The sequence below is a fragment of the Phoxinus phoxinus genome (genome assembly GCF_949152265.1).
Source record: "Phoxinus phoxinus genome assembly, chromosome: 15".
Taxonomy (NCBI): Eukaryota; Metazoa; Chordata; class Actinopteri; order Cypriniformes; family Leuciscidae; genus Phoxinus; species Phoxinus phoxinus.
The window spans coordinates 5,500,898-6,062,325 of NC_136890.1; the positions used below are offsets into that span (position 1 = coordinate 5,500,898).

General features: G+C 39.3%; 11 protein-coding genes and 2 long non-coding RNA genes across 33 annotated transcripts; 7 read left to right on the top strand and 6 right to left on the bottom strand.

The window, feature by feature from the left end:
- Positions 1-11,575: 11,575 nt before the first annotated feature.
- On the top strand, positions 11,576-14,565 carry b2ml (beta-2-microglobulin, like). Its single transcript, XM_079638429.1, has 4 exons — positions 11,576-11,791; positions 12,444-12,719; positions 13,165-13,188; positions 13,407-14,565. The coding sequence occupies exons 1-3, from the start codon at positions 11,728-11,730 to the stop codon at positions 13,176-13,178; spliced, it is 354 nt and encodes a 117-aa protein (XP_079494555.1). The 5' UTR covers positions 11,576-11,727; the 3' UTR covers positions 13,179-13,188; positions 13,407-14,565.
- Positions 14,566-15,263: 698 nt separating this feature from the next.
- ubl4a (ubiquitin like 4A) lies at positions 15,264-21,112 on the top strand. Its single transcript, XM_079638440.1, has 4 exons — positions 15,264-15,481; positions 17,117-17,222; positions 17,358-17,569; positions 20,285-21,112. The coding sequence occupies exons 1-4, from the start codon at positions 15,434-15,436 to the stop codon at positions 20,390-20,392; spliced, it is 474 nt and encodes a 157-aa protein (XP_079494566.1). The 5' UTR covers positions 15,264-15,433; the 3' UTR covers positions 20,393-21,112.
- Positions 21,113-21,741: 629 nt separating this feature from the next.
- rab7b (RAB7b, member RAS oncogene family) lies at positions 21,742-41,786 on the bottom strand. The gene is made up of 6 exons (XM_079638439.1): positions 40,889-41,786; positions 39,885-39,953; positions 39,414-39,540; positions 35,712-35,930; positions 31,228-31,356; positions 21,742-22,596 (listed from the first exon to the last, which is right to left on the bottom strand). Exons 2-6 carry the CDS (start codon positions 39,935-39,937, stop codon positions 22,510-22,512), a joined length of 615 nt encoding a protein of 204 aa, XP_079494565.1. The 5' UTR covers positions 39,938-39,953; positions 40,889-41,786; the 3' UTR covers positions 21,742-22,509.
- Positions 39,906-80,338, top strand: LOC307012134 (dynamin-1-like protein). 7 transcript variants are annotated; one of them, XM_079638431.1, is made up of 18 exons: positions 39,906-40,024; positions 43,176-43,279; positions 43,458-43,599; positions 44,913-44,951; positions 45,391-45,437; positions 47,198-47,266; positions 47,385-47,471; positions 57,452-57,614; positions 57,706-57,826; positions 65,054-65,392; positions 67,981-68,101; positions 69,926-70,081; positions 73,615-73,704; positions 74,881-74,979; positions 75,069-75,182; positions 75,276-75,385; positions 75,474-75,633; positions 77,952-80,338. In XM_079638431.1, the coding sequence occupies exons 2-18, from the start codon at positions 43,178-43,180 to the stop codon at positions 78,006-78,008; spliced, it is 2,016 nt and encodes a 671-aa protein (XP_079494557.1). In that variant the 5' UTR covers positions 39,906-40,024; positions 43,176-43,177; the 3' UTR covers positions 78,009-80,338. The 7 variants fall into 7 exon arrangements, with proteins under 7 accessions (XP_079494557.1, XP_079494560.1, XP_079494556.1 ...); XM_079638430.1 differs by lacking the exon at positions 39,906-40,024 and adding an exon at positions 42,137-42,307 and having other exon boundaries at positions 77,952-79,079; XM_079638436.1 differs by lacking the exon at positions 39,906-40,024 and adding an exon at positions 42,137-42,165 and having other exon boundaries at positions 44,913-45,036; positions 77,952-78,413.
- A 17,310-nt stretch (positions 80,339-97,648) lies between these two features.
- antxr1a (ANTXR cell adhesion molecule 1a) lies at positions 97,649-424,108 on the top strand. 3 transcript variants are annotated; one of them, XM_079638447.1, is made up of 18 exons: positions 97,649-97,739; positions 371,915-371,986; positions 373,322-373,393; positions 375,618-375,699; positions 375,934-375,967; positions 376,427-376,506; positions 381,315-381,383; positions 381,530-381,610; positions 384,245-384,305; positions 385,163-385,261; positions 393,868-393,937; positions 394,066-394,144; positions 395,499-395,594; positions 401,312-401,353; positions 403,688-403,783; positions 406,199-406,366; positions 408,792-408,872; positions 423,577-424,108. In XM_079638447.1, the coding sequence occupies exons 3-18, from the start codon at positions 373,335-373,337 to the stop codon at positions 423,994-423,996; spliced, it is 1,617 nt and encodes a 538-aa protein (XP_079494573.1). In that variant the 5' UTR covers positions 97,649-97,739; positions 371,915-371,986; positions 373,322-373,334; the 3' UTR covers positions 423,997-424,108. The 3 variants fall into 3 exon arrangements, with proteins under 3 accessions (XP_079494573.1, XP_079494571.1, XP_079494572.1); XM_079638445.1 differs by lacking the exon at positions 97,649-97,739 and adding an exon at positions 354,763-355,293; XM_079638446.1 differs by lacking the exon at positions 97,649-97,739 and adding an exon at positions 357,858-357,899.
- On the top strand, positions 98,140-181,475 carry disp3 (dispatched RND transporter family member 3). The gene is made up of 23 exons (XM_079638399.1): positions 98,140-98,283; positions 105,454-105,568; positions 112,932-113,355; positions 138,882-139,856; positions 141,882-142,101; positions 143,483-143,619; positions 148,235-148,369; positions 148,457-148,617; positions 150,543-150,682; positions 152,030-152,118; positions 153,226-153,390; positions 155,792-155,953; positions 160,188-160,319; positions 162,440-162,570; positions 164,724-164,897; positions 164,995-165,121; positions 168,512-168,687; positions 170,002-170,128; positions 170,210-170,355; positions 175,334-175,493; positions 175,739-175,852; positions 178,902-179,077; positions 180,105-181,475. The coding sequence occupies exons 4-23, from the start codon at positions 138,890-138,892 to the stop codon at positions 180,447-180,449; spliced, it is 3,984 nt and encodes a 1,327-aa protein (XP_079494525.1). The 5' UTR covers positions 98,140-98,283; positions 105,454-105,568; positions 112,932-113,355; positions 138,882-138,889; the 3' UTR covers positions 180,450-181,475.
- bmp1a (bone morphogenetic protein 1a) lies at positions 186,084-284,923 on the bottom strand. The gene is made up of 20 exons (XM_079637211.1): positions 284,725-284,923; positions 251,649-251,762; positions 250,696-250,824; positions 248,732-248,849; positions 243,936-244,114; positions 237,329-237,434; positions 219,443-219,567; positions 215,313-215,428; positions 212,363-212,465; positions 212,144-212,260; positions 211,342-211,487; positions 208,429-208,624; positions 207,971-208,096; positions 200,101-200,261; positions 198,422-198,602; positions 196,486-196,611; positions 195,302-195,429; positions 193,211-193,424; positions 191,329-191,579; positions 186,084-188,274 (listed from the first exon to the last, which is right to left on the bottom strand). The coding sequence occupies exons 1-20, from the start codon at positions 284,867-284,869 to the stop codon at positions 188,137-188,139; spliced, it is 2,919 nt and encodes a 972-aa protein (XP_079493337.1). The 5' UTR covers positions 284,870-284,923; the 3' UTR covers positions 186,084-188,136.
- Positions 294,933-322,488, bottom strand: kansl3 (KAT8 regulatory NSL complex subunit 3). 3 transcript variants are annotated; one of them, XM_079638441.1, is made up of 22 exons: positions 322,300-322,488; positions 321,031-321,316; positions 319,080-319,250; positions 318,792-318,882; positions 317,385-317,570; positions 317,157-317,288; positions 316,860-316,976; positions 316,562-316,660; positions 315,740-315,811; positions 315,581-315,655; positions 315,303-315,460; positions 315,153-315,216; positions 313,995-314,183; positions 313,388-313,544; positions 311,776-311,853; positions 308,855-309,031; positions 306,721-306,808; positions 305,783-305,910; positions 303,689-303,777; positions 303,396-303,588; positions 299,469-299,581; positions 294,933-295,529 (listed from the first exon to the last, which is right to left on the bottom strand). In XM_079638441.1, exons 2-22 carry the CDS (start codon positions 321,243-321,245, stop codon positions 295,527-295,529), a joined length of 2,595 nt encoding a protein of 864 aa, XP_079494567.1. In that variant the 5' UTR covers positions 321,246-321,316; positions 322,300-322,488; the 3' UTR covers positions 294,933-295,526. The 3 variants fall into 3 exon arrangements, with proteins under 3 accessions (XP_079494567.1, XP_079494568.1, XP_079494569.1); XM_079638442.1 differs by lacking the exon at positions 311,776-311,853; XM_079638443.1 differs by lacking the exons at positions 294,933-295,529; positions 299,469-299,581; positions 303,396-303,588; positions 303,689-303,777 and adding an exon at positions 304,762-304,952 and having other exon boundaries at positions 305,597-305,910.
- Positions 329,801-333,116, top strand: LOC307011972. Its single transcript, XR_013800537.1, has 4 exons — positions 329,801-329,904; positions 330,027-330,108; positions 330,787-330,901; positions 331,967-333,116. It is a non-coding gene; the product is annotated as an uncharacterized lncRNA (long non-coding RNA).
- LOC307011799 lies at positions 347,981-354,436 on the top strand. Its single transcript, XR_013800475.1, has 4 exons — positions 347,981-348,040; positions 348,372-348,456; positions 348,525-348,639; positions 353,750-354,436. It is a non-coding gene; the product is annotated as an uncharacterized lncRNA (long non-coding RNA).
- Positions 424,109-434,500: 10,392 nt separating the features above from the next.
- Positions 434,501-474,787, bottom strand: gfpt1 (glutamine--fructose-6-phosphate transaminase 1). The gene is made up of 19 exons (XM_079638444.1): positions 474,715-474,787; positions 465,235-465,342; positions 465,006-465,113; positions 463,188-463,313; positions 463,027-463,085; positions 462,789-462,920; positions 462,643-462,704; positions 460,123-460,202; positions 459,575-459,683; positions 458,815-458,978; positions 454,474-454,569; positions 454,042-454,139; positions 452,585-452,705; positions 452,332-452,489; positions 442,082-442,196; positions 440,713-440,840; positions 438,360-438,527; positions 437,952-438,113; positions 434,501-436,976 (listed from the first exon to the last, which is right to left on the bottom strand). Exons 1-19 carry the CDS (start codon positions 474,719-474,721, stop codon positions 436,932-436,934), a joined length of 2,046 nt encoding a protein of 681 aa, XP_079494570.1. The 5' UTR covers positions 474,722-474,787; the 3' UTR covers positions 434,501-436,931.
- Positions 474,788-480,979: 6,192 nt separating this feature from the next.
- LOC307012141 (uncharacterized protein) lies at positions 480,980-517,278 on the bottom strand. Of its 11 annotated transcripts, none has more exons than XM_079638453.1 (13): positions 516,960-517,243; positions 503,424-503,532; positions 502,714-502,829; positions 498,061-498,217; positions 497,620-497,812; positions 497,353-497,448; positions 495,869-496,003; positions 495,613-495,732; positions 494,895-495,017; positions 490,785-490,820; positions 489,933-490,067; positions 485,479-485,583; positions 480,980-483,486 (listed from the first exon to the last, which is right to left on the bottom strand). In XM_079638453.1, the coding sequence occupies exons 2-12, from the start codon at positions 503,450-503,452 to the stop codon at positions 485,503-485,505; spliced, it is 1,221 nt and encodes a 406-aa protein (XP_079494579.1). In that variant the 5' UTR covers positions 503,453-503,532; positions 516,960-517,243; the 3' UTR covers positions 480,980-483,486; positions 485,479-485,502. The 11 variants fall into 11 exon arrangements, with proteins under 11 accessions (XP_079494579.1, XP_079494578.1, XP_079494582.1 ...); XM_079638452.1 differs by lacking the exon at positions 516,960-517,243 and adding an exon at positions 503,643-504,322; XM_079638455.1 differs by lacking the exons at positions 480,980-483,486; positions 516,960-517,243 and adding an exon at positions 489,096-489,180 and having other exon boundaries at positions 485,478-485,583; positions 503,424-504,322.
- Positions 517,279-544,655: 27,377 nt separating this feature from the next.
- On the bottom strand, positions 544,656-545,768 carry LOC307011618 (E3 SUMO-protein ligase ZBED1-like). The gene is made up of 2 exons (XM_079637505.1): positions 545,480-545,768; positions 544,656-545,286 (listed from the first exon to the last, which is right to left on the bottom strand). Exons 1-2 carry the CDS (start codon positions 545,575-545,577, stop codon positions 544,710-544,712), a joined length of 675 nt encoding a protein of 224 aa, XP_079493631.1. The 5' UTR covers positions 545,578-545,768; the 3' UTR covers positions 544,656-544,709.
- Between the last annotated feature and the right edge of the window lie 15,660 nt (positions 545,769-561,428).

The window sequence follows — 561,428 nt, forward strand, 5'->3', positions numbered from 1 at the left end:
TTGAATCATGTCTTCACAGCACTCGCGGTGATATGAGTGCGTGTGTGAGTGAGTGCGAGTGTGTGTGTGTGTGTGTGTGTGTGAGAGAGGGGGAGAGGGTAGGAGCTCATACTAATAGCCTACATTTACGGAGAATTAAATACTATGACCACAGTGTTTAGGCTAGACGACTTGCATAAACTGATGACACAAAATACACGGTTTTCATTGCATTCAACCTTGCATTAAAGTCCCCATGAAATCAAATATTTTTGTTTTTTGGCTTTTAATATGAATATGTTAGCCATACTGTTATCTCTTAGTAAGTGTGCTTCAAAACAATGACAAAATTCGCATTTAGATTATGCATTCAAAACTTAGCCTACTTCCGCCAATGGATCAATGATTTTGAAGACATCACTCTGCATTTCTCATCAGGTTTTCTGTCCAATCAAATGCTAAGCTCCGCCCCCTACATTATAAATGGACGCTGAAGCTGCAGCTAAAATCGATCACTTGTTCACACAATTACGATTTTACACAGTGAATGGCACATAGTGCACTAGGGATCGGGAACGATTCAGACAGTGTAAATCTTTTGGGGTGAATGAAATCTGCATGGTTTCACGTTATAGTCACACGAAGTGATGATAGCACAGAGCGGATCTTAAAATGCGCGAGTCGCCTCAGACAAGAAAATTTGTATTGGGCCCATTTCAATTCTGCACAGAGTGCTATATTTTAAAGAAACGGTTATAGCTCAAAAGCTCTGGTCGAGCTGTGATATAAACGAAACGTTTTTGGCTATTTTACAAAAGGGGAGCTGTTTGATAGGCCAAATCATAAATCATAAGTAATTCCTTTAGAAGGATGTAGTAACACTTGAGTATCATTACACGTGGGTTACCATGATCTTTACTTTAGAATGAATTATACATTATTCACATTAATTATGAACCTGTAGTTGAATGCTAGTTCAAATCATGAATCACTATTATGATTCATAATAATTATGATTTCATAAATCACTATGAATCATAGTTCAACCTGTATGAACCTGTACATCATAGTATTTTAGTCCTCTGGGAGGTCCGAAAATAAATTTCGAACGAAAAATGTTTAGGGCAGGACTTGACTTGGTCAACGGCTCTGGTCGATGGCGAATAGGGGTTGCGGAGCGCCCAGCGTTCGAACCGGAAAACAGGTCTAAGCATTTCCGCAGCGGTAGGTGATCTCTGAGGCCACTGTTAATTTTCTGTTAATTTTTGCTTATTATAATAAATTTTTTATTTCTGATCAAACTTTAGTGTATTTATTTTATTAAAAAGGTCACGAATGCTGAAATATCAGAAACGTGAACATCCGAACAGCAGTTTTTGTTGTGTGCCGATCTGGTCTGTGTCGGGGAAAATTAACTCCACCAGTTTCCAAAGGATGAGTCAGTCAGGGCGATATGGGTCCGAAACATTAGGCGTGAAAATTTAGTTATAAGGAGATACACCACTGTATGCAGTCGGCATTTTATGGCTGAAGACAGAATTGAAGGGGGCCGACTCCGTTTGAAACCCGGGGCGATTCCGGTGTTATTCGCCTGGAACAACTTCAGCCTGCTGGTCTCTCTGCCAAGCGTGTGGCAGAGGACACAGCGGCAAGGGGAGGATGAGGAGCTGATCGATGCCAGCGCGTCTTTGAGGTGTCACGACTATTATAGCAGACCAGAACCTTCAGCTCTGGATCTGGCCTGCGAGAAAATTGACGCACAGCAGCAGGCCATCTTAAAGCTGCAGAAGCGAACGGAGGAGTTGTCGGTGAGGCAGTCCTTTGGACTATATTTTTGTTGTAGGGACCAAATCTTTTTCCAATTTGAGTTTTTAAATAAATTATTCCAGTAAGAGATTGCAGGAGAAACAGAAATGATATCTACAAGAAAAAGGAATCTAACTTTATTGTTTCTCTCTTTTTTTCCTGAAAAACATATTTTACCTATTTCAGTTGGCTCAGGAAAAGTAGTAATTATAGTAGGAGAGTGGATGCAGTTTTTAAAGAGGATACAGGTTCCTGTTGGTATTGCCCCCATAACTATGGCAAACTATTTGGGGGTAACTGGCATATTGTATTCAGAAAGAAATTCTGTGTTGGTCATTAAAAAACCTTGGTTGTTGAATAGCTGACGTACTAAAAGTAAACCGTTATTAAACCATTTATCAAAAAATAAAGATCTATTTTGTCACAGTGTCTAGTTTGTGTTCTCTTACGAGAGGTTCTCTCGTACTGCGTACTGAAAGTACGCACCGGGTAAAGTCTCTTTGCTCGAGATATTGAAGCCAAAATTTATCCTTAAATTTCCATATCTTGTAAACGCAGTGCAGCAGCAGTCAGACCTAGAGCGGGCAATCTAGCGCGCTCATTGGCTGCTCCGCGGCAACTGCTGCAGCCTACCACTGAGCCCCAGGCGTGACGTCACGCCCAATGAGGGCGCTTCGCGCCCTCACGCGGCAAAGCCCGCCGAAATGGGAGTGGCTTAGCGTATATAAGGGGCAGTTCAGGCTGCTAACACTCGATTTTAATCTCTTCAGCGACGCTCTACGCTACGCTGACCTCTGAGAGAAGTCGCCGCCGTCGAATCCAGCGACCAGCCAGCTTAGGACAGCGCCTGAGGAAGCCGGCCGTCTTCGCCACCTTCAGCCGTCCGTGCCAGCTACGCTATCCGGCGTCATATCCTTTTTATGTCTATGATATAATGTGTATTTCCTCTCCGTGCGTTCGCCGCTGCAACGCACGTGTCTAAAAGAGCACGAGGTGTTTGTTTCAAAATGCCTCGTTTTTCCCGCTCAGCGACGGAGACCGCCATCTTCTGCGCTCTCCGCCTGGGACAGGACCACGCAGCCCTCGCTCTGTCTTCGGGAGGCTGCGTTCACTGCGAGGAACTGCCAATGTCGACCCTGCGGGCTCGACTTGCCGCGTTCGACGCTGAAGATGTCACTCCGGCTGTCTTCGGTGGGCCGCGCAACAGAAGTTCCGCCCCCAGAGACCCCCTCCCCCCCGACACGCAGCTGCCGGCCTCGGCCCTCACTGCTGTCGCCTCAGGGGATGAGGTGGACGGAGAACCATCGATGATGGCTGCTTTTGGGATACAAATTCCCCCAGCGGACCTTCTTCGCAGCGACGACAGATCGCGCTCTGACAGCCGCCACAAGCCGCCTCCCCCCCGGGGGACCCCGGCCCGAGATCGCGTTGAAACCTGAGCCGCGAAGTCCTCCTAGCAGCCGCACGGAGGAGAAGATGCGCGAGTCCCGCCGCGGCCGGACCGCCATCAAACCTACCCGCTCTGCCAGTCCCCTTAGCAAAGGCTACTGCAGTAGTGTATACCGCAGCCAACGAGCCAGTTGCTTAACCCGCTCGCCTGCACACAGACGCCGTTTCCACGGCGACCCAGATAAATCTCATAAAGAGTGTAGTGTCTGTTTTTCCGGCTCACGCCGACGGTGTTTTCAAGTGTAGAAGATGTGCCCACGCCACTGTGTTCACCCTACACATAAGCACGATCCCCCCCGGTGTCCCTCACTGTCACAGAGCCCACTCACATAAGCGGGCACGCGCCGCTCGAGTGTTAGACGTAGGATATGTGCCCACGTTACAGTGCCCACACCTACTCACTGCCCGCTCTGTTGCACAGTTATTCCAGGGGACGAAAGCTTTAACAGTCGTGTTGTGAACATAAGCCCTGTGAACGCTCACGAGCACTCACACTCACTGATAAATGCTGCAACCCCGGCGCCGCTCACGCGCCCCGCTGTTCTCGCCACAGAATGATTTCCGTACAAAGCGATCGAATCATTGGGTGTGTAATGCAGCCGGCCGCCCTATACAGACATCGAGAGCGCGCGCGCCTCGCTGATACCTCCGCTACAGTTTCTCGACCCCACGCAGTGCGGCGATCGGAACGCGGAGACCTTTGTTTACCGGCCGTGTTGTGAACGTAAGCCCTGTGACTGCTCACGAGCACTCACACTTACTGATACACACTGTAAACCAACGCCGCTGTTCGCGCCACAAAATGTTCTCCGTCCAAAACGGCCGAGTCATTGAATGTGAAACAGCCGGCCGCCTCAGACATCGAGAGCGCGCGCGCCTCGCTGATATCTCCGCTATAGTTTCTCGACCCCCGCGCAGTGCGGCGATCGAAACGCGGATACCATTGTATAACCGGCTGTGTTGTCAACGTAAGCCATGTGAGCGCTCACGAGCACTCACACTTACTGATAAACACTGTAACCCCGGCGCCGCTCACGCGCCCCGCTGTTCGCGCCACAAAATGTTCTCCGTCCAAAACGGCCGAGTCATTGAATGTGAAACAGCCGGCCGCCCTATACAGACATCGAGAGCGCGCGCGCCTCGCTGATATCTCCGCTATAGTTTCTCGACCCCCGCGCAGTGCGGCGATCGGAACGCGGATACCATTGTATAACCGGCTGTGTTGTCAACGTAAGCCATGTGAGCGCTCACGAGCACTCAAACTTACTGATAAACACTGTAACCCCGACGCCGCTCACGCGCCCCGCTGTTCTCGCCACATAATGTTCTCCGTCCAAAGCGATCGAGTCATTAGGTGTAATGCAGCCGGCTGCCGCTGTCAGCGAGCCGCTGATACCTCCGCTACAGTCTCTCGACCCCGCGCAGTGCGGCGATCGGAACGCGGATACCATTGTATAACCGGCTGTGTTGTGAACGTGAGCCCTGTGAGCGCTCACGCTTACTAACAAACACTGTACCCCCAACACCGCTCACGCGCACCGCTGTTCGCGCCACAAATTGTTCTCCGTCCCTAGCGACCGAGTTACGGAATGTGAAACAGCAGGCTGCTGCCGTCAGCGAGCAGCATTACTCAGCAAACGAGGGCGCGCGTGCCGCGCTGATACCTCCATTTCAGTTTCTCGAGCCCGCGCAGTGCGGCGCTCAGGACGCGGAGACCATTCTGCCCCTAGCTATGCGTGCGAAAGCATGGGAAGCGATCCCGGGCGTGTCAGAATGGGTGCTGAATGTTGTAAGACAGGGCTATACACTGCAGTTCGCTCGCCGTCCCCCGCGCTTCCGAGCCCGTACAGTGACGAGCGTGAACCCAGAAGTAGCACACCTACTTCGCGCAGAAATAGCAAAACTGTTATGCAAGGGGGCGATAGAGCCGGTACGTCCTTCTATGAGCGAGTCAGGCTTTTACAGCCGTTATTTTCTCGTGCCCAAGAAGGACGGAGCGCTCAGACCTATATTAGATCTGAGACATTTGAACAAAGCTCTTATGAAAAGGCCGTTCAAAATGATCACGACCAGACAAATCCTCGCGCAAATTCGCCCGAGGGACTGGTTCATTTCTCTCGATCTGAAAGACGCGTACTTTCAGATTCAGATCATACCCCGTCACAGGCCATTCTTGAGATTCGCCTTCGACGGTCAGGTATATCAGTACACCGTCCTGCCGTTCGGCCTGTCTTTAGCACCCCGTACATTTACGAAGTGCATGGACGCGGCGCTCGCTCCCCTGAGGCGTCAGGGGATGCGAATATTGAACTATCTGGACGATTGGCTGATTTTAGCACAATCAGAGGCGGAACTCGTGTCTCACAGAGCTGTGCTACTCAGTCATCTGGAAAACCTGGGTCTCACGGTCAATTGGACCAAGAGCTCACTGCTGCCCCGTCAGTCAGCTTCCTTGCTAGGAATACAGCTCGACTCGGTGGCAATGACGGCTCGCTTGTCAACACAGCGCGCGCGCCGTGTTCAGCGTTTGGCCGCATCTTTCCAGAAAGACAAAGTGTTTCCCCTGAAAACGTTTCAGAGATTGCTGGGCTTTATGGCCTCAGCCGCAGCAGTGCTCCGGCTAGGTCTATTGCGTATGCGCCCCCTGCAACGATGGCTCAACGCTCGTGTACACCACCGAGCCTGGGCTTCCGGCGGTTACCGAATCAGAGTGACTCAGAGCTGTGTTTCAGCTCTGCAGCCCTGGCTAGTGACCGACTGGTATCAGCGGGGAGTTATGATGGGAACTGTCTCGTACCGAAAAGTTATCTCGACGGACGCTTCCAACCTTGGTTGGGGCGGGATATTCGAGGGCAGACCGGTCTTTGGCCTATGGTCAGACACGGAGAAGCTCCTCCATATAAACTGTCTGGAGATGATAGCGGTCGAGTACACTGTGAAACACTTCCTCCCTTTTCTGCGGGGCCACCACGTACTGGTTCGAACGGACAACATGTCTGTGGTATCGTACGTGAACCGCCAGGGCGGTGTCAGATCCAGGCCACTCTGCGATCTGGCGGAACGCCTCCTCGTCTGGGCTCAGCACCACGTGCGCTCGCTCAGAGCCACGCATGTGCCAGGACGCCTGAACGACGGACCGGACAGACTGTCCAGGAACAACGTTCCCCTCGGGGAATGGTCCCTGCACCCTCAGTCAGTCCAGTTATTGTGGCACCGCTTCGGCAAGGCGGAAGTCGACCTATTCGCGTCGACAGACAACGCCCATTGCCTAAGATTCTTTTCGAAGAACGAGGACGCTCCGGCCCAGACATGGCCCAGATGCCCGTTATACGCGTTCCCTCCGGTCTCATTGTTACCACAGGTAATTAAGAGAATCAGGGAAATGCGTCACTCGGTGCTCCTCATAGCCCCCCGATGGGAGAACCAGACATGGTTCTCGGAGTTGGTGCGGCTGTCAGACTCAGCCCCATGGCCGATCCCGGTGAGGAAAGACCTCCTTTCCCAAGCCGGCGGATCGATTTGGCATCCTCATCCAGAGCTATGGTCTCTGCATGCATGGATAATCAACGGGTACCCGTTGCTTTGCCAGAAGGGGTCGTGAACACGATCACGCAATCTAGAGCCCCCTCTACCAGGCGGCTCTATGCGTCTAAATGGTCGGTGTTTACTAAATGGTGCACGGACAAGGGCTTACAGCCACAAACGTGCGGAGTCTCGTGGGTGCTTTGCTTCCTTCAAGAGATGTTGGACAGGGGCAGGTCCCCCTCCACGCTCAAAGTATATGTCGCGGCCATCGCAGCGTTCGCCGAGTCGACGCTCGGCCAGGCGATAGGAAGGAATGAGCTCATCATCCGCTTCCTTAGAGGAGCCAGGAGGATGAATCCCCCACGGCCCCCCTCGGTTCCTATCTGGGATCTTTCCCTGGTCTTAGAGGCCCTGAAAGCACATCCCTTCGAACCGCTTCACTCTGTGGATTTGAAGTACCTCGCGCTCAAAACCGTGTTTCTGATCGCTCTTGCATCAGTTAAACGTGTGGGTGACTTACACGCGCTCTCTGTGAGTGCTACGTGCCTCGAGTTTGGACCTAATGACTCTAAAGTCATCCTTAAACCGAGACATGGTTATGTCCCCGAAGCGATCGGTACCCCGTTCAGAGCACAGATCATTTCACTCTCAGCTTTGCCGGCATCAGGCAACGAGGTCGATGCGAACCTCCTTTGTCCTGTCAGAGCACTGAGAATTTACGTCACGCGCTCCGCCGCCTTCAGGCGCTCGGAGCAGCTTTTTGTTTCGTTCGGTGGGCGCACCAAAGGTCTCGCCGCCTCGAAACACAGCCTATCCAGATGGATAGTGGACGCTATTGCTGCGGCTTACGCGTCAAAAGACCTGCAATGCCCCTTGGGCGTTAGGGCTCATTCCACCAGAGGCATGGCCTCTTCGTGGGCTTGGTCCAGCGGGATTTCTATTCATGACATTTGTACGGCGGCAGGCTGGGCCTCCCCGTCTACATTTGTTAGGTTCTACAACCTAGAAGTCCCCGCCTTGCAGGCTAGACTCCTTTCAGTCTGAAAAAAAAAAAAAAAAAAAACCGACCCGTCCTAGCGACTCACTCGTGAACTGCGCTACAAGGGTAGATGTGTTCAATATAAGACCGGCAGTGCCGCTCTGTATGTATATCCCCTCATAAAGTGCTTATGTACAGGTGCGAGCCCACTCTGTTGGCCACCTAAATTTCACTTATCCATGTCCCCCGGGGCGTTCCCCCCTGGGATTCATATAGTGACTGCTTAAGCGCACACGGCGTTTACAAGGGGTTCCCGGTGCGTACTTTCAGTACGCAGTACGAGAGAACCTCTCGTAAGAGAACGTACTCGGTTACTTAACGTAACCTCGGTTCTCTCTAGAAGAGGGAACGAGTACTGCGTTCCCTGCCGTGTCGCGCTTCGAGCTCATTTCGCTTCAGCGATCAAAATCGAGTGTTAGCAGCCTGAACTGCCCCTTATATACGCTAAGCCACTCCCATTTCGGCGGGCTTTGCCGCGTGAGGGCGCGAAGCCGCGTCACGCCTGGGGCTCAGTGGTAGGCTGCAGCAGTTGCCGCGGAGCAGCCAATGAGCGCGCTAGATTGCCCGCTCTAGGTCTGACTGCTGCTGCACTGCGTTTACAAGATATGGAAATTTAAGGATAAATTTTGGCTTCAATATCTCGAGCAAAGAGACTTTACCCGGTGCGTACTTTCAGTACGCAGTACTCGTTCCCTCTTCTAGAGAGAACCGAGGTTACGTTAAGTAACCGAGTACGTTTCATTGGGTAACCAGAGGTCTTCTTCCCCCACGGTGTCATTCACTCTTAACTACATTTCCCATCATCCTGTTCTGTCACTCATTGATTCATTGATTCTCCCGTCACCTTGTCGGTATATGTGTGTATATATTCCTGCTTGTTTCAGTGTTTGTCACGGAGTCCTTGATTAATGTCACCACACGCTCGTCTGTTTCTCGTCTTTTTTTTGGTTTGTTTCTTGTTTTGGATTGCTTGTGGAGTGGATTTATGATTTACGGATTACCCAATAAATACTGCAATTGGATCTACCCGTTTGTGTTGTGCATTCGTGACATGTTTTTGTATAAAATATTTTGATTATTCCAAATAAATAATTTATGGGGGGAGAAATTTTGTTTATATTTTAATGCCCATGCCAAAAGTACCCGTTGATGGAAATCTGACAGTTTGATGGGAATTTTTGATATGTTGTAATTGCACATACATAAAAATCTTATACCCCCAATATATGAAAAAGCTTGTTGTGGGAAGATATTCCAGATGGAGTCTTGATTTTTCAAATACAGATGAAGTCCTAAGTAAATTATGTTACACTTGCTTATCATTAGTCTGCCAATTTCTAAACAAAGCCAGAAATGACTTGTAGACTAAGTTAAAACATTACATCATGTTGTTATATGAGTGACAAGACTGTTTTCAATAAAGACATGACCGACGAGATTATTTTTATTTTTGCACAATTAGTGTTTGGTCATACTGGTGGCGAGTTAGATGAAGATCAGATTCCATTTAGTGACCAATTTATGCAGAAAACCAAATAAGACATTCAGAAAAGTTGATTGCTGTTGTGCTACTCATGCTGTATGGTTACAATCCAACATGGTCTTACAATGCAATTTGACCTTTTTCATAGATTTGCCAGCTACCGCCATTTTCATGCATTTTGGCTGCAGATTGAACCTGCCACTAGGAGAATTGCCCGTGTTGGACAGTCATCAACAACCACAGTTGATACGACTGCTGACCCGCCACGTAGACCAGTAGGTTTGGGGGTTTTGTTGCATTTTTTTCAAATAAAAAAATTAAGATCAACAAATAAATGTAAAGAGTTTCACAAAAATGTATACAATTCACAAATAAATAAAATGAGATTTGCAAATAAAAAAATATTTACAAATGTTTTATTATTTTACAAACATAACTCAGCCTGGCATTTATTTGTGAACTGCTTTCTGTGCATTTGTAAATCAGTGCACACATTTGTGAATAGCTTCTTGTGCATTATCCTCTCATCACTGGGCATCACAGGAACTCCTCTCCACTGGTTTGAGTCCTATCTCACAGGTAGGTCCTTCAGGGTCGCATTGGAGTGGTGAGGTATCCAAAGCACATCAACTGACTACAGGGGTTCCTCAGGGTTCAGTTCTTGGACCGCTCCTCTTCTCCATTTACACCACATCACTGGGACCCATCATACAGGCACATGGCTTCTCTTACCACTGCTATGCTGATGACACCCAGCTCTACCTCTCATTTCAACCTGATGATCCCACAGTAGCTGCACGTATCTCAAGCTGCCTGGCGGACATCTCGGCATGGATGAAGGAACATCACCTGCAGCTCAACCTGGCAAAGACTGAGCTTCTCGTCCTCCCTGCCAATCCGTCTCTACAGCACGACTTCACTATCCAGCTATATTCAACTTTAATCAGCCCATCAAGGTCGGTCAGAAACCTTGGAGTAATATTTGATGAGCATCTGACCTTCACAGACCACATCACAAAGACAGCTCGATCATGCAGGTTTGCACTGCACAACATCAGGAAGATCAGGCCTTTCCTAACTGAGCATGCAACACAACTTCTCGCCCAGGCCTTGGTTATCTCTAGGCTTGATTATTGCAATGCTCTTCTGGCTGGTCTTCCATCATGTGCAACCAAACCTCTACAAATGATCCAGAATGCTGCAGCCCGTCTTGTCTTCAACGAGCCCAAAAGGGCCCACGTCACTCCTCTGTTCATCTCTCTGCACTGGCTACCACTCGCTGCTCGCATCAAGTTCAAGGCATTGACGCTCGCTTACAGATCGACCACAGGCTCAGCTCCCTCCTACTTTCACTCGCTCCTACGAGTCCACATCCCTACCAGAAGCCTGCGATCGGTCAATGAGCGACGGCTCGTGGTACCATCACAGAGAGCCACAAAATCACTCTCCAGAACATTCTCATTCACGGTTCCATGCTGGTGGAATGGTCTCCCTACCCTCGTCCGGAATGCAGAATCCCTGACGACATTCAAAAGACAACTGAAAACTCATCTCTTCCGTGAGCACTTGACATAAAAAAAATAAAAAATAAAAAAAAAACTTTTCCTTTAATTCTCCCTTGTTTGGCTTATGCTACTCTCTCTGAGCAATGCCTGAACTTTGTATTTTGAGCACTTCTTGCGTTATTTTTGCCTCTTCACGATGACTCGCTTGCTGTAGTCCTCAGTTGTAAGTCGCTTTGGATAAAAGCGTCTGCTAAATGACTAAATGTAAATGTAAATGTAAATTATCCCCTCACACATCTGTGGATTTTCAAACACTTCTTGATTTGATTGGAAGGTTGTGGTTTGCTATGGTCGATCTCACGGGAGTGACAGGTTGCCAGTAGCCTATAGGCCTACATGTCATCAGAGAAGAGATGTCTCCAGTAGGTGCAAGGATTTTGCAAGGATTTTATTTTGATTAAAGATTATGGGTTCAAAATTAGCACCATTTGCCAGCCAGGTGCTGTTAAAAATATGCAGGTAGATTTACTTCACTCACCAGCCAAAAAAAACAACAATAGTAATCTATTGAGTGGCTGGAAAATTTGAACATTCACTAGCCGTTTGGCTGGTGGATGAAAAGGTTAATTTTGAACCCTGATTATGAAGCACACGAATTAAAAAAAAAAGGGTAGATTTTTATTTCATGTCGACTGTAGGCTAATGCAAGTCCTCTCAACCACCAGAGCGCCATTATCACCCAGCAACAGAAAAAAGACAATATGATTTGTTAAAAAAAGATTTGAGGGCGGGGTTTAATCTGTTGACGCGAATGCTTTTCCACTTCCTCCTTTCCGCGTTTTGTGTTTTGGGCAGAGAGCAGAAGGCAAGACGTGAACTCGACTCAGGCCATAACTTTTAAAAGAATTCTAGAAAACAGAGACATTACTGCTGTGAAAATCATGTGGTTTAAACTCGCTGTGGTCGCTCTAGTGTTTCTGAGCGCCAGTTGTTCTGCCAAAAAATGTAAGTATAACTGTTTTCTGACAAATGTGTTCTGCCAATTTTATTCTATGTTTCAATGCTTTTTACGCTATATATATATATAAATATATCAAATGCGTTCGAATCCTTCAGTAGTTTTAAGGATTATTATGTTTTTCGACTTCAATAGGCTATGACGTACTTTCAGCTAACGCGAGGAATGCGGAGGTTAAAATTATTTATAATGGTTAAAATATCAAACGTGTTTTTTTCGAAACTTTAAATAGCATGTGGAAATCTGTTAAAAATGTTATTCAAACATGCCTAAGACATGTTTGTTTGTCTGAAACCCCCAGAACATTTTACTTTCACTTTCACTTACGGAGGGGAAAACCATGATTTAGATAAACTCGTTTTACTGGATATTAATGGTTGGTAGTTATCAAGTTTCGTTCAAAAGACTCATGATAACATGTTATTTAATTAATTTATAATATATATTGTGTTAAAATTACTGCCATAATGACGAAACATTATAGACTGTAGAATACATGCATAAGTAAATAAGATACGTGAAAAATAAAACATAAGGACAAAGGCAGTAAACACATTTCCAAAGGCAATACCGCACTATATAAGTGTAAACAGTATTCAGATTTCAAAATAACAATGTTTTCTTTTGTGTTGTCTCTAGCTGACCCCACAGTGCAAGTGTATAGCCGCAACCCTGGCGAGTACGGCAAAGATAACGTGCTGATCTGCTATGTGAGTGGCTTTCACCCCCCTGACATCACCATCCAGCTCCTCAAGAACGGGGTGGAGATCCCAGGCAGCAAACAGACCGACCTGGCCTTCGAACAGGGCTGGAAGTTCCACCTGACCAGATATGTTGACTTCAAGCCGCAGCCTGGAGAGCATTACATCTGCAAAGTCACTCACATGGGGGGATCTCCAAAATCCTACACGTGGGGTGAGAACAAATCTGAAGTTTATCTGGTCACTGCCTAAAGAAGCCCCTTTGTTTATCTGACTTCCAGAAAGTTCTAGCAAGGACTTTTTTCTCACTTTCTTAGACGTCTGTTCATTGGATCTTAGAGTTTAATTCCTCTCCTTCATGTTTATTATGGCATATGCTCTAGTTCAGTCCTAAACTGATTTTGTTTCAGGACAAAATAAAAAATATCTATCTATCTATCTATCTATCTATCTATCTATCTATCTATCTATCTATCTATCTATCTATCTATCTATCATTTTTGGCTTCTAAATGTCTATGAATTTTGAAGGTTTCACCGTCTCAACAGCCAATAATTCACTGCACAAAAAACATTGTGATAATTAATTAAATGAGACGAATGAAATGAAATTAACAGAGACCAAAAAATGAAATTAATGTTTGTTTTTCTCTCTTGTAGAGCCTGACATGTGAACATACAACAGTAAGTTCTGATCATAATATTATTAGTTTTGAAAAAAAGGCTTGAATGTTTGATAATAGTAATTGTTGTTCTGTAATTTACATAATGCATACTATATGTAATTTATAGCATATCCTGTAAACAATTGTTTGGTGTATGTATTTCAGTTACTGTCTTTAAAAAAAATTATTGTTAGCAGGATCATTTATCAGGAACTGTATGCTATTTTTTTTTCACAGATTCCGGAAAACAACAGATCTTCCTTACTCCCATTTTCTCCAAAACTTAAATTTAAGCATTTGCATCTGCTTTGAATTCATCATGTAATTTCGGGATATCCAATCCTGCTCCAGGAGGGATAATATTAGCTCCAATCTCACACCTGCCTGGGCGTTTCTATCACCCTGAAGACCTTGGCCAGATGGAATAGAGTTGGAGCTCAACTCTGCTGGATAGTTACCCTCCAGAAGCAGGATTGGACACCCCTCATGTTCATTTCTCATTTCTCAGCTTCATTGTTTAGGACAGAGGTGTCTGATCCTGTTCTTGGACGGTCAGCGTCCAGCAGAGTTGATCTCCAACAGTAATGAAACACACCTGAACAAGGATTGGACACCCCTGCTGTACGATATGCTGCCGGTGCTGATTAGATTCAATAGCAATATGTTTTCTAAGAGGATGAAGAGAAATTTAGTAATAACAGTAAATTAGGCATAATTACATGCAACTAGCCCTCAACCAGACCCTAATCCTATCCTAACCATATAGTAAGTACATGTGGTTAATTCATATTACTTAGTACTTAAATATATAATTACACTGTAACAATGACACCTTAAAATAAAGTGTAACCGAAATTTCTAACTTCCTATCTATTTTAATTTCTTTTGATGTATGACTTTGACATTTTTTGCTTTGATTGACATGTTTAGTAGGATGAATGATATCCGTAAAGATCATTCATATGCCTGTGTTACACTCTATATCCTCTATCTACCAATTTCCTATAAACATTGGGTGTGGCATTTCTTGCCTTAATTTAGTCTTCGCAACATGAGCACTTTTACAACTAAATTACTTTTGTTTGAAATGTAATTCATTTGAAGATTCAGGAGAAGTGACTTCTCAATTTTAGAGGTATAATTCTAGCTGTCACTGGTTCAAACATGTTTATAATGTTCAACAGCCTTTAGCTTTTTTGTAATTTACCATAAATAAAAGAGTTTCATTGTACAATCAAGGATGAAAGATTACAAATTAGAAGTTCGATTAAAAATGAGACTAAAAATGAAAAAGCCTTAGAAATGGAAACTTTCTATCAATGATGTATGGACATTTGACTGTATAATTCATAATGTTTTGTTATTCAGATCAATAAATTATTTTTTTCCCCCTTAAGTATGTGTGTTTATGTAAAACATTTTTTAAAAATGAAAGGTTTAGTTGTGATCTTGTGGTCTGGGCCTCAAATTAAATTGGTTCACTTTTTGGTTACAGTTGATGTTAGTGTCCTTGTTACACATATTACATGTATTTACTGTGTAATAATAACTATAAATTATGCATAATTACATACAACTGACCCTAAATCAATATAGTAAGTACATGTAGTTAATTAATACTACTCAGTACCTTAAAATAAATGTCCCCTTTTTAGTGTCTTTGTAACATGTTACATGTAGTTACTGTAGCAACTATAAATGATGCATATTTACCTTCAACTCACCCAAAACAATCCCTAACCCTATAGCAAGTAGGCCTACATGTAGTTAATTATTAATATTGCTCAGTACTTAAATGTAAAATTACACTGTTACACGGACACCTTCAAATAAAGCGTAACCTCGTTCTGTTCTGGATCTGAGTTTTGGTTTATGGTCTGGCACAAGACGAGTCTATTTTCAACATATTTGGGGCTGTTTTCTTTTCATGACCCACTCAGGAGGTCTCCAGTCCTGTTTGGTGATGCAGCAAACATTTATGAGAGCCTTGTTTCATTTTCTGTATTTTAGGAAAGGCAAACGTCACATATTCATTTTTATAGAAAGTTTTATTTGCAAATATATTTATATAATAATAGCTTTCCTGTTTGTCAAGTCACTAAAAAGCACGTTCTTGAGCTGGGTGAGGCGCACTCACCGCGCACGCGCAGTTGCAGCAGCGTCATTGACGTCATGTCCGTGGGAAACGTCGGCTGCTAGTCCACGAATGTCCAGCGAGATAATTATCTATTCTTTGTTTTGTATTTAATTGTATAAATGTAAAGATGATTCTTACTGTAAAGCCTCTTCAAGGAAAAGAGTGTAATGTTCAGGTAAGCTTGTGAGTCGTCTGGTGTTTTGAAGTAGTAATGTGGCTGTGTTAGCTGCTTTAGCATAGCACTGTGCTGCATCTTTCTATTCATCTTTATGTTGTAAATGTAATGCTAACATGTGCTAGCCAGTGATCTATAGATAACGATGCTGCCACTTATTTCTGCTTTAGCTCGTTAGACGCGATTTACACTCTAGACGCGGTTATTTTGTCCTCGACACAATAGATGTGTCTCTATACTTATTGAGCTCCCTAACGTTACCTAGATGGTTTTGAGTTCATATGCGATGGTGAACGTGTTTGTGATTCACAGAAATAATGTCTAGGTAGAAAGATCAGTGAGTTTTGAGCCACGGTCAGTGGTAGTAAACTAGTTAGATCAGGCAAACGTTGGCAGTTAATTGATTTACTAGTTCCTGTATGAGTACTTTATTGGTGTGTTTTTTTTGTTGTGTAACAGTGTTATTTTAGTATTAAAGAGGTACTATTTTATAAATTTTTATATAAATTTTTGCATATTTATTTATTTATTTATTTTAGTTCCAGTTCTATTTTTTAGCAGGCAAGTTAAACTAAATTAAATTGTGAAATACTGCCTCAGTAACTAGCTAAAATTAGTTTACCATGTTTTGGTAAAATATTTTATAAAGAGTTAGTTCACCCCAAAAAACGAATAAAATAAAGTAAGAACCAATGAGCTTCATTCTTCTGCAAGAACCAATGAGATTTGATCTCGTGAGGCAAGCAATTGCTGTTGAGCTTCTGTTTATGTTCGCTGATCAATATTTATATGTGAATAAAAAACCTAGCCTAAACTAATAAAAAATTCAGAGTTTAATTTGTGTGTGTGTGAACTAACCCTTTACAACTATTGTGACTTCTGTTTCATTCCGAAGTTGAAAAACATAAAAAAACCCCGTTACTTACAAAATAAATTTTATTTTGTAAGTAACATGTTAATTTTTTTTAATGTTTTTCGACTTCAGAATGAAACAGAAGTCACAGTAGTTTTTTTTCTTCCCTATTGTGACTTATATCCGAGTGAAACGGCTTCTCGAACAAGAACAAATGTAGGGCGGGACTTGATTTTGTCCGTGGGGAATGGGCTTTATGCACAGCTGCACTACTTCCTGAACTTCAGGCAGCTCCTTTGTTTCCTGTCTGCCATTATTAGACAAACTGATTAATCCAGGTGTGCCTGACCAATAAGAATAAACAGGCACACCTGGATTAATCATTTTGTCCAATAATGGCAGACAGGAAACAAAGGAGCTGCCTGAAGTTCAGGAAGTAGTGCAGCTGTGCATAACGCCAATTGATTAGATGGTTGTAGTTTGCTATTGGTGGATCTCATGTGAGTGACAGGTTGCCCCGCCCTCATGACAGTATGCAGGTCATCAGAGGAAGTTATTTTTTCTTTTTTGTATAAAGATAAGGCCACATGATTTTTTTTTAAATAATGATGTGCACAGACAAATAATTTATAATGCAATATTTAATAAAAAAAATAACCCCAGTTAGACTTACACACAGAAAGCAATCGGTTCAGTTATACAAATACAGGTCATGTGTATAAATATGATCTCCGCCAGTGAATAGATACAATTGTCAGCAGATGTGTTCTTCTGACACACAGGTGACAGAAAATGAAAAGGTATCGACGGTAAAAGAGTTGGTATCAAAGCGTTTAAACATCCCTCCAAGCCAGCAGAGACTGCTGTATAAAGGAAAAGCGCTCGCAGGTAAAAGCTTTCTCTTTTGCCATATGTTGATCAGTAAACATGCATTCATCATTCAAGGTAACGCTAACACTCTTCATATTTGGATCTCCTCCAGTCATGACCAGTGTGTGTTGACGGTTGTTTTGGTGTGTCCAGATGAACACAGGTTGAGTGATTACTCGATTGGCCCGGAGGCTAAGCTGAATCTGGTGGTGCGTCCCGCGGGAGAGAGGAGCAGCGGCGCGGGCGGGACCAGCGGCTGGAGTAATGACAGAGCGGGCAGTGGCGTATGGCAGTTACTGTCAACTGTCCTGGCCAAACACTTCAGCCCAGCCGATGCTGCAAAAGTGCAGGAGCAACTCATCAAGGTACATACAGACACAAATATGATCATGTGATTCTAGCTGTCTATCTTAATTTTTCTTTCCTTTTCTTTTTATTACCTTTTGTTGTTGTCATTTTAATGTCTTTTGTGGTGAAGTTTCTTCTCCTTTTTTTTTTTTGGCCCTAAGGACCTTAAATGCCCCTGAAATCAATTTTTAGCTTTTAGTATGAGTATGTTAGCCTTATGCTGTGTTCACACCAAACGCGAATAGAGCGTCTGGCGCGAGTGATTTCAATGTTAAGTCAATGTAAAGACTGAGCGCGTCTGGAGGTCCTGCGGTGCGAATGAGGCCTTTAGCGAGGCGCGGTAGACACGAATTGATAAATGGGGGCAGGCCCGCTTTTCAGATTATAATGTCATTTTAAATGTTTGGCCTTAATAAGTTATTTTATATGTTTGGCCTCAAATTATTTTGTAATATGACTAAATGCCTGCGTGAAAGAAGGAATGACATCGTTCAGCTAGGCTACATGTTAACTATGAATGTGACACTGAACACTTGCAGTCATACATTTCTGAATGAGATGAAGAAAAACTCACATAATTAAAGAAGTCGTTTGATCTACGTTATAACGAGTCATTAATGTATTTTAACTTCTATGTTTCATATAATAGAACCGAAGCTATAGATTGTGAATTTAAACATTTCTCGTTCACCAGCGGCAGACGTCAGGAGGACTAGCCGAGGCAAGGCTGTTCAGGCGGGTTACATGAGCGCTGAGCGCCTGGATCTCACAACTCCGAAACATCAGATCAAATTTTTTAAATAGGTGCTATCTTTATAAATAAATCACAGATTTGCGCTTTAAACAACTACATTCTCGACTGAACAACTCTTAAAACTACATTTCGTGACACAATAACAGTAGTTTTTTAAAATTTCACTGCCTTTCTTGCAAACAGAAAACCGCCTAGCAATTGCCCCTCCCATAAGAAGCGGATTTCGCCTCGTACGCGCGTCAATTTCACTTCAAACGCTTGCGTCCATTTCGCGTTGGACGCGCGAATGCATTCAAAATGTTCAAGCGTCAAACTAGACGCGATAGACGCGAATTTGACGCTCTATTCGCGTTTGGTGTGAACGCAGCATTAAGGTTTTGAATAAGCTGGTGTGTTCCAAAACAATTACACAATTCGCATTTAGGAGATATAAGCATTCAAAACTTAGTCTCTCTCTTTCCGCTAAAATGGATCACATATTTTTATGACATCACCGTGGACTTCATCTTCATCACATGTTCTGTCCAATCAAATGCTCTCTAGAATCTGAAGCTCCGCCCCCTATGCTATAAACACCACCAGGCCAAAACGACCGTTGACATGTCACAGAGCAATATGGGTTGGAGTGTGTGTTCGGTTGCTCAAACGCTCAAGTTGTATTCCGTTTTCCAGCTGTACGTTGGTTAAGAATAAAATGGCTGGAATATATTCACACCTCTATTATTGAGTCAAACGTATCATCAGCGCTCGGATTCGCTTCCATGCTGCATTCAAGTACAACTTGCAGTTTGTGAGGTAAACTAAACACTATTGGCTATTTGAAAAGGGGGAGGAGCCATTCAATATGTCCCGCCTTAGCTTCCTGTTTCAGTGGAAATTACGTCAACGCATCTTACAAAGCTGCGCGGGCACTTCAGTGGGGCTTTAAAGGGGACCTTATACAGTATGTCCTTTTGCAAAGTCTTGATTTAGTTTTTGGGCTCTACTAGAAGGTTTTCATACTATTTGAAAAAACATTATTTTTGTGCACATTTGCTTTTATAGATTAGAATTATTTTTCTATACATTATGAAATCTTATTTTTATATTTTTATAATTTTTCATTTTAGTTTGTGATTTTATGTGCTTTCATTATTATTTTATATTTTTAGTACTATTTTCAGTTAGTTGCCAACACAGTTTCTAATTTTCATTTAAGTTCTAATATTTAAATTTTATTTTTAGCTTTGTCAGTTAACAAAGAGGATTTTAATAGTTTTAGTTTACAATAACACTGCTCTTGATTTACTCAGCCTTTAGAAAGCAGAATAACATAATAATATTACATTTGTTGAATGTTTAAGAAGTGAGCATCATACATGTATCATACAATCCTTGGTCATGATGAGAATAGTACAACATTTGAGTGTTTGATTTGGTCAGGAATTGACCCTTTGCATGGAGTTTGATTGACAGGTGATCTGACCAATCATACTTCGCTATCCGCCATTTTGTCGGACAAAACAGTCAGGAGAGTTAGTAGATTAACATGGGAGGATTTGAACTTGAGAAGCGGAGTGTACTGATGTCTTTCCGCGGTTAAAACAACATTCCTTCTGATGTTCATTCATGTTTATCTGATGCTATAAATGAATTAGAAGGAAGAGATGATCGGTTCACGAGCAGCTTTAACTGAGGCGACACAGCGATCTGTCAGACACATTAAAGAGCCACAAAACAGTATTTATTGTTTAAATTTCTTTTCAAAAATGACCAAATTTGAATGGTGAGACTTTGTTTAATATCAAAAGTAACCCAAAAGTAACCTGGTCTGTCAGTGTGTTGGCAGTGTCTCTGCTCCGCGATGTATTTTTCACTGCATGAGAACATGGTGTGGCGTGAGAGCGGCGTAGCTTGTCGGACAGTAACTAAGGGGGGCGGGTCTTTGCGAACAGTCAATTGACAGATCCCAGGTTAATTTCTTCTTCTCCCCCCCCAGGATTATGAGCGCTCCCTCAGACAGCTCAGTCTGGATGACATTGAGCGTCTGGCCAGCCGCCTGCTTCACCCTGAGACAGAGGCCATGGATACCTCATATATGGACTAAAACACACTAGACTGATGGAACAACTCCAGCTCCATTGAACTCCTCCTACCACATACATGGTTTGAGAAGTCCAGGCCAAGGAGAAGGATGTACTTCATATGGACTTCTAGGGAGGAAAATACAAGTCAGACGTCCCCCTGACATCAGACTGGGCTTCTCTGATGTTCAAGAGGCCACGATGCTTACCATTGCTTTCCCATCAGAGGAAACCGGTGGTGCTTTTAGTGCAACTTTGTAAATATTGTGTGCAAATGGTTAAACGATGATAATAAAAGGTGTTCTTGATCAGCTTGATCACTTTCTTGCTTTTAAAAAAGAAAGAAAAAAATCGAGTGGAATTGACAGACAGTTTGGTTGTAAATGCATCTTTATTTAGCTTGTTTTGGTTGTGAAGTCATTCTAACATTTGGCCAAAATAAAAATGCCTACTTTTTTTTCTTTATGCATTTTGCCATATAAAATGGAGGAGCTCTTGGGTTGAGTGTGGATATATTGAACACAAGCTAAACATGTATATGTCCAAAGGCAAATCAAAATACGGAGTTAAGCATGACGTAAACATCATTACTTTGTTTCTAACTCTGCTACTTTTAAAACATGACTTCTTCATGAACACTGGATAAATGATTCATTTACTACAGCTGTAAAACTACAGCTTGTAACATGTGCAAAAAATGACATGTTTTGTTAAGTATTCTAACTGGCATGGTTGGTGACATTCTTAAGAAACCGGTTGCAGGAACAGAAAGTGTCACTAAAACACTTTTAGAAGTACTTACAATCCAACTAAGACTAATATAATCTGATGAGATGCTGAAGTGAACTTAAATGTCAGTACCTTTAGGACAAATTACTACATCCTTATTCACGACATATTACATAGTTGGGCTGGGAGATAAGAAATCTTGAGAGAAATTTGCATAGATTTTTTTTTTCTCTCTCCAAAGACATCGCAATGGTTGCCAAGTAGATTTTAAGCGCATGCTTACATGACAATGATGTACTAAAAACAGAAAAGTTTTTAATTTGCATTTGACACCATTGTCAAAATGATCCCTGTTCGCATGGATTTGTGAAAACGATTAAAACGCTGTATTCTGCCAGGCCAGTAATTGGCGATGTCACTTTGTAAAGTAACACTACGCGCTTAAAGACTGAACACATAATACACATGCGCATGATGTCACCGTTTTCACAAAGTCACGTTTTTGTAGTTTACACAGAGACGATAACGGTATCATTTTCAAAAACCCGTTTTCATGTAAACGACCCCCTACATGTAAGAAGTAAAATAAAAAAATCATCAAAGCATGTTTTCCACAGCTTTTCTCTATATGGACACTGGGAAATATATTTAATCATTTTTATTTATGTGCACAGTACCGGTAATAAAAAAAACAATTTCCAACTGTTAGTTCATATATTTTTACTAAAACATTTGAAATGCCAAACGGGGACTTTTAATTTGAATTTAATTTGTTTTTGAGCGATGGTGCAAAACACAGATTTTGAACTGATTGAAATAAATTGAAATCCTAACACATATCTGAATTTTTTTCTTGGAAGTTAATGCCAAAAAACAAAACAAAAAAATCATAACAAATGTTGGTTAGTTTTATACCACAGACAAAATGTATACATTTTTATATCTGTTTAATATATTTCCCAGCCCTATTACATATGTATGCATTTATAACAAATGTTCGTTCAGCATAGGAGTGAAACAACAATAACTAAAAGTTACAAAATATAAAGGCACAATGAACTAGCAGACTAAAGGAACATTTCGGAGTGAAGAAAAACAGACAGCTGGAGTAGTGACAAGGAGATTCTTCCACAGCTGTAGTGATAGTGGGACTTGTAATAAATGCAATGTCAGAGGATACGCAACACACTGGTCTTCCTGTTCCTCGATAGTTCATCATACCACACGTGACTTGGAGTTCAGCAAGAAAGTGGATGTTCAGCTTTCACACGTGGCATTTGACACCCTGGAGGTTTCGGAGGAGGAAAAGGGGAGGATGGATGCTAGAATTACAGGCCTGATCTCTTCCATCTCTCCCTCTCTTCCTTTCCCATGTTGCTCTTTCTCTTCCCTCCTCAGTGTGGTCTCTCCTTCAGCAGCTGCAGCCGTCGCTGGTAGACGCAGGTCTGTCGTCTCTTAGTTTAATCTGGTCAGGGAAATCATACGTGTCCACGGTCTCCTGAAAAGGTAAATTCATTTCAGATTAAGTGTTTGTGTAACGCCAAAGCTCAGCCAGTTAAACAGAGTTCTGTGATCATTTACTCGCCCACAAAAAAATATTTATTTCGTGAAAATAAAAAAGGAGAAATTTTGCAGAATGTTCATGCTGCACTTTTCCCGCATACAACAATCCGAATGTTACAAGCTCAAAAAAGGACATGTGCCATTAAAGAAGTTCATATTACTAAATCACTACATTCCCTTTATTCAGGAGTCATAAAATATCTTTGTTTTGTGAACGTAAACTCATCTTTGATCACCAAAATGACATTTAAATGTTGTTTTTTTCGGTGAAAAAAATCTACATGCCTCAAAATAGCTTGAATGTAACTCTACACCCTTACTTCACTTAGTTAGTATATGCGGAGTATGCGAATTAGCCCCGCCTCCACTCACTCAAGCGAACTCACAGATTTACTCGGCCAACTTACTGAGGTAAACGCTGCACAATGGTGTCGCTCTTTACAACCCCGGACATATAACGGTAATTAATATGATTATCCTTTTGCATGACTATGTTATCATACAGCTAATAATGTGTTGCTAATGTTACACAAACTAGCCTATGTTCCGTTTTATAAAAGCAATAAGGTACTCGACTCGAGGCTAGTGCTGTATCGCGAATACGTCACGGCTGAAGGGGTTGCAGGCACTCCGTTTCGCTTGCCTACTTAAAAAACACCACATAGACATATAAACAACATTAAAAGCTTGATTTTTACCACAGGAGGACTTGAAGTCTAAACATCTCATTCGCATTTCTGAATATCCGACATCACTCGCATTAAATCTCCTGAAATCTGTCTTCATGCAGCAGATTTGAATATTCGTGAATGAGGTTTAAAAGGCAGAGGCCAATCATTCCAGTCTGCTCTAGGGCGGTCATTTTTGAGAAAAATCTAATTCGAACAGATATCAAATATCAAGCAATGTATTCGAAAATATATTCGATATCTACCAGCCAAAATATTTCCAGACACTACTCTTTAGACGAGTTGGGGTCGTAACGGTCTGCTCAGGCTGTGCGTTATCTTCCATTTTCAAAACAGGGAGGCTAATGTCAACTGTCAAGTCAAGTCATCTTCATTTATATAGCGCTTTTAACAATGTAGATGTTTCAAAGTGGCTTTACAGTAATAAACGGATAATTTAAGGTAACAGATTGTTTTGGCTTTATAGCGGTTCTTGAATAAAGATATTTTCCAGCTAAAGTTAGTTTTGATTGATTCACTTCCGTTGCAAGGATAATTAGTAAATTAGAGACCGCTAAGACGACACCGTTCTCTCTAAACACACATTTTAAACGCGAACCTGTGAGAAACGCTGATGGCGTGCGCATTAAGAATTAATTCTATAGTTATGTGCATTTGAATATATGTGCGCAGGTTTGTAATTCTCTACAAACCAAGCCTTAAACTACTTGTCTGGCTTAAAACATTTTATACAGAAGTGTATCACTTCGGGGTAGATCCGCAAAACCCGAAATTATCCCGACAACGCTTTATCTGTAGAGTGGTAAAGGGATTCTCCATAGGGGAGAGACGAGTTGGCAGTTCAGCACAGCGTTGTCATCGGCTATTATCCGCTTGATTTGGTCATGGGCCTACGCTACAATACGTTTAGAGCGCCCTCTACTGGATGAGATGGCAAACAATAAAATAAAAAACAAACGGTCTAATCATAGGCCCTGTCCCAAATGGCACACTTCATATGCACTTTCGGTCTTGTGGACCTACAATGGCTGCCGCATGCGCATGTCCGTTAAGTCAGTGAGACCGGAGGGTGTCCCGTTTGTCATTTTAGGTCTCAGATGGGAGCTCGCAAGTCGATTTGCGGTCGATTTGCGCCCTCGATGCGCACTTTTGCCAAACTCGCACTGATACGGACTCCGAATATTGAATAAAAAGTGACAGCCCTAGTCTGCTCCCACACAAAGGTGTACAGCTGTGGTCATGTACTATTGTTTGGAGAATTTTTGCAGGCAAAATCCAGTCATTTCAATAGGCATCCCTGCGATTCGGGCAATTTGTGTGAGAGCGCACGATTTCACAACCAGTTCAAGTGTGTCACGGATTCACTGAATTGACTAATAGTGACTTTGGTGTGAGCCGTGCTTCATGCATCATTACACTTCTGACAATAGACAATGAAACTTTATGTCCACAAAATGTTGCTAATGTGACCGCACCTTTGACTAGGGTTGTAACAGTATGAGATTTTCACTGTATGATAACCATCTCAGAAAATATCATGGCTTCCAGGGTTTTTGGTTTGAACAAACACTCTATTATAACAAACTTGAAACCATTTTTTATGTAACATGAGTCTCCCTTTTGTAAATAGATATAGCCGCAAGCAGCAGACATCGGAGTCTGACCACTAATAGCCCATGTGGATGATTAGCAATCCAGTTGAACTAACTTGATCTTATGACGTGGTTTTTACAGCAAAGTCCATCCTGATCACTGAAAGATAGGGTTTGATCATAATATGTGTGGCCTGAGATGACTTAAAACCACAGTGGACTTAAAATGAGAAGTCCATGGTGGCAGGATTGTTTAGACGGAAATGAAATGTGATATATCATTTTGAGTGGCTTGTCTCAAGGATTCGGCAAAATGAATCCTTTGGTTTCAGGCTCTTAGGGTTTCAAATAGTGCCGGACGGGTGTGTGTCTGAGAGCACGATTGGGACTATCCTGCCGAGTTTGGGGTCTCTGCGAAATACGGTTTCTGACGCCCATACACTTACAGGGCAGTAAAATAAACGGGAAGAAAATCAGTACAAGCTGCTCATCTCCCATTTGAGTTATCTCTTTAGATTGGACAAAAATAAACAACATAAATATGATAATTCCTTCTGAAAGTGACTGTGTGACAGTTAACACTAACAGAATTATGGCAATAAACTAAATTATAAACTTGATATAAAATAGGGGTGTAATGGAGTTGATCCATACGGACCAGTCACCAGGGCCCGGTTTTTCAAAAGTAATCCATTAGGATTTTGGATAACGGATTGGATCAAATCTTGAAAATGGGTTTTTCAGAAGAAAAAACGGATTACATAATCGGATTAGATCACATAATCCAATCTTGGTTTTGATCCGGATCAAACCTTTAGTTTGGGTTTTTCAGAACTTTTTTGTAGGATTTGGATCACTTTGATCCAAAAAATCTGGATTAAACTGATCCCATCAGAACGGTGGATTCAGCGTGGATTTCATGCCCAAAATGTAATGAAAACTTTAAAAATTTATCAAATAATACTATATTTGGATCATGCAGTATCTTACAAGATATCCTATTTATTCATAAGGTTTTAATTTGATTTGTTCATCCGTCAGGCTACAGTGATTAGGTAGGCTTTAACGTACTCAGCCTTTCTGTATAGGCCTACAGCAAAGTAGAAAGAGTTTGGCCTCATAAAATAATCCCCCAAACAGCTGTCCAAATTTACCAAAAACAATACATTTTATTGTCACTAATTAATGTATATATTCATCACAATCGAAAATATTTTTGTTTTTAGAATATTTATTAGTGATGCATGCAATGATGGCAGAATAACCAAAAAAATGCAAAGAATGGCAATCACTGATTTTTGAAATCCAAAACAAATCCAAATCAGAAATAGTGTCTAACTATTGCGTCCCTTGTTGCACGTCCTGTTTGCTCGTTCTGGCAGAATGCAGGAGGTTGGTTAGGGTCTCCAAGGGGCTCAGGTGCATCATTGTCAGCACAGAGAGTGACATTGCGCTTAATAGCGATGTTGTGCAGGACAGTACAGGCAAGGGTTATGTTGCATGCTTTCTGTGGTTCCGCTCTCAGGGAGTTAAGGCATGCAAAGCAACCTCTTAAGAACTCCATTAAGTCTTTTTTTTTTATTCAATACATCTATATTTGAAACTTGTTATAAATATCCTCAATGTACAGTGTTTGTGTTGTAGGTCTCAGATGAGCGGACTGCTGGAAGAGGATGGGGTGTGTGTTTTTTTTTTTTTTTCATTTCAAGTAAAAATAAACTTATATTGACCCCACACTGGCTATTCTACTTGTTGCTCTTTACATATCCATAGTTCTACATTGTGATTTCCTATCCTGTTTGAGCACTGGTTATCCAGATTTGGTGATCCTGAAAAGTTCCTATCCGGATCAGATTGATCCAATCCGATGTTGCTTTAAAAAACTGGCTCAAAAGTAAACTGGATTACGTGATCACGGATCGCAAAAAAAGGATTACTAAATCCGGATCAATTTTATCCGGATTAAACCTTTTGAAAAACCGGGCCCAGGGTTCGGAATGCATGTGATCTGCGGATTAATTGTAAAGTTCAACCATTATAGAGCAAAAGTTGGTGTGTTTTAGCGATTTCTGTCAAAAAGCATGCAAACACAAAGGCGAACACGAATTCTCAGAAGGCGAAGCACTGCTACTTCTGCGGAGTGATTTGCTCGCAGCGCCTGAGAAGTGCCGTGGTGAGGAGGCGAGAGTTCGCTCAGAGTGTTGCCCAAGTAGCAGTGCTTCGTCTTCTGAGAATATAGTTCCCAGTATGTATACGGTTAGAAGATGGCTGTGTATCATGTGACCTTGTTATTTGTACACGCTGTGACTATACAGATCACAACATGTAAATAGGAAAATGTTGGCGTAATTTTGTCACTTATTGGTAGCAGTATGCTAGCTGGAGCCGTTTACCTCCAGTCTTTGTGCTAAGCTAGGCTAGCGGTGGGTGCGTCAGACAGAGTTACGGCACGCACGGAGATGAGAAGTGTATGTATGGACTTATCTAACTCTGGGGGATACGGTGAATAAGCTAAAGTCCCAAAAAGTCGGCGTATTCCTTTAAGTGAAAGTAAACAATTGAGAAAGAAAACGGATGCGTATCATTATATTGGACAGGTGTATTAGATCTTAAAGTGACAGCAGCCTAATACACCTCACTTTTGAGGATTCGGAACAGAGTATGTGAGCGGTGCGGAGTGGGAGCGGAGCGAGGAGCGGAGTTGCGTGATTTTGCCAGGAGCGAGGAGCGGATTTTTTTTTATGTCGGAGCGTTGATTTTCTCTCGCTCCGAAACCGCTCCACTATCGCTCAATTACGAATCACGAGCCAGGAGGACCATACCACTGTGAGGCAACGGAGGGGGAATCAAAATGTTTATAATCATATTTTGCATTTGTTTGCATTTGTATTGTTTTCCTAGTACTTTCACAAACATTTAAATAAAGTATTATCATGAAATTCATTTTACACATGCTTTTAATGATATTTTTATCGACCCCCTCGCGATTTTCGCCTGTGCAACTCCATTATATGATGGACGATTTTATAAGTTGTCAAGCACAGTAAAGAAAGACAGAAAGATGGAGTTTTTGAAATATTACCGTGAAGAAGGGGGAAAAAAATATAAATGTATTTTAAAAGGTATTGATGACAAAGGAGAACGCGAGTGCGGGGAGGTGATTACAACATCAAAAGATTCCTTGTGGAATCTTAGAAGGCATGTGTCAAGGAAACACGATCAAGTTTTTCGCTCACACGTGGAAAAAAAATCTGAAGGTCGGTATTATTCAGGTTGAAAAACCTCAACCACCAACGCAGAATTAATAGCCTACATTTGTAAATATTTTTCAGCATTTAGGCTATTATTTGCATTTAATTTCAGCGCCATAATATGTTCAATTTACATTTGCAGAGAAAAAAGCACAGCAAACATGTAACGAGAGTCAGAGCAGTAAATTTAAAGGCTTCTTTCAACAAAGAACGACAAAAATAAATATTTCACAGGAGAGGAAGAGTGAACTAGACCAGGCTTTCTTTAAAATGATCTACATGGACTATGAGCCACTCACCAAAGGAGAAAGAGAAGGGATGCGCTATTTTGCGAACATTGCACAGCCTGGCTACACCCCACCTTGCTACAGCACGGTCCGTGACACACTCATGCCACATGCTTTATTAGAGTTGGAGAATAAATTGCGCATTCTGCTACAGAACTGCAATGGACTCTCAGTGGCCCTTGATATTTGGACGAGCCGACGAGGTCACAGTTTTCTGGGTATCGTGGGCAGTTTTGTAGATGAAAACTTCCAAGACCACACTGTTCTGCTGAGTTGTGAACACATTCAGGGACACCACACAGCGAAGCACATTTATGAAAAATATGAGGAGGTCCTGAGACCCTGGAATATTCAGCGTGGTGTGATCAGAGTAGTAACTGATAGCGCCAGCAATATGGTAAAAGCCTTCAATCTGCCTGGTTTTAGTGAATTCGGGGATCAGCTGGACCAAGATGACTTGGACAGGGAGACAGTTGGTGAGGGTGATGCTCCAGATGTTGCACTCCTGCAGCTCCATACAGACCAGCTGGCCATCCAATTGAACATGATGGTAGAGCACTACGTCACAAAATCAAATCTTCACCTGAGATGTCCGATCCACTTACTCCAACTGGCAATTAAAGACGCAATCGCGAAGCACAACGCAATCAATTCAATAATAAACAAGGTTGGAAAAGTAGTGAAAACAGTCAGAAAAAGCACACTGAACACAGAGGAAATCGACAAATTAGGTGTTCGTCCCACAACTGCATGCGCAACCAGATGGAACAGTCAGTTGCGGATGATCGAGTCGGTGCTGAAAATGTTTGAGAAGGACACGCTGTGGCAAAACAGGCTGACGTCGATCACAGATGATGGGAAAATCACATGCAATGATGTCCTCATTCTTAAAGGCTTAGTGAGAGTACTCACGCCATTTGCTGAACTGACAGAGAGTTTACAAAAGGAACTGGGAAACCTGGGAATGATCCTACCGGCAATTGCAGAAATACACAGAATGATGTCTGATGTTTCCAGTGACACTCCACTGGAAATAGCTGCATTCGCAGAAACTCTAGCTGATAACTTTTCGACTCGTTATCAAAGGTTTTATGACGACACCCACGTTATTCTGGCTGCATTATTAGATCCACGCTTCAAGAACGAGTGGATTGCAAGAGACGAAAAGGCAAGTAATTCATTACATAAAGGCATAGCATTCAGAAATTAACCCTGGTTTATTAAAATAACTATATGCTATGTATATGTATATGCTAACTAACAATAATGCTAAGAATAATACAGAAGGCCTATGACAACTCATTATTATTATAGCCTATAATAATAATAATAGGCCTAATACAGAAGGGCAAAATAATCATAGCTGTATTGTTCTTGCAGGTTCAAGGCAAACAGATTGAGATCCGGGAGTTGTTAGTTCGTCAAACAGAACTTCTCTGCAGTGTAAATAAAAAAGAAACATCCTCTTCCCTTGTCGCTGACCCTGTGACTGTCCCTGACCCTGTCCCTGAGCCATCGAGCTCAAAAAAAGTCAAGTCAATGTTCCAGTCATACGCAACTGCCCGTTCGTCTTCTACACTAGACGTAAAAGGAGAAGTCGAGCAATACCTTGGAATGCCCAGATTGAACACCGATCACGTCCTTCGCTTCTGGAAAGACAACTCTAATGTACTGCCACAACTTTCACAAATTGCAAGACGCGTATTTAGCATTCCCAGTGGTTCGGCCAGCGTGGAAAGGGTGTTTTCTATTGCTGGTCTGATGTCCAGCAATAATCGTATGTGCTTGGCACCTGCCACTCTGCAAAAGCTAGTTTTTCTGAAAGTAAACGCAGCACTGGAGAAGATATAGCTAGCTTTGCTAATAAAAAATATGTTCAACCAGCCAGCATTTTTTCTGTTCATAGTAGCCTATTTCTTAAAATTAATATAAAAATTGGCATAAAGAGATCTATATTTTTTCGTTTGGCAATTTGTTTAACTTCATATTTTAGTTTGTGATTTATTTATTTAATTGAATGTAATGTTTTTCGTTTGATAATTTATTTAATATAATGTTTTTCGTTTGATAATTTATTTAATTTAGCCTCATTCAACTCTTATTTTTTATTTTGCTTTGTTTAAAAGTGAGCTAAAGGAATTTATTGGTTTGGGGCTGTTCAAAAATCCAATAAAGGATGTTCTTCTCTTAGTACTGCGTAGGCCTATTCGTTTTACAGTGAGTAGCCTACATGCATGCATCTTCTGATCAGAAGTTGGTGTTATTTAAAAAAATATATATATAAATTTACCGTGGAGCGAAAACGGAGCGAGACATATTAAGGACGGAGTGGGGAGCGAGCGAGGAGCGGGAAATTGTACACCCGGAGCGGAGCTTGAGCGGAGTAATTATGAAATGCTTTGAGCGTGGAGCGCAAATTCCTTCCGCTCCGCTCCGCTCACATACTCTGATTCGGAATAAAGCACATGAGTTGTAGAAACTACTTTTATGGTGCTTTTTGTTCTGAAAAGAGCAGCGTGAACATTCTGCTAAACGTCTCCTTTTGTGTTTCATAGTTCCATTAAAGTCTTAAAGGTTTTGAAACAACATGATGGTGAGTGAAATGTGACAGTACACAACGTTTTTATTTTGGGGTGAATCTCTCAAACAAGGTGATAAATGACTGATAATTTGCTTTTTTTTTTTTTTTTTAATCTTATATCAAACGTCATCTAAAGTCAATCTGAAGTATTTTCAACTTTCTCTACCTGTTTAAGTGCATTGCGAGCGATGGTTTGGAAGGCCTGCTCCACGTTAATGGCTTCTTTGGCACTGGTCTCAAAATAGGGGATGTTGTTCTTACTCTGACACCATGCTTGTGCTCGCTTCGTTGTTACCTGTTCAAAATACAAAGGAAATGATGAATTCAATATGAAAAACTGGCAATCCAAAAAATCATTACGTCACTTAATATTTTCTGGATAGGAAAAGTTCTAGTTCTGGTATATTGTTTGATATTTGCCTATTCAGGGCTCATATTTCTGCAGGTTTTATGAAGTTAAATGTCAGACTTTTAAGACCAGGTAAAGAAAATGAAAGGAATAAATGGAAGGGAACACAATTTGTCAATACATTAAAGTAGTTATATTAGAAACACTTTAGAGTTTTAAAATGCAACTTCCAACAGATATCCATTACTTTTCAATACATGTTACAAAAAAAGTAGTTTGTATCTCTGCTCCCAAACACTAGAACATGGAAATATATTTTCCTGTAGCTTCTGATCGCACTGCAAAAAAAAAAAGTGTTCTATTTTGTCTTGTTTTTGAGTGTAATTGTCTAAAACGGCTTAAATCAAGACACATTTGAGATGCAACATAACATAAAATATGAATTCTGAAAAAAAAATTCAGAGTTTGTGATTAAAACAATAACAAATATCTGCCAATGGGCTTAGAAAAAATCTACTTAATTCAAAGCGAAGTTATACAGAAATATGTTCATCTTTTAAACATAAACTCACTTAATTTTGTTCAGTTTTTCAAAACCTTTTTTGCATTTTACATTGATTTAAAGATGTTTAGATATTTGTATTGGAAAACAGGACAAACGTACTGAGGAAGATATTCATTTTCTGCACTGCATGCAACATTTAATGTCATGACTTTGTGAATTTAAGACATTCAGACCTTTTTAAGGCCTTAAATTGTGTAAGAGTGAATTAAGACTTTTTAAGACCCGCAAAATATTTTTGAGATCATTGGTCAATAAGATCCCTTTTACATACAGTACCATTCAAAAGTTGGGAGTCAGTTACTTTTATTAACCAAGGATATATTACAATTTCATTTATATAAAGTGACAGTAAAGAAATGTATAAAATATATATAAAAAACAAAAAAAAACAAAAAATTGACATGAATGCTGTTTTGTAACTTTCTATTGATCAAAGAATCCTGAAAAAAAAGTATCATGGTTTCCACAAAAACATTAAGTTGCACAACTGTTTTCAGAAATGTTTCTTGAGCAGCAATCATCATATTAGAATGATTTCTGAAGGATCATGTGACACTGAAGACTGGAGTAATGATGCTGAAAATTCAGCTTTGATCACAGCATTACAGTTCAACATATATTACAATATTTTAAAATGTAAAATAATATAATTTAATTTTAACTTAATTTTCAACAATATTATTGATCTGACTTACTGACCCTGTTGTAAGACAACTGAACTCAGCTGGACGATGCCATCATCTTTTGCAGAACTGCTTCATAGATGAAATGAACTAATCTAATAATCTTTACAACAGATCTTAATCAACACTGAACTGACTTCAGCTGAGCAGCCGAAATGCAGCATTTCCTGTCATCTCTGTAAATCTGCTTTGAAACAATCTGTATTGTATAAAGCGCTATAATATAAATAAAGGTGACTTGACTTGGCATTCCCCGTGCACTGAACTCTGGAGGTCGAGCTGATGGCGCACTGCGCACAGGTCAAGCATTGCGGTGCAAACAAAGTTCAAACGATTTCAGTTTTGCCCTCATTTGCAGCTGACCTTTCTAAGCAAGCCACAATCTGCATGACACAAAGATCAAGACAAGATGGCCCGACAGAACAGCAAAGGCAGATCCTGACATTCAGAGGAAATTAATGGGATTTCTCAGATGTATCAAAGCAAACAGCAGGAATTATAATGATTTAAGCTCAAAAACCTCTCGCTATTTTCATTGCTTACCATGTGTACGTCCAGTTTGCTACCAAACAACCTGGTTCAATCGCTGCCCAATTCTGAAATGCTTTTCATGTGGAAACCTCATCGTGCTGCAATTTCTATTTTTGCCTTTTAAATATTGTCACTGATTTATTAGGCATTTTAACTTGAGCAATTTTATGTAAACTACTGCTAAAATGTTTGGACGTAGTACGATTTGTTTTAATGATGTTGAAGTTTCTTATGCTCACTATGGCTGTATTTATTTGATAAAAAATACAGTAAACAGGGAAATATTGTGAATTATTATTACAATTTAAAATAACTGTTTTTTATTGCAATATAGCTACAAATTTGTATTTATTCCTGTGATCAAAGCTGAATTTTCTGCATTATTACACCAGTCTTCAGTGTCACACGATCCTTCAGAAATCATTCTGATATGCTGATTTGCTGTTTAAGAAACATTTATTATTATTATCATTGTTGAAAATAGGGCTGGGCGATATGGACCAAAAGTCATATCCCGATATACATTTAGGCTGAATATCGATATACGATATATATCCCGATATTTTATCCGCAAAGTGAGAGCAAATGTTCAGTCAAAGCCAAATATGGACTTCACTGTATAAATTATACATTGATTCTTATTAAAGTTACTATTAAAGTTCTCAGTCAAGAGCAGTGTGTGATTTCCTCTGTGTTTTGTTGTTTTATTAGCATTAAATGGATAGTTCTCCCCAAATTTTTAATTGTCATCATTTACTCTCTCAAGTTGTTTTAAACCTGAATAAGTTTCTTTCTTCTGTGGAAGTTATTTGGAAGAATGTGTGTAACCAAACAGTTGATGTACCTCATGACTTCTATAGTATATTTACTTCCTATGGAAGTCAATGGGTACCAGCAACTGTCTGGTTACCCACATTCTTCAAAATATCTTCTTTTGTGTTCAGCACAATAAATAAATTAATACAGGTTTGGAACAACATTAGAGTTTATTTTATAATAAAAATAAAAATAAATTTTGGGTGAACTATCCCTTTAAGGACAAGCGGCTGCATGTTTACTATTAGGGCTACTGTCTCTAAGACCTGCACGTGACACATCTAGTACGCATATGACAAGCAGATTTCTCTCAATTTTCTCTGTTTGCTTTCAGTTTAGACATAACCAACTTTCTTTATGTAAACCTTGAGTGTATTTCGTCGGGTGTTTGCGCTCAGATAAGCGCATGTTAGAACAGCGCATCAGCAGCGAAACCAGCAAGGCTTTAAAGCACATGCAAATAATGAACTTTTGAGAACTGCAGTGTCCTCTTCCTCTGCGTAAACATTTAATGTGATTATTTGTCGCGTTGTACACTAGGCTGTTGAGACGCAGACTGCTTGTAGCAAGGACCACAGCGAAAATTTTAACTATATCGATATATGCGATATGGTTTAATTCCATATCCCATTTAAAAATATATCGATATATTTTTTATATCGATATATCGCCCAGCCCTAGTTGAAAACAGTTCGTATTTTTTGTGGAAACCACGATACATTTGTTTCAAGATTCTTTAAAGAATAAAGTTTGAAAGAATAGCATTTATATGAATTGGAATAGTCTTTACTGTCACTTTTGATCAATTTAATGCGTCCTTGCTGAATTAAAAATACAGCCAAAATCTTTCAGCCAAACACAATCAGAGTTATATTACAAAATATTTTGGCTCTTCCAAGCTTTATAATGGGAGTGAATAGAGCCTGAGTATTGATGAACGCAGAAGCGCAGAGGATAGAGTAAAACAAAACACCGGTCACGAATTAGAAGTCTAAAAGGAGAATTTTTAAAGAGAAATGTGGGACAAGCTTGAGTTTGTTGCTCAGCTCTATTTGTTGAACTGCGAGAGACGTCAACTCTCACCTAAGCTTACGCTACTCCTACATCAAGCGTCGGGTCAGAGGTCACTCTCCCGCTTTAATCAAGCTTTATAATGGGAGTGAATGGTACTCTAGATTTCGAAGCCCAAAAAAAGCGAATCCATCATAAAAGTATACGGCTCCAGGGGGTTAATAAAGGCCTTCTGAAGCCATGTGATGATATATACAGTGATCCATACAGTATTTATAACTTTATAAACTATAATCACTGGCTTCCAGTAACGGCCGTACGTGAGCCGAGTTCTGGCTGAAGAGTGACCTCTGACCCTATATGGATATTTTTCTTACAAAAACGCGTGGCTTCGCTTCAGAAGGCCTTTATTAAATCTCAGTTACCATTATAAAGCTTGGAAGAGCCAGGATATTTTGTTTATATTGTGTTTGGCTGAAAGAAGAAAGTCATATACACCTAGGATGGCTTGAGGGAGAGTAAATTATGGAATAATTTTTGGGTGAACTATCCCTTATCCATATCCAAAAAATCCATATCTCGACCATTGAGAAACTCATAGCTCAAGCACTCTTTCTACTCATTTTCAACTCTTTAAAACCGAGAACTTTAAAACCATCTCTGCGTTGCCGGTTCAGTTTGGTCTGCACACTGACCTGTCGGTTCTCCAGGTCGATTTTGTTGCCCAGCACAACAAAGGGGAAGTTCTCTGGGTCACGTGGACTGGCCTGAATGAGAAACTCGTCCCTCCAGCTGTCCATAGTCTTGAATGTAGTGGGTGCCGTGACATCATAGACCAGCACGCAACAGTCGGCCCCTCGGTAGAAAGCCACGCCGAGAGACTGAAATCTCTCCTGACCTGCTGTGTCCCAAATCTTAAGGAAGAAAATACCATTAGTCAAGGTAAATAGCACTTAATAATACTGTATCACTGTATTATTTGCCTTTAGCCGCATTATTAACAATGTAATCTTCAACGTTATTGCTTAAAGGGGGGGTAAAACGCCATTTTCACAAGATGTAAAATAAATTAAAAGTAAAAGTGTGTGTGTGAAGTTAGCACAAAATACCCCACAGATATTTTTATAAAGCATGTTAAAGTTGTCCCTTTTTGAGGGTTTGCAAAAACGCACCGTTTTGTGTCTGGCCCTTTAAATGCAAATGAGCTGCTGCACAGAGGGCGGGGTTTCAAGAGCTCGCGTGTGTTAGCAGCTGCGATTACCTCACGCACACACACTAAAATGACAGTAACTGTTCTGTCTTTAATGTTAAAACGGAGTCAGACAAAGATGGAGAGACTCAAGAAGAAGTGACACATGTAGAAGCAACAGGACGTCTCTGAATGGTTAGTTGATGAGTTTATGTTTCTGATGTGGAGTTAACTCTTCAATTAGCATATTCTGTCATGCTAATCTATAAATCGCTCGTATAGGAACTGTTGTGAGATGCACACAGAGTGACTTTCTATTGCATGTGAAAAGATGGATGCTAAAGTTTGAGCTGACTCACAAATGTGCTCGACTACAACAACTCTTCCTCTTCTCAACATGGACTGTGTTCCCGGGGGCGGGGCTTATGTACATTTTAGGGTTGCTGATGTCACTAACCCCGGAGGAATGTCGTCTAGTCCCTACCAGCCGTTTTTTGTAGTCCTTTTCTTTAAAAGCAAATATCTTCCTTTGCTTTGAACTTTGAGTGGTGTAACTTTGCAGATGTTGTTTATGATCAAACAGCAACATTACACACTAACTAAAGTTAGAAAAGTGAAATCATACTCAACCACCCCTTTAATACTAACACTTATAAACAGAGAGAATTCACTTTCTATCCTTGAGTTGTCAGAAATGTATTCATTAGTAATCACAAGTAACAGCTCAGACAGAATAACTACAGTAATCTTACGGTTGCAATATTAACAAATCATTTTACAGGAGTAACTTCCCAAGCACTGCTAGTTTGGGCATGAGGGATCTACATCACATGACTGGTCATACAGGTTAGAAAAACATGGCTGGCAAGCAAACACAACATGGACTATGCTTACAGGGAAAATCCCAGGGGATTACTAGACATGTTGCTAAATGTGACTTATTTATCTCACATGACCTGCATGTTGCTCAGAAAAAATGTTATATCATCAGAATGAGTGTAACACTTTGAGATGAGATCCTACCGATAAGCTATGAGTAATTACAGAGATTTCACATTTCTGAGATGACTGTATTGCCTATTATGCAGAGCCTTTAACCACATCACATGACCAGAGACGATTATTGCCATGGGGCATTGTTCACAAAATAATGGTTGTTAAGGAAATGACATCGTCATCCTCAGAACACGCTGTTCTCTTATTCTTTCTGAGCAGTATCCAAACAATGAATGTAATAGCTACAATTACTGCTATTATATGTATAAGGGTGAATCTGATTCAAGAAATATTTAGAAAGCATTATTTTACTCCCAAATCAAAGGAAAACATATTTATTGAAAATGTATATTTTGCATTTACATTTCCATAAGTAATGTCACTTTTGGCTCGCACATTTATCTTTACTTTTGTTTTGCCACATCTGTTCTATTCATGTTTTATGGTTTCATGTCTTTTATTTTGAAAATTGTCATGTTTTATGTTTTTGTTGTCATGTGATTCCCGGTTTCCATCATGTGATCTGGTCATGAGGTTCCTTGGGTTCTTGTGTTTTCACTGGTTTGTCTGGTCAGGTGATTCTCAGTTCTGCCTTGTCATTGGTTTATCGCCCTGATTACTCTTGTTAGTCATTAGCCTCATGTTTGCTAAATCTATTGTCTAGCTTTGTTTGTGTTCGCATGCAGTCAGTGAGTCTCTTGTTTGTCAAGTCAATAGTGATGGGAGAAACGCTTTTTGAAACTTCGAATCAACTGAACCAATTGCTTCGCAAAATGATTAAATGTTTCGAAGCGCTCGAAATGACGCCCGCTGGTCAGAACAGTGTAAATGCAGCTGAAATGTCTTTATAATATGTGATATTTTATTATATGGTAGGGCTTGCTTTGTTCGTTTTTATGGAGAGCTTGGCCAATCAGACTTTTAACTACAACTCTTCCTTTTTATTATACAAATGTGTCATAGCACAAGTACGTCTGTAAGATGTCTGCTAAAGATCTGTTAATCTGGAAAGCATCTGCTGTGTAAAAACATCTGGTAAATGTATTAGAAAAAGCAGTTTTGTATTCTAAATCTTAAACATCTTAAAGACCTCTTCTAAATGTCTATATGAGATGTATTGCAAATGAGCAAACACTAAAAAAAAACTTCTTGCAGACGTCAAATAGATGTCTCCGAGATGTACTTATCAGGGGTGTACAAATTTATAACATTGATCCGAGATCAGGTCAAAATAAATCCCAGGTTGGGTTCACAGAGATCATCGGCCCGCTAGTGACAAACCATTGACATTTTGAAACTGTTGGTTTACATTGGTTGAAATCACATAACGTTGGCACTGGCAGTTTGTTACGCGCTCTGAATCACTGGTTCGGAAAAAAAAAAAAGATTCGCAAAGGTTTCAAAGCTTCCTGAAAGCTCGTCAAGTCACGTCAAGGTGTATTTCTGCATATGTTATTATGTTCTAGGGGATAATAACATTAAACCTTTTTACAAATCTTTTTCCCCCCCCTCAAATTTTTCATATTGCCCGTAAAAGCTGCTTAAAACCATGTGTATTGAGCACCATTCAAATTAAATAAACTAATTTTCAAAAGAAATTATGCAAACAAAATTTATCCTACAAATAAACTTTTATAATTTTACTTTTTTTCCTTTTCTTTTGGATTTTGGGAAGAGGTATGACACTTCTGTGAGAGATTCACCCATATAGGAATTACACATCTATTTAAAACTTTGGTATTTTTTTAATGTTTTTGTAATAATGTTTAAAACAACGGTTAACAATTTAAAATAAACACTTTCTATTTTCATAGACTCTAAAATTGTTTTATTCCTGTAAAGCTGAATTTTCAGCATCATCACTCCAGTCTTCAGTCACATGATCCTTCAGAAATCATTATAATATGATGATTTGCTGCTTAAGAACATTTCTGATTATTATCAATGTTGAAAACAGTTGTGCTGCTTAATATTTTTGTTGAAACTCATTTTTGTTCAGGATTCTTTGATGAATAGAAAGCATTTATTTAAAAAAAGATTAAAAACTTGTAACATTATAAATGTCTTTACTGTCACTTTTGACCAATCGAATGCATTCTTGCTGAATAGAAGTATTAATTCCGTTAAAAACAACAACAAGTGAACCGTCGCCGAACTTCTGAACAGTAGTGCAAGTGCAATGTAATCTTATGAAATAGAAATGAATGCAAACCTGCATGGTGACCAGTCTGTCGTCCACCATCACCTCCTTGGTCAGGAAGTCGGCTCCGATAGTGGCCTTATACTGATTACTGAACTTATTATTCACATACTGGTTCATCAAAGAGGTCTTCCCAACTCTGACAAAGACAAACAGGACAAAATGATTTAGTAGGCAATGCTTCAGAAACATGTGCAGCTGAAATCATCATCTTTAAGTCTTGATAACATTCCTCAACGGTAAGATGAGATACTGCAGAGATAGCGTGATTATTAAGCGTGAGCAAATTCCAACTGCACATGATGGAAAGTCAGGGGAATTCCTTGAGTAATGTCAATAGGCAATAATGTGTACATGTGTACAGCTACTTTAAACATAGACCTACATGAAGAGGACAAAGTGTCACAACTGATAAGAGCATTTGAGCTCCATGAAGACTGATAATAACAAGCTAAACCTCACCGATGTTGCATAAACACTTACCCAGAATCCCCTAGGATGATCACTTTGAGCAGCACCTTCTTACGGGAAGCCATGATGTGTAGAAGAACGCTGCGAAGCAGAGAAGGATATCAGATATCAGACAGAAGATACTTTATTTTCCACATATAAACGCTTGACAGGTAAACATACACTGTAAAAACTGAAACGGCACGATTGTTATTTTAAGCCACTATCTAAATCATATTGTATGTGATTGAAATGAACACTAATGAAAGCGTACTATGTCTAGTTTACATTTAAATATTGTCATAGATGTACTGAGGTCCTTCACAAAGTCAGATGTTTATCATTTAAACGGATTTTGTTTTGGATAGTTGTCCCAAAATACAGGCCTGTTACTGTTTAGTAAAATTATATATTCATAATATCACAGAGGCTGCAATAACTAATGTATACAATCAATAATGGCAATCTTTGACAACAACTGTCATTATCGAATGGGTCTGTGTTCTTTATATAGATTTGTAACGTTCACATTGTTATTTATTACATATTTTTATAGCCTTGAATTTGCCTAATAATGGGAAACACATAAGTAGATTCATTAAAATTGGTTTAAATGTTAGTTGCAGAACTAGTATCAAGATAAAAGATTTAAAACGAAGGGAAAGAAGAGCAGTGATCAAACTACACCTTCAGTATTCAGTGGCAGAAGTACAAAGAATGAATGCATGTGATTCATTGAGTCATGTGACGTCACTGCTGTGAAAACATGGCAGTTACATTGTAACAAATGCTTTACTGAAACGAGAATCACTCACACGACCATATAAACCACAAAGTATTTGTTCTGTGTGACCAAGTACCGTTAGTTTGTCTGACAAGGACATGATGACACAGAAAATACTAACCAGTCAGAACGATAAGCATACACGACCCATTATGAAATCAATAAGTGCACAAACGTCTGAAATGATCTAATATTCTATGCAGCAATCACCTTGACAGATTTTGCGAGAAAAACAAACTGTCAGACAATTTACCTTCTTCAGGTTTACCGTCGCGGCTGTTTTGATATTCGCTGCGCGTCCGAATCTTCCGGAAAGCTATTTGACACAAAAATTACCCAGTGTTTTTAATGATCCAGAAGCACATCAGCTGTTGTCGAGCATTATATGTTTCTTCCTAGCAGAACAGGACATGACTGTAGAGTCACAAGGGTCTGACGCAAAATATTGATGTTCGAATCGTAGTTCAGTCGGTTCAGTTTATTGATTCATTCGAACCGATTCGGAAGGCATTTACTGTAGGGAGAAAAGAAAACGATGAGGTAAGCGACACGTTAGAGGCCTAGAGCGTTTAACAACACAACAAACAATAAATGTAATACAATTTATTTTACTACAAAATACCGCGTGAAGACTTTCGAGAACACTTTTAAGCGATATATCACAAAGTCAAACGAATCATTGACTTAGTTTTCGAACCGTTTGAAATTTAAATGAACCGTCCAGACGAACCGATTCGCTAAAATGAATCGACAGGAAGAGCCCTCCCTCATTTTTCGAATGATTCCAAGATGGCAGCAGGAGGAAATGAATTAAACCACTTAGCTTAGTTTATGCAGCATTAAACGTTATATTGATATCTTCTCGCTTTTTAAATAAATTAACGCACAACAAATGTAAACAATTAATAATAATAGCCTTAAAAACAACTTTCCATCTCTATTCGCTGGTATCCTAAGTGCAGGCAGAAATTTGAATTAAAGAATTAAGCTAGTAAACTTAACATTATTATAAATATTTCTATGCAATTCAAATATAGCTGGAAAAATTTACAAATTGACAAGTTTAATCAAATAAATAAAACATAAGAGGCTCATCCCGTGATCGCTTTTGCCTGATCATCGTCCCCTCCCTCTGTCATGTCATGTCATGTGATTTGCACATTTTGATAATTTGTGTCTAAATTCTGACCACACTTCCTCATTGTCTCACCTAGCCTACTTCCTTAACTCATTTGTACGCAAATATCCTAATACATTCGAGATTTCGAACCTTTTTAAATGCTATTTTATTTATTTATCTAGCTCTTGTAATTCAATAGAATTCCACAAGAACGCTAATGTGATATTGAAGGCCACAGATGAAATTGTAGGGGTCCTGATGTTGGTAAGGGGCGTGGAGAAGCGGCCATGACATATTGTGATTGATAGGTGTTTCATCCAATGAGCTGACCATACACCCTTAACGTCACCAATACATTAGCCAATCGAATGTCTTGTAGCTGACTCCAGACCCTTCTTTGACAGTCTACGGTAAGGGCGCAGAAAAGCGAAACCTCAAAACATGTCGGTCTTCCAGTGACTTTACGTTATATTTCCCACATTTCCAGCATGACAATGAGCGTGTAGGTTTAGACGCTGTGATTGTGCAATTTTGTAAAAGGGTCGACACACGGTAAGGATATTATTCTATCGAACCAGTTGTGCTCATTTTGTGATCGTTTCTCCTGTAACCTTGTTCTGCTGTCAGCAGCATCACACCCTGCACGGGTCATGTCGTGGAATATTCAATATAACTGCAAATTAAGTATATCTGCAAATGAATTAATAAAGTAGTTGCATGAATGGGTTGTGCAGACTAGTGCTTTCTTGATTAATGTAAAGCACACATATATGTGACGTGTGTCTGTGTGTGAATATCTACACATAAACATACGTATATATATGTGTGTGTGTGTGTGTGTGTGTGTGTGTGTGTGTGTGTCTGTGTGCAATGTATTTACACACACACACACACACATACACACACACACACACACACACACATATATATAATAAATATTTGCATGTATATACTTTGTATAGATTTATATATAATTTATATTATATATAAATATTTTATATATAAATAACACATTTTTCTTAAATATATACATGCACGTGTGTGTATTTATATATAAAAAATAATTATCCACAGTACACACACATATATTATGGAAACACAAACTTTTATTTTGGATGCGATTAATCATTGCCCAGCACTAATATATATATATATATATATATATATATATATATATATATATATATATATATATATATATATATATATATATGTGTGTGCGTGTGTGTGTGTGTACATTATATTAATAAAGGATAGACAGAGAGATATTGCTGTAGTTATTCAAGCCCAGTATCAGTTGGGCCTGTCCTCTTATTTATGGAGCATCTTTTGCTTCTGCATCTCTATTGATTAAGCCACAATCTGTTGTTCATGTACAGCAGCTTTACACTCAGTGCATCGATTTTTCTTTCTCTTTTAGAGATGGAAACTCTTATTCCCGTCATTAACAGACTGCAGGAGGTTTTCCTCACAGTTGGAGCCGAGGTCATCCAGCTTCCTCAGATCGTAGTCGTGGGATCACAGGTGAGTCATTCATCTAACAGTGAATAGTTTGAATTTGCGCCTCTATGCAGTGCATTGAAATGGAAACCATCACTACGTAAGGTATGATCTCTGTTTTGTGATAGTACATGATGCCGACGTGTATTTTCCCTGTGAAGTCAAGTATATGCTCTGTTTGTGTCTCTAAATAAACCTCCAGAGTAGTGGAAAGAGTTCAGTATTGGAGAGTTTGGTTGGACGAGACTTCTTGCCCCGAGGTTCAGGAATAGTGACGCGGCGCCCTCTAGTGTTACAGCTGGTGAATGTGCCATCGCTGGAGGAGAGGCGCAAACAAGACAACGGTAACAGCCTACAAATGTCTCTACAGGATTTATCAGAGCTGTATTCTGTTGACTGATTGTGTCTCCAAAATAGTGATATCTCTAGACAATATCTCACCCTGGACCATAAAACCAGTCTTATGGGTACATTTTTTGAAATTGAGATTTATACATAACCTAAAAGCCGAATAAATACGCTTTCCATTGATGTATGGTCTGTTAGGATAGGACAATATTTGGCCGACATACGACTATTTGAATCTGGAATCTGAGGGTGCAAAAATATCTAAATATTGAGAAAATCGCCTTTAAATTTGTTCATTTATGTTCACGATTGTGCTGCATTCACTCACAAAAATAAATTTGAGATATATTTATGATACAAAATATCTTCATGGAACATGATCTTTACCGTACTTAATATCCTAATGATTTTTGGCATAAAAGAAAAATCGATCATTTTAACCCATACAAAGTATTGTTGGCTATTGCCACAAAAATACTGTACCTGTGCAACTTATGACTGGTTTTGTGGTCCAGGGTCACATATATCTCTAGACAGTATTTTTGGGCATCATAGGCAAGGTTTTATGACATGGCCGGAAAGTTTTAAATATATTGGAAAGGAGTATTTCACACAAGAACACGTCTAGCACATATTAACTTGCTTTGCATGCTTTAATATAGAAGTAAGTCAAAAAATGTTCTTAAAGAAAAGAAAACAACATTTAAGAAATGTTCTTCTGGGTTCAGTACAAGACACTTCATGAGAATACAGTGCTTAGCATAAGTAAACACACCCATGCTAAAGTTGACTAAAAAAGAGGAATAAAAAATCCTCTTTTGGAAATTGATCTTAATGCATTAATTAAAAAAATGAGGAAAACTCAAACCTTTAAGGACACCAATTTTCTTTGTGAATGAATAATGTATCGTAAATAAATAAATGTTCTTCCTTAAAATACAGGGTGCATAAGTCAGGACACCCCTATGTTAAATTCCCATAGAGGCCGGCAGATTTCAATTTTTAAAGGCCAGTTATTTCATGGATCCAGGATATGGATGGGCATTCGATTATATTTTCTTAGTGGATCGTCGGGAGAATTAACGATTGACTATCGATTAATCATAAATTCATTATTTATTTAACTTTTTTAATTTTAATTTTTAACTTATAAGTGAACCTCAAGGAACATATTAAACTTCATGTCACGACCCCTTTAACGTCTGCTCACTGTGACGTATTCTGATCTTTCAGTGAATTTGTGCCTAATACGCTTACAGTAACTTTTCTTCCTAACACTCTCTCTGCTGTCCTTTCTTCGCTTTCTCAGGAAATGGAGCTAAACAAAACTCTCAAAACACCTATCCAGGTCTCTGCTTTCCAACACACGTTCGTCTGCATGATCTGTCCTGGTGTGGTGCCCACCCCACAGCACTTGCGTCATCATCTGTTTTGTAAATGTCATTCTTTTAAAACCTATATTGTTTTCCCATCTGTTGTTTTTTTTTTTTTAAGTGAAAAAACTGGTATTGTTTTTACTGCTACTGTTTCCACTCTGAGACTAGAGCAAATGCACGTTTGGTTGGTTTTGTACTCGTGTGTCCGGCCACTGTAACATTTCTGGTTGAATATTGATTTTACAATTTGTTCACTTCAGTTCACTTTGCTGTGAAAGCCTGCAAAATGCTTTTATTCTGTTGAGGTCTTTCATGGAAAGAGGGTTTCTGCAGATTCAGTGTCATTAATATTGATTCGTATTGTGTTGTGTTCTTGTTATTCTCTCTCTCATTCTGTCTCATCTTCTAAAGGTATCAAAGCAGAGGAATGGGGCACATTCCTTCACTGCAAAAACCAGGTAATTACAAAAGCTAGAGTTCTTGTTTGACACTAAAGCCCTATTCGGACTGGACTAGTTTTAATGGAGGACGTTATAAACATTGGTGTTTCACAGGCGTATTTTGTGATTTTAATCCTGTCCGAATCTGCCATGTCTGTGTTTTTCTCACATAACCTCAGTAAAAAATCCAGGGAAAATCACCTACTGGTTTTGGGAGATCTCATCCTGTTCGAATGCGAATGTCTGTGATTGCCGATATTGTATTATACTCCTTTCGTCCTTGCACACGGAATTTGCGTATTCGTTTTTTCGTTGTCGTGATTCGGTGGCTCTGAATTGTCAAAACGCCATTCAAACTGCTTGCTACGGATGCGGAAAACGCAAAAAAATCTAACCCGGTTTCGAATTTTTTTATGACAGACGAAAGTTTCAGAGTCAGTGTGTAAGCATGATTGACATAAAATGAGGTCGTATTTATTTTTTAACGTGCGAAAATTTCGGACGCGAATTTCGGACTTAGTCCTTGGGCCCTATTTTAACGATCTGAAACGCAAGTATCAAACGCGAAAGGGCGGATCTCGCAAATCTCGCTTGTTCCACGGCGGATTGCTATTATAACGGCGGGTTTGCCAGCGCATGCCAGGAGCAGTTCACAGCCGAGGAGACCGACGTCATAAGGGCCGTAAAACACAGAGAAGTGACATTGGGGATTATAGGAGAAACCCACCCAAATTAGCTTCGGTTAAACAGGCGTATAATAATTTGGGTAAATATGTAAGCTAGATTTATGCCTGTTTTTTTCACATCTTCACGGACACAACAATGATTTTCACTTGTGTGTTAATATGTTTCCTTGTAATAATGTATGATTTGCAAAAATGAAAACTGCTGCGTCTGTTTAGATTAGAGAATCAAAGTGTATGCGCGTTGTTCACACGCTACATAATGGCCAAGCATGCGCCCTTAAAATACCATATGACTAACACGCAACGCGGCACTGTCTTTAGACGAGGTTTTTCCTGGTCAGTGGTGGAATTGTTTTCTAAAACTGGAAAATAGCGCCAGGGAACGTTTGCGCCGGATCACGCCGACGTGTGTCTGTGGAGGGAAAAGTCCGCTGTGCGCGGGTGCAAAATAGGAATGATACATGCGTCGTGTACAAAGTCAATTGCGCTGGGTGCAAGATAGGACCCTTTATGTGTTTTTTGACCTATCTGAACTACCGTTTGTGCACCAATCTTTTGCATGCTTTCATTTAATTTAATTTCAATGTTGATGGTATCCGACCAAGAAATAAAATGATAAAATGAATCGATTAATAAATAGCAAAATCGCAGAAACTGCGAAGACTGCCCATTTTAATATAATTGTAAGATGCGTGTCTACATTTCTCTGCTCATTTATGTGGGTTTATTATGAACAGCCACTTCTATACACGCACGTGAAGTTTATATAAATAGGGTGTTAATAATCAATTAAAATGATATCAATGAGTAATTCATTAAAAAGCATTTACGTCATACGTCAGAACATGACCTTCTGTAACGCCCACGTCTAGAAAACACACACTCTGTAATAAACACGGAGATAGTCCCATCCGAATCCCTACATGAAATCACAGACATCGAGTGATACGAACTGTAACTCAGTCATCATTTAGAAAACTAGTCCAGTCCGAATAGGGCTTAAGTTTAAAAAAAGGGGGTCATTCAGAACACTTTTAAACCAAGCTAGTTATCACGGCGACTCTATAAAGACTTTGTTTTTTCTTTGCTCAGATTCTCACAGATTTCAATGAAATCCGGAAAGAGATTGAGGATGAAACCGATCGCAATACCGATAATAAGGTGCAGTGGAAGCATGGCACACATCAGTGTTTCGTACAGTACATACACACACTTGTCATACCATTTGAAGGCCCGGATTTAAATGATCTCATTTAGTTGTTCTCTTTTTCCTCCTTAGGGCATCAGTCCAGAGCCCATTTACCTGAAGATCTATTCCCCAAACGTGCTCAGTCTGACGTTGGTTGACTTGCCTGGCATCACTAAGGTAACAACAACGACTGTGCATGTTATTTTGCCATGTAATGCAAACAAACTCATTTCCTTTAGGATAAAAAAATGGAAGTATTATATTCTATTTTATCTCTTAAAAATTAAATTCTGTCAGTTAAACATGTTATTTATGTACAATTATTTATTTAAAAAATAAACTATATTAGAGCCTAAGACACTAACATTTTTACAGTAAAATAAATCAATAATTATTTAATTGAATAAAGTTGTAATGTATTATTTTCACAAGGATACAGATGCTGTGCACAAGAGGTCAGTAAGTGAAGTGATTAAAAAACATGGATGAATGACAAAATAAAAAGTATGATATGCTTGATAGTACTAAAAAGAGTTATCAAAAGCGCAGTATACTGCGCAAGAGAAGTTAATTCGGTACTTGACATTAGAGGTCGACCAATAGTGGATTTTACCGATAACGATAGCTAGGTTGGGCCATACTTGCCGATAACCGATTAATGAACCGATCGTTTTTAAAATTGATACTGGATAAAAACAAACATAACACTCCAAGTAAAACAGTGCTGAACTTTATTATAAAAATAAAAAAAACTGTATTGAACCATGAAAACATGCTAAATTAAATAAATATATAAATGTGAATAAATATTTAAGTCAATAAAAGACATTCATTCAAACTGAAACAAAAAGTAATACTCTAAATAACAAATAAAACCAGTTACATTCAAAATTTAACTATTTAACTGTTCTTTTCAAGCCAACTTAATTAATAAAAAAGTAACAAAATTTGTATTTAAGTGAAGATGAAAAAAAAAAAAAATAACCGAAATCGAATGCTTTTCTGATTCGTTTATGTTTCTGTCGGCTGTATGAACATATCAGTTTGCTTACGTCTCTAGCTTTAAATATGCAACTTCTCTGCATATTTAATGCATAAAAGTGACCAGCTGGATATGAACTAATGCAAATATAGAGGTAACAATTGTGACATTAAACATTCGGGTCGGACTTACGTTTATGTTTGTCAGTGTTTTAACCGCTTGAGGTACTACTAATGTTCAACCTCTCAGCCTCGAAGGCAAACAAACATACTGTTGTGCTGTTCTTTCTCTACTAATGCAGCATTTAGTCAACAAATGTATCACTTTATAATGATATGACAATGTACTGTATACATACATTTGAGCTGTCGGTGCTTTAAACGCGGATCTGATGTCGCGCTCTCCACGCAGCATGTGCTCTCAGTGCAGCACGCAGAATCACGTGTCGAAATAAACAACACGAGGCACGAGTTTTTATTACACCTCTAGAGGCCGCTCTTGTACTGCATCATGCCAGCAGACCCTTCTCAGCTCTTACACTGTGTAATGAATGACAGCGCGCGCTTCTCAGCCGCTCCAGCAATGGACGCAACCAGGAAATACTATCGGTATATATTTTTGCCGATAACGATAGTTCCACCAGTCAACAATCGGTGCCGATTAATCGGCAAAACCGATGAATCGGTCGACCTCTACTTGACATACTGACCGCTGTCAGACTGCCTGTACTGTGCGGGCGAGAACTGAGTTGTATTCCTTTCTAGGCTTATTACGATTGAACGGTTAAATACACACATACTTATTTTTTAAATGTCCGTCTTGGCTGTAATGTCTTAAGTAAATAAACAATTTGGGACCTGTGAGTATTTGGGACATTGTCAGTATTGGAGGTCTTAAAGTGACAGCAACCTAATATCCCCGTTCCTGTCAGTGTCTTTAATGTTAATCAAACAACAACAGGAAAACCTAAACTTAAAGCACTGTTTGTATCTGTTTCTTTGCTCTTATTTTATTACTGACTGATTACTTGATTACTTAAATAATTTGTACTTATTTTAGACAAGTATTTGTTTTGCTTATAAGGTTTTGGTCATATTACTACTGTAAGTGATCATGTTATTAAAGCTAAATAGTACACCGTTAGACTAGCCCAATTACTGTAGCTATATAATTGCATTATAATAAAAAAATAAAAATAAAAAATATCAGATTTGTGAAGACTCAGTAAGGCTGAGTTGCACTCAAAATCCCCCTTTCCAAGTATGACAAAAAAATAAAATTATACTAAATTAATGCACAATCATCGAAAGTCAAATCCAGTGTCTAGTTCTTCCTAATATGAAATGAAATTAAAATCAGCGCTGAAATCACAGACCGTGAGGAAAATACTCTTAACTTTAAGCAGGGCTTATATGGAAATCTTCTGTGTTGGTAGAAAGCTTTATAGACCACATACACACCTTTCACCTTTAACCTTTTAGTGCTTAATCCGGTTCTGAACACACACAGCTCAGTAATTTACAACGCATTAAAAAACATTCAACACAGTGTGTACGGAAACGAACTGAACAGCTAGTTGCACAACGAGAGATACTGTATGAGAGACGAGAGATACAGCTCTGGAGCACGTTAAAATGCGTTCAGATGGGTGAGTTCAATACAATAGCAGCACCTTTATTCCCCTTAAACATTAATAAAGCAGTGTTAGCAAAAACATATGTGGCACACTTTATCATTTTCCAAATGCTCCGGTCAGTTTGGGTGAAAACCTGATTGTCATATCGATACGATGATGTATCGCCACATGCTCTTTGCCGAGATGAGCACCGATACGGCTTCTGTAGCAATTCCACAGAGCGTGTGCAGACTAGTGGACTGTGCTTAATCTGAATACAAGAACAGCGACATTTAAAAATGCAAGGTTTATGAAATTAATTAATGTAATACTGTATTAAAAATATATATGCTACCTAGGTTTAAGAAGGCGTGTGAGCAAATATAATAGGATTGCCTGATATCAAGAGATGTAATACAGCAAATCTGTGTTCATTCATGATGAGGCTTGTGTTATTTTCTGCTATGAAATCTATGAGCAAAATGTCCGTGATTAATTGTAATAAATCCAAATATCTCGACTGTAACGTCTGCATTTGTGATTCCCTAATAAATGCACTTGCGCAACAAAAGTTTTTTCAATTATCATCTGGAAATGTTGAAATAGTGGGTATAATATATTACTGTGTTTCAGCTTTTATAAGTGTAGTTGATTTGTATAAGGACTTTATAACGGATAATGATTGTATAACTTACCATTGTGACTTTGTTGCTGATACACAGCCCTAATATTAAGCGATTGTGAAGTGAAATTGTGGCAATCACCATTGCTCTCCATACAGTACTTCACATTCCCGTCCAGTAGGGGGCAGAAATGCGGCATCCTACTTCTTTTGATGTTTTATGGGTGGTTGGCAAACCAATGGAAAAGATGCATTTCTGCATTATGGTGTGACCACATTTGTGACATTTTCTGCAAAAAACCCCCCCCCAAAACACTGTGATGTATGAAGCACAACTCAGAAGTCACTTTCAAACCAAGCAGATTTGTTTTGGTCAAAGCAGCAAATTTGCATGAAAACCTTGAACCCATTGTGAAATCTTGTTTGGGGAAATCATTCGCCCTCACTCAGAATTGAAATATCTGAATTTCGTCCGAAGAACGTCTCGGTTACGTATGTAACCCTCGTTCCCTGAGTACAGGGAACGGAGACGTACGTCGGGTTCCCCTGACGAATTGGGATCACGCTAGGGAGCCTATTACCTTCGAGAACTAAACAAAAAGCCAATGAACATTGGCATGCAACATTTGCATTCCGCGGACCCGCCCGTCAGCGCGGGTATAAAAGCCGGAAGTAAACATTGCATCATCGCTTTTCGCTGAGGAGCCGAAGTAACGGACCCCTGCGAAGGTGCAGCCACATGGCAAAGGGACGTACGTCTCCGTTCCCTGTACTCAGGGAACGAGGGTTACATACGTAACCGAGACGTTCCCTTTCGTCCAGGGAACTCCGACGTACGTCGGGTTCCCCTGACGAATTGGGATCCCTAATAAAACGCCATGGTGCTGGCCCCTTCCAGTGCCCAGCTAAGCCGCCCTACAGCAGTTTTTTCAATAAATTTCGGGGGCTGCTAGGAATCCACTGCTGTTCCGCAAGACCCACACAGAGGACATTGGATAACACTGGGAAGCGTGCCTCAACCCCCGGGGGGGGAGGCACACTACGGAAAACCAGGATGCCTGATCTGGCCTGGAATACTCATATGAATTCACATAGTGAACATATGGAGTCCCTGAGATGGTCCCAACCATTGGAATTGGGAGCGCATACAACAAGAACGACGGCGCGAGTCCGTCGGGGAAGACACGGCTGGACTGCACGTGGCAAAAACCGGTACACAAGACCACTGAACACCCAGTCTGCTACGACTCTAGCTAGAGGAGCAAACCTGGCGCCGGGCGGTCCGCTACGCCGGGCGCCGGGGGGTTGATGGAGGAGCTCAACGAGGTTACCACTTAGGGGCCAGCGGAGCGGAAGAGACGCACTTATCTGATTACAGAGTGGCGCAGCAAGCCGACACAACCTATTCCCTCGACCCACTGGACGAAGCCAGAACCCGGGAGGAAACCGGTTCCACACGGAGGTTATAGAACCTAGCAAACGTGTTAGGTGTCGCCCAGCCCCCAGCTCTACAAATGTCTGTCAGCGAGGCGCCTTGAGCCAACGCCCAGGAAGCGGCAACCCCTCTAGTTGAGTGAGCGCGCAACCTGGGGGGACAAGGCTCACCCTGAGCCTCATAGGCTCGGGTGATGGCATCCACTATCCAGTGGGCTAACCTCTGCTTGGAGACGGCCTTCCCCTTCTGCCGGCCTCCGTAACAGACAAGGAGCTGGTCTGAGGTCCTGAAGCTTTGCGTTCTGTCAACGTAACACCGCAAGGAGCGGACGGGACAGAGAAAAGCTAGGGCTGGGTCTGCCTCCTCCTGGGGCAGCGCTTGCAGGTTCACTACCTGATCTCTAAACGGAGTGGTAGGAACCTTGGGTACATATCCGGGGCGGGGTCTCAGTGTTACATGGGACAGGCCCGGCCCGAACTCTAGGCACGATTCGTCGACCGAAAATGCTTGCAGATCCCCGACCCTTTTAAAAGAAGCCAATGCTAACAGGAGCGCTGTCTTAATAGACAGGATATCAAGCTCTACTGTCAGCAAAGGCTCAAAGGGAGGACTCTGGAGAGCTCTCAGTACCAGAGTCAAGTCCCAAGGGGGTACAGAGTGTACAGGGCGAGGAGGGTTCAACCTCCTAGCACCCTTCAGGAATCTGATGACCAGGTCGTGCTTTCCCACCGACTTATCGTCAACTGCATCGTGATGCGCCGCAATGGCAGCGACATACACTTTGAGGGTTGAAGGGGACAGCCTACGCTCCAACCCATCTTGCAGGAAAGAAAGCACAACGCCGATCGGGCAAGTTCGGGAGTCCTCCTGACGGGAGGAGCACCAAGCGACGAACAGGTTCCACTTCAACGCATAGAGGCGCCTCGTAGAGGGGGCTCTAGCGGAAGCGATAGTGTCTACCACTGCCTGTGGCAGACCACTCAGAACCTCCGCGTCCCGTCCAGGGACCAGACATGGAGTTTCCAGAGGTCTGGACGCGGGTGCCGTAGAGTGCCCCGTCTCTGAGAAAGTAGATCCTTCCTCAGAGGAATCGGCCAAGGAGGGGCTGTCGAGAGGAGCATAAGTTCTGGGAACCAAGTCCTGGTGGGCCAGTACGGCGCCACTAGCAAGACCTGCCGCTCTTCCTCCCTGACCTTGCACAGAGTCTGCGCAAGAAGGCTCACTGGGGGGAACGCATATTTGCGTAGGCCCCGGGGCCAGCTGAGAGCCAGGGCGTCCGTGCCGAGGGTCCCCTCGGACAGGGAGTAAAACCACTGGCAATGGGTCGTGTCCGGAGAGGCGAACAGGTCGACCTGCGCCGCTCCGAAGACACTCCAAATCAGCTGGACCGCCTGGGGATGGAGTCGCCATTCTCCGGGCAGGGGGGTGAACCGTGAAAGCTCGTCGGCCACACGGTTGAGAGCCCCCGGCACGTAAGCGGCATGAAGCGACCTCAGATGCTTCTGACTCCATAGGAGGAGGTGGGAGGCGAGTCGCGACATACGACGGGAGCGTAGACCACCTTGACGGTTGATGTACGCAACGGTCGCAGTGTTGTCCGTACGGACCAGTACGTGCTTGTGTCTGAGAACCCCTACGAGGCGACACAAAGCTAGACGTACTGCTTGCAACTCCAGGCAGTTGATGTGCCAATGCAGCTGGGGCCCCGTCCACAGACCCGAGACTGCATGCCCTTTGTACGTGGCCCCCCACCCCGTGGCAGAGGCATCTGTGAAAACCACAGCATGCCTGGAAACCTGGATCAGGGGCACTCCAGCCCGAAGGAACGCAGGGTCCGACCACGGGGAGAAGGTTTGGCGGCAGTGCGGGGTCACTTGGACCCGGAACGTGCCACTCTGCCACGCCCACCTGGGGACTCGATCGTGAAGCCAGCGCTGTAGCGGTCTCATATGTAATAGGCCGAGCGGTGTAATCGCCGCTGCGGCCGCCATATGCCCCAGGAGCCTCTGAAATTGTTTCAGTGGAACCGCTGTCCTGCCTCGAAAAGACCTGAGGCAGGTGAGCACTGACTGGACGCGCTCCTCTGTGAGGCGCGCAGTCTGGGCGACCGAGTCCAGCTCCATACCGAGATAAGAGATCCTCTGCGTGGGGCAGAGTTTGCTCTTGTCCCAGTTGACCTGAAGACCCAACTGACTGAGATGCCGGAGCACCATGTCCCTGTGTTCGCACAGAACATCCCGAGAGTGAGCTATAATAAGCCAGTCGTCGAGGTAATTGAGGATGCGAACGCCTTGCTCTCTCATGGGAGCAATGGCCGCCTCCGCGACTTTCGTGAAGACACGGGGGGACAGGGCCAGCCCGAAGGGTAGGACTCTGTACTGATACGCTCGACCCTCGAACGCAAACCGCAGGAACGGTCTGTGTCGAGGAAGTATCGAGACGTGAAAGTAAGCGTCCTTCAGGTCGATTGCTGCAAACCAATCCTGGGGACGGATGCATTCGAAAATGCGCTTCTGCGTGAGCATCTTGAAGGGGAGTTTGTGCAGGGCCCGATTCAAGGAACGCAGGTCCAGGATCGGTCGTAACCCACCGCTTTTCTTGGGTACAATGAAGTAGGGGCTGTAAAACCCGGACCTCATCTCGGCAGGAGGGACCGGCTCGATCGCGTCCTTCGCCAGCAGGACATCGATCTCTTTCCGCAGGACAGGGGCATCCTCTGACCGCACACGGGTGAAGAAAATGCCCCTGTACCTGGGAGGCCGGCGAGCAAACTGAATTGCGTAGCCGAGCCGAATGGTGCGGAGGATCCACCGGGACGGAGCTGGAAGCGCTAGCCAGGCCTCCAGGAACCGAGCGAGTAGACCCACCCGAACCACCGGCGTACCCGCGGAGGGGCAGCAGGGCGGGGGACAGGGACCCGGCTCCAGCGACGACATGGCGACCGCGAGCGGGGTCTGGGCGCAGGTACTGACACCTACCTGTCCACACCGGGGGGCAGACAGCAGAGAGGGTTCTTCGTGTACCCTCTGCTGCGGGCCGCCCCGTGGCGAGGGGAGGGGGAGAGACGAGGAACGAGGCCCTGACTCCTCGTAACCCCGTCTCTGCGCCTCCGTGGCCAGCCGCAGGCCGGGGCGACGCGGAGGGTTCCGCGAGGCCGCTACCCGCAGGCTGGGGAGAGGGGAGCGGGGGCCGTGTCGCACTGAAACGACACGCGCCGCCGCTGCGACCCTCTCGCACGGGGGAGACTGCGTGCCCGACAGTCTCGGCCGTGGATGACCTGGAAAAGGATGTTTCGGAAACTGCTCTTTTATTGAGAAAGTGGGTACCACTGACTGTGTCAGTGGCGGAACAAAAACAAAACAAGGATTCTCCACCCGGCCCTCCCCCGGGGGAAGGAGGCGAATAGGGACCGCCTCCCGCAGAGCAGCAACATCCTGATCCAGGTCGCCCGCATCAGGAACGACGCCCACCTCTCTTCTTCCTGGAAGGTGCAGGTGGCGTCGGAGCGGGCTGGGCCGCCCTCTTACGGCCCGACCTCCGTCCCCCAGGCTGAGGCTGCTGGCCTGGAGGGGGAGCGGCCGCAGGAGGACGACCTCGGCGACGAGCGGCCGGAGGCTGTGCAGCAACAGGAGTCGGGCCAGCAGCGGCCTTCCTCCTGTGCAGGACATGCCGCATAGCTTCCGACTGCTTCTGGGCGGCGGAAAACTCTTGGGCCAAGTTATCCACCGCCTCGCCGAAGAGGCCCCCTTGGGACACGGGGAAGTCGAGAAGTTTGTTCCTCTCGGCTTCCCGCATATCCGCAAGGGTGAGCCATAGGTGGCGCTCCTGGACCACAAGTGTGGACATCGCCCGACCCAGCGAACGTGCGGTAACCTTCGTCGCCCGTAGAGCGAAGTTAGTCGCCGCACGCAGCTCCTGCAGCAAAGCTGGGTCGGGACCACCCCCCTGCAGGTCATGGAGTGCTTTGGCCTGGTGGACCTGAAGCAGAGCCATGGCATGCAGGGCGGAGGCGGCGTCTCCACACGCCTTATAGGCCTCCCCGGTTAGACCCGAGGAGAACCTACAGGCGCGGGAGGGGAGTGAAGGGGCACCCCGCCAGGTGGAAGCGGTCTTCGGACACAGTTGCATCGCGATAGACCGCTCCACTGGGGGGATTCCCTCGTACCCGTGCGCCGCCCCGCCGTCAAGGGTGGTGAAGAGGGAGGGGCGAGGAGGCCCCCGCCGGTACGCCAGAGGCGCCGACCAGGACTTCCTCAACTCCTCATGCACTTCAGGGAAGAAGGGCACTGGAGCGGTGCGCGGGGCATCCGCACGCACCGCAGCAGGCCAATCATCAAGCCGCGAATGCGAGGGCCCGGGCGGAGGGTTCCACTCGAGTCCCACATTCGCGGCCGCCCTTTCGAGCATGGCAACCACTTCGGGATCAGCGTCAGCCGCAGCCACCGCACCCGAAGGGGGTGGAGCCGCTGACTCCTCACCCGAAGATGATTGCGCCTCTTCCGATGCCGCGATAGACATCTGATCCTCCGGGGGCGCTCCAAAGGAAACAACCGGAACCGTGCGGGACGGCCCCGGAAGTTCCCCCGGAAGCGCCGCTGGCAGCGAGCTGCTAGAGGAGTGGGAAGCTCGCGAGGATGTTTCACCACACGAGACATTCCGCACTGTAACCCTCATACGCTCACCAACGGGAATGACCGAAGTAGCCGCCTGTCGAACTGAACCGACAGACGAACTAGATCGAGCATTCTCCGAAGGGACTCCCCCATATTTCAGGGATCTTAGTCTCGAGCGGAGCGTCGCGATGGCCATGCTCCCACAGAGAGAGCATGACTCATCCAACAACGCTGCCTCAGCATGCCTTAAGCCCAAACATGCGAGACAGTGTTGATGGCCATCATCCGGAGGGAGAAGTCTACCACATCCAGAAACGCACGGGTGAGTCGACATCCTGAAAAGGACGCGAAACACCCGCCAGCTCTTTTAGATAGAAAAAGAGAGAGAGAAAAACAAGAGAGAGAGAGAGAGAGAGAGAAAACGCCGAAGCGCCGAGGGACCACCGCAGCAGACAATCGGGGGAAAACTGCAACCCTTTGCTGCCGAGGGCGAAGATCGCTGCACCGCGCCGTCACACCAGCGATTCTGCTCTCCAGGTAATCGATCTGTTTGTTCTCCAGAAGGCTTAGCTTGAAGTCAGGAATACTGAGGCTCCGAAGCGAAAGGCGATGATGCAATGTTTACTTCCGGCTTTTATACCCGCGCTGACGGGCGGGTCCGCGGAATGCAAATGTTGCATGCCAATGTTCATTGGCTTTTTGTTTAGTTCTCGAAGGTAATAGGCTCCCTAGCGTGATCCCAATTCGTCAGGGGAACCCGACGTACGTCGGAGTTCCCTGGACGAAAGGGAACTGTAAATATGTTCTCTTTTAAAGATAAAATAACTGAAATCCATTCGTTCATTCACCCATTCAATCTTTGTCACATGATATGATGTTTTTTTGTGTAGGTCCCGGTTGGTGACCAGCCTGAGGATATTGAGACTCAAGTCCAAGAGATGATTCTGTCCTACATCTCCAACCCCAACTCCCTCATCCTGTGTGTCTCTCCTGCCAACTCTGACCTCGCCACATCGGATGCCCTGAAACTGGCGCGAGAGGTGGACCCGGACGGTGAGCGACATGCAGAGAAGTCCAGATCTCATCATTGCACCATTGAATGGCATTGTGGGAAGGGAATGTAGTGATTGTCTGTTGCGCTCAGGTCACAGGACGCTGGTGGTCGTGAGTAAGCTGGATTTGATGGACGCGGGGACAGATGCTCTGGAGGTGCTGCTGGGTCGCGTCATACCAGTCAGACTGGGCATTATTGGTGTGGTTAACAGGTCAGTTGCTTTAAACATTTGTTAAAAATGCAAAAAATTATTTGTATTTTCCCCAAGGCAGATTAGAAACATTAAATGAACATTTTAAATGCAACTTTAGATGCAAAATGTAACCTCAAAAGCAGCAGACTTGTATTTAAAGGTTAAGTTCACCTAAAAATGAAAACCAAGTCATCATTTACAACACGTCCTTTCTTTTTTAAACTTCACGTTTGACCATGTAATTGCAGTGAATAGCGACCAGCATCAAAAAGATGCAAGAGCATCACAGAACGGTCCGATGTAACGTGTCGTATATTCCAAGTATTCTAGGGGTAAATGATAGAGTTTGAAATTTAATGGATTATTTAACGAATATCCTGACCGTTGGTCTTTTGCTCACAGCTGAGCATTCATGAGACTCAGTTAGCGCCCAGAAAAAGCACACAAGTTGTGAGAAATCAAGATCAATAAACACGCGGCATGAAATACAATCAATGTACCTTCGTCTGAGGTGAATATATCCGAAGTTATCGTGTTCACACCTGTGAACTGTCATCCTGACTGTCATCAGACAAACAGAGTTCGGTTCTGGAGATGTTCGAAAAAAGTACACCGATTTTTGGGGGGGATTTCTAGTCATTTCATGCCGTTTTTGTGTGCTTGTGTGCTTTTTCTGGGCGAGACTGACGACAAAGGTCAGGATTTTCGTTAACTAATACATTACATTTCTGTTTGTTTTTCACCAAACCCTATCGTACACCTCCAGAACTCTTGGAATATGCAACACGCGTCATATGGGTTCATTCACTGCCATTATATGGACGAGCATGAGTGGGAGATTTAAAAAAAAATATTCTCTGTTTGTGGTCCATAAAATAAAAAAGGGCATACAGCATTTGAACAACACCAGGGTGAGTAAATGATTACTTCATTTTCATTTTAGGGTGAACTATCCCTTTAAGTCATTATTCACTGATAACCTTCATAATCTTTCTATATAACCTTTGATTTGTCCCTTTAAAGTAATTGTTTAGGGCTCTACAGTGCAAACATTGTGAATCATTTACATTGTGAACAAAATGCAGTAAAAATAACTTGGTGACATGACAAGGGATGTACATTTTTAGCAGATTTTCATATTCATAGTCAATTGTCATTCAAATCAACAGTCGATTAATCTGTAATGTTTATATTGCAAAGGTAATGTGGAGATTTCCAAATATCATGTACCTGTAGCCTTCATTTAAACATTTAAATATGTTTAAGAAATACGAGTATTGTTTTTTTTTTCAGTCCACTGTATTTTTGATTAATTTAATTAAAATGAATTATTTGAATTTAAATTTCATTTGCTATTACATTATTACTGTTAATTATAATGTGTATATAAAATGCAGATACACTTACATTACCATTCAAAAAGTTTTATGTCTGTAAGATTTTTAAAAGTTAGATCAAAAATCCAATAAAAACAATATTAATATACAATATTATGAAATATTACTCCAGTCTTCAGTGTCACATGATCCTTCAGAAATCATTCTCAGTTTATGGCCAGCAATAAAAACGCTGAATGGCGCCGCCGGTGTGTGTACACTCATAGAGAATAATGTGTTCGAATTTTAAATACGAGCCGCAGCGCGACGCGGCGCTTCTCGTCTGAACGTTACGTTTTGAGTGGATGAATGATGAGCGCGAGACGCCGAAATGGATGCCAATAAGATTCTGAGTGGAAAGTTTACTTTTAAAAAGTTGCCAAATGGTTCAATTGACAAGACCAAAGTGATCTGTGTGTTGTGTCGTTGTGAACTGAGCTATCATCGCAGCAGGTGCGCTTAAATCTGAGAAAAAAAAAATCTGTGATTACATACGATTAAAACGTTATGTTTTTTATATATTTTATAATGTCATAATTTCACATTTAATCTCCAAATTAATGTAGAAACAACAAAGACAGTATATTTTAAATATTTGTCTAAAAGGTAGGAAATATACAGAAATTTAATAAAGTTATAACCGTTTGCACTGCATAAATGTTAAATTATACATAGATGATTCCTTATTAAAATTACAAATGTTCTTTTGTCAAGAGCAGTGAGTGTTTTTCTCTGTTCCCTTTGTTCTGTGATTAACTTTACTGACAGAAAGCTTTATTTGGCTACTGTGTCTTTAAGAGTAGCCGCCGCTGACAGAGACGCACATCTCACACGCGCATCATTCTCTCACAACTCTTCTTTATGTTCATTTAAAACTATTTAACTAATTTAAGAGTGCTCAGTCTGCTCTTATGAGGATACTCGACAAAACGGACATTTTTGCAGAATTGCGTGTTAGTTCGGTCAACTTCAAGCCGAAAGAGAACTCGATTCTGGCGCTCAATTTGTCTTTGCGTGAATGGTTTAAAAGCATTTGCAAGAATACAAGCGCATCATATAATGTAACGCCAGCCAAAGGATGACAGAAAAAACGGATGCTGCATTAATTACGTGAAATATTTACCACGGAGTCTTCTCCTCCCATTTCTACCAGTGACTCTTTATTCAACTTCCAACGTCGATCTGCGCACGTCAACAGCGCTACCGAGTTGTAGGTTGCCAGGTTGAGCTCACAAATGGGTTGAAATGTGTATGATGTGTTGATTGCGCGCGTAGGATGGGTTTCATGCAAGATCTGGCAACTGGGCAACCTTGGAATAATATATTGATGTGATTATTCATATAACGATGTTTGGGAATACAAATTACGGGAGTTTCACGGGAGAAAGGACAAAACGGGAAAGGGGCGGGAGATGGGTGTGAAATACGGGAGACTCCCGGTGAAAACGGGAGTGTTGACAGGTATGCATTAAAATGAGAAAAAAAATAATGGGACAAAAAGAAATAAAAATGTGCGATTAATCGCGAGTTAACTATGGCATTAATGCGATTAATCGCGATTAAATATTTTAATCGTTTGACAGCCCTAGTTATAAGCTAATCAGTTTTTAGAGATACAACTCTTTACATTCGATTATCATGAAAACGCACCCCAGAGAACGGTCGACTCGGTAACCATGTGTTATTAACCCCTAGGTTCATTTTGACATTATTAAATTGTAACTTCACTGTCACTTCTGATCAATTTAATGTGTCCTTGGCGAATAAAAGTATTACTGACCCCAAACTTTTTGGCTGTGCTCTTACGACTTTCAACTCAGTGGCTTCTAAACAAAAATCATAGAGCTCTTTTATCAGCTCAAGTGGTCATTTCACCTTGAAACTGCACCAACGTACACCTGCAGCAGTCTATTTCACACATTTAGCAAAAACACAAGTCTGTTTTTTCTCATGAGACCAAGGAGATCATTACAGAACTCATTTACATATGAAGTCCTAAAGGCACAGCAGCAAAAACTGTTTAAGTGTTAAGGGTTGGAGAGAGGGTGAAAAAATGACCATGTAAAAGCACTTCACAAACATGCACAGGAAACCCTGAATGACTTTAAGAGGGCTTCTGGGAACAAATAAAGTGTAGCACGCGCAGCCCTTTCGACTTCTTTTACTGCCGTAGAAACTTAATCAACCGTGTGAAAAAGCATTGCGACATTTTAACAGTGTGATTTCCTTACATTTCGAGTCCCTCTATCAAACCCCTAAGGAACAATGACTGTAATATTCCCCACGCTGTTATCCTCTCCTGCCTTTTTAAGCACAAGCCCCCGAGGGTACCACGTCTACCCGCTATCGTGCTGGAGATAAAGCATTGGGTTATTCAGCTTTGGCGGTAGCATGTCCTTTACGCACACAGGGAGACAATTTAGTTGGGGAGAAGAACCGCAGTGACACTTTTCATTTCTCGACTCTCGTTAACGTAATCAGAAATAGCTGCAGGCCAGCGTCTCCTCAGCATTAACCTACACTCTCGCTTTGAGGATTCAAACACCGAGCAGTCAAACGCGAAAGCACTTGAAGATTTCCTGGGAGAGCATTTATGGAGAGCGAGCACTGGCAACAAATAAAAGACGTGTTCAGTTCAATATATTGATCAGTCATTTACATTTTATCAGTAGTGCTTGCTAAGGCTAGCAGAACTGTAGCTATCGCTCATACTTGAGGTCAGAGATTTAAACTAATCCTTAACCTTAAATATTACATTTAAGGCGAGACACGGCAGGCAAAAACATCGGGGGTTTTTTCACTGGTCAATTTTGAGATTTTTGGATATTTGTCTTTAATAACCATCTTCTTTCAGACTTGTGGTGAAAGAAAGTCTGAAATACACATTTAGGTCTTTATTTTACTACACTTTGTCTATTTGCGTCTGTAGATTTCTCATAAATTCAACAAAAGTTGGAGTTATAAATCAACACGCCGCTCCACGATCTCTGTCTGCACCCCGTCATCACATGCACCGCTGGAAAGCTCTCTCTCTGCTGTACAATGCTGTCAGATCCAAATATGGTCATTTCCTTTTAATCAGCAACCAATCGTGAAAGTAAAAGGGCTGAATGCGCAATCTCATTGGCTGATGATAAATCTTTAAAGCCCGTTTTCTCAAAATGACTTTTCCTCTCATTCTCCAAGTCCGAAATCTCCACTTCAGTTGCACCGATATACACCAAACTTTCCAGTCTTGTACCTAGTTATATTATGAAGACAGTTACAGAGGGATTTTTAAATATATTATTTTCAGCCTGATTTATTTAACATTTTATTCCAAAAAACATGGCGAAAATTATTTTTTTTAAGGCTATTGACAGTATATTCTGATTTACAGGATAATAAAAGTAGATATCCATAAATCCCTCTGTAATTTTTTTTCCCAATCTAAATTTTTTTTAACCTGGCTTTATCCAATACTCAGATTTCGTTATTTTTTTTATATTTTTTTAAATGCAAATTAGCGCATATTTAATTAGATATAGCCTAATTTGCATATTTAAACATTAAATTACAGAAAACTTGTAAAACATGTTTTTTCTCATCTTAATGTAGGTAATCAACTGGGAAAGTTTCATGGTTATATCTGCTAGTTAAAAAATGTTACCCTATTCACCTGTAGTGTCTCGGCTTAAGTTATGGAAGAGAATTCTGACTTCCAACTGATGGATGATAAAACAGGCAGAACTGGGACTGAAGGAAGAACCCGAGCCATGACAAAATACCATAAACCATAAATAATACTTGAACCAGTAACAAAATACTCCAAACCTACCTAGTAATCACATAAAAATTCTCTAGCAACTATCTTCAACGCCACAGAAGTGTGGCCAATTAGGTTTTGCCCAGGAAAGCACTATTTACATTTACTTTAGAAAATGCAAAAATGTTATCTTGTGCACAGTACAACTAAAGGTAGAGCTTCTTCTTTTCCAGTAGTGGGCAGTATACTAACAATTTTCAGCTCACTCTATCCTGTAAAAATGCACTGCAGATTGATTTAGAAATTCACTTTGACCAAAAGGAAAGAGCTGAAGACACTTTCATTTGTCAAAGAACAATACATGTCTAACGATGCCAACAATCTCTATATTCAAAGTCAACATGACATCCATAGTAACTCTGTAAATAGTAGATTTACTGTCCAAATGAGCCTTAAAAATGTGATGTGACTTGCTCTACTCTAAAATGACCTCTTTTTTGACCTCTCCAACCACCCTTTTCATACTGTATACACACTGCCATTCAAAACTTTGGGGTCAGTAAGTTTTTTTATGTTGTTTTGAAAGAAATTAATACATTTATTAAGTTTAAATTGATCAACAGTGAACGTAAAGACATGTATAATGTCACAAAAGATTTATTTTTCAAAGAAATCCTGTTCTGAACTTTCATCAAAGTAATCTGAAAGTGTGTCACGGTTTTCAGAAAAATTTTGCATAACATTGATAATAATATTTCTTGAGAACCAAATCATCATATTAGAATGATTTCAGCTTTGACATGACAGGAATAAATAATATTTTAAAATGCACATTATTGTCTCTCTAAAAAACGAAACCGAAACATCAGATGCAAGTGTTTTGCTTCCCAAGGACATAGGCAACTATTTTATGAATGTATAATAAGAGTAGCCTACTTTATTTACAACAAAACATTATGCAGAATTCCAGTATTCCATAGCTCTCAAATGAATGCAGCCTCGGTGAGCATAAGAAACTTATTACAAAACCAAAGGCAGCTGCTGTGCTGTGTCAATCATTTCACAGTCATTATTTATTTTTTTAAAGAAGGTTCCTCCTCCTTTTTTCCTTTATTACAATTTCAAATAACTGTTTTCTATTTGAATATATTTTGAAATATAATTTATTCCTGTGATCAAAGCTGATTTTCAATCTGCAGTGTCACATGACCCTTCAGAAATTATTCTATTATGATGATTTGCTGCTCAAGAAACATTTCTGATTATTATTATTATCTATGATGAAAACCGTTGTGCTGCTTAATATTTTTGTGGAAATTATGATACTTTTTTCAGGATTCTTTGACAAATAGAAAGCTTAATGAACAGCATTTATTTGTTTTTATTAAAGGAGAACTCTGGTCAATTTGAACATTGAGCTAAATTTTTAGTAAATTTGGAGTGCTGTCAATACAGAGAACAACGACAAAAATCGGTGTTGCCTACACCGTGTTATCCTATTTTTAAAATTTGCACCGTGTTGACTTCAATGGGGTCTAATTTTAAACCTGCTTTTAGCCTCTTAACATCTTTGATATGTCATTACAAGTGCCCAGCCATGTTAGATGATTCTTTCAGAGTGAACACGAGTGAATCTGACTACAGTAGATGTGAAAGATATGAATAAAAATGAGTTATTTCAGCCAGCGCAAATACCTGTATTTACATCCTGTTTTCGGTCGAAGTCCAAAGTAGTCGATTGTCGAGTTCACGCGCGTGATCATAGGTAACTAAACCTATGCACGTTATCTCGACAATCGACTACTTTGGACTGTGAATTATGAATAATTACAAGTAATTATTCATACTGCAAACCCCGAAACCAAAGCCTAACCCTTACCATAACTGTATTGTAAGTACATGTTGTTAATTAATATTATCAATGTAACCACGTCACCTTAAAATAAAGTGTAAACAAAAAGTGTAATGTTTCCAAACTTGTGACAGGTAGTGTATATTCTGCCTAAAACCCTCTAGATGAAAGCATGTTGTTGAGAGTGAGTTCAGATCCTTCCTACTCCTATTTAACATTTTGCAGGCTTTGATCCACTATTCAATCCTATAATTTTTTTTCCACTTCACCAGGAGCCAGCATGACTTGAACACCCAAAAGAGTCTCACTGACTCCTGCAAAGACGAGCAGGCGTTTCTTCAGCGCCATTACCCGTCATTAGCCTCCCGCTGCGGCTCTCGCTACCTGGCTCGCACCCTGAGCCGACTGCTAATGCATCACATCAGAGACTGCCTCCCCGAGCTCAAGACCCGAGTCACGGTGCTCGCCGCCCAGTACCAGTCCCGGCTCAACAGCTACGGGCAGCCTGTGGAAGACCACAGCGCCACCTTGCTGCAAATCGTCACCAAGTTTGCCACCGACTACTGCAGCACCATCGAAGGCACTGCCAGGCACATCCAGACCTCGGAGTTGTGAGTACATGAGCCAGAACATACAAGGTCATTTAAAGTCACCATGAAATCAAAATTGACCATTACATTTTTTTGATAACAGAATCTTGCAGTGTTTATTATAAATGATTTATCTGTGCACACCGTTGTTGTTATTTTTTTTTTAAATTCATATGGCCTCGATTGGTTGGTTGGTTGGTTGGTTGTAGGGGTTGGCGACATGGCAAAAATATCATATCACGATTTTTTTTAGAAAAATCACGATTCACGATTTTATCACGATTCTTTTTCATGTTGGTTTTACTATTTTGCAAGTGACTGAGCATTACAGCCAAACTAATATCCCTATTTTAAAAAGCCTTAGGTAACAAAATATAAAATAAAAAGAATGGCAGACATTTAGGCCAAAGTGGCGAAGATACAAATCTTTGTCATTATTTTCATTGTTATTAAAATTAAGAACAAAGATACACATTACACATACACAACTTAATAAACAAATGAAATAAACAGTGCTTCGTTTTTTCAGCTACAGTAGGTCTATTTAACAGTAGCATTGAAGAAAGTAATTAAATGAACAAATATGAAAATAAAACACAACATAGACTTCACTGTATAAATTGTACATTGATTCTACTATTAAAGTTCTCAGTCAAGAGCAGTGAGTGATTTGCTCTTTGTGTTTTGTTGTTTTATTAACATTTAAAGGAATAGTTCTCCCAAAAATTTAAATTGTCATCATTTACTCTCTCAAGTTGTTTTAAACCTGAATAAGTTTCTTTATTCTGTTGAAAATAAAAGTTATTTGGAAGAATGTGGTAGCCAAACAGTTAATAGTGACTCCCATAGTAGGCTATATTTTTTCCACTATGAAGTCAATGGGTACCAGCAACTGTTTGGTTACCCACATTCTTCAAAATATCTTCTTTTGTGTTCAGCACAAAAAAATCAATCAATACAGGTTTAGAACAACATTAGAGTGAGTAAATAATGACAGAATTTTTATTTTTGGGTGAACTTTCCCTTTAAGGACAAGCGGTAGCATGTTTACTATTAGGCTACTGTCGCTTTAAGACCGCCGGCACGCAACGCGTCTAATATACACGCACAAGCAGATTTTCTCTCAATTTTCTCTGTTTGCTTTCACTTTAGACATAACCAACTTTATGTAAACCTTGTGTGTATTTGACAGTATTAGTGCAATAAGACTCGAAAGATAACTTAGTCCAGTAAACAGACGCTGTTAGACAGGCTTTTAGTGCATGTGCGCGTCGGCTGTTTGCGCGCAGAAAAGAGCTCGTTAGAACAGCGCATCAGCAACGAATGACATGTTTAACCAGCAAGGCTTTGAAGCACATGCAAATAATGAACTTTTGTGAACTGCAGTGTCCCGTTCCTCTGCGTTAACATTTGATGTGAATGTACGTCGCGCTGTACAGTATGTTGAGACGGAGGCGCCAGAACTGCAACTGATAGAATGCACGATTCTGTGATATTTCTTCAAAAGCAGATCGTGGAGACATTTTAATCGTCCACGATCAAAAACCGTGATATCGCACACCCCTGGTTGGTTGATTGATTGGTTGATTGATTTGGTTGGTTGGTTGGTTGATTGATTTGGTTGGTTGGTTGGTTGGTTGGTTGGTTGGTTGGTTGGTTGGTTGGTTGGTTGGTTGATTGATTTGGTTGGTTGGTTGGTTGGTTGATTGATTTGGTTGGTTGATTGCAGCCAGGGTGGAAAAAAAAAATGTAAAGTGAAAATTCTTCTCCAAGTGCTTCTTTATTTCCTAGAAAACTAAAACTAAACAAAGTTGGAAATAGGCTCTTCAAAAAAAAAAAAGTCAGCATGACATAAAAATATATTTTCTAAATTCTTGTTATAGATCTTATTGCAAAAGATGAATCCATGTATGTTAATGTTTCCTTCTTTCTGTGCTTTGCTTACAATCGTGTCGTTTTTGGTGTGAATTTGAAATGGCCTTTTTTTGGCCCAATTAAAAGTAAACCTTGGCCATTTATTTGTAACTTCAATACAGCAGTAGATGCAAAGAAATTGCACAAAGCCAGCCAATTAGGTTTGAGCTTGTGATCTGAGAAAGCTCTTGCCATATTTGAGCACAAAAATCCTTACTGTGATCTGTGGAGCCACTTACTACAGGTTGCCATCTTGCACCATGTTATCAAGTTTGACATATTGTCATTACCAGGGCGAAATTCCTGCTTAATCCTTTTTTCGGTGACTTCAGCAGCGTCTCAGTCTGTCATTTTCGCACTGAAACTCATGACAGATATCAAGCACACCATGTTTACTTTGTCCGCTTGGCTGAATTTGACAGGCAGATAATCCTCAAGTCTGCCCAACTCCTTATTTACACCCTGTTCAGTGTTGGATGAAATGCTGTTCATCTCTCATATCTGGCTAAGTCCACACCAGCTATCGATTAATTAAGTGCCTCGTATTGACGTTTTCTGGCTGGACGGTTGGGTATGACTCCAGGCCTGTGTGAATGTGTGAACGTGCCAACAAGGCTGTGATGTCCAAAAGTGCTGCATGATTTTACATTTTCATGGATTGACTGACTGACTGTGTGAGCATTTGTTTGCTGTAGGTGTGGAGGAGCTCGGATCTGTTATATATTCCACGAGACATTTGGAAGAACCCTGCAGTCAATTGACCCACTGGGAGGACTCACTGAGCTAGATATTCTCACAGCTATTCGAAACGCTACGGTATAATATTTACATGTTTATGCATGCATGTGTGTGTGTATATAGATAAGCATACAGTACTTTGCTTACTTTCTTAAAAGTAAAGTGTGTAATTTCAGCGTCACCAAACCGAATTGCCCAAATGATGACAGTTATTTTCCAAACAGACACAATGTTATGCTTTAAAGCGTCGTATTCATGTCCTTGACATGAAGAGTTTTAGAAACCGCAAATAAATGCTGGTTCAGATCGCTTTTTAAAGGTTCCCACAGTCACGGAAAAACCTAGAATTTTAAAAGTGCCTCCAAACATTAAATAAATCTTAAATAAATAAATATTTAATAAATAATATATTTAAAAATAATTAAGAAGTCTTTGAAAAATCTATAGTGTAATCACTACTGTTTAAAAGTTTGGGTTTTTAGAAAGAAGTCTCTTCTGCTCGACTGCATTTATTTAATCAAGAATACAGTAAAACAGTAATATTGTAAAATATTATTGCGATTTAAATTAAATGTTTTCTATTTGAATATATTTTAAAATTTATTTCTGTGATGCAAAGCTGAATTACTCAGCATCATTACTACAGTCTTTGGTGTCACATGATCCTTCATAAATCCGTCTAATATATATTTCTTATTATCAGTAAATATTTTTTACCAGTCATGAAAAATAGATTAATCCTCTTTATTAAAGTTACAGAAGTTATTCAGAGAAGTGAGTGATCTTTGTCTTTTGTTGTTCGATTAACATTAAAAACACAGCAGCAGGAATATTAGGCTGCTGTCACTTTAAGAGCTAATGCACGGATCACATGTGTTTTCTTTCTCAACAAGTTCACTTAAGATATAACTGAATATGTTTATGAGGATACTTGCCAAGACGGGCCTTTTGACATAATTTTGTTTGAATATGTCTGTTCAAGCGCAAGAAGACGTGAAAGAGGGCTCAATTCAGTATTCGCGTGCTGTCTGAGACACGAGTTCCTGGGCACACGCTTCGGTAACGAGTTACGAATTGAGTTCTCTTCGCTTCTTGCGCTTGAATATTGCAATTGCCAAATTGGCGTGTCAACTGTCCCGAGTGTCATTCTCGTTTGTTCACAAAATATTCTCACAACATTGCATTGTTAGAATTCATAAAAATGTTGCCAGCCAATTGGCGATAGAAACTGTTTAATACACTCGCTAACGCCGATTTTTACACAAATTTGGCGCTTGGCAAGAGTTATTTTAGGCCATGTTACCAATGTTCAAAACAGTTTTTGCTGCTTAATATTTTTGTTAAAAAAACTGTGATACACGAGCATTTAGAAGTTTGGAGTAAGTAAGAGGAAACAAAAAATAATACTGATTGAATTAATAATGAATTGATGCATTAAATTGATCAAAAGACATTTGAAAATGTTACAAAAGATTTATATTTCAAATAAATTATATTCATTTAAATTTTCTATTCATCAAAGAATCATGAAAATAATGTATCATGATTTCCACAAAATATTAATCTCTTTTGGTTATTTTAAACTGTAAAATATATGTCACAATATTACTGTTTTAATAGTAATTTTATTTTAATCAAATAAATCAGACTTCTTTCAGAAAACATAAAAAAATATTAAACTTTCAAAATTATGACTGGTTGTGTATATTTGTTTTGCTTAAATCTAAAATATTACTTCTAACATAAATTGTTCTTTGTGAGTGCAATCACTATTAAATGAAACCCTATCTAGTAGAATAGCTGGAAAAGCACTGTAACATCATTGGTCAGAAGTTGTGGAAACGCTTGACGGATGTAGACTAAATGTGGTTTGAATGTATTTGTTTGTCGTGATGGATGTAGGGTCCTCGGCCAGCGCTGTTTGTTCCTGAGATCAGCTTCGAGCTGCTGGTGAAGAGACAGATCAAGAGACTGGAGGAGCCCAGCATGCGCTGTGTGGAGCTCGTACACGAGGAACTTCAGAGGATCATCCAGCACTGCTCTGCATACAGCACACAGGTGCTTCACTGCTTCTTAATATTTGATGCAGAAAAAAACAGGAAGTGGAATATTAGGTAGTGAAGCCAGTCTTAAAATCGTCAAACTTAACTCTCCTATCAGTGCTTTATACATGTACATTACCGTATTTTCCGGACTATAAGTCGCTCCGGAGTATAAAGGCAAGTTATTCAACTACACAACAGAACAACAGGCTGAATATGTATCCGGTATGTTAACGTAACACATTAACAGTTATTCAGCTACACAATAGCATAAAGAACATATACCTGGGAGGCTGAATAGGCTAAATTAACTTTAACAAGCAAGTTACCGGTAAGGAAGTTCACCAAGCTCCCGTACTCATTCCACAACACTGAATCCATTGAACTCTTCCTCGGTGTCGCTTCTGAAACACTCCACCAACTAGAGCGCCCTCTCGCGGCTGTAGACGGTAATGTTTTCTCTTGGTTCATCTCAGTCAGTATTAATTAATTTTGATATATAAGTCGCACCTGACTATAAGTCGCAGGACCAGCCAAACTATGAAAAAAACCGTATAGTTTGGAAAATACGGTAATTGGGCAGTTAGTAGGGCTTTATGGAATATCGAGAGAAAAACGCAATATGGCTTAGTCCGATTGTTAAATCACGCATTAGGCTTGGAATCGGGATTTAGGTAAACGTGTGTGCTAGCGTTTTCAGAGTGAATCGTGTCATTTACGCGTGTAGTTCGTGAGTCTCAGAACAGCTTGGTTTACTGTGAATCAAGCCATTCTGAGACGCTGTGAGCTGCACACGTTTAAATGAATATACAGTGTCTTGACACTGCTAGCTCATTTATTTATTTGTCGGCAACCTGTCAAAATAGATGATTGATGATATAACAGTTGAAAATTAAGATATTAAGACGTACATGTTAGTATTGTAATTTTACAGTGAATAAATTAATTGTATTACTCGATTTCACAGTAAAATAGCATTATTTATTACAATATATTTCTTATTTTGTTTAATGTATTTAATAATCACAAATTCATAATAATAATTATTTTCTAGTCATATTAAATTGCTCGAAAACAAATTGATAGTTTTTTTTTTTTACTTTGAGGTTCACATACGGTTCACTTTATGGCTTGAGTTGATTCTTATAAAGAGTAAACCCAAGTATGAACACCCAACATTTTCGTAAACTGTCAAGCCCTAAAAGTATTTCTCACTTAGGAATAAAGTCTTGCATAATGTAATATTCATCTATCCATCCACTCATTCATTCATCCATTCACAAACACCAACCCACCCACCCGTCCATCTACTCATCCACCTATCTACCCATCCATCCACCCATCCATCCATCCACTCATCCATCCATCCATCCATCCATTCACAAACACCAACCCATCCATCCACTCATCCATCCATTAATTCACAAACTCCATCCATCATCCATCCATTCACAAACACCAACCCATCCATCCACTCATCCACCCATCCATCCATTAATTCACAAACTCCACCCATCCATTCATCCATCCACTCATCCACCCACCCATCCACCCATCCATCCATCCACTCATCCACCCATCCACCCATCCATCCATCCATCCATTCACAAACACCAACCCATCCACTCACTCCTCCACCCATCCATCCATCCATTCACAAACACCAACCCATCCACTCACTCCTCCACCCATCCATCCATCCATTGACAAACACCAACCCATCCACCCATTCATCCACCCATCCAACCCATCCATCCATTCACAAACACCAACCCATCCACCCATCCACCCACCCATCCATCCATTCATCCATCCACTCATCCACCCATCCATCCACCCACCCATCCATCCACTCATCCATCCATCTATCCATTCACAAACACCAACCCATCCATCCACTCATCCATCTACTCATCCACCCATCCAGCCACCCACCCATCCATCCATCCACTCATCCATCCATCTATCCATTCACAAACACCAACCCATCCATCCACTCATCCACCCATCCATCAATTCACAAACACCATCCATCCATCCATTCACTCATCCACCCACCCATCCATTCATCCACTCATCCACCCACCCATCCATCCACCCATCCACTCATCCACCCACCCATCCACTCATCCATCCACCCATCCATCCATTCACAAACACCAACCCATCCATCCATTCACAAACACCAACCCATCCACCCATCCATCCACTCATCCAACCCATCCATCCATTCACAAACACCAACCCACCCATCCATCCATCTATCTATCTATCCATATATCCATCCATCCATCTATATCCATCCATCCATCCATTCACAAACACCAACCCACCCACCCATCCATCCACTCATCCATCCATCCGTCCATCCATCCATTCACAAACACCAACCCACCCACCCATCCATCCACTCATCCATCCATCCGTCCATCCATCCATTCACAAACACCAACCCACCCATCCATCCATCCATCCATCCATCCATCCATCCATCCATCCATCCATCCATCCATCCATTCACAAACACCAACCCACCCACCCATCCATCCACTCATCCATCCATCCGTCCATCCATTCACAAACATCAACCCATCCATCCATCCATCCATCCACCCATCATTGTACATTAATTATTTTAAAATAGTTTTCAAGTCATCTAGGGTAACGTCCTGTATGTTTTTCATATCACAGAAAAACTGAATATCACATAACTGATTAAAGTTTATTGTTCCTTCCCTATATTGTGTAGGGGTGCGTTTCCCGAAAGCACCATAAGCCAAACATCGCATATTTTGACATTACCAACACAGTTAAACGATTTGTACAATAGCACGTCATTAACAACAGTCCTATAGAACTAGTGTTTCAAACTGTTTTCAGGAAACAGTCGTGACTTACTAGTTAGTTTTCTACGATGATGCATCGTACTATGGCGGATAAGCAGTGAGTTACGTCATTGTGCGGGAAACGCACCCCAGCCTAGTTAGATGCTAATGTTGTTGTGCCGTCAATACCGTGAAGATTTTTGAGTGACTCATTCTGTGGCTCGATTTCCATCAATGTTCTGAGTGACCAATGGAGGAAGCGTTGCGACGTGAATGTTACAATGTGTCTGCATAGTACGTCAAACTTTTATTTCAAACAATCAAGAAAGTTTTCCATGACAAGCCCTTATAGCTCATTATTTCGACAAAATGAAATGTGAAGAGGAGAGTGAAAGCTTTTCAGTCTTCACAGATTGACACACAGAGGCTCAGGACAGCCGGCATTAGGATTCTCTCCTCATTCTGCTCTTATCTTCTCTGTCCTGCTGCCTTCACTGTGTACATTTGTTTTACATTAAACATTCTTTTCGCTTTCCTCTATTATATACATAAATCTAATGTCATAACGTGTGCTGAAGGGAACAGATTTGATGCTTATAATATTTGGAAATGTGTTCGGAAAATTTTATACTTTACTCTTTTACACAGGAAATGTAAAAATGTTTTAAATAATTGACAGCTAACCTGCCGTATGTAATGTATGTGTGCTTGTTTATGTCCGAAGGAGCTTTTGCGGTTTCCCAAACTTCACGATTCAATAGTGGAGGTGGTTACCAGCTTACTCAGGAAACGGCTGCCCATTACCAATGAGATGGTAGGAGCATAAGCCTGTGGCTGCACATACACTCACTTATACTATCCTCGAGGACTTGTATTACAGTAACCCAATCAAGATTAAGGCATGTACTTGGACATGATGAAACGCTTTTATGAAACAGCAGAAACATCCAAATGATAATAGACCAAAATGTATAAATGTAAAAAAAAAATAACTTCAATAATACAGTACCAAATGTGTTTCATGCAGTCAGTATATTGGTTTTCGTTAGTATTGAATATATGTAAGCAATAATGTACTCAAGGCCATGCTGTATTTTGAATACAGACATGACTAAAGAATGTTGTTAGGCAAACGTTAAGTAAACATAAGTTTTACTAAATTAAAATAAATCATTACAATTATTTTAATTAAAATATTTAAAGGTGCTATGTGTAGTTTTTGTACTAAAATGAGTCCATTTTATATTGCCTGTGTGTGAATGGGTTGTAATCTCACAATAAAATGATCCAATTGGCGGGTTTTGCTATTACCTCTGAAAGCAAGTATTCCTATTTCTATGTGAAGGCCCCGGGTCGGATTTGCCGCGAAATCCAGTGACGTGTTGGACCCAATAAAACCAACATTTGTGACATAATAGTAATTTTTGGTTACTAACAGTTTTGGTGGAGTCGAGGTTTAATTCTGCAGTGAGTCAGTCAGCTGTGGTTTTGTGATTTTTGGGTACAATCCGGGTTAGTACCTGGACATCGCTTTCAGAAGCTTCCTCTTGCGTTGACAGTTACTCCTGTTGGATGTGGTTCGTCCTACATGGTGGTATGCCGACATTACCCTGCATACCACAGCTCTCGATACACCACAAACACTTGCTGTCCTGGTCACAGATGAGCCAGCAACAATATGCCCTCTTTTGAATTCTGATATGTCTCCCATTATGTCGTGTGGATTGCAATATTTGATGTACAGCTGTGCTATTGCTCTGCCAATCATCCTTCACACTCTGCTCTTACTGAAGGAATGTAAAATAAGTGAAGATTGGCCAGGCTGCGCATATATAGGCGTGAAACCTCCAACACTATTGGCCAGTGTTTCGGTCTCATTGTCCAACCACCGTAGATCATAAATCAAAAATCACATTCAGAGCACAGTTTTGGCTAGTTCTGAAAAATGTCTCATCATGTTAACTCATGAAATGTGTTTACTTCTTCTCAGGTTCATAATCTTGTTGCAATCGAGTTGGCCTATATAAACACCAAACATCCTGATTTCACAGACGCTGCCCAAGTGTCTGCATCTGTCAACAGCCAGCAGGTACTAAAACTCTCTCTGTCTCTCTCTCTCTCTCTCTCTCTCTTCAAATCCACACAGGATTAGTCTTTGTTTTATCGTCTCTTCCGCAGGCGGAGGCAGGGGATGGAGGGATGCGATGGAAGAATGAGAAGATGCCGTCGGAGGAGAGAGGCCCCGTGCCTGGGTTTGGAAGCCCCACCAAAGCCGTCAACCTGTTGGACACGGTATGGCTTTGCTATCTCAAAAGTACAGAAGCCAACTTTGCACATTTGAAGAAAAGCAGGAAAGAACAACAACTTTTGGATGTTTTTCTGTAGGCCGTGCCAATATCCCGCAAACTGAGCACTCGGGAGCAGAGGGACTGCGAGGTCATCCAACGGCTCATCAACTGCTACTTCCTGATCGTGCGCAAGAGCATCCAGGACAGGTCAGCACCTGTGTGTGTGTGTATGTGTGGGAGACAAACTACTGAGTGACCACGAGCATCTGATCTGTTTTTGTTTTGTTTTCTGCAGCGTGCCAAAGACGGTGATGCATTTCCTGGTGAATTTCGTGAAAGAGAATTTGCAGAGCGAGCTGGTCGGTCAGCTCTACAAGCAGCGTCTTCTACAGGAACTGCTCATCGAGTCTCAGGAAACTGCTCAGCAGCGCACAGAGGTTGCACAGATGCTGGAGGTACGTGTCGTGCGCTCGCGGAGTACATATACGCCTCATAAAGCAGGTGTGAAGAGATCATAAAAACATCTGAAAAATACATACTAGGTTTTATAGCAGGAACCACATTTTGCAAATGGGCCGAGACGATCAGAAGAGATTTTGTTTTTGAGCAGTCACAAGCATACATGCAAAGGAGTTTTGTTTTCTGTTAATACTGGTAATTCTCAGATGATGAATATTATGACACGAGTGAAGCACAAAGCTTTGTTCACAAAATAAATAAAAGGTAAGCAATTAAATGTTACATCGCAGCCATGGAAACGTTTGGATTCATGACGAATGAGAGAGTTGTGCGCGAGCCCATAAATTTAAGCTTTGTCGCCTTTGAATTCTGGTTTGAAATCCGATCTGGTCACCTGATTATCAGCGAATTTAACAATATTCCATTAGTTGTTCCATATAGAAAGCTTGAATTGTCTACTTTTAAACGAAACAATTCAAAACGAAAAGCCTACTCTCTTGCTTATGTATTCCGTATGACGTTTGCAATTCTCTCTATAGGCGAGTTCACTGCGAAGATGACAAGTCAGCATCGTCAACGTCATATTTGCAGCCCGACACTGACACAGAAAATACTAGTTTATCAATAAACAATTAAAATGTCTCCTTGCTATATTTGACACATTCATAATCATTACTTTTGCCAGGTCTTTGTGACCGCTTTCTCTGGCAGCGCAATATCAAACAGCCTAAATGCCTTGCCCTTGTGGAAGATAAAACTCGCTCTTCATACCTTTTACAACAAGTAGAAAACATGAAGATATCAGAAAAGAGATCGATGGTCTCTTTCCTGCTCGTCTCCCTCGTCCCTCTAGTGGTAGGCTATATATCACGCGATATATTAAACGAAAGTTGTTGTTTTTTAAATAAATGTAACTTTATTATATTTTTTAGTTACCAAAATGTACTGATATTTATTTCAATGCTTTACAGGCTTTAGTGTGTTTCTTTGACGGAATAGCTCTTTGACGGAATTGCTCAAACACTTTTTTGCTCAAATAAAAACTTTTTTTTTTTTTTTTTTTTTTTTTTAAACAACCACCGCGCCACCGCCGGTTGTTTGTCCAGTACCACCGCGGTGGTAAAAAACTGCCACCGTCACAGCGCTAGCTAAATGTAGTAATAACATGGTAACATTCACTTTTTAATGAGTTATTATTCAGATGTAATATGGTTATAGTATATAATAAACAGTTATATAATATAAGTTATAACAGTATATATATATATATATACAGTACAGTTAGTATTCTGACAGTCTGCTGTACTTTAGTCGGTAGTACTTTCACAAAAGTTAATTTGTCTTTAAATTCATCCCATCTAAAGCACTGTCACTACAGTCATGCACATTCAGACGGTCTTGGGCAGTTTGAGATGATAGTCAAGTTAATAGTAGTCCGACTTTAAAAACGAGAGACCTCTTCCAATCAAATGCACTTGATAGCTGGTGTGTAAAAGCCTAGAAGCTTGGCTTTACAGTGAATATAGGGAATATGACCATCAGTGCCTTTACATTTGCTAACATATTAGAAGTGCTCTATCCTTTATGTATCTTTTGGCCAAAATCTCTTGTTGTAAAAGATGAAGTGTTACACAGGCTATTTAAGACGCTTACTGACTACAACTTGATGACAAATACTAGACTAATGGCGATTCTCGCCGACCAATCAGCAGTCTGTTGTGTTTTCACGTCACATTTTAGTATCGCCTCAGCTCGCTCAGAACCTCGCTGAAGGTAATACGAAAAAAAGTATCTAGAAGCAGGTACCGGTACAACTTTTACACTGTGGAAAACCAAACAAAGGCGAGCCGAGCCGAGGCGTGCTGGTACTGTGTAGTGGAAAAGCGCCATAAGACACTATTCTCTGCTTCTCAAATACATGAAACTTTAGCCTTTATAGACATTTGTCTTGAGCAAAGAAAACAACTTATTCAAACAAACAGTTTTTTATTTATCCTTGCATTGCAAACAAGCAGAGACGGTCTAAAATGCGTGTGGCACTTCATTCTCAATAAAGGCGGGGCGGAGTTATGAGGGTTTATCGACAGTTCGAGGATCCAGTGGTTTAGTCACAAGCTCTTTTTAAAACATTTCATTGGTTGAATATTTGCAAAAGCCATAGACAGACGTAAAGGGTGACCAATAGTAATGATTTATGAAAAAAAAGACAAAATATGGAGATACGAGGTTTCAGCCCAACATTGACGAGATGTTTTGTTTTATGCAGTGTCCTGTGTGTTACCAATGCTGCTCTTTCTGACTCTTTCTCTTTCAGGCCCTCAAGAAAGCCAGTAACATTATCTCAGAGATCCGGGAGACTCATCTTTGGTAGCCAAACGTTCTTTTGAACATTCTGTCCAGGAAAGTGTTTACATGTTTGTGTGTAAGGTATGTGTGAGTGAATGACAGGTCCAATATCTGAAGAAATGCAATGCCTCTGCCAGCATGAACATTCAACAAAATCTGTACAGTTTTCCAAATGCTCTTTATTTCTACTGTATATGCACTGATTCCATAACTGTGTGTGTGTGTGTGTGTGTGTGTGTGTGTGTGTGTGTGTGTGTGTGTGTGTGTGTGTGTGTGTGTGTGTGTGTGTGTGTGTGTGTGTGTGTGTGTGTGTGTGTGTGTGTGTGTGTGTGTGTGTGTTTATGTTTACTCGGTAGCTCAGATATAGTAAACATATCAAGTCCATGTCATTTTCTTCAACATAATTTCTTAAAGGTTTTACGAGATTGTGACAATTTCTCTTTTTTTAAATACTTTAAGAATTGAGTAATGTCTCAAATGGTACTAAGAACATCGTAACACCAAACCGAGCTCTCATAAACTCCCATGACTGATAACAGGAATAGTTCACCAATGAAAAAAGTTGAAAATTAACATTTTCAACAGTGAAAATTCTAAAATGTTTCATCATTTACTCGCCATGTCATTCAAAACATGTCTACTGTATCTGCTGTAGAACATTGGAGATGTTTTGAAGAATGTCCACGCTGCTTTTTACATTCAGTGAAAACATTTTGTACATTCAAGCTCCAAAAGGGACTAAAAGCATCATAAAGGCACCATAAATCATCATAAAACTAGTCCATTCGAGTTTTGTGTGAGGAACAGACTGCAATGTAAGCCGTTATTCACTGAATGTGGAATGAGATGACTGAGTAATTAATAACATATTTTTTTTGAGTCAACCACTCCATTAATATGCTGTAAATATGATGTTATTTAAGTGGTGTCCAGCTTTACAGTAAATCCAGTGCCCCTTTATGAGATTCGGTCGAATTCATGCATGTTTGTACGGTTGTACACTACTGTACATAAGAACTTAAGTTATGTCATTTGTAGGGCTCTGCAACTATTAATCGCGTTTAATCGCATCCAAAATAAAAGTGTGTGTTTAGATAATATATGTGTGTACTGTGTATAATTATTTTTTAAATACAAACACATGCATGTATATATTTAAAGGGGTCATGACATGAGAAACCAAATTTGCCTTGATCTTTTGGTATATAAGAGGTCTTTGTACCATTTAAACGTCCTGCAAGTTTCATAGCTTAAGACTTCCTCCCCATTATAAACGAATCATTTATTTAATCAAGCTCTAAATACAGCTCGTTCTGGATCCATGGTAAGAAGTGACGTCACGGTACGAAGTGACGTACCAGCGTTTGCATAATGACCGCCTCCAGCAGAAGACAGTTACGCTTTAAGCGCAAGGCAACTACGCTCATTTCGTATCGTTGTCGCGCCCGCGCGCCTCACAAGTGTTCAGTCGCCGGACAGCGAGTGGGTCTGTGTACAGGGAAATGACGATGCCGCAGATGTGCTGTTCCTGGCTGTGGACAAACAACATCTTTGAATATGCTGCGAAAGATCCAGTCGTCAGGGAAAAATGGATGCACTTTATTTTTTGCGGACGTCTCAGTCACGGCAGTGTAAGTTTAAGCGTTTGTTCTATACATTTGAAGGATGACTGTTTTGAGGAAAAAATCCCAATATGATGCTTGGCTTTGCCAGAAAACTGTTGCTCAAAGATAAGTCCGTGCCGACTATTCTGGGCTCAACAACGACGACGCAAACTTACTTTTTACCATGGCTGATATAAACAGATTTGTATAAGAGAATCTTGAAAATATGTCGCCTTTCTAGTAGGCCTACATGTGATTAGTTAAATAATGTTAAACTGTTAGCAAATTAAGCTATAGGATAATTATGCAACAATAATCCGTTTTCAAGTGTCTCGGGTAAATTTTTTTTTATTAATTCAAAATAGTTTCACTTTCCATGTGGACACGAGCTGATCCAGTCTTCGTTGTTGTGGTGATGGTTCATTTTCCTCTGATTCCGGCTCAAACATAATAAGGTTTTATCATTGCAAGAGCCATCGCTTCGCATGCATCACCCGCTAGTAATAAACAGTTGCGCCGAATCCGCAAATGTTCTGGCTGGGGGCGTTAATAATTGATGCACAGGCACTGACGTTAGCCAATCATAGCAGTGGGCGTTAACACTGAACTCTTAAAGGGGAAACACCCCCCAAACAGACTGTTTGAATCAGAGGATGAGAAACTGGGTGGGAAAAGGTCATAAATCACTACATTTTAAAGTTTTTTGTAAAAAAAAACTATAGTAATACTATAATTGCACCTAAGGGAACATAATAAAAAAATAAATAAAAACATGTCATGACCCCTTTAAGATTTTTTTATATATATATAAAATATAAATACAGTATATACATGCAAATATTTCTTACATTTGTGTATACAAAATAATTACACACATATATTATGTAAACACAAACTTTTATTTTGGATGCGATTAATCGCGATTAATAGTTGCACAGCCCTAGTCATTTTACAGCCACCATGGGCTAAAAACAAACCGGAGATCTAATATTTGATCACGTGAGTGAGATAGATGAAAGAAACTCAATCATCTTTCATGTTACATTTAGAATAGTGAATGATGTAACCCGAGAATGATGTCTAGACATGGTGCAAATAAACGGGTAGTGCAGTGTGATGGGCCGTAGAACAAAGAGCCATTGTGTTTAGTTGTGCTCTGAAACACTTCAAACCACGCTTGGATGTGCCGAAGACTTGACTGCCATGTAATATTTATGCTTGTATGAATATTTATTGTGAGTACGGCTGTGTCAAAGAAGGTCAAATGAGAAGGAACAAAGCAATGAACACATTCCGACTGAATGGCTGCTTGAGGCATTGAACACCAAGAACGAAAATAGTGTTTAGTGTCAAATACAAAAAGTGCAAAATTAAAACACAACACAAATGTTGCCAGTGGGACTGTGAAGTAATAGTTGTATTGCCAATATTAATGTATGTTTGTTCATTTTTCATTGATTTCTTGCGTTGGGACGCAGTGTGAACATAGCGCTCCTCTACCAACCAATCAACCGTAAAAAAATAGACGTTCCAGAAAGAGCGAGAGAAGTTATGGAGGTAAAGGGGAATTATTGGAAATTATATAAACATATTTACATGCATTGTCAAATACTTGATAATGTAATAAGCATGCATTTCTTGTTGACCTCAAACTTTATACCGCTAAATTGTGTCCTGCCTCATATTTGTAGAGTATTCCACTGGATATGTGTGACGCTGTGAGTATGTACTGTAGAGATGTAATACATGCAAGAGATTTGAGCAAATTCCTTAGGCTGCTTGAGCGTAGTTAGATCCGTAAAAAACTGATTTGAACGAGTCCCGTTGCAATCTCAGCACTGATTACATGATGCGGTGTGTTTGCTGAAGCACTGAGTCTGAGCCTAATGAATCTTATGGAACCTGTCAATAACATATTCAGGTCAAGAAAGCATCAGGAAAGCCTATCTTTAAGAACATTGCCATTTTGCACTGTAATGTTATTTTCTTCACAATTAAGCACATTTTGACAAATTCACATCACATTAATGTAAGAAAACATGGTAACTGTGATAATAAGAAACATATTTTATAACTTGCTTTATGGCTAGCAAGATATAAAATCTTTTTATAATTCCCATAATAAATAAAAATAAATCTCTTTCCTATTACTGTAATGCAGGAAAGAAAGTCGAATTCTCATTACCACAATGTCAGGAATTATTATTATTATTATTTCTGTAATGCAGGAAAATAAATCTCATTATCATAAAGCAAGGAAAAAAATCTTACTCTCAATACTGTAATAAAAGAAAGAAAATGCATTCTCATTACAATAATGTAAGAAAAAAAAGATCATTCTTGTTAGTATAATGCAAAAAAAGAGAGGAAAGTCTCATTACTGTAATGCACGAAAAATCACATTCTCATATGCACAAAAATGTCATTACAATTATGTTGGATTTTTTTACTTTTGAGATTATTATAGTTATTTTCAATAGTTTCATTAAAGCTGCAGTCCGTAACTTTTTTGGGTTAAAAATTATTCAAAATTAAATTGAGCGAGTACGGTAAGCTTTTAGAGATGTTTTTAATTCCAGTGGTATGGTGGATTTACTACACGATCTCATGAAAGTGCGTATCTATATCACGATTGTTATTTCTCGTACTATTTATACGCAAAAGATGTTTTTTGCGTGCATATGCTACGCACTGAAAACCCTTGGGTAGGATTAGGGGTGGGGAGTGCGTGTGTATTACACCCCATAAAATGCGTCTCAAATGCACGCGAAACACGCAAAAATTATTTTTGCCGTATAAATGGCACGAGAAATAACATTCGTCGTATAGATACGCACTTTCATGAGATCGGGCTGGGATTTCCACTGGAAATTTGTGTCATTACGTCACATCTGTACACATAGAGAAGGTGTCTCGTCTAGAAGGCTATGTTGCGTGTGAGGATTGGAGATTTATAGATTCACCCGCAGGCCACAGTACTCTATATATAGTTAAACTTTTCAATTTAATGGCAGATCCAGAAAGGTTCAAACGACAATCATCAGTGACGACTGGAGATTCACCCGCTGTAAAATGCAAAAGACTTTGAAGTGGCTACAGAAAAAAGAGACTGCAACCGGCCCATGCGATTGGTTCATCCGTGCTGTGCCGTGCCGAGACACAACCAACGTAAAGTTGATAATTACGCGAATAACTGCAATTGCAAAATTTTAATGATACATTTTTAGTATAATTTTTATTTTATTAGTTTATTACTGTAAAAAAAATGTACTACCGTATAACAAACGGCTTAAAAAAAAACATAAATTGAACCCAGTACAACAAATCCTACACTAATGTCTAAAATATAATTTCACATTACATATAATGAGAATGTGGTAGGGAAATGTGCTTAATTGTTTTGAAAATAATGTAGTCCAAAAAAAGAAATAGGCTTGATTTTCTTTATGCAAAATATAATTAGTAATTTCTGTCTTGACTTGGTGGTGAAATGTGATTGGACAGGCTATATGAAACCCTGTCAATCTCCCTCTAGTCCAGAGTGGCGTCTCCACTACCTGTGTGTTTATCATTCTTTCATAGATGTCAAGTGTGCTTAAAGAAAAGTGTATTTTAATCATATAAAACTCATTCAGCCTTCCCGTTGAGCATGTGTCCACATCCATATGCGTGTGTGTGTGTGTGTGTGAAAGAGCGTAATCGTACGTGTGGGAGTTCGCCGTGAATCATTTCTTGACAAATGCCTTTAAGAGCCTGCCTGCCATTTTATTTTTGTGATTCATGTTGATGTACTGTTCACTGTTCAGAACAACATTAAAATCAAATGAAAACCTCTCCTCTTTTCCCTTATTGAAAGCAGCAATAGAACAGATTTTTCAACAGTGTGCAGATCGCACATTATTCTAGTTATAGTCACACCGGATAAATGCTTTTTCTTTGCACTTATCTGTGCTGAAATGAAAAAAAGTAGCAAGTAATTTCCTTCTACAAAGTCACACATTTTATCAGCTTGCTCTGATTTTCTTTTTCAGCCGAATGCCTACAGGCACTAAAACGAAATGCAAAGGGAAATGCGTCATGTGTAGTCAAATCTTGACTTGTTCTTATAATGTGAAGCAGGAAAACAAACTCTCTTTTAAACATCTTTATGCTCCCGCATGTGAGACACCCTGAGAAGCTTTTACTTGTATACTGAAAACCCTAATAAGTTAATTTAACTCAATTGATTTGAGTAAACTCGTTCCCTCAATTTAATTGAGTAATGTGGTCTCCCAGAACGTGCATATTTAAGTTTACTTAACTTGGTGCTTATGTAGACTTGACTTAAATTGTTTAGTTCACCAAACTTGACGATTATTTAATGTACTTAAACAGTAAAGTTCACTTAACTTAGTGTTAATTTCAAGTGTACTTGTATATTTAAGTGAACTCAACATGAAAATCTAACTGAAATTAGAATTGAATTCTAAATTTTAAAGTTATTATTTTTGACTGTATATTTAAAATCAGTTTTATTCTGAAATATATAACATTACAGAAGTAAAATGTATAAGTATAAGATTGATCAACATTAGAATCTGTAATAAGAACAACAAAACTTCAATAATATATATCTACTTGGTTTAATTAGGTCAGACGAACTTAATTTTTAATGTATTTTTAAACATAGAGCGCTGGGGTTTCCGGAAACCCAAGCATAAAGACACTGAAGTTTGCATTAGCAGAGCTGGGATGACATAAACTGAACATGCAAATGAGCTGATATTCATCCACCACTCGAGTATTAAAATGAGGTTAACCTGGAGAAGTTTTCATATAAAGCTCATCTACTGGTGTCAATCCATGTAAATGTAATGCACCGGAAAGACAGCCGCAATTAATCACATCTGAATTACACACGATCACTTTCCAGAGGCTGATATGGAGTAATAGGGGGGAAAAGGCATGAAGTAATTGCGACATAAGGCAAATATGTGGGAAAGCTGTCATGAATTATGATAAGATGACTGACGGAGGCTGGTGTCTTTTCTCACAATGTACTTGTGTGACTGATCTGGGCCAGCCGTTGATGTTCAATCCTGCTGGCATTGCTTATTTATGTTGTAAAAATCCAAAGTTTGGTTTATTTTGATGTGGCAAACTTGAGTTACAGTCTTCAGTTTAAGTTTGTGCTCCGTTAAAAAGTACCGTGTCATTATTGGGATACCGTGGCGAATATAAAATTTTCTTTAAAGCGCACTTTTGTGGAAAACAAGATTTGGCTCATTCAGAAATCATATGACATCTGTTAGAGATCCACTGAGGCGAGTTGAAATGAGAACCCAGGTGTATAGCTTTATTCAACTAAATCCAGAATGTGACAAAAATTTTTTTACTAAACTTGACGATAAACATAACGTAACCCAACCTGATCTCACTGGTAATTCGTACAAATTTTATGAGGTGGCTAATTCGTACAAATTCATACGACCTCACTCGTACGAATTTGTACGATTTTTGGTAAATCGTACATATTTTACGAGTTGCCAAATTCGTATGAATTCGTATGAATGACCTACCCCTGACCCCGCCACTAAACCTACCCTACCCAAATTCGTACGAATTGGTCGTGAGATAGCGTTGCGCAACCATGAACATGAACTAAACTTGACCGTAAACCTGAAACTTCTGTCAATTACTCACCCTCATGTGGTTCCAAACCCATAAGACGCATGTTTGAGATTGATATTTTGTAAATAATTATTTTGGACTTACTATATTTTGGACTTACTGTAACTTGGTTGAGGATTAGTTGCTTGTAATTATGTATAATTTACTGTTAATACTATAGTAAGTGTGTAACAAGGACACTAAGATAAAGTGTTACCTTAAGAAAATACCTTCATTTTTTATTTTCAAGAAAGATGTTGACGTATATTTGATTTGTTTAAATTACCTTTAATTGTAAGACATATGGTGTAATAATGCTTATAATATGCTTTCATGCATATAAGAATTCCATGTACTTTAAAGGAACACTTGTTGCACATTTTCCAACTCCCCTAGAGTTAAACAGTTCAGTTTGACCGTTTTCAAATCCATCCAGCCGATCTCCGGGTCTGGCGGTAGCACTTTTAGCATAGCTTAGCATAGATCATTGAATCTGAATAGACCGTTAGCATCTCTCTCTCATAAAAATGACCAAAGAGTTTCGATATTTTTCCTAAATTCTGTACTGCCGTACCAGTAACCGCAATGATATTACAAACTTAGCACCGGTCACGTTGGAAGTTACCGAGCTGGGGACTATTTTCAGGCGCTGCGTAATATCGTTGCGCTGCTGGTACGGCAACACAGTTCTTTGATTATTACGCGGGAATGAGAGTATAGTTCCTAGTCATATATCGGCCTAGAAAATAGCAACTTTACATTTTCTGTCGGTCTTAATACACAATGTAACTATAAGAGTCAAGTTTGAAATAGGAAAATTATCTCTCTTTGCAACTCTTTGTAAGTAAGTAAGTAAGTAAAATGTATTTGTATAGCACATTTCACAGATAAAAATCACAAAGTGCTTCACAACAAAAGGAAGAATTCACAATTCTTATAAATACATTACAGCACATAATCAAAATAAACAGACGTACACATTAGACCAGCCTAACCACCCTACAGTCTAGTTAAAAGCCTCTTTAAAAAGAAGAGTTTTCAACTGGGTTTTAAAATTTTCCATACAATCCAAGCAGTGTATGGAAGGAGGCAAAGCGTTCCACAACCTAGGTGCCACAACTTGAAATGAACGGTCCCCTCTAGTTTTAAAATGTGCAAGGGCCCGGGGCAACTAAAACTCTCTGGCCTGTTGATCTCAGACTACGTGAGGACGTACGCAGCTGTATCGGGTCAGAGATGTATGGTGGTGCCTGTCCTTGTAGGGCTCTAAAAGTTAGAACCAAAATTTTGAAGTGCATTCTAAATTTCACTGGTAGCCAATGAAGTGAAGCTAAAACAGGAGTAATATGTGCCCTTTTACTCGTGTGGGTTAAAAGCCTAGCAGCAGAATTCTGGACAGTCTGGAGACGACAAAGATCCTTCTTATTAAGGCCAATATAAAGAAGATCGGCTGAATGGATTCAAAAACGGTAAAACTCAACTGTTTAACTCTAGGCGAGTTGGAAAATTAGCATATTTCCAAAAAAAGTGGAGTGTTCCTTTAACAGTCTTAGAATATTTTGTTTACTGTAGTTATTACACACTATCACTCTCCAGAGGCTGTTATGGAGTAATAAAATGTTTGTTTGTTTTTTGCTATATATGCATGTTAAGACTAGCAATCAATCAATAAAAATGTTCAATAAGCCATTTTGGAACACTAAAAAATTCTAACCTCCACCCACCTCAACATTTTCTAGTGACTGGTCACATCTAAATTTTTAAATTAGCCCAAGTGAAATTCTGCAAATTGATAAAATAAAATTAAAGAATTAAAAAATTTAGATGTGACCAGTCACTAGAAAATTTTGAGTTGGGGAGGTTAGATTTTTTTTACAGTGACTCAGAACATGGAAGCAGGTTGTTGCAACTTCCGTTTCATGCCAACTTTATATTGTTAAATTGTTTAATTCTACAGTCTAGAGACAGTGGAAAATAGACATGTGGAACTAAATTCCAAATGTTTTGGTGCAAAAAACAACTATTATAAGTGGACCTATGGGGGAAAATAAAGTGCAGGTCCATTAAAAACAACCTAATACTTGCATTATCCCTTGGTAAACATAATGTGATTCTAATTTATATTGCAGTTCATTATTTGCTTCTCTCATTTGCCTTTCTGTAGCTTAACAACACAGCCAAGGTCGTGCGTTCAATTCCCAGGGAACACACAGACTCATGAAACGCACTGTAAACTGTTCTCCATACAAGCGTCTGGAAAATTAGCATAATAAATGGGATAATCCTGGTATTGCACCACAGATACGAACAAAATCACCTCAAAATACAAATGACTTTCAGGATGAAAGTAGTCAGTTAGTCCACGGCTAATGAATGCAGTGATATGTTGATGTGCCTCAGGACACTGACACCGAGTTCCTTCTCATAAAAGAGACTGCAGTCGCACGGACTTCATCTTCCTGCAAGGCAAAGAAAGGTAAGAGCCCAGCGCTGGTTATACTGGAGAACGGCCTTCTGATACGCCAGCGTAAAAGGTCATCTTCTCCTCAATGTGTGCCGAAGTATTTAGCATGCTAAAATTAGATTAGAAATCGAGGGGAAACCAGACCTCGTTCTGTGCTGTATGAGATCTTTCCCTGAGGAACTGTGCAAACATCCAAACACAAACCGCTGCGTCAGCACTCATGTCAAGGCCGTGGGCATACTGGCTATTTTTTGCCCATCATCAGAAAACTGGTGACTTATTGCATTCTCAACACAAAAACAGGAATGCGTGCTTGAAGCAATATAACGTTCATGCAACATCTATGGTGCTGGCAATTATTTGGATTTGGCTCTTGGTTAAAACATGAAAAATACTTAGTTCTGTTAAAAAACGAGTGAATTCTTAAAATTATGATACGTAAATGGTGATATAGTCAAAATTGTACTTTGAGGTGGGACTATTTTTGTGGTGGAGGACCTTCTGGTCTGTGGGATTTTTCACAGTTTGTATGTGTGTGCTTGTGTTTGTTCCAGAGAGACTGTAAGTCTGTGTATTAGTTGTGGGAGTTTTTCAGTGACTCTTTCCAACACACTAGAATCAGAAACGCTCTTGTGTATTTATACACCTGGTTCTGTTCACTTCTTTGTCGGTTCACGCTGTGATATAAGTGTGGATAGAGTGTTAATTCCCCTGTGTGATTATTAAAGGTATTTCTAGACTACTCTTCTGCAGTACATGACATTTATATGTAAATTCATAATTACTTTTATTGTATTTGAAATATGGTTTGAAATAAATTAGAAATATTGCTGAATGTATTGACAAGCATTTATGAATGATCATCTAAAACATACTCCAATAGATAGATAGACAGACAGATAGATAGATAGATAGATGGATGGATGGACGGACAGGGATGGATAGATAGAAGATAGGTAGGTAGACATATAGATAGACAAACAGACAGACAGGCAGATGGATGGATGGATGGATGGATGGACGGACAGATAGATGGATGGAAGGACGGATGGATGGATGGATGGATGGATGGATGGATGGATGGATGGATGGATGGATAGAAGATAGGTAGACAGATAGATAGATGGATGGATGGATGGACAGGCAGGGATGGATAGATAGAAGATAGGTAGACAGACAGATAGATAGACAGACAGATAGATAGACAGATAGATAGATAGATAGACAGATAGATAGATAGATAGATAGATAGATAGATAGATAGATAGATAGATAGATAGATAGATAGATAGATATAACAAAGACACAGAAAGAGATAGATAGAACAGACACAGAAAGATAGATAGATGGATGGATGGATGGATGGATGAAAGAAAGAAAGAAAGAAAGAAAGAAAGAAAGAAAGAAAGAAAGAAAGAAAGAAAGAAAGAAAGAAAGAAAGAAAGAAAGAAAGAAAGAAAGAGAATATTTGAGGCAGTCACTTGTTCCCTGTTTGTCACAGTAAATCCTGACAGTTTATGAGCTGGTTTCTGATTGAATGGGAATATGAGACCAGCAGTTGTTCAGCTTCAGGCACTTCTGGGATTCGGGAGATGCCCATTATGACGACTGACATCAGTAACATGCCAGTAAATGCCAATCCCATATTTGCCTAGTTTATTTACAGAAATGAAATGTGTTTGATGCTGCAGAATGAAACGATGAAGATGTACAGTAACTGACCTGATAAACCCGTCATGCAACAACAAACCTTGTTACTGATCTCTAAACCTCTCCCTCATGTGCATTATATACGGTATAAATACTGATCGGGAATCAGCTAATGTAAGTGCCTATACAGTTTATAATCTCTCATTAACTGATGCTATTTCTATTAAACAGGATGGATTTTTTTTAGAGTGACACAAAGCATTTAAACCCACAACATCAGAATTCATCATTATTATGGCTGTGCTGTTAGTTTCCCACCAAAATGATGTCATATGGTGTCATTATAAAACAAATGTTGTTAGTGATTCATTATTTTGTACTATTTTACAAAGGACAGTACAGGAAGTGATGTTGAAGATACCTTTAAATTGATTTGTAAAACATGTTGATTCACGAAAATAAACATTAGCAATATTTCCTAATGAATCCTAATTTCCTAATGTCCAATAATGAACCTTAATTTTCAAGATAAATAGTGAGAATAAAAGTGTAGCCTACTTAAAGAGAGTACACATTCATCACAATGTTTCTTACCACACATTTAAAAGGGGCACTTTGTAATAATGTCAAATGAAAAGTTTTACTTTCAAGTGCATTTTAAATCATGGTTTTAATAATCACTTATTTAATGTGTTGACTAACGTAGTGTGCAAATTTTAACTCTAGTGTGTTATTCGATATTACATTTAAATGTAATATATTTATATTAAATTGTAATCTTGCCATTACAAATGTGTAATTACAAATATATTTAAATACATGACACAAGTATAGAAATGATTTTAAAGTATATTTTAGTTTAATACATAAATGCTTGTCAGTACATTCTGCAGTACCATATTTAAAAGACAATAGAATTATGATGATATTACATATAAAGATACTTTAAAACGGGTTTAAAAGGCACTCTTATGTTCCATTTAATATACATTTAACCTAATACATTTGTATTTATTATTTTTATATATTAGCCTATTTCTGAGTCGTATATAGACCTTCTGTAGCTCCGCCCCTTTTCAGCTCTGCGCTCCTGGTGTTCTGTCTTCCGGTTTTTATTTCCACAGCATGAAGGAAAGATCTTACGAGTGAACCGCTCGTTTTAAAATCTCCCCAGTCTACGGATATTTGTTATTGTAACGATTTAAGTCCATTGATGAAGAAGAATGCATATATTAAATATATAGGTTGAACTGTCACTCAAATATATACATATCATCATCCCTCTATTAGAAATTGTCTTATAATTAATGTTAAATAAACATGAAGTAAAAACTGAGGAACTTACTTTTTAGACAATATTGCCAATTACTGCAAACATACAGACTGACGGTCTTTCTGGAACAGTGAACGCTGCTTATCAAATCAGATTAGAGAGCCGTAACCGTTGTAATGCGGAATACAGCTTTTTCAAGGAAGGACTTCATAATGACAAACCAGTGTGTTTGTACGTGAGTAAGAATATTGCACAAGATAGATCTGCTGTCGGGTGTTTTTTATTATCCTCCTTATGATCTTTTGTATACAAAGATCTTGTCTTTATTTGCAAAAGTAGAAATAAGTGTATAGTACTGTATGTTTTTTGTACATTGATTTTATGTCACAATCTTTGTTGATGCTTTTGTTTTTGCTATTCACTATACTGGTGTTTTCAAGGAAAGCATCACTATTACTATTGCTCATACTTATAGTAAAGGAATTGAGCAAACCCCTCGACAAATAACTCGTCTTGCACATGAATGATGCCTCAGATTGCTTGTGGAGACGAGGTGCTATTTTTTCTCGAAATTATTATTGCTTGGTGGACAATAAAACAGCTGAGAAAACCTTGTTGAAAAGTTCATTTTTGTATACTTGTATATAAAAGACTTCTTACTATGGAAATAATATACATATAAGTGCAAACTGGATGTATTGTTTTCCAAACTTAATTGCATGTTAACTAGAATTAAATGAAAATATATTATAGGTAAAATTTAGATAAAATATAATTAGCTGAAGTGCTTTTAAAAGTGCTTTTTTGACCCACTTAAGTAGGATTTAAGGACATATTTATTTTAATCACTCCTATTATCTTTGAAATATGGCTAAAATGCACTGCCGAATGTACTGATAGTAAACTATTAACCTGTGTATTCTCTTTGTGTTCATTAAATAAGATTGTATCTGATATTCTGTGTCAGGATTCTGTTAACTACCATGGCAAGCATGACAGAAGAAATGACCCAAATGGATTATTAGGACTGCTTTTCACAAAACCGCCAGTAGGATTATGTGGAGGAGTACCTGGAACTCTCTCACGAGACGCGCTGGTGTGAAGAAACTTTGAAACGGCATTTCTGGAGCGGGATGGACGATATCCTCGGCCTGATGCTGCTATTTGGGGAGGATCACTGTCCGTTTATTGAGTTCATCGACTCCGCCTTGTGGGTGTGCGAATCCTCCTTGAGAACAACGACTCCATTAACTCCGACTCCCCAGGACTATCAACACCTCCAGCAGCCATCTCACCCTGTAGCCCAAGACCGGTTGCCCACTGAAGCTAAGCGGGGCTGAGCCTGGTTAGTACTTGGATGGGAGACATTCTGGGAAAACCAGGTTGCTGCTGGAAGAGGTGTTAGTGAGGCCAGCAGGGGGCGCTCATCCTGTTGTCTGTGTGGGTCCTAATGCCCCAGTGTAGTGACGGGGACACTATACTGCCAAAAGAGCGCTGTCCTTTGGATGAGACGTTAAACCGAGGTCCTGACTCTCTGTGGTCACAAAAAATCCCGGCATCCTGGCCAAATTTGCCCAGTTGGCCTCTGTCCATCATGGCCTCCTAATCATCCTCATATATATACTAATTGGCTTCATCACTCTGTCTCCTCTCCACCAGTAAGCTGGTGTGTGGTGGGCGTTCTGGCGCAATATGGCTGCCGTCTAATCATCCAGGTGGATGCTGCACATTGGTGGTGGTTGAGGAGATTCCCCCCTTCTATGTAAAGCGCTTTGAGTGCCGAGAAAACAGAAAACAGCGCTACAGAATCAGAACCTGAGCCAGTGCTTGCCGCGGACCACGAGCTTGAGCCCTGTCCATGCCCAGAGTTAGAGCAGATCGCCACTACCGACCAGAGGCTGGATCCGATCACCAGATCCAGCAAGGAGTCATGTCCGGTGAGACAGTTCTCTGATCCCAGACCGCAACATAGTGTCGACCCAGATCCGGGCCTCAACTGGTACATGTGGATTAAACGCATGCCAGATGTGGGCCGGATCTGGGACGGCACTATGTTGCTGTCTTGCTGTCTGGGATGAGCAAGTTGAGGAGCGCTGCCTCATCAATTTCGCCACGGAGCTCGTCCCTTTCCAGGCCACTACACTCTACATCAGGGGTCACCAAACTCGGTCCTGGAGGGCCGCTGTCCTGCAGAGTTTAGCTCCAACCAGGTCCAACACACCTTCCTGAAAGCTTCTAGTATGCCTAGTGAGACCTTGGTTAGCTGGTTCAGGTGTGTTTAATTAGGGGTTGGAGCTAGACTCTGCAGGACAGCGGCCCTCTAGGACCGAGTTTGGTGACCCTTGCTCTACATCATAGATGACTTGATCACACCCAATATCCTGCCCACCCCGTTGTCACCTCATCTCTGATGATTCCATCTAATTCTCCAGACTTACCTGCCCCGCTGGGGTCTCATAGCTCCCCGGATCTGACTTTTCCGCTGATTCCCGCTGCTCTTTGGCTCCACCTCCGGCTCCAACTCGACCTGTCAGCCCTTCGAATCCGCCTTGGCTCTGCGCTCCGTCAGCTCTGCCGTGGTCCCTTATCACTAAGGCTCCACCGGGCTCCCTCGTCCCTCCGGCTCCACCTTGGCCTCTCGTCACCCTTGTTTAACTGCGAACTCCAGGGCTTCTAGCTGCGCCACAACCCTCCACCCCTCCAACTTCACCGGGATCCTCCTTCCCTCCGGTTACATGTAGGTCCTCGTTCCCTCTAGTGTCGCCCTGTCCTGCCAGGCTCCTCGCCTTCACCATGGTCACTCGAGCTGACGACGTCACCTCGGCCCTACAGGCAAGTGATGCCGCCCTGGGTCGTCGTCCTCGCAGATTCTCTTGGGTCTCCACCTTGTGACCCATCATGACTCCGCCTTGGCTCCTGCCTCCGTCAGTTCTGCCTTGGTATTTCCTTCTGCTGGCACCTCCTGTCTTCTGTCCTTCTCCAGTCTGGACTTGTGCATACAAAAATATGAAGAAGCTAATTCGAAATTTTTATAAATATTATAGTAGTATACAGGTGAAACTCGAAAAATTTGAATATTGTGCAAAAGTTCATTTATTTCAGTAATTCAACTTAAAAGGTGAAACTAATATATTATAGAGATTCATTACATGCAAAGTGAGATATTTCAAGTCTTTATTTGTTTTCATTTTGTTACAGCTTATGAAAACCCCAAATACAAAATTAGAATATTGTAAAAAGGTTTTCATAAGCTGTAAGCCATAATCATCAAAATGATAACAAATAAAGGCTTGAAATATCTCACTTTGCATGTAATGAGTCTATATAATATATTAGTTTCATCTTTTAAGTTGAATTACTGAAATAAATGTCTAATTTTTCAATTTTTTTGAATTTCACCTGTATACAATACTAAAATAACACTACACCTAGCAGCGACATAATTTTCACTAATAAACATCTTTTGTCGTTCTTTTCATGCCAATCCTAATTCATATTTTAGAGTATTAGGATTCTGGTTTTATTCAAGTAAAAAATATATATTATTCAATATTGCTGAATCAACCTGAATACATTAAATTATATCAACAAATTATTAATAATTGTATGGGTTAGATCAATAAAAAATAGCTCTATAAGGAAACAATTTCAGGTTTTACAGTGCTATAGTATCATTAATACTACAGTATGTGACTGGAATACATTGTATGTATTCTTTGTATAAATGTTTAAATATGTACAAGCTCAAGGTGGATGGCTTCCCCAGCAGGTTTCTTCCTCATCTATTTCAACATCTTAGGCAGTTCTGCACTACTGCCTTTGGCTTTGCTCACTGGGGGTTTATACAGTAAGTGTAAAATACTTGTATTTCCATTGGAGATTCTGGATAGGAGTGTTTCAGGGCTTCAACATTTTGTGTCAATAAGAACAACAGGAAATCCTTTTAGCATTGTTATTATTAGTGGCTGTTATTGGCTATTCACTCTCATTGGCTGAACCTATCCGAGGCCACATCCTTTATTAAAGGGATAGTTCACCCAAAAGTGAGAGTCTTTGGCTGTAACTATTGTTAATTATTTTTTTTATTTTTTTTATGTTTAACTTGATTTTATTTGTGTACTTGATTTTATTTTCTTGTCGGATGTTCTTTTTGCATAAATTTCGAAATAAATAAATAAATTGACTCACCCTCTTATCGTTCCAAACGTGTGGTTTTCTTTGTTTTGTGGAACATTAAAGAAGCTGTTTTGAAGAATGTCTCAGTGCTTTACTTTGTGTGTTTTTTTCCGCTTTGTTTAGTTTTTTTGCTTCAGTTTGTTTCCTTTCGTTTGTCTATTCACAGTTTTCACTTTTCAGTCATGTGACTGGTGCGGAGACCTGGAGGGCAAAACATCCATAGAGCTGCAGCACAGGCCTGTCAATCTCCCATCTGTTTCAAGCTACAACTATTTCGATCATCTGTCAAAAGAAGAAAAACTAAAATATGTGAACAAAAAGGACGTTTTGGGCACATGTGATCCATATCCAGCACCTTCTACAGCATTTCTATCACTAAAAACAACCATGACGTTCAAAAAGCTTAACATGAAAAACACTTAAATTGCCTTTATGTATAAAAAAGTGGTGAAAAGATCAAATTCAGTTTTGAAGATGCATACAGGCAAGCAGATGAGCCTAGAATATGAACACAGTTGGTTAAAGGATAATTCCGGTATTTAACACCTTGAGTCTATATTGTAGTTTGTTTTGGATGAACAAGAGTGGTGGACAACATTTTTTTGACAATGGTTCCTCTCTCAAGTTTTTGACTATAAAAGAATTGGCCATGGACCCATTTAACATTGGAGTCAATGGGCATGTCCGAAAATGTCATTAAAACAGCCAATAATGTTCGTTTACAAAACTGTTAAACTCACCGAGTGATTAGTGGTGTTAGTTGATGTTCCAGAAACAAAAAGTGTTGCGAAATACAGTTTCGGTCGTGTTTTATTCGTCATTTTGTAAAATCCCATTGAATTCTGTTGAAGGACTGAGTGCTCGTTAATATAAATGCGCTACCGGAAACGGAAAGGGGGCTGTTTACATTTGGTCGATGTAGTCTTTTTGCTCGCTTCCGTTTCTCATAAGGCTAGCGAGCAGAGCAACTGTTGAATATTGAATATTGAAAGACGTGACCACTGACCAGTGCAATATGAAGTTGAACTCGACTGTGACCGTAAGTGAGCCCAGATATGAACACAGTTGGTTAAGCGTTTTCTTTATAATGTTTTTCTATGGAAAAACGCTAAACGAGAAACTGTACGTTGTGTTTATATTTTGGGTTCATATATCATCAAGGTTTATATTAAATTTGGTCAATTAACATCATATATCACTGTCTTATACATTAGTAGTACAAGCTTGGTAAAAAATACCTTATGGGTAATGGAGGAAAGTAGTTTTGCCCTCCAGGAGGACGTTCCTGAGGGTGTGACGTCACTTGTAAACTAAATACAATGAAAGTCAGTGGGGTCAGATGTTATGTTACTGGATGTTATGTTGTATATATATATTGCTTATTAAAAATTAGGTGACTTGGAGGTGGGCTTACAGGTTAAACTATCCCTTTAAATACATGGAAAGAAAACCTAGCTGTTTCAGATTTTCTGAAGGAAGCTGCTTTGGGAGAATATGTATTTTGAAAAGCACTATACAGATACATTTAATTGAAACTAGCATTTACTTCAGACAATGTCAAAATATGAATTCTTTTAGTGAGGATCATGTAGAACAAACAGCTCAGATCTAAGCCTCCTGTGAATCTGACTGAAGAACGCTAGCGCTCACATTTGCCTCTCGAGGCTGCGACTGTTGAAATCAATAGCGGTAATGCATCACAAGTTTTATCCAGGCTGTTTTTAAGTCTCTGTGGGAAAAACAGAAGCAGTTATGAGACTTTGTTATAAAAACAGCACTTTCTGAAACATCAGAACAGTTTTAAAGTAATTAACAGCTTCATTATTGCTGAATCCTGTGGCAACAGATCAATGGGACATCAATATGCTGCTTGATGTGGCTAAATGACCAATAAAAGAAATTTATTTCTGCAGTGCATTGATTCGGCTAACTTTTTTATCATGACGGGTGGTAATTTCGCTGTTCTGTAAATGCACACAGGCCTGTGAGTGTGAGGTCATATATGGGTCTGTTTCAAATTACCTCCATCTATCAGCTCCGAGTGGCATTGGATTCCAGGTATTAGTGATTAGAGCAGATGACAGATCCTGAGAAGAGAGATTTAAAGGCAATCTCACTAAAACTGCAAGCTGGAAACTTCAGCATTTTATTTTCCTCGGCATCTAGAATCTTTCATCTACACATTCTCCCACACATCCCATTTCAGTCAGCTCTTTCTCTCTCATACTGTATACACACACACCCCTTGCCACATTTGAGGCATAAAAAAAAAAAAAGTATTTGCCTCTTGTTCAGTTTAATTAATTTCATTGCGTTCAACTCACCTAATATATTTATAACCTAAAGTTTACTTAATCCATTTGTGTTGGGAATACTTGATTCATTTTAGTTGCATTAAAGGGCACCTATTATGGAATTTTGAAATTTACCTTTCATGTAGTGTGTAACATAGATCTAAGTGAACAAAAACATCCTGCAAAGTTTGAAATAAGAAAGTGCACCGTATATAAAGTTATTGTCTTTCAAAAGTAAGAGTCGACTCTGAGTCATTTTTATGAATCGTTAGAAGACCGAAGCTTTTTCTCTGACTAGATGACGTCAACTTGTCAAGTTATTTGAATACGATGCGCCCACTTATTGCGCTCCAAGGCCAGGGAAAATATCATGGCGACGAGACGCTGTGTTCTGAAGTGCGACTCAAAAGCAAACTTTTTTCATCTGCCCAAGGAGGAGCATTTGAAGACTAAGTGGCTACAATTCATATATACAGCTATACCACAGAAGTATAGTCCGAGCTGTGTGCTTTGCTCGCGCCATTTTCAAGACGATTGCTTTACCAACTTAAATGCAATCTAACTTGGATTCGCGAGCCGGCTGATATTGAAGGAAGGTTCAGTTCCAAGTGTATTTGCATCAGCTTCCTCCTCCGTATCACAACCTGTAAGTGTTATTAATAATTGTTGCTTTTATGTTTTATGTAGCATGCTTAATTATAATTTTGTTTGTTGTGTAAGCACCGTTTAGCTTCTAGGTCTTCAACGACAATTGTATTGAGATATGTGAAGTGTTTGTCGTTGTTTTCGGAGTTGTCTTAAAGAATAGAGTAATACCTCGTAGTAACGTAACTACATTTATTTTTTATTTTTTTTGTAAAAACGTTATGTTTATGCATCGGGCTAAAGCAAACAAAGACTGATTGTGCTTTTACCACATGAACTCTGGGCTATGCTCGCTAACATAACATTACATTCTTTATCTTATTTTTTGTTTTTTACTACAAACTACAAAGCAGTGGACTATAATCATTATTATAACACAATTGAATTGATAAAAGCATCATTGTACTCCGTGTTAAACAATAAGTATTATCTCTGTAAACACTGCTGGGTCATCTGACCAATCAACGCAGATTAGCGTCGCGCAAAGGAGGGGTTTGGAAAACGAGTCGTTGAACGAATCATTTGGGAGTCGGTGAGCAAATCAGGTAAAAATAAATGCATATTATACGACAACAAAAGTGTTTTTTGTCATTGCATGCATGTAAAACTGTTGTTGGGGACTCCCTAAACAACATTAGGAACATTTTAAATGTCATAATAGGTGCCCTTTAACTGAAACTGGGCAGTGGATTTTTAGCATGCTTTGTATAGTTAGGAGAGTAAATGTTCAAATGAAGTGTAATATTATGGGATAGACTTGTTAATGTTTAATGATCAGTTATGTTTGACATTTAAAAAAGTTTCTGTTATGTTAAAGTTTTTGTGGTTACTATTGTACTGAAGAGTAGGGCTTGCTCAATATAATCAATATACATTTTATATCATATTTATAAAATTAAGATAAACTAAATGTATATATATGTATATGTATATATACATATGTGTATATATACATATGTATATATGTATATATATAATAATTAATTAATAATTTAAAATATGAATACATTCGAAAACATTTACAATTGTTGGTTACTTTTTTATTTGTATTATTAAATCAATAAAAACTATTTATAATTGGAACATTATTATGCAATTGTAGCCTTTTTTTGCCATTGTTCCCAATGATTATGAGCAGCAAATCTGAAGGTGGAGAAGCCAAAGACAGTGTTTATTTCTGGGACGTTTAGGAGGAGGTGTCGGGATTTGTACATTCATGCTCCATGTGTCTCATTGTGCGAGCATGCAGTTTTAAGATTCGCTCTTCTGTCCGCTAGTCTAGTCCTGCTGTGTCCCGCCTTGCCCTCCCTGACCTAGTGACATTTAGTTTTCCCCTTCTGGGCAGTTTTTGTTTGTTTTTTTGTATTTATTACCTCTGCGTCTATGCGCTCTCCTTCAACCTCAAACCTGACAAACTGATCTCAAAGTAAAGGAAGATCCAGTGAATAAAAGTAAGCCAAAAAAAGTTCTTGTCTAAAATGCAAGCCAGTTTATAATAAAATAAAAGTCACAGTGAAGAGTTCTGGACGTGACATCTGTACACAGTGTCACATAGGGAGGATCTAGATAGGTGTATTTTGGCAGACGAGAGGCTTGGTATGGGCCAAAAACAAAGCCTGGATTTCACCTTCACTTGTACGTTTGTTAGGTAGCAGTTTTATAAACGTACAAGTAATTTAAGTGAATACATTTCAGTCTGTTCATCTCACAAAGCTTTCAGCTTCTTGGGATAAAGCTTACAAATGAAATGCACTATACTTTACGATATTGTTATGTGCTTTTTGGAGCTTGACAGACATGATCGGCATCTTCACACCCCATATTCATCTCCTTTTGTGTTTCACGGGTGAAAATAATATGGGTTTGGGGGTCGAGTAAATGAAGATTTTTCATTTTTTGGTGAACCTGTTGCTCCTCATAACTTCTTAATTAAATCTTTTTTTTAAAAACAATTTTCTATAAAATTTAATTAAATCTATTAAATTATATTATCTGTTTTTGCATTTGTTACAAAAAATAGACAGTTTACAACAATTTAGGCCTACAGAAAGCTAATTCTTGAAAAGACTGTACTATAGTGTTCAAACTTATTGTTATCATGAACTTAATGAAACTATAATGTTGTTTAGAGCGTGAACATGAACTTTTAGTGTACTCCAAATCGTTAAAAAATCTTTTTTTAACTGTACTTGAATGAAATTAAAGGTCAATATTGCAACTTTATCATAACAAATGTGTAATTACTAATTACTTAAATACATGGAATACAAGTTTAAACTTAAAAAACGTATACTTTAACCATATCTAGAGTAATAATAGAACCATAATAGAATATAATAGAATTATGAAATTACATATAACGATTTAAAGGTTGAAAGACACAAGAAAATTAATCTATTTGTATTATGTTTTATCCTAATGTCTTTATAATGACAATTCACTATTTGCACAATAAGGAAAACACGCATACACGTTTTGCTAGTTCACTCACTTCTTCGGAACTGTCTTGTTTATTGCAACAGAGAACTTCGTCAATTATAGAACATTACTGGCACCTAGTGGTCACCTTCATATAGCACAACGTTAGCTACATACATAACATTTCCTTCCCACTAAGATAGAATGTGCCTTTAACACAATATATATATATATATTTTCTTGAACACAACTTAAATTACACATTCTTCCGTGCCAACAATATAGATCTATTTGTACAGTTTTTTTTTTTTTTTTTTTTTTTTTTTTTTTACATCAACATAAAACTCAAGAGTGATCTATTTCTGTATACTTGCATGTTGAAAACAGTATGTCCCACAACTCAGACTGTACTACCACCTTCAGTGAACCCATCACCGTTTACTCCTCACGAAAACGTACTGGTGGTTTTCTGCTTCTCACAGGATAACGTTTCACAGTCTCCATTGCTTGTGTATATTCCATAGGGGGTGATTCCATGGACGGGTGTGTTTTTGATGATTCGGAAATCTCAGGAATTTGATTATCATTCTTTTCATGTGGAGGTGTATTAAGGTGCAGTGTGGTGCAACTATCACTATGAGGTAGTACCACCTGCGGGCTTACAGGAAGGTTCACTTCAATCTGCTGATGCTCTGGATCTGGCCGTGTCAGCATCTGGTCCACATGGCGTTTCCAAACCCCTGGTGATCCCACCTTTACCTTGTACGACACCGGTCCAGTCTTTTCCATAACAACACCTCGTGCCCACTTTTCTTCCCCTTTCCTATAATCACGCGCCAGGACTGGCTCCCCAACATCAAACTGTCTGGCCCTAGAGTGGCGTTGGCGTCGTTGTTGTTGAGCATCCTGCGATCGGTGTACTGCTCCAGCAACACTGGGTTTCAGACAATCCAATCGAGAGCGCAGTCTGCGTCCGAGGAACAACATGGCCGGCGTTTCTTTCGTTGTTGCATGAGGGGTGTTTCTGTATGTCAGAAGAAACGCATCAAGTCTCTGACGCACACGTGCCGTGCCTTTGGACGCTTTTAAGGCATGCTTGAACGTCTGCACAAACCGTTCGGCCAAGCCATTGGTGGCAGGATGGTATGGCGCTGAGCGGATGTGTTTGACTCCATTGGCCTTCAAAAATGCACTGAATTCTTCAGCACAGAATTGCGGTCCGTTGTCGCTCACCAGGATGTGTGGAACGCCATAGCGACTAAAGAGGCCCCTGAGCACTTGAATGGTCATGCTGGCAGTGGTGCTGTCCATAATATGCACCTCCGGCCACTTAGAATGTGCATCCACCACGATCAGGTACATATGTCCTTCAAATGGACCCGCAAAGTCCACATGAATCCTTTCCCATGGACTAGAGGGCCACATCCAAGGGTGTAAAGGTGCTAGCCCAGGCTCTTTCTGTACGTTCTGACATGAGTGACACGATTTAGCTTGGAGCTCAATTTGAGAGTCTATTCCGGGCCACCACACATAACTACGGGCCAAGCTCTTCATCCTCACTACACCTGGATGTGCGGAGTGGAGCTCTTCCAGCACTCGGGGGCGCAGTTTTGGTGGCACGACCACTCTCACACCCCACATGAGGCATCCCTGCTGTATTGTGAGCTCCAGCTTACGTAGCAGGAAAGGTGACAGTTCTTCACCTGCGTCCTTTGCAGCTGGAAACCGACCAGTTGAGACCATTTCTAAGACACGTGACAAAGTGGGGTCCGACAAGGTGTCCCGTCTGATCTCGATGCTACTGACTGGTAATGTGTCCAACTGAGATGTGTAGAATACCTCTACCGCGCCCAACGTCTCTTTATGAGTGTAGGAGAGTGGTAAACGTGAAAGTCCATCAGCATTTGCGTGTAAGGCACCTTTCCGGTATTGAATGGTATAATCATGCGCTGACAAGAGGAGCGCCCAGCGCTGCATTCGGGCTGCAGCCATTGATGGAGTACTTTTCAATGGGCTCAGAATGGAGGTCAGTGGACGATGGTCAGTGAGTAAGGTGAACTTATTACCATAAAGGTACTGGTGGAACTTGCGCACTCCAAACACTATCGATAACGCCTCCTTCTCGATCTGAGCGTAGTTTTGTTCCGCCTTGCTGAGAGTTCGAGATGCATAGGCTACTGGTCTTTCCTCACCATCCGGCATGACGTGCGAGAGCACAGCTCCGACCCCATAAGGCGACGCATCACAAGCGAGGCGGAGAGGCAGCTTAGGATTGTAATGGGTCAATACTTCCTGCGATACCAGTAGTGCTTTAGATGTCTGGAATGCTGACTCACAGGCTGGCGTCCACTGCCACTTCTTCCCTTTATTTAGCAGTTCATGCAGTGGTTTCATGACAGTGGCTAAATCGGGAATGAAACGTCCGTAATAATTTAACATCCCAAGGAACGAACGAAGCTGACTGACATTACCTGGTGCTGGTGCGTCCACAATAGCACGCACCTTCTCTGGTGACTTGTGGAGTCCAGCTGCGTCAATGATATGGCCCAAGTATTCCACGGACTCCTGGAAAAATAGACACTTCTCTGACTTGAGATGCAGGCCTCGTTCCTCTAGCCTGCCCAGAACTGCATCCAGAGTTTTTAGGTGAGTCTGTTCGTCAGGACCACTGATAAGGATGTCATCCAGGTAACAGTGCGTATACGGCAGTCCGAGAAGCACTTGGTCCATTGCCTTCTGAAATAAGGCAGGTGATGAGGCTACTCCAAAGGGTAACCGGTTAAAACGAAATAGCCCTTTTTGTGTTGAGATAGTCAGCAGCTCCCTGGCCTTCTCTTCTACCTCCATCTGTAGATAGGCATTTGATAAGTCTAGTTTACTAAAGCGTTGGCCACCTGCTAGAGAGGCAAAAAGGTCCTCAATACGTGGAATTGGATATTTATCCACGCACAGAGCTGGGTTGAGAGTGACCTTGAAATCTCCACAAAGTCTCACTGTGCCATCCTTTTTGCTGACAGGCACCACGGGCGTGGCCCAGTCACTATGCTCCACCGGTGAGATCACCCCAAGCTCAGTCAGTCGTCTTAGTTCAGCCTCAACTCGAGGTCTAAGAGCATATGGCACATTACGAGGAGGACAGAATTTGGGTACACTGTTAGGTTTAATGGTCAATGTGGCCTTAATTCCCTTCATTGTGCCTAGATTTTCAGAGAAAACAGCTGAGTGTCTTTTTAACAACGCCTCCAAGTTGTCTTTCTCACTTTGCTCAATTGCATGCACAGTCTTTAAGTCTTTCCAGTTCAGTTTAATCACTCTCAGCCACTCTCTACCAAACAGTGCAGGTGCATCCACTTTAACTACATACAAGGGCAAATCAGCACATTGCTTATTTAACTTTACTTGCACCCTAATAACCCCTTCTGGTGCCAAAGGCTCACCAGTGTATGTCTTGAGCATAACATCAGTAGGTTGCAGTGGCAGTTGTCCCAGCGTGCTTTTGTACTGTTCCCAAGGAATCAATGACACAGCAGCCCCTGTATCCAATTCCATCTCCATTTTCTTTCCATTTACTACAGGCAGCACTGAGATTCGTGAATATTTCCCTTTTTGCGACATGGAATATAATCCCAACTCACAGTCAGTGTCAGATTTATTTTCCTCACTTTCATTTTCATCTCCTCCTGCCTCAACATGATAAATTCTCTTCTTTCTATCTTTTACATTGCGCTTAAATGCATTACCTTTCTGCTCAGGTTTTTCCACTTTCTGTTTCCATTCTCTGCCATGGCTGCTTCTGGCTTTGCTCTTACACATGTGCTTCGTGTGGCCTTTCCTCCCACACTGGTGACAATCACGCTCTTTGTACCAGCAGTCCTCATCCGTATGATTCATTTTCCCGCAACGGCGGCATTTTTGAGAAAACACTGCGTTCACTTTGAGCGAGCCACTTAACTGCTGCACGTCGCGCGCTGCCGTCTCTGCAGATACCGCGTAATCGACTGCTTTCTGAAATGTGAGATCTTTCTCCGTCAACAGTCGCTTCTGCACAGTTTCACTTTTGAGTCCACAAACAAATCTGTCCCTAAGTGCGTCTTCCAAGTAAGCACCAAACTCGCAATGTTCCGAAAGTTTTTTTAGGACCGCAACATACTGTGCAACTGTTTCTCCTTCTCCCTGATTTCTCTTGTGAAATCGGAATCTCTCCGCGATCACGAGCGGCTTTGGAGAAAAATGAGCCTGCAACGCTCTCACAATATCATCATAATCCATATCTCCAGGTTTGTCTGGAGCAACCAAACTTCTTAGTAATCCATATGTTCTTGATCCTAGCACACTAAGCAGTACCGGCACTTTCTTTGTGTCACTGATCTCATTAGCCAAGATGTAATGTTCGAAACGTTCAATATACGTTGCCCATTGCTCACCGGCGTCCTCAAAGGGATCCATATGTCCGATTATTCCAGCCATGATGTGTCTGCTTCTGGTGTCTTGCACAATAACGTTAGACTCTTCGGAAGCAGACCGACTCATCACTTCACTAGCTCACTAGCTAGATATTTCCCAGCGTGGTTGTTCTTTTACGTCCAAACTTGACAAACACCGGCTGTTAATTCGCCGATGCCGTGAAAAGTCTTCAAGACTACACAACTCGTCGCCAATTTGTATTATGTTTTATCCTAATGTCTTTATAATGACAATTCACTATTTGCACAATAAGGAAAACACGCATACACGTTTTGCTAGTTCACTCACTTCTTCGGAACTGTCTTGTTTATTGCAACAGAGAACTTCGTCAATTATAGAACATTACTGGCACCTAGTGGTCACCTTCATATAGCACAACGTTAGCTACATACATAACAATTTGCATTTATTATATACATACATTTTAATTTAAATTCCAATTCAGTGCCTGAAAACATTACATTCAATTCCAACGTGTGCGGCTTGTTGAGGAGAAATGAGAGAAATGTTTTATATAAGATATTTTTATTTTATTTTTAAACATGCACAGAAATTGACAAGGTTGGGTGGCAGAACACAGAGTGACCATCTCTGATAATGGGGCACGGTATAATTCTATAACAGCCAAACTGGTCAGTTAATCCACCTGGATGATATATTGGTATATTACTACACAAAACAATTCCATTTGTCATAATATCAGCAATAGAAAGATGCTATTATTCTAAAGCACCACCCAGTCACAGAATAGAAAAAGTGTTCTCTTTTGATCCATTCTAGTTCTACAATTTCTGTCCTACTAACAAGTTTTTGCTCTTTATGCAATATCCCAGACCTAATAGCAATTCCATCATCATCATCTGAGTCTCACACACTCCAGTGCTTAAACATGATGAAACCCAGAGAGATGAGACATTTCAGCATGGAGGCACTGAACAAGCAGAAGAGGTGATTATACATGCAGCTTCTCCAAAATAACATATGATGAAGTGTCATAATGGAGCTCATCACTTTTTATCATTTTCCTTGCAAGTGTCTTCAAATATCACACCCGTAAGTGTCGGTGCAGAATGAAACATTTCTTACCTTTTATGTAAAAATGGAGCCATCATCCTAATACATAAACGTATGCAGTCAATTGTTATGCAACAGTCTTTTTTTTTTCTTTTTTACTTATCCAACATATGTATCCATAACCCTATAGGCATAATTAAAAATAATGATTAACTGGTAAATGTGAAGGTTAACGGACAGTCTTCATAAGGTCATATGAAGGGCTACACTTGCTTTAGAAAAAGGAATATGCTTGTGGGTCTTTGTATCTGCGGCGCTCCCGCCTCTACAATGGCAGTTTCTTTAATTAAAAAGCCAGCAGGGATCTAAATGTCATCCTTCTGCCAAATATGCTGTTTAGCATCATGAAGGATACCGTTTGTCTGCATGTTTGTGTGTGTCTTTGACATACGTGTTCAAAACAAGTTAAGCTCTATAAATGCAAAGATTTGAGTGTATGGTTACGCAACTATTGGCAACTATTTCAACTTAATAAAACCGTTTAGAAATAATTTGGATGGCTAAATAACCTGGTGATTTTCCCCACTCCCCCCAGCGTTCCCAGGCGGAAAACCAACCTTGCAACAGGGGGACTAACGTCCCGGTACGTTGGAAATAGGAAGTCTCGTGAGAATCGAGAACGAGCGAGAAACATGAACTGCTTTACGGCAATTCGACATACATGTCAATGTTCTATGATACTGTGTATGATGTGTTACCCACCTTGGTAGACACAGCTCCACACGATAAAGTTGGCCGGCTCCGATAATAACATATGCACATGAGCAGCGGTAGAGAGGGGGAGGAGGGTGCCGCAGGTGAGGGTTTTTTTACGACCGTGCTGTGAAATATACGCCCCAGAGCTGTAGGGGGAGCTCGTTGAGAAAACATGCGACAACAAAAGTGAAAATCAGCGAAGAAATGGCTAGCGTTACCGTGTTCCCCTATAATAACAACGATGTACAAAAAACTAATTTTACTTTTGTAAATGTTTTTTTACCACTACTGGTCTCACTCCCAGTGCGAACTTAGGCCCCATCCACACTACCTTTTGCTACGTTTGCACCTCCCGTCCAGACTACAACGGCAAAAACGAAGACCTAAAACGGAGAAGTTTAAAAACGCTCCGACCCCGTTTTGCGTTTTGAATCTCCGGAGGGCGTTTTAGTGAAGACGGTCAAAACGGAGGACTTGACAAACGATGACGCAGAGGCTCACGCTCGGCTCTATGATTGGGTGTCATCAGTCATGGCGTATCCTTCCCTGATTCGTCAGACACCCATCACATGACCCGTACCCGGGAAGAAAACATGCAAAAACAGCCTGGACTACGTAACGTTAGTGACTGCAACATGGATAACGAATTACAAACTTTACTGATGTTGATGTCTTTGCTAGCAGCTGTTGTGCAAGTAAATTCTGCATTTTACAATGCTACAACTGCCTACATGCGCCTGTTAACACCGGCACGCGCATGCCCAGTGTTGGTGAATGGTCACGGGATCCGCGTTTTCAGTCGTTTTAATGTGGACGGAGATCGATTCTAATACGCAGCTAAAACGCTGGTGTGGACTGTGATCGTATTCGTTTTAATTCTCCGTTTCTAAACTAAAACGCAGTAGTGTGGATGAGGCCTTAGCTTCCTACCACCCCTGTTTCCATGATCAGGAGAGCCCTTGGAGGTCCGAGCTGTAGATCAGTGGTTTAAAGAGAGCGAGAGGGTCTGGGACTCATGTACACCTGGTCAGGTCAGGTCAGGTCATCTTTATTTATATAGCGCTTTTTACAATACAGATTGTATCAAAGCAGCTTCACAGTGATAACATGAAAATAATACAAAAAAACAATTTCATCATCATCCACCTTTAAGGCAGATCTATAATATTGTTGAATATTAAATGTCCCCAACTAAGCAAGCCAGAAGGTAAGGCAACAGCGGCAAGGAACCAAAACTCCATCAGGTGACAGAATGGAGAAAAAAACCTTGGGAGAACCCAGGCTCAGTCGGGGGCCAGTTCTCCTCTGGCCAATGAGTGAACAGTGTATCAAGTTCAGAATGAATCAGAGTATTTGTCCAGTTCCGGTTGGTTGAAGTCGGAGTGGAGAGGAGGAGAGACTGGTTGACACTTCAGGTCAGCGGCGTCGTCGTCGTGTCCTGGCGCTGGTCCTTCATCAGATCTGGATACGGCCTGGTTCCGGTGGACAGCAGTAAACCTCGGGATAGACAGAGAGACTAATATTAGCGTAGACGCCATCCTTATTATGATGTACCAAGTACATCAGGATTTACGGGAAGTGTTCCCGGTCCCGGCTGTTCTAAACTATGCAGCCTAATTATATAAGTCTATAATGTGTTATGTGTATGCTAGGCCGAAGAGATGTGTTTTTAGTCTAGATTTGAACTGACAGAGTGTCTGCTTCCCGGACAATGGTAGGAAGACTGTTCCAAAGTTTTGGTGCTAAATAGGACAAGGATCTACCGCCAGCAGTCGATTTTGATATTCTAGGTATTATTAACTGGCCGGAATTTTGAGATCGCAGTAGACGTGAAGGACTATAATAAGTTAAGAGCTCGCTCAAGTACTGCGGAGCTAAACCATTTAGTGCTTTGTAACTAAACATGCACCTGCATAGGGTGGTTGAGCCACAAGAGGTAGGCCGACACCAGGAGATCTGACACCCCAGTATACCATCTGTCTCAACCCGGGACATGCAGCAAGCTGAGTCCTTGGTTCATCGGCCCATTCACCATCCAATGCCAAATCAACGAAGTGTCTTACCAGCTCAACCTATCACCTTACTACCGCAGAGCACCTACGTTCCATGTCTCCCTCTTTAAACCTTACCATCCTTAGCTTGTCCCTATTCCCACAGGGTCTGGCGCTGCTGATGAGCCTCCTCCTCTATTGGTGTTAGACGAAGGACCGGTGTATGCTGTCCATACCATCCTCGACTCCAGACGATGGGGCGGCCGCCTAGAATACCTAATAGACTGGAAAGACTATAGACCTGAGGAAAGATTTTAGGTCCTGTGTCACGACATCCTAAACCTGGCCCTCCTTAAAGAATTCCCTGCTCTACACCCAGATCGCGCAGCACCCAGAGGTAGAGGCCGTCCACATCATCGCACGCACCGGTCCTCGGGAGCTGCATTTGGGGAGTCACGATTCCTTTAGATCTCTAGATGCCAGACTCCTCAACTACCCCCACTCGTTCCCATTCCCCAGAACATTAACCACATGCACCTGCTGTCATCAATTATGAACTGCTACATAAGACACTCACACTGTTGTCGGGTCTTGTCGCTCGTACCTACAGTGGCTTACCTGACTACTTATCTGCCAACCTGACTTACCAGTTATCTTAGTCCTCTTCCCCGGTCCGGCAGCCTGGAGATACTCTGTCCAGACCTCATAAAGTCTGAGTACCAAGCAAAGTTACCTGTGTGGGTTCTTTACGTTGCCTTACGTCACTGGTCTTCAATCCTGCTCCTGGAGGGCCACTGTCCTGCAGAGTTTAGTTCCAACCCTAATCAAACACACCTGAATCAGTTCATCAATATCTTCAGGATCGCTTGAAAATACAAAGGCAGGTGTGCTGAAGCAGGTTGGAACTAAACTCTGACCAGTGCCTTACGTTCTTATCATGGTTTGTTTTTGTTTTTGTTTGTGTTAATGTCTTTTATTTTGTATTCATGCTCATTGTCATGTTCCTGGTTTTGTCATGTGCTTCCCTTTGTCATGTGATCATGTCTTGTGCTTCCCTTGTCTTATATGTCATGTTCTCATTGGTTGTTTATGCACAGGTGTCCCTTGTCATTAGTCTTATATATATATATATATATATATATATATATATATATATATATAGGCCTCATGTTTCATTAGTCTCTGGTCTAGTAGTGAGGTCCCTGTAACCATTATTGTTAAGTCTATGTTTCTCTAGCCATGTAAGTCAAGTCAAGTCAAGTCAAGTCAAGTCTTTGTTTTATGATCACTCATGTTTTGGAAATAAAGCTGCAGTTGCCATCCTTTGCCTTCGTCAAGGCGACTTGGCCATTGAGGACTTTGTTTTGGACTTTTGTGGACTTTTGTTACCAGGTTGATTTTAACTATGTCGCACTCAATTACATTTTTCGCATGGGTTTGAATTGACCCGTGTGTTCACGGATGACAGGTAAAAAAAAAAAAAACATTCCCACAGTACCCCACAATCCCACAGTACCCTCCACACCAGAGGCTTCCCTCAGCCGAGATGTCCGCCACGTCTGAGTCTTCAGCTAAGATGGCCTCCACGCCTCAGTCTCTTCACATCATGGCCGCCAAGCCTGAGTCTCTTCATGTTTAGAGGCATTATGTCATTTGTGACATCCTGTTAAGAACCATTAATTTGACATTAATTTGACATCCAATCTGGCACAATGTTTCTAAAGGTACTATATCATGGTCAGTCATGGTGTAAATCAGTGGCGGGCCGTGCATTTCACCTAGGCCTTCAGTGATGTCCACCCTGAATTAATAACTGTTAGTGTAGCAGCGCTCGCACGCACATACTCTCTATAATTGTTGTGAAATTCCTGTTTTTATTTTGCACCGGCAGTTATAGGGTTAATGCGGTGAGTTAGCGAAAGGCCGGGTAGAGAGAAACGAACGAGTGAGTTCAGCTTTTTTTGTGTACAGTGGTTCTTGCGTTCCGATTATAAATTCAGAAACGGATCCTCATCCCTGTCTTATCCTTCAATGGCTACAAGTATTAATGTTTGAAAAAAAGAAGTTGTTTCGATCATAAATTTACAAGAAAAATTAGGAAGAAAATCATATTCAGCACGGACAAAAACGGGGGCAAAAAATCCATTATACTCTCCAAAACACACAAAATCCATCCTAATTTCTTTCCTCAAAAAGACTTGAATTACTTGGTTGTACAGGTTGTCTGTGCTTTGTGTAACGTTACAGCCGACACAAGCTCTCACACAGATTTTTGAACAATATCATTGAGATCAGCGGGACGTTTGCCTTCAAAATCAGTCCTGGCATAACTTTACATTGCAGTCTGTTCTGTTTTTACCCGGACAGATCGATAGAGTGCTGTGACTCTGCGTAAGCTGGATAAGGGATTTTTTTCCGGTAGGTTTGAACCTGCTGGTGGTCGAGGAAGGAAATAAACATTAATTTGTGGGTTGAAAAACTATTAAATCTACACATATTTTAGTTTACACAGTTCGCAACAGATGCGGTTAACTAGTTTTGACTACCAGTAGTAATAGTACACGCTCTGACCATCCAATCAAAGGGCGTGGAAATGCCTATGTTATAGTACGCCTGCTAGATGGCCCCGGTGCAATAAACTCGATATCTGATTGGCTGATTAAATCTGACCGATTATCTGATTGGTTAAGGCAACAATTTCATTGCCATTCATTTAAGCTACAGGCGCCCGCACTATCGATTCTGAAGGCCTCGAAGCAGATATATTTGACCCTGGCAACACATGATGACTGAAATATGATTGGATAAAAGCACTAAAATAAATATACACTACTGGAACCAGCGCAACCAAGAGAAAAGCTATGAGAACGGACTATTGGGAATAATTTAATACTCATTCATAAAAATAAAAAATATTAAAGTGGAAGTCAGTGATTCTCATAGTGTTTAGGCCAGCAGAGAAGGCATTGCTGGCCCTGACAGCCCCACTGGTGTAAATACACGGAAAAGAACTGTGATAATTCTTCAAAAAAATTACAGGTTTGAAACAACATGAGGGGCAAAAGTACATGAATGGGGATGTACATGTCATAATTTACCCGTTTAAAATTGTTAGCTTAAAGGTGCATTGTGTAATATTTAGGAGGATCTGTTGACAGAAATCCAATCCAATAACTATGTTTTCAGTCATGTATAAAGTTATGTTTTTATTACCTTAGAATAAGCCATTTCTATCTACATACTGTATATGTCAGGTCCCCTAACATTGAAATGTTTCTACAGTGGCCCTAAACGGACAAACTGCTCTACAGAGCACTTCTCGTCACAATATTGGTCTTCGTGAAAAGAAGCTAGCTGAAGTCAGTCAATAAAACACTGACACGATGATGAACAAGTAACTATAATATTCACAAATAACATCGTTTTACTGAATAATTAAGTAAACATAATTTCTAAATGTATCTTTGTAAAGAAACCTCATTGTTTAACTGGCCATTCTCTGCTGTTTCAGAAGACAATCTTTTCCTGTCGGCCACCGTAACTTCTGTTGATTGCAATTCGCATCCTCACCACTAAAATGTACACACTGCACCTTTAAATTCTTCAGAAAATCTTATTTTGTGTTCCACAGAGGAAAGCAAGTCACACAGGTCATATATTTTGGGTGATCTATACATTTAATTGTCAAGAAAATTATGTTACAATGTAAAGTCTTGCCAACATGCCTTGTAATTGTCACGCTTTAGCAAAGCGTGGTGTATGCAGGAACACCATGAAGACGATTCATGTAAACTGACTTTATTAACAGAAGGAAAACATAACCAAACTCAGCGTAATTGTTATTGAGAACCGACAGACGAGAACTAAAACACAGGCATTTATTTATATTTATGTCCGGGCAAACAAAGATGATTGAATGAAAACAGGTGTTGCAAACAGGAAACTAATGGGTTACCATAGTAACAAACAAGATTGCAATGAGGAACATAGGAGACAAACGAGTGGCTTGAAATAAGGAGACATGTGACTAAAGAAAAACAAACTAAGAGTCCATGAGGGTGAAACTATGCATAATCGTGAGAGTAATATTAAATATTTTGCTATTATCCTGTGTTCACATTTAGTTTCACTGTAAAAAGTGATCAGTTGACTTAACTTAATAAAAAGAGATGTACCCTTAGAATTATTAAATAAACTTCATGCGTAATTGTTAAAAAAAAGTTATGTGAAATAGTCAAGTTCACATAATCCTTTCAATTACGCATGAAGTTTACTTAATTATTTTGAGTCAACTGATCACTTTTTACAGTGAAATTATTACCTCATTATCACTGATAACACTTTTCTTGTCTTTATATATCTCCTCCAATGTGTCTGCCTCTCTCTCTCTTTCTCTCTAGGTAAGACCAAACCATCCTCGTCTGTACGGGGGTGCACATGTCTTCTTAATACAACAGGATCACATTATCCACAGTGTTTGCTTTAGTCTAATTACCAGACCATTCATGTATGTTCAAACTAGTAACATCAACCATGTTTTTGTCATTTAGTTTTCCCTCCCAACCACTGCATTGCACACGAACATGTCGCCTGTCTCCCCCTCTCTATCTTGCGCTGATGAATCGGCTTGGATGGAGGAATGAACAAAGCGGGGAGAGAGAGAGCAAGCGGACGAGTGGTGCTGAGGAGAGTGGAAGAGCGCGTGAACTCAGTGAAGCTGTCGCCAGGACAACAACATACAGTACAGACACACAAAAGAAGAGGTGCAAACAAACAGATGCCAACATAACGCAAAGACAATCCAAAACCCCTTTAGTGACTGAAATATAAGGAGTCTTGTGTTACACTAAGATCTGATGAAGTAGTTTGGTGGTGTTTTTTACATTAAGAAACAAAGACAAGTGCTTTCACTGCAGCGCTGACTCGCTGGCATAGAGGAAGTGCAAACCTTCACATCAATCCAGAGTGACTCAGGTAAGACACTTCTCTTTTTAATTCACTTCAGCTTTTGTTCAGTTCAAAAGTCAACAAGGTAAAGACATTGTTCCCAAACCTGGATCGCCAAGGTGTGTTTTCATCTCATCCAGCATTTCCAAAACTGCTTCTCATCACTTTCCGTATCACTTTTCATTGACTTCTATTATTTCATAGTAAGATAATGCTGTTTTTATTTCCGAAACCTAACCCTAGAAACCTTTCAGCATTTATATATTTTCATAAACACTTTATTTAGCAAGCTTATTGACGGGAACCATCGGCTGTCCCTCATTATGCAGGAGATTTCTGGTTTTACCATGTTTGTGGGGACATTTGGTCAATAGAAAGTTCTATAAAAACACAATATCTCCACCTCCAGATCTGCAAACTCTCTGTCTCTCAAGCAGAAACATTAATCCAGTGCGAGCCGGGAGCGCTTGATCTAATAGACGTGGACACATCCGTAAGCAAGCGCTGGCACGGTGCTTCAATTGGTTTATCCTCTGCCACACACACATCCACACTGTCGCACTGCATTTGATAACATTTAATAGATCTACAGGAGACAGATTTTTCTCAGACTAGCTTTGCCTCCAGTACGTCTCTGTCTTCTGGAAACAGACGTGTGTTATTTATACTTGTGAACTTTCCTGATTTTGGAGAGAGACTGGTGGAATGAGTCACTGTTGTCCAGTCATAAGTCATAAAAGACGGCCGTTCCAGACGGTCAATCGCGGTGGAGATTGATGCTCGTTTAAACCGTGGCGTTGCGCACTTCACACTTCAGTGTGTGTGGAGAGTGAGATTCACACATGAGGTGGTGAGGAAAAAGGTGAGCAGAGGCAGGTGAAGAAAGAAAGAAAGAAACAAGGAAGGGGAGGGGGACTGGACTATTTTTAGCTTCCATCTGATGAGAAGGTTATATAGTCTTCCACCCAGACGTGAGATTCGGTTTATGTGCACATATAAACACGATACCTCGGAAATGCTTGGGAGAGTATTACAAAACATTAAGAGTAATTTAAAACAATGAGGTTTTTGCATGAGTCTTCTTATATTGATATTGATCTCTGCCGCTGCTTTATTGAATTTCCTTTATGAAGGGACTGTGCAAAAATCAATGTTTAAAACATCAGCGTCCATAAACTCTAGTGGTCTACCAGTGTGGAAAATGTGCAGGTGGTTGTGCAAACGGAGTCATTTTACACTGAATATATACGATATGAATGCAGTGAGGGTCATTTCTGATTCATTATGGATTGACTGTATATTTGGTCATGTGCAAAGTTGAAATTTTGACTGGAATGTTATTAATGTTCACAGTGGCATGGTCTCCTCTCCCCTGGGAAGATCAGACACAAACATTTAAATCAGTTTGTGCTGCAAGTGTGTCCTTTAAAAGGATAGTTCACCCCAAAATGACAATGATCAACAATGATTTATGGCTCAGGTCGTTCCAAACCTGCATTACTTTCTTTCCTGGAACACAAAAGAAAACGTTTAGAAGAATGTTCACTTCTCTTTTCCATACATTAAATCCTTTATTGTACCCAGGGGTTTTCATGCTTCAAAAATCATCATAAAAGTATTCTAATTAGGGCTGGGGGTCGATTCAAAATCAAATAATTTGGATAGATGACAAAATGTAACAAAATCGCTAATGCTGTAAACCATTCAGGGAGTCAGTTGGTACTACATTACAGTAGCCTGACTTCGTCATACTCATATTCTAGGCAGTATGTGAGTCTGATACTGCTCCATAGGGCTTTGATTATGAGGCGTGTCTTAACCGAATCAGGAAAAACAACAACTCTGCACTCAAATGGATAGACCTACAACCAATCAGAGCAATGCATGTTGAGCGACGCATAGTTGTCAACAGAGCTCAACTGCACGCACGCTGGAAGAAGTAGTAAATTAATGAGTGTAAACGATCTTTGCCGTTGTTGTAAAAATAATTTAAGAATTCGCGGAGTACTTACAAGCACGAATAGCATTTTTGAGAGAAATACAAAAGGTGTATGTATATATACGAACAAGTTCTCCGTTTAGGTTTAGATCTCGACAATAAAGCAAATAAATCTTCTCGCATTTGTCAGCTCAACTTTATAACACGGTTGCAACGCGACTTGACTGATTTAAAAAAATGTAAAGACGACGAAAGAGAGCAGGCTGAAGAAGCGTGTTCATCTGAGGCTTCAGAGAAAAGAGATCGTGAGCACATCCTTTCCATTGGTTTTCATTGCGTCCCATCTTCTTAGCGACCATCGGAGCCAGCTGATAAATTAAACTTTTGCCGAATCCCGTAGAAAGGACGGCAAACACATCTTTCCGATCGACAAATGCCTTGATTGCGGTTCTCTGTTCGTCTTTTAAAATTAATGAGCTGTCAAACATCTCAATTCTCCAGCGGCAGTCATCTTTGTTGAAAACCAATTCAACCCAACCGCTCTTTGATGACGTGGTGATTACATAACCGCAGATCATCTGTCCATCATCGATTAAAGCCCGCCCTGGCAATTTGATTGGCTCCCTTCTGGGAGCCGAGCATAATTACTCCTCAACGGATCAAGTCCAGACCGAACTTCCCGACCAAAAAATGTTGTGGGCGGGCTTCGGGCTAGCACCCAGGCTAACATTACAGGTGCTGGTCATAAAATTAGAATATCATCAAAAAGTTGATTTATTTCAATAATTCAAAAGGTGAAACTAATATATTATATAGACTCATTACATGCAAAGTGGGATATTTCAAGCCTTTATTTGTTATAGTCAAGTCAAGTCAAGTCATCTTTATTTATATAGCGCTTTTTACAATACAGATTGTATCAAAGCAGCTTCACAGTGATAACATGAAAATAATACAAAAAATAATTTCATCATCATCCACCTTTAAGGCAGATCTATAATATTGTTGAATATTGAATGTCCCCAACTAAGCAAGCCAGAAGGTAAGGCAACAGCGGCAAGGAACCAAAACTCCATCAGGTGACAGAAGGGAGAAAAAAACCTTGGGAGAACCCAGGCTCAGTCGGGGGCCAGTTCTCCTCTGGCCAATGAGTAAACAGTGTATGAAGTTCAGAATGAATCAGAGTATTTGTCCAGTTCCGGTTGTTTGAAGTCAGAGTGGAGAGGAGGAGAGACTGGTTGACACTTCAGGTCAGCGGCGTCGTCGTCGTGTCCTGGCGCTGGTCCTTCATCAGATCTGGATACGGCCTGGTTCCAGTGGACAGCGGTAAACCTCGGGATAGACAGAGAGACTAATATTAGCGTAGACGCCGTCCTTCTTATGATGTACCAAGTACATCAGGATTACGGGAAGTGTTCCCGGTCCCGGCTGTTCTAAACTATGCAGCCTAATTATATAAGTCTATAATGTGTTATGTGTATGCTAGGCTGAAGAGATGTGTTTTTAGTCTAGATTTGAACTGACAGAGTGTGTCTGCTTCCCGGACAATGGTAGGAAGACTGTTCCAAAGTTTTGGTGCTAAATAGGAAAAGGATCTACCGCCAGCAGTCGATTTTGATATTCTAGGTATTATTAACTGACCGGAATTTTGAGATCGCAGTAGACGTGAAGGACTATAATGCGTTAAGAGCTCGCTCAAGTACTGCGGAGCTAAACCATTTAGTGCTTTGTAAGTGATCAGCAATATTTTAAAATTTATCCGATGTTTAATAGGCAGCCAATGCAGTGTTGACAGAACAGGGCTAATATGGTCATACTTCCTGGTTCTAGTAAGAACTCGAGCTGCTGCGTTTTGAACTAGCTGTAGTTTGTTTATTAAGCGTGCAGGGCAACCACCCAGTAGAGCATTACAATAATCTAGCCTTGAGGTCATAAACGCATGAACTAATTGTTCTGCATTATTCATTATAATTTTGATGATTATGGCTTACAGCTTATGAAACCCACGAAATCAAAATCCCAGAAAATTATAATCACACAGTAATTACACAGTAATACCATGGTCACTGAACCAGGTTTTGGTTCTTTTGGCAGTGTGGGCAGGTGCAAATCCTCAAGTTTTGCATCTCATTTGCAACTCCAGCCGATGACACGGCTCCCCAAACCAACACAGACTGTGGAAACTTCACACTGGACTTCAAGCATCTTGGATTGTTTGCCTCTCCATTCTTCCTCCAGACTCTGGGACCTTGATTTCCAAATGAGAAGCAAAATTTACTCTGATCAGAAAAGAGGACTTTGGTCCACTGTGCTTTATTAAATCCAGAGTCAACGCAGCCGTCTACCAGGACATTTCCAGAGCACTTCATGCTTCCTTCATTTTCCAGCAAACCTGGTTCAATGACCATGGTATTACTGTGTAATTACTGTGTGATTTCATGTAATATTCTCATTTTCTGGGATTTTGATTTTGTGGGTTTCATAAGCTGTAAGCCATAATCATCAAAATGATAAAACATAAAGGCTTGAAATATCTCACTTTGCATGTAATGAGTTTATATAATATATTAGTTCCACCTGTTAAGTTGAATTATTGAAATAAATCAACTTTTTGATGATATTCTAATTTTATGACGAGCACCTAATATCGAACACAAGGATATTTTTTATATTATATATATAATGACTAGTTAATATATTTAGCAAAATGGTAGTCTTTAGATTTTTCGAGCTGATAATGAGTCATTGAATAGCTTTACTGCGGTCACTTTAACAATACGTGACATATTGTCTACAAGCTGTTTTATTGACGTCTTGAGACACTGATTGAACGATTACATGAGACATGATACGGATTTTGGTAAACTGTACTGTATCTTTCAACATACCTTCTGATGTTTATTCATGTTTATTTTGTGCTGTAACAAGTAGTAAAGCGAAAGAGAAGATCACTTCACGTGCTGCCGCTCGATGTTTATTGTTTGAATTTCTTAATAAAATGGACAAAATATTTAAATTACATGAGTATCAGTAAATGATGATTTTCATTTTGGGGTAAAATATCTTTTAATTGAAATCTGTTCCTCGTCAGAAGACTTTAAATGCCATTTTAGTGCTGTTCATTCCTGGAGCTCATATTCCCATTGACTTTTAATGTATGGTAAATGGCAGCTTGAACATTCTACAAAATATCTCCTTATGTGTTCCATGGAAAAAAGTTATCCAAGTTTGGAGCGACACGAGGACGAGTAAATCTAAATCTCTTTGTGTGGCCCTTTGAGAATTCTGAACACATTAATCTGTTTCTGCATAAACATAATTAGAAATACATTCTGTTATATAAAGAGGTTTAAATAAAATTATTATGCTAATGTGGATAAGTGTGTTAAATTAAAAGTAAACAACAACAGCGTTTCAACACTCTGAGCTAACAGCAATTCCAGTAAGTAATCCCACCTCTGTTTCGAAAATGCCAACAAAATCCCTGGTTAATATTTGTTTGCAGAGTATAATAGTTACACCTAATCTAAATATCAGCATATTTGTTATTTTAATTCCTATGGGTGGTTCAGCTGTTCTTGGCCTCCTACTCGGATAGTAATTTAAAGTGAAATGATCCTACTTCAGGTGTTTAGTTTCGCTGGTTATTGATGATCATCCTGAGGGACATTAGAGACAAAACAGAAGAAGACAGAATTATGCTTCGCTTATACAGATCTAAAAAATAAAGACAACACGAGAAAAAAGGGGGGGGAAAGTGTGTGTGTGTGTGTGTGTGTGTGTGTGTGTGTGTGTGTGTCTGTGTGTGTGTGTGTGTGTGTGTGTGTGTGTGTGTGTGTGTGTGTGTGTTTCAATCATGTTTCAATCATGACAACTCTCTGAATAATTTGAGCATTATATTGAATATGGTCTTGATACGCTACTGCTGCTGCTGAGCAAGTATGGACTTGCTGCTGCCAGTATTCTACACAGGCACGCTGCTGTTAGCATGTAAGATTTGCTGCTGCATAAATAGACATACATAAGTCCCGTAGCAGATCTAGGCAGGTGGAGCTGGGGGAGGTGGAGGAGTTCAGAGGGACTCTTTTCCAGCAATTTCAGCAATAGCTACAGTACTTCACAAGCCAATCAAATCCTGATGGAGTCTGGCCACATTACTGTCTTCAAAATATTCTCTATCAGAATACAGTAGCTTAATAACATACTATTTCTGCAGAATCGTATATATAGTAGGCCTACACACTTTGCAAAAGGAGCACATTGAATTGGGTCCTTATTCCAAAAGTCAATGCCGCTGACCGTGTCCTAACCAGACGCGATAAGATAAGATCCAGCAACAAATAATTTGTCTGTCCACACTAGACGCGACTGCGAGATGCGTACAAATCAATCAAAACCCACAGCCAATCAGAACAGCGTGTGGGCGGAGTCTCGCGGCAAGTGCACAGCACCAGAGAGTAATCTTGACGACAATCGCAAGAAAATGGATAAGTAGGCTACATAATCAAATTCACAAATATTACACCATTTAAACAGTATTCAAATACATAGGCTACTGAGTTACTAAAACAATCTTTGTCAAATAATACATTTGTTTCTTCACAGTTTGAACGTTCTTGTTTCCGTTTAATTTCAAGATCTGAGGTGAATTATCCATTGTTGCTTTTACAGCTACAAAGCTGGAGCACTAAATTATATTCAAAGTCACATGACACGCTTTTAACATTAAATAAAGCACATGAACAGTGCCTGAGATTATCATTCCCACACTACATTAGGACAAGAACTCTGATTAACATGGAAAATATACCTTTTATCGCGTTGCGGCGTCGCGTCGCGTGTAGTTAGGACACGGTGTTAACCTTGGCTGCAATTGACCTATGGATAAGCCACGCCCCCAAACGCGCTGAGCCAATCACAGTGCGCATAGCTAACCAATACACTCGGACATTCTCTGCTTCCACGTCCATTGAAATGCATTGCAGTTAGTCAGTTTTCATTTTTTTCTTGTCATTTTAAGTTTAAAAAGGTCAAACGTTGTGTGATGTACATGCAACTCCGACACTAGGTATCCCGAGAGGCTGGGCGACGGTGTGTATTTTTGACCCTTTCCCAAGCCACATCTCAACCGAGATAAGTGTCTCCTCTGGATTAAGTTATGCGGTAGACCACAACACCAACTAAACGTGGATAAATTAAACAAGGATGTCTATCTGTTCTAAGGAAAGTCAGAAACGTATTTGAATGTTATCTTTAACATCTCTAACGTAACGTTAGGCTAACGTTAGCCTAACATAAGAAAACGTGTAATAGCTGCGTTGTGCATGTCACTTAGCTTCATTAACGTATCTGTAAATAACCGAGATTACAAATGTTAGCAATGTTGTGCTGAATGATTCATGTAAATGCTGTAGCACCAAACTAACGGAGAGGTAGGCTACTCTCGGTAAAGATGGTAAAAAGGCTTGTCCTGGAAACGTATGCAACTTACACCTGTACATATTTTATTTGATCATGAACCATTAATTACATATTGAAGCACAACATTTTAGACAACTTTCTACCAAAACAACTGGGGAACTTTGTGTTGTTGTTTTTGCGGTACATTTTTACCTGGAGCTGAAGCTTTTCATCGACCTTCTCAACAATAAAATGATTACTATAACCCTCCAATGCATAGTTAAGGCCCTTTTGGTGACTTCGAGATGATATATAATATTTCTGTCTCCAAAAATCATCAATTGCCTGCTGTGAAATGTCTCCTACTGTGAAAGCGGCCATAGCGCCCGTCACCGAATGTTGACTGTTTGTCCGAGTGAGTGGAGAGGGCGTGGCTTAGCCATAGGTCAATTGTTACCTCTTTCTTGCCTCATTATTGTCGGATTACAAATAGTTAAAACGTTCTTAAACAAAAAATAGATTCAAAATGTGTGTTTATGTCGGAGACTGAATTAAACAAGAAACCTAGAAAGGTCATAGCATCTTACTTTGAAACGTGTATTGTTGCATAATGTATTCTGTTTCGCAAACTTTTTTTTACATAGCAGGCAGTATATAGTCTCCACTTTCATCAAACATCGATCATGTTGCCCTCTCACCATGTTTGATTCAGCAACTCTGGCTGTGTCTCTGTTATCTTTGCTTTGCTTTAATTATTTAAAACACCGCAGTAGCGAACAGTGAACTCCCAGATAACCTTAGATATTTCAGAGCCTTATCACATGTAAAAAAAAAAAACACTCTTCAAAAACAGACCTTCTCTTATATGAGAGAAAAAAATATGCTCGGCCTGTCAATGTAAGGCTCTCTGCGGGGCCGCAACCTTGACAGAGATTTGATTCCACACCATCCATCAGTCTGCTATGGCCCGAGGTTTCTCTCTAATGCTGAAAGATTCATTTTAACCTTTTGGAGAAACGACTAGAGTTCTCAGATCTGATACAGTGGGACACTCCTGCAAACTCCTCTGAGAGTCTCCATCATGAACAGAGAGCAGATACAGCATTGTTAGTCACGGCCTCAGGAGGCATGTCCACATAATAATGCCTCATGCATATTCAAAAGTGGCAACAGTTGTTTCAAAATGGAATGCTCTAATCTGATTGGCTGGCTGTGTGCAATATCCGGGAGTTGTTATGCACAGGTGTTTATCAGTTCATCGAGAAACAAAAGCTAAGTAACCGCTACACCAGTGGCGAGGCCAGGAATTTTAAAGTGAGTGAATCTTGGTGAAATAGAGTGGACCTCAAAGCCTACTCTCAAATTACATCATTTACAATATGGGATAAAAATAATTTGCATTCGTGATTGGAATGTTTGTCCTCCCTCAGCTTTCCTACGCATCTGATGTGTAAACACAGTCAGCTCAGCATCCTCGATCCTTATGCTTTAATGTTGACTTGGTGATTCAAGCATGTCTTTGTCAACAAATGTCAGTGTGGTTGACAGGCAGCGGCTGCTTTCATTATTCCGTTCTGATCCTCGTGAAAACGACTCTTTAGCTCGGCCAGCTGTCGGCCCAGTATCTCAATCCATAAGCGTCGTAGGTCATCATCGTTCCTCACATTATTTCTTCCAAGATTTGAGTCCAACTACTGAGTCACTGAGCCTGGCTGGCAACTTTTATTTTGTGTCTGGAGATGGTTACATCAAAGTTTGTAATTTCACATTTTGTCATTAACTCATCTGTGAGTTTCAGAACTTTCTCAAAGTCACACTAGCCGCGTTTCCATTACAGATTTGCGCAAAACTTTTGCGATTCCTGTAATTCTTTTGTCTTTTATGAATTTAATAAAGAACTCTGTCTCGTATTCTGTCAAAACACACCGTGCCAGCTACGTCAGGTGACTGTAAATGCGCAAAAACTGTTTCCATTGCAGTTTTGCGAAATATTTCTTTTTCAAATTGCCTGAAAAACCACCTCATTCGAGCGTAAATACTTTTTTGAGATAAATGTGTTTTTTTGCGAAATTGATGTGTTTCCATTGAAAGTATTTTCAATTCGCTATTTCAATTTGCGTAATTTGAAGGGTAATGGAAACGCGGCTACTGTGAATTATCTCTGAAGACAGAAAATGCATCTTTTAAGCCATCAACAAGGTGGATACAGTCCAAAACACGCGGCGTCGGGCTGAAGTCACTGCACTCAAAAAGTTTCCCAACTGTGACTAACAAAAAAAGGAACCACTTCGTTTGGATCTGTTGTAGAAGACCCTGTGTTTCGATTATTGCCTGGCTATGGCATTCGGCAAGTAATTCTAAAATACAATCCAATAAAAATTAGTACCTTGCTTACAGACTCTAATTTCGAGCTCCATCGAGTGTCAATGGATCGCTCAAGCTCAAGGCACTGGCGACTTGGTTGAAGTTGTTTCTGTATTTCCAGAAACCTGGCGTGTCGGATGCTTCCCGTCATGAATGTATGTAAAGAATTCAGTAATGTGCTGACGTGACTGGAAACTCTTGATGCTGCTGCCAGAACCAGATTTGGGCGATGAGAATTACAGTGCACGTAAACTGCATGGGGAAAGGTCCGCTTTAAAAGAACATGCACTCCTCCTTTATTTTCAGACATAATGGAGGCCCCACGAAGCTGAAGCCTACACAAAGACAAGGGTCCAGCTGTAGGGGTTCAATCACTTCCAGAATCTTTTTTGAGATACCAGCGGCAGTCATGTCTACAGTGGCCACAAAACCAAAGGCGGATACCGGATACACACTGCAATTAATTCTAGTTTTGACTCGTCTTTGTACACATCAGAGATCAGACATCTAGACAACTAGACATCCATTTTGATGAGCGCGTGTGTGAGGAGCTCATGAGATACACGCATGTTAAAGAGGCTATATGTAAGGATTTTCATATCTTATTTGCTTTTTTATTGCCAAAGTTTGAACAGTTTGTAATGAAACGAGACCTTCGCCGACTTCCTAGGTTGTCTGTGAAAGCCTGTTGACTGATTTTTATGTGAAGGACTCGTCGTTTTTGCTGGGAAATCATAAGAATGTGATGTTGCGCTCCCGAGAGCCACTCTTCTGTTCAGTGACACAGAAAATGAATGCTTATACATGCCGAAAGAGCCATTCTGTACTGTAATATCAATGTGTCATGCAAAGAAAAAGGATTCACTCAAACTATAGTCTCACAGGGCCAGATTTATTTAGTGTAGTCTCACTTTATAATCAAATTATCATAATATTGTAATTTGAATTACCTCACCTATCGACATAATGCCAGTGAATTGCAGAGCTGCCGCAAACATATCCACATGCTTTCTTAACTGCTGCTTTCTCACCGCTGTCATTTCTGTTGTGTGCTTATTTTGTTATTGAGAGGAAAGCATGCAGCACATATTTACATATTCATGTAAACGTCGCTCTCAGCAGTGCAGACGGAGTTTGGATGTGGGCTAGCAGTGTATTACTGCAAAGGTATTTCCAACTTTTCACCCCTAAGCAAAGAATGAAAATAAACTTTGCTAAAATGAATGTATACCAGGGCCTTGAATGAAGTTTAGTGTATTGTACAATACGTGTGCACTAGTGCAAGCACAAGCAATACGTTTCTGACTGCAGTTCACTTAACGGCCACCGGTGTCGCTAATAACAAGGGTTTCTGAATTCTACATATAGCCATTTTAAATGATAGTTTAAATATCTAGTTTTATCGCTTTTATGCCGTGTCAAGGTTAAATACTTTTCAAATCAGCTGCATCTCGCGTTTTTAAAGGAAAGAACACATTCTGGGCCCTATTTTAACTATCAAAGTATCAAACGCGAAACGCAAGTAACTTCACGAGTTCACCCTTACATCAATTAAACAGAGTAAAGATTATGCATATTTGGCGTGCTGTCCGGGGGAGGGCTCCGAGCTAGGAAATTTTGCCCGAACCCAGAGTACTCCCCTGTTGTTGTAAGAGTATTTAGACTAGAAGTGAGGAGATGGGGTGGTGGAGGGATGCTGTTAAACTGTCAACGAACTGAGGTAAGTTTGCAGTATATATACACCTCTTACCTCGTTGATTGGGTTGATTAACAGGGTGTGGTCCACTCTTGTCTAATTAGGTTTAATTATCTGAACGTGCTCCTACCGAACTTTGTTAATAAAACATAATTTTGTGGGCGGATCCCGGGCACTGTTGCTATTATACCGGCGGGATAAATGACTCTTACGCCCGACGCAAATCTAAAATGGGTTGGTCTGAAGTAGCTTCATTACTCATAGGTGTGGTTTGGGCGTAACGTGCAATAAACCAATCAGAGCGTCTTCTCACATTTTCTTTAAGAGCAGGCGCGCTTGTTCCATGGCGGATTGCTATTATAACAGCGGATTTGCCAGGCGCACGCAACTTACATGATGGTAACGGTGATTTTGCAGTCTTCAGAATTTAGTTTCCTGGTTCTTGATGGACAACCCACTTTGTCAGATGTCCTTATATACCTGTGTGTCTTGCCACTATTGATCAAACAGGTTTGATACGTCATTACTACAATCAGCCTGAATAATTTGGGTAAATGTGTAAGCTAGATTTATGCCTATTTTTTCACATTTTCATGGACACCACAATGATTTCCCTCGTGTGGTAATATATTTCCTTGTAATTGTGTATGGTTTGCAAAAATATGAATTGCTGCGTCTGTGTAGATGAGAGAAGTAAAGTGTATGCGCGTTGTGCACATTATGGCCAAGCATGCACCTTTAAAATAGCATCTGAACAACGCGCCAGCGCCACTGACTGTAAACTAGGTTTGTCCTGGTCTGTGGCGGAATTGTTTTCTCAAACTGTAGAATAGCGCCAGGGAACGTTTGCGCCGGATCACGCCTCCTCTTTTCGCTGAACCGCCCCCGGAGCACAAATTCATTCCCTAATTTACCGACGTGCGTCTGTGGAGGGAAAAGTCCGCTGTGCGTCGGGTGCCAGATAGGGCCCTCTATGTGAACGGTCCTCTGAATTCTGATAGTCTGGCAATGCAACTGCATTGTTAAAACAAAATAGCATCCCTGTTTCACAAAATGACTAAAACGGCAAATGGATGAGCTTTATGGCATTTTATTAATTGGATTTAGCATTTTCCTCCCTACTACTGTTTGCAGTCAGACAGACACGTGACTCATTTTATGATCCACCAGTTGAGAATCATTGCCTTATACGACACTGCATACTGAAAGATGCAACAAAATATGACATAAATGTCGGACTGCTCACTAGACACTTTTAGTGAGGAGCTGTTACCTTAAATATCTATGTTCATTATGTTACCAAACCATCTCAAAATCTGCCAAGCCTCAATCCTTTTTTCTGTCAATCATGAATGCTAATGTGACAGACAGAGAGCATGCTGGGTTTGCACAGCGTAGCAAAAACACAATGCCACAGGAGACTATACCTCACAACCTCACCAGACACAACACTGGTCCAGCTGATAACAGCTCATCCCTGTGCTGTCAATCAACTGTGAATCTATTTAGATATCACCACTCGCACGGTAGCAGGGGGAAAAGAAATAACTAGAATCTCACCTCACTTAGTATGAAGGCTTTTTATCACTGTATTGAACTACAGCTGTAAGCTACTGCACCATAAATATTACATTCTCTTTATTTCTTAGATGGAGAGGGATATTAAAACAGTTATGGATGAAACCAGGGCCTTTGCAAATAACAGTCTATACATTCTCGTAACAGTTTGGCAATAGCGCTTTCGGGGCAATTTAGGTCAACCGAGTATTTTCGTAGCTGAATAAAGTGGATCATGAGTGCAGCATCAAGGCAAATAGCGTAAAATTGAACAGTTATTTTGAATGTTTACTTTGGTTTGCTGTTGAAATCAAATCACGGAACTGAAGCATAAAAAATGTACCACTTGCAATAGGTTTCCTTTAGACCAGGGCAGGATTAATAGCCTATTAACAAACTAAATTATTATAATTCCAGTGGTTGAAAAATAAACTGAAATAAAATAATAATTTAATAATTTATTAACGACAGTTAACATAAACAAATAATGAAAAAATACTTTTATAGCATTTATTTATTGTTAATCTTATTTGATATTAATTTCATAATTTACTACACAATTAAAGTTGTCTCTGTTCATAATATTTAATGGACCTGAGCTACAATAAACAAAGCTATTTTTATTAACTTAACTTAATAAATGTATTGCTTAGTGTTAATGTTAGTCAATGTATTAAATGTTACTAATGGAACCTTTTTGTAAAGTGTTGCCTGACTAGCTGAAGACGTTCTCTGTAGCTTTAGCCATTAAAGGGATAGTTCGGCCAAAAATTATATTTAACCCATGCATTACTCACCCTCAAGCCGTTCGAGATGCATATGTAAATCTTTTTTCAGACGACAACATTTTCAGTTATTTTAGAAAATGTCTTAGATCTGTCAGTGGATATAATGTGAAGCTATGGGGTCCACCTCCTTCAAGTCCCAAAATGTGCATACATCCTTCACAAAAGTAACCCATCCGGCTCCAGGGGGATAAACGAAGGCCTTCTGAGGGTAATCCGTGCGGTTTTGTCGTAAAAATGTACATATTTAAAACTTTATAAATGAAATTATCTGGCTTCCGGCAACGGTCGACGCGCGTTCACGGGTGATGGAAGTCGGCGTATGACGTAGCGTAGGAACCGTCGTGACGTAGAACGAACGCGCCAGCGCAGCCAGAGTATATAGTGTACCTTTAATTAAAAAATAATACTGTTCTGTTGATTCCTCGTTGGAATAGCAAAATGAAAGTTCTGTCATTATTTATTCATAATCCATTGTGTGAGCTGTGACCACTAATGACCGGATCATTGAGTCAATTAGTTGGATTAGGAACCACTGTCTGAATCACAAGTTCACACTTACGAATGATCAGAGAGTAAACGGCTATGCGTATTTGGCGTGCTGTCCGGGGGGAGGGCTCCGAGCTCGGAAATTGGGCCCGAACCCAGAATACTCACCCCGTATCTCTGGTTAGGAAGATAACCAGGCAAGTGTGAGGAGATGGGGTGGTGGAGGGATGCTGAAAACTGTCGAGGAATATGGATGAGGTGACTGCGTATATTTATAGGTTTTACTCGTGCTGATTGAGTGGACCTGTTGATTACTGATTGATGACAGCTGGTTGGAATGACTTGATTGCTTGATCATTAGAACATGTTCCTCCCGAACCTTGTTAATAAAACATCATTTTGTGAACAAATCATTCAGGGCTGCATTTCCCGTACAAATGTAACTCGTTGTTAAACCACAGTAGTGTGATTCATCATTGTAGAAACTATAGCTAATAAGTGTTTCCCGAAACCGTAGTAACATGGTCACACCTCTGTTGTTTGAATCAAGTCAGTTCAACAATATAGGACTGTCGTTAATGATGTCACATGAAGGTGGTGGAGTAATAATTTCTGCTTGGCTAATTAATTGATTGGAGTGTGCAATTAATGTCATATTATTATAGTTCATTTACACAAACAACCGAAAGCCATTTACGTTTTTTTAATCACATTTACATAATTGGTGTACAGTTCATTCAGTCAGCAGCTTTCTCCACAATGTCATTTCTCCGAGATGCTGCTCTTCTGAACATATGCCATGCTCCTACTTCACTATTTTTCTTCCCCATTATTTTGCTTTATTTGATATTTGATACATCGCATGTTCCCTCTTACGTCATACGTGTTTATGTATTTATACACATGCACCCCAGACAGCAACATGGTGTCGGCCCAGATCCAGGCCACATCTGGTACGTGTGGATAACAGGCAGACCAGATGTGGGCCCGATCTGGGCCGACACCATGTTGCTGTCTGGGACTGATTGTTGACACCTTAATAGAGGGATATTCAATTAAAGTTCCCAGAGGTCTGTTCTCTATATTTCCTTCTCAGCGGAGGTCTGGACAATGCTTGTCTGGAACAGTTATACATTTCCATCGGGCATCCATAGTAGAATAAGAAACAAATCTTAAACAATCTAAATATCCATGAAATATGAGAATCTTGGGCCCTGGGAGCCAAAGCATGAGATGTCTAAGATTTGTTACCAATATTTACCAAAAAAAGTAATTATTTCTCACAGCTGGATATGAATATAAAAAGGTTAGATCAGATATTTTGTCAGGCTATTTTTTTATTACTTATTTACATAGAAGACATTGGGACTGAGAAAACATACACAGTGTTTAGAAAAACTAGGACCGAGTATGGACTATTTTTTGCAATCTTTTTCCAAATTATAACATTGTTTATTATGAAATACTCTAATATGCTGATTAATAATGCTAAATGTTGGGGGGGAAAACAAAACATCTACAGGCACCACGCATTGACTTGTCACAAACCTAGTTTAGTTAAACGATATGACAGATAACAAATAATTGTATTAGCCGCATTCTCATTTTCTGCTGCGTTTAAGAAAAAGTATCTCTTTTACTGCTCATGTTTCTGCCACTGTTGTTAAAATAGATGCGTCGTCTGCAGCTCTTAAAGGTACAATATGTAAAAATAAATTCGCCGCTGGAGTCGCTAACCTCTTACAATATTACAATAATAAAAGCATAGGTTAATGATGCAGTGATAAGCGGAATGATGGGACTTGCTGTCATGCTGATGGATCTAATAATGTTTATGGATGAGTGAATACAAGGCATGTTTTTTTATTTTGATACAAAATTCTTACATATTGTGCCTTTAATGCGGCGCTTTACATCTGTAGCGAGAGAAAACGGAAACGGAGAGCAACGCGCACGGAACGAAAAGAGCTTGAATTAAGCGCGATTGGATTGAATTAATTATGGTGAAAATATTAGAGGATATCGCCAACAGATCATTACCCTGAGCGCTTGTGGTGTGAACTGCTCTGTTGTTTTTACGCTCTGCACACTTTGAACTGTAGAAACGGTAAAATGGTGCAATTATGTCCCGCCATTTTAATACCACTGCCCTAAAACATATAGATTGAAATATATGTATTCAAATGGAATGAAGGATATAGAACGTTAGCTTGCTCTTTGTTCCACAGTGGCATGATCTTTTTAGATCTGCATGTCATACTAACAGGAAGCTTGTTTCCGCCACAAAATAAAAAATAAAAAAGGTCATTTTTTCTCACAATTGCGAGTTTACATCTCATATAAAGTCGCAATTGCGAGTTATAAAGTCAGAACTAAGTGCTATAAAGTCACAATTGCGTGTTATAAAGTCAGAACTATGTGATATAAAGTCACAATTGCGTGTTATAAAGTCAGAACTATGTGATATAAAGTCACAATTGAGTGTTATAAAGTCAGAACTGTGTGATACAAACTTGCAGTCTTTTTTTCCTTAGAATTGGACTTTATAACTCGCAATTGTGAGTTTATATCTCACAATTCTGAGAAAAGATGTCAGAATTGCGAGATATAAACTCGCAATTCTGAGATGAAAAGTCGCAATTATCTTTCAAAATGTTTTATTCTGTGGCGGAAACAAGCTTCCATACTATGTTTATACCAGAAAGACTTATTTTTAACGACTTTAGAATTAACAGATGGTAGCGTGCTACAAATATTCATGTTTAGTTGTATAGAAAGGTTATTTGGCGTAGGCCCTAATCCCAATCCTGGGAAAGCAGATTCGGCTGATCCTGAAGATGAAGGCAGGAAGCAACCAAGAAGCTGGTGGTGGTGGGGAGGATGGAGGCAACCAAGAAGCTGGTGGTGGTGGGGAGGATGGAGGCAACCATGGTGGGGAGGATGGAGGCAACCAAGCTGGTGGTGGTGGGGAGGATGGAGGGAACCTCAGCAACAACTGCAAATGTAAAAGAGAAAGTTCAGTACTTGTATATGCTCCAAGTGTCAAGCAGTGATTGACCAGACCTAATAGTTATGAATAAATGACGTGGCATATGATTCTTCCTGGTAGAACCAACGCTAAAGCTAGTATTTCTAACCACACGTCGAGACCTGTAGTTCCAACCACACAAGTTTGCAAAGCTGTTTGTGAATGTTTGTTGGAACTAAGAATCGCTAATGCTGATAACAAAGGAGCTTGTGCTTTTGGGAAATGCACTGCAGACTGGGATTATGATCTGGATCAACCAATAATTCAACCTAAATTACCCTTGCTGAAAGTAAACTAGAAATTTTAATTAAACTAGTATTAAGATGCACATATAATTAAAACAGTAAAGACAAATTTGGAAAAGCAAAACTATAAAAACCTGGCTTTAGACAGCCTTCTACATTGTCATTTCTCAAATTTTCTCTGTCTTTCATTTTCTCAAGTCAGGAGGGAGAGAGAAGTAAACCAAACAGGTAGAAATGAGCAGGTCTGGCCCATTTATCAGCTGCTACTACAGTCCCAATGCCTTTCACGCATGGGGACCGGCAATGACAGCACAGCAACAGCAGAAGAAGCAACCATAATTAATGTGCTCATGATATGCTGTATCTGCCAGTGTTTCAATTCTCAGAGCATGCATGCTTACAGTAAATGGATGAAGTCTCAGGCGGCATTCAGTGGGAGATTATTAGGGACTGTTTTCCACCTGATTCAGGGAGTAGAATCAAGCTATTAACCCTTTAACCAGACACACTTACAGCAGAACATAGCAAGGGAGTTTTAAAACCAACATGAAATCAAAATAGATTAATTAACTAGGGGTGTGCAGCAAAGCCAATATTTGTATCTCTAGAAATGTCAAAAATGTTTCATATCCTGTAAACCAAATTTAGTCTTTGGATAGTACAGGAATGGGCACCATCGGACCTGAAGTGCCGCTATCCTGCGGGGTTAAGCTCCAACCCTAATCAAACACACCTAAACAATGTAATCAGGATTACTAAGGCTGCAGGCGGGTGAGTTTTTTTTTCAGGGTTGGAGGTAAACTCTGCAGGACAGGGACACTCCGAAGTTGCCCATTCGTGGGATAGTAGAACTGACAGAAAGTGTGAGAGAGAGTGGGACGGGATTGGAAAAGGTCACCAAGTCATTACTTAATCTTGGGTCACCAAAAGCACAACCACGCTACATGGTGGAGCTAGAGGTCGGGTTAGACTTTCTCATTGTCCATCATTTTGATGGACAGAAAAAATTCTGTCAATGACGGAAAATATTCAGTTAACGCGACCTCTGGTTGGAGCGCTGCCCACGAGGCCATCAGCTCCGACATTTTAAATGTCATTTTGCAACTTTCATCATTCTAAATTCGTTAAATCATCTAAATCGACAACATGTATGTTAGACCCTATACAGACTAAGCTATTGAAAGAGAAGCTTCCAGAGGTCAAAGATCCCCTTCTTAACATCTTTAATTCATCTTTGTCATTAGGATACGTACCAAAAGCTTAAAGCTGGCTATGATTAAACCGCTTGTTAAAAAAACGCTTGATCCTTCAGAATTAGTCAACTACAGGCCGATCTCGAATCTGTCAGTTTAAATCTAGACTATAAACACATCTCTTTGACCTAGCATACACATAACACATTTTGAACTAACTTCTATAACTCAATGTTAGGCTGCATAGATTAGGTCAGCCGGAACCGGGAACACTTCCCATAAATCCTGATGTACTCGTTACAACATAGAATAATGGTGTCTACGCTAATATTAGTCTCTCTGTTTATCCCGAGGTTTAACACAGTCTGCCGGATCCAGGCCGTATCCGGATCTGATGAAGGACCTGCGCCAGGACACGATGACAACGCAGTCCTGAAGTGTCAACTTCCCATTACCTCTGTACAGATAAAACGTTATCAAAATAGTTCCGGTTCACATGGCTACGTGGAAGCGATAGATAATTATGTATTATAATTTTTTAAGGCCAAACAAGTAATTTGTTGAGGTCAAGTTGAAAGACACATCTGCGCACATATATATTAAAACACGCATACCTATAGACTGAACACATAATACACATGTGCACACCGCCAGGGTTTTCACAGGTTTGCGTTTTTTAATCGTGCGCAGAGATAAAAAATGTTAAAATTCAGGAATTGCAGCTTGGAACCTATATGTATTTCAGGGTTTGCGTTCTCGAGCCGCCAGGCACTGTTGTTGTGTGGGTGAGCGGGCCGGAGCACGTTAAGGTTTTTTTGTTGGAACGGTATTGTGTGAGCGACCCCAAAGTTAATAACTAATGATCTTTGCAACGGAAGTGAATCAATCAAAACTAACTTTAGCTGGACAATAACTTTATTCTAGAGCTGCTGTAAAGCCAAAAGAATCTGTTACTTTAATTTCCTATTATCACTGTAAAGCTGCTTTGAAACAATCTATATTTTTAAAAGCGCTATATAAATGAAGGTGACTTGACATACGTAACCTAGACCATTAATACCCACTGCGCCATACTGAACAAATGCTTGCTCACTCACTGTGTTGTTGAAATTAACCAGCGAGCTAGACTGTAGCCAAAGATTGCCATACAGGGCACCCAGTGAACAAAGCGAAATAGCCTAAGGTGTGACATCAGCAGCTCAGTACCGCCCATACTTTCTGTATAACTGACCCGGGGCAGAACTGACTAAATAGAACACAAAGGGCATGATTTCCCAATCTCTTTTCAGCTGAGGACTGAAAACTTTGCCGCTGAGCCTCTAGGGAAGTGCTCTCCCGATAGACAGGTCTCCCAGGGAACTAGTCGACGTAACTCATCCAACTACTACCTCCAGTATAACCAGAGGGGCTACTGAGAGAGACCCATAGCACTCTTCCTACCACATGGCCCTTATCGGTTGCCCTGATGGTTGCCCATTCCTACAGTTGTAGTGAATTGTGGAATGGAGGACAGAGAGTGGGTAGCTAGTCCACTTTTATGCTCTGTCCCGATACTCCTCATGAACTGTTAGGAAACGTACAGGTATTAACATAGTCCCCCACTATGTCCACACTATCACCTCCAGGTGATAGACTGGAGAGGCGACAAATGCAGAATGGCCATTCTCCTTCCCGTACTGCGATGTAGGACCTCGACCGCAGCGGGGGATATATCGCTTAAATGCTTCTAACATAACCTTCGCTGCCCTAAACTTTTGGACCACCACCTCAACAGCTTTTTAAGCCACTGGTAAATTTATAACTGACAAAAGTACTATTCATTTCTTTGGGTGTAAAATGTTATTGAAATTGTGTTGAGATCATTGAGAAGTGCATTTTTGAGAGATGGTTGCTGTAATTGCTCTTATGTTATTGCACCATGCAGATTACTTTGAAACATGTAAGCACTAATTAGAACTGACATATTGATATTTCAGAATATTTTATGCAGAATGAGTGTCTGCTCAGCATCGAAATATATCCCAAGTGAAGCATCCAGGCTCTCAGCTGTCAAAATGGACATTAACCAGGATTGCGCGAAGCTGCTGTGGTCAGCACCAGGGAAGTGTATTGTGGTGTAAATGATAAATTGGTTGATTTGACACGGTAAGAGATATTACCCCCCTCTGATCTGGGGACAACTAATGTTTATTTAAGCGGTAAAGCAAATGTGCAAAGCATGCATAATGGTGCCGTGCTGTAAATAATGGGCCTCATTACCCGAGGTGTCAGAATGCAACATCTTACATTGTCTCTTAAGCTGTTTAGTATCATGGCTGATACAACAAATGGTTTGCAGGTCACATGGCACTACTGAATTAATCATGACTACTCTCGTTCTGTAGGATTTTCTCAACAACCTTAAGCTATACATCTCAGAAAGTGGTGCAACCACATTTTACACGGAAAGAAAGATTCACAAATCATTTTGTGACAGATCTGGAATAGGAAGTGGTATTTTCAAGGCAGGACAGGGTTTGTGGCACTTACATAAAGCTCTGAGATTTGCAGTTGGTCAATTTTTGTGCAGCAAAGGGTCACAGTTGCTCGTATTGTTGTAAGAAATAGTGTCAGCCTGTAGTTTGACAATGTGAGACTAGGAAACAGTGACCATCATTTTAGCTTGTGAGGAAGATTTTACTTTGTGAAACCACCTATACAGCCTATACTTATGGAGGGAAAAGTCTTGATGTCATGTGGCCGTTTTAAATTTAGGAAAATAGCTACTAAATATTTTTTATATATTTATACAGCCGCTGAAGAATACAATTGCCAGTCCAGTTTGGGGTGTTTTTGTATACACATTACTTGGTTATGAAATAGATCAACAACTGCATTCTATAACTGACTTTTACATTCTCACACCCAAATTTTGAGAATGATTTTGGTTGATTAGTGCTGTATGAATGAAACCGCATAAGCAAATGACTTATGTATATCACGAGGAGCATTCTTGATTTTCATCTGTCACTATGTTACAGACAATACTCACGGTTTCAAATAACCTGTTCATTCAGACACCATGGGGTCAATAACATGTTACTCAAATTTTTTGTATAGTTATCTATTCATTACAAAAATATATTAGTAGTTTAGGCATAATCTTTTATTATTGTTTCTGGGGCGATTAATTAATGATTATTTATGAAAAATATTTTAACAAAACTAATTCACTACATAATATATTGTATATAAGATGTATTTCAAATCAAAATCATGTGGTGCAACCAACAAAGTCATCTGGTAAAAAAAAGAAAGAAAAAAGTATAAAGACAAGAGGCCCCTGCAGTCCGTCATTACTGTATGTCAAGGCAGGGTTAGTTGAGGTTGTAAAATATGGTGCGACTCCCAAAAACTTAACGATAATCCAAGGGATAATCCATGGCTAGCTGTGCATTAAACGATTTTAATGCACAACGTGAAGGCAACAGCCAGAAGTGTTAAATTGACGGTTATTTTCGTCAGTTAGATAAAGCATTCTGCTCATTTTGAATCAGACAGAGAGATAAAGTAGTGGGTAAGATTACATTTATTTTAATGAATGAGTTATAGCATATATTTAGAGAGAGAGAGGGAGAGGGAGAGGGAGAGGGAGAGAGATCATGGTATAAAATGAATAATTCCTGATCTTTATATATATATGTATAGATCATATATATATGATGGGTTTCTTCAAGGATTATTGACTGTGAATGTAGTTTTAGATTCTCTGCTTCTCTGTTCCTCCTATCTGTCCCTATCTGTCTGTCTCTTTCTCTCTTTCCAAAAATGTATTGTCAGCCTAATGAATTTGTCCTCTGCTGTGGCAGATGTTGAGCTCTCAACCTACTGTGAAGACAGATGTTGCTTCCCACCCTCTTGAGATGCCACCAACCAAATATCCTGCTCAAAATAACCATCTTCTCCTGTGGAGAAGCACAAAATGCTGTCATGACTGAACTGAAAACTTCAAGACAAAAACCAATTTAAACTCATACATTAGTTAATGTAAAAGCCCAATTGTAATCATATCACCGATAAACATGTTGAACTATACAATGTCATCATAGTTATTGGATTGATTGATTATTTAAGTTTTTTTGTCCATACATGGAACATTTTGAGAATCTTGAATTAGCAGAAGATTATTTGCATATTCAGTGATTCAGTATGAATCACAGATGAATATTACATTTAGTTAAATATTTGAGGCATCATAAACCAAGGGAATGAAGGTCTTTCTTTGGTAACAGTTTATTGTAGTGTCTTTGTTACACGTTACATGTAGTTACTGCGGTAATAACTATAAATTATGCATAATTACATGCAACTAACACTAAACCAAACCCCAATCCTAACTCTAACTCTAAGAACATGTAGTTAATTATTATTACACAGTACTTAAATGCATAATTACACTGTAACATGGACAACTTAAAATAAAGTGCAGCCTTTTCTTTCAATCTCTTTAAACAGATTCATTTACCAGTTTTCTAGCACTGCCACCTTACATTAACAATACAAATAATAATAATAATAATATATATATTTTTTTTATATATATAAAAATAGAACAATTATGAGTATAATATTGTGGAACAAACACAAAAGGGAGTAGTAAATGATGACAGAATTTTCAGTTTGGGGTGAACTATAACTTTTTGTTAAAAATAAGCTGTACAAATCTTTTAAGATGACAAACGAATACTTCAAAATGAAGCACATCTCATAAGAGTCCATTGAGCTTAGACTAGAGCGTACACCTGAGCCCAGCCTACGGTGTTTTTGCATTGAAAGGTGACTTTTAAATGTCTCCTATCTCAGAATGCTAATTACTAGCTCAACAGCTTATCAGTTTTCCAGGAGGGTTTATTTAGCGCCTAAATCAAGGATCGATCCACCACAGACCATCTGATCCCAGGAGGAAAATCTTCAGATTCTCTGTGGGGCAGAGATATAGAGATATAGAGATGGAGCGTCCGTACCTGTCTGCCTCCTCTCCTTTTTATCTCACTCTCTCTCTGCCCCTGGGCTCCACGCTGGTGAAAGTCAATGACTTCCTGGCCTTGCGCTTGCACACATGGCTCTGGGGGCAATCTGTGTTGGAAATGAAATGGTACAAGCTCAGTTTCACGCTGCCCCGGGCTGTATTGTACATTAGGCAGGACTTACATTGGACTCCTGTCTCTCTCTCTGTCAGTAATTAGGCAGGCTTAGACGAGTTGAATGATTTAATTTTCAGTGACGCTGCCAACTGTGTGTCAGCTGCTGATAGCATGTTATCTCTGGCTCTTTGTCCCTGTCCTCTCGCTCACTAGTTCACTCTGTCTCTCTTTGTGTGTGTGTGTGTGTGTGTGTGTGTGTGTGTGTGTGTGTGTGTGTGTGTGTGTGTGAGGCAAAGTGGGGTTTTGGACGATATCAGCATAAATTCTTATCATTTCAGTGTAAATGCTGTTTGTGTTGTCACTTACGGTACGATTGCTGTTTCGTGTTCCCCTGTCTTGAATTCATATGTTGATAATAATCTCATGGTTCCTGTGTTTTACTTCCTGTGTTTATCCATGATCTCCATAGTAACCCTCATTAATCTCCATAGCTACTAATCACTTTCACCTGTTTCCTGTCACAGCCCTTGTTAGCTTGTTTCCCATGTTCTCTGGCGTTGTCCTCTATGAATGTTATGTGTGTGTTTGTTTCAGTTCTGTTTCTTCCCAGAATATTCCGTTACTGCCTGGATTTACTGTTGTTGTGAAATATATAAATATTTCTGCTGCACTTGGATCCAACTATCACGTTTCTGAAAAAGCTGCGTTACACGTTACACTTATAAATGTAAAGTCACATCAAATTTGGGGCCTTAGCTAACTTCGAAGTGTCAAGATGACTTAAAAGTATTTAAATTAATAAATTATTATTAATATATTATAACATTTATTTAAAAAAAATCTCACTTTAAATTCAAATGCTGACAAAATATATACAATCAAGGTGTGAAATGCAAGTAACTATTGCTTTTCTTTAAACTTATAGAATCACAAAAGGAATCGTGGTTAATTAATTTAATAAATCAAAACTCACAGTTTCAATTAATACATTTTTTAAGCATTCTGTAAGCATAATTACAGAAGAAATACCAAAAATATATTTGTGTATATGGTGGTTATGAATATTTTGTTGCTGTCGAATCTGATGCATTAGAAAATCAATTTCAGTAAGGCATCTGTACTTAGATCTTTTCTCAAAACTAACTTCACTATTTGCAATAACTGTATCATGGTGATTCTTAGTGGATGCATTTATTATTTTTAAAGGAATTCGATTTTTTTCACAGTATACTGACAACTATGGGAGGAAGGTTTAAATATGCAATGAAAAACAACTTTGAATCCTCCCAAAAAAAATTTGATTCCTGCACATAAACCCATATAGGTTTCACTAGGCTCCCCTACTATGAAATCTCCTCACAATTCGATGAGAAGAATATATTATCGCACACACACACACACACACACACATCTGAGTTCAGCATCTCACAACAGAGGCCAAACCATCTGCCAGCCTGATCGCTGGCCTGTGAGACTCGGTTCACTGTTTCCTCATTTCCTTGCAGCACTCACTGCCCAGAGGCCAAAACCTTCCACTATTACACTTACAGAATGACAGATTTCACTGCTTTGTCCTTGTCTTAGCAGTGGCCATCTGAAAATAACCTGCCACTCTCTTATCAATGCTCCGTAAATCAAGTGCACTTTATCGCAGTATTCACCTGTCCAGGCACAAGCAGGAGCACACACACGGCCCAAAGCCGTTAATGTTAGTGTTTTGTGTCTTTGTTGTAGTGCCTGCCATGGATTCGGAAGATGAACCCTTGTTGCTCCAAGGTACCTGGAATCTGAGCGAGTTTGAAGAGCAAGAGGAAGATGAGGAGGAGGAGGGGGAAGAAGGAGCAGACGGGGAAAATGGAGACGAGCAGGTCTGTAAGGGGTTGTGGTGGGCTTTGGGCTGGGTGTATACGCAGCCCTGGGCCAGCGGGCTGGTTCTGGCTGTGGGATTTCTGGTACCCTTCACCCTCTCAGCTTATATGTTCCTTCACTGTGAACCATTAGACATTGACCTTTCCTACAGCGCATTCGAGGTCAGGAGTCACGCCTCTGCAGAACGTTTTGACGCTCTCGCCATTGCCCTGAAAAGTCAGTTGGGGTCTTGGGACAGGCACAGGCGTGACGCAGAGGGATTTGACTTTGAAGCCAATGCTCTGAGGGACCTTTTGTTGCTCATGGTAAACAGAAAAGGAAAGGACGTCTCTGCAATGACGAATGTCACAGAACCTGCTGAGACTGAGACAGAGGTACACAATGACACTAGACAGTTTGGAAATGAGAAAAACAACAAGATGAAAGAGGAAAAGACAGACTCGACAAACCTTAAGATAGCGGCACTCAATTCCAGCGATGCTGAAGATCACAGGAAAGCAGACTCACCCTTAATGAGGAAGCGAAGATTTTCAGGCTACTCCTACCTCCAGACCCAGGCCCTCTGGAGGATAGAGCTAGTTTTTGTGGCCCAGGGCGACAATGATAACAACATTTTCACCCCCGAACGCCTTCACACCATACACCACGTGGAGAGACTTCTAATGCAGCACCCTCAGTTTCAAAAGTTCTGCTGGAAGCCACTGGAGGCGTTGCGAGACTTGCCCCTGGGACCTTCCTTCTGCTCTCCTCCAAGCTCTCTCCTGTCCTACCTCTTTCCCAGTGAGCGCGCAGGGAAGATCTACTATGATGGAATGGGACCTGATCTAGCTGATATACATGGTGAGTCAGTTGGGGGGTTAAACTATCCCACTCTCTACTAATGACTCAGTAATCCTCAGTCAGTTAAATTTGAACATTTTTAAATATAGAGAATACAATTAAGCTCTCTAAAACAGTATTATGTTTTATATTTATATTTGATTTGATTCCCTGTTCTCAGGGTCTCCATGTTGGCCATTAGCTGGTTCTAGTTTAGTATGTATATCAGGGCCAATCCTGTTCCTGGATATCTACCTACCTCCAGAGTTCAGATCCAACCCTGATCCAACACCCCTGTGTGTAAATATCAAGTGCTCCTGAAGATCTTAATTAGCTGGGTCAGGTGTGTTGGATGAGGGTTGGGGCTGAACTTTGCAGAAAGGTAGATCTGCAGGAACAGGATTCGCTCTGTGCACGAGAAAAATGCTAACTTCCGGCTTGAGGGTGGAAATTGGGTACTTCGTTTCCGGTTGCCGTCTTGTTTACATCAGTGGACCGGCGTTAAGTTAGTTTAATCGTTCGCAATGGACCTAAAACATAAAAAAAAACTTGTGAAATGTCAAATCAATATAAGAAAACAACTCACCAAGGCAAAAAAGTCACATCTTATTCAATAGGAAGATTATCTGCGGTGCTTTGGTGCTCCGTGTATCTACATCGGCTTTTATTCTCGATTCTCTGTCTCGTCGTCTTCTCACTTCGTCGTCAGCTCTTCAAAGTTATCACTTTCACTCATAACTGTAATCGTTTGATTGCATTTATAATTCTCTTTCTCAACATCTATCCTTTGATACGGAGTGTCTGGAGATCCTGCTTCATCTGACTCGCTCTTTCTCTCAATGTCTCTGACAGCGGCAGTGTCGCCGGCGCAGTCTCAGTGCGCTGCTACCATTGGCTCGTTGGAGTGTCAATCAATGCAGCGTGATCAATGATTGGACGAAACACTTTCTCTTCTAAAGCACTCGTTTTTCTCTCTTATTCTTTTTAATTTTCCCATCTTTTTACACATCTTTCAACTCTTACTCGTAGCCTGGATTATCCGGGTTACACTCTCCCTGCTTTGAAGATATGCATGTCCCGCTGCATCCTTTAGGCTGCAATGTCACTACAGTAGAATTCCCACTACACGTTTTCTGAGGATTATCTCCAAGAGAATAGGGCTCTCCCAATGACACAGTGAAAGCTGCACTGAGCCCTTGCAGTAATGACTGCACAACCAGAGAAAGGGTATTACACAACGTGGGGTACTGTAGCCTTCTTGGCGGAATATACATCCTCTACTACGTCGTCCATCAGGCTACCGGAAACTAGACACCCCCTATCGGTTTCGCAGCCGGAAGTAGCATATGCTAACATGCACATAGTCAGTTGGTGAAGATCAGGCTGAGCTGGTAGACCACCTTGGACTAGGGATGGGGAAATGAAGCCTCATCAATCACTGAGGCTTTCCCCTGACTGTTCCGGGAAAAGATTCAAAGCTTTGAGAGTGTCGATAACAGCGCCATCTGGTGTTTATTTAAAATAAAGCAGCCAGAAGCCTGTGTTAGAAGCTCTGGCAGATGAAGCAACCACAACACACTCCATAGTTTCAATTTTATGTGTACAAATAAAAGCCTTACATGTTTGTGTTTGATTTGTTCATTAAATAAATTAATTTTCTCTCCTCACAAACCCATCAACCAGACTGAGCCAACAATGACTCGTTAAATAAGATCTGGGGTTTGAGCCTTTTGACACCCAAAGCGAAACGCGCCACGTGATTGGACAGAAAGTGAGGCTTCATTTGTCATCGATCACGTGACTATAGTAAACCAATACACACCCCGATACAGGGCTTCACTAGAAATCGTGTCGCATGAGCTAGTTTAGGTGTGTTTAATTAGAGTTGGAGTCAAACTTTGCAGAAAAATGTCCAGGAGAAGAACTTGTAAAAAGTAACATCAAATGGTGGCTGTTTCATGGTCAAGGCCTCTTTCACAATCAATCCAACCAGTAACTGAAATGTTTTTCACAAAACTCCCTGACTGTGGTATCCTCTATTCGCAGGTGCCCTGAGCTTGGCGATCACCCATCCACAGTTTTACTGGTATGTGGATGAGACTCTCACACCAGACAAGCTTCAGTCCTCTCTTCTTCGCAGTGAGATCCATTTTGGAGCTCCTCTTCAATCTTTCTACTCTCTTCAAGACAGACCTTTAGAACAGAGACGTCTCTTCAGAGAATTTGTGGTGCAATATGCGAACATCCTTTCACAACAATCCACCAGGTGGGTGTTGAGATTGCAGTTGGTGTTGGTACAGTTACGTAAACAAGAAGGCTTTTTGTTTATTTGTCTGGTCTAATACCATGTATGGTTAAATGCAAATTCAATTTAACAAGCATGCAAACCAGAGGATTCATCACAATATTCATGATGGCTTGTTGGGCATTAAATATGGTCATTGGAAACGTACAGAATTAACTTTATAAATCCCAGTTAGCAGAAGCTTTATTTCCCACCCTGTGTTCTCCCATACAGAGCTTATCTTTTTTTCTTTTTTTATTATTAATAGCCTCATCTGCATATAATTCCCATGCATTTTGCCATTGAGACATTTCCAAACTTCCTTAAATATATAATTATCAAAGAAGCAAGTAATTTAGGCGTGATTTCAGAGAATATATCTTGAGTTTAATTTCTTCACGCCACAGGGATTTTACTTGTTTAAAGCATAAACCAAATATACTTTTTGCGTTTTTGATTCTCTTTTGATAATTGTTCTGCATAATGTTGTTTATTAAATCAATTTCTGTAATTCCAAACACACTTAAACAAAGTGTCCTCCCTGCCATGGGAAATGTCTTCCAAAAGCAATCAGTTATGTAATTTTTTTTTTTTTCTTCCTTTCAGTGCTCAACATAGGAGGGCATTTTTATTATAAAAGTAATATACTGTATTAAATGAATATTTAAGTGTGCATGAAAATTGCTATGGCAGAATTTGCTTTCACAAATTTTACGTCCATAAAACTGAGCCATCAACTTACAAGGACGATCTCAGTGGCGCGACGGTGATGAATCATGGCTCAGTCCTCCCGCTCTTCTGTGTGGCAGCTGGAGAGACTGTTCACTTTACTAATGCAAAACTAATGAGTTATATATAAATGATTAAACACAAAATGGGAGTCTATTAAGCCACTAAGTATTCCTTCGTGTCAAAGACAGAAGTCAGCCGTTTAGATTTTTGGTTGTAGTAATTTTTGCAAGGATGATCACCAAAACAACACCAGTTATGAATCACAGACAATGACCCAAAGCTTTATTACATCTGCAAAACAACCCTATTATACTCACTGCTGTCAAGTGAATGTATGCAGATGCTCTTCAAAAGACAATCATTACTGCTGGGATGACAATGGTAGGAACTAAGCCTAGAAATGAGCCAATGCCCAGACACAAAACAGACATTCATTGTATCTCTGACACAGTAGCCCCTCGATGTAATTAAGATAATCTTTTTCCATCTGCTAATGTGTCCCCATTTTCTCTCTCATCCCCCTCATCTGGCCCTTCGCTTGTAACATATCGTCTGATGTCAAACATAACCCATTCTCATCTTGACTACCCTCCCCTCTCATCAAGTTTTCTGTTTTTTATTCTCTCTCTAGTAAAGTGAAGGTGTTGTACGGGGGTACCGAGTTATTTGATGATGAGGTGCGGAAGACCTTCCACAGTGACATGTTGCTGGCTTTGTTCAGTGGAGGATGCATTACTGTCCTTGTGTATGTTCTAACCTCATTTTCTGGTAAGACACTCACTAATGAAATAAACCTAAAGATACCATGTATCACAGTGGTTTTAGCCCACTTAAGGACGGTTGTTGTTGTTCAGTTAACACAGATGATTAGAGATGCTTATGTTCATTATAATAATAACAATTCAATACACAGTTTTATCAAGTAATGAATTATTTCACAGTTAGTTAACAGTAAACCGTAAGCTGCGTTCAGTTATAAATTGTACAAAAACAGTCTGTAATGCTGCTTGATGTTGCAAACTGGCATTTCTGGTTTTTTTTTTAAATGTATTATTGTAATCATAAACGCACACTCTTTTGTAACGCAAATAGTTTTACTGTTTACTGCATTTTGTTATTAATCTAGTTATTTACCTAGTGCTAATGAATCATACACACATTCATGCTAAATAAAATGTATTTTTTTAACGGCTGCAAAATAAGCAACTTTTTCAATTGACATACACTGTGTTTTTGAGTGAGTCATTGAATTATTCACCTAGCTATTCGTACAAGACTGATTAGTTCAGCAAGGAAACACCACTTTGTGTTGCTCTGAGAGAAACTGATGGTTCTGCTTTTGACGTCTGTGGAACTATTGTCCTTGGCAGAGCAAACAGACAAAGTATCTGCCAATATTGTGTCTAAAATCAATGTAAGTAACACAACCTCATATATATTAAACAGTTTAAAACTATAAATGTAGTGTCACTCTCACAATTGACCATTCGCAAAGATCCGCCCCCTTAGTTACTGTCGCTATGGTCATTTTTTAAAAGAAATTTAAACAATAAATACCGTTTTGTGTCTCTTTAATGTGTGTGACAGATCGCTGTAGACTCAGTTAAAGCTGCTCGTGAACCGATCATCTCTTCCTTCTAGTTCATTTATAGCATCAGATAAACATGAATGAACATCAGAAGGAATGTTGTTTTAACCGCGGAAAGACATCAGTACACTCCGTTTCTCAAGTTCAAATCCTCCCATGTTAATCTACTAACTCTCCTGACTGCTTTGTCGGACAAAATGGCGGATGACGAAGTATGATTGGTCAGATCACCTGTCAATCAAGCTCTCTGCGAAGGGTCAATTGACCTGTTTGGTTTGAATACTGCGCCATGACTTGGAACTGCTCGTGATTGAATTATTAAATACAAAATTGAGATATAATTTTAGTTGTGTTTTATAAAAAAACACAAATTATCAATAACATATTTATAAATTAACATTAATTTAAATTAGTACATGTTGTAAAAATTGTTACTTGTTAGTTCATGGTGACAAATGTATTAATCATGCTAACAAATTGAGTCTTATCGTAAAGTGCTAATTAATCTAGACAGTGTTTCAGTCTCGCTAAAATATTGTTAAATATGATTGTTAATGCAAGCCTTGATTTAGCCTTGTTTCTATAACTTGGGTTTTGTCGGATTTGCAACTGGATTTAATTCCCTCATCTACGAATGGCCTCAGTATGCTTCGTGTCAACATTTGTGTCAACAGATAAGCTGCAAATGATTTCTAAAATGAAATCTGACTGATGCCTTGAACCTACACAGATTTCCCACACATTTTGCAGTATGACTTAATAAGCAGTACTCATGTATTCCAGCTATGAGTCTATTAAAAGCACAAGAGGATGCAGACTTGAAGGTGTACTATCTGTGACTTTAGTTGTTGGGCAATTAATCAAGTAAATCGTATTGATTTGGCCGTCTCACAGCTCCACAGCTGCTTTTCTTGGTATATCCAGGTCAATAGTTATACTATTTTTGTCAGGACATTCCTAAAATGAGGCTTATTTTCTCACAGCTGCGGCACCAACATCCGTCTGGATAATGGAAAATGGAACACCACTTTTCCATTTGACATTTTTATAAAAACCTCAATGACGCTTTTTCACGTTATGTAACTTGACCTTTGTGCTTTATCTGTATATCATATAACCTTCCCTGAACCTTCATAATTTATTTACGTGTCTGCTGCACTTGCAATGCGCTACCTTGTTTGAGAAACAATAGAGAGCTCTCGAACGCTGTCGTTCCACTCAGCTCGCGCACCGGTGTGTGACTGTGTGTTACAAAACCTTTAGCACTCTCTGTAGGCCACAGCACTTTTAGTTAATTCAGGGATAAAAGCTTGAAACCACAGAAAACATCTCCTAGTGCGGTAAAGCATATGGGCCAAAAATATCTTGTCAGTTTTGCGATTGCTAATGGTAAGTTCAAAACTTTGGTTTGTAAGAGTGTCGGATATTTTGAATTTGACATTCAGGTCTTGGTGAATTGAAACAGACCTGTCAAGAGGTGCTCGTGTTGGAGAAATTAGCTTGAAGTATTGATTCTAAGTTTATGTAGTTCTTACGGTACAGAGCTATTGTTACTACTGTTGCTACATTGCTGTTTTTTACAGCAGTTTATTGCATGCAACCCTTCATTTTAGTGAAAAGCCTAAATTGGATAGTTGATTTAAATAAACTGATAAAAAAAATAAAATAAAAAGGTTTGCTGATTATTTTGAGTCGGTGCAGCATTTCTAGCAAGATTGTGGAGTAGTGTTACGGCTAGCTCCCATACCGTAACACAAAAAGAGGCCAACAACAAATGCTTAAACAATAATTAAATTTATTGTCAAACAAAGCAAACAGTTATTAAACAAAGAAAAGAAAACCGACGTCTAGGGGAAAAAACACGCGTGTGTGGTTATTAAATAAACAAACAACATCTGACACTAACCAAAACGATAAGAGAGAAAATATATATATAACAAAATGGGTATTAAATGAAAAGGTGGGAGAAAAGTGAGAGACCTCACTCAAAAGTGTACTGATCTTTATACTGACACTCATTGATTGGATATTGAATACACCTGTTGCCCAACTAACACCTGCACTGTGTAGCAGAGCCAGCAGGGGGAAAACAGGTAGGCGTAACAAGTAGCTAAACAAAATTTTGTAAAATGTGCAGTTCATTACTTTTTGCATTTTTGTTTTCAAATTACACCATTGAAATGGTTGGTGTCAGGGTAAGATTCTTTTCCCATCTAAAAAAATTCACCCAATTTTTCACCCTCATTGTTCCAATAAGATTTTCGTTCGTCTTCAAAACACAAATGAAAATATTTGAATGAAATCTGTGCGATTTCTGTCCCTCCATTGACAGTTCATGCAACTACCACTTTGACGCCTAAAAAAAGTTAAAACGAATGAATTGAGTGGTTTAGTCCAAATTATTAGTCCAAATAAACATTCATTAAGTCTTACTTCAGTCATGGTAAACGGAGGCTCGAGCATGTTTGCGTGATGTCAAAGAACCAATGAGGTTCATTCGTGTTATCTTCATTTGTGTTCCGAAGATAAACAAAAGTCTTATGGGTTTGGAACGACATGAGGGTGAGTAATTAATGACTGTTTGTTTGTTTTTTGAACTCTTAAATACTTTCATTCAGGAAGGAAACATTAAATTGATCTGATCAAATATCTGTTTTAAATAAATGCTCTTCTCTTTCCACATTGAACAGCATTTATCTGTTCATCAAAGAATGCATCTCGGTTTCCACAAAAACTGCTGCACAACTGTTTTCAACATTGATAATAATCAGAAATGTTTCTTGAGCAGCAAATCTGAATATTAGAATGATTTCTGAAGGACTACGTGACACTGAAGACTGGAGTAATGATGCTGAAAATTCAGCTTTGATCACAGGAATACTTTTGTTTTTAAATATAGGCTATTAAAATAGTTGTTTTAAATTGTAATACAGTTAGGGTTACTATTACGAAACTGCTCCGAGACTAGAAGGTGAGATCCAAATGCAGCTTTATTATATGGGGCAATCCAGACACGTAATCCAAAGAACAGGCAAGAGGTCAAAGCACTGGTAGGCAGTCCAAACAAAGAAACAAACAAAACAGGCAGGGGTCAGAGGCAAAAGCGTAACCCACAGAACAGGCAAGAAATCCAAAAAACCAAGAGACATGAAACCAGGGAAAATGCTCGGAAATGCAGTGTAACAACATACCTGTACAAAACTTTGCGGAGAGTAAATGAGTGAACAGGGTACAAATAGGCTAGAGAGACTAACAGGGTGACGAGACACAGGTGAATGCGATCAGTGAAGATGAGTCCAGGCAGTGAATTATGGGAAATGTAGTGCGTGGCTGATCGTGACAGTTACAGTATACTACTGTATTTTACAATAATGCCACTTTACTGGATTTTAGATCAAATAAATCCATCCCGAGAAAACATCTTACTGACCCCAAACTTTGGAATGCTAGTGCATATAACTTTTAACTTAATGACTTTTTACATTTATTTTAATTTACTTTCGGTGTAGGCGGTGGCTATTTAAGGTGTTTAAATTGACATTTTTCTACTTTCTAGTTTTATTAATCGTACAGTGTACATTTATAAGTAATAAGTGCTGTAATAAATACTCTTCATATTACCCATGCAATTATTAAATTACATACTGTATATTTTCAAAGAAAATGTGCTTGTGAATAAATAGCTAATTTTGGTAGTAGCTTGTAGTGTTAACAAAAGATCTCTGTCCTTGAACGCTAAAAGTCTCAAGTGTTTTGATCTGGCATTATGCGTCATATCCATTTTGTGTCTCGCAGTGTTTCTGACGTTCTTTGGCTTGGCCAGTATTGGTCTGAGCTGTCTGGTGGCGCTCTTCTTGTATCATGTGGCGTTTGGAGTGAAATACCTCGGCATTCTCAACGGAGTGGCAGCCTTCGTCATCATCGGCATCGGTGAGAATAATAAAAGCCCATGAGCTTTCCACATTATAAATGAACATGTTCTTTGGTCTTACTGTCTTCCTCTGTCTTTCCTTCCAGGTGTGGATGATGTGTTTGTGTTCATAAGTACCTTCAGACAGTCAGCCCACCTGACTTGTTCAATGCAGCGTATGATTTACACAGTAAAGACAGCCGGCAGAGCCACGTTCCTCACGTCCTTCACGACGGCAGCGGCATATGCTGCAAACACCTTCTCACAGGTGCAGTCAGCGGAGCAGGAGAAATAGAAAATCAATTTGCTAACATTTAGACCACCAAGACCACATTTACACTTTCATAGGATTTTATTAAGTTCACTTACAATGCTAGTCAAAGTTTCCTGCAATCAAAACAGTTTGCAGTTTTTCCACTTCTTTGGTGGTTGCAATTAAACAGGCTCTTTTTGCTGCTATACATTTTTTTTAAATCTCTATGTAAATGACCTCTGTTATGATTGGCTAACCTCAACGTACTAACGTAATTCATGTTGGTTGCTTAAAGGCCCCCTGAAATCAAAATGATTTTTTTTTTTTATGAATATGTTAGCCTTAAAGCGGCGCTATGCAGTTTCGGGAATTTCTTCGCTGTATTCCCGCTTTTTGCTCGCAGGTTTCTCTATAGAGCTCCCCCTACAGCTTCGGAATAGATATTTGACAACACTGTCGAACAACTCGTTGGCGACTCTCAGATACCAGAGGCTAGTATATTAACGACATCAAAGCAGACGGGACATTCTTTAAAACGTCGTATTCATTCGGGTTCGAACAGCTTGAGTGAGCACAATAATTACATAATTTTAGCAATTTCTTTTTGCCGTAAAGCAATTCTTTACATCGCGAGAGCTGATATCACGCGATACTTCCTGACGCCGCGTCCGGCGGCCCGCCGGCTCAAAGCTGCAAGTGTGTTTTTCCGCTCACATGCGATAGTGGGGTGCGAAACGACCACCATTCAACCCGAAAAAAGTAATATAACCATTCCAATGAATCCGAAGCTGTTTGGTTAAGGTAAAAATCCTGCATAGTTCACCTTTAAGGTTATGAATAAACTGGTGTGTTCCAAATTAATGGCAAAATTCGCTAAACTTACAGTCTCTCACTTCCGCTAAAATGGATCACAGATTTTTATGACATCACTGCGGACTTCAGCTTCTCATCACATCTTCTGTCCAATCAAACGCTCTCTAGAATCTGAAGCTCCGCCCCCTATGCTATAAACACCACCAGGCCAATACGACCGTTGACACGTCACAGAGCAATATGGGTTGGAGATGTGTGTTCGGATACTCAAACGCTCGAGTTTTATTCCGTTTTCCAGCTGTACGTTGGTTAGGAATGAAATGGCTAGAATTTTTTCACACCTCTATTATTGAATCCAACGTATCATCAGCGCTCGGATTCGCTTCCATGGTGCTGACAAGTACGACGTGCAGTCTGTGAGGTAAACTAAACGCTATTGGCTATTTGAAAAGGGGGAGGAGCCATTCAATATGTCCCGCCTTAGCTTCCTGTTTCAGTGGAAATTACGTCAACGCATCTTACAAAGCTGCGCGTTCCAAGGCACTTCAGTGGGGCTTTAATACACATATGTCGATGTGCTCATGGCCATGACATCAGTACCCGGAAGATTTTTACTAGGACCGTCAATTTTAGACAATAACGTAATACAATTAATTACAAAGAAAAAGTAAAACAATATAAAAAGTAATGCTTTAATCATGACCTGTGATCCTTACATTCTGTATTAAGGGCTTTTTTTCTGCCATCAAAACAAGTTTAAACTTTAAGTGATGTGAGTAAATGAACCAAAGTTCTGCGTGAACTTGCGGATTCGTACGTGACCTCCTACTTTGAAGCTCAAGATCTAACATCAATCAAAAAATAAACACAACTGATGTAATAAGCAGAAAGAACATGTAGAGCAGACAGTCAAACTTTTCTTTATCTTTAAAGAGAGGTCTTATTTTATTCACAGTAGCTTTTGTACCCATTGGGCTTTTATGTTTCTGTCACCATCTCATGTTTATTCAGTAGCGTATTGACGTAACGAGAATCCCACCGGTTAATTTATTTTAAAACATGCAAAGTGAAAAAAATTCTGCCAACACCTGACATGTGACCTTTATCTGTTTTGCATACGTCATTAGATCCCAGCGGTTCATGACTTCGGTCTGTTCATGTCCCTCATTGTGAGCTGCTGCTGGCTTTGGGTGTCCATTCTCATGCCTGCTGCCCTTTGCATCTGGACCCAGTGTGGAGCTGCCCATGGCAACCCCTGTCCCAAATGGTAGAGTTTTTATGTCTTTCCAAATGTCTTTTGAGAAATGTGTATGTTCTTTTCTTTGAATTTTACAACTTTTATCACATTAATTATTCATTATAGGTACAATTGCTTAACTCTCCTTCTTCTGTGGCATACAAAAGAAGATTTTAAGAAATGTACATACAATGGAAGTCAATGGTTACCAAAATTCTTCAAAATATAGTTTATGTTCCGCAGAAGAAAGAAAGACATTCAGGTTTGGAATTAAATGAGAGTGAAACAAATTTCCTTTTTTTGATGAATTGTGCCTTTAAAATCATAGTTCACCAAGAAATTATGTCATCATTAACATCATGTTGTTCCAAACCATGACTTTCTTTCTTCTGCGAAACACACACATTTTAAAATGTTAGTGCTGGTCACTCTTTTCCATGCAATTTCAGTCCATTTAAGTGCCCCATTAGGCTATTTTTAAACGTTTACTTTCAGAGGTCTCCTACAATAGGTTTACAAGCATCCAAGTTCAAAAACACATTCATTTTCTCTTAATATACATTGTAGCATCACATATTTTGTCATAGTATCTGAAACGGTTTGATAAGAGGATTAATTTTCTCTAAGCCCCTCCTTTCCGAGAGCCTACTCTACACTGATTGGTCAGATGTCCTAGTTTGTTGTGATTGGTCAGATGTCCTAGTTTGTTGTGATTGGTCGACCACTTATAGTGTGTTTCGGAAACCGATCGCTCATTAACCATATCTGAATTTCAGCTCTTGATCTTTCTCAGCACTTGATAGACGGTGATACAAACAGTAACCTCATCCTTTAGAAGTGCATCAAAGTGGATTTGCAGAAAACAGTGTCTTCTCAACATGAACAAAACAAACCAAACTCTTCCAGTCTCAGCTGCAACTACACTGTTTGAGGGCGGGGTCAAATTAGACTGTTTGCGGGCAGCCAATGAAGTGCATAGGCTGGTATTATGCAAATTTGTTATATACTGTAGGTAGGAAACAAGAAGTGAGACTGGAGAAGTTAATCCTTTAAATAGTTAGTTGACCCATCACACAACGGATCTGAATGATTTGTTCATGATTCAGACTGATCCAGTTCTCAAGCTAAATTCACTGACAGAGTGATCCATTGGCAGCTTACTGGAGGAAAATATTTTTGGTGAATAACATTTTTGCACGAGTCTCACGGACACTTTTATGGTTCTTTAACATTGTTTTTGAAGGCTGAAAACTTCAGTCCCCATTCATTGCAACTGCATGGAAAAGAGCGAAACAAAGGCATACTGATTTGGAATGACATGAGAGTGAGTGAATGATGACATTAATGGGATTTTTGGGTGAATTATCCCTTTAACAGGTGGACCACACTAACTAAACTGTCCGCCAGCCCTAGTCCCCTCTCAGATGATGATGATGTCGCTCTAATAACTGTAGAACTGGAACCTGGTAAGGATGACTTTATTTTGATAAAAGATTACAAATACAATTTCTTATTTGGAATAATGTGCACCAATGAATCCTTTACTATAAGACCAGGAATATGAAGTAAGGAGGTAAATATTATCTATTTTAATTACCTGTTTATTTTAAAGGGGTCATGACATGGATTTATTTTTTTTATCACTTGAATGTCATGGTTCACTTATAATATTGATAACGTTTTGCACAAAAAACAAAACAAATATATATGCAGAAAAACAATTATTTTCAGCCTTTATTCTGAGCCTTATTCTGTTTTTATTGGGGCGGCTCCTTTAAGTCAGTAAACGCCCACTTATGATTGGCTAACGTCGCTGCATGGGAAACAGCATCAACGCCCACTCAATATTGCACGTGAGTTAGTGTTTAGAAACATTATCCATAAAAAAAACGCAATTTACACACAAAGCATGAATCATTTACGTATGGTTTGTGGTGCAGCTGCTGTCTGATCTGTCAAAAAAAGTTTATTTGCGACTCCATTTGTTCCTCGTTAACAAAACAAAATGCTCCGATCACTTATTTCTGACACTGGGATCCTTCTGAAGTCTGTACAGAGACGCAAACCAGCTGTTGAAACTGGATGTGTCAAAGCAAACGTTCTTTCACTCTTCCATTCATCCTGTTGTCAACAGACTCAAGTGTGTTGAGCATGTCAGAAACTGAACACGCATCTGTATACTGTATCCAGTGTAGACAGCGTCAGTGATTATAATGAGTTTATTTGCTTTTGATGCGACGCTCACATCCAGTGCAGGGAAATATCAGCTGTTAAGCGACTAAACGGCAGTGGGCGGGGCCTATGATGCAATGATGTGTAGCTATTCGTCGATGTCTTGCTCTGGAGGCAGTCATATGCAAATCACACCGATTCCGCAATATCAAAAACGAGCCGTTTTTGTTTATAATGAGTGGACGGTTTAAGCTATGAAACTTGCAGGGTGTTTTAATGGCACAAAGACCTCTTATGTGTCAAAAGATCAAGGCAAATTTGATTTCTCATGACATGACCCCTTTAAAATGAAAATTTTGGTGCATTATCTCAAATTGTAGGATGTCTTGATTTCTGTCCAGGTGTGTATGAGTCTGAATCGGATGCTGCCCTGCTGTCGCTCTCTGTAGACGCTCCTATGTCCGTGTCCTCTGAGGGCAGCGTGGGGGTTGTCAGCGCACACCTTCAGAGGCTCCTGAGACACTGGGTGGCAGAGCCTGTCGTCGACAAACGGAAAACTATCATAGGTCAGTAACTTTTGTGATAATTGGGAACATTTGTGATGATTACCTCAAAAGACGTGATGTGCTTTCACAATACTCACATTAGTTAAGCATCTTTATTAATTTGCTCTCAGGCGCCGACAATCCACTCACAGACTGTTCTGTTCTGTCTGATGTATCATATGTCACGCACAAAACTGCCAGAGCTGGCGGGAACCTTCCACTCTGATTGGCTGGTTTATGTGCTACTTTTTGAAGTTGTGGTGCACAGGCTTTCATCAGTCTCTCTGAATCCAAAGCTTGATTTGCTAACGTTTGTGAGTTTCATGTAAAATATCATATAAGAGTTTAATTTGAGACATTTGATAGGATGTAAAAGATATATCCTTGAGTGCACATCACTTTGTGTGCAGTGTTACAGCACTTCACATAAAAACAAACTTTTGCTACTTTTCCCTTGTGAAAAAGAAGTATACTTTAGCAATTAAATGCACTTATTTTTCACAAGAGTGTTACATGGACAGTTCTTGGCCAAAATAAGCTGCATCGTGAACCAGACTGTTAGGAATTTACTATTCTGTTTCCTGCAACATATCTATACGCTCTCTATAGTATGTATGAATAGTATGCACATTTTCTGTATGCATAAAATGATTGGATGACTTAATACACTTGTCAAAATGTGCGCAACAGAGCATGGGATACCATATACCGCAGTGTGATGGATGAACCGATAATATCAGCTAGATTATTTGACCAGACTGCCAAATGTGGAGACATTTTTTATAGGCTGTAATAACTCGACACCGTTTATTGAATTAAACATGCAATGCAATGAGGTCATGTGACTACAATGTTTGCATAGTACATTGCACAAGGTTGAATAGTGTAGAATAATGTTTAAACTGATTTGCTAATTATTTAAAAATATTTTGCAATATATAATACATACTGTGCTGTTTTAATGTAGGCTACTAACATTCTGTATACTGCCTACTCTTTCTTAAAATATAGTACATTTTGAACACAGTCAAGAACATTTGAAGACTTCAGATGCAAAAGCCTCTAAGTGCCATCTGACATTTTCTTCAAAAATGAGCATTTTTATCAAGCTCGTATATTTAGGTTCAGTAATTTCCCTTTAATGACAAATAATAGGTAATTTTCATTGCCATTAAAGTGAAACAACTGAACATAAACATACAAGCTTGATCAAAATTATCATTCTAGAAGAGAATTTCAGATGGCACTTAGAAGCTTTTACATCTGAACTCTTCATTTACATATAAACTCGGAAATTAACATTATACTGTATGTTTTCTTTAATAGAATTTTGACGTCCTTTTGGCAGTTTGATGAAAGGGTCAAGTCAAGTGCATTGTGGGATGCAGTACTGATGAGTTGTTCTCTGGTGATATACTGCGTATATTTAGTACATCATTTAGATATTATGCATAACCATACAAAAAATAATGTGAGTAGTATGCTCTAAATATCTCACCAGAAGTGTTGTTATTGTTAACTAAAACTGAAATCAGAACTAAAACTATATTGGCAACTAACTGCATTATGCATTATTTATTCTGACTCATGTATTATGTATTAATTTGCTTGTTTTCTGCTTTGAGTATAAGCAAGGCACATTGCAAATTAAATGTATTTTTATTATTAATAAAAATGACAAAAGCACACAACAAAATGACTAAAACTTAAGCTAATATTATTAAATATGAACAAATACTGTAATATAAATAATACTAAAATAACAATCATTACCGGTATTTACTTTGTAACTAAATCAGGATTGTCTATTTAAATGTATTTTAAGAATATACCTTTATATAAGAACTAGAAGAATGGTTGATTGCTTACACAGGTATGATAAATGATTATCCAAAAAACGAACAAAGAGTAAAGTAGCGAACTCGTGCGAGTCAGATTCAGATTTTTCTGCTAATGTACACACAATTTGTGCATGAGTAAGATGAAACATTTCCTGGCTGTTTTGCTTCAGACTCCCTGTAATTTGTTTCTTATTCTCAAGGTCAGTCTATTCACATTTTAAACAAAAGAGCTATGAACTGCATCTCTTCCGTATGCGTCTGCGACAATGCAATTAAGCTCGTATTAGCATGGTGGGGTGTACCAAGAAATTTCAACAAACGCCTATTGTGTATATGCATATTTATGCAGCTGTATGCATGTCAATAAGCTAAATTAGAGCCAGGTTTCTCCCAGTCCACCACTGCTCTTTCCTCTTATTAGCCGAGCAGCCTGAGCAGTGTTGAAACAACGGCAGTATAATTATAGACTTAATACAGTCATGCATAATGTAGCAGGAAGCATTTAAAACCCAGCATTAGCTTGTTGTGAGAAACATCCTCCCCCATCCACATAGCACATCTAATCCTGTCTGGTTTTTCAGGTGTGTATGTTCTGGTTCTGCTGGGATCGGTGTGTTGCTGTTGTCTCCTGCGGCCGGCCAGTCACGCGCCTGTGCTGTTCCACAGAGACACCAACCTACAGACACTGCTGGACCTGCGCAGTAACCTGAGCGCTCAGGGGATCGCCTGCCATATGTGCTCGGGTGGGCCTTCTAACCGTGCACTCTCGCGGGTCATAGAAAACGATCGCTTGACTCATTGGTGCTGCGTTATTTAATTAGACTACAGATTTTCTGCTCATGGCAAGATACAGTAGATGAAGGCAGCGGGCAATGAGCCGAAACATGAGTAGAGACAAATATTTGTGTGTCAGGAAATAGCTTTCATCAATACGCCATTACGTAAGGAATAATATCTGCTTTGCACCAGGGTCTAGTGTCACCCACAAGGGCTTCATTTTTTGTTGTTATGATTGGCTGGCTGTACATTATCCATCACACAGGAGACATGAAACTACTAGCTTTGGAAGAAATTGTTTTTATAACAATGATCAATTATACTGTTTAGCAAAAATATGCAACCACAGAATGCCATCAATTGACCAGAATGTAACAAAAACATTATAATGATTAAACTAGCAGTTGTTATACATTCAGTTATAAATATGTGAAAACGTAAGTTTCGACATTGAAAATCTGAGATTCAAAATCTTGAACATTTTGAAATATGTAAAATAATGAAATATAAAACAAATTTGCCATCCTGTCTCATATCCTGACAAATTAAAGTGGTAAAAAGGCCCAAAAATATACACTATATGGACAAAAGTATTTGGACCCCTGACCATTACACCAACAGGAACTGCAATAATACTGCATTTCTAAATTCATTAATTCATTGATTGCTCCTTATATGACCTTTTAGGGTCATAAGGCTGAGCCCATCCCAGTTTATGCAATCTAAATACATTGACAATAGCTCCTTTCACACTGGGTAGTTCTAGGAGCTTAGTTATAGGAACTAGCCAGGGGTGCGTTTCCCGTACAACTATATAGCTCACTGCTTAACTACCAAAGTATGATGCATCGTTGGAGAAATCAACTAGCTCGTCACGACTGTTTCCCGAAACCGTATGTCGCAAAGTATCGTTCAACCACGCTGGTTTATGACGTCTCGCACGTGGTGGACTAATAAATTATTTTAATTAATCTGTTTGAGATCGAATTAACGCTAGATTTTGTCATATAAGTTACAGACATGGCATCTGAAGACCATTTCTAATTTTTCTCAGTTATTTTGCTTTATTACCAGACTCAATATTTGGCTCGTTCTTACATAGTAGAGCGCGTTCGCACATGCGCAGTCTTCAAAAACGGTGTTTTAAATCTCTTGACAAACTAAAAGACGTAAATTACATTTGTATGTATTCTAAATAAATAACACGGGTTGTACTGAATGTCAGCTTGCTTATTTTGCTAAAGATAAGGATTTATTCAGTCTACATCTCATGTAAACTAGAAACTATGCTTCTAACCACAGCTCGAGAGCAGTCGTTCCAACCACACAAGTTTGCGATGCTGTTTGCGAACGTTCGTTGGAACGATGGTTTCGGGAAACACCAAATCGTTGAACTATGCTGATAACGACGGAACTTGCGACCATAGTTGGCTAACGATGCTTTCGGGAAACGCACCCCAGGGTGGTTCCCAGTGAATTGTGCTCTCCAAGCGCCATTTTCCTGGTTGCATTTGCACCGCCAGTAGGAACTCTGAAGTGACCTAAGCTGGGCTTGTTGATGTGACTTTTATTTTGAAGGCACTTAGAATGGCAGAGCCTGAACACACAGCGCTCCCATTCTCCATCATTCATAAGGTTTCGCTCTGTTTACCAGTCCTGTCTAATACATTATTAGATATAACTGTTATACAAAGAAAGTAGACATTTGCTGTGTGGTTGTTGCTAGCTGAGCAGAAGTACATAATCATGTTTAGCTTTATCCAAAGTTACGTTGGATTTTCTCCATGGCGTAAAGGTTGAGAGGTCCATCTATCACTGTTTTCCATGTTTGTAGAGTTAGTTTGTGGAGTAAATATATAGGCTATAAACTGTTTATGTACATGGCTTTTTTTTAAATGGCGTGTGCTGGTGTTTCGTGTGCGTGTTGCTTGCCGGTATTGAGAATAGAATCCACACCTTCAGGTTACAAGTCCGACTCTTTAACCATTAGGCCACAACTACCCCTTTGCAGCCATAACAGCTTCCACTCTTCTGGGAAGGCTCTCCACAAAAAGTTTCTCTGGGAATTTTTGCCCATTCATCCAGTGTGAGGTCAGACACTGATGTTGGATGAGAAGGCCTGGCTCGCAGTTCTCCTTTCCAGTTCATCCCAAAGTGTTTGATGGGGTTGAGGTCAGGGCTCTGTGTGGGCCAGTCAAGCTCTTCCACACCAAACTCATCCGACCATGTCTTTATGGACCTTGCTTACATGGGGCACAGTCATGCTGGAATAGAAAAGCGCCAAACTGTTCCCACAAAGTTGGAAGCATAAGGAGTCTAGCCCAACCCCTTATAAACAGCCCAATACCATTATCCCTCCTTCACCAAACTTTACAGTTGGCACAATGAGGTCAGGCAGGCAACATTCTCCTGGCATCTGGTAAACTCCATGAATCAAAGCATGATGTATCACTCAGAACACGTTTCCACTTCTCCAGAGTCCAGTGGCTGCGTGCTGTACATCACTCAATCTGACGTTTGGCATTGCATTTGGTGATGTGAGGTTTGCATGCAGCTGCTCGGCCATGGAAACCCATTCCATGAGGCTCCCGTCGCACAGTTTTTGTGCTTATATTAATGCCAGGGCAAGTTTGGAACTCTTCAGCTATGGAATCAACAGAGTGTTGGCGACTTTTAAAGGGTTAGTTCATCCCAAAAATGAAAATCATCCCATAATATACTCGCCCTCAAGCCAAGAGTGAACTCTGACCCGACGCATGACGTATTGACGAACGCGGAAGCGCAGAAGATAGAGTAGAACAAAACACCGGTTACGAATTAGAAGTCTAAAAGGAGAATTTTTTAAAGAGAAATGTGGGACAAGCTTGAGTTCGTTGCTCAGCTCTATTTGTTGAACTGCGAGAGACGTCAACTCTCACCTAAGCTTATGCTACTCCTACATCCTATGTCATGGATGCGCTTTTGGGGCTTCAAAATCTAGGGTACCATTCACTCCCATTATAAAGCTTGGAAGAGCCAGGATATGCTTTAATATAACTCTGATTGTGTTTGGCTGAAAGAAAAAAAGTCACATAGACCTATGATGGCTTGAGGGTGAGTAAATTATGGGATAATTTTTGGGTGAACTGGCCCTTTAAGCATCTTGTGCCTCAGCACTCAGGGACCCCGCTCTGTGACTTTATGTGGTCAGAGTTGTTGTTGTTCCTAAATGTTTCCACTTCTCGATAATACCATTTACAGTTGACCTTGAAGTATCTAGCAGGAATGCCATTTCACAAACTGACTTATTGCAAAGGAGGCATCTTATCACAATAACACGTTTGAATTCCCTGAGCTCTTCAGAACGACCTATTTCAGAAGGACCTATTTTTTAAGGTTAGGTGCTTGATTTTACACATTTTACACATGTGACAATGAATCTGATTGAAACACCAGAAATAATTAATCAAGCGGTGTGTCACAATAGTTTTGTCCAAATAGTGTTTTTCTAACTTTTTGAATATTTGTAATATTTAATGTCCAATCAAGTCTGGTCTGGGGTCAGTAAGATTTTTTTTAAGAAAAAAATATTTTACATTCAGCAAAGATGCATTACATTGATCAAAAGTGAATGAAATATATATATATATATATATATATATATATATATATATATATATATATATATATATATATAAAAAAAAGAATTCACATAAATGTTGTTCTTTTGAACTTTCTCTACATCAAAAAATGGTAAAATCTTCAAAAGTATCATGGTTTCCACAAAAAATTAAGATGAATAGATTAATTGTAATAATATTTCACTATATTACTGTACTGTATTTTTGATCAAATAAATGTAGCCTTGGGGAGCAGAAGATATTTATTTTAGAAACATTAAAAAAACGTTACCGACCCCAAACCTTTGAACAGTAGTGTACATGTAGTGTATGTTGCATACTGCTAATGTTGCTCATGTACAATTATGATATCAAATGAGAATAGCATGGTGATGTGATAAATGCTACGATTAACATAGTTGTGTGGTACTGCACACACAGATTCAACACATTCAACACAGTACTACAATAATAATAGTACTAATGCTAATACTACAATGGCACATGCCTACAAATTCCACTGACTAGCTATATATTTAAGACATAACAAAAAAAATAAACCGGCAAAGACTGACATGTCTGACCTCTCTGTGTCTCTCAGGTGTTTTTATGGAGCGACCTCATAATCTTCACAGTGCTGCTGATTTCACAAGCTCTACCTCAGGGAACCATCCCACAATTCCCTCAAACCAGTCCAAACCAGCATCCAACAGCACCGCACAGACGCTCGCAGGTTTGTTTTTCTGCTCTTCTGGGAGGAACGGCTGGAAAAACACTGACACCTGTTTTATCAAAACTTAATCAGTCTTTGATGCATTCCCCGCTGCAATAACCAGGTCATACTGTACCAGCGAGTGTTGTCACGCTGTTAAACTGGGTTCAGAACATGGGTTAATCTGCTCACCCCACCAGCTTAGTTAAGGGGTTTTACTGGCTCTAACCAGGTTGGCCAAGATGGAAAGTGGTTTGCAACATTTTTTTTGTGTCCAGCCATGTGTCTATCCATTATCCAGTTCAAAACACTTCCATCAAATAAAATATGTTATTGTCTTCTTCACTATGGTTTTACAGTACGTCCTCCTGTGTCATGCCAGAGTAAATGTTCTAATGTTTCAAGCCTTATTCTTTTGCAAGAAGTTAATATTTACGGTAGTTAAAGTCCCCATGTGGTGAAAATTAAGCTTTTAATGTTGTTTTATATGTCAGTGTTTTTAATATGCTTTAAGACAAACCATGTGTAAGTCGACAGCATTGCTGAGTATTTTCTCCTTAAAACTCCAGTGAACCAAAGACAGTCTCAAAAACATGGTTTGAAATCGCTGGTGTTTCTGACGTCACAAACTACCTTCTGGATCTCTGAGCTGGTGTGAGTGAGTGGAGGCGGGGCTCATTTGCATATGCATAGAACCACGTATACTAAATGAGGCAAGAGTGTAGAATAACATTCAAGCTATTTTAAGGCATGAAGAATTTTTTTTTTTTTCAAGGAAAAAACGTTTGAATATGTAATTTTGGTGATCAAATTTTAGGGATCAAATGAATTTAACTACAGGGGGACTTTAAATATTGCTTCCAGTGACCCTGGTGTTCTCAACTGATCAACTATCAGTTATCTACCATATACTGCAACTTACCTAACAAAGTCCCTTCAAAGGAATAGTTCGCCCAAAAAATGGCCCGGCCCAGTTTGGTTACCCATATTCTTAAAGGAGAACTCCGGTCAATTTTAACATTGAGCTACATTTTTTGTAAATTTGGAGTGCTGTCAATACAGAGAACAACGACAAAAATCGGTGTTGCCTAAACCGTGTTATCCTCTTTTTAAAATTTGAAAGTTTAGATCACGCGCGTGAACTCGACAATCGACTACTTTGGACTTCGACCGAAAACAGGATGTAAATACAGGTCTGTGCACTGGCTGAAATAACATTTTTATTCATATCTTTCACATCTACTGCAGTCAGATTCACTCGTGTTCACTCTGAAGGAATCACTCAACATGGCTGGGCACTTGTACGACACATCAAGGATGTTAAGAGACTAAAAGTAGGTTTATAACGTGCCCCATTGAAGTCAACAGGGTGCAAATTTTAAAAAGAGGATAACACGGTGTAGGCAACACCGATTTTTGGCGTTGTTCTCTGTATTGACAGCACTCCAAATTTACACAAAAATGAGCTCAATGTTAAAGTTCTCCTTTAAAAATGTCTTCTTTTGTCTATATTCCCACAATCAATTAACTTAATGAGCTGTGAAAACCAAAGTTTGGATGTTTTCTTAACTGCAATGGATTTTTGAAATAAAACAAGTCTGTTATTATGTCTTTCCTCCCTGAACTGTGGCTGCAGTATCTAATTGAAGATATTTCACTTTAAATCGTCCCCTTACCAGTCGTAAAAAAAAAATTGGGAGGACCATGTCACGGGCAACATATTCATATAAAACATCACCGCTTTTACGAGCTCTCTCACATTTAACTCTTCTCCCGTGAAATCACAAAATAAAATTAAAACAAATGCATCCCATTGTTGATCTACGTCCACTGACATGCTGTTGCAAGTTTTATTGGTTTATAAAATAATCTATTAAATCCAAATTAACTTTTTGTGTCCATGGCTATTAGTTCTGAGGTCATAAAAGCTAGTGCACTCATAAACATTGACAAAGTTTTAGTAGAAATACAATATATGCCAAACATAATGGCTAATACCGCCTAGCACAAAGGGTCAAGGGTTGTCAGTCAGTTGATAAGTTTTCACAAAAACATTATTTTTGACCTCAAGCACTACCTTTTCAAAAGTTTAGGGTTGTTACGATTGTTTTTATGTTTTTGTCTCTTCTAAAATTCTGCAGGTGGTCTCCTTACCGTCTATGTGTTTATACTGGAGATGGGCTCTGCTGTTCCTCTATATCGCTATTCACTCAGTGCTAGTGTACCTGCACCCTGGCAAGCATCACCGGCCGGGGATGTGCCATTCTTTCAGGTCTGTATAGGGCCACACACACACACACACACACACACACACACACACACACACACACACACACACACACACACACACACACAGATAAACACCTGGACTGCGTGCCGTTCAGGAGAGAATTCAGAATGCCTTTAAATTCAGGTTCCCTTTCAGTCGGTCACATTCGACTTACGTCTCCGGTCCCTCCTTCAGGGAACGAGGGTTACACAACCGAGACGTTCTGTTCCTGAATATGAGTTAAATTTGAATTAAGGCAAATTATGCACAAATATATTTGGGATTTAAGAAAGCAGAATTAAATTTACTATGAAAAACATACCAGTGTTATTTTAGGATTATTTAGAATCTAAATATTACTAAACACTGGTATGTTTAAATTCATAGAGAGTGAATTTAATTCTACTTTAAAAGCTAATTCAAAATATGAATAAATACTATGATAGCTACTAAAATGGTATCTCAAATTTACTCATATTTTGAATTGGCTTTTATTTGAATATTTTTTCATTTTCATTTTAGTTTAAGGTTTGGTAATTTTGTTAAGTGCTTATGTAATTTTTATTAGGGGCGAAGCACAGAAGGTATGTAGGCACCTTATCTATCTGTTAGGGTTCTTATTATTTGGGCCCAAGCACCAAATGCACCCTATGACGTAATTTTCCATCATTCATTTTTTTTCCGCCATTTTGAATTTTATGAAAAATCTTTTCGAATTCCTCCTAGATCCTTGCTATGATTTTTTATGAATTTAATCGAATTGGATCAGACCATGCCAACAAAAAGTAATGGATTTCAAGTTGATTTGTCAAACCATTCTTGAATAACTCACGAACGAATTTGACAAAAAGTACATCAAAGTGGATGTGAGGCTATATGTCCGCAATGCTTTAGCATATTCACACCAAACTTGGTTGTGTGTTATGACGACTATAACGACTATTTTTGTGCAGTTTTTGCCATTTTCCGGCTTCGTACTTAACAAACTCATCCTACAGTTTTGATATGATCCTCTTCAAATTTGTCCTGTCCTGGACACATGACCATGCTAATATTCGGTTATAGTAATAGCGCCACCTGCTGGTAGCAGGAAGTGTGGCAAATACAAATGACTAACATAGTCCTCCTATATTTACATACTGCTCACCATGCTCTGTTTTCCTAAAGCCGCCGGGTGGCGGTGGCACGGGTGCGAGGGCCCTTTTCATCGCTGCTTGCAGCTTTAATTTTTCCTTAATTTTAATCTGAAACAAATGTGGTGCAACGATTTGTGCAGCAAAAACAAAACCTGTTTTGTGGGTTTATCAAATATTTTAACAGTATTGAAATATGTCTGATTGGTTGATCAGATTTTACATACAAGTTAATAATTAGTGAAATTAATAATGCTTTCTATTACTCTTGTGTTTAAAGGCCCGTTCACACCAATAACGATGACCATAATGATGACCATAATGACAACTTTATTAGTGTCCACACCTAAGTGATTCCAACGATACCGTTGCTTTGTGTTGTTATAGTTGGTGTGGACACTGCTACTCTTTTATTTTTAGACCTTTATCTTTAGCGTTATCGTCTTTGGTGTGAACGGGCCTTAACTAATGCAATTTCTCTGTTGTGCAACTGTTGAATTTCTCTGAATTGCAGTTCAGTTCCTGTCATTCCAGTTCAACATCCTGTGAGCCGAGGTCAATTCAATTTATATTCAAACGAATGAATTGGGAAAAAGCTCATTATTTTACATTTCCATTTCCACACAGAGGCTTTCATGATTGCCAGTGTATTTACTATATTAAGCAAAGAAAAATAAACGATGGTTTACTGGAGCACAAGCAGTTTTGTCGAGAGACAGCTGTGATAAGCCATTTTCTGGAAAACATAATTGTGGTTGGCAAATGTGTTTTTCACATTGCTTATTACTTCACAACACAGACAAAAACCATTACCGCCTGTTTGCTAATGCCTCAGTGAAAAAACAAAGCTTGCAATGTACACAACCTATTGCGACGCCTCGGGAATTCCATCATCCACGGAGGAATTTGCGCAGCGAATGTCTGTGGCGTGTGTTTGCATCACCTCAGCACGCTTCAATTGCCCTTATAGCCCCATTCCATCTGAGCTGACAAACACTGATCGATGTGTTGTCACGGTAACAGGCCTACAGCAGTCCCCATAGCAACTTCAGCACGCGGATGACCGTGTGTGTGTCTCACGCCTATCACCCCCGCCCTCGCTGGATGCTCACACTGCGGTCATGTGACGGCAGCCGCCGCTGGAGATCAGAGTTTGAGTTCTACGTGGCTTCGGTTGAGCAGCAACACAGCAGGCGAGTGTGATGTTCGCAGATGAGCCGTGACTGATTGAAATCATTTTTATTGCTTCTAAATCCAGTAATTGATCTCCTGTTTGTGTATTTTTGACAGGAAGCTGTATTTTGCCCAACACACCAACAGCCCGTACCCCAGTCGTGTGTGTGAGGGGCCTCCGGGGTGTGTGTTCAGCTCTGGGCCCGACGGACCCACTCAGGGCAGCTTTTACGCCCCACTTCCTGCTGGTACATGCATGGTTTAAATGTATTTGAAGTTGTGCATATAATTTAAGAACATCCCCTTGTGAAAAAGAAGTGCACTTAACTATTGAATGTGCACTTTCATGACTCCTTTTCATAACACACTTATGTATACTTTTAAAAAGTGCACTTTGCAATAATGTCAAATTAAAAGTTTTACCTGCAGCTTTTAGTGGGCAAAAAGTTATAGATGCATTAGAGCGATAAAGGAACATGGCCCAGACTGCAACATAGTGTTGAATCCACATGTACCAGATGTGGCCCTGATCTGGGCTGACACTATGTTGCTGTCTGGGGGACGAGAGTAATAAAGAGTGGGACCTGCTTGATGTTACAAAGAGTTATTAAAAAAAGTGCAATATTCCGCAAAAGAGAACTCATATTCAGTATGTGCACACTGACAGGCCTCTTTCTGGGCATGGCTAAACTGTCTAAAATACACACAAAAATGTCAAAATCTAAGTATTTCCAGACTATATATTCGCGTCACGAAGAGGAAAAAAACAAATATAAGTCGCACTGGACTATAAGTCGCATTTTTTTAGAAATTTATTTCACAAAATCCAAGACCAAGAACAGACATTTAATCTGGAAAGGCAAGTTATTCAACTACACAATAGCACACAGAACAACAGGCTGAAGGTGTCCGGTATGTTAACGTAACACATTAACAGTTATTCAGCTGCACAATAGCACACAGAACATATACCTGGGAGGCTGAACAGGCTAAATTAACATTAGCCAGCGAGTCCAACAAGCAAGTTACCGGTAAGCAAGTTCACCAAGCTCCCGCGATCTCATTCCACAACACTGAATCAGAGCCCATCTACGGAGAGCCTGCCCACTCTCTATTAAAGGATTAGTTCACTTTAAAAAAAAACTTTTGCTGATAATTTACTCACCCCGATGTCATCCAAGATGTCCATGTCTTTCTTTCTTCAGTCGAAAAGAAATTAAGGTTTTTGATGAAAACATTTCTCCATATAATGGACATCAATGGGAACCAAACGGTTCAAGGTCCAAATGACAGTTTTAGTGCTGCTTCAAAGGGCTTTAAACGATACCAGACAATGAATAAGGGTCTTATCTAGCGAAAATCTCGGTCATTTAAAAAATAAATAAAAAAGATTAAGTTTTATAAGCACAAATGCTCGTCTTGCTCTGTTCTGTGATGCGCGTTCGTGCATGACGTCATGTAATATGCAATTACGTTGAATTTCTTTGCATCTCCTTTCGAATACAACATTCAAATTACTACACAAAAAATTATATCCTGAGAAAAGTGTATTTTGAGGGGTATAGCTCCATAGACCTCCATTCATTCTGCACTCGTCCTGTGAGCGCCCTCATATGGAATCAGAGTGGAACTGCAACCAGTCAGAAGCCGGAAGTGTATAGCGAGAGTGAAACTTCTCCCCTTATTAGACATTCTCTGACTGAATCCATTGAGTTCTTCCTCGGTGAACAATTCCGCCAACTAGAGCGCCCTCTTGCGGCTGTAGACGGTAATGTTTTCTCTTGGTTCATCTCAGTCTGAATTCATTTTGATATACAAGTCGCCAAAATATGAAAAAAAGTGTGACTTATAGTCCCGAAAATACAGTATTCCCCTCAGTGAAGGTAAACAGAAGGGAGAATTTGATGTGTATTAATATATAGGGTCTATGCATAAGCTCTTAAAGTGACAGCAGCCTAATATACTGATGTTTTTTCTTCTTGCGATAAGTCATTTAAAAAATCATGGCAATGGACGTTGGTACGTTTATATATCAAAGCCACCGCACTGGCCATTATTATTACTAACAGAAGGAGCGTAGTCGTGTTATCCAATCATTAATGGTATTTTGAATAATAAGGAAAGACCTTATACTGCGGCTCAAGGAAAGCGGCTCATATGAGGAGTTTCTGTGTGTTTCTCCCTCAGTTCTGCTTCAAGCTCTTGATTGTGGCATTTCTTTGAGGTTTAGAATCCAGTATTCCTGTAATTATTTTGTCTTTTATGAATTTAATAAACAACTCTGTCTCGCATTCTGTCTGAACACACAGCGCCCTCTAAGTAATGTGACTGTAAATGCGCAAAAACTGTTTCCATTGCAGTTTTGCGAAATCTTTCTTTTTCGAATTGCCTGAAAAACCACCTCATGCGAGCATACATTTTTTGTTGATATTTTCAATTCGCAATTTCAATTTGCGCAATTTGAACAGTAATGGAAACGCCGCTAGTGTCTATTTAATTCTTACAGTGAAGACTTAAGACACTGTGGTTTTTAATATGCTTTAAGACAAACCATGTGCAAATTCATAAGTCAACACCATTGCTGAGTATTTTCTCCTTAAAACTGCAGTGAACCAAAGACAGTCTCAAAAATGCGGTTTGATATCGCTGGTGTTTCGGACGTCACAAACTACCATGCAACCAAGCAGGTAATCGTGTCATTGTCAACGAGTGGATCTCTGAGCTGCTGTGAGTGAGTGGAGGCGGGGCTCATTTGCATATTCATAGAACCGCTTATGGTTTTAGACGTAGTGCACCTCAACAGCGTAGGAGAATTACTTGGAAGAGAAGAGATTGTTGAATAATGTCGTTATTTTGGAGGGTTTTTGCGCACAAAAAGTATCTCGTCGCTTCATAATATTAAGGTTGAACCACTGTAGTTACATGGACTATGTTTTTACTACCTTTCTGGGCCTTGGAAGTTGCAATGACGTACAGTAGCTGTCAATGGAGGGACAGAAAGCTCTCAGATTTCATCAAAAAGATCTTCATTTGTGTTCTGAAGATGAACGAAGGTCTCACGGGTTTGGAACGACATGAGGGTGAGTAATTAATGACAGGATTTTCATTTTTGGGTGAACTATCCCTTTAAGGACAACTTGAGTGGGTCAAAAAACTAAGTACATTTAATATAACGTTTAACTAAAATACATTTGAATTTCTTTGTAATTAACTTGCAATTAAGTGTCCGAAAGCATTACATTCAGTTTGCAATGCATTTAAGTATATATTCTTTTTAAGTATATTATTTCTGCATTAAAAAACAATTTTTAAAATGATGCGAAAGTGTACTTCTTTTTCACAAGAGTCTACACATGAGTGATCTTGTAAGTACAGTAACTTAAAATATCTACAACTGGGATCTGTTTTATGTGAGCAATGGGTAGTTGATAAATAATTTAAAATGTACTGTGTTTCTTGAAAAAATATTGGGTTTAAAAAAAAAGGGAAAAAAAAGTAGATTCATGTTGCTGTGACTGAATCAATCTTCCTTTGATATGCCCCAAACTTCAGGAGATGCTGGATACATTTCTTTTCTGACGATTTGAAAGTTGTTCTTTCTTTGATAAGAATCAGATGCTTCTTCTATATGTGATCAGCTCCTTCCCAGATGAAGATCTCCAGGACTTCAGGCTTTAACCCCTGCAGTGGAGGAGAATGTGGGAAACCAGCAGTGCGTCCCCTAGTGGACACCGGAGCCATGGTGTTTGTGGTGTTCGGCATACTAGGGGTCAACCGCACTCAGCGCTCAGACAACCATGTTATTGGAGACCTGGTAAGACAGAATAAAACTATTTACAGTGCAGAAATAAATAAAAAAGGACTATAATGTAAACTCCATTTGTGAAAATGCTTGAGAATAATCATAATCAACATAAAAAATAGCTAGTAACTTAGGGGAGAATCATATAGCTGCGACCCAATTTACATTGCTAAATAGTTCAATATCAGGATTAGTTTGTCCCAAATCATGTAAAAAGTATGAATCTGTGCATGCTTTGAAACATTTCCCTCAACTCCCATTACTTTGAATATTAATGAATGAAAGGCACCAAAAAACTGCTTCTTATTTTATATCATGATCAATGTCACACATTTACTCTAGAAAGTGATCTAGAACCTTAACCCTATAAAGGTTTCTAAGATTTCTAAGATGTCTTAATTATGAACCTGATCATAGCATAGCTTTGCTCAATAACCTGTTGTACACAATCTGCAACTTTCTGTCGTCTGATTCATAGTTTAGACTTTTTTAGAAAGTAAAAGGCCTTTTAGTATAATTGTAAAAATGTCCCACTTTAGCTCGTGGTTCACGTGTCTTTTTGATGTAAAATCTTTACAGATGTTTCTAAAGTAAATGTAAGAATAACTTTTATATTGTTAGTAATATTTCAAGATGAAACACTTACTGAAGCAACTTAGGTTTAGTTGTTTATCCATCCATCCATCCATCCATCTTTTTTTCTTTTTTTAATCATGTTAAAATGTGAATATCAAATATGATACATCAGGCTTTTGAGGAACATTTATTTGTTCATCTCTGAGACGTCATTATATTAAAGTGCATTATGTTTTAAAACTATGAGCTTTGATCATAAAACTAAGCATTTAAATATCATCTTACTAAGATGTATGATTGGGAGATACAGAGTGATGCATTTTATACAAGTAGTCTCTATTCTGTTATTATTGATTTACATTAAAAGATATCAGAATTTCATCTTCCTTTTTGGCCATATAAATATCAGCAACTGCTCCAAATTTGAATATTTGACTTAGTTTGCTTGTTTGTTTAGTTTTTTTCTCGAGTTTGAGCTTCATATTCTCACTAGATCATACTATATGAGCCATAAAAGCCTGATGTATCAAATAATATTTTTTCTAAAAAATCATTAAATGGTTTTATAAAAAAAAAAAAATTTTTTTTTTAATATGTCAGGATTTACAGGTTTATTTTTATTTTTTAGGTTTGAATGGAAAAAACCCTGATTTTAATGTCGTCTCAGTCTGTACATTGTACATTGATTTCCTTTGAAGCTGATTTATGAATTATTAATTGAGTGATTATTGACGTTCCTCCCCCTCAAAGGGCAGTGTGATCTATGATCCAGACTTTGATGTTTTTAATGAGATCGGGCACTTGTGCAAGCTGTGCAAAGCCATCAGTGCCAATGCCAAGCTGGTGAAGCCTGGAGGCGCTCAGTGTTTGCCATCAGGTGAGGGAGAATCATCCACGACTTCTTCTCATAAACCCTTCCAGTCGGTCACATTTACCACGGCCCGTTTCTCTCTTTCAGGAAACAGCCTCACGTCCATCCTGCCCTTACTTCACCCGGAGTGTCACGCTCTCCCCGAGCCCAACCTCTTGCCGGGCCAGCTATCCCATGGTGCAGTGGGCATGCAGGGCGGGAGAGTGCACTGGATCTCTATGGCTTTTGAATCAGTGAGTTCACAACTGCATTTCAATAGTTCACACAAAAATGTTGTTGAGCCATTTTATGGTGCATTTTCCCCTTTTAGAGAGTGTGACAGCCAGTGCTGAGGAGAGATATTTTTAAAGGAACTGTATGTAAGATTGTGGCCAAAACTGGTACTGCAGTCACTTTCAAATTACCCCCTCCCCCCTGACTTGAGGTTGCCAGATAGGCTGCAGGATCCAGCAGGAACGTCGGCTGCTACAAGGAGACTCCAATGGCAAGACTAGAGCAGAGCTGGCAACCCGGATGCCGAAACACTACTGACTTTGTGATTGGTAGATAGGTGGAGGGTGGCGCATCAGGCCAAAACACAACATGACAACATCAACATCAGCTGAGGGCTGCAACTTCACTTTTAAATGACAGTATCCTGGCCGGACTACTGTTGGCAGCGATATAAGTATTTGAAATGAACATGATTTCTTAATGTCTACTGACATATCAGGGCCATTTTATGATTAATTGAAATACATTTCTTACGTACGGTTCCTTTAAAGGGATAACAAATTACATTACTTTTTTATTGAAAGTATTTTTTTATCACTTGGACTCGCTCGCTTCCAAGTCTTTGCACTGTTAATGTATTTTAACGTAGTACACTTGGCTATTCAACAACATAGCCTACCGGTATATAACATACACCTTGATTTAAAAAAAAAAAAAAACATTTACAATATTATTATATTCTGACCTTAAAATATTTCCTGACCACGACAGCTTCGCCATACAAAATATATTTTAAAATCCCCCTGGGGTGAAAATCTAAATTGTAATGTTGTTTATATATGTCTATGTGTTTTTTTAAATATGATTTAACACAAACCATGTACAAATGCATAAGTCGACACCATTGCTGAGTATTTTCTCCTTAAAACTGCAGTGAACCAAAAACCAGTGAGTCTCAAAAACACGGTTTGAAATCGCTGGTGTTTCTGACGTCACAAACTACCTTGTAACCAATCAGATCAACGTGCCGACGGGCTTTAGCTTATTATTAATTGCGAAAGCAGGGGAGTCTCTAGAGATGCCAGGTTAGGTATATTGTTTTATTCATATGAAAAAATCAGGTAGATTTAGCAATATTGCGGGTGTATGATGTATATTACAATGTTATGATAAACTACATGCCTTTCTCCACTGACGTTCTGAGTTGTTCAACGTGTTTCTGATGATTGTTAGAAGGCAGACTGAGATGGTGAACGGGAACATGGTTTGTGTAACATTAGCAACACATTATTAGCTGTATGATATCATAGTCAAGCAAAAAGCTAATCATATTAATTACCGTTATGTGTCCAACGTTGTAAAGAGCGACACCATTGTGCAGCGTTTACCTCAGTAAGTTGGCCGAGTGGATCTGTGATCTGGCGTGAGTGAGTGGAGGCGGGGCTAATTAGCAGTTTGGGCTAAAAATCAGTTTCCACGTATACTACTGTGAATGAAGCAAGGGTGTAGAGTTACATTCAAGCTATTTTAATCATGACGTTTTTTTCAAGGAAAATACTTTTAAATATGTAATTTTGGTGATCAACGATGAGTTTTAAGGGATAAAAGGATGACTACAGGGGGACTTTAACATTACGGGTTATATTACCTATACCTACTGTGCAGCAATTGAACGTCATGCTGTGTTTGGGATTCAAACAAATAGCATTTCCATAACACGGTGCCATTTACAGACCGAGAGCTGAAGAGTAATATTCAGAGAAAAAAACTTGTTTTTAAGAGGTTTTTGAAGGAGAGAAGAGAGGATGCGTGACTCCCGAACTAGAAGATTGTAAGGAGCGACCAGGAGCATAAGGCTGAAGCAAATCAGATAAATGCTGTATGTATAGGACCAAGGTTATGAGTTTTGTAAGTGAGAATTATAAAGTTTATACGCAAGAAAAACAGAAGCCAGTGAGGATTGGAGTAATGTGATAGAGGTGATAATGTGATAATGTTGATAGAGGATTGGAGTAATGTGCTCATTCTTTCTTGTGTGAGTGATCAAGCGGGCTGCAGAGTTTTGAACATGTTGTAGTCGTTTGATATTTTTGACTAAGAGAGGATCGAATACGAGAGATACTGCATTACGTACGTGGAATCAATGAGAACACCATGATTTCGAACTGTCATAGACGGCATTATCAAGTGACCATCCAAATCTATCAGTTGACCAGATAGTTTCAACTGTTGATGGATTCAACAGAGCTGATCAGTATTACCTGAGTTAAATTTGGTTCCAGCCAAAGCTTGAGTTCCTTGATGCAAGTTGTTCATGTAGACGGAGGAAACACTGAGGTGGGAGATGTGCTAAAATAAATCTGAATGTCATCAGCTGTGGAAGATAAACCCATAGATTATAAATCATAAACCCATGATTATTTGTCCAATTGGTAACATATAAATAGTAAAAAGAAGAGGGCCCAAGACAGAACCTTGAGATAACCTTGATTTGTGCTTGTGGTATATAACAAATTGTTGCCTCCCTGTCAAATAGGAGGAAAACCAGTCAAAGGCTGTGCCAGTAATTCCAATTGCTGATCGAACTGCATTAAGAGCTTCTCTATTCTGCTGAATGTGTTCAGTATATGCCAAGGAGTGAACAATAAGGCCAGTTTGCTTATAAACCTTTCTAGATGGCTGCCCTTGGTTTTCATTTCCCTAAGCTCAGTGTTGAACTGAGACGTGCGAGAGGATGGAACATATCTAGATTTTAAGGGAGCATATTGATTCAAAGTAGTAGAAATACTTTCATCATAGACATTAAGAATGTCTTCTGCATTGGGAAGACTGAAACAGGCAGAAAGTATTATAAGCAGGGGACAGTGACCCGTGATTTTAAATGCCAAATATTCAAATGATGTCACATCATGAGAATCAGAGAGCTCAATATGTAGACTGATAGATGATAGACCACCGCCAGAGCCCCACCCCCGCCTCCAATTCGGGGCTTAGTCAAAAAACTGAAACTAGGAGAGCGCAAATTGAGTTCAACAAAGTCATTTAATGTTTGCCAGGCTTCTGTGAGCATCAGCATATCACAGTTATTATCAGAAATGATGTCCCGGAGAACCAGTTAATGAACGAGTGTTGAGTAGGGCAACATTCCCACACTGCTGGACACTCTTGTTAAGCACAGAGTCATTTCTGATCTTTTCTAGCGCCTAAGAGAGGATAAGCAAGCTCTGCGATGTAGGTACGTAGAAGATGACTTCCGTGTGATTAATCTGTGAGACCAGATAAAGGGAATAGAAGAAGGCGAACTGCAGTTCTTTTTAATAAATACAATAGAATGTGATGCATTCTAGGAAAGGTGGTCATGAGTTTTCATCAGTCTTGTTAGTCATTGCCTGGAGTTAACCAAGCGATCACGCTTGACTTTCTCCATAGCTTTTTAAAGTGGTACATTCTCAATAGAATTCAAATGGGTTGCAGATTTTGATCATCAGCGCCGCTTTAGAAACGGCTCGCGCAAATCGTATCACACTTTTGGAGCACGCTGGTGATTCGTGCTCCGCTCATGCAAAACTAAACAATTGGGCTTCAGTCATATTGCGCAGATAATTGGTCCATTCAGTTCGGCTTATAAAAGCTCCGAAGTAGCGCTGTATATATAATAATTAATTAATGCAGGTGGCCAGAGTACTGGCAACATGTGAGAAGTGCTAATACGCAAGGAAAAGTGAGGGCATTTAAAATAAAGAAGTGCCAGGGGCGTTTCCTCTGAGGAGGCAAGGGAGGCAGTGCCTCCTCAAAACATTAGATGAGAAAATAATCCATATTATAAGAATAAAACAATGCAAATATTACGAAACGTGACATTAATAAGTGTATAAATAAATAAAAAATGCTAAAGTAGCCCATTGAGTTTTAACAGACCCTCTAAAGCATGCAATGGGTTTGGCAGGGGGTAATTGATATTTAATGGGGGAAAGTCACGTAAGAGACGGCAATGCCTCAATCGCACTATGATTGGATATGATTGGTTTGTGCGATAAATCCCGCCTCTTGTTTTCATGCCCGTTCACGAAGCATTCTGAATTAACAACATTATGGCGTTATGGAAGACTGATTAAAGGTACACTATGCAATAATTCTACCTTAATATAACAGATTCAAAGTAATTTCGATGGTAAACGAACTCGTAGTAGGGAGAATCATCCCTATACCAAAGCTGGGGGGGGGGGGGGGACGCCGCTGGAAAAACCAGCAATGCAAGTTTGAGAGGTGACGACCCGACAAATCTTGCAAGAATCACGACTTGCTTTACAGCACGGCGTCACATACATCAACAACCTTTGAAACAGCCTCTATGACAGACACTAGCACACATTTCAGAAGTGAATCATTGCAGGGTAGACAAAGAATACGCGGTCGGAAGAGTCAAGGAAAAGAAAACGAGAAACTGACCACGTGAGGAACCGCGGGACGTTCTTGAAACGTCCTAAAAACATGACGACTGTGGTTTTTTTTTAGTAAGCAATCAGCTTGGTGAAATTAAAGGTCATCTTCGTGTCTGTGGTCAGTTGTTTATCGAGCTTGATGACTGGAAATAAGTTGACTATTAAAAAGAACAGGTGGACATCAGTCACTAATGAAATATATTGTTTAAATTGTTACTGCCTTTAGTTATTATTTTGGAATAGATGTAAAAATGCTTAAAAAACTAAATTGATGAGATTTATACTAAAGTAAAAATATAAAATAGAATTGTATTTGGTTTCTTTTTTAATGTAGGCCTAATGTAATGTTTATTTAACCTGGAAAATGTGACAACATTAAGTGTAAATGGGACATGAATTTACATTTAATTGAAAAAAAATAAACAAAACAAAAATAATTCAGAACACCACTGCACCACTTGGTGACAGCATAATTTTCAATACTTGATGTCATACTCCAGGTTATTAAGAATTGTAATGCAACTCTTTCTTCATTGTCATTGTCTCTATGATTCAGACCACCTACAAGGGAAAGTCTTCGTTTCAGACTCACTCTGATTTCCTGCAATGGGAGAGTTTCCTGCAGAAGCAGCTCGCTTCACTCCCAGCGTCGTCGGCCTTGAGACGAGGCTTCCAGACCTGCCAACACTGGAAACAGATCTTCATGGAAATTATAGGCAAGAGAGCAAAAATAGAACGTGGCAAAGACATAGAAACCAGCTTTGATTAAAAATGGCTCTGCTTGAACAAATGAGCAATTTAAGAGCGATTAGTCAGAGGCGCAGACATCGTTAACATGAGTGCTCATTAACCTCACCCTCAACAAATGACAATAATGAATCTGCATTCAGGTTCTCTATTTATATGACATTTAACATGGGTAGACTCCCTCCCTGAACTCCTCTTTATGCTCTTACTGTAGGTGTAGAGAGCGCCCTCTACAGTCTCCTGCTGTCCCTTGCCATCTGCATCGCAGCAGTAGCTGTGTTCACTGCACATCCACTTCTGCTGCTGCCAATCCTGCTGAGCATTCTGGGTATGTCAGACCTTTGCAAACATTGAGTCACTGCACAAAATATGAACTGTTAATCATTTCAACCCAAAAATCACAGGAAGAAAATTAAGCCCACATTTTACTACTATTGTAATAGTGTACATATGCTTGTAAAATAACACTGATTGCAGTACAAAAAAATATGCATTACTGGAGATGTGCTTATAACAGCAATTAGTCACAATTCAAAAAAAAAAAAAATCTACAAATGTATTAATAATTCATTTTCTTTTTTACATGAAATCGTTGACATTATCCCCTTGAAATAGTTAACCATCATTTTTTATTGCCAACTAATTTTCATTGAGGATACTTAAATGCTGCGTCTCCTTTTGGAGTCATCAAATGCCTTTTTCTTTCATTCTGTTGAATTTAATTGACTCATGTAATATGTACTGATGGTGAAGATCATTGCCTTTGAAATGTGCAGCTCTATTCCCATCTCATTTATATGTTAATACAATATGCCAGACATGACCGTAATTTAACTTGCTTTCAACCAGGAATATTATCACTAGTGATTACTCAGACTGAACGAATATACCAATTATTTGAAATGAAAAGAGAATCATCCCACTTTTATGTCCAGCTAAACAAGGAAATAGATTTCAAAAATGTGCAATGATGCTTGAATTCAAGTAGAGGAAGGGACAAAAACAGCGAAAAGGACGAAAACAGAACCAGAGTGTTTATGAGCAGTTTAAAGAAGAAATATTATGCTTTTTTTATTTTCAGTTTGTAATGTTATTGTTTGAGCATGAAAAAGTTCTGCAAAGCTACAAAGCACAGTATCACTTCAAAGGGAGTTCTTATTTATATCAGTGTCACTGTTTCTGAACTCCCTGAAACTCCTCCATATTAGTCTTGAGTTATCTTCACGTCACAATATTCGTTATTTAACTAATTCCCGTCCACGGCAAAACTCTTTTTGAGTTACCATATTTAGTGTGTTGAAACTCACGGTTATATGGTAAGTGCCGTGACATTTCTGTAACCGAAGCAGTTGACAAATCACAACTCACTGGTCCAGCTGACCAATCAGAGCACATTGTGCTTTCCAGAAGGAGGGGCTTCGTAGAGACCGGAACTAACTGCTGGAGGAATAATAACTTCTGATTAATCTATTCGAGATCTCCAAGAATCTGCTGTAATGAAGGCCCTTTGGTCGATTGGATCACAAGTGTATGAAGCTAAATACAGGTGTAAACCGGATCTAAAATGTTTTGAGCCTGTCCACTTTCGACCACTTCGGCCTTGTTCACACCCGGTATTAAGATGCGTTTTGGTCGATCAATCACAAGTAGACGAGGGAGACACATTCCCGTTACACCTGGTGTTTTAATCCGTCTCTTCTGTCCACTTTCAAACACTTCTGTCCTGATTTCTTCAAGGGGCGGGTCTATGGGCGGGTAAATGTATGTGTTTTTCAGCTCTTTTGATCAAATGGACAAAATAAGCTTGCACAATTTACATATGAACGCACTTGGAGATGATAGAAAAACACACACTTTAGTTTCTGCTCTGACAGCTGCAAGATCTCCCGAACGCTGTGAGTGTGTGTTAGAAATCAGAAATGGTGAGAGAACATTGTGCTTGATATGTTCTTCATCTTTAAACCAAACATGGGTCTTCAGACGTCAAAGTTTAAATCCCGTCTGGCTAGTGTGCTTCCCATAATGTTTACGCATTAGGTCAGTAGACGGTCTTTTGTGGCTGTTCGAGCACATTTGACCACACGAGTGTTTACAGTACGAAAGCAATCCGGTCGAATGCGTTTTCGACTACCCCTGGAAGTGGTTGAAAGTGGACAATCTCAAAACGTTATAGACCCCGTTACACCTGTATTTAGCATCGTCCACTTGTGATCTGATCACCCAAAACGAGTCTTAATACCAGGTGTAAACAGTCATGCTTTTCCATGTCGGTTTGCCTTATTTGATATTTGATTGATCGTGGGTTCCTTTATAATAATAATAATAATAATATGTTTACACATCATACTCCGGAGTTTGCGGATGTTCATAGACCTATATGGTTGGGGAAACGCCAAATCATCGAACTATATTGGTATCTTGTGACCCTAGTTGGTCTTGAAACTTGAACTTGAAAAACATCCAAGCATGAAAACCCATTCTAGTAGAGCGCCAAAACAAAATCAAGACTCTTTAAAATAAGTCTTAAATCTTGAAAACGTGTGTGTAGATCAAGAAAATATGATCATATAACACCGATCTTATCATCACTACATTGGTTACCTATAAAGTTCCGTATTAATTATAAGGTATTGTTACTGACTTATAAAGCCCTAAACGGCTTAGCTCCAATCTATTTAACGGATCTTCTATCGCCCTATAATCCATCGCGCTCTTTAAGATCGCTAAATTCAAGGCTTTTGGTTATACCTAGGATATATCTAAGTCCACCAAAGGAGGGAGAGCATTTTCACATTTAGCTCCAAAACTCTGGAATAGCCTTCCTGATACTGTTCGTTGCTCAGACTCGCTCTCCCAGTTCAAAACTAGATTAAAGACGCATCTCTTCGGCCAGGAATTCATATAAATGTTTTAATCGTACAATTAAATCCGGCCTCTAGTTCATAACCGCCAGAGGAGAACTGGCCCCCGACTGGGCCTGGGTTCTCCCAAGTTTTTTTTTTCTCCATTAGGTCACCTGATGGAGTTTTAGGTCACCATTAGGTCACCTGATGGAGTTTTAGGTCACCATTAGGTCACCTGATGGAGTTTTAGGTCACCATTAGGTCACCTGATGGAGTTTTAGGTCACCATTGGGTCACCTGATGGAGTTTTTCATTTCCTTGCCACTGTTGCCTTTGGCTTGCTCAGTTGGGGATATTCAATTTAATGAATCAATCAATAATACTATTGATTAGCATTACCAAACATGGACGTTTTATTATTATTTTAATTTAATACTGTGAAGCAGCTTTGATACAATCTGTATTGTGAAAAGCGCTATACAAATATTCTTGACTTGACTTGACTTGTGTGTGTATGTGTGTTGGCACTGGCAGGTATGGTGTGCCTGGTGGTGACGGTGATGTATTGGCTCGGGTGGGAGATGGGTGCTGTTGAAGCCATCTCTCTCTCCATATTGGTGGGCTCTTCGGTGGACTATTGCCTGCATCTAGTGGAAGGCTATCTACTGGCGGGGGGCCCTGAAACTTCAGGACTGGCCAATCACAGTGCGGTATGATTTACAATTATCAATTGCTCAACAAATGTGTCAAAATACATCTCCTGTGATGGTGAAATGGATCTGTTTTCATGATATATTCACATCCCTGACTGTTTCATTGGTAGTGTTCTGGGCACGTAACACCAAAGCTTAGTTGGATCCCGGTTTGGGACATCACTTGAACAGTTAAGACGCTGGGATTTCCTCCCACCATTGTGCCCTAGAGCAAGGCACTGAACCCTGGCGCGCTTCAGGGGAGTCATTTATATTTGATGTAGGATATGCCAGCCTGGATAATACAGTTCATGTTCGCAGTCATATACATCAGGTGCCATTTTATATGGCATTACACATAATAGCATACAGAGAACTTAATGAAGCCCTGTATAAATAATGGATTATTGTTGAATATTGATTGATTATTGATATTATAACATTACTGGATGTTTTACTCGCATCTCTTTTACTCGAGACAAAAACTGTGGCTAAAACTACTTTATTTTACAATATGTGCACTTTCAATGTACTTACTGAGTAAGGTACGTTAAGGTAACTACATGGGTTAAGTTCAGGGTTAGTACCTAGTTATTACCAGTTAGTGTCATTACTACAATAAGTACAAATGTTCATGCGAAACAGGACTGTAAAACAAAGTGCTACCTAAAACACGAACCATTCTGACTGCAGTGTTAGGGAGAAAACCTGCTGCTACTGAGAACAAACCCAGTGACTAGGAGAAATGTCAGCATACTGATGAGATAAACACGTCTGATCCTATATTCTGCTCTGTTCCTACCATTCCTTTCCTCACAGTATTGTGAATTTAATTGCTTACAGAGTTGCAAAACAGCTAAACATGATGTGCCATTTACACTTGATTTAAACGAAAGTAGGAAGGAAGTCAGTTTGAAAACATGACACCAAAGTTAGAGTCGTGAAACAGAAAGAAAAAGACAAGGCGAGACTGTGTTTTTTACGTGAGGTGAATGTTAATACGAAGAGTTTTCACGAGTGGCATTTCTTCTGCTTCGGCTTTCAGGAGTCCTCCATCAAACGGCAGCTACGGACCCTTGAAGCAGCCAATCACGTGGGTGTTGCCATAGTCTCTAGTGCCGTCACTACAGTGATCTCAACCATTCCACTGTTTTTTTGCGTCATCGTGCCTTTCGCCAAGTTTGGTCAGATTGTGGCCATCAACACGGCAATTTCCATCGCGTTCACTCTCACGGTCACTACCGCGCTCCTGGCGACAATGGGACCCGCCGACTTCACCCGGACACCCAGAGCCGTACTCAAAGCCGCTCTGGTGGTCCTGATCATGGGTGTCTGTGGAGGTCTGCTTTGGTGGACCGGATCACAGTTTGCTCCGGACACACTGATCTAAATCACACGGCGAATCCCTCCTGCACCCGTTTCAGGCCGAGGAACCTCATTCCAGGTGGACTTCAAGTGTGCAACTGTGATTTATTTGTGACGTTGAGACAACATACATGAACTCATTGGGAAGCAAGTTGGGGAAAATGAAGTATTTAACATATGTGGCGCACCGTTAGAAATTAGGAAACCCTGTACGTGAATAGTAAACAGTCTGCATGAAGGTAGTGACCTCTGACAGACGTGGGAAATACGTCGGACACATTTAGGCGAATGACACTGTCTTTGCTGTCATGAATCAATCTGTCAGGGACTTGCATTAATGTATGACCAAAAGTGTTGATTTTTCCTCTATGTTTTGTTTTATTCACAACATGGAATGAAGAGATTTAGAGGATGTGAGGACGTGTCTTACATTGGTTCAAGTGTGATGAAGGCCTGAAGTCTAAGAGGAGAAGAACATGAATTCTGTGAATTCATCTCACGGGAGCAGGACAACACTGAAGGAGGAAGTCTAAGACGACGCTACTTTTCCACCGCCCTTGAGGGATGTTGTGACAGGGTTGGTGTTGAACTGGAAAGTTAATTAGTTGAACCCCAAATGTCGACGTCCTACTGTACATTTTGGTTGAAGTCAACAAGAAATGAGATTCACAAGGCGTTTTACTTTTGCAATGCAACATACATCTTTTTGCAGAGTTAGACTCGTTTCTGGGTCAACAAATTTGATTGATCCTGGAACAACATTCCTGTTCGACAATTTTGTCCTAACCATATCTCTACCCCTAAACCTAACCCTACATATAACTAATCCCTAAAAACAGAGGAAAAATTATATGTGAGTAACACTGATGTAGGAGCACCTAACCCTGACTGTAAGCCTAACCCTGACTGTAAGCCTAACCCTGACTGTGAGCATAACCCTGACTGTAAGCCTAACCCTGACTGTAAGCCTAACCCTGACTGTGAGCCTAACCCTGACTGTAAGCCTAACCCTGACTGTGAGCCTAACCCTGACTGTAAGCCTAACCCTGACTGTAAGACTAACCCTGACTGTAAGCCTAACCCTGACTGTGAGCCTAACCCTGACTGTAAGCCTAACCCTGACTGTGAGCCTAACCCTGACTGTAAGCCTAACCCTGACTGTAAGCCTAACCCTGACTGTAAGCCTAACCCTGACTGTAAGCCTAACCCTGACTGTAAGCCTAACCCTGACTGTAAGTCTAATCCTGACTGTAAGTCTAACCCTGACTGTAAGCCTAACCCTGACTGTAAGTCTAACCCTGACTGTAAGCCTAACCCTGACTGTAAGTCTAACCCTGACTGTAAGCCTAACCCTGACTGTAAGTCTAACCCTGACTGTAAGCCTAACCCTGACTGTAAGTCTAATCCTGACTGTAAGTCTAACCCTGACTGTAAGCCTAATCCTGACTGTAAGTCTAACCCTGACTGTAAGTCTAATCCTGACTGTAAGCCTAACCCTGACTGTAAGTCTAACCCTGACTGTAAGCCTAACCCTGACTGTAAGCCTAACCCTGACTGTAAGCCTAACCCTGACTGTAAGTCTAACCCTGACTGTAAGTCTAACCCTGACTGTAAGTCTAACCCTGACTGTAAGCCTAACCCTGACTGTAAGTCTAACCCTGACTGTAAGTCTAACCCTGACTGTAAGCCTAACCCTGACTGTAAGTCTAATCCTGACTGTAAGTCTAACCCTGACTGTAAGCCTAATCCTGACTGTAAGTATAACCCTGACTGTAAGTCTAATCCTGACTGTAAGTCTAATCCTGACTGTAAGTCTAACCCTGACTGTAAGCCTAATCCTGACTGTAAGTCTAACCCTGACTGTAAGTCTAACCCTGACTGTAAGCCTAACCCTGACTGTAAGCCTAACCCTGACTGTAAGTCTAACCCTGACTGTAAGCCTAACCCTGACTGTAAGTCTAACCCTGACTGTAAATCTAACCCTGACTGTGAGCCTAACCCTGACTGTAAGCCTAACCCTGACTGTAAGCCTAACCCTGACTGTGAGCCTAAACAACTTAACATTAACCTTAAACTTGTCCGTCAAATCTGATTGGTTGATTTGAATGTTGATTCAGGAATAACAAAGATGCTGTTCCAGGAACATGATGCACTTGGTGGAATCAGGTTAGGCCTGATTTGGTTTCATCCATCAGGCATCGATTGGATGGTAAAAAGTGAAAAGTTAATTTCACCCTCCTGTGTATTTCACTGTATCACTACTTCTTCAGATAGAGATTTTAGAAAGCTGCGTCAGCTACAACAGTTATGCTGTAAAACAATGCTAAATAGCTAACTGCTGTTGTATAGTCCACAAAGCCTTGGTTACACTGGCTGAAATGGAAGAGGAAAGAAAACTAAAACAATTAAAAATAATTTTACTTAACTGAAATAAAATATAAATATTAGATGAAAAACTTTACTTTAAAAAACTTAAATGAAAGAAATGTTGAAGACTAAACTAAAACTAAACTAATGCCAAAATTAAAATTGCCATTAGTTAAAATACCAATTACACATAACAAAATTACTGAACGATAATTCAAACATTTAATAAATACTATAATAGTGTATATGTAGGCTACATTATTATATGACACTAATAGTATACAAATTATTTTATAATCCATTATGATAGTAAAATAACACTGGAAGTAAATGAACATATAGGATGCTCTATTTCTTATAACAGCCACCATTTTCCTACCTTTATGTAAGAGGTTACTGCACATTGTTTTGTATTTGTCAGAAAACCGTTGAAGAGGGTTGCAGTACCGATCGTACTGCCTAGGGCTCTTAGTTGTATTTCAAAGTAAACATGATAAAAAGTTGATTTTTGGTGTGTCTGGATTTTGTAAGATGAAAGTGTAAAATCATGGTGAATTTCATGCTGGCTTTTGTAAGATTCTGGCGAAACCAACATTGAGTTCTGCAGAGTAACGCTGTGCTTCTGATGTGGTTTGTTAAAATCCCCAATGAAACCATGTTTGCATTCATGTTTCTGCACACTTTACACGATGTGTATTTATCTTTTTTGATTGTTGCCATTTATGTCTTTCAAAACACACAAGGCAACAATGATCACATGCGACCTTCAATCGGCCTGATCATTCGACCTCTGGAAATAACACTGCAGTTCAGCCGCAATCCACTTACAGACACTCGCTGTCCTCCTAAAAGCTCTCCATCGCCCTGTGTGTGTGTGCAGGAATTTACAAACCACACAGAATTCACCTTCACAGGTCTGTCTGCTCAACTTGCTGGTTTTCTGGAATATGCATGATAAAGGATTATTATAGAGAAATATTCACATATTAAAGGGATATTATTTCATCATATACTCACCCTCAAGTTGTTCCAAACCTGTATAAGTTTCTTTCCTCTGCTGAACACAAAAGATTCTATTTTGAAGAGTGTTGGTAACCAAACAGTTTCTGTATATTTTTAGTATATTTTTTTCCTATGGAAGTCGATGGCAATCATCAACTGTTTGATTACCAACACTCTTCAAAATATCTTATTTTGTGTTCAGCAGAAGAAAGAAACGCATACATGTTTGGTATATGATGACAGTATTTTCATTTTTTGGTAAACTATCCCTTTAACATGCCATACAGTACATTATGTACAAAGTGTGAATTTCACAAAGAAATGTGCAGGTCAATTTTCACCTTTAAATTATGTAGAAAAAAAATTGCATCAAGAAAATAAAACCTATTTAGGATTTTTGGTCAAATTGTTATGAGCTAAGTACATTTCTGCAACATTTTCTTTTTTAATACAACACAATAAAAATTAATAAAAAACATTTTAGTACAATAAGCATGATGTCTGATTACAAATATACAACAGCAATATATACTGACAATGGTTGCATGGTTGGTTAAATGTGCTTCATTTTCTTTATGCAAAATATTTAACTAGAAGATTTTGGGGTAATATATGTCCCCGAAAATTCTTGAGTTTCTACAAGATTCTCCCCCAAAAGACTTATAATGGAGCTAACATCAGTCTAGCATCAGAGAGTATCATATTCCCATTACGACAGCAAAATCAAAAATACATCTTTTCACTATATTTATAAATCGCACATTTTCATTTGCAAGAGTGAAAATGCTTAAAATACCTGCTTGACTTTATATAGCTCTTCCCATCAATTCTGCTTAATTTTTAATGTTGGAAATGGTAGATAGGCATTAATAATGCACTGTGGTGACCATTCATAATTGATGATCTGTTATTTCACAAATTCAATATGTGGTTTATTTAGAAATCCACACGGTCATCAAGATGAGCAGGAAGCCAAACTCCATCCTCAATGTGAGTTTGAGACCTTGAAACCATTAGAAAATAATAAAAATGCCTCTAAAACGTAGGACTTTTCCCTTCAGTGTTGAGCATATATTTGGAAAAACACCAGTTACATTACAAAAAAATCAAATAAAAAGCATTGAAAGCATTCAAAATTACAATAGAGTGCTTGCCTAGTGTTTTCCTTTAATGTACTTTCTTACATAGTGCTAACTACTAAATTGAATTGGTATATTTGGGCTTTTATTCAGTTAATTAAACGGTCAGTCCACAATTCCTGAGTCTACAAGACAAAATGTGACATGAAGCATTTCAAAATGAAAATAACATTTTATGAAATAGATGCACTTGTTAACACTATGTGCAATACATAGGTGAAAATTAGCTATACAATATAAATAAATTGCATCTTTTGTCTGCAATTACACATAGCCTTACTTCTCATCAAGTTATCTATGGTTTAGTGTACTTTGAATACATTAATACATATTTACATACATACATATGATAAAATGCATAAACATGTACCAAGTCTTGTGTGGGAAGGCCGGTCAGGGTGAACAGATCAAGCATATACACTATTATGCTGAGGTAACATTTCAGAAATGTGATCAAACAGATCATTTGAAGCCCACATTCGGCCACAAAACACTCTATTTCTAACAGGAAATAACATGGGCATTAAAAACATTAATAATGCTTAGGAGAATGTGCTTTGCTTAGCAAAATCTACAAGTGCTCCACTACTCTAAAAAGCTATGCTAGGAAGCATATTCAAATACAGAGATGCGAAATTGGCTATAGACGTTCTCTTGGACACACAAAATAAAATCCATTTGAAGAACTAGGATACAAGTTAGTTGATCTTGAGCATAAAGCGTAACCATCCTTAGCTTGCAAGAACAAATATTGAGCAACTTGAGGCTTGAGGTGAACACGTGGCTCGAGGTGAACTGATTCAAAGTTCAGATGGAAGGCATTGCAGAAACGTCTAAAACCCTTTAAAACCCCCAAAAATGTTTCCTCTAAAAACCATAATCCTCATCATTTGCCTTAATGGATTCCACACACCCAAGTCAAACAGTAGCCAAGTCCTGAAACGATTTAAATCTAGTGTCTTGAAATGATTCGGTGGCTAACAACAATCAGATATCCTGAACCTGAGATTTAAAAGAGCTTTAGGTAAATCCACAAAGGCAAACAGGTGTGAAATGATATCGTATGATGAAAAGAGCTGTTGAAATGGATGAGACAAAGTCGACAGCCTTTGAAGGAGAGAGAGAGAGAGAGAGAGAGAGAGAGAGAGAGAGAGAGAGAGAGAGAGAGAGAGAGAGAGAGAGAGAGAGAGAGAGAGAGAGAGAGAGAGAGAGAGAGAGAGAGAGAGGTAGGGAGAAGTGATGTGGACTGCATACTTGGAAATGGAGAGCGGGAACACTTTAGATCAAATAATCAACCCTGGGGACAAGACTATTCAGCACTATTCTGCACAGACTTGACATCTAACATCCTTTTTTCCCCAACTGACATTGGACATCAATGGAGAAAGAGCGATTTCAGGTGACCGTCATGACTGGGGTTGCAGGGCTCATTTGAAATAGCACCATCCCACCACTCTCCCACACGCTGAGGTACGTTATTGGTACAAATGAACATATTACACAGTTTTAACAGTTTTTCCCATAGCCAACGATGTAAGAGCAACACCAACCTAGCAATGGGGCACCTTAAGACTGCTAAAAAGGACAATTTCAGGTTTTAACTCAAAATCGTATTGCTGCACAGACAACAGACCTTAGTCAGAGTAGACGCCATATTTAAAAAAATAAAATCATTTACTCACCCTCAAGTTATTCCACTTTTTTTCTTCTTCTGTGGAACACAAAAGAACAATATTTCATAGTTCACAGATTTGTCCATACAATGAAAGTCAATGGAGTCCAATGTAATGTTGTTTTGGACCCCAGTGACTTTCATTATATGGACAAATCCGTTATTCCAAATTGCTTCTTTTGTGTTTTGCAGAAGAAAGAACGTCATACAAGTTTGAAAGGACATGGTAGAGAGCAAATTGTGACAGAATCTTCATTTTTGGTTGAACTACCTTTTTAAGGTCATAGGTCACGTCTATTTTTAAGCTTTTTGGAGTCTACCCTGACTATGGTCCATACATGCAGCTTTCCTACTATGACTTGTTATTTGTTTCGAAAAACAACAACGTGAAATTTGGCTCATGGGCTGCAAGGAAAGAGCCTGAGAAAGAGGAAAAAGGCTAGGATATGTTAAGAGTGTCCACCAATTTTAACGTGATTGTGCCTAATTTGTTCATGATTGGCAAAGCAGAGAATGAGCGTTTTGAGGATAGAAGCATATTACCAGGACCTTGGAAAAGATGTGTGCTTAAACTAAGGACAACTGAACCAAATTTAGAATTTTCCACCATTCTGTTTTTATGCAAAAACAATTAACAGCCATCAGACATGGGCCACATTTTGTTTATTAGTCTTTTAATATGATAACTGTTTCTGGAAAACCTCCTGGAGAGTGATAATATCGGGCAGGGAACCCTCTGGACTAGCGGCCAGGAAAAAGCGAGTTATTACAAATGCTGGTGCCATCACTTCCACATTTCCTTCTAGCTGTACCACATGCATCTCTTTGACATACAGTGTCATTTGCTCAAGTAACGACAATGAAACCGGCCCACAATGGCCAACGAGACTCGTTATGAACAAGCAATGCCAATAATGTCAAGGAGAGATGATTGTTTCCACACAGTGCAGAGGTAAATCTCACATTTCAAGGTTGGAAAACCTGCAAAGAACCCCGTCCTGAATGCCCTGCTCCACTCATTTCTCACTTCTTCTATCCCACTGTCGCACAGATGATTGGTTTGGTTGACTGCTTGGTTCTCCTGCAGGAGTTACTCAGTGTATTTGTGTTTTTCATACGCACTCTTGGCTCATGAAAGATGAAAAATGAAGGGGGGGGGGGGAGGAGGTTCCAGTAGCCGATCAACTACGCCCACCCTCCCATACAATAATCCCTTTCGATTTTGCCCCTATATTGGTATCCAGCAACTGAATACATTCCACCCCCCTCCCCCCTCCACATCTCGCCCCGAATGTAATAATTAAAAAAAGGTAAAAACAAGGTCTACTGCGGAATGGCTTTACTCCTCACAGTCATTAGGGGATGCCAGAACCCCTGTGAACTACTGAGGTGCGGTTGGCGTTCTTGCGGCTGGTCCGTCGAGTCTTGGTGTTCTTTGCGGCCGGGGGGCTCCGAGCGATGGGCGAGACCCTCCCCCTGGGGCCTTTTCGCTTCCCCCTAGGCCCTGCATGGCCCCTCCCGGCCACTAAGGGTCACTTCTTACGGGAGTGGAGTGTGTCCTGAAACTTGGTGCTGGTGTAACGCACGTGGAAGCCCTTCTTATTGATGGTGTCGTCTGAGCGAAATTTGATGACGATGGAGTCGCCAGCAGAATAGATCTCCTCTGGAGGCTGGAAGCACAAAGACGGAGGCAGATGTCAACATTTGAGCACACTGGATAGAACTAATTCCCTTTTATTACATCAAACCAACCTCATTATTATCAAATACTTTAAAATGTCCATCAACATGATTGTTTTTTGTGTATCTCAGTGCCCAGAGTAAGTCAACATTGAGTCAACAAGAGCTGGAAAACCCATGAGCCAGAACTTGAAGTCAGGTTGTCTGGGCACAAAGTATTGGCTCTGACAAACATTTTTAACTTTTAACCTAAAATATTAATTTTGAGTCCAAAAAACAAACAAACTATAGGCCAGAATACACTACATGACTTGCACAGATTTATCTGACTTCTGTGACGTGAGGCGGCTAGCAGACGGTCGGTTTAGCCAGTCTGTCTGCTTCCTGACCTGAGCCCCAGTTCATGTTTGAGCTCTAAGACTATATGCCATATTACTAGAGAGCAGAGTGGCACCACCCCAGGAGGGATGAATCCCATCTCTTTTCAACAGGTCAGGTCTGCCCCAAAAACTGTTCCAATTGTCTATGAACCCTATGTTATTTTGCGGACACCACTTAGACAGCCAGTGAGGACAGTCTGCTAAGAATCTCATCTATCTTGCGTACAGGAATGGAGCCAGAGCAAATTACATATTATTTTTAGTGTTCTCCGATTTTAAAAGTCATGTCGCTTAACAACATGCTAGCAGCAGAATATTTTGGAGTTCCATTTGAATATTTTCTGGGTTATTTGTATAGCACTTACGAAGTAATTTTGTGAGGATGCTTTCTTAAGCCTACAGTACACGTCAGTTTTTTTGGAAATGTTTAGAGTATGCGTACATTGGACCGCCAAATCTTTCAAAGTATACTACGTTTGATGTGCGTGAACACAGGCACTCAACGCGTGCACACTACAGTTTGGGAGATGTTAAGAGTTAGAGTGTGTGATTGTTCTCTGAGCAAGCCTAATGGGTTATTTTGGGCTGTGACAGCCTAATGTGGCAGCACACTTAAGCTCATGTTGCTCGAGGGACATAGTCCCTGCTGTTAGTAAATTGTCAGTTGCTTTGGATTAAAAGCATGTGCTAAATGGCAAGTTACCAAAACTTGACTGAGACAAATACGCACTGTTTAACATCCTCTCGGTTCAAGTCAAAAAATATCAGTCAATGGGCAGGTTGCGCCGAATGCCAGCGGCGGTATCAGAATAACATCTGTTGTACCTTGTCTAAAGTCCACGTCAGCCCCTCTCACAATTTCTCATTGAACCAAAGTAAATGTAACCATGCTGTTCTGTGACCTATGGAGATGATCTCATTTACGTACACACTGACATCTTATTGCTCCTGAGATTCGGCGTGTAACATACAGCTCTTATTAAAGGGGTGACGAACTGAGAAATCAAATTTTCCCTGAACTTTTGACATTAAGAGGTCATCATACTATAAGAATATCCTGTAAATTTCAGAACTGAAAACTTCCTTGTTAATCCAATAAAAGCTTTTATTGACACCAGGCACAGCGAACGACACTTTTTCAAAGTGGGGATCTATGACGTCAAAGGGTATCAAACCCCGCCTCCGCAGAAGAAGATCAACGGCTACTTCAGCACTTCCTGTTTAGCCCCGCCCAGTGATTCGCCCATTACATGAAACTCATTATAATATGCAAAACTGTTATCCAATCATAGCAGTGGGCGTTTACTTTCAAATCTTCAATGTGGCACGCCCATAAAAAGCGTTTCAGGAGCTAGGCTCAAAACCAGGGTAGAAAATAGCCTATTAAATATTCATTTTGATGTTTTTGAATGTAAAAACCAAGCGAACGTCATAAGTTGACCACTGACAACAATATAAAAAAGCCAGTTCATGATCCCTTTAACTACTCCAGAACAGGAAATGAGTAAAAACCCTGACAAACTCTTTCAAAGACCAGTCTTTATCCTATAAGGCAGTGGTTCTCAAGTGCTGGATTGTGTCCCAAAAATGTGTCACAGGTCTGTTGTAATGGGGTCATGGACAGCAGGGTAAATCAGGACTGTAGTGAACAAAATGTCTGACGTCCGAAAGCAACTAATCAAGGATAACTAAGTCATTAAGAGCGAGAGAAGGCAAAGAAATGTGGTTCTGCATATAGCTAGATTCATTCACACATGTGCAGTACTGCTGGTGTTGTGTGATTAGTCACCAAAAAGCTTCTCTATGGAAAATTTGCAATTAGAATGATGTGGGCTAAAACTACTAAAGGAATAGTTCACCCTAAAATTTCAGTTCTGTCATCATTTACTCATTCCAATCATCTTCAAAACACAAATGAAGACTTTTTAATGGAACCTCAGAGATTTCGGTCCCTCTAATAAAAGTCCATAGCACCAAAACTTTGATGATTCAAAAAGATCATTAAGACACTGAAAAAGAAATCCATATGAACCGAATGGTTTGATCAGATGAACAGATTTAACTTGAGCATTTATTCAAGTATAAACACTGATCAACACACAAATAGCATTAAATATATAAACGGAAGCTCAAAATTTGTTACGAACGAGAACCAAAGGCGCCCGTTCTCACGTTTCACACAAGCACATGTAAGCTTCTGCAAGACGTTTGTTCTCGCGCATTAAGCAAGTTCGATTGAGCTTCAGTTTAGCATATTTGATATGCTCTGTGTTTGTGCATGGATCAATATGTGTATAAAAGCCTAAATCAAATCTGTTCATCATATAAAGTGATCATTACTCTTCAGAAGACTCGGATTATAACGCTGGTTTCATACAGTATAGATTACTTTTATTATTAACTTTTTGTGGAATAGACTTTAAGTGAAGGGACAGAAATATCTCGGGTTTTATTATAATATTATAATTTTTATTAAAAATATCTACGTGTTTCAAAGATCAGCGCAAGTCTTTTGGGTTTGGAATGACGAGATTGGGGGGTTGAACTATCCCTTTAAAGATCACTTTTATTACTAAGCTTAGATGCTGTCACAACTCCTCACATGCAATGTAGAAGCATTTTGATTTTTGAAGATTTTATATAGTATCTAGATCTGTGTTTTACCCCTGATCCGCAGTAACGGCCTAGTCTGGGTGATTTGGTGTCCGCCCCATCAAACAGCTCCATGTAATCATAGCCGCAGTCGGCCTCCTCCTCGATCTCGAAGGTCTGGAAGATGAGCTCCACGCCGTAGCCCTTCTCTGCTGAGATCACCCACTGACAGTCTGATGCCCCGGGGTAGTTATTATCACCAAACTGGGCATGAGAGTAAAGGTCTTTAGTTTTCACCTCCGCTTTCAGACGACCTCCACACTCTGGAGAAGAGAGGAAAATGAACATGAGAGGTAATTCACAGAGTCTGACTTCAGCATCTCTGCATATGACTGTATATCAATAGTGTTGTGTAGCCAGACCTGTGGCTGTGATCACAACCAATGACATAAACACAGCGCTGTATCTTAGCAACTAACTTACATTGTTATATTGAGATACAACACAGTGCTCTACATGCTATACAGTACATCGGGATTTACAAACTCTATTGTCACCAGAACACCTTTGATCTAAAATATTAGTATATTAACAATAAATATGATATATTAACAATAAGATAAAAAGTTTTAAAAAGCATTCTACATTAAAAATAGAAGTGGAGTTAGTCCACAGATAACGGCACAGGGAAACAATATAGTTGAAATCACTGGACAATTTTTTCCAGCTGATGAATGATAAACACATTGACAGCCAATCAAAATCCACCTGACTTTAAAGAGCTCAAGCATTTAAAGTGGCAGACTCCAAAACTGCAGTATGTGCACATAATAAAATAACTTTATCATGCGTTGGTGTGGGCGCTAATATTGTTATCATTATAATTGACATTTTTTTGTGTGAACGGGCCTTTACACTTAATATTTTAAGATAATATTTCAATAATTTTTAAAGACATTCGCATGTTCAAGGTTCTCTAATGTTGATTAATATATAATAACAAATATATTGAAAATTAAATACATATTTGAAAATCTGAACTTTACATAATGTGTCACAAACCATTCAAACCATGAAATGTTCAGAAAGTAATCTACAAGTCTTTCAATTAATATAATCAACAATCATATTGATCATAGTTGCACTATTGATGGTATGATCTTTAATCGCTTAAATATGGTAATCATACATGGTCTACACATCATGGCTGATAAACTACATTACTTAAATGGAAAATATTTTAAGTTATTATTAATATTAGAAAAATATTAATTATTGAACACTGCATCTTAACTCTTTCCCGCCATTGATGGAAATGTTTATGCAATCCATGTTTTCATGTTATATGTTAGGTCAACATGAAAGGGGGCGCTATTACACGTCTGAAAGAGTTCTGAATCTCCGGATCAAAACACAGGTGAAGAAGAAGCAGAGACAAGCGATAGAAGCATTGCTTACGCACATGTAACATTTAACAAACATTAAACAGCATATAAATCAAAACTGCCTAACGTTACTGAATGAAATGTCGACCCAAAGCGAATTATAGGACTTTGAAGGTGGGGGTGTTGATGGACTCGATCTACTCCATCTGTGTTTTGATTGTCATTCTGAATCCGAGAATTCTGAGTCTTTGACAAAAAAGCAATTTTCTCAGCTTTTTGTTTAAAATGTTGATTTTTTTTTTTAATGAAACTTACCCACCTGTTCACACTTTTTTAATCAGAGGCTTTGATCTTTCTTTTTATATATTCCATGTACATATATTCATACAAAAAAATATCATGGGGGCCATTCATTTTTTATGCAAATTATCAACAAAGCACTACACAGTCTATAGTTTTATTATATAAGGTTGGCTTGTATAAGGTTATATTATAAAAGCCTACCCGTCTCTTACAGTTTCCAGTATGTAACGTTAATGCACATTTAATTTAGATAGACGTGTGCTCACCTGCAGTATGGGAAGCCTCAAAGCCTTTCTTCTGCACGGAGTTATCAGAGAAGAAGCGGATGAACATCTTGTTTCCGGTGGATATGATTGGCTGAGGTTTCTTGGTGCCGCAGTAGCGTCCGAGGCTTGCCGCTTTCCCATCCCGACCATCATAGATCTCAATGTGGTCATAAGTACATTCCAGATGAGGCTCCATGTCGATCTCATTGAAAGCCTGAAACAAGCGGCTCAAGTCAAAGTTTGAACGGGGAAACATCAGATTTTCAAGAATGATATAGCCTCTTGATACAAGACTTCCGATGTCATCGAGCGCCATGTTTACATATAAACCAATGGAAAAGCAGCACAGTACCCCAACACACAACCCCTATAGGACCATTTACACAGGTTTAAAAAGCAAAATGCAGGGCAGTGGATTGAAAAATAACCTCTAGGTCTAGAGATGGTTTTTAAAAGTTAAACTTTTTTTGAAGTTTTAACTGGCAAAAGACGCGAGACACGATAGTCACAAACGTGCATGTAAAAAACAAAAACAAAGGAAAAGCAGTGCATTGGAGTGCAAAACCGTGAGACACAAGGCAGTGTAGGGGGGGAAAGCGAAGGTCTAGAGACGTTTTTTAAATGTTGAACTTCTTTTAACTTAAGTGTTGTGTTTTTAGAACGGTGTGTCATTGCGCCAGATGCTGCAATAGACACGAGACACAAGTGCAACGGTCAAACGCGTCTGTCTAGCACAAGTTTACATTAAAAAACAACAGAAGAGCAGCACAATGAAATGCAAAAATACATTGCGTGATTTAGTTTAAAAACATGAGATTCAGGGGCACAGTCCACATAAGCTGCGAAAGCTCTGCATACCCAAGCCATTTCAGAGAAAATGAGTTCAGGGACTGGCTAATTAATATTAACACGGCAACATAATCAATTGTTGGGAATACGTATGTAACTGTCCGTAAATTATTTATTTGCCAAATTTACTCCAGTTAGGCCGCGTGTCCACCGCTCTGCTGAAAACGCCGAGCTGTGGGCGCTTGAGAGCGCTTTAGCGGCGCAGCATTTTATTCAGTTGAGACGCTTTGCTTGTTATGATACGGAATATCCGCGAAAGTGTTACTAGTATCTCATTTCACACATATTTTGTTTCTGTGTTGATTCTATATTAAAATGTCGATACAATGTAACGTATTTTCTCTGGCTCTTGTTTTAAATTATTTTGTTCCATTTATTATGCTGCTTGTTGTCGTCATCTGTTGACGTTGTACAAGCAGAATGTGGCGGTTGGTCGGTGTGGTATTAGTCCCGCCCCTCCTCCACTGTGATTGGACGGTTGGGTAAAAGGTGACAGTGATGAGCGCTGCGTTTTACCCAAAGTTGAAAAATCTTCAACTCTCGGCGACCTGTAAAAACAGCGCTTCAGCGTGAAAAAGACGCTCAGCGCCTCGTTACACTCGTGGTGTTTTAAAAACGCGGCGCTCCCGTTGAAAACAATTAAAAAAACACGGCAGCCGCGTAAAAATGCTTTGGTGGACACACGGCCTTACGGAGGGATTTGTTGAGCGGATCCACAATACGTTCTATTGTTATCAATCGTTATTATTGTTGCATATGACCAAGCATATGGCTTTGATTTTATAGCAAATTATTTAGTAAAATATATATTTTGAATGAAATAAAAATGTTTAGTTCAGTAAATTTGCTTTACAGTAAATGTAAACTTCTATAACTGTTTTATAGTTAAATTTTTTATATAAATAAAAAATAATCTGCAATAATCTCCTGACCAACCTTAGGTGTGTACAGTATTTGAAAAGCATTTATGAATTACAACCATTTAAGTTAAGTTTGAGTTAGGGGGGATAGTTAACTTTAGCGGTACTTGGTGGATCAAAGAACGAATTTCATTTACAAATATGGTAGGAAAATGGGCACACTTTTAAATCGACACCTGCCATGGTGTGTCTTTGAGTGCGTCTTAAGCCAATTCTCCATACCGTTTAACTCTTCTGTTTGGTTACATCACATGGTAAAGGGGAGCCACTGCTGTACATTCCCCAACTACACTAAATATGAATGGAGAGAGATTGTACATACTATTTTGATCCGATGTCCTGGAGTGGTGGACAGGGCCCAGGTGCAGGCCTTCTTACTGGGGTATTTATCTGGCCAGTTAGGGCTGGTGATGGTCCCACTCACGCTGTTCACAACGTGATCACAACCGGCTGCAAGAGATACCAACAACACGTGATGTCCAACATCGAGTACACACACAAACAGCCTCATCCTCAACACTGAGAATCGGCATTACCTTCTCAAACACCTTTTATTTATTTTCTCCCGAGCACTGCTACTCTTTCTATTTATGCCCGCAAGAGGAAGGCGTTCTCTAAATATATCCCGACGCTAGTTAGTGCCAGCGAGCTTAAATCAATGGTGAAGGTTCCTGAGCATTCTTGTGCTAATAGGGAATCTAAAACAACCAGACCGCTGTTCATTTCTCACAGAGAAAACACAGTGATCCTCCAGACATACAGCATGTAATTCTGCTAAATTTAGTGAAGTGCTTGTCAAAACCAGTTTCCAACCCTAATATAGGGTTGTGGTTTATCTTTCTTTATAAAAGAGACAGTTTCAGCTCTGACTGGATGAACCATGGTTATGGACACCTGTGACCGCACATCAACTCTATATTAAAAGTACAGGGATAGTTCACTCAAGAATGACAACCCTGTACAGTTACTCGCCGCGAGTTGCTTAAAACTCTCAAATATCAAAATGCCACTGGATCTTGTGTGCATCATAATCAAATGTGCTGCAATTTGATTATGTGGAATAAAGAACAAGACTTGAAAGCTTTGACAGAGGACGATTCTACATGTCAGTCTGTTCCTTACATAGCTATGGTATCTCTTCCGAAGAAGCATATTGAACATGATTATGGTTGTTTTATGGAGCTTATGTGTCCTTTTAACACTTGATGCTGTACTGTAGCTGTGATCAGCTGTCATTGTATAAGAAGAAAAGCATGAGCATTCTTCAAAATATCTTCTTTTGTGTTTCGCAGAAGAGAAATGTCAAACAGGTTTGGAACAACATGAGGGTAAGTATTGGAAATTGGTTTATGTTATCATATAGTTGTTGCTACTATTTTATAAAACAATGCGCTATGATTTTGAGTAAATTTCTCAAGGCTCTCATGGCTTATTGCTTCTGCCTCTGTGTGTATCCACTTATAAGATAAGTGTGTGTGTGTGTGTGTGTGTGTGTGTTTTTCACACCTTCCTTGCAGTCATGTTTATTCTCATGAAGTACAAAGCCACTTCTGCACTGACAACTGTAGCTGCCAAAAGTGTTCACGCATTCATGCTGACATCCGCCGTTCTCTTTCGAGCATTCGTCTTTATCTGTGAAAACAAAGCAGCAGATCTTAACAAAACACATTCAGGATTTCTTCCCCCCTAGAATGATTTAAAAATATATATTATTTTAATAAAGAGGTCAGTCTACTTTAACAGATTATAATAGAATTATACTTTTTTTCTCAATTTTAAAATGTTGAATTGTTAAATCTGCCATAATATTACTAGTGTTTAACTTCCACTCTGTAACAAATTAAAACAGACAAAAAATTATACATTTCACTTTTTCATAAGAACTGTAAACAATCATCTTTTAAAATGTATTTGGTATGTGTGATTTGTACAGTTTGAATCAATCACAGTGTTTCTAAGGCCAACAATTCTTTGCTATATATACACACACATTTATATAGACACAGGGCATGACATTACCTTTTTTGCTCACCAGCCCCTGTGGCAAGTGGTTTTCTAAAGTTACTAGCCATTCAGCAACTTTCCGTTCGCAAAGACCCGCCCCCCTTAGTTACTGTCGCTATGTCCGACAAGCTATGCCACTCTCACACACACCATGTTCTCACGCAGTGAAAAATACATCGCGGAGCAGAGAGGACACTGACAACACACTGACAGATAGGACAGACCAGGTTACTTTTTGGTTACTTTTGATATTAAACATATTAAAGAAAGTCTCACCTTTCAAATTTGGTCATTTTTTAAAAGAAATTTAAACAATAAATACCGTTTTGTGGCTCTTTAATGTGTCTGACAGATCGCTGTGTCGCCTCAGTTAAAGCTGCTCGTGAACCGATCATCTCTTCCGTGTAGTTCATTTATAGCATCAAATAAACATGAATGAACATCAGAAGGAATGTTGTTTTAACCGCGGAAAGGCGTCAGTTCACTCCGCTTCTCAAGTTCAAATCCTCCCATGTTAATCTACTAACTCTCCTGACTGCTTTGTCCGACAAAATGGCGGATGGCGAAGTATGATTGGTCAGATCACCTGTCAATCAAGCTCCCTGCGAAGGGTCAATTCAAGCCAGGTAACACCAACAATATTCAGCAAATGAAACGAACGAGTGAGGGGAGGCGGGTTTGTGTGTAACTCGCTGTCAGAGAGTTTAGAGAGTGAGAAAGCGCAGCTGGTATCGTGTATCTAATGAGTATTGGAAGAGTTTCAGATATTTCAGTATCGATATTCAGTATCTATATTTTTGACGACACTACATAGCAGTTAGTTTTCAGATGCCCTTTAAACTAAAGGCATCTTTAGTCATTTTAATTTAGGACTAAAATTTTAAAATGTATATATTATATAAATCTATATTTTTGACGACACTATATAGCAGTTAGTTTTTCAGATGCCTTTTTAAAAGACTCAAATTGAAAAATGTATATATTATATAAAATTCAACCTGCAAAAGGGTCTAGAAAGAGTGACAGTGTTACACGCCACTGCTGAAATATGCCCGGTATTATATACACTACCAGTCAAATGTTTGATAGAAGTCTCTTATTCTCACCAAGGTATATATTTGATAGAAAATACAGCTAGAAACAATAATATTGTGAAATATTCTTTCAATTTAAAACAACTGTTTTCTATTTAAATATAGTTTAAAATGTAATTTAGTTATCTGATGGCAAAGCTGAATTTTCAGCATCATTACTCCAGTTTTTAGTCACATGATCCTTCAGAAATCATTCTAATATAATACATCACACATAACATTAAAAAAAAAACACAATACACATTATACCAAAAGGCACTTTCAATAACAGCTACGTCAGTTCCAGGACATGCTATGTTTTGTTTGACGGTTTGTTTTTAAAAAGTCATAGCACACACACTCACCTGAGAAGAACTGGGCCTTGAAGCCCTTTTTGGAGACAGTGTTGTCGGATTTAAACTCGATGCGCATGTTGTTGTACTGAGAGGTGATGGCCTCCGGTTTCTCAGCTCCGCAGAATTTCCCATGCAGTCTGGAGTCGGCAGAGAGTCCGCTCCTCACCTCAACAAAGTCATACTTGCACACCTGCCCAGGAGAAAGCAAACCGGAGTCATCCAGCAGTTCAGGTCAACCACATGAAGTCTTGAGAAAGGTCATTCTTCATCACGGTAACCCAAAAACACGTGTCTTTTCAGCATTTATTGCATTGTTTTCTGCTTTGTATTAATCATGTCTGCATGTATTATTAGTCACTTTGGATAAAAGTGGTTGATAAATGTAAAATGTAAACGTATATATCAAAAATAGAGAGGGAAAAGAAGTGGGACGTGTTTGTTTTGTAAGAAACTGGATGGATCCTTCATTTAAGTGGCTCAAAACGCTCCAAATAATTCATTGATGATCACAGCTTTTCATTGTGGCTCACAGCACATTTTGACAGTAATGGCTCGATTTTGGAACAAATGTTGTTTTTGGCAATCGATAAAGCCGAGACCATTCACACCTTTCACTATTAAACGAGTGCCAGAATAATGAATGAATGTCCCGGTTAAGTTCTACTGACAGCATTACTACAGACAACATCCACAAAACAAACACAAATCATATTCAGACTTACAATGGCCGTCTACGTGGCAAGACATTCTAGAGGGGTTTGAAAGCAGAAACGTGAAGCTCGCATTTTTAGAAGCACTTGTGTTCATTCTTACATACAAAACGTGTGTGTTTGAGCATGCAAATCATCCTTTTAATGGCGGGTGAACATCTGGTTAAATGTTATCGACGTAACTCCTGTGGATGGAGTAAGAGTTTGCTCCATGTAAACAGCACTTTGAACTAAACTGTGCAAGGATACCAGAAAGGAACATTATGTGACTATCTGCAGTCTCTTGCCCTGTAGACTTTCGATGTGTGAACAGATTTGTTTTTGTGGTCATAATTATTTTCTGTGGTAATTGACAACATGTCACTGATTTAGTCGATAGAGCGAAACCTGTATGGACCCAAAATATTCCCAGCTTTAATTTACCAAGCAATTATATAGTAGGCTATTAATTTGTAGCTATAAAATGCCCAGGAAAGCTAAATTAAACACATTTAGTGTGTCATCTAATTCAACAGACTAATAGCTATTTCAAAAACCAGCCTGAGCCAACTGCCTCGTTTTCTTAAAAAAATTATAATAATAATAATTTATCACTAATTTAATGATGTTGCTGTTATATTAATGCAATGCTAGTGGCATCTATTAAAATCTGAGATATATAATATATTAATATAGACAGGCTGGAAGCCATATGGTAACTCTTTCACAGAATAGCTCTGTTATAAACTTCCTGAGGCTTCTTGATAAACATACATGTAACCAGAACACTACCCTTCAACTTAACAGAAGATCATGAGTGTATTCGTCATGTGAGCTGCACCAGGCAAAATTGCCTTAAGCTATCAGCAAAGAACAAGTGAGAAAACATGAAGGCAATTTGGAGAAGTCAGTCCCAAAAGCCCTGTGGTGATTCACACTATCGAGCTGAAATGAACCAGACAAACCCACCCCACGCAGAGGCAAAAACCTAGTGCTCACATCGTTCCCCTCGGTCTCGAAGACGTCGAAGAGCAGGGTGATGCGGTACTGCGTGGGCGCCACCAGCTGCCAGATGCAGTTCTTGTTGGGCGGATACTCCTTGGGCCAGCCTGGACTGGTGATGGACCCATTCAGCTTGGTGATGAAACCCCCACAGGCAGCTGGAGAAACACACAACAGAAAAACAGCTTTAAGACCAACGGCGAAAACACATTTCAACAGGATCTGTTGACCAATCTGAACCAGATAATCAATAATCTTCAGTTTTACTTGAAACTCATGCTCTGTTTATGTACAGAATAATGTTCTATATAGAATGTTGGTTTGTTGTTTTCTTTGAAAAGTCTTGTTGTCCTTGGCTTTAAACTTTATCTGAAGGCACAAATGTGTGATTATTTTGAGTATCTGTTAATCGATCAAGAATCGTTTGAGTCATGATGCATCAACAAGTGGACTAAACCCCTCCACACACACACACACACACACACTTTTTTTCCCTCTACCACTGTTCATATATTTAAATGAACAGCTCACCCCAAAAATTTAATTCTGGCATCAAAACATCCAAACAAAACTTAAAACGAGAACTCCGGTCAATTTTAACATTGAGCTAATTTTTTTGTAAATTTGGAGTGCTGTCAACTAGGTTTAGTTACCTATGATCACGGGCGTGAACTCGACAATCGACTACTTTGGACTTTGGAAAAACAGGATGTAAATACAGGTATTTGCGCTGGTTGAAATAACTCATTTTTATTCATATCTTTCACATCTACTGCAGTCAGATTCACTCGTGTTCACTCTGAAGGAATCACTCACATGGCTGGGCACTTGTACGACACATCAAAGATGTTAAGAGGCTAAAAGCAGGTTTAAAACTTGCCCCATTGAAGTCAACAGGGTGCAAATTTTAAAAAGAGGATAACAGTGGCTGCGTTTACACTTGGCATTAACATGCGACCTGTATCTGGATGTTGTCCACATACACACTGAAAAGACGAGTGTAAACGCGCTTCTGATCGGAATGTTATCCGATCAGCGTGTCCAGTTTCGGAGGGAGTCGAGGACGCATTGTGATCGGATCTCAGTGTAATGTAAACGCAAACCAGCCATCGTGTCTGCATTCACAGGTGGACGTCATATAAATCCCCGCCCAGTCTCCCAACGTGCTGTCAGAAAATAATGGCCAGACGCAGTTTAGACAATAAATTAAATTTATTTGAACCTTACAATAAACGTCAATATTTAAAACAGTTTATTTAGACTTAGCCTACTGTGTGTGTCATTTTTCATTTTAATTGTGCAACATTATCTGAACGAGGCGATCGCCTGTAGGCTACAATCACAGCTGTGAGTCAAGAGATATAATGAAGAGCGTGCGCTGCTTTGCCAGAGGAATAATACACTTTTAATTTTTTTATGTTTTAAATGTTGAATGTTTTTTTATTGTTTCAGCATGTTTATTAATCTCCCATTTCTGTAAATATAGTCATTGCATGCTATAACCTTAAACCCCGATGATGTGACTTAACCATGGTTATTTTTGTATGATCAACTCTGGAAGTATTCCTTCATTTAAAAAACGTAATTTGATTTAAGGATGGAGATTGCACAGGAAAGTAAAGTGAGTGAGTGAAAGCAATTGGGACATTGCTTAATTTCTATAATCTTTACTCTTATTGGTGTCGTGCTACAGACCTAATTTAAATATTAAGCAGGAAACAGAAATCCGACCTGTTATCCAGATACAGAGGCTACTTGATATGAACAAATGTAAACGCACTGTGTCCTGATTGGCTAATGATCCGATCTGCTTAATCGGATCATGGTGATCACATGTTAATGCCAAGTGTAAACGAAGCCACAGTGTAGGCAACACCGATTTTTGTCGTTGTTCTCTGTATTGACAGCACTCCAAATTTACTAAAAATTGAGCTCAATGTTAAAATTGACCGGAGTTCTCCTTTAACCCCATTGACATTTTTAATTATGTTTTGTGATTTGCAGAAACTCTCCTTTACACTGTGCCTAGCTTACAAAACAAAATGCTCTGAACAAAAGATTTAATCATTTGACGAGATCCGGGACGCCATTAAAATAAACTATCCACTTGTCTCCGACGCTGGGATCCTTCTGAAGTCTGTACAGATACACAAACCAGCTGTTGAAACTGGACGCGTCAAAGCAAACGTTCTTTCACTCTTTCATTTGTCCTGTTGTCGACAGACTCGTGCGTTGAGCATGTCAGAAACTGAACGCCCATCTTTATAATGTTACCAGTGTAGACAGCGTCAGTGATTATAATGAGTTTATTTGCCTTTGACGTGATTCGATGCTCAAATCTAGTGTAGGGAAAAGGGATTATTAAGCTCTAAAACTTGCAGGATGTGACATTGGTTCAAAGACCTCTTATATATCAATTTGATTCCTCATCTCATGACCTCTTTAATTAGGGTGACCACATGTCCTGCATTTTGAGGAACAGTCCTGACATCGGAAGCTTTGTCCCGCATCCTGCAAGACGTAAGCAGTGCCCCGCATTTCATTATGTCTGTATTATTTTTCATATTTGAATAAAAAAATATGATATGATAATATAAAATGCGACTGGCGTTTAAAAATCCATTTGTACAGCTGTCATGTTCAAGCTAGAGTAGGGAAGATAACCAACCAACACAATCGCAAAGAGGGATTTCTCCTCTGATGACAGCCGGACGGAGCAAAGGAATCAGTGTGGACCGCATCAAAAGTCTACGCCAGCCAAGACCTCATCAAGACACATACTGGATAAAAACATCCTGATCAAACCTGCCAAATCCTACAAAAGATGCACTGAATCCGGGAAAACACATTTAACGTTTGATTAGTCTTATTAAAGAAAATACGGTAAACTAGTCGCTACTTAAGGAATTTTAACCTACTAGCCTGTTAGTCAGTTCATTATATTTAGCAGAATGAAGAGGTTCTGTAGAGTAAATTACATTGCATCACTTGAACCTGGGCAACCGGTCACAATTAACAAAGCTTATTGGTGATTTAAAGGGGACATATCATGCTAAATCCTCTTTTTTAGCCCTTAAATGCATTTTGTTGTATATTTGGAGTGTTTAGAAGTACAGAAAAGTTGAAATTAGAAATTAGTCTCTTCAGGTGCTTCGTTGATATCTTTATATTCTGTTTTGGTCATATTTTACAACCTGTTGTGTTCTGATTTTTCTATTCTCTATTACGTTTTTTGAACAATAACGTCACAGTATTTGCAGCGGAACTGCTAAATAAGGACATCGACTCCCGACCCAACACTTCGAGCAATCCGCCATTTTTATTAATTATTTATTAATCAATGACACATAGGTTATAACCGTAATTAAACTAAACTATACCTATTCCAACTCCATACAGCATATATTCGGAAGGAACACCGTTACTGTGAGTTTCTGTTTTGATATTATCATCTTTCCGTGAGTTGAGATTGTTCACTGAGCGCGAGCTGGTTAGGCTCCGCCCCCTGTGCCATGAACAAGCAGCTCATTAGCATTTAAAGGAGACACACTAAAACGCACCGTTCTTCTGAGCCCCAAAAAGTGACGATTTAAACTTGCTGTAAAAAATTATCTGTGGGGTATTTTGAGCTAAAACTTCACATACACACTCTGGGGACATCAAAGACTTATATTACATCTTGTGAAAAGGGGCATAATAGGTCCCCTTTAAACATGTTATCATCCGTAATGGCAAATAAGCTTTCCAACAAATGTAAATCAATATTTACATAGTATACTAGTAGTACATTTATCCCTCTCACACGTGTCCTGCATTGTTTGTATAGAAGTCTTTAAGGCCAATTAACAAAAATAACCTGGATTATTCAGGTTTAATTCAGTTCCTGACTAACATAACAAAAAAAAAAAACATGTACAACAGTCCCTTAAAAATTCTTTGGAAACTCTTTTTTGTAAAAGTGTGCACAACACAGCTAGATTTGAAGCACTCTTAAACTTTCACTTTATCAAGCTGACCAGCTTGCGGTTTGTCTAAACAGGCGGAGGCTACACATAAAATAACAAGAACAGTCCTGTTTAAATTAAAATACACAGAGAACAGCCCCAGGGTTCATATCTCATCAAAACACGAAGCAGAAAGACAAAGTAGTATAGTTTAATGCGGTGCGATCCAAATGAGCGACCGGATCCCCTACAGCGATTTCCACTGAACACACGCGCTCGGGGAGAGACGTTTCCATGGCTACCATCGTGCCGTTTAGAAGCCTTTGGACAGCCCTTGAAGTTTGAGCTTTGTGTACATTTAAGCTCTATCTGTCTCTATTCCCACAGGACTGTCGTGCAGTAAATCTTTTCTACATTGGCTATTCTGTGAGGAAGAGCGGCGCAGTCATTATGATAATGTTGGATTTACTACTGATATGATAGCCACCGGGAAGCTCGGCCAGTCTTTCTTTTATCTAATGGAGAATCATTTTCCGATCGCTCCAGGCTGTCACGATTGAGCCGTTGAGTCATCTCAGTGCATGTCTGAACAAACAGATTTTTGCTCAATATAGCAGCTGCAGGGTACGTGCTGTCCTAGCAACTGCCTCGCGTATACAGATATCAGCCGGCGATACATAACACGAGGCATTAGCTGTTAGACAACAATTGACCTAAGAATGCGTTGACCTTTAACCCAAACTGTTTGTTTTTTTGTTCACTGTTTGTGCTTTGTTCAAGGCGAATATGATCCAAACTTCATGGTTATTTGAAGCCACTCAGAAACACAGAGCAGCGCTTTTGTAAGTGTCGTGCGGAGGAGGGTTAAGAAAGCCAGGCAAGTGAGGTGAGGAAGGTGCTCATAACTCGCTGGCAGCCCCGAGCCCATAGCACAAAACAGATGTTGGCGGTGTGTCAACAGCGCAGGCAGGACTTGTAACTAAGAGGATGCAGTAGCACAGACTGTCCACTAGAGGCAGAATGAGGACACTGCTGCCAGCTTTCTTCATTTAAAGCTTTCTTTTTTAATTCTTATGCCATTGAAGTTAATTCTTAAAGACCCCCTGAAATCAAAATGTAAGTTTTTTTTTAGCTTTTGGAATGAATATGTTAGCCTTAAAAGGGATAGTTCACCCAAAAATTAAAATTAGCCCATGATTTACTCACCCTCAAGCCATAATGGGTGTATGACATTCTTCTTTCAGACGAATACAATCGGAGTAATTAAAAAAATAAAAATAAAGTCCCTTAAAGTGCATCATATACATCATAAAAGTGCTCCACGCAGCTCTGGCGGGTTAATAAAGGGCTTCTGAAGCGATGCGTTTGTGTAAGAAAAATATCCGTATTTAAAACTTTATTGACTAAAATAACTAGCCTCCGGAAGACGCATCGATTTATATAAGAATTGTGTTGCCCAGCCCTGTTTGTTTGAACCGCGAGAGGCGACGATTAATCGTCGATTAATCGAATCCAAAATAAAAGTTTGTGTTTACATAATATATGTGTGTATAGTGTATAATTATTTTGTATATATATATATAATACACACACATGCATGTATATATTTGAGAAATATTTGCATTTATATACTGCATATCTATTTATATATGATTTATAGACCCTTTTACAGCCCACGTGATCAAACAGTTGCGCGCGCATTTTGGCAACGGAAGTGGTGTTGTTCCCCACTGGCTCTAACGTGTTAGCAACTCCGAAAGTTTATCAAAACGGTTTCCCAGCATCAAAATGTCTGGTTGTTGCGTTTACTGTTGCACTAATCGGTATTCCACCAATGGGCTTAAGTTTTATAGGATTCCGGCAGGATCACGGCCGTTTCCAAAGAACCGGCGGCGCCTGTGGCTGCTGGCGATTAAACGTGTTGATTGGAGCGAGGACTTAATAAAAAATGCTTGTGTCTGCAGCGCCCACTTGACACGCTGCTGATTCTCGCCATAGTTCCGTTGCCAATATGTGTGCGCATACGTTGCTACGTCATCATTGTGTACAAACAGTAAAACGGTCTATATTATATATATAACTATTTTATATACAAATAATACATTTTTCTTAAATATATACATGCATATGTGTGTATTTATATATACAAAATAATTATACACAATACACACACATATATTATGTAAACACAAACTTTTATTTTGGATTTGATTAATAGCGATTAATCGTTTACAGCCCTACGTCAAAGCTTGCGCTCTACTCCTACGTCATCGTTAAGTGTTACTCTTTTGCCGTAAGTCGACTTGCGTAGGCCGTCTGCCGGAAGCTTGTCATTTTAGTCGATAGCGTTTTAAATATGGATATTTTTCTAACACGAACGCATCGCTTCACTTCAGAAGGCCTTTACACACATTGCTTCACTTTAGAAAGTCAAGTACGACTTGCAATCTGTGAGGTAAACTAAATCCTTTACATGAAGTTTGTGGAGCTCGTCACAAAAATGAATCGAAACTCAGCGTATAGGCTACTAGCAAGCTCTTGCGTGCCATCTGAACCATAGAACGTGTCTTCTTCTGCTCTTTTTCTTATTGTGGCGGTTAGCAAACAGCGTTGCATTACCGTGCGCGGCCCCTTCTGGATTGGAGTGTGGATTGCCTGTGACTGACTGTATTAGTCATCTGACTATATGCACCGAACTATGACGTCCACCAGATACATACTGGGAACTAAGAAGGCGAAGCACTGCTACTTGGGTGGAGTGATTAGCGTAACACTCTGAGGGAACTCTCATCTCCTCACCACGGCGCTTCTCAGGCGCTGCGAGCAAATCACTCCGCAGAAGTAGCAGTGCTTCGCCTTCTGAGAATATAGTTCCCAGTATGCATACGGTTAGAAGATGGCTGTGTCTCATGTGACCTTGTTATTTGTACACGCTGTGACTATATAAATCACAACATGTAAATAGGAAAATGTTGGCGTTATTTTGTCACTTATTGGGAGCAGTATGCTAGCTGGAGCCGTTTACCTCTAGTCTTTGTGCTAAGCTAGGCTAGCGGTGGGTGCGTCAGACAGAGTTACGGCACGCACGCAGATGAGAAGGGTATGTATGGACTTATCTAACTCTGGGGGATACAGTGAATAACCTAAAGTCCCAAAAAGTCGGCGTGTTCCTTTAAAATTAATTAATTTATTTGGGTTGTTTCAAATATTAAACATTATAATATAACTCTAGCTATGGTAGCACTTTATTTTACAGTCCTATTCAGCATGTACATACTACGTACTTATTAAAGTTAGCCTATTAGAATAACTGTGCAATAAGCCTGAACCTACCCCTAAACCTAACCCATGTAGTTACCTTATATTAACCACTACCGTACTTTCTTGGGTAAGTACACTGTATGTACACATACTGTAAAATAAAGTGCAACCCAAACTACATATAATACATTTAACTTTTTTCAGGAATCTACAGAGCTAATACTCTGAATGATCGGTCATTATTATCCGTGACGTGACTTTTTGCTGAATTTGAAACTCAACGACAACTCTACATAAATTAGTCAAAGCAGGGACCTTATTTTAAATTGAATAATTATGACAATTTACAGATGGATTAGTATGATTACGTTACGTTAAAAAAGACAGCCTTTGCATGATCGGTGAGTCTTGGGCAAGGACTGCCACACAATCAGAACCAAGACTTCAAAACACCAAGAAGTAAATATTTTGGGAATTTTTCTAACAAACCGACCCCTGATCTGTAAAAAAGTGATGTCATTGCCCTAAAACTATTTTAGAATTAATCTTTTTAACCACAGACAGGGTGTTTGTACAGCTTCGCCTCGATGCTACCGTATAATGGCGCCATGAACATTTTAAATATGGCACTGGCCTGTAACCAGCACTGTTCACATACTGACCCTCGCAACTCCGTTTGTCCGCCGCCAGTTCGTAACCAGGGTCACAGGCACACTTGTAACTGCCGAGCGTGTTGACACAGCGTTGCTCACAGCGACCGTTGTCGGGTCTGGAGCACTCGTCCATTTCTGCAACAACAAGAGCAGCAGAACTTAATGAGTTACAGTATCTTAAAGGAGCGATGCTAATATCTAAAGGAGATATTTAATGCCAATATTGTAGCATTAGCATTATTGGCATTGCATGATTAAGCCAAAACTGGAAACGGATAACATCAGGGCTTTTTTTTCTTTCTTTTTGCTTATATTGGTGATTGGCCAAAAGTTATATGTGTGCATTACTGAATTTCACTGAAAATAAAAAACAATTAAAAAAGAATAAATACTCGCTATAAATTTAAAGCCAATCATCAAAGATCTGAAATTTCCATTGATGGAGAACAACAAACGTCAAACCTCACCTTTGAAGAAATTAGCAGCAAATCCAGCCTTGTTGACAGAACCGTCAGACACAAATTTCATCCAGAGCTGGTTGGAACTGGATTTAATATCATCAGGTTTGTCATAACCGCAGAATCTGCCCAACAGCGGGCTGCTTTCCGAGTTCCCATCTCGAACCTCCAGGTAGTCGTACGCGCAGTTATCATGCCTCTCAATCTTGGGTTGAAAAGACAAAAGATAATGGAGAAAAGGGGAATGGAAAAACTAAATTTAAACCTGAAAGACCTAACATGTATTTCTTTTCTTTCAAAGCAAGACGTGCCATTTACATTTGATGGCAACCAGCAGCGACTGTAACCAACCTTTTCATCAAAGTCAAGAATATCTTAAGAAAAGAATGAAGCAGAAAACAAAATTGAATGTTTTTCCCGTTTTCATTTGAATGGACAGATCTACAACATCACTGTTTCTAATTCAAAGATCATGGGGAGTTTGAGTGTATTCACACCAGCTGGTTAGAGAGAGACTGTCTAAATTAACTCAGAACCAGGGCAATGACATATCAGAATCAGCCAGACAAATAAATGACAAATAATTTCAAATGCAATTAAAGGTTGCAATTTAAAGTTTGAAAGCACCAAGCAAGTAGCAACTATATTCAGCTTTTTAAAGATCGTAACAAAAATAAAAAAATGGTATGACGATGTGATGGACTTCACATTAAAGTCAATGGGTCTCATTCACTAATAATTGCGTGGATTATTTCGTATTTGTACGCACAGGAGAACTTCTCACGAAAAATCTCTGTCTAATTCACAACACGCTTATACGCACATTCATTTGTTCTTAATATCGTTCTGATGTTAGTGAATTTGGAGTATTCTAAATGAGTGGCACTGAGCACGCAACCCGATCACACTCTATAGCACGCAGTGTGTTCATCGTGCAATTTAAACGCGAAGATTAGTTTTTACGTGCATAGGATACACATGGGTTGGTTAGGGTAGTTTAGTAGTGGTGTTGGGTGCGCGTGTGTATTATACGTTTGGTTCGGATTAGTGGTGTGGGGTGCGTGTGTATCAAATGCACGTGAGAACTGCGTATCATATGCACGTAAAAACTAATTTTCGCGTATGAATTGCACGATAAACACAATACGTGCTATAGAGACGCATTTAGTCATTAGCATAAAACACGCACAAACCATCTCCATATAAGGGCTTTCCACACAACCTATCGTCACTCGCGTCAAACTTTTGCTGTTTGCAGACTCATAATTCTCATAATAAACACCTTTTATACAGACCAGCTGTACACACACACACACACGTATATCTGCGTTATTCAGAGAAACCTCGCAGCTGAAGTTATAACCCTGATGTGGGCCGGATCTGCGCCGAAACAATGTTGCTGTCTGAGAGAACGCAGCTTTTCTTACTCTTTAACTGTCGCCACGGACCAATCGCCACGGACCAATGGTAGAACAAAGGTGTTTACCAGCCGGAGCAAACTTTTCTAGAAAGTTCGCTTTAGCGAGTTATTTCGAATTCCTATGTGATGGAATGTATTTAAGATTAAATTAAATTGTATTATTTAATCATTTAATAATATAATTTTATATATGGATTATATAATACAATTAATGCAACGTTCTTCAATATAATTATAGTCGTGTTAGGATGAAATATAACTTCTGAACACGATTATAAGGCCGTACAGAGCAAGTGCCTTTTGCGTACGTGTGGTTTCCGTTGTTCCTATATTTTTCAGTAAATTTAGTAAATGAGACCCAATGTTCAAAAAAATGTCATTACATTTGATTGATATTAACAATGATGGCTTTTTTTCACTCACTTGCTGATGGGTCAAGCTGCGTTTCAAAATGGAAATGCTCACATTATAAGAATATAACAGATATTCTTATTATGTGAGCATTTCCATTTTGAAAAGCAGCTTGACCCATCAGCAAGTGAGTGAATATTTTCGCCATAAATAAAAAAATTTTAATAAAATGTGTTTTTTTTTTTTTTTCATAGAAAAAGTACTGTGTACAACATTTGTTGTCAGTTAAGGCCCGATATACTGACGGCTCTTTGTTCAGCTTTACCGTCCGTATTAAACCTGAAAAACAGTGTCATTATCTCGTTTCATCAGAATTACAACTTTATTTTCTACCATAAAGCAGCTCTCCAGTGTGTTTTCACAGATGTCTGACCGCGACCGACTGATCAGGCGAAATGAACAAGAAAAGAGAAAAGATTTTCACGTGAAAGAAGGCGGAGCCTCAGCGCACACCTATTACGTCATCGCCACGGACCAATGGTGGAACAAAGGTGTTTACCAGCCGGAGCAAACTTTTCTAGAAAGTTTGCTTTAGCAAGTTATTTCGAATTCCTAAAACGAAGTTCGTTTCGGCCGGATTTTGTTCGAATTGACGTCACATAAGTTAGTTCTTCGATTTCGCTTGAAGTATGTCAGGGCCTATATTGAATTATTTATTATTGAGTTGCAGCCCTATTTTTTCCAATTCTATTATGTTTATTTCTTGTTTAGGACACACACTAACATTAAAACATGGTGTATAAACTAGGGCTGTCAATTAATTTAAAAAAATTTGGTCGATTAATCGCGATTAATAATCACAGAATATGACAGAGTTTGGATTTAAGGGTTAGAATAGAAATTTCCGCCTCCCAAAATAACAGGTGCTTACGCTATTGTAGATGCTCAGTTTGATGAACTCCCGACTTCTAAGATCATCTAAACTGCTACACTAATACACTAATGATGCAATATCACGTGCTTCATTCATTTATTTGCGTGAAATTATTTGAATGCGTTAAGGATTTTGCGCTAAAGCGTTGACAGCCCTAGTATAAACAATTAATTACATGCTTATTATGCAGTAATAAGAACTTTTTCCCCAACCATACCTCAAAAGACTGGAAGGTAAGGCCTACGTGGTATCCCTGAGCCACAGCGACCTTCCACACACACACTTTGTTAGGTCTGTAGTCATCTGGGTAGTTCGGGGACTGAATTTGACCATTGTCTTTCTTCACCTCCCCACCGCAAATAGCTGCAAGATAAAGGACAATTGTTAACAATTAACATCATCATTTCTTTTTTCGTAATATAGACCTCTAAGTACCAGAAAGACGCTGAGCCTGGAAACATGACAGTAAAGCAAGAAAATCCCTTCTTTCACAACAGAAACTACAGGAAAACGATATTGTTAGGCGTTTTCCTAATGGAAACTCTCAGTATATCAGTTACGGAAGGATTTAGGTCTGTGGGGCAAACTCTTATAATAAATGAACTTGACAATGTTTTCTGTTGACAGGTTATTCTGAGCACTCTGGACTCGCCCTAGTCAGTGACCATGAAATTGCAGCCTTGGGCTAATTTTGCCCACAACTCTTTTGATTTTAGAAATAATTATGAGAAAGGCAAGGCTACTGCCACAGCAAATTATTAAATATATGAATGTTTACATGAAAATGTCAATAGTATGAGCTCAAGGCACAATTTTTTGACATTTTATGTCCCTATACTTGCATGTCTTAATACACATTTACAAAGTGTGCACTTTGGCATCACCAGGAATGTTTTCCCGACTGGAATGGTGGCACTTACGCTGTACTACACACAAGTACAATAGTTCCTCTTTATAATTTCTTCTATGCACAATAGTACATATTTTAGAAAATGTAATGGTTGTTGAGTCGCTGGTACCTTCATAAACCACAGAGAAGCCCTTTCCCACCCAGTTGCTGCTACTGCGAAACTCAATCCACAGGCGACTGTCTGTAGAGACGATCGGCTCGGGTAATTTATCCCCACAAAATCGACCTGCATACAGAGGTACAAGCAAATGATTCAACTTTAATTATCAAGCTTCACTGCTACTTGTTCCATATTCTTCTTCTGAAATGTCAGCGGTTCATCTCATACCTTTCAATGGTGCTTTCCTCCAATATCCATCTCTGATTTCCACATGATCATACCAGCATAAATGGCTCCGGTATAAATCCATAGATGTAAAATTCAGAATGATCTTAGGAAATGAAACAAAAATGGTAAATTGTTACTAGAGCAAGTTTAAATCGGTGCAAGTGTAATGATTACAAGCAATTTGTGGAATTAGAAGCAAGCAGGCTGATTGTCTATAACTTCATAATTCTGAAATGTACCTCATTTTAATTGTTAAGTCAAACTGTGTGGAGGTAGTTAAGTCAGATTCATAACAAAGTCATTCTTTTGATCCGGTTCTGTTTAATGATTCAATCGAAGCATTCAGTAGAGTGTAAACTACTCCACTCTGAGCAAGAGATTTGTTTTGGAGTAAAGATATATGGTGAGAAATTAATATTTTAATATAATATATTAATATTTTCTTTAGTCAGGCCTCTTATGCTGCATTCACACCAAACGCGAATAGAGCGTCTGGCGCAAGTGATTTCAATGTTAAGTCAATTTACGCGCGTCTGAAGTTCTTGCGGCGCGAATGAGGCGATTAGCGCGGTGCGGTACACGCAAATTCGCCTCATTCGCACGTCCAGTTTGCGCGAATGACGTGAATTGAACGTCTGGCGCGATACGTGCGAGTGGTGCTTTGTGCATTTACGCGTTTGAAGCCAATTCGCGTCTGATGCCCGAGTTGAATTTTTTTTACTGCGTTAACCAACCAGGAGCCTGCTTGCTGCTGTCACGTGGTGAAGTGACGTGATAAACGGGGGCAGGCCCGCTTTTCAGTTTATAATGCCATTTTAAATGTTTGGCCTCAATACATTATTTTGTAATATGACTAAATGCCCGCATGAAAGAAGGAATGACGTTGTTCAGCTACATGTTAACTGAATGTGACACTGAACACTTGCAGTCATACATTTCTGAATGAGATGAAGAAAAACTCACATAATTAAAGAAGTCGTTTGACCTACGTTATAACGAGTCATTAATGTATTTTAAATATGTTTCATAGAATAGAACCGAAGCTACAGAATTGAAACATTTCTCGTTTACCAGCGGCAGACGTCAGGAGGACTAACCGAGGTGAGGCTGCTCCAGGCGGGTTACATGAGCGCTGAGCGCCCGCTAATCGCCTGGATCTCATCTCACAACTCCGAAACGTCAGATTAAATTTTTTAAATAGGTGCTTTATAAATAAACCACAGATTTGAGCTACAACTACATTCTCGACTGAACAACAAAAACTAAAACTACATTTCGTGACACAACAACAGTAGTATTACACAAGAAGCGGATTTCGCCTCGGAATGCATTCAAAGTGTTCAAGCGTCAAACTAGACTCGATGGACGCGAATTTGACGCTCTATTCGCGTTTGGTGTGAAAGCAGCATTAAAATAGTTTTAAAGTCCCTCGGTGGTGAAAATCAAGTTTTTAATGTTGTATATGTCTATGTTCAAATTCATAAGTCCACAACAATGCTGAGTATTTTCTCCTTAAAACTATTTTGTTTCTGACGTCACAAACTACCTTGTAACCAATCAAATCATCATGTGATCATCAACGAGTGGATCTCTGAGCTGGTGTGAGTGAGTGGAGGCAGGGCTAATTTGCATATTCATAGAACCGCGTATACAAAATGAGGCAAGGGTGTAGAGTTACATTTAAGCTATTTTAAAGCTAATTTTAGTGATCAAAGATAAGTTTTAAGTAGGGCTGTCAATCGATTAAAAAATTTAATCGCAATTAATCGCATGCTTGCCATGAGTTAACTCGCGATTAATTGCACATTTTTTATTTGTTCTAAATGTACCTTAAATTAATACTTTTCAAGTTTGTAATACTCTAATCATTATGGGCATGGATAAATATGGATTCTTTATGCAAATGTATGTTTATTATTGAAACCATAGTCAACAGAGCATGAAGACGAGACATGTTTCAAAGGTCATAGATGTTTTTCAAAGAACTTGTTCATGTCTATTAGACACATGAAGAAAGAATAAATAAATACCAGGTTCGCATTACTTCTCTTTATTTGCACTGAGCAATTTACTAAAACAAACATGTTTAGATTTTTGCATGGCAGGGCAGCTCTTCTGAAAATGCTAAATATACATTTATTATTTATTATTATATTAGTTTGTCTCTCTCTGTGCCCATTTTGATGAAGCTAAATTCTCAATAAAACTGTTTTCATTGGTATATTTTACTGTTTCTGTTGTCAAACAACGGAATGAATATGAAATAGTGACTGAAACGCGACCCATTAAACATAACCAGCTCTCCCTTCCAAGATGTTAATCTGCACAACAGTCCTGATAATCGAGCCGTCGTCTGATGAAATCAAATACACATAAGATCAAGACAATATCTGCGCTGTGATTTCTGCTATAAGTGCATGTACAATTAGAGAAGCAACATAATATCTGTGTTTAACTGAATTAAAGTGCTGCTCCTCTCCGTTAATATGATGTTGCGTTAACGCCTAATTAACGCGTTAACTTTGACAGCCCTAGTTTTAAGGGATACAATTATTGACTACAATGGGACTTGTTAGTCCGAATAGCTGCTCGGAGACGTTGCCAAGATGGCGGCCGAGTGGCACGACTTGCCTAAAAGGACTTTGCTACGACACACCCCTTACGGCATTGATCCTGGCTTTTGTTCACACAGGGCACGTTCCGGGACTGATCCCAGCAATGTTACTAGGTCCCCAACCCGGGATCGATGCCGGCATCAATCCCGGGACGTGTTTGCGTTCACACAGAAGGCACTCTGGCAATTTCGCGGCAATTTCCCGGAATCAACGCGCTGTGTGAAAGGGGCTTATGTGGGACCAATATCAATGTTTATTCCATAAACAATCCTATGGGCTAAAAATATTTCTCACAACTAATCAGAGCGAATCATCAGAGCTTCCGGTGTCTTCACCTTTTCTCCTGGTGTGACAGAAATTCTCCATATGCAGTGCATATATGCTGAATAACCATTCGGAAAACCAGGAGAAGAGAAGTTCCCACTACTCTCCTGCAAACTGTCTCCACATCCTAAGAAAGAAAAAGAGAGAGAGAGAGAGAGAAAGAAAGACATGTCATTAGCGGTCAATGTTCAAAAGGAGTTGAACAGTTCAATACACAAAAACAAGATTATTTGATTAGTTGCACAACGGCCCACAAAGACAGTACGCTCCCTGTGTATAAAACATTGTTGTGCGTCACAGAACACAACAAAGACAAAAGACCACGTAAAAGTCTGGATTGTCTTTCACAGTGTGCGCCTTGAGCATTTGTTATGAAGCACATCTGCTTCTAATGTCACACACCTGCCTAATATTCACAGCAAAGAGCAAGAGCAGGAAATAAAAGTGCTGCAAAATTCAAACTAAAAGATTTTCAATTATACGGTGCTGTGTGCAATTAAAATGAAACCACGGGCAGCGTACTTTATTAAATGTGTAATTAAACGCTCTAGAGGTCACTGTGGAGATACACATGGCAAACCAGCATTGCTTCATTAAATGTTAAAACACCAGCAGTTGCAGGATATATTCATGTTACTAAACATGTGCAATGGATAATGTACAGTCTGCTTTATGCTGGGGTCCTGATTACCCTTTCAAGTCATTATTGTGCAATAATCAGCAGCTGATGGTACATTATCCTGCTTATTACATGACTATTGCATGACTACTTCTCCCTCACTTTCCCTCCCAAAGGCAAGGTGTAAAGTGATCTTGTTTAGCCGTTTACATTTCTTATATTATCCACACATGCTCTGTCCGCACGAGTTGTCGGTCATGTACAACTAGAGTAGCAAGAGCAGAGATTCATCTGGCCAAGTGTGCGGAGTGTCTTCAATGTTTAGAACCATTAACACGCGGTCTGGCAAGCGACGGACGCCGGCGAGGAATGCTGTGTAAGATTTCTGCAACACTCACACCTTGTTTTCCCAGAGTGTGATTTTCTGCATCCTACTCTGCGTACGGCCACATCATCCACACATGCCGGCTGTATGGATACGTCATGTGACTCGGGCTATTCCACAACAGGCCTGTCAGAACTTTAAAAACTGAGAGCCATATTTGTAAAATGAGCAACAGTCCCACTCCCAGATGAGATTATTTATGGGTTGTTTTTTTCACGCCATGCTAAAGACAAACCTCAATATAACGAATTTTTCCAAATCAAATTTAAGACTTTTTAAAAGACCTTTATCAACTCAACTGTATGTCCAGAAACTCAAACAATCTCAAAATGAACCATGTTATATGTTTTTTACAATATTAAACACTGCAGCACACTGCACGCATTTAGTGAGGACTTGCAAACAGGGTAACTAAGTTTTAAAGACAGGTTGTATATATAGTACCGGTATGTATATATATTACTGTATATATATATATATATACCGTATGTATTGAAATTGGTTTGTGTATCAATACATTCATATTAGAGGTTGATTGATACTGTATTTTTCTGATACAATAATAATGTTTAAAGAAAAGCAATGAACAGATTATTTGCCATTACCAGTGTTGGGTGTAATGCATTACTAAGTAATCAATTAATGTAATTGAATTACTTTTCCCTTGAAAAAGTAAAGTAAGAGATTAATCTTATTTTTTTCTGTAATTTAGTTACTTCTGATGTAATTGCATTACACACTGTATAGACTATAGAGCAATTCTATATATAAAACAATAGTAGTGTACATTTTGAGTTTGTTTCTCTGTTCTGTTCATGTTTGAGTTTCTTTGTTAATCTTCTATGTTGTTTATTAGTTCATTTTTTCCTCTGTTTGTTCCGTGTTTGTTTCTATGGTTTCTAATTGATTGTGTTGGTTCAGTTTAGATGTGTTTAAGATGTAATTCACCCTTCGCCTGGAGTTTGATTGACAGGCGATCTGACCAATCATAATCTGCTTTCCGCAGAATCAGCCATTTTGTCCGACAAAGCAGTCAGGAGAGTTAGTAGATTAACGTCGGTGGACTTGATTGAAAAACAGTGTGTACTGATGAGTTTCCGTGGTTGAAACAACATTCCTTCTGATGTTCATTCACGTTTATTTGATGCAAAATATGAACTAAAAGGAAGAGATGATCGGTTCACGAGCAGCTTTAACTGAGGCGCTACACCACACATTAAAGAGCCACAAAACGCTTGCATTTCTTTAAAAAATGACAAAACTTGAAAGCGGAGACATTGTTTCATATCAAAAGTAACCTGCTCTGTCCTGTCTGTCGGCGATGTGTGGCGTGGGAGCGCATCGGATGTACCGTAGCAACAGTAACTAAAGGGGGCGGGTCTTTGCGAACGATTAATTAGTAGCTAGTAATTTACCCAACACTGTTTTTGTTTATTATAACCAAAATATCTATGAAAAGGGCTTTAAACAGGAAACTTATTTTGAAATGTCTATGCTTTACTTACAGCTGCTCATTCAAAAAGACGAGGGAGATAAACCACACAACATATTGTAACATAAACACCATAAAATAAACAGTCATAATTCATTAACAGCAATCACTTGGCATAAATGTGAGGTATTCATTGCTTGAGAGACGGTCTGAAACTACAAGCCTGTAGAACAGTTTTGCTTTTTTTTCTTTGCTTTTTTCTTTTTTTCTTAGAACTTGTTTTATTACACTTTTAAATGTATTTAATTAAATAAATATTGAATTAAATCATAGCCTTTTGAATTTTAATCATCATATTTTGCCGTGTCATGATTCCAGTTTTTATTTATTAACATTTCATTGATTTACTTTTTATGACCTTAAATGTAATAATACTTTTAGACAATTAATAGACCCTGGTTTGCATGGAGGATACACTCATTGCCTCTCTGGTAGTGTATGTTTGAACATCTCTGTAAAGTTTACATGAAAAATGTCCTTTTCTGCATTTATTTGCTGTATCCTACAAAGCAACTGTTCTCTTCTCTGTTTTATCAGGGAAAGAAGACAAATTACAAGCTTCCTGCGCTCGACCGGTGTTTACTCGGCCTTTCCGAGGCCGGGAGTAACGGAGACTGTCGCCAAGATACCGTACCACATCAATTGTGGATGCGATGTTATTTCCAGATTACATAAACTTAAGTGTCCCACCCTTACACTATGAAACAGGGGCAAATGTCACTGAATGATCCTAAAATGTGTTTTTCAAGAGTAATTTTGTCTTGTTTTCCATCTGAATTATCTAAATATTCTTTAATAAGGCCAATTTACTTGAAACATGTTTGTTAAACATACAGGTGAAACTGGAAAAATTAGAATATCGTGCAAAAGTTTATTTATTTCAGTAATTCAACTTAAAAGGTGAATCCACCGTAATATATTATATAGACTCATTACATGCAAAGTGAGATATTTCAAGCCTTTATTTGTTATAATTTTGATGATTATGGCTTACAGCTTATGAAAACCCCAAATTCTAAATTAGAATATTGTGAAAAGGTTTCATAAGCTGCAAGCCATAATCATCAAAATTATAACAAATAAAGGCTTGAAATATCTCACTTTGCATGTAATGAGTCTATATAATATATTACGGTGGATTCACCTTTTAAGTTGAATTACTGAAATTCAAAAACTTTTGCACGATTCTAATTTTTCGCTTTTCACCTGTAAACAGCTAAATATTGTAATATTTATGCTTTAACAAAACGATTTGCCAATTTTTTTGTAAAAAAAATTAAAATATTCAAGATTAATTCTATGAAAACAAAACACCTTAATTACTTTCTCACAAAAAAAAGAAAATTCACTATATATAACATACTTTTTTTATTCCTTTTTAGGATGTTTAGATATTTGAAATGGCAAAAATACTGATTTAAAAAATATATATATATATTCTTTGCATGAAGTTTTGCTTGTGAAGTTCGCACATGTTTTCATGATGTGCTTAAAGTCTCCAATGACCCAGATTTTCTATCTCCACCATCTTTTCTTCTTGTGGAGTCAGACAGGAGCTTCCCCTTCCTTACGCAGAAGGGTTTGCCAGATTACCCCTCTGTAATTCTGTAAAAATTTGATGTTTACATATCTGTTATTTTCTTACTTGGACACTTGTAAAGTTTGCGTGCCTGTGCGATGTCTCCTTTGCTCAATCTGGTCCTCTGACCGATGGGCGGCCGTACTCCGTTCACATCGTATCGTGGCAGAATGGTGTCCAAAAATATCCCTCTGTCAGCAAAACAAAAAAAGGCATCACTTTAATCAGAATGAACAAATCCTTCTTGTTATTTTAATCCTCTTGTCTCTTAGTCATTCACTATCTCTTGTTTCCTGGAATGTCTCTTCACACCCACACACAGAATCACGTGTACTTGTATAAACACAAACGTTATCTCACATTTTAAGATGGCAAGTTTCAGCAGATGTACAGAACTCAACAGGCTGTGTAGTCACTTGTGGAGCAGACAACAATCCAAAGGGAACTCGAGCCAAGCTGCGTGGAGGCAGTCGTGGAGGTTGTGGCCTGTGGCTCGCCTGCTCTTCAGTTATTGTGTTACACTATCCTCAATAATGTCCACAATGGTTTCGGACACCCAAATGACGGTTCCCAGTTTTTTGGCTTTTAGTATGAATATGTTAGCCTTACTGTTATCTATAAGCTAGTGTGCTCCAAAACAATGACAAAATTCACATTTAGAAGACCAGACGCAACGCTGAAAATTAAAATCAGGTTGATGTCAGAATCCAATGTCAGCTTGACGTTAATCTCCAACGTTGGACAGACGTTGTATTGTGGTTGAAAATCGGTTGTCTTTCAAATGTAGTGAGGTTAAAGTAAAAAGTTTCCAGAAAAAATAATACTCAAGTAAAGTACAGATACTCAAAAAGTGTACTTTGTTACTGTCCACATCTGGCAATGTCCAAGCCTCAAAATACAGGCAGTATCAATATTTGTCAAAAGATACTGTAGTACCACTATTCACTGTAATATCTGCATGATTTCAGTACTCGTTCAGTATTGTATGTATTATTTGAGTCCAGTGCAGCAAGCACAGTTATTTGACAGCATCTTATAAAGCGAATACGCAAAAATATAAAAGCCAAACACATTTGTCTGACGCATATGTACATAACAATTTTAAAACATCTGCCAACAATTAAAAATAGTGGATATGAAATATAACAACATGAAAGTGACCTGCACAAGCACCTCCGAAGATGAGTTTGGTGGACTTTAGAAAGGTTTGAGATTGTTTACAATACTCACATTGGTTTTTGAAAACATGACTGTAAATTATAAAATAGTGATGCACCGAAATACATTTTTCACTGAAACGCCAACACCACCAAAAATTCTCATTCAGCCAAAAAACAAAACTGAAAATTATTTGAATAATTGTAAATTGAACTCTATTCTGTTCAATGTGTCATGTTCACAGGTTATAATCCAGCCGTATAAAGTTCTGAAGTGACGACGAGCCGCCTCTAAATATTTCAACCGAACAAATTCACATATTGCGACTCAAGCTATTTTTTGGTCACAGTGAAGTGCGTCATGTTTAGCTGCTGTAGCGCATCCACATTATGTGCACAAAATAGATGTTGACACAGCCAAATTGGGTAATTGGAGAAGCCCAAACCAAAAAAAAAAATTTGTTTGCAGTTTTCAGACAAATATTTTCAGGTCCTGAAATTTTGGTGCATCACTAGTTCAAAATTGCAGATTTGGCTTTACAGATTCAAATGTCTGTGAAAGTGAATACATAAAAAAAAAATACATACAGAACTTATATAATTTTTGTATAATAATGTTCTAAAATTTACTGTAATAAATTTACTGTTTAAACTGAAAATAATTATTAGAATATAACAGTCCGTGAAATAATGACACAACACAAAAACAGAGTTAGCGCCATACTACTTACTACGGTGATTCTTCTTAAGCTGGTATTGTACCATGAGACAAAAAAGGTATTGTGACAAAGATAGTTTACACTGGTTACTAACATTTGTCTCAAGTAATTCAATCACAAACTATCAGACAAGTCAGATCGCTGTTTGTTAAAGGAATAGTTCACTTCAAAATGAAAATTCTGTCATAATTTACTTTCCCTCAAGTTATTCCAAAGCTGTATGAGTTTCTCTCCTCTGTTGAACACAAAAGAAGATATTGTGAAGAATGTCAATAACCAGACAGTTGATGGACCCCATTGACTTCCACAAAGTCAATGGCTAACGTCAACTGTTTTGTGTTCAACAGAGGAGAGAAACTCATACAGCTTTGAAACAACTTGAGGGTGAGTATATGATTCATTTTTAAGTGAACTATTCCATTAATATGTATCAAATGAGTCTGTGACCACAAATGTTTCAGACATATGTGTAGGCTTTTCCAAAAGTTTCTCAAATAACCTAGCTTGTTACACATCAGGACGCATTGTGGACACTTGCGTGAACTGTCTGGACCGCCTCTGAATGTGGTTTGAGGGAACAGATCGCAAACTTTTCCAACCCAGCAAAACTACAACTGTGTTAACATCCAACAGTAGTCTGGATCATGGTGACTTCAAAACATCATAAAAACCCCAATGGTCTGATGACTCTACCACTGATACAAAAACAATGACCTCTCCTGGGACAGTCACTAAATCCGGCCGGTCTCATAGGCCCGAGGCAGTGGCAGCCCAAACATGATCTGAATCCACGTTTTATTTGGCTATAACCTCCTGTCTGATGTCTCTGGACTCTTGATTGGTCACTTCAGGGTTGAGCCTTCCTAAGAAGCCTCATGAGAATGTGTTGTAGATAAGCTATAAACAAAAGACAAGTGGAATAAATATGGATAAAATATGGAGAAGTCACGTTCTCCAGTCCTACTACAGTAACTCAGGCTGAAAAAAAAAAAAAGTTTGCACAGTTCAACAAAGAGTGATTCAGTATCAAAAACCTGTCTCTATTCTCGCACTTCTTTTCGCACTTTGACACTCTTTGCAAGTTTATCGTCTAGCTTTTCACTCCGCGGTGGCTAGTGAGGGTCTGCTCATTTGTTTGTTCCCATGGGAACCTTCCAGTCAACAGCAGGCATGTTCAAATAGGGAAGGATGGATTTCCAGAGCTCAACTACGAGCGTTATGTGAAAGAAACCAGCAGAGAAATGCAACCCACATTTCAAGTAAATAAACAGTTTAGTGATATAAATATGTAGGCTACTTTCTTCAGATTCAAGTCAAACACATCAGAGATTTTTTACAGCTACAAGAAACAGACTAATTTGAATCAAAACATAAAAAATATAATATGTGAATCCCATGAAAGCTTTTATGATGAATTCCAGGTCATATTGAATGATAATAAGGATTTTTTTTTTCACTACATTTTAATGTACATATATATTGTATAATTGTATATACATATACAATTCGATTAATTAGAAAAATTAGAATATTGTGCAAAAGTTAATTTATTTCAGTAATTCAACTTAAAAGGTGAAACTAATATTATATAGACTCATTACATGCCAAGTGAGATATTTCAAGCCTTTATTTGTTATAATTTTGATGATTATGACTTACAGCTTATGAAAACCCCAAATTCAAAATTAGAATATTGTGAAAAGGTTTTTATAAGTGTAAGCCATAATCATCAAAAGTATAACCAATAAAGGCTTGAAATATCTCACTTTGCATGTAATGAGTCTATATAATATATTAGTTTCACCTTTTAAGTTGAATTGTTGCACAATATTCTAATTGTTCGAGTTTCACCTGTATATATATATATATATATATATATATATATATATATACACACACACACACAATTATCATCACTGAAATAGCATCACAAAAAAAGCAAATGTCATACATTATTTAATATTTAATTAAATATTTGTTATATTAAAACAATATTAAAATGTATAATTTTTCTGCTCATTGAAATAAAAAAATAACTGTATTACAGTATGTTTTACAGTATTTATATAACAGTAATAAGACTAAGTAATGAGACTCACTTTTTTTTACAATAATGAGATTTTTTACAATACTGGGAATTACTAAAAACTTGTGTTACAGTGAAATTTTGTGAGGAAATGTAATTTTCAACTGTCATGAAAATAATGTTACAATGAAAAACAAGCTTGATTTTATTTATGTAAAATAATGTTGGTATCTTTTGATTTTGGGGTCAAATGTGACCTGGCTGTTTTTGTAAGCTTCAGCCTTATTGTCGGTCTGTGAGTACAGAACAGTAGATGTGTGGGTGAGCGCTAGCGCTCGGCTGGTGTCATCTCACACTGAAGACATACTGCAAGCTCTTTATTTGCTTTTGGCTCAACTTGCCGGTACCAGTTTCAAGAAGAAAAACCTCCCTGAGTAGGGTGGGTGGAACGGGGGCCAGGAGACAAAGAAGGAGGTCGGAAAACATGCCCCAGACAAAAAGCTAGGAGGGCTCACCCGCTTCTCGGGGAGAAAAGTTTCAAAGAAAAAAAACCTGAGGGAAGGCCATGAAATCCTCCCGATACAAGTGCAATCAAAGAACCTGTCTTCCCACGGAGATTTACAGTACGAGTACTCTGCAAACACAGCAGGGATGATGGGAAAAAAAGACAACAGGACAGTGGACAAACAGAGCAGCCAGTCAGAGCGCGGGGACTGTTAGCTTCACTCAAGTTGCTGTGAAGTTTCTGATGTCCTTCTTGCAAAGTCAAGACTGAACGATAAATCCATGCAAGTTACCCTTTAATTTCTGGTATAACGGACAGAAAATGTATGTACAGGACAGGAGGATTATATGATAAACTCAAGAGTAAAATACAACCCAGATGCCTCAAGTACACCAAATCTAGTAATCATTTAATAATTATGGGAAGAAGAAGCCCAGGATGAGTTCACCATGCAGTCTATATCTGCTCTGCGCTATACTTAACTCTTGGGTTGAGTTTTCCAGTACACTCCCAGAAAATGGTTTAAGAAACTAGTCCTTGTAGCAGGGTTGCCAGGTTTGTGTAACAAAACCAGCCCAATTGACCCATCGCAGGGAGTTTGATTGACATGCGATCTGACCAATCATAATCTGCCATCCGCCGAATCCGCCATTTTGGTCCGACAAAGCAGTCAGGAGAGTTAATAGATTAACATTGGAGGATTTGAACTTGAAAGTACTGATGTCTTTCCGAGGCATTCCTTCTGATGCTCATTCATGTTTATCTGATGCTATAAATTGACTAGAAGGAAGAGATGATCAGTTCACGAGCAGCTTTAACTGAGGCGACACAGCGATTTGTCAGACACATTAAAGAACCACAAAATGGTATTTTTTGTTTAGATTTTTTTAAGAAATGTGTTTTGAGACTTTGTTTCATATCAAAAGTAACCTGGTCTGTCCTGTCTGTCAGTGTGTTGTCTCTGCTTCGCGATGTGTTTTTCACTGCGAGAGAACATAGTGCGGCGTGAGAGCGGCGTGGCTTGTTGGACATAGCAACAGTAACTAAAGGGGGCGGGTCTTTGCGAATGGTCAATTGCCATGCAAAACCCGGCCAATCATGGCCCAAACTAGCCCATCGCGGTACAGGGGAGCTCTTCTTCTGGGCAGAGGGGGTTTGCTCCAACCTGTGGACTAAAAAAACACTCCGTGGCGACAGTGTAAAAGTAGCCCAATTACGCAGGAAATTTGCAAGATTTTCAAAATCGTCCGATCGCTGTTCTTCTCACACTAGACATTACATGACTGTCTGGGGTACCATTAGTTGCTGTTGTGTGTACATTACACGATGGATCGGCGACAGTGGGTCACACATTACACAGATTTGAATAGGAAGAACCGTTGACAACTCTGTCTGGTCTACAAACTAGGTTTCACAACCAAACACATGCGAGTGATACATGAAATCACGCGTTAGACAAGGGTTCCCGCATAATACTAAAATCATAACCCGCAAGATGCTTGCGATCCAAGTTGTCTGTGCACTGATTTGCAGCGAAAAATAAAAAAAGAAGAATATGAAGCAGAGAATGCTTGCTTGCAGAAGCCATGTTTGCTGATGTTTGGTTGCAGATCTAGGACTCCTCCCCCTGAACTTTCCCTTACCCTGCATCTTGCTCTCTCATTGGCTGTAGGTTTCCGCTGATGTAATAACAAGTCAAAACACATTTCACACTCCTGGACTCTTGACAGGTAGCATGCTAAATATCTTCCGGGCATCAACAACACATCTGCGCTTCTCTAAGATCACGTCTTTGATCACTCACACTACGGGATTGTCACTCACGTAAACAAGCACCAATTTGCCTCAGATTTCACGCATTTGTTGCCGATTTCCACAAAAATGTCGGTGTGTAAAAATCGGGGCTAAAATCGTGATGTGTATCTAACATAAGGCAAGTGAGGTTACTAAAAACTGTTATTTTACACTCCGTCTTTACTCTGAAACGGCTTAAACAGATGGGGTTTTCCCAAGAATATAACAGATTTCCACGTCAAAGGCGGCAGAGCCTCAGAGCCACACATACCTATTATGTCACCACCACGGATATTTTCGTTACAAATAGGTGCAGAAAGCAATTACTGAAAAATGCTGTTGAAAGTGGATCGGACTGAGCTTCACAACAAACTTGTAGCCAATCAGCAGTAGAGGGTGTATACACTCATGATGGGCGAGGAGAAAGTGAACCAATCAGCAGTAGAGGGTGTATACACTCATGATGGGGGAGGAGAGAGTGAGCCAATCAGCAGTAGGGGGAGTTTCCACCCATGATGGGGGAGGAGAGAGTGAGCCAATCAGCAGTAGGGGGCGGGTCCGCCCATGATGGGGGAGGAGAGAGTGAGCCAATCAGCAGTAGGGGGCGGGTCCACCCATGATGGGGAGGAGAGAGTGAGCCAATCAGCAGTAGGGGGCGTTTCCACCCATGATGGGGGAGGAGAGAGTGAGCCAATCAGCAGTAGGGGGCGGGTCCACCCATGATGGGGGAGGAGAGAGTGAGCCAATCAGCAGTAAGGGGTGTGTCCACCCATGAAGAGGAGGAGAGAGTGAGCCAATCAGCAGTAAGGGGCGTGTCCACCCATGAAGGGGAGGAGAGAGTGAGCCAAACAGCAGTAGGGGGCGTGTCCACCCATGAAGGGGAGGAGAGAGTGAGCCAATCAGCAGTAAGGGGCATGCCCACCCATGACGGGGAAGGAGAGAGTGAGCCAATCAGCAGTAGGGGGCGGGTCCACCCATGACGGGGAAGGAGAGAGTGAGCCAATCAGCAGTAGGGGTGTGTCCACCCATGAAGGGGAGAAGAGAGTGAGCCAATCAGCAGTAAGGGGCATGCCCACCCATGATGGGGGAGGAGAGAGTGAGCCAATCAGCAGTAGGGGGCGGGTCCACCCATGATGGGGGAGGAGAGAGTGAGCCAATCAGCAGTAAGGGGTGTGTCCACCCATGGAGAGGAGGAGAGAGTGAGCCAATCAGCAGTAAGGGGCGTGTCCACCCATGAAGGGGAGGAGAGAGTGAGCCAAACAGCAGTAGGGGGCGTGTCCACCCATGAAGGGGATGAGAGAGTGAGCCAATCAGCAGTAAGGGGCATGCCCACCCATGAAGGGGAGGAGAGAGTGAGCCAATCAGCAGTAAGGGGCATGCCCACCCATGACGGGGAAGGAGAGAGTGAGCCAATCAGCAGTAGGGGTGTGTCCACCCATGATGGGGGAGGAGAGAGTGAGCCAATCAGCAGTAAGGGGTGTGTCCACCCATGAAGGGGAGGAGAGAGTGAGCCAAACAGCAGTAGGGGGCGTGTCCACCCATGAAGGGGAGGAGAGAGTGAGCCAATCAGCAGTAAGGGGCATGCCCACCCATGAAGGGGAGGAGAGAGTGAGCCAATCAGCAGTAAGGGGCATGTCCACCCATGAAGGGGAGGAGAGAGTGAGCCAATCAGCAGTAGGGGTGTGTCCACCCATGAAGGGGAGGAGAGAGTGAGCCAATCAGCAGTAAGGGGCATGCCCACCCATGATGGGGGAGGAGAGAGTGAGCCAATCAGCAGTAGGGGGCGTGTCCACCCATGATGGGGGAGGAGAGAGTGAGACAATCAGCAGTAGAGGGCGTGTCCACCCATGAAGAGGAGGAGAGAGTGAGCCAATCAGAAGTAAGGGGCATGTCCACCCATGATGGGGGAGGAGAGAATGAGCCAATCAGCATTAGGGGGCGTGTCCACCCATGAAGGCGGAGGAGCGAGAGTGAGCAAGAGGGAGATTTGAAGACTGCTGAAAAAGAGATGGCTGAGAAACATTACAAAATAGAAAACGTCAGAGGAATATCTCTGGAAAAAGATGGGATATGATCAGGCAAGAGGTAGGACCAGTGTTAATATTAGAAAATCTTTCCAGTGCTGGAGAGGCCGAAGCGGGAAGGCCTGAAAACGGACGCAGATGTTTCCTTGGTTCTGCTCCATACGGGAGTAACATTGAGTGTTTGCTACTGGCGACTGACAGCCAACTCTTGCTTTTATATACTTGCTTTTATTTTATTTTTTATGTGTTCATTTTTTGTTCTTCCTTGTTGTTTGTTCATCCGCTTCACATTGTTTTTGCTTCTGTTATGATAAAGAGAAATCCACTCTTGGATTGTGTGCTTGTGCATTTGGGGGGCGGAGCACTTGAGGGAGGGGTGTGTTTGTTTCCACACTTCAACTGATTCTCAGAAATAGCTCACTGCACCTTTAAGGGCCAAATAAAAAGCACATTAAAATCAGCACCATCATAATGTTGCTTGATTGTAAATCAGCAGCAAAATGCTTTGTCTGTTTGTAGCTAAATAGTTCATGTATAATAGCAGTTTATTTTTTAGCAGTAAAACTACTATATAAATGGGCACTAGCGGGAGTTTGATTGGTCAGGATGTTATAAATAAACCTTTTGCTTTTTGATGAAAGCTTAAGTGATTATGCAAAACGGGACTGATCGAGTGTGTCTATCAAAGAACATTATCTGCTAAATTCCCACCTGGGATCATTGTCTCTCCCTCTGTTTCTCTCCATCCATTTATGTTAAACTAAATGAGAGTAGTACTTGACAACACTCATTTACCGGTAATTAATCAAGGGAGGCAATACAAAAGCCAAACAACTTCTAGTTGCATGAAGCTGCACAAATATGCTCTTTAATGTATTAGTTCTTCTTTTTGAAGCAATGCTTCAACAAAAACATCAACAACAACAACTTTCCACTTGCTTTTAATAAATAATATGTTAATATAAAGTCAATTTCATATTCCTAATAACCCTTAAACATCATATGGGACTGGAACATGAACTTACATTGGACTGGAACCTGTAATCCTACAAGTAATAACAGATTTGCAATTTGTTAAAAAAAAAAGTGATGCAGAGGCCATAAGAGAACAGAAAGGAGTGAGGGGAAAACGAGAACAAAAGAAGAGGAAACAGATGTTTCTCATATAGAGACTGTGTAGACCTGCGCTTGCGTGTGCCTCGACTCATGTTACCCGTACTCTGGGGGAATGTTGGCTGGAGGCTGTCAAAACTAGTCAGGGAAAACTTTTGATAAACACATGAAATGGGAATACCATTCTTCAATCCCATTAGCAGAGCATTTTGAGAATAATACGAGGCATCTCAATCTACAGCTCACATTTCTTTTCCTTCTACTGTATATACATTTTTTACTTCAGGAGAAGATATAGGTTAAATCCCAAAATACTTGGGATGATTAGTGTGTATTACATTATAGTACTTAAAAAAATATGTAAAAAGTTAGATGTATATGTGAAATAAGTCTCTTCTCCTCCCCAAGGCTGAAATTATTTATCAATATTGTAAAAACAGTAATATTTTGAAATACTATTTCAATTTAGAATAACTTTTTTCTATTTCAATACTGTGATAAAAATAAATATAAATGTCAATTATTCCTGTGACCAAAGCTGAATTTTCAGCATAATTTCTAATATTCTATAATTTGCTGCTCAAGAAACATTTATGATTATTATAAATGTTGAAAACAGTTGTGCTGCTTACTATATCTGTGGAAACCATGATATAAAACTTTTTTTTTTCACGATTCTTTGAAGAATAGATTGTTTAAAAGAACAGCATTTATTAGAAATAAATATCTTTTGTAACATGCTGTGGACTTTTGCTGACAATTAAACATGCATTTCTCTGCCCAGGTGACACGGAGAACAAGTAAACATTGTTCATTTACATAAACTACCGATATTGTAATAACACAAAATGGGTTGAAAACTGATAAAGTTAATAATAATAATTTGTTACATGTATATAGCGTTTTTTCTGAGACCTCAAAGCGCTTTACACAGAAGGGGGGAATCTCCTCAACCACCACCAATGTGCAGCATCCACTTGGATGATGCGACGGCAGCCATATTGCATCAGAACGCCCACCACACACCAGCTTACTGGTGGAGAGGAGACAGAGTGATGAAGCCAATCAGTGTATGGGGATGATTAGGAGGCCATGATGGACAGAGGCCACTGGGCAAATTTGGCCAGGATGCCAGGGTTACACCCCTACTCCTTCGAAAGACATCCTGGGATTTTTAGTGACCACAGAGAGTCAGGACCTCAGTTTAACGTCTCATCCAAAGGACGGCGCTCTTTTGGCAGTATAGTGTCCCCGTCACTATACTGGGGTGTTAGGACCCACACAGACCACAGGATGAGCGCCCCCTGCTGGCCTCACTAACACCTCTTCCAGCAGCAACCTGGATTTCCCAGGAGTCTCCCATCCAGGTACTAACCAGACTCAGCCCTGCTTATCTTCAGTGGGCAACCGGTCTTGGGCTACAGGGTGATATGGCTGCTGGTTAAAGTTATACTTTAAAGGTGACCTATGCAGGTTTTTTACCTTAACTGAACAGCTTCTGAGTCATTGGAATGGTTATATTAATTTTTTCGGGTTGAATGGTGTTCATCTCGCATTCCCCCCTATCGCCTGTGAGTGGAAAAAACACCCTTGCAACTTTGAGCCGGCGGGCCGGCGTCAGGAAGTATCGCGTGATATCAGGTCTCGCGATGTAACGAATTGCTTTACGGCAAAAAAAAAAATCTGCTGAATTTCTGTCATTATTGCGCTCCCTCACGCTGTTCGAACCCGAATGAATACAACGTTTTAAAGAATGTCCCGTCTGCTTTGATGTCGCTGATCTACTAGCCTCTGGTATTTGAGAGTCGACAACAAGTTTTTCGACAGTGTTGTCAAATATCTATTCCGAAGCTGTAGGGGGAGCTCTATAGAGAAACCTGCGAGCAAAAAAAACGAGAATACAGCGAAGAAATTCCCGAAACTGCATAGCCCTGCTTTAAATTGTAGTCTAGATTAGCATTAGTAGAACTAAAAGTGTGGTAAACCTTGATTTGGATTAGTTTTCGCTTGGATTTTGCTATCGCTAAAAAGATATGGCAAAAAGTAAATTCCAGAAACAGGTGAACTGCGGAAAAACAACTGAAACCCGAAAACAAATGTCTCAAATAGTGTCTAACATAAAGCTAGCCAAGTCAGAGCCAAAACAGAGTACACTTTGTGTGTGTGTGTGTGTGTGTGTGTGTGTGTGTGTGTGTGTGTGTGTGTGTGTGTGTGTGTGTGTGTGTGTGTGTGTGTTAATGACGTCATGATTCAGTTAAATGCCTTAAGATCAATGCTGAAAATACACCACCAATTCAAATCTCATTTCCTCCTGTCACATATGAATAGAAGTGTTTAAATGGTGATAGTAGTGAACTTTTCTGTGCAAGTTGCACTTATCTTTACTGTCATCTGTATATATTTGGGCTGCTGCTGTGTCAAACTAAACTTCTATGAGGATCAATGCTGAAGTCACCAATGCTAGACCCTCAAAAAAACAAAAACACGTTTTCTCTGCGGCACAGTAAAAGTAAGTCTGGTGGAAAGCTGAATAAAGCCTAATCTTTAAACCCTTGTCAAAGTTTATTGGCTCCATCACATGGTACTGGCAGTATGGTGGTTTTATTCTGTGCGACAGTAGAAATATGTTTAATAGTAGAGATTTTGATAAATCTTTACCACGATAGATAAGGTACAACAGGACTAAAGCCGCACCGGCACATTTTACTTTATTCTCTTCTAAACCACTAGATGGCAAAAAAATTCACCTCAGCACTTTTATTAAAGGTGCTATATGTAAGTTTTTTACTGTACTAACGCATAAACATACCATAATATGTTTACAGATATTTAGGGCATAGTTCACATACTCTTTCTCTGAAAAACACTTCTACAGCCAGTTATTTACTTTGAAATGTGCGTTCTGTGCCAGAATGTCTGTTTTTGTTTTGGTCTGTGCGATACCGCACGTTGCTAATTCACCCAATAGTATTTCGACACCTCAAGGTTGCCAGTGGGCGTAAAACACAGTATATTGCAGCCATGGTAGCCAGAGAACAAACTGGGTCAGAGATTGCAGATTTTACCCAACATAAAAAGCCTCCACACCCATCTAAAAATTTCTATGAAACGGAGCATATTAAAACGTGATATCAACTTATCTTAAATCAATAAATCAACACATGAACTTACAGGGCCCTATTTTAATGATCTGAAATGCAAGTAACTTTGTGGGCAGATCTCGGCTATTATACCGGCGGGATAAATGACTCTTGCGCCCGACGCAAATCTAAAATGGGTTGGTCTGAAGTAGCTACATTACTCATAGGTGAGGTTTAGGCGTATCTCACATTCCCTTTAAGAGCAGGCGCGCTTGTTCCATGGCGGATTGCTATTATAACGGCGGATTTGCCAGGCGCATGCAACTTACATGATGGTAACGGTGATTTCGCAGTTTTCAGAATTGTGTTTAATGGTTCTTGATGGACAACCCACTTTTGTCAGATGTCCTTATATACCTGTGTGTCTTGCCACTATTGATCAAACAAGTTTGATCCGTCTACAATTAGTAGGGCTGGACCCGAATATTCGAATAATCGAATATTCGTTCAGTGGGTTGGTATTCAATTTGAAAATTTGACATTCGAATATTCGTTTTTTGTTGTTGTTTTTTGCACACCTGGGATCCCCGCGAAACGGTTCTCATTCGCGCTTGAATAAGGCCGGCGACACACTGGCTGCGTGGCATGTCCGTTTTTATTTCGGCACCCATGTTAACAGGTTGGAGTTTGCACACTACCTGCTGATACACGAGTCTCAGGCGTGGCTTGAGCCACGCGGAAAACGCGTGCATGCTAGAAAAAGAACCAACGCCTAAGATGTTTATATGTCATTTTGACACGAATACATATCAATAAATGTAATTTTGATGTTTGAAAGTGATAGGTTTTGACACAAATGCAAATATAAACTATAAATATTTAAAATATTATCGATTATACTGGCCAGACCGATCTACTGCGCATGCGAGTAGAGCGGACCTCAGCAGAAAGTATAAATGCAAGTAGTCTGCGTCCGAGCTGTGCGCAGCTGTCGTGTACGCGTCCAAACTGGAGTATAACAGAGGCTTAAGTGTTCCAGCAACGGGAGTGTTCTAGAGCAGAACAGCGGAGTGTGTGTGGACAGAAGTGCATGAGAACAGCGGAGTGTGTGTGGAAGTGCATGTGGAAGTGCATGATGAGCTTGTGTTTTGGGTTTAGCTGCGTTGTTTGACATTGTGGAAAATAATAGAAACAAAATGTATTAGACTTTTTACCCGTTATTATCAATCTAAATTAATCTCGTTTTTAATTTAACTTAATTTCGTTTTTCTTTATTTAAATTTCGTTTTTCTTTATTTAAATTTCGTTTTTTCTTTATTTAAATTTCGTTTTTCTTTATTTAAATTTCGTTTTTTCTTAGTTTAAATTTCGTTTTTTCTTTATTTAAATGTTGTTTTTCTTTATTTAAATTTCGTTTTTCTTTATTTAAATTTAGTTTTTTCTTTATTTAAATTTTGTTTTTTCTTTATTTAACTTTCGTTTTTTCTTTATTTAACTTTCGTTTTTTCTTTATTTAACTTTCGTTTTTTCTATATTTAAATTTCGTTTTTCTTTATTTAAATCTACCCTTTACTCTGTCAGTAATTTGTTAGTCAGAAAAATATTAGACTACCTTAAAAGTATTGCTTAATTTAACAGACCTGTGTGTGTGCGTTTTATATCACTATAGTGCAGTGTCCGCGTTCTCGGAGCATAAGCCCAGCCCGCGTTGAGGCGCGCCGCTTCCCGCTCACGCTGTTCTGTAGTTTATTAAAAGTTTCTCACGTGCCTATCTATATTGCACCAAATCGACACTGCACTCCCTTGTGAAGTCGATTGGATGAACGGTTCTCGAAATAATCAAAATGCAAACAGACATACAGACACATAGAGATTCCTGCTTTTATTAGAGAGAAGATTATGTTCAGCACCCTCTCTCCGAAGCTTCGAATATTCGATGTTCATTACTACCGAAGCTTCGAAGCTCCAAAAATGGTTTTCGGACCAGCCCTAACAATTAGCCTGAATAATTTGGGTAAATGTGTAAGCTAGATTTATGCCTATTTTTTTCTCACCTTCATGGACACCACAATGATTTCCCTCGTGTGTTAATATTTTTCCTTGTAATTATGTATGGTTTGCAAAAATATGAACTGCTGTGTCTGTATAGATGAGAGAAGCAAAGTGTATGCCTGTTGTGCACACGCTACATTATGGCCAAGCATGCGCCCTTAAAATAGCATCTGAATAACGCGCCACTGACTTTAGACTAGTTTTTTCCTGGTCAGTGGCGGAATTGTTTTCTGAAACTGCAAAATAGCACCAGGGAACGTTTGTGCCGGAACACTTTTAGCTGATTTTCAGTTTTGTTCAAGGTAGTTAAAGCAACACTTCCATAATTCCATAATGGGAGAAAAAGAATGGTATCTGGGGTAAAAGGCACAATAATTAACATGATAATAAACAGCCGGCTGACGTTTGCAGCCTTGGTGAGCAGAAGAGACATGTATACTGTATATAGTTGTTGTAAAACAAAATCAAACCATGAGGTTTTGTCCTACCGCCCACCTTTATAGTCACACAGGCATGAGAAGAAACAGGAAGTTAATTACATTAAGCTGACGTCGAAAGATCGGATCATCAAACAGAACTGAAGCTAGATGATGTCTGCACCGAACCTTTCCACACACACGAAAACCGACTGGCTCGGATTACTCTCCGAACCACTGACAGGCACGCGAGAAGCACAATAGCGGCGTTGTGAAAGCTCAGCAGAAAGAGTGTAAGAGGAGCGAGATGCTCAGATAGCCATGCCCGCCTCAAAGTGCTGATGCCACATTCAAAGGTCACCCTGAGGAAACTAATAAGAAGTCGGAGTGTGAATAAAACAGCGCATCTAGGCCCATTATGCCTTTTCAAATATAACCTTTCATGCAGTGTGATGTATAGCTGTTTGTGAATTTAAAAGGTCTGCAAAGTTTTAAAGGTCAAAGTTATTGTCTCTTAAAAGAAAGAATCGATTCTGAAAACAAGTCGTCAGCGATTCCAGTCTTGCTTCCCATTACAAACCTATGTAACAATGCAACAAATTTGCATAATGCCAGCCTATGGTCTTTATTGGCTGCCCACAAACAGTCAAATTTGACCCCGCCCTCAAACACTGTACTTGCAGCTGAGACTGGAAGAGTTTGGTTTGTGTTGTCCATGTCGATAAGATGTTGTTTTCTGTGCTGCCAAAGCAAATCCACTTTGATGCACTTCCAAAGGATGAGGACTTGGGCTCGAATCGATTTGGAAAAATTACGCCATTGTTCCTTTTCGTATCGTATCGCTGTTTATTAAGCGCTGAGGAAGATCCAGAGACGCGCTGTAAGCGGTAGACCAATCATAACAGACTGAACCATCTGACCAATCAGAGCAGAGTAGGCTCTTAGAAAGGAGGGGTTTAGAGAGACTGAATCTTCGAACAAACCGTTTCAGACTCTTTGAGAAATGTGGCAATTCGTGATTGTATATTATAAGCAAATGAAAGTTTTGACCTTGGATGCATGTAAACGGATCCCTTAAAAAACGAAATTAGAAACCTTTAAAATAGCATAATAGGGACACTTTAATTATTCATAATGAGGAATAATTGAGGAATCCTCAACAAAACATAATTAACATTCAAACAATGTGAAATCGTTTTATATTATAGTTTTGTCTGCACATGAAAAATTCGCTGAGTGTTGTAGGTATTTACCAGGGTTCTGTTGCACGTTAGCTTGTGTTTCCAGTGTTTCCAGCATGTTGTTATGTAGTTGCTCGCGTGTTCTGGTTTCATGCTAGGGTATTTCAAGGTGGTTTCTTACCCCTAAGGGGCCGTTCACAATGCAACATGTTCTTGCATTTAAAAATGAGCAGAGCAGAGCAGAGAAATGCAATGTCTTGAGGTCCGTTTTTAACATTTGCACTTCTTTTGACTTGACATACTGTAATAAAACTGACAGTTTCATCCGGTCCCACTGTTTTTTCAGAGCCATCCGTCTAGCACGTTTATGAACAAAACTATTAAAGGGCACTGAAGTGGAACGCAAAAACATGCTCCAAAAAAACAATTAGAACTTTTTTCACCCAAAAATAAAAATCATTTTGTTATTTATTCAACTTCATCATTCTAAACTTGTGTGCTAATATTTTTTTGTTGGAACACTAAACATTTTTGAAGAATTGTTATGCCGATCTTGCCAAACAGTTCACAGTGACAAGTCTTGCTGCGGGTCTTTTGCAGTCACTCGAGGGGTTTTCTGAACCGGCCTTCTCAGAAAATCTGCTTGCAGCCGTTGATAGCTTTCCTTTTTTTTGTCCAGTGGCCTAGAACCACTGTTCCTTTAACTTGTGAACTAGGCTTTCAACAGTGTCTCTGGGAACATTTAGTGCCTTCGCTATCTTTTTGTATCCCGTTTCGTGTTTGTGAAGGGCAATGATATTTTTCTTTAACTTTTTGAAGCATTTTTTTGACTTGGCTATCTATATTTCTAACATGCAGTCAAACGTGACACTCAACGAACCTAGTCAGTTCAGATATTTCATGTGTTCTTGCTCAAGCACACCTGGTGAAACTAATGAAGCCCTTGATTAGTTGAATCATGTGTGCTTGAGATCTGTTTTGTAGATGTGTGCTGTTGTGAAGGATTCTATTCAGGGGGTTGAGTAATTTTGAGACTGCAGAAGACATTCAAAATGGCATTTTCAGTTGAATTTGGGGAAACCACTTGTAAACATTTGTTGTGTTGAATTATTTCAATTACTTTTGTTTGATTTGTTCATTGCAAAAAGTTCATTAAAATTTTACCAATGACGCTGATTTGCAATGGGGTTGAATACTTTTGATTACAACTGCATATACAGTGCCTAGAATAAGTGATCACACCCATGAATCTCTTATTATTCTTTTTGGAAATTGATCTTAATGCCTTAATTAATTATTATTTAATTTAAATAGCCGCACATCATCACATACCCTTCACCATACCTAGAGATTGGCATGGTTTTATTTCAGTTTGCCTAATAACTGGTTTGATTTGCATTGAGAGATGATCTTATGGAAAGTACCTCATGGCGATCTCTAGGAATGGTGAAGGGTGTGTGAGGATGTGCGGCTATTTTAATGCCAGAGGCCAAGGGAACTTTATCAGGATGCATAGTGTCCTGGATCCATATAGTAACTGGCCTTTAAAAAAAAAAATCTGCCGGCCTCTATGGGAATTTAACATAGGGGTGATCAGGTCCTGACTTATGCACCCTGTATTTTAAGGAAGAACATTTATTTATTTACGATACATTATTCATTCACAAAGAAAATTGGTGTCCTTATAGGTTGGAGTTTTCCTCATTTTTTTATAAGGCATTAAGATCAATTTCCAAAAGATGATTTATAATTCCTCTTTTTAGTCAACTTTAGCATGGGTGTGTTTACTTATTCTAGGCACTGTATGTATGTATATGATCTATATCATTTTTATGTCATTTCTATATTGTATTGTAAATTATGAAAAATAAGACAATATTCTAACCTGGAAAAGGTGTTTCTTGCATAGTGCATGATGCTGTCGAAGTCATAGACCTCTCCGAGTGAGTCCACCTCACCAGGCTCCATCTTCAGGAAGTTGTACTCCTGTCCTATGGGATGAAACCAAGAATGAGACTGAGGCAGGAAGTGATGTGAACTGGCATTGTCAACAAAATAGGCTGTCTGCTTGTTTTTTCAAAGATTGTTTTTATGGATTCGTCATTATTACATTATCACATTTTATGGATTATTTAATTATTCTCTTTATTATTATTATAAACTCAGCAACAAGAAAAAAAGAAACAACTTTTCAGGATTAATTATTTATATAATTTATTTGAATTAACTAGAGAGAAATTAGAATTGTATGAGTGAGTCTGTTCAGCATCACTTCAAAACCAAACTTCAAAATTAACAAGTTTCTGTGCTCCTGAATGTTTGTTGTGTGTGTGTGTGTGTGTGTGTGTTGTGTTGTGTTGTGTGTTGTGTGTTGTGTGTTGTGTGTTGTGTGTTGTGTGTTGTGTGTTGTGTGTTGTGTGTTGTGTGTTGTGTGTTGTGTGTTGTGTGTTGTGTGTGTGTGTGTGTGTGTGTGTGTGTGTGTGAGTCAATGAAAACAGCGCATTAATATAGATGGGCGATTAAACTGACTTGGAACTATTTGTGCACACCTTCCAGCCAATCAGAATCAAATATTCAGACAGACCATGGTATATAAATAAGTATGTAAAATTCAAATAAGACTTAAGGATTTAACCAATGGCTGTATCTGAAATTGCCCCCTTATACCCTTAAATAGGGAATTTTTTCAACTTTCTTTGGAGATTAATATTTTATAAATAAAGTGGTTAATCGTGTGTTTTGGTGTGTGTGTTTTTTTTTTTTTTTTGCACAAACAAAGACTGGCATCACTTCATAAAATTGAGGTTAAACCACTAGTCACATGGATTAATTATGTTTTTACTACCTTTCTGGGGCTTGAAAGTGGTACACTGCAAAAAATACTTTTCTTACTTAGTATTTTTGTCTTGTTTCCAGTCCAAATATATAAAAAAAAATCTTAAATCAGGATGCATATACTAAAGTAGTAAAATGCCATAAGATATTATCTCTTGTTTTCTTGTGAAATAAATCAAAATTAAGTGAGTTTTTGCTTAAAACAAGCACAACTATCTGTCCATGGGGTAAGAAAAAAATGCTTTAATCTTGTTTCTGTTTGACTTAAAGGGGTGGTTGAGTAAGATTTCACTTTTCTAACTTTAGTTAGTGTGTAATGTTGCTGTTTGAGCATAAACAACATCTGCAAAGTTACAATGCTCAAAGTTCAAAGCAAAGGAAGATATTTGCTTTTAAAGAAAAAAAAGAAAGCGATTTATTGATTATCATGACAGAATATGCTAATTAAAGATAGTTAACTCCACATCAGCAACATAAACTCATCAACTAACCATTCAGAGACGTCCTGTTGCTTCTACATGTGTCACTTCTTCTTGAGTCTCTCCATCATTGTCTGACTCCGTTTTAACATTAAAGGCAGAACAGTTTCTGTCATTTTAGTGTGTGTGTGCGTGAGGTAATCGCAGCTGCTAACACACACATGAGCTCTTTTGCAAACCCTCAAAAAGTGACAACTTTAACATGCTATATAAAAATATCTGTGGGGTATCACACACACACTCTGGGGACATCAGAGATTTATTTTACATCTTGTGAAAATGGCATTTTACCAGCCCTTTAAGATTATTTTTCTTACCTCATGGACAGATCATTTGCTTTTTTTAAGCAAAAACTCACTTAATTTTGATTAATTCCCCCAGAAAACAAGACATATCTTATCTACTTTATCTAGTAAATGCATCTTGATTTAAGAATTTTTAGTTATTTGGATTGGAAACCAGACAAAAATACGAAGTAAGAAAAGCATTTTTTTGCAGTGTAGTTGCGTAGCGGTCAGCGGAGGGACAGAAATCTCTCAGATTTCATTAAAACGATCTTCATTCCAAAGATAAACAAATGTGTTACAGGATTGGAACGACACGAGGGTGAGAAATCAATGACAGAATGTTTCTTTTTGGGTGAACTATCCATTTAAGACCCTAAAGGCTTACAGGCGGTGGACAATTAAGTTCAGAGGTCCCAGGTCACCTGTGTGAACGTGCCATAGACCTGCAGATGTGAACAGAGCAACACAATGCAATGTCTGTAACGTCCCCCAAACGTGTCGGAGAACTCACAAGTGCCCTGGTGGACGAGTGAGCAGCGTCTCACAGCAAGAGCTGGCGAGCCACGAGGATGAGACGCACTGTGGCTCTGGAAGCAGCTGGTGGAAACACCACACACACACTGACTGCTACTTTTGATATCGACTCCCTCTTTGTTCAGGGACACATTGTTCCAGTTCTGTTCGTCAAATGTCTTCGGAAAGTCTTTAGTTTATGTCTCAGTTGTTGAATCTTTTTATGTTCTTACAAATACTGGGTGGTTACCATGGCAACACCACAAACACTGAAGCACATTTCTTCTTTGCAAACCATAAGAAGGTAAAATTTTATATTTTCATAAGTTATATCATTAGCTTTCTAAAGCCACATTAATTTTTAAAGCCACAGACATTTTCCAAGCAAATGTCTGAATGCATGCCTCTGCTGAGAATCAGTTTGTGGCATACAGTGAGATCCGAATCCACAGATGTCATCATTTCAGGATATCTCCTTCATTAATGCTGCCTAAAAAGCTGTGAAGGATTTTGGGATCTACATCAAGGTGCACAGCTTGTCCGTGGTTGAGATATTTCTAGGCGTACAGGGGCTGTGGAAATATCTGGACATCATTAAATTACTGAACTTCACTGGATTTGATGCAAAATGCCATCAAACAAATAACTTCTGCAAACAAATGATAGTTTTTTTAAATAACTTTGCTCCATCATTTTTGCTCAGCTCCCATTCATAAGCTGGTGTTTTGTCTATTTTTAGTAGATGAAGTCAGTTCTCCTCAAGTTCACACAGGTAACCAGTATGCAAAGGAATGCATGCATTGCTTTATCATATAAAGGGCCAGATTTACTAAACAGGGCAAACTAGTGTGTGTTTTTTGGACGGTAAATGGCGCAAATACCAGTAACCTTAGTAATTCACCTTCCATGATTCATTCAAATACTGCATATGCAAGAAGGTCAGCCATAAAAATAACCCTGTCCGTGACATTTCAGGGCTATTTTTTCACTGCATGTCTTTGGTAAACCCTGACAGCAGCCTCGTTTTTTAACACCAGAAGAGGGTTTGTGCTGACGCAAGCTGTTCATAAATCTGGCCCAAAGTATGATAATGTATGTATTGCTTTACCAAAAAATAATAATAATAATAAATGCATAAGAATACAAAAAGCTCACAGGCAAAAAGCATACATAAACAGTTATTAAATATGGTTCAATCTTGTTTTTGCATGTGTTCATAATTTATTTGTATGACAGCCTGGCCAAATATCCCAAATGAAACGATTGACTCTGTCAACTGTGCAATATGCTTACAAAACCTTGGTTAATTTCAAAATCAAGGACCTTTCAAGAACTTTCCAGGTCCAATACCCTCAAATTCAAAAATGTGGGGACACGTTTCAAATGAGAGCAAGGTTACATCGTGTTAACTTGTAAGATACATTGTTACAGTTTTCATGTGTCAAACACAACTATGCAAAAAAGCATTATTTTTTTCATTGCATTGATTTTTGGCCATATGACAGAGATATTCTTATGTTCTATTTGTCGTATTTCTGTTTTGCATAAAACTGAAGATTGTTCGGTACATCCTATACTGTATTCTAAAATGATCTGGTATTCATTTTTGCAAGAAACTATGAGACGTTGAGTTACCATCGTAGTTTCGTGCGTGTGTGAACGTCATGACAACGTACAACACAAAGTACCTCACGCAGGAAACACTTTACGTTACTTAACGTAAATGCGCGCAACTAACGTAAACCAAGCAAGCTAGTATGCATAGGCCACAAAGTGTTGGCGAAATAACGCATTGGTGGACCGGAGGGAATAATATGGAATTTTTTTCCAGAAAACTTGCACAAAATAAATTCAAGCACTTTCAAGGACCTGTATCTATGTATATTTATTTTAAAAAACCTTCCAGGACCTTTAAAATATATTTTTTAGATTCACAAACTTTCAAGGATTTCAAGGACCCGTGGGAACCTTGTTTAAAGTGGTGAAAATCAAGATTTTAATGTTGTTTATATATGTCTATGTGGTGTTTTTAATATGCTTTAAGACAAGCCATGTGCAAATTCATAAGTCAACACCATTGCTGAGTATTTTCTCTTTAAAACGGCAGTGAACCAAAGACAGTGTCAAAAACACGGTTTGAAATCGCTGGTGAGTAAAACTGTATTAAGTAAAACTAAGAAATATTTTGCCCAGCATTCATGATAAGAAATGAGTAAACGGGGGGGATTTTTGCTGAGGTCAGCAGAATTTGGGCCGTGTTGTACAATCGGGTTGTTTTCCCTGAACGATGGTACACAATTGTCTTTTATGCTTGTTGGTGGAGTGCTGACCTCACCTCTACAAATGACCGTGACAGTGTTTAGTTACACGTGTAATCTGAACCTCCAATACAGATCATTTCAGGCAAACATGAGCTACAGTGCTGCTCAGAATTATTTGCCCCCTTGGTAAATATGATCAAAGATGGCTGTAAAAAATAAATCTGCATTGTTAATCCTTTTGATATTTTATTTTTTAAAAAGGGAGCAAAAATCGAACCTTTTATTGAAGTAAAATAATTGAAAGTCGGGGGAAAATCACATTATGAAATAAATGTTTTTCTCCAAAACACGTTGGGAACAATTATGTGCCCCCTTTTATTAAATATGTTTGCAACCTCCTTTCCCCAAGATAACAGCTCTGAGTCTTCTCCTATAATGCCTGATGAGTTTGGAGAACACCTGACAAGAGTGTATTTCTCCATACAGAATCTCTCCAGATCCTTCAGATTCACAGATCCATGTTGGTGCTTCTTCTCTTCAGATCAGCCCACTCATTTTCTATAGGGTTCAGGCCAGGGACTGGGATGGCCATTGCAGATGCTTGGTTTTTTTTTTTTTTTTTTTGGATCACTGTCCTGTTGGAAGACCCAAACATGGCCCGTCAGGTTTTGATTTTTTATCTGTTGGCATTTGGTTGGCATTGGTACACTGTGTAGGAATTACTCCCATCTAGCGGTGAAATTGTATTTAGCATTCAAACAAATAGTGCTCTCTAACGCCTCGCTTTTTCAAATGCGTTTTGCAACTACGGTAGCCGTTATTTACCAAGATGCTATGACAACATGTCTTCAGCACTTCATCGAGTTTTCTTTCGGGTGATGAGGTTCGTTATTTCAAACAAACTGCAATTATGAAGCATTATGAAGTACCGTGCAGTGCAGCCTTTCAAATTTACCGGGACAGTGACCAGCGCCGCTCACTGATCTCCTTGTCCGCTTCTGCTGGTTTCAGTCACGTGACGCTGGCTGTGAACGAAAACGCGTTGTGGAAACGCGCTGAAGTAGACTAGTGCTTTTGGTCCCTCTCTGCTATTATAGTTTTTCAAAATGGCGGAACGACATGGAAGCCTCCTTGGACTTCCATGTAAATAAAGATAAGAATTTCTTTGCTTATGAGGATAAGTCAGATCATTAGCAGAGGTAATTTTACACCAATGAGAATTATATTTATGAATAAAGATGTTGATTTTATAATCAATGCTAATAAAAGCTGTAAAATACTTAAAAAAACAACAGAGTACCTTTAAAGATGCAGCAGAGTATTTCATTTTACAATTTTTTTATCCTTGTGTTTGCTGCCAAAAAGCTATTTTATTATTAACTATTTAACTTAAAAGCTTTTTTTTGTTGTTTCATCTGTCCATAGAACGTTTGAAAAGTAACGGACACGACTGGAACTTCAAACGGGACGGGGTCTATGGTCAGATAGCTTTTTTGGCAGTAAACACTCAAGATGGGTTTGGTGCACACAGGTAAAAAGTTCCCCATGTGTAAAATGAAATACTCTGCTGGATCTTTAATGCTGTGGGTCTAATTTTCGGCCAGAGGTCCTGGACATCTTCATGTTCAGATACATGGCATCATGGATTCGATCAAATACCAACAGATAAAAAAATCAAAACCTGACGGCCTCCGCTAGAAATCTTATGACGGGCCATGTTTGGGTCTTCCAACAGGACAGTGATCCAAAAACAAAAATGGGTCACTGAGCACAAAAGCAAGCTTCTGCAATGGCCATCTGGGAATCTGAAGGTGATACTGTGTGGAGGAATGGTCTCTGATCTCTTGTCAGGTGTTCTCCAAACTCATCAGGCATTATAGGAGAAGACTCATTCCCAACGTGTTTTGGAGAAAAACATTTATTTCCTAATGTGATTTCCCCCCACTTTCAATTATTTTACTTCAATTAAAGGGTACATTTTTGCAGATTTTTTTTTACAATAAAATATCAAAAGGATTAACAATGCAGATTTATTTTTTACAGCCACCTTTGATCATATATACCAAGGGGGCAAATAATTCTGACCAGCTCTGTAAATTTGACTGTTTTTTTCCTACCTGGCTGAATGTTGTCCCGTATAATACTGACATGCTCGTCTCTGTCGGGTCGCGTGTGCTCATGCCAGAATCCGATCACGTGACCGAGCTCATGCACCACAATTCCAAACTTATCACAGTTCTTCCCGATGGATATAGCCTGCGGACCCCCTCCTCTCCGGCCGACATACGAACAGCACCTGCAGAGGGTCATCCACATCACAATTCATATTCCACTTAATACTGCATTAATCACACCAACTGAAATATTAAACATTTCATCGGCCACAAAATAATTTGTTGTGTGTAAAACCTCATAAAAGCCATGATCAGTCATGTTTGTGTCAAGATGTGTATTGCATTTATCATGATGATTGGTTGAATATCACACAGATAAGTGGATCAAATTATAAATTCATTATGTTCATCCAAAAATCAAAGGGAATATTATATTATTCATTAAAATTTTAATGAATTACAAATGTTATTAATATTTATATAATTCATATTTAATCTGTATAAATATTCATATTGTAATTCATATAATATTAATATATTTAATATATAATTGCTCTTTGCAAAAATGATATGAGAAATGCTATATTTATAATTAATATTTATTATTTAAAAAAAAATATATATATATATATATTAATTATAAATATAGCATTTCTCGTTAAGAAAATTAAACCTATTTTAAGACCAATTTTGCATTTTTGCCATGACAATTAAGCACATTTTCCACACAAAAAATCTCATTACTGTAAAACTAAAAAAATCTAATTTCATTACTGCTAGGACACACTTTTTTTTCTTATAACATAATTTGCATAAATGACATTGTGTAAAACAAATACAGCAGTACCACAATGTATAAATACATTATTTAAATACATACACTCTTAAAATGCTGGGTTGTTTTAACCATGAAACTGTGTTTTGGGTCAAATATGGACAAACCTAGCCGTTTTTTTTAACCTAACGGCTGGGTTTGTCCATATTTGACCAAAATTAGGGTTGAACCAACGCAGCATTTTTACACTGTAAAAAAATATTTTCATGATTTGTTATCAATACTTTTTATCTTTTGTCAAATCAACTTCGATAACTAATGTGTGAAGATAACATACTATTTTGAGTTTCTGTTTATTAAACCATTCTTTTTCATTGTATTAACTCAAATTTTTAATTACAACGGACTCAAAATTTTAAGGCAACAAGGTAACTTGCTTTTTTAAGTTAAACCAAAAATATTTTTTTACAGTGTAGAGTGTATTTTTTTTCACATTACACAGCATATTTTTCAACAACACACAAGCAAGTGAAGTTACAAACTGACACAGAACACAAAGTGAACTTGAACAAAATGTCATGCATCGTTTGTTTTGGAAGTCTGCTTGGAGCTACGTGTTGCAAAATCCAGAGAGAGACGCGGTGCCACAGCAGTAAGACACACACCGACACACAAAACACACAATCAAACAATCCCTTTCTGAAAGCGCTGGGATATGTGGGAGAAAACTGCTGAGAGCTCGTTTGCCTGCAATCTGCACACACACACACACACACACACACAAACCCACATGTGGGTGCAAAAGATCAGTCTTTAATTATGGGGCACCCAGCGGCTCGCTCCAGAAACTCTGCCTTGAACTTTGCACAGCACAGACAGGAATCGCCTGAACACACACACACGGGCTCATCAGAGCATTGGCAACTACTGCTGCCTGTAAAGGGGAAAAAGTCTTAATGTTTTGTCACCTACACACACACACACACACACACACACACACACACACACACACAGATTGTCAAAGCTGTTGTCAAACGCCTGGCAAAGCCTGCAGTGGTATAGTTTATGAAGTTCCCCTCGCTGCTGACCGCGATGACCGTCACTTAAACAGTGAGAAAGCAAACAGTCAGTTACATTTGTCTCTGTTAGTATGACTGACTTTCTTCATTTGCAAACAAGCTCATTTTAATTTCCTGCATTGTATGCTCTTATGTGAATTAAATGTGACTTCCTAAAGGAAACTTTTATTTCTCTGAAATGTTGCTCTTTAAATCACGTTTCATTTCTGGTAGCAGCTTTGTTTCTCCTAAAATGAATTGGGAGCCGTAAAATGGACGCCAGTGACATTATTGATATACAGTAATATATACATATTAACTAATACACTAATAGAATATGAATGGCACAGTTAGGATCATTTTTTTTTAAGGATGATGAGAAATGGTCATATTGAAATCTATTATCACTATCTTGTATGCATTATCATTATTACTACATACATTAAAGCTGCAGTTCGCAGTTTTCCTCTTTGTCACCATCTCTGTCCGAAATCTGCAGGAATAATCAACTTTACGTGGGTTGTGCTTTGACACGGCACAGCGCGGATGAACACAATGTTTTGAGGAGAATGTGTGGCTGTTAGTCGCCGCGCCGGTGTGGATACTGCCATTCGGAATCACAGATTACACAATTTAGAATATGACCAACATAATAATTTTCACTGGAAAATGTCATCTGAACATGTAACATCCACTGTTCTGATCAATTAAGGGAAAAAAAGCATTGCAGTAAATCGCGCTGATTAAATCTAATGATCGCTTATCATATCAAACCGTGCAAATTATACTTTCTCAAATTGTAATGTTAACAACATCAGCATTGCGTGACTACATTTAATCCCCTTCCGATATTATTCTAGTTTTCACATGGGCCGGTTGCAGTCTCTTTTTTCTGTAGCCACTCCGAAGTCTTTTGCATTTTACAGCGGGAAAATCTCCAGTTGTCACTGATGATTGTTGCTTGAACATTTTTGGATCTGCCATTAAATTGAAAAGTTGAATTATATCAAGTGCTGTGAGAAAAGGACATGCATCTCCAACACCAACATCCAGCCTACTAGCTGAGACACTTCTCTATGTGTACAGATGTGATGTAATGACGCAAAGACATGCTCGAACCTCCCGCGGAAATCCACCAGTACCGCTGGAATTAAAAACATTATTACAAGCAGATCGTTTTGAACACTGGCTGGTTATGTACTTGCTCAAACATTTATTTTGGATCATTTTTAACCCCAAAAAGTTACGGACTGCAGCTTTAAGTTATAGTAGTAGTATAAACTATTTTAGTTTATTACGTATAAACTATTTTAGTTTACTAAGTATAAACTATTTTAGTTTATACTTGCATGAATGAATGAAAGTGTGCTTTAAAAGTTTGTCACAGCATTAACAGGCTCTTGATAATTTGCCTTCGTATGCATTTGTCCCTTAACTCTTCTAGGTGTTTTTTTTTTTTTGCTTTGCTTGGAGTTTGGTTTCGCTTATGCTTTGAGTTTGGTTTTGCTTTGTTTTTGGTTTTGCTTTGAGTTGTTTTGTTTCATTTAATTTTGTAGTTTGGTCTCAGTAGTGCAAATCGTTAAAATAATGTGGAAAAGTTTAATATGAGTGCAGAATTTTGCATTTTGGTAAATTTAAAGACATTGTTGAAATTTATTTTGAAACCAAAAACGTGATTTAATCTCCATTTAATAAAATGTATATCTAGGTTTATATATATATATATATTAAAGACTTGCCTTTGATAGAAGTCAATGAAGAAAACATGCACTTTATATTTGTCTAACCTTCAGTGGATTTGTTTTGTCAAGTATGTGAGATTAGAACACTAAGTTAGAAGCTTTAGAGATTTCAGACTACATTTTTCATGACTTCAAGAAAAAAAAGTGCAACAACACACTTTCCAAAATGAGTTGCCACAAAATCCCACTTGCTCCTGTGTGTCCTACAATGCCATAATAATGTTGCACTTTTAAGGTAACAAATCGTGTAATATTACCCTTCAAACAATATCTTATTTCTTCAAGGTGCAAAGTTAAGGACAGAATTCTACAGTAGGTTTTTCTTTTCAGTGTAACTTGTAGTTTTCTTTAATAGTATTTGTATAATTGTTGCTATTAAAGGGGCGATATTTTCCACTTATGTAATATTTTACAATGTCAATCGAGGTTTCTGCCCCTCAGAAAGTAACAAGCTGTTTTGCTACGAAGACCTTTTTTTTGTTTTTTACCTGTAAACAACAGGCCGATATGCTAAACGCGCTGTAAACACAGACACAGCTCCAAAAACACATTTTTGCATCTTAGTTTCCACATATGGTCTGTGGGGTCTGGGTTTGAGTTGTGGACGTTTGTCAAACACGTATTTCGGAAGATGAAAATAAATCCTGTTTTCCAGCAGACAGGAGCAGCTTAAGAGCGACACGACGGTCGCGGTCTCCGGGGGCTGATTTGTCTCCAGCGGATGTGATTGTCAAGCTGGGGTCTGAACTATTGAAGCATCTACGGGGAGCCATTGTGCAAGTATAAAACACACATGTTCAGGTGACAGTCCCGTAGCGAACAGTGTGATACAGACGCCTGGTGCTTCCTCAGCGAAGCGTAGAGTAATCGCAAGGTCAAGACACGAGGGCCCACACACACATAAACACACAAATCCGTCTGTTGGCACACAAAGCAGATAAGCAGGAACAGAGGAACAAATCGGATGGAAAACCACTTGAGCGACAAATCAGGAAGAGACTGAAAAGAAAGAGGAAAGAAGGGAAAGAAAAGAGTGAAAAGCACACACTCCACATGAGCAAGAGAAGCAAGCTTGATTCCTTCCTGGAAGAGTCAAAGGTTTCGTCCTCCTGCTGTGGAAACTCTCTCACGTTGACACAAGACATGGACACAGAGCAACACATACACACCCCTGTGAAGCTTGCACACATCCTCTAACAAGCCCATTACCACACACACACTTACCCACACGGCCGGTAGGTGAAGACGATGTAGCTCTCCTCTGTTGTTCTCTCAATGAACGTCACACATGTGTGTTTTTCCCAGTGTCGCATAGCCTGTCTGAATATGGCTCTCTGGCTACCTGCACAACACACAAATACACACACACACACACACACACACAAGTAGTGAGCAATGTGACCAAACTTTTAAAGTCACCATGAAACCAAAACTGACCATATTCTGTGGAATATTGCAGTAGCCCATTTATCATAAATTATTTATCTGTGTACACCATTATTTATTTAAATTCATGTGACCTCATAATCTTTAGACAAAATAACTTCCCATTCTTCTTGAAACGACATCTCTTCTCTCATAACGTGTTTACTGGCTTGAAGGCGGGGCAACCTGTCACTCACATGAGATCCACCAATAGCAAACTACACCAATCCAATCAATTCCCCATAAACAAAATCAAGTCCCGTCCCGGCCTACATTTTCTCTTGTTCAAGATGCCGTTTCACTCGGATATACATCACAATAGGGAAGAAAAGACTAACACTACTTCTGTTTCATGCCGACTTTAATGTGCGATTAGTGCAATAAAAAAAAAAAGGGTCATTGTCTATTGTCAATAGTGTAGTGATATATGAAGCACAGCTCACACAGAAGTCCCGTTCAAACTAAGCAGCTTTATGTTGGTCAACATAGCTCATTTGTGTGACCATCTTAAACTTGTTGCAAAATCTGTGCAGGGAAATCGGTCACCCTCATGTAAAAAATATTATTTAATCTAAAGCAAATTATGTGTGTAAGGTGCGGCTCGATTGGACAGACCGATTTTAGGGTGCTTTCACACCTGCCTTGTTTAGTTCGGTTGAATCGCACTAGAGTTCGTTTTCCGAATTGGTGCGGTTCGTTTGGGCAGGTGAGAATGCAGCAATCGCACTCGGGTGCGCACCAAAAGCGGACCAAACAAGCGTACCGAGACCACCTCGCGAACAGACCCAACTGTCAGAGAACTGCAAATTTTTGGACTAAACCAGCTGTCGTAGTCAGCCGCGCTGTGCATTATGGGATGAGGAATAATGTTTGTTGACATTTTGCACTAGCATGGCAGCTCGCGGACAAACTTGGAGTTCTGAGGAGGTGCGGAGCACCATTCAATGGAATCGATTCATTATGAAATGTAATTGTTTGCCTAAAGTGGTGTAGACAAACTAATATAATAAACTATGACCAGGGATACAATAAGCCCACAAAGTCGTTTCTCCATAGTAAAAAGCGGCGTGTTTGTTTACTTCCGTCAGTTCTGTTGGATTTTTCCCGCACGTTAATTCTGACAATCAAAGTGCAGTTATGAAAATACGTTCAAGACCCATCTGGCCAACGAATGATGTGGATGTTGTCACGTGACTGCATTTTGGTTCGTTTCATCAACTGATTCGGACCAGAGCAATCAGTGTGGTGTGAAAAGGAATCAAAACGGCTGAAAAATGCTACAAAGTATAATTTTTCTCCCTTGGTCCGAACCAAATGAACCGAACTACAGATGTGAAAGCACCCTTAGACACATGAATGTGTAATTTCTTCCACAAACCCTTTCTACCCCAGAAAGCAACTGATTCCACACGGCCCAGATGTGGGCCGACACTATGTTGCTGTCTGGGACTTATGTGGAAAGGAGGGAGGGGCTGGTGGAGCGAGAGCTAATGAGCGTCACCTGTGCGCCACACTGGTCTCGAGTCCCACGGAGGAGCTCTGGAAGGATAAAAGGAGAGAGCCCTTCACTGTAGTCACTCCTTTTATCCTTCCGGAGCTCCTCCCTGGGACTCGAGACCGGTGTGGCGAGCCGGTGACGCTCTTTAGCACTCGCTCCGCTCCCATGGCTCTCGGCCCCGCCCTGCTTGCCACAACCACAATACAATGCAATCATATGCTGTCGTTTTTCACTATAAAGAGCCGTTTATGTGTACGTGACTTACCACTGAAGTTCCCACTGATGACATAAGGAATGACACCCTCAGGCCACACCCTCTCAGGTCTGGACGTTGCTGCCCTCTTCCTGCGATTGGATGCCGTATTGTTTGTACTGGTGTCATTGGAAAGTGAACCTACCATTTCCAACATCAAATGAACAGATTGTTGATCATGAAACCGTTAGTCTGGAGCATCCTCATCACATCATCACAAGTTTCAGAGAAAGAGACATTACATTTAAACTTCATACACTTCATACAAAAACATCTTACATTTACATGTAAATATATAAGTTGTCCCACCAAATCCACTTTTGCAAAATTGTATGGACCTGTTCCATTATTTTAAATCATCTACTAAGCTCAGCGATAACCGCTAATTCATATCCGTTTCAACAGTCACAGAATAGCATGCTAATTTCTATTGTTTTTTATTTTATTTTGAATGCTAACTCCCACACACACACACACACACACACACACACACACACACACACACACACACACACACACACACACACACACACACACACACACACACACACACACACACACACACACACACACACACACACACACACACACACACACACACACACACACACACACACACTAATATTGTAAAATGAAGTTGAATTATGTCCCTTGTTCCCATTTCCTCATCATCTCTTGATGTTTTTTTCCCCCTCTGCGAACTCTGCGATCTTCAGGGGTGAAAACATGATAAAACTAGAGGCTAATTATGATTTACGATCAAAATCGCTGTCATTTTGCCAGATTCCAACAGAAACCTGTTGTTGCATTTGGGAATGTGGGAACTGTTACTTGACTTCTCTTGAACTTTCTCTATTGGTTTAATAACATATGGCTTCAAGTTCTCTGATTGCCAATTAAACCTGACACAAAGTTTATATAAACCATTCCCGTACACTCAAACTCACACATACATACACACTTACCTGTACCGTTATGATTCAGAATTGTGACCGTTCTCTGGGCTAAATCCACAATGCGGTCCACTTTAAACATGCGCATATCTTCCTCATCCAGTGCAATGTCTCCGAGATAAGCCACTGCAACAAACAAAGAGCGCTTTTAATTTCAAAAGCAATGATTATACAGTCTATTCATTTTTCAAGCAATTTTTCAAAGAATGATTATGTGGAGAGATGTACTATGTACTATGTCACCATATGGCAAAGTATGGTTTCAAATCAAATAAAAGAATCAAAAATTGTCAGGGTCCTGTCAACTCGATAGGTCTTGTTCGTGGTTTGGTGACAGGTTCCTGACACTCGTGTGTTTGTGTGAGCGTACGGCTTTGGAGTGGTTCTTTGGGCCTTGCGCTCTTATGTCTGTGTTGAGAGTGTTTGGGTCATGGAGTTTGGATCCTGACACTTCGGTCTAGTCTTAGTTTAGGTTCAGTGTCTATGCTCCGTGCACTTATGATTGTCTTGCTTTCGGTTTGGGAACCTTGAACCTTGAGCCAATGGTAGATGAGGGTATTATACGCCTTTTGTTCGTTTCTGTGTGCCATGTGCTCTTCTGTCATTGGTTTATTTGTCCCACCTGCTCTCCCTCATTACCCTCCTCATTGATACTCCCTGGGTGCTTCTCAGATCTTATTTGTGCATCCATGGTTTCCTTTCCTCGCGTCTCAGCTCCACCCACCCAGCTAGGATGCGAGGAAAGGTTGTGAGGAAAGAAATTGAGGACGGAAGAATCAAAGGAAACCTTATTTGTACATTGGGATATTCTTGATCACTCAAGCGCCACTTGAAAGTGAGATGTCCATCAAGATGGCTGAGTCCGATCGGTTTCCGGGTCACGGGCTGGAGGACAGATGAGCATGGAAACGAGGAAGCATCAATTTGAGTATTGAGAAGCACCCCTTTTTTAGTTCTCTGTCCTGTGCCAAATCGTTGTCAATGTTCCTCGTGTATGGATGCCTTGCCCATGTGTCGAGCTCCAGTCCTGCCAGTGTTGCCAAGTCCGTGGCTTGAAGCGACCACGACCCCCCCGGAATCAGTTTTGAATTGGAACACGATTTTTACCAAGGGACTCCCCTGGAACGGGATCGGGCCAGTTTTGGCCGTGATTGGCCTAGTTTTGATTAGCAATCGGGCAGGTTTTGTTGTGCAGGCATGGAAACCCAGAGTCCTGCTGCCTGTTAGCCTGGGCTGCGTTTCCCAAAAGCATTGTAAGCCTAACTTGAGCGGCGTAGAACCATTCAATTGTTCTACGATCAACTTACGCTTACAATGCTTTTGGGAGACGCAGCCCAGGACTGTTTCTTCTCCCCATTGGGGAGGTTTAAAGGGATAGTTCACTTTGAAATTACATTTTGGTATGTTTTAGCTTACCTGAAGTGCATCCAAGATGTAGGTGTCTTTGTCTCCGCAGTAGTTTCAATTTTTATATTTTTAGGTCAAACCGTTCTTGTCTGTCAGTCATATAATGCAGGTATATAGGTACCGTCTCCAAAAGCATGCAGAGATGTCTAATAGCATGCAGAGAAAAGTCCAAATTCAAAAATTCCCCATCGTAAGTGCACATTGATGGCCTAAGCTCGCGCAAACTCATTCGGGTGTGTTGAGTTTTCACTTATTCCCAATTTCTAAGCCTTCTATCTTGACACACTACTCGCTTCATTGTTCAGGTCAATCAAAGGCATACGTTGAGCCGTACAGCCAATCACACGCGTTTCTGCTGAGTTTAAAAATGCAACGTCCAATCGAAGGCGGTTAGATTAGTTTCAGGGGAAGAAATCCGGTGTAAACCGATCAGTTGGACGTGGTTGTGTAAAAGAGATAAAAACTATATAAATACTGTTCGTTTTATCACACAAACCGCTTGTTTCGTGTCTTAGGCCATCAATGTGCACTTGCGATGGGGAATTTTTGAATTTGGACTTTTCTCTGCATGCTATTAGAGACATCTCTGCATGCTTTTGGAGACGGTACCTATATACCTGCATTATATGACTGACAGACAAGAACGGTTTGACCTAAAAATATCAAAATTGAAACTACTGCGGAGACAAAGACACCTACATCTTGGATGCACTTCAGGGGTCTCATTTATAAAACTGTGCGTAGGATCCTTACTAAAAGTGTACGTGCGCCCGAAAGCCAAAAATGGTGTACGCAAAAAAATGTATAAAACTTTTTGTATAAAATGTATAAAACAGACTTATAAAACCGTGCGTACGCCAGAACCTGCGCAGGATTCACTTTATAAATCCCACTCAGCGGAAGATTGTGCGCACATGCGTCTCCTCCCCGAAATAACCACATATGGAGCTTACAACGCCTAGTTTTACTATGCATATCCTCATCTACATATCATTTGCATGTGATTATTCATCCACGTGATAACATGTTTAACGGTACAAGACATTAGGAAAATATGAAATACGGATGTGCCGTCACATTACATTAATACAAATATTTTAGTAGCCTATCCTTGCCTTGTTTTTGAATAAATAACTCAAATAGTGTAAAATACATTTCAGAGAAAGTTTTTCTCAATCTTTTCCACTGACCAAATAGTATTTTTAATTGATTTATATTTTTAATGGAAACATAGATAGACATTGTTGTGCATTATATTTGCACAATCTGCTCTTATCATGATAAACAATTATCTCTGTAGTTAAAACATTAAAACACAGCATGCCAAAGGAAAAGGGTTCAAAAGCATTGCATCCACAACAAATATTTATAGCCTATTTATATATATATATATATATATATATATATATATTAACTTTTCAGTAAATTTCATGTAGGCCTAGTTTAAGTGTTTAACTCCATTAATGGCATATTTAATCTAAATGATAATAACAGAAGTAAAACATAGTTTAAATCATTATTTTATTTAAACTGTTATTGTGAACATCACTGTAGCCTATTTATGATAAGGACTCATAATGAAGATTTACAGTTTTACTTCATCTGCCGTTAGATATGCACATGCGTCAGATTCACTAAACAGCCCAACTCGCTCGCTGGCGCGGACATGTAAGGTGTGGATATTTGCTTCAAGTGATAGGCTTGGTGAGTGAAATTATATTTGAATTATCTTTCTGTATAATTTTATTTCGATTTTCTGTCTAAAAGTGACCAAAAAGACATTTAACTCCAGCTCACCATCGGTGTCGCCAATTCCCTTTGTCTCCAGAATGTGCGTACGCACGGCTCAAAGTTTGCTTAAAGGTGCGCACATTCTCCCGTCAAGTTTGTTTTTTATAGATCACAACCTTTGCGTGGGAACTGGCGTAGCCTACGTACATTTCCAGCCCCGTTTCGTGCGTACGCACGCTTTATAAATGAGACCCCTGGTAAGCTAAAACATAGCAAAATTTTATTTCAAAGTGAACTATCCCTTTAAATTGTGTTAGGGTGATTTGGTTGATTAGTGGTTAGATCAATAATCACTAACGTCAAGTATGAACAACTGTAATAGTGATGCTAACACAACTAATGAATGATGAATCAATCATTTGCACTTCAAATAATTCATTTAGCACGATCTGAAAATGACAGTCCATACATCATTCACATTATTTGTGCATTTATTTATGTGAGCTAATTCATGAGGTTTGTAGAGGATGGTGTGAAATCTAATTTATCGTGTACTTTGTCAAGAGGGCGCACAACTTCAAACAGTCATTTAAAAACACCCCCCTACAAGCGTCCACGAGCTGCTGATAGACACCTCATCATTTTTTAATGACCATTTATAGCTGGGGTCATCACTCGTGCCATGATAAATAAATCATCCGTCAAAAGAGAGCAGCCGATTAGCATTAGGAAGTTAAGCGAGCAATGATATCGACTGCACGCCTCTAATGATCTACACAACAGGACGCTGGTGACCTACATGGAGATAGATGCATTTGTAGAGTTTAATTGGCTCGTCGGGGACTAATTGCATCTTTAGAAGCGTTGCCACTTTGATTGGGATTAAGACTCAATAGAATCTTCAGATTCAAGGGCAGCTAATTAACACAAATGCGTGTGATGATGATGGAATAAATGAATTATAATTGAATGGAAACATATTCTTCAGATAAGGGGCATTTATATTCCCCCCCCCTGAAGTCCACTTTTAAATGCGTTCACACCAGGGGTTTTGTAGGGTCTGATTGTCATTAGAGTTGGTCTGAAAGCGTTTTTCTAAAATTGTTATGCATAGAGACACAAGAGCTGCACGATTGATCGTTAAAGATCGCAATCTTAATTCAAACACACACGCGATCTTATTCCTAAATGACAACGATTCACCTGTGTATATTAAACCTTTGACAAGTACGATCACAGCGAGCATTAAAATGTGTGTTGACACTGCCACTAGTGTTATTATTTCAGTCTTACAATAATTCATATTATCAGAGAAGTACGTTGATAAAAGTTTATTGTTCGGATATAAAATGTAGCCGCGTTTCCATTACAGATCTGCGAAAAACTTTCGCGTTTTTTTCTAAATATCGATACAAACCTATTGCGAAATGACGGCGTTTCCATTAACCGATGTTATGTGACTAAAACTTAATTTTTTCCTCTTGCGATAAGTCATTTAAAAAATCATGGCAACAGACGTTGGTAGGTTTAAATATCACAGCCACCGCGCTAGACATTATTATTATTAACGGAAGGTGACGTGTGTGTGTTATCCAAGCATTAATGGCAAGGAAAGACCCTTATACTGTGACCGGCACATGTGAGGAGTTTCTGTGTGTTTCTCTGTGGCATTTCTTTAAGGTTTAGTAGGTCCTGTAATTATTTTGTCTTTTATGAATTTAATAAACAACTCTGCCTCGTATTCTGTCCGAACGCACCGCGCCCTCTAAGTCAGGTGACTGTAAATGCACAAAAACTGTTTCCATTGCAGTTTTGCAAAATATACATTTTTCTAATTGCCTGAAAAACCACCTCATGCGAGCGTAAAAACTTTTTTGCGATAAACGGGAGTTTTTGCGAAATTGACGTGTTTCCATTGAGCGTATTTTCAATTCGCAATTTCAATTTGCGCAATTTGAAGGGTAATTGAAACGCGGCTAGTGGTGTCTAAGGTAGCGATCAAAATAGAGCAAAAATCACCTTTTTAAAGTATAACTTGACACTTTAAATAACGATTGTAGCGATTACATCGTTACACCAGTAGGTGGCGACAAGTGACTGTTAAAAATGTATTTGTCATAGAATCATTAAAAAAATATATTCAAAAATGCTGATTTATCCAGTAATGAAACCAGTGAAGTCTTTATGAATTGTCAGTGAATTGTACATTGAAACTGAAAAAAAAAAAAAAAAAAAAAAAGAATGCAGCAATTAACATTTTGTCTGAACCTCTAGAATTTTTTTTTTATTCTATTTAATATATAAATGTAAATATTCACTTTCAATTATTTTTATCTTTTTAACTATTTGAGTTGTTAAAGAAACGATTCAATTCAATAAAGCATTTTCCAGCCCACAATAAATATTCTTTAAAGCGGTTTTACAGAGAACATTGCTTTAAAAGCCCCAGTGAGTAAGGTAAGGGAGACCGTATATCTGCCAGTTAAAAGCACTGAGAAAAACACAAGAAGCCTTTCGAAACATTGAATGGTTTCCCAGAACTGCTCAAGATCATGCATGTACATGAACATACACTCCTGTTTAAAAGTTACGGGTCAGTAAGATTTATGAAGCAGCACAACTGTTTTTAACATTGATAATAATCAGAAATGATTCTTGAGTAGCAAATCAGCATTATAATGATTTCTGAAGCATCATGTGACACTGAAGACTGGAGTAATGATGCTGAAAATTCAGCTTTGGTCACAGGAATGAGTTAGAAGTAAATAGATATTGCTTCTAGGTGGGTTAACCCTTATAAAACCTTACCATGATTTCTGCCAAACACTTATTGTAACACATAATGAATAATACTCCCATATCCTCCAAAATACAATAAGAAACTTTCAGAATCTTTTTGTCTTTTTCATTTTTATGACAGTCGTGCCGAATACTAAGTTATCCGTTTTTATGTAGCAACGATATGCAAGGTATTCAAGCTACTTCACCCAAAAAACATGGTATGACCATGGTAAACAACCAAGGAATTTCAATGTTATCATGTCTAAAAAAAAATGTGTATCTTGCAAAAAGCATGTATCTTGTTTGGGCAAGAAAACGCTACACACTGTTTAGTTAGCCAACACCTGGAAAGTAGCACACATTCTTTTACTTAATGAGGGCTGAAAAAAAGAAATTACCGAAGAGAAAGACTTTACGAGACTCATAGTGTGTGTGTGTGTGTGTGTGTGTGTGTGTGTGTGTGTGTGTGTGTGTGTGTGTGTGTGTGTGTGTGTGTGTGTGTGTGTGTGTGTGTGTGTGTGGAGAGAGAGTGAGGCCTGAGGCCGTTTTCTTTTAAGCCTGTGAACATTAGCATGTTTGCAAGATTTACTGTCTATTCCAGGAGGCAGTTAGTAAAGATGTAGGGCACATGAAGTGTGTGTGTGTGTGTGTGTGTGTGTGTGTGTGTGTGTGTGTGTGTGTGTGTGTGTGTGTGTGTGTGTGTGTGTGTGTGTGTGTGTGTGTGTGTGTGTGTGTGTGTGTGTGACCCAGCCTGAGGCAGGAGGTCAGCGGGACAGACACACCAAGCTTTCTGCAGCGCACAATGAAGCAATTATTCGTTCACCAAACACTCAGCTAACACTGCGTTGTCGTATCAGAGTATTTTGATTCTTTATTTATTGCCGTCACACACATAACTCATAAGCAAGTCTGAAACGCTAGCTTGCAATGATCTACTAATTCTAACCCAGTTTTACAAAGACAAGTAGGTCTGCCTTTTTCTGTCCACAAAATAAATGTCATTTAGAAAATATAAGTTTGATATAAGTTTGGGGACAGCAATATATATTTTTAAAGACATTAAACTTTTATTCAACAAGGATGCATTAAATAAATTTATAAAAAGTTATAGTAAAAACTTGAAAATATAATTTATATTTTATTTATATGCTGTTATTTGGAACATTCTATTTATCAAAGAATCATGACAATAAATGTATCAAAAAATATGAAGCAGCACAACGGTTTTCAACATTGATAATAATCATAAATGTTTCTTGAGCAGCAAATGATAGAATATTAGGATGATTTCTGAAGGATCATGTGCCACTGACGACTGGAGTAATGATGCTGAAAATTCAGCTTTCATCACAGGGATAAGTTACATTTTTAAATATATTTCAATAGAAAACAGTTCTTTTAAATTGTAATATTGCACAATATTACTGTTTTGCTGTGGCTTTGATCAAATAAATACAGCCTTGATGAGCAGAAGGCTTAAAAAACAACATTTAAAATTCATACTGACCCCAAACTTTTGAACAGTAATATTATGTGGAGAGGGATTTTGGACCAATGAAATCTCATGGTGGGCGTGGCTAACCAGAGCAACACAGGAAATAGAAACCAAACACAACTAATAATATTTCTGTTGCTCTTTGCTTGTCACTAATGTTTAGGAAAAAAGCTCGGATTTACACAGAAAGCATATTACATAATAATTTAACAAAAGTCTAGTTATTATTATTTAAAAAAAAAGTTAAGCTAGCTATTTAAGTGGCGATTGAATAAATTAAATTGTACTGTTTTTCTCCTACAATACTGATGGGGCAATGATGTAAGACAACTCGAATAAAAAAATAATAAAAATGCATAGTAATAAACAGCAGTAGGTTATTCATGTAACATTAAACTTTAGACTTGCACAGGGAAATCTGGGAAAACTATTGAGTGTCACCGACTCAAGTGACTGAAAGTCATCATCTTTAAAGGGATAGTTCACCCAAAAATTTTAATTGTCATCACTTATTTAACCGTAAGTTGTTCCAAACCTTTAAAGCTACACTGTGTAACTTTTTTAGTTTATTCTTAGCTAAAAACACTTAGTTCTTTCAAAAATACATGTGCTCATTAATGTATATTTACTTCGTTCAAGTAATAAAGTATTCTCGTGAGTGTATAATATGCCATTGAAAATACATACGGGTGAGGGGTTCGAATGTCGGTCGTCATGTTGCCCCTCCATCTTGAAAGTACATTAGCCAAAGAGGGACATACCCGTTAATTCAAACTTCGCCTTTCGCGTCTCCGCAATTCACTGGCACCAGCCCTGTTTTTATTTTTTCCTTTCCCTCTCCCTCTCAGTCACATCAACTGATCTCTGCTCACGGAGAAAATGATATAGCCTACAATGTAAACTTTGCCTTACGCTAGTGATGTCGTACAATATACAGAATAACGATAGCACTGATAAAAGTTACTTTACTAAGATTAGCTTGCATACGTCTGGGAACCTGATAGCTGATGTTAGCAATGAAATGGTAAAAAAATAACGAAAACATAAAACTATTATTCATTTTACATAGATGTCATAACCTATATGTTAACTGACAAATTAAATTACTGCAAATTATAATAGTTTTCTAAAGTAACCTCATCACTTGAAGGAACACTCATGGACGAGGTCGAACTGGAAGCCATGTTAATCTTGGACTACATTGGCCACCGTAGGAGTTAAAACGAAATCGGAATTGAGAGGAACAGAAACCAATATTCACTGGATGGTCATATACCTTTTCACCGCTAGATGGGGGTAAAAATCACACAGTGTAGCTTTAAGATGTTTCTTTCTTCTGCTGAACACAAAAGAAGATATTTAGAAGAATATACGGTTGACGGTAACCATTGACTTCCATAGAATGAAAAATATATATATTGTCAATGGTTACCGTCAACTGTATATTCTTCAAAATATCTTCTTTTGTGTTCAGCAGAAGAAAGAAACTCATATTGGAACAACTTGAGAGTGAGTAAATGATAACAGAATTTACATTTTTGGATGAACGATTAACTTTGTCATGACGCCTCAATTTACTCATTTCCACAGAAAAGAAATGACATCCGTTCATCATGTACAAACCGCAGTCAATGTTAACACTCAAGTGTCAGAGAACGTGACATGCACTCTAAAAAATACTGGGTTGTTTTAACCCAACTTTGGGTCAAATGGACAAACTCAGCCGTTGGGTTACATTTTAACCCAACATTTGGGTTTGACCATATTTGACCCAAAATTGGGTTAAAACAACCCAGCATTTTTTAGAGTGTATACATCAAAGAAGCATAATGTTCATATAAACTGGTACCTGTTAGAAACAATATTTAAATGTGATTTGATTCTCTCGTGAGCTCTCTAGGTCCGCAGACACACTTCACTGAACTCTGCTCTAAAAACAGAACTAAACACAGTGGACAGAGCTCAAATCATAGGGTTTTACTTCTCCAAGTCCACATCCACACAGACGACCACAGGCCAAGGGAATCCAGAGGAAACGGCTCGACTGTCTCGTGAACTGTGCAACTAATCCTCACTAGTGCCACGCTACGTACAGTGCGATCCGGTGTTATTACGTCATGAAATTACTCTTATCATTTAAAAAAATGTCCTGTCATACATTTTTTCATGCTGAATAATCCTTTCACTCGATAAAAAATATTATAGAAATAAAAAGGGTTTCAAACCCTATTTTTTAGACTATTGGCCAAAAAAAATCTCCTAAATTTATAATTTAGTATAATTGTATAAATATTTACTTGAAATATTAATACAATTATATAATTCATATAAATAATCTTAGATGTGCTTAAAAACAATATTGTTAATGAGGCAAGAAAATGATACACTTAAAATAAAATCAACTTAACAAGATATAATCTCTGAAAACAGGTCTCAATATTTTATGCCATTTTACTTCACATGTTAACAATTTTGTTTTTAAGATAATATTAGAGAGAGAGAGAGAGAGAGAGAGAGAGAGAGAGAGAGAGAGAGAGAGAGAGAGAGAGAGAGAGAGAGAGAGAGAGAGAGAGAGAGAGAGAGAGAGAGAGAGAGTAATTCTAGCAAATGACTTTATGTGAGGTTGCATTCTAACAAAAACAAAGGTGTAAATTCTCCCTGACAAGACCAGACAAGCTCAGAAGATCTGAGGGAACATGCCAAGAACAAAAGATCCTCTCGCTAACCCTAACATCCCACACACACACACACACGCACGCACAGGTACATCTTTCTTTGTGAGGACATTCATTGACATAATGCAATCTCTAGCTTCTTACCCTCACCTTACCCATCACAACTAAAAGCCAAACCCGAACCCTTGTACCCGAATTATAACTGTATCCCTAAAACAAAGAACCCTCATACAGGCCTTTAAAGGGCTCTCAGATGTGAGGACCTCACTTCTCACTTCACTGGTCTAAAACTCAACTCAAACTGGTCCTCACAAAGATAGTTGTACAAGTACACACACACACACACACAGATAAAAGAGTTTGGATGAAAGAGAAGGATCTGACAGCGAGTGATTACCGTACGCCATATAGCGTGGCATTAATAACTCAGGCTGTAAAAGAGTGTGAGATCTCCAGACGTGTTGAAGATCCAGCGAGCAGATGTCGGTGAACACATGCAGATCTTTCACTCTTTACTGTGTCAAATGATGATTCATTCTCATCTGGCCGTCACACACACACAAACATCGTCCCGTCCTGATCAGCGCTGAGAAAAGTCACACACACACACACACACACACACACACACACACACACACACACACACACACACACACACACACGTAACAACGCATATGTGCTGCTTCAGTAATAGTTTACACATTAATCATTTATGAATGAATCATTTATCATATTGAAACAATCACATGTACAAGATGTGCATTTGTTATTTAATGGAATAACCTTTGATCCCAAAATTACTTTGGATGTTAAAATATCTTGACACCTTACTTTCCCTGTTTGTCTAAAATATATTATTTACTAACGTCATATATGTAACTTTTTAAAGAATTTTATATATTATAAATTTTGACTGTTGCATGAGAATCAGAAATGTAATCAGAATTAAAGACGCAGAATGACTTTGGTTGTTTAATAAGTTCTGTCAATATATCTGGCGAACATGTCAAATATCTTCCCAATCTGTCTAAAATTAAATTATACAATACCAACACCAATATTAAATATGTTTTCAAAACATCGCTGTATGTGTATTCAGTTAAATTCAACTTGATTGTTTCCTTAAAATTGTCTGATTATTTATAAAGTAAAAGCAAATGACTGATTTTATCAGGATTCTTGGATGAATAGAAAGTTTAAAAGAACAGCATTTATTTAAAACTGAGTATTTTAATTTTTTTACATAATAAATGTCTTCACTGTCACTTTTAAACAGTTTAATTAATATTTGCTGTTTATAAGTATAATTTTTTTCTTTCCACAAAAAAAAAAAAAGTACTAATGTCAAACTTTTGAACAGTAATGTGCATATATATTATATGATAGATATAGAGAATACGTATATTATTAATATACACTTCTCGGCCAAAAAAAGTCGCTGTTTGGATTTAAATAGGCAAATGATTAAGAGTCTATGACTGGATCATTATTGCAGTGATTATTATGTAACATCACAACACTTAACACAACAAAGAACTTCAAATATATCACATGCTAATAATCACTGCAATAATGATCCAATCATAGACTCTTACGAATTTGCCCATTTAAATCCAAACGGCGACTTTTGTGTTGCCCAGACAGAAGGGGTGTGCGATATTGACAGAAAAATCTCTATATTTTCTGGGATTTTCTCGATAACGATTATTAGCCGATATTTTGCTGTGTGTGTTGGTACTTTGGTTTAGGACTGTCGTGGACAGCCGACTGCTAAAGTGGTTGACATTCTTCATACTCTGTGTGGTGGTCAGTTCTCAGCAGTGACAGAAATTATTTTTTCCAATATGTTTACATTTATTTTGGGCATTTTTACCTTTAAAGCCAATTTTTAAACCTAATTATAAACATGCATCATCCATTGTGTCAATTTCATCAATTTAATCTAATTAAATTATTTTAAAAAATAAGACACAATAGGGCTGTTACCAATTTGCAATATTGAATATTGATATTTAAAATGATTAAAAACAAGAAAATATATTTTAAATGTGAAATTGAAACCGCCAGTAGGTGGCAGCGAGTCACTGTTAATGAGCGAATCATTGAGATTCAACCGATTCACTCAAACGGCTGATTCATTCAAGGAAAGATCTTAATCTATGCAAGTCAACTGATTCGTTCAAAAAACTGATTCGCTCGGTAAGGAAACACCGCCGTGTGTGGCGAACTATTTTTGTTGGCGAAATAGAGCAAAAACAGGCAATGTGGTGTCTAAAATGTAAGTCACTAAATATTAACTTCTTGTTCATTAAACTTGTATAAAATCAATATCACATTTGTTATCATGCTGATATTTGGAGAAAAACTGCACACTTGTGATATTTTTTACTAAATTATATAAATAAAGACTAAATCCCGCAGTGAAACCATCCATGCGCACCCGCACTAGTCTAATCTACAAGACTACAAGTGAAACAATGTTCATGATTATGGCTTACAGCTTATGAAAACCTTTTTACAATATTCTAATTTTGAATTTGGGGTTTTCATAAGCTATAAGCCATAATCATCACAATTATAACAAATAAAGGCTTGAAATATCTCACTTTGCATGTAATGAGTCTATATAATATAGTTTCACCTTTTAAGTTGAATTACTGAAATAAATAAACTTTTGCACGATATTAAATTTTTCCGCGTTTCACCTGTAACACGTAGACTAGAGTATGCATGCACTCTCTGTGTGTGTGTGTGTGGGATAGGCTATACTCGATAATGTCAAATCGCACATCGTTAAAACAACAATTACGATATTATCGCAGCAGACGGTATATATCACACACTCCTACCAGGCAGTGTATATTACTCTTATAATAAGCGTATTCAAGTGCATCAGGGTGTGTAAAGGAACCCAAAACAATCGTACGAGAGAAAGCCTCTTCACTGCTACGACTGAAAACACAAACAAACAGTTGCTAGCCCAACAACACCTTCATAAACCTGGACCCCAAAGGCACCAACACCAGAGGGAGAATGCCAGCGCCACATGGCACAAACACACTCCTCCGATCCGCTAGAGATCCTGAACCCTCCCGAGCGAGGGACGCAATCCTCCATATCTCTACAAGCCCTTTAATCTAGCGTGTAATTGTGCCTCATCAGATGCCAAAACCAGCGAGGACAAGTGCAGCCCAACCTCCCTGGTTTCATTTCATCTCGACGCATTTTATCCGCGTGTCCTTGAGGGATTCCCGTTTTAATCCTCTCTGTCTCTCCAGCTCGAATTCCTCACCGACGAAATCACAATCCTCATGCTTTCTACGCACCGAAAATGAAAAAGAGCTTATCGGAGCGCGAGTGCCTAAACAGTCACAGGATCTCATCGCACGAGGCCTAAAAGGCTTTGCGTTACAAATCTGGAACACAATGGCCATGAACTAATGAACTTCAGTGGATGCACCAAAAGAGGGTCTATAAATGACACTGAGAAAAGATGTGGCATATTTGATGAAGTGGAAGAAAGGAGTGCGGTGACAGATTGGGGTTTGCATTTGGTCTTTATCCAGACACATTCATTACAGAGACACTCAACAGCTGTGGAGGAACCTCAGAAGCCACTGCATGATTTAACATTTCAACCTAAAAAAAGACTAAATATCGATGCGACTGATCGATTTGTAGGGTTCAAACTACCAGGATATGCGAGTGTCATGTTGGTTTTGGCCTTTAAATGTGCACAGTACTTTTTTTTTTTATGTTGTGCTGGCTGATATAACAATCATCTTGGACGATACTGACACCTAGTGGTGTGGATGACACAAAAGCAAACAGTTTATATAATAAATACATATGTATTACACTACCGTTCAAAAGTGTACAATGCTAGAGGTCTCTTCTGCTCACCAAGGCTGCATTTATTTGATCAAAATAGAGTAAAACAGTAATATTATGTATTAAATATTACAATTTACAGTAATTGTTTTCTATTTTAAGGCTGAATTTTCAGCATCATTACTCCAGCGTTCAGTGTCGCATGATCCTTCAGAAATCATTCTGCTCAAGAAACATTTATTTTTCATTTCAATGTTGAAAACAGTTGTACTGCTTATTATTTAGCATTTTTTAGGATTTCTTGATGAATAGAAAGTTCAAAATCATCATTTATTTAAAGTAGAAATCTTTTGTGACATTATATAATGTCTGTACTGCCTTTTTACTGTCTTTTGGTCAATTTAATGCATCCTTGCTGAATAAAAGTATTCATTTCCTTGGGGGGACATTTATGATTAGATTTACCCCAAATTTCTGAAAGCAATTGAAAAGAACATTTATTTTTCTAATTATTTACTCCATTTCAAAAAGACATTTGACAAGGCTATTGAACCAAAGGGTTGGTAACACTTCTTTGTTACTACCCAAGCCAACATAGTTATAACCTGATGCCAGTTAAGTCCAAATGACAGATATATCAGTCTAAAACTGACAATAAGAAAGTTTAGTTTTCCATTTAGGAAGACCTCAATATGCGCAAGGCCTTTTAATCATCGACTCAGCACATAATTCAGTGGCGGTCTGCAGTAATACGCAATTATGACTGTCACTCACACCCTCCACCACCCATGAGAGATATTAGCAGTTGGGACAGAGAGTAAAAGCAATTGAAGAAGCTTTACTGTTGATGCATTAGCTTTGAACGCTTAGACTTGAGCTGCAACATCAGGTCCAGCTGCGTAACTCTTTCTCTCACGCAGTTTTCATTGCCTGACCCCTCTCCACAATCACCTTGGCTTCACATACAACAGCACTTTCATTAACAAAAGCCAGTTTGGCACCCGTTTCACCTAGACTGGTTTCTATTGAAAGCCCCGATGGGATAACATGTGAGGTCTAGACAGGTCTTAAAGTTACCACCCACAATACCAGAGATTTCAGGCCTTCAGCATCTGTGAGGTACGCAGTGGGAAAGTCTAGCCTGGGGGTCTTAAGACAGACGCATGTTAGATTACAAGCCCACTGTGAATGATAATACCTGTCATACTGTGAAACCTCCTGAAGTGTAAACGCTCTATTCACATTCATGAAGACCTCGTCTATTAAACTGCTCTATTCCCGGTTTCACTTACTGTCTTCTTTAGGTGTATATATATATATATATATATATATATATATATATATATATATATATATATATAGCCTATATATATATATATATATATATATATGGTAAAATAAGTTTTAAAAAGTTGTATTACTTTTCTTAATATAATTTTTGTTTTTACTTTACTTTATTACAACACCATTGTTATATTAAAAATTTATTTTAGTTTTAATTATTAATAGTGTGTGTGTGTGTGTGTGTGTGTGTGTGTGTGTGTTGTTTCCAATGAAGTGGACCCTGCAGATGACCAGGACTAACACAAGGTAAACTAAAAATAAATATAAATGTTGTTTAAAATACATATTTTTATTTTAAAATGTTGGTTATTGGCCTGTTATAAGCCATAGGTTTTTTATTCAAATGATAAAAAAAAAAAATCATTTTGGACTGTAAATGTATGGAAATATATGTGCAGTAAAAATATTGTATTACAGTTCCATGAATTTTATTTTTAATAATAAAGTGAAGTAAAAGTTTATTTTTACAAAAAAAAAAAAAAAGTTGAAGTAGATGCATTGTGGTAATGAAAATTTGGGGAGGGGAATACGCCATAATGTTGTTAAATAAATAAATAAATAAAAACCCTTAAAGGTTCTAGATAGGCTTTATTTTCTTTATGTAAAATAATATTTGATTTGATTTTGAGGTGATTTGTGACCTGGACATGGACAAGCGAGATTCACCCAGATAGTCAAATGTTCAGAGAAGTGTTGTAGATTTAGACTAGTGTGTTGAGGAAATATTTACAAGCATGTGCAAATCCAATAATAAACGAACATTTCCCTGGAGGAAACGGCATCTCTTTTCTTGTAAGACAAACAGATTTCTTCTCTGGACAGACCCAGAGGGTGTAAAGCATTAGTGTTGGGATCGTGAGGATGCGGGAATCTTGTAAACACCGCAGCGCCTTTACTCGTCTCTCCTGCAAAAACACTTCCAGCTGTTCTTCCCTAGCAAATGCTTACCTTGACATTTCCTGACGCTGCAATTTGGATACCAGGCGACCAGAAGCCCACGCGACTACAGCGTTTGAGATGGCTAATCATAGTTTGTGTTCCTGACTAGACTCCAGCCGTGGACTGGGGAATGGGCTTTATTCCCTAACAAGCTGTGTTGCCTTCAGGGAATGTCAGAGGGAGGCCAGGGATGAAGAAAGTGCGACTGTTTTCAGACGGCTAGACTCTCAGACGGCCGGGGGGGAACGGTCGTTGACTTCAGAAGACACACGACCAAAGAGATGCCTGCCATTTGGAAAACAAACAGGTCGTTCATTGCACTCATAGTCCTTCTTAGTCGCTGAGCAGTCGCGTGTTTTCAGTATACTTTATCGTTCAAAAGTTTTGGGTCAGTAAAATGTAACACCCCGTACACACACACACACACACACACATACATATATATATATATATATATATATATATATATATATATATGTATGTATGTATGACTAGTGTTGGGGAAAGTTACTCTGGTGGTTCAGTCATTTTTGACCGAAAAATTTTACTTCATGATTTTTTTGGTTTTGGTGTGCCAAAACATTCATACCGAAACTTGGTAAATGTTTCGACACTTGCTATGTGAACACAAAAAAAATTATTATTGACATGATTCGAAAAGGTTAATTGGTCCTGTAAAAAATAGTCACACTTGTGCTCCTCGCGGTCAAAAATGACCACATTAAAAAAAAAATTGGGAGACGAATTTTATCCAGTGAACATTTTTTGACACTGCGCACAAACAGAATCTTACTGAAAGCAAGATTTACGGCTTTGATTTTCTTGCCGTTTTAGAGTAAAACTGCCAAATGCCTCTTTGAAAAGAGGCCGAAGAGGTCAGAGGCACAAACATTGGTTAACAAAGTGAGATTAAATACATAAAGAATATTTGTGTTATTTAACATAATTATTGCAGGTTTGCATTTCACTGCTTTTATTAATTTTGAGGAATACTGAATCTGTTTTTGTACAAGTGAGATGAGTAAATGCCAGCTCAAATTTAGTCTAGACCTACAATAACGCACATTCACACAGCGAACACAATGCTTAGGCCGTGTGTCCACCAAAGCGTTTTTAGCCAGCTGAAAACGCTAGGCGCTCTGCTGAAGACACCGAGCTGCGGGCGCTTGAGAGCGTTTTGACAGCGCAGTTAGTTTTTCAGTTGAGACGCATTGTTGCTATGATACAGAATATCCGTTGGTCAGTGTGGTATTAGTCCCGCCCCTCCTCTACTGTGATTGGACGGTTGGCTAAAAAGTGACAGTGATGAGCGGGGCGTTTTACCTAAAGTTGAACATTCTTCAACTCTCGGCGACCTGTAAAAAACGCCAAGCGCTCAGCGCTTGAGCGTTAAATACTCGCTCAGCGCCTCGTTACGCTCCTGGCGTTCTAAAAACGCGGCGTTCCCATTGAAAACAATTGAAAAATAAAGCCAGCCACATGAAAAAACGCTTTGGTGGACACACGGCCTTACTCCCGATTACTCCTGATTGACCAATAGGTTCAATTACCGTTTGACCCGGTTACTACCGGTTACGCCCAGTTACAACTGACTACACTCCCGCAACATTTCTCTCAACATAGGGACAGGAAATCTTTCATTCGATAAAGGCGCTTTTCCACTACACAGTACCAGCTCGCCTCGGCCTCGACTGGCCTTTGTTTGGTTTTCCACTGTGTATATGTTGTGCCTGTGCCTGCTTCCAGATACTTTTTTCCGTATCACTTCCGGCGAGGTTCTGAGCGAGCTGAGGCGATACTAAAATGTGACGTGAAAACACGGCAGACAGCTGATTGGTCAGAGAGAATCGTCACTATTCACTGCGTCATCATTGCACGTGCCAGACGGAGTATCCTGAATAACCCCGCCATTTTAAAATAGTTTGGCCAGAGATTGCGTGATATACCCATTACTAATATTATGTAAAACAGCATACACTCGATTTCCTCCATTGTCCTGTGTGTGTGTAGCGGGTGTGTGTCGCGTACAAGATTACGTCACGGCAGTTTCCGGCGTCGCTATGACGACCAGGTACTATTGTGGAGGTACTATCTGCAATGGAAAACGGAGCGAAAAGCGAGACGAGTTGATTTGAGCTGGTACTGGTAATTGAAAAGCGCCATAAATGGAAAAACAAAGTAACTTGCGTTAGCTACTTGTTTGAAAAAGTAACTACTTAGTTACTTGAAAAAAGTAATCTGATTACGTAACTCACATAGTTTTACTAAACTATAAGTTCCCCAATATACAATATCTACCCATACCAATGAAAAAATAGTGTCTAAAACACTGGGAAAAACTAAAATTACCCATAAGAACTTATTTTTTCCATGTATCTTTTGAGTAATTATTTGGTAAAGGTTTCAGCATATTCACCAGGTTGGGTCTGTGTGACTGCACGTGCACAATTAAACACACACACAAGCATGTGCGTGTCTGTGTTAAATGGAAACAGTTGCTGTGGGGTAGCAGGGGGTCAGAACAGTGGCTGCGGTCTGTCTAACCATAACAAACCAATTACTATCTACAAAGAGCTATTGATCCAACCATCAGCCAAACCGCCCTCGTTTTACACACCAATATTAATGACACCTGATGAGCCAAAACGGCAATTAATGTCTTCGAGGGCTGTATGACCAATTTTTGCTCTAAATTTTCCTTTTTAATTGTATTCACTGCATCGTTTCGATCTGAATGTGCGAATAATGGCTCCTCTAACCATCCGAACACTTAACCACTCATCACATTTGCATTTTTAAACCTAGTAGCCTCAGTGCTCTCCAAACAGTTATGTGCATGTAAACAACCTACAGTTGAACGAACTGCAGTTTAAATACATGCCAAAGGTTACATTACATTTGTTTACCCTCCAAAGTCACTGCTAGATTGAAGGGATGAATTATTCTGAGCTACACAAACGTAGCAGAGGTGTCGGTAGCTTAGTGAGCAAATGAACACCCGCTTTTCATGGTCAGTTTGCCTTCTCATTATTGTGGCTAATTAGGTGTGAAAGAGATGATTGGACAGAGCACTCCCAAGGCTTGCTGAATGTTTCACACCAGCAACAAAGCATATTGTTCCCTCTAATGTATCATACGAGGCTCATCTTTATTTAGAAGACAATGCGCACACTCTTGTGAGGCTAATTAGCTGAAACCTTCAGAGAATGTGGACAGACAAACTGCAGGGACAGGAACCACCAGTACCCAAGTGCTAATAGTAATAGTGTTGTTGGGGAAGCTACTTTGAAACGGTAGCTATCCAAGCTACAAGCTACAAACAAAATTGACTGCTTCACTGGGGTTTGCAGCTTGCTAACTACTAAGATAAAACAACCTGCTAACAAACAAAAAGTGCTAACTACAGTGAAGCTGCTGTTTAAGGGGCAATCTCTTTTGAAATATATAATTCATAATTGATTTGGGAAGTTACTTTGTAAAATGTGCTTGTAGCTTGGTTAGCTACAGTTTCGAACTTACGCATTTACACAAGTTCAAAGTTGCGCATTTGACAGTTTATGTGGTTAGCAACTTGTAGTGTTACTAACTACTTCAAGTTAAAAACCCTACAAAAATAGTTTAAGGGGCAGTATCTTTTTTAATGTACAATTTAACTATATAAATGTATTTCAAAAACTTAAGTGGGAAGCTACTTTGAAACTGTAGCTAGCCTAGCTACGACCTGATTTTACACATTTTGTAAAAAAATAATAATAATAATCTTTACTTCTTTTGTTTACTTATTCTCGTTCACGGACTCGCTCGCTAAACTGAACAGCCAATCAGAGTTCTCTCTCTCAGTTTAGTTAGCTAGCTACTCTCTTAAGTTAGCTACACTACCTCAACACTGTACAGATGCTAACAGTAGAACCAGTAGAAATACAGTAGACTACGGCGGTAGCGTCCTGTAATGTTTACATGTAACAGGATAGATATCTGCCTGACATGAACACAACATTTATCTAGCATAAAACTTTGGGCCGAGTGCTGAAAATTGCCGAAACCGGAATGAAAGTTGACCTATGACCCAGTGTTACAGAATCCCAGTAAACACACAATGAAATCTGCTTACCGCACATATAACACCCACAATGCTCTCAAGCCTGCTTAAACACTTCCCAGAGGAAAACATGCCTCACTCTTCAAATCACTTCATTACTCACTGCCTGCTCACATCAGTCCGGCTCACAAAGCACTCTTCACACATAAACATCCGTACATGCTCGCGCGCTGTATACACACATGCTGAAGACATCTACAGGCCTCATGTTGTTTGTTGGATCTTGCTGAGCAAATGGAACTTGAACAAATGGAGTGGAGGTGGCGAACAGGCTCGTACTAGTGAATTATGGGAAGAGCATCTTGAGATTAAAGTTTCTCTCTTTTTTTTATCATATTCTCTACTCATTTGCTTTAGAAGAAAATTGGATAAGCGAGTATTAATTGGCCAATTAATACGCTAAATACGCTACCGGCCAGACTAGATTTATGTTTCTTGTGAACTATTTTCTTTTAACTTTTTCTGGTACAATGCTAATTATTATCTCAAATGTTATAAGTTCAAGAAAATGACAATACTATTATTCAAGACTCGGAAAAAAACCCCACTATAATAAAAATATATAACAAATATTTTAAAATACATGTTTAACTAGGGCTGTCAAATCGATCAATCGCATCTAACATAAAAGTTTGTGTTTATATAATGTGTATTTGTGTGTGTGTGTGTGCGTGTGTGTGTGTGTGTATACACACACACATATATATATATATATATATATATATATTCACAAACAGGCACAGGCACAGACACACACACACACACACACAGACAGACACACAGACACACACACACACACACACACACACACAAACTTTTAGGTTAAATGGGATTAAATCGCAATTAATCAGTATGCCAGCACTAGTTTAAACCTGGAAATAAACCCTATTTTCAAGAATTATTCAAAGAATTCAAAGAACGTAACACCTTATGATGTAAATGAATAAGAAATATTTCAGATTCTGAACTGCACAGATTCTTGACTTTATATTAAAAACATTAAATTAGAAAAGAGTGCAAAAAAGAAGCATTTTCACAGACTTCTGGACCTCGCTGTACTTGGCAGAGGAGTTTTCGCTGCAGGGCAGTGGATTTAGATTGTTATAACTCATTCAGCAGAAAGTAGCTTAGCTTATACATCTCATCTTGGGACAAGAGAAAAGAAACAGGAAGTTGCTACTTGGCTTAAAAGCACAGTATCACAACATATATAGGTTCTTAGAAATGGCAGATGTATGAAAACCAGATGTCCTCCTCTTCCTCCTCCTCCTCCGCATGATTGTTCCATGTTCTTACCTCTCTTGACCTTCTCTTATCTGAGTCAAATGTACAAACTCAAGCTGTGTGCTAACAGTCAGCTGGCTTTAAAACACTCACGCTAGCATCGCTGGAAGGTTACATATAAAAGCAGTGACACACACACTCGTATGGCCCACATTTATGCTACCTTTAATTTTTTCTTTTTGAAGACTGTAACTTGAATGGGGGAAAATGACCTTTAAAATTTCTGCTTTTGTGCTCCAAGGAAGAAAGAAAGGGAATAACACGAGGGCCAGTAAATGATGACAGAATAAAACACTTTGGTCAAATTTTCCTTAAATATCCATACATATTTATTAGCAGTTAAGCCTTTTTTAAAAAGGCACAGCTTTCCCAGTAACAAGCTACTTTTTCCAACAAAGAGCGGAGTAGCGTGACAAAAGATTATAGCCTGTCACACTGTATATTACATTATATTGCACAGCCTTACAACAGAGCAACCAGAGGCATTCATCAAACAATGGGAGGTCTTGTTCAGTTTAGCGAATCGTTTGGTTTGGACAGTTTGTTTGAGCAAACTGTTTATCAGACATTTCATTTCCATGAACTGGTAAAAACAACACACACACAAAAAAAACATTCAAACAAAATAGATAGATGTGGAACTTGATGTTCCTATTAGGCCATGTACAGTATTATTTTTATTGAATTATTTACTTGTAGTGAAATAAATATTTACCGTAGTTAAATTTGTGCCATTTATCAGTACGTTTTCTATTCAGATCGGTAATAGATTTGTATGAAGTAGTATATTGGTGTAATTGGTGCCTTCAATAAAACTTGAATAACCGCAATAAAAAAAAGCCAGATAAGCCAATGCATTAGATAATCTGACAATTGTTTCAAGCTATTTTCATGCATTAAATCACTTTTTGTATTGCCAATACATCCATCCACCTATTTTTATGTGCATTTTGGAAAATTGCATCAAAAACTGCAGGATGGAAACACCAAGATGTGCATAAATTTAAAAATTAGCATAAAAAACGTATGCACTCATTTGAGTCAGATACATTTTTATCCGATAAGAAAACATGTGCATTAACTACAATGGAAACACATTTTCTGAATAAATTCCTCGATCATGTGACTTTGCACGATGGGACGGCATAACTGGACTAACTAGCGGAACGATGTTTTTGCACAGTATCTGGAATGCTGTTTTGGTTCTGAAATGTCTGTTGTCAAAGTGGTTCGGTATAATTACCTCCAAGAACTGTCTTTCACGACTGCGCTCCCAAACAGCAGCATCTGCCTCAAAAACAAGATCATGTTTATTGCGTTTCGTCTGCACGCTCTGAGACGCCACATACAGTGGCGTCTCCTACTTTTCTTAGTGATATTTAGTAACAGCTTATCAGGAAGTGACGATTTTGTCCTCACTAGCCACGTTTCCATTACCCTTCAAATTGCGCAAAATGGAAACACGTACATTTCGCAAAAAAATCCCATATATGGCACAAAATATAATAATTACACTCACATGAGGTGGTTTTTCGGGCAATTTGAAAAAGGAATATTATTTCGCAAAACTTCCATGGAAACTGTTTTTTCTCATTTACAGGTCGCCTGGCGTACGTAAAAGTGGATCATTCTTTAAAGATGACGCGGAATGTATGGAGTTCCTCATTAAACTCTTTAAAGATTTATCAAATTTATCAAAAGTTTGAAGCAGAAGGAGGGAGGAACACCTCATACGTTCCCTTGCCATTAATGCTTGGAAAACACGCCTACGTCTCCTTCCATTAAAAATAATATTTAGTGTGGTGGCTCCGATAAACGTAAACCTACCAACATCCGTTGTCATGATTTTTCGAATGACTTATCACGAGAGGAAAAAAATTAGTTTTAGTCACATAACATCGGTTAATGGAAACGCTGTCATTTCGCAATAGTTTTTTATCGACATTTAGAAAATTTCACAAAAGCTTTGCGCAATTGACCGTTCGCAAAGACCCACCCCCCTTAGTTACTGTCGCTATGTCCGACAAGCTACGCCGCTCTCTCGCCACACCATATTCTCACGCAGTGAAAAATACATCGCGGAGCAGAGAGGACACTGACAACACACTGACAGACCAGGTTACTTTTCGGTTACTTTTGATATTAAACATATTAAACAAAGTCTCACCTTTCAAATTTGGTCATTTTTTTAAAGAAATTTTAACAATAAATACCGTTTTGTGGCTCTTTAATGTGTCTGACAGATCGCTGTAGAGCCTCAGTTAAAGCTGCTCGTGAACCGATCATTTCTTCCTTCTAATTCATTTATAGCATCAAATAAACATGAATGAACATCAGAAGGAATGTTGTTTTAACCGCGGAAAGGCGTCAGTACACTCCGCTTCTCAAGTTCAAATCCTCCCATGTTCATCTACTAACTCTCCTGACTGCTTTGTAGGACAAAATGGCGGATGGCGAAGTATGATTGGTCAGATCACCTGTCAATCAAGCTCCCTGAGAAGGGTCTATTCTGTAATGGAAACGCGGCAACTGGATGGAAACGGTGCTTTATTCGCAAATGTTTTATGCGAGATTCCAATTTTGCGCATAAGTTAAATTCGCGACTTCTGATGGACATGTAGCTGATGTGTAAACGAAACTTAAAAAACGAGACCTTTCCAGACTTCTTGTTGTTTATGGAAGCCTGTAGACTGGTTTTTATTTGAAGGACTCTGGATTTTTTAGGGAGGAAAATCCAAAGGATGTGACGGTTACACGCTCCCAAGAGCCTCTCTTCTGTTCATTGACGCATGAAATGAATGCATATACAATGTTCAGGATAATTGCGAAAGAGCAATTCTGTATGGTAATGCAATGGGATTCATTCAAACTATAGTCTGACATGATATAGTCAGGGTTCAGAGGTGCAGAAGGGTGATGCATGGTTCACGGTTTAGCTGCCAGCGGGGTCTGAATGTGCCACAGTCACATCAGCTGGCAGACAGACGCAGAAACCCACAGGACTGGGCCATGCTGGCATGCACTGAATGACCTACAGTCTGCAGCACACTCACCTCATCTCAATCTCCTATATCTAGCCCTCATTTTCTGTGATCCTCACCCAGAGGGCAAGAGGGGGAGAGGAAATCTTTGGCTCGGCTACAGTCATAAATGTCCATTGCACACCAGACGTGGCGGGTTCAATGAACCAATTAGTGCAGACAGGAAACAACAGCACTAAGAGAGTTTGGGTGAATCCCGAAGCTTATGGAAACGGTCTTACAAATTAAACTTTCTCATTTGTTGTCCTGAGGCCGGATTATGGAAATAATGTTGACAGACAAATGTTACGCAACACACACACAGCTCTCCAATCCCTCTAGGAAAAAGACAGTGCAGTCGGAGAGGCGTACAGTAATTGTGCGTGACTGCTTCTCATTCATTTTTCATTCCATAAACGGGAGAGTTTATCTAGATGAATGCTCCAAAAGTTCCTGGGAGGGTTTTCAGGTTTTAAGCCGACAACTTCACTTTTCAAGTTCCAGAGATTCCTATAATACTGAGAGATTTTCCATACGGTCAGGTCATGTGCATTTGTCACGGTGTCCTGTAAAAGCCATAATTAAGACTTTTTATCATCATCACAAATCACAAGCAAAAGAAGCGGCATGGATCAAAAATTATTTTACTTTTGGGAATATTCCAGGTTCAATAGTTAAGATCAATCAACAGCATTATATATATTCTTAAAGGAGAACTCCGGTCAATTTTAACATTCAGCTCATTTTTTTGTAAATTTGGAGTGCTGTTAATACAGAGTAGAGCTTAGATTCTCTGCCCGAGCCCGAACTTGACCCGACCCGATCCGCGGGCCGGGTCGGGCCGATATTTCCCGCCACTATCCTCGGGCCGGGTCGGGCCGGGCCCTTGATAAAAGCATGTCACGTGTCATGCGCAGCGTCTCCTTCACTCGCACGCATCACACCGGGACAGCTGTGCTGTATTGTGTAGCTCAAGTGCAAGCTTGAAGATGTAAATAAAAACAGGAGAATTAACTTTGAGCAAGTTTGGTGGAAAGTCGGAGGTATGGAACCATTTAAACTATTCGTGGGCAGTGACAACATGTGTGTTGGCTTTGTCGAGTGCATTGTGTGTGCGCTGCTCGCATGACAGCAGCGCCGAACGAGAGAGAGCAGAGGAGGACCGCTCTGAAACCAGCAACTGTGGACGCAATTTTGCTTAAAAAATATTCTATATTCTAAAACCTTGTTGAATTATATTAGAGTAGTAGGTCCAAAGTTCACTCTTGTTCATTTTCTGTGTTCATCATTGTTCACGTTTTTTTTTTTTACGTTTCTTCATTCGGAATCGGATCCACTTGCGATCCATTCCATTCTGAATAAACAAACAACGCAGTTTACATGCGTCGTCCTTGTTGCATTATTCATTAAGATAATTCTAAACAGATTTCTGTAACGTTAGTTCAAATAACTCGGAATTGTAGTTGACAACGTCAGTTATAACGGCCCGCGTATTAAACAAATGGTCGGGTTTAAATCGGGCTCGGGCTCATAATCACAGTTAATGTGTCGGGCCGGGCCGGGCTCGGACACAACGTGCACGGGCTCGGGTAGGGTCGGGCTTGATTTTTTGGGCCCGATCTAAGCTCTAATACAGAGTCAAGTCAGATTCACAGTGTTCGCTCTGAAGGAATCACTCAACATGGCTGGGCACTTGTAATGACACATCAAGGATGTTAAGAGGCTAAAAGCAGGTTTAAAACTTGCCCCATTGAAGTCAACAGGGTGCGAATTTTAAAAATGGGATAACACAGTGTAGGCAACACCGATTTTTGTCATTGTTCTCTGTATTGACAGCACTCCAAATTTACTAAAAAATTAGCTCAATGTTAAAATTGACCGGAGTTCTCCTTTAATTATCTCCTTTCTAGCCAGTTTTACAGTTTCGCTGCCATGAGATTGTAACTCCTTAAACTTTACAATTTAAATAACACACTTTTTAACAGAAATTGTAATGCTTTTTGTAAGTTTTTTAAAATCTAAATCTAACATTATTGAACATGGAATATTTAAGGAAGTGTGTTTCTGTGCCACTTACATCACCAAACACAATTGGTTGGCCAACAAAACAGCCCCGCCTCCAATTTCATGCCATTGGTTGAGCCAGTGTTGCTATGCTGGGCTGGTCGGGATGCTCAAACAAACAGCGCAATGTTTTAATAACAACAGAGAGCCACACGTTTCTTACCAGTAGCTTACTTAAAGTTGAATATTTAAAGACATTGAAAATATTACATCACCATGAATGAGATGTAGTGAGCTACGGTAGTTTTAAACAATCCATTCCGCATTCGTGCCTAAATCTACTACATTTCACTCATTTTTCCAACAGATTCTGACTGTGAAATTCTTTGAATCACTTGAAAAGTCATTAAATAGCCACCAATCTTCCCCACAGAAAAATGAACCATGGGAGTGTATGATGTCACCAGCTGTGCATGTCTCTGCGCTCGGCCAGCGGCTCCAGCTGAACTGTCTGTGCTTGTGGTTTTCCACGCCGAGCTATGAGACCGACTCTGAAGACGCGAAGAGAAGGAATTCAAGCACCACCGCATTTCTTGGTGAGTGGTGCAACAGGGAATCAGGTCAAAGAGTGCTTTATTAAAACCACGCTGGGGAAAGAGACGGAGAACAACATTTGCCATGTGAGAGCTACAGACGAGTGCAAGCTAGCAGTCAGAGCTTTGCGGCCTCTGAGTATATTTGTTGTCTGGTGCATTTCATGGAATTTATAAGTTAAAGGGATAGTTCACCTAAAAATTTTAATTCTGTTCAAAAAGTTCATAAAGAGATCGTAAAACTAATCCATATGAATTGAGTGGTTAAGTCCAAATTTCCATAAGAGACTCGATCACTTTATATGATGAACAGATTGAATTTAGCCTTTTATTCACATATAAATATTAATCTACTCACACATCAGTTGTGGTAAACAGAAGCTCAAGCATTTTCGCTTGATGTGCGAGAACCAATGAGGTTCATTCTCGTGTTACGCATCACGTTTGAGCTTCTGTAAGAACCAATGAGGTTCATTCTCGTGTTACGCATCACGTTTGAGCTTCTGCAAGAGCCAATGAGGTTAATTCCCGTGTTACGCATCACGTTTGAGCTTCTGCAAGAACCAATGAGGTTAATTCTCGTGTTACGCATCACGTTTGAGCTTCTGCAAGAGCCAATGAGGTTCATTCTCGTGTTACGCATCACGTTTGAGCTTCTGCAAGAGCCAATGAGGTTCATTCTCGTGTTACGCATCACGTTTGAGCTTCTGCAAGAGCCAATGAGGTTCATTCTCGTGTTACGCATCACGTTTGAGCTTCAGCAAGAGCCAATGAGGTTCATTCTCGTGTTACGCAGCACGTTTGAGCTTCAGCAAGAGCCAATGTTTCGAAGATGGTCTAACGAAAGTCTTGCGGGTTTGGAACAACATGAGGGTAAAAAAATTATGTCAGAATTATAATTTTTGTGTAAACTAACCCTTTAAGTCTTGTAAAAAAAAAAAATGTGAGGAAAAGGCCTAAATTTAAGTCATTATACAATCTTGCTTCACAGTGATTGTAAAAGTCACCATGACACAGAGTAGCAACAGATATTTTTTTCTATATAGTGATTTCAATTAAATCTAAATGGAATATAGACAGGGAAAAAATGTAGGGCGGTGACTTGGTTCTGTGCATCAGTTGTTGATTGGATATTGAGATGCAGGTATGGCACTCAAAGTGGACACAAGTGACAGTAGGTAAGCTTGAAGGGCCGGGTTTAAGCAGATTAAATGATTGGAGAATCCTGCGTACGCCACCAGAGAGAAGTCTGACGTTTTCACGGGAACGTCCAGTTTTGACATTTAAAAAATATTGACACGGATGAATGTTCACGATATAACACGCATTTAGAAAATAGATTTCATGCTATTTCATGCTGCCGAAAGTGCACTTTATTTTTTTTATTGCACCAATTCGTGGGTCCACTAGGTGGCAACACTCACAGCTTTCAAAATCTAGTGGAAAATGGACAATGCAAATGAAAATAATAGAAGACAAAGGTGGAAACGAGGTCAGAAGGTACTCATGATTGTACGACTCCAGTATAAAGACGACACAACTTTGTTATTGCACTCGAAAGGTCGGGTGAATCATCATAAGTGGACCACATCCAGATGGGCTCATGATCAATTTGAGGATATTTTGAAGACTTCAATGCTAGACTGTGCATGAGATATAACGGTGACCGAAAAAATTGTAAATTGGGATAGTTTACCCAAAAAAGAAACAGCTGTTACTCACCCTGCATGTTCCAAATCGGTTTGACTTTCTTCAGTGGAACATCAAGATTTTTTTTTGAAAAAGGCCTCCTTGTTTTGGACCCCATTGACTTTCATTGTATTGACAAAAAAAAACAGTTCTTCAAAATATCTTCTCTTGTGTTCCACAGAAGAAAGTTAAACATGTTTAAATGAATTGAGGGTGATCATTTTATATTTTTACTATGCCTGAAATATTTGCAATCAATTCATTTGAATATTTCCCTTAAAAAACGGATTTATAAATGAATAACACATTTTGCTAGTGTAAATAACGAGTCAATTCTACGCGGACGCAAGCGCTGTGATTGGTCTGCTAGAACCCCTCCCTCCGGTTTCACACGCTCCCTATGCATGTGTAATTGCGCGTCAACGCAGACAACGACGCAGAAGTATAAATGAAAACCAACGTCTATTGCGTAGAGGCTCTGGCGTAGGTCCGACGCAGAAGTATATATCAGCCTTTAGGAATGTAATGTAATTAATATGTCGCGAGTTTTAGCGTCATGAATGTTCTACCATGAACGTTCTCTTTGGATGAAGTGTAAACAAGGCACATTACATCGGTGTTCCTACTCCTCTCTCGTAAACGCAGACCTCTCGTCTCACATAATCTTTGCTACAGCTGGGCGGTTTGGGCCCCATCCAGAACCAATCCCAAACCCCGTCCTCTTCTACCATTCAGATCTGAGAGGGATGAAGGGTGTGTTGTTTAGAAAGGCGAGCGCTCTCTAAAGTTATAGACATGTTTACAACGGTCCAATCAGGTCAGAGAGCAAGGCACTATGGGTATTGACATCATAGTTAAGGTATTAGGGGTAATGAAAGATTGGCCAATACTCTTTCCAGACCAGCGAAAACCACTGTTCTGAGGAAGTTTCACAGACAAAAATTAAGGGCATCACTCCCACACTGGCCTTGCAAAATCTGTTTGTTCGGAGATTGTAATGACCAAACTATTAAACTGCGAAAACATGTTTATAAAAAAGGAGATGAACAGCTGTGAATGAACGGATAATCGGTGTATCGCGTCTTAACGGCCACTGAACTCTGACTCACAACATCCAGTGTAAATACATGGCTTCCTTTTTACGAAAAGCTCACGTACCGAACAAACAAACACGAATATGTAGAGAAAGCCAAAATATAGCCACTTCTCTCTTAGCTAAGCTAACTCGAATGATGCATGAAATGTGATAGCGAGGAGTCACACACCAAAACAGAATGGCTTTGGCTTAACGTCGCTGGAGAGCCTGAATCACAGAGTGACAGAACAATCTGGGAAGTTAATCCTAGTATGAGATCGACGGCCCCCTGAGCCTTTGCGGGTCAACCAGCCTAATCTGCCTGGAATACCAATTTCAGCTGGTGGGCTGCGTTATTGTCCTATAGCCACTTGTCTGTCTCTCAGAGGGGTGAAAATGTAAAAATGAACAGCCAAGGACCCCATTCAGCTGCAAATGAGGACAAGGAAAAAAGCTAGGCTTGAAAGAGTGAAAAAGAGAAAGATGAAAGAGAGGGAGTTAGGAAGGAGGTGGAGAGGAGTAGCAGACAAGTTAATAGAGACCAAGATCTCTGAGGTTTTACACGTCTCCGGAGTGACCCCTGTGTGAGCTTTAAGAAACCTGGATTCAATCCATCCACTCAACAGCGTAGAAACCAGTGAAATGTCATCCTGCAGGTGGAAAAACAAAGGAAATCCACTACATCCCACCACAAGCTGAAGATTACAGTCGATGTTCTGTAGAAACCTAAAGCTAAATTAAAGTTCTGTTCCTCAATTTCACAGCAGATCAGTTGCAGATCTATGCATGTTCTCTTAAAGGGATAGTTTAACATAAAGTGTTGTTCCAAACCTTTATGGACAGACAAGCACATACAATGTTCAGTTATTGATCACAGCTTTTAAATTCTACTGTCACGGAAGAGCAAAAACAAAGTGGTTTATCAGAAAAAAACTCTCCTCGTCTGTCATTGGTTGGCTAAAGAGATTATGCCGCCCCAATCTCGACCATTGGTTGAGACACTTTTGCTGTTGAGGGTCAGGACGCTCAAACAAACAGCAATGTTTTTATAGCACCAGACCTGACAGTGTTTATCTAAACTTTTAAAGGGTTAGACTTAGTTCACCCAAAAATGAAACTTCTGTAATAATTACTCACCCTCACGTCTTTCCAAACCCTTAAGACTTTTGTTCATCTTCGGAACACAAATGAAAATCTTTTTGATGAAATCTTTAGGCTTTTATTCACATATTAACATTGATCATGAACATAAACACGAGCTCAACCGAACCTGCTTGACTCGCAAGAACAAACCTCGTTGGTTCTCGCACGTCAAACGAATATGCTTGAGCTTCCGTTTACCACAACTGATGTGTGAGTGGATGAATGTTTATATGTGAATAAAAGCCGAAATTAAATCGGTTCATGATATAAAGCGATCATGTCTCTTCAGAAAGTTTGGACTAAACCGCTCAATTCAAAAGGATCAGTTTTACAACCTTTTTATGACCTTTTTGAAGCGTCAAAGTCGTAGTTGCGTAGCTGTCAATGGAGGGACAGAAATCTCTCAGATTTCATTAAAAAGATCTTCATTTGCGTTTCGAAGATGAACGGCAGTTTTACGCGGTTGGAACGGCATGAGGGCGACTTTATTAATGACAGAACTTTCATTGTTGGGTGCACTAATCCTTTAAGGGAAATCAACCAAGCAATGGATTACTTAAAGTGGTCTCTTAATATTAAACTGGGATTGGAGAAAGTACTTTACCATAAAAAAAATGAACACTTGTCACCTAAACAAAGTTGAGGGAGGCAGCTTTAAGAATCCAGAGAAATTTCAAGCACTAGTCAGATGCTGGAAGTTTTGCCCTGCCATAATTGGGGCCATTACTTCCTAGTAAACATTTTCAGCTGTGAAACTCAATAACCTCTTTTTGGCTAACAACAAAATAAGGGTACGTGCCCTGACAACACGACAAATGAAAATAGTCATTGCTTCTCTTGGGACCCAAAGAATTAATTACTTCCCTAGAGCTACTAAACCGTAATTATATCAAACATAATTGGTTGATTTTAGGTCAAGATAAAGTTATCCTCAGGAATATGTGGGTATACGGTACAAGTCTGGTCTAGCCATGAAATTGGGGACATCAGGCAAAGCACTTTTTATAACTTTGGTTGCGTGCAAGATATCATAGCCTACAGCTATACAGCACTTACTATATTTGCAGTGTATGTGTGCATATATTTTTCAGTTGTGTAACAAATTAACCAAGGTTTTTTTTTTACCTCAAATCATTTGTCTACCAACATTTTTTTTTCCTCACATTTACAAATACAACATATTATAACCAGATTTATGATTTATGACAACAGGGTGCCACTTACTGAATTAAACAGGCATGTAATAAGGTCATGTGACAGCAATGTAGAATACTACTCAGTTTCACATATTTAAAAAAGTATGCAGTAGGTATTAGCCTAACTCTAAATTTAGTGGTAGCAATGGGGAAAAATATATCCCCCTACGTCATAGGGCAACTATTGTGATTGATGACGTAGTTCACCTTGTGCAGGAAAATCGACGTCATTCAACAGAGTGACATGGCAAGGGGGGCAAGAACACTATCTCGGGAATAATATAGATATATAAAGATAGCTATAGCAACCCAATCTGCAGCTTTGTTGCAAAGTAAACCATCCCAAAATCAAAATGAGAAGTTTCGCAAAAATATATATTTTTATTGCAATTTCACTTGTATTTAAATTTACACAATGTCAATGTTGAATTTCAACCGTTCGCAAATTCAAGCTTGCTCGAAACTTCTTGTAAACAAACAACACCCCCCAAAAAACGAAGAAAAACTTTTCGGCTGTGATCTGACAAAAGAAAACACCTCCAGGTATACATTTTCGTGTTGGATGTCAAAACGTCGCGTAATCTTTAAGACACCGTTGTGTCAACAACAAGTACACTTTGCGCAAAGTATTTCTGTGTTTAGTGACGCCGTGGATCGCGTGTTTATTTTGCGCGGCTCCGCTGTCATCTACAGTTTATAGTTCGCACAGTCTCAGCATTACGTGGCTTGCGCGAAAGCTTGCATCTATCAAAGCAGTGTAAACAAATGTCTTTCGTGCTCACCAGCTTTGCAGGGATCTTTATAGTCGATCACATCTGATGGGCTGCTGGTCTCCACATAGAAGCCGGGCTCAATCGCGTCCAGATCGAGCGCTGCGAGCGCGGCGAAGCTGGAGAGCAGGAACACACACCTCGCTGCGAGCTCCATGACCGGGCTAGTGGAGCAGGATAGAGGTACAGGCGAGACAGATCATCGGCGGAGGAAAAATGGGAGGTTTTAGGGGAAATGAGATCCCTCTCGAGGGCGGGTTTAAGCGCGGCTCTGCCTCCACACACACACGCACGCACACACACACACATTGTGTTCCCATAGCGGTGAAGTGATTTGTGCAGCTGGGCATGTGTGCCAGTGCATAGGTTACAAACTTTGCAGGAGAGAGGTGTTGGTGTTTCTCACACTGGTTTGTGACATGCCTCTGTGTGCCGAGTTCCAGGTGTACGTTGCTCTGTTAAGTTCCCAGAGTGTGTGTGTGTGTACAGCTTCCCTGTGTATGTTGTTCTTTGTGTGTGTTGTGTTGTCTCCGTTAACTGCGTATGTGTCTGTATTTTGTTCCCTGAGAGTTCTCTGTTCGCTGTAAGTGCACTGTGTAGTCTATGCCATCCAAATGAACAATACTTTACCATTTTTACAAAATGTAGCCTAATATAAGTCTCAGGTGTCCCCAGAATGTGTCTGAAGTTTCAGCTCAAAATAATCCACAGATCATTTATTATACCTGGGGGTTGTTCCATAAAAGCCGCTTAGAAAAGCGGGGATTAAACTCCAAAACCCGACTTGAATAAACCTAACAAATAAGTTGGGGCTAAAGCGGTTTCATAAAAGGTAACTCAAGTTCACGCAATCCCACTAATTTGATCCAGGTTTATCTAGTCTAGATAACTGCGTGTGCACGCGTTTCTTAAGCAGCCCTGGAGGTCGATCATAGATCAAATCGATCCACCATCAAACTGCATATATTTTGTGCTGTTTTATGCGTTTGAGACATGGTGTTTGCAAAACGTACATTTCACAGGAATATTCTCCATCTTAAAATCTTAGAAAGTAGTGCAAATAGTTCAATTTTGCTGTAAACTTCACATTGAACGAGCGCTGCTGCGCGCATGCGCGCCAAATAGGAGCGCAATAATTCTGACTAATATACATTTTGCTTTGAAAATGAATAGGCTATGCGATATTTTATAACACCAGAAATATCTTCTGATTATAATAATTTATCTTTAGGATGTTGGATCAGTTGCAGTGAACTTATATCTCATTAAACTAATTTTATACTTATAATAAAACAATTGAACAGATGTAGGCCTAATTCAGGGAATATTTTTTTTTAAGAAACCAAATATAATAAAGATACAAAATATAGTTTTGGGTTTAGGACCTAAGCTACTTAAAAAAGATGACTTATACTTATTTAATTAGAATGCTAGGAATTACAGCTTTTAAAGCAATCCTTTTTTTTGGAGAAAGCAAGAAGGTTTGGTTATTTAGTTTATACAGTGCATTATGGAGAGGATAACATGAAATTATTAGCAAAAGTATACATTTTGAAAAGATATGTGCAACTCTAAAATCAAAGAATATTCCATAAAATAAAGGAATACATATTAGCCTATAACTAAATAACCTTCCCTCCCTTAATTCTAGTTATTTGTTATTTTATTTATTTACTTATTTAATATTTGATATTTAAATAATATTAATTTAATAACTTATTATGAATTATGTGTCATTATAAGAGTTTGATATAAATATGTGAATGTTTGATTTTTTCCATTTTTTTCATATGTAAAAGTGTCTAACTATGTACTTAATGGTTGTTGTTCTAATTGTTTTTATGTGTTGGTGGGTATTATCACAAAAGAAAAAAGTAGAAGCAAAAATAAGATTTATTGGGGGGAAATATTATGTCTTTAAAGGAACTGTCCATTTGTATAATTGTTAAATGTATTTGAATTGAAAGACATAATAAAGTACATAAAATATATATATGCTAAAACATTTGTTGTTGGACATTAGATGTGCCTTATTTAGAATTTTAAACCTACAATTTAGTGTATTTTTATGATATAAATAACTGTAAAGGGACTATTGTAATGGGGTAAATCAAGTGTAGGTTAATATAGCAATTACTAAGCTCAGATTCATCTTACCAGTTTAAATGTATACTGTGCTTTTGTAATTATTTATTTTAAATGTTCTGTTTCATACATTTTTAAAACTATCTAATTAAATCACAAAACATTCAGCCAGTAAGAAAAGAAAACCTGTAGGATATATATGTGTATATATATATATATATATATATATATATATATATATATATATATATATATATATATATATATATATATATATGTATATAAACCCCGACATATATATGTTTGTAGGTCTATATTGTCTAATTTATCATTGTCTTATTTAAGTTGATTTTCTTAATCTATTTATATTTATTTTTTGACTTATAGTGGTTAATAAAGTCAAATAATGGTATGAGAGATTGTCAGTAATTGTGTTCCTATTGGTCAGTGTTAGAGGATCTGTGCAACAACTGAGCCTGACAGTTAGCCTGCCCTGGACCAGGCTAGTTTCCCAGCATAAGTTGCCAGGGTAACTGAGTTTGAACTATTTTAAGTTTGCTTAATGAAACAGAATCAACCGACAATAAGTCTGACTAACCAAAATAAGTCTGGCTTGTATTCTAATCTTGTTTTATGGAACAGCCCCCTGGTTTTGTCAAATCAATGAATCGATTAATCGCATCTAACATAAAATGTTTATGGGCTGTGTGTATTATTATAGTAGGCTATGTATAGTATAGTGTGTGTGTGTGTGTGTGTGTGTGTGTGTGTGTGTGTGTGTGTGTGTGTGTGTGTGTGTGTGTGTGTGTGTGTGTGCGCAGTATACACAGTATACACAAACAGATATATACATTTAATAATACATATACACACATATTGTGTAAACACACATTTTTATGTTAGATGTTATTAATAGCGATTAATCGATTTGACAGATAGGCCCCACCATGTTGTAAATGCTTGTTCTTGAGTTGAAGCAAAAGCATGCTGTTTCCGTGCATGTATCTTTAAATGCAAATGAGCTGCTGCTTCTGAATATTGCTGTGCCTTCACAGCTTGTGCCTCGTAAACTCTGCCAAAAACTAACAAAACATCGGTTTGGTTTAGATTATTATCTATTGTGATCACTCGCATTGCAGTTGTTCAGTGCCCGGGATAACAATCAGAGGGCACTCCAACCTGGACAATCACCACACATCCACAAACTGCATTTCCCATAATCCTTTGCCCTGACCTGACTAATCAGCCATGATCACATTCACCTGTTTGTCTTTACCTTGTTTAGCTCACCCCATATAAGCCTGGTTTTCACATTCATTCTCTGTGAAGTCTTGTTAGTTGTTTACACTGCATCTCTGAGTGTTTTCCTGGTCTTATGTCTCTTGGTTTTTGTCTGTCTGTCTGTCTGTCTGTCTGTCTGTCTGTCTGTCTGTCTGTCTGTCTGTCTGTCTGTCTGTCTGTCTGTCTGTCTGTCTGTCTGTCTGTCTGTCTGTCTGTCTGTCTGTCTGTCTGTCTGTCTGTCTGTCTGTCTGTCTGTCTGTCTGTCTGTCTGTCTGTCTGTCTGTCTGTCTGTCTGTCTGGACGGACGGACGGACGGACGGACGGACGGACGGACGGACGGACTGTGTGTTTGACCTTGCCTGTACTTTGGATTACATCTATATTTAATAAACTGCATTTGGATCCTCAACCTGGTCTCAGAGCAGTAAGTGACCATCATGTCAGTTTATATTTGTTTTCTGAGCACACTCGCACAGAAAGCTGGATGTCGGACTGCACAGCGCGTCAGAATTTAAGTTATTTTATTGCTTAAGCTGTCAAATACTCAAAGTTCACATAAACAGTCAGCTATGTCTGTGAATGTAAACAGCAGGGAAATAAATCGCATATTAGATCTGTGTATTAAAGGTAAAGTAGTGTAATATACAGTAGCCTACTTACTGTTATGTGCTGTAACTGTTAATATTAATCCAACAACAAAAGGAAAAACAGAAAATAAATCACTCACTGCTCTTGATTAGCTTTTATAAGAATACTGTTCCAGTCGTCACCTTCAGTTATACAGCGCTTTTAACCATATAGATTTTCAAAGCAGCTTTACAGTACTTTAAAGGAAATTAAGGTAACAGATTGTGTTGGCTTTACAGCAGCTCTAGAATAAAGTTTTTGTCCAGCTAAAGTTAGTTTTGATTTATTCATTTCCGTCGCAAAGATCATTAGTTACTAACTTGGGGGACGCTAACACGACACCGTTCTAACAGAAAACTCTTGATCCGGCCGCTCATTTGCACAAAACAGTGCCTGGTGTCTCGAGAACGCAAACCTTGAAATGGGTTCCTAGTACGAGACTTGAAAAATGTATGATACAAAATTTATCGCGTCCGCATAGCCATGTGAACCGGAATTATCCTGACGTTTTATCTGTACGAGGGAAGGGATTGAATTATAGAAGTCTATAATGTGTTGTGAACGCTAGGTCAAAGAGATGTGTTTTTAGTCTGGATTTGAACTGACAGAGTGTGTCTGCTTCCCGGACAATGTTAGGAAGATTGTTCCATGTTTTGGTGCTAAATAGGAAAAGGATCTACCGCCAGCAGTGGATTTTGATATTCTAGGTATTATTAATTGGCCAGAATTTTTAGATCGCAGTAGACGTGAAGGACTATAATGCGTTAAGAGCTCGCTCAAGTACTGCGGAGCTAAACCATTTTGTAAGTAATCAGCAATATTTTAAAATGCACAATGTTTAATAGGCAGCCAATGCAGTGTTGACAGAATGGGGCTAATATGGTCAAACTTCCTGGTTCTGGTAAGAACTCGAGCTGCTGCGTTTTGGACCAGCTGTAGTTTGTTTGTTACGCATGCAGGGCAACCACCCAGTAGAGCATTACAATAATCTAGCCTTGAGGTCATGAACGCATTAACTAATTGTTCCGCATTATAAGGTGGAAAAAATGCGGTTTTACAGATACTATGGCGCTTTTCCACTGCATGGTACGGCTTGGTTCGGCTCGGTACGGTTCGTCTCGGCGCGGAACGGTTCGGCTCGCTTCGCTTTTCCACTGCGTGGTACGACTCGACTCGGTACGGCACGGTTCGGTTTGCTTTAGATCGGTTGCTTTTCCACTGCAGTTAGTACCGCTTCAAAGTGGGTGGGACTGATCGTTAATAGTTGTCGCCTCTAATTTGTCCCTACACTGTTTGTAGGTCCGGCGGCAATCAACGAGAGGAACGTCTGCACCTCGTCCACTGACCACGATTCAGCCATTTCTTTTTTTATTTTATTTTTACTTGTAATTTGAATACTTGAGATAATTTGAATACTTGAGAATACCTTCGAAGTCAAGTGTGTGTGTGTGAGACTTTAATAGTGGCAAAGGATAATTTGCCTTGGATCTTGAAAATAACTTAAAGGAACAAGAATAATGGCAAGTGTGACCCATGCTTTTTTTACACAACAGTTTAATAAACTGGAAATGAATATTAAGTAACCTACATTTGTTACAATGTTGCCAAGTGTCTATTTCTGCTCTGTCACGATAATAGTTACAAGCGAAGTCAATCAGAAAACTATGGGAACTTAATTTAAAAGATAATTGCGATTTTTTTTTTAACAGTTCTGATTTTTACTCTCACAATTGCGAGTTTAAATATAAATTTGCAATTGCGAGTTATAAAGTCAGAATTGTGAGATCTAAACTTGCAATTGTGGGGGGAAAAATCTGAATTGTGAGAGATATATACTCGCAATAGTGACTTTTTCTCTCTCGCAATTACTTCTTTATATCTCGCAGTTTTGACTTTCACCGAATTCAGATTTTTTTTATTTTATTATTCAGTGGCGGAAACAAGCTTCCACAGAAAACTGCAAAAACACAGATGAATAAATCAGTTATTTGAACCAATAGGCTGAAGAAACGATTCAATGACTCGCTCATAATGACAATTCCTTTTTGCGACCTATACTGGCCAATCAAATTCATATATAGGCCTATATAAATTCAAACTTAAATTAGCTACTCACTTTGATTGTTTTATTAAATGTAGAACCAGATATATATTTTTATTTGATATAAATATTACATTATAATAGCCTATTTGTTAATATAAAATATATTAAATGCTATATATAACTATTATTATAAAGTGTTTTACCCCAGAGTCATCAGAGCTTGTAGAATAAGGAATTAGTAAAGCCAGCTAACCATGTTAAGGGTGTCTGTCCCCAGTGTAGATGATATCAAAACAAGTGAAGGGCTTGAATTCTCGCAAGATCGTGGTCATAATGTGAAAACATGTTATCATGATTTCAGTGCGTCAGAAATGTCACTGACTTTAAAGATGTGGAAAGAAAGACATTGTAAACAATTTGTGTTTTGTGTCTTCCCGCTTTGAGTCACTAGTGTTTGGACAATAACCCAACTTGATATACACTGTTGTTTTTTTGTGATATAGCCAAGTATGTATATCCTGTTTGATATGAGTCAGAGGATTAAGAAAAATAATGATTTTTATTCCCCTTCTGAAAGATTGTTACGTTTCTCACACGCAAACCAAGCATGTGATTTGATTCATGTTTCGTGTTTATCCTTCAGGTGGAAATGTAATGTCTAGAAAGCTCTGTGTTAGTCAGGAAGGACTGCGACATTTCTGAGATTAAAACCATCTGTGTCACATTTCAAATTTCATTATGCAAATCCCCCACTGGAAACACGACTGGGAATTCTTTGAAAAGTTTAATCCGTTTTTCATGTACACAATCCTGTAAAGAATCTTAAAAGAATCCCTCCTGGATGTCAAACTGGATTTATGATGCCTGAAGCGAACTGTCCTGTCCTGCCCTGACCATCCGGAAATGCCCCCGTGTTGAGAGACTGGAAACAATGGCACCATTATATCATATCCTTTCAATTTACTTAAGAGGGACATGATGGAAAACCAGGACAGGTGTTTTTAATAGTCGCATGCCCACGGGAATTTATGGACTGAAGAGATGGAAGGAACAGGGAATATGCAAGCATGAACATGAACGCAGGGATGATGCTAGTACGCACACGCGCGCGCACGCGCACACACACACACACACACACACACACACAGCGCGCATGGCGCATCAATTAAAAAAGTTACACAAAGGACCATAGTGGACAGAAATGTCCTAGTCGAAAACCTGCCATACAAATTTGAAGCCTGGGAGCACAGACTTCAGTTTGGTTTCATTTTAAAGAAAACCCTTGAAGTAAATATATATATATATCTTAACATATTTTATGAAACATGTTGAACTCTAGAAAATCAAAGCCATAAATCTAAACATGTTGTGTTCCAAATTTGAGATTGATATCTCAAAAAAAGAGCTTTCTGTAAGATTTTGTTTAGGCGCAGTACCAGGTTTTCCCCGTTAGATGCCAGCAAAACTACACTGGGACACAGTGGTTGGACTTGTGATTTGCAGTTGAGTTTTTCTCTCTCAAATATTACAAGCACACACACATTTGTTTTATTACACACATACAAACCACATTCTGACATCCATACCAACACACCCACACAATTATCGCTGCATAATTTATCCAGTTGGCTCTATAATATGCCGAAGCAGAAAACAGGAATAAAGGGAGTATTTGCTTTATAGGCCAAACCTCAAAAAATGGCACCATCTGGTAATTTTTTATTATTATTATTTAAATTTGAACACTTGCCAACGGAATGAAAGCCTCTTAACAAAGATTGCATCATTTTATAGTTAAATGGCCCTGGGATTAAAAATTGCAGTTTTAATGGGTTTCAATACGGACATTTTCGTCTAAAAGGTGCTGAGAGGAACTATTTTGTGTACCTACCTACCTAGTGCAAAATAGATTTTGGAAATGGGGGTTAAATAGTAAACTTCCAATAAAAAATACACACCTGTGCCAAAATTCATGCAGTTGGCATTTAAAGCTAAATTGTGTAACTTTTTAAGTTGATTCTTAGCAAAAAACACTTTGTTCTTTCAAAATGATATGTGCTCATTAATGTATAATTACTTCTACCAACTAATCAAGTATTCTCGTAAGCGTAGAATCTGCCATTTATAATACATACGGGTGAGCAGCCTGAATGGCGGAAGCCATGTTGCGCCTCCATCTTGAAAATACATTAGCCAAAGAGGGACATTCCTGGAGATTCAAGCTTTGCCTTTCACGGTTTTACACTCAGCGGCGCCGTGACGAATGCGAGGGGGAGATTACTCGCGACTGCCGACAGATTTGAAATAATCCGGCCACCGTAGGAGTTAAAACGCCCTCGGAGGGGGATGGGCTAGAAAGTAATATTCAGTTGGTAGTCATATACAGTTTCACCGCTAGATGGGAGTCATTCCTACACAGTGTAGCTTTAAAGGAACACGCCAACTTTTTTGGAGTTAGCGCAACTTTTAGCGCAACACTTTGAGCGAACTCTCGTCTCCTCACCGCGGGGCTTCTCAGGTGCTGCGAGCAAATCACTCCGCAGAAGTAGCAGTGCTTCCCTTCTGAGAATATAGTTCCCAGTATGTATACGGTTAGAAGATGGCTGTGTATCATGTGACCTTGTTATTTTTACACGATGTGACTATACAAATCACAACATGTAAATAGGAAAATGTTGTTGTTATTTTGTCACTTATTGGGAGCAGTATGCTAGCTGGAGCCGTTTACCTCCAGTCTTTGTGCTAAGCTAGGCTAGCGGTGGGTGCGTCAGACAGAGTTACGGCATGCACGGAGATGAGAAGGGACTTATCTAACTCTGGGGGATATAGTGAATGCTAAAGTCCCAAAAAGTCGGCGTGTTCCTTTAACACCAATGGCATTAAAAAAAAACTGAAAAAGACAAATTTGTCCATAAGGATGCACAAGGGTTAGACAAACTCTCGACCCTGGAGCCAGTAGGCAGACAACTAACAACCAAAATGCCAGCAGCCATATCACCCTGTAGCCCAAGACTGGTTTCCCACTGAAGCTAAGCGGGGCTGAGCCTGGTTAGTACCTGGATGGGAGACCTCCTGAGAAAACCAGGTTGCTGCTGGTAGAGGTGTTAGTGAGGCCAGCAGGGGGCGCTCACCCTGTGGTCTGTGTGGGTCCTAACACCCCAGTATAGTGATGGGGACACTATACTGTCAAAAGAGCACCGTCCTTCGGATGAGACGTTAAACCGAGGTCCTGACTCTCTGTGGTCATTAAAAATCCCACGATGTCCTTCGAAAAAGAGTAGGGGTGTAACCCCGGCATCCTGGCCAAATTTGCCCCTTGGCCTCTGTCCATCATGGCCTCCTAATCATCCCCATACACTGATTGGCTTCATCACTGTCTCCTCTCCACCAGTAAGCTGGTGTGTGGTGGGCGTTCTGGCGCAATATGGCTGCCGTCGCATCATCCAAGTGGATGCTGCACATTGGTGGTGGTTGAGGAGATTCCCCCCTTCTATGTAAAGCGCTTTGAGGTCTCAGATAAAGCGCTATATAAATGTAACGAATTATTATTATTATAAAATACCCAAGCAGCCACCTAAGAATCACCCAGAACACCGTAGCAACCACCCAAAATAGCCTAGCAACCACCTAAGAATCACCCAGAATAACTTAGCAACCACCCAAAATAGCCTAGCAACCACCTAAGAATCACCCAGAATACCTTAGCAACCACCCAAAATAGCCTAGCAACCACCAAGGAGTTAAAGACCCTGCACATTCACATGTAATAGCTTACTTTTGAGTTAACAAACATTTAGATAACCTCTGCCCTACGAACCCTCTGAACCCTCCAGCAACTAACCAGGAACATCCTCGTGTAATCAGTTCGAGCGCTTCACAATCACCTCATGTATTGTTCTTCTTTCTAAAAACATAATGTTTTGAGGACACAATAATCAGTGTCTATCATTCGGTTTCAAGCGTTTCAACCTCGACTAGTTTCTCTCATTAGAGGCAATAACAGCAATCAGCAATCAAAACAATTGTGACTTAATCAGGCAGACACATTATTATCCCTGTTGGCATAATCACGCTTATTTGGAGGACCGCGATAGGCTGTCATGAGGGAAGCCGTGCAAAAATGCATTGGATGATTGATGCATGGTTAATCTAAAAACAATTAAATACTCTCACGTCATCTTTTAAACGTTTTGAATTTATTATCTTTTTTTGACAGTTTAATGATCCATTACTCTCAGACGCTTTATGGCTGTGAGGAAATAACGCTCAGGCTCGGCTGGGGATTTGTGCAAAACATTTCAATAACAAACTATTTTTTGCTAAATCAACTGCATCAAATCTTCTGTACTGGCAAAACATCATTTTTTGTCTGTTTAAGAAGACAGCAAGACAAAAAGCCTTGTATCTAAAGAACAATAACAATGTTTGTGAAATTTCCCAATAAATATATTTTGAAGTGCTGTATGGAAAAATATATTAAAACGGGGGAAAAACAAATATAAAAAAATACAAAAAGAACATTGCACATGACACTGCACAGTCAAAGTGCTGCAGATTACGGAAAATAATACAAATCGACAAATGCATGTGTGTGAAGTCAAGTCTTCAGTCCGTGTGTGCAAGACTGTCTATACACACAGTGTCTATAGAGGGCGCTCTTGCAGGTTGTGAGCAAAATGGGTCTTTAAAGCGGGTTTAAATCCATGTCATCCGTTTGTTCTGTTGGATTCAGTGATGGCCATTCCAGCTTCACATATCCTTTTCAATGAGCTTCTGGTCACTGCAAGATAAAATATCGATTGAACACATGAACATAACATACAATACAATTCTCAGATGAGTAGTTTTCCAAAAATGCTCATATTTCTTATGATGGCAACGCATTGTTTTGTTTTAAATATATGCCTATATTTTTAAACAGTATTGTCACTTTGTTTTCACTCTGCCAACGAAAGGTTTTAAATGAAGCCAATGCAATCAAGTGTTGCACATCTATGAAAAACACACAGTAGTGGCGATTAGTTTTTTTCAAATTAACCTGATTTTCGAACAAATCTGTTGAGTGAATGATTCAATGGCTGCGTTCTTTAGGAGGGATTCTTTCTGCAAGTTGCATAAAAATGCAACTTGCAGAAAGCCCACCACCATTTATGTTTTTCAAAATCTGGCTGCATTTATTTGATCTCAATACAGTAAAAATAAGAATATTGTGAAATATTATTACACTTTAAAATAACTATTTTAATATATTTTTTTTATGCATTTTAATTGTATTCCTGTCATGTAAAGATGAATTTTGAGCATCATAACTGCAGGTGTCACATGATCCTTAATAAGCCAATTTTGCCTCTCAAGAAACATTTGTTATTATCAGTGACGAAAAGAGTTGAATACTTTTGTGTCGAAACATGATACATTTATTTCCAGGATTCTTTGATGAACAGAAAGTTCAAAAGAACAGCATTTGTTTGCAATTTTGTAACATTATAAATGTCTTAACTGTCACTTTTTATCAATTTAATTAATCCTTGCTGAATAAAAGTATTACCGTATTTTCCGGACTATAAGTCACACTTTTTTTTCATTGTTTGACTAGTCCTGCGACTTATAGTCAGGTGCGACTTATATATCAAAATTAATTCATACTGACTGAGATGAACCAAGAGAAAACATTTCCGTCTACAGCCGCGAGAGGGCGCTCTAGTTGGCGGAGTTGTTCAGAAGCGACACCGAGGAAGAATTCAATGGATTCAGTGTTGTGGAATGAGATCGGGAGCTTGGTCTTTGTTTACTGGTAACTTGTTGGACTCGCTGGCTAATGTTAATTTAGCCTATTCAGCCTCCCAGGTATATGTTCTGTGTGCTATTGTGCAGCTGAATAACTGTTAATGTGTTACGTTAACACACCGGACACTATTCAGCCTGTTGTTCTGTGTGCTATTGTGTATTTGAATAACTTGCCTTTCCAGATTGAATGTCTGTTCTTGGTCTTGGATTTTGTGAAATAAATTTCTAAATAAATGCGATTTATAGTCCAGTGCGAGTGTGCGACTTATGTTTTTTTCCTCTTCATGGCGCATTTTTTGACTGATGCGATTTATATTCCGGAAAATACGGTAATTTCTTTAAAAATATTACTGACTAGCCTAAATATGCACTCTTGCTAGTGTGATATAGCTTATTTTGTTACGTTTATTTAACTAGTAGGGGAGAGGCGGGACAGTTGAAACACTTTTCAGATAAACGTCATTTTCTACGATAAGGTTACAGATAGATTTTTTGTGTGTGTGTGATCAACAACTCACATATGTGTTCTCTTAGTATCATGTGTTATTCGGTACAAATATAGAATGATTTAAGTAAAAGTTGACTTTGATCGGTAGTTGTGCTTTGTTTCAATCGTCCCGCCTGAGCGGGACGGTTGCAACACAGGGTGGGACGGATGAAACATAACAGTTTAAACGGCAACTATTCATCTAATGCTTGTTTTTATGAACAACACCTGACAAGTAACTTGTGTACATATTGTTACAAACATATTTTGTCATTTATTTTAATTTAAAGGCTAATTTTAACCATTTTGTTCTATCACCCATTAAACATAGGCGATAAGCCTATGCGCATTTTGTGTAATCTTTCTAATAGGGTATTTTGACGAAGACAGACAAATCCGTTTACAATTAATTATCTTACACTTCTTCCTTGAGTCATATCGAGTGTTTACTAGTTGAATAGCCTTAACACCGGTTTTCCTATGACCAGGTTTAACTGGCAGGAGGCGCTGTTTCATCCGTCCCGACAGCGCATCCCGCCAGTTAAACCTGTTTTTCCCTTAAACTAAAAGACTCTGATATTGCACACTTAAGGGTGTGTTGCAGGACTAATACACCTGCCGTATTATCATTACAATGGCACATGAAACAATAAATACAACTTGTCAGTCAAAAAAAAGTACCGCACGAAAGAATTCACTTACTGCACTCAAAAACAGCTTTCCGGCTTTAAAGGGCACCTATTATGACATTTAAAATGTTCCTAATGTTGTTTAGGGAGTCCCCAACAACAGTTTTACATGCATGCAATGTCAAAAAACACTTTTGTTGTCGTATAATATGCATTTATTTTTACCTGATTTGCTCACCGACTCCCAAATGATTCGTTCAACGACTCGTTTTTCCAAACCCCTCCTTTGCGCGACGCTAATCTGCGATTGGTCAGATGACCCAGCAGTGTTTACAGAGATAATACTTATTGTTTAACACGGAGTACAATGATGCTTTTATCAATTAAATCGTGTTATAATAATGATTATAGTCCACTACTTTGTAGTTGTTACGTTAGCGAGCATAGCCCAGAGTTCATATTGTAAAAGCACAATCAGTCTTTGTTTGCGTTAGCCCGATGCATAAACATAACTTACAAAAAAAAAAAATGCAGTTACGTTACTACGAGGTATTACTCTATTCTTTAAGACAACTCCGAAAACAACGACAAACACTTCACATATCTCAATACAATTGCCATTGAAGACCTAGAAGCTAAACGGTGCTTACACAACAAACAAAATAATTAGGCTATTAAGCATGCTACATAAAACATAAAAGCAACAATTATTAATAACACTTACAGGTTGTGATACGGAGGAGGAAGCTGATGCAAATACACGTGGAACTGAACCTTCCTTCAATATCAGCCGGCTCGCGAATCCAAGTTTGATTGCATTTAAAAAGCAATCGTCTTCAAAATGGCGCGAACAAAGCACAAGGCTCGGACTTTACTTCTGGCATACAATATGAATTGTAGCCACTTAGTCTTCAAATGCTCCTTGGGCAGATGAAAAAAGTTGGCTTTTGAGTCGCACTTCAGAACACAGCGTCTCGTCGCCATGATATTTTCCCTGGGCTTGGAGCGCAATAAGTGGGCGTATCGTATTCAAATAACTTGACAAGTTGACGTCATCTAGTCAGAGAAAAAGCTTCGGTCTTCTAACGATTCATAAAAATGACTCAGAGTCGACTCTTACTTTTGAAAGACAATAACTTTATATACGGTGCACTTTCATATTTCAAACTTTGCAGGATGTTTTTGTTCACTTAGATCTATGTTACACACTACATGAAAAGTAAATTTCAAAATTCCATAATAGGTGCCCTTTAAATCCAAAACGGCATGACGTAAAGAAGAAATGTTTTCGCGGGTCTGGTAGGCATTGCGTGTTATACGTGCTGAAGAAATATGACGTACATGACGTGAGTGGTTTTCAAGAAAATCGCAATGTTTCATCCGTCCCGCGTTTCAATCGTCCCGGCTCTCCCCTAATGTTGGACACAATTATCCAATAGTGTTTTTATGAATCATAAGCATTCTCAAATGAACTATACCATTACTAATACTACCTAAGTGATCCAAATAAAAAATGACAAGCATATAATTACACTCTTCAGAGTGATTAAGCAAATAATTACATGTCATCTCTCTGCATGGTCAATGAGACGGTTACTACAGCAACCCTAATTGCAGAGCACTAACGGCACTGATCCAACTGTGGGCTGCGAGTAAACATCAGTCCTAAATGGACCAATCAATGTTAATGAAAATCCTAAAAGACTGATGAGCTCTTCTAATTTGTCGAGCAAAGGGCCAACTGTTCTGTTTCAGCTCTGGTACATCAAGCACAAGAAGTGAGGTATAATTTGGTGACACACACACACACACACACCTGGTGGTCAGGTACGCTGTGAGTGGGCACTGTCGCCCCCGTGTGGCTGAGAGAGGGAATTCTGCTGGGCTGCCCTCGCAATGTCACTGTGATGGTGGTGGGAGCTTTCAGCCCTGCAGACGACACACACACACACACACATTGCAGGAAAAATATTTGAAGACAAGAAATATTGGCCTTTTCTTTTCCCTAAATATTATAATCACAGGTTGTTTGGAAACGCATGTAAGATTATGGAATACTTATTTTGTGGCATTGCTATTATACATGCACAAATTATAAAGCCTATTCAAATAATCAAAAGCAAAAGTATCAATAACAGCATTAATTTTTTTATCTAAATAGATGCATTTCATAGTTCATATGCACTTTTATCCCGAGTAGGCTACCGGCGACTCTGAACTCGATTTCATGAAAAAAATAACTATTTTACGAGGGGGTGATTTGGTGTGCTTCAGTTTTTCATCAGGATCTATATTGTCGATGCAAGAGTCCAGCTCTCTGAGAGGAAATTATTCTTCATGCTCCTCACAATCATTCTTTCACAATCTGAGCCGGATTAATCTTGATATTGTCATCCTGAAATATGGCTATGATGCGTCTTCACATGTTTCAGAAATGAAAAGCTACACACTCTCCATCAACTAGGTTTGGAAGAACTGTAGCCAAAAATATCACATGCTAGAAACATAATAATCACTGCAATAATGCCTATTTAAATCCAAACAGATTTTTTTTTTTGGCCATGCAGTGTATAACCGTCAGCGGGCGTAGGCCTAAGATTATACGAAAAAAAACTTATGAATGAGATCTTATGAATTCATACGAATTAGCCACCAAGTGCATGAGGGCATTTGTTCCTCATTAAAAACCTTTGTATTAAAAAAGGAAAATATGAAGACACAATGCCATGATTCTTGTTTACTAAGGAATCCCGCACACTATTTGTCCCCCTCATTAAAGTAGGCCTACTGAACTACTGTAAATATTGTTATTAGTCTACGCACTACGAAAAGCCTTATTACAAACCTATTATTTAAACAGTTATTCTCCAGCAATTTTTTAATATGTAGCCTACTTAATGAAAAGACATCCCCGCTCCTGTAGTTATTTTAGTGTTTGTAGTCCATAAAAACTTGATCATATATGCTTTAAATGGCCACGGGCCTCAGAAATGTGAGCGTGCTGCATAAAAGAAATGCAAAATAATAAATGTTAAAAAATAATATTTGGCACCACAGTGAATTTTTATTTATTCATTATTTTTTCATCCTTTCATGGTGTGTATAATAAACCATTTTGTGAACAAACATCAGGGGCCGCATAAAGCAGTCTCTACTAATGCAGTGGATCTGAAAGAAATCCAGCGCACAGTCAGGGTTCCTGCAGGTTTTATAAAGGTAAATTAATTGTAAGACTTTTTTAAAGACCAAGTAAAGAAATTCAAGGAATAAATTGAAGGGACACAATATGTTAATATGATCTCTAGATGTAAATGTCTAGGGAGAAACACAATGAGTTGTATTAGCAACACTTTAGAGATATCTTCAATATCCATTACTTTTTTATTTCTCTCTCTCACTCACACACACACACACACACACACACACACACACACACAACAGTAAAATAAGTGAAATAACTTCTACTCTATATTGATGGCAGTGCAGAAAGTGATGTTCTTCCTCAGTATTTGTGTCTTGTTTTCCAGTACAAATGTCTCGTGTCAATGGAGGGACAGAAAGCTCTCAGATTTCATTATAAAGATCTTCGTGTTTTTAACGGAGAGTAAATAATGACAGAATTTTCACTTTGGGGTGTATTAAGTCTTGTTTTCTGTGAAATTTATCAAAAAGTGAGTTCATGATTAACACTAAAATAATACAACTAAAACATACCTGTCAATGGGCTCAAAATCAACTTAATTCAAAGGGAAGTTTTTGTAACACATTGACAAATATTTGTTTCAAGTATAAACTCCTTTTGATTTTTCAGGACTTTTAGTATTGGAAACCAGCACAAAAATACTGAGAAAGATATTAATTTTTTTGCAATCTATGCTAAATAAGACTTTAAGTCCCACAGAAACCCTGACAATATACTGGATACCAGATACTACTAAAATGAAGTATGCACAAACTTATTGTGTGCATATTTAATTCAGCGAGTGATGTTCATTTAAATACTGCAGTTTATTTAGCATTTTTGCAATCTGATTGTTATAAAAAAGATAAACAAACCTTAAAGGGGTGGTAAAATGCCCTTTTCACAAGATGTAAAATACATCTCTGATGTCCCCAGAGTGTGTGTGCGAAGTTTTAGCACAAAATACCCCCACAGATATTTTTATATAGCATGTTAAAGTTGTCACTTTTTGAGGGTTTGCAAAAACACACCGTTTTGTGCCTTGCCCTTTAAATGCAAATGAGCTGCTGCAGAGGGCGGGGTTTCAAGAGCTTGTGTGTGTGTGTGTGTGTTAGCAGCTGCGATTACCTCACGCACACACACTAAAATGACAGAAACTGTTCTGCCTTTAATGTTAAAACGGAGTCAGACAAAGATGGAGAGACTCAAGAAGAAGTGACAACATGTAGAAGCAACAGGACGTCTCTGAATGGTTAGTTGATGAATTTATGTTGCTGATGTGGAGTTAACTATCTTTAATTAGCATATTCTGTCATGATAATCTATAAATCGCTCGTATAGGAACTGTTGTGAGATGCACACAGAGTGACTTTCTATTGCATGTGAAAAGATGGATGCTAAAGTTTGAGCCGACTCACTAATGTACTCGACTACAACAACTCTTCCTCTTCTCAACATGGACTGTGTTCCCGGGGGCGGGGTTTAGGGTTGCTGATGTCACTAACCCGAGAGGAATGTCGTGTAGTTCCTACCAGCCGTTTGTTGTAGTCCTTTTCTTTAAAAGCAAAAATCTTCCTTTGCTTTGAACCGAGCGTTGTAACTTTGCAGATGTTGTTTATACACACTAACTACAGTTAGAAAAGTGAAATCATACTTTACCACCCCTTTAAATCTTGTCCATCAGATAAATCAGTGGCTCTCTAAATCAGAATTATGTTTAATGCACAGTAGACACGGCGTAACATTTAACAAATACAATTTACAGAACATTTGCATACGGTGTATGTATACAGTCTACACTTGGCAGAAATGCTTTCAGTATTGCATTTGAGCAAACAATTATGGATTAATAATCCATAATTTGCTTTTTGTTTTTTTATTTGCACTGCATTTAAATAACTTCAGCAAACAATAGAGAACATTAATGCATGCAATTTGGGAGAAGATGAAAACAGAAAACAATAATAATGACACAAAGAAGAGGTAGAACATACTTTGCTGTTGGGGATTTAATGAATGTCTTTGTGAGTAGAGCAAGCATTATGATTTACATAAACCTCATCCAACAGAACAAATAACAGAAATGAGAAAAACAAACGGAAAAATGAAACAAAACAACAGTGAGGCGGTCACATCGAGCACACTGAATGAAGCTGGTGATGTGGGAATTGATCACCGCTGTCATTTTATAGAAATATTTTGGTCCTTTGTGCACAACAGCAGTTTGAGTTAAAGGTCAAGCCCTAGAACGCACTCAAATTAACAACTTGTATAAAAGTACATTAGATTGGAACTTAATCAGACCAATAATTGTAGAAGATCACCCAAATAAATCTTTTTACATGCATAAAAAAAGTGCAAATCTACACAAATGTTTGTTTATGGTACATATGTACACGCTCCGCTGGATGTTTATTGCTCTTTCAGAACATTTACCTGCCAGACACTCTTTTTTCCTGCTACTCCTTTTTTGACCTTTGACCTTACAGCTACTCTAGTCAGCTACTCATCGCGGACGCCTCTGTTTGGAGCGCTGTGTCACCAGTGGCGACGAGGACGTACCCGTGCTCTGACTGGAGACGTGGGCCAGTCCCGGCAGGCTATTGGCTAGTTTGGCCAGGCTGCCGTTGGTGAGGAGCTGGTGTATCGCTGTGGTCTTGGTAGACACGACCGGCACCGCGCGCACTAGCGTCCCGCTTCCCGAGCTGAGAGAGCTCAACACCTGCGCCTGACACTGGGGCTTCCCTCCTGACACCTGAACAACACAAGATGGAATCATACAAGCATGTGTATTATAAAGGATGCAAAACGATTTTAGACAAAGACGTGCGTTTAAGAAGCACATGCTGTGTGACCTGTGTGGTGGAGGGAACGCCTGGGGATTTGGTGTTGATCTCCTGCAGACTGAGGCTGAGGCCCTGAAGCAGACTACTGGCAGAGGGACCTAACACACACACACACACACACACGCAGTCAAAAAGGATTCAAACTAGAGTTACTTTTCTCAGCTATTTTTTCCATTTAGTCTAATGGCCCGCTCTTACAAAGGACGATAACTATAACAAGAATGATAAAGACTTCGTTCCAAAAAACGTCCTAGAATGGCAGAATCTACACCACAACTATAACAATAACGGCACAGAGAAACAATGTTGTTGGAATCAGAAAACAGCCGTTGCACAGGCGTTCAAATACGTCAATAGCGGTGGTGCTCTGCTTTTATTAAGTGGCACCGAATGCCAAATACTACAGTGCTATAATACAATTATATAATTTTATACAATTATTTTATTTATAAATGTTATGTTTGTCATTTTTTTTATTTGTTAAACAGTTTAAATTATTAAATATTCAGAAACGAGTGCAGTTGTATAAGCTACCATTATTTTTGTGTTTAACTTTTATTAGACAGCAGATCAAAATAAAAGAATACTATTATTTTTCAACTGAATGCAGATTCACTTTTTTCATCAGCAGAACAAAAGAAATAACTAGGGAAATCACCAAAAGACGATACTGACTGGATAATAATATATAAATGTATTATGTACTGACGCAGCACACACAAACAAACTCAAGTTAACACTGCGGTAATGATTCAAAATTCATTTTTTGAATCAGTTTTTTTGGTTTAGAATGTTTATATTTTAACCACATAAAATATATAGTGCACATAACATACAGCATAGCCTACTGATACATTCACTAGATTTGTTAATTTTTTTAATACAAAATAATTTAGATTTTTCATCTGATGCACATTGTTGCCAGGTTGTGAACATCAGGTTGTAAAAAGACGGCAGAAAATGTACCTTTTTAAGAGAAACGCTCTGCTTGTGGGATTTAAACTCTTGACATCTGGCAACCCCACGTATGAAATCGTATGGAAAAAAAAATAAGTCTAGAATATTTCTTCTCCCCTTTTTTTGGTTGAATATAGAGATATTTTGGATTTGGATTTTTTTAAACTGCATTTTAGTTAATTTTAGGCTCATTTACACTTAGCATTAACATGTGACCTGTATCCGGATGTTGTCCACATACACACTGAACTTTGCACAGGGGTCATTTTTCCATTACAGATCTGGGCTGCGTTTCCCAAAAGTCTTACACCGTGTCCTAACTACACGCGACGCGATAAAATTCCAGCGACAGCAAGTGTGTCTGTCCACACTAGACGCGACGCGACTGTGAGACGCCACACGTCAATCAAAAAATCACAGCCATTCAGAACAGCGTGTGGGCGGAGTCTCTCTGTGAAAGCGCACTGCTGGCCCGCACTCGCATTGGAAATGGGTAAGGATATAATCAAATCAAGAAATAACATTATTAAAAATCAAAACATTAACAAAATATACTCATTGACTAATTTTGTTAAGAAGTACAGTTGTATGTTTGCATAGAATTCAGTTTGAACGCTATATTATATGCTTTCAAAATCTGAGGTAAATTATCCATTATTGCTTCTGGCACAGTGACCTATTTTTAACTAAAAATAAATAATGTGTACTCATAACCAGTGTAATTTCTTCATATGACAATCAGTTTATTCGATCTTGTTCATAGGGAAATTCATATCCATCCCGTCTGTGTGGGCGGATTTGTCAGCCGCGACGTCGCAGAAATAGGAACCGTTTCTAAATTAGAAACTTCGCGAGTCGACGTCGCGTCTGGTTAGGACAAAAACTCTGATTAACATGGAAAAGATACCTTTTATCGCGTGTCGCGGCGTCGCGTCGCGTGTAGTTAGGACACGGTGTTACGATGCTTTTGGGAAACGCAACACACATAAGTCATTCAGGTAGACAAGCCACTTGATGTAGCCAAGTGTAAACACACGGTGCCCTGATTGGTTGATGATCCAATCTGCTTCATTGGGTCACGGTGATCGCATGTTAATGCCAAGTGTGAATGCAGCCTCTGTTGGCAGAATTGGAAGGTCGTGGTACCTTGGGCACTGGCGGGGGCCTGAGCCTGGACAGGAGAGGAAGAACCCGACATCACGCTCCCATGAAGGCTGTGAAATGACCCCTCACTGGAACCCAAAACTCCAGACACATCTGCCAAACCTCCTGACCTAAAAGAGCAGAGGATACCAGACCAGAATCAAGCCACCATAAACACCGATGCTGACATGAACTGACAAGAAAAGAAAAAAATTAAACCAACCACATTCTAGCATTTTTTTAATTTTCCACAAGTTTACAAGGTTGGAAAGTGGAAACGTACAAAATATAGTCCAAATGCAGTGTAATGAAGTTATGCAAGTGTGTGTGTGGGCGGGGTGGGGTGGGGGGGCATTATCTGATCTGATACATGATATTGCAGAAATCATGCAAAGTCACAGAAACACCATTGGGCACGGTTGCAATCTTATTACACAAGAATAGAAGTAGAACTTATTTCTTAAAGATTAAAGGCCTGTCCATATAAAGTAAAAAAAAATGCAACAACAAAAAAAAGAAAAAAATGAAGTGCAAAAATTTGGTTCATTTGAATGAATGCCTATTAATGCATTTGTTCAGAATGACATGAACATTCACATGCCATCAATGCAACATTTGTTTTGTGGTTCTAATCTCTTTTCAATTACACTGCGAATAAAGCTGGCTATCCAGAAAGATTCACGCTTTTGGTCACATGCCCGCCGGAGCCACTGCTTCGACATAAAATGATGACTTGGTGGTGCTCGTGAACAACACTGTCTTGCTAAGCGACATTGAACAGCAGAGGAAGAATCTGGAAGCGGCTCTCTTCTCTGAACTCATGTATTTGGTGTGAAAAATTTGCAGAATGTCCATTTTGAATAGTCGTATTTGTATGAACAGGTCTTGAGAGGCTTTTTTTCTCTTCTGTACAATTGATCTGGTGTGTTAGATAAAGGTACCTTTGTGCACTGAGAAGCTCAGACAGCTCTTTGGCCCCCGATACCGTCTGGCCCACTGTGAGTCCGAGGGGCTTTCCTGACAAACCCACTGCACAGAAAAACAGGAATACAACCATAAACAGTCTGAGACACCTTTTTCAAATCGTACGTGGGATTATGTAGGCTATTACAAGATTTAATTATACAATGGCTTTACTGGAGAAGTACACATATATTCAAAACTATGGGGTCAGTAAGTTGTTTTTTAAAAATGAATAGCTTAATTCAGCAAGGATGCATTAAATTGATCAAAAGTGACAGTAAAGACACACGTTGCTAAAGACTTTCAAATAAATGTGTTTCTTTTGAACTTTCTAATCCTTTCCAGAATCCTGGGGGAAAAGCTTTGATCACGGTACCAAATTAAATTTAAATATGCATTTATTGAAAAGTTATTTTAAAAATTCAAAATTACTGTTTTCACTGAATTTTATATCAAATTAATGCAGCCTTAGGCCCTGATCACAACTGAAGCGTTTTGTGCCGTGAGAGGCACCTTTTTTCAATTGTTTTCCTATAGCAGTGAGCGTTCTGCGCGCTGTTTATGCGCCCCAGGCGCCTCGCGTTTTACCGCCTGCTGCGCCCTGCGTTTTTAAAGATGAAAAAAATGTATATATATATATATATATAAACTCCGAGTGGAAAAAGCGCCCGACGTCATCGCATTTTTTTCCACTGTCCAACCGAATGAATGGAGAGGCGGGCCTTCAGTTGTGGTGATGAAAGCTACAGTTGCTTTAAACCCGCTTTGAACGCCCGGAGAGTGCGATGATGGAGGATAAACTTGTGGTGCTCTCGCGAGTTATCAGGAGCTAACGACTTCACAGGCCATAACTAAAAAAGAAAGTAAATAAAAAGCTGATTTGACGTTTACTTGACTGACAGGACAGCTGTTTTGGTGGTTGCCTAGCAACATTAAAAAAAACTTTTTTTTGACCAGTGCTGTGCGCCTCGTGGTTTCGAACCTGAAAAACGCGTCAGGTCAGGCCTTAGTGAGCATAAAATATTTTATTAAAAAAACAAAGAAAATCTCCCCAACCCCAAACTTTTAAACGGTAGTGTGTCACTGCATCAACCAGCCCAACTAATAGGCTAATGATAGTCAGGTGCTTAATTCAACATGACACACTAAGACAAGTTACTGTTTTAGCATGTTGCATGTTGTGTGGATCTGATATCTAAACCTAGCTTATACAAGCATCAATGATTAACTCTTTCCCCGTTGACGGAAATTTCCAGCTTTCCGTGTTTTCACTGTTATACGGTAGGAGGCGCTATTAGCACCTACATTTGAATCTCTGGATCAAAACACAGGCGAAGAAGAATCAGAAACAATAGATTAAATGCAAGACAAAATGCTTTGACAAAAACAAGGTTCTATGTATAAGTGGAAACTTACCAAATATAGTCCAAATGCAGTGTAATAAAGTTATGCAAGTGTGGGGACATTATCTGATACAACATGATATTGCATAAATCATGCAAATGTCACAAAAACACAGATCTAAAGATAACCATTAGGCAGGGTTGCAATCTCATCACACAAGAATAGAAGTAGAACTTGTTTTTTCTAAGATTAAAAGCCATATCAAGTTGAAAAAATGCAACAACAAAAAATTAAGTGTATATGAAGTGTAAATATTAATGCATTTGTTCAGATTCAGAATGACATGAATATTCAGATGCAATTAAAGCAACAGCTTTTTGCTCAAAGTGTTGCTTTAAGAAACTTAACAACATTCAAATAAAGAATGCATGAAACGAGTATAAAACGTTTAGTTGTTGTTTTTTAAAGCAGAATGTCTTCTTCCTACAAGGCATGTTCAGATATTCATTCATACAAAAAAATATTCTGGGGGCCATGAAACTTTTGTGAAAATGATCAAATGCTGGCGGTGGCTGGCAAGTATTTTTTTTTTTAAACGTTTGAGGGGAAAGAGTTGGAGTATGGCTTAACAACAGGCTCACTCAAATTAAAGTAATCAATCTGGCTGAAAATGGCTTAAATCAAAACGTTCCTCCTCCTGCCTAAATGCATGAATAAGTGGCACAGATTGTTTAATGAGCGGCTGAATGAGGGCTGTGTTTTCAGTACCTTCCTGAGCAGTGGAGCCCGTGCTTCCTGACGCGTCCCCATGGGACACGATGGTCACTTTGATCTTGGCTCTTTTGGAGGCTTTGTTGGGAGTGGGACTGGGAGTTTGTCTTCTCTTGAGGTGGAGCCTCATGTCGTCTCGGTCCAAACCCTCCACCTGCTCACTGGGCACCGGCACTGAAACACATGATGCTGAAGGGTTAAGCTCCAACAGTCTCCTATAGTCTCAAGGTATAGACTCAGGGATTCACAAGGAGCCGATACAGTTAATATGAAATGCTGCAGAGGTCTCTGGGTAGAGATTAAGACGCTTGCAAAAGAGTCGGAACAAAAGTCATTTTAACGTCAGTAGCTGCGTTTCCATTACAGATTTGCGCAAAACTTTTGCGATTTTTCTCAATATCGATACAAAACTATTGTTAATTTGTTAATTGTTAACAACCGATGTTAAGCGAATAAAACTTAATTTTTCTCTCTCACGATGTCATTTAAAAAATCATGGCAACGGACGTTGGTAAGTTTATATATATCACAGCCACTGCATTGGCCATTATTATTATTATTAACGGAAGGAGACGTGTGTGTGTTTTATCCAATCATTAATGGCATGGAAAGACCCTTATACTGTGAGAATGAAAATTCTGGGCCGAAACCGATAACCGAAAACTTAGGATGCACTTGGCCGAAAACCGAAACTGAAGCCGAAAATGGCTTCTTTTAAAAACTTTAATATATATTTATTTATATTGCTTAATTTTTAATGGATCTGAAACTTTAAAATACTTCCATACCGCTGACATGCTTAATCTTTGCAGACGCGTGCAAACAGCTCGACCGTGAGTGGAACCTGCTTGAGCACGGATGGGAGGGCGCGGTTGACATTCATTTTCGGTTGACATTTTCGGCTGGTTTTTCATTTCGGCCCGAAACCGATAATGCCATTTTCGGCGACCGAAATTTCGGTGCACCCCTATTTAGAATCCAGTATTCCTGTAATTATTTTGTCTTATGAATTTAATAAACAACAGTCTCGTATTCTGCCCGAACACACCGCGCCCTCTAAGTCAGGTGACTGTAAATGCGCAAAAACGGTTTCCATTACAGTTTTGCGGAATATTTCTTTTTTTAATTGCGTGAAAAACCACCTCATGCGAGCGTAAAAACCTTTTTTGCGATAAATGGGAGTTTTTGCAAAATTGACGTGTTTCCATTGAGCGTATTTTCAATTCGCAATTTCAATTTGCACAATTTGAAGGGTAATGGAAATGCGGCTAGTGTTTGGTTTGTGTGAAAGATGCTTTTTGAACTCTGGGTTAGGGGTAAGTACTAATAAATATGTATTTATAGTATGAAAATAATCTGTCCTTATTTGCGAAAGTGAACCGGAATTGATGATGTACAATTTAGCCATTACAGTAGAAACTCAAAACAAAAACCCATAATGCACTTTTGATTGTGCCACAACCCCTCTGTCAATCCAACTGGCAGGGATTAAAGAAGTGAAAGTTTCATCTGTAGTTATAACAAAAGACCTGGAGCTGAAAAAAACTATAGTTTATAGTTATTATAACTATAACCAGATAATGCAAAATGATCATTCAGAAGACGTTTATGTCGCTGACAAATAAAAACGGTGATATCTGAATGCAGGTAACATGGAGAATGAGTGCACATTGTCCATTTACCCATACTACCGATATTTTAACAATACAAAGCTGGTTTAAAACTCGACAAACTTATCCTTTACATTGTGGTAGTAGAAAATATAAATAGTACTATAAAAGGAACATTGCTATGGGGAAACAACAATGTTCACGTGAAATGATTCTGGTTTAATTACAATCAATGGATGATATATTGACACTAACAAGGCTGCGATTTCAGCTGAGAAGCTTGTGGTGAGAAATCCATACAAGCAAGTGCAACTGAACACACACAAAAAAAGTTTTTTAAAGAGATAGCAAATTAATTTAGTATGTAATCATGTAATTATGCATCATCCTCAGTAGTGAGGCAAACTCTCTTGCTTATTAGTCTATTATTAAAAAGCCAATAAATTCGATCTAACTAAATCTAATTGCAGCCCAGTGCAGGGAATCAATGCTATTGACGTGAAACAGCTTCAGTGTTACCCAGGTGAGCGTCGCTCATCGATTGAGCCTTGTAAAGTGGTGCTCAAAGTTAATTTCAACATCTTGTTTCATTCATGAATGAATCAGCAGCATTTCAGCATATTAGTTAGGTTAATGGCTTAATAATGACACACTCATAACGATGGTCCCTGCTGGCGTAACAACGTAACTGCACTGACTGACAGCCTGCAATTATGTTCAGTTTTAAAGCCTTGTAGGCTCTTTAATAAGTCAAAGCATCCTAATATTGATTATGTTTTGTGCAAGCTTGGATTTTAAAGGCCTATTAAAATGATGTATTAACATTAAAATTAATATTTGATTCTCAATTAAAACAACACTTGCAACATTACATTAAATAATATAACCAAGGCTGGGATCTCAAAGCGGTCAATACAAGTTCCACTTCCAACTTTACTCTTGAAAAACTTGACCGACGGCAATAATTAAAAAATAAAAATAGGCCTAGGCAATGTATTGATCACATAATACCTTAAATGTGTTGAAGTGTGAAAAGGTAAACAATGCACCTACTCTTAGGGAAAACTTATTAAAACATTTTTACACTCTCACACCGATATAAGATAGATTCAGTCAGGAAGAACATGCATTTGCAAGCAGTCATTATTTGAAGCGTTAACTATTGTTATTGCCTTTTGCAAACACAAGCTGGTGAAACATTAAAAGGGACGTATGTGATACAGACATGACAGACAACTTTAAAGAAAGACATGAAAGGGGCAGACAGACAATAAAGAATGAAGGAAAAAGAGAGGGAGAGATACTCACCAAAGAGACATGAAGGGCTGCCAGGAGGAATGCTTTTCCTCACCAGCATATTATGTTTCATAAAAGCAGCAAACTGAGCTGTAGCGAACGGAAGACAAAGATGGAGAGAGTGAAGAGGGAAAGCACAGGGGATAGAAAAGACAGGAATCACACACAACATTACTGCTTGATGGGATCTGGGATTCTCCTCAAAACAAGGATGAACTGTGTAGAACTTGTCATTTAACATGCACAGGCATCGGCAGAACAGCTCAGGGTTAAAAGAGGCCCATCAGGCTTAAACATGATTTAGTGTTCAAGTTATGCAGATACACATAAGACACGCTCGTCAAAAACAGAATGGAACAGAACACAGGGGTCTTGAGGAACATTTTTAACTACTGGGTCATTCCGTGTCAACCAGAGTTTCCCGGCTCAAATGCTTGCTTTTGATCATTTTTTTTTTCTGTAAAAAGACGAACATAAAAAGTGATGAATAGTAAATGTCATGGATGTATAATAATGAGTAATCCACTGTTTAGTAGAGGGTCAACATTTAAATTTTCACCTGAGATTTGGAGCCAAATTAGAGAAGTGCAAAAATGACTTTATATAAAGCACAGAGATTGGTAGGTGTATTGGTAAAATCTGTTTATTTTAGCAACCGGTTTCATTAAATGCTAACGGTGACCGTTCAAAAATGGAAAAAAGCTAAACAATTTGCCTCAAGTTTGGATGCCTGTAACTCAAGAAGTATTAAATATATCTTAATATCCTTTTAGATTCTGGCTCATAAACTTTCCTTCATGAGTAAATTGGTCAATTGTAAACCAAATGTGGGTAACTTTTCACACAGCAGATACTTTTTTTCTAGGAATATCTAAAGAATAAACAATGTTAAAACTAGAAATGTATCAGCTCAATTGCATAAAACACACCTGTTATGAGTACCATAAATATTATTTTTCTAAAGTTATCATGACTGTAACTAAAAGTATTCAAGATGTCTTAATATCTTTCTAGATTCTCATTGTTAATAAACTTCTCTTTTGGAATACTTCGAGTTACAGGCATTCAAACTTGAGGCAAAAACAAGTGTTTTACACCATTTTTTGAACTATCACCGTTGGCATTTAATGCAACAAATATTTTTAAAGTCAACAGATTTAACTAATAGATCTACCAATCTCTGTGTAAAAATAAAATTATGATGCTGCCATCTTTCTAAAGTCATTTTTACACCCCTGTAAATTAGCTCCAAATCTCAATCTGAAGTTAAAATTGTCATTTTGACCCTCCTCTACAAAACAGCGGATTATACTCAGTCAATATACATCCATGACATTTAATATTATGGCATTCATCACTATTTATGTTTGTCTTCCTACAGAAAAAATATTAACCATATAAAAACTTTGAGCCGGGGAAGTTTCTGAAATTGTTGATTTGACACGGAATGACCCTACTGGTTTTGTTACGAGTTATGTTACGTGCAGTCGTCTCCCAAAAGGCATAAATAATCTTAGCACTATTAATAACAACACAGACAAAATTGTGAAAAAGCATCCTGCATGTAAGCTCTCTTAGGGTTCTGGGGCCGAATCTGTGAACTTGCACTTGGAAAGATACACACCTTGTGCTTGCTTGTGTGTGAGCACAGTTCCTGAGCGCTGCATGTGGGTCTTCAGTAGCTGTGTGGCAGTAATGAGACTGGATTTCTGAGCTGGAGAAAGCCCGACGGTCTTGGGTTTGGGACTGGCTGTAGGACTGCTGCAGACACTGGACATATCCTGGAGGGGAAACGATATTGATTTTCAATTAACTTAATTATCTACATGTTTTAGCCATATCATTATGCGTTTCATTTTTCTATGTATGTACAGATAAACCTTTTATGTCTGCTGCTATAGAGTGCTGCACTGACGACGTATTTTTAGTTAGCATCACTCTGGTTCCCATGAGAAATGTTTTTTTCATTGGCTTTGGATATTGGATTATTGCAGAAAAGAAGTTCTGCGACTAACAAGATAATCTTCACAAATGAACGATTATGTATTTTGAGGCCAATCGGCAGAAGCAAAAAGCTAAACGTAAGCTATAAACGAACTACACTACGGTCACGTGACTTCAATAAAATTTGAAAATATCTTAAGCTTGTGTTAACCACAGACCTTATTTCAGGCATTCATTCATATTTCAGCACTCTATATCCTACATGTTTAAGCATGTTTTTGTCTTGCCTCTGAGCCAGATGGGGAGATGGGTACCCTCACAGCAGGTGAAGAGGGTCGTGACCTCTCAAGGTCAAAGGGGAGCTCACGGCGTGGTTTCTTCTTCTTCTCAGCATCCAAGTCTCGTGTTTCACCAGAGCCATGACCATGACTCTCAGCACGGGTCAAAACTCCCGTCAGAAAATCAACTATCTCGTCCTAAAAAAAGGGGGAAAAAAGATTAAGGCTAAGACTAAAGAGGTCACACAAGACAGCTTTATGCATTAATCAGAGCTAAGGTCAGCTTTCCCTAAAAATAGACTTTGTCTTGTGTGGGACTTTAGTCTCTCCCCTGAATGTTTTAAGAAATCCCTCTCAAGGAAGTGATTTTAAAGGGATAGTTCGGCCAAAAATGAAGTAATCCAAAAGTAATCCATCCGGCTCCAGTGGGATAAACGAAGGCCTTCTGAGGGTAATCCGTGCGGTTTTGTCGTAAAAATATACATATTTAAAACTTTATAAATGAAAATAACTGTCGACGCGCGTTCACGGGAGATGGTTGCCGACGTATGGCGTAGCGTAGGAAGCGTTGTGATGTAGAACGAACGCGACAGCGCAGCCAGAGAGCAGAGCAAAACAAAACTCCACTCAGGATTTCCGCGATTTAAAGAAAACTTGTATTTAAAAGAAAATGTCGGAGGATTTTGATATTTGAGAAGAGGATATTGAGTTCTACGTTACGGCGCTTCCTACTCTACGTCCTACGCCGGCAACCATCTCCCGTGAACGTGCGTCGACCGCTGCCGGAAGCCAGTTATTTTCATTTATAAAGTTCTAAATATGTATATTTTTACGACAAAACCGCACGGATTACCCTCAGAAGGCCTTCGTTTATCCCCCTGGAGCCGGATGGATTACTTTTGTGAAGGATGCATGCACATTTTTGGGACTTGAAGGAGGTGGACCCCATAACTTGACATTATAACCACTGAAAGATCTAAGACATTTTCTAAAATAACTGAATGTGTTCGTCTGAAAAATGATTGACATATTCATCTCGAACGGCTTGAGGGTGAGTAAATCATGGGTTTAATATCATTTTTGGCCAAACTATCCCTTTAAATCATGCTTCATTGACTTTGCCTTTAAATGATCACGATGTGGAGAACACAAGTGAAAAGTACTGACTTGAATGCAGCGATCCACCATGGTCTGGGTCAGGCCTTCTGTCTTCATCTTAGTGGAGTTGATCCTGTAAACAAAGCCGAGTGTTTTCAACTAGTCTATACAGAGGGATTCCCCAGTCAGAAACACACGTGAATGTCTGAAGACACAAACCTCAAGTTGTCATCTGCCCCTCCGACAACTACCATGCTGTTATCAGCTCGAATCTTTTCCCTGAACTCCTCCATGTTCTCAGGACTGCACTGTAGTGCGTTCTGACCAACCACAAACAGCACAGGAGTCTTCATGTCCAACAGCGGATCATCAACATCCTGACAAACATTACATTTCAGCCAGCGGTTTTAAAAGTATCTGCTAAATGATTTCATGAAGCTCATCGTGACAAAGAGCGATTTACACTGAATAAGAAACGATGGACTGTTTGCTCTTACCCCTCGTGGCCCGCTGACAGTTTGCAGAGGGAAACCCAAACACACAACAGCAGTCATGTACTCCATAAGGGAAACCTGGACGCACAAATAGACATCTATCATCAGTTTACAGCCGACCATAGAGAAGAAATTAGAAGACTGTTGTTGAGAGAGACTTACATGACAAGAGATCAATGACCCCAAATTCCAGCCCACCAAGATGATCGGTTTATGGGGAAAGTGACTATGAACCTAGAGAGCAAATACAGACAATTTACCTTCAAAAATACTTTATTATCAAAAACAAATAATCTATGTTTTGCCCTGTCATCACCAAAGATTAATTTCCATGGCAAGAACATGATCATTTAAAATACAAATTGATAAACAAAAACTTGAAGCACTTAAGAGAAACTACACAAGATTATTATAATTTGATAATTTTTTCATTTGAAATAATAAAAAAGAAAAATCCTGGTGAGTTCTTCTTAAAAACTTTCTAAAATCAAATGTTTTCCCAAGTGATATTAAAAGAACATCATTCTATTAAAATATGACTCATTTTATTACAAAAGATACTAAAAATAAATACATATTAAACAGCATTATATGAAATATGTCTGGGGTTATGCTATGTAAACATATGATTCACACTTCACAAAGTGTGTCCGGTATGTGTCCAAAATATTTTCTGTGGTACTTGACACCATTCCACAAATAAATGCTCTCCATAGACATTTATTTGTACAAACATTCAAGTAATATAAGAATACACCTTTAATTTCTTATAAGTACAAGATAATCACAAATTGCTAACATCATATGGATTTGGGACATCTAAATGGACAAGAATGGACATTCAATAAAACAATAATTTATTTTAGACAACTGTAAAATTACAATGCTAATATTTACGGCTGTCCGAAAATCGCATCCCTGATTTATATTTTTCGGTCAAGCGAAAGTGGCATTATCTAGCTAGTGCTGTGTGTCGTTTCGTACCTCAATGACCTTTCCTCTGACTGTGCCGATCATGTGCTCTAAACACTGCGTGATTCCGATGTTGGCTCCACTGCCCACATGAACGTTTATGGGAATGACCTGAATCACAAAATACAGACTTTAAAACATGCAGTTTTATTTGAATCAGAAACTGAAGGGACTCTGTAAATGCAAGAATGAGCAATTTAATGCAATAGTTTATTCACAAAATCTCGTTACTCTCAATGTAACTAAACCAACATCAGAAATTACTGTGGAGAACACTAAATCAAAGTGTTTCGCTTATGATTTTGCATACCTTCCCTAGACAGGAGAGCTGAGATTGCCAGAATCTCATTCGTCGAGAGGTAGAGAAGGCAGGGTTGGTTGGCCCTGATGGAGCTAACAGGATCAGTGGAGATCCAGGAAGTTTACTCTGAAAATAAAAACATGAACACTCAGATTTGATTCAGACAGCAATCAAGATGTCCATCAGGGGACCATCACCAGACATTTTCTGTAAAATACCTTTTTATTATAGAAATATTACCACAAACAAATCTCTCTCATTCTCAATAGGAATGAATAAACCAACAAGATAAAGCCTGGTACATACTGGTTTGTTGTGTGAGAGTACACCCACAGCAGGGTCCCATGGGCGTTTAAGGAGCAGAGAAAGAGCCTCAGCCCCTGCAGCTCCTGTTTTTACAGACGACGACAGCAACATCCGGTCAATCAGGGATGGTACCTAAAAGAGAAGAAAAAAAAACAGTCTCCTGTAAGCTATGGACTCGAAACACACAGTGGTATGATCATATCACAGTATGATAATAAGATATCCCACCTTGCTTTTGAGTGTTTGCAGTACATCAAGGTAAGCCGCCAGCATAGCAAGACTCAAAGACTCCACAAGTGTGCTATGCAGCCACTGTGTCAGCTTTAAGTCCCAGCTGACACTGGACAGAGCGTGGCGTACCTTATGAGCGCATTTATCCACGGCTATCCTGCGTAAGACAGGTTCATTACAGGCCTGTGGAGACCAGAGACATAGAGACTGAGAGAGAGCACGACTTTTACACAACTATTTCTTTCTAATAGACTGGACAAGATTTGCATCAATAAAAGAGTAAACTGTCCAACTGGTGGGTTGTGTTAATCGGTTAGTAGACAGCAGAGAGAAAACATTGCTAAAATGCAAATAATACATTTGTTAATAATTAACAATATAGTTATGATAAAACAGATAGGCTTATATTTAAAAGGCAAACTCATCAGCGGTATAAAAGGTGACAAACACGTGACCCCTCTGGAGGGAGCCCAACATTTTTTAAATATCAGCTACACGTGGATTAAAACGTGGATTTACAGCCGATTACTGCATTAAGATAAGAGAAAAGACACTCTAAATTCTCTACATATTTTTTTTATTTTACAGTAAAATTATAATACTAATATATAAATAATATATTTGCATTTAAATGTTAAAAGAGGGCTTTTCTTTTGGTGGAAATTCACTTCTCATTACAAAATTTGGGAAGATGGCTGGTGCGTGCTGCATTTTCAAATCCATGATAAGTGACCCAACCTCAAAGCACATGCAGCGGTGAAGTTCATGTGGTGTAGCAGAGCCACTCAAAGTCATTGAAAACACCAGAATATGAACTGCCAATTTCAAAAACTTGTCGTATTTACACAAAATCACACAAATGACCAATATTGGGATCAAAACGGCGATTTTTGACGAAAGGCGACAAGTTTGCATCTCTGTGTGATTATGGTGCCTTTAGTCCAAACTGATGTTGTTCCAAACCTTTATGATTTTCTTTTCTACAATGGAGAACAAAAGAAGATATTTTGAGAAATGTCTGGGGGGGTTTTTCCCCCACACAATCAAAGTCAATGGTAACCAAAACTGTGTGGTTTCCAAAATGCTTAAAAAATATCTTCTTTTATACTCCGCAGAAGACAGAAAATTACACTGGAATGACAAAGCTGAGTAAATGATGGAAGAATTTTCATTTTTGGGTGAACTACAGTATCACTTTAAGAAACATTGGCATAAATTACTGCTCAGTGCCAAGCCTTGTGATATATATATAGATATTAGTAGGATGAAGCAGTATGCAAGTCTAAGACTACTATCATCTGTCTGTGATAATCCTACTGTGAGCATCTTTAAGAAACAGCATCTAATGGATTGCCTGATTATAAAACAGAGCTTGCAAGATAAACCTAGTTTATGAAAACTCACACCATCATTGGCCAGTCTGCCGAGTCTTTCTGCCTGTAGGGCTTTTAATACTTTATTGAAGAGCTTGTTCTGAGCCAACGACCAGCCAGCCCTAAAACAGAACAGAACAAAAACAGTCGTATCAGCAATCTCTCGAACATGAGCATGCAGAAAGAAAACGGAAATCTCATGCAACAGTCAGACCGTATAGAATTGCAGATCTGTGTTGCTGTAAGACCCTATAAAAACATGAACATCCTCGTTCTCAGACTTCAGTGATCTTGTAATTAACAGAGTAGTTTTTCTTACTTGTTGATGTGTTCTTCCCAATCATCGGGAGGAGGTGGTCCATCAGCGACGGTTCGTGCAAACAGAACGTGACGTTCACATTCGTTCATCACACTACGAGCTTTCTGATTGTCATAGAGAGGCATTGGAGTGGGTTTGACCGTCTCTACATCGATGGAAATGTCCGAATCACTGTAGTGGACAACATCACAAACCAATTATACATTTTGTGACGTGATATTTAGGTACATATTATACTGATAAATAGGGAACTTGCTTTGAAATGTCTAGGGCCTTATGATTTCAGACTAACATCTATTGTGCAGCACCTCGTTTGCTCGAAAATAAAATAATTTTTTAGGACCGTCACCAACGATTATTTTGGCAATCGAGTACGATTACCCAAGTAATCAGATTTTTTTTTTGTAGTAATAAAAATAGACCTAAGCAAACAATGGCCTTTAAAATAAAACAAAATGTCCAACCCATGTTGAGAGACAGAGAGAGAGGACGCGGCACCGCTGAACACTCACGCGGTTTGTGAAATTGCGTCTTGGAAAAAGTTTTAAAATGATTGATTTGATTTCATAATCTCTGTGGATTAATTTAGGCTAATCATACAAACTTCTTGCTTAAGTGAATCAATGTTTGCGTGGGGAAAAAGTGGTAGACCTGTGGGAATTATTAAAATACTTATTGAAGTATTATCTGTTATATTATTCGTTTTAATAGTTCAAAAAGTACAATAAATGTTCAAATTTCGACTTTTTTAAGAATAGTTAAAAAGTGTCTTTTTAATAAATGCAACATGTTCCCAAAGTCATGTGAAATAATCGTGTTACATAATCGTGATTTCAATACTGACCAAAATAATCGTGATTATGATTTTTTCCATAATCGAGCAGCCCTACCGAAATGTCTAACTAATAATGGGGGACAATCTGCTGCACAGTTGATGTCACTGTTGCAAACCAGTGATGTAACATTTGCTTCAGGCAATCCGATCACGAGCGGACAGTGCTAAACCATTAACAGTCACATTTGTCAATTCAAGTGTAAACAAGGTAAAAGATACCGTGCTTCTGACTAGGGATGTGCAAGACTAGTCGACTAAACGGTACAGCTGCTACTAGTCGACACTGAAAACAATAGACAAGATTTTATCGTTCAAATTACCGTCGTTTTAATGGTATGGTGAAGAGCCGGGCACGAGCCATAAAGCCGGTGGCACGAGTGTTATGAACGTCACTACGCGCTGCACCAGTCTGGAGTCCCAAAGGATAAGAGGAGTGACGAGAGAAGACCAGGACTGGGACATTTAAGTTGCATTTTGTCTGATGTATGGGCGGCAGTCAGCTATGAAACACCTGCTGTTTAGTTTCGGTTTATTTATTTTAAAACTTCAGTTTACCGTTCACCGGTTCCCCATTCTTCCCTGTGCCTTGAACTTTGTTACATTTATATTTAAAAGCATTTTAAATAAAACATTTGAAAAAATAATACCTTAAGAGGTAGGGCCTAATCTTTTTATTTTACCTCAGACGCATTTTCTTTGTGTCAGTCACGGAGAGCACAGAAATGACCAGAAGACAAACGAGGTGCGGGAGAATTTTGAATCGGACATAAAACGGAAATGTTTTATGTAAGCTGTGCCATTTCAAACTGGCACAATGCCACTAGAGCCGTGCGTAACCATATTCAGGACATGCAAGCAAATGCCCATCATGTATTTACTTCAACTCCGAATCAAAATGAGCTTTATTCACCAAGTGTGTGGCGTTCAGCTGCATTTATTATGGGATCTGACTGTTTGATTCATAGATTAAGTGCTCAAATGCATCATATATACACACACACACACGTCTTTAAAGGGTTTCTTACTTTTAGACTAGTCGACTACTCGTCACAAAACCTCCGTTTAAACAACTGTCAAATTAGTCGATGTGCACATCCCTACTGAGAGAATACTCACACAGAAGGGTCGGGTTGCCGTCGAGGCGTGACGAACAGCATGCGGGTGGGCCGGGCACTGCTGGCATCCGGGTGGGCGTTCCAGGGTTTGGCATAGCTGTGGTCGAGGAACACGAGGTCCAACTCGCGCTCATGGACCGACAGCTGGAAGAGCAGGGACGTTCCCATCCTTCGGGCCGATGTCTGGAAGTCCCGCTCTCCTCCAGGGCGGAACATGGTCCTCTAGCCCCACACGGAGGCTCTGCGGTTCCCGCAAAAAAGGGACGCTTGCACCGTAAACATGAACCCTGGAATTAAACAACCTATCAGTATCAAGCATGCTGATAAACAGAACACTTGGGTCATTCGTGTCAACTCAACCAGAGGTCCCCAGATAAAAATTAATCTTGATCTTTTTTTTCTAGTGAAAGAAATACATAAATAAAGATGAAAGACAAAATATTAAATGTCATGAATGTATATTGACTGAGTAATCTGCTGTTTTGTTGAGGGGGTCAAAATGGTAGGACAACATTTGGAGCCAAATTACAGAGGGTAAAAATGACTTGTGACACGTCATGTGTTTTTTGCTCCAAGTTTGCAATGCATGTCTGTAACTCAAAATGTATTAAAGATGTCTTGATAACCTCTTAGATTCTGGTTCATAAAAAATAAAAATAAAAACTTTTTTCATTTAATATTTTGGCTTTCATCACTATTCATGTGTGTCTTTCTCCGAGGAAAGAAAATCTTGACAAAAGCAAAATTTTGAGACGAGGAAGTTTCCAAAATGTTGTTGATTTGACATGGAATGACCCATTTATACTCATGTGATGTTGTTAGTGTAATCATTATGTACTTTACTGAACTTTATCATATGACACTGCATTAACTGAAGAAAAATATTAGCATGCCAAATTGTATGTTACAATTTGTAGGGGACCCTGCTACTTAAACGTCAAGAAAGCCTCATAGGCTGATGCAACCACCAAATATGCTGCACATATATATATACACAACATACGGAGGAGGACCGAGGACGGTGTTGCCGTCGCGAGGCTTCACGCATGGGCGTGTTTAGGGCCCACGCCACACAGTCCGTCACATTCATGCCAGTTTGATACAGTTGAGCTTTTAAATCGCAATAATCTACCTGAAATATCCCCTGTATTACTTGACCAATTAAGCAATACGTAGAAAACCCTCAAACGTTTACGTGTCGTCAATACGGTGTTATATTATGGTCTGGTAGGCTCTTAGCTTTGAGGCTAACTCAATACACAATACTCACTGTCCGCTATCAGGCTCCTTTCATGTCATTTCGGTCCAAAGAACGATCTTCTGTAAATAATACTGAATAACTCTGGATCATGAGACGAGAAAACAATAAACTTCAATCCACTCTAATAAAGGTTTAGTTACAGACGACTGTCTTTTGTTGTACTACCGCGCCACAGCGGCTCAACGGAAAACCCGGACTGGAGTTATTCGACGTCAGTGTAGCTGTTGGGACTGCGAGAAACCCGGACTGGAGTTATTCGACGTCAGTGTAGCTGTTGGGACTGCGAGAAACCCGGACTGGAGTTATTCGGCGTCAGTGTAGCTGTTGGGACTGCGAGAAACCCGGACTGGAGTTATTCGGCGTCAGTGTAGCTGTTGGGACTGCGAGAAACCCGGACTGGAGTTATTCGGCGTCAGTGTAGCTGTTGGGACTGCGAGAAACCCGGACTGGAGTTATTCGGCGTCAGTGTAGCTGTTGGGACTGCGAGAAACCCGGACTGGACTTCACACTGCCACAGTGTTACTTACCACATATATTTTTCATATGGAACATATTATTACTTTATGCTTATTTTAGTAGGCCTACGGGTACATTTGGATTTCACTAAAATGTAGCTATTAATAATGAGATGTTGGATGAGTACTTTTCTTTATTTAAAATCGTGGTCTGGCATTTGTTTCCATTTTTGTGCCTGTAATAGTCATGACTCTGACTGACATAACACTCATTTATTTGGGTCTAGAGAGACTCTAGACCTATTTATGTAAATTAATTTCACACATATGAAATTAACAATTCACAAAAAAAAAAAAAAAAAATTGGGGAAAAGTATACCACAAAATGTTTTTCCCTTAGAGATCACTGACTAACTTGAAACAAAACATTTGCTTTTATAGTTATATTTGTTTATTTATTTCAAGTTATATTTATTAATCTACTAGCTACGTGTTACCACCTCGTTTCCATGACACCGTGATTGTGCTAGATATTAAAATTCCATGAAATTACTATACTACAGTAGAGAATAATTACCACATTGGTATTTCCAGTAAATGGTACTCATAAAATACGGTGGTACTTTTTGTTAGTGTGTGACCAAAAATCTGCATTGGTGAATGAATGAATAAATTAAACTTACTGATTCTCTTGATCTAGACATCCATAAGGCAACCAAGCTAAACTAAACATTTCATATTTGACAGCTGTTTTAGGTCATACATGTTTGAAATAATCAGGCAAACTAATAAACTGTCAAATTTCACAATTTTTAACGGAAAATAGGCCCTATGTAACGTGATTCATGTTAAAGCTAACGTTACTGTCATTGTGAGGGGACAAAAACATACGAAGCCGTTTTCATCTATAAGGCACAGGTTAATATGAATGTGTAGCATATTGAGAATTAATATTATAATATAATTTATAGTCTTTAGTAAATTAAGGTGACTCAAAGTGCACCAGATTAATGAATTTATCTTTAAAATGTACAAAATTTTCTTCCGGGGGGGCATGCCCCCGGACCCCACCTAGAGGTAACGAGTTTTTTTTTTTTTTTTTTTTACAAATTAGTGCATAAAAGGTCACAAAAATTAAGTATTTGAACCATCATAATTACATACAAAAAGTGGAGAAAAAATGCAAAAAGGTCCACTTTTTGGAAAAAAAGAACCCCCCCCCCCCTTTCAATAGGCTGGCTACGGACCTGGCAACATATAAATGACTCTTCGCAGGATTAAGCCACTAAAACGACTATTAAATAAAAATAGGGACACATGGTCTAGTGACAGGTTACATAATTATTAAGATAGAAGCATATTTAATATTAAGACTGCAAAATAGGTCAAACGGAATGGCAGAAGAATAGGATGCAGGAGATTAAAGTTCAATACTCTTATAAAAAAATGAAACACAAATGTTCTGTTTATCTAAAATAATTTTCGCTTATTAGCATGGTTAAATTGAATCACCTAGGCTCAGCAGCAAAGACATTGGTTAATAAAGTGAGATTAAATACACAAAGTAAATATTGAATACAACCACCGAAAAGGTGGCGATATTCACCAAGTATATAATTAGCCATTAAACAAAAAAGAAGAAACAAGCAGTATAGCGTGCTTTTTCTTAGCGTCTGTTTCCATGTTGACTCGTCGATTTGTCGCTCTGTTGTGAATGTCTTCTGTTTTAACCGCGAGCATATTCTGGGTTTGCTGAACTTACTACCATACACGTTTTTGGGACCAGCATTCCTCAAATAAGCAAGGTTTGAATTTATAAACCAAGAGTTTACAAAGAGAATCATGTTCACATAGCGCCCACAACACCTCTGCACTGACTCCTGATTTCTCTCAACATGAGGACAGGAGAGCGTCAGTTAATACATGGCAAAACAAAGTAACTTGTGTTACTTATTTGAAAAAGTAACTCAGATATTTTGTTGTAAATGCAAATACTTTAGTAGTTACTTGAAAAAAATAATCTGATTATGTAACGTACATTGCGTTACCCCCAACACTGGCCATAACATCCGATGTACTTGATACGTAAGAGGAGGCATCTATGCTTATTTAGTCTGTCTGTCTCATCTTCATATCCCGAGGTTACCGTAGTCAGCCAGATCAAGACCGCATCCAGACCAGATGGTGGATCTGCGCCCTGAGTGTCAGTGGAGACCATGAAAACTAGACGAGCCCTAGAGACAGATCCCCTGTGAAGACCTTATCGAGACCATGGCGTTCCCAACTCTTGAGGTCCACTTTTCTGCAGCATTTTGCTCCAACCCTAATCAAACACACCTGAACAAGCTATCAAAGTCTTTGAGATTAGTTATAGACAGGTAAATTTGCCCATGGTTGGAGCAAAAGTTGAACTTGAGAACCCCTGGACTTGACAGCCCTTGGCACAAATCCTCAGTGAAGACCACGACAACCAGACAAGTCCTCTGCACAGACCCCTATGGCCAACTTCATCTCCTCCTCCCACCAAATGCTGGAATAATATATCCCGATCTTCAAGCAAAAATTGCTGGATGAAATAAATCCACAATCTGACTTGTGATGCAGCCTGGACTCATAACCACATCATGTTGGTTAGTTTGGCCAGAGGAGAACAATATGCATTCTCCTTTACTCTATCTGATGATTTGTAAGTGTGAACTCTTCAAAATCAATTCACTGTAATGATTTGGTGTTGGTGGAATGACAGCATTCAGCAGAGAGAGTGAGAATCCAAATGCAGATTATTGACAATCATAATCTAAGGTCATAGTCCATACCAGGCAGAGGGTCAAGCACATCAGTCTGAACACACATACGTTACAAAATAAATATCAACATTCATCTAAAGTACAAGTCATACACCACTATATTATGGAGGACCAAACCTGCAGAAATTAAAAATGAATAAATGAATAGATAAATTAATAAATAGATAAATAAATAGATAAATAAATGTGATAATAGGAAAATAAATAAAGGAATAAACGACTTGATAAAATAAATATGACTAATTTTTAATCAAATTTATTTTTATATTAAAAATATTTTTGTTATTCCCCTTAATGTATTATTTTCTGCTTTTATACATTTTTACATTTAAAAAATCGTTTTAACTTGTATTTATTCGTTATTTATTTATTTTTATATAGGCTATTTATTCTTACATTTATTGTTTAGATTTATTTATTTATGTATTAATTTATTTATTTCCACATGTATTTATTTTTTGATCTATTTATTTATTGATTCATTTATTTTTACATTTCCATGTGTAACATGGAAATGAGGAAGGCGGTCCTTGTGTAGCTTCAGTGCATCATTGGCTGAGAGCTCACGAATAGAATCGTCAGGCCAGCTAATCGATAGTAAGGAGATTATTCACACCCAGAGTCAGACACCCAGTGGATGGTTGGTTTTCTAGTTTAATGACTGTCTGTAATAGATCTTGACTCTAAATAACTGAAATGGTTGCTTTTCTCAACCACCAATGGCTTCTACTAGGAAAATCGGAACAATCCAACAATCCATGGTTCATTCACGGCACAATGTTTCTTCCTGGTTTCCACGCGCTGTTTGATCCGCTAATAACGGAGAAATGTGAATGTTTCTCTCTAGATCTCGCAGCGATGTTATTACTTCTGTGGCAAATTCAAATGCTTTCTTTACTGGATCTCTTATTAGCGCTGTGTAGTAACAGCGTCGCATGATCGGCTCGCGCTGCACACTGGTCCAAACTGATAAACGGTCCGTCAACCACACAATAACGAGCAGTTTCGTTCCGCTTGCATTTGATGTTGGGCACTGTTGTGGTCGCGCCGACGTCTCTTTGGCCGGTGACACACTGGATGCGTGGTGTGAGCGTGGCGTTTCTGTTGCGTGGCGGCTGCGTCGCGTTTTCTCTGTCTTTTAAGGAAAAAGGTTGGGAACCACTGACTTAGATCATACAATTGTCATAAAAAATGTTTAATAAAATATTATAGAAATTGGTGGTTATTGTTCAGTAGTTTTTTTTTTTTTTGCCAGCTAAAAGCAAGAAAAATAAAACATGTCAAGTTGACAGGTCAGAATTGTTTTTATTGCACTTCTGTTACTATCCCCTTCACTTCTAAAATGATGGCTGGTTTGTTTACTTTCCTACGCGTTCTAGCTGAAGTTGCAAGACTACCGTATTTACGCCTTACAACAGAGGAAGAGGATTTGCAAGACGAACAAGCTTGCCTTTCCTCTGGCTGTTCTTCGACGTTCATGTTGGCAAATATCTCTCCTAAAACATCGATAAGCACATCTAATATAAACAACACATAGTAGCCTACTTTGATGCGTTACCAACTTAATTTGCTAAATTGAGCAACTCTAGCTATTTGTAAAACGTCCACCATAGTAGGCCACACACCTGTCACCACCACCCGACGTCACTATGCAAAGCCAGAGTAATCGAGCAAGCGCTTCAATCAACGATGAACCAATGGTAAGCAAGACCAACCCACCTAATTATCATACAAGACAAAGAAATGTAAAAATAAATGAATCAATAAATCTAAAAATAAATACATGTGAAAATAAATAAATGTATAAATAAATGTAAGAATAAATATAAAAATAAATAAATAACCAATAAATAAAAGTTAAAACTATTTTTTTAAATGTATAAAAGCAGAAAATACATTAAGGGGAAAAATAATACAAAAATAAATGAATTTTATTTTCATATTTACTTTATCAAGTCGTTTATTCCTTTATTTATTTTTATATTGTCACATTTATTTATCTATTTGTCACATTTATTCATTTATTTATTCATTTTTAATTTCTGCAGGTTTGGTCCTCCATACTATATACTGTAGAAGTCTCTAAATCTATATAATGTGTAATGTATATACTGTATAAAATCATCTTATACTAACTACAACAATCCTGAGGGCCAATGAAAGGCTACTTTTTGGTTTGTTCACTCCAGTTAATTTTTTAGGCCAAAGAGTTCGCCAAAAGCTTTGCCTGGATACGCCACACTGCATCTTTAGTGGAAAACCATTTCACCCAGAAATGAAAATTGTCATCATTTACTTCTCCCATGTATCACAAAAGAGAAACTTTGCAGAATGCAGAATGCTCGTATACTTTCCACCAAGAACACAGGGTTAATTTCCGTGCTTGCAAACGAATTAAGCCCATTGTAGAGTATTTCCCTTTGTTAGGTATAGACAGGGGCGCAACTACCCAGTGTCAGAGGGGTATGCAGCAACAAATTAGGCGCCCCCCACCCCCCAAACAAACAAACAAACAAACAACAACAAAAAACAAAGAAAAAAGTGTCCAATATAATCAGTAAGGAACGAGTGAGAGTTCACAGATGAAATAAGTAGGCTACAAAATTGGCATTTATTACTAAAATTTAACTGTGTCCCTCTAGGGGGGTTCGGGGGCATGCCCCCCCGTAAGAAAATGTTGAGCTTTTTAATGTTAAATTCATCAATCTGGTGCACTTTGAGAGTTCAAAATTAAAAGCTCCAACCCATATTCAGTGTGCAAATTAAACAAAGAAAAATGCGAACCTATTTTAGTTGTGTCTGTCTACATTACACTAGGCCTACTACATAATAATAGTTATAATATTAATCCCATGATAGTAATAGCCATATATTGTAAAACAAATACACTGAAAAATAAAGGAAACTTTCATAATTAGTTTTGTGCTAATTTCTATACTTTACATTAAAGATGTGATTGGGCCACCCCAGTGTCAATCAAGGAAAGAACCAATGGGCCGCTGATCTACGTGTTTCACGAAAAAAACTAACACTGACTTTTTTTTTTTTGACCAATGGATTACACCAGCACTAACCCAGCGGCGCCAATTAATACAAATAAAAAAAACTAACGGGCCTCCGATGTACGAGTTTTATGGGCTATTAAGACAAAAAAAAGAATATATATATTAGATGTATCGGCCCAAAAAGCACCGGGAATCTCCCGGTAGCGCCGATGGCCAATAGGCTATGCGTGGACCGGACGTCACACTTTAAATCCTACCTGTTGCCTTTCACCATCCACTCGTTTAGCTGCTGGCACATCAATTGACATTGCCATCTCCTTTTTCTCTCTTTCTTTTTCTATTTTTAGCCCCGACAGCTTTTTTACTTTATCCATCTTTATCGACGACAACTCTACTCGTTCCTGCTCGCTCAGCGCTCACGGCGCCCCCGCCCGCTCGCGATATTATCCCCCCTCTTCTATGTCAAAATTCTATGATGGAATCTTATGAGGGCGCCTATAGCCAGTTAGTCCTAGGCTAGAGGGTTATATAAGATTGAGGAAATGCAGAAATTATTTAGAAACGCACAACAGCAGCTCACATATAGAAAATACCCCAAAAAATATATACAATTTTTTTTTTTTTTTTTTTTTTACCATCGCTTTGGCGCCCCCCTGGTGCTGCGCCCCTATGCGCCGCATATAGCGCACCCACTTTTTGCGCCACTGGGTATAGACACTTTCCACCCTGTTGTCTAACATTATCTCTATATTCACAATTTTGCTTTCATATATTGAGCATTAAATACTAACTTGAAGTTGCTTGGTTGGGCTAGCTTGTGTTTAAGGTCATACTGTTGGCTATTGAATATACAAAGAGCAAAAAGAGTTCGGCATTTGTTAATACACAGTGAGGAAATCACATGGGGTTGACACAATCATAATACAATTGAGAAATATGTAAGAATAAGTAAGTTAACATCTGGTGTTGTGAAAGAGATTGTGAAACCGCTATAGTTACTGTTGATACAATGAAAAAATACTGACGATTTCACAAAGAAACACAAATTCAGCAACCAATAACCATACAATAACTCTACAAATATTCACAAAAATACATTTCACAAACTCAATAGCCTATCCGTAAAGGAACTTAGAGGCCCATCACGCTTACATTGAAGACTTGAAACGTATTATGCTTTATAAAAGTGCAAAGGTCTTTTTAAAGATGATAATCATAGAAGCTGATCATCAGTGATCATGTGGTTTGGCCTGTTGTTCCTTCCCCTCTTCTGTTTTGTTTAAAAAGACCGAATGCGTTACGACTGCATTTCATCAGACCATCATCTGTGCTAAACTTGCAAAAATGGTGAGTTTAATGCTACTGAATTTCAATATAGTAAAAATTAATATAGAATTTCAATCTACACATAAACATTTACTGTTGTATACCATTGTTTTTATAATAAGTTCCTAGTTTTCTCTTTACAGACATCTTTGGCTCTGGTTTTGGTATTTTTTGCCTTTGTCTCTTTAAGCGATTCTGCCTGTTTCCGTGAACTTACAAAACCAGGTAAATGAAAATCCACATACTGTAATACCATATTTTGCCCTCACATATTGTGAAAGAATAATTAATACACTACTGGGAGTTTTTAAAGTCTTTTAATATCAACACGAAGTTAACATTTTTAATACAAGTGTGTTACTCATCACTCTGTTTTGCAGCAAAACAAATATTTATGTAAAATATCAAAATTGATACATGTTTAAAGGAAACTGTATCTATAACCTCCTAACTATTAACACAATATCTTTAAAAAATATATATATCTTTTTGGTTCCCCTATTTTATATTTCCCTGACGTGGCTTTGAGAGACCGACTGAAGAAGAATATATGGTTATGAAAGTTTCATATGAAGTATAGCATGTCACACAGCAGGACATATCAGCTCCCCAAAGAATATTTGAATGTAAATATAGCCAACACACACACGCACGCACGCACGCACGCACACACACATTTATTTATTTTACTCAACTCATACTTACTCCCTAAAGTTTAGATAACTTTTATAATTTTGTCAAATCAAATTGGACAAATCAATTGGATAAAGTTTATTTTGTTTGTGATTCACTCACCGACAGCTATACTTAACATTTAAATGGTGATATATGTACACTAGGCTATAAGGTAAATAAACACTGTATTTCTTATTAACAACTCTTAATTTGTTTGAATTCATATAGGGGCGACAGATTGTACGGATGTCTATGACAAATCCAAGCATGCATTTGGAAGTACTTGGAGAAACAAGAGATGTATGAAATGCGTGTGCTCCTCCGATGCAATGAGCTGCTGCATGTAAAATATTTAACATGTTAATTATTGTGAAAACTTTACAAAACCAAATATGTTGTTCTTTAAAACTAAATAAAATGTAGACATGTCCCTCAGTTTCAGCCACAGAGGAAACTTTAGACAGTAGCAAAAATAATAATAATAACAATAAAATCCATTAAAGTTATCTACCAAAAACATTAATAAAAAAAAAAAAACAAGGTTTAATTCATTAACATAAGTTAATGCATTTGGTATCACAAACCAACAGCATTTAGTAGTCAATAATATGTTAATGTTTTAATTTAATATACTACTATTTATTGTTTATTCATAATTGTTCATATTATATGATAATTTATAATTAATTGGTAATTAATGGTAATTTATCAATAACTTGAAATGTTTAAAATGTGATAGTATGTGTAAAAAGTAACAATAAACAAGATAAAAAATGCTGAAAATTATTTTCTTGTTGAATATAAGTGTGCTTATAATGAATGAATGTGCACTTGTAGTTTACATCAAACCTTAAAAGTATATTGTTACAAAACTGTACTTGCATATACTAGCCTATATATTAATTAAATAAAAGACAACTTAAGTGTCTTAAGTAAACTTTTAAAAAGTCACTTCGTAATAATGTCAAATTAGAATCTGACCTTAAAGTACATTTTAAATGAATCTTTCAAAAATCTTTTGATATGCAGAAGTACACTTTAATGTGATGACTAACATACTAAAGCAAATGTACTTGATTATATTTTTTACTGTAGTCTGTAGTGTGCAAATATATTTGAATAGTTTCTCATAACATAAACACCTTTAACAACCACATTTCAATATGTAATTAGGAAATAACATTTAGTTTTCACAAGTGATGTTCATGGTTAGTTCATGTTGCATTCACCTTCTTGTATTTAAAACAGCTATTACAGTTTTCAGGTGCTGAATTTTAACATAATTTTCATGCATGTGTTTTGCAAACTGAGGGATGGGCTTACATTTTATTTCCGTGATTATGGATAGTATTTTGAACGTTTTATATGCCAAGAAAGTTCCCATAGTAATATGTGCTTTTTGTTACAGGATGCACGGTGTGATTATCAAGACTGAAGGCTGCATTGTGAAGACTGATCTCAGCACATGCACATTTAAAGTGTTTCATCCAAAGGATCCCAATATTCAGTGTTCCTATGATGGTGGTGGAAAATAATTTCCAATGATTGAAAATTCCACGTATTTACGGTATACGTATTTAGACTAAAATTAATATCAACTGCTTTCGGATCCTACCCGGACTACGCTGCCAATTGAAATGAATAAACAACTAAAAAAGGTTAAATCTTGATAACCAAAAGGTCTGGCATTCAAAGCTTTCCTTATTTTTTATCACTAAAAATTTCTTATTTTTAAAGTAAAGCTAATAAGAGAACATCGTATATCTGTAAAAAACAGTTTATATCTTAGCATTTGTCCATGTATAGAGACCAATGCATGCTGGAAGACAATTTTACTGTAAAATGACTGTAAAATTATTATTTGATTGTTGTTTATTCAAGTATATTTGTGTTGTTAAAATTAATTAAGATTTTTTTCCCCCAATGATTAAATAAAAATGTTCTTATTACACATCACAAAAAATTTGTGAGAAAAGAATATTTATAACCCCACTTTTGAAAACCAAAAAGACGCACTTAAAGAAATGAAGTACAATTAGGTATTTTACACCCTTGTAATGGAAACTTACACACATGCACAAAATATATTAATTTATGAATGAGAACGAAGCAAATACAAAGTTTTTTAAAACTTTTTTAAATTTACAGTGTTTTAAATTGCATATATAACAGTTTAGTGGCAAATTAAAAATGAAAATGTCAATATATAATGTAATGCTTTTGAATTAAAGGATTTTTTTTTTTTGGTAATACAGCTATATGTCATAATTACCCCTATTTGTCACATTGTTAATGTGTTTTGTTCTGTGTTGTGATCTTGTTTCCCCCTGTCTTTGTGATTTTTGGTTTAGTCCTGTTAGTTTTTCCCTGTCTGTTTAATTAGTAATTCCCGACACCTGCATCTTGTTAATTTTCCCATTAACCCCAGTTCTTTTAAGCCCTGTGTTTTCCCTTAGTGTTTGTTGGTCGTCGTCGGTATAAGGTAGTGTGTTCTGAAGTCCTTGATTATTTTCTGTTATTCCTGAGAGTTTATTCATTCAATAAACTAACTGCATTCGAATACCCGTGTCCTCGTCTTCGGCATCCTGCACCAAACCTGACACTATTCAATGCTGCTGTTTTTAAGTCACTTATTTGTATGGTGTAGTACAATTTTTTTTCAAATACAATTAAGCCTTTGTAAACTCTATAACAGAACTGTATGTTCTGTCACACATACATTTTGCCCATGCATGTGCTAAATTTGAGTAGCAAATATGGCCAAGTCAAAAGAGCTCTCACTAATTGTTTAATTACATTAGAAAGTCTATGGCTACAAGAAGATTTCTGAAACACTAAAAGTTCCTAGAGACTCAGCTGGCAGCATTATTCATAAGTTTAAAATATTTTGACTATATGAAGGACAATATGAATTCTTTGAAGTATCAAGCCATTTTGGCAAAGACCGAAGCTTGCTGATCAATGGACTTTCCAGCAGGACAAACATCCCAAAGTGTACATCCAAATCTACTAAAGCTTGGGTCAGGGATCAGTCAAAGTGTTCTACAGTCTTCACATTTACATCTCATTGAAAATATTTGGTGGAATGGAATTTGAAGAAAGCAGTGGTAATGTGAAAACCAAAGATTATCAGATCTGGAAGCTTCTTCAAGCGAGGAATGAGCCGAGATTGCAGCAGAGAGTTGACAGAAGCACTTACAGGAAGTGTTTATCGGAGGTTATAAAGCATTGGTTCTCAAAGTGCGGCCCAACATTTATGGCGGCCCGCGATAACATCTGATAACATTTGTAAAACTGTGTATTGCTTTGAAAAAAATATTTTTTCGTTTAGTGGTGTTTAGCGGCATCTATAGGCATAAGCGGTAATTACGACCGATCGCACTTGACCTCACTCCCAGAAGGCATCAACGGAACGGTTGTCTGTAACGTTAGATGGAGATGATGGAGCGAGAGCCAGGGCGGGAGCCTGGCCCTTCGAGAAAAAAACGTCATGTTAGCGAGGAGAAAAGGCAGTTTCAAGATAAATGGACAAACGATTACTTTGTCGAACCTCACGGGTCGGATAAAGTCGTTTGCCTGATCTGCAAGAAGGTAATTGCAACAGAGGAACATCAGAGGAATCGTGGCCAACCGAAAACAGCACCACAAATCCCATTGCAATTCAAATCCCATTGCAATTTAAAAGGGTATGTTGACCAAGTAATCAATATTCAGTGTGATTTAATGACAAGCTTATTAATAGCCTCGTTTCCATTACCTTAAATTTTTTATCTAATTTCTGGTCATACAGAAAATAATAATACATGATTCGCAACTACTTTTATTTATGTGAACTCATAATAACAATAAAACGTTGTGCTTTTGTCAAATAAAATACAACAATGTTTAAAAAAGTGTCAAAAAGTCATAAACAAAAATCTGAAAATTCGTCGATATTTACTTTTTTTGCGCAGCAGTTGGTGTTTCAAATTAAAATTTTGGTGTTCAAAAAGACGTTTTGAGAAGTGTTTCGTTTCAAAAAGACAACAACCGTTCATTTTTCAATTACGGATTAAAATAGATAGATAGGCTAATAATAGGGCAAAACATTTGCGCAAATCTGTAATAATGGAAACGCGACTGACAGGCAATGATATGATGATATGCATGATGATGATGACTTGTTTGGTAAGCTTCTATTTTAAAGGGCACCTATTATGACATTTAAAATGTTCCTAATGTTGTTTAGGGAGTCCCCAAAAACAGTTTTACGTGCATGCAATGTCAAAAAACACTTTTGTTTTCGTATAATATGCATTTATTTTTACCTGATTTGCTCACCGACTCCCAAATGATTCGTTCAACGACTCATTTTTCCAAACCCCTCCTTTGCGCGACGCTAATCTGCGATTGGTCAGATGACCCAGCAGTGTTTACATAGATAATACTTATTGTTTAACACGGAGTACAATGATGCTTTTATCAATTAAATTGTGTTATAATAATGATTATAGTCCACTGCTTTGTAGTTTGTAGTAAAAAAATAAAAATAAGATAAAGAATTGAATGTTATGTTAGCGAGCATAGCCCAGAGTTCATATTGTAAAAGCACAATCAGTCTTTGTTTGCATTAGCCTGATGCATAAACATAACGTTTTTACACAAAAAAAAATGCAGTTACGTTACTACGAGGTATTATTCTATTCTTTAAGACAACTCCGAAAACAACGACAAACACTTCACATATCTCAATACAATTGCCATTGAAGACCTAGAAGCTAAACGGTGCTTACTCAACAAACAAAATAATTATTAAGCATGCTACATAAAACATAAAAGCAATAATTATTAATAACACTTACAGGTTGTGATACGGGGGAGGAAGCTGATGCAAATACACTTAGAAATGAACCTTCCTTCAATATCAGTCGGCTCGCGAATCCAAGTTAGATTGCATTTAAAAAGCAATCGTCTTCAAAATGGCGCGAACAAAGCACAAGGCTCGGACTATACTTCTGTGGTATAGTTGTATATATGAATTGTAGCCACTTAGTCTTCAAATGCTCCTCCTTGGGCAGATGAAAAAGTTTTGCTTTTGAGTCGCACTTCAGAACACAGCGTCTCGTCGCCATGATATTTTCCCTGGGCTTGGAGCGCAATAAGTGGGCGTATCGTATTCAAATAACTTGACAAGTTGACGTCATCTAGTCAGAGAAAAAGCTTCGGTCTTCTAACGATTCATAAAAATGACTCTGAGTCGACTCTTACTTTTGAAAGACAATAACTTTATATACGGTGCACTTTCATATTTCAAACTTTGCAGGATGTTTTTGTTCACTTATATCTATGTTACACACTACATGAAAGGTAAATTTCAAAATTCCATAATAGGTGCCCTTTAACCTGTTAACCTTCACCAGAGCGAGGACACTCTGAAGCGTTTTTTTTTTTAAATAGTTCAAAGTTACTATCAGATTTAATGTTATTACCTTGACAAACTATACATCATTAAAAATATATAAGTCTCACGTTTCAGTATTTGACCACTATTGTATTCTGAGAAACTTATAGTGACAGTTATGTCTTAATTTGTGTCAGGATTTATGTAATGAAAAAATGAGTCGATACCTTTAATATGAATTATGAGCATCAGCGCGTCCATTCAGAAAAAAACTCCGGTGCTGTTGTCTTGAGAACGCGTGACAAAACAACGTTCCTCAGGGCTTTTGGCTCAAAAATGTGCAGATTTGGAGAAATATTGATATATTATCATAGGTTTACATCATATTTCTATAGACAGGAATAATATTTATTGAATTTATATCCAAATGCGTCTATGTATACATAAAGAGCGCTGGATACTCTGATGTACTGTGTTTTCAATCCATACAGCAGGCTGAGGGCGCCATTTGCACAGTTTTTTCCAAATATGAAAGCTCACGAAGAAGAAATAACCTGTGACCTTCCAGGACGTCACTGACATAAACACAGCTAACGTTAGCTTTCAGAGATCGCTATAACATGCAGATAAAGATGTTTTGAAGACAATAAACATGATTGCAATGATATTTGATTTACCTGTGTTCTTCGAGCCATGTCAGGTATTTTTATAATAATAGATTATATGTATAGTGTAATGCTAATCGGTATAGACTTTACAATAGTGCAGAATAATATCAAATCATATATTTTCTGTCTGATTTTCTTTTCTGAAGCCAAATAAGCTCATAAAAGATTATTTAAAACACTCGACTTGCACTATAAAGTAAGTTTGGAGCACAAAAAGGGTTTTAATCTCATAAATTGTCGTGTATTGATGGTGTGCTAAGCTAACATGCTAGCTAGCTCTCTAGTTGCACCTGCCATCTAGCTGTTATTTTTTATGATTTTTTTTCTAAATCGGAATGCTTACTGAAATATTTCTTTATTTAAGAAAGGCATTTGATACAGTTTCAAATGTGAAGTGAAGATTATGAAAGAAATTAGGGGGTGAAACACCGTGATTAGCCAGTCGTTAGCGATTATAATGGAGACAAAGGAAAAGAATATTTATGGCCATAAGCAGGCTGGAAAGGTGTAAATGTGTGCAGGAGAGAGTGACACTGAATGGGGCTCGTTTGCACCACAAAACAATAGAGACAATAGACTGAATAGATGCTAATAGATGACAATAAACACAAGTTTGCATTTTAGAGTCAATTCAAAATAAAGTCATTTGAGATGATCTTGAAAAACATTTAACAAAATACAGAGTTTTAGACTTATCACCTTCAAATTTTAAATATAACATGGTCAGACATGTGTCTTTAGCTGGAGTGCATTTCTAGAGTGCTGACGGGCCAACTTCAATTTAATTTTCATGAAGATGTTTCATAAAAATAAATTTCTAATAACTTACACAACTTTGAAGCTATTCATAATTTTTTTTTCATTATGACAATAATTCATTCTACATTTCCAATAAAGTGCCAGGTGTCAGCTTTCAAATGAGACCGTACTTGAGCTTTTAGGACAAAGGGTCAATTAATTGAATCTTTTTTAGGTTGGGTATGCTATTTCTGGGGATTTTTCAAAAGTGGCGCTGAAGGCTAACAGGTTAAAAGTTTCTCTCTGTTTTCTCTCTCTCTCTCTCTCTCTCTCTCTCTCTCTCTCTCTCTCTCTCTCTCTCTCTCTCTCTCTCTCTCTCTCTCTCTCTCTCTCTCTCTCTATACAGTAGGTTATGCCTTCACACTACACACCTTTAAATGTCGGCAGATCGCTGTGCTGTTTAGACTACATGACTGGTTCTGGAGTCATGAAGTCGTTCTGGTGTTCACACTACGTGACACTATGTAAATGATCTGCAACAGTTACACACTACACAAGCTTACAAACACTCTGTCACCCAATGACTCTATCCGGTCCCCAAACCACATCTTGCGGATGGGAAATGACGCGAAACAGGAGTTGTCTATTTGTAAATGGACGCCGGGTTGGCGGTGCAAGTTGTTTGCAATGATCTGTTCAGAACCCCGAAAAAAAAAGAATATGGGTGAAAGGATGGATAAGCACACGATAAGCAGGGATTGTCAGTGCTCAGGGGCGGCGCCAGAGAATTTAATATAAATAGGCTACTATTAATAAATGAGCAAAACTTGGCCACTCAATATTTAAGCTTCAATTATTTTAATTATCACAATTCAAGTTTTAATTTTATTAAATTGAAAAAGCACAACATTCAGCATTCAATCAAATATTCTTAAAGGGTAACTAAACCCTAAAACAACTTTTTTTAGTTAATGATCTGTAAGACTGGGGCTTTATTAATGCTGTTCATTGATTCAAGTAATTTATTTGACATTTGGGTATAAAGTGTTTTAATTCTACAATATATGGTGTAAAAACGTCTGAGTGCTGCCCTCTTCAGGTTGAACGGTGGCTACTGCAGTTGAATTTTCCTATTGGAAGTTGAGGGGGCCTGTGACATAAGAGGGTACCAGCTAACCCCGCCCTTGCCTACAGAGAGACATGTCTCAGGTGCAGCTTTCTAGAGATATATTTCTCATGTATGTGAGGCATACTCTGAGTTTCGGTTAATTTATGATAAGATGCGCTCCAGTTCACGTGCAATGCAAGTGACCGCGCCCGCGCCTCCATGTCATGATTATATTGTCTGCTATATTTGCTTCTTATTTATTAAATCCAGGCAATTGGTTGATGAAAAATTTATTAAAATTAATATACAACTTATACAAAACAAAATTCACTTTAAAGAAAGGCTTTCTACAAAACGAAACTGAATGAAGTGGTCAAAATCATGTCTGACCCACACCATGTCTCCCGATTTATTACGCATCCTATCTTACTAATGCTGTTCACTTTTCATAATCAACATAGATGGGGAAAAAAATTATACATTATAGTATTTTAACAAATATGAAGCTAAATGAGCTTATTTAATGCCTACAACATGTAAAGTGGGCCTACATACTCTCAATTTGTAAAAATTGCTGCACATTAATTTAATTCAGAATTTTGCACACATAAGTTGAAGGGCATTTGTTTGTGCATAGTAAAACGTATCTGCAACACTTATCGGGGTGATTTGGTCTTTCTTGGGGGGTGCTGAAGCACCTGATAGCCCCTCCCTAGCGCCGCCCATGTCTGTGCTACTGGGAGAGTTGATGATAAATAAAACATTTTTATAATGAAAAAGCTCAATTTATTGGGTCCAAACTTTTCTTGAAGCTATTGCTGGTGCTGCTGCTGTTTTTCTTTCGGTGACCTCAACCTATGCCTTGCTCTCTCATTGGCTGTTGCTCGTCGCGACACAACAGGCTATCGAGTCGGCCGACAGCTATAGATATTTAGCATGCTAGATATTTGTCTGGCGTCGGCGAGGTGTCAGCGAGCGTTTTAGATTCGTCGTTAGGCTATTTCACACATAAAGACTGGCGAGCGCGGTTCACCCGCAGATTAGCACGCGATTACAGCCCGACCTGTCGGCAAGCTCGTTACCTTGCAAATCGGGATTAAAATCCTGTAGTGTGACCTAGGCATAAGTCATTTGAAAAAACTTGGTGATGTTTAAAATAATTTTGTACCAAACCGTACTTACTTAAATTCCCCCTGTAGTCAATAGTTGTTTCCCTTAAAACTTATCTTTGATCACCAAAATGACATGTTTAAATTTTTTTTCCTTGAAAAAAAATCATCATGCCTTCAAATAGCTTAAATGTAACTACACCCTTGCTTCATTTAGTATAAGCGGTTCTATGAATATGCAAATGAGCCCCGTCTCCACTCACTCACAGCACCTCAGAGATCCACTCGTTGATGATCATATGTTGATCTGATTGGTTACAATGTTGTTTGTGAAGTCAGAAACACCAGCGATTTCAAACCGTGTTTTTGAGACTGTCTTTGGTGTTGACTAGTGAATTTGCACATGGTTTGTCTTAAAGCATGTCAAAAACACCACATAGACATATAAACAACATTAAAAGGTTGATTTTCACTACAGGGGGACTTTAACTTACAGTTTTCTAAATGCAAATCATGTTATTTTTTCATAAATCTTAGCGATTTATTGATATCTTCCAATTAGGCATGTGTTTATCCATGAGAAAACATGTGAGGTTGTGTTGTTTCATGTTAAAAATTAACCTCCAAAACAGTGACCTCCAGAACACATTTTATCTTTTATTGATCCTTCATATGGTGTTTGGGGATCAGTACGATCCCAGTCGACTTTTCCAATGAACACATGATCCCTTAATTTCATTTGCTCAGATGTAGCCCTGCATATTCTTTTGTCTTCCGGTCTGTATTTTTACTGCGATCTTACGTATTTATGAATGAATGGCTCGTTTTAAAATCTTCCCGGTCTACTGATATTTGTTAAGGCATCTGCTTAAAACATTACACTGCTCATGATAATGTTCGTTAACTCTACAATAAGTAAATCCACTTCACCAGCTAATTACTCTTTGAGAGCGATGCCATAGAAATATACAGAACGACCGCAAAAATCAAAAGTTCAAAGACAGTATTCTAAAGATGGCTGCGCTCTTGTTTCTCTGCTGCATTCTGTCAGTAATTACTCACCCTCATGTTATTCCAACCCCGTAATACTTTTGTTCATCTTTGGAAAACAAATTAAGATATTTTTGATTAAATCTGAGTGTTGTCTCACTCCTCCATAGGCTTCTATTGTAATTGAAACTTTCCGGCCCAGAAAATTTGTGAAGACAATGTTTAAAATAGTCCAAGTGACTACAGAGGCTCAACCATAAGTTTAGGAAGCCACGGGAATACTTTTTGTGTTCAATAGGTGCTCTATTGTTAGTATATTCAACTCATTGTCATTTTCAAATAACAAGTTTGAGATGATCTGAGCTTTGTGACATACTGAGACAAATCTGCATTTTGGTGGATAATAGCCTATGGTATTGCTTGACTGTAGTGTGGCGTCAAGTCCAGCAGTCATTGGAGGAGGAACATGAACAACATGCATCACCTGTGGCACAAATATACAGTGAGGAACTGAAAACCGCTCAGGAGGGGGACGTGATTATCTTGAAGATCTTGCAGTATCTGAAGACAAACCAGTGGCGTAGGGTGAAGAACAGTGATGAGACCACAAAGGCATTCTTGAGGAAGAGAAGCAAAGAGAAGCCTGTATCAGGATGAAAATGGGGTCCTATACCGAAAGACTGCTACACGCTCACAGCTGGTACTGCCCAAAAGTTTTCATAATTTAGTCCTTCATCAGTTACACCAATGGTCCATCTGGGAGTGGAGCGAACACTTCATCAGGGAACGGTTTTACTGGCCGCACATGCAGCGAGATGTAGAGCAAGACAATTACAGAGGATAAAGAGCTGACCAGTGATAAGCTCGACAAGCACCATCAGCAGCGAAAGTATCCTTTGAGAACTAGAAAAAGCACAAAGACTTTAACATATGATATTCTAGGCCAGCCAACATACCCTACAATGTAGGACTTAAGTACTTAAAATAGAAATGTTTTAATAGGAGTGTTTAAGTTGGGGTATTAGTTAGTTATTGTTGGTAATGGTATGTTCAGGTATTTGTATTGTTGTTGAGGTAATCGTAGATAAAGTAAAGTTGCTAAATTAAAATATTCCGGTTCTTGGATGCAATTCAGTTCCTGTAGGCAGGGCCGTAGCTAGAGGATCCGGGGCCCCCTGAAAAAATATTGATGTGGGCCCCCCACCACCCTCCACCAATATATTTTCTGCATGCATACTCATATATTGTTGGCGTACTGTACAATATGCATGGAGGCCCACATGTAACTACACTCAAAAAAATAAATTGTTGAATGAACATGATTTAATCGTATCACCCATTATGCATCTAAGCAAGATTTGAATATTTTATTTGAACACAATATTGGTTTGTAAATTGAACATGATTGTAATATGTCAATGCAACTTCTTTGCAACTAATTGAATCAACATGTTTGTATTGTGTTAGACTAATCAAATGTATTCTCATTCACTCAAAGCACAGGAAAGCAGAATCACCAAAGGAGAAAATCTAATTTTTAAGTCACCATTATGGAGATCAGTGTGTGTTTTAGTTGGGCTCTTCACCCTTAAATTATTAACTTTAAGTTTTGTTTGGCTGCTGTACATAAGTTATAACAGCGAGATGAATAAATAGGAACGGTGATCTGATGGTGTTGGTTGTGTATTAACATAACCATTATTTCACAATCATTTAACCTGAATCACTGAACTCATATAGAGTCCAATTTATGATTTAGGTTTATTTTATTAATTTTAGCTGCATAATATGTTTAGCCTTATCAATGAAATTAAACGATCAAATCAATAAAAATAAAAAATATATATACACATTTCTTTTTTAGGCACACACAGACATCAATATTTAACGTATGAATCTCAGCAATGGTGAGAAACAGATCACCTCTGATCATAAGCTCATTATTTATTCATGCAGCAATGCATGATGGGAGCTATGAATGAGTTTTGATTGGTGCAACACAGAATGCACTGCAACATGCTTTATAAATATCACCATTGTTGAGATGCATACACTGATTCTTGATGTCTATGTGTGCCCCCCAAAAAAAATGTGTATATATATATTTTTATTTGTATTGATTTGATCGTTTTAAATTCATTGAAAAGGCTAAACCTATTATGCAGCTAAAATTTATAAATTAAACCTAAACCTATAAATTGGACTCCATATGAGTTCAGTGATTCTGGCTAAATGATTGTGAAATAATGGTTATGTTAATACACAACCAACACCATCAGATCACCATTCCTATTTGTTCATCTGGCTGTTATAACTTATGTACAGCAGTCAAACAAAACTTAAAGTAAATAATTTAAGGGTGAAGAGCACAACTAAAACACACAATGATCTCCATAATGGTGACTTAAAAATTTGATTTTCTCCTTTGGTGATTCTGCTTTCCTGTGCTTTGAGTGAATGAGAATACATTTGATTAGTCTAACACAATACAAACATGTTGATTCAATTAGTTGCAAAGAAGTTGCATTGACATATTACAATCATGTTCAATTTACAAACCAATATTGTGTTCAAATAAAATATTCAAATCTTGCTTAGATGCATAATGGGTGATACGATTAAATCATGTTCATTCAACAATTTATTTTTTTGAGTGAGGTGTAAAGTCATCAAAGGTTAGGCCTATAAATCAAAACAAATTAAATAATAAGAAAACCAATTTTAAAAAAAGGAACGGTAAAATAATGTTTTTATGGGTTGTAACACAGTCTCATCTCAAAACGTCACATACTGACGTGGTTTGACCATACGGCAACATACGACGAAAAGGGTACCCCTATAACGTCAATATGAGACGGTTCAGGTTATGGTTAGGTTTAGGTATGCGTTAGGGTACCGTTAGGGGGCGCTGCTGGTGCGCTTATGTCTCCGTCTCATCTTGACGTTATGGGGTACCCTTTTCGTCGTATGTTGCCGTATGGTCAAACCACGTAAGTAACAGTCTTAGGAATGTAGTCAAAGTTTTAAAAAAGATTTATCTTATTATGTATTTTAATAGAGATAATATGGAACTGGTAAAATAATATTGTTATAATATTGTATAACAGTTGTATTCGTGTTTCTTGATGTAATAAACACATCACCAGCCAGCAGGTCATATTATGCATAATGCAATGCGTCGTGTCTCGTGTCAAGTTATTTACAATAGTGAAAAGGACAGGGATTTTAATCGCGTAATCATTCAGTCGGTTGTACCGCTCGCGCCCGTTAATGAAAAGTGAAAGAAGACGGTAGTTTTCTGATTCTCAGCGAAATAACAATACAATACACTAACCTGCGTTAAAGAAGGTTTTAATTGACTGGGATCCAACAACTCTCCTGGCCTCCCTCTCCTTCTTTTCGTGGCGTTTCTGATAACCAGATTTGTATTTTCTTTTTCACGACATTTTTCCAGTGAGTCAGTTCCACCAGATTAACGTCTTCAGGCAATGCCGCCTCAACTCTGATTGGTTCTCTTCACGAGCTGGGGCGGGGTATTTATTAATAACTAATAAATAGATCGGACTAAACCATTTTTAGGGAGGTAAGAGAAGCAGCTATTTGGAAAAAATATTTAACCAAGTTGCATGTTTTTTTGTGGTTTTCATTTTAAATCTCAGGCATACAACTAATACATATTATAATTATTCATGCAATAGTGTCCCTATAGTATAACTGCTGGATTTTGTGGGGCCCCCTGGGCAGCGGGGCCCCTATAATTGTCACCACCTTTCACCCCACCAGCGACGGCCCTGCCTGTAGGTGAACTATTGGGTGCAAACTCAAGATGACACCGTGGAACAGAAGGAAGAATAATTTATAATGGACTCTGGCAGAATGTGATTGTATGTTGTTATTTGGAAGGTTAAAAAGTCGAGGCTAGAAGTATTCTTCATTGATGTTTTCTTGAGGAAGATGAATATTCAGGTAAAAGGTTTAAACCTATTTTCAGTATGAGTACATTGGTCTGGTCTGTGAGTATTCCAGAGTGAGTGGTGGTTTATCATAGTGCATGATGATATCTACCACGGCCATGTTACATTGAATAGGGTTAAACGTGGTGATATGATAAGATTGAGATTAAGCAGTACGGTACTCTAAATGACCCTATACTCTATTTAATTCATTAGAAATGTCAAGGACATGGTGTGCTCGGAAAATTGTACAGTAATATCGGGGCAACATTTAATTTTTGAGGGAGAGTGTGGTAACTATAGCGGTTATGGTGACAATTTGAACACTGTAATGCTGCTGAGCTGTTGTTTATTTCAACTTCAAAGTCCAAACAGGACTTTACTTGGCAGATAAGGCTGTTTTTCTACTCAAGAGAATAATGAGTAGTACATCTCTTTAATAAAACATAGTGATTACCTATATGCTATTTGTGTAAAGTTTCCCTAATGCAATTGCAATATGACAGATATCATGGTGAACATGTCATGATCTTTCTGAAATTAAAAATGATTATTACGAAAGCATATATTTTTTAACTTATTTATTATAATAATAATGTAATGAAACAATTTCCTGGTTTCACAGACAAGGCTTAAAGGTACAATATGTAAGAATTGTGTAATAAAATATCCAAAAATCACTTGCACAGTGTGATATATTTTCTGCAGTTGTGTACTTACAATATCCCAAAAGTTCCCAACGATTTTTAATTTCAGAGAAATTCCAATTTTACATAATCCCATTTTAATATTCCGTCCCGGAACCCGTTCACTTGTCGCCTGTCAATGACGTAATATCCGAGTTTGTACTGATATAGTAACCATGGTGACAAACGTGGACATCTGCGTAACGTCTAGCTGCATTGTGGTTTCGTATGGACCATGGCAAGCAGACTTTGGGAAAAAAGGAGAACTAAAACGAGGATCATTATCACCGTGGCGTTTTCGAGGTGCTGAGAGCTCCACGTCCGTGACAAACTTCGACTTGACAGAGCTCTTACATTTACTTTATTAGACAGGTGAGCAAATGTACATAAAACTAATCAATGTTATTTAGTTCAACGTGATGACATGTTAGAATATGATCTGTATGTTATTCTAATGTTGATCTAGCTTACTGCTAGTCTCATATAGCCAACAAATGAACACATAGAATAACATTATAACTTTCAAGTTGGGATGTTTTGCCTTCTGATTTGTTGGCTGCGACATTCGATTATACTGGGCCTTGTATTACTGCGATTGTTCATTGCAGTCTTTATACAGGCACTTTTCCTTTAAGTTTTAAGCAGGCGGTTATTCAGCCCCTTCTTAAAAAGCCTACTCTTGACCCGTTGGACTTTAATAATTATCGGCTCATTTCTAAGCTGCCTTGTATTTAATTTTTTAGAAAATTTTAGAATTTTTTAGAAAAGGTAGTTTTATCTCAGTTAAGTTCTTTTCTGGCAAGGAACGAGGTGTTCGATGTCTTTCAGTCTGGTTTTCGGGCAGGACACAGTACTGAATCAGCTTTGCTGCGAGTCTCTAATGATCTATTACTTATTGCAGATTCGGGCAATACTGGGGCGCTAATCATGTTGGATCTTAGTGCAGCTTTTGATTTAATTGATCACTATATTCTTATTAATCGTTTGGAACACGTTGTAGGGCTGAGAGGCACGGTTTTAAAATGGTTTTCCTCATATTTAAGGGGGCGTTCAATTTCTGTCAGGATTGGGGATTTTTCCTCCGGGTCAGTTTCTCTGGATTGTGGAGTTCCTCAAGGCTCAATTCTGGGACCTATTCTCTTTTCTCTGTTTTTGCTGCCTCTAGGCCAAATATTCAAGAAATATGGTATATTTTATCACCTATATGCCGATGACATTCAGATTTATTTACCGATTGGAGCTGGAGGATCAAGCCCGAATTTATCCCTGGTTGCTTGTTTAAAGGAGGTGACTAGTTGGTTACAGCAAAACTGCTTGCAGTTAAATGCCAGCAAGTCTGAAGTTATGGTGTTTGGGATGAAGGCGGCGGACAGTGGTTCAACCGATTTTCTAGGTATATGGGAAACATACAATCAGCCTAAAATAAGAAATCTAGGTGTAATTTTTGACTCTGCTCTTATGTTTGACCATCAGGTTAAAAATGTGGTTAAAAATAGTTTTTATCAGTTAAGGACTATTGCGAAAATGAAATCTTTCTTGTCTGTTCCTGATCTGGAAACAGTGATTCACGCATTCATCTCCACACGCTTGGATTACTGTAATGCTCTATATGTAGGAATTAGTCAAGCTCTTATTTCAAGATTGCAGCTGGTTCAAAACGCTGCAGCAAGGCTCCTTACTGGTACTAAGAAAAGGGAGCATATTACTCCAGTTTTGAAAAGGCTTCATTGGCTCCCTGTGAAATATCGGATACAGTATAAGATTTTGTTATATGTCTATAAAGCTGTTCACGAGTTGGCCCCGGAATATATCAAGGACTTGGTGCTTATGAACTCTGGTAGATCCCAAAGGTCCTTTAATTGTTTACTGCTCTTTGTTCCAAGTACTCGTCTTAAAACTAAAGGGGATCGAGCTTTTTCAGTCGCTGGCCTTAGACTGTGGAATGCTCTTCCCCCTGATATTAGATCTGCACCGTCATTTGATGTTTTTAAAATTCGTGTGAAAACGCATTTGTATTCTGTTGCTTTTAATTGTTGACTTTGTCATTGCTGTATGTTTTTTCTTGTTTTTAGATGTACAGTCCTTTGGTCTACGTTGTAGTAGAAAGGGCTATATAAATAAATGAGACTTGACACCTGAGACTTCAACACACTCAAATGCAGTTTAGTGTGATAGTGTAGACCAAATCAAACAGCGCTGCGTTACCTCACATGTTTCATTCATCAAATAAACTGACCTGTGTGAGTATTAATTCAGCAATATTAATTCATAATCGGGACTCGTGTGTGGTGCTGATATGTCTCTTATTAGCAATCGCGCCCTGCTTCATACATGATAAAAACATCAATGTATTCACTCATCCATAAACATTATTAGATCCATCGGCTTGACGACAAGTTCCATAATTCCGCAGGAAATTTTGCGTCATCAATCTACGCCTTTGTAATTGTAAGAGGTCAGCGATCCGTAGTAGCGAAAAATAAAATACATATTGTATCTTTAAACTAGTCCCAGACTAAAATGCATGTTTGAGTTGAGTAACTGAAAGCAACTTGCTCTGACAATCTTAAAATATGTCAGTGGTAATGTCTCAAGTTGCACACCAGTAATGTATTTTTTTTCTAGGGCACTTTTATAAAAGCTATTTAAATGTCCTAATTGAACTAAGGCCTAATCCTGGCTTAATCTAACCCCTGTCTGTGAAACCAGGCCTATATTTGTATCGCTTTTTCAAAATAATTTCTGAAATGAATCATTAACATATTGCTCCACCCTCCTCTGTTCACTTAAATACATGCAGGCATAGTGATTTTGGTTTCATATAATCAGATCGCTGTCTGCAGAAACATGGTAAGCTCCCATTATATTGCTTTGCTTATGTTTATAGTTTAATATATAGATTTTAGGATTACCAATAGATATTTTCACAATTAATTACAGGATTCATTAAATGTGTTAGTTGCATGTGATATTTTATACTTTTTTTATACCTATCGATGATAAATTTCACCATACAATTCCTCTAAATGTCTTTACATTTGTAAAGCAAACATGCTTGCATTATACATTGTAACATTGTTGTAAAATTAAATTCAACCCAATTCTGCAGCTTCAGGTAAAACTATTTAAAGTTTAACATTGGATCAATTGCTTTATTTGCATGTGTTTGTTGACTGTGAAGAGGTCTGTGGTTTTGGGTTTGTTTCTGTGCACTGTCCTTCCTCTGGTCAATGCTGCATGCTTCAAAAGGAACTACGAAACACCAGGTACAAAACTTTCCTTTGCTTTTAATGCATAACTAAAGACTATGACCCAATTCTCTTATCCTTGATAGTTAAGTTTTGCCAGGACTCAACAGATAAGACTTGGCATCCTACTGGATCCACTTGGAGAAACAGTAAATGTGTTGACTGTGATTGTTCTGCTGACTCCATGAAATGCTGTGATGCGTAAGTATATTAAATTTAGTTACTAGTGACATTACCTGTTGTATAGATTTCCTATTTTCAAAACCAGTTTGGCAGTTTGACACGCAAATGCAGTATTCGGTCACTGAACTTTAAAAAAAAATCCTGCCAGGGTAAAGATTTTTAGAAACTCCAGTTGCAATGTTGTCATGTAGACAGTGAAAACTGAGATTTTGGCTTCGGAGTGCATGCTATCTCCTTTGTTTGACGTCAGATTGTGCGCCGCTATCTCCTTTGTTTACATGAGGCGAGTCTGTGCTAACAGGGCTTATAACATGTACTGTATACAAATACATGCACACCACACTCCCATTATATTGCAGAACAGAGGCGTCAGAATGCAATGCAGGTCACTGCTTATGACAACATGTTGTTACCAGAACCAGTAATAAACTTTTTTCTTACTTCTGATTGGCCAACATGGCTTTATGGTTAGGGTTATATCACCACCTGTTGGTTTTGCATGCATGCTCTTGACAGCGCTTCATAAGTTGTTTTTGTGTTTTCATGTGGACAGAGATTTTTGTGTGAACACAATTTTGTTTTAACTAAGAAAGAAAAACTCAGTTTATAAAAATACCTGTGTACGTGTGGACTAGGCCTAAAGTAAATGATACCATTTTGGGAGGATTTTAAATAAATTTGAAGCTTGTTTTTATAAAAAAAGCACTTAACAAAATTGTGTATTACTTTAGCTGTAAAGTTCATGGTTCAATTTACAGATGATTTTGAGTTTTAGGTGTTACATTGTCATGGCAAGACATTTGTTGCCCTCTATTACAAAAGCTTTAGGTTAACTCATTAATTTTGGTTCCCTTTCAAGGAAATGTTGCGTCTGTTATTGAAACTATGGAAATGCCTTCACTGTGTGTCACACATGTCTGAAGCACGTGTACGTGTGTAATCATGCCAATTCCATTGGCAGAGGAAATCATGACATCTCTCAACACGCTGGCATGACCCGTCGTGAGCCTTCTGTTTCTTCCTAATCTCCATGACGAGTTTTCGCCTCGCATAGTCACTCGTTCACCATCGAATTGTTCTAATGTGTAAGGGCTACACAAGGACAGATATATGAAGATGCCTCAAATTAGTGTTGTCACGGTACCAAAATTTCAGTATTCGGTACCGATTCCTGTGAAAATCCACGGTTCTCGGTACCAATTTCGGTACCAAAGCTAATTTAGATTAAATTTGCATATATTAAAGTGTATATCCATTTGTTAGATAACATTAGATAAAATGACCTAACAATAGTTATATACACTGAAGCAATTATTCTCCTTGGGGTAATTTAAAAATGTAGCCTACTAATACATTTTCAAAAGTTTTATCTGTTCATGAACAATCAAGTGTTTGTATTAAATAACATTCACAAACATACATTAATGTTGTAAAAATATATTGTTCACTCAATGTGTTGATGTTAGATAAGGCATTTAAGTAATGTTAATGAATGGTATCTTATAGTGTTGTTACCAACTAAACAGGAGATAAAACGTGTTTTGTTTGACTGTCCTTTTATTTAATCCAAAACTGTGTTCATATTTAAAAGGCCTTTTAAACTAAATACAACCGCACACGATACCACTTTAATTAGGGGCCGTTCACATATCGCGTTTTATGCGCGTGCAAATTCGTTACTTCAAATGTAGGCGCGAGGCTTATAATAGAAGCATCTCAACAGGTCATGTGACCAAAACCAGCGGCCTTTCCGTAACAACATGAACATGGAGGTCGGCCGAACAGCTGATCATAGCTGTAATGTTACAGGGCGGCTTTTTATTTCTCATCTCAATGAATATATCTAGTAGTAAAGCTAATGCAAGGGCTAGAAATCAATTAATTATCTGATGATACTTCCTCGTCATCATGGAGAGCGCAGTTTGCACCGCTTTCTCCTTTCTACAAGCGCGTGCTTTCCCGTTGCGTCTGCCGTTGCTATGCAACCATGAACAGAGGCGCGCGGCGTGCCTGGAAAACGAATTTGCACGCGCAAAAAACGCGCTATGTGAACGGATCTTTCCTCCTTTCTTGTCAACAAGTGGATTCAGAGCCACCGCATTAGCAGCGCCGCCGGTCGCCATGTCTCAGTGTGTTTGTGAAGAGGACGCAACTGTGCACCTTTCGGACAGCGCATCAAGAACCGGACTAATCCGATACTTCGGTACCACCGGTACTTAAGAAAAGCTGGTACCGTAACCATTTAATTTTTTTAGTACCGAAATGGTACCGAAGTACCGGGTCTTTTGACAACACTACCTCAAATAGAAGAGCTTGCGAGCTACCTCACGCCTGGTGTGGCGTCGTCGCTGAAGGCTCCAATCTTGCCACCCAAGCCGTGTCAGACCACCTTGCGGCTGGTGGGCAAGGCCTATGCAGCGGTGGTGCAGCCCTACACACCATGGCGCTTTTGCAGGCGTAATAGGCCAACCTTTTCAAGGACCTGGATCAGGTGATATTTTATGTCTCATAACCCTTAGTGAGGGTGTTGTTTGACAAGTGGTTATAAGGTAATTGGCCTTACAAGGCCAGTGGTAAAGTAGATTCTTCTCAAGCCTCCGGTAGGGGGTCGAGCAAGCTCTCCCAAAGAAGGTAAAGAGCTAAGAGGACAACATGACATCATGACTTTGCGTAAACATACACGCCACTGCCAAGTGGCGTTTTATCTGTACGCATTTTGAGCTATCCACGTGTATGTCTACGCTGCGTGTATGACTACGCCCTAGTATGGGTAGGTTTAGGATTAGTTGTGGGTGAGGGGTTAGGATTAGAAGTGCGGTTAGGATTAGGGAATCTGGTACTGACTTCAACGAGGGGGGTAATAATTTGGCAGGGAGTCAAAATTCGGCACAACATCTGTCAAATGTTCTGAGCGAAACGAACCATTATCCCTGCATGTGATTCCGCGTGCATGTCTACGCCGAAACGAACCATATCCCCGGATGTGATTGAAAAACACGCCAAAAAGCGATTATGCGTCTTGATAGCACGCCGAATGGAATACGAATTGGCGTGTCATACATTCGCCATTTCATGAGATCAGTCTGAAGAGGAAGAAGAATTAAAAGACAGAAGAAGTATAGCAAGTTTGAAACAGTGAATGTGGTCAAAAATTGCTATTTTGCGATCCACTCTCTGGTTTGTTTTGCCTAGTAGAGGCACATAGTGCTTTTCAGTGGGTGTAGTAGGTGTTATACCAGGGTTAGACAACTGGAGATCCATGAAAGGGTACATAAGTGGCTAGTTGAACAGAGATAGTACAGAACAAAACTTTCTGACACGAAAGCTTGTAGCAAAGGGAACTGGATGTGGTGTTGGCCTCTCATGAGATCATTTTTTGGGCAGGCATTTTCCTATGGAGGAGATTTACGGATGGGCCAGGCCAATTTTTTTGGTACCTGTAGTTTATTGCTTTCTTCAGCTTGAAGTGGAGATAATAAATGGACATACTGTCTGTTCACTCCTCTAGGGAAATCCCACTCGTTAAAGACATCCTGCTTGGCAGGGCCGGATTAACCATTAGGGCAACTGGGCACTTGCCCAGGGGCCCAAGACATCTAAGGGGCCCTGGGCACCGTCAAATATTATGTTAGATTAGGGGTGTGCGATATCACGATTTTTGATCGTGGACGATTAAAATGTCTCCACGATCTGCTTTTGAAGAAATATCGTAGGATCGTGCAATCTATCAGTTTGCAGTTCTGGCACCTCCGTCTCAACATACAGCGTGACGTATATTCACATGAAATGCAGAGGAACGGGACACTGTAGTTTATAAAAATGTATTATTTGCATGTGCTTTAAAGCCTTGCCGGTTAAAGTCATTGTGCCCAGGGGCCTCTGAACTCTTAATCCGGCCCTGCTGCTTGGGCAAGGGCTTAAGCCTGGGGAATGGGCATATTAGACCCCCTCCATATTCATAGGAGGCGATGTGAAAACTCTTCCCTGATGCAGGGAAACTATGTGGGTAGTACTGACCATTAGCGCCCCACTTTCTGATCTGTCACCCACCTCCAGTACACTTTTGTATGGAGGTAGATCAACCTGCTTCCCTAAAGGTCTGCAGGTTAGGCAATTGATAGAGTATAGAGTGCATCACTGTTACCGTTCCACTTTCTCATCAGAGTCTTTCTTGAGCCGCCAGAAGGAGGGTGAGCAAACTCTCCAGAGGACATAAAGAGCTCAGGAATATTCTAAAGACCAGCGGCAAGTAGCAACCATCAGCCAAGGGTTAGACCTATACAGAGGTGGACTAGGTCATCAGATGTGACCCAGTCTCTCTGCGGCTCCCTCTGGTTTATGTAATCAGAGGTAGAAGCGAGGCACCGCGCTCCCCTGTGATTCGGCTGTAAGAGTACCAGAAAAGGGCTACTCCTCCAGTTTTTGGAGTAAGAGTGCAGACAGTATGTTGCCTCGGTCCCTGGTGGGTCGCAAGGATTAAAGATAGGATTGTAGTGGTTGAGTCACTTTAGGCCTCCCGCTCCCTAGTATTTTGTTTTCCCCCGCGGAAGGGATCCACTGTGCAGTACTTTTACTCCTTCTAGGAGGATCAGGGTTGAACAGGCAACTGACAGTGTAGAAGAGATGGACAGTATCGTCATGGGTGTACCACCCCCTAACCTGTTGCCTTCCCTTAGTTAATTAACTAGAGGTTGAAGTGCAATCAGGACTGCCTTCCCCTCACTTGGGTTGCTTTTTAGAAACTTGTATGATGCCTGTGAAGGTGGAATATTACAAATTGGTTGATTGCCACAGGCTCTTGGTCTATTTACTCTCTTTCAGTTGAAATATGTCTGATGCTACGTCTACACCTTTCCTTGCTACCTCTGCTCCCATGGGTTCTAGAAGTTATATTAGAAGGGGCATTGAGTTGAGTGTTCATGCCTCTGAAATCTGTGCTTCAGACACAAGTGAATGCTAAAGGCGTTCCCATAGCATCAGCGACTGACGCAAAGTCTTTTTCCATTTTCAGGGAACCGGGTTACATGCGTAATCCAGAGACATTTTAACATAACACATACATTTTGTGGCACAGTGTTGTACTAATATGACACATAATAATTTATTTTATTTTGTTTAATTTCTGTAGAATGGCGAGGCCCACTGAATATCCTGACAAGTGCACAGTGGAGTACGATTACACTACATGCACATTTGATGTTTTTGAGAAAGTTCCATGTGCTCATAGTGGTGTTGGTAAATGACGGCCATGAATTAGGGAAAGAAATCGATCATCATTTTTCAGTTTTACCTGCTGATTTAAAGGGCAATTACAGAAATGTCCAAATGAACATGAAATTTGTATTACCGGTCGAAGGTTTGGAATATTTTAGATTTAATGTTTTTGAAAGAAGTTTCTTGCTCACGAATTGCATCTATATAAAATGTATAATAATTGAGGATTAAATCAGCATATTTTAATGATTTCTGAAGGATCATGTGAAACTGAAGACTGGAGTAATGATGCTAAAAATTCAGCTTTGCCTTCCAAGTAATACATTTAATTTTAAAATATATTCATATAGTCATTTTAAATTGAAATAATATTTCACAATTTTGCTGTTTTCATAGTATTTTTTGGTTGGTAGTGTTGTAAGTTAACATAATTTGAGGTATTTAGGGAACCTTATTAACTGCATTTAACATTAAAACTGTAAATGAAATTAAAGGCGTACAGATACATACATTTTAATAAATTAAATTATAACGCCTAAATTATATAAATTAAAAGATATTAAATGTACACCTGTGTTTAAATAAAGCTGAATCAATACAATGTGTTTGTTAGCATTTTTCCTTTATTTATTTTTTTTATTTTTTTTTACAGCAGCACAGACCAGTACTATCTTGACACTTTTTCAACTCCACCATGCCTAAAATGTTAATGGTTGAAATTTAGTGGATCATATGGTTAATGTGATGCGGTCAATGAACATCAACATTTTCACTAACATTTCTTACCACTAGATGGCAAAATAACAACCTTAATCACGCCTTGGCTTTCTTTATTGCTTTAAAAAAAAGGATGGAAAGTTGTTTTGGAGTCAAGGGGCTGAGAGAGACAATGATTTTGCACTGTCTGGCAAAATCACGCTCACACACACATTCTCAAACATAAACACACACAACCACACTCCCTCCCACACTCCATCAATCTAGCAGCAACTGGGGCAGTGAGCAGAAGTGTGTCAGAGTTTTGGGTACATGTGCACATTTACATGTGTGCATTTTGGGTTCTAGAAACTTATTTCTATCCAGAGACATTTTCTTATTTTTTTTCTGAAAAACATTCACTCTCTGCTACCACAGGACACTGGAAGAACATAGAAGACAAATTCAATCTTTTGGAGTATGCTTTCTGCAAATTAGGTCTCCACATAAGGATTACGGATTGTTAAGGACCCTGTGAAACCTTTTTTTTCTCTCATGGTCACTTTTATATTTTTCCTGTAGTCTTGACTTTTGCTTGACTCAAACAGTGCTTTACAACATGTGCAGACTTTGGAGGATAGCAGTTTTGCTCTGTGTCAAATTGGTGGGCACTGCGGATGGAAATACAGGACTTGTGCCGGAAAGAGGGACTGCAGCTTCCTCCTGCTATGGGGGTTTTGACCTCTATTTTGTTCTTGACAAGTAAGTTATCCTGTTATTTAGGCTACTACTTCTCCTTAAGCATGACAACACTCCATAAATGCTGTATTGGCATCTGCATACCATATAAGACTCAAAATGAGTGAGGGCTTTATCTGATTAACCTGATTTAGTTATAATAGACATTGGAAAACACATGTATAAATTACAAGTGCACATGTATGCATAACGTAAAGCTTTTCAGGTTCTGTACAGTGAGGAATGCTGAATTAAGTGATGCTACTAATGTATTAATGTTGTAACCCATTGTTTTAATGGAAACTAACTCCAAGAGTCAAGTCCGTCTCTTTAGGATACTTTGAAGATCATTTTTTAAATGAATGCCTATGCCATTTAAACACTCACTGACTGAACTTCATTACATTAGATGCTAAATAAGTGGCATCTGCTGAGAAATACTTCACTTCTGTTCTCAGTTAACAGTTCAGAAGAAATACTTCTTCATAATCTTTTCTCAGTGACTTTTATTAAAGTCAGTTACTCAGTTCTCCTCAAGTTCATGCAGGTGTCCTATCGGAGGATCCACAGATGTAGATCATCACAGTAAATATTATCCACTGACATTCAGCAACAGTAAAGTGCCCAAATAGCCTATATTTTGTCTTCACTATACCAATTGTTTTATATTTATTATTATTATATGATTATATTGTATCAGTTAGTGCAGAATGGCATTGACATATGAGAGAGAGAGAGAGAGAGAGAGAGAGAGAGAGAGAGAAAGAGAGATGATAAAGATAATTGTTTTCCTCTGTAACACATGTCTCATCTAACATGAGGTGAGAAAATTGCATGTTTGGGGTCAATGCGGACACGTTGACTGGATGCAAGTGGTGCCCCCTGAGTGCAGTTTACAAATATGCAGCTCTGAGCCAAAAGCCTGCAAGGGAACGATAGATTAAACAGCTGGTTTTAGAGGCTATTTGCCATATTAGTTCCACATAGGCAGTTGAATAGAAAAGTAATGTACTTTTATGCATTTGGACTACAAATTAAGGTTGTTTTAGTTTTGTTTGATAGTATGCATGGCAAATCACAAGCTATCTTGACCTAATTTTGGCATGTATTGTGGCGAAAGCCACAATACATGTGGTACATACATTCACAGTATAAGAACACATGGAAAATCAATTACATACGGCTCTGAACTCAATCATCATGTTCGCCTGCGTGCTGTACACAATATGAATACACACATGGACATACATTGGATTGAATGTGGGTCACAGTTTCCAACGATTTCGATTCTACTAAACTTTGGCTCTACTTGGCAACTTTTCCCCAGAGTGTTATGTTCATGTTCGACGAATGTGTTTTAAGTAAAAAAAATAACACAGCTGTGTTTCCTAATACATGTAAATCATTCGTCATGGATAGCCTGGCAGTTCAGCTGTGAATGTGATGTTTTTGTTGGACAGATTCATATTGTTTTACAGTGACATACAGCTGTATCTCAACTCATTTCCCCTTTACGCCACTGCCTTGGATCTTGTGTCTAAATCGAATTATGTCAGATCTAATTCATTTTCGATTCGTTCGTTAGCTTTTTTTGTATTCAGTAAGACATTTTTCATGAATAAACAATATTGATTTGATTATGTATTGCATATTGATGCAAAGAACATCATTTTCAGCACCCAATGGCCAAGACACTCACTCTTTCAGGGGGTCCTGTAGGCTCTTTTCATGCCTTTCATCATCTTGTGAAGTTAAAATATTATTGTTCTACTAGAGACACAAAATTAATTCTAGAAATGCTATGGGAGAATAAAGTTAATGAATGCAATGATGACAGAACATGCCACCAAAACAAATAGCGAAGTTACATTTATTTCAGGATTTGATTTGCTATACTTTCACTTTAATAACAGTGCCACTCAAGGTGACTTGAAAGAAAAACTGATGGTTGTGTTCCTCAGAATGATTTGAAATGTGCATCTTGTGCTTCAATCGAATCAAGGACATATGTAACTAATTTATTTAACATCAGAACTTTTCTTTGATTTACATTGTTCAAATTTTTTAAACCTTTCTCTTTATTTCCTAATAATGTTAATAACACCCTTTTATATTGTGACATTAAAGGTAGGGTAGGCATTAGGCAATCTGAGAGGCTAACATTAGCAAGCTAGCTTTGAAAGCATGATATCCCACCCTCCCTCCAAAAGCCACGCCTCCTTCCAGAAGCCACGCCTCCTTCAAAACACATGAACACAGTCTGCATAGTGTTACGAGAGACGGTGTTAAATTACCTCATGTCTCAAGCCACATAACATTACAATCATAATGAACGTAAACAACTTACAGAGCTCTAGTTGTACCACCTGAATGCTGCAGATTAATTTCGGTGTTGATAGTGTTGACATAGAAACACCTAAATCCGAGTCTGATCACGTGACGGGTAGAAAGTCAAGGGTTGCCTCCTCATAGTTAACAATTGACATGGCGTGAAGGCAGCATAAGCTTGTTGTTTTGGTTCAGGAGGAGCTGCTGTTTGTTTGTGGAGCTCGGTGACTGTCTGTCTACAACTCTGGATAGCCTTATGGATAGCGCTGATGACGTGTGATGTCTGCGCGAGGACCGAGGAGGTATGGAAATACATGTTGTGTTTTGTTTTTTTAGAAAAACAAAGTAAAGAAGATATGTTCTTTATTATAAATTTATTAATTGTGCAAGCTAAATTCTATATCCACAAATGCAAATATATAAAACAAAAACCGGCCTTTAAACATTTTTATTGTGATATGTTATCGTATATAAAATTAATTAGTGGTTCATTGAACAAAAAGACTATGAAAACTAGAAATATTTGTATAACTTACAATTTGTTTGAATGTATGTGATGCCTATCCCCCGGGCAAGGGTAATAGTAAGTTGTGTGTTTTGTATACTCTGTATACTGTTGTTTACGTTTGAGCAATACAAATAAAAAAAAAGTATGGAAATACATGCTGACAGGCAGGTAGGACCAGGACATTCTATTAGACCGAATGCAATTGATTGGATGTTTTACAATGTTTGATGTTTGATTTGGACATTTTTTTGTTCTGTGACTTCCACAGAAGATATTTCTTTAACATAACTATTATTGATTGCTATCAGGATGTGAAGAGTTTTAACCAGTATAAAAAAATTGCTACCCATAGTCGATGTAAATACACCTAAATGCCACTTCAAAGCACTTCTGTGGCACTTTTTTAGTATAAATTTGGCAAGATACAGTCAAATCTGACTATTGCAATAGTTTCAGAATTATTTTGCACATCAGATTCATGTATTTTAAATTTTATACAAACACAACTCGTCATAATCAGTCATAATCAGTCATGTGGCGTTACAGTTTGAAGCTTCAGCACAAGAGATGCTATGGAATTCATTTAGAATATAAAACATGAGCCTTCAAGCTATCATGGGCCAATGCCTACCAAAGTTCTGGTTATGTTTACACGAGTTAATTTATCAACACAAATCAATCAGCTTTGCCTCGTATCTGAGTTATGGGAAAGTCAGGGTTTGGTTGTTCTGCTTATGGGCCATCTCTGTGGCTCCACTTTATAGCTGTGGGGTTGATGGTTTGGCTCCTGTGCTCAGGAGGGTCTGTGAAGGACATTTACTGTTCTCCTCCTTTTTATTCAGCTCAAGCACTTCTGCAGAGAGTGCAACAAGAGAACAATTTAGAACCAGTGTTGGGAATAAAGGCACATGTGTTATGAAACTAATAATATAACTCATAACACTAATGACCAGGAAGGCCTGTCCTATTTGTCCTTTTTTGTGTCTTCGCGCGGACAAGTTATTTTAACTAATTGATACCATTTTGGTACATGTGACACCTGTGAACTCTGACCTGTGAATTGACCCTTCGCAGGGAGCTTGATTGACAGGTGATCTGACCAATCATACTTTGCCATCCGCCATTTTGTCCGACAAAGCAGTCAGGAGAGTTAGTAGATTAACATGGGAGGATTTGAACTTGAGAAGCGGAGTGTACTGACGCCTTTCCACGGTTAAAACAACATTCCTTCTGATGTTCATTCATGTTTATTTGATGCTATAAATAAACTAGAAGGAAGAGATGATTGGTTCACGAGCAGCTTTAACTGAGGCTCTACAGCGATCTGTCAGACACATTAAAGAGCCACAAAACACATTTATTGTTTAAATATCTTTAAAGGGTACCCCGATTAGTGCAGCATGTTGGCCTTATAAGATTAAATTGGGCGTGAGCTATAAAAAGGTGATACAAAAAAACTCCAAATGTTTTTGTTTTTATTAAAAAAGCCGAAAATCCATTCACCCGTAGGCCGCCATATTTATTTACGTCGCAATGCATTCTGGGTAATGACGTGTATAGGTTGTTGCCGGTTGTTGCCTGGTTGTAGCCTAGCCGCTCTAGCAGCTTTGGTTATTTGTTTTCCAACGTACCGGCTAGCTAGCTACGTTTTGACAGGTAGCGAGATGAACACGTCTGCCGTTCAGCCTTTTCAGTTTGAACCCGAGCGCACCATAGGCTTAAATCAGGAGAATAACGCGGAAGACGATAGGCGTACTCAAGATTATCAGAGAGTTGAGGAAGCGAGAGTAGGGCAAAACAGATGCTGTCTGTGCGGCTAACTTACTGCTTGCCCATGCCAAGCGAGAACGAGAGCGTTTGCTGTAAAGAGCTCCACTTTTTGTCAGCAGCTGTCCTGGGTAGGCTAAGTATAGAGCAGACGATCGTACTATCGGTATAAATAATTTAATAAGTCATCTACCGCCATCGTTTGCTTTATTTTCACCAAGCAGTCACTCACTACGCACAGAAATACCCCGAACCCAGTCAACACTGTTCTGCTCATCTACCTCTAAATTTTTAATCTTACAATTACAAAAATTGTATTAATAATGAACTGCAGTTATTAATTAATAATTGAATTGCCTTGAACTACATATTTAAAATCTTAAATCTCAGATAATTCTGATTTGCACTATTTGCACTCACTGCCGGGTATTAATGTGACTTGATGTTATGTTCTGGGTCTAGTTTGGTCATCTGTCACTGGTTCCAAAGGTCATCGGCGAGAGATTCCAGGTTTCCTCTCTCGAGATGATTCCAGTATCTACGGTGATCTAGTGTCTACTGAGTCGGCATCTATGTTTCATGCATCTCGTGAGTTCGAGTATTCAAAGACAATTCCTGAGTTCGAGTATTCAAAGACAATTCCTGAGTTCGAGTATTCAAAGACAATTCCTGAGTTCGAGTATTCAAAGACAATTCCTGAGTTCGAGTATTCAAAGACTATTCCTGAGTTCGAGTATTCAAAGACAATTCCTGAGTTCGAGTATTCAAAGACTATTCCTGAGTTCGAGTATTCAAAGACAATTCCTGAGTTCGAGTATTCAAAGACAATTCCTGAGTTCGAGTATTCAAAGACAATTCCTGAGTTCGAGTATTCAAAGACAATTCCTGAGTTCGAGTATTCAAAGACAATTCCTGAGTTCGAGTATTCAAAGACAATTCCTGAGTTCGAGTATTCAAAGACAATTCCTGAGTTCGAGTATTCAAAGACTATTCCTGAGTTCGAGTATTCAAAGACAATTCCTGAGTTCGAGTATTCAAAGACAATTCCTGAGTTCGAGTATTCAAAGACAATTCCTGAGTTCGAGTATTCAAAGACAATTCCTGAGTTCGAGTATTCAAAGACAATTCCTGAGTTCGAGTATTCAAAGACAATTCCTGAGTTCGAGTATTCAAAGACTATTCCTGAGTTCGAGTATTCAAAGACAATTCCTGAGTTCGAGTATTCAAAGACTATTCCTGAGTTCGAGTATTCAAAGACAATTCCTGAGTTCGAGTATTCAAAGACAATTCCTGAGTTCGAGTATTCAAAGACAATTCCTGAGTTCGAGTATTCAAAGACAATTCCTGAGTTCGAGTATTCAAAGACAATTCCTGAGTTCGAGTATTCAAAGACAATTCCTGAGTTCGAGTATTCAAAGACTATTCCTGAGTTCGAGTATTCAAAGACTATTCCTGAGTTCGAGTATTCCAAGAGACTCTAAGCTCATTACCTTTTGAGTTTGACCTTCAGTTGCCTCCAGGGATTCTTGGGGTTGCACACGTGTATAAATAAAGTTTGAGTTTAAATTGTATTCTGGTCTCCTGTCCTGGTATAGCGTGACACCCAGGACAGCTGCTGACAAAAAGTGGAGCTCTTTACAGCAAACGCTCTCGTTCTCGCTTGGCATGGGCAAGCAGTAAGTTAGCCGCACAGACAGCATCTGTTTTGCCCTACTCTCGCTTCCTTAACTCTCTGATAATCTTGAGTACGCCTATCGTCTTCCGCGTTATTCTCCTGATTTAAGCCTATGGTGCGCTCGGGTTCAAACTGAAAAGGCTGAACGGCAGACGTGTTCATCTCGCTACCTGTCAAAACGTAGCTAGCTAGCCGGTACGTTGGAAAACAAATAACCAAAGCTGCTAGAGCGGCTAGGCTACAACCAGGCAACAACCTATACACGTCATTACCCAGAATGCATTGCGACGTAAATAAATATGGCGGCCTACGGGTGAACGGATTTTCGGCTTTTTTAAATAAAAACAAAAACATTTGGAGTTTTTTTGTATCACCTTTTTATAGCTGACGCCCAATTTAATCTTATACACGGGTTTCTGTGCAACGTCATCACGTAGATGCGCGCGCATCTAAGAGGCAGAAAGCAACAGTCTTTACGGCTATATCTAGCAGAAGCAGGGATGACGAGGAGCTGTTGTGCTGTAAACTAACCTAAATGCATAGGGTATGTCATGTTTTTATGATTCGCAAACTTAGTTGGACAATTTCATACTAGTCAACTAACTAACTTTTTACATAATGTTATATTAATATGCAAATGAAACACAAGCAAACAGATTCAACTCTGAAATTGCAGTTTATTATTGAGTCAACAAGAATTTACAAACAATGCGAAATCTACGTTAATTACAATGTTCTTTTACAGAACTCGGCATAACATATAGCGGTCTTGCCTCGTGGATGCGCGCGCATCCGGTATTGTTTGTATACAAGAAACCTGTGTATAAGGCCAACATGCTGCACTAATCGGGGTACCCTTTAAAAAAAATGACCAAATTTGAAAGGTGAGACTGTTTAATATCAAAAGTAACCGAAAAGTAACCTGGTCTGTCCTGTGACTCTGTCTGTCAGTGTGTTGTCAGTGTCCTCTCTGCTCCGCGATGTATTTTTTACTGCGTGAGAACATGGTGTGTGTGTGAGAGGGGCGTAGCTTGTCGGACAAAGCGACAGTAACTAAAGGGGTCATTATATAATTATATAAACTTAATGTCATTATATACTTAATGTCATTATATATACATTATATAAACTTAATGTCTTTGCGAACGGTCAATTTGATCATTGAGGGTCAGCAGCAAAGGCATTGGTTAATAAAGTGAGATTAAATGCATAAAGTAGGCTATACTGGTGTAATTTAATATATTTTAGTTTGTGTTATATTCTGAGTTTGCATTTCACTGTTTTATTCATTTTTCATATTCATTTTGCAGAATACTGAACACAGCACACACAACGCCACTTAGGCTAATCCTAATTTTTCTCAACATGAGGACAGAAATATGGGTCAGTCGATAAGTGTCAGTTGATAAGTGGGAAAACAAAGTAAATTGTGTTACTTATTTGAAGATATCTTGATGTAAATAAAAAATTAATGCAATACTTTATTAGTTACTTGAAAAAAGTAATCTTATTACGTAACTTGAGTTAGTTTACTTGATTTGCATTACCCTCATGACACAACGAGAGTATTGATTGTGTTTGTGACAATTATAAGACAAAAAATAATAAAATAATAAAATAAAATGGCATTCAATTTCAAAATAGGTGACGTGATCCAACAATTAAGGTATCATTATATAATCTTAATGTTTAATGTTAAAGTTTTAGTTTTACATTTGACATCGCTCCATGCTATGCTCGTTGGAAGCAGGACTTTCCTCTATATTGGAGCTGACGTCAAATGACGCATCTCGCTGATGTCAGGGTTGATCGATACCTTGAGTTAATCAAGCAGATTATTAGCAGTTTCTCTAGTAATCATATTATACTTTTACTTTCTCATGCAAAGAATGCATTTTACGTTAATAAAAGACACATTCAACTATGTTTAATATCAGTATTGTGAATTAGAAGTTTATGACTGTATGAATACTTTTACGTATCCTAAAATAGGCATGCAATGCCATTGATATTTATAAAAATGTACTATACTTTTTTTATACTTAAATATATTTTAAAATAATTGACTTGGTAACACTTTACAATAAGGTTCATTAGTTAACATTAGTTAACTACATTAGTTAACATTAACAAATAATGAACTGCACTTATAGAGCATTTGTTCATCTTTGTTAATGTTAATTTCAACATTTACTAATACTTTATTAAAATCTTGTTAACATGAGTTAATGCACTGTGAACTAACATGAACTAACAATGAACAGCTTTATTCATATTAACTAACATTAACAAAGATTAATAAATACTGTAACAAATGTATTGCTCATTGTTAGTTCATGTTAGTTAATACATTAACTAATGTTTAATAAATGAACCTTATTGTAAAGTGTTACCATTGACTTTAATATTTTATATTTCATATTTTAGTATTTTCTATATACAGTATATTCTAAACAAATTAAGGATCTTTCTAATGAGCTACTTAAACTTTATTTGAGTCAGTTTATGGTGTTTTTAATTAAAGAAGTATTGGATACTTTATGATTTTAGTGACTGACTGACACTATCCTTGGCTCAATTTTACAGTAAGACTTTTAATACTTCTATTACAGTTTATGACCAAGCATATAATCTAATGATATCTAAGCACATTTACTGAGTTTAAAATAATATTCTTGGTTTTCTTTTCTAGTATCTGGCTCTGAACACCGAATTATTCTTGAACAAAGGTTAAATATAATACAAAATATAATTTACCTAATGGTTGCTAGGCTAACTGCTATTGTTTTGAGCCAATATAAGTAAAATGTCCTCGTTGACCTCTTCTAGGACTGAAATAAAAGCTGAGAGATGTGGTTTGGGGTGGGTTTTGCGCTCTCATCCATTCCCAGAGATTATCTAAACCTTTGGGTTAGGGAGGAACTGAATAATGTGACAATCCAGTCCAATTTCAGTGAAAATTAATAGGCAATCTTGGGCCGCTGTAGAAGGCTAGTTCATTAAGAGTTATAGTTATATAAATAAATCCTTCTCTTTTACACACTCACACACACATAGCATTTGCCTCTTGTTAAACCATTTCACCATCAGCTCCAGATGTTCCAAACCCTGCATGCTTTAGACTACCCTGGATCCCACTAACAATGGAAAAAGAATGAGAGAGGGAGAAAGACAAGCATAGAGGAGAGCGAGAGGAGGACAGAGGCAGTGCCTAATATCTCACATCATTTCACTGCATATAATAATTCTAAACATATACACTAAACAAGTACAGTAGTTGGAGTTGCACCTTTAAAGGGATAGTTCAACCAAAAAACAAAAGTGTGTCATCATTTACTCACCCACCTGTTGTTCCAAACCTGTATGAGTTTCTTTCAACTGTTTAACACAAAATAAGATATTTTGAATAATGTTGGTAACCAAACAGATTTTGGAAACATACTATGGAAGTCATTGGCTACTGTTAACTGTTTGGTTACCGGCATTCTTCAAAATATCTTCTTTTGTTTCAGCTAAATTATTTGGACACTCTTAAAGCAGGTTTTTCTTCAACTACAGTCATTTTTGATGTGTCCCCGCCGGGGTCGGCTTTTATTTAAACAAAGAGATTTTAATTTTAATTTTATTTAGTTGTTTTTATAAGAAAGTATGTTGTAAAAATGTACTGTACTATCTCATCACCAATTTTTTCTGTTGCTTTTCAAATGCCTTTTATGTGTAGATGTATTATTTTACACTTGTTCCAGAGCAATACCTAGTCAGTAATAAAGACATAGTATCATAACAAAATATTGCTATGCAACAAAAATATCCATATGCTATGGATACTATTGTGTAGGTGTTTTACGCTGTGAATATATTGTGGATTTTATAGCACAAATAAAAAATAAAATAGTATAATAATAATAATAATAATACAGTACACCCTCGTTTAAATCAAGATGGAACAAAGTTTATTTGGATTTTAAATAGTAAAGAAATCTCATACACTTCATACATTTACTAATAGCACATTGCAGATGCTATTAATTTGATAATTTCTTATCCATGGAATTTACACATTTCATTTCAAACAGTATTAAAGTGTAGCAAAACACATTTCTCCAATGTACTTGACATAGACATTGTACTCTAACAAATGAGTAAAATATGGCAACAATGATTACGTCTTTTTAATAACTAATATAAAGAGCATATCTGAGCCACTATCACTTTGAGATAGGTTTGAGGGCAGGGCCTGGATTTTTAAACACCATCACTATGCAAAAACATGATCATCTGGAAGCAATTTAATCTTTGGCTTACACATTATAACAACATACATCATTTGAATGAATCAATAATGGTCGTAGCTCTGCACTAGACATGGCATCATTGAAATAACATCTGGCACATTGACAACTGCATTAAGCAGAATGCCTTCATGAGGTAGTTCTACTGGAACTAAAACATTAAATGGCATCTATTATGCTTTTATTTTATTTTTAACCTTTCATTTAGTGTGTAATATAGCTATTTATGCATATAAACGTTCTAAACGTATGGAAACATGTAACAGCAACTTCAATACAAGACAAGGCAAACATGAGAGCTTAAATCCATGCCCATTCATGTACTGAAGCCCTCATGTCATGTTTGCCTTGTCTTGTTGTGTAACATGACAAAAACAACCAATGAACAGAACTAATGAAGCAAGAACCAATGAGAACACGACACATGAATCAAAGGAAACAATTGAAACAAGACACATGTACAAAGGAGCCAAATGACAAGGGGTCTGTCTGTCCAAATCATAGACTGTAAAAAATAGGGTCCAAATACACACACTTGATCTTTGCACTTGACCACTTGTCTACTTGCATGACATATTTGTTGTATTTGGCCCAAGTGAGCGTGAGGATCGCGAGTGTGTTAAGAACTTTTGATTATCCAATGGGACACACTTATACCCAGTTTCACAGACAAGGCTTAAATTTAGTCCCAGACTAAAATGCATGTTTGAGCTGTTTTAACTGAATGCAACTTGCACTGAAAGATCTTACTGATCTTACTAAAATATGTCAGTGCCATTGTTTTGTCTCAATATGCACACCAGTAATGTTTTTTTTTTCTAAGACACGTTAATAAAAGCTACTGAAATGCCCTAATTGAACCAAGGCTTAATCCTGACTTAATCTAAACCCTGTCTGTGAAACCGGGCTAAAGTGTTGTAAAAATGCAAGTGTTTGCAGTTTGATTTTAAATACTTTGCATTTTAAAATAAACCACTAAATGTCCGTTCAGTTCTCCTTATGTAACAAACAACAATTTAGTAATTGTGGTGTTTCTAATTAAGTGATAAAATACAGTTGCAAATGCACCAATAAAATGTGCAACATTTTTCTGTTTTGCTCTATATGTAATATCTAATTAATGTAACTTATATGTAAATAAGATTGGTGCATGTGACATTGAAGGCCATCCGGCAGGTCGCATCACACTGGTTCCCTCGACAAAAACCCAATAGGATTTTTCCATTGGCTTCTGGATTATCACAAAAAACAAATTCTGTGATCAACACAAGTATATGATTCTAAAGCTCCGCGTCGTGCCTAACAACGCCCCTTAGCTGTTCTAAATCCACTGTAAAACACGGCTTCAAGGGGCTTATTGCTTTTATAAAACGGTTACTCCATACATTTTTTAAAATATTTTATTTTATTCATAAAATAAACACCATCAACAAAAAATATAACGTTATAACACATTTATTCCTCCGCCAAGCAATGTAGTTCCAAAGAAGTTGCTAAGCAACACATGCAGCAACAAAGAATCACAAACGGCAGTTGCGCAGTAACACTAATGTAATGTGGTCACAGGTGTATGCAGGTGTTTGTTGAATAATTTACAACGGTTTCGAACGCGGCTCAACCAATCAGAATCAAGGACTGGAACTCTCCGTTTTATAATTACACATTTTGTCCATCAAGATAATTTTCGCATGAACATTACAGCTATTACAGCTATAAACGGACTACACCACAGTGCCACGACTTCAACGTCACCATCACTAAGCTTCTGACAACTCTTTCAGTTTTTTTATCTAAAAACATTTTCCCAGAACGTTTGAGTTAGACTATAAATAGCATAATGATGCTGTAAAAGCGGACTGAGTTTACCTGTTCGGATGATGACGTTTAATGTCCTCGACAGCCTCTGTAGTCCCATTTAGCCACTTGTTTGAAACCGCCTTTTTCAAGACACGTAACAGCTTTTAAAAAATCACGAGTGTACAGGGTAGTACTGTATTTTATGTCGTAGAATAAAACGTGAAAATATCTTTTGTTTACCACAGACCTTATTTCAGCTGTTTAACCAAAATCCTATTTAAAAAAGAAAACATTGACTTCTAGACAATTGAACCAGAAGGGCTAAAATGCTAACTTGCTTCCCCGTTTTGGCTTACAAAGTGATGTCATACCTGCACACTATTACTTTAAAGGGGTGGTAAAATGGCCTTTTCACAAGATTTAAAATAAATCTCCGATGTCCCCAGAGTGTTTGTGTGTGTGTGAAGTTTAAGCACAAAATACCCCACAGATATGTTTATATAGCAAGTTAAAGTTGTCACTTTTTGAGGGTTTGCAAAAAAGCTCCGTTTTGTACCTGGGCCTTTAAATGCAAATGAGCTGCTGCAGAGGGCGGGGTTTCAAGAGCTCATGTGTGTTAGCAGCTGCGATTACCTCACACTAAAATGACAGAAACTATTCTGCCTTTAATGTTAAAACGGAGTCAGACAATGATGGAGAGACTCAAGAAGTGACAACATGTAGAAGCAACAGGACGTCTCTGAATGGTTAGTTGATGAATTTATGTTGCTGATGTGGAGTTAACGATCTTCAATTAGCATATTCTGTCATGCTAATCTATAAATCGCTCGTATAGGAACTGTTGTGAGATGCACACAGAGTGACTTTCTATTGCATGTGAAAAGATGGATGCTAAAGTTTGAGCTGACTCACAAATGTACTCGACTACAACAACTCTTCCTCTTCTCAACGGCGGGGTTTATGTACATTTTAGGGTTGCTGATGTCACTAACCCGGTAGGAATGTCGTGTAGTCCCTACAAGCCGTTTGTTGTAGTCCTTTTCTTTAAAAGCAAATATCTTCCTTTGAACTTTGAGCGTTGTAACTTTGCAGATGTTGTTTATGCTCAAACAGCAACATTACACACTAACTAAAGTTAGAAAAGTCAAATCATACTTTACCACCCCTTTAACTTACTTGTTTACCTCGACATCTCGCAATATGGGGGCATGTGAGTTCCTGAACATGATGTATGATGGGATGCACATAGCCTCTGTAACGCAGTTAGATGTTATGGGCAGAAGGAGGCGGGAACCGGTGAACATTCAAAGACTTTTAATTAATAAATAAACAAATACGAAAACGACAGTTAAGACGGCAGCCCCTCACGGCCGACTGCCGCCACACATAATAAAACAAAACGGCAAATAAAATAGTTCATGTCTGGTCTTATCTCGTCCTTCACAATCGTCGCTCCTCTTTTTATGCTTCCGCTCCTCCGTGAGAGATACGAGACAATTCAGCACCAGACGCGACGCAAGGGTTTATTGCTAGTTTCAGCCCAACGCAGTTATCTTTTTCACGTCCTGCACCACGTTGTTTAAATAGCAAATGCATTTCCACCCATTTGTGCGCCCATGGGCGTGCTGGTCTGAAATTGAGGTGTGTTCAGGCACATTGTTGGCGTGTTGCTATTTGGTGGCAACTGAAATAGACTTTTTTGTTATTTAAAGAGCGAGTTAGTGAGATGCGCCTGTAGTCCACAGTGCGCGTACACTTACAGATCGGTTTCCTCGCTAGAGAAGCGTTCAGTCTTTCCACTTGCAAATACCGCCATGTAAATAGCGAATTCGCCATGGCGCGACCGCAAATGGCTTTTAAAGGCAATGGGAGATGAGACTCTGATTTGTTTTACGCCCAACACACACACCATTACTCATTAAGAGAATAGGGACAACCCTTTTAGACTATGCGCTGGGTGCCCGTCGTTAAACCGGCAAAAGTGGATTCGGACTTTAAGATCCTTAAAATAGGGCCCATGGTCTTGTGGACATACAATGGCTGCCGCGTACGCCTGTCCGTTAAGTCCATGAGACCGTAGGGTGTCCCATTGTCACTTTACGTCCCAGAAGGGTGTTCGCGAGACTTCGTGGTCGATATGCACCCTCGATGCACACTTTTGCCAACCCCGCACTGAAGCGAGCTCCACAGCAGTCAAAGCGCCATTACGTCACGGAAGTGCGGACTCGTAGGAAGACCTTGAGTGTTTAGGGTGCCATTTGGGACAGGGCATGAACAGACCCAAGATCACATGAGGGAAACAGGGAATCACATGACATGAGCAAGAAACATGACTATGAAAAATTTCAAATTAAAAGACAAGAAACCCTGAAATCAAACCCAAACACAGACTTGACAATCTTTTAGAAGCATTCTGCTTTGTCTGTCACCGGTTGTTCAATTATTCAACTAAAACGTCAAACGACAATTTTAAATACAATATTTGATACAGTATTATAGTTACATTAATTACATATATTTATAAGAATGATATCAAAAGTAATGTATACATTTTGTAGATTTTCTGCCTGTTGGGGGCTTCTTGACCCAGTTAGGAAGTCATCTTACCCTAGTAGCAAATGTTTCGATTTCTATTAAAGGGATACTTCAGCATTTAGCATTAAGCGTTGTATCAGTAGAAAACCTGTAGTATTTTCAAATTACCATGCTTCTCTCCCTCATGTCCCCCTGAGACGAGAGATTTATGTATTTTTTGTCCGAAAAAATCGTCATTTTGCGTCATCTGAGAATTTTTTGGCCAGAGGCTCGAGACTACAGCCAGTAGTAGTAGCTAGTTCCGCATATTTTCAACCGGCCCATAGAGGGTGGGATCTCACTCACAGAATGTACAAATAGTGTCAGCCATCTTTTTTTGGAAGCTAAGTTAACATGCTCTTGTTCTGTGGAGAAAGCTGAGTAGTAGGGGTGACCATATATCCTTTTTCCCGGACATGTCCGGCCGTCGAGATCGTCCAAAATGTCCGGGATTCGGCTTTTGCTTTCTACAGTTGCCATTCATTGTTTACATGCACACCTTTTGTTTCAATCTAACTGAATTAATTCCGATTGGTAAATCTGAATGTAGTGTTTACATGAACGCTAAACAAGTGATCAGTTGATGTGCGTTTAACATTGCTAAGAAAATTCCCGCTCCTGCCTGAGAGATACGAGACCGGTGCGTCTCACAGGTGCCGCTCATCAATAATCACGGCACCGGCCTCGCGTCGTTCTCCCGCGGCCATCAGCCTTGTCCTGCTCGCCACAGTAAACATAATGAATGGCGACTGTAGAACGCAAAAGCCGAATCCGTACATTTTGGGCCAATTCCGGACAATCCCGGGCAGACTTGTCACAGAGACTCACGTTAAAACGGCGTCTTTTTAAGTTTCGAGTCAACTAGTAGCCTAGCCTAGTTGTTTAACTGCGCTCTTACCGGTAGGCGTGGTTGGGAGTGGCCTCGTTGGGCAGCGAAGCAAGTGCATTCTGGGAGTTGTTGTCTTTCATCCACATGAGCCAAAAATACATTTCTGGCTTTTCTCGGTCTAGAAGGCTCCAAATTCAAAAATAATTTCACATTTCTACTACATAAATGACCCATATTAAATACACATTCATCTTTCAAGAGGTGAAGTATCCCTTAAATAACACATTAGCTGATGCATCATCATCCTGTACATTCTTAAGTTATATATAAATATGTCACAATTTAAAAGTAAATGCACATTGTTCTTAAAGGGGATACTCCACTTTTTTTGGAAATAGGCTCATTTTACAACTCCCCCAGAGTTAAACAGTTGAGTTTTACCGTTTTCGAATCCATTCAGCCGAACTCCGGGTCTGACGGTACCCTTTAAGGGGGGCATCCTCCCCTATCTTACCCTACTTCGTTTAATTTAATTTCAGATTCCAATGTGAGGTTTCAGTGTATTACTACTGTAATATTTAAGGATCACAATTGTTGATCTTTGTCTTAATTCAAAGTCAATGGAATATTAGCAGCTGGCATCGCATCATTCAGACAGCTGCTCTGGGAGGATGCTGGATACTTGAACGATTTCCCCCTGGGGAGGATAAAAATGTGTCAATGTAGTTTTTGAACTGCTGCTTTTAGAAAGAAACAACTGTCTTATTCACACAGCTGTAAATCTCAGACTCTGGCTATTCTTCTCAGCTTGTGAATCTTTATTGCCCCCTTGATGTTCGACTGTAAGTGTCCAATTTGTCTTTTTCACCCTGCAGATCAGGAAGTGTGCAGCATCACTGGAATGAAATATATAACTTTGTGGAACATCTGGCCCATAAGTTCATAAGGTAGGCAAAGACAGAGTCTTACAAAAATGTGTGTGTGGATGTAATTTTATGTAATCTTTTCCGGTAACACTGTGTGTGGAAGAACAAATCCCTGCACAAACACCACCTCTCTAAAACATGTTTAACTAAAGTGATAGTTGCATCTTTAATTTCTATTTGGCTTAATAAACGTTCTGTAAATAAATGAATTATATTTCACTATAAACACTGTTTCAATGGTCCACTTTAGACATTCTACTAACAATAAGTATTTTTACAAATACATGTCAACTAACTCTCATTAGACTATTAGTAGGCTGTTAGTTTAGTGTTTGTAGAATTTAGTCAGTTGGGCTTCCATCAAAATAAAGTGTTAGCAGACAAGTCTACCAGTCGACTGGTAGTTTACATGTAGTTGCAAAGTTACTTAGTAGAATTTTTAAGTGTTACCAAATATGATTTTAAAGGAGCACTCCACTTTTTTTGGAAATGGGCTCATTTTCCAACTCCCCTAGAGTTAAACAGTTTTACCGTTTTCGAATCCATTCAGCCGATTTCCGGGTCTGGCGGTAGCACTTTTAGCATAGCTTAGCATAGATAATTGAATCTGATTAGACCGTTAGCATCTCTCTCAAAAAAAAATTATTTTTCCTATTTAAAACTTGACTCTTCTGTAGTTACATCGTGTACTAAGACCGACAGAAAATGAAAAGATATGACTAGGAACTATACTCTCATTCCTGCGTAATAATCAAGGAACTGTGCGGCTGTACCAGCAGCGCAATGATATTACACAGCGCCTGAAAATAGTCCCCAGCTCGGTAACTTCCAACGTGACCGGCACTAAGTTTGTAATATCATTGCGCTGCTGGTACGGCAGCAGTTTCTTGATTATTACGCAGGAATGAGAGTATAGTTCCTAGTCATATTGGCCTAGAAAATCGCAACTTTTTATTTTCTGTCGGTCTTAGTACACGATGTAACTACAGAAGAGTCAAGTTTTAAATAGGAAAAATATCTAAACCCTTTGGTCATTTTTTTGAGAGAGATGCTAACGGTCTAATCAGATTCAATTATCTATGCTAAGCTATGCTAAAAGTGCTACCGCCAGACCCGGAGATCGGCTGAATGGATTGGAAAACGGTAAAACTGTTTAACTCTAGGGGAGCTGGAAAATGAGTCCATTTCCAAAAAAAGTGGAGTGTTCCTTTAAAACTATAATACACAATTTCAGTTAATTCAAAAATAGTGGAAATCTTATTTGAATCAAACTACAGTGCACCTGAAATTTACATTGATATAATAATTTAAGTCAAATATATATGTTTATACATTATAATTTGTCATTGCATATAGCCCACAGTTGCGGATGTCCTTCATTGTATTCTCCGATCAGGGCAAGATTTTGATGCAGCTTACAGAAGACAGGTGAGTAAACTTTATCTTCATTATTTACCTGTTTAACTCCAGCCGTTTGCACAAATGCATTGTGATAACTTTTGCAGTCTTGAAGTGTTTTGACCACAGTATGAGTTTGTACCCACAGAAGTTTTACAATATTCTTACCAAAAAAAAAGAAAAAAAGAAGGCCAAATCTGTGAGAATCGATTATGTGACAGTTAATGACCCATAAAGAATGACACATCTGCTGTGACCATTCCCTGGTCTTGGCGGTCGTCTCCAATCTTTAAAACAGCACTTCTATGACTTCAGCATGTGGCTTACAATTTCTAAAGAAAAGTCACTTTTGTGGGCTGCCAATGCCAAAATTCATTGTGACTAAGGCTTTTCCATGTGTCCAGAGAAGTGTTGGTTTGTCAATGATTGATTTTCATTGCCAATGAATAATATTCATGGTTGGTGTATGTTTGAACATTTCATTTTCTATTTGAATAGGAATAATGATAAATTGAAAGAGGTTCATCATTTATTTTTGTTAATAACAAACGGAAAACGAGATTTCGTCTCGATACCTCCTTTTTTGTTTGTAGTTTACCTATCAGTTTATGGCTTATTTCATTCAACAAGTGGGCGGCACTACTATGCTACTTTCATTTGATTGGTCAAAACACCCCCATCTTCTGTACATCATTAATTCATAAAGAGTCGGCACGGTTTAAAGTTTTTATCAACTTTAAAAAAATATTTCGCAAGCCATCAAACTACGCATACCATTATAAGCAGAAATATGCTTTTAATGTACCACGCGCAGCCATTTGGAATTTTGTCGGAAAATGGTGTATTTTACAAACGCATTGGTGTATTTTTATGAAACTCAGTTGCTGCGTCCCAATTCGCATACTATCCGTCCTAAATAGTATTCGAAAATGTAGAAATAGTACGTCCCAAATCGTAGTATGTTGAAATGAGTGTTCCTAAGATACCCGGATGGTCCACTATTTCCGGTCAGAATCCGATGAACACTCTAACGGCTAATATTGCCCATAACCCATCGCGAATTGGACGAGGATTCGGTTAGAACTACAAACTACAAAAAAACTACAAACATGCGTGTCCGGCGGTTATGTAAAGAGGTTTAGATAAAGGGGTTTGAGTCAGTATCTAACCTGCCGAAAATGTGTTTATTCAATGTTGTCTACATTATATTGCATCTGCAGCAGCTTGTGAACTTTTGTAATGATACGTTTAGCCATTAACTTTTAAAATGCATCATTACATTCAAATTGCAAACACACGAGGAGAGTCTCCGCATGACAGACCCAGATGAACGTGCAACTACATTTCTCTCCGAGACGGTATGAAATTAAATTAGATTGAATGGAGGATTTTAACTGTGACAAGATGATTGACGGGGCAGTTTACTGACAGGATGATGCACGCGACAGATCTGTCCGTTAAAGATGACGAAGTAGTATGTCCCAAAGCTTGCCTACTCTTTTCCTACGCACTCAAAAGTATGTACTTTTTCTTCACAAAAAGAGTATATTTTAGGGCGTATTAGTATAGGCAAATTGGGATGCAGCCAGAATGTGTCTTTGGCACCATGCCCAGAAGGTTCTCAATTTAACTTTTGGGGCAGCGCCTCCTTGTGGTCAAAAGTTATGAGGATATATAAATAGATAAAAAATGCAAATAACTTTTGATTAGATTTGCCTATTTTAAGGAAACTGGTCTTAATTAAATCAATTGGATCATGCTGAGAACATACCAATTTTCCCATAGTTTACCATAATTTTGCCAAACTTCTTGTCCATCATTTTGATTTTCCTTCAAAACCTACTTTTTCAAACTTCTCCTAGACCGTTTGTCCGATTTTCACCCAAATCTAATTGTATAATTTTTGTTTTCAACATTGATAATAATAATAAATAAAAATCTTGAGCAGCAAATCAGCATATAAGAATGATTTCTGAAGGATCGTGTGACAATGAAGACTGAAATAATGCATAAAATTCAGCTTTGATCACAGGAATAAATAATTATAAAAAAAATTTTTAAAAAAAGTTTTAATTTGCAGTAATATTTTGCAATATTACTATCTTCATTATTACAAAATTTTGTCCGGTCAAACTTACACTCATGTTCTTCAGAATTATGTAATTGTTTTTAATGATTTAATTATTATTAATTATTGTTATTATTATTGGTCATGATGTATTTTTCTCTCTTTTTCATTGTGTGCAAATGTCAGGGACCAAATTCGTAAAGGTTTGGAGGAACTCAAGAATGTCCGGCCAGGTGGAGACACTTTTATGCATGAAGGCATTCAGAGGGTGAGTGAGCCAGTAGGAACCATGTTGGCGCAGCAGTACTTCCCACAGAGCTATGACATATAGCTCAAAATAGTCTTCAAGAAGGTAATGTGTGGCCTCTACTCAGACTGATGGACCTAAACACACAAAAAAAATGTTTAGTGAAATAACCAGTCACATTGAATGCTGTTTGATCTGCTTGAGATTACAATATTTACAGTATGATGTTTTTCTTTGTTTGTTTTTTATTACTAGGCAAGCGAACAGATTTACTATGGTAACTCTGAGGGTAGGTCAATTTAACCACTTTTGCTTAAAGAAAAAACTGTTTAGAGTTAAGTTTAAACAATCTTATTTTTTTATATAATTGATTTTATATTACTGATAGAAGATAAACTGCCTATAAACTAGTTAACCATTAACCCCTAACAGGTAGACCAGTTTAACCAGTGTTTCCATGCTTAAACCAGTGGAAGTGCCCAAACATACTGGTAACCAGCAACTAGATGGTCTTAATTGGTTATTTAAGCCGGTCATCAGCTTAACCAATTTAGCTGGTTTAGGCTGTTTCAATTTAGTTTAATTACTGTTTATTCCCCTCATATTGTTCTTGTAGATATCAAAATGACTTGCTTGCTAGTTTCAGCATGTTGCATGTTTCTCTTAAAAAAAAATATATATATAAAAAAATCTTTCAAAAACTGTAATCAAGTTACAAACGTGATACAAATGTTGTGTCTCTGTGAAGGATACCGCACAGCCAGTGTCATCATCGGCCTCACAGACGGGGAGCTGCATGAAGATCTCTTCTATTACGCTGAGAGAGAGGTAAGAGTGATGAAAGACAGGAGATGGGAAAGAAAGGGAGTGGTTGACAGTTCACTTTATCATTATTAAAAAAAAAAAATAGTATTTAGTGCTCTCAAATGGATTAATCGCAATTAATCGCATCTAACATAAAGGTTTGTAAACATATAACGTGTGTGTGTGTGTGTGTGTGTGTGTGTGTGTGGGCTATATATATATGTACACACAAACTTTTCTGTTAAATGCGATTAATCACGATTAATCGATTTGACAGCACTAATAGTATTGTTACAGAAATAATACTTTAAAAGAATATACTTAAATGTGAACTGAATGTAATGTTTTTCGGACAGTTTAATTAAATGAAAATGTAGCATATTAAATTAAATTAGCTGGACTTCAGAGTGCTTTTTTTTGGGCACACTTAAGTTGGACTTAAGTAAAATGTGAATGTACCGACATGAATATATGGTAAACTAACTTTACTTTATACTTTAATGTAATTTCTTTTGTAACTCGTATGTCATGTATTTGAAATGACACATTAGAAATGAAGTAGCAATTTAGTACATTTAAAATGAGTTAGCTTTAAATATTGAATAAGACACTACAGTAAAATTGTAATGAAGTACTTTTGTTAGTGCTTAATTATGTTAGTCAACATAAGTGTACTTTTGAAGCTTGACAACAGTTTAAGCAATTAACACTTAAGCGCTCTTTTTCACAAGGGGTGTCTTCACTGCAAGCAACAATGTGACGCAACACTTGCTTTGTTTTACAAAAGGTCAAGATGGAGTCATCGGTCACCATTTGTCTCATTCGCATACTGGGAATTATTAGATCACACATTCCTTTTTTGTTCATCATCCTATAACAAGAGGGTAACAATATTACAACCTATTAACCGATTTGAACCATATATTTGGGTAAACAAATGAAAGGGATGCACGATAATGGATTTTGGCCGATATTCGATATGTCGATATTTTCAAACTAATTTTGGCCATACCGATACCAATGTATAGGCCTACCATAAAACTTAAAATAATAGCCGAGTCCCAAATAGACGCCTGTCTCTTTTACACGTCTGGTGTGGCTACAGGTTTGGATAAATAAAGGCAGGTCTCACTCAAATAGAGGCCGGGTCTGTTTTTTAGTTTCGGGTTGTATTGAATCTTCTAAAACCCATCAGATCGTCTGTTTAAACCAGTTCTGTGGTGCAGATTGCGCACGCAAGAGAGCCCTGCGCAGATGAGAGCACAAGCAAGGCAGGCAGAGAGAGTTACGTGTCGCATCTATGACAACTCGAGGTATCGTACACCGAGAAGCGCCGCGTCGCGTCGCGTCTATGACAACTCGCACACCGCACACCGAGAAGCGCAGCGCACATAAAAGCTGTCACAAAGAACCGGCAAAAGTAATGATTATGACAAATATAGCAAGGAGACATTTTTTCTGTCGGCTGCAAAGATGAAGTTGATGATGCTGACTCGCGATCTTCGCAGTTGTGAACGCGCCAGAGAGAAATGCACATTTCATACGGATTACATAGTTTTCTTTCGTTTTGAATTGTTCTGTTTTTAAAGTATGATTTAAAGCGTTCTGTAGATAATATATATTTATTTCATTATGGCGTTATTTTCCTGTCAAATGTCGAGAGCGCATTATTGTAGCGCGAAAGTACATTAATATAATGCGCGAGCGCGAATCTCTCTGCTCGCGCACGAAATATGATGCGCGAGCGCGAATATCTCTGCTCGCGCGCGGAATATAATGTACCGAGCGCGAATCCCGCGCGCGCGCTCTCAGATACACGCTGCTCTTGTAAGAATGATATCTGGGCTCGCTCAGAGAATATGCCTGCACTTAAAACCTGGCAGTGCCATCGCGAATCTCTCCTCTTCGCTTAAAGTAAGCGTGTATGTGCTTAGACTGTGACCCGTGCGTTCGCGCATGCCTAAGTACTCTTCTCTTCCATTTCTTTCTCTTTGCTCTTGGCATAAACGCTGTCAAAACGGCAACAACTAATCATAAATAGGCTTCAACGGCTGACCAATGAAAACGCGACATCGTACATGGAATCTTATTGGTTGATATTGAACCGCACATGGAATAAGTTCACTCAAGACAAGCCGAGATGGATCCGCCGAATCGACGAGTTTTATTTGTTTTGATGTTAAATATGTCAAATGTATCTTAGAAATGTCTGGGAAGAGGGCGATTAGATTATTTTACATATAAATGAATGACCTAGACTGTCTATCTGCACAATATGTTTTGTAAAAATTGGTACTCCAGACTCTAAAGTTATCTGAAAGGAAATGTTACAGGGCTGGATTTCCTGAAACCTTCTTTAAATTATTATACCTTAAACTAAACCTATATCTAACGTTAATACGTGTTTCCCGAAACGTTCTTATTTAAGTATAACTTTATAACATTTTACTAACATTCGTTAGTAAGGTTGGTCTGGACCACTCTTAGCTATAGGATACCTTATCACTGTGATATATACGAATATAATTCTGAAGCTGTAGGCTAACACACCCAGTGTTCAATTAGGATTATGGCAAAGAATAAATTATGCAAAGATTCACTGCTAAATTCAAATGTGCTTTTGCACTGAACCAGAGACAAAGGCGCTCAACTCTTGTCATATTTCATACACATATTTTTTTCTATTCTACTAGTAGTAGCTACGTGGTGGTGGGGTACTTATGTTAGTTAGGCTACTTACATTCTTATATGTATATGTATAAATATATTCCTTTGTGTTCAACAGATCAAAGAAATTCATACTGGTTTGAAACTACTTGAGTGGGAGTAAATTATGACTTTAATCATTTTAATTTTGGGTTTAATTTTAATTTTTCCCTTTAAGCAACAATAAGGTATAGTTCGGGGAACACGTCTAGAAAAGGTATCTTCAAATACCTTTAGAGTCTTATCTTAGATTCCCCCCAAATATTTGTTCAGATTTGAATTTAGCAGTTGATTTCGCTACGTACTTAATGGTTAATAACTGGTGTGATTGCACGAGACAATGTGTTAATTATCAGACGTAAAATATTATTTTTGCCTTTTGGAATCGGCTTTTAAATCTATTTGGCTCAAAAATCTCACTTCAATGGGCATGGCACCTGTAGTGTGAACAATGTGGTTGACAGTCTAGGTCATTTATATGTAAAATAATCCAATCGCCCTCTTCCCTACATTTCTAAGACACATTTGACATATTTAACATCAAAACAAATAAAACTCGTCGATTCGGCGGATCCATCTCGGCTTGTCTTGATTGAACTTATTCCATGTGCGGTTCAATATCAACCAATAAGATTCCATGTACGATGTCGCGTTTTCATTGGTCAGCCGTTGAAGCCTATTTATGATTAGTTGTTGCCGTTTTGACAGCGTTTATGCCAAGAGCAAAGAGAAAGAAATGGAAGAGAAGAGTACTTAGGCATGCGCGAACGCACGGGTCACAGTCTAAGCACATACACGCTTACTTTAAGCGAAGAGGAGAGATTCGCGATGGCACTGAACAGGTTTTAAGTGCAGGCATATTCTCTGAGCGAGCCCAGATATCATTCTTACAAGAGCAGCGTGTATCTGAGAGCGCGCGCGCGGGATTCGCGCTCGGTACATTATATTCCGCGCGCGAGCAGAGAGATTCGCGCTCGCGCATCATATTTCGTGCGCGAGTAGAGAGATTCGCGCTCGCGCATTATATTAATGTACTTTCGCGCTACAATAATGCGCTCTCGACATTTGACAGGAAAATAACGCCATATTTCTTAGGTCTGTGTCAGGCAAGTAGGCTATGCTGAGTTTCGGTTCATTTATGAGACGAGCTCCAGTTCATGCGCCTCCGTGTCGTGATATTATCTGCTTTACTTATTTATTCATTTCAGGCAATTGGTTGATGAAACATTGATTAAAATTAAGATACAATTAATACAAAACGAAATTCACTTTAAAGAAAGGCTTTGTGCTTTCTGATTGAGATCTCTGAGGAAGTTTTTTCAGAGAGACGATTTCAGAGCGGTCGCGTCCATGATCGAGAACTATCGCGTCCGTAACATTGTTTTTTCCTCATAAATGCGAACACGAAAAATATTTTATGTTCTGTGGAGAGCATAGTAGCTTGGAGAGCTTACATTAGTAAGCTACAGGACATTGTCTTTCAAAACATGACCTGCGCGGAAGAGAAAAAATAAATTATTGCGTCATTACCTAAAAATTCACTTCCGAATGCGTCTCTTGTCCCCAGCGCATTTCAAAGCAATCTGACGCCCATGCTCGAAATGCCTCCACATCTTGGAAGTTTACGTTGCTGGCGATCATGCTACGTTCACGGTCGTCATGTGCGCATAGGAAACAGGCCACCCTATTGGCAAGGCTCATCGGCAGAAATATTCATATCGGCCGATGTCGATGATGGTCATTTTAAGCTTTTATCGGCCGATACCGATGTTGTGCCGATATCATCGTGCATCCCTGAGAAGAAGTAACATCAATTTTGAATTAGCATTAATCATCAACATACAACATTTACATACAGAATGTCAGCCACACTCACTGCAATAATAAGTGTACTGTACATTATACTGTATTTTTTTATCCATCCCCATGTTTTGACCCAATTTTCCTCTCAGCTTCAACCAAGAAAGACATTATTCAGCATCTCTAATGATTAGAATTACCCAGTGTCCTCTTCATGGATGTTCAGCTTTGTCAGCCAGTGCCAAAAGCATGAGCTCTGGATAAGGCAGTTTATGGCTAACAGATTACATGTGTCTGAAGTGTTTCTGCTCTTGTGTTTCCCTTAGGCCAATCGCTCTCGCAGCCTGGGTGCCTCTGTGTACTGCGTAGGGGTAAAAGATTTCAATGAGACTCAGGTGTGTGTGTGCTGTGCACAAAAATAGATCCTGGCACTTATGCCATTTAAGGTTTCTGTAAATGATGCTTGGGCGTTTATGAATTTGCACTTGTCTAAGGAAATACTGTATATATTTTTTGTCATTTATTTTTACACTTTTCATAGCTGGCCAAGATTGCTGACAGCAAAGATCATGTCTTCCCAGTAAATGACGGCTTTGAAGCTCTACAAGGTATCATTGATTCGGTGAGTTTTTATGTATATGGTACAGTAAATTGTATTCTTTATGAAATATTTAAGTAATGTGAGAAAAGTCACACTGTATTTTTTATGATTATATAAAATTAAATATATTATTATGATAAAATATAGCCTTTTATAATAACATCTTTGTTTCCATCCATTTAAAGCTGCAGTCCGTAACTTTTGGTGCTCCAGCACTTCATAAACAGAACTGCATTTGTCTTGTGGAAGAACATTGTAGCCGGAGCTCCTTCTCTGTGTTTATGTCCATGAGGAGTGGTATGACCCGCACCAGTCTAAAATAGTCCGAATATAAATGCTTATTATAGGTGTATCGTAGTGATTCAGGATAAGACAATAACAGTTTAGTTTAGATTCATGATGTACTCGCTTGTGTTATACATTTTGTTCATTTTGAACTCAAAAAAGTTATGGACTGTAGCTTTAACTCGATTTTATTATTTGTCAGAATTTCAGCTTTTAAAAAAATCCAGTATTAATATACGGTAATTCAAAGTGGTTCAAAAATGACTCATCACTGAAGTTTGTAATTTTGGTAACCACTTAAATATTTTAGTATTTTATATCATATACATCATTACTTTTTGCTGAATTCAATCAATACCAATTGGACTATTTTCATCAATATCTGCCAAAACCTTTGGTTTTTATGTGATTAAAAATATATTTAAAGGCAGGGGAGGTGATTTGTTCCAGATTTTTTTTTTTGTTATGCTGGTTGAAAGTCACTTCACATCCTGATAGCAATCACTAAGTTAAGCGGTCTAAATGTATTAATATGTATATATATTATCTGGTAAAAGCGTAGGACCATAACATTTTTGTCCAATCATTGTATTCAGTCAGAACGCGTCTCTCGTGACTCTTTTGTTTGCTCCTTGCTGTACGCGTTCATATGTTTTGAAGGAAGCATGGCTTTGTAGACGCTCTGAAGGGATGGTGGGATCTTATGCTTTTCAAAGCTAAATCGCTGTCGCTAGCCTCTCGGAAAATTACCTATTTCATGGCCATCACTGGAGAAAGATGCTTTCTTAAGGCAAGTTCACACTACAGGATTTTAAAACGTCGGGCTGAACTGTGCAGTTCACACTACATGACTTGCTCTCTGTGAAATCAGGAGTGTTCAAGTTGTTGAGCTGTTCACACGACACAACGTGATTGATCCGCAACAGGAGGTAACTCACTACACGAGGTGACAACAACTCTGTCACCCAACGATTCTATCTTGTCTCCAAACCACGATTTGTCACAAAAAATCACGCGATAAAACAAACCGGAAATTACGCAATACAGCACGCGCGCCACTACCCAGCGAAGAAGAACACAAGTACACAACACGCGAGTCTTTGTTTGAATATGGACGTCTGACAGAAATTAGTGCTGCAAACTGTTTGCGCGATGATTTGCTCTGAAAAAAAAAAAAAAAAAAAAAACGCGTATTTTCCATAGACAGTATATAAACAGTATTTTCCCGGTGACCTCAACCCATGCCTTGCTCTGATTGGCTGTAGCTCATGACATCACATGTGGTGATATCTAGATATCTAGTCTTTGATGCGTTGTTGGCTCTTTCATACTAACAGATTGGCGAGCGTTCATCGGCCGCTAATCCCCCACGATTTGCACGCGATAACAACCCGACCTGTCGGCGAGCTCAACGATTTGCAAATCGGGCTTAAATCGGGCTAAAAATCCTGTAGTGTGAACTAGGCATTAGATGATTTAGTTACAGCATTTACCAGCAGGGGCTAACAGGGCCATGCCAACAAGCCAATCCTTGACCCCTTGGATACAAATTACCATAAGAAACAGCCTCTTGATGAAAAAACAACAGAAGAATTCAAGAAAAACCAAAGAATAACAAACAAGAATAATCATTGAGTCCCGCCTGAAGATGACGGATTGTCTACAGTATCCGAATTCTAACAGAGACCTGCCATGCCCTGCCTGGACCGCTTTGATCCCGCGGTCCGCTGGAGTCTGCCCAAACACGATCAAAGCCTCTTCACCATGTCCTTTCTTTTTGCAATGAAAGCTAATGATTTATATTTCTTAAGCTCTGAAGGTGGAAGAAAAGAGGAGATGTTTGGGTAGAGACTCGTCTCGCCCATGCAGAGGTTGTCTGTTTCATGAGCGGAGACTGGGGTCAGTCCAGCTGGCCTCCATCTGCTCTCAATTAGCTGCATGCTGAAAGCTCTTGGCTGAAGCTCAGGAGAAGAGTGTCGTAAATCAGCAGGGACCTTGGGATCTGAAGGCATACTTCCATAGATGACAGAGGAAGGCGGCAGTCATGTAGATCAAAACAATCTCGCCACACATAGGTGCTGGTATGGCCGATGAAGGCTATTTCCAGGACGAGAGGAAAGAGACGGAGAAAGCAGATGTACATTTCAAAACACAAACGCCATATGAGGATTGTCCTGTTGAGGCACTCGCAGGAGAGGTGTTGCTTCATTTGATTGGCGGATTCGTCAAGATAAAATTTAATTATTCTGGGGGGAGAAGTGGAACGTCTTCTTTACTAACTTTTATGAATTTAAGGGAATATAATTGAGTTAGTTTAACTAGGTCAGCTAACCCAGTTGTTTACATGCTAAATATCTTTGTTCTCAACAGATCTTAAAGAAATCATGCATAGAGATTCTTGCTGCAGAACCGTCCAGTATCTGTGCTGGAGGTGAGTACAATTCTGTACAATCCACAAAGTGGATATATATAATACATTACTTTGAGAGTCCACCATAGACAATCTACTAACTATAAGTAACTCTCATTAGAGTATTATTAGACTGTCTGCTTAATATCTGCTAACACTTCACTTTGCTGCTTCCCAACAGAGATTCTACTGACTAGAAGTAACTTTGCAAGTACTTATAGGGGCCATTTACTGTAACTTTTTATGCACTTTTTATTTACACAACAGTTTCAATTTGTAAAAGCCATATTACTGTACGTGTTCAGTCGCCTATTGTTTATGTACAAAGTGACGCAGTTTTCCCGGATAGCTGTGAAACGGGATCATTTTGACAACGATGCCGTCTGTATGCGAAAAGCGCAAAGGAAAAACTTCCATTTTTAGTGCATCTTTCTCGTGTAAACGTACCCTCATTCTACTAACCTAACACTTTACTAATACTATAAATGAGAGTTAGTTGACATATAGTTGTAAAGTTACTTATCATCAGTAGAATGTATGTTGGGGAGCATCAAAATAAAGTAGAATGTCTAAAGTGGACTATTGACATAAATTGTAAACCATTACTTAAATATGATAATAAGGAGGCTGAAAAGCCACTTAAATCCAGTTAAAACAAAATGTAATAATATTTAAATGCAAAATAGTAAGAAGTTCTAAGAACAAAGAATTTCCCCATGCAGATTTTGCAACATCGGACCTTCTTTGCCAGTGAAATTTTGCTAATGCGACCACACCTTAAAGGAAAATATTGATGATGTTATCATATACTGTATAAAGCTTTGCACCTTAAAATGTATTCCTCTTTAAAATTGTTATGTTAACTTCCTGTTTTATAGAGGCATTCCAAGTTGTTGTTAGAGGAAATGGATTTCTTCATGCTAGAAATGTGGACAAAGTTCTTTGCAGCTTCCGAATAAATGACACCCTTACCAGAAGTAAGTACAATGAAATTCTAGCAATTAATTATTCATTTACATTTACATTTATGCATTTGGCAGACGCTTTTATCCAAAGCGACTTACATTGCATTATCCTATACATTTATACATAGGTATGTGCAATCCCCTGGGATCGAACCCACAACCTTGCGTTGTTAACGCAATGCTCTTACCACTGAGCTACAGGAAAGCTATTCACCCCCACATCGTTTTAATAAACCTGTATGCTGGTATTTTTTCCATGAAACAAAATGTTTTTGTTTTTTAATTGTCGTTTTCATATAAGTACAGTTCATAGTGACCATGGACTGTCAATCTACTAAAATACACCAAATAAGCACCGTGAAGTGTACAAAATGGGACGTGTGTGATTAAGTCTTCTGCAGGCATGCAGTATCTTTGTGCGGTGAACAGACCCGAAACAGACCTTCTGAAGCTCTCAAATAAAATGTGGACTTCAGGCTGCACATCAATAATTTCAAACGTTATTGGTTTTCAATGGTCTTGTAACTTGTGCCATATTTGAGTAGAGAGTTGCTGGTGAAGACTAATAGGGATTTAATTTTCAGTCTGTTTCTCACCTTGGTAGCTTTGAACTTTGAACTTTTTTTTTTTTTTTTTTTCACAGAAAAAAGAAAGTCATAAAGGTATGAAACGACGTGATTTTTCATTTTTGGACGAACTATCCCTTTAAGCCCACAGCAATTGGTTGCTTACATACGTCTTGTATTACAATGATCATGTATGCTGAACACATCACTGGCTCGAAAAAGTCTACTAAAAGGAGGTTAAATGTTATGTGGGATGACAGAAGTCTTATATAAGACATTTCCGTGACTTCCTTGCGTAATTACCATATGGTTGGAATGATTTGAGTCAGAATCTATAAACCCTTCTGATTAGCTATCATTTTTCCACCGAATGTCCCAGCAGACTCGTTTTCATAGAAACCCTGGAACGACGGACCATGCCAAGACAAATGCCAGTCCCATTTGTTTTTTGGCTAATTGCAGTTTTTAAAGGCTACATTAGGAGTTTTACAGGATGGATTCCTGCCAAATGAAGGAGATATAAGAAAGATACACTGCCACACAAGAGGCTAACAGAGTTTGCAAAGCCCGTCAGGCAAATGTCAGCTCAACCCCTTGCAGTTTTTACTGTAGGTCTCGTCTTTAAACAGGATATTTATTCTTTCTTGTACACTATTGTGTTGCAGAGCTTGGCGGATGGCATAGGCATGATGAAATAAGAAAAAAAGTTGCCAGTCAGCGCCAGCATTTTTGATGAATTTCACAAAAGTTTCCCCCCTGAATATTTTGTTGTATGAATATCTGAACAAGCAATATATCAAAAGAAAGAACATACCCTCTGCTTTTACTCTGGCTTCATGCTTTCTTTTTTATCAACACTTGAATGTGGGTAAGATTCATAAAAAAAGCAACATTTAGAGCAAAAAGCTGAAAAAAAATCAAGATTACATCTAGATGGGATTCAGAACGATGATCAAAACACAGATGGAGTGGATCGACAGTCGCAGCTCACAGTCCTGTAGCTCATTCTGGGTCGACATTTCATTCAGTATCATTAGGCAGTTTTGAATTATATGCTGTTTAATGTTGATGATCACATCATTTTACATATGCATACGCTTACATATGCTATTGCTGGTTTCTGTTTCTTCTTCACGTGTCTTTTGATCCATAGGGCCCTATCATACACCCGACGCAAGTGTGTTTTGCTAGTTTCAGTCTGACACAGTTATCATTTTCACCTCATGGGCCACATTGTTTAAATGGCAAATGCATTTGCGCCCATGGGCTGCTGGTCTGAAAACGAGGTGTATTCGGGCACATTGTTGGCGCGTTGCTATTTTGAGTCAATTTCGCAATAATTTAAATATTAAAGAGCACGTTAGTAATGTGCGCCTATAGGCGGGTCCACAACGTGCGTACACTCTGCTTATTACACACACTCTGCTTATTACACACACACTCTCTGCTTATTACACACACACTCTGCTTATTACACACACAGGGACGCAGCAACACACAAACATGCCAAATATTAAAAATAAAAGGATTACAATGTAAAAGATTAATATTGTGTACATAAATATATGGTGGATTCTGGCTTGTCCCGTAGATGGTCCAGTCTTTCCGCTTGCAAATTCCATCATGTAAATAGCGAATCCACCATAGCACGAGTGCAACTGGCTCTTAAAGGGAATGGGAGATGAGACTGATTGGTTTATTTCATGTTAAATACACCCATTACTCATTAAGGGGACAACCCTTTTAGACCATGTGCCACGCGCCGACCATTTCAGACACGCACGAAGTGAACCTGCGCCCTACGCTTTAGACCATGCTTAGATCGCTAAAATAGGGCCCAGGGATTCAGTACTTTTTCAGAAGATGCCTAAGGCCGTGTGTCCACCAAAGCGAGGCGCTGAGTGTCTTTTTCACGCTGAAGCGCTGAGCGTTCTGCGTTTTTTACAGGTCGTCGAGAGTTGAAAAATGTTCAACTTTGGGTAAAACGCAGCACTCATCACTGTCACCTTTTACCCAACCGTCCAATCACAGTGGAGGAGGGGCGGGACTAACCGACCAACCGCCACATTCTGCTTGTACAACGTCAACAGATGACAACAAGCAGCATAATAATGGAACAAAATAATTTAAATCAAGAGCCAGAGAAAATATGTTACATTGTATCAACATTCTAATATAGAATCAACACAGAAACAAAATATGTGTGAAATGAGATACTAGTAACACTTTCGTGGATACTCCGAATCATAACAAGCAAAGCGTCTCAACTGAAAAAATTCTGCGCTGCCAAAACGCTCTCAAGCGCCCACAGCTCGGCGTTTTCAGCAGAGAGTGGACACACGGCCTAATAGCGCCCCCTACCGTATAACAGTGAAAACACGGAAAGCCAGAAAATTCCAATGGGGAAAGAGTTAACGCTAGCAGAACTACTCTATGGCAGTGAATCTCAATTGATTTTAGCTTCAAGCTATTTCGCATGAATTTGTACGATTTGTATCATATGATTTTTAGAAAAAGCAACCTTCCTTAACTCCACCCCTATACATTACTGTCACTGGGGTTTAAGCGGATTGTAAAAAAAAAAATGAATGTGATCATACTAATTAGCCACCAAATCAGCAAAGTGTAAAATAGTTTCAAATTTCCGTGAGATTGTGTTGGTGGCAACGTATTTTACACTCTCAGAACAGACCTGTGACACATCTTGGTGTCACCACTTGAGAACCTTTACAATAAGCTTTGCCTTTACAAAAACAAAGAGAAGTTTTCTGCCAAGGTTCACATTTGTCCCATCAATGATGGCACAAATTAATTAATGCAAAAGATGTGCAAGCATTGTATATTCAACCAAATATGCTGTTAATTCCCTGGCAACTTTCCTTTTGAAGTTAAACTATTGAAGCGCCAGTGATTCTGTGTTGACATTTCAAATGCTGCGATTGTGTAATGGTATTAAGCCTTCAGGGAGTGTCTTATTTGATCCAAACAATCGTAATTTCATTAAAATTGGCACTGGATGTGAGATCAAAGCCCAGTCATCTGCCTGCAATCCTATTTTACAGTATCAGTAATGGGTACCAGCTTGGTGCTTCACATCTTGCACGTCTTTGCTTTGATTAAAGCTGGACATTTCAAATAGCACCATGCTAATTGTTTGTGTCCGATAAAGACCAGTACATCCGGTTGATGAGTGTAGCTGTGTGATGGAAGTAATTTAGAAAAAAAAAGAAAAAAACATTTTTCTGTCCACCCTTCAGCAAACCGGCCCCACTTTCCCATCCTAAAGGCAAAGTTTCAGACCTGCAACAAATTTACTCTGACTTTGCGGAGGCCTGCTGTTTATTTACTCTTGACCACTGTAAACACTAGAGAGAATATCCTGTCAATGAATAATAATGTCCATCATGCACAACATGTTCCACTTACTTTGAGCCCAAGGCTGATTGCAGGCTGTCAGAAAAGAACCCTGTGTGGTTACAGCGTGTTTAGCTTCTGACATTCAGTCGGAATATGTAGCACTTGAAGTTGCCCAATTTGCATAATATGTCTCCTAATTAGAATAGAAGATTAGTATTAAAGGGATAGTTCACTTTGAAATTAAATGTTGGTGTGTTTTAGCTTACCTGAAGTGCATCCAAGATGTAGGTGTCTTTGTTTCCGCAGTAGTTTTAATTTTGATATTTTTAGGTCAAACCGTTCTTGTCTGTCAGTCATATAATGCAGGTATATAGGTACCGTCTCCAAAAGCATGCAGAGATGCAGTGTTGGGGAGTAGTTAACTACAAGTAGCGACGCTACTAACTTAACTAAATTTTTCAGTAGCTTGGCAGTAGCTCAGTTGCTTTTTAAACAGTGTAGCTTTTCCAGTAGCTAACTACTTTTTGCAGCAAGTAGCGGTGTAGCGCGAGCAAAAGCTACATTGCGTTTTGTCAAGCCTGCGCGAATCAGCGCGATGCAAGGATATTCTTCTTCTTGTTAGATTACAAACTAATTTTTTGCCATTACCGCCACCTGTTGTTTACACATCTTGCGGCTAACGGTTCACTGACGTACAGAAGTGGGTTGACACACCCATATTATCCATGATGGAGCAAGACGTGGCGGCAGATTTGGAGGATGGAGAAACAACTAACGTTAATTACCCATGGCCTTATTTGTCCAAGTTCATGTCTCTCAAAGAAAGGAACACAAAATGTTCTACATGCAATTTACGTTGGATGTATATTTTGTTCTTGCAATGTTGTATTTGTTGCAATTTTGCACTTTTGACAAACAGTCTGAGATATTTGAGTATTGTGTGTAATAAAACAATACTCTTTGAAATCATAATTGTATTGCATTGTTTTAAACACTAAATATTTTACTTAAAACATTCCTCAGACACTTATTCAGTTATTTATAATATACGTTGTTCAAAAAAATCAAAAGTAGTTTCAATGTAGCTAGCTACTTTTTGATAGTAACTTGTAGTGTAGCTAACTACTTTTCCAAAAGGGTAGCTTGACTGTAGTTTAGCTACTTTAACTTACGAGTAGTTTGTAGGTTGTCAAACTACAGTTTCAGAGTAGCTTCCCCAACACTGCAGAGATGTCTCTAATAGCATGCTGAGAAAAGTCCAAATTAAAAAATTCCCCATCATAAGTGCACATTGATGGCCTAAGACACGAAACAAGCGGTACTTTTTAAATAGTATGATATAGGTGCTTGGAAGGTATACAGTTTCATAGTGTAGTCTACTAATGTGCATCGTTGCATGCTGATTGGGCTAATATTGCCCATAACCCCTTGTGCTACCCCTTAAGCCCGAAGTGTACTTTAGTTTTGACGTGGACATTAGCGTATGCAGCCAAATTCATAGCCTTTCGTGCTTCACAGGCTCTCAACACATGCGCACTAGATTTCTTCCTGTGTCCAGGGTCTGCACTTATGCAGAAGTTCTGGTCGATGGAACTGTCTTTGCACTTGTTTTAACTAGAGTGGTGTGTATCTATGAACCCCCTCACTCAAGAGTTTGTCAATGTGGCCATCTGTTGTTGTTGCGTCTCTAGTATTCTTTTGTTGTTGTTCTTTCTTATGCGTGCGTCTCTTTTATGGCTGTGAAATGGGCCGAGACAGTGTTGCCACCTTCTGGACAAATTAACTAGTGCAAAAAAATGTAAGGTGCATGTACGAAGCTGAGCGTACAGACTATGCACGGTTATAAAAAAAATTTTTATTTGTGTCTACCGTACACATGTACTATGAGGATGTTGATGATTGTACACAACGTGCACCCTAGCGCACGCATAAAAACCAAAGTATACTCTACTCTGCAGTTTATTGGCCATATACTACAGCAAGAGACAAGAGACCAACATTTAAAGCCACCGACCACAATAGAAACAACACAGGATCACAGACTGTGATGATGCATTTCCACAGTTATTAACATTGTAAGTCTTATTTCATTTTTTAAATATGTAATGGGTATTTTTAACACTGTTGCTGGTGTTGTATTACCTTGGCATTAAATTACAGAAAACTGGTTAAGGGCCAGTTCACACAGGTTGAACTTCTTTTACCTTGAACGCTGCATTTTCCGAATGCCATGACGCCAGACGCTGCAAAAGCTGTGAGACGCGAGTGCAATGGTTAAAGACGTCCATCTAGCATGTGTTTACATTGGAAAACAATGGAAAAGTATCGCAATGGAATGGGAAAAAAAAGGGTTTCGTGTGAACAGCCCCTTACACTGCTGTGTTTCTAAAAGCACCCACACACTACAAGACATTCGGCCCAAATTCTATCCTTCCGACAATCCTAGGCAAAGTCCCGATTATCTTGATGGTTCTACAGATTATCTTATCAGATTTTCCTGTGGTGTGTCGTGTGTTAAAGCCTGGGACACACCAAGCCGATGTCAACGAACTAGCAGCGACGATGTTGTCACCTCCCGTCGGCATGCTGAATGTCCCAATAATCCAAACGGCGTCTGACATGAGCCAACAGTGAAAGTGACATGTGAAGGCCAAGTATAGTAACCCATAGTCAGAACACCAGTCATAGCCATTTGTCCTCTGCATGCAACAACCCATCCAAGTTAGTGCACACACATTTGGAGTAGTGAGCAGTGTGTGTCGGCCTTAAGAGTAATTGAATCTGCTCGGGGCCGCACCAATCTCAAATCAGAAATCCTGCTGTGTGGGGGGAACCCCAAGGACAAACGCCCATGCACACTGTACTTTGTCACGTGGAACAAAACGATACCCAATCAGAAAGCGAGCTGACGGAAGCATAACACGACTTCATGCAAATCTTTTTTTTCACCGCAAATTTTCTGAAAAAAGCAGTCCAAACACTATTACCGCCATTTATTCTTGTCCGTCGTCCGCCATGTTTATTTAAAAGATTTTCCATGTTCACAGTCGGGACCCTGATTGTTTGTGGATGGAATTTGTTAGTGTGTGGTGTTCTGTTTTGTTCAGATTGCAGCAGCACGACACAGACTATTGGAACAAAAATGTTAAATATATGATTTTTTTTTATCCTCTAGGGTCTCACATTTTGATAATCTTGTAAGATTTTAGAGAGAGTCACATTCAATTTGACATCCTTCTCTCTTCTGACCAATGTAATCAATCTCTCAATATGTTTTCTTTATCTGGACAGTCATAGAAATGCTGTTTTGCTATTGTGCAAGTGGAAACACAAAAATTATATTTCTTATGGTATTTCTGAGAACTTCTGAGAACTCTAAAATGTGAAAAGGGTCCATTATTTTTTTTTACGTGCAATGAATTAATCTTAATGAGCTGAAATCACATAAATAGAACAGTGTGCAAAAAAGTGAACAGATGCACAAGAAATGAACAAACATGTATGTGAACAATTAGGATGCACTTTATAGGAGTTACAGGCCAGTTCACAAAATGTCCGGTCAATGCTGCTCATACATCCATTTTTATGCGCCGAAATCTGAATATCTTTTGAAGATTTGATACCACTTACTTTGCAAACTTGGCAAATCCAGAAACGGCTTCTTCTTCAAAGGTTTTTGCTTGTGTGTAGCATGAAACGGACGGTCAGTGAATGGACTGTGGGCGGTTTGCGGGTGTCTAGTGTAGCTGTCCTTGACTTGCATTTCTTTAACCTCAAGAAAATTCTCAAGCAATTAGATGTTTGCATAAATAAGCACATTAAATGTTGGATTCATCCCTTAGGCTTGAGCCCAGTGCATGCCATCTCCCTCTCTAAAGGCTCAGATGCAATTTGGTACCAACAGTAATTCTTATTGATTTATCACGCAAGTCGAAACCATGTGCACATGTCTTTACTTAGTAGTAAAACATGACTTTCCCTCATGTGCTATGGGTAAACAGCCCATTAAAGCACAATGACAACAGGGTCCTCTGCCAGAATTCGGATTCTTTGGGATTTGAGCCAACCCCCTACACCAACAAACCGCTTTCTGCAGGATAAAGGGAAGAACAGAAGTGTCATATTTGTCTCTCGCTTTGGCTGTGTCAGGTGCTAAAGCACCAATCGACTTCCTTTCCATTTGATTTCTTGCAGTTTAGTCACAAAGTCGCAATTACAAGAATGTACCTTTACATCTTCAAACATTCATTGTTTTTGGCCTCCACTGGCTTCTCAGTCGGAGGCCTTTGACAGTAAGAGGCTTCCCATTATCCCATTATATCCCATTTCTCCTGTTTTGTAATCCGTGGCCCACTTCCACTCTTCCATTCGGATACTTTAGGGTCACTAGCGGTTAAATGCCTTGCTTAAGAGCCCAATGCTGAAAGCTCACGGGAAGCTTCTAGTTTCTAGCCCTGAGCATATAGCCACTACTAGAAGCAATGCACGTTAAATTGAAAGGTTAACATTCAAATCCAAGCTGGTAATAATGTAGTGGGTAGTAAAAATAAAACAAGTAAAAATGAAATGCAGTCTGACCTCATCTAACCTCTTATGCAACAAGCTATCAAACTAAATAAATGTGATGACTTTTAATGCAGTGTTTTCCAGATTTGCAGTTTGAAATGTTATTCTGCATTTTTCTTTTTTTATTAGTGGTGAAGCCATTGATAGTGGAGGACACGTATCTACTGTGCCCAGCTCCTGTTCTTCGAGAGGAGGGAACGTAAGTGTCCCACATACACCTTTTTGAATTCTTTCTAGTTGCAGATTTTTAACTTTAGCTTCTCTCATGACGGAGCGTAATGTACTGTTTTCGAAAGACTTAAGTAATTATGTCCATGTGAATTGCAGGGCAGCCTCCCTTTACGTTAGCATGAACGAAGGCCTGAGTTTTATCTCGAGTTCTGTTACTATCACCACTGTAAGCTGTGTAAGTATTATTCTAAATTATCTTTCTTTATTTATGTTTTGCGGTTTTGTTTTTGACAACCAATGTTGGGACAGCTGCACTACTGTTGAAAGGTTTGTAGCCAGTAAAATTTTTGGAAAGAAGAGTCTTATGGTCAACAACGCTGCATTTATTTAAAAGAAATTAAAGTTAACAGTTATATTGTGAAATATTAATAACGTTTAAAATTACTATTTTCTATTTTAAAATATAATTTATTTATTTGATGCAAAGCTTATTTTTTATCATCATTACATTTTATTCTGTATATTCTGATTTACTGCTTAAGACACATTTCTGATTAGTATTATTTGAAAACGGTTGGGAAAATGATATGGTTTAGGGTTAGTTACATGCAAGTATGCATAATTTATACTTAATACAGTACGTGTAACAAGGACACTGTAAAAAAAATATTACTGTTTTTTTTCAGTGTTCTTTGATGAAGGAAAGTTTGGAGAACAGCATTTATTTGAAATAGAAATATTATGTAACATTTGAAATGGCTTCACTGTCATTTTGATCATTTAATGCACCCTTGTTGTATAAAAGTAGCACTTAAAAAAAAAAAAAAAAAAAAAAAAAAATCTGCCCACAAACTTTTAATCAGTATTGTATCTACATCAAAGCTGTTTTAAAGGGACAATATATTTTAAAATATACATTTCAGATTATATAAAACAGTTTAGGATAGTGTATTTTACATTAAATGACAATGTGACATTATTTTGTCACTGTTTTTATTTTGTTTCCAGTGATGCTAATCAAACTGTACTGATACACGTTGGAACAAGTTTTAATTCATTAATCTCAATGGATTCTCTAGCTAACAGTCATTGTTGCAGCATTTTAGCTTTTGAAAATGCAGCCAGATTGCTCAGTAAAATATGTGTAAAAGGAAAATAACAGGGTCCAACTACAGTCTGCAGACTGGGAACTTTTGTGCAAACAAAGGAAAAAAAAACCCTATTCATTAAAAGGATTGCTGGAATGTCTGATGCCTGTAAAGTGGTGCCAGTCAAAGCTCTTAAGAAGAGCACAATACGTTTCCCACCAGCCAGAGAGTCAATGGGTTATAAGATCTCCCAGTGAGTTCACTTGTAACTTGGTTCAATCCCCTCGTTTATTAACCATCTCTGTCGTCATGCATCATCTGTTATTTTCACAGCTAGCAACCCTTATATGGAGCCATTGTTTGAACTGGAGGTTGAAGGACTGACTTCATCGTTTTGTTTCATTGCATTTTCCAAATGTTTTTCTGCATGTCATTTGGATCTGATGTGATAACAAAAAAACGGTCCCAGTCAGAGTGGTGTTCATCTGCTCCTCCCTGCAGTCTGATGGTACGATCCTGGCCATAGCACTGCTGATAGTGATGCTACTGCTGATTCTGGCTCTCCTGTGGTGGTTCTGGCCTCTCTGCTGCACTGTGGTGAGTCCTCTGCGTGAAACAGCTTGACTTCTGTGCTAGTTTACTCAGATAGAAGTGCTGCTTGGACGTACACCCAAATCTGCATCTGCAGAATTACACAGAAAACTCATGAAAACTTAAATAGATGAATGTGCAAGTGCTCAAGTCCGCAGGGGAGTATAACGTAAGCGAGAACCCACAATGGAATCAAACATCTGGAAATAAAAAAACAATGGAGAACAAAAATTGCGAAGTGTTCCTCTGATGTCATGTTCGTTATTTACAGGGATAATCTCAATAATAATCTCGAAATGATTAACTAGCAGAATTATTACTCTAAAACCTGCCTGGCGTCATTAACGACAACAGATTTTTGACAAAGTTTCTAAGGTTTCGGGAAACAATTGCGACTAGCTAGCTAACTTCTCCAATGATGTATAATACTGTTACGAACTGCTCCGAGACACGAAGGTTGAGGATCCAAATGCAGTTTATTAAAGTAAATCAAAATCAGAATCAGAATCCAGGCAAGGGTCATACACAGGCAGGCAATCCAAACAAACAGACAAATCCAGAGGGTGAGGCAGGAACGGGAAAACCAGGACACGGGCAGAGATCAAGAACCAGGAACAATGACAACAAAAGAAATGCTCAGAAATGCAGTGAAGTAACATACAAGACTTGAACCAGGCTTATGCAGGTGAATGTGATAATCAGGGATGATGAGTCCGGGAAGTGAATTATGGGAAATGTAGTTGTGAGTGAATAATGATAGTCTGATATGGAGTGCCCTCACGTGGCTCTCAAGGGCACTCCAGCTGATGACCGTTACAAATACTATGGTAGTTAATCAGTTGTTGTAAAGGAAATGGACCTCTGGTCTCATGGGAGGTGACTACACACATTTCTGCTAAATCTTAGAAAGGTTACTACAAATAAAAATCACTGCAGTTTCCAGGTGAAATGACCACAAGTGACACTAAAAGCAGAATGACTTTTACTCCCTCTAGTCTAAGTTAACCAACAAACACAGTCTGAAATCAGTAATAATACGCTATTCATCAACTTGTTTTTCCCATCAGTTCTATTCACATTCCTCTCCCTTTGTTTGCTCAGTTACTAAATATTTGGAGTAATTTGTTAATAATAAACAATACGGTAATCAGCTAGCATTAGGGGGCCGTTCACATATAATGGACATATATTACAGACTATATAACAGACTAATAGTTTAGTACTTTGATAATTTAGTACTTAAGAGTTTAGTACCTACTACTCTCAATTTTGTCTTTTACCATATTTATAACCATTTCTTATACAGATTCTGTGTGGGGCTATTTATTGGTTGGAAAACAATATGCAAATGTTTTTAAATCTCATTCTTTTGCACATAAGTGCACAGCCATGGTTCTTATGTTATGAGGTGACTGAGAATGAATTGATAATTCGAGAAGATTTAATTAAAAATTTGGTACTTTCATTAAATGTGGAGAGTACTCATCTTTCATAAATGAATATCTATTACAAAGAGGAATTACACAGAAAGTTGCCCAATTATAGAAAACCACCCAATCCTTAGAACATATCCCCCCTATATGTCCTGATGATTTGGGATGCATGGGCAAAGTTAGGTAGGGTTGTGGACAAAATGTCCATCATTATTCTGAGTTACCTTTGGTTCTTGCCATGACCCTTCAGGTTTGTTTGTTTTGACCATGTAATGAGCCTATCTGTTGCTAACCTTAATTCCAGTGGTTTCCAGGCACTATGTGCAGGTTATGTTAAGTTAGTTTTCATGCCCTATTTGTTCTGTAATGACTTGTTAAGCCCTGACTGAGTATATTAGACTCACACAGGGTCGAGGCCTGGGATCAAAAGTGACTTCCCTCATTACGTTTCCAGCAGAGGTGCAGATGTGGAACCTTTTTTTACAACAAAGAAAGTTTCAATATAAGAATTTAGAGATGATTAGAGAGAAAAAAGAATAGTGTGAATTAGGGTTGGGTCAAAATGGTTGATTATGTGACTAGAGATCCAAAACTTATTGTTGATTAGTGAGGTTGACTTTTACTGTTCGATTTTTTTTCTTTCTCATTGTGACCAGACCAAGATCAGAAGAGGGTCAAGTTTGAGTCAAGACAGAGTCCACATGCATGCACCCAAGTCCATGTGCAAGCCACTGCTGGCGTTATTAATGCTTAACATAACTTGAATCACAAGTTCACCCCTACATATAATCGGATATAGTTAAAGTATGCAAATTTGTGAGGGGTGGTGGAGGGATGCTAGAAAACTGTTGTGGAATAGAGGTAAGTCAGCTATATATATCTGGATATATACTATATCAAGATATAGGTCATAGTGGACAAGAAGGTATACTATATATATCTTGATCTTGTCATGGACTCGGGAGCATGTGGACTCGGTTCTGACTCGGACTTGATGCTCTTCTGTTCTTGGTTTTGACTGACTTAAATGAGCTGGTCTCCACTACTGGGTTATACTGCTCTTCTACTAGTGTAACTGGTCCTATCCCTCAGAGCGAGAATCGAACCAGTGTTAACCAGTATGGGAGGTGGGTGGACTAACAAGGGTGCAGCCTCTAGCGTCAGCTGCTAGTGTGCCTCTTAACGTCTGGGGAGTGAAGTTTACCTGCAGAACTCTTACCAGCTGGCCTTCCTTACACTGTGTTTACAACAGACGTGAGCTCCACAACGTAAAACAAAAACAAATTATAGTATCCATTATAGAATGTGATGCTGTCAACACTGGGCAGATCGCAATGCAACACGACAAATCCCCAACAATAAATTGATGCCCCATAGATCTGGATACGGCCTGGATCCGGCAGGCTGCGGGAAAACCTCGGGATAAACAAAGACACTAAAATTAGCGTAGATGCCATTCTTCTTATGATGTAAAGAGTACATCAGGATTTATGGGAAGTGTTCCCAGTTCCGGCTGACCTAATCTATGCAGCCTAACATTGAATCTGCAATGTATCATGTGAATGCTAGGTCAAAAAATGCTAGGACACACAAAGGTGCTAAAAAGCTTACCTCTATACTAGTTGGCCTTTTTTACTCTAGCACAAGCTGGTTAGAAGGTCATTGTTGCAGGTAAACTAGCTTGACCAATGTAGCCATGATGGTGACCAAAACCAGTAAGTCAAAATATACATCATACTGGTCAATAGGATTGTTTTGACTACTAATTTAAGATCTCACTGCTTGAGACCCTAGTCTGGACTTTTTCTTGATTTCTGAGGGACATATAATAATTCAGACTGTCAGTGTGGCCCAACTGAGGAATATCAGAAGAACTAGACATGTCTGGAATATGTCTGGAAAGTCACAACAGGAAAAGAGAAGAAATGAATCATTGTCATGTTAGAGGAGTGTGGAGCTCTGGAGTGAAGTTCATGGAAGGTTGAACCAGCTAAACCAACTCAAATCCTGCTTCCAGACTAACTGTTGGCTAAAATGGACCAAATTAACATGAGCTTATTTCTATGTTTAAATAGCTTGGCTTTATTTATTAACACAAGTTATTTTAGATTTTAAATATCATGTGTGTTAGTCAAGTTCAAACCTGCTCTGCAAAATGCCTTATGAAATAAATATTTTTTTAATAAGTCTTGACCAAAAAAAAACGGAAAAAGACTTGTCTGTCTGCCACTTGAAATCTCTCCGGGAACTTCAAGGGGGCACGGCTCTGTTTGGGAAATGTTATCCTGTGTTACCATGGGAAATAAAATTGTGATTTGACCTCTGAAATAACAAGGAGGAATAGTGCCCATTCTCAATTTCATTAAGATCTATATTGATTACCAAGTAGCCTTTACTGGAGGAGTCATATTTGCAATGCGACAAAACAAAACTTGAATGCCCCCTTTTTTAATAAATAAAGCTGTTTTCACTGTAGGATAGCCAGTATATGAAACGCACTGTATATGCCAATGCTGTGTTCAAGTCTTTCAGGGCAGTTTCAACCTTCAAATTCAGATTTTTTTTTTTTATATATATAAAAAAACATAATGTGAATTTGCATGTAATAAAATCAATGTGTTGGAAAATGTTGTCTTTTTTTAATATCTCAACTAAGACAGGAAACTTTGTAGCACTACAAAATGAAGAGTAAATGTTGTGCATTAGGTTACATTTTACTTTATCTGTATTCAATCCTTCTCAGCCAACAAACATTTTGGGCAGATTTGTTGCACAAGCTTGTCTTAAACTACTGTAGCTAAATGAGCAGTATTAAAATAAACTTTATTGCTGATCTTCATCAGCAGAATATATGTGTATAAAACGTCATATGTGTATGGTACGTCAACATTCATGACAAAATTTTCAATAACAGTTTCCTTCTACCATTAATTCTTTAATTGACACCCTATACCCTAACTCGGAAACTGGTGAGAAACATTTCTCACTGGTAATTACAACTTTATGAACAATAAACAAGTCCAACAGAGGAGGGAAAGAGTGGGCGCAGGAGGTGGGCGCAGGCACAAGGGACAAGCACGGCCACGGGGGAGCAAACAACGGATTTGCTCATCCTGAATCATCCTGATCCCTGACAACACTAAATCCCAGAAAGAGACCACAGAAATGTTTATACAAACACTCAATTAATCAAATCATTTCCCCTTCAGTCCAAGGAGAAAGCAAAAGAGCTGGAATTATTACTACACTCTGGAAATTTTAATGTCTCTATCCTTGAAATGTTTTTCACATGATTCTCAGAATTCCAGATGAGTTTCAAAACAATAACAACATGTGCTCTTTTGCATGTTGCAATTAGTGTCTTTTAAATTATATATTGCATGTCACGTCATATAACCAAAGCTTTTTCGTGTGTTTTCAGTTTTCCAATTAGCTGATAGATTAGAATACACTCACCGGTTAGTCTGCTAACCTCATATACACAAAGTTTTGCAGAAAGATAACAATAAATGTCATAATGCAATGAGCTTTTTAATTTTCAGAATGTGCAAACTTTTTTTTTTTTTCAGAATCTCTTGAGGTCTAAGGAGGGTAGGATGTCTGAAAAACGCTTTATCTTATTTATTACTAAATCAATATATCAGTACATTGTTGAATTATAAGATTATAATAAATGTAATAATAATAAGACTATAATAACAAAATTATTATAATTATAATTATATTATTATTATTATTAATCATAATGATCAGTGATCCGTACCCAGAGGAACATTAATTTGGGTTGGAAAACATAACTTTTTTTCACATGGCAGTACTGAATGGTCAGCTGAATCGTGCATAATTAACGGATTATATGGTTGACTTTATATATTCCTGGTGGTATTTTTGTACTGTATTGTTAAGATGTTGTTGTACAAGTGACTTCTGGACAAGTAAACACTCAGTTGTATTACTCTGAAAGACACGTACCTGGAAAAGCTTAATGTTGAGCTCTGCCTTTAAGCATTTAGATATGGGCTCCAGATTTTTAGGTCATTTAAACTTGCTTGTAAACACACTGAAAACGAGGAGGGGAGGGCTGCAATTCCTTAGCCATGTGTTTTTGTGTAACCTGATTTTCTGGCACACATTGAACACATTACTTAGGTCCTTTGACTTGTCAGTGGAAGAAAAGTTTTTTGTTTTTGTTTTTTACTTTGGAGAGCATGTGGTCTGACATGCCAGCATGAGTGGGCTCATGTGAGATTGTTTATCTTTTCATCCTCTGTCCTCTCTCTCTCTCTGCAGATTATCCATGAACCTCCACCACCAATAGTGGAAGATAGTTCGGTAAGAACTTTTGTTTTATGGTCATTGCCACACAATTGTTATAATCTAATTAAGCAGCATCTAATTCTAAACTGGCTAGTTAGGTCATTTATTTCTTCCCCGCCAACAAAAAATAATGCCAGAAAAAGCCAAAGCATCAAGGTTTGCCTTCCATGAAGCAGCACACAGAATGAAAGCTGGTCTGGAACAGAATATTAGTGAAGCGGAATGAAGGAGATTTCCCCTTTCTGCTCAAATACTCGGGTCTGGAACGCAATAAGCACAGACACGTGGTGTGATCAAAACTGAAATTCTAGTGCTGTTGTACTAAATATCTAGCCTGGTTCTACCAGACTCTCGTACATTTCATTCGTACAGAGAATCTGGCCTCTCTCCATTGACAAGCGTTAACTTCCTTGAAGGCCGGGGCTCTGTTGAAGTTTAAAACTATTGGATCTGCCCAGAGCCACTCTGGATCTGCCATAACCAATAGCTAACGTTTGGTCGTGACGTATGACGACTCAAACTAGCGCACAACCTCAACGTCATCGTTCTCAGCCACTCCCTCTGTTCGCTGATTAGACCAGTAAAAAATTGACCGGAGAAAACCCAAGAATATACCGCAAGCCCAGACGTAGTACTGAAAGAAAATGAAAATTGAGCGGAAGTACGTAGGAGGGCGGAGCCAGGCTACTAAATATCAGCACTTTATCATGGCATTCTGGAATACTTGATTCTGATTGGTCAATTATAGAACTGAGCAGTCAAGTATTTTTGTTTATTTACTTCTAAAAAAAATGGAACTTAGAATGGTTCTAATAGAAACTCCAACAGATATTGCCTCAAAAGACCGTATATATATCAAACTTTAATATACTTTAATATACATTTTTTAATTTGAATATACTATATATGGTCAGCATTAAAAAAAAATTGTCTGACCAACAAGGTCCCGATTAGTTGGCAGTGTTCATGCCATGTTATTACGAGTTTTGCAAGGACATGAATGCTTTTTACAAGTCAGAATCTCGTAATTATGGTATTTCTGTCATAGAGACACAAAGAGCTGGAAAAGAGAGAACTTAAAACAGAGAAAGACAAGTACCTTAGATTGCAGAATACTATTAATACATTATTACTGAGAAAATTATCTGTAAGTAAGATGACACATATCCTGGTAAGTAGCTGTGTAATAAGTGGGATAACGTATAGCCAGCTGGTCATTATCGTTTAAATAAACTCAGACCAGACCATGACGTAAACGGAGGGGTGTTGCATCACCCTGAACTGCAGAGTTTATGGTGATTGTCTTATTTAACTCTTATTTATCTTGGATTATAGGCTCCCTCTCAATGTACACATGAGAAATGTAAAAACAATTTTTTGACTTAACTCTTTCTGAAGGCCAGAATACTTTGGGAGAGACTTTCGACTCTATAAAACTATCCAGATCTTTGTAGACTGTTGTTTAACCATCATGCTGGCTCTGCTGTGCTCAAATAAATTAGTTCAGTCTGGCCTTATTAAAGACGTGTAATATGCTAGCATTTTTTATAAATCTTTCATTAGTGATGTCACTTTTGTAAGACCTTAGGAATGTTAAATATGGAATGGCTGTTGGTTGGGGAATTTTCCCCAAAGGTTTCTTTAAGTTACACTAAACTTTCAGGATATAAACTGTGATGGGGAATCAAGTGGGTGGTCTGAAATATGAAGGGAGGGGACGGCTGTTAACCTTTTTGATTAAGTATAAAGGCATTGATAAAAGATGGCTGTTCAAATCCCGAGGACTGATTGTTAAACAGGGTTAAATTTCTTCAGAGCTGGAAAAATAAAGTCATAACTTGAGTGAGCCAAGTTGGACTTATTTTACTGGATCAGGAAGAGCCAGGGCATTGCTCGTGCCTTTCTGAGAGGCAATAAATGAAAAAGTCATGTTTTAAAAGAGTGAGTCACACCTCATTTAGGAAAATGCTCTGCCATTTGAATAAGACCACAAAAATATGTTTGTGGAACACACTAAAAAAACCTTCACAATAGTGTTCTTGTTTCATTCAAAAAGATGAGTATATCAGTTCTCAATATAGAGAGAACTGAGAACTAGATTCAGTATGAAACCTGTAACCCATACGTAATATGGTCTGGGTTGTATTTTATTTTTACCTTGTGTAATTTTGTTCTTGGTCTTCGAAGATGAGGATTTTGGCATCTTCTTAATTTGGCTACCTTAGTAATTTGCATGAAAAAAACAATTCTTTACCTGTTGTCCTTGACTAGAATAGCTTTGCAGCCTGCCGGTTGAGAACCATTGAGCTCTATTTTGGTTCATTGTCTCATTGTTGTTTGCTGTGCAAGGATGATGAAGAGGATGGGACGCCGAAGAAGAAGTGGCCCACAGTCGACGCGTCCTACTATGGAGGAAGAGGAGTTGGCGGCATTAAAAGAATGGAGGTAAAGAACAGTTTTATTACTCACTAGAGGACACCAGACACTAAATTAGCACACACTCAGTCACTTAACAGATGCTTTTCATCCAGATGAAGAGGGCCGTGTCTCTTGAGGAACCTAGGGTTAAGAATCATTCTTAACGGTGATAGATTCTGTCTGTAAATCTCCAGTTGACAGTTTGCCTCTACTTGGAACGAAACCACTGTTGTTTACATTACTTGCCAAGAGACTTCACCACGTCATAATTGAAGTCAGCAATGCTGCCGAAAGTGAATATAAAAGCCTACGACTGTGGAGAAAAACAGGAAATACAGAAGGGAAAGTGTTGTCAGATGCATTCGCAAAAAGTAAGCTTGAAATAAACAAGCCAACCTCATTAACAACACCTTACAAATGCCATGGTAAAAACAAGGGGAAACAGTTTAGTTCAGCCTACTGTTAGGTGGTTTTAGATGGGTTTTGGACACTGGAGCTAAACTAAATCATCTGAACACCAGCTTAACTGGGCTGGGAGACCAGCTAAACCACCTTAACCCCGGGACACACCAAGCCGACGTCAAAGAACTAGCGTCGCCTCTCGTCCGCTGCGTCTCTGCAAAAAACTGCGCTTGAACACACCAAAAGGACTAAACTAGCCCTTAATGTTAACTAGCACATGTGTTCTGCGACTGCATGCAAGTAAATATCTGTCTATATCAGCAGGTATCAATAGTCAGATATAAAATATATTTTAGATATAAAAACCGTAAACAAAGAAGCGCTTGCTTACCATTTTGAATATCAATCACGCTGATCACTTTCTTCATTCCAGTTGGCTCATGTTGTAATGAAAATATCTGTGCATTTGAATGCTCAGGTAAGATGACATACAATTATTACACCCTTCTGTCTGTACCGTCTATTCTTCTTTACTTGCTTTCATCACTTTCGCTTTTATTCTCGTGCAATAAACAGCCAATCAGAGTTCTCTCTCTCTCTTACCGACGGCACAACGCTGATTCAACATGCTGAGCCGGCCCAAAAAACCCTGACGGTGTCCGACTAGAGCCAACGGTGTGGAAAACACCAAATAATTTGCAGCGGGATCCACAGCAGAATTTAATTGAGGACAACGAGCGTGTATACATTATACAGCTCATCTGCTGTTTGGGATCCTTCCTTCTGTAAAATTTTCTCCCTAAATTACCAGCACTGCAGAGTCGGCGATGTAAAGGAGCAGTTACCGATTTCTGGGTCGCTGTTGATATTTAAAATCACCAAAACAAATACGCCCCTACCCAAAATGATCACATCCCTGTCTTGATGCCACGACTATGTTGAACCTGCTGTGCCTGCTGCTATGATGATGTCATCAATAATTGAAAGCAATCGGGGTTGGGGAGTAACAGAATCCATGCAACGGTGTTACGTAATCAGGATACGAAAATGTGGTAACTGTAAAACTAAAACAAAGTAATCAGATTATAGTTACATTTTGTAAAAAAAAGAAGAAAAAAAAAGAAAAGATAAAGAGAATACTATCAGGATTACAATGGTTTCACTTAATAAATAAGTGAGTATTTTGACATAATAACGCTATATTGACAGTAGTGATGAGCAGATTGCATTATATCCGTGGAGACAGCAGATAATCCGCGGGTAATAAAAGTAATAAATAAAAAATATTCCAATTAATTGCTGGTGGATGAGAGATAAATCATCAATGTGTTGATTTTAATAAAGCCATGGAACTCTCATTTCACGGTAAAACACAATGTGACGACCGGGTGCAGATATCTAAATCAGAGAAAATCATAGGTTCGAATGGGTGGCGGGTGGATGATTTATATTAACAGTGCATATCTATCAACAGTGCATATTGATCCGCATATCTATAATTGACAGCGTTTTCTGTTGCCAGTTATCACTCGTGTGCATGTGCAATCATTCTCCTGAATATTGCTTTTTACTTGACTGCATTTACGTATGTGAGCTTGAAGGAATCCAAAAGTAATCAGATTACATTACTTTCATATTGTGGTGCTTGGATTACGTTACTGAATAACTTTTTTATGAAGTAAGTTGTAACTATAATGGAATACATTTTAAAGGTAACCCTCCCAACTCTGAAAGCAATTTGTGTTACTATTATAAATCAGGTTGAATGTCTAATTGATATTTAGCTCATCTTCTCCTTCGGTGGCAAAGTCATCCGTTCCATCCCAAAAAACAAACACAGTTTTCATGATCAGCTCTCTACATAACACGATAGTCAAAGTAACTAATATAATACAAATGAAATAAAATAAGAAATATTTCAGAGTCAAATTTGTCATGTGAACTCCTCTTTGGAGAAGGTCAGATGTTCTTACTTCCTTTAAAGCTCTTCAGATCATTGTCATATCATGCTGGATAACTTGATCCTCACCTTCCTTTCAGGTTCGCTGGGGTGAGAAGGGTTCGACCGAAGAGGGAGCTAAACTGGAAAAGGCGAAGAACGCAAGGGTAAAGATGCCTGAACAAGAGTTTGAAGCTCCTCCTTCTCGCATCCTAAATAATGGCATGAGGAAACCACCAGGCCCTCGCAAATGGTACTCCCCTATAAAGGTGAGAATAGTAGCGGGTTCTCGGGGTACACATGATAACTAAAACTTAAAGGAATTTGTGTTGAGAATTGTGTTGAGAAAAAAACTTGTTTTACAGGTGCTCATTTGGATAGTCAATATGAAGAACTCAAGGGAAGTTAACATGTTGTGCGGCGTTACATGCTAAACATGCTATTATTATTTTTTATATTATTGTGCATGCTGCTTTTATGAGATCATATTAACTGGAATATTTGTACCTTAAAAAAATTAATTTGTCACACTGTAAAATTGACTAAGGAAGGTAAAAGGTATAACAACTTTCAAAAAAAAAAAAATCATTGTTAATATATGTCTGTGTGGTGTTTTTAATATGCTTTGAAGGTCCCATATTGTTAAAACTGAAATGTCCTGGCTTTTTTCATGATAACAGAGGTCTAGGGGCTGTGAAACTACCATATAAGTTTTAAAACAGTCGATCCACAGACAAATGCACACATCCTGCATAAAGTGGCTGTGCCTTTTCACGAGCCGTAGTGACTTCTGTATAAATGTGATGTCAGAACTACTCAGTCACCGCCCCCACCAATGGTGGGTCACTCAGAAAACAACAGGCCAATCAGAAGAGAGGCTCATGAATATTAAATATTAAGTAGACTAAAATTAAGTAACAAAAATAGTTGATTTGTGTTACATTGAACACTAAGACTATAGATGAGCCTCTCTTTGACAGATATACATGAGCAGCCCCCCACCATGCAGTTCTCCTGCTGAATTAATATGTCTAAAATCATGACTTGAGATGTCAATGCTTATAATCAAGCGTATATGAATCATAGCTGGGGGATTTGTAATACAAACCAGAAACTGTGGTGACCTCCAAGAAACTGGGCCTGCGGAGTCAGCATTTCATTACACTCAAAACCAGGTTTCCCTCATTTCACCTCTCTCCGTTCGCTCACTCTCATAGACCCTGCCGTCCAAGAGCGCTGAGCATTGCCAAAGTCCCCCCCCCCCCCCCACCCCGGTTATTCTTTTGGTCTGTTTTTTTCTTCTCGTTTTCATATTTATCCCCTTTTTATTTGTTCATCTCTATCTCGTGTGTCTGCCTGTTTATTTGGAGAGAGGCAACGTGGTCAGATTTTTGTGACCAAACTTTACATTTAAAAGGTAACTCTCGCCAAAATTGATCCTAGGCTATTTTTGTTAATCTACCCGAGTCAAACATTCGTGTAAAAGCATAATTAGAATGGACAATGAGAACATCAAAATCTCTATTTTTAAAACACTAAGGTGGCTCGACAACATGAAACTGTGCTTGGAGTAACACTAGGAGTTCTACACATGAACTCGAGTATTGACTACATTGTTTGTGTACACAGAGTTTACTAAAAAGAAAGATTTTGTTCGACTCACTTCATCGGTTAGTGTTTCCGGTGGCTGGAATTTTGTCAGGCAAAAGTATAGTCGATCTACGAATGCAACGTAACATGAGGAGAGTAAAGATGAAAAGCTCCTAAAGCTTGTTTCCATATAAATTGCCATGAGCTAAGTGTCTAAGTTATCATGCTTTTCATTGATATTTCCTCATATGGAGTCAGTTCATTACGTCGCATTTGGAGATCAACTACTTTTGACTGACAAAATGCCGGCGGACGGAAACACAGTGAGTTGTTCAAAATCTTTCTTTTTAGTAAACTCTGTGTACACAAACAATGTTGTCAATGCTCAAGTTCATGTGTAGAGCCCCTGGTGATACTTCAAGCACAGTTTCATGTTGTGTCGAGCCTTCTTAGTGTTTTAAAAATAGCGATTTTGATGCTCTCATTGTAATTCACTCCCATTCAATAGGCATTTAGGACCGAAAACTAAAATACGGTCAAACTTAAAAGTGGACTTTCCATTCTAATTATGCTTTTACATGAATGTTTGAATCGGTTAGATTAACAAAAATAGCCTAGGATCAATTTTGGTGAGAGTTACCCTTTAAATATTCCTAGACATTCTTCTGTTCTTCTCTTTTCTTCACCCATTAATTTTCTCTGTTACATCTCCCCCCCTTTTTTTATTTGATGAAGACAGCAGCTCTTGTGCAATGAGAGTTGGCTGACTTCATTAGGAAGTTTGGTCAAGGCTGAGGGACATTTGAATGCTGTTTCATATTAATAACCCTTGAGGCAGATAGCGAAGCATTGATTCATTCTGAACTATGGCTTTGAGCTTTATCCGTCTCATCTGATAATGAGTCAGAGAGTCCACATGTGGGGTGTTGAGTTCAGGAAATCTCTGTTAATAAAACCCTTTTCCTAGAGTTTAGTGACTGATCAATGTGAGGAAGTTATTAAACACCTGAGGGTCAAAGAAGACCTGAATCGCACAGCAGAAGCACACTTGCTTTTTCGAACTTAATTTTCATGTCTTTGATGTGTGTGTGTGCTAATGTGCAGGGAAAACTGGATGCATTGTGGGTACTTCTGAAGAAAGGGTATGATCGAGTGTCCATCATGCGACCACAACCAGGAGACAAGGTAAGACACTTAGTTCATTGTTTATTGTATCACAGCACAATGTGTTTCTTTATCAGGTTATCAGAGACCATTTCTTTACGAGTATTTTATTTTACACAGTAACTAAAATACGAAAATTAAAAAATTCAATGTTATCTAGAAGCCAATAATTACTGTTGTTTTCCCGTTCCCAAAGAATTGGTCAAATGCATTATTGGTTTTTGTTTGCACAAATTAGCCTTTGCCCAAAGAGCAACAATAGAAGGGTGTGAGAACGTCGTTTCCTTTGTGAACAGGAATGGAATGATACAAGGTTTTGAGCAGTTGGGATTAGACATGATTTGGATGCACAGATATAGAGTACAGTATCCTTTATGCGTTGTTGGTAATATGAGTGAGTATGATGCAGTTGTTGGGAAATGTGTGAAAAGTGGAAGGAAGTTGGGGAGTTTAGAGCTAAACAGAGTAATTATCTGCAAATAGTTTCCACTTAATTTCTTTTTAAAGATGAACACACACTCAATGACTCCGAAGCTTAAAAAAAAGATCTTTACTGACTTTTCTTGATTCATTTTTCACAGTCCAACAGAGCAATCTGTTAAATTATAATACTTTTATAACTGTCAGTTAATTCAATATGACTTGGCTTTACTGAAGTGATGAAAAGCAGAAATAAAAAGATGAATATGGCTCTATTCTACAGCTTGATAGGAAATGAAAACCAGGCTCACACTGACAGAGCTTTACACAGCGTGGATATAGACATCCTAGATCTTTCTTCAGTTTGGTTTCAAAGAGCGTTTTTGTCATTTTTGGAGCTTGTGCTCACCATCCATTTTTGTTTATTAAAAAATCTCCTTTTGTGTCATATTATGTAGAAATAAAAACATACGGTTTGGAAGAGCTTGAGGGTTCAATAAATTATGATAATGTTTGTATGAACTATCCATATAAGTGTGCATATTTTCATTAAGTAATATTTAGTAAAACAAAGGTCAGCTTTGCTCAAATCTATCATGAATGTTAATGACAAATGTTGCAGTTAGACTTGGCTCCGTCTCTATAGCATGTATTTGCTTTCACTTGCTTTCACTTCTTTCATTCTTCTGTCCTCGTCTGGATGGAGAGCAACTACAGACCGAGTCACCAAAGAGTCCAAAGCCCACCTGTTGCATGCTGGGTCTCCTGGGCTAAGCAAATAAACAGAGGAAATGCATATCATATATCCCAGTTGGGGATGTGCATGAAATGAAATATGAAGTTCTTTAGGGTGGACTCGTATGTTATTACGCTACTTATGCGGAGGATGATTTGACTATAAAGTTGACTGCAGGTCAAATCCACAGAGAAAAAGAGTTCATCTAAGAACAGGATGAACACAATGCTGTTCATAGACTACATTAAATACGGTTTGAACTGTTGGAGATGTGATGAACTCTTTCAGGGCACAGTCAGGTCTCGTTGTTCAGAAAATATACAATACACTGGTTACTGACACTACGATTTTTTCAAACTGATACTAAGAATTTGTTTAAAAGTGGAACTATGCTGTTTTTTTTTTTTTTGGTTAAAGGTGAACTATGCAGGTTTTTTACCTTAAGTCATTGGAATGGTTATATTACTTTTTTGGGGTTGAATGGTGATCGTTTGCACCCCCCTATCGCATGTGAGCGGAAAAAAAACTTGCAACTTTTAGCCGGCGAGCTGCCGGACGCGGCATCAGGAAGTATCGCGTGATATCAAGTCTCGCGATGTTAAGATTTGCTTTACATTATTGCGCTCCCTCACGCTGTTCGAACCCGAATGAATACGGTCTGCTTTGATGTTGTTGATCTACCAGCCTCTGGTATCTGAGAGTCGCCAACAAGTTTTTCGACAGTGTTGTCAAATATCTATTCCAAAGCTGTAGGGGGAGCTCTATAGAGAAACCTGCGAGCAAAAAAGCGAGAACACAGCGAAGAAATTCCCGAAACTGCATAGCCCTGCTTTAATTTACCTTAACTGAACAGCTTCGGAGTCATTGGAATGGTTATATTTCTTTTTTCGGGTTGAATGATGGCCGTCTCACTTCCTCCTGGTGCCTGTGAGCGGAAAAAACACCCTTGCAACTTTAGGATATCAATGATATCAGGTGATATCAGGTCTCGCGATGTAACAAATTGCTTCACGGCACTGCACACATACACTATCTCAACATTTATATGCTAGCCTTCTGTGTATCACACATACCTCAGTGGACATGGCTCCGTGCGTTCGCCGGCTTCTTTAAAAACAAATGCACATGTCCAGAGGGAGAAAATGGGAGGTGGGAGAGTCACCAACGAGTTTTTACGACAGTATCTATTCTGAAGCTGTAGGGGGAGCTCTATAAAGAAACCTGCGAGCAAAAAGCGAGGATACAGCGAAGAAATTGCCAAAACTGCATAGCGCCGCTTTAAAGAAATAAATTTAGTAAGGATACATTACATTGATCAAAATTAATGTTGTTATATTGAAATTTCTTCAATTCAATTAAAAGTTTCCACCAAAAAAAAGCTATCACCAATTAGGCAAAACTATTGTCAACATTTATAAAAAATATAAGATTTGTTTCAAATCAGCATTTTAGAATGATTTCTGAAGGATCGTGTGACACTGAAGACTGGAGTAATGATGCTGAAAATTCAGCTTTTCCATCACTGGAATAAATTATGTTTTCAAATATATTAAAATAAAAATCTTATTACCGACCCCAAACCTTTGAATGGAATGGAACCACATTGCAACAGCCTAGCAACCTTGGCAGCAACTTTTGCATATGCAACTATGACTCACAATTTCTTCACAAAGTTAGAAAATTCAAGTTTAGATTGCATGAACAAGATGCATCACATTGAACAGTGCACTACTAACTTGACGGCTCCTGCAAGCCTGTACTAAGTGCTGCTAAACCAGGCTGTCATTTTCTCCACTACGAAACATGTGCAGCTTTATTTTACCAAAGTAAAAAGATGGGGTCCAATGTCAACAGAACCATTTGGATTTAACACCATGTGCAGAGGGTGTTGTCAGTTATAAATGTGAAGCCCAGTGCAAAACTCAACACCCACACCCTCGTTTTCTCGGAGGAGTTTGCTTAGTAGCTCTACATGCCATATCCCCACTGTGAGTCACATTTGACTTCAACTTTGGACCTAATCCTCTTAAAGAGATGTTTCACAAAATCACCAACAAATCACTTCCTCGCTGTCTTGTGCTATCCTGCTCCATGTAATCTGCAGGAAAGATGGAGTTGATCAGATGTTTGCTGTGCGATGTCAAGAATTTGCGCTTGCATCATAGAATGTTTTTTATTAAAAGGACATGCACAGTGATACTCAACACAACTCTACTCAACAACTCAGCAAAGCAATCAGCTTTCAAGAAAGAAACTTAAAAGAGATAACAGAAAAACAGAAACTAGAGTCTAGACTTGTATATCATGGAAATTATACAACTGCTTTACAAGAGGACAGCCAAACATAGTACAGTGATTAACACCGTCAGGGAGGCGACACCCTCAGAGATTATTGAGTATGATGACATCACAGTGTGAGGTTGAAGACATCACCAGTTCACCACAATGGATGAAGCCCCTTGGACGCATGCCGATACCTAATGGAAAAACACATCCAGATGCTCCAAAACGAAACAGTATTCAGCGATGACCTGGATGACTGGGTGTGCACAGGTCTTATGAAAAATAATGTGGCAGTGCTATTGTGCAGTTATGGTATGGAATGGCAATGACACTATACATTGCAATATATATCTTTCCCAGCCAAAATGTTGCTTTTTTTTATAAAAATAACAATATTTTTTATTTGGACTACAGTACCCTTTTCAACCACTAGCTGTTAATATTACATACTGCACCTTTACAGTCCAGGTACAAGTCAATGCAAAGACTTTTTACTCTGTTCAATTTGGACACTGAAAACAAGTCGGAGCTCTTAGTTTTCAACTCTCAAAGTGCACCAGACAGATGCATTTAACTTTAAAATATACAAAATTTCTCTAGAGGGACCAAGGTCCAACCCCCATAGTCTCACATAATCCTGTGGGAAGCACTGCTTTGATATATACCACAGTACTGTATTATTACCTTGATATTTAGAATATGCTATTTGAATATGAAATAATATGGCATAACTTCAAAGAAGACCTTGGTGTTATTATTGGTACATATCTCCAAAAAACACAATAACTGTCTGGAACCCTTGGTGTTCCCATGGCATTACGTCCAAAAAAATAATATTATGTAAATCCCTAAAATGCTAAATGTTGTTAGAGTTGCAATTATGTGTTTGATAAATGATATTTTTTAGGTTTGTGTTTTTGGTGCAGTGGTAGTTAAATTGATGATAAAGCCGCATATGCAGAACATTACACCGGACAAACAGCTGTGAGCCGTAAAGCAAACACAGACAGTTATGGTGCCGGATAGGGATGTTGTTGTCTGGCAAACCCATCGGAAGATTTCAGTATCTGAAGCCAGCTTTAAAATATGCTGCTTATATAATGGGGCACAGGAGGCAGAGGGAGTCTGAGCTAACTTTTTAATGGGCTTTTCAAACATTTTTTTTGTTGCAAGCTATTGTAATCTTTAATTTAAGTAAGCATTCACTTCACCCACCTCACCTAAACACTCGTATGCACATCATGACTGATTCCTTTGAAAACCGTATGTTCTTTTATCATATATCCACATGAACAAAATTACTGACACAATGAAAAATATGCATCATGAAGTGAGATCAAAATGACAATTTCAGTCAATGACTAAATTGATAGTGATATTAATTTGCATGCAATGTCTGCATTTTTAGCACCCAATTACTAAAACAATTATGCAAATTGAGTAACGTCGCAAACGCACCCACAAAATCTGTACTGAACACAATTTGTATGTTGCGGTTTCCCATCTTGCAGTGCTAGGATTCACACAGTGGTGTGTCTGATTCAGATACTTGACATTATCATGATGTGAGTTCAGTGGTTGTGTCTTTTGGGTTACATAGCAACTGTGGTCATACATGTCTGCCGAGCTTTGAGTGGATCAAGACATCTTTCATTTTCAAAAAAGAAAACAAAAACAAAATGGGAAATTAACCAGTTTTAATGTAAGTTGCAGCCAAATGCTTCTGTCCAGTGGTCAAGTTGATGATACATACAAAATCATCGAACAACATGGATCTGTCGCTAATTAGAAGCAGATGATATTTTATTGAGCCGTCCAGTGATGCATGATATCTTCTATAAAGGGGTCATTTTTTATAATGTTCTCCGAGGTCTACTTATAATGTTGTCAAGACTGTTATCATAAACATCCTAATTTAGAAGCTATTTTCTATACTATTTTTTTACCCTCTCTTTCGATCACTCTCATCCAAGACTAAACATCCACTGCTATGATTGGGTAACAGTTTTGCATATTAAAATGATTTTCAATGTCGCAGTAGTTGAAACATTTGCTAACAATGTGAAACATTTATGCATTACATGTAGTCGTTACTGCATCAATCTTTTATTTTCTCTCCTGCGTCGAACTTTGTCTTGTTTAAAATTAATTTGCAGTCAAATGTAGTGAACAAATGAACAGTATCCTACTGACGTGATCTGTTAAATTCTTATGTCAGATGTTGTCCTGTGTCAAATTCTTGAATTTAAATTAATTCAAATTTGTTTAAAAAAAAAATTTAACCAATTATCTAAGTTCAATTCCTTCCACCGTCCGAAAAACAAGATCGAGGATCTCCTCAATCCTGCCGTGAGGTCTTCCATTGAGGAAGCAGAGGCTGAGGGCTCAGAGGTGGACTCGTCCATCACCCAAGCTGAAGTCACCGAGGTAGTCAAGAAACTCCTTGGTGGCAAGGCACCGGGGGTGGATGAGATTCGCCCTGAGTACCTCAAGTCTCTGGATGTTGCGGGGCTGTCTTGGCTGACACGTCTCTGCAGCATCGCGTGGCGGTCGGGGACAGTACCTCTGGGATAGCAGACCGGGGTGGTGGTCCCTCTTTTTAAGAAGGGGGACCGGAGGGTGTGTTCCAACTACATGGGGATCACACTTCACACATCAGCCTCCCTGGGAAAGTCTATGCCAGGGTACTGGAGAGGAGAATACGGCCGATAGCAGAACCTCGGATTCAGGAGGAACAGTGCGGTTCTCGTCCCAGCCGTGGAACACTGGACCAGCTCTATACCCTCTCTAGGGTACTGGAGGGTCCATTGGAGTTTGCCCAACCAATCCACATGTGCTTTGTGGATTTGGAGAAGGTATTCGGCTGTGTCCCTCGAGGTGTCCTGTGGAGGGTGCTCCGGGAGTATGGGGTCCGGGGTTCTTTGCTAAGGGCTGTCCGGTCCCTATACGACCGGAGCAGGAGCTTGATTCGCATTGCCAGCAGTAAGTCAGACTTCTTCCCGGTGCATGTTGGACTCCGGCAGGGCTGCCCTTTGTCGCCGGTTCTGTTCATAATTTTTATGGACAGAATTTCTAGGCGCAGCCAGGGGCCGGAGGGTGTCGGGTTTGGGGACCACACGATTTCGTCTCTGCTCTTTGCAGATGATGTTGTCGTGCTGGCCCCTTCAATCCAGGACCTTCAGCATGCACTAGGACGGTTTGTAGCCGAGTGTGAAGCGGCTGGGATGAGAATCAGCACCTCCAAATCCGAGGCCATGGTCCTCAGTCGGAAAAGGGTGGCCTGCCTACTTCAGGTTGGTGGGGAGTTCCTGCCTCAAGTGGACGAGTTCAAGTATCTTGACGTCTTGTTCATGAGTGAGGGAAGGATGGAACGGGAGATTGACAGACGGATCGGTGCAGCTTCTGCAGTAATGCGGTCGATGTACCGGCTCTCGATTTACCGGTCAATCTACGTTCCTACTCTCACCTATGGTCATGAGCTTTGGGTCATGACCGAAAGGACAAGATCCCGGATACAGGCGGCCGAAATTAACTTTCTCCGCAGGGTGGCTGGGCGATCCCTTAGAGATAGGGTGAGAAGCTCGGTCACTCGGGAGGAGCTCAAGAGTAGAGCCGCTGCTCCTCCACATCGAGAGGGGTCAGCTGAGGTGGCTCGGGCATCTGTTCCGGATGCCTCCTGGACGCCTTCCCGGGAAGTGACTATGTCTCCCGGCTGGCCTGGGAACGCCTCGGTGTCCCCCCGGAAGAGCTGGAGGAAGTGTCTAGGGAGAGGGAAGTCTGGGCATCTCTGCTTAGACTGCTGCCCCCGTGACCCGGCCCCGGATAAGCGGAAGAGAATGGCGATGCCGATCTAAGTTCAATTAGAATAATAAGACTATTATAATCAGGCTGTTACCACTCAAATTAAATCAGTATCAAAATAATCCATCTTTGCACTGCAGAAGTTGCATGAATTGGCATTTAGATGTATTGATTTATTTTAAACAGACTTTTCAATCCAGCTTAGAGGTGAAACATACATTTATAGTGCAATTACAATAGCATTAATAATGTTATGGGATGATTGTTTTAAAGGTACACTGTGTAGTTTTAAAAGTATTTTATTAGCTAAAATCAATGTATTTATTAATAAATATAATTCTAATTGGTGTAAAATTACCTCTGCCAATGATCTGACTTATTCTCGTAAGCAAATAATTTCTTATCTTTATTTACATGGGACGGGTAAGTTCAAGGAGGCTTCCATGTCGTTCCGCCATTTTGAAAAACTATAATAGCAGAGAGGGACCAAAAGCACTAGTCTACCTCAACGCGTTTCCACAACGCGTTTTTGTTCACAGCCAGCGTCACGTGACTGAAACCAGCAGAAGCGGACAAGGATCAGTGAGCGGCGCTTGTCACTGTCCCGGCAAATTTGAAAGTCTGCACTGCACGGTACTTCATAATGTTGTGTGTCAAGTTGCAGTTTGTTTGAAATAACGAACCTCATCACCCGAAAGAAAACTCGATGAAGTGCTATTGGAAGACATGTTGTCATAGCTTCACTTATTTGAAAAAGCGTGAGAGCACTATTCGTTTGAATGCAAAATACAATTTCACTGCTAGATGGGAGAAATCCCTACACAGTGTACCTTTAAACAAAATTGAAAATATGATGTGAAAAATTAAATGATTATTTTAAATATAAAATTAAATCTGCCAGTAGGTGGTATCCAGTCTTAATGCGTAAGTCATTCATTCAATTCCTTGAAAACATCTGATTCATTCAGGAGCAAATAAGGTCACTGGCTGCATCGTATACTCTCTTGAGTAAGTACTTATTTTTAATAATTACTTCACAACTGCTGAAAAATATGTTCTATATAGTATGACATTCGTCATGTTGTCATTATCACGTGACCTACCTGTGTCAGTTGCTTCGCTTCACTGCCTATCACAAATCCTCTCCTGTGGCCTCATGGGATAGTAAAGTGTCCATCAATCTCACCAGATGTAGTGGGTCATTCGTGTCATTTTTGCCTACTCTTTTATGAGTATTATGAATTCAGAATACTTCTTTTGTCACATACTGTTTTTCACTTACTATTATATTAGAGATGAAAGCAATTCCAGATGCAGCCACTGTTTATGAATGACTCACTCGATTTGTTAAAAAAGTAGATTAATTCAGTAATGAAATAGTAATGAATAATGCTCAAAATAATCAATTGGTTTGAGTAGAGCCAACTCAAATAAAATGAGTTTAATCAATGAACTTTTATGAGTATTTTGAACTTTTTTCTTTTGAGTTCACAAAACTGACACATTTTAAGTACGGTAATCTAAATTGTTTCCTTGTTTTATGAACTTCTTTTTATTAATTTAGACAAACTTAAATTGAACTTAAACTGGGCTGGGATTTCGATTTCCTAGCAGGCTTTGCCATGACACTCAAAAGGGAGAGTATGCTAAAATTAAGTGTTATATCATATTTTTGGTGCAAGATTAATGTTAAGTGGGATATTTAGTAGTGTTTAATGTTTTGAAGAGTTTCTGTTATGTTGTTTTTTTGTAGGGTTACCATCATGGTGGCAAGTGGAGCTTGAGATTAGTGTGAGAACAGATATATGCTAAATGTTTCATATTGCTGTACTCATAGCAAGTGCTATGCTATGTTATCAAGACATCGTGTTACCAATTAGCAAAGTAGCATTTATTGAATTAGCTAGTTAAATCTAGCCTATATTCTAATAGTTTTCACTGTTAGAAATATTGGGTGAGATTACCTGATACATTTTAAGATGTATGAAGTAGTTTACTTAAATATTTAAAGTCAGGAGCAATTTAACGTATGAGTACAAAATAAAAATCTGCAAGTTCTGCTTACTTAAACTTTTAATTTCTTAACTTAAAAAAATTGCAGATGTAACTGATTACCTCAAGTTTTTTTAGTTTTGCGGCTTGGTGGCTTTGTTTGGAACTATTTTCATTGCCGAAATAAAGCAAAAATTAGACAAGGGTCTTAAAAATATAAATCACTTAATATGAACTTGTTTATTTAATTGTTGTATAAATCAGTATCACATCTGCAATTATTCTGATATTGAGGAGAATAGCAGCCTTACTCGTGTAATGTCATTGTTGCTTCAAGCCCCCGCTAATTTATGATCCTGTTTTTGATAATCCAAATGTAATATTTTCAGTTAATTTACCGGGAAAGAAACAACAGCAGCACAACACACAGCTTTTTCACAGTTGACTGAAGGCAGGAAAACCAGCTGATCGCAGTAAACTACTGCACTGTATAGATGCATTATGAAAGTTGTGTTTTTTATATTCTGATTGTATTATACTACTATTCATGAGATTCGATCGGGTCACTCCCATCAGTCGCACACAGTCATTTTCAGTCGCAAACGGTCGCAATGTAGAGCCCTTTCATAGCTTCTCATTTTTCAATTGATTAGTCCCACCTTCCCCTGGTTTTATCCCTCATTTATCCTGTGTATTTATATTCAGTTGTGTCTGTTACTTATGGAAGCTTGTTTACGCCACAGAATAAAACATTTTAAAAGATAATTGCGACTTTTTATCTCACAAATGCGAGTTTAAATCTTGCAATTCTGACTTTATTTCTCGCAATTCTGACTTTATTTCTCGCAATTCTGACTTTATATCTCGCAATTCTTTGCAATTGTGAGATGTAAACTCGCAATTATCTTCTCAGAATTGTGAGATGTAAACTCGCAATTGTGAGTTATAAAGTCCAAATATAAGGGGGAAAAAGACTGAAAAAAGTCAGAATTGCGAGATATAAACATTCAATACGGAGAAAAGTCAGAACTGCCCGTTTATTTCTGACAATTGCGAGTTTATATCTCACAATTCTGACATTTTAACACGGAATTGCGAAGATGTAAACTCATAAACTTTTGAAACAAGGTTCTATGGTGCTGGTTTGCATTCCCTTTCTTGTTTCATGATTTTTTGTTCTGTTTAATAAAGTACGAATAGATTCTCGCCTCATCTCTCTTCGCTCCAACCAGCCCTGACAATAATATGAAGTGTGACAGTTGTATTAACATAGTGATCTTAAAGTGTTCCAGTATGGTTATTTATTTTAACATATTATACATGGTTCGAAAGTGTGACTCAAGAGATTAATTCAATCAGACCATCCAGCTTTAACTGAAAATACAATAACACAATTATTGTTATTCCATTTAGCTTTTGTTTATACATTATTGTTGAGCATGTTTATCATTTTAAGTTTTGTCCTTTGTAAACTCTTTTTTTTTCTCTGAGTCTGAAAGTTAATGATAACAATCTTGCTTTAGTCTGTGTTAATGCACCATGGTATACTGTACTGTATGTCACTTCAGATGTGGCATCTGCGTCAGTGTATAGATGCATGCATAATTACATAAAATGTAATTATCCTGTAGTCTGCACATATGCCTAACATGTGCACTGGTTAAATAACATCAGTACTTCCTTTTCAACAGGAAGGTATCGTTATGTTTTTGATTTGTTGTGTGATCATTTTTATATTCACTCTGAAGTGGAGCAAGTGGTGACAATAAGGGCAGTTTAAGCAGAGCAGATGACAAAAGTCTGGGAATGGAGATCAGACATTAACAGAGGAAGGCATGTAGGCATGTTGTTATTTAGCAAAAAACTGTAGGGTCTGGCGACTGTAAAATTAAAAAGAAACTACAGCTGGCTGCTGTCCCGGCTACTTCTGAGAGAGACAGAGAGAAACTCTGCAGATGAACGCTCTGAAATGAAGGCAACAGTGTTCAGATGGAGTATAGAGGGCTGCTTCTCATCTGGTTTTGCTTCAGGACCTAGATTTCAGAGTGCACCCTACACCGTGCCACAACTGGTTTGCATACAAAAGCAATCAAAAATGTTCTTTAAAAAGTGAAAACTACAATCTAATAAAATCATGAGGGACTGCAAAAGCAAAACAATATGCAATATTTTAGTAAAGCGACTATTTTGGTCTATAAATGTGTATTTAATTAGCCTGGGTTTCCCCATGCTGCCTTGCGCGCATGCACGATTTTATTCACGCTGCTAGGCAGCCTGGATTCCATGGCCCAGATTTTCGCCTCAGCGAGGGGACCAATCACAGAACGGGGAGGGAGCAGCAAGACGATGGCGACGTCTATGCGACACACCGAAGCAGCTTGATTATATCTAACATGGAAGCAGACGCGAAGTTACCTTTCGATCCAGCCTTAGTGTTCTAAGTAGTTTAGAACGCAAGTTTAATAAACTTTAATAAACTCTGTTTTTTTCGATGAAAACATGTCTGTAGTGTGTCTATATATACCTTCTATCCTCATGTTTGTCTTGCACAAACGGCAATAGTCGCTGAACGCCATCGTGTACTCATAAATCTATGACCCATCGTCTTCTTCCTCGTCGAACTTCTGTCGCTCTACATACGTCATCTGGTATAATTGAAACGATTGGCTATGAGCTACGTACAGACGCATTTGACATTCGTAGCGCCCAATAAACTGCTCTGGGCATTCGTAAACCACGCCTCAAATACGAGAAAATGAACATGTGGTTCCCAGACCACGTCTCAATGAGACGAGGTCTGACGTTAGCCAGGCTAATATTCAATTTTAATTCAGAGCACAAAACTAAATTCTTGAAAATTCTGATAATTGAACAGAACCATTTGAATTGTTTTTATATAATTTGTTTAAGAGTTGACAAGTTGCCAACTCCTTAAGTGGCTTAAGAGAGATATTAAAATATCAAATTCAATATACACCTCATTGATGATGCATACTATATACAGGCAAGCAAGTGAGCCCACAATATAAAAGCATCACACTAAATTGTGCAGATTATAAACTTAACTCACAAATTTTCATGTTAAGCGTTTTCCCATAGAAACCCATTATAAAGAAAACTCTTTAAAGGGTTATTTCACCCAAAATGTAATTTCTGTCACTAATTTCTCACCCTCATGTTGTTCCAAACCCGTAAGACCTTTGTTCATCTTCAGAACACAAATTAGGTTATTTTTGATGAAATCCGAGAGGTTTCTGACCCCACATAGGCAGCAACTTCATTGCAATTTTCAAGGCCCAGAAAGGTAGGAAAGACATTGTTAAAATAGACATTGTCTTGTTACATTAGTACAATCCTGGTACCTTTAGTACAAAAAAAAATAACTGACAGGCAGCAGAAGAAAGCTTTGTTTTGTCCTCTAAGTGGCCGTTCCTATAGAGGTTTTATGTCACGTGAAAACTAGAGCTATACATACCAAATTCTTTCAGTCTTTGATGTGCTTAATTACAGTACATACTATAAGCTCTTAACTGCACGAACAGTGTGTGTGTGTGTGTGTGTGTGTGTGTGTGTGTGTGTGTGTGTGTGTGTGTGTGTGTGTGTGTGTGTGTGTGTGCCTTTATGGGGCCAGCGGGGGAGTTCATCATTAGTTGACAGGAAATTGGGACAGAGTGCACTAATTTTCCGTAAGCGTTTCTAGTAAACCATCAACAACTAGCTTTTTTCCTCTGTTTATCATTAAAACTGGTCTGGCATTTATAAGTTCCTACAGCAGACAGAAACAGAGCAGAAAGACGCCTCTCACCACTTTAGTCTACCTCTGAGTGTGTGTGATTGTCATGTTGACGGTAAAGTCCATCATTGCGCACATGCATTTGGAGACTTGAGATGAATGTCCCTGGCTTATTCACTTCATCTGATGTAAAATCAAATAATGCAATACATTTCTCTTCTGCCACGTTGTCCTACACGATGGCATCAAAACAAGCTTTTTACGATCGTCTTCTGAGGCTCAGGCTGTAAAATGACAAATTCAATGGAAGGCGTTTTGCCAGTCAATGTTACGGTTATTTTGAGATCTTTTGAGAGAAGAGTTTGAACTCCACACAAAGCCGTAGTGTTTTCAGCATGAGGGGAGCAACATGCCTGTTTATTATTTGTGCCACATTTTGTAATGAAATATCAATGACCTAATTTACTAATTCCCAGCTAAATTTTACTCAAATCGGTTTAGTTTTTTGCAACACTTTAGTTAAGGGTCCAATCTCACTATTAACTAGTTGCTTATTAGCATGCATACGATATTGGCTTTTTATGAATACTTATAAAGCACATATTAACTACCTTACTAACTATTAATAAACAGTAATTAGGAGTTTATTGAGGCAAAAGTCGTAGTTAATAGTTATTTGATAGTGAGAATTGGACCCTAAACTAAAGTGTGACCTTTTTACAAATCCATCAAAGGTTTTACATCCATAATTGGTCTGAATCCAAGTAAATAGAATTTGTTTTGGAATGTGTCTCAGTCTAAATAGTCATATTGGATCTCAAGCGTCATGATACGCAAAATCTAATTTTCCAATTTTCTTTTCTCTTTCTCCACATGCTACTTTGTGTATTGTATGAAAAGAATATCTTTGCATTGTGCTGATGCTTTCACAGTCACTGTTACTATAGCAACCCATGAAGACGACACTATCTGAAGAAACAGATCCAGTTTAATTTCTTTCAAAATGACGGTGCAGACAGTGAGTTTTTAAAACCAAATTGAAAAACTGCTGTGTGCAGTGTGAACAAAAATTGCCACCACATAGCAATGCCCTGAAAACTTCCCAGAGCACCCTAGCAACTGCATATGCTAAAACCCCACAAGAACATGTTAACCCCGCTTAGCAACACCCTGGCAACTACCCAGAGCACCCTAGGAACTGCATATGCTAAAACCCCACAATAGCATGTCAACCCCGCTTAGCAATGCCCTGGCAACTACCTAGAGATCCATAGCAACTTTATATGCTAAAACCCCACAAGAACATGTTAACCCTGCTTAGCAACGCCCTGGCAACTACCTAGATATCCCTAGCAAACTACATATGCTAAAAACCCCAATAACATGTTAACACTGCATTGCAATGCCCTGGCAACCCCATAGCAACCGCATAGCAAGTACTAAAAACTATTTAGAACATTTTAGTACTGAATAGCAATGCCCTGGTACACTGACAACACCTTAACAACACTCATAACGTGTTATTCACTGTATAACTACGCTTTGACAACCACTCAGAAAAAAAACACATAGAACACAACACCGCATATTAATACCATGCATCCACTACATAGCATCACCTTGACAATCACCCATATCATGTAAGCTGCTTCATAGCAACACCTTGACAACAGGAAAAACCATACCACAGCACATTTTCTTCAGAAAAATGTTGTTTAAATTCTAAAATACTTTTTTTCTGTCCTATCTTTCTCTCTCAGGGTCGCTGTATGAACTTCACCCGCGTCAAGTCTAATCCTCCTCCACGGTATCCATCCTACAACCACCATTCTTCACCCATCTACACCCCCACACGGACCCTCAACCCACCCCCTCCTCAGAGCCAACTGCCCCCTCCTCCACGCAGTCCACCGGACTCCCTATCCTCCAGTTTTCCTCCGGTACTTTCCACCCCTCCTCCTCCTCTCACCATCAACCCATCTCCACCCATTACTCCTCCTCCATCCTATTCTCCACCCCCCGTCTGGTCTTCATCCCCTACCACCCTCTTCTTTTCTCCACCCACATCTCTGCCCTCTCTTCCACCATCACCTACTTCCTCCCTGCCCCCACCCCCTCAAGCCCCGCCTCCAGGCAGAGCTCCTCCTCCAGATCGTCCACCTCCACGGCCCTGTGTTTAATGTGAGTGGACTACTATGAGGGCCTAAAGATGAAGACTGGAAGCAAACAGGAAATAGACATTTCCCACACCCTCCTCAAGATTCTGTTGCTGTGTGGCCTAACACAATAAAACGTGGCTCACCTGTGGCATCAAGGGCATTCGCTCCCGTGGAAAGAACAATGAAATGGAACACAAGCCTCCGTGAAACTCTAAAGGGAGCAACACTCCGAATCACACACTAGGCATTGCAAAGAAACAGAAAATTCACGTTCGAAGCTCCTGTTTCTCAGCAAGAGTGATTTGTGAGTTTAACCAAGCTTTGAGAATGGAAGCGGCTGGTTGGGTGATTTATGGATTCATGGATGTTGCACAATTGCATGCACATGGGATCATCTCATAAAGGAGGTTTCCACAAAAGAGGAAAGCTGAAACAAAATAACCTTTCAGGAGCTTTCTTGATCAGAACAGTTGAGAAAAGATATGCACGTTTGTAACTAGTGTGACTATATACAGGTCAACTTCCTTAAAAGGCAAAACTAAACATTGGGGGCCCTATCTTGCACTCAGCGCAATTGACTTTGTACTCCGACGCATGTATCATTCCTATTTTGCACCCGCGCACAGCGGACTTTTCCCTCCACAGACGCACGTCGGTAAATTAGGGAATGAACTTGTGCTCGGGGGGGCGGTTCAGCAAAAAGAGGAGGCGTGTTACGGCACAAACCTTCCCTGGTGCTCTTTTGCAGATTCAGAAAACAATTCCGCCATTGACCAGGAAAAACCTAGTCTAAAGACAGTAGCGCGTTGGTCATATGGTATTTTAAAGGGGTCAAGACATGGGTTTTTTTATTTTATTATTATGTTCCCTTAGGTGCAATTATAGTATTACTATAGTTTTTTTTACAAAAAACTTTTAAAATGTAGTGATTTATGACCTTTTCCCACCCTGTTTCTCATCCTCTGATTCAAACAGTCTGTTTTGGGGGTGTTTCCACTTTAAGAGTTCAGTGTTAACGCCCACTGTTATGATTGGCTAACGTCAGTGCCTATGCATCAATTATTAACGCCCCCAGCCAGAACATTTGCGGATTCAGCGTATTTAAAAAGTACTTTAAAGTTTTAAATACATTACTTACAATTTGCGTTGTCGTTGTTGAGCCCAGAATAGTCGGCACGGACTTATCTTTGAGCAACAGTTTTCTGGCAAAGCCAGCATCATTTTGGGATTTGTTCTCAAAACAGTCATCCTTCAAATGGACTGGGACGTCCGCAAAAAAATAAAGTGCATCCATTTTTCCCTGACGACTGGATCTTTCGCAGCGTATTCAAAGATGTTGTTTGTCCACAGCCAGGAACAGCACATCTGCGGCATCGTAATTTCCCTGTACAGTCACAGACCCACTCGCTGTCCGTCGACTGAACACTTGTGAGGCGCGCAGCGCGCGGGCGCGACAATGATACGAAATGAGCGTAGTTGTCTTGCGCTTAAAGTGTAGTTGTCTTGTGCTGGAGGCGGCGGGAGGCGGTCATATGCAAACGCTGGTACGTCACTTCGTACCGTGACGTCACTTCTTACCATGGATCCAGAACGAGCTGTATTTAGAGCTTTATTAAATAAATGATTCGTTTATAATGGGGAGGACGTCTTAAGCTATGAAACTTGCAGGACGTTTTAATGGTACAAAGACCTCTTATATACCAAAAGATCAAGGCAAATTTGGTTTCTCATGTCATGACCCCTTTAAGGGCGCATTCTTGGCCATTATGTAGCGTGTGAACAACGCGCATACACTTTGATTCTCTAATCTAAACAGAAGCAGCAGTTTTAATTTTTGCAAATCATACATTATTTCAAGGCAACATAATAACACACGAGGGAAATCATTGTTGTGTCCATGAAGATGTGAAAAAATAAATCTAGCTTACACATTTACCCAAATTATTATACGCCTGTTTAACCGAAGCTAATTTGGGTGGGTTTCTCCCATCATCCCCATACATTCACTTCTCTGTGTTTTACGGCCCTGACGAGAACGTCACTCTCCTCGGCTGTGAACTGTACGGAGCCCCTAAAGGGACGTGGTGGTGGATTTTTTTTAGGATGGGAGAACAATTTTTTTTCCAAATCTTTTGCGTTCCCTCGCAAAACTTTTGCGTTCCCCCGAGAAACTTTGCGTTCCCTCGCAAAACTTTTGCGTTCCCTCGCAAAGATATTTGCGTTCCCACGCAAAATGTTTGCGTTCCCTCGCAAAGTTGTTTGCGTTCCCTCGCAAAGTTATTTGCGTTCCCACGCAAAACTTTTGCGTTCCCTCGCAAAGATATTTGCGTTCCCACGCAAAACCTGTTGTGAGCTCGGAGTCGGACAGACACTTCCTGTTTAATGTCCCGCTGGCAGTGTTTCAGAGCTCCGTACGTTAATGGAGCGTTTCATAGTGTTTGAACTTGGACTCAAATATAAAGAAATGCAGTCAGTGCTTAACTCAAGGAGTTCAGTGAAGTTGCCAATATATTCACATAGGCTATTCGAACTTCCCGGATCAATAGGCTATTCTTAAGCTAAACGTTGTTAAAACACAAACGACACCTATTTACAATCACAGTAACCTAGACAATGAGTTACAACCCAATTCTCCTCAAAACGAGCTTTATAATATAGGCTAAATGGATCTCTATGAGCAGTCGGCTGAGAGACAATTCCGAAGGGACCGTCTGCAAAGTGCAATATAACCCAAGAAACGACTACAGCATCAACTCATAGTCAAAAATACAAAAATAATCATTAACTTCAATGTTACAAACTGTAGTGCCACCCAATTCAGTTTACACATCAACGGTCACCCACTGGTCATACTACACTGCTTTTGCACATTTTATATTATAAAAAAATATCCACTAACTTCACTGTAACACACCAAATTTAGTTCACACATCACTGCTCTAATGTTGGTTATGCCATTGGTTCCCAACAGGGGGGTCGCGGCCCACAAGGGGGCCTCAGCGAGCTCTGTGGGGGGTCGCGTCAAATTTTGAAAAGTTTTGAGCAATGAGCATTAAATAAAATTCCTTAACTTTTTTCCATTCAAAATTGACTAAATTTATACGATGAGCGAGTTCATCTGTTCATCTGCCGTCCCCAACTGTAATTTGCATAAACACGCCCATCTCCATATAAGGGTTTTATGTGCAATGTAAGCGTGCAGCGTACATGTGACTTCAGTTGGTAAATTTAGAATATTTTTTTAATGGCAACATATTAATGAATCATGATTTCTATGTGAACATTTTTGTACACTGATTTTACCTGCAAATATGCACATATCTGCGGTTAGAATGACCCATTGTGGCTGAATCATTCTTGATGTGTTTTTATTCTAGCGATGGTGAGAAAAACGATTTCTTTCAAACTAAATGCAGTTGCAAAATTCAACCACTTTACACATTTTTTTATATAAAATGCTTTGCCATAGGAAGACAAAAACAGTTGCTCATTCAGGTAATTGACATTTATTATGTTGTGCAATAGTGATTTTAGTGGCTTTGATTGGGTTGGGGGTTTGGGGGGGACATGTTGCTTTTTGGTCTTTGAATTTATTAACAAAGTACCAGACCATGATGAATTAAAGGGATAGTTTACTCAAAAATGACAATTCTGTCATAATTTGTGGGTGAACTATTACCTTTAGGATGATGTTGAAGAGACTAAGATGTTTATGAGGACAGACTTGAAACACCTGAAATGTATGTAAACTATAAGCAACATCACCTTACTTTTTGCACATGTCACAGTTGTAATGGTGTATTAGGTGCATCATTTAAATATAGTACAAATTATCATCCTTTACACATGCTGTATGTATAAAACTCTGTAGCCCTGTGTAGTTTTTTTATACAAGGTTTTCTTTTTTTGTGATTTTTTTTTTTTAGTTCTTATTATTGTGGCATGATTGCAATTTTAAATAATGTAGAGGCAAAACAAAAGATGACACATTTTCCCAGTAAGAGTTTGAAAGCCTCTGCGTTTTATCCACCATGAATAACCACAGGGGAAGATTAGCTTTTCGCATTGGAAATTATTTTTGCCAAAAAAAACTATTGAGAACCTAGAGTCCAATGCATTTGATATATGAGTTTGTTTTTGTTCATAATTACATGCTGTATATATTATTGTCATAATGCATCACAGTGTCAGATTTCACAGTCCTTTGCTTCTAAAGAGTTCTTGTCATTTTCCGTTGTACTCCGAGTCTAAGTTATTGCGGTCCCACTATGATGCCAGTGTTGTTTATATAACTCCAAAACCCTGTTATGATGATGGTTTTATGGGTAATTAACATAAAAGAAATCACAGATGTCCATGTTAATTCATATATACTTTTAAAAGAAATCATGTTAATGAATCTTTCTCCAAATGACTTGGATCATTGACTACATTACTTTAGCTTTTTTTTTTTTTACGTTCTATTGTTTTGGAATATAATGTTGTCATAAAAGTTGGTCCTCCTGTTTGCATGCGTTTCATGGATATTGTGCCTGGAGTTTTCATCAAGAGAAGAATCGTTGCCTTAAAATCTTTTTGTTCAATCCTGTTCTACAGTGACCTTTAAAAATAATGGCTTGATCATTCTGAAGTCATATTTAAGGGAGTGACATCATAAAAATTGTTTTACCACATGGTTAAATAGAGGTAAGTTTTTTTCTTACAATGTTTATTACTATAATGTGAAGAGTTCAACTTGCGTTTTACAGAAAACTATTTTTTTCTTGGCATAAAGCACCAGAGGTTGACTATAAATCATGTGGTCATTGGATGATGTTTTAAAAGTACATTGGTTGCACTTTATTTTACAGTACATGCACTTTCAGTGTATTTACAGTTTGCTTACCCACAAAAATACTGTCATTACTACAATAAATACATCGTATGTACAAGCGAAACAGGACTGTAAAAAAGTGCTACCAGGACATCTATTAAACATTCTTGGACTGATTTTCAACATGGTTGACAACATGCTTTGAAAGAGCCATAGGTTAGTTGGATTTCTGCATAATCTGATCTTTAGGTGATCTTAAGTCTGCTCAAAGAAATAAACAAAAAATGATACAAATGATTTCTTCCTTTTTCTGTGTTGTTTTTAATCCGACATTTCCGGCAGCTCGGCCTCCTCTGCTGAACTGGTTCCCTTTAGACCAGGTATCATTTAGTCCCGAGTCCGCTCTGTTAACATTTGCACAGAAAGCTGGCGTCTCATGAGACAGAGACTATAAACCACTCTCGCCATCATGGATGTGTCCAATTTCCAAGGCAGTTTTATTCAGTGAAATATGTACAAGCCTAGCAAGGTTTGGCATAACATGTTTCAAGAGCAGCCAAAGATAAGCAAATGAAATTATTCTGGAAAAATACATTGGGATTAGTATGCATTTTCCCCAGCAGTGCAGTGGGACCTGTGTAACCTGTTTTGTTCAGATCTATTACAAAAATCCAATGTGATGTTCTGTATAGATGGTGTGAATTCACGTCTTTGACCCTGATACCTGTTTAACTTGTTTTTTTTTTTTTACCTTTCAACCGGTCCCTTTCCCTGGAATTTGAGGAGTCATGGATATAATTGTTATATTTTATTGCATTCATTTTTATCCCATAATTTATTAAACAAAATGCACATAAAATGAAACTAGAACCCCTAGTTTAATGTAGGCTTGATTGCGATAGTCTTTTCGAGTGAAATGGCTTCTTGAACAAGAAATGTACAGTAGGGTGGGACTTGATTTTAAAATGATGTGCACGGATAAATCGATTAAATAAACAGCCCATAAATATAAGAACGTCTCGGTTACATATGGTAACCCTCAGGGAATGGAGACGTACGTCGTGACCGACTGATAGGCCTCTCTGGCGAGATTCCTGTCTACTTCGAGTGAAACTAAAACAAGCCAATACACATGTGACGTGGCAGATGTGGCGATGGGACGTACATCTCCGTTCCCTCCCTCAGGGAATGAGGGTTACCATATGTAACTGACGTACTTCGTGACCAACTGATAGGAATCCCTACCAAAGCGCCACAGCTGCTGCACCCCATCCAGCGCCCTGTGCAAGCCTCTACCCCTTCTTGCTTGGAAGGACACAAAGACACAGGCTTCCGTTAGGAGCAGCCGTGGAGAAAATATACACATATGGGATCCCCGTAGGGTCACACATATGGGACACAGCCTAGATCCGGTTCTCAAGGATTCAGCAGATAAAGGCCTGCTCCGCCGTGTCTGGGCCGAGGGTGTTTGGAGGACTCAACAGGTTTGTCACTCTGGAGCAATACGGGTGTGCAGTAGGGTGCAGCAAGCCGACAGAGCGGGGCCTCTCAGTGTTTCTACCCATTTAGGGTGCTATAGTATCTAGCGAACGTGTTAGGTGTCGTCTAGCCCGCAACTATACAAATATCTGTTAGCGAGGAGCCACGTGCCAGCGCCCAGGAGGAGGCATTGCCTCTCGTGGAGTGTGCATGCAACCTGAGCAGGCAGGGCACGCCTTGTGCTTGGTGAGCCAAGGCGATGGCATCCACTATCCAGTGGGCCATCCTCTGCTTGGAGACAGCCTTTCCTTTCTGTTGGCCTCCGTAACAGGCAAAGAGCTGGTCTGAGGTCCTGACGCTTTGAGTTCTGTCCACGTACATACGCAGAGCATGAACGGGACAGAGCAAAGCCAGGGCTGGGTCTGCCTCCTCCAGGGGCAGCGCTTGCAGGATCACTACCTGGTCCCTGAAGGGAGTGGTAGGAACCTTGGGCACATAACCAGGCCGTGGTCTTAGTACAACGTGATTGTCACCCGGCACGAACTCTAGGCACGATTTGTCGACTGAAAATGCTTGCAGGCCCCCTATCCTCTTGACAGAGGATGTGTTTGATGACCTCCGTCCGCTTTTGTACAGCCGAGAACTGTTGGGTGAAATTCTCGACAGCATCGCCGAAGAGGCCGGTCTGGGACACGGGGGAGTTAAGGAACCGGAGCTTGTCGGTCTCCCGCATGTCGGCCAGACACAGCCAGAGATGGCGTTCCTGGACCACTAGTGTGGACATCGCACGACCCACTGACCGCGCGGTGACCTTCGTCGCGCGAGGTCCGTTGCGGTACAAAGTTCTTGGAGAATTTGCGGATTGTGACCACCCTTGTGCATGTCCTTCAGTCCCTTGGCCTGATGAACCTGCAGCAATGCCATGGCCTGCATCTTCCCCACAGGCCTTGTAAGCCTTGCTGGTTAAGTCCGACGAGTACTTACAGGCCCGGGAAGGAAGACACGGTTCTCCGCACTAAGTGGAGTTAGGGCACAGTTGCATAGCAACGGCCCGCTCCACTGGCGGGATACGCGTGTATCCCTTAGCTGCCCTGCCATCAACAATGGTGAGGGAGGAGGAGCCACCGGGACGGTTTCTGGCAGTAAAAGGTGCCGTCCACGTCCTTGTGAGCTCCTCATGCACCTCCGGGAAGAAAGGCACCGGGGTGGGTTGCTGAGAACAAGTGCGCGCCACCCCGAGATACCAATCGTCCAGCCTCGAGGGCTCGGGACACGATGGAGGATTCCACACGAGCCCAATCCTGTTGGCGGCCCGGGAAAGCATGGCCATCATCTCCAGGTCCGACTCTTGCACACCCAAAGGAGGCAGTGGCACTGAGTCGTCGTCCACGGAGAAGTCTGACCCACCCTCCGATTCAGCGATCGACGTCTGATCGTCGCGGGGAGCACCAAAGGAAACGACTGGTACACACCTCGAGGATGGTCCAGCTCGTTCCGTTGTTGGCTCAACTGGCTGTGGAGCGTGGGAGGGATGAGGGTTCCTAGGGGGTTGGTTCCCTGAAGGAAGCACGCTCACAGTGATCCTCAGGTCTCCCGTGTCACCGCCTGAAGCAACCCTCTGAGGAGGATTGGATCGAGGCAGAGGCACAGGGGCTTTCCCCTTTGCAGGAACGAGAGTCTCAACCGCAGCTCCACGATGGTCATCTTCCCACAATGGGTACATGACTCATCCACAAAAGCTGTCTCAGCGTGTTCAATGCCCAGACATACGAGGCAGCGACTGTGACCATCCCGTGACCCCAGGTAGTGACCACATCCAGAAACACGCAGATAGAAAGTCATCTTTAAAAAGACACGTTTCTATCTGTGTAAGCTCTTTTAGGGACTGCTCTCGCTGGTGCTGAGGCACGCAGGAGAACGGTCACCGTGAACATAGACAGGAATGTACACCTGTCTGTGCGCTGTCTCTCTCTCGCTTGTACCAGCTGTGAAAACAGCTGTTGTGCTGTGACGCCCGCACCAAAGTGCAGAGGTCCTGAAGAGGCTTACATAAGCTGTAAGCCATAATCATCAAAATTATAACAAATAAAGGCTTGAAATATCTCACTTTGCATGTAATGAGTCTATATAATATATTAGTTTCACCTTTTAAGTTGAATTACGGAAATAAATGAACTTTTGCACAATATTCAAATTTTTCGAGTTTCACTTGTATTTGCTGATGTAGTTCACCACTACATTACCACTATACTCCCATTCACCACTTTTTATGTTTACCCAACCAAAATTGGTTCTAAGAACATCAGAAATGTAAAAAGTGTCCATTAAATGGTTACAAATATAACAAGGCTTTGGATGAAAGATATATTACATGTTTATATCAATAAGCAAGAGTTTTTGTGTAAGCTTTTTGCTATCATCCTGTGTATTACTATTATGTCAATTTTGAGTGATGCATTATATTTTCTATTAAATGTAAAAAGGGGTTCTGGCTTCTCAAGTTAAGATACAATACACAGCATGAATGATTACATCCCTCTGAAACCCAACAAATTCAGAAATATTTATTTATCTAGGACACATTTTATTTATTTTTAAATTTTTTAAAGATATGTTATGTTCAGATGGCGTGTAATCATTTATACTGTGTACTGTATACTTGCCAAGTACTTTCTCTTATTAGGTTATTAGCTTACAAAAAAGTTTGATGATTAAGATCACTATATAATATTTTAATATCTAATTTGCTGGGTTTAATGCGCCAGCTTCGGTTATTATGGTCATTGATTTGCCGCCATACCATACACGTATAGGGCCCTATTTTAACGATCTAAGCACATGGTCTAAAGTGCAGGGCGCAAGTGCACTCAGGGTGTGTCCGAATCCACTTTTGATAGTTTAACGACGGGGAAAATGGTCAGCGCACCCGGTGCATGGTCTAAAGTAGTTGTCCCTATTCTCTAAATGAGTAATGGGTGCTTTAAAAGCCAGTTGCACCATGGCGGATTCGCTATTTACATGGCGGAATTTGCAAGTGGAAAAACGTGAAGTAAATGCTCTTCCACTCCACTCCGTAAACATTAACAATAATCCAGACCGGCTTCACACACAACGATTGATGATTTGGCTTGTTTTGGAGAAAAAATATACAAACTAACTGGCCAAATATGGTCAAATATGGTCTGAAACTCAAGTCATTAACCTCCTGTTTGTAGAACTGTTGTATAAAAACATTACCACAGTCGATCACACTATAAATCGGAATATCAGCACAAGAGCAATCTTGCTTGTGATAACGCTGGTGTTAATGTATAGAAAGATGGTTGAACACAATTTCAGAAATGTTTTGATAGGCCAAATTTTGTCTGGTGTATTCTCACAGGAAAACTTTGATTATTATCTTTCCGATGCTGATTTTAATAAATTATTACTTAAAAAAGGTAACAAGGCCACTATAATATTTACATTTATGTTCCTGGCAGACACTGCACCCAAAAGAAAAATGGTTGTGGCTGGATAAACAGTGAATTTAAACACACAATGGAGTTAAAGTGAGCTCAGACTTGGCAGTAAACTGACATTTTACCCAAACTGACAAAGTGACCATATACAAAGTGGGTGGCATGCCAGTGATGTGTTACTGTGAGTGACAGGCCATTGTTGGTTGGCTTTCTTTCTTTACACATTCTGTGAAGTTTGGGTTTAGCATCACACTCCCTGACCCACTTTCTGCTCTAGCCAATAAAGCAATCCAGTCATCAACAACAACAACGACACGCAGTTTCAATCTATCCACACTGCCAAGATCCTTTGAGTCAGAGCTTAAACATGTCTCTGCTCTTAAATAACTATATTTTCAAAGCACAAACAGCTCATCAAAGCTCTGGTTACTATTTGGCATCAAATGAGGGGAAAATAGAGTTAGTCTATCATAGTAAATCATAATACTTAACCAAAAGTTAGCATAGCATACAGCACCATTTTTTTACTCTTTGTGAAAATAAAGTGACATTCAATAAAAGTGACAGACATGAAGAACTCGGTTACTAAAGATAATGTAAAAACAAAACAAAAGAGATCAAGTAAATATTCTTATTATTACTAATTCATGGGAACTATATTTATCGATAACTGTAAACCACCATCTGGTCCCCAACTAGATTTATGCTAAATTATATTAAAAATGTGACAAAAGCGTCTTAGCCAAAGTTGAATGAATGCAACCAGAGAGTTAGAAAGACTGAATGTTTTATTAACTATTTGGATCATAAATTAAAATCTTGTACACACTGCCCAAACACATTATGACATGCTTTAACCAAAAAAAAAAACGGTTGGACAACTTCTTGTACAACACAAAAATGTGTGTGATCTGGAACAAATAATCTATACCACACAATCCTTTCAGGTGAAAAGATAAAGCTACACATGTAAGATGCTCCTGTAAAATCAAAAAGCAATGCAAAGAGCAATGCTCGTATTTTAGCCTGTGAAATACTTAAAACCCTTTCCATGAGCTGGCATAACTTATATGTTTAGTTTTAGAATCTAATAAAAATAGAAGCACAAAACTGTAATTGTTATTGCCACATCCTCCATCCTTTGGTTACATCACATTAATAGAAGATATTGGTTGCACTTTATTTTAGAGTACGTGCACTTACCTAAGAAAGTATTGATTAATATAAGGTAACTACATGGGTTAAGGTTAGGTTCAGGGTTAATACCTAGTTATTGTAATTAATAAGTAAATAGTATGTATATGGGGAACAGGAGTGTAAAATAAAGTGCCCCCAAGAAATTTTTGGTTAATGCTTTGAACAGAAGTTTCAGATGATATAATTTTTATTCATGTTGATTTTATGCACAACAATGTAATCATGAAATTTAAAAATCACAATTTTTCAATCAAAGGAAGTACATAAACATTTTAATCCCAAATAAAGTAGTATATAAAATATAACCTTTTATACCCAATAAAAACAAAAACAAAGTGAAAGACAACAGAATGGTCCCATGGAAACGATGGAAACTGCCGGTGGCGTTGTATGGGGACGGCGTTATGAAACACATCATACTTCATGTTCTCGCTTTCTCCTCTGCGTCCTTCGGCAATACTACTGTAAACCGGAGACACACTCACAGTCTCCTCTGTGACAACACCTCTGAATCTCCCAAAACAAAGGACTCAAAGAGAAGCCATGCATATTTTTAAAGCACACGACTAAAGTGTTAATCTCAGTAACGGATTATAAATATTACACTCATACAGTAACTACAGATTCAGTGTCGAGTCACCAGATGCAGCGACTCACTGTCAATATCTGGCTTTAAAACATCCTTATGAACGGACTTTTTTGTGAGGTACTTCAAATACTACAATTTTCAAATTTTCATTCTCTTCATCAGGGCCAGTAGATTCCCTAGTGCGAAATCAAACCTAACATGACCAAAATCACATAGAAACTTCATTAAAATGTCGCCACATTCTGTAAATCATACATTCACATCATATTTGACCCTTCACACACATGCATTACAGGGGTTGTAGTCATTTTACCTCATTCATTCATTTGCAACCAGAATGAAGAAACCACTAAATATAATAAACATGTATTTTAGGGTAACAGTAAGTCTCCATTTGCTATTACAGCATTTATTAATCTAGGTTCATTTTAAGATATAAATATATTATTCATTTTTAATTCATATTTGTTCATAATACATTAATGTTAAGTTATACATCTTTAAATTGTAAACAATTGTTTAAGTATACATAGAAATAAACATGAACCAAGATTAATCAATGCTAATAAAAGTATTGAACCTTATTATTTTATTATTAAGTATTTACCTACTATTTTACAAACCATGAAAGTTATGTTTTAAATCATTGGATTGAGAAGACATGATGTCTAGACCGAACTCTAGTGGACATCAGCATTGGTTTAACATCCAATGCAGATAAAAGCACAAATGTATCAAAGCTCCTAAATGCCGCTGTGTGTTCTGAGCAAGGGAGGTTAACTATGGAAATCCTTGTGGATATGATATTCCAGATGATCATAGATGAAAAATATGCTCATCATCAGTAACAAGTGCATCCCCTTAAATAGCAGCAAAGCGGATCAACTTAATAGTGTGCAAACTAGCACTAAGCACTGATTCACAGTTGTTGTTTTAAGTGCCACATATCACTAGAAACATGGGTTTTTTCTTAGGGAAAAGCCTCTCGAGGGACTGAAAGCAAACTGGAACACCATCTTTGCTACACACATGCATGTGTATATGATGAGAAGCATCTAGATGTCTTTCTGGGACAAAGAAAAATTATGAATAGAGCAATAAACAGCCGTAAGAGAAACGTGTTATCAGCCACACAGTGTGTGACATCTAGTGTCGCCACCCCATACCACGCCACCACTAAAAGACAAAAATAAAAATAATCACATTCCAGTCACCAGCGATGATATGAAGCCAGAATCATGCTCGGAGACGAGATACAGTTACAGGAGGTACACTTCAGGCTCTTTAGGACCGCTCGATGAAAGCTGGCATGTATAAAACTCATTGTCTTCATGTTTTGATGTTCTGTACGTGCGTGTGTGTGTGTGTGTGCGTGTGCGTGTGCGTGTGCGTGCGTGGGGCATTGATCAGGAAGTGTTTACTCAACAGTCACAGACTTGGCCAGGTTTCTTGGGCAATCAACCTGTGTGGGACAAAAAGAAAATAAGAAATATTACATTTAAAAAAAAGAAATTAAGATGTAATTTATTCCTGTGATGCAAAGCTGGGTTTTCAGCGTCATTACTCCAGTCTTCAGCGTCACATGATCCTTCAGAAATCATTCTTATGTGATGATTTGAAGCTCAAGAAACATTTCTTCTAAATGATCAATGTTGAAACAGTTGTGCTGCTTAATATTTTTGTGGAACTAAGATCTTTGATAAAACATTCAAAAGAACAGCATTTATTTCAAATAGATTTTTTTGGTCACACTTTAGTTGAGGTCCAATTCTCACTATTAACTACGCATTTTGCCTCAAACTCCTAACTACTGCTTATTAATAGTTAGTAATGTAGTTGTTAAGTTTAGATATTGGGTGGATTGAGGGATGTAAGAATATGATCATGCATTAATAAGGCATTAATATGTGCTTTATAAGTACTAATAAACAGCCAATATTATTGTATGGTGCATGCTAATAAGCAACTAGTTAATAGTGAGAATTGGACCCTAAACTAAAGTGTTACCGTTTAAAAAATAAATTTAAAAAAGCCTTTACGGTCCCTATTAAAAATGGCCTCCACAATCACCAGATGATCTCAATCCAATTGAGCACCTTTGGGATGTTGTGGAACGGGAAATTCGCATCATGAATGTGCAGCCGACAAATCTGCAGCAACTGTGTGATGCTATCATGCCAATATGGACCAAAATCTCTGAGGAATGTTTCCTGCACATTATTGAATCTATACCACCAAGAATTAAGGCAGTTCTGAAGGCAAAGGGGGTCCAACCTGGTATTAGCAAGGTGTAGGGTGAATTCAGGGTGATTAGGACACTTTTTGTATTTGAGATGACTTGGAAAAAGTGTCCCAATCCGCCTGAACTCACCCTACATAATAAAGTGGGTAATGAGTGTACATCAGTGAGAGGAAAGCGAGCGCTTGAGAGACTCACGTCGAATCCGCGCAGCACAGCGAGGTGGAAGGACAGCAGCTGTAGAGGAATGACACACAGGATTCCCTGCAGGCAGTCCAAACAGTGAGGCACTTTAATGGTGCGACTGGAGCTGTTGATGGTCTCATAGTCCTCCTTATCGCAGATTACGATTGGACGGCCCTACAACAGCAACAACCACATTATCTTAAACAGCAAAAACTGCAGAGATACCTAGGGCTGTACAAAAATAGCAAGCTTTTTAATGATATTCAATCTATTCCTTCTTAAGCCACGGGCATAGTACACACCTTACGTGCTTGTGTGTACTGCAACTTGGTTTACAACATATTTAAATCACTATTTTATATCTTGCAAGCAGTGTCAGGACATGCAAATCTAGTGATGATAAATGTGGTGGGCTCTTACCTGTCTTGCCACCACCTGCTGCAGTGCGTTTTGGCATTTGTTGTACGTGTGGTCTCTCATGATGATCATTATGACAGGCATGAGTTTGTCCACTAGAGCCAGCGGCCCATGCTTCAGCTCTCCTGCTAAAATCCCCTCTGAATGCATGTACGTGATTTCCTTGATTTTCTAAAGGACACACAAACAAGAGCAATATATCATGCTACCCGACTAGACAGGAACTATTAAAGGGACACTTCACCCATTTGCATTAAGCCTTGTATCGTTAGAAACCCAGTCATATTTTTGAATGGTCGTGCATTATTCCCTCATTTTCCCCTGAGAAGGGAGAAATAAGGATTTCAGTGTTGCAGTTCCTGCTTATAATGATGTAAAAATCGTCATTTTGCGTCATTCTAAGCAGGAAGTCAAATATCTTTGTAGAGGGGTTGAGACTACAAAGGCCCTGTCCCAAATGGCACACTTCATGCACTTTCGGTCTTGTGGACTTACAATGGCTGCCGCGTGCGCGTGTCCGTTAAGTCCGTGAGACCGTAGGGTGTCCCATTTGTCATTTTAGCTCTCAGAAGAAGGGTGCTCGCGCGCCCCCTCTGCGGTCGATTTGTGCCCTCGATGCACACTTTTGCCGAGCCCGCACTGATGCGCACTCCACAGCAGACTTCTTCCCAACAGGCAAAGCGGCGTTACGTCACGAAAGTGCGGACTCAGAGGAAGACCGCGAGTGCTTAGGGTGCCATTTGGGACAGGGCCAAACACTCGTTCCTCATTTATCCAGGGGGAGGGACCTACTCGCGCTACAGACCTATTACAGATCAGTGGGTGGGACTTTCTGAAACTAAAAGCAATATCCTTCATCTTGTTTGGAAGCTAAGCTAACAGGCGCTGTGGAGCCAGATGTGAAGTTACGACAATGGCGGAAGGTAACTTACTCAATATGATATGGAAGAAGAGGATTTCGAAAGTTCGTGGCTACTTTTACGAGCCGCAATATAGCGAAGAGCAGCTGAGGCTGATGGAGGAACAGGAGGCGCCGGCGGCAGAAGACCTGCCTGTCGCGGACGAGAAGCCCGGACTGGGGCGGACTGGTGCCTGTGCGCATACGGACACAGAGATAGAGTCTCTGAATCAGACTAGGACACGGACATTTGTGTTGTGAACCATCCTAGTACCATGCAATAATTCACCATTTCGAAAGAAATACAAACGAGGAGTAATTCACTAATGAGTTCGCCAACTAACTTTAATTAATTAATTTCAAGCTCTGGTTGTTAGCTAGCTTTGTAGACGAAAGAGTGATTTCTCTGAGAAGCACCGCCGTTCTGGATTAGTGGGAGTGGCTTGCGGAGCTTTGCAATGTGGTGCATTGTGGGAGTTGTTGTCTTTCATAAAAACGCGCCCTAAAGTTACTTTCTGTCTTTCCTCGGTCAAGAAGGCACATTCGTGAACATTTCGACTACATATATGACCCACTTTCAATAAAGATTAATGTTCCCACGGGTGAAATGCTCCTTTAAACCAAACAAAACAAAACTAAAACAAAGGCAAGACAAGACCAAAAACACAACTGTTGCATAATCAGAATTAGGGAGAAAATAGCTGCATCACATCTTAGGTTGCACATTTTTGTGGTAAGAGCTGGCTAATGCCTCAATGACAGTTTCCCCATCCTCACTTCCAGAGTAAGTGGGGTTTTTCTTAACCAACACAGTCAAATTGCTTCCTCTGTTTATCTGCGGTTAAGCTAAATGAGGCCAAACTTCTGGTAAAGTCCATCAGTTAGGAGTCTTATTTTCTTCCTTGTAAGACTTAAATGTACAGGTCTACTCATTCTTGAATGTGAAACAGCAGAGTATAAATCAGCGTAAATTACTCTCCATACAGAACTAGTTATTCACCTTCCTGTCTTTCCAAAACCTGTACTTTTACTTTATTCTGCAGAACATAAAAGATATTTTAAAGAATGTTGGTAACCAGTTTTGGTGAACATTAACTTGTATGAATGGAAAAATATACAGAGACATTTCTCAAAATATCTTTTTATGTTCAGCAGAAGAACGAAAATGACGAAATGTTTTACATTTTTGGGTTAACTATCGCTTTTGTCCCCTTTTTCCACTTGCACACTGACACACACACACACACACACACAGCTGATCGCATGTGAACTGAACGAGCACAAATGCAATGTGAGAGCTACGGAGGAGGAAAACTAAAAGCTTTGTGTGAAGAACAGACCCAAATTTAAGTCATGATTCACGATCATATGGCTTCAGGAGACTTGAAGCAGAAGTAGGAGGGGAGTGAGTGATAGATGGGTGAAGGAGGAGGTGAAGAAGAGGGATTGTGGTCTAACCAAAGCTCCCTCCAGGCAGGTGGCGTAGTGGTAGCCTCGGCCCATGATGAGAACGCTCTTCTGTTGATACAGCTCAGTTGCCAACTTCTGAATCTCATCGTCCAGACTCAACACCTCCTTGATCAAGTCTAGAAAAAGAGACATCGTGTAGCTTGTAAATTGTGCAAGAATTTGTGCGTTTGCACGTTCACACATTAAACATTTAGTAAAGGTGGGAATCACAGGGTACCTCACGATACCGATAATATCACGATACAGCAATTCTGTGATAATCAATATATTGCTAGACAATCCTATAATGATACATCACTATAGCGGTCTATGAAAGCAACATGCCTGTGAAAAGGTTAAGTGCAGGTTTTCTCTTTATTCAAGTCCGAACTGTTAGAAAACAGCGCAAAAAGCTTTCAGTCTGTAAATTATGGTAAACATTTTCACTGAAATCAGGGTGATGGCGTTGCCAGTGGCTTTGCGTGTTCATGGTATTACCTGTGCACTTTACTTTTACCAGGCAGATCTTGTATGCCGCGTACTCTGTCCATTTTGTTTGTCCCATCAATGTTATAAAAGCCAAAGTGAGTCCAGACTTTGGACTTAAACGTCTATTTTAATTAATCATTAATGTAATTTTGTTTTGTATTTTCCTTTTACTGTTTGTGGCTTAAAACTGGATGCTAGCTATAAACATGTGCACAGTTTAACTAACTTGCTAGAATCTTTCCAAACTGCTGCTCTACCACGACAATAGTTGAAGTTAAAAGGAAACAACAGATATAATACCTGCTGCAGCACCCCTTGTGGCAAGACTGAGAATACAACACATACATGTGTACACATTTCAGAATAGAACTGTCATGTACTTGCATACAAATGTTTTGGGCTGTAAATACAGTGATCAAAACATGCAAGCATTAATGACAGAATCAGCAGTTTTTAGCATGAATAGTAAAGCTGGAGTGCAGGGGGATCTTTAGTAACTGACTGCCAACACATTCCCGACCTCATTGGCTTGGAAGCAGAACGAAAAATCCAAAGAGGGAGAACGAAAGAACTGGAGAAAGGAGAGGAAGGGGCACCCCAGCAGACACTTGTGGTCCAATAAAGACTTCCAACAGTGACTGAGAGAGCTGGCCGAGGCCATCTGCTCCTCCCTGCACACCAATCCGTGAACAGACGCACTTACACACACACACAGATCTATGACATCAGCAACTCGCCAACATAAATGTACACAAAGAGCACATGTACAAAAAAGAGGTTTAGAATTAATATATTCTGACTTATAACTGGGATCACATTAGAAGCCATTCTTGCAGAATTCCAGACAATACTAACACATTCATTCACACACAGCTGTATTTGAGTTTACCTGGCAGCACTTTGAGGCCTTGTATGATTTCTCGCCTGCGCGGCTGCACTGAGATTCTGTCATCACACATCAACAGGGCGAACATGATGAGAGCCACAAACTGACTTGTGTACGCCTGCAACAGACAAAACAAACAGAGCAAAATAGACTTCACATGAGCTCGAAATACAATTGGTTTGTATCGTTACAGATGCCGGTCACTGTGTATGTAGTGCCGGAGACAGATCAGACATGCAATTATTTGTTATATTTATTGAATAATCCACAATACCCCACACCAAACTATGTATTAAAGTTTCTGTGGAACTACCCCAAAATGCAACTAACAACCAGATGCAAAGACACACCAGCAACATGAGACTGTTTAGAGTTTCACTCTCACTTCATTCTCTTTAAAACAGACAACATTTTTATTATTTTTTTTTAAATTCCATAGATTCTATAGACCATTTCAACGGCTATTTGTAGATGTAAAGAAGTGATGTGTTTGGCCCTCAGATGTTTCCGGTTAGTTAGCGTGCACATTCGGAACAGCAGCGGGAGGCGCTTTATTTACGTCAATTGTGCGATAATTTACTTATTCATGCGAATAAATCATGTCAAAATTAAAATTAGGAGCATGTTGTTCGGTGGTTGGATGTTCTCTCAGGCCCGGAACTAACTTGCTCTCAAAGCGTTTAGATTTCCGAAAAACACGCCTGGATTGCAGCAGTGAAGTTTGTTATTGTTTACGTCCTTGAAATGGTCTATATATAACCATTTGAAAAATCTATACGTTTATACATTTCCCAGCTCATGATTTTTATTTGATATCGGTTTGCTTATATATTGATTCGAACACTTTTGAATTAATGTTTTAGTATTGCGTAATGTAGTCAAAATAATGAATGATAGTGAACGGGGACCATTGTCGTCTGTACATGAAACTTTTCAAAAACGTACTGTACATCGTTGTCGTGTAAATGTACCCACAGACATCTTTAATAGTGACTTGAGTGTCCCAAGATGCATATTTGATCTATAGGGCCTCTATCAATCAGAACTTTATGAACCACATTCTACACCTGGTCAAATGATAAAGCAAGAGAAATTGGGTTGTCTAAGAGGTGTTATAAAAAATAATACAAAAATAATTCTGTTTTGGTTATTCTTACCAGGAAAAATAGAAAGGAAAGGTGAATAACATTCTATCAGCTTCTCATTTGTCTTCTTGTCCCCATCTCTCACAAGCTTTGATCCCAAAGCCTCTGTGGTTATAAAATCACTTTAACAGCATTCCTCAATGCATACGTTGTCACATTACATGTCTAACTGTAATCCAGCAGCATGCCAACATCTTTCAGAGCATATTAAAGCCACTCTCAGTCAAATATGAAGCACATTTATAAAGCATTCAGGACGTGCTCTGACAACATGCTCTGGCTCACTTAAGGTTCTGTGAGTTCACGCAAGATATTTCCAGTGACGGTAGAGGAGCCATGGACAACACACCCACCCTGACAAATCACTAACACATGAGAGCAGATCCACGGAGATTACTGAGTCGCTTATTATTTGCAGATGCTTTTCATCTGTGAAGGTTCACTACCTGCACTAAATCGGAGGTTAAGTAGCTCGGTCAAAGGTGTGATAGTAACTAGGGTTGACAGAATGATCTGGGTAAGTTGCTAGAACTCATTAAACCAACAACCTTTTTGTCTTCAACCAATTTACCAGCACCCCAATCCATAGTAATCCAAACCCTCTGCAAGTTTTGTTGAAACTAAACAAACCCAAACCTGTAAAAGAAAAAGTTACACATAAAAAGAAAGACAAACTCAAAACCAGTCATTTTGTTTGGTCACAGTGGATTCAGGGCAAGTAGCAGAGCTCTAATTTGCACTTAGGTCTACTACCTTGCATGCATCTATGCAACATTAGCCGCGTTTCCATTCCATTACCAAATTGCGAATTGAAAATGCGCTCAATGGAAACACTTCAATTTCGCAAAAACTCCCATTTATCGCAAAAATTTTTCGCATGAGGTGGTTTTTCAGGCAATTCGAAAAATAAGTATTTCGCAAAACTACGATGAAACCAGTTTTTGCGCATTTACAGTCACCTGACTTAGAAGGTGCGGTGTGTTCGGACAGACTACAAGACAGAGTTGTTTATTAAATTCATAAAAGACAAAATAATTACAGGAATACTGGATTCTAAACCTCAAAGAAATGCCACAATCAAGAGCTTGAAGCAGAAATGAGGGAGAAACATCCAGAAACTCCTCATATGTGCTGCTCACAGTATAAGGGTCTTTCCTCTCCATTAATAATTGGACAACACAAAAACGTCTCCTTCCGTTAATAATAATAATAATGTCTAGGGCAGTGGCTGTGATATATAAACCTACCAACGTCCGTTGCCATGATTTTTTAAATGACTTATCGCAAGAGGAAGAAATTTAGTTTTAGTCGCATAAAATCGGTTAATGGAAACGCCGTCATTTCGCAATCGTTTTGTATCGATATTTAGAAGATAATTTTTTTTAATAAAAAACGCAAAGTTTTGCGCAAATCTGTAATGGAAGCGTACGCGGCTATTGATTCACCAAAGATTGCGGACTACAAAGGCTGAATGCCCCATTTGTGACCAAATCAGTGTACAAGTTTGTTTCCTCCAGTTGTCTCCAATGCAAACAAACATTCTGGCTTTTACAATGCTTTGTGCAGAGCTAAATGCGCTCGCCCGTATGTGCATGCATATGATGTTATATGATGGAGCTGAAAACTTGTGAAGAGCTTATTAAATGTGTAAAGTAGTCAAAACAGTAGCTGTAATCCCTCAGTCACAAACGAAGATCTGACCTTTTTATGGTCACATCTTGTGACATGCTTTAAGTTTGTTTGGTCCGTGTTGTGTTCATATTTCAGTCGAACCAGAGTTAGTTTGAAAGCAGACCAAGACTCATCTGTTCAGCAGTCTCGTCCACTTTTTTGGTGCACACACCAGGGTTCAGATGGCTGCGTTCACACTTATTCAAATGAACCGCACAGACCAATCGCTCCAGAGTTTGTTTTAATCGAATCAAACCAGCCAAATGTGAACACACCCTTAAAGAGGGGTTGACACTGACAGTGATTTGCTGTGACAAAGCGAACAAACACTAAAAAGGACAACCGTTTGGCAATGGAAAAAATTTAGTTCAACTTTACACATATGAGCAGCGGTGTAAAGCAGGACAACCAATGGGGTGCAGGAAGTAATCCGTTGATTACACAGTTGGATAACAGTGCAAAGTTCCAGTTCTACTTATTTCATGCAGCAGCCATATCACCCTGTAGCCCAAGACTGGTTTCCCACTGAAGCTAAGCGGGGCTGAGCCTGGTTAGTACTTGGATGGGAGACCTCCTGAGAAATCCAGGTTGCTGCTGGAAGAGGTGTTAGTGAGGCCAGCAGGGGGCGCTCACCCTGTGGTCTGTGCGGGTCCTAACGCCCCAGTATAGTGACGGGGACACTATACTGACAAAGAGCGCCGTCCTTCGGATGAGACGTTAAACCGAGGTCTTGACTCTCTGTGGTCATTAAAAATCCCAGGATGTCTTTCGAAAGAGTAGGGGTGTAACCCCGGCATCCTGGCCAAATTTGCCCAGTGGCCTCTGTCCATCATGGCCTCCTAATCCTCCTCCTATATATACTAATTGGCTTCATCACTGTCTCCGCTCCACCAGTAAGCTGGTGTGTGGTGGGCGTTCTGGCGCAATATGGCTGCCGTCGCATCATCCAGGTGATGCTGCACATTGGTGGTGGTTGAGGAGATTCCCCCCTTCTATGTAAAGCGCTTTGAGTGTCCAGAAAAGCGCTATATAAGTAATTAATTATTATTATTATTATTATTATTTCAGTAGTAGCTGAATATGAAGAGGCAGAAAAGGAAAAGGATTCAGCGAGGGACAAGCAGAGCATCAATAAACTTGACATTCCAAAGAAAAGAAAAACTTTTAGGGGAACACTGATGTTAAGTATGGAATCTTAAAAGAAATCAAAGCTTCCCACAGCTGGAATATTCTGGAAGAAAAGTGGCCTCGTGGAAGAGGGAGGACTGCAATCACAGCAAAATCAGGCAAACCAAGTAATATGTCACATCTACATCATCTACAGTAGCTCACAAGATGGACTAGGCATGAGCTTACAGGCTGCAAGCTGTGCTGCAAAATGGTGTATATTGGTGCACGTGGAAAATCTGTTGCCTGGAAAAAAAGATGACTGCAAAGCGCAAACACGTTTGACCGGCAGCTTAACATTACATGTAGGATGTTTTGAAAATGAGGTCAACAGAATCAGGAAAAGAGAACTGTTGTGTACTAGACACTCCCATTTTTCAGTCAGCAGAGAATTGTCTTCTCCCCCAAACTTAAACTTCCCAATTTTTGCAGTTGTAATCCAAATTATTACAGCTGAAATCTGGAAAACCCAGGAGCGCCACACTCAGAGTAGTTGTGGGTGTGGGTTTAGAGGTTCCCCTGAGCCGGGACTGCTCTGGTGCTGTGTAGACATGGGTGGATAGAGCAACTGCCAGCATCTGTGGACCAATCCAACAATCCTCAAAAGGTCCTGACATTTTAAAAATGTGGTTTAAGGGTAATTTAGACAAGCAAGATGGCCAGATAACTTTCGACTTGAGAGAGCATGATTGTGCATGTTTGGTGGGTGTTCTGTAAAAACACCCACTAAAGTCCTGTGCTGACACTTAATGCCCCTGATCTGGAAAAACAAGAATCTGGAACCAAATGGTAGGAGGATAAAAGAACGGATGGATGGATTTCTACTTTCATTGATGGATAGATGCGAAAGTCAGAGTGTCATAATCTTTGTGATGAGAGTTCCAGTTGGGAAACAGCTTCCTGAATGATCATAGTGTTTTGTAATCCCTCCGAAGGGAATTCATTTGAGACTCTTGAGAAATGATTACAATGACAATGCACCACAGGAAAAAGACCACCATTTTACAGCGCAACAAAAGCCACTTTTCCACCATCGGGCCAAACCGTTCTCATTGATTAACCGTTCCATTCTGTGCCGATCCGGCCCAGCCGGTACGGATATGGTTTCATTTTCCACTGTGGGGCTGATATCAGAGCTCTTTGGAATGTAATACAAATGTGTTAGTCATTGCCCTGGTACAGCAAGGATTTACAGATTATATGAGATGAGGATGATCAGATATTTCGTAAAAAAAATGTATTAACTTGCGTTAACTTCGCTCAAATAGCGCACTTGGCCAGCTACAGAGAAACTGGTAGCCAGGCAACAGACAAGTGACCAATCCTGAGTGGTAACGTCACGGTTTGTAATCGTGCCGTGCCGAACTGAGCTTAAGTGGAAATATAACTGGAACCATTCATCCTGATGGTGAAAAAGTGCCTAAGTGTCAAATTCATGGAATTTGAAAAATAAGTAAACACAGTAACAAAACACAACAGAATCTTAATTTATCACCACACGACCAGGGCCGGTGGAACTGATTTTCGGTAATTTTACTTCCTGTCACCTTAGACTGGCATCATGGACTCAAGGAAACAGAGATGATGGTTCATGGATCACTCTTTGGAAGTAGCAAAAACCCAATTACCGGGTTTTCACCTTAATCACAACATGATTGTACGTTTATCATTAACATAACCAGTAATCTTGGATCTGCAAAAGTGGGCATCAATGCCAGAATGGAACTAAATAAGATTTTGCATCTGACTGTGCAGAATTAACCATTACTAACACCATCTTTGGAGTAATACGAAAAGGGTCCATTTTGATTTCATATTGACTTTAATATGACCTAATGAACAATCGGTTATATGATCTATGCATATATTCACTGCTATGTGACTATAAATCCAATATAATACCTATAAAAAAAAAAATATATGGTAAGAAGGGGGGGGGGGGGGGGGCTTCTTTTACAACTACGTAACACCTGGTCATTAACAACCTTTGGGAGTTTCTTGAATCACAACCTCGTTATAATTATTTTTTGAAAACAGAAACAATTAAACCACAGAGGAGGGTTTGAAACCTGGAACACATCGAGGGAGTCTGTAACATATCATTTAAACTCATCGAAAATGGCATGCCCAGAAAGTAGAGCTAAATACCAGTGCAGGATTTTGCCAGATGTCCTGGCTCCTCACCCTCATTATTTTACTCTGATACTTATATGAGCAATTATATCACCTAATTCAGCCTGCAGGCATCCATGTTTCTATCCTAATGAAGCTCTATCATAAATCGATTGGAGCTCTCTTGTTCTTCTTGCATGACACATGTTATTAACAGTAAAAAATGACAATCATCTTCCTTTTAAGAAGGGTGAAGGAAAGTAGGGGTAGAGAAAGACTGAAGCAGCAAGAGTATGAATAGTGCAGTCTAATATGCATTCATATTTCTTCTCTCCGTATTAATATCTCTTATCCAGCCAAATCCAGCTGCTCCCCAGACTCAAGATTCCAAAAACAGCTTTTTCTTTTCACATATTTGTTGTGACTTCATTTGACTTGTAGGCTATGCGGTGGCCGAACCAATAGAACAGTGCTTAAAACAAATGCTCAAGATCAATTGAGCTGTAGTGCTCATACGGGAGACACAGGTTTTACATCTTTTTTCTTGTGCTTTTAATTCTCTGTAACTTGTTTGTGTTTTTTTTTTCTTCTTTCCTTTTGTGTACAGCAGTTTGGCCAACCAGGGTTGTTCTTCTCTTGGGTATAAATACAAGTTTAAATTACACTGATAATAGTGAGTTTTATAGAAAGTGATTTACACAATAATCAAGTCCCTTATCAGTGCAACAAATAGAAGCCTGTATACATAAATGTACATCACTAAAATTTGCAGCAAACTACTGAATGCAACTAAGTTAAAAAAAAGTGTGTGTGTGTGGGGGGGGGGGGGGGGGGGGGGGGACTAAATTATCAAAGCTTGAGAAATTTGAGTCAATTTATTCACTTCATAGAATAATGGATAACCAAGCTCCCATGTCTACTCTAGTACTACTGCAATACAAGGCTGTGCATTGACACAAATTTCACAATTCGATTCGATTTCGATTAACTTGGATATATATCAGGTACAGAACATTGGAAATTTTCTCAAGAAAAAAAAAAAACTCAAATAATGCTATATACTATACAGGGTGTGTGTGTATGTGTGTATATATATATATATATATATATATATATATATATATATATATATATATATATATATATATATATATATATATATATATATATATATATATATATACACTACATTACTAAAATATTGAAGGTTAAAATTAACTGATTTATATACAAACACTTACAATTAAATTGCATACATGGAAGTTTATCTCTACTCCAATTAGTTTTTTTTTTTTATATAAAAACCTTTAAATGGTGGCTTTCATAAAAACTTGACAGATTTATTTAAACATACATTGAATATTGAGGAACAGTGAATGAATATGTGCATATATATTTAACAAAATGCTCCTCTGTAGTGTTCATTTTTCCAGCTGACTAACGAGTTTATGCTCATTGAATGGCTTTTCTGAGGTAAATGTAACGGTTTCCACGGTCAAAACCACTGATCTATATAATGACTGGATAGCTCATGATGTTCTAAACTGCCACCAGGCAGTGAAGCCACCGGAAGTGTTCGAGCGGCCATCTTACGATTCCCTTCCAGCAGAGGCTCCGACGGCCGTTATACAGAGATTGGTAGCTGCGACGGCACTTTTAAGATGAACCGCTGTGCAGCATACAAGTGTAAAAAGACGTTCACAAAAGGATGTAGAAAATTGCAGACAGGTTGTAATACAAGCCCTATAAGTAGTCATTTATATGCACAATTGTCGCTAGAGGCAAGAGTAATACTTCTTCAAAAACAACAACAATGATTTAACAGTAGCCTATAAGAAACCTCAGAGCAGCAATAATCAAAATTAAGTGTCCAATAGCAACACCATTTGACAGCTTCAAAAGAGCTTTGTGCAGAGTCCGTTTACCGTTACATTAACCCATACAATTTGTACTATGCCTTTCCTGAACATGTACTTGCTAACTAATCAAACACTTTATTTGAACAAACTACTGATCTATAAAACACAATCGGTCTTCCCACCTTTTACTATCGTATATTGATATGCGCGAGGGAGAGAGAGCATACAGCACTCGTGTTGTTTGAAGGCGGTGAGAGTGCGCTCACGCGACCGGGGCTCTGTCTCTGCTCGTTCATATGCGCCAGTGTCCACTGATCGAAATAGTTTGTTGTTACGACGACTTATTTGTTCCTTTTGCAAATAAATTGCCGTTTTAGTTAACGTTTTGGGGTTTTGATAGCTATACCACTGATCTTAAGCTACACGGAAGTTCCCTAAGTGAATAACGAACACTGGACACTTACAAATTAAATATTATATATTAAACGTGTATTTTAACGAGGAGGTAAGCTTCTTATTTTCCTTTCAAACGGCAAATCACAAAATAAAACACTTTCATTACTGCCACGTGCAGTTAGCCTAGACAGACACTCTCCAAGCTCCTCTCCCTAGCTTTTAAAAGCTATTTTTATAATGCAGGAAAAATTTCCAACTATAAACAAATACCCATTTAAATGCTTAGGATGTTTGCGTTGTAAGAATGTACAAGGAGACTTTAGATGTAAAAACGGTGTCTCGTTAGGCAATGTTTTCTCAGTCAAATCATAAAAAATCCTATTGATTCATTAGAACGCCTGAGCTCACTAGGGAATACCAATATGGCGGTGCGGTGGCTTCACTGTTTATGACGTCATGAGCTATCCAGTCATTCTATATAGATCAGTGGTCAAAACACTGATCGAAAGATTACATGTGACATAAGGATTTCGGTAAGTTGTACTGTATCCTCCAACATACAGCACGGAATAAGCATGAATGATCAGAAGGTAACTAGTAATGACGCGGAAGAGATGATCAGTTCAAGTGATCCGTGACGTCACATTAAAGAGCGCCAATGCGGTATTTATTGTTTGGATAAAATGGACAGAATTTAAAATCTGAGACTTTATTTCATATTAAAAGTGAATAAATGAATGAGGCATTTATATAGCGCTTTCATAAGTACTACTGTACACCCAAAGTGCTTTACAATCATATCAGGGAATCTCTCCTCAACCCCCACCAGTGTGCAGCATCCGCTTGGATGATGCGACGGCAGCCACAGTACAACGGCGCCAGTGCGCTCACACACACCAGCTACAGGTGGAGAGGAGAGAGAGTGATAGAGCCAATCCAGTGGATGGGGATTATTAGGAGGCCATGATTGGTAAGGGTCAATGGAGGGAATGTGGCCAGGACACCGGGGTTATACCCTTACTCTTTACGAGAAGTGCCATGGGTTTTTAATGACCACAGAGATTCATTAAGAGAGTCAAAAGTAACAAAGCCCAAAGCTTATTGGGATTTATTGGATGGGATGTCCAATAAAATGTTCCATTCATTCATCAACTGAAAACAGCATTGACTAAAATATTGAATCTTGGGATTTAAGAATTAATATCAATTCATAAAAAAGAGAATCGATTAAAAGAGAAATGTATATTACATTTTTTTACTCAGCCCTACTGCACCATATTGAACAAATTGGTTTCTTGAACAGGTCCCCTGGCTATGGGATAGCTGCGGGTAATAGGCCAATTTAAAGCACATAATGAGGGCTGCCATGTGGGACGTTCACTTAGTCATACAAAGTGAATGGTTAAAAGAATCTGTTGTACAGAGCACTGGATGCTAGCAAATAGGTGGAAATGGGTTGGAGAATGGTACGAATTACAAGGGGGTCTGACATCCATAATTAAGGCTTGAAATACCCCAAGTGTTAACTGTTAACAGTTTTAATCCTACATGCGACATATGGAACATTTCAACACCATTTTCAAACAGCATTTCAGTAACCTAAAAAGTTAAGATTACAAGAAAGAGTGCGTACTTTCAGAAGCTTGAACAGAACAGGACATTCACCCGTGGGCTGCTTGAGCATTAGTACCAGTATCAGATGGTACACAGATACAAAAAATATACAGTATATATGATTATTATTATTTAATTAATAATTTGTGCAATTTATAATTAGTGCAAATTAATTGCACCTAATACATATTTTAATTTGACAGTCCAAAATTATTATTTTTTGAATGGCAGATGACATAAAAAGTACTTTATAAATGAAGAAACAAACAAACAAAAGAGCAGAACCCACCTTGGTGCTAGCGACACCAATTTCTGGGCCAGCGTTGATGTGAACGCCACAGTCTGTTTCTCTGGAGATGGAGCTGCCCACAGTGTTGGTGATGCCGACCGTCAGAGCGCCTCTCTCCTTACAGTAGCGCAGAGCCAACAGACTGTCTGCAGTCTCTCCTGAACACACACACACACACACACATCAGAGTTCAGAAACCTGCCTCTTCCCACAGACACAATACACAGCTTCACACACAGACGCATAAGCTAACCTGACTGACTGATGAAAAAGCACACATCATCTCTGAAGACTGGTGTGTTTCGGTCCAGGAAATCACTGGCCAGCTCCACCATGACAGGAAGTTCAGTCAGTTCTTCCAGTACCTGACGAGTCTAAGCAGGAAACAGAACCAGCAGGAACCAGTTATTATGTCCTGATCAGACATGACAATACATGTGATCAACATTTTATTTATCATATATAAAAAAAAAAAATAATGTTATTGTTTTTACTCTAAGTCCACTTATGACTTAATCAGGCTTTCTGCAGCTAATTCCCCTCCCCCCCCCCACCCCCACAATTTTCTATTCTTTTTGGTGAAATTTCACAAACAAAAAGGTTTGTTTATTGTCAATAATAATATAGTACCATAGTGTATATTAAGCCTGTTGGTCAACACGGCGAATATGCGTTACCAACTTGAACCCATCACAAATTCTGAGTGGTTAAATCATTCACCCTCAAGCAAAATTCCACCTCATGCGTTACTGGATTTCTCCAGCAAAAAATTCGTCAAACGTTAAATTAGATTTTTTTTTTTTTGTCTAATGCGGGTCAAATATTCTGCGCTTCCCCATCTTTTCAAAGCAGCCCATTTACATAACATTATATTGTTTTTGCAGTTTAGTGTCAGTAGATTATCCTTTCAAAATGAGGTAGAAAAGTTTTGAAAGTTAGCACACTGAAATCTAAATGATCAAGGAAAAAATGTATTTCTCCTAATACGACCCCATTTAAAAGCTGGACTTAAACTTGTACATGTCTCTGTGGGCCCTTCACACCTGACATCAACATGTGTTTCATATCCGGACAGTCTTCAGCTGGATTGCATTGTCACCTCGGATTCCAAGTCTCCAATGTGATCGGTTTCAAATATTATTTCTTTCATATGACAGACAATAAATAAGAAATGGTCTATTGCGTTTTCCTACTAGAAGCTGTCTGTGAAGATTCAGCGAAGATGGAGAACTCACACACAGAGAAAGGCCTATTCAATAATACTTTTCATACAGTTTACTTTCTTTGCTTAATTTGGACAAACAATTTATTTGCCAGTACTGTTAAACAAAGAAATCTAATAAAGGAGAAAAGGGGATGTTCTCAGCGCGGTCATGTTAAAAGTCCTGCCACTGTCAATCATCATTATGCTAATTATCGAGGAAACAGAAAAACTTACCAGCCAATAATTTAAAAAAATCGTTTATATTATATTGACATTTCAGCCATTTGCGATGTATTGGTTGCTCACTAAATGAAACCATTAAAATCAAATGTTTTCATGAATAAATTAGCATGTACAACTCTGTTGAATGTTGTTGGAATCTGTCCCTGAACAGCACCGAATGTGGCGTCACACTGTCTCTTCAGTGCGTGATCCATTTGCTGGAAACCCAAAATAATGTCAGGTGTGAAGTGGGCCTGTATTTGTTAGTTTAGTGATGTACATACTGCAACTCCAGCATGATAACTGGTCCCGCAGGCGATCAAAATGAGCCTTCGACACCTCTGGATCTCTTTAATGTGATCTTTCAGCCCTCCCAAGGTCACTGCACACACACACACACAAACACACGTTAAGAAAATCTGGCATAACAAGAAGAAAATCCAGGACAAATCAGCTATTTCCAGTTTTTTTTTTTTTTTTTTTTTTTTACGTTGCGGTCATTGCTCATGAGTCCAGTTTTATGGACAATAATGCATTTTACTGCAAGTGTAAAAAAAACAACAAAAAAAAACATTTGAGTCATCTGGTAAATGTTTATACATAAATCATTCCTGTCAAATCCATGTAATTGTTTCTAAGGAATTGTAAATTCCCTAGAAACTTTACCCACTTCTGTTCTGGAAGTGATTCACTGATCTGAGCACAGCTGGCCTCACCTGTGTTGTTCTCAAAGTTAACTCTTCCTCTCATGGTGTTGACCACTGACTCTGGCTGCTCAAAGATCTCCTTCTGCATGAAGGAACTGAAGTTTCCTGTTTTAAAAGAAGAACCAGAGTGATGTTAGCAACATTAGAATATCTAAGAACACTTTGGTGAAGCATGAAACTGAGTTCATTCGGTTGTGTTGAGTGAATTGTCATATTTTGGAGGAAATATCATCTGGAACTGTTCTCGTCTCAAATGGCATCCAGAAGGCGTTTGTAAGCCATGACTGAAAAACTATTATCATAAGTTGCTGATTACAGTCAGTCTCTTTGACAGGATTAAGAGATTTTTAACCACTGACACCGGTCAAAAACAAAGCCCTAATGTTCTGCTCAATTACAAACTCTTCATTAATTATTTTCTCACAAAATCATTGAGGAACACAGCAGGAATGCGAGAACAACTTTGAGGGAATGCTATACCCTGAATTTAGGTCATGAGAATTGGATTTTTTCACAATAGGCCAGATGAAATGTAGGGGTTGAGGAGAAAGGGGGGAAGGAGTGGATGGAGGAGCAAAAAAGGAGGAGAAATACATAGCAGTGCACATCTGAAGCGATATACTGCCCCCTGGTGGCCGGAGAGCAAGTTGCACATCAACTCCACAAGCTCAACAGTACTACGGTATATGGACTGCTATGTAGTCTCCGTCTCAGTCCTCAGTCAGTAAGACAACTGCAATCTCACTTACAGAAGTCAGGGTGCACAGGTTTTCATCAGTTCACTTAAAAGGGAGAGTTGACCGGACTGTATACCAAAACTAAAAGCTGCTTTTTGAAATGTTTCTTCCCTGACAGGAACTACCTGGACGGAGACAGCTAAAGAGGAATCTCAACCTTTTGTTGTGTTTTCACCATTCTTCTAATGACAGCTTTATGAAACATGCAGTTCGACACAGGTCAGATGATGACAGTTATAGCAAGAAAGGTATCAAAGAATTACCACTGTAAAACGTCCTGAACAAGTCGTGGTTTGCGAAGGTGTATTGTATGCATTATATTTAATACATGATGTATTATATGTCTCTTAAGACACTTTTTCTTTTTCAAGAAGCTGTTTCACTCAGATATACGTAACAATAGGGAAGAAAATACTATTAAAACTTTCGTTTCATGCTGACTTTAAATCAAAACTTCTATATTAATGCAAGTGCACAAGACATGAATGACCCATTCTTAGACATTTCTAAGATGCATTTAATCTTATTAAATAATATTAAATTGTAAATAAATTAAAGATTCATGTATGACTGAATTTTTCCTCAAATTCTGTGTTTTCTGTATTTCATTTTAATGTTTTGATTCCATTTTAACAATCCAAAAAGGATGACTAATTTATTGACTTCATAAAAATGTATAACAATTTATCTTTTAAAATATCACCAATTTCTTTGTTTAGCAAACGTAGTGCCGCACAAGGATTTACCATTTAAATTAAAACATATATATAATAATGATATATTCCTTAAAAAAATACTGTTTTAATAAACTATTATTATTACTGTTATGTTTTGAGCAAGAGTGAAAGGAATCCATGTGCGAGTGGAGATATACACACTCGATCCTTACTTTCCAGAAAAGTTGGGACATTTTGTAAAATGTAATAAAATCAAGAATTTTTCATTTGTTAATTCTCTTTAATGTTTATTTAACTGACAAGAGTACAACGAAAATATTTCAATGTTTTGACTGGCCTAATAAACTAATTTTGATTTTGATGGCTGCAACATCACAAGTTTGTCCTTAAACATCCTGAAAACATAACCCATTTTAACCCTGCAAATGTGGGTCACACACACAGGGTGCGGTTGTTTCATATCCAACCATCTGTATATTTCTCCCATGACATTTCTGCAATATGCGTTTAATCACGTCTAAAATGCTCTTCGATTTCCAAGAAAACGTCACCCAATCACGTCAGAGTAACCTCAGACTTTACGGGGGGAAATATGATCAACAAAATGAAGAAATACTTCAAACATAGCAAATAATTAACACAAAACAAAGAGATCGCATGTGTGCATGTCAGTTTCTGATTATTCTCATAAAACCAGAATGTTGACTATCAGCATAAATGGCCATTCACACCAAGAACGATAACTATAAAGGTTTATTAATCGTTTAATTCTATGAGAATAGGGAAGTCCACAACACAATGATAACGACATCGTTAGAATCACTTTCAGAACTATTTTTTTTTTCTGATGAACGATAAAAACATTGACAGCCAATCAGAATCCAACCGAATTTGAAAAGCTCAAGGACTTAAAGCGGTCGATGGCAAAACTGTAGCATGCTTATTATAATAAACAAAGTTATCGTCCATTGATGTGAACGCTAATACAGTTATCGTTATAGGTACTGTTCTTGGTGTGAAGTCTGATCATATTCTTGCCAACCAATTGAAGTGACATGCTTGCAGGCTCGGCATATCTGTGTTTTTAACACATTAACGGTAATAAATGAATGACTAACTGAATTTAGCTGATAAAAATAATAATAATAAATATATATATATATCAAAAATAGGGTATGCACACATGGTATTTGTTGTCCCTAATGTGCGAGTTGTACGAATGCCAATTAAATTATTAATTATTAATTACTTAAAACCAAACAACTTTTTCCTGAAAAGAAGCATGAACTTTGCAAACAATGTTAAATCTATAGTGCTTCCCCTGAAAGAAATTTGATCCAATTAGGATATACACTCCCCTCCAAAAGTATTGGAACAGTGAGGGCAATTCCTTTATTTTTTCTGTAGACTGAAAACATTTGGGTTCGACGTCGAAAGATGAATATGAGACAAGAGATCAACATCAACCTTCTTGCCCCTGATGAACTCCTTTGTTGTTTTGGCGATGTGTTTTGGGTCATTATCTTGCTCCATGATGAAGGATCTCCCAATCCGTTTGGTTGCATCTTTCCATAAATTGGCAGACAAAATGTTTCTGTGCACTTCAGTTCATTCAGCTCCTGCCATCATGTGTTACATCATCAATGAAGATTAATGAGCCCGTCCCAGAAGAAGCTATGCATTCCAAAGCCATGACATTACCTCCACCGTGTTTCACAGATGAGCTTGTGTGTTTGGGGTCATGAGCAGATCCTTTTTTTCTCCAAACTTTAGCCTTTCCATCACTTTGGTAAAGTCTCATCAGTCCATAAAACTTTGAGGCTGTACTTTTGTTCATGAAGTCTTCTGAGAACAGTAGATTGAGATACCTTCACTCCTGCCCTCTGGAGGTTGTTGCTGATGTCACCAACAGTGGTTTTAGGGTCTTTCTTTACAGCTCTCACAATGTTTCTATCGTCAACTGCTGATGTTTTCCTTGGTCTTCCCATTCGATGTCTGTTACTTAGTACACCAGTGGTTTCTTTCTTCCTCGGGACATTCCAAATGGTTGTACTGGCTATGGCCAATGTTTGTGCAATGGCTCTGATTGATTTTCCATCTTCTCTCAGCTTCACAATTGCTTGTTTTTCACCCATAGACAGCTCTTGGGTTTCATGTTGGTTACACGTCTAACTATAAATGCAGTCTGCACAGGCAAAACCAAAATCTGAAACTGAGCGCAGACATTCAGTGCTATTTATTGTTTGAATTATCAATGTAATAGGACAAACCAGGTCAACAAAACACACCTGCCAGTCAAATGTTCCAATACTTTTGGTCACATGAGCAATGGGTGGGTTCAAGCAAAAGGTTATATCTTCTAAGTTGTGTATCAGATCCAATGTAAATACCTGGAAATAAAAGCTGAAATGTTGATCTCTTGTCTCATATTCATCTTTTGATGTCAAACACAATTTTTTTCAGTCTACAGATAAAATAAAGGAATTGCCCGCACTGTTCCAATACTTTTGGAGGGGAGTGTATATCATTAATAGTACATGTTAATTTTTCTCAGGGGAAAAGAAAACTAATGCTGTAAACTATAAGGGGAACCGTGTAAAACCCTATTAAAGGTTAAAGTTAACAACTGATGTGTGTACGAACATTTTAAGTGCAGGCAGTTTTTATAACAATAAAGCTCCTCTCTAGAGTTATTTTATTTAATTGACTAACAAGTTATGGTCATTGAATTGGCTTGTCTGAGGTAAATGTAACATTATGTATTGTAACATTGTTTACAATCCGTTTTACTGACGTATTTCCGCGGTTCACCGACTGAGTGATGAAATGACACATTTCTGTAAGTTCTACTGTGTTTTTCAACATGCCTTCTGATGCTCATTCATGTTTATTACATTGTATAAACAGTAAAGAGGACATCATGCATCTGTCCTTACCCTTCATGATCTGCTGCAGCTCCATCTGAAGGGTCTGGATGGCGCGGGCCGGATGGTCTCCCGCGGTGCGCTTGATCCGATGAATGGAGAGGCGACCGTCACTCACTGCCGCAATATCATCGTCCTCGAGGAAGATGACCTGATTGGTGTGCTCGATGACAGCACTGCAGTGACAAAAGCACAGTCATATAAATACCAAGTTCATCAAGAAACTCTAGATGGCGCAGGCTGATGGGTCCTTAACGCGACCTGCTGACAATCTCACTACAAACTACATGGCAGAAGCGGATTGGTTCCGGTTGTATCTGTAGCCGATGAGCTTGCTGCTCAACATTTAAAAGAGTAGGTCAATGTTACTGTAGCAGATTACAGCACGCTTTCAGAGTTCCTCTAAATACCTCCCCCTTCCCCAGCTCCACCTGTATAGATCTGCTATGGGTCATTTCATATACCGGTATGCTATTTCTCCAGAGCGGCTTTATAGATAAATTAACTAAATTAATAACTTGTTTGCAACTGAAATTAACCATCAATGAACTTACTTAAGCTGGACTATGACGCTATTTTCTTCTAGATCTGCTGTACAGCAGAAACAAACTTTGTTGCATTATTCTACTGTTATCTCTGTAAAGCTGCTTTGAAACGTGCTATATAAATAAAGGTGACCTGACTTGAAAATACAAAATATATGGATAAAACCAAAAATATATGGATAAAACCAAAAAAGAAACTAGTAAATATATGAAACAAAGGAATGGACCTGGCATCAGATGCGAAGTAGTATTCCACAGCTTTCTCTTCCACAGGAAATAGACACGTGTCCTGGTCCAACCTGGGCAGAGTACTGCAGCTCTTTTTATCTTTACCAGCTATATAAAAGATACAAACAACATTATCATTCATTATAGAACGTAACAGGGGAATTTAACAGAAACTTGCAGCATTTTTTGTTTACACTTTATTTTGGGTAACTCCAATATATATGCAGGAATGATATTTATGACACAAGTAAAAGTTGCATTGAAGCAGGATAATGCATGTAAACTACATGAATTATGCATGACAACATACTCAAAAAATGCATATTGTACGTACGTCTTGTTTTTGCCACTATATAAATGCTTATTAATCGGCTATCAAATTTTACTTATTTGATAGAAATATTGGAAAGGAATTTACTTCCATTGGACCAAGATGGGCCAGAGGAATCTTGCTCAATTATACACAGCATGTGTCAGTTTTTTTGCCAATGTAAATGGTGCTGAATGCAGTGTGAGGTCTGTATGAAGGCAGTGTGTGCAAACTCACAGGAGCGATACAGGATGGGGATGTGATCTGTGGAAAGCTTGTGGTCACTTCTAACTCCAATCAGTAATGGACCTCCTCTCCTAGATGGAAGCACAGAAACATCCGTTTGAGAAACTAAAATAAGACTTTTGTTAAAAAATGATTTGGCTGATTTGCTTTTAGTTGTATTGTGATATGGTGCCGTTGACAACTGTCAAGTGATTGGTAATTTTTTTTTTAGGAAATGCATTCAACCACATCAGTGCAAATCAATTTCAAAATATAATTCTGTTTGAAAGGTGATATTTGTGTTTGAACTTGATTTGAGGATGGCTTGAGTTGATTTGAACTTGACATGTGAAGTTCTCCTGTGTGTATGAATACAAATATTCCAAGCAATAATAAACAGATTGTATATTTCTAAAACTGCAACAAAACGTGGGGAAAAAAAAGAAATCAAAGCAAACCTGAAATAATTGAATAATAAAAACTACTTTGCTCACACTTTTTGGACATAAGCTTACACGTGTAAAGATGATTTGCTGCTGGACTCTACACTAGCTCTCAACAGGTCTCGACATTGCATTTCTATTAAACGGCTTTCACTTGTGCTTTGATAATTACATGTTGGTAACACTTTACAATAGGGTCCCATTAGTTAACGCATTAACAAAAGTAACTAACAATGAGCAATAAATTTGTTACAGTATTTATACATTTTTGTTAAATTTATTATATTCATTGTTAGTTCATCTTAGCTCAAACCTATTAAATAATGTTAAAGGTACAATGAAACTTTTTTTGTTAAAATTTTTAATAATGAGGCAATACATCAATAATTGTACCATTCAATATGGTAAACCTATTAAGTGTTTATATTTTAGACCTGTCTGGATGATTTTTATGGGAAATTGCGTACATGCGTCACTCAATCGTGCACGTCTCGTCATATCTGTAAATAGAGAAAATTGGCTCCGGCTACTTTGACGCGTGTCTGGTGTGGGAGTGGCAGAGGTTAGTTGTCACAACAACGAGAGAGAAAGGCTGACACGAAGAAGCTTAATCATGAACCTACATGGAACAGAGGAGAGTCTGCTGGCAAAAAGAGAACATGACACAGCTCGTAATAAAACCAGAATGAACATTGCTTTGGCTTTTCAGAGATGGCAAGAACTGGGGGATTTGAAATTGTGTAAAAACGACGCGGAGATGAGTGTTTTTATAATAATAATAATAATAATAATAATTCATTACATTTATATAGCGCTTTTCTGGACACTCAAAGCGCTTTACAATCTCCTCAACCACCACCAATGTGCAGCATCCACCTGGATGATGCGACGGCAGCCATATTGCGCCAGAACGCCCACCACACACCAGCTTACTGGTGGAGAGGAGACAGTGATGAAGCTAATTAGTATATATATATGAGGATGATTAGGAGGCCATGATGGACAGAGGGCACTGGGCAAATTTGGCCAGGACGCCGGGGTTACACCCCTACTCTTTCGAAAGACATCCTGGGATTTTTAATGACCACAGAGAGTCAGGACCTCGGTTTAACGTCTCATTCGAAGGACGGCGCTCTTTGTCAGACACAGACCACAGGGTGAGTGCCCCCTGCTGGCCACACTAACACCTCTTCCAGCAGCAACCTGGTTTTCTCAGGAGGTCTCCCATCCAAGTACTAACCAGGCTCAGCCCCGCTTAGCTTCAGTGGGAAACCAGTCTTGGGCTGGTTTCCTCAACAGGTGAGTAAGGTGTTTTATTGAACAGTTAAACTGCCATATGTAGCTCTCTAACAGAGTTCACTGTAAAGCATTATTTATTGTGAAGATAATTTCTTTAGGTGCTGTGCTGGAATTTTTTTTCAAGATAATCCAGTGTCTATTAATGGGTCAAGCTACAGTAACGTCTTCAGCTGGTCAGCTTGAGATCCTTTTTATCTAAACTGGTTATATCTCTTAAGTCTAGTAGTGAATGTTTTATGAGCAGTAGAAAAATCTCGCTCTCTTTTTTTAGTAATGAGAAAGAACCATATTCATCCACAGTCACGCAGAGCCGAAGCACTACCAAAAACAATGTTCTTTACGCAAAATTCGGAAGGGCAAAAGATACATGGTATACCTAACAAATACAACTAGTTTTTTTTTGTAAATGTTGACACATAAATAACACTAACTAAGATTAATAAATGTTTTTTATTTTAACATTTACAATGTTAGTTCATGTGAACTAATGCAATTAACTAATGGAACTTTATTGTAAAGTGTTACCTACATTTTTACCATAAAAGACTGTAAATGACTTCTGTTAAACATCCCATCTGGTTTAATTTAGAATTGCCCATAGAGAATGAATTTCACCTTTTAACTGATAACAGAAGAGTGTGTGCGTGCGTGCGTGTCAGTGTGTGTGTGTTGCTCAAAAGGTTACGATCAGGTCTTTATCCGAATAGAAAGAAACACCTGAATTGAATAAATGCACTAAACGCATTTATTTAAGCACATGTTGACTTTAACTTAATCAGGTTGACGTTACCTGCTGCCTACTGTCTCTCCTGGATAGTGCACACTTTTGAAGACAAGGACAAAAGCTCCTTCCTAAATAGAGAGGGCATTGATTATTACCACATTATTCATGACCTTTAGATCCTTTCTTGTCAAGGTGACAGAAAAGCTGTTTACTAGTTGCTGGGTGACTTGTTCCACGAGGGTGGCGAAGGTGATGTCGCTCTCCCGGTTGTCATACATGTACTTCAACAGCTTAGCGATGGTCTCTGTATCTGTCTCAGACTCAAACTCATAACCTTTACTCTCCTGCAAACACACATCAAAACAGAAGTGGTCAAAATATAGCCATATGTTGGTTGGTTGGTTGTTTGGATGAACGGATGGATAGATGATGCCAAAATGTTTTACTTGCCAGAAACTTCTTTAGGTCTTTGTAGTTGGTGATGATTCCATTATGGATGACAATAAACTCTGCAAGCAAAAAAAAAAAAGCACAACTATAAAACGATCCATTCTTTCACAGATTTGTCAAAATAAACATTTGCAATGAAAAGCAGGCTGTTGGCAACAGACCGTTGTTCTTGTCAGATCTTTGCGGGTGGCTGTTGACAGGACTGGGGGCTCCATGAGTGGCCCATCGAGTGTGAGCGATTCCCAGGTGCACATCGAACTCCACATCAAGATCAACATCCTGCTGCCCTGTGGAACAGATGTTCAAATACAAACGGTTAATCTCATATCAAATAAATAGTGACATGATCACACTTAGACTACAAAAGAGAAGTATTCTTTACACAAGTATGCCAATGCACTTCAAGTGTGCAACCCATTGTACATGTTAAAGAAAAGGAGAGATCTAGTTTAAAACACGTTCTTCGAAATGTACTCTTTATTTTCAAGTTGGTTTCACAAAACGTTTATATCATTTTCAAAAAGTTTGCCTGTTAAAACCTCTTAACCGTAATCGCCCTTTTTAAGCATAGATCTGAACTTAAATGGTTGTAATAATGGCTGGGCGCTAAAAACGATTAGCATAATTATCTCAATATAATTTTCCTTGGTAAAACGATAACAAGAGTTTGATAAATGTTCGATATAATGTTGTTAATGCGACAAAAGCATAAAAACAGCACTGCTAATTTGAACCGCACCACACGGACCATTCATCCGCTCGGCTAAAAAGTTTTACGCATTAGAGCTAAAAAGCTTATTAGAGCAGATGCGTTTCCTCGCTGATCGGTCTCGTGATTTAAACTAGTTTCAATCTAGATGAAACAGTGCTGACAAACAGGAGAAACACTGTGTCCAACGATACAGTCAGAAGGCTTTTCATTCCACAAATCGCCATCATTAACCATGGATTTACTGTAGGAACACTAACTACACCGTGGTATTGTGGCAGAAATGTGGGATATTCATATCCAAATTTATTAAATTATTAATGTATACATGTATTAAAGGCGTAATGGAATATAATTGCAGTATTTTTTGTGTGATTAAGCAATAGGATTTGTGTTGTTACAATTTTTACAGATGTTACCGTTTTGGTTAATGAACATAAATTTGCATTGCAACCTAACTCAAGCTACTACTGTCAAATGTGCAATTCTAAGAGACAACATGTAATATTATTAATATTGCAGGCTGCACTGCAAACTGTGCTGAAGTCAGGCAACACAAACCTGTTTCATGACTAGAAACTATCACCTGTTAAAACATGCAGAATAAATAGGATACATTTTTCTATTAAGATATTTATTTTGTAAATAAATTTATTTTGCAGAAAAAAAAGCACGCCAAGTGCTTGAGTTTAATAACTCATGTGAAGTAAAAAGTAACAAAAATAAATGTACCACACCTTAAATACAAGTGAATGTGCACTTCTAAATGTATTTTCCACAGTAAAAAGTATTTTTACAATATCATGAATCAATCATTTATAAAATGACCACTGTTTTTGTGGGCTACGCAGCACATGACTTTGATTTTAAGGACAAATGCTTTTCATATATTAATAAACAGGGAAACAGATTTGTAAAGTAATTTTTTTTCCTTGTAAGAATTGGATAGGCGTGTCATCTTGACATTTTTACTTGCTGTCATGGTCACATTGTTTACAATGTACAGCTTAGGCAACTGTAACTTGCTCATCAAGTTTATTAACTGTTCATTTGAATGAGAAAACAAAATAGAAGACAGTTTTCACTGATGCACGCTACAGAGCTTCTTGTGCAATGTTGAGAATGAGATACATACTTGAATTTCGGTTCACGGTGTGACATTTCGAAGCACATTAACTTGTGAAGTCGAGCTTCTAGAAGCGTTCTCATATTGGCATGGGGTGTGTTTTGAGCCTTAACCTGAACCTGCAAAATGAGCACAATTACTTACTGTGGATTTCATCATCCAAGGCATTCACTTTTCCTGATTGTTTGATCAGGTGGATGCTCTTGGAGTTGGATTCCCATTCCTTACTGTTTCCCCCATCAATACCCACACCTGCAAGACAGAAAGAAAATGCTAGTTTCAAGATCAGTGGGTCCTGTTCCAGAAGAGCTAATTGTAATTGTGTGTGAGTGTGAGTGTGTGTAATCAGTTTTATGAGCCGTTTGTTCCTGACCTGCGGAGTCATAGCCACGGTACTCCAGGCGATGCAGACCTTTGATAAGGACCTCAAGGATCTCACGGCGAGTGCGAGGCACGTGATAATTCAGATACGCAAAGATTCCTTCAGAGAGAAAAAGAAAGTGGGTTTTTCAGTATGGACAGTGCAGTCAAACTCTTCTGTTTATTTGTAAATTCAGCAATCAAATCAAAAACTAGAAATACGATGCATAACGTGATATCAGATGTAAATGCCATTTCAGCAATTTTTAAATAGTTGAACTAAAGGATCTTAAAAGTGATTCGTTGATCTAGATATTAATGTGAAAATGCAACAAAACTGGTTTGTGTATGCTATGTTTGTGTAGAAGTTTTTAAATTGCCGATACAAAGATCTGAGAAAGGATAGAGTAATACTAGTGGTGCAACGGAACATTTTATGGTTTCTGAGTCACAAATTGGATAATTTTTTAAGAGCAAAAAAATTTAAAAAATAATGGGGGTTTTATGTGACTCTGATTTTCATTTATTACTTAAATCTCACTTTAAGTACTTCAATACCACTGCAAAAATCTAGCTTTATTAAACATTATTAAATAGAAGTGAAAAGTCAATAATAAAATAGAAAACAAATAGGCTATACACAAATTACAAGCAAAGCCTATATAAATACAATACAACAAAGTTACACATAAAGTAATGTCTAACAGTAGAATTAAGGTACAGAAATATCATTAAATGTAAAATTGCACTAGAGTTCACTGTATAAATTAAATGGGTCAATGACATGACGGGCATATTTTGGTGTCCAACTGCATGATTTCCTTTTAAAATAGTTTGATAAATGCATGACACAGGCCTATATCACTTTAATCTTTAAAACCTATTTAGATTTAATACATTTTTAGTACATTTAAATACATTTTGATTTATGTTTTGTTATCTTAAACCCCCAAAATGTCAGGTGATGCAACTGTCCGCACAAATGAACAGACTAAGAAACTATTTCAAATGGTGTCTTAATACAAATATTTTTCTTTTACTATGGAATCATTTTAGGTTTGAAATCTTTCATTTAAACAAATTTGATAAATATCTGTAGGTATTGCACATGCACACACCATGGCTCTTTTATTATGAATTGACAAGGTAATAACAGTAAACATGATAATACATCATCCAGAGAAGCCCAACTGATCCTTGTGGCGGAGTGAAAAGGTTTGTAAATCTCTCTCAAACACTGGTAAAAACTGCTAATTTCAAGTATGGGTAGTTTGGTACACTTTCCATGTCAGGAGGACAGTATAGAGCTGGTAAGTCCTCCGTAAAACCCCGCTGGACCTCAAAGTTGAAAAACCGTCAATGCAAGTGAATGGGAGAAAATAATTATTTTCTGGTCCCGTTCGAATTGTGCCATGAATGTGAACATATGTTGTCTGTGAATTTTTTATATAATCTTTCGTGTGACGAATGCTACAATTTAGCGGGTAGAAGTTTGATACGGGTAGACTTTGTGTGAGAGCACTTTGTGGACTACAACTCTTCGCTGCTTTCGGCGCGTTTGAAACGTCAACACCACTAGCACACGGCTCTAGCTCACGGATCCCGCTAGACATGGCTGTCTTTGGTGCACTTCACCGCCTTCTTTCAGGGAGAGGACAAAATCGTTGAGGTTGGCGAAAACCACGGGTAAGTCAACTTTATGGGGTGACGTCACATAGGCGACATGTAGTCTTTCTCGTTATGTCTTTTCCACAACTGCTAGCCGACGAATCATCCCATATACTGTCAAACTTGTAACATGAAAGATTATATAAAAAATTCACAGACAACATATGTTCACATTCATGGCACAATTCAAACGGGACCAGAAAATAATTATTTTCTCCCATTCACTTGCATTGAAGGTTTTTCAACTTTGAGGTCCAGCTTGGTTTTACGGAAGGGGCGGGCCCAGCTCTATACTCTAGCTATACATACAAGCATTTGGTTGTGCCGCCTGACATAAAAACAGTCAAAACAATTAAGTTAAACACTTTTAAATGTTATTTAACAAGTGAAACTTGTTTAAACTTATTACATGGCTTGGTTGAATTCTAATGTAGAATGCTCCTTCCGTCTGTTATTTCTTGATAACAGACCGCTGCTAAGTATAGGCCTAGCTAACAGACCGTTGCCATGAAAAACAGAGCGTTGCCATGGACGCAGGATTCTAACCGTAGAGACGGAACGGACTATTTGCTTTAGCGGAAGCCATAAATCGTTTTTTTTTTTTTATATATATCTTAAATCAATATTTAAACCTATTTAAATCAATATTTTGTGTCAAATTATTGATTTATTTGGTAGGTAGCCATGTAATAAGCGGGATAATGTATAGCTAGTACAACCCCTTCAGGCTCCGCTTCGCGTCAGGCTCATAATCAGCCTGTCGGGAGTTGTATTCGCTATTATAACAACCGCCTCGCTATACATTATCCCTTACATATTGTTCATGACTCAAAAATATGCAATGCATCACATCAGTTTTGAAAAGTTTTTTTTTTAAACACCTTTTTGAAGTTTTATTTGTGTCAATGACCCAAATATAGATTCATCTTTGTTAAATATATATCTATATCTTTGACATAAACAGCAGCAGGTAATTAAAGCCTGCTGTTACTCATGATGACCTAATGCACAGATCTAATATTATGATACACATCCGATTTTTTTCCCAACTGTTTACGTTCACTTAAAGGGATAGTTCACTTTAAAATTAAAATTCTGTCATCATTTACTCACCCTCAAGTTGTTTCAAACCTGTATTAATTTATTTCTTCTGCTGAACACACAGAAAGATATTTTGAAGAATGTCAGTAACCAAACAGTAGTCTGTACCCATTGACTTCCATAGTATTTTTTTTTTTCCTACTATGGAAGTCAATGGGTACAGACTACTGTTTGGTTACTGACATTCTTCAAAATATCTTTCTTTGTGTTCAGCAGAAGAAATAAATTAATACAGGTTTGAAACAACTTGAGGGTGAGTAAATGATGACAGAATTTTAATTTTAAAGTGAACTATCCCTTTAAGACATAGCCTAACCGACTGCGTTTACGAGAATACTTGCCAAGACATGTATTTTAAAGGGGTCTTATTATGCCCTTTTACGAAGTCTTGATTAAGTTTTTGGGGTGTACTAGAATATGTTTTCATGCTTGATTTTATTTTATTTTTTTACATATATTAGACCTACATCATCCCAGCACCTCTCTCCCATGTCTGTCTCGAATGTGGCGTCTAGATCCTGTTTAGATCAAACCTTTCCATTATGGATACTATGTTATCCACCATTTAATCATGATTTTTGTCAGAAAACTAAGGTAATACAAACAGTAATCGTTAACAAAACCATGGTTAATTTTCCTATGGAGCGGTGAATCGTCTCACCAAAGCAACAGAAAACAAGCTGTTCTCCATAAAATGTGCAGCGCACAGGTAAATGTTGGGGTTACAATATTCAGGAACAGTGTTAAAAATAAGTTTAACCACTCTTAAGTTTGTCCGCCTTAAGAAGGCGAAAAAGTGTCTCTTCGACATAGCAGCAAAACTCTTCATCTTAGTGCAGCTCATGCTACTTCTGATTAATTGCAAATGTAAAAGACAAAAAACTAATTTCATGTAAGAAAAGCTGGAGCATTCATTCAATTTCCATAAAACTTTTATCTTGTCTTCGTAATGGTTAGAACACAAATACAAAATATATCAACTGCCTTTGCTATTCTTTTGAAAACTGCAGTGTATCTAAAAACAGCACAGCAAATAACCATTAAAAAAAGTGAAATACTGTCCCTGTCGAAGTCATAGGTAGACACAATAAAACAAGCAAAGCAAAGAGTGATGTCAATACTGATAAAAGTCGTACAGTGTTAAAGAAGACAACCGGTTTGACACCTTTAAATAACTGAGGACAGGCGCTAGAAAAATGCTAATCTACAAATACATTGCCACAAACAAAGAAGTGATACTATGAGAATGCCATTAAAGGAGAACTCCGGTCAATTTTAACATTGAGCTCAATTTTTAGTAAATTTGGAGTGCTGTCAATCAGGGTGGGAAATTAGCACCCGCCACCCGCCAAGGGCGGGTACTTTTTCAAAGTGGCGGGTCACTTTGCCGTGTATACCAGCCACAGTGGCGGGTGGATTATAATAATGCTGCGTTCGCACCAAAAGCGAACACAGTTCGCAAAAATTCGCATCCACCGAGGGACCAGGACAGGACCACCATACGCGCATAAACGCGTCTTTACATTGACTTAACATTGAATGTATTAAGTAGTAACCAATAAACACATGCTGCGAGTGATTTCATTCTACGGATTGGACAGCCTTTGTCAAAGAATGCGGTTGCTAAGTAACAATAATACACTTTTGTCGAGTAACTCTTTTGATTGGTTTTCAGCGCTGTGTCACGGCGCTGAAGAGACCGTTATACTGTATAACTTACACACATAGCTAAGCTGAGAATAAAAATAAAATAAAAAGTGTATATATATATATATATATATATAGCTGAGCTGAGCTGGTGCAGAAGAAAGGGAAATTATTTTTAACCATGCGCGCGCGCTCTCTACACTGCTGAAGCGCGGATGATCTGAAAACACAGACAAGCTGGAGTTCAGCGATCTTTATTTGAGATTTTCTACTTAAATTAAAGTGTCATTCGGTCGGTCTGTGTTCTGTCACGAGCCGCTTGCGCTGTTTGTGCGACTAAATCTGCGATCAAAATGCAGGCTGATATCCAGCAGTGTTTTTAATGTTGATCATATATGAGCAAGAATGCAATGTTTCCCGAATATCCACACGATTTCAAATGTCACATTGATTTTATACAACAGTAAAAAAAAGGGTAACATTTAAGTGATGTACTGCATTTAAAACAGTAGTCAGGCTTATTGCTCTATTTTGCAACGAAATCTGTGGCTTTGAACGAATCGTGAGATTCAATGAATGAATGACTCGATGACCGCCACCTACTGGCTTATTTTAATATAATATTTTTATTAATATTAAAAACGTTTTTTAACATTGCATATTTATTGAACATTGTTTTATTTAAAGCATTATTTATTTTTAAAAGGTATTATAAAGGTTAAAAATTAAATGAAAAAATGTATTAAAGGAGGCGAATATTGTCCCTTAATGGAAAAGGTGTGACTGCAGTCTAAGTGGAAGAGAGGAACTTAGGAAAAGGGATATGTAGAATTGCACAAGTGCTACTGCTAAAGAGTGCAATGTAAATAATTTATCATCATAAGCTTAATTGAATGGCCTAGAGAGAATAATTATGACATTTTCTGTCTAAAGACTACATATAAAATAGCTACCTAAAGTAACTGCAGTTTACTAAAAGTAATGACTAAAAGTTTGCATTCATAAGCATTTTCGTCTGAAGATGAAGACTAAGACTGAATCAAAAATGGTTGCCAAAATGAACACTGGCCTACACACACCAAGCGCACTACAACGCTGTTGCGTATGTATTAAATATGACTGATCATTTAAATAAAATGTTTTATTTAATTCAACTAGCCTACATAGTAGCCTACATAATTATTTTCCAGGGTTTAAAATGTATACAGATTTGACATTTTCCCCTCATACTTATGTTGGAATGGGTACGAAGTTGGCATTGCATTTCATTTGAAATGGTATTAAAAAGGTCTTAAAAAGCCTTGAATTTAAGCTGGAGGATCCTGGGGGGTACCCTGAAATAAATATTGAAGGAATTTCTTTCTTGCAATTTGAATTCCGGAAAAAGTGGCTGGTAAAAAATATAAGTGGCTGGTAAAATTGGGCATCCACCAGCCACTGTGGCTGGTGGACAAAAAAGTTAATTTCCCACCCTGCTGTCAATACAGAGAACAACGACAAAAATCGGTGTTGCCTACACCGTTATCCTCTTTTTAAAATGTGCACCCTATTGACTTGAATGGGGCAAGTTTTAAACCTGCTTTTATCCTCTTATCATCCTTAATGTGTCATTACAAGTGCCCAGCCATGTTAGATGATTCCTTCAGAGTGAACACGGTGAATCTGACTGCATTAGATGTGAAAGATATGAATAAAAATGATATTAATTCAACAAGCGCACATACCTGTATTTAGTTCCTGTTTTCGGTCGAAGTCCACAGTAGTCGACTGTCGAGTTCACGCGCGTGATCATAGGTAACGAAGATGATTTTTTTTTTTTTTTTTACAAATATCCATCAGAGCTGATATTCTCAAAACACCACACAGCACCGTCTTCGGCTGACAGCTGACAGTCTCCACTGTTGCTTAGTTACCTATGATCACGCGCGTGAACTCGACAATCGACTACTGTGGACTTCGACCGAAAACAGGAAGTAAATACAGGTAGGCTATGTGCGCTTGTTGAATTAACATCATTTTTATTCATATCTTTCACATCTAATGCAGTCAGATTCACCGTGTTCAGTCAGGCTAGATACACACAGTCAGGAAAAAAAAATCAATGTTAGAAACTTAAGGAATCAGCTCAGCAGAATCTGGTGTAAACAGCGAGATGAGGAAAGTGCAAATAAAGAAAATGACTGGTATGAATCTGTTCCTATCTTCATAGGGGATAAATATACTCCAAGTACAGCACTAAAGACAGAAATGTCACAGAAGCACCATTCAGTGGTCTGCACTCGTGTGTGTGTGTGTGTGTGTGTGTGTGTGTGTGTGTGTGTGTGTGTGTGTGTGTGTGTGTGTGTGTGTGTGTGTGTGTGTGTGTGTGTGTGTGTGTGTGTGTGTGTGTGTGTGTGTGTGTGGTAGTCAAACAAGGCTCTGCTTTATTAAGAGAGATGACTCGCTAAAATGAATGAATGATGGATTGTTAATAGTTTCATACCCCTACCTTTAAAAAAAATAAACCTTAGCCTAAATCTAATCTGTAATCTGGGGTGGTGATGGCACAATGGATAAGACACATGCCTTTGGTGTGAGAGACCCGGGTTCAAATCCACTGTGAGACACCAATGTGTCCCTGAGCAAACAGCCTGTTCTCACGCAAATGCGTCTCAATAGCACGCAGTGTGTTTATCGTGCAATTTATACGCGAAAATGAGTTTTTACGTGGATATGATACGCAGTTTTGCGCGTGCATATGATACGCACTTTATTGCGTGATATACACACGCACCCCACACCACTAATCCTACCCAAGCGTATAATACACACGCACCCTACCCCACCCTAAACCCAACCATGTGCTATCCATGCGTATACTATGCACGTAAAAACTCATTTTCGCGTATATATTACACGATAAACACACTGCGTGCTATATAGACGCATTTGGTGTGATCGGGTTGGAGCAAGACACTTAACCCCTACTTGCTCCAGAAGCGTGCGACCTCTGATATATAGCAATTGTAAGTCGCTTTGGATAAAAGCGCCAGCTAAATGAATAAATGTAAATCGATCAAAAAGACGTACTTTAAACATACTGTAGATTACTGTTGAAAAGTTTGAAGCCTCTGAGCTTTTTTTAAAATGTTTTTATGCTCACCAAGACTTAGATTTATTTGACAGCAGTAAAACTGTGATATTGTGAAATATTATTACGATTTAAAAAAAACTGTTTTCTATTTTTTATTTCCATTTTAAAATACTCCAGTCTTCAGTGTCACATGATCCTTCAGAAATCATTCTAATATACTGATTTTCTGCTCAAGAAACATTTCTGATTATCATCAATGTTGAAAATAGTTGCTTAATTTTTATTTGTTGTAGAAATTGTGATATATTTTCTTTGATAAACAGCTCAAAAGACGAAGAAAAAAACTGAATTTTCTTGAAACAAAAATCATTATAAATGTCTTGGCAGTCCCTTTTGATCAATTGAATCTGTCCTTGCATGAAATTATTAATTTCCTCTTCACAATGTTTTACTCATCCTAAACTATTGAATAGCTAACTTTAAGGGAATATTCTTATAAAACAGTATGACGATTAGCCTAGTACTTCATGTTTCCAAAGAACATACATTAAAAGGGACATAATCTAAACATTTAGCATTACATTTTCACTTTAGTTACTAACAAGTTAATGTTTCTTGTAGAAATTTTTTTTTATAATTTAGATTTTCACAACTATTTTTCAGCCCTCTCCTTGACATAGAATTTAACAGGATTCTGTAGTGTGTGTGTGTGTGTGTGTGTGTGTGTGTGTGTGTGTGTGTGTGTGTGTGTGTGTGTGTGTGTGTGTGTGTGTAAATAACCATCTATACAGTGTGTAAACAGCATGACCTTTAAAGTAGGCTGTCTACGTGATCTATTGAAACCTTTCCCCCCTAAAAGCAAGGAAATGCTGTTTTCTATTTCAGAGTTCGGACTCTGTTAGTACACATCTGATCCAAAACTTTAGTCTATTAAATCACTTTGTGAGTTTGTGACGGCCAAAAATCCCTGTCGTTCGTCAAGGTTGTGTCTGCAAACCCCTGAATGTCTTGTCTATCTTTCGGAGAGGTCATACAGATTTAGCTTATCAGAAAAAAAGTCTGGGAAAAGAACTTCCAGCTGGTCGTTCTATCTCTCTTTATCACTTCCTTACCTCTAACAATGACAAGAGATATTGAAGCCCTCCTTAGAGGTTTAGAGACCAAGTTAAAGGGATAGTTCACCCAAAAATTAAAATGCTGTCATCATTTACTCACGTTGTTCCAAATCTGTATAAATGTATTTCTTCTGCTGAACACAAAAGAAGATATTTTGAAGAATGTTGGTAACCAGACAGTTGATGGTAGCCACTGACTTCCAGTAGTTTATTTTTTTTTTACTGTGGAAGTCAGTGGCTACCATCAACTGTCTGGTTACCAACATTCTTCAAAATATCTTCTTTTGGACAAAAACAGTCTGTCCGTGACATTTGCCACCAAAAAAACCTGAATTAGAGGTGTGGTCCTTTTAAATTACGTTTTGTGACCTGTTCCACTGGAAAGAGTGGTCTGACCATCTTTAAAAAAATGGGATGTTTGATGTTGAATGAATAAACACTATGGTGAGCAATATTTATCTTATCAAACAAGATTACACAGTGTGTTTTGCCATAATATAATTATAATCTAGATGGTTTATACACTGAATAAAAATAAACAATAAATGTAACATTACAACAAACGCATTGATTCAAATAAATTTAAATATTAATAAATTGAGGGCATGTCTATCTAGAAAACGTTTTAGCATCATAACCGCGTTCGTGATGCCCACAAATGCTGTCTATGTAGTAACGTATGTAGGCGGCTCACTATTGTAGATTTTCAGACACAGCCTCTGTCAGATGCTAACGTTAAATGCTAGTAGATTTTCCCTCCAACGGCTTTTCTATCTGAGTATTGCAGTCCAAACGTCTTTAATCTATGACGCGTGTAAGTTAAATACATGTCCCGTATATTATCAGTGTAAATATAACATAAAAATGTAGCTTTCATTGCTGTACTCACCACACATGTCTCCGTTTCTGCTGCCAAAAGCTGTTTAGTTCCTCGTTCTGAATCGCTGTCAGTGAAAACCCGCCCACAACGATTGTTATTGGTTGAGAAAGAAGGCTGCGCCTTGATCTTGGGACCGGTGATTGGCTGATTCGGGTGTCTATCCTTCAGTTACCTGCCAACAGAGTGAGTTTAGACGTGGCAGCAGGATGCGAGTCCGCCGTGTCGCGGCCAGTGATGTCAATGGCATCATCTTTAGTTCAATATTTTCTTATCTGGCAAATATGTTAAAGTTGTGTACTTCAACGGGAAATATAAAACTAAAACTCAAAAACAAATTATATATATATATAGTAACACTTTACAATAAGGTTCATTAGTTAATGTATTAACTAACATGAACTAACCATGAACAATAGCTACATTTGTTACTGTATTTGTTAATCTTTGTTAACGTTAGTTAATAGAAATACAGCTGTTCATTGTTAGTTCATGTTAGTTCACAGTGCATGAACTAATGTGCACAAGATTTTAATAAAGTATTAGTAAATGTTGAAATTAACATTAACAAAGATTAATAAATGCATGCTGTATAAGTGCTATTCATTATTAGTTCATGTTAACTAATGTTAACTAACGAACCTTATTGTAAAGTGTTACCTCATATATATATATATATATATATATATATATATATATATAGGCTATACATTTTTGTGAGGACCGTTTGAGTTTTAGTCCATCGAAGCGTGGACAGTAAGCAGGACATTTTGGCCGGTCCTCACTTTCTGAGAGCCCTTTAAAGGCCTGTTGTAATGTGAAGACTTGGTTATAATTAGGTGGTTTAGGATAAGGAGCTATAGATTGTATTGTGTCAATGATGTCCTCACAAAGAAAGATGTACAAGAATATATTGATATATGTGTGTAAATATGTATTTATTTTTTTATTTTTTTACTAAAGGAGAAGACTGGTTGTTCAATAGTGTATGAACACAGTGCTGTGCAGTAAGAGACAATTCATGGCTGGATGTGAATTACACGATTTTAACCCATTTGAAGCACAATCACATTTAATAGCCTACATATATTTTTAAGGTCTCTAAAGTCTAAATCATCAACATGATCAAAAATGTTCTACACAAACTACACTCCTGGGCAAATGTTTTAAAAAAGAAAATGGGCTGAGTCATTTTGATCACTGGTCAGGAAATAAGCAAGAATTGCACATACTGTGTAGATAAAGTAACTTTGCATGCTAGCCTTCCCCAACTTGCAGACAGCTTTATACAAGAAGAAGAGCCAGTGTTGTTCAACTCAATGTTAATGACTTAAAATAGTTCATGGTTAAAAAATGTCTTCCAGTTTATTTGAGTTTAATGCGGGACCAAATATTAAAGTTCAAATATAGAATATGATCAAGACCAAAACTTGTTTGTCTTTGCAGTTTGGGCAGGATCATTGTTTTGTTGAAAAACTTACATCTGATTATTCCTCTTTAGATAACAAATTTTCAATTGTGGGAAGCAACCCATTCTTTAATATTCCTTCAAAGCATCAGATGAGCATACAAAAAAAAAAAACAATACCAGCAAGGCAAGGCAAGGCAAGTTTATTTATATAGCACATTTCATACACAATGGTAATTCAAAGTGCTTTACATAGAAGAAATTAAAATAATCAAAAGAAATAAGAATAATTAAAACAGTTTAGAATAAAAAATAAAATAAAATACAGTGCAAACAGTCGGACGCACAGTGGCTCAGTGCTCATTCAGTAAATGCTAAGCTAAACAGAAGTGTTTTGAGTCTGAATTTGAATGTGGCTACTGTAGGAGCACACCTGATCTCTTCTGGAAGCTGGTTCCAGCTGCGGCTGGCATAATAGCTAAAAGCGGACTCTCCTTGCTTTGAGTGAACCCTTGGTATTTCTAGTTGATGTGATCCTAATGATCTGAGTGATCTATTGGGTTTATATTCAGTGAGCATATCTGCAATGTATTGAGGACCTAGGCCATTAAATGATTTATATACCAGTAATAATACTTTAAAATCAATCATAAATGTGACTGGGAGCCAGTGTAAAGACCTGAGGACTGGTGTGATGTGTTCATATTTTCTGGTTCTGCTCAGAATCCTGGCGGCAGCGTTCTGTACGAGCTGCAACTGTCTTATGGTCTTTTTGGGAAGGCCAGTGAGGAGTCCATTACAGTAATCCACCCTGCTGGTGATGAAAGCATGCACAAGTTTTTCTAAGTCCTGACTGGAAACAAAGCCTCCAAATATTTTTCAGATGATAGTATGCTGATTTAGTTATTGCTTTGACATGACTACTGAAGCTAAGGTCTGACTCTAGAGACACACCAAGATTCCTAACTTGATTTTTAGTTGTTTGACCTCTAGAGTGAAGGTATGCGTTCACCTTGAGAACTTCATCTAACAAAAACACTTAAGGTCTCCATTCACAGGTGAAAGCAGCCAGGAAATGGTTCAGTCCTAAAACAAGGTTGGAGATTGTGACACCTGTGTCAAAGCATCTTACCTTAAACTACACCAACCAACATCAGCAACCCCACATGCCAACGCAAAGAATAAAGTGAGGGATCAAAGGTTTGTGATAGTAACCGCCTCCCTTACCTACGAGGGAAAAGACCATTGCAACTGCATGTAAAGCGTCAAAAATGGTGAAGACGGAACGTCGATGGGGCAACGAGATGATCAACGCATCTGGAGAAAGACGATTCGATATATATATATATATATATATATATATATATATATAAATATATATATATAAATACACACACATTTATATTTTAAGCTGTTGTGACCTGTGAATCTAGTTTAAAATATTTGCACAACTTAAAAAAAAGCTACTACAATTTATTGTAATATGAAATATTGTTAATTTCCAAATATATGAATCTTATATTTATATTTATGAAAACCTTCTGGATCTGTTTTTTTTTAAAGATTATTGCAAAAAGTAAAAAATAACATAATAGACTACATTTATTAATTTGGAGTGTTTTTTTATGGACTGTGAGAACATTGTACATTGGGCAATAAAATGAACAATAAAAACTAGTTAAAATTATTATATTGGTCAAATTAAGACTTTTGAATGTCTGTATAGGCTAGCCTACAGTATTTCTGTGAAAGTAAAACACATAGCCTCACAAGCAGGATTCAGGAAAATTGTTTTAGTGTTGTTTTAGGGGTACAATATTTGTATGTATTTTCTTTCATTTCCATTTATAGTCTTTACACATCAGCTTGGATACTTGCATGGTTAAAAAAATGCTAATTGGCTTGTTTGAGATTAGCAAAATCTGCGCAGAACCGATCACCGGTGATCAGCGCGAGATGCATGCCGGTTAGAAAAGTGTCCGAGTGCGGTCCGCCTGGCTCTGATGTCATGTTGACGTATGTCAAAACACTCTCGCGATCGCAAGGCGCACGTGTCGGATTCTGCAGTCGAGCGCAGTTGCTCTCCACCGACTGCGCTGGTCAAAAGCACGATGGGAAACGACTTGCTGACGACACATTTAAAACTCTGATTTTGTGTTTTTATCTGTATTATGTGTGAGTATTCCCAAACTCTCTGACAGTGTGATCTCTATATGGGTTATTTGATTGTTGTCATGTTTATCAAAAAAAGTTTATAAAACATATGTAATTAAAGTAAAAATGATTGATAAACATGTCTTTGGTATGTAATTAAATAACAAGAACTTTGAGTGCCTTGTATATTATATTTATTTTCTTATAAAAGCAACAGAACTTAAATTACATCCAGTTTATTACAACACCGTGCACGAGCGTGAATCCCGCGATATCCGCCTTTGATCTCGTTGGTGTCTGATCCCCTACGAGAAGAGAGATCTGTCCGGCTTGCCTGCACTTTTTTCACTCCTCCCCTCACTGCAGCCGCCTACTCTCGACTACATTTCAAGCGAGGCAAGGCGCATCTCAAACAAGCCTAATGTCAAGACGCTGACGTCACATCAGGTCGTCACGTGGGTCACCCGCTCGGTAAGACGCTCAAAAGTACAAGACTTTCGGATAGACGTTCGATCGGTCGGTTGTTCGGATGTTTGATTTTGACACAGAGTACGTGCTATATCGCGTACCGTTCCACAAAGCTGGCGAACGATCTCCGCTTCAGCGCGGATAGTAAGGAGCTCCCTGGTCTCTGCTTTGTTCCAGTTTGCAGACATTTTTTTAGTTCTTTCTTTGTTGATGACGAACACAAACTTTCTTCTAAGAGCAACAGAGTCGCACGATGGCACGTGGGTCATCACTACGACACCCCTTACGGCATTGATCCTGGCTTTTCTTCACACAGGGCGCGTTCCGGGACTGATCCCGGCAATGTTACTAGGTCCCCAACCCGGGATCAATCCCGGCATCAATCCCGGGACGTGTTTGCGTTCACACAGAAAGCACTCTGGCAATTTCGCGGCAATTTCCCGGGACCAACACGCTGTGTGAAAGGGGCTCTAGAGAGCCGCTTCACTCCTGAATTCTGCAGGTCATTATTATTCAGGTCCATCTTTCTTGGCTGTGGACAAACAACATGTTTGAATAATACGCTGCCGAAAGATCCAGACGTCAGGGGAAAATGGATGCAGTTTTTTTTTTTTTTTTGCAGAAGTCCCAGTCACGGCAGTGTTAATTTAAGAGCATGTTCTCTAAAAAAATTTTTTGTACAATTACAAATACAATTTTTTTGACATTTCTTTTTTTTTTACATAGCGGCAAAATATGCTTAACGTAGGTTAATAGTAATAATAATCCACTCAGATACTGGCCCCATTCTCTCTTGCGCGGCTGCTTCGCTAGCATCGTCGGATGCCGATCGCGATGCGATGTGACACCGCAGTTTGAGCCAGCGGCTCGAATTGATATGGTTTTGGCCCTGTGTCCACAGACAATAAGCCCAAAGCTTGACAAGAGAATAAAAAAACATGAGGACTATATACAGACTAATGACCAAACAAGGCCTGAAAACAACCAATCAGAACATGACACATGACAGAGGAAGCATGACTGTGAGAAATTACAAAATAAAATACATTACATTTTTAAAAGTGAACCAAAACAGATGTGACAGATTGCATGACGACTTTGAGAAATACTACATAAATTGAATAATCAAATATAAAAATAAAACACTGTATAGTCTTCACTGTCTGAATTAAATATACATTACTTTAATAATAAATATACAAAAGTGATTCGGTCAAAAGTAGTGAGTGATTTCTGATTTTCTTTTTTAAATTACATTAATGAAACGGATGGCAACAGTTTATTAGGCTGCTGTCCCTTTAAGAACAAATGCACAGATCTGTTAGGGGCCTTTCACATATCGCGCCTAAAAACCTTTTACAGTCTATGCTAAAAACGCTTTTTTTAATGCTTTTTTTACTTTTCACCTGATGTATATCATGTATAGTATATGTATATAATTTGGCCAAAAACATGTATCTAATTTTAAAGCAAAGAAGACTGACTGGATACTAAGAGTGCTTCATACTTAAGATTGTCAGTTCATGATTTTCATATGTAACCGGAACATTAATCATTATTTTTTATTCCCAAATGATTCAGAAACTTTAAAATTCATAAAACGTATAGGCTACATCAAATGTAACTATGTCTTTGAATCTTTTAATTCTGACCAGAACATTTAATAATGCATGCATAGCAGGGCTTTATTCCTTGAGTGAGTACATAAAGTCAGCAGGAGACAAATTAATACAGTAACAATGTAATGTACTAATTTTGCTCTTTCACACACAGAAACAAAATGTTTGTATATGTGGTAAACTTCTACATTTTGCATGGTAAATATTACATCCATAAACAAAAATTTGTAAAATGCATGTCAATGTCCATGAATTTTGATAATGAAGCTAGATTTTTGTGAAGTATTTATAAAAAAAAAAGTTTTATCTCTTTAACTTTATTCAGAATACAAAATTTAAATGGATTTAACCATGCCCTCTTTCCAATGAATATCCGCGATTTGTGCATTCCAAAACAAATTCCCTCTAGGAGAGATTTTATGATTGGATTGAAACATTAATCTGATATTTTTTATATTACAGGAATGATAAAATACACTGTAGTTTATTACCAACAACTATTAACTCTGGAAGTTTACTTTCGTTACTTCCAAAAGTCAGGTGACTTTTCATCAAATGTTTCAACTGTTAGGGGGTAACAGTTTAGGACACAGAACCAGATATGATGAATGAAGACCCGGAGTCAAAATCATAATAAATTGAAGAAACGTTTTACTGAAGATAGTTTCAGTTACAGTTTCATCAGCAGAAGTCAGCTTCAAGGAGTTCGTAGGCCGCCCCGTTTACAGTTACAAAGATCACAGCAGTTCTACCCTTCACCAAAGTCTAAGCTACGTCCTTACTTCACGTTGCAGTTTCTGATTGGCTAAGAAATAGATAAACATAGTAATTCTCCACACATATACAGATAGAGCATATCTCCATCGATTATACAGCTGACACTCGGACCCTGAAGTTAGGCACGTCATGACCTTCCAGGTCACAGATTTGGGGAAACATTGATTAATACCTTGATTATAATCACTCATTACAAATACATTGAAGCAGCAGTGGATTCCAATCCACCCCTTCACAACCCATTTGGAATTGCTTTTACAACTTGCCGAAACTCTTCAAATGGAATGGGGAAATTGTAGATAAACATAAAAACATTATTCCTAGAGGTAATGAGACAATTGTTCCAGAGAAGCATTTTGTGTGGAGAAAAATTGTGATGGAAACCAATTTTCCTAGCTAATAACATGTGCTGGTAAAATTTGGATAGTTTAATTGGTAATTTCCCAGGCAGATAGTTACATCTCAGTAGAAAAGATAAGCCTTTTTGAAAATGGACTGAGGAATAAAGAACCATAATTAATTTTCATTTCTTTGACAGTTTATAATCTAATTAAAGGGGGGGTAAAATACTTCGTTTCAGTCAATCTCATGTTAATCTTGAGTACCTATAGAGTAATAGTGTGTCCTTCATATCTCCAAAAAGTCTTTAGTTTCATCATATTTATAAAATAAAAATACAGCTTTCCGATTCTATCCGGAAAAAGCCGAGGTCCTTGATTCTGGGCGTGGGCGGAGCTATAGAGTAAAGCGGGAGCGCGTGATACCGTTGTACTTACATGAATGGGGTGTTTTATCACTGGGACCGCGCCAGGTTTTAATTGCAACCGGTTTGCAAATCCAGCGACGGCCTGGGCCTTGTTAATAAAACATTCGTCACTGAAATGACCAGAACACAAAACCGCACTTGCCGAACTCCTTTGCTGTCCCGGAAATACAAACTGCATCCACTGTTCCAGTAACACTGGGTTCTTTGGGAAGCTGAACAAGGTAAACTTCCCTCCCTCACATCCCAAAACACACTTTTTTGGAGACATTCTTGACATCAACCATTCCTATTTAGCGCTGCTGATGATGATTTCCGGTAGTAGCGCGTCGATGAGCGCGGTCTTTCTCTCCTCTGGTCGACGTGTGCGTGAACGCGCTTTTCCGAGAGCAATGCTCATATAAGGAGTTCCACTCTGGTCTACGTCATTAGATCTACGATAGAAAAAAAACAGCCGAAACGTGTTGCAACCCGGAAGTATGATTTTCAGCACAGAAATTCTCTGTTATTCGTTCAAAATAACTTTTCAAACTTTGGCCATTATTAGCATGAGAATCCATCTCTTTAACACTGTAAACAACTCTGAATACATGAAACACCATTGTACCCCCCCTTTAAGTTTAAAAGTATTGTTAATATCAAAAAAATCGAACATCTCTAAGGCACCATCAATTCCTTTGCCTGATATAATGTCCTTTTTTAACTTTTCCAAATAAAGTCGAGAAAGGTTTTATTCATTTCTTTGGAAGTTTTATCACTGACATAAAGGGAGAGAGCTGGGTAAACAGATTTGGAAAGCAACACTCTCCCAAACAAAGTCAGATCCCTTTGTAACCAGTTATTCAGGATATTTTTTAGATTTTTTAATTTTAGGCATAAAATTTAGTTGTTCATGTGTATGTTTATTTTTAGAAATATGAATTGCAAGGTATTTAACAGAGTCCTTTACTGGTATGCTTTCAACTAATAGATCGATAGAATCGTGTATAAATAATATTTCACATTTTTTAAGATTTAACATTAAACCATGGATTTGGAAAATTTGGATATACATTCCAGGGCCGTTTTAACTCGATTTTTATCTCTCAGAAATAAAGCTGTCATCTGCCAATTGAGAAATTTTGATTTCTCTCTCAAATATTTTCAGTCCCAGAATCTTATGATTATTCAAAACGTGAATAGAAAGAAGTTCAGCCACTAACAAAAACAGAAAGGGAAAGATTGGACAGCCTTGGTGTGCCACGATGGATCCCAAAGTAAGGTTCCCATATTAAGAATAATAGAGATATTAATATCTGGGTACATACCGGCTGGATGTATTATACCTTACTTCACCATGTCTACAACTTCGCTCGCAAAGGACAACATTGTCCCTAAGGTTCCACTAGGGTCAATCCACAGCTTCGCTACCTTTATGATAAGGGAACCCACCCAGAACACATTGCTGTTGTCAGTTTGTTTTAAGTTCTGGTCTATCTGTTCTTTGATTTTGTTCTGCTGATGCATGATGATGTTCTGCTGATGTATGATGACGGCCAGCAGAAAAACACAAATGATCCCGAGACACACTGTCGTCAACACCAAACATCTTCCTCCTGACAAACAGAAAGAAAACAAGCAAACCAATTAAGAAAAATTCACATGAGTGAATTGTTAATATATTATATTATATTATATTGAGATAATATAACACCCAAAATCAACCTTCTTAAAGCTAGAGTAGGTAATGTTGGAGAGCTAGCCAGATTTGAAAGTGGCACCTCTTCTAAGCTCCGCCCCCTCCTGTCAGTGCTCCGTCCAAAGCTACGCCCCCCCCACAAACATGAACGCGCATCCACATTTGGAGTCAGCTGCATGTACCTACCAGTGATGCGCAGGTTGATCCAAAATGAGCGGGTGCCTGCGGTTACCCGCGGTTACGAGTCATCCAAAAATATTTTTAATGATATTCGGGTCGCGGTCGGTCGGGTAGTTTACCTTTGTAATTTATAGTACTAGACACAATGTTCTATGAAATACATAGGTCTACACTTTATTGGCTGAATGCGCGAGGATGACGCACGAGCTCAGTCTGCAGATGACAGTGGGAAATCCTTATTTACCTTTTGTATGTTGAGCGCGTTATTAACTTTTGAATAAAAGCTGACGCGGGACAAAATGCCCGATTTCCCAACAAGTTGAGCAATGCCATTGTGCCATTTTAATAGGCTACTTTTAAATGCATATAGCTCAGTAATTTCAGTTTTATGTATTTGCTGAGAGGGGGGGGGGATTTTTGATGGGAAAGTCAGGGGAGAGACGCACACGTCGATTAGACTGGATAAACACATGCAGCATATTAATTGTTAAGAAAATGAAACGAAATAAATGAATAAATCAAGCCTTTATTACAAAACACTAGGCATATACATATCTGAAAAATGCTGCACCCCTAGTTCCTCCGTCTATGGCCCATGACGCGATGAGCATTTACTAGCTACTTTAAAAAACACGGGTCAGGAAGCGGGTTGGGTACAATATTTTCTTACCTTTTTTTTGCGGTCCGAGTTGCGGGCGGGTTAGTTGAAAACGTCGGTCGGGTTGTTTATACATTGACCCGCGCATCACTGCTGTGCACGCAGTGGTGCTCGGGCACGAGACATGAAGGCATCTGATTGGTTCTTTACATTCGCACCGAATGGCAGTGATTGGTCAGAGTTTTTACTGTCCTACAGCTGCTACAGAGGTCAGATTTTTTTCATTCCTTTTTCTGAACACATAATGTATTGACTACTATCAGAATGGAAGGACCATTTCACCCAGTATAAAAAATTTTTTTTCTGAACAGGATTACCTACCCTAACTTTAAGTAATTGATAGAGCTTTTAAAAGTGTTCTTTTGATTGCTCTTTTATAATGACAATCATTGGAAATGAATGTATAAAACATGCAAACAAGAAGATATGCTGAAAAAGTAAAAAGAAAGCATCTCTGTTAACACATTAATATTGATGTATTGTTTTTAGAGAATGTTGTAAAGTTTTTCTTGATCGAAGCAGAGACCAGTGAGACTTTTGGATCACGTTCAAATTAGAAGTTCTTCTTTATTGATCGGAGCTGCATGTTCCAAAATCAGTCTAACTAATACAGTATTGCATTGTAGTTATATACATTCAAAGGGGGAGGGACTTCTGGGACTTGAAACTAGGGAGGAGTTGATTCTATCCAGTGAAAACCCTGTATATGGTTATCTAGAAACCGCTATTGTATTGCTAATCCAATCATCCTGACTTGATTGCTCAAACCTTAACATTATCATAGAGACAAAGGCACCCCTGTACCTTGAGCTTAATGGTCAGGAAGTGCATAAAGACAAAAGCTAATGTCAGACTCTTGAATTGCTTGAGTTAATCTTCATCTATACCTTAAATGCTAAAATCAGTATTCTTCAACGTGATGTTTAGGTAAGAAAGCATATCTGAAAAAGATTCCTAAAATTTGTTATCCTTCAAGAACAATGATTTAAAAAAATTATGTAATATTTCTCAGTATGTAATATTCCTCAAAAATGAACAGCATCGCTGCTTCAGAATAAACTTTCTGCTTACTGGACATGTTCTTCAGCTTGTCCATTATCCTGGTGGCGACTCCGGGATTGCGGTCCAGTTGCTCTGCCGCAGGAAGTGCGGGTGCTGATGGTGCTGCAGAAACCCCTGGTGTGGAGCACAAGAAAAAATTAGGTGGGAGTGTTAAAAATAAATAAATAACAGTTTGCATGCTTTGCTCAAACTTTTGCCATTGTGTTAACTGGTTACACTGTTTGTCAGGGTTCGTCAGAGTTCCTCAGGGGCAGGGGCTCAAATGTAAAAAAGAGGCATATATATATTGCCCAACAAGGTTGCATTTATTTGATCAAAAATACAGAAAAAAAAATTTATATTGTCAAATATTACTACAATTTAAAATAATGGTTTTCTATTTTAACATACTTATAACCTTTGATACTTAAAAAAAATAAAACTTTTATTCAGCAAGGATGTGTTAAATTGATCAAAAAGTGATAGTAAATACTTAATAATTTCTATTTGAATTAAACTCTGTTCTTTTTTATTCATCAATGAATCCTGAAAAAAGTAGGCATATCACAGGTTCCAAAAAATATTAAGCAGCACAACTGTTTCTAACATTGATACTACATCATTAGAATGATTTATGAAGGACTATGTGACACTGAAGACTGGAGTAATGATGCTGAAAATTCAGGTTTGATCACAGAAATAAATTATATTTTAAAGTATACTAAAATAGAAAACCATTATTTTAAATTGAAAAGATAAAATAAAAATTTGATCAAATAATGCAAATATGCATAAGAGACTTTAAAAAAAAAAAAAAAAAATTTGACCGGTACCAAACATACACTATATATATAGTATATACGGTATGTATATATATATATATAGCCTACCATTTAAGTTTTTTTTCCACTAAAATAATTAACAACTAACACCTCATGTGTAAATGTTCAAACATTTACACCAAACCACACACACACACACACACACACACACACTTGTTTTTGTCCCATAAGGGGGTCCACCGTTTTATGCCCAATTGTGGGGTCCACCATTTCCAGTGGTTCTACATACTTATAAAAAATCAAGTAAGATAACAAGCAGTTCTTAATAAGAAATATCACTTTAATATAACAAAATTCAAACAAAATTTCTTGCATATGTGTTTTTGTGTCACTTGGATCAAACATTTAAGAAGTTGTGGGGTCCGCTTTCACAGATACACACTTATTTCTAATCTTTATATCTTAGCAAGGACCAAAGTCACTATAAAACATCTGGAAACATCAGCTGCGTGCATTATTTGCCCTCAAAGGACAAGTTCGGTATTTTACACTTAAAGCCCTGTTTACAGATCGTATCTGATGAAATAGAACGGTTAAGATTAAAATTTGGACAAATGCTGCTGTCGCGAGAATTTGAGGTTTATTTAGCTTTTGTGGACCTATTTTGCCAAACACGTCACACCCGTGATTCTTCCGTTGAGAGCTTGAATAATAGACACTCCAGCGGCGGAGTAATACCGCACCTCACACAGCACATTCAATACAAGTCATGGAGTTGGACAAAAACTACGATAAAACCTGTCGGAATGCATCTTTTTCAGCGATTTTTTTTTGGAACCGTATCAGTGAACACCCCTGACCACTCGGTGAGTTTCACGTCTTTGTAAACGAAAGTTTAATGTGTTTTTAGGAAGGAATCTGCCAGTGCACATAGACAACCATTGTGGGGGTGAGGGGGGAAAGCGATATAAACCTAAAATTCTCGCGACAGCAGCATCTGTCCAAAGTTTAATCTTAACCGTTCTATTTCATCAGATACGATCTGTAAACAGGGCTTTAAGTGTAAAATACCGAACTTGTCCTTTAATTACCATATAAACTTTTTTAGATTGTAATGTATATCCTCTAAATGAATCTGTACACATGCTCTTATTAGCTTAGGCATTAACATGGCATAAAAAAAGCCAATCCAGATATTTTTCAAAAACAATGAGCCCTCAAATTTTGGTCACAGCCTTAACTACTTCAGTCTGCAAGACACCACCTGTACTTTGCCTGCATTGTATTGGTCATTGAATGAACTGTGCAGTTTTGCTGAAGGGGATCTTGTTTGTCCCATGGTTATTTTTCCTCTATTTCTAATGAAGTTGTGTTCCTAGCCAGTCATGTTAACTGCGGCCTAAAGATAATATACTCCTTTAAATTGAGGACTTCACATGAAAACTCCCTATTCATCTGATGAACAAAGACTTTAAGACCCCGTGGAATAATAGCACTAATACCGTGAGTAATATTTTACACAAAACACTGGATTAAAAAATTAAAACTTTAAAACATGATTTGTCCTCAGTTATTTGTATTTGGTAATACACACTGGCCGGTTTCATACACAAAGAGGTTAGACAACATTTTACATTTCAATAACATTTATTTTGGTCAACATAACAGCAATAAACATGCTATTAGCAACTCAAGGAATTACAATCTCAAGAGTCAAGTCTTTTTTGTTGCTATAAAACATTTAAATGAAAAAAGACATTTGACTGGATCTAACCCTTTATCTGTTCGAAAATAAGACGCCAAATAACTTTAAGAGTTAGTTCACCCAAAAATGAACATTCTACCTTCATTCACTCACCATCAAGGCATTCTCAATGAAGATATTTGAATGAAACCTGAGAGATTTCCATCTTTCCATTTAAAAACTGTTCATCCTAAGCTTTCAAACTTCAAAACATTCATAAAGAAAAAGTTATCAATGTGACAAACAAACAGGAAGAATCGTATACGAGGCGAAGTATCATTCGTAACCATGGAAAAATGTGGATAATTGTGTGCGCTGCAGCGATGCAAAGTCTAGTTCAAAGTTATTGCATTGGTGGATATTATGAATAATAGATGGATTAAGTGAGATCAACAATAGCACAAAAACAGGGCAAAGCGACATAAACAAGGTAAAGGGCATTCGAGGCAAAGAATCACTATTAACCAGAAAATGTGTATAATTGAGTGTGCTGCATCAATGCAAAGTCCAGTTCACAGTTATTGCATTGGTGGATAATGTTAAGTGAGAGTGCATTCACATCACAAAATTGGGATTAAACTACATGGATTACTTCTACATTATAAATGCTCTGAAGCTTGAAAGTTTAGGATGAACAGAGTAGCAATGTGTTTCCTTAGTTTTGTTGAGGTTAGTGCTTTAGGGTGTTAGATGTCATCACATTAATTCACAAACTGCCTAATGCAATCTCAAGTACTGGACAAAGAGCGGCAATGCAAACCATGGAGGGACAGAAATCTCTCAGGTTTCATTCAAAATATCTTCGTGTCCCAAAGATGAACTGATTTCTTATGGGTTTGAAATGACAAAGAAGAGTAAATATCAATTAACCCTTTAAGAGGATAATACAATAAAAACAACTACATTTCAACTTTGAAATGTGTTGAAAACACTTAGAACGTATATATCCCGATGTGTATGCTAATGGGAAGGCATCCAATACGTTGAGCTTCCTGTATTTCACTGTACTTTCCTTCTTATGGCAGAGATACGATTTTTGATGAAGTATTTGACCGCCTTCCAGTCTCGATTTCCTAAAGCTTGAGCTTCTGCATCAACGCAGCGCTGACAGTCCATTTTACCTCCTCACAATGAATTTCCTTAGGTGCCTTTTTACTGCCGCACATTCATCTGTTGTCCAGCTTCTTTTGGCAGCAGTTTCTTTACCTAAGTATACATAAAAAGAACATGTTATCAAGTTTAGGTTAATGTCTTAAGTTTAGAATTTTTAAACCTTTATCTGAACTGAAAGACTATTGTATTGATCATACAGGTAACATTGCCATATTGACTTGGTTCAGAGACTATAAGTAGTCATTTAGTTTGTTTCTGAATAAAACTTTTGACTTATAATAATAATAATGCAGTGCAATCTAGTAAAAGGTGTGGTAACACTATTTTGATGGTCCCCTTTAGACATTCTGTTAACGGAGTAACGTTGCACCTACATGTCAACTTACTCTCATTACAGCATTAGTAGACCATCTACTAAAAGTATTTTATAAAAAAATTTTTTAATTTATTTTAAAAACAAGACAAGGATACTCGATTTTTACAGTCTGTATCTAATATTTTATGTATTGTCCGTTTACTCACCCTAATGTTGTTCCAAACCTGTATGAGTTTCTTTCTTCTGCTGAACACAAAAGACATTTTAAAGAATGTGGGTACCTAGACAGTTGACGGCACCATTGACATTCATAGTAGGAAAAAAATACTATAAAAGTCAGTGGTGACATCAACTGTCTGGTTACCCACATTCTTTAAAATGTCTTTTGTGTTCGTATCTCATTCAGGTTTGAGGTATCAATGTGCAGTGATCAAGAGTAAAGATTTGATAAAATAATATAATTCAGAATATAGCTTGTGTCTTCAAGACGAACGGGACCAATCAATCCACTTTACATTTCTAAGCTCACCTCTCTTTTTTGCCGACTTTCTCTGGTATTGGGAATGCAGTGTGGAAGTGGGTTCTTGTGTGGAAGTGGGTTCTTGTGTGGAAGTGGGTTCTTGTGTGGATGCCATACTGTCCTCAACTTCAGTCTCCTGTGCTTCTGGAATAAAGTCATATGAGTAAATGAAAAAAAAAAAGTTTATTAAAGAAAAAGATAAATCAAAATATAAACTACCTGTAAGCAACACTGACATGATTAGGATCTATCATGCATAACATTGTGTCATGGTGACCAAAAACAATGATCAACAGTACGAGTTTATAAATATTCAGTATATGACGAGTCTTGCAGATGATATGTATTGTGAAAAGCGCTATACAAATAAACAGATCGAATTGAACAACAAATTTCACATGGTTTCCATAATTCTACAATACAGTGGTAGAGAGAGAGCCGGTTTAAATCAGACTTGCACTCACACTGGTAGCACAATTTAAATGTATGCCCATGGCAGATACTTTCTCCCCAAAGCAACTTACAGAACACAGTACAGTGGCAATGGCCCTGGAGCAATGGGATGAAGCATCTTGCTAAAAGACACAATAGTTGTGGAGATCGACTACCTTTGGATAACTATACCTGTGGTGTAGCTTACTGTGCCACACAATCAACTGGAAACAATGTCAAACATTCCCCACATGCAAAAGGTAGCATGTCTAAAACATGTCAACTATTAATTTAAAACTAAAAGGTTATATTAATGCAACATCCAAATATGTGGAATCCCGTAAAGATTGTGCAATAACATCTATGTTTAAATTGTCTAAATTAAATGAGAGATCTTTCATGACCTTTTTTTAAATCATACAAACATACCTTCCTCTTGTGAACACCCATCCATGTCAACAGTCTCTAAAACAGCAAGTAATAGAATATGAATGAGTTGTAAACCTGAAACTGCAATCAATCTGTCAAGAGTATAAAAAATGACTACATAAATAGCTGAATAGACTAAAATTGTCTAGTTAGTCACATGATAATAAAACCTGCCCTCTTCTTCAGTATGTTGAGGTATACTTTTACTCTGTTCAATTAAATTCTATTCTATTAGTTATCAAATACTTCTATTCTATTAGTTATCAAATACTTCTATTCTATTAGTTATCAAATACTATCTACTATTCTAAAAGAGAACGGTTTATAGGTGTGCTTTTTAACTTTCCTTAATAAAGAAAAAAAAAGTCTTAATACCAGTCACATCAAGCTGAATTTCATCCAGATTCTTCCCCTTGTATTCTCCTAGCCGCCCCTGTTCCAGTGCTAGAAGAACTTTGCTTATTTTAGCTAGCTGGAGGGTGCCCTCTGGAAGGCGGTAGTGCTTTCTGTGGACCTCAATGTTATGCCCAAGGAAATCTGCCAATTGGTCAAGTTCTGTAGTCTTGAGATTCAGAACAGTTGACAGAGTAGCAATGTGTTTCCTAAGTTTTGTTGAGGTTAGCGCTTTGGGATGTTTGATGTCATCACATTCATTTACAAACTGCCTAATGCAATCGGAACCCCTCAAGTAATGGACAGAGAACGGCAATGCAAACAAGTATCCGTTTTCACTCAGTACTCCACATTCTTCTCGCTTTTCAGTCAGAGTATCAAGCGATTCTCTCATGACCGGGGTAAGGAGAACATGGACTTTCCTCCCTCTCTTTCCTACTATGGCAATCCGAACAAAATGTTTGCAAAGCTTCTGCTCAAGTTCAGTAAGGGCTAAGTTAACATCTTCGTGCGTTTCTGATGTATCCTTTGACAGGAACGCAGACAAGGACATTCGGGATACTTTTCCTGCTCTTCGTCGGTTGAAGAGGATAACTTGCGCCAGGGTCACTTTAGCAAGGTCCTTCCAGTTCAAGGAAGAAGGCTCTTCTTGCAGGGCATTCAATTGTTTCTGCTGTTTCTCAGACAAATAGCAATGAAGTCTCTGGACATCCTGTGTGAATGGTAGAATCTGAGGAGAATTCCACTTGGTCTGGTTAAGCTGAGTTAGCGCTTGGCTTGCAATGTCAAATTTCCAACTTTCTTGGTAAAGCAGTGCAAATTCTTCAGCATCTTTGGCAGTCTGTTGATCTTTCATCTTCAATCCTTCAGATTTGATAAACATGGCTAAAGCGTGCAAGCCATGTCCAACTTTGCGAGCAAGAGATGGACATTGATATTTTCCAGTTTCATCGTTGAATCCAGCTAGGCATCTTGCAGCTGAGACAACATGACTGTACTTTTCAGGCTTTATGAGTTCTTTGATAGTCTTCACATGTGTCAACTTTTTTGCTTCCAGTACCAGTCTGCCAAGCTCTCTCAGTTTTTGTCGAATATATTGGTGCTGGCTGATTACATACTCATTCTTTCTGAACAGTCTGTAACCATACTCAAGAATGCAGCGGTCTTCCTTAAAGGAGAACTCCGGTGCAAAATGAACCTTTGGTCTAATTACACATTGTTACCTAGTCAACCGTTATCTGAGATTTGTTTTCATGATTATCGAATGTAAATAGTTTTATCTCTAAAAACAGTTTAGCCTATAACGCTAGTATAACGCTAGTATATGGGGCGTAGAGTAATGACAAATAAAAATCGCGTGTTAATACCACTAACAAGGCTCAAAATAGCCCCACACTAACACGGTAGCATAATGAGGGTCCCTACATGCAAACCGAAGCATTGAGAACTTTGACAGTGTCCAGACAGTTTAATAAGAAGATATTTTATACATACAGTCAACTTCACGTATATAAGCAGAATCCATCTTGGAAAAACAGACTCTATCAATCGATCTACGAACCACCGATCCAAATGCGCTGAACTGTGTAGAATCTCATATGGTCCAGCGCATTTGGATCGGTGGTTCGTAGATTTCGTAGTAATTTGAGAATTCTGACATTTTAATCCTTTAGTATGATAAACTGACTACACAAGTAACTGACCATTGCATATTGGGATGACATACATTCTATAGGGGTGTTAAGTAAAATGTAGAGTAAATTTAATCCAAGTAAATTAAATTAGAAATGTACTGTTGATTAAGTTTAGACCAAGAGACTAAAAACAAAACAAAAAAAGTGTACCAAATATAGACAAAAGCATAAAAAGGCACACCCCTATCAATATTATTTGGAGAAACAATTGACTGGCATCAGGTTAATGCATGAGATAAATACAGTTTATAGTCAAACTATAGTACTAGTAACTTTAGTTAAGGCTCAAGTTTCTGGAGATGCGCATGCGGCTCTTTGACTCCTCTAGTCGCAGGCTATAAAAATATAATTTTTTATATTTTTTTAACGTTTGACATTATCTGCACATATATACATATATAATATATATATTAGGGGTGTAATGATACACGCATTCGTATTGAACCGTTCGGTACGAGGCTTTCGGTCCAGTTTTCGGTACGCATTTTCAAACCGAACCATTGGACCATTTTTCCTGCCGACCAAAATTAATTTTTTTCAAAAGCAGGCACGTGGCAAGCGCGCTCACAATGTAAGAGACGCTGACGCGACCACAACATTGCCCAACATCAAATGGCAAATGTAATGCAAGCGGAACGAAACTGAGCTACTCGTTATTGTGTGGTTGACGGACCGTTTATCAGTTTGGACCAATGCAGCGCGAGCCGATCTTGATCAAGCGGCACTGTTACTACACAGCGAGATCCTCATTTGAATTCGCCACTGAAGTAATAACATCGCTGTGAGATCTAGTAAGAAACATTCACATTTCTCCGTTATTAACGGATCAAACAGCGCTGACGTGAAACCAGAAAGAAACATTGTGCCATGAATGAACTATTCAGTGTCCACAGATCAGCAACATTCACCATGGATTTACTGTAGTAACACTACTAACTGTAACCATGGAAGTTTGGCAGGAATAGTAAAAGCTATAATGCTTTCAAGTAACATTACGTCGGTTTTATTTTGACATTATGAATACAATTTGCTGCCCCTAAAATGTTAATCGGAACTAAAATAAACCTGTTTATAACTACTACAATATTAAATTTAATTTTGTCCATGGAGCGGTTTTGTTTTATATGTTCCTAAGAAAAGTCAAGTATAGCTCCATCATTGCTCAAAGTAAAAAAAATTATCACACTTTATGATTTTAGCTTTAATAAAAATAATAATAAAAAATTAAATCAAGGAAAATTCTCTGGCATTTCTTTCTTTTTGCTGTATCGAAAACGTACCGAACCGTGACACAAGTGTATCGTATCGAACCGTGAATTTTGTGAACCATTACACCCCTAATATATATATATTTCACACGACCTCATCTCTTATCTATACTACCTTTATCGTTACACAAACCTGTTAGATCGATGTCCAATATGAACAAAGTTTTCACTTATTACGTGACAAGAGTAAAGGCCCCGATAGAGTCACGGCGAAGTTTTCTTATATTTCGCATGGGGGTAAAACATTTTTTAAGTACATAAACAGCAGTATATCGTTAAACATCTGACGCCGCTCACACTGCAGTGCGCGTTTTAAAATCCAGTTTCACTTTGTTTCGCCAGTCTGAAGACATGCTGTCTAACGCAAACAAATCAGACCTCAGGAACCGCCCCAAATGCCCCAATAACCAATCAGATTTTTTTTTGCGGGGCGATCATCGTTTTCATGATTGATCGTCGCTGTCACGTACGAGTACTCGTGCCCACCCCTACCTATTATGCAATCGCCACGGACCAATGGTAGTACGATGGTGTTTACCAGCCCAAGCTTGGCAAGTTGCTTTGAACTCGAAAAACTGTTCGAAATGACCACAATCATTCTTACATTCTTAGAGAACCAGAGGGTACTACCCTCAATAACTAATTGCACACTAAATTAGTTACTCACTAAAAAAAAGCAAGCGCAGGAGCAAGTGATTGAGGGTTGGTTAGCACTAACCATTAAGTGATATAACGTATGAAAAAATTTGACTTACAGTACGGTGACAGTTTCTCCTCGGCCTTTGTGAAGCCATTCCAGACATAGAAGTGGACTGCTCATCCATGCTGTCATCACTTGACTCATTAAGAGGAACAGAAAAATCTGGTACTCTATCCATCTGCAAAAAGGGAATTATGTCATGTATGATTATGTATTTTTGTTCACATTCTATGGAAATCTTATACAGGGGAAATATTTAGGTAGAAATGGTATCCAGAGTTAGCCTGGGAAAACCCAGACCACTCTCAGTTGTAACTGAGTTAGGGTCTGGCAAAGCTCGATAGACAATTCATTTCCACAGGGGCGTCACCAACGGACGTCGGATAGATCTAAAACCAATCAGAGCGATGAATGACATGACGTATGCAGAGCGACGGAGAAACATCTCGAGACTCTCAGCAATTCTCTGTTTGTGTTAACGAAAATTACAATTTTAAATCGCTTGAAACAGACGCGATAGCTGATTCGAACGAGTGATGTTATGATGTTCCACGGCGGCATCCATCTTTGTAATGTACAAAATCTGCGTCACCGTCTGTGCTCTGTCGTCATCGTGTAAAGCCCGCCCCAACGTTTCTGATTGGTGCCGCGATTTCAACGGATTGGAAATGGGTTTCAATGGGCTCTTTGCCAGACCCACTTGCAGAGAAAATCTAAATTTGCCGAAAGTGGTCTGGGTTTTCCCAGGCTAATCCATAGTGTCAGAGACATACCAAAATGTTTTTTGGAACAACTTCATGGTCTGACTGCAGACTAGAATCCTCATCAGTTTCATCTATTATACTCTCATTTGAGTCGATCAGAGGATCAGAAAAATCAGCTACTCCAACCACCTGCAAAAATGGAGTTTCAATTTCAAGATACATAATACATTTTGGCTTACATTCTATTGAAATGAGTCACAGGGGAAGGACGTTTGAACCATTTATAGAAACAGCAACATTTTAAAGTATAGTATCCGAGGCATACCTGAATGTTTCCATTCCTCGTCTTCTTTCGAACAACATCACCGTGTGGAGTGGGAGGGTTGTCTTTAATATACTCCTCATCCGTCTCATCACTTTCGGGATAGTTCACTAGGGCAAACCCTTTGATAGTAAATACCTAAATATAATTAAACAAAATAAATACACATTAAGAGTTAATATTAGCACAAACATGTGGACACGCTCCTAATAATAGAAAACATGTATCTAGGTTGACATTGGAGCGAGCGTTAGGAGGGAGGGCCCCATAAAGCCATGACTAGAAATGTGTGTGTGTGAGGGCCCCATAAGGCCAAGACTAGAGATGTATATGTGCGTGTGCGTGTGAGGACCCCATAAGGCCAAGACTAGAAATGTATGTGTGTGAGGGCCCCATAAGGTCAAGACTAGAAATGTATATGTGTGTGCGTGTGAGGACCCCATAAGGCCAAGACTAGAAATGTATGTGTGTGAGGGCCCCATAAGGTCAAGACTAGAAATGTATATGTGTGAGGGCCCCATAAGGGCAAGACTAGAAATGTATATGTGTGTGCGTGTGAGGGCCCCATAAGGCCAAGACTAGAAATGTATATGTGTGAGGGCCCCATAAGGGCAAGACTAGAAATGTATGTGTGTGCGTGTGAGGGCCCCATAAGGTCAAGGCTAGAAATGTATGTGTGTGTGTGCGTGTGAGGGCCCCATAAGGCCAAGACTAGAAATGTATGTGTGTGAGGGCCCCATAAGGTCAAGACTAGAAATGTATATGTGTGTGTGCGTGTGAGGGCCCCATAAGGCCAAGACTAGAAATGTATGTGTGTGAGGGCCCCATAAGGGCAAGACTAGAAATGTATATGTGTGTGTGCGTGTGAGGGCCCCATAAGGCCAAGACTAGAAATGTATGTGTGTGAGGGCCCCATAAGGTCAAGACTAGAAATGTATGTGTGTGTGTGCGTGTGAGGGCCCCATAAGGCCAAGACTAGAAATGTATGTGTGTGAGGGCCCCATAAGGGCAAGACTAGAAATGTATATGTGTGTGTGCGTGTGAGGGCCCCATAAGGCCAAGACTAGAAATGTATGTGTGTGAGGGCCCAATAAGGTCAAGACTAGAAATGTATATGTGTGTGTGCGCGTGTGAGGGCCCCATAAGGTCAAGGCTAGAAATGTATATGTGTGTGTGAGGGCCCCATAAGGCCAAGGCTAGAAATATGTGTGTTTAAGGGCCCCATAAAGCCAAGGCTAGAAATGTATGTGTTTGAGGGCCCCATAAGGTCAAGACTACAAATGTATATGTGTGTGTGCACGAGGGCCCCATAAGGCCAAGGCTAGAAATGTGTGTGTATGTGTTTGAGCTTAACTGTGAATTCATTAGTTTGAGGGGAGGGCCCCATAAAGCCAAGACTAGAAACGTGTGTGTGTGAGCGCTTGACATGCAGCATGAGGGCAAGACTAGAATAGATTGTGATGTCAGAGTCGACATGACTCCTTTACCTGCGAGAGGACAGCATCTTTGTTGGAGTCATCATGGGAAGAGTGATCTGTTAGGGATGTTTTGGTCTCTAGAACAGAAGTCTGCTGCTTTGGCTCCTGGAAATCAGACAAAAAGTTCTAAGAAACAGATCATGCATATATGAGATCACACAGTTATGCATCGATAATCAGGTTAATATACGGTTTATAATGAAATACAAATTGTAGCTGTGCCATTCAGCACATTTAAAAAAATGAAAATCAGTATAGCTAATATAACCAACTCACCTTTTTACGCCATGGCCATTGTGAATCACCATAGTTGTATTCGATTTCACTTCCTATTTCAATTTTCTTCACAGCAAATAGACACAAATGTGGCCTGTCATTTACTACGATTTTTTTCATGGTGCAGTTTGGAGGTTTGTGGTTGTCATTAATTAATCTTCCAAGAGATGAGTCTTCTTTGGATGCATCAATACTAAAAGAAAAAGAAAACCACCCTTTATTTGTTGAACTACAATGCAACATTTCACCACCCATAAAATGATTGACAGCAGGGGGACTTCAAGACTTATCATCAGAATTAACTGCTGCTGACCACCAGCCATATGCGATTAAAAGATTAGTCCCGCTGTTGTTCATTCATCAGCTACTCAAAAATGTGTGTTGCATGCCTTCATTAGAGTTTCCAACATCTATACAAAACATGCATGTTTCCATGCTCACCACCAGTGACGCTTCTGCCACTCAAATTCGAACAGAAATGTGCTCTGTAACGCAGTGTAGTCTCTCGCCCGGCATTCTTCTGCTGAAATTAGTTCACCCCTGTACTCCAAGACAAAAGCTCCCGCTTCCACAGGCTGGGTAGCAAATACTCCTCTACCTATGAGGACAAACAATTAGAAATACATTTAAGTGGAAGAAAAATGTGTTGTTTAACCCTTCACATACAGATGTGGTATAACCATATCAAAATGATACTAATGCTTACTGCCTTTATAATCAGGGTATCTGTAGCTTATCAGCACTTCCAATGTAAAACTTTTGAATACTTTTTTGAAGACATTTCCAAAACATTTAAGACCTGGGGTCTCATTTATAAAGCGTGCGTACGCTAGGGGTGTAACGGTACGTGTATTCGTACCGAACCGTTTCGGTACAGGGCTTTCGGTTCGGTGCACGTGTGTACCGAATGACTGAATGCAATATTTTGTGTGCGGAACATAGGTACATTTTCGTGTTTCCACACGAACATATTAAGTGGCGGAAGTCTCCGCGTTCAGCGCAAATCCCGCCCTGCAGCTGATTCTAAAGTTTTACCAGTGTTTTACCCGTCGTCACTGTAACCTAAACCAATGAAATAGACTGCAGGGCGAAAAAAAGCTTTTCCGCTCTGCGTGCGCCGCCGCACTCTCCGTTCCGTGTGTGTGTGTGTGTGTGTGTGTGTGTGTGTGTGTCGGCCCGCTGCGCTCTCTGCTCAATGTTCGAGTCCGTGTTTGCGCTGCGCGTTCTGCTCTGTCGTTAACGGCCCAAACACTCCAATCATGTACCGATCACGCACTGGAAAAGCAAAGTCCGCTCAAATAAGGTGAAATTTCTCAGTAGTACACTTCTATTTGCTGAGCTGGTATAGTTATATATATTTGAGGAATTGCAATTTATAACAGCAAATTGTGCAATTAATTAGTTCATTTTTTTATCGATTCCCAGCCTTAATTTTTAAATATGAGCAGGCCTACAAGCTGGGATTGGTAATGCTGCACTGTAATCATAGTTATATATTTATATTTTTCATTATATTTTATTATGTGATATTGGTTTGAGACTGAGAGTATTTTATTTAGTGGAGAACTTTGCAGCAGTATTTTATTTCTTATTCTTTTTTTATTTTATATATATGTTATTATATTTTATTAAAAAGTGTTTAAAAAAGTGTAAACAAACTGAAAAAAAAAAAGTTTATAGTAATAAACAACCTGCAGTTTAATGTTTGCATTTCTTTCCCTTACTGTACCGAAAATAAACCGAACCGTGACTTTAAAACCGAGGTACGTACCGAACCGTGATTTTTGTGTACCGTTACACCCCTAGCGTACGCACAAAACGGGGCTGGAAATGTACGTACGCCAGTTCCCACGCAAAGGTTGTGATCTATAAAAAAACAAACTTGACGGGAGAATGTGCGCACCTTTAAGCAAACTTTGAGCCGTGCGTACGCACATTCTGGAGACAAAGGGAATTGGCGACACCGATGGTGAGCTGGAGTTAAATGTCTTTTTGGTCACTTTTAGACAGAAAATCGAAATAAAATTATACAGAAAGATAATTCAAATATAATTTCACTCACCAAGCCTATCACTTGAAGCAAATATCCACACCTTACATGTCCGCGCCAGCGAGCGCGTTGGGCCGTTTAGTGAAACTGACGCTTATCTAACGGCAGATTAAGTAAAACTGTAAATCTTCATTATGAGTCCTTATCATAAATAGGCTACAGTGATGTTCACAATAACAGTTTAAATAAAATAATGATTTAAACTATGTTTTACTTCTGTTATTATCATTTAGATTAAATATGCCATTAATGGAGTTAAACACTTAAACTAGGCCTACATGAAATTTACTGAAAAGTTAAAAAAAATATATATATAAATAGCCTATAAATATTTGTTGTGGATGCAATGCTTTTGAACCCTTTTCCTTTGGCATGCTGTGTTTTAATGTTTTAGCTACAGAGATAATTGTTTATCATGATAAGAGCAGATTGTGCAAATATAATGCACAACAATGTCTATGTTTCCATTAAAAATATAAATCAATTAAAAATACTATTTGGTCAGTGGAAAAGATTGAGAAAAACTTTCTCTGAAATGTATTTTACACTATTTGAGTTATTTATTGAAAAACAAGGCAAGGATAGGCTACTAAAATATTTGTATTAATGTAATGTGATGGCACATCCGTATTTCATATTTTCCTAATGTCTTGTACCGTTAAACATGTTATCACGTGGATGAATAATCACATGCAAATGATATGCAGATGAGGATATGCATAGTAAAACTAGGCGTTGTAAGCTCCATATATGGTTATTTCGGGGAGGAGACGCATGTGCGCACAATCTTCCGCTGAGTGGGATTTATAAAGTGAATCCTGCGCAGGTTCTGGCGTACGCACGTTTTTATAAGTCTGAATATTTTTTTGCGTACGCCATTTTTGGCTTTCGGGCGCACGTACACTTTTAGTAAGGATCCTACGCACAGTTTTATAAATGAGACCCCTGGACATTACTTTGACTTCTATGCAAACACTCAATATCACCCTGCTCAGCAGAGATATATGACGGAACAATGGACATTTTTGTCTTTAAATTAACTATAGCAGAGTAAAGGTCTAGAGAAGTATATAGGAGACCAGATTATAGCATTTCAAGTAAGAAATACTACAGAAATTGAATGGTCATCAAAAATAACAAATAAAACTGCATATTTTTCACTGTATTAATTAAATATGCTGCAAAGGCTATTGGGTGAAGAGCAGTGAGTGATTCTCTATTTGTCTTTTGTTGTTTGATTACAGTGACAGAGTAGCAGACCTGTGTATTAGGCTGCTTTCCCTTTAAGACTGAATGCACTGATTAAATGATTGTTTACATTCATTTAAGATGAATGTGTGTATTTGATGGTTAAAGCGCAGAAGAACTGACGCGGGTCCTTGAGTGCTGACAGAAGGGTCATGACATGAGAAACCAAATTTGCCTTGATCTTTTGGTATATAAGAGGTCTTTGTACCATTAAAACGTCCTGCAAGTTTCATAGCTTAAGACATCCTCCCCATTATAAACGAATCATTTATTTAATCAAGCTCTAAATACAGCTCGTTCTGGATCCATGGTAAGAAGTGACGTCACGGTGCGAAGTGACGTACCAGTGTTTGCATATGACCGCCTCCAGCGCAAGACAACTACGCTTAAAGCGCAAGACAACTACGCTCATTTCGTATCGTTGTCGCGCCCGCGCGCTGCGCGCCTCACAAGTGTTCAGTCGCCGGACAGCGAGTGGGTCTGTGTACAGGGAAATTACGATGCCGCAGATGTGCTGTTCCTGGCTGTGGACAAACAACATCTTTGAATACGCTGCGAAAGATCCAGACGTCAGGGAAAAATGGATGCACTTTATTTTTTGCGGACGTCCCAGTCACGGCAGTGTTAATTTAAGCGTTTGTTCTATACATTTTAAGGATGACTAGTTTGAGGAAAAAAATCCCAATATGATGCTGGCTTTGCCAGAAACCTGTTGCTCAAAGATAAGTCCGTGCCGACTATTCTGGGCTCAGCGACGACGACGCAAACTTACTTTTTATCACTGGCTAATATAAACACATTTGTATAAGAGAATCTTGAAAATATGTCGCCTTTCTAGTAGGCCTACATGTGATAGAAAATTAAAAATGTTGCCTTTATCAATGCTGCATCTTCAAAGATGGCCTGTGCATGCATTTTTGTCCGTGGTACACCCTATCATTACATTGGAATTAGTTCAATAATGTTAAACTGTTAGCAAATTAAGCTATAGGATAATTATGCAACAATAATCCGTTTTCAAGTGTCTCGGGTTACAATTTTTTTATTAATTCAAAATAGTTTCACTTTCCATGTGGACACGAGCTGATCCAGTCTTCGTTGTTGTGGTGATGGTTCATTTTCCTCTGATTCCGGCTCAAACATAATAAGGTTTTATCATTGCAAGAGCCATCGCTTCGCATGCATCACCCGCTATTAAACAGTTGCGCCGAATCCGCAAATGTTCTGGCTGGGGGCGTAAATAATTGATGCATAGGCACTGACGTTAGCCAATCATAACAGTGGGCGTTAACACTGAACTCTTAAAGGGGAAACACCCCCAAAACAGACTGTTTGAATCAGAGGATGAGAAACAGGGTGGGAAAAGGTCATAAATCACTACATTTTAAAAGTTTTTTGTAAAAAAAACTATAGTAATACTATAATTGCACCTAAGGGAACATAATAATAAAAAATAAAAAAAACATGTCATGACCCCTTTAAGTACACACTTTAAGTGTGTGCGCCCATCATGGTTCATTGCAATTTAGCATTTTAAGATCTTTGAAACTTTGATTTAAGACATTGAAATGCTAATAAGGCTAATTTGTACATTAACAAATTAAAAACTTAAGGATCCACAGACAAACTGATAATCAACAGAAGTTGGAGCTATGATTCAGGTTATTAACACACAATGTGGAGACTTTTACAAAACCAATGCTAATTTATAATTTTCCAACTACAAAGACATGGATTATCATATAAGTGTATGCAAATGATCAGTACTAAGAAATTAATGTGTAATATGCCCATACCTTTGTTACTATCGATAAATCGTTCCACAAACCCAAGCTTGTCCCTCAAAGACAGAATGTATGTCCTGGCATCATCAACAGGCCGTATCCTTTTCTTCCTTTTCAACATTATGGCTCTGAAAATAATTACACATACACAATAAAAAATAAAATAAATGAAATTAGCATGGGGAAACCCCCTCCCCCTCAAAAAAAAATTAAACAATTTCAAGTAATGTAATATTCAGTGGTTTAAGATCTAAATGTAGCTTGCACAGGTCAGACAACAGATATAACACAGAAACGATAGTTAGATCTATTCAGCCATATTGTAAATACTGTAAGATAGATCAATAAACTGATAGTCAGTCAGCTGCACGTGATCTGCAATCATCTCTAATCAATTAAAACATGAGCTAAAAAAGTCTGTGAAATCGTTGTCAGACCAATACATTAGTGGATTTTTGCAAACTATAAAGAAAACGGAGTCAAAATATAATGTAATGCAATAAAATGCTTCTTACGCAGCCACCATTAACTTACCAGCTATCCATTAATAGCTTAACTTAGCTAACATTATCAGCTATCGATCTATAAATAGCATCACCAGCTCATAACATTATCAGCTATCGACCTGAATAAAATGCTACATCATTAACTATCATTTAGTTCCGCTACGAAACTGAGTATTGAAACGAATATCATGTACAAAATCAAATAACTTCACCTACCTGTTTCTCACAAGAAGAGTGTTTTCCATGTTCAAAGTCGAAGCGCGTGGAGCTTCCGGTTTAAAATGCCATCCGTGACCGTGGGCTTTTAGCAGCTAATGTTAGCCATCTGATTAAAACCTTACTTCAGTAAGTATCATTATGTTGACACAACTAGAAATATACATGAAATTCTATATCAAATGTATAGTTAAATACCTACAGCAACCTGTTGCTTACATAAAGGGTTTCTTCTGTTGGATCTGAGTCAAACCACGAGGATTTAAAGATTAAAAGTAACACCCAGTAACAGAGTGCGTGACTGCGTCGGCGCATCCAATAAAACTACACGGCTCCTCCCTCTGCGTGGCCGCTGGCCTTTCTCATTGGCTAAAGCCACACACACTTCCGTTAGTGTGTATCGGCTGCAGTAGCACGTTCCCAGCTACAGGGGCGATAGAGAGCACACACACATACACACTCGTAACCAGTTTTTATCACCTTGTGGGGAAAGTGAAAAAAAAGCATGAGGCATATCAGCAGATGCTTCTGAGGCAGTTTACATTGAAATCGGTGTGGGGCCCACTATTTTGGGCCCCACAAGGTCTTTGGACCCCATACCGTTGGTGTGCTCCTGGTCACTGGGCCCCACAAACTAAGAAATACAAGGACACACACACACACACACACACACACACTTTGCTGACTGACCCCTAACTGACCCCTGACCTCCTAACTGTATCTCAAACCTGATTCAGGGATCCACTCTTCCTGACTCTCCTCAAGCTCACTGTCCTCACACTCAGACAGAAGGACATTTTCCATCATTCTCTGTGGCAGTATAATAATACAACCCCAAATCAGAAAAAGTTGGGACACTGTACAAATTGTGAGTAAAAACGGAATGGAATAATTGACAAATTTCATAAACTTATATTTTATTCACAATAGAATATAGATAACATATCAAATGTTGAAAGTGAGACATTTTGAAATGTCATGCCAAATATTGGCTCATTTTGGATTTCATGAGAGCTACACATTCCAAAAAAGTTGGGACAGGTCGCAATAAGAGGCTGGAAAAGTTAAATGTACATATAAGGAACAGCTAGAGGACCAATTTGCAACTTATTAGGTCAATTGGCAACATGATTGGGTATAAAAAGAGCCTCTCAGAGTGGCAGTGTCTCTCAGAAGTCAAGATGGGCAGAGGATCACCAATTCCCCCAACGCTGCAGCAAAAAATAGTGGAGCAATATCAGAAAGGAGTTTCTCAGAGAAAATTTGCAAAGAGTTTGAAGTTCTCATCATCTACAGTGCATAATATCATCCAAAGATTCAGAGAATCTAGAACTATCTCTGTTACCCCTTTTCCACCAAGGCAGAGCTGGTGCTGGTTCGGAGCCAGAGCCTAGTTTCAAATCGGTTCTTTGTTTTTCGACCACCAAAGCACCAGCTCAGAACCAGTAAAAGTGGTTCTTAAGTAGCACCAAAACATTGCTGGGCTAGAGTAAGAACCACTTGCGTCAGGGGCTGGGGGCGGGGTTACCGTGACCAACAAGACGAAAAGAAACTTGTGACCGCCATTTTTTAAATAGCTGCTAATCAAGCTAATAGCTGTTCATCGAGCTAATAGCTGCTCGATTGTAATCTCCGTCTATGCAAGTTACGGCGAGCTGCACGAACGCGTTTGATTCGCCGTGTTTGGATGCCGATGTAGTTTCGCAAAGCCATGAGCATCAATAGTAACGCAACGAACGCCATTGTTGATGTAAGACTTGTTCGAGATGCATCGGAGCGGCGTGGACCGATCAGAGCTCCGGGAGTATTTGGAGAGCATACGACTCCTTGTGCTTTTGGATCGCTTTCGCAGTGCTTTAATGTCACGCGGCGATCGGTCTGCGTGAAGCCGAACCATCTCGAACAAGCCTGGTGTGTTTTTGTTTGGCGCTGCCGCGCTAGCGTTGCTGGGCAACATGAGATGTATACACAGTGACGTAAGATCTGGCTCTGTTTTGGCTCTCTAGCCTGTGGAAAGGCAAACCGGTTCTTAGAAGAACCGTCAGTAGAACCAACTCCGAACCGGCTCTAGCTCTAGCTCTGAACCAGCACCTGGTTCTTGTTGGTGGAAAAGGGGTATGTGAGTAAGGGTCAAGGCCGGAAAACCATACTGGATGCCTGTGATCTTTGGGTCCTTAGACGGCACTGCATCACATACAGGAATGCTACTGTAATGGAAATCACAACATGGGCTCAGGAATACTTCCAGAAAACATTTTCGGTGAACACAATCCACAGTGCCATTCGCCGTGGCCGGCTAAAACTCTATGGGTCAAAAAAGAAGCCATATCTAAACAGGATCCAGAAGCGCAGGCATTTTCTCTGTTTCAAGGCTGATTTAAAATGGACTGTGGCAAAGTGGAAAACTGTTCTGTGGTCAGACGAATCAAAATTTGAAGTTCTTTTTGGAAAACTGGGACACCATGTCATCCGGACTAAAGAGGACAAGGATTGCATGAGTGCGTGTGGCATGGGCAGCTTACACATCTGGAAAGGCACCATCAATGCTGAAAGGTATATCCAAGTTCTACAACAACATATGCTCCCATCCAGACGTCGTCTCTTTCAGGGAAGACCTTGCATTTTCCAACATGACAATGCCAGACCACATACTGCATCAATTAACAATTTCATGACTGCGTAGAAGGAGGATCCGGGCACTGAAATGGCCAGCCTGCAGTCCAGATCTTTTACCCATAGAAACATTTGAAGATGCGGCAAAGAAGACTTAAGACAGTTGAGCAACTAGAAGCCTGTATTAGACAAGAATGGGACAACATTGCAACACCTACACTTGAGCAACTTGTCTCCTCAGTCCCCAGACGTTTGCAGACTGTTATAAAAAGAAGAGGGGATGCCACACAGTGGTAAACATGGCCTTGTCCCAACTTTTTTGGAATGTGTAGCTCTCATGAAATCCAAAATGAGCCAATATTTGGCATGACATTTCAAAATGTCTCACTTTCAACATTTGATATGTTATCTATATTCTATTGTGAATAAAATATACGTTTATGAGATTTGTAAATTATTCCATTCCTTTTTTACTCACAATTTGTACAGTGTCCCAACTTTTTCTGATTTGGGTTTGTAATTTTTTAGGGCAAAATCAAGAGAACTGCCTGAGCAAAACGTGGCTCAAAAATGCATAATGTAAAATAGTATATAAAGAAAGCGCATTTATATAGCGCTTTCACAGACCCATGGCCACCAAAGCGCTTTACATATTGCCTCACACTCACTCATTCATACGGCGACGGCGGTGTCAGCCATGCAACCAGCTGGTCGGGAGCAGCTGGGGTTAGGTGTCGTGCTCATGGACACCTCGACAATTGGTCGGGGATTGAACCACATACATGAATCACTGAGCCACTGCGGCACCACCTCCAGTGTAAGGCCGTGTGTCCACCAAAGCGTTTTTAGCCAGCTGAAAACGCTAGGCGCTCTGCTGAAAACGCCGAGCTGCGGGCGCTTGACAGCGTTTTGGCAGCGCAGTTTTTTTTCAGTTGAGACTCATCGTTGCTATGATACAGAATATCCGTTGGTCCGTGTGGTATTAGTCCCGCCCCTCCTCCACTGTGATTGGACGGTTGGCTAAAAAGTGACAGTGATGAGTGCTGCGTTTTACCCAAAGTTGAACATTCTTCAACTCTCGGCGACTTGTAAAAAACGCTGAGCGCTCAGCACTTGAGCGTTAAATACTCACTCAGCGCCTCGTTACGCTCATGGCGTTCTAAAAACGCGGCGTTCCCATTGACAACAATAGAAAAATAAAGCCAGCCGCGTGAAAAAACGCTTTGGTGGACACACGGCCTAAATGAAAGAGGATGTAAATGATTTACCACATGTAAATGAAGCAGGATGCTCCATGCTGCCCTCACAGGAGTCAGAGTCGTTCTGATGGTCATGCATTTTCACTGGCTCTTGATAAGGTACTCAATCAGTGACGTACTGTCAGACTCTTCAAAACCTGCAGAAAAAGGGTGACAAAAATCAGGATGAGCAGAAATCTAGATAAAACATCTGGATTAACTCAAGTGGATTCACAATTACATTGTCTCTCCTGTCTGAGAGTGTAAGAGGCTTGGATCTGCGACAGCCAATCAGAACTGATCATTATTTAATTCAGGTTTAAAAGCCCACTGAAGAGGTACTATTAATGCTCGCCACTGAAATGTACATATTATTATTGATTGTCCTCGATGTTCAAAAGTTCATTAACAATGTATCACAAACATTTGATCTAGCCACATTGTTTGTTTCATTAAATAGACTATTACACAATGCTGTCAAAAACCAGGTGTTTTGTTTACAATCACATTTCTCCACGTACATGACTTTCTCAACTTGCTTTATTTGGGTAACGTGGGGTACGATGGCCCCCTCCCCCCATTTTTTATTTAGTCATTTCATCTGAATGTCACCATTTGTGAGATTTAGTCAGTCGAAAAAGTTTTAAGGCTGATTGATATATAATTTGGTGTCTGGAAAATAGTGATCTATGACCGTTTCGTGTCTTTTGTGTCTCAAGTGGCATGTTGTTACTGAGTTGTTATTATTTGTTATGTATATTTGAAGACTGCATCTTCAGAAGTAATACAACTGGCAGTTAGTTAGGGGTAATCAGTCTTACTTTTGGGTATCAAATTAGGCAAATCTACATATCTATGTAACTGACTGAAAAAAGTTATGATCAGTCTTAAAAAAAAAAAAAAAAAAAAAAAAAGACTAACTTGTAAGACTAGTCTTAGCAGTTTATGCAACCAGCCCCTGGTTTCACAGACATATGGCTAAACCAGAATTAGGCCTTAGTTCAATTAGGACATTTAAGAAGCTTTTATAAACGTGTCTTAGAAAACAAAACCATTACTGGTGTGCATCTTGAGACAAAACAATGGCACTGACATATTTGAAGATATTTCAGTTGCTTTCAGTTAAAACAACATTTAGTCTGGGACTGGACCCTTAGGTAAGAGTATTAATTTAACACTGCTTGTGAGATTTGCTGTCAAAATAAAATGTTAAATAGTTGATTTAGTATTTTACATTAATGACACAAAGGAATATATTAATAAGAATCAAGAATCAAAAGTAATTTCTGTAAAAGTTTATCCAGGGGTTTTATCCAGTAGGGGCCATTTTATCCCTCTGAATTAGCCTGTATTTCTATGTATTTCCTATAACAACACATGGGGTGATGCATCATTACCCTGCACATGCTAAACGTATATCTAAATATAAATACAAGGAATGCAAAAAGTGCAGCCTATCTCATGGTCTTTGGGTGTAGGGATGGTTCCGCTCATAAGAAAAAACAAGGCACTCGATTATTTTAGTTTTTAGAAAAATATAAAAAGCCTTTATTCTTTCAAGGTGACAAGCAACGGCACACCTACGCGTTACGGCCAATGAGCCTTCATCAGGGTGTGCTCACCGAAAAAGGCATTTTATATTTTTCTAAAAACAAAAGATTTGTGTGTAACCCATCCACCCGGGTCCTTCTCAACTCACTCCGTGCGGGTCTCGGCGCTCTAACTCTAACAAGGAGGCAAAAGCCTTCCGCCTCTAGCATCCGGCCTCCGTTACATATAGTCCATGAGCCAGGGCCCCAAATTTGGTCCATCGGTATCATCTGGGGGGACAAAGTCTCATAGTGATTTTTGGCAAGGTATACACCCCTAGTACTAGAAAAATCACGATAGCAGTGCAGGGGTGGTAGCGAAATCACTTTTTTCAGCATATGAAGTTACTAACCCCCTAAGATAAATTCTGTTTTTGAAATCTGGTGTATATCTGGTTTAGTCTCATGCTAGGGATATTGTCAATATTCTATAATATGGTGCTTGGTATCGTTGGAAAGGGGACCTTTTAGGCTTTCATTTAAGCCCAGTACTGAATCTGTCTGACAAACACAGAGGTCACATGACTTCTTTAAACCAGAAATAACACACATTTTTTAACAATTTCCGCCTAAACTGTATGCTTTCTTTTATCCCTGTGGCATGAAAGAACACCACGGACACAAAACTCAACAACTTCAATTCTCAAGGCACTCTGATGACTCAGAAAATGTATAATATACCCATACTATTTATTTATGAGAGCCTTAAATTAGACTTGTGCAGCCAACACAAGTCTTCAAAATAGAATAGAGGCAATAGAATGGACAAATAGAATACCCTATTAGTCCAGGGCCAAATGGCCTATTTATTCATGTACAGTTGTAATAAAAAGTAATTGTTTCAATAGTGTTGTCAACATAACACTTGTAAGTGGTTTAAAAAAATGTTTATATCATGTATTTTGATATTCACCCACTTTCAGTTAGAATGTCAGAAAGTAGCTCATGCACGGAATGTTGATGGATTTTGACAGTTTGATAAGGTTTTGTCAGATTTGTGAAAAGATTGTTGGTTCAGTTGACTGGTTATAACAACACTACCAACTATGCCATATGGGGAAGAGGAGGCCTGTTCCGGCGCAAAAGTTCCCTGGTGCTATTTTGCAGTTTCAAAAAACAATTCCGCCACTGACCAGGAAAAACCCAGTCTAAAGACAGTGGCGCGTTGCGCGATAGTCATATGCTATTTTAAGGGCACATGCTTGGCCATTATGTAGTGGATGAACAACACATACACTTTGATTATCTAATCTAAACCGACGCAGCAGTTTTCATTTTTGCAAATCATACATTATTACAAGGAAAAATATTAACACACGAGGGAAACCATTGTTGTGTCCATGAAGATGTGAAAAAATAGGCATAAATCTAGCTTACACATTTACCCAAATTATTATACGCCTGTTTAACCGAAGCTTATATGGGTGGGTTTCTCCCATCCCCATACATTGTCACTTCTCTGTGTTTTACAGCCCTGACGAGAACGTCGGTCTCCTCGGCTGTGAACCGCTCCTGGCGTGCGCTGGCAAATCCGCCGTTATAATAGCAATCCGCCATGGAACAAGCGCGCCTGCTCTTAAAGGTGCCCTAGAATTTGAAATTCAATTTATCTTGGCATAGTTAAATAACAAGAGTTCAGTACATGGACATGGCATACAGTGAGTCTCAAACACCATTGTTTTCTCCTTATTATTTAAATCTCGTTTTTGAAAAACACCCCTGAAAAATAGGCGAATCTCCACATAACACCAACTGTGACGCAACAGTTGGGATGATTAATATGTATGCCTCCAAAAATGTGCATATGCCAGCCCGTGTTCAATGCCAGGCGGAACAGCGCAGCCGAATCATCGGAAGTTGTGCAGGTGAAGAAACAACGTCTGAAAATAAATCGATCGAGCTACCAAGCAACAATTTCTGATATGCAATTGTTCAAGTTCAGACAGGCAATCGTTCTCTCAAAATCGTTCAATACTACTGTTTATGCATCAGTAAGTCAAGCCAGTGACTAAAATATAAACTTCACATCGTTTATTTTAGTAGGATGAAATAATCTTATTTAAATTGTGAATAAATTATATACAGAAAGCGATCAAAGAACAATCTTTCCACACAGACACAGCGCGAGGATAAAAACACTTATCTGGATAAAGCCATGGAGACATGAGGTGTTAGACGATGGCTCTGAGCGTAGCATTGTACTGCCACAAGCCGTGGAACAGTTCAACCTCACCACAGTGCCTGAAACTCTCACATTACGTACAATACATCAGGATGTACTTCAATTAAATGGAGCATCTGTTTCCCTCTCTGTGTCACCTCTAAACAGACCAACTAAGAAGTTCCAGATTCATCATGCCTTCACAGCAGCGAATCTGAGACTGTCGGAACACTCTTATCTAGTAGCTGCTCTCCAACGCAAATATGCCCATATCCGGTCCTTACCATTGCCACAGATTGAGCGAGCACAACCCTTGCTACTCATTGGGTCGGACATGCCTCGCCTACTTGTACCAGTCCAACCAATACGAACGGAACCTCCTAATGCACCAATAGCTCTTCACACCAGACTTGGTTGGACTCTCGTGCCAAACTGCTCCCTGTGATCAACAATGTCTGAACATCTCTATAGATGCTCAGAATGCTGAGTTACTCAAAAACGTTGAGCAACTCTGGCAGATTGACACCCTGCCCTACATTAATGAATCATCAGCCACTTGTTCTAAACAGGACCAGCATGCTCTGACAGTACTCCAAACATACACTTCTAGGATAGAGGTGGACGGCTTTCTACGATATGCCACTCCTTTGCTCAGACGACCAAATGCTGTCACACTTAAAGCCCCAAAGGAAGTTGTGCTGGCAAGCCTTCGCAGCACTGAACGGAGACTCGCCAAGGACCCAAACCTCTCTGGAGCATACTGCACTGAGATGAACAAATTATAGAAAGCTGGCTATGTGGCATAAATCTCCACTCGGGAAGCTGAGAAGTCCACTGAATCCTGGTACATTCCACACCATATGGTGAATCACAATGACAAAACCAGGATTGTGTTTAACTGTTCTTTCCTGTATCAGGGTCAATCATTGAATGAGCTCCTCATTCCTGGTCCCATACTTGGTCCATCTTTGCTTGGAGTTCTGCTTCGGTTCAGACAACACACTGTGGCTGTGAGCAGAGATGTGAAAGGTATGTTTCACCAAGTTCGCCTACTGTCAGATGACAAGGCCGATCCTGCGCTTCCTCTGGAGAAACATGCAAAAGACTGAGCAGCCAAAGATATACGAGTGGCAAGTATTACCTTTTGGCACAACGTGCAGTCCTTGTTGTGCTATATATGCACTGCAACAAATAGCCCATGACAACAGTGAAACTGATCCCATTCTCGTAGAATCAGTCACCCAGTCATTCTATGTAGACAATTGTCTTCAAAGTATGGAATCAACAGAAAAGGCTAGAGCTCTTGTAGATGGCCTAAGGCAATTGCTGCTTACTGGAGGGTTTGATCTCCGCCAATGGGCCAGCAACAAACCAGAAGTCACCTGGTCACCTGAACACCTTCCATCAGAAGCAAGGTCACAAAGCAGTGAGCTATGGTTATCCCAAAAGAGTCCAGATCTTTTAGAGGGCACACTTGGATTGCGATGGAACTGTCTCAGTGATTCCTTAGGATACAAGCCTCGCCAAGTGGAATGTCTCAAACCTACCTTGAGAAATATCTACAAGGTATTGGCATCGCAGTATGACCCTCTCGGGTACCTGATTCCATTCACCACCCAAGCCAAGATACTCATTCAGGATCTGTGGAAAATTCATATGGGATGGGATGACCTTATTGAGTCTGACAGCTTACGAAATAGATGGTAAACCCGGGTACAGGAACTAGCTGATTTGGAGCAACAAGAGATTCCCAGATGCTACACTCCATTTCAAGTACATGATGAAACATTCACCAGAGACCTACACATCTTCTGTGATGCCTCGGAGAGAGCATACGGCTCAGTATCATACATCCGCACAGAAGACAAAGATGGTCATGTACACATTTATTTTGTGCTGGCCCGTTCACGTGTAGCCCCCATGAAACAAATGTCAATGCCACGACTTGAATAGAGTGCAGCACTTACTGGAGAACAAGTAGCTAAAGTTCTCAAAACAGAACTCACAGTAACCATCAGGCAAGTCATTCTCTGGTCAGATTCCACCACTCTCCTTCGCTGGCTGCTGGCTGACTCCTGCAGGTATAAGGTCTTTGTGGGAACTCGAGTTGCTGAAATTCAGTCCCTCACAGATGTTAATTCCTGGAGGTATGTGGATTCTGGCAATAACCCAGCAGACGACATTACCCGTGGAAAGTCTTTAAAGGAGTTGACACAATCATACCGTTGGGCTAAGGGACCTGACTTCTTGTATCAATCAGAAGCATCCTGGCCAATCATGCTAGTTGCCGACCCTGAACCAGATACTGAATTAAAGAAGTCAGCACTCTGCCTGCACCTACGCACTAGTCCTGATTTACAACTCCCAGACGCAAAGCAGTATAACACCTGGAAAGACTTGGTAAAGGCCACAGTGGCATACCAACATGGGGCGGCTCAATCTTCCACATTGCAAGCAGACGTAGCTGAACATTATGTTACTGCAGAAAGGCTCCTTCTCCAACAATCCCAAAGAGATTCATTTCCAGAGGAAGTTAAAGCTCTCTCATCAAACCGATCCTTACCATCTAATAGCCGGCTAGTGTCTTTGTCTCCTGAGTACGATAAAGATGCTGGACTAATTAGGGTTGGAGGGAGACTGCGTCATGCTGAACATATAGACATGAATGCCCTTCATCCCATAGTTCTCGATCCTAATCAACAAATAACAAAACTCCTTATTAAGGAATATGATGCCAATCTTCTTCATCCTGGAAACTTCAACTCAGCTGTATTGAATGTCAAAAGTGGCGTGCCCACCCTAGCATCCCCATGATGGCAGATCTCCCATCAGCTCAGCTTAGGCTTTACAAGCCCCCCTTCTATTCCACTGGAATGGACTGTTTTGGCCCATTCACAGTAAAAATTGGATGACGAACTGAAAAGAGATGGGGAATAGTCTTCAAATGTATGACCACCCGATGCCTCCATCTGGATCTACTTGAGAGTCTTTCGACACTGATGCCTTCTTGATGTCACTACGGAGATTTATAGCTAGAAGAGGCAAGCCCTTTAAGCTCTTCTCTGATAATGGCACCAACTTTGTTGGAGGGAACAGAGAGATTAAAGAGGCCTATGAAGCTATGGCACCCCGATTAAAGGAGCAATCAGCAATCTTGCAGATTTAATCCTCCCAGTGCTCCGCATTTTGGTGGTATATGTGAGAGAGAAGTGAAATCTGTGAAACAAGCCTCGAAAGTCATTCTAAAGGAACAGACAGTCCCTGAAACCTTCCTCCGCACTGTTCTGATTGAGGTGGAGGGCATCATGAATGCCAAGCCATTGGGCTACGTATCATCGGATATCGCAGACCCAGACCCAATCACACCCAGTATTCTGCTCATGGGTCGCCATGACTCCTCTCGCCCACAAGTAATGTATGACTCCAGCAATCTTTTGGGAACCAGGAGATGGAGGCACAGCCAAATACTTGCAGACCAATTCTGGGCTAGATTTATTAATCACTATCTGCCAGGTCTCCAGGAAAGACAAAAATGGCTGAAGGATACTGACCAGCTCAGGGTTGACCAGGTAGTACTCATCATTTACCCACAACTTCCACGAGCCCTCTGGCCAGTGGGCAAGCTGACTCGTACCTTCCCTGGACTTGATGGACGTATAAGGACAGTTGTAGTTCAGGTTCAAGATCGGACTTATGTTAGACCTGTGGCTCGGTTAATTCCACTTCCCAAACTCATGGATGATGACAACACCAATCCTGCCACTTGGGATGGGCTTTCTACCAGGTTCAAATGTCGCGAGCAACATTTTGGGGCGGCTGTGTACGAAAGCCCAACAATGCCCCCTCTAGGTATATTTATGTATGTGACTTTGTTGGTGCTTGCACGGGCATGGACAAGTCAGGACATGTCTGAACTAGTATCAGAGGGCAGTCAATTTACATAGGTGGAGAGACTGACATGCTTTCTTACACAAAGCGGACTACTGCATGTTTGTTGTTCCCGTGAGTGATTGATTAAGTAGTAAGTTATCTGTTTTACATTTTATGCTGTTCGAACTTTAATAGTCTGTGTATTCTGGCACTGTCATCTGCGAAATGTACTAGTTCGACTAGTAATTGGAATAATTATATTTCCGAGTCCATGTAAAGTCAAATTGATACTAGTTTGATACTGTTCAGTTGTTTATGACCTGCAGTATAATTCAGATATGTAAGCTAAATTTTTTATGCTATATATTTAGATTCTAAATACTTGAATACACTTTACCAAAGTAATGCTAACCTATGGTTTACAGATATTACCTAATATTTAACATTTAGCCTAATAACCTGATTTACTATTACTTCTGTTTTCTATAGTGACTATTCTTTATGCTATCTGTAATACTGTTTACTAGCAAATTTATATTGTATTTTGTTTTCTCTGTTCATTGTAGACCACACATACCCACAGGTAAATGCCTGTAACACTTCATACATGCAGAAATAATCCAAATAAAACCCTTCTGCTGGGACACTCTCTCTCGCTCCAGTTTCTCTAACCGGAAACTCCCAACACCATTTCTACTAGTGCTTAACCGAACCCTTTGAGCGTCCCATACGCTCGTATACTACAGTTAAATCAGATCAGTGACACGCCTCCTCTTCCCCATATGGCATAGTTGGTAGTGTTGTTATAACCAGTCAACTGAACCAACAATCTTTTCACAAATCTGACAAAACCTTATCAAACTGTCAAAATCCATCAACATTCCGTGCATGAGCTACTTTCTGACATTCTAACTGAAAGTGGGTGAATATCAAAATACATGATATAAATTTTTTTTTAAACCACTTACAAGTTTTTTTTAAACCACTTACCCTGGACTAATAGGGTATTCTATTTGTCCATTCTATTGCCTCTATTCTATTTTGAAGACTTGTGTTGGCTGCACAAGTCTAATTTAAGGCTCTCATAAATAAATAGTATGGGTATATTATACATTTTCTGAGTCATCAGAGTGCCTTGAGTATTGAAGTTGTTGAGTTTTGTGTCCGTGGTGTTCTTTCATGCCACAGGGATAAAAGAAAGCATACAGTTTAGGCGGAAATTGTTAAAAAAAAATGTGTGTTATTTCTGGTTTAAAGAAGTCATGTGACCTCTGTGTTTGTCAGACAGATTCAGTACTGGGCTTAAATGAAAGCCTAAAAGGTCCCCTTTCCAACGATACCAAGCACCATATTATAGAATATTGACAATATCCCTAGCATGAGACTAAACCAGATATACACCAGATTTCAAAAACAGAATTTATCTTAGGGGGTTAGTAACTTCATATGCTGAAAAAAGTGATTTCGCTACCACCCCTGCACTGCTATCGTGATTTTTCTAGAACTGGGGGTGTATACCTTGCCAAAAAACAATGATAGCATTTGTCCCCCGATGATACCGATCAACCCCTCTGGCTCATGGACTAATACTGTGCACATGATTGCATAGACTGTAAAAAGATATGCATGAGCAGAGTCTGTCAATGACGCTCAGCTAAAAATCAATTTCTGGTTATAAGCTGCTTCAGCCTAAAATCATTTACAAAAAAAAAAAACACAGCAAATATGACATCATGGACAAAACTTACAATGTTTAGATGTGGTTTGTTATTGCAAACTTTTTATCCCTCGTGTGTTTAGTTTCGGTTTCCCTGCATCAGGGGCCTAGCCTAGATTACAATCACAACTCCTAATACTACTTAATAATGCACATCTATAGTCCAACATTTATGCAGTCTTGATAACTAATATGTTTTGCCTCCTATTGAACGACGCAACGAAAGTGGAGAATGAACTGTTTTACAGCGTGACGAGAAGAAGTAGAAGCCTATACACATCCAGTTTATCTAAAAACTAATTGTGTAACACAAATAAAATAAAATCATGTCATTTATTTTACACTTACCTACACAAATGTCTCAAAGTTTGATTTTGTCAGAGTCTCTAAGTCTGACTGTAGAGAAAGAGAAACTAACGGTCCGTCTGCTACTTGCACCACTTCCGCGTTAAACTTTTTGTTGCAACTCGTGAGTTCTCTTACGAGAGATACTCTCGTACTGCGTTGTCGTAGCAACGCATTGGGGAAAATCCTTTTCCACGAGAATACTGAAGCAAAAAATTATCCTTAATTTTGTATCAATGTAAAACGCATTGCCACAGCATACAGACCTAGGCGAGACGGCTCGCGCGCCTATTCAGTGTTGCCAACTATTTTCAGAGGAAGTAGCTAACGCCTTCCCTAAAAGTCGCTAAATGTCGCTACGTCATTAGCATATTCATGACGTCATCGCGTCGTACTTGCGTTCTGCTTGCCTAATGTGTTTTCTCTCTAAATTAATGCTCACATAGGCCTACTGTATTTAATATATTGTAATATAATATAATATAGCAAAATGAAAAATAAAGCTGTTCTCATTTCCTATAGCCTATATTTTTTTGTCAACAATAGGCACAATAGACAATAGGCTAGAACGACTATGATATAGGTCTAGTGAATGACAAAAAAAAAAAAAATTAGCCTATGGGCATATGTGGAAAATTATCTGAATTGAGAGTTCGGGAACCGGATGAACTAAGCTCTGTGATATTAGTGATAGTCTATTAAGTAATAAGCACAAGAAAGAAAGGAACTTAAAATGGTCCAGCTAAATTCTTTAAATAAAAACCCAAAGAAAAGCAGATAAGTGATAAGTCTGTGGAAAAACACTGCTCATTCACGTCTGTCAGCAGCCGTGCGCTCAACAGATGAACAGGGTAGACGCAGCTACAGTGAGTGACGGCAGGGAGAAAGCAAAAAAAGTCGGGGTCTGAAAAGTCGCTAAAAATAGCAACAAAGGCTTAAGTTGGTACATGAATCCCGCACATGCGCGATTCATGTGGCGGAGGGGTTAACATCTCCTGCTCTGACTGCAGCTGGGAGCGGCTGCTGCGCGAGGACTGGGCCGCCTGTGAGTGCTTTGGGACGCGGATGGGACCCACGGCAGCACCCGCTGTTGAGAAAACAATATTTGCTTTCACATCAGAGAGTCGCCAAAAGTCACCAATAACACCAGAAAAAGTCGTTAGATTTGTCGCTAGTCGCTTTTTTGAAAATGTGTCGCTAGAGGGGTCTGAATACTCGCTAAATATAGCGACAAAAGCGCTAAGTTGGCAACACTGCGCCTATTGGCTGCTGTGCGGCAAATGCTTAAGCAAATGGAGCGAGCCCATGAGTGACGTCACACCCAATGAGGGCACTTCGCGCCCTCCTGCGTCACGTCCCGCCGAAACGGGCGTGGCTTAGGGCTATATATTTCGCTCACAGGCTTATGAACTCTGATTTTTAATCCTTCAGCGAAGAGCACCTCATCGCTGATCCGAGCAGAGAAGCGGCGCCGTCGAGAGAGCACATCAGCGGGAGAAGTCACGACAAGCTGCTGGCACCGCCGCCTTCGTCGCCTTCCAGCTGCGCGTTCCGGCGCTAATATCCTTTCACTGTGTTGAGTGTGTGTGAGGTCGCCGGCGCGACTCACACTTTTTCTCTCTTTTGTATCTAGAGCGGCGTCTTCTTCGAGATGCCTCTCTGCGGTTCGTGCAAACGAACCACGCTCAGCGACGGGGACCGCCACGTGATTTGCGCTTCCTGCCTGGGCGAGGAACACGCGGCTATCGCCCTCTCGGATGGCGGCTGCCATCACTGCGAACTACTGCCTCTGGCGACTCTGCGGACTCGCCTGGCGTCGTTCCAGGAGCCCGTGTTCTCCGCTGTTGTGCCGCGCCGTAAAAAGCGATGTGCACAGTGGAACCCCGAACCTCCGTCAAGCCGTCAAAGTTCGCCGGCGCGCCCGCGAACTGTGTCTCCGGCTTCCTCAGCGTCGATACCCGACGGACAGCGACCGCAGATTGCCGCCGCTTCCGTCGACGACATCGATGACATCGCTATCGACAACCTGCTGAGGGACGAGGACTCGTGCTCGGTTTTGGCTTCCGGCAGCGAGGATTGGGCGAGCTCTGCGGACCTCGCGCCCCCTGCCCCCACGCCGAAAGGAAAAAGAGCGAGCATCGAGGCGGAGCTCATGCGCGTTCTCACTCAAGCCACGGCGAGCCTTGGCCTTGAGTGGGTTTCGCCCGAGCAGCCCGCTAAAAACCGACTGGATGGCTATTTTCTGCCCGGGGAGAAGTCGACACCTGTCTCAAAGCCCGCCCCCTTCCTTCCTGAGATTCACGAGGAGGTCGCGAGAGCTTGGACTTCCCCGTTTTCTACGAGGACGAGGTCATCTGTTTCCCTAGCGTTCTCCGAGGTCGACGACGCTAAAAACAGAGGCTACCTTTCCCTCCCGCCGGTCGAAGAGCCTATCGCGGCCCACTTATGCCCACCCTCCGCTGGACGGCGGGCTAAGATGGCGCTGCCTTCAAAGGCTTGCCGCACGACGTCATCCCTGCTCCGTCGCGCTTATGCCGCCAACGGACAGGCCGCGTCAGCGCTGCACTCCATGGCGACGCTGCAGATATTCCAGGCCGATCTCCTCCGCAAGCTGGACGAGAACGGACCCGATGCGATCTGCGTGGCGGATCTGAGAAGCGCTACAGACCTGGCTCTTCGCGCTTCGAAGTCTGCGGCCCAAGCCATCGGACGCAGCATGGCGGCGATCACCGTGTCTGAGAGGCACCTCTGGTTAACGCTCTCAGACATGCCAGAAGCAGAACGGACCGCGTTCCTCGACGCCCCGCTCTCCCCTGCTGGCCTCTTCGGGACTTCGGTGAAGGACTTCACCGACAGGTATGCGGAGGTGCAGAAGGCGACCCAGGCTATGAAGCACTTCCTGCCGAAGCGCTCCAGCTCTGCAGCAGGCCGTGCGAAACCGCCCGCTCAGAGCTCACAGCCGAGACCGCCGCCCAGCTCCTCATCTCAGCGCCGCCAGACCCAGAGCTCGAGACCGCGCTCTCGCTCTTCCGGTCGCCGCCCCGCGCCGCGAGGCCCGCGACAGAAGGTAGCGTTGAAGCCAGAGCCCCCGAAGACATCCTAGCATTGCTAGGGAAGCGCCGGTGTTCAAGTCCCGCTGCGGCCGGACCCTCACCGAAGCTCACCGCTCGTGCAGTCCCAAGAGAAGTGATTGTATCTGCGATTATTGCAGTCAACAGGCGCGTCTCAATGGCCGCTTGCCTGCACACAACAGCCGTTTTCACGGCTACCCAGATAAATCCATTAAAGAGTGCATTTTCTGGTGTCCCGGCCACGGCCGATGGTGTTTCTTGTGTAGTAAATCTGCCCGCTGTAATGTGCACATCCCTACACACAAACACGGCCCCACACGCAGGGCCCGCGCACATAAAATCGACACAGTTCGATTGCGCGTTAAAAGTAGCACACGTGCCCACTACCCAGTGCCCACTAATGCTACCTCCTGCTCATCGCACGGTTTCTGTAAAAACGAAACCTGCGTGCAGGCGCTCCGCTCCGGCGAGCGATGCTATAAAGGTGGTAAACGTGCCCGGTCCCCAGTGCCCGCGTTCCCACACAAGCACTACGGTTCCCATGGAACCCGTCCAGGCCTCCCTCTCCCGCCTAAAGGCTGTCGAGGGGTCGAGCGCGGACATTCTGCCCGCTCTCAAAAGCGCGGCCCCGGCCTCAGATGTTACGAGCAAGACACTTATGTCGCAGCTCGCGAAAGCCGCTGTATCGCGAGTCGATCAGAGCGCGCTTTTCACTCAACCCCTAGCTACACGTGCAGATGCATGGGAAAAGCTTCCCGGGGTTTCAAAATGGGTGATAAACATCATAAAAGAAGGCTATTCGCTACAGTTTCGCAGACGCCCTCGCCGCCACGCAGCGCGCGTCGAGACTTCGGTAGATTCAAACGTAGCACATCTACTTCGAGCCGAAATTCAGAAACTTCTGAGAAAAAGGGCTATCGAACCTTTATCTCAGGCTCAGAGCGAAGGGGGGCTTTACAGCAGATACTTCCTGGTACCCAAGAAAGACGGGGGTCTCAGACCCATACTAGATCTGAGGCAGCTGAACAAAGCGCTTGTGAAACGCCAGTTCAGAATGCTAACGACCAGAAAAATCCTCGCGCATGTTCGCCAAGGAGACTGGTTCGTGTCAGTAGATCTAAAAGACGCGTATTTTCAAATACAAATTGCGTCACGTCACAGGCGATTTTTGAGATTCGCCTTCGAGGGCCAGGCATACCAGTACAAAGTCCTGCCGTTCGGCTTGTCTCTAGCACCCCGTACATTTACGAAGTGCATGGACGCAGCACTCGCTCCCCTCAAACTGCAGGGCGTTCGAGTGCTGAACTATTTGGACGATTGGCTCATTCTAGCCCAATCTCATTCAGAGATAGTGGCGCACAGAGCACTGCTGCTGAGTCACCTCGAGAATCTCGGTCTCACAGTAAACTGGGAAAAGAGTTTGCTATCTCCCAGTCAGAATATTTCTTTCCTGGGACTAGAACTGAACTCGCTGTCGATGACAGCGCGGCTGTCACAACAGCGCGCGCTGCGCATTCAGCGCACCGTCAGCTCATTTCGCTGCGGCGCTGTTCTCCCTCTAAAGGGCTTTCAGATAATGCTAGGTCTGATGGCCTCAGCATCTGCAGTACTGCAGCTGGGCCTGCTACGCATGCGCCCGCTGCAGATATGGCTCAAGGGGAGGGTGCCATGCATAGCATGGGTCACCGGTCGGCTTCGCCTCAAGGTCAATCAAGCTTGCGTTGCAGCTTTGAAACCATGGAAGTCAAAAGACTGGTACCTGTCAGGTGTAAGCCTAGGGACTTCCTCGAGTCTGAGGGTGGTGTCTACGGACGCATCCAACGCAGGATGGGGAGCGCTGCTCGAGGGCAGACCGCTGTTTGGCCTTTGGTCAGAGCGGGAGAAGCTCTTCCATATAAACTGCCTCGAGATGTTAGCAGTGTGCAAAGCGCTCACACGCTTTCGTCCCCTGATTATGGGCTGCCATGTACTGATACGTTCAGACAGCATGTCTGTGGTGTCATACATAAATCGCCAGGGCGGCCTCAGGTCCCTGTCGTTATACAGGCTGACCAGACGCCTTCTGATATGGGCGCGCTGCAACCTCCTTTCACTAAGGGCTGCGCACGTGCCAGGGCACCTGAATGTTGGACCAGATGTACTGTCCAGGAACCGCGTTCCGGCAGGAGAATGGTCGTTACACCCACACACAGTACAACTGTTGTGGAGGAAATTCGGCAGAGCGGAAGTGGACCTCTTTGCGTCCCCAGAGAACGCTCACTGTCTAGAATTTTTCTCAAAAAGCAAGGACGCGCTGGCTCATCAGTGGCCGCGCCGTCCCCTGTATGCTTTTCCCCCTGTCTCCCTCCTGACTCAGGTGGTGGAGAGGATCAGGGAAGAAGGATGCTCAGTGCTGCTAGTAGCGCCGCTCTGGTTGAATCAACACTGGTTCCCAGCTGTGATGCAGTTAGCCAGCACCGCCCCGTGGCCAGTGCCTCTGAGGAGGGATCTCCTCTCTCAAGCAAACGGCTCGATTTGGCATCCTCACCCGGAGCCATGGTCCCTTCATGTGTGGGCCATCAACGGGTATCCGCTGACCTCCCTCAGGGAGTGTTAAACACGATCACACAAGCTAGAGCTCCGTCTACGCGACGGCTCTATGCGTCGAAATGGTCAGTTTTCTCTGGCTGGTGCACGTCTCGCGGCGTGTCACCCCCAGACTGCGGAGTGACAGAGGTTTTATCCTTCTTACAAGAGATGTTGGACAGCGGGAGATCCCCTTCCACACTCAAAGTATACGTGGCGGCTATAGCGGCTTTCTCTGAAACCGCGCACGGCCAGTCCATAGGAAGGAACGATTTAGTCATTCGGTTCCTTAAAGGAGCTAGGAGACTTAATCCACCCAGACCTCCCACAGTTCCCATTTGGGACCTTTCCACGGTGCTGGACGCCATGAAGGGTCCTCCTTTCGAGCCTCTTCAGGAGATTGATATGAAACACCTGTCGCTCAAGACAGTGTTTCTCCTGGCTCTCGCTTCAGTGAAGCGCGTTGGGGACTTACACGCGCTCTCGGTGAGCGCGTCGTGCATGGAATGTGGGCTTAATGACTCCAGAGTCGTGCTCAAACCTAAGCATGGTTACGTTCCGAAATCCCTAAACACACCGTTTAGGGCGCAGGTTATTTCCCTGTCTGCCCTTTCGGTCACCGGGGATAGTATGGACGAAAATCTCATCTGCCCGGTTAGGGCGTTGAGAGCTTATGTGTCACGCTCGTCTGCTTTCAGACAGACAGAGCAGCTCTTCGTTTCATTCAGTGGGCGTCTCAAGGGACTGGCCACTTCGAAACAGAGCTTATCCAGATGGATAGTAGACGCTATAGCTCTAGCGTACGCATCCAAAGGCATTCAGTGCCCTTTGGGTGTTAGGGCGCACTCCACGAGAAGTATGGCTTCTTCGTGGGCTTGGTCGAGTGGGATTGCCTTACAGGATATTTGTATGGCGGCAGGCTGGGCCTCACCGTCTACATTTATCAGGTTTTATAACCTTGAGGTACCCGCCCTACAGGCCAAGTTATTTTCGGTTTAAATAGCCGTATTTGTTAGACTGACTTTTCAGTCGTCTATTATGGCATAATTATGCTGAAGCTGCTGAGCGCAGTTTTTTCTGTACTGATCTGCTAAGCGCAGTCAACTTTATACTGATCTGCTAAGCGCAGTCATCTATATACTGATCTGCTGGATGCAGTCACTTTTGTGGGAGATGGTGGTTAGAACCCACCTCTTTCAGGATTCTCTGTGAGTCCTAAAGGTGATTATGTACTGTATGAACCCCAGCTCAGTGCTCTGGGTCTATGGTGTCGGATCACTGCACACACCGCGTCTTACAGGGTGTTCCCCAATGCGTTGCTACGACAACGCAGTACGAGAGTATCTCTCGTAAGAGAACGTACTCGGTTACTGACGTAACCTCGGTTCTCTCTAGAGAGAGGAACGAGTACTGCGTTTCTTGCCGTGTATGCGCTCTGGTTGCTTTCGCTTTAAAAATCAGAGTTCATAAGCCTGTGAGCGAAATATATAGCTCTAAGCCACGCCCGTTTCGGCGGGACGTGACGCAGGAGGGCGCGAAGTGCCCTCATTGGGTGTGACGTCACTCATGGGCTCGCTCCATTGACTTAAGCATTTGCCGCACAGCAGCCAATAGGCGCGCGAGCCGTCTCGCCTAGGTCTGTATGCTGTGGCAATGCGTTTTACATTGATACAAAATTAAGGATAATTTTTTGCTTCAGTATTCTCGTGGAAAAGGATTTTCCCCAATGCGTTGCTACGACAACGCAGTACTCGTTCCTCTCTCTAGAGAGAACCGAGGTTACGTTAGTAACCGAGTATACGTTTCCAGTCACAGCATTCCGCGCACTTACATGAGAACGCGCATTATTAAGTACATTTTATGGCTGTCAATTGGATTAAACGAACATGCATCCGTAAATCCGCATTTTTAAATGAATTCGAATGATAAATTAATTGCTTGGATTGTTATCCCAGTCTTTTAAAATATTTAAATGAATGAATGCGCGGTAAAGGCTTTAAATAAATGTAAAGATGTTAAATATTGCATTAATCTTATACAGTAGCCTAACGCACTCAGCTTAGAAGACAATGACAGTCAACTACTTTGAATATTAATTAAGCATTTTGAGCATAAACATGTAAATCACATACAGTAAAATGATTTCTTACATGAATGTGTATACTCAACTGAAAAACTTAAAGGTGTGTTTATTTCATCCCTCTCTTTATTGTATTTATTTGTGCAGTTGTTTGCAATGTGTTCTTATTTTATGAAAACAAATTTTTGCATTGAAGACATGTATATTTTTGTTTGTATATACTGTCAACTATAGTTGTTAGAAAGAAAATCGTTATCGGCAGGTCCCTTACAATTCCTTCAGAAAACAATGTGTGAAGCACCTCAGCATTTTCAGCTTTCAGAAGAAAACTAATCTAAATTGAATTTATTTATGAAAGCTTGGAAAAATAACGGACAATGTCACAGTGTGAACAACAATAATAATAAAAAAATAATATATATATATATATATATACATATATATATATATATATATATATATATATATATATATATATATATATATATATATATATATATATATATATATAATTTTATCCTTGGATATATAATCGGAACAATTCAACACTGGAAAATTCCTAGAACATTAATGTGGAACACACAAAAATAGTTTATGGACATTAAATAGTTTTATAAAGCTCTGCCATCTCTCACATACAGAAATGTATTTTTATCCAATTGTTATTGACAGTACAACAAAAACATCAAGTTGAGATACAATCAGAAACCCATGTCTCTTGAAGGAGCTAATGATTCTTAATAACAGCCTGTGTGTAGCTTCAAGACAGCAGTCATACATCTAGCCTACTGTATGTTGGATTTATGAAGTCTGAGCTTTGAAATATATGCAACTACGCTTATTCAATAAACCTCTGTTATCATCATTTCGTCTCCTGCTTCCTGCGATTTCACAGCCTCCTCTGTAAACCTACAGTTTTGGGTACCAGACAAAATACAGGTTTGTTAACCGATTTTGGCTTTCAGATAACACTTGCTGCTGACTGTTTTTGGGCATCTGACAAAACTGACAATTTTGGATGCCAGACAAAACAAATGTCTTCTGATGGGATCTGGGGCCTGTACCATGAAGGTAGCTGAACAAACTCGGGGTTACAGGATTAGTTTTGAGTTGACAAAACCAAACCGATGCAATCAGGCTTTATTGGTACCATGACGCAGCTCATCAACTTTCTCTGTCAACTCAGGCTTTGATCTTAAGCTATACTCCACGAGCGCGTGCACATACCAAAGTGACGTTGGCACCGAACAACCAATCGCATGGCCGCGGGAAGTAGGGGTGCTGAGGGTGCTGCAGCACCCCCTGACGACAGCTGTTTCACTACATTGGCATTTAAGATGACATGACTTTAAATAACTTTCAACATGTTTTTTAAAACACCTTCTACCTTTATAAAATTACTCTAAAGATTATTTCGTTTTGATATGTTGTCGAATATGGTTTTATAACTAAAAGAAATGTATATAGCCTAGTACCAAAAGGCAAAAGCCGATCCCGCATGGAGTAACACTGAGGACCAGCATCTCAGAACTCATTTGACACTCATTTAATGCATGATCTTGTTCACTCAGACGTCGGTGAAAAAATGTAATAGATGTCTTGATTAAAGCATTCTTTGGCTTTAGGAGAACGTGTTTTTCCATCCCACTCTTTTCCATTGTTTTTTTTAGTGTGAACGCACTCGTGTTTAACTGTTGCGCTACATATTTAGAAGACGCTTTTATCCAAAAAAGGAACAAAGCAATTCGTCAAATGTCATTCATAATACGGATTAGACAATAGTAATACAGGGCTAAGATTATCACAAATAAACACAAGATTTTGACGCATATCCAAGGGTTTGTGGCGGGGAGTGTGAAGCGCGCACTGCATGGCACGGAGGCGCGGGCGCGAACTCCTATCAACAGTGAAACAACTTCTATAGTTGTTTTTAACCGTGAAAATACTCTATAATTTCTGGTCATACAGAAAATAATAACACATTATTCGTAACTACTTTTATTTGTGTAAACTCACAATAACAAGAAAACGTTGTGCGTTTGTAAAATAAAATAAAACAATCATGCCGCGCTTTCATGATCTCCGTGAACTGGAGCGCGAGAACTGAAATAAAATATAGCCTATGCCTATGTAGGCTAAAGCTTGAAATATCCACTTTAAAACGAACAAATTCGAATCGAAAGCTAATACATTTTGTTCTGATTATGTAATGCGTATGAAAGGTGCATTTCTCTTAAGGCGCATCTGCTTAACAGCGGAGATGGAGATGTGTTTTTAGCCGACACTGATTTAGAAAACAATAGTTTATTAATAAACAATTCAAATGCCTCTATTTTTTCAGACACATTTATTATCATTAGCCTATAAATCGCCTTTCTGTGGTTGCAGAGACATAGACTCTTCTCATTCTGCACTGCGGGAAAAATATAATTTCCAGGTTCTAATTTTGTCTTAGAAAAATAGTAAAAAAAAAAAAAAAATCTATATTAATTTGTGAATATTTAATAAAGGGACAATAAGTCATAAACAAAAAATCGTCTATATTTATTTTTTTTGCGCAGCATTCGGTCTAGCCTACAGTTCAAATTAAAATTGTGTTGGTCAACTTAGCGTTTTAAAAATACAACAACCGTTTTCATTTTGGATAAGTGCCCTGGATATAAGCCTACCTCTCTATCTCTCTTAAATATTTTTGTTCTCTCTGTTTTGTCATTTAGTAAACTTTATAGATTTCAACCATATTATTCCTTCTTGAGTCTCTTTAACAAGAACTTAGATTAATGTATGAATTGAATAGTGATTTTGTGACCTATGATGAGGGAAGAACCATGATACCCTTGGTAGTATCAAATGATAGCCTATAGCGATGTCATCAGGATACACACACCGGTAGGCAGTGGCCATCCTTACCTGGTGACCACCACCATAATTTATAGTTTACCCACCTCTTTTTTTGGTTGCGCTCGCGTCTCGCGCATGACACAGCGTTCTCAAAACGCAGCACTTAAAATAAGTTAAACTAAAACGCGCCTCGAGACCTTGCGTTTTTCCGTCTTCCACTGCCCGCGTTTGGCATCTTGCATTTTCGCTTTGAAAGATTATGCATTCTGTGTGAACCGGCACATAACTCAACTGAGCATGTATCATAAGGTAAGATGCAGCTTTTTGTGCTGTGTTTTTAAAATGTATCATGAGTTCTGAGCATTCTCACATAACTCTGTCCTCATTCCTTTGTATAGTCATCTTTTTGTTTGGGCTTTTTAATATTATGATTTTGTTAAAAAAATTCTCTACCAGCAGCATTATCAAGCCCCGCCCCATTAAGCCCCGCCCCCAGCACCCCCTAGATAAAATACGTTCCCGCGCCTCTGACCAATCGCGTTCGATATGGATAGAGCGAGAGCGATATATTTTTTTCCGCGGAGGAGCAAGAGATAATCATTCAGAATTACGATTAATTTAAATATGTATTACAAGCTCGAAACAATACGGTCTCCTCTGCCAAAGCAAGAGAAGACTGTTGGAGAAAGATTGCTGATTGCGTTAATGTGTAAGCTAAACAAATACGTTCTATATTATTGTAATATGTAGGCTATGAATGTATGTGTGTGTGAAATATAGCCTATATTTTTTATAATATATAAAAATGTGCATGTATATATACTAATAAAGATTAATATTCATTGATTTTTAGATGCAACTCCAAACGTTCTTGGCAGCAGATAAAGACAAAATATAAAAATATAATTCAAAGTAGTAAGTATTTACGCATAACCTTTTATTATTTTTGTAAACATTTGATCACAAACACTTCTAGTTCTAGAAAAAAGAGTGAAATTCAGAAAACCGGTGGACGGCCGATTATGGATGGGATTACAGGTGCTGAACAATCTGACCCTGTGCTGGCTCCTCTAAGCAAGTAACACTGGGTACGTGTGCGATACATTACTATTTTAAGTTTGAAATATGGCTGACTGTATGTTCTGCAGTCGAGGGAAATGCAGTGTCCCTGTTGAAGCCAGCACACACACACACACACACACACACACACACACACACACACACACACACACAGTCTCGCACACCAACCACACAGAGGTCAGTATGCAGCAGACAGAACACCAGAAACATAACCTGCTTTATAACAGTTATGCTTTATATTGGCCTACTTTTATTTATTAGGGTGGAGGAAATGATGAAGACACTCTGTCTGTGTTCTGAGACAGTTGCTGAGGTGAATGCACTGGGCTTTTTATTAAGGCAAACATTTGAATGTGTGGCATAAAACAGGGACTGGCCCTTACACATCTCTTTTATTGTAGGATTTTTTACAATCCCAGAAACTGAAGCCACTACCTCAACAGGCTTCAGAAGAAATGTGAACAAGTTAAGGATTTAAAACCATTGACATAAATTACAGGTGTTTGTCAAGGAACTTTTTGTGAGTTGATCAGCCTCCAGAAAACTTGTAATGATCGTGGTGGAAACTTGTAAACTTGTTTGTGGTGGAATTATGTTTCAGGTGGAAACAGACTCAGTCAGGGCCCTTTACAAGAGGAGCCTATAGAGCTACTGCACACTAAATGAGCCTATAGAGACTGCACACTAAATGAGCCTGACTGTGAGCTGAGGAGTATGTGAACTTTATTTAACCAAGTAACACTTAGCATGAATATTTATTAATGCAACTTTATCTTGCTCTCTTTCTCTTGTACAGTAATTAATTCGACGTGTTAAATTCTTTATGTGCGGCTCAAGAAGTTCGCAAAGATAAGATATTCCTTCCGCAGAAAATCTGTATCTTTCATACTTATCAGGAAAGGCAAGGGGATTTTGTCTGGCTAAAAACTCTTTCTCTACGATGTGCTCGTCTAACAATTTGCGCTGAGATGTCCACAGGATTTGGAAGAAAATGTAAAGCCATTGCAACAGACACTGGGAATTAGTTACGTCACCTATATGTTTCTTTGCTCACAGCTGATTGGTCAAACTTCAGTCTGAGATCTTGAATCCAGAACTTAACCTGCCCCGGAGCAGGTTAGCCGTGCAGTGTAAGATACCATGGCAACGAACACCGATTAAAGCCGAGCTACTTTCATAGTACCTAAAACCCAGGGTTGGCGGAAACTAAGCTGAAACATAGCTGGCTAGCCACCTAAACCGGCTTCATGGTATAGGCCCCAGGTGTTTGCAGCTTATTGATGATGAAATCATCACAAAACAAGCATCTAATGTTGTCAGAAGCTTTGGCATTCATAATCACCAACCATTTGGAAATGCAATATTGGGACAAAAGCCATTAAAATAATCACTTATTTGAAGATGGATAAAAAACATACACATAACGTTTGAGCAAGTGTATCATGTAGTCACACACAGACATCAAGTTTTTGCATATGATTCACAACAATGGTGACAAAAAAATCTTTATGCTGCAATGCATGATGGGTAGCTTTCATAGTACAAAACTCATCCTTAATTCCCAAGCTTTTTTGTTTTGATTATCACCGTTGTTGTGATTCATATCCAAAATCTCTATGTCTGTGTGTGATTTCATTTTAAATTTGCTCAAAACATCATGTGCACAATTGTAATGCTATTGACACCAATATTTCAGCTCCACAAGGTTGGTGGTTATGAATGCCAAATAAACAAAAAACTTTAAAGACAATATTAGATGGCCATTTTGTGACGATTATGTCATCATCAACATTGAGCTGATAAAACCTCTCTTCTTGAGCTTTTCAATAAACTTTTTCTTGACTTTCCCTGCAACTACAATTGTGTTACAAACACACAGGTACAGCAACTAAAGAAAAGCTAAAGTAAAAGTAAAGGGGTCCAAGAGCCCAAAAGCAAACAAAAATCAAATTAAACAAATATCAACATCTAAACCTCTGTTAATTCTCACTAAAATCGTCTTCTGGCTCCTCAGTGGACGTCTTTTCAACGTACGACTTTTGTGACAAAGACGTTGAAAAGACGTGTTTTGGACATCATTTTGCTTAGTGGGTGTCTAGGCTACTAGCACCACTTCCGCGTTAAACTTTTTGATACAACTCGGGAGTTTCCGGTCTCAGCATTCAGCGCACATGAGAATGCACATTATTAAGTACATTTTATGGCTGTCGAATTATTAAACGAACATGCAGCAGTTGTGCTCATCTTCTCATTAACAGTGTTTATTTCATACCTGATGAGTTTACATTTTGAAATGAATTTCACTGATAAATGGATTGTATATGGGCTAGCGCTCAGTCTTTTAAAATATTTGAATTATGAATGGGCGGTACAGGCCTTAAATAAATGTAACAATATTTAAATATTTAATTAGACTTATGCAGTAACGCCGCACACAGCAAAGAGGCTCATAGTCAACTACTTTGAAAATTAATTAAGCATTTTGGGCATAAACATGTATATCACATACAGTAAAATGATTGACAATGAAAAATGACACAGATTAGTTATTAGTATTAGTTTTACAATGTGAATACCATACTTACAGGGAGCCAGTCCACCACTAAGAGACTTAAACTTTTAGTTTCTGTCTTTCTTATCGTTTGTAAAGAGAACCCATACTAGCCTATGTACTGCAGGTGCCAGAAAAACCCACCCAGCCACAGCATGCTGCAAAGGAATATCCCAGAAAGCTTTTTTTTCCTTTCTCCAATTTAATACAATATTATCTCCCAAACAAAACAAAAAACATGATTTGTGAACTGTTCAAACTAACCCACTGAGTCCATGTGTATTAACTGTACGATTACAGTTATGAATATTAACTTATTCTGCAACTGTGATGACAGTTCATGTAAAAGAGTTCCTGGAAACATGGCTGATCTCAAATGATCTTGACTACGGGGAAGTATTTGTGTGCCGAGAAGTCAAATTCAGAAAGAGCCTGCAAAGAACAAACACAAGGTGCATCTCAAACAAGCCTATTGTCAAGACGCTGATGTCACGTCAGGTCGTCACGTGGGTCGCCCGCTCGGTAAGGCGCTCAAAAGTACAAGACTTTCAGATAGACGTTCGATCGGTCGGTCGTTTGGATGTTTGATTTTGGCACGGTGCTATACCGCGTACCGTTCCACAAAGCTGGCGAACGATCTCAGCTTCAGCGCGGATAGTAAGGAGCTCCCCGGTCTCTGCTTCGTTCCAGTTTGCAGACATTTTTTTAGTTCTTTCTTTGTTGATGAACGAACACAAACTTTCTTCTAAGAGCAACAGAGTCGCACGATGGCACGTGGGTCATCACTACGACACACCCCTTACGGCATTGATCCTGGCTTTTGTTCACACAGGGCGCGTTCCGGGACTGATCCCGGCAATGTTACTAGGTCCCCAACCCGGGATCGATCCCGGCATCAATCCTGGGACGTGTTTGCGTTCACACAGAAAGCACTCTGGCAATTTCGCTGCAATTTCCCGGGGCCAACGCGCTGTGTGAAAGGGGCTCTAGAGAGCAGCTTCACTCCTGAATTCTGCAGGTCATTTTTATTCAGGTCCATCTTTCTTGGCTGTGGACAAACAACATGTTTGAATAATACGCTGCCGAAAGATCCAGACGTCAGGGGAAAATGGATGCAGTCTTTTTTTTTTTGCGGAAGTCCCAGTCACGGCAGTGTTAATTTAAGAGTATGTTCTCTACATTTCAAGGATGAGTGACTGTTTTGAGAACAAATCGCAGTATGATGCTGGCTTTGCCAGAAAACTTTTGCTTTAAGATAAGGCCATTCTGACTGTTCTGGGCTCAACATCAACAACGCAAACTGTAAGTAATGTAGGCTATTTAAAACTTAAAACTACTTTTTAAACCGTTAATTGCAGTTTCATTCATTATGAATAATCACAGTGTTTTTACTTGGTTTACTTGCATATTGTTTTCAGAGACCGTCATGTTCAAACCCCGTATTAAAAAATTTAGGTTGTCGAACTGACAAAATAGTTTCACACTTTCCATGTGGACACGGGCTGATCCATTCTTAGTTGTTGTGGTGATGGGTAATATTCTTCTGATTCCTCATCTGATTCCGGCTTAAACATATAGGGTTGTATTGTAAGAGCCATCGCCTCGCACGCATCACCCGCTACTATTGTAAACAGTTCCGCAGAATCCGCACATGTTCTGACTAGGGGGGCGTTAATAATTGATGCATAGGCACTGACGTTAGCCAATCATAACAGTGGGCATTGACATTGAACTCTTAAAGGGGAAACACCCCCAAAACAGACTGTTTGAATCAGAGGATGAGAAACGGGGTGGGAAAGGGTCATAAATCACTCAATTTAAAAATGTTTCCAAAAAACTAAAGTAATACTATAATTGCACCTATGGAAACATAATAAAATAAAATAAAAACCCATGTCATGACCCCTTTAAAGATATTGGCAGAGAAGGAATGCCATTCCAGACCGGAAGCAAATTCATATTTTAAGATTACCATGACAAACAATCTTTTTTTCTGTTTATTAACACAGATTCGTTTTTCACCACAAGACTAGTAATGTGCACTATAAATAAATAGGGTCAATTCATGATTTAGATTTTGTAATGAAGTCCACTGAAGGCAAGCTTGAAGAACTGAAGTGCAGTTTTATTAAATCAAAAAGTGATACCTTTACAGATACCTTTAACATGAACTTAAACTCACCAAAAATGGTTACAGAATACAAAGCTTGACAAGAGAATAAGAAAACATGGGGACTATATACAGACTAATGACCAAACAAGGCCTAAAAACAACCAATCAGAACATGACACATGACAGAGGAAGCATGACTGAGAGAAATTACAAAATAAAATACATTACATTTTTAAAAGTGAACCAAAACAGATGTGACAGATTGCATGACGACTTTGAGAAATACTACATAAATTGAATAATCAAATATGAAAATAAAACACTGTATAGTCTTCACTGTCTGAGTTAAATATACATTACTTTAATAATAAATATACCAAAGTGATTTAGTCAAAAGTAGTGAGTGATTTCTGATTTTCTTTTTTAAATTACATTAATGAAACGGATGGCAACAGTTTATTAGGCTGCTGTCCCTTTAAGAACAAATGCACAGATCTGTTAGGGGCCTTTCACATATCGCACCTAAAAACCTTTTACAATCTATGCTAAAAACGTGTGGAAGACGTGTTTCCTTTCCACAAGCACATTTAATTTTTTTTTTTTTTTTTTTTACTTTTCACCTGATGTATATCATGTATAGTATATGTATATAATTTGGCCATAAACATGTATCTACTTTAAAAGCAAATAAGACTGACTTGATACTAAGAGTGCTTCATACTTAAGATTGTCAGTTCATGATTTTCATATGTAACAACCGGAACATTAATCATTATTTTTTATTCCCAAATGATTCAGAAACTTTCAAATTCATAAAACGTATAGGCTACATCAAACTATGTCTTTGAATCTTTTAATTCTGACAACATTTAATAATGCATGCATAGCATGGCTTTATTCCTTGAGTGAGAACATAAAGTCAGCAGGAGACAAATGAATACAGTAACAACGCATCACTTTCAACCTAATGGATGGCTTGCAACATGACTGTTTTGAAAGAATTACAGTAGGAATGGTAAGATCACAGAACTGGTTGTCTGCAACTTCATACATCATCTGTCTCAGAAATCTGAAACAATAAAACTACATAAGGCTATGCATCTTAAAACAAAACAGATGTCTCCTATGTATGCACGTCATTACATTCATCAGTTGATGTTAGGACATATCAGATTTTGGTATGATATTTAAAGCAGTCAAAACCTAAGAGGTGCAGACAAAAGAAAATTAAAGCTGCCGTCGGCAACATTTTTTTGATCAAATTCAGTGAAACTGACACTATAATCCGACAGAACAACATAAATAAGGTGGTTTTAGAAAAAAACCCGAGCTTCTAACTCCACCTGGAGCGTGTTATTTTGTTTTGCAAAAATCCACCGCTCCCGGATCATCTAAACAGTGAGATCTGACTGTCAATCACAGGTCGTGCACAAATCACAGATCCCCCTCCCTCGCGCAGACGCGGACGTTACAATATCACATGCACACGACACGCCTGAAGTTCGCCTGAAGATTGTACGAAGCGTGATGGCAGAGAGAAAATCTAATAACAAGCTTCCAGTTCCTCGGTTATTGCTATCTATGGATAGATTAGCCAGGGCAGCCTACCTCCGAGTCTATGGTGTTGATCGATGCTGAAGACGGACGCGTTCACAGAAAATCAGGTACACACGCACTGACGATGGGCGGGTGCTCGTTGGTAGTGGGGGAGGGGCATGAGAGTTGTAAACATTCAAAATTTTGTCTAAGTCCACTCAATCTGCCAGACTTGCCGACGGCAGCTTTAAGTGATGGTATTTGAACAGAGTAATCTTAGTTGCATAATCTTAATTGCCTCTCTATGATTAGTATAGCCTACCTTTGCCTGATCAGCATAAAATCAGATTTGCCTGTTTTACCAGGTAAAAGTCAAATGAATGCTTCACAACAATAAAAAACATTGAGATGATGACAATATAGCACAAAATGTAAGGAAATTAATATTGAACATATTGGTAACACTTCACAATAAGGTTCATTAGTTAAATATTATATTTTAACTAACATGAATGAATCATGAGCAGTACATTTGTTGCTGTTTGTTAATATTTGTTGACATTATAGTTAAAGGGTTAGTTCACCCAAAAATGAAAATAATGTCATTAATGACTCACCCTCATGTCGTTCTAAGCCCGTAAGACCGCCGTTCATCTTCGGAACACAGTTTAAGATATTTTAGATTTAGTCCGAGAGATTTCTGTCCCTCCATTGAAGCTGTATATACAGTATACTGGCCATGTCCATAAAGGTAATAAAAAGATCATCAAAGTAGTCCATGTGACATCAGTGGGTTAGTTAGAAGTTTTTGAAGCATCGAAAATACTTTTTGGTCCAAAAATAAAACAAAATAAGACTTTATTCCGCATTGTATTCTCTCCCGGGTCTGTTGTCAATCTGCGTTCAGGACTCCGCAGTGACGCTGCTGACGTAAGACGCTGATGACGTGTTATCTGGTGCGCCCGAGCTTCGTTTACAGTCTGAGGGAGACGCACGCTATATTCAAGCTATTCTACATTGTTTGCGTGGATATCATTTTTTTAATGGTGCGTAAATGTCCATGTCGCGGATGAGACACTTTTACAGCGTGCGTTTCCCTCAGACTGTAAACGAAGCTCGGGCGCACCAGAAATACACGTCATCAGCGTCTTACGCCATCAGCGTAACTGGGATTGACAACAGACCCGGGAGAGAATACAATGCGGAATAAAGTCTTATTTTGTGTTATTTTTGGACCAAAAAGTATTTTCGATGCTTCAAAAACTTCTAACTAACCCACTGATGTCACATGGACTACTTTGATGATCTTTTTATTACCTTTATGGACATGGACAGTATACTGTATATACAGTTTCAATGGAGGGACAGAAAGCTCTCGGACTAAATCTAAAATATCTTAAACTGTGTTCCGAAGATGAACGGAGGTCTTACGGGCTTAGAACGACATGAGGGTGAGTCATTAATGACATTATTTTCATTTTTGGGTGAACTAACCCTTTAATAAAAATACAGCTGTTCATTGTTAGATCACAGTGCATTAAATTGTTAACAAGATTTTAATAAAGTATTAGTAAATGTTGAAATTAACATTAACAAAAAATAATAAATGCTGTACACGTGCAGTTCATTATTAGTTCATGTTAAAAGATTAGTTCACCTCAAAATGAAAATTTCCTGATAATTTACTCACCCCAATGTCATCCAAGATGTTCATGTCTTTCTTCTTTCACTGTTCTTCAGTGGAAAAGAAACAGGAAAACATTTCAGGATTTTTCTCCACACAAGATGTCACTGATCCCAGCTGAGGAATAGGGTCTTATCTAGCAAAACTATGTCATTTTCTAAAAAAAAATTAAATGTATATACTTTTTATTTTTAATTAACTTTAATGACTTCTTCAGGGATTCCATCCCTATTAAGAATAAATTACATTTAGGTATGCATTTTACAAATTTTTGTTTATGGATGTATTATTTACCATGCAAAATGTAGAAGTTCACCACATATTCAAACATTTTGATTCTGTGTGTGAAAGAGTATATAACATCTTTAAGAGATAATTTATAATTCTTGGGGCAAAAAGAAAGAACTAACATCAGACCAAAATGTTAAAGATAAATCACAGTTGTAAAACAAATGAGCCAAGTCTTCCTCATGTACAGTACAAAAAGAACATTTGTTGTCAATGTCCATGAATTTTGATAATGAAGCTAGATTTTTGTGAAGTATTTTAAAATGTATCTCTTTAACTTTATTCAGTATACAAAATTTAAATGGATTTAACCATGCCCTCTTTCCAATGAATATCCGCGATTTGTGCATTCCAAAACAAATTCCCTCTAGGAGAGATTTTATGATTGGATTGAAACATTAATCTGATATTTTTTATATTACAGGAATGATAAAATACACTGTAGTTTGATACCAACAACTATTAACTCTGGAAGTTTCCTTTCGTTACTTCCAAAAGTCAGGTGACTTTTCATCAAATGTTTCAACTGTTAGGGGGTAACAGTTTAGGACCCAGAACCAGATATGATGAATGAAGACCCGGAGTCAAAATCATAATAAATTGAAGAAAAGTTTTACTGAAGATAGTTTGCAGTTTCATCAGCAGAAGACTCACACAGGAGTTCGTAGGCCGCCCCGTTTACAGTTACAAAGATCACAGCAGTTCTACCCTTCACCAAAGTCTAAGCTACGTCCTTGCTTCACGTCACAGTTTCTGATTGGCTAAGAAATAGATGAACATAGTAATTCTCCACACATATACAGATAGAGCATATCTCCGTCGATTAGCTGACACTCGGACCCTGAAGTTAGGCACGTCATTAACATTAAACCATGGATTTGGAAAATTTGGATATACATTCCAGGGCCGTTTTAACTCGATTTTTATCTCTCAGAAATAAAGCAGTGTCATCTGCCAATTGAGAAATTTTGATTTCTCTATCAAATATTTTCAGTCCTAGAATCTTATGATTATTCAAAACGTGAATAGAAAGAAGTTCAGCCACTAACAAAAACAGAAAGGGAAAGATTGGACAGCCTTGGTGTATGCCACGATGGATCCAAAATTAAGGTTCCCATATTAAGAATAATAGAGCTATTAATCATCTATTAATCAATATCAAGATCATCCTGTCAGAGGTTATTTTGAGAGAACCACCGGCTGGATGTATTATACCTTACTTACCCACCATGTCTACAACTAGGTTCATAGTGGACAAAATTGTCCCTAAGGGTGCACTAGGGTTAATCCACAGCTGCACAGCGTTTATGATAAAGGAACCCACCCTTAACATATTGCTGTTGTTAATTTGTTTTAAGCTCTGGACTTTCAGTTCTTTGATGGTGTTGTGCTGATGCATGATGGTGTTGTGCTTATGCATGATGATGTTGTGCTGATCTATGATGACGACCACCAGAAGAACACAAATGACCACGAGACACACTGTCGTGAACACCAAACATCTTCCTCCTGACAAACAGAAAGAAAACACACAAATCAATTAAAGGGGTCATGACATGAGAAACCAAATTTTCCTTGATCTTTTGGTATATATTGTACCTTTTGGTATCTTTGTACCATTAAAACGTCCTGCAAGTTTCATAGCTTAAGACTTCCTCCCCATTATAAACAAATCATTTATTTAATCAAGCTCTAAATACAGCTCGTTCTGGATCCATGGTAAGAAGTGACGTACCAGCGTTTGCATAATGACCGCCTCCAGCGCAAGGCAACTACGCTTTAAGCGCAAGACAACTACGCTCATTTCGTATCATTGTTGTCGCGCCCGCGCGCCGCGCTCCTCACAAGTGTTCAGGCGACGGACAGCGAGTGGGTCTGTGTACAGGGAAATTACGATGCCACGCAGATGTGCTGTTCCTGGCTGTGGACAAACAACATCTTTGAATACGCTGTGAAAGATCCAGTCGTCAGGGGAAAATGGATGCACTTTATTTTTTTTGCGGACGTCCCAGTCCATTTGAAGGATGACTGTATTGAGAACAAATCCCAAAATGATGCTGAAAGATAAGTCCGTGCCGACTATTCTGGGCTCAACAACGACGACGCAAACTGTAAGTAATGTATTTAAAACTTTAAACTACTTTTTAAATACGCTGAATCCGCAATGTTCTGGCTGGGGGCGTTAATAATTGATGCATAGGTACTGACGTTAGCCAATCATAACAGTGGGCGTTAACACTGAACTCTTACAGGGGAAACACCCCCAAAACAGACTGTTTGAATCAGAGGATGAGAAACAGGGTGGGAAAAGGTCATAAATCACTACATTTAAAAAAAAAAAATGTAAAAAAAACTTTAGTAATACTATAATTGCACCTAAGGGAACATAATAATAAATTTAAAAAAAACATGTCATGACCCCTTTAAGAACAATTCACATATATGAGTGAATTGTTAATAAATTATATTATATTGAGATATTATAACACTCAAAATCAACCTTCATAAGTAATTGACAGAGCTTTTAAAAGTGTTCTTTTGATTGCTCTTTTATAATGACAATCATTGGAAATTAATGTATAAAATATGCAAAGAAGAAGATATGCTGAAAAAGTAAAAAGAATCTTTGTTAGCACATTAATATTGATGTATTGTTTTTAGAGAACAATGATTGAAATTTTATGTAATATTTCTCAGTATGTAATATTCCTCAAAAATGAACAACATCGCTGCTTCAGAATAAACTTTCTGCTTACTGAACATTTTCTTCAGCTTGTCCTTTATCCTGGTGGCGACTCCGGGATCGAGGTCCAGTTGCTGTGCCGCAGGAAGTGCGGGTGCTGATGGTGCTGCAGAAACCCCTGGTGTGGAGCACAAGAAAAAATTAGGTGGGAGTGTTAAAAATAAATAAATAACAGTTTGCATGCTTTGCTCAAACTTTTGCCATTGTGTTAACTGGTTACACTGTTCGTCAGAGTTCCTCAGGGGCAGGGGCTCAAATGTAAAAAAAGAGGCATATACTGTATATTTTGCTTATCAAGGTTGCATTTACAGAGCTTGTGAGCCCTTTCCCAGCCCCCTCTTCAGTTCTGGTGGCTGGAGATGTTCAAAATGCAGCCAATGGGCCCATCACAGTTCACACACCCAAGCACATAAACGGTGTTTTAACAGGAACCCAAATAAAGCACAAAAAGAGCACTTTCTCCTTCCAAAATATAAGGGTGACTGGGTCCCTGTCACACGGCGGCCCGTACCCAAATGTCATGCAGACCCTAGTCACTCTGGCAAAGGCCTGGGAAGCCATCCCCGATGTGTCAAATTGGGTATTAAACCACGCTTTCACGCAGTGGTCGAAACATCGATGAGGAGCAATGTGGCTCACGTCCTCTGCACCGACGTTTTAAGTCTAAGCGAAAGGAGCTGTAGAAACAGTTTCTAGCCCTGAAAACCTTCCTCTCAGACCTGGAGGGGCACCATGTCTTGGTTCGGATGGACAACATGTCTGTGGTGTCTTATATAAATCGTCAGGGTGGCCTCAGGTAAAAAAAAACTGTACACCATGGCCAAACACCTCCAGTTATGGGCTCATGCCAACATGCGCTCGCTGACAGGGGCGCATGTACTGTACCAGGCATAATGAACCAGGGTGCAGATACTGTCTCGAGACAATGCCCAGGGGAATGGTCTCTCCACCCTTAGTCAGTTCAACTGATCTGGAGTGTCTTCGGCAGGGCAGAGGTCTCTTCACCTCAAAAGACAACTCTCAGTGCCCAACATTCTTTTCCGCCAAAGTATATCTTAGTATTTTTACATGCTGATGCTGTGCTGTCATTCTTTTGAGCATTTTCATATTCCACACATCAAAACAATCCTTACACCCCCAATTTGAATGCTATGTATGTAATAAATCAATAGTAACTAGATAAATAGCTCAAAAGTGCAATAAACCAAAAAATGTAATCCTTTTATTTTTCTACATATTTTATTAAAATGCAGAAATATTACAAATGTCAACCTCAAACTTGTCAATGTAAAAAAAACATTTCCTTTTCGGAGGACACGCAGAGTGTTGAGGTGTAGAACACCTTCATCAAGTTGAGGAAGTCTTCAGCTTTCCTAAAATCCTCCTCAGTCAGCCGAGCAAGTCTGTAAAATAATTAAGAACACATAGATTGGAGATAGATATATTCTCTTTTTTTCTTAACAAAACACCTAACATATGCATTCCCTACATTAGCAAATTCACTCTCTAACACTGTTCTTTGAATTCGTATTTTGTGTGTACTGGTATTTTTTGTCTAAACTTGTAAGCAGAGGTGGAAAGTCCAGGGGTCAGAAAGTAAAAGTCCTGCCATATGTTTATTCCACCCATTAACTAAGTCAGCTGATTTTACTAATTAGTTCTATCTCCTGGCTGAAAAACTGTGCCAATTAGCAAATCCAGGTGATTGGAACAAAATACTGAGAAGGACTTTTACTTTCTGAACCTGGACTTTCCACCTCTGCTTGTAAGACAAGTTTAGACAAAAAATACCAGTACACACAAAATACGAATTCTGTCTATCTATCTCTACCTGTCCCTATCCATATTTTTTCTCAGCCGTTGATAAGCTGGCTGCTTAATTGCAGGGTACTGCTCTGTGAATCTCTCCAGCATTAGATACAGAGAGTTCCATCGTGTTCTCACATCAAGTATGAGTGAGTGTCGGAGTGTCAAGTATGGCGGCAAATCAATGACAATAATAAACGAGCGCACAGCTGATGCTGGCGCGCGCGGTAAATGACTTTCGCGAGCGAATAACAGATCTACACGCGAGGAAACGGGAACTCGCGAGCTCATTCAAGCCCTGCGCACGCGCAGACATCTCCTCTGCACGCAATTCAAGCCCTCGCGCGCGCGCAGACATCTCCTCTGCACGCAATACAAGCCATCGCGTGCGCGCATGATCATTCCCCACGCTCTCGCGCTCGATCTGCTCTGATTTGCTCGCTCGAACACTTTTATTTTTGGCAGTCGAGGGGCGGGGCTTACTGTTTTAATAACCTCCAATGTCATTGGTTCTTTCCCGGAAGTCACTTGTGATTGGACGCCTGTGATTGTCAATCAAGAGCGGCAAAGGCACGACCCAAAAGCTGGTTGTCAACCACCGTTAAAAACAAAGAAGAAGAAGACAATCACTTGACTTAAAGGAACACTTCACCCATTTGCATTAGACTTTGTATCTTTAGAAACCCAGTCACATTTTCGAATGGTCATGGTTTATTCCCTTATTTTCCCCTGAGATGGGAGAAATAAGGATTTAAGTGTTCCACTTCCTGCTTTTTATGACGCAAAAATCGTCAATTTGCGTCATAAAAAGCAGGAAGTCAAATTTCTTTGAATAAGGGTAAGACTACAAACACTAGCTCATCATTTATCCAGTAGAAGGCGCTGTTCCGCATGTTTTCAACCCGCCCATAGAGGGATCTCACTCACAGAATGTACATATAGTGTCAGCCATTCTTTATTTGGAAGGTAAGCTAACAGTTTCTTATTCTGTGGAGAAAGCTGAGTAGTAGCGGTGACCATCCTCTTTTTCCCGGACATGTCCGGCCGTCGAGATCGTCCAAATTGTCCGGGATTCGGCTTTTGCTTTCTGCAGTCGCATTCATAGTTTACATGCACACCTTTTGTTTCAATCTAACTGAATTCATTCCGATCGGTGAATCTGAATGTAGTGTTTACATGAACGCTAAACAAGTGATCGTTTGATGTGCGTTTTAACATTGCTAAGAAAATCCCCGCTCCTCCGTGAGAGATACGAGACCGGTGCGTCTCACAGGCGCCGGCGCCACTCATCAGTTATCACGCCACCGGGCTCGCGCCGTTCTCCGCGGCCGTCAGTCTCGTTCCTGCTCGTCACAGTAAACATGAGGAATGGCGACTGAAGAACGCAAAAGCCGAATCCTGGACATTTTGGTCGACATCAAAATACTGGGCAGACTCACGGAGACTCACTAGTAGCATAGCCTTGTTGTTTACTGCGATCTCTTACCGGTAGGCGTGGCCTCCTAGGGCAGCGAAGCAAGTGCATTCTGGGAGTTGTTGTCTTTCATCCCCATAAGCCAAAAATACATTTTCTGGCTTTTCTCAGTCTAGAAGGCTCCAAATTCAAAAATAATTTCACATTTCTTCTACATAAATGACCCATTTTAAATACACATTCATCTTTCCAGAGGTGAAGTGTTCCTTTAAGACATGGCTTCATTAACGGAGCAGATATGCGAGTTATCACTTAATTTGTTTTTATTTTATTTATTTATTGTTGTTTATTAATGTGTAATGTGATTTAATGCATTGTTAATATAGAATAGATTCTTACCAGAAACTACACTAGTCTTAGGGGTAGTGATTGCATTCTTGTGTTGTTAAGAGATATTTACAGACTGTAATGACACATTTCCATGGTTATTCGCATTGTAAATCTACCAAAATGTTTACAATTTTCTACATTTTAACACTATTAATTGTGTTATTTGTATTCAAATATTTTTTAAAAAAATTGGAGCAAAATGGGAATGCAAATATTATGCTGTTGAAAATGAGTAAAAATTACAAAAAACTGCTTGTTAACATCAGGTGTCTTCAATGTTGGCAATAACATATATTTTGTAATTTTTACTCATTTTAAATGGTTAACATTTAAGGAATTCATTTGATTAATTATTACTCAATTCTAATTTGTTAAATTTAATTAATAATATTGCTTGTAATCTGTTGCCTCATTTTTATTAATTAGATATAAATAAAATCTATGTTTTAATTTTTACAGTGCAACAACTCTTGCTTATTGATATAAACACATAATTTATCTTTCATCCAAAGCCCTTGTTAGATTTACAACTATTTAATGGACACTTTTTACATTTCTGAGGTTCTCAGAACCAATATAATTTTGGTTGGGTAAACGTATGGTGGTGAATGGGAGTGAGTATAGTGGTTATGTAGTGGTGAACTACAGCATATATATCTTTGCATTCCCATTTTGCTCCAATTTTTTAAAAAATATTTGAATACAAATAACACAATTAATAGTGTTAAAATGTAGAAAATTGTAAACATTTTGGTAGATTTACAATGCGAATAACCATGGAAATGTGTCATTACAGTCTGTAAATATCTCTTAACAACACAAGAATGCAATCACTACCCCTAAGACTAGTGTAGTTTCTGGTAAGAATCTATTCTATATTAACAATGCATTAAATCACATTACACATTAATAAACAACAATAAATAAATAAAATAAAAACAAATTAAGTGATAACTCGCATGCATCTGCTCCGTTAATGAAGCCATGTCTTAAGTCAAGTGATTGTCTTCTTCTTCTTTGTTTTTAACGGTGGTTGACAACCAGCTTTTGGGTCGTGCCTTTGCCGCTCTTGATTGACAATCACAGGCGTCCAATCACAAGTGACTTCCGGGAAAGAACCAATGACATTTGAGGTTATTAAAACAGTAAGCCCCGCCCCTCGACTGCCAAAAATAAAAGTGTTCGAGCGAGCAAAAGCAGCAGGCGAGAGCAGATCGAGCGCGAGAGCGTGGGGAATGATCATGCGCGCGCGCGATGGCTTGTATTGCGTGCAGAGGAGATGTCTGCGCGCGCGCGAGGGCTTGAATTGCGTGCAGAGGAGATGTCTGCGCGTGCGCAGGGCTTGAATGAGCTCGCGAGTTCCCGTTTCCTCGCGTGTAGATCTGTTATTCGCTCGCGAAAGTCATTTACCGCGCGCGCCAGCATCAGCTGTGCGCTCGTTTATTATTGTCATTGATTTGCCGCCATAGTCAAGTATGCTTTTCATCCTAGGAGACAAACAATACTTTTGTAAAATTGGATTCTACAGAGCTGATAAATAATAATAAGATAGATCAGACATATAAAGTCATTACATGTCAATGCACAACAGTTAAATAAAGTGAACTTTGTGTGTCTTACGTAGAAGTTGTTGCTTCTCTGCGAGAACCACCTTGGCCATTGAGCACCTCTTCATCCACACAACAATGGTTCGGACCTTGGCCAGCCACTGACTCACTGAATTTAGGGAGTATAAACTTTGTGCTGCTAAATTAAGTGTGTGGGCGAAACAGCACAGTTTCACAAATCGCATGTGCTTAATAGCCACATCCATGTTGGCAGCATTATCTACAGTGACTGCTACAATTTTATCAGATATGCCAAACTCTGACAAAACATCACTAATTTCCTCTGCAACAACACAACCGGTCTGTGCTTTGTACACAGCCTTTGTTTTTAGCACTTTTTGCTGCATTTTGCCCTCTGCTATGTAGTGTGCTGTGACGGTGAGGTAGTTGTCCTGTGTGATGCTACTCCAGCCATCACATGTGAGTGCAACAGCGCAGACTTCACTGAGCTCTGTAATAACATTAGACTTCTCAACCCTGTACCACGATGGGATTAATGTGTTTGACAGGTAATCCCTGGAAGGTGGTGTGTATTTGGGGTTTAGAGTTTTCACCATGTCCCTGCAAACATAAATAAACATGTAATGTTGCTGTTACTGTTTAGGGGAGAGTTTCCCAAAACGATAGTTGCTAACTAAGTTAGCAATTTTGTTGGTTGCAATGCTATTTCCCATTGCCTAGCAACTATGCTTTTGGGAAACGCACCGTAGCTCAGTATCAATTAGCTTAGCTCTATCGTTATTGCTTAACTAACCTAAATGTTGGTGATTCCACCTCTGAAAAGGGATGCAGCCTTTTCACGATGTGTGCAGTGACCTTTCTGTGGCACTCTTCTTTTTGTTGCACCGACATCTTCCCCCTTGCCGCTATGGTGAACGGAGTAACATTAGGCTCAGCACATCGCGGAGTCGTGGAGTCATGGCTAACGTTTGCGATCTCAGGTCGTAAATTGTCTATAAAAAAATACGTGGGCTAATTTGTTAGCTGCCTCAATGTTGGCGCAAGACATTATTTATTGTATATGTATTGTTTTACTTACCGGATTCGGACTGCAGTGCAGTCACTGCGGTGCCAGGCTGGGTGTCAGGCTGGGTGTCAGAGCCAGAAGAAGAGGCAGCGGAGGACGGTCGGCGCAGCGCGTCAAAGACATTATTTGACGGGACACACATTTGTTTGTACTCCATGCAATCGGAGGTGCTTTATCATGTTCGACGTGCACCCTCCGACGCACAAAACCTTCTTGTCACAAATATTACATTTAGCCGAGATTTCGTTATTTTTTGAAAAGTGAAGCCACACTTTGGACCGCCGACGCACGCTATTCATGTTTGACTCGTGCGGTTATGCCAACACTTCCGGTGGACGCTTCTTCGTTGGTGTTCAGCGGTTTCTTCTTCCGGTCGGCGGACTGTGAATATCGAAACTAGGAATCGAAATTTGAACTTTTGAACGATTCCGGGAAAATCGAAAAGTTAGTCCCGGTTCCAATCGATACTCGATATCCAACCCTAGCTATATGGCTTAGGCCACGCGCAGCCTTGGGCGTTAGTTCAGAGCGGAGTCATCAGCTAATAGCACAGGGTTTTAAACTCGGTTCCCACTGCGTATAGCTACGCAATAAGAAGTGAACGTTCTCTAAAGGGAACGTACTTGGTTCCTAACGTAACCTCAGTAGGGAAAGAGTATTGCGTAGCCGGCCGTGCTATTACCCAGCTAACAAAAAAAAATGTCCCCAGAACGTCCCCTAAATGGCCTTTGTGAAGACGTCCTCCGGGCATTCAAGAGGACATTCACAGGACCACCAGCGGCCATTCGAGACGTTTAGGGGACATTTGCATTTAACGTTAGTGCCCTGAATATCATTTTATTTTATTTTACTTCTGGTTAACCAAAGAAAACAGACACGTTGTAAGGAACAAAGTAACTGTATTTTATTTGAACAATTGTAAAGGTGTTGTGTCCTCTTTCCGTGTGTGTGTCGGTCAGCTGTGGGGTTCGTCCGATGGCAAGTCTTCCCCTTGGCATCTACCTAAAACAACAAAATGAACACATTCAGTAGTGTTATGATTTTATATGTCTATATCCATATATGTGAAATATAACGTTGTCTCATTTCAGCTTAACATATAACTTTAGCTTCGTATTGTTAGCATAAAGGTTAACAGCGGTACACGGGGACAACTTCCGCAAACGTTTTAAAAGGTAACATTTAGGTAACACTAGTAGCCTTAACTAGAGCATGCATCAGGACAGGTTGAACGATCGAACAGAACAATCAAAACCAGGCTAAGCAAAATGCACCAGGAAGGAGTACCATGGGTCGAAGCGCTGCCAGCAGTACTGTGTAGTGTGAGCAGTATTGTGTCAGGGAAGGAAAACCTGGACTCATGTGTCACACTGTAAAGTTGTTCCCCCACCTACAGGTATAGGATAGGACACGGACCATTGAGGAGCCCAGGGAAGAACCGAATGCAACAGGCTTCGGGGGCCAACCCTGCGGTGAAGACTCCCTCATAGGCCTTCCCCATCCACTAGTCCATCCTTTCCTCACTGTTCTGTAGGTGTTGCAGGAATTGAGAAATAGGGAAAGAAGGAACAACAATAGCAGACTCGGAAAAGGATACAACCCTAGTGTTTGAACAAATACGGCTCTATCTGTCTTTTGTTTTCTTTCTTACTCCTTGCAGATACCACTTGACGGCTGTCCCGAGACCCATATGCACCAACCCCATATACCTGTGTATGAAGCCACAACCTCTAGAAAACAACCAGACCCACTGTCGAGCCAACTATCACAAAAGAAAAAGAAAAGAAAAAAACGCAACGCAGAGACTCACATACAGAACCTTACATACAGAACCTTCAGTCATCCATCAACATGATCAAGATTGTCGTACTACTAACTATCATGGACATCGCACGAAGTGTGGACTCCAGAAACAACATATTCTTAGAGCTGATGAATATGTCAAAGAACGCCTTGTTTGCTGGAAAGAACGTTGCATGCCACACCCGCCTTCAGCGCCTACCACAAACAAAGAAGATGGCTGCATTCCAAGACTCACTTGTGCACAAACATGGTGGCCAAGAACTCTGAGCATTAAAACAGTCTTATGGCGTCATACAGGCCCTTGATCAAGTCAGAAGCTTATCGAATTCTGTACAGAAATTGGCCAATGATACGGCTTTGGCCCTGGGTAACATCACGGACACTCTTGCTTCGCACAAAATAATGATCTTACAAAACAGAGTGGCCTTGGATTGAATGGCCCAAAGTAGGCCTATAGCAAGGTTTGACGTGCTAGAAGCGATCATTGGATTTAATCAGCCTGATTTACTGCAATGCTTTTTCCCTTTAGTTGGTCAGAAGAAAAGTGGATGTTACTTACTTGTTCAGATTACATTTTCAGGTGAAAATTCTTATGTTGGTCATACTTCCAAAAAGTAGAATCTGTGATTTTGAATGACAGTATCCACACCAGCGCGGTGATTGACAACCACACGTGACATTCTTCTCAAAGAATTGGATTCATCCGCGCTGTGCTGTGCCGACATTTTGGACTGCAGCTTTAACAATGCAAATGGATAGTCCAACATTTGTGCAGTCTTGATCGCTAGTGTGTTTTGCCCACTGTGCTGTGTTTTATTTTTTATTTTTACATTCTATGGTTTTGACTCCTAATGAACGACGCGATGAAAGTGGAGAAGAATCCACTCTGCTTGACATCGTGACGAAGTTATGCCTACACTTGCACGGACGGAACCAATCAAATTTATACTCAAACTAACGTTGCATGTAGAGGCTGTTGTTGTGGTGTTTAAGTTTGGTTTATTAATAAAACTTCTGCACTTAGATCCTGCTTCCTCCATCACTATATTTGTAGGTATCAACCAAAATGTTGAAGTCCAAATCAATGCAGTTTCAAAGGACTTCGAAGTGCTTCAAAGGGCTCTCCTTGATCCCATCTGAGGAATAGGGCCTTATCTAGCTAATCGATCGGTCATTTTCTAAAAAAAAAAACCTTTTATATATACTTTTTAACCACAATTGTTTGTCATGAGCTGGACTGTGAAGCACCGGGCATGACGTCATCATGTTGGAAAGGTCAAGTGTAAGTATCGCCCCATTGTTTACTAGCGGGGAGAAGAAGGATTGTTCAAATTTGATTGTGTGTTGGATGACATATTTATGTCTTTGTGTCAGTTTATTGTTTAAAATGGTAATTTTGTGTGTCAGGAAATTTTCATTTTGGGGTGACCTAATCCTTTAACTATCAGTACGCAGCTGAGTGCTGCCATGGATACATGCTACGTAATTATGTCACTCGCTTGTTTCTCCCACTGTAGCTATATTACCTTTTTTTTTAGTTATTTGAGCTGTCAGTCTTAAGTGCAATAATTAGAATAATGTTTTTCCTAAAATAAATTATTTAGAATAAAACCAGTCACCTTCACCTGACCAACAGTTTGACAGGTAAATGGATACTTTTATTTCTTACCTGTGTTATTTTCCACTTTCTTTACAGCAATGTGCTTTTCCATTCTTCACGTTTTCCTTGGTTGAATTTATCATTTGAAGTCGATGAATTCTTTTAGAGCTCCTTCATGCATGTGGAATAGCCTACTCTATGGCGTTATTTTCCTGTCAAATGTCGAGAGCGCATTATTGTAGCGCGAAAGTACATTAATATAATGTGCGAGCGCGAATCTCTCTGCTCGCGCACGGAATATAATGCACGAGTGCGAATCTCTCTGCTCGCGCGCGGAATATAATGTATCCGAGCGCGAATCTCACTGCTCGCGCGCGGGAACTGGGCGCGCGCTCTCAGATATACGCTGCTCTTGTAAGAATTTTCTCTGGGCTCGCTCAGAGAATATGCCTGCACTTAAAACCTGTTCAGTGCCATCGCGAATCTCTCCTCTTCGCTTAAAGTAAGCGTGTATGTGCTCAGACTGTGACCCGTGCGTTCGCGCATGCCTAAGTACTCTTCTCTTCCATTTCTTTCTCTTTGCTCTTGGCATAAACGCTGTCAAAACGGCAACAACCAATCAGAAATAGGCTTCAACGACTGACCAATGAAAACGCGACATCGTACATGGAATCTTATTGGTTGACATTGAACCGCAGTTCAATCAAGACGAGCCGAGATGGATCCGCCGAATCGACGAGTTTTATTTGTTTTAATGTTAAATATGTCAAATGTATCTTAGAAATGTCTGGGAAGAGGGCGATTGGATTATTTTACATATAAATGACCTAGACTGTCTATCTGCACAATATGTTTTGTAAAAATTGGTACTCCAGACTCTAAAGTTATCTGAAAGGAAATAGGCCTGGATTTCCTGAAACCTTCTTTAAATTATTATACCTTAAGCTAAAGCTATATTTAACGTTAATACGTGTTTCCCGAAACGTTCTTATTTAATTATAACTTCTGTAAGTCATTCGTTAGTAAGGTTGGTCTGGACCACTCTTAGCTATAGGCTACCTTATCACTGTGATATATATATATAGGCTACGAATATAATTCTGAAGCTGTAACACACCCAGTGTTCAATTGGGATTATGGCAAAGAATAAATGCAAAGATTCACTGCTAAATTCAAATGTGCTTTTGCACTGAACCAGAGACAAAGGCGCTCAACTCTTGTCATATTTCATACACATATCAAATTTTTTCTATTCTACTAGTAGTAGCTACGTGGTGGTGGGGTACTTACGTTAGTTACTTACATTCTTATATGTATATGTATAAATATATCCCTTTGTGTTCAACAGATCAAAGAAATTCATACTGGTTTGAAACTACTTGAGTGGGAGTAAATTATGACTTTACTCATTTTAATTTTGGGTTTAATTTTCATTTTTCCCTTTAAGCAACAATAAGGTATAGTTCGGGCAACACGTCTAGAAAAGGTATCTTCATATACCTTTAGAGTCTTATCTTAGATTCCCCCTAAATATTTGTTCAGATTAGAATTTAGCAGTTGATCTCGCTACGTACTTAATGGTTAATAACTGGTGTGATTGCACGAGACAATATGTTAATTATCAGACGTAAAATATTATTTTTGCCTTTTGGAATCGGCTTTCAAATCTATTTGGATCAAAAATCTCACTTTCAATGGGCATGGCACCTGTAGTGTGAACAATGTGGTTGACAGTCTGTCTAGGTCATTTATAGGCCTATGTAAAATAATCCAATCGCCCTCTTCCCAGACATTTCTAAGATACATTTGACATATTTAACATCAAAACAAATAAAACTCGTCGATTCGGCGGATCCATCTCGGCTCGTCTTGATTGAACTGCGGTTCAATGTCAACCAATAAGATTCCATGTACGATGTCGCGTTTTCATTGGTCAGTCGTTGAAGCCTATTTCTGATTGGTTGTTGCCGTTTTGACAGCGTTTATGCCAAGAGCAAAGAGAAAGAAATGGAAGAGAAGAGTACTTAGGCATGCGCGAACGCACGGGTCACAGTCTGAGCACATACACGCTTACTTTAAGCGAAGAGGAGAGATTCGCGATGGCACTGAACAGGTTTTAAGTGCAGGCATATTCTCTGAGCGAGCCCAGAGAAAATTCTTACAAGAGCAGCGTATATCTGAGAGCGCGCGCGCAGAGAGATTCGCGCTCGCGCATTATATTCCGTGCGCGCGCAGAGAGATTCGCGCTCGCGCATTATATTCCGCGCGCGAGCAGAGAGATTCGCGCTCGCACATTATATTCCGTGCGCGAGCAGAGAGATTCGCGCTCGCACATTATATTAATGTACTTTCGCGCTACAATAATGCGCTCTCGACATTTGACAGGAAAATAACGCCATACTACTCTACATAATAAAGTGTAGCCTATTCAATTGAATCAATTATGTTTTTATTGTTTAAATTATAACGGCTGAAAACAGACTCGTGATTTGACAACATCTTTAATTAGTGATAGAATTTACCAAGTAACATGGAAGTTATTATCTTAACATTAAAACACTAACATTTTTAACATTAACTTAATTTTACAATTAATTCAAATAATATTTTTACTATAGTTTATTTTGCACTAAAACTATAATGTCAGTCTGCAAAACAAAAACCATGGTTTTTAGATCAAATCCATTATCACAGTTGATTTAATGGATTTTAAGGAATAAACAAATCCCCTTTTATATCCAATTTGGGTTTATATTTTAGTTTAATTATTCGTTTGTCTGAGTTGCAAACGCATGGGCGACTGGATTTTGCAAGTGTTGTCATGGAAATGGCAGGTGAGGGACGAAATAGGGACGTTCCCAAACTGACAAATGTCCTCAGCGAACGTTACAAAGTGGACCAAATGCGGACAAAGCGGACCAAATGCGGATGTCCTCCGAACGTCCGCTCGGGAACGTTACAAAGCGGACCTAAGGGGACGTCCCCTGTTTGTATACTGCATGTCCGGCTACGCAATACGCAATACTTGACGTATGTCAGTAGATGGTAGGAGATTAAATCTGATACCAGAGAATGTCTAATAAGGGGAGAAGGTTCACTCTCACTATACTTCCGGCTTCTGACTGGTTGCAGTTCCACTCTGATTCCATATGAGGGCGCTCACAGGACGAGTGGAGAATGAATGGTGGTCTATGGAGCTATAACCCTCAAAATCCACTTTTCTCAAGATATAATTTTTTCTCTAGTAATTTGAATGTTGTATTCGAAAGGAGATGCAAATAAATTGCACATTGCTGGGTGTTCGATTTTTTAGAGTCACTTATTTGCTTTAAAAAGTCTTTCAAAATGTCAATGACGTCATACACATCGTACGACCAGAGATACTGCTTTACGGCAATCCTTCAGTCACTTTGGTGTTTTCGCGCTCTGCACTTTCTTTTCTCTCGAGGCATCGCCAGCTCAGCTGACACAGGTAAACACACGTGCTAGAAGAGTTTCTGCTAGAATACATTCTGTTCCCACTTCGGATGCCATGATGCCATCAAGCAGTATCTCTGGTCGTAACCAGTCATTCACCGACCAATCAGCATTCATTAGCAGAATGCTAGCGTGTTATGGGCAACAACAACTCAACCTGTAAGAAATCGAAAGGACATAAGTAGGCTACTGGTTCATTAAATTTTCGACCTATAACCCATGTTGAACTTGCCAAACCTACAATCAAATCTGAGATTTCTCAACGGCAATCGGGTGAAAGGGACAAATTTAGCCGTCTAGCCCCATAGACTCCCATTCATTCTGCACTCGGGCGATCGCCCCCAGTGGAACTCTGGTGGAACTACAACCAAAAATTCGGTACAATAGGACTTAATAGGGAGTGAGCAGGCTCTCCGTAGACGGGCTCTGCTGATACCTATTGAGAACCTAAGTCCCTCCCCTCCGCTTCCGGCTCATGGGACCTTATTTCGGAAAAAATATGTATGGTAGTTAATGGCGAGAGACAACTTATCTTTTTATTCTGTCTGAACTGTGCCCTGAATTATGAAAGTCAAGAAAGTCGCAGTTTGTCATAAAACAGAAGAGTAACATTTAGTTCTCTTACGTAGAGTTCTCTCGTACTGCGTCGAAAGAACGCTACGGGAAAGATATTTCTTTGTCGAGATTGAAGCCTAAAATTAATCCTTAATTTTGTAATATTGTAAAACGCTTTTCTGAAGCATACAACCTAGGCGGAGCAATACAGCTCACCCATTGGCTGCTCTGCCAGAAAAGCACAGCCTATGCGAGGCCAGAGACGCTGACCAATGAGGACGCTTCGCGCCCTTCTGCGTCACCTCCCGCCCAAACAGGCGTGGCCTAGTCCTATAAATACGAGCATAGCTGTCTAACACGCCGATTTTCTTAAATTCACGAAGCTGCACGCATCGTTGGATTGGATTCGAGCCGCCACAGCCGTTTGGAACAAGCACCTCAGCAGGACGAGCCCTTACCTGAAGCCGCTGGTCATCGCCGCCTTCAGCCGCCGTTCCCTGCTGCGCTTCTCCGGCGTGGAATATCCTTTACATTATGTGTGTGTGTTTTGTGTGTGTGTTCGCCGTCGCGTCACACAGTTTTTCCACACTAAAAGAGCCGAGCGTCTTTTTCAAGATGTCTCGCACCTCCTGTGGCTCGTGTAGAGCCCCGCTCAGCGACGGGGACCACGTGCTTGTGTTTCCTGCCTGTGAGTATCACGCAGCTTCAGCTCTCGTCGATGGCGGCTGCCATCACTGTAATTTGATGCCTACGGTGACTCTGCGGACTCGCCTGGCGTTCATTTACTGAAGCTGCATCTTTTCCGCCCGCTGTAGTGCCGCGCCGTGAAAAGCGCCGTGCTCAGCGGAGCCCGGAACCTCCCTCCACCACGAGGTGCTCGCCGCTGCTGCCGCTAGCTTCTCCGCCCGCTTCGCTGGACTCTCTGACCGACGGACAAGGGCCGCTGTGTGCCGCCGCGTCCGTCATGGATGAGGAAGATGAAGCCGTGTCTGTGGAGGACGACTGCTGTTCTCTCCTCGCTTCGGGTAGCGAGGGATGGGCGAGCTCCGAGGATCTCCCCTCCCCCGCCGCTCGTGAGCGTCGACGGAGAAAGACCAGCATCGATGCGCTTACCGGCTGGATGGCTGCTTTTCTGCAGAGGAACGTACGTTACCGTCCTCACGACCCGCGCCTTTTTCTTCCTGAATTCACGAAGAAATCGCGGAGTCCCGGAAAGCCCCGTTTTCAGCCAGGATGCGCACTTCTGCTTCGAGGAAAGCTACAGTGTTAAAATCCCGCCGCGGCGGGATTTCACTAAAATGTCTCGCTCGCACAGTCCCAACATTCGCGACCGTGCCAGTGTATTTTGCAGTCACCAAATCGGCATCAATGCCCGTTTGCCTGCACACAGACGCCGTTTTCACGACGCCCCAGGTAAATCTGAAAATGTATTTACTGGTGTCCCGGCCACGGCCGATGGTGTAATGTGTGTATCCGTAATGCCCACGACCTAGTGCCCATTCATACACACAAGCACAGGCCTACACAATACAGGGCTTGCACACATAAAATCGACTCATGTCGGTTGTGCTTCACATGTAAGTTAGTGAACGTGCCCGCTTTTCAGTGCCCACAATCACTACACACTGCATGTCCCGTGGTTTCTGTAAAAACGAAACGAATGTACGGTCAGTCGGTTCTGATAGACAGTACTCTCTGTGCTACACGGTGTCCCGGCCATGGCCGATGATGTAATGTGTGTAACTGTATGCCCACGACCCAGTGCCCATTTGTACACACAAGCACAGCCCCGCACAATACAGGGCTTGCACACATAAATCGACTCATTTCGATTGTGCATTATATGTAGTGAGCGTGCCCGTTTTCAAGCGCCCACAATCACTACAAGCTACATGTCACACGGTTTCTATGAAACGAAACCAATGCACGGTCAGTCAGTTCTAATAGACAGTACTTCCCAGTGCTATAAATGTACCCGCGTTCACGCACCCACATTTATTCTCAAACATGCCGAGCCGTACGGGGCTCGCACCGCGCGCTCTCTCGTTCAGCTGAGAGCGCGCGCGGGCTGCCCGCTCGATTAAGCGCGCCCCCGCATCACGCTGCAATGGCGCCCATGTTACAGCACACGACTGCTCTCGTGTCGCCGCCATTTCGCGACCAGAGCCCGGTTTTTCAACCCGTGCAAGCACAGCCCTGAACAACACAGGGTCTGCACACATAAAATCGGCTCATGCCGATTGTGTTTTACATGTAGTGAGCGTGACCCACTGCCAAGTGCCCACAACCACTACACACTGCACGTTCCGCGGTTTTCTGTAAAAACGAAACTAACGAACGGTCAGTCAGTACACAAACACAGTGTCCCCGGTGTTATAAATGTGCCCGCCACCAAGCGCCCACGTTTATTCACAAGCATAACGAGCCCTACGGGACTCGTCCCGCGCGCTCTCTCTCGACACAGAGAGCCGAGCGCGCGCGGGATGCATACTGTGTTAAACATGCCCCCCGCCTCACACGCCACGGCGTCCATGTCACAGCACACGGTTGCTCTCGTGTCGCCGCCATTTCGCGACCAGGGCCCAGATTACATTCAACCCCTAGTCACACGTGCAGATGCATGGGAAAGACTTCCCGGGGTCTCAGAATGGGTGCTAGAGACTATAAAAAGAGGCTATTCGCTACAGTTTCATCGACGCCCTCCCCGTTTCACGGAGAAAGTCGAAACCACGGTGAAAACAGAAGTAGCACATCTACTTCGAGCCGAAATAGCGAAGCTATTGAGCAAAGGGGCCATAGAGCCTTTATCTCAGAGCGAAGGGGGTCTGTACAGCAGATATTTCCTGGTACCGAAAAAAGACGGGGGTCTCAGACCCATTTTAGATCTAAGGCGTCTGAACAAAACGCTAACAAAGCGGAAGTTCAGAATGCTCACGACCAGAAGTATCCTCGCGCAAATTCGCCGAGGAGACTGGTTTATGGCAATAGATCTGAAAGACGCATATTTTCACATACAAATTGCGTCACGTCACAGGCGATTTTTGAGATTCGCCTTCGAGGGCCGGGCATATCAGTACACAGTCCTGCCATTCGGCCTGTCTCTAGCACCTCGTACATTTACAGTGTGCATGGACGCGGCGCTGGCACCCCTGAGACTCCGGGGCGTTCGAATTCTGAACTATTTGGACGATTGGCTAATTCTGGCTCAATCGCCGTCAGAACTCGCTCACCACAAGACACTAATACTCGATCACCTCGAGTGCTTAGGTCTGAGAGTCAATTGGGAGAAAAGTTCACTGTTTCCCAGTCAAAGGATCTCCTTTTTAGGACTGGATCTGAACTCACTGTCTATGACAGCACAGCTGTCATCACAGCGCAGGCGAAATACCCTGCAAATGGCGAAATCCTTCCGCAGCGGCCACATAGTGCCACTCAGGAGATTTCAGAAAATGCTGGGCCTCATGGCCTCAGCCTCAACAGTGCTGCAGTTGGGCCTGCTGCGCATGCGCCCACTACAGTTCTGGTTGAGAGCGCGCGTACCGCGCCGAGCATGGTTACACGGTCGTTATCGCCTCAAGGTCACTCAGGAATGCATTTCAGCCCTGACACCATGGAGAGCGTCAGACTGGTACCGGTCAGGTGTAAGCCTGGGGACTTCCTCGAGCCTGAAGGTGGTGTCCACGGACGCGTCCACCTCAGGCTGGGGAGCACTGCTCGACGGCAGACCGCTCTTTGGCCAGTGGGCAGAGCGAGCCAAACTACCGCACATAAACTGCCTGGAAATGATGGCAGTGGACTTTGCGCTGAGGCGCTTCTGTCCCTGGATAAAAGGACACCACGTCCTGGTCTGCTCGGACAACATGTCGGTAGTAGCCTACATAAACCGCCAGGGTGGCGTGAGATCCCGGAACCTATTCAGGTTAGCGGAACGCGTACTGGTGTGGGCCCAGCACAACCTGCGCTCGTTAAGAGCAATGCATGTGCCAGGCCACTTGAACGTAGGCCCGGACAGACTCTCACGGAACAACGTTCCTACGGGAGAGTGGTCCCTACACACACAGACAGTGCGTCTGCTGTGGAAAACGTTCGGCAGAGCGGAAATAGACCTGTTTGCAAACCAGGAAAACGCTCACTGCCCAGAATTCTTTTCGAAGAGCGCGAACGCGCTGGCCAGAGTCTGGCCCCGCCGTCCGCTCTATGCTTTTCCTCCTGTCTCACTCCTGCCTCAAGTGCTGGAGCGTATCAAGGAGAGCGGATGCTCAGTACTACTAGTTGCTCCATTCTGGACGAATCAGACCTGGTTCCCAGCTTTGATGCGACTGAAAAGTACTGCCCCGTGGCCGATTCCAGTGAGGAGAGACCTCCTCTCACAGGCCAAGGGCTCGATTCTGCATCCTCACCCCAAGCTTTGGTCCCTACACGTATGGGCCATAAACGGGTACCCGCTAACCTCCCAAGAGGAGTGTTAGACACGATCGAACAAGCTAGGGCTCCGTCTACTAGACGGCTCTACGCTTCCAAATGGTCGGTGTTCTCTGGATGGTGTTCAGATCAAGGTCTGTCACCACTTCAGTGTGGAGAACCGGAGATTCTCTCCTTCTTGCAAGAGCTATTGGATAAGGGAAGAACCCCATCCACGCTCAAAGTCTATGTGGCTGCCATATCAGCGTTTGGTTAATCCAACGCTTGGCCGTTCACTAGGCAGGAACGACCTGGTGGTCCGCTTCCTGAGAGGCGCCAGGAGGTTAAACCCTCCAAGGCCTCCTTCAGTCCCCGTTTGGGACCTTTCTACAGTGTTGAACGCTATGAAAGGGGCCCCTTTCGAGCCTATTCACTCAGTTGACATGAAACACCTGTCTCTCAAGACCGTGTTTCTTTTGGCTCTCGCTTCAGTGAAGCGTGTGGGAGACTTGCAAGCGCTCTCAGTAAGAGCTTCTTGTATGGAGTTCGGGCCAAACGACTCTGTAGTCGTATTGAAACCGAAGCATGGGTACGTGCCTAAGTCCCTCAACACACCGTTCAGGGCTCAGGTCATCTCCCTGTCGGCCCTGCCGGCCTCAGAGGACGGAAATAGCTCCCTTTGCCCGGTCAGGGCATTAAGAGCTTACGTGTCCCGCTCCGCTGTTTTTCGACAGACGGAGCAGCTCTTTGTTTCGTTCAGCGGGCGCTCCAAGGGACGAGCCGCAACGAAACAGAGTCTGTCTCGATGGGTAGTGGACGCCATTGCGCTAGCCTACGCATCTAGAGGCTTGGAATGCCCTTTGGGCATCAGAGCACATTCCACGAGAGGCATGGCCTCTTCATGGGCTTGGTATAGCGGAATCTCGTTACAAGATATCTGTATGGCGGCAGGCTGGGCCTCCCCGTCTACATTTATTAGGTTCTATAACCTAGAGGTTCCTGCGTTGCAGGCTAAACTGCTCTCGGTCTAGAAGACTATGTATAAGTGTTCCTGCCCCGCGCTGCGGCCCAGGTCACTTCAATGTTAATATGTATAAGTGTTCCTGCCCCGCGCTGCGGCCCAGGTCACTTCAATGTTTAATATGTATAAGTGTTCCTGCCCCGCGCTGCGGCCCAGGTCACTTCAATGTTAATATGTATAAGTGTTCCTGCCCCGCGCTGCGGCCCAGGTCACTTCAATGTTTAAGCATCACTCACTGACAATGTGTCCCATGAGCATGCTATTACCCCTCATATATATCTATATTTACATATATATGCTATTATGCCTTAAGAGGCACTACTATAAGGGATGATGCTATTTTAGCCGCTCTCCCTATACTTCTTGGGGTAGGCACTTGTATACCAGGGCGCGCGCGCCCTTAGGTGTCTGTGTCGATCCAAGAGCACGCACGGCGGTTTGTATAGGGTTCCCGTAGCGTTCTTTCGACGCAGTACGAGAGAACTCTACGTAAGAGAACGTACTCGGTTACTAACGTAACCTCGGTTCTCTCTAGGAGAGGGAACGAGTACTGCGTCTCATGGCCGTGCGTGCCCACGCTGCGTCGCTTCATTGACGAAAATCGGCGTGTTAGACAGCTATGCTCGTATTTATAGGCCTAGGCCACGCCTGTTTGGGCGGGAGGTGACGCAGAATTGCGCGAAGCGTCCTCATTGGTCAGCGTCTCTGGCCTCGCATAGGCTGTGCTTTTCTGGCAGAGCAGCCAATGGGTGAGCTGTATTGCTCCGCCTAGGTTGTATGCTTCAGAAAAGCGTTTTACAATATTACAAAATTAAGGATTAATTTTAGGCTTCAATCTCGACAAAGAAATATCTTTCCCGTAGCGTTCTTTCGACGCAGTACTCGTTCCCTCTCCTAGAGAGAACCGAGGTTACGTTAGTAACCGAGTACGTTTTATGTGAAAATCCCTCAATGAACTACATCTCTCGTCTCGCACAACGAGCAAGATCCGTTGTGCGCAGTCTGGTACAAAACACTCAGGCATGACGTCGTAACGTTACGATTATAACGTAAGACTATAGAAAAAATGACAGACATAAACTTTCAGTAAAGTTAGCTTCATTCATTGAGAGAAACGGTATGACATCACATGTGCACCTTTTGGGTTTGTAGTCTTTGTAATTACGCATTTTCACAGTCTTATACCTCAACAGTTACATCAATCTGTGACTTTCTTGACTTTAAAATGTATCTTTTAAATTGACAAACATCATATGTGTAATTCAGGGCACAATTCAAACGAGATCAAAATATTTGTTGTCTCTCGCCATTGACTACCGGTCCACCGGAAGGGGAGGGACTCAGACTCTCTATGGCGAAATGGGCAGCTTAGCAGATACCAAGGGGGCATACCTGTCAACACTCCCGTTTTCACCGGGAGTCTCCCGTATTTCACACCCATCTCCCGCCCCCCTCCCGTTTTGTCCTTTCTCCCGTGAAACTCCCGTAATTTGTATTCCCAAACGTCGTTATATGAATAATCACATCAATATATTAAGGTTGCCCAGTTGCCAGATCTTGTATGAAACCCATTCTACTCGCGCAATCAACACATCATTCACATTTCAACCCATTTGTGAGCTCAACCTGGCAACCTACAACTCAGTAGCGCTGTTGACGTGCGCAGATCGACGTTGGAAATTGAATAAAGCGATCACTGGTAGAAATGAGGAGAAAACTCCGTGGTAAATATTTCACGTAATTAACACAGCATCCGTTTTTTCTGTCATCCTTTGGCTGGCGTTACATTATATGATGCGCTTTTATTCTTGCAAATGCTTTTAAACCATTCACGCAAAGACAAATTAAGCGCCAGAATCGAGTTCTCTTTCGACTTGAAGTTGACCGAACTAACACACGCAATTCTGCAAAAATGTCCGTTTTGTCGAGTATCCTCATGAGAGCAGACTGAGCACTCTTAAATGAGTTAAATAAAGTCATGAACCGCTAAATGAATACAGTTAAATGAACATAAAGAAGAGTTGTGAGAGAATGAGGCGCGTGTGAGATCCGCGTCTCTCTCAGCGGCGGCTGCTCTTAAAGGGACAGTAGTCAAATAAAGCTTTCTGTCAGTAAAGTTAATCAAAGAACAAAGGGAACAGAGAAAAACACTCACTGCTCTTGACAAAATAACATTTGTAACTTTAATAAGGATTTATCTATGTATAATTTAACATTTATGCAGTGCAAACTGTTTGATAACTTTATTCAATTTCTGAATATTTCCTACCTTTTAGACAAATATTTAAAATATACTGTCTTTGTTTCTACATTAATTTGGAGATTAAATGTGAAATTATGACATTATAAAATATATTAAAAACGTAAGGTTTTCATCGTGAGTAATCACATAATTTTTTTATTTCTAACCAAAGTCAAGGGAGAAGCCCATAGAGAGTGATAAAGTTGAACCCGCTGCTAGCTCATGGACAGCTAATACTCACGCTCTCCGTCTCTGCGAGATTCGGAAGGGAATAATTCAGATTTCTCCCGGCACAGCTAATAGAAGACTGACAGCTGTCAGACAGGTTGCTCACGTCACATCTATGTCGTCAAGCTCAGTTTGAGTCTGCGCAGTTCGCCCAGCCATCATGAAGTGAGTGCTTCTAATTGACTTCACTTTTCTCCATTGAAACCTACGGGGTCGCTGTGTCCAGTTTATACTGTCTATGGCAGATACAGATATATAGTCTGTAGCCACGCCCATTCGAGCGTGCTTTGGCATGTGGGAAGCGTCCTGATAGGTTTGCCAATAGTTTCGTGCAGTTCCCACAGCCCAG

Bases quoted from the DNA above. Each gene is read 5' to 3' on its own strand.
- gfpt1 (XM_079638444.1), bottom strand. The intron at 459,684-460,122 runs GTGAGTTTGCAC...TCTTTTATATAG, and splicing joins CCCCATCCTGTATCGCTCCT to CTGGTAAAGATAAAAAGAGC. The intron at 440,841-442,081 runs GTAAACTCAAAT...CTCTTTTTCTAG, and splicing joins AGGCCTCAAAGTGCTGCCAG to ACTTGATCAAGGAGGTGTTG.
- LOC307012141 (XM_079638448.1), bottom strand. From the start codon at position 492,060: ATGTTTATCAAATCTGAAGGATTGAAGATGAAAGATCAACAGACTGCC. The intron at 490,068-490,784 runs GTATGTTTGTAT...ACTTTATTCCAG, and splicing joins TGGGTGTTCACAAGAGGAAG to AAGCACAGGAGACTGAAGTT. The intron at 485,584-489,932 runs GTGAGCTTAGAA...GCTCCACACCAG, and splicing joins AAAGTCGGCAAAAAAGAGAG to GGGTTTCTGCAGCACCATCA.
- rab7b (XM_079638439.1), bottom strand. From the start codon at position 39,937: ATGGCTTCCCGTAAGAAGGTGCTGCTCAAAGTGATCATCCTAGGGGAT. The intron at 39,541-39,884 runs GTAAGTGTTTAT...TGTCTTTGTCAG, and splicing joins ATCATCCTAGGGGATTCTGG to AGTTGGGAAGACCTCTTTGA. The intron at 35,931-39,413 runs GTTTGCATTCAT...TTCTTCCTTAAG, and splicing joins ACAGACTGGTCACCATGCAG to ATTTGGGACACAGCAGGTCA.
- LOC307012134 (XM_079638431.1), top strand. From the start codon at position 43,178: ATGGAAACTCTTATTCCCGTCATTAACAGACTGCAGGAGGTTTTCCTC. The intron at 70,082-73,614 runs GTGCTTCACTGC...TTATGTCCGAAG, and splicing joins GCTCTGCATACAGCACACAG to GAGCTTTTGCGGTTTCCCAA. The intron at 75,386-75,473 runs GTCAGCACCTGT...TGTTTTCTGCAG, and splicing joins CGCAAGAGCATCCAGGACAG to CGTGCCAAAGACGGTGATGC.
- LOC307011618 (XM_079637505.1), bottom strand. From the start codon at position 545,577: ATGTCGGTGCAACAAAAAGAAGAGTGCCACAGAAAGGTCACTGCACAC. The intron at 545,287-545,479 runs GTTAGTTAAGCA...TTATGTTTGCAG, and splicing joins GTGGAATCACCAACATTTAG to GGACATGGTGAAAACTCTAA.
- b2ml (XM_079638429.1), top strand. From the start codon at position 11,728: ATGTGGTTTAAACTCGCTGTGGTCGCTCTAGTGTTTCTGAGCGCCAGT. The intron at 11,792-12,443 runs GTAAGTATAACT...TGTTGTCTCTAG, and splicing joins CAGTTGTTCTGCCAAAAAAT to CTGACCCCACAGTGCAAGTG.
- kansl3 (XM_079638441.1), bottom strand. From the start codon at position 321,245: ATGTTCCGCCCTGGAGGAGAGCGGGACTTCCAGACATCGGCCCGAAGG. The intron at 317,571-318,791 runs GTGAGTTTTCAT...TGGTCTCCACAG, and splicing joins GCAGACTGGCCAATGATGGT to GCCTGTAATGAACCTGTCTT. The intron at 315,461-315,580 runs GTAAGAGCAAAC...AATGTTTGTCAG, and splicing joins CTGTCAGCGGGCCACGAGGG to GATGTTGATGATCCGCTGTT.
- bmp1a (XM_079637211.1), bottom strand. From the start codon at position 284,869: ATGGAGCTCGCAGCGAGGTGTGTGTTCCTGCTCTCCAGCTTCGCCGCG. The intron at 251,763-284,724 runs GTGAGCACGAAA...TGTTTGTTGCAG, and splicing joins TAAAGATCCCTGCAAAGCTG to TGGCTTATCTCGGAGACATT. The intron at 188,275-191,328 runs GTAAAACACAGA...TTGTGCTTCCAG, and splicing joins GCCGTTACTGCGGATCAGGG to CCTCCAGAGGAGATCTATTC.
- disp3 (XM_079638399.1), top strand. From the start codon at position 138,890: ATGGATTCGGAAGATGAACCCTTGTTGCTCCAAGGTACCTGGAATCTG. The intron at 153,391-155,791 runs GTCAGTAACTTT...CTGGTTTTTCAG, and splicing joins CAAACGGAAAACTATCATAG to GTGTGTATGTTCTGGTTCTG. The intron at 165,122-168,511 runs GTACATGCATGG...ATATGTGATCAG, and splicing joins TTACGCCCCACTTCCTGCTG to CTCCTTCCCAGATGAAGATC.
- antxr1a (XM_079638445.1), top strand. From the start codon at position 355,151: ATGTGCAGACTTTGGAGGATAGCAGTTTTGCTCTGTGTCAAATTGGTG. The intron at 373,394-375,617 runs GTGAGTAAACTT...TGCAAATGTCAG, and splicing joins ATGCAGCTTACAGAAGACAG to GGACCAAATTCGTAAAGGTT. The intron at 381,611-384,244 runs GTGAGTTTTTAT...TGTTCTCAACAG, and splicing joins TACAAGGTATCATTGATTCG to ATCTTAAAGAAATCATGCAT.
- ubl4a (XM_079638440.1), top strand. From the start codon at position 15,434: ATGATTCTTACTGTAAAGCCTCTTCAAGGAAAAGAGTGTAATGTTCAG. The intron at 17,223-17,357 runs GTAAAAGCTTTC...TGGTGTGTCCAG, and splicing joins TAAAGGAAAAGCGCTCGCAG to ATGAACACAGGTTGAGTGAT. The intron at 17,570-20,284 runs GTACATACAGAC...CTCCCCCCCCAG, and splicing joins TGCAGGAGCAACTCATCAAG to GATTATGAGCGCTCCCTCAG.